Genomic DNA, 532,500 nt, shown 5'->3' with positions numbered 1-532,500 from the left:
GAAGCTGGTGAGGAAGTATGGGTTGACGAAGACCTCAGTCTCCTACTCTAAGACACCGCCCCCTTCTTTCCAAATGCAGGGCTTGCATTACTAGAGTACAGCCCCCTCCTTGCATGGGAATTCAGGGAACTGAGGCAAACTTCACTGACAAGACTGTAGAATTTTCCTGAGGAGAAACTGCTCTAGACACAAATGCCTGGCACAGAGGGTACACACCTGTCTGCCAGGGTCCAAGGTGTCATCTTGGGTGGAAGGAAAATTTCCAGAGAATGTGCTCATCCCTATCAGAGAGTTTTAAGAATGTGTCACAAAAGCTTGAGTTTGGATTAACGGTCCTGTGTGTGACCTTAAGAAAATTATGTGTCCAAATCTCAAACTTCCTCATCTGTGAGGATCTATTAAATCCCTGCCTCCTGGGGTGACTGTGACCTGTGATGGGGGAGACGTGGGTGGTACCGTGGAAGCTGTACTGATCCCTGGGTGGTCACCATTACCTGGGGAACCCAGATGGGACAGCCCCTCCCCCAGCCCTCAATCCTCAGTCAGTACAGTCGAGAAGAAGAGCTTGTTGGATCCTGCTCTATTCCTTTTACCAGACTGTCTGCCTGTCCCTCCACCAGATTCCCCATCATCGCCCTCAGACTTTAGAAGTAACAAGAAATCTAACTTCATCCAACCCATGCTCATGGAGCCCCTACCCACTGCCAAGTCTGACAGTTATCAGAAACTAAGAGATGAATGGGACTTCTCCACAGAAGTTGCAGAGTCAGCAGAGGAGGCCCAGGAACAGAACGATGGGAAACCTTACAAAAGCTGAGTGCTGGACACAGCCCCTTGTATCCTCTCAGCAACCCTGCAAGTTAGGGCTGCAGACTCCCATTTCCAAACGCAGTGGAGACAGGAGCTAGAACAACTTAGTCAAGATACCGTACGCATGAGTAGTGGATCTGGGATTTGAATTGGAGTCCTGCGCTCTTTAATTCATATTATGACTGGGCTAAGCATCAGAACTGTTAAAGAGCTGTATGGCATAAGCAGCAACCGATTTAGACAGTGCTGGTCACTCCGCAGTGTTTTGTAGATCAGCTGACAACAGCCCGCAGCATTTCAGCCTCTCAGTCTCTGGACTACGGGTCCTATGGGAATCGGGGAGTCCTGCGCAGGCACAGCACACAGGCTCAGGGGCACAACGAAAGGTGCCCAACAGCACCCCAAGAATCAACAGGCTCCTTAGGCACTGACCAACAACCACCATTTGTGGGACTCAACACCCACAGGTGGGCAGGGGGCGACATTGCAGATAGCATGGGCAGGACGCTCTTGAAGCCACCAGGTACTCCTACCTCACACGCCAGCGCCGCTGCAGCCTGAGAGACAGCTCACACTGGCTGCTTCCCTCACCCAAACAAGGAGCAGCCTGAGTCAGTGGGAGAAGCGGCACGATGAACTCCTAGCTACAAATTCCATGCATGCTTTTCTGTCAGAGCCTCGGCTCAGCTCAGATGCGAGGATCCCAACCACGTGGCCATCAACCAGGACACAGCCTAGAGAATGTGCCGTTAGGTGACTTCATCGTGCAAACATGAGAGTGTGCTCACACATTCCTACACGGTGCTGTGTGTCTGGCCAATGCACATCTCAGCTCTGTAGTATATACAAAGTGTAACTATAGCTCCTGGGACCGTGATGCACAAAACCGCACAAGATTAAGTTGAGCATAAGAGAAAATGATATGAGCAAGAAGACATGATAAACACCGGAGCCACGACCCCGCTGCCAGGACAACACTGTTTTACAGTAAATTTTCCTTTGAAGTAAATAGATGGGCACACTCTAAATGGAGCAGAGATGCCCTGGCTACCACAGCACTCAGTGACAGGGCTTCTCCACCATCAATGTAACATGATAGCGCTGTTGTCACGTATTGGGTCTGTCCTTATCCAAAATGCCATTAACGTGGCAGGAGACAGTACTTCTGAGGAGAATGTCTTCGTCCAGTGCTGGATCTCTGCCAGTGGGATGAAGTCAGACTTGAACTTCGTCTATGTCCAACAAACAAGCATCCTAGATATCAGAGCCCTTTCCTCTATTCTGCGGCCTCCTTTCCCCTTCTCAAACGCCCTACCCTGGTACCCCCACATCATCTAAACCAACCCTACCGTTCCTCTCTACTGCCCTTTCCAGTCACACTCCTCTTCAGGGAACCGAGCGTCACTGGCCACCAGAGCGGATCCCTGTGTTTAGTGTCTCTCTTTGGCCAGCTTACTTAAGAGCTACTTGAGGGAGACGCATATTTCTGTCTTGTCGCTCTATCCTGCTACATTACAGGTGTTCAGTATGATTTGGGAAGGAAGACTTAGTGAATTACCATCTGTGGTGGTTTGAATGCGAATGGCCCCCATAGACTCATCTATCTGAATACTTGACCCCTGGCTGGTGGAACTGTTTGGGAAACATTAGGAGGTGTAGCCTCACTGGAGGAACATGTCCCTGGAGGGCTTTGGGGTTTCAAAAGCCCACACCATTTTCAGTTGTTTGTCTCTGCCTAGAGTCTGTGCTATGGGTGTGAATTTGTCTCCCACTCTTACAGCACCATGCCTGCCTGCTTCCAGGCTCTCTGCTAGCGTGGTCACAGACTCACCCTCTGAAAACTCTGCAAGTCCCCCCCAAAAACTCTTCTATAAGTTGTCTTGGTCAGATGTCTCTTTACATCAGTAGAAAACTAACTAAGACACCTCTGATTTAAGAAGCCAGAAACAAGAGCTATGGACTCCGTTGGACTTACAGGAGTCCTATAAGTCTAAGCCACTTGGCTTGGTTCCAGAGCGAAGAGGAAAACATGGCCTCTGTCCTCCCTTCTCTTTGAAGGACATCCTTACCTTAAGAAGCTGTGTGCAGCACACATCATGCCTCAGCTCTTTCTCACTCACTCTTTGCTCCACACACACGTTCACACCTCCACTTCCATCCAAAACTTGCTAGTCCAGTTTATTTCCTCAGGTGTGATACTGTAAACCCATCAACCGAGAGGCACTGATGAGTTATAAAAGATGTAATTTTTAATTATACTACTTTCGCTAATTCTTGGAGAAGTTCATACATGCATGTAGTGTTGTGGAATATTTCTTAAGGATGTGCTACATTCGTTCATGCTGTGGAATGTTTATTTAATGACGCAAAGATGTGCTGCATTCTTTTTCTTGCGTTTGTTTCACTCTGGGAAGCTGTGCTACTTTGCCTGCCTAAAACACCTGATTGGTCTAGGAAAGAGCTGAATGGCCAATAGTCAGGCAGGAAAGGGATAGGTGGGGCTACCAGGCAGAGAGAATAAATAGAAGGAAAAAAGGAGAGGAGATAGAGGAGTGAGAAAAGGAGAAAGAGAGGACATCAGGGTCCAGCCCCTAACTACACAACCAGCAATGGAGGAAGAAGGAAAGAAAGGTATACAGAACAGAGAACGGTAAAAGTAGAGGCAAAAAGAAAAATAGATGGGATAATTTAAGAAAAGGTTGCTAGAAACAAGCCAAGCTAGGATGGGCATTCATAAGGAAGACTAAGACTCTGGCAGTTGGGAGTCATGCCCCCCCAAAGAGAAAAGAGTAAAGAAAACCAAACAAACCAACTACAGTACAGTAGTTTTTGATCATGTTTGTCCCCCTCCTCCCTGTAACTCTTCCCAGATCCCCATCCACACTCTACGCCATTGCAACTCTGTGTCCTCTTAAAAAAATCCATGCCACCCAATTTGTGCTTCCGCTGTATCCAGGACACAGGCCATCCACTGGAGCATGGTTGACCTACCAGAGGCCACCCCATTGAAGAAAAGTGACTCTCCTTGAGAACCCACCAACTGTCAAGAGTTCAGGGCTAAGGGACTCTCTTGAACTCCTCCCCACTCCATGTTGGACTGTTCACTGGCTTGATCTTGCAAATGTCTTATATGAGCAACCACAGCTGCCGTGAGTTCCCGAGTGAGTACAGTGGTTCTTTCCCGTCAAGAAGACACTGCTTTGCTCTGGTCCTCACCGACCTGTGTTACAGGCCTGTGCCCAGGGCCCATGGGGGTTGGAAGAAGGTGTCAGATCCCTTGTAACTGGAGTTACAAACAGATTGCATGACCACGTGGTGCTGGAGATCAGTTAGGGCACCCTGAAAGCACTGGGCATACAACTATGTTAGCGTGAGTAGAAAAGACAAGAAGAGTCGGCAATCAGGGTGAGACTTGTGATGACTATTAGGTTGTTAGACAGGCAGGAGGGGAGGACACACAAAGGAATGGGAATGACTGAGGCAAAGAGGAGAAATGGGATGGAGTCACAGGGTGCTGGGATAAGAGTGGACTACAAAGACGTCGTAGGCCTGGTCAGCCTCTGGCTTCGAGAGATGTAGAAGTAAGAGGATGGGGCACAGGTAAAGAGAAAGGAAGGAAAGAAGAAGGAAAAAAGAAAGAAGAACATGGCAAAGGCACAAACAGTAGGGGAGGATATTGGCCTGTTACATTGGTCTACTGTATAGATCGATGACCACAGGGAAGGGTGTTGGCCTGCTGCAACAGCCTACTTGTAGACAAGAGATGACTGTAGGGGAGGGTGTAGAGCTGGGTGTTGATAACGGGGCTGATTTCACAGCAAGGTGAAGCCAGATCCAAAGGCAGCTCCAAGGAATGGGTGGCCAAGAAGATCTGGAAAAATCGAAGTCTCTATTGACTGTGCACAATCGACTGGAGGGCCCAGCTGTACTTGGGAACCCTTCACAGCAATACAAGTGCTCAGGATTTGCACATGTGCTAAGCTATAAAATGGCACCAGAGAGGCTGGCTCTGAGCCCACCCTGGCCTGTGAGGCCCTTCAAAGCATCTGAAGCCCACAGAGTCAGCACATCTGTGCCAGGCAGGAAGAAGAGGCAACACGAGAAGGTGGGGCATCCCGTGATGGGTATATGGCAGCAGGGCATCCCGTGATGGGTATATGGCAGCCTCTTAAGAATGTCAGAAGTCAAATCTGTGTTCCCGGGGTTCTCTCCCCTTGCCCTCATGAAAACATTTAAAGGTGAGTTCACTGCTGTGCATACCATGGGCAGTGCCATCTTGGTCCTGCCTGTTGTCGGCATGCCATGTCAACACTCGGCATTCCTTCCCCCTTGTCAGAGAACGCCCCTGACATTAACACAGCAACACCCATGATCCTTGCCATGAACAACAAATGCTTCCCCCCAGATACCCAAGGCCTCGCTTTAATTTCCTCCCCAGGCACCATTGCCAACTCTGCTCCGCTGCCATGGAAAGAACCAGAGCCCTTTCTTGGCCTTTCCCTAGCCCTGCAAGCCTCCAGGAGCCATTAGACAAGGAGGCAAGTGACATACCTACGGAGACAGCCCGTGAAGCAGGTTCAGACACACAGCAAGGCGCTGTGCTCACTACAGTATGTTCCATGGACAGGGGCCCATCCCTGAGTCATCACGCATAATGGGGCATTGTTGAGAGTCCTGGGTACATGACACATTCCACATTGCCCAGTTTGGGTAAGGCTGAAATTATGTTTGCCCCAAGAAATGAAGTCAGACAGCTTCGGGTACACCTTCCAGCTGCTGGAAGACCATGAGGGCACCATGCCTTTTATGCTGATTTCTGTGCGTGGGAGTAATCTACCTGCCAACTTCTCATCTACGAGCCCAGTGGAAGTGAATGGCTTGACAAAGAACTCTCGGGACTTCTGACCACCCAGCAGGTCTTAGAGCACAGGACTGCCATAACAGGTCTTGGCACTGCCAGGTAGACTGGCAGGACGGCAAAACGGGTCAAAACAAAAATGACCATGCGTCAGTGCAAGGAAGAGCAGGGGCAATGACATATTCCTATAACGTACACACCAAGCAGCATGGGGCAGCCATGTGAATTCATTGGTTCCAGGAGCTGGTATCGGTAGCAGCAACGCATGTTTCAGGCAACACCTGCCACACGTCAGGATCTCCACAGATCCTTGGCCAAACATCAGTTAGCCAGAAGCTAAGGCCTGAATAAGATTTACCCCCACCAAACTCAGACTCAAGTACCTCCTCTTGGTCTTTGGGGACCGGGTTGACGTCGGCAGGGTGGGTCATTAAAAAGAACCTCTGCATCCCTCATCCTTTCTTACAAGTAGATGCTCTTGAATGCCCTAGTTTCCGGAGCCATGGGTCAGATGAAGCCTCTTTCATTTATAAAGTATTCAGCCTGGGGTATTTTGTTAAGAGTGTCGGACAGTAAACTAAGACGGTAGGCGATTCTTCTTTTCTTCTTTGGCTTTCCCCCCCTGCATTTTTCACTCTACTATGATGACTATATCTTGATTTTATGCCGCACAAAACATGAGAAAGTATCATATCTGAAAGAAAAAGTAATGATTGCAAGGAGTCAGGACGTCTGGGTCTTAAAGTGGGGGAGGGTGGTTTAGAGTGGGCCTCCGGGAGGCAGCAGCATTTGACCCAGGCCTTTAGTCTAAACTCTAGTTAAAGGAGGAGGGGCTTCAGTGGGCGTCATGGTTCCCAGGTGCGCCCTGTGAGCAGCAGGGAATCTGCGAATGACAGGAACGGAGAAGTGCCCCTCAGAAGGCGTGAGCAGGGCTGTACTTCTCAGAAATCGAGTTCGCTACACAATAAGAAGGGCAGAGGTACAAAGTCTTTAGGAAAGAAAGGGCTAGCAAATGTTAGCGGTCTAGGCTCAGGCAGCTCGGAAACACGTGCTGATCATTACTGTAATAATTTCAGCCATATAAGGCTGATACTTCCGGGTTCTGTAGCCATGCAGACGGGTCCTCGGGCAGAGGTGCCTGAATGTTAAAGGGCCCCGCGTGACCCACGTGCAGGCATGCGTGGTTACATCCACTATGACTCAGCTAAGCCCTTGCGCTCATGCGTGGTTACGTCCACTATGACTCAGCTAAGCCCTTGCATGCATGTGTGAGCCCGTCATCTGCGTATGATGTATCATGCCAAACCCCTGTGTGCATGTGCTAGGCAGCTTTTAAAAAGATGAATGTGCCATCTTTCTCTCCCTCTGCACACCGATTCCCCTGGCCTGTACGTACCCCCTCTAACAAACTCCTAAGCAGGTTTGTTGCGTGTTCTGTGTTTCTTTCTCACTTGCGCCCAGGTAATTTCAATTATAAGGAAGAAAATTAAAGATAATCGCTGAAGGAAGGGGCGGTGGGGAAGATGAAGGCAGTTGACAAGGCCCTGGGACTTAGAGCAGTACTATGGAGAGCGATTTCCCCGGTCTCACCTCCAGGGCCCTCCACAAGGCCTCCAACCCCAGCCCCAGGGGTCACCGCTGCTGCTCGGGTGTTTGAGGAAGAAGCCTGAACCTGGGCCTGGCAGATAAGGTCGTAAGTTTGCCCGGCTTTCGTTGTCATTTGTTCCTCAAACCCAAGCTTGCAAACAGGGCAAATGGAAATCCTGGGAGGGTGACTGGCCCCCTTCTGCTGAGAGTAGTGTGCTGGTCACCTGCCCTCCCAGTGAGACTTACCTTCAGCTATGCAAAGGAGGAAAGACAGGGACCCTGAAAGGTGGCTGGGATCATCAGAAAGTGACACATAGTTCTGTCTCTACACAGTCTGTGTGACAATAAACACATGCAATAGCATGCCTGGGGGACTCCTGACGACAGAATCTGGGCCAGAGCTTGACACCATACCAATTACCATACCAATTGTTTCTTCCAGGTCTGCATTACCTGGTGCTCCCAGTCAGGGACAAACCTTCCAAGTGCTAAGAGTCCTTCTCTCTCCAGGTGTGGTGGTTCACACTTTTAACCCCAGTGTGTGGGGTGCTAACATGCATGATGGCCATCTCTGCTTGCTTAGCCTGAGCCTTTGTTGTCAGCTCCTGCGAAGTACACTCTAGACATCACCTCAGGTAGGGCGTTTAGCCAACTTCCTCCTCAATTTCCTCATCCATAAAATGGGAACAACAGTATCTATGGTATTGTGTGATTTTTGAAGATTTAAAGCATGTAAAGTCTGAACCAAAACTGCCTTGCATGGCACCCAACAAATGCCTCAGATTAATTACAGAAATGAGCTGATTTTCCTCCCAGCCACTACCGGAGTATCCTCCAGGTTTGCAAGGCAGTACGGGCTTTTCACTTCTTCCACTCATGCTAGGTCAGAAAGCAGAGCTCCACCCCCCACAGACACATTCTCTATACTTCCTTGTAGAGCCCTGCTCACCCTCCTTCCTTCCACAGGCTCCCCAAGTTGCCCACCACCAGACTTTTGGTGCTTAATAAAACCAAGCCTCACAGCCCTTCTCACAGATGCAGCCTTCCGTGTCCTCTGCCCGCCTTTCCGCCTGTGTGCCTCACCTGTACCTGAGAGTTCTCAACACACTGACACTACTGTCAGGGGCACGATCAGAGCAGATTGGTGTAGTTCAGGAACAACTGTGCATTTGCAAACTGCACGCTGTCTCCAGGAACTGAAAGAGAAAACTAATCACAATGTCTTTTTTTAAAATGTATTGTTGTTGTTGTTGTGTGTGACAATATCTAAGTGGCTGGACCACACAGACACATACGCACCCTCATCTATTGTGGCAACAGTCACAGTCACCAAGGTTTGGAGCCATCCAATGTAAAGAGCGTGCCATGTGTACACACAGTGTTGCTTTAGGCGGCCAAGAAGAAAAAGAAAGCTGTCATTTGCAGGAAACCAGATAGAACGATAGAGATCATTATTATGTTAAGTGAGACAATTCAGACTACAGAAGCCAAATACTATTACAAATACATTAGAATGAAGAACTTACAGTTTTAAAAATATATTGCAAGATTAAAACTTATATAAATACATACAGATGATTATGAAGGAGAAAAAAGGGAAGAGGGAAAGGGAGCTAAGAGAGGACAATGGGGCAAGAAAAAAAAATATTGTATGCTTTTTCTCTTATATATAACCTTGATTTGCATATATATATTTATAAGGTATATATGCAACTATGGCATGAAATCAGAGAAAAATGGCATTTGGGGGGAAAAGAAGAGGACTGACCTGCAGGAGGAAGAGGGGGAGGAGCTTGTGGGGTTGAAGGTGAGCAGAGTACAATTATACACATACACACACACACACACACACACACACACACACACGTGTCATAATGAAACTCTCTGCACCCGCTGACCCTTCTTACGCATGCCCTACCGCTGTAATGGATCTACCACAGGCCCTCATTAGCACAGAGCAGATGCCAAGGCCACGTTCCTGAACCTCCGGAATGGGAGATAAATAAGTTTTTTTTCTTTAGGAAATAGCCAATCTTGGGTATTTTGTTACAGCAGCAGAAAATGAACTGAACCAAGAGATTAACTTGGATTTTGAGATCCAGCTTTGTTTTGTTGTTGATGTTGTTGTTTTCTTTTCCCGAAGATGTCTCTCTTGTCACCCTCAGAGGCATCAAAAGGCCGAGGACAGATGATCAAGGGAAGACGTAAGTGTTCAGAAGCCAGGGTCTTGAAAATCCTATGACCTCAAAGAAAGTCACATGCTCTGGTGTGGTACTGCTTCCCCGTCATGGGGGACCGGTTTTACCCGTGTCAGTTCCGTCATGCCTTCATCTGGCCATTTCCAACACAAAGATTCCCTTACAGAACGTGCAGTTCTTTAGGTCTCCTCTGAGCAACCAAGACGATGGTGTAGTGCCAGGGATCTAGTCGGGCCAGAGTGTCTCAAGAGGGAAGTAGATGAGATTCAAAACTCACTCGGGCCAGAGTGGAAACCACAAGTGTGCTAAGGGCAGGAATGAGAAGAGCAGGTGCTTTAAGAACTTCTGAGAGGGACACTCAGCTGTGTGCCAAAGAGTGAGTCACCAGAGGTGTTAACCAAGTAGCAAATAAAGGAATCATCTGTGAATGCCGCACCTCTGTCTGCTTGTGGGCCTCGGGCATTGACTGTGCTTGGATCTTTCGCTGACCCATCTTATTTAAATGAAGGTGTATGAGGGACTCAGGGGGATGACTCAAGTGACAGCCTGGCCATCAAGAGGAGAGGGTAAAGTTCTCCCAGTTCCACAGCTTCACAGTTACGCAGCTGTGAGAGGGACAGTAGAACCGTAGATGTGGTGGTTCAAATGAGAATGTCCCCCTTAGGTTCAAGTGTTTGAACACTTGGTCCCCAGTAGGTGGCACTGTTTGGAGAGGTTATGGAACCATTAGGAAGAGCAGCCTTGCTGGAGGAAGTGCTTCCATGTGGGAGAGCTCTGAGCAATGACAGCCTTGCTCCATTTCCAGTTTGTCTGTCTGCTTCCTGTGTGTAAACAAAGATGTTCTTAGCTGGCTTCCAGCTCCTGCAACTTTGCCGTGACCTTCCCACCATTGTGGATAACCCTCTGAAACCACAAGCCAAAATAAATACTTTTTTCCTAAATTACTTTTGGTTAGAATGTCTTATCCTAGCAACATAAAAGTAATACAATAGGTTACTACAAAAATATTAAATTAATACATTCAAAAGGTTATAAATTCTGGTATAGAAAACTAGTATCAAACCATCCTTTGTGTAAGGAAAAACTATATACACATATGAAGACCTTTAAGCATGAGGGACACAGGAGGGAGGTATATTAGTCAGCTTTCCATTACTATAAGAAAACACTTGAGATGGTAAACTTAAAAAGAAATGTTTGTTTGGGCTCATGGTTTTGAAGGTTTCAGCTCATGCCTGACTCATTGCCTTAGGAGGCAGCACAGCATGATGGGAGCACATGGGGGAGACTCCTCACCTCATGGCTTAACTCAGATTCAGGAGACTAGACCTCTGAGCCATGGTGTTCATAGGGTCCCCCACTTCAGAGGACCACAGGAGAAGGACCCATTCCCGGCCTGTGCCATTGAGCTGTCTCAGTGGGACCAAATTTCTAGTAGCAAAGAAATGCTTAAAACAGAAACTCAGCTGGAGACTCAAATGCCCTGCACTCCTGCCAGGACCAACTGCCCAGTGAAAGCCCGGGCGTGTGCTGAGGTAGGAGCCACGTGTCTCCACGAGTGAAGCAAGAGTCTTGTATGCTGTCCTCAGAGGCCGGCCAGAGAGGACACATGTCTAAGAGAGAACGTGACCACTGATAGTCTTCCGTGCTTCTGGGCATTTAAATTTTAGTTTCTATTTTTTAAATATTTTGCTTGTGTTATGAACCTTCAACTTTCAGCTTTGTCATGGATTTTCCTTCTAAGCGGTGAGCAAAGGGTTACCCTTCAGACGACCTCTTGGTAAGCTCCACATGTTCATATCAAGGAAAAGTCGCATGCAGTGACTGTATGTGAGTCTGATCACCTCCAAAATACGACTGTTGGATTCGACATTGCTGTCTGATAAATATAATAACTGTGTACACGTGCACAGAGGCATATGTGCAGGCACATGCACATACATATATGCACAAGCTAGTGCACACACATACACATGCATGCACACATAAATTCAGACATACACATGCACAAATGTATGTAGGCACATACAGGCATGCATACGTGCGCACACAGGCACACATGCTTATGTGTGCACACACTCCTATGGTTTTTCTTTTAATGTTTCCCTTCAAGTCAACGAGTCACCAAATAGAAGAAACACATACATTCTTAAAACAAGCAAACAAATCATGGTAAACAGTTGACAAGGTGTCTTCATTTGCTTTGTGTTACTTCAATAGACACCATGACTAAAAGCAGCTTGGGGAGGAAGGGTTTATTTCGTCTTACAGCTTATGATTCCTTCTGGAGGGAGGAAGTTGGGGCAGGAATCTGGTGGCGGGGACTGAAACAGAGGTCATGGAGGAGCTCCGCTTACTGACGTGCTCAGCCTCCTTTCTGACACAGCCAAGGGCCACTTGTCCAGCGTGGCACCATCTGCAGTGGACGGGGCCCTCCCACATCAGTCATTAATCAAGGACAAGGCTTACAGGCCTAGCTACAGTCTAATCTGATGGAGACATTTTCTCAGCTGAGCCCCCCTCTTCCCAGACAGCCCTGGCTTGCATCAGGTTGGCAAGGACACTAATCAGAAAAGAAGAGAAGTTTAAATTTCCAGTTGATCATTTTGTTTTATTGTTAGCTACTGTTAATTTTCAGGGAAAAAATGCAAATAAATTAAATCCTGCTGTAGGCATGAATAGAAAATGACACTCTCTGTAGGTTGTGATAGGGTCACAGTCCCAGACAGCTATGGGGACCTTGACTATGTCCCCGTGGACATGAGAGAATTAGCGAGCCTTATTCCGCTCACGACTTCATGGACTGAGAACTTGGGGATGGATCCGCTGTGTGCTCCTTGCTGGGGATCACTCACTGGTGCTGTCAGAGGCTGGCTCACCTGACTTTGGCAGGGCACAACAGGCAGCCAGCACAGCTACACAAGTTTCCCCGGCATGGCAGTCTTTGGTGCTCGACTCAGTTCTCCCAGAGTAAGACTCCCAAGATTAGTTACAAGCAATAAAGCTTTTTATGTGGCTTCAGGATTATCAGCCAATCACTGAGCTGTAAGAGTCCAGGTATGGCCCAGATTCAAGGTGAGGGACTGGCAGAAACTCATGGTCTTTTCTGACATAACCTTGGAAAGAACCAAGCATATGTGTTATGTTATATATACATATAACATGTGTATGTACACATATATACATATATATTTATAACACACACACACACATATATATATGTTATATACTGATGTGGCAAATTTTCCCAGTTTTTTAAAAATTTTATGTGTATGGGTATTTTTCCTGCATGTATGTCTGTGCATCACATGTATGCCCAGTATACATGGGCTAGAAGAAAATGTCAGATCTTCTGGAAGCGAAGACACAGACATTTGTGAACAACGTCCTGCTGAGGACTGAACCTGGGTCCTCTGGAAGAGCAGCAAGCATCCTGAACCACTGAGCCATATCTCCAGCCCATTTCCAAAACTTAAAGCCACAAACCTAAATGATCTTACAGTGTCTGGAAGTCAGGAGTCTAGGAGGGGCTTAGGAGGAGGTTGCTTTAGACTCAAGGTCTCTGTGAGGCCACAGCCAAGGTGTCTGCATGGGCTCCAGCCACACCTGAAGGTTTGATAGATGATGAGAGACCCAGTTCTGAGGAGACTCACTTGGAGTCACAGTGTAACCTCAGCTTCCACAGCAGAAAGAGAAGGAGAAGGAAGAGGTGGGGGCAGAGAAAGAGGAGGGAAAAGGGGCCGAGAGGCAGGGAAGGGGATGCGTATGATGGAGAGGAAGAATAAGAACAGGAAGCTGCTGTCTTTGATCTAATCTCTTGTTGGTTGGCTTTGCTTTACTGTGATAAAATATCAGGAATAACTCAAAATAACCACACGTTCATTTCAGAGGCTCCTCGACACCATTGCTGTGGGCTTAGGGGGCGACTGAGGTGTCAATAAAGTCAGTACTGGGGGAGGGAGAAGGAGGTAAGCAAGGAGGGAGGAAGAGAGGGAGGGAGGGAGGGAGACAGGGAAGGGAGCTGGATTCTCCTTGTTCTTATAGAAGACATTTAGGAGGAGACTCTCAAAGCATCATCTAAATCTAATCACCTCCCAATGCCACCACACTGAGGGGTGGGGCTTCTAGGAGGATGTAAATGTTCAGTTTATCTCATGACAACCATTAAAATGTGTCTTTCCACACACAAATGCATCCACTCCACTCTAGCGGTCTCAAAAGACTGGATGGATGCCCACTTCAACTTTTTAAGCTGAAAACCCTGAACCCATCTCTAAACTGTGCAAGACAGACGTCCACAGAATACAGAATGGTCCTCCCTCAGCATCCACAGGGTCAGCCCAGGACAATCCACTCAAGAGTAGCAAAAGCCATAAATGCCAAGTCTCCAACAGAAAATGGTGTCATGTATGCACACCCTAGGCTCTCCCCAGGTGCTTTGCCTGTCTCTGGGGAACTTGCATCTGCAGCAGAATGTGAGTGCTACTATGGGAACCCTCCTCACCCAGCCTCACACAGGGCCCAGCTCCTGTGACCCCAGAGAAGTCCTCATTTGGCTAGAGTGGGAGGGTGCCCAGTGCTCGAACCTGCCCACCACAGCTGCCAGGAAAAGCTGAGGTGGCCTAGCCCAGCGTGGTAGGAGGACAGGATATCTAGCAATCACCGGCAGTCTCTGCACTGGAAGCATCTGTACCAGCAGTAGCTGTGCCTGCAGTGTCTGCTGCAGAGTCTGTGATCACGGGAATCAAATGCCCTCGCTGGTCAGGGAGAACACACGGGAGTACAGGTCACCAACTGGGAAATGTGGGTTCAGCGGTGGCCGCTCACACAGGCTTACACTGCGTAAGATCATGACTCGCTCATGAGCTACATCTGAACCCCCGCTGTAGGCAGGTTCTGGGGTGAATAAAGGAGAAAATCATCCCAGTTTCTGACTTGGCAGGACTTGCAGGCTAGAGAGAAAGATCAGCAGCAATCCAGCAGTCATACAACTGAACATCAATCTGACAAACGACAAAAAGGCACAGAGCTTCTGCTTGCATCTTCTGTGAAGAGGGCTTGTCTGGGTCAGAAATCTACAGCCCACACTGTGGGTGTTCCCACAGAGCGATAGAGACAGGGTGGATGGTGTTGGGAGTGTTTGTTTCTGGACACACAAGAGAAAATATTCTGGACACCTTCACAGTGGGATTTCCACAACCTTCTGAGAAGCAGTGGACGGGTGGAGGGGGAAACAGACTTTCCTACCCAAGAGAGAGAACAACAGCGTTGCCTTTAAACTACTGGGGGTGGGGATGGGGGTGGGGGTGAGTAAGTTCTTGCTAGTGGGTGCCTGTGCATACTGGTGAGCATGCAGACATGAGGGCACGTTTGCATGTCAACGCATGCAGATATGAGGGCACATGTTTGCATGTCAACATCAGCCCTACTTCCTCGTCGTCCTCCATCTTTAGTTCCCAGACAGGGACTCTCTCTGAACTTGTAGCTCATCTCTTCACCTAGGCCGGCCAGCCAGCCAATGAGCTTCAGGGATCCTCCCGGCTCAGCTCCCCAGTGCTGGGTCACAGGCAGTATGTTGTCTTCCCTCTCTCCCCCGACCCTTTTAACAGAGCTGCTTCAGAACCAAACTCGGTCCCTCAGGCTTGTGGGGAAGCACTTTGCCAACTGAGCCATCGCCCAGCCCCCCAGAAGCTGATTTTTATAAGGAAGGGTAACCCTTAGCATTCTAGCTGGGAGTCAGTCCGTGAAGTAATCGTGCTGAAAAGCCAGGACTGTAGCCAGCACCGTAGCGATGGTGCACGTTTGTTGGCAATGCTGCCGTTGAACTTCGGCTAGCCTTAGACCAATCACCTCCACATTCCTGTGGCATGAGCTAATTAGAAGCCTTCATTGTTTGACTGGTCCTCTGCAAATCCAGCTTGCTGAAACTTGCAGCCCAAAGTGCTCCTAACTGACGCCACATACTTTAGGAGTAAATGGAACAGACATGTACTAAGTCTCTAATTCAGGACTAAACAGTACTGATGTGTACTAAGTCTCTAGTACTGACGCGTACTAAGTCTCTAGCACTGACGTATACTAAGTCTCCAGCTCAGCACTGCACAGTACCGGCACGTACCCAGGCCGCTTCTCCTCACTAAGTCTTCATCACACATTGCCTCTTTCCAGTTCTAATCTTAGTCTCTGATGCTGCTCTGGATTCCCAACTGCCACCTCCTGGCTCAGTGCCCTTGACATCGCTGTATCAGGGAGTAGCCTTTGCTGTTGTCATCTGAATCCAGAGTCCCACAGACACCTCTGTCTGCACCCTGACCTTGCCTTGACGGCTCTCATTGACCAACTTCTCAGGAAATTCTTGTCAAAGTGTTTCCCTAGAACTTGCGTTATGTTGATATTTAAATTTAAATAGTGACTATGAAAGCTAGGTAATGACATTGGAACCCTGGATACAACTTGCATTCACACTGATATGAAAAACACACACACACACAATGAAAACAAAAGCTCGAGAGGGCTGGCTATGATTACAGGGCTGTGGTTCAAAGTGTACATAATTCTTTTCTATTTTAAGATTTTCCAATTGTTCTGTTATGTGCATACAGTGGAAACACAAGATGGTTTTAAAACCATGTCATTGTTTCTACGGCTCCCCTCCTGGAAGGCAGCTAGCTGAACAGAGCCTGTCCTAAAAGCATGGGTGCTGGATATTGATTGCCAGTCCAGTGACATCATAAACACATGATCCTTAACAAGAGTGTGTGGAATATTCCTTTACACTGTGTGATATATGTTACTGTGAGTGATTTAATAAAGAAGTTGACTGACCAATATCTGGGTAGGATAAGGTTAGGATAAGGGAGAGTCAAAGAATCCTGGGAAGAAAAAGGGTAGAGTCAGAGGAGTAGCAAGCAGATGCAGAGAGGAAACAGGGGGTACAAGATGAAAGAGAGGTCACACCATGTGGCAGAAGTAGATTAATATAAATGGGTTAATTTAAAGTGTAAGAGTCAGCTAATAATAAGCCTGAGCCATTGGCTGATCATTTATAATTAAGTCTCTTTCTCAGTTATTTGGGAATTGGCGGGCTGGAAAGTAAACTCTGCCTACAAGAGTAGAGTCTCAGTTTTTACAGCTATAAAGTGGGGCCACAAAAGCACCCTTTCACCAAGATGACACAGAAAGAAAAGAAGGAAGTCCCCCACACCCAAATCTAAATTCAATGTGAAGGTTTTGAAAACCAAGACAGGGCTGAAATGCAGCCATAGCCACAGAGAGGAGATCTAAATGTCATCCACCTTCCAGTGCCCCAAGATACTGTGGCTCTGCAGGCAGCCAAATACCTCAGGAACACCCCTAGGAAAAGCCTGGTTGACCGTGAAGCCTCAGCATGCCCCCCCCAACCACTCAGCTGTGATGAGACAGAAGACATCACATTCTGACGAAGACTAGCAAGCACCAGATCCAACTGTGGGGAGCTCCATGACACTCACATTACCAGGTCTGCAGAGGAGAAGACACTCCTTCCTCTGGCTCCTGATAATAGAGCTTTGAATGCCATAGCCAATAAAAACTGGGGTCATCGAAACTGAGTCCTGGTGGCTAATTCTAAATACACACTTTCACCATTAACAAAAAGCTAAAGCACTTGAACAACAGAACACCCACCACCTTGGGCTGAACCTGCAGATCAACCAAATGATTATTTGGAAAACGGTGATCTAAGTTGGGGTACTGTGTCTTCTCAGCTGGTGGAGGAGGGGCGTTGTCAGAAGAGACCATGATGCAGAAGGTGACAAAGTTCTGCGTCTCTCAGGTCACACTGGACAAAGTGGCCAAGAGTTGGTTTCTGCTCAGCGTAAAGACTGTCTTAGCCTCACACCGCAGGAGGCTGGAAGTGAACTCTTGAGAAACGTGACTGTGCCATAGAGAACTTTGCTAACTTCAGTCTCATAAAGCAACTGGACTTGCGACTTCTGGATTAAACAAGCTGAAGCGGAGCAAAGCACTCACTCCCAATCCTACCCCATCCTTCACCCCCTCACCAGGCAGAGAGGCCTCTCAGACAACACAGGGTGCTGTCCTCTCCTGACCAGGAGGTGACAATACAGCTCCTCAGGGGCATCTGCTGGCCAGATGCCCGACTGTCACTGGCCACCCTCAGTTGGGTTGGTCCCAGCCAAGTCTGCCAGGGGAATACAAAGCCCCTTCTACTCGGTGCACAACTTGTATATGCACTACATGTTCCGAGACAGGCCCTTTCTCCAAGGCATGGCTTGCAATGTTGGAGCCTCCACCCAATCCCTTGCTTTACAGATGAGGGGATTCCCAACATTTCTAGTAGTACCTGAAACAGACTTCCTGACAACCTCTTGAGGCTTCTGATCCTCGTGTGACTGTAGCTGGTCTCCAACAAGACCTTATTTATAAAACAATCACTGGGATTCTCCCAGCCTTCCTGCCTCTCATCTAGTCCCAGAATGCTGCCACCCTTCATTCTTCTTATGTGGAAAAATGGTTATCGAGTGAGGTGCCAGTTAATTGCTGGTTCCCTGGCCCTTTGCCAGCCCATTGCTTAAACACAGCTACAGAAAACTGGCTTCCATCTTTCCAAACTTCCATTTTTCTCATCTTTAAAACAGGCACAGTAATACGATGCGCCTCAAGCTGGTGTAGGATGGAGTGAGGCCAGCAAGTGAAACTGGCCAGACAGGCTCAGAGTGCCAGCTCTCTTCATCGTTACCCTCACTGCCATCATCGTGTGCCCCTCCGTGTCCGACTCAGTGGACGGGCGTGTGAGCATCAGTGGCACAGCTAGTTTGAAAGTGCCTGGATGCAGCCCCGCTCCGCAAATAGAACACACCTTTGGCTGAAGGGCTCAGACGCAAGACAATATGTCATCCACCTGTTCCGTGCTGCAGAAGACGAGAACTACCTGTCTTGTGCTTGTGAGGTAGTCAGGGAAACTGAGGAAATGGAAAGTCATTACAGGTGGCATTTTACTCTGATGGGACTCAAGTCAGGCTGGGTTTTGACATTCCTCGCCTGTCGGCATCTTTGGCACTTCCGGCCTTGCAGGGATTTCTGAGTGTCCTGTGTCTTCTGAAACTTCTTCAAAGTCTACTCCCTTCTTCCACCCTCCAATGCCCTCCACCTATGATTTCTTGACTCTTGTACCCCAAAGCCCTTTATTGGTCCTCAAAATTCACTCACTCTCATGCTGGACTATTTTTGTTTGTTTGTTTTTGGTTTTGTCTTGTTTTGAAAGACAGGGTTTCTCTGTGTGGCCATGGCTATACTGGAACTCACTCTGTAGACCAGACTGACCTCAAACCCAGAGATTCATCTGCTTTTGCCTCCCAAGAGCTGGAATTAAGGGCACCCATCACCACCACCCATCTCATTCTGGGATCGTAACAGTATAGACTAGACTTTCTAGATAAAGGTTTGCATTTAAAAATTGCATATGAGATCCTTTACTGTAGTCACCCAGTCCCCCAGTAACCACACAGAAAACTATATTATTTGCAATACTATTCGGCCAATAACTTAAGTGTATTTCTAGCTAACTCATATTTTAAACTAACTCATTAATTAATTTGTGTATCATTAATTTAATTTAGCTTAATCTCTCCACTAATTTGTGTATCACCACGTGGATGTGGCTTACCGGCAAGGTTCTGGTGCATCTGTCTCCAGCAGCTACATGGTTTCTCTCTCTGACCCCACCTACTCTCTCTATATATCTCTTTCAGCCTGGCTTTACATTGTTAAAATTGGCTGAAAGCAGCGTCTTTATTAACCAATGGCAATAAAACATATTCACAGCATACCTCACCTCCCACATCATTTTATATCAGACCCCTTTAATCCACCTGTCTCAGCTCTAGTTCCTCCAACCCTGGCCTTCCATGGGAACATCACTCCAGTTTCAAGGACATGTTGACCCTGCATAGACACAGGCTTCCCAAAGCATAGCAGGACTCAGCAACACCCTGAACCTTCTGAAACAAGGACATATCAACCTCTACAGGCTGTCAAGATGACTCCCCACCCTTCTCTCTCTCTCTTTCTCCCCTATCTACACACACACACACATACAGAGAGAGAGAGAGAGAGAGAGAGAGAGAGAGAGAGAGAGAGAGAGAGATAGATCCTATCATCTCAACACCGCAGTTTCAGCCTAAGAAACCTTCGAGACCAGTGCTGCCATGCTGCAGCTTCCCCCCGCCCCCACCATCTTGCTTCCAGCTCTGTTTATTTTCAGGAATCCATCTCACATCCCTCCATGGGGTCCCAGGTTCTCCATGGTCATAGCCTTGGGGACAGTGAAGCCCACTCAGCAAGGCATTCCACCTCAAGTCTTATCCGAGGTCTGCCCTTCGCCTTCTGTTCCTAGCCAAAGGCCAGCTGCCTTCCGAGGACGGCTGCTGGCCCAGGAGTGGCTCTTCACTGTCCAGAGTCCCTCGTCACTCACTGACCACACGTGGAGACGTCATCCTGGCCACATCCAAGTTTCCATCACTTCTGTTTCCTTAAAAAGGCTCCTGTGATTTGATGCCACAGACTAGACCCCTGATGTACTTTGTCGCCAAGACAGTGACTTGGTAGAACCTTCGAGCTGTGCCAGCAGCAATTTAAAACTCTTTGCATCTTGGTTCATCTCAACTCCCTTGATGCGGGCATGATTACCGCCCCCTTTACACAAGTTAGGACACTGAGATACACACAGGTGACATTCTTGACTGAAGACTCCTCAGACAAAACTGAAAGTCAAGCTAAATCAGAGACATCTGCACCCCACCCCTACTGCAGCACCGTCCACAACAGCCAAGATGGCAGAACAATCTGGGGAGGCAGCAGGGGTTGATAAGCAAGCCTGGAGGACATTGTGCTGGCTGAACCCAGCCAGGCACAGAAAGGCAGATGCAGTATGATCTCACTTAAATGTGGAACCTGAGATGGCCGTGCCCAGAAGCAGCGAGGAGAATGGTGGTTGGGGATTGGGGGAGGGGGGAGTGAGATGTTGGTCGAACGGCACACAGTTCCAGCTTCAAGAGACGCGTGGGACCATATGTGATTAAAGTTAATCACAAGGTATTATATTCATCCGGAGGGAGGATTGTGTTCTCATCTCAGAACACAAGCATGTGAGGTAATGCGGACACTAATTAGCTCAAATCAGCCATGCCCGCAATGTACACATTTTCCAAAGACCACGTTATGCTAATGAAGACATACAGCTTTGTCCATTAAAATGGTTAGTCCTTTTGCAAGATTTAAACTTTTAAAGATGGAGTTGGCACAGGAGTTCAGTCACTTAGCCACCACCACCCCTTAGGGATGACAGAATCCTCTTTGGCACCTGCCTCACTGCCTCTGCTTCCTCAAACCACTCGTGCTCAGAGGCTCACTTCATCCAAAGCCCCTCCTCTGCTCCCTCCATCTTCTTGCCTCCCATCATCCCGCTCTCCATCCCGCTCACTTCACCAGATGCTTGGACCACGTCATTGGCGATAGCTGCATATTATAGACTAGATGTCTGGGCCTCTCTCGAGATCATAGGTTTAGATGCTCACACTTAGTATGAGGGCATTCAGAGTTAGGTAGGTGGTGGGACTGTATCAAGTCACAGAGTGGAGGCTGCATGATGAGATTAGTGCCATTATTTAGGAAAACACACACACAGCTAACTCTCTCCGTGTGTGTGTGTGTGTGTGTGTGTGTGTGTGTGTGTGTGAAGAGAAGAGAGAAGAGGCCTCAAAATGAAACCTACCCTGCTGATATCAAAGGCTCAAAGGTCTGCTGTTTAAGCTGCCTGTCAAGTGTTCTTGCAGCCTGTGCCCACTACACTGGGCTCTCCACAGTCTCGATTTCAAACTCTGCTTCCTTCCCAGCGTGAGTCCATCATCGGCTCAGCCCTAACACTATCCAGAGTCTATCAACACAGCTGACCACTGACCCAGTCACCAGGGGCTTTCTCTCCTCCACAGCCCACCAGTCCCTTTCAGACTCTCTCCACCACAACACTTGTATGTACTCCCTTACTCCCATCCAGCAAAAACCCAACCTTAATAAAGCCCAGCTTTCCCCACCTGTACCTGATCCAAGAAACCGAACACGGCTGGAGTTCACAGCCTCAGTCACTCATGCAGGGAAGGTCAGCAAAGCCCCGAAGATTCTTTGGCTCTGTCAAGCAACCAGACACTATTCTCCCAGTCTGGCCCTCTTCCTGTCACCTGGTGGCTCCTTGCTGTCTGTCTTCCACCTTCCCTCACCTCTCCCTTCTTCACTCCGCACAGAGTATGTCTGCATGCCTCCACCCCACGGAATCTACTCCCCGGCCATGGCTGTCAAAATCCACTCTATTCAGACTTCCAACCTTGCTGCTTTCCTGAAACCAAGGCCACCACCAGCCTCCCAGCTGTCCTTGTGACCTTAACCTTCCAGCTCACTCACCTCAGAAGCACAGTGTGATGCCAAAGATGACCAGGCTCTTCAGAAAGCAAACACTCAGTTGCGCAGGCGCAGGAGGCCAGAGCTTGTTCTCAGAGGAACCCTGAAACGATGCTTTCAAGTGTTGCCTAAGGCCTTTGAACATCAGGGTGGTTCAGGGCCAGACATGCATTAGAGGATGTTTCTGTCATTAGAAAAGCCACTTGCCTGGGATTACTCCTTAAAAGATGTTAAAGATCTCAGGTAAGGTCCGATCCAGCAGCCAGGTATTCAACAATCACAGCTCATGGCTAAACTGTCCCCCTACTCTTCCCCTCCCTCCATCCGCCATCCTCCTTGCCCTTTCTTTCCTAAATGGAAACTAAACTGACTGACGTATGCCCCCAAAGTCTTCTTGTCTCCTACTTCCTCTCCCATGCGCCTGGCTGGTGTCAAAAACCTGTTCAGGACTTCAGATCTGAGAGCTTGAAATGCCAAGCATAGTATATATGTTATATAATGTATAATGATTACAGCATGTACAATACTATACTCATGTACTCTAGGATGCATAGTGGTAGATACTTATATAATGCATATTTATGTGTTAAGCATCATGCATTTAGACAGAGTGTGTCTGCAGTGTGTGCAGTGTTGTATGTCAGACAATATATAACAGTGCTATATGTTGACTCTCAAGGGTGTTTGATCCTAAGAAGATGAAGCTCCAGCCAAATTGTGTTAATGAGAGGAAAATAAAGCTTTTACCCCAAAATGAATGGAGGTGAAAGCTCAGGAAGGGGGCAAGTAGAGAATCTGATGTCCTGGGACCAAGCTCAGCTCAGCCTCTGTGTGTCCCTGGGCAAGGGTCTTCCCATCTTTATCCATAGTGTAGTGTTCCTGATGAAAAGTGGGGACACTAATAAGATCTTGTAGGAACTTACTGCCACAATTTTTGTAACATTTTTAAAGTCATTAAGATAGAGCATAGTATGCAGCTTGTAATTTATACTTATGGTGTAATTATAACATATTTATATAGTATTAAAAACATACAACAGGATATAAAATATACTTTTATAGTACATGATATTTACAATATATTTATATATTATGATACATTTTATTATATAATTATAAATTGGTTAGACATGTTTCTGGGGCAGCATATAGCACACTGTATTATAATTCACTGTATCACGATAGTCCAATAGATTAGAAACAGCCCTTCTTGCAGGCTTGCTGACAGGTTAAATGGCATACTTGAGGTCTGAAATATCATTCCTGCTTCTCCACTCTCCACAGCAGCAGGGTGTGTGGAAGGACTTTCCTGGCCTTAGACTCTGAATTTGACTGTTACTAGCACGGGCCAGTGAGAAACTGGCAAAGGTTTGAAAAGAACGTGCAACTGGCCTTTTGCCTTTGTGGCCCTAACTTCACACCAGCGGTCGGACCCCACCTCCAGCCCAGAGCCTGGACCAACCAAGCCCTCCTGGATCCCACCAGCCCTGCTGCTGCCCTGCAGGCCTGTGAGAGGGGTCACAATGGCTCCTGAAAATCTGCAGCTGCTTGCTGCTCGGCAGAGGTGTGCACAGCAAGGCTTGCAGATCCCACTATGAGTCAGGAGCAACTTCACGACTTGCACACCTAGGGTACTCATCTGAACGACATTTTGTGACACTAGCTCTTAATTTTCCCGTTTGGAACCTGAACCAGAAGGTGTTCCATTAGTAGCTGACAAAGAGAATTTTGTTAGCATGCTCTCTGGTCAGCACCAGTGTTTGTCACAAACCCTTTGGCCCATCACATCTTCCACCCACCAGTCTAAGCCATGAGTGTTAGAACCTCAGACATAGACCCGGCAAAGAGAGCTGTAGTCGGTCTGTCTTGTCAACCACCAATCTGAAAAAAAAAATGACGTGAAAAGTTATTATTAATTATGAAAGCTTGGCCTTTTGCTTAGGCTTGTCCCCAAGTAGCTCTTATAACTTAAATTAACCTGCTTCTGTTGATCTACATTCTGCTACATGATGTGGTTATATCTCCTCTGTACTGTATGTCTGCCTTGTTTCTTGTCTCACTGGCATATCTGCCTCCCTTCTTCCCAGAGTTCTCTCTCTCCCTGGAAGTCCCACCTATTCTCTCCTGCCAAGCTATTGGCCATTTAGCTCTTTATTAAACCAGTCAGAAGGTGCCCTAGGCAGAGATGCATCTTTACAGTGTAAATAAATATTTCACAACATTCCCCACTTTTGTCTAATTAAAAGGCAAAGGTTTTAACTCTAACATAGTAAAACCATATACAATAAGAATGACTATCAAATAAAGATTGCAATTTCAATGTTCAGTCCATTTGTATTTGGCAAATTTGGAGAAATTACTCTATTATCTATACCATCTTGATGAGTCCAAAGTTTTATACCTAAAACATTTTCTATCATAACTTGTATTACTGACCTAAGAAATATCTATTTAGGCCTTAAAGCATTTTTTAGATAAACAACTTAAGCTTTTATGTCTCTCAACCTTTAAAAACTTGGCATTTCTTTTGTAAGAATTTTTTTTTGAAATTTGGTAACAAAGAAAACTATAACTATCTATTTTTCAACCCCATCAGAGACCCAAGAAAGATAAAATACTACCTGAGTAAACAGGAAATGCAGAGCAAGCAACTTCCAAAACTATAGAAATGACAGAGGCATCTGCTGCCTGGACAGTCACCCAAGGTTCCTCTGTAACATTGGGGCATCCATCCTTGGACTATAGGCTTAGAATATGTGATAGACTTTTCTGTGAAGCCAAAATTTTGAAGAACTGTCCTACCCTGGCAAAGCTTGATAGTCACCTTTTTTGTGCCCTGCTTGTCCAATTTGGACAACATACTGTCAGCAGTTGAGACAAGGGTAATTTCTTGCCCAGTGGTTAACTTTTCCACAATGAAAGCAAACTCCATAAGGAGGTTGTTTGTTGCCCATCATACTTTTTGAGGTAAATCAGTGCTGCCAGGAGCAGACATGTCTCACTGCCATGAAATGTCTTATGTTATTAAAATATCTAAAATATCATATTCTATACATTTCTAAAGTGTTTGAGGACCATCTGTCCATCTAAAATATATCTCTATTTGACTTGAAAACATGCCTACATGACTACAAGTTTGATTGTTATAGACGGCTAACTATTCACCTATATTTCTTAATTATCCTAAATAGTTTGTAATAACAGCCTTCAACGACTAGAAATTTACATTACATTGTTAAATGAGATGCATAGGAATAATATCTTAAACAAGAATAGAAACATATATACAATGTGTTAAAAACAAAAATAACCTTAAATTTGTATCAATATACAAAAATCCATACAAATACAAAATATTTGAGATTAATAGTTGCTTTTCAGTCTAAGACTAGATTGAATAATCTACCCTTTTATCCTATCATTTCTATATCCTCCTTTATTCTTTCCAGAAAGAGATCCTTGAATCCAACCTCCCTTGCTTAAATCAATAACAATTTGCAACCAACCCCCTAAATGATGGCAACCATCCATAACACACCAAACACAAAACTACCCAAGCCACCTCTTGGGAATGTGGGCATTGTGTTATCTAGACTGCTTCTTGTTGTCTGGGAGTGATTACATCTTTAGGGGACCCTGAGAAAGTTGAGATAATGATCAAGTCCTGGGAGAACAGTATCATTTGTTGTCCAGACTCTGTGTGATGGTAAAGTGCTGGGCTTATCTGAAGTCCTGGCTGGAGTAGTCTGTGAGGCTGGACCATCTCAGCTAGCAGCACTGAAGTTGTTCTGAAGAATTTTGAGAAAACTGCAACAGAGGAATTCTGAGAGGCTGGGTCGCCTGGACTACTTGTCTTCATTGGTGTCCGGCCCTTTTTTCTCTCCTCTGAACTGTGTGTCTGACTTTGCATCTCCGTGGCTTCCCTGCCTCTTCTTCTACCAAGAGTCCTCCCTTTCCCTGGAAATTCAGCCTATTCTCTCTTTAGCTCTTTATTAAACCAATCAGAAGGCATCTTAGGCAGAGACACATCTTTACAATATAAATAAATAATTACAACACGGAGCTTTCCCAGAGTTCTTATCCCAGTGCAGAGGGACAATGAGGACAGCAAGTGAGGATCAAAGGTCAGAGTACACATCCCAGCACAGACCACAGGTGAGCACAGGGGAGCAAAGGTCAGAGTTCACATCCCAGCACAGACAACAGGTAAGCACATGAGAAGCAGGGGTCAGAGTTCACATCCCAGTACAGACAGACAACAGGTGAGCACAGGGGAGCAAGGGTCAGAGTTCACATCTCAGCACAGACTACAGGTGAACACAGGGGAGCAAAGGTCAAAGTTTACATCCCAGCACAGGCAAGAGGTGAGCACAGGGGAGCAAGGGTCAGAGTTCACATCTCAGCACAGACCACAGGTGAGCACAGGGGAGTAAGGGTCAGAGTTCACATCCAGCACAGACAGACAGCAGGTGAGCACAGGGAAGAAGGGGTCAGAGTTCACATCCCAGCACAGATAACAGATGATTCCAGGGGAGTAAGGGTCAGAGTTCACATCCCAGCACAGACAAGAGGTGAGCCCAGGGGAACAAGGGTCAGAGTTCACATCCCAGCACAGATAACAGATGAGCCCAGGGGAGTAAGGGTCAGAGTTCACATCCCAGCACAGACAAGAGGTGAGCCCAGGGGAGCAAGGGTCAGAGTTCACATCCAGCACAGACAGACAGAAGGTGAGCACAGGGAAGCAAGGGTTCTCAGCAGGCTGGGGAACAGCCCTCGGGGTAAGAGGATGAGTTGGACAACAAAGGGTGTGAGCAGCCAAAGGAGTGGAGTTCCTGAGGAGGAGGGAGCAATGAGACAGGCCAGGTGGCAGGCTTGGAGGGCAAAGAAGTCCCAGGAAGTGAGCCAGAAGCTACATTTCATCCTGGGCAGCCAGGAGCCATTGAAGGACCTGTGACTGAGGATTACCCAATAGCAGGGCAGCGTGGAGGCTCACAGGCATCCAGAGGAGAGGAGACAGTGTCCTGGACCAGAAGGCTGTGAGAAGGACACACGTAGCTGGAATCTGAAAGCACAAAAGGTGGATTTAGAAGTTACAGCTGTCACATCTACAGTGAGTTTTAGAGGCAGACATGTGGCCATTATTGACTAGTGAGGTGGTGGCAGGAGGCGGCTCTTCTTGGGACTTAGCATCTCCCACAGAACAGGGAGACCATGGCAGGGCCAAGTGACCTGCTTTCCTTCCAAGAAGCATGTAATTGTTGGGAGAAAAGTGTCGTTACAGCAGTTTTTCTGTGGGCCACACAGGGCTGAAGGACATCCTCCTTAGAAAGCACAGAGAAGAGAACAGACCCTGGTCCCCTGTTGGGAATGGGTATAAGTTAGCCAGGCCATTGCTGAAAGCAGTACGGAGCATCCTCAGAAGATGACAGATACAGCTAGCGTTGACCCCTCAGCTGGGTGCACATCTGGGGAATCTGCATGCCTGTGGTTCGTGTTGCTTCTAATAGCCACAACACGGAAGCAGTTTAACTGCCCACTGACAGATGAAGAAACACCTAAAGGCGAAGAAGCTCTTGCCGTCTGCAGCGGCACGCATGTCTCTGGAGGGGGCTGGTTCAGGTGAAATAAGCCAGCCTCACAAAGGCAAACGCTGTGCTCACTGATGTGGGATCTGAGCAGGAACTCACAGATGCAGCACCAGGCCTGAGACTGGACTGCGAGCAAAGGGATAATATGAGCGAGGGCACAACAGGGGGCGAGGGTCAGTCATCTATGGTATGCCCCAAACTCCTAAAACAGGCATCTTAGACTCTTAACGCACACACACACACACACACACACACACACGTGCACACGCACACATATGCACATGTGTGCTGACAGATATGCTAATTGGCCTGCTTAGTCTTCTAGAGAACACATCACACTGTCTGCCATAAACACGTGACTATTTACTTGCTAATCAAACTTTAACAAAATGGAAACATTTTGAAGTAAAAGAAAAGGCAGAAGAAACCAGCGCCTGTTCCTAAAAGCACCGCTGCCGAAGGCATCTATCTGTAGGTAGTCACGGGCTTCCAGCGCTTCATTTCCTTTCCCCCGTAATTCTCTGTGTGTGATTCTCAACCAAGAAAGACATTAGCGAGACTTTAAAGGCAGAGGGGAATCTGGCAGGGTGGGGGTCAAGGGCGGGGTCAAGGGCATGGTGGCTGACCTGCACACATCACTGTTCACCCAGAGAGGCAGCCACCGGGGGCAGCACCCCGCTCCCTTCTCCTGGCTTGTGTGAGTTGCTTCAGAGGACTCTCTCCTGCAGACAGCCAGCCTCTGCTTCTGCTAGTATCTACATCCTGGGTGGGCTGCCATACTGATGCAATCCAGAGTGTGTTACTGGATCCCACAGCCCCAGCCTATCTTCCCGAGCACCCACCTTTCATCCTGGGACCCAGGCCGTCCTCATGGTCCCATCCTATCCTCATAGGTGCCAGAATTTCCTTGCCTCCCTCACCTCTCACTCTCCTGTCTTCCTGATGGTCCCTCTGCTGACTTCAGATCTGGTACCAGATGGAGGACGGGGGTCCCATATCTACTACTGTTGAAGCTGTCCTCAAAATTGAATGGGTCGGGACCTGTGATAAGTCTTCCCGTCTTGATCAGGCCCAGTGCTTCTACTTTGATGAACAAGCTGCTCACACACGCACACCACAGAACTGTGGACTCAGACAGAGGCAGGGCATCAACAAGTCCCTGTCTTCCTGGGACTTTCCCAGCTAGCAACCAAAAGTTATCCCAGAAAACCCTTCCATCCAGATGGTCCTCGTCACTCTAAACAGAGCAGCAAAGCTGGGCAAAGTCCCCTGATGTGTAGCATGAGGTCAGACATGGTCGCGGGGCTGGAAATAATACAGGGCAGTGTGCTCCTGGGATTCGGAAGAGGCTGTCACCCTGGGACACTGGTTCTGCGTATCAGATGTCAAAGTCAGGATGTGTCTTCAGGGATGGAGGCCTCACAGTCACTTTTGGCAAAGACATGACTCCCAAAATGCTCTTGTTTTCCCTTGGAATCTTTTCCCAGGTGTGTCTTCAGAGTCTGGAGCTGATGCCCAAACACATCAGGAATCAGAGCCCTTGCTCGTTGCCACTCAACTTCTGCAGAAAGTTTAAAGGCAGCAAGACACTGAAATGCTAGGTGAGGACAGGGAGTGGGCAGGGCTGGCATTTCCTCCTCTCACCCAAACTTGGTGCCGTGGAAGCTTTGGCAAAAGGGACACCTTAGCATCATCTCCTGTCACCCTAACATTTCTGTAAATCATGGAGGATACCCTTCCATCTTGGCTGTCCTTCATCTGGAAGCCTCCAATCAGCCCAAGAACCACGTGACTCATGCCTCAGTTTCCCCACCTCCAACAATGATGTATCAGTTCAGAGTGATCTTTCCATACATGATCCCATTAGACTCTAACCTTCTATCTATATGCCTGGCACAGGGCTTGGCATGGAGAGGACCCCATATCTACCCGTGCCCATAGGAGGAAAGCAAAGAGGGAACGCCAGAATGGAGGCTTTTTGGCCTTTGAGAGATCAATAACCCAAAGGGCTCAAAATCAAAAGACAGGTAAAGCCTACCAATTCCTCCCACACGTGCTTCCCAGGACAACACGGAGTCCCCATGGAGCAGGTCGTATGCAGGCAATGATGGAAATACCTTCATGGAGTCAACTTCTCTAACCCCATGTACGTGCCACAGCTGATGGCTTAAACTCTTGGGTTATTTTTGAGTATCGAAACAGGGCAGTTCCGTGGGACAGTGCTGGTATTTGGAGAAACTAAATGTCAGGCTCTGGTTCCCACCACTAGGAACGATGGAGGTTCCAGTCTTCCGAGCTCAGAGTCTGGGATGACCGCCCCCACTTAGAACACACACTCTACTCCCTATCCTGTGAGGACAGCTTAACTGTCTCCTTCAAGAAGCCTATTACAATGCCCTAGATGGAAGTGGACTTGATCTTCTCAGGACTCTGGCCCTGGGAGAAGCGGAAGACAGCCGTGTTTAGCAGTAGAATGTGGAGCTCGTCTATATGAATTCAAACTCCATTTCCAAACCACTGTATGCACTGTATGCAAATTACCTACCCTCACTCCCCCAGCTTCAAAGTGTGGATAGTGCTGGGGTCTGAATGTGTCCTTCAAGTCCATAAGTCAGAAATTTAATCCCTGGTGTAATATTGGAGAAGGTGGGGCCCTTTGGGAACTGTTTAGGTCTCGAGGACCCCACTTTGAGAGTGGGCTCAGGTTGCCTCGACTGTGTGTATGTGGTCCTTCCCTACCTCTTCCATCCCTCCACTGTCGAGGGTACAGTAACATCAACAAGACACCCTCCCGGAAGGGGAGACTCAGCCCAGAGGCAGGCTGCTTGCTCACACTCAGAATCTGGCCGCCTCCTAGCCTCTAGAACAGCGAGGGATAAAGCCCCATTCTCCACAGATGACCCAGCCTGGGGTAGCTTGTCACGGCAACACAGCTGTCCTAAGCAGAAGGTGACTGAGAAATGAGTTAATGCAAGCAAAAGGCCAGCAAGGGAGCCGAATGTGAGGGACGCACCGTGCCAGCATTTTACAGTCATCGTCGTATTAGTCATGACTCTGTTGAGAGATTATATCCTGCCTTGTGGGAAAGCTTTCTAGCTGTAGGCTTCTCAAGAGAAGGAACCACTGGACCGAATCTCCATCTTGCTCTCAGCACTGTGGCTCACACGGAGCAAATGAAAACCAATACCCGTGCCCCAATCATCAGGTGCATTGTTAAGAGGCCATTCCCCATTCCATTGCCCACATAAAAAAAAACAGTCTTGGGTCTGGAGAGATGGCTCAGTGGTTAAGAGCACTTGCTGCTTTTGCAGAGGACCCAAGTTCAGTTCCCAGCACTGACACTAGGAGGCTTAAAACCACCTGTAGCTCCAACTCCAGGGCGTCCGACACCCGTGCCTCCTCCAGCACTCACAGAAACACACGCGCGCGCGCGCGCGCACACACACACACACACACACACACATAGCTTCTTTCAATCTTCTAACTTAATAAGATTAAGTATAATCTTGAGCCTGGTAGATATTTAAAACCCCTTTGTCCCCGTGGAATTTAGACTGCCCACGCTCCTTTTCTCGTCTCCCACACTCGTTGTTTCCTGAGACAGCTGTGTCTGCCGTCCTCTTCTTCCACACGCATGTTGAGTGTGTGGAGTCGTTCGGGAGGGCCACCTTCCCTAAGGGTGTGAGACTGGATCCAGGCAATTCGAAGGACGAATTCTACGACTGTCCGTCGCTGTGATCCCACCTTTATGTTGCGATTGGAGTCGGACCCAGAAGTTCGGACCCTTCTCTACACCTGTTCACGGTGGCAGCTGCTAGAGAAGAAAAGACAAAGCGCCTTAGCCCAGGCTGGGACAGAGGCCAGCGGGAAGCCACTATCGCTGAGGGCAATATGGCCACCTCTCCTGAAGATCTACCAGAGGCTATGACAACCACACCTCCAGTGTTGCCAATCAAGTGGCCACTTCTTGGGGTCACTCCTGTCACCACCACCAGGGACTTTTTTAAAATTTATCTATTTATTAAAAATTTCCACCTCCTCCCCGCCTCCCTTTTCCCTCCCCCTCCCCACCTCCCCCTTCTTCTCTAGTCCTAAGAGCAGTCAGGGTTCCCTGCACCGTGGGAAGTCCAAGGTCCTCCCCCCTCCATCCAGGTCTATAAGGTAGCAGAAGGAGGGCCGACAGAGAGAAAGAGGACCAGAAACCAGGGAGACAAGCTGGAGAAGGGCAAGGGTCTCTAAGAGTTTCAGTAATCCAGAAGTAGAAAGAGTGTGTGTGCGCACGTGGGGGGGGGGGCAAGGTGGTGGAAGAGAGGGCTCCAGAGACAATGTGTATGTGTGTATGTGTGAATGAATGGATGAGTGTATGTGTGTGTGAGAGAGAGAGTGTGTGAGGAGAGTGGATCACAAACTGTATGTGTGTGTGAATGAAGTGATGTAAGTTAGGGCTCTAGGGATAGGTGTGTGTGAGGGGGGGAGGAGAGAGAGAGAGAGAGAGAGAGAGAGAGAGAGAGAGAGAGAGAGAGAGAGAAACTGTGTGCTCAAGACTGCCAAGGGAGCGATGGAAGAGAGGACTCCAGGAACAAGGTCCCTACAAGAAGTCAAGCAGGTAAGCGCAGTAGAGAGAGTGCTCAGAGGCTTGGGATGGGTTCTGCTGGCGAGGACACTGATGCTTGCTGGGGATGATGGGAAGCGAGCTGGTGCGTGAGAGAGAGAGGTCACGGTCCACCTGCAAATAGGAGCAACTGCCCTGCCAGGAAAGAAAAGGAAGGAACATGAAACAATGACAGTCACTGGAGACACTCAAGGCTGATTCCCGGCCTGGGCTTCCCAGGAGTCTGAGCTGGAAAAGGAAAGGGACTCAGATGGTCACACACAGGAGTTGCTCCGTGAATCTGGGGGTTACTCCTGATGAACCTTGAGTTCAAAAGGTGCTCTGACATTGTTCAGCAGAAAGCTCAGTAGACCAGGAACTGGGGTCTGCTTCAGCTTCACGCCACTGAATGTCCTCAGTAGAGATGGATCGTGCAGGATGCTACTTTGATCAAAGTTTGGATCAGATGTGCTGCAATGCAGATGTCAGTGCCAGGCACAAAAAGTTGGATGTTACATGGTTTCATCTATATGGGGTCCCTAGAATACCAGAAAATTCATAGAGACAAAAAATAATATAGTAGTTATGACGCAGGGACAAGAAGAAGAGGGAAGGGGAGCTCCTGCTGGGTAAAGAGCTCCTGTTGGGTATGTAATGGCTTACAGTGTGATGTAAAGGTTTAGGGCATAGATGGTGACAATGGCTATACAACACTGATTGTTTGAGATGTCACTGAACTGTGTGTCTACAAATGACTAAAATGATCAATATGAGATTTGTATATAGTTTGTTATTTCAGAAAGAGCACTTTGTGTGTGTATGTTATACCTCAGCTTAAGAAATGGAGGGATTACACTCAATCTTACTGCCATTCTAAAATTTTGGAAACCCTGTCCCAGATGAGAGGTATTTGCCCATTCAGGTTTCTTTGCTAGGCTGGGCAGAAAACCCTGGGTGCACATGGCTCTGTAAATCCCAGGACAGGAATAGATCCCCTATAAAGCAATGCACTCTGTTAAGCCCAAAGGTCCAGTGTTGCTAAAGAACACAGTCCCACCTGCCTCACAGGGATGTGGCTCCAGACCCCTTTGTGTCAGGTCAGTTCAGCTACTTCAACAACATCCTAGCAACCAGGACACTGATGGTTCACTTAACCCTTCCTGTTCTTGAGCAGAATAAACACAGACACCTGTAATGCCAGCTTTCCACCCTCTGTGCATACAGCCTGGTCCTGACCACCAGGAAGGCGAGAACATGATGAGATCCTAAGTTACAAGAGGGGGTGACCTGGGAAAACTTGTAGGGATGCAGAAGTCAGAGCACCCTTTGAGAGGCTCCTGTCAAATCGTTCCATTTTCCCAGAAGCAAAAAGACAGGGTTGGGAGGTTGGGTTTGAACTTTGGGATTGCCCAGGGAATATACTTTGCTCATCTGACCACTAAGCTCAGAGCTGGTGGGATGAAGACTAGGGGGTGCACATTATGGAAGGGACACCCCCGCCATGGTAGTCAGTGTCCATCACTCTCATCTACAGCACCATTGTCATCGGTGTCCAATGAAGCTTAGGTACCACTGTGGCTGGGCCAGAGCAGAGTCTCCCACACTGGTGGCTTTTTCCATGCTACCCTGCCCACAAATTTACAGCACATCATGAAAAGTATTTTAGATCCTATAGCTTTCCCACAGTTCCATATTAGAAGCCCAGCTTGATAGCCAAGAGTCTTGAGCACATAAGCAAATTCCAGGTGAAGATGAAAGCTAGAAGACATAAGCCTCTTTGCTCTGTCCTTGCACTGATGGACCTAGGAGTCTCAGGAACCACGGTGGAGGAGGACTGCAGCAAGTCCAGACTCAGTCAGGGGGGACACAGCAAAACCACGGAGTTCCATTCAGAAAGTAGATGGCTGGAAGGAGTTCTCGGGTTAAACGTGAGAACAGATCATTGCCATCGTGTTTACTATGACACACCTCATATGTGAGACTCTATTGAAATGCTTGCATCTCTTAGCGCCTGGGTAAACCTCTGTCCCTCTGAAACAAGCGACATGACTCCCAGAGCACAGACTATTAGGAAAAGGAGTCTCATTGCATAGTCTCATTGCTAAGGTCGAGCCAGCTGAGACACCCAGTTCATCACCTGAGCCCCTGAGCAGCAGGATCTTTGCATCTGAAATGCCTTTGCCTCCATCTCTGATTGGTAGAGTGCCCTTCATCCTTTAAGTCCAGCAGGAGTGGCAGGATCTTCTCGGACTTTTCCCAGGCACAGCTATCCACTCTGCCTTTGGACTCACTGTGTGAAAGCTCAGCACTACACACGTACTGCAGGGCACTGTGTGCAGGGAGCACACACACGAGCCATGGAAGCAGCAGTTGAGCTCAAGAAGGGTCAGGATCATGCTTCGTTCACCTTCATGTCTCCATCAGAGCATCCCAGGCATGGTGTGTAAGGACCAACCCAAAGGTAGGAGCCCAGATGTCAGCCAGATGTCAGCCAGATGCGTCAGAGCCCCACAATTTAGGTCAGAGAGGGACATAACACACACAAGCTGGGACAAAAATTCCTGACTTAAATCTGCCTGCTTTATCTTAAGACAATATCAGAGAGACAGGCCCTGCCCTGGATCCGCAGTCCAGTGACAAAGCTTCGAACAGGGAATCTGGATTGTTTAGTCTACAAATGGGCTGCTGAGGAACTCTGCATTGGGGGAAGAAAAGGCCCAAGGGCTGTAGGGACAATCCTGAGGTTTCAATTCGGCATGGTGGCAGTCACAAACTCTAAATCCATACGGGGCTAGGTAATATCAAGCTGAGCACTGACACCCACGTTCATCTCCCGGCTACAGACACAATAAATGTGACTAATAATAACCTCACAGAATGCAGACACAATGTGACTAAGAACCCCCATAGGAAGCAGACACAATGTGACTAAGAACTCCCATAGGAAGTAGACACAATGTGACTAAGAGCCCCCATAGGAAGCAGACACAATGTGACTAAGAGCCCCCATAGGAAGTAGACACAGTGTGACTAAGAGCCCCTTGCTCCTGCTACCATGACTTCCTGGCCATGACAAACTGTATCCCCTCAAACTGTGAACTAGAAGAAGCCCTTCCTCCCTTCAGTTGCTCTGGTATTTACTCAGAACAAGGAGACAATGAACTGGTCTGTAACCTAAATGGCTGAACATCGATAGCTGATTGGCAATGTCTGTGCACACAATATAGAAAGCCACGTCTATGGATGAGTGTGTGCACCTGTGTCTGGGTACAGAACGTTTCCGTGGTAGACATAAGCCTTTCTACTTGTTGTGGGGTATCCCCCCAAAGAAGACTGCTCGGATATGGGATTATGTCAATAGAAAGTCTTTATTAGCCAGGCCGGTGACTACACTGGGTGTTCGGGATCCGAGTGTAGCACCAAGCCTTTACACCATGTCCTGGGTTGACACACTTCAGGTAACAAGAACCAAAAAGCAGAGGTAGTACATTTAAAGACTTTTCCAGAACTATGGGCTTTGATGGATTAGGTCTTTGTTCTCCTCTTGGCAGGTGGTGCCTACATGCAGAGTTCTACAGCCTGAATGGTGCTTCCATCATGGAATCAGTTGTGCTAAGGTCTGGGGGCCTGTGGCTCTCTTGTCATTTCCCTCACACACACTTATGTAGAGGTGAACATCTTCTCATATTCTTTGAAGGACATTTTGAAATGACTGCATCAAAACAGCGATTTTTCTTGTGTAGAGATATTTGGGGACGTTTTCCTCTTTTTATACATTTCTCAACTCTTTAAATTTTTTTATTTTCAAAACGCATTATCAGGAAAAGAAAAAAACACATTTTTATTTTGGAAAAATTAAGTATTTATGTAACTTCAGAATTTTGCAAATTCTTAGGTAACAAGGCTCCAGACTGTTTCCTAAGCAGTCTGATGGGGAAATGGAGAGGGAGTGCTCCTTAGAGAAGGAAGGGAGATAAATCTGGGAGAAGGAAGGAGATGACAAAATAGCTAGGATGTCTGAAAATGCCACAAGGAACAATACTATTTATCTAAAAAACAAACAAGCGAACAAAAATCCCTATAATGCATGCACTTCAAGTATAAATATACATATACAGTTATAACAAATTTTTCTTATCTGGGTTGACAATGCTGCCTTCAAGGGACAAAGACCACCTAACAAAAAATCCAGTGCCAGTCATGAGAAGCCTTCTTTTGAGTTGTTGTCCAACAGTGTTCAAGAGGCTCCCAAAACATATATCCTATTGTTATTGGCCTTAGTTAGACCCCACAGGTGGAGGATAAGTCCCTATTGCTGAAGTCACCATGCACTTTAGAAACAGGGCTTAGAGGACACGAGTGGGAATTAACCTGAGTGCCCTTCCTTGAGGAATAGCTTTCACAATACCAGAAGGTTCTATGCAAGCTTCCACATGGAAGCAACCAACAGTCCTACCAGCTATGAGACATCTATTAACTGTCTTAACAAACAGCATGTCTCAATAACTCTACAGGTATAGCAGTACTGGCCGACTTACTTTGATGGTAACAACTGTTCTCTAAGCAGACATAAGACTCGCTCAAGAAGAGGGACGCCATGCTTAATACCGGAAGCCTGGCTAACTAGTGAGGTCATGGTTATTGGAGTAGAATCTGCAACCACCAGTTTGCTAAACCAGTACAATCCTTAACAACAATCTATGAACATGAGTCCTTATTCCTACAGATAAGTGTAATCTTTACCCCTCATTGAGGAAACTTCTCTTTGCAAAAGATGGAGACCTCTACAAAAAACGGCAACTGGTCAAAATGCAGAGTTGTGGAGCCCAGTCCCAGGGGCTACATCTACAAAATACTCATATGCCAAAGGCTCAGAGAACATTGCAGAAGAGCAAGTGGAAAGATTGTACGAGCCAGAGGAACAGTGAGTTTGCCGTGAGACTGGGTCTCCTAGCAAAGTCAGAAGCTATACCCATAAAATCTCCCCAGCATGACAACCTAAGCATGAGCTGAACAAGGAGGATAACAATAAACACCCCAGACTGGATGGGGGGAAATGCACAGGGCCTCAACCCTACACACAGAACTGCAGGCAGCTGAGGGAAGCTGGAAGCTGGAAAGGTGGTTTTCTCCAGGGAAGAGCACACCCCTGAAAACATACAAGTAACATTACACAGTCTGAGCATGTTATATTTAGAAATATATAACGTATATATTATATATACACATATATTATATACATGTATATATACATATATGTTTTAAGAATTGCAAATAAAAACCAAACAGGTCAGAGAGACCCACACAGTATGTGAGCCCTGGGTCAGTGGTTTCTCAAGTGAAACATGAAATCTAAATATTTTTCTGGGAATTTCTATAACTTAAAAAAACTGAAACCTTATTTTAAAAAAAAGTTTAAAATATTGTGTCATCTATCTAAAACACAGTCAAAAAACTATATTGCCCAATCATTATGTGTGTGTGTGTGTATCCTAATTCAACAGAAAATTCAAAATTTCCTAGATTATCACTGGTTCATTGACATAGCTATGGAACTCCCAAAATGGATATGATTTCTAAATTAAAAAAAAAAAGATTGAGGGTTGGAGAGAATGCTCAGTGGGTGTTTGCTGTGGAATATCCCTTTCCATTGTGTGAATATCTGTAGCTATGATTGGTTTAATAAAGAAGCTGACTGGCCAATAGCTGAACAGAATAAGGTTAGGCAGGAAAAACAGACTAGGAGAATGCTGGGAGGAAGAAGGATGGAGTCTGGAGTTTTCAGGCAGACGCAGAGAAAGCAGGACATGAACATGCCATGCTAACAAAGGTACAGAATGTCAATGTAGCAGAATGTCAATAAGGAATATGGGTTAACTTAAAACATAAGAGCTATATAGTAATAAGCCTGAGCTATTGATAGAGCATTTGCAATTAATATAAGCCTCAGTGTGCTTGAGAGAAACTGTGGGGCAGGAAAATGCCACCCACAGGGGCTCAATGCTCAAAACTGTTTGCTGTGCAAGCTGGACAAGCTAAATTCGGAGCTCTGGAGCCCATGCAAACCTGGAAACGGTGGCAGGCATATGGAATCCCATCGTTAGCAGGGAGGGAGAGACAGAGCCTGAGAGCCAACTAACCTGCAAACATGAAGCAGCAGACAAGAGAGACCCTGCCTCAAACAAGGTCTGAACATTAGGGCAATTCCAAAGGCTGCCCTTTGACCTCCACACACTCACATATGTGCAGAAATAAGTAAGTTTTTGTAACTATTAAAAAGATTGAATCCTGTTAACAATACCCTCCCCAAACCTAGAAATAATCCTGACCAAGGAAGTAAACAATTTTTACAATGAAAACTGAACACTAGAAGACACTAGAAGACACTAGAAGACAGACATCTCACACTCATGGAACAGCAGAAGTAGTAGCAATAAATTCGGCCATATTACCAAAAGAAATCAACATTTCTTTGCATTTCCCATAAAAACACCAACAACATTTTTCATAGGAGTAGAAAACACATTACTAAAATTCATTTGAAAACACAAAGGATCCCAAATAGCCAAAACAATCCCAAGCAAAAAGAGAAATACCAAAGGTATCACCATACCACAGAACCTTTGGTGACAAGGGCAGCACAGTCCTGACATCCAGAGACATTGACCATGGATAGAGAAAGGCACCTAAAAATGAACCTGCACATCCACAAACATCTCATTCCCAGAAAAGGGGCCAATAACATGCACTGGAGAAGACAAATAATCCTAGGGAAACTCGATGCCCCTGTACACATGTTTAAAGCCAGGTCCACACATCTCACACTAAATAAAAGCTAACTTAAAATGGATCTAAGTCCTTAAAATAAGACCCAAAGCTTTAAAACTAGTGCAGGTAAACACAGGGCCAACATTTCAAGCTGCAGGAATAGGCAACAGGAACTAGATCAGATCCGGATATAAAAAGGATGGGGTTGCATCAAAGTAACAAGTTCAAGCTGAACAGAAACAGTGACAGGAGGAAAGAGTCAGTCTGCAGCATTGGAGGGATGTTTGCTAGTTACTCTTCAACAGGGAGTTACTATTCAGAATATATAAAGAATATATATACAAATATAATAAAAATAATACCCAAAGATCATAATAATCTGATCACTAAGTGGGCAAGGCCTTCTAGAAAGAAAAAAATACAAATAGGCAACAACCACACACACACACACACACACACACACACACACACACACAGAGTTTCATAGCTTTAAGTCCCAGAGAAACTCAGATCGGAACTACACTGAGGTTACGTCTTACACCAGTCAGAACGGCTGCATCAAGACAACACAAGGTGACAAATGATAGTGAGGATCTGGGGACAGGGACCCCTTACAGGCTATAGGTCAAGATGTCAACTGGTGCAGCCACTATAGAAACCTACAAGCAGAATAGCTGACTGGCTAGACCAGCCCTGGGTTCATTTCTGGAGGATCGAGGCAGCACACAGTAGAGATGCTGCACGCCCGTGGTTATTACAGCACTACCCACAATGCCAAATGGTCAGGACGGCCTAGCTGCCCATTAGGGAAATGGGTAAAGGAAATGTGGAATATACACACCGTGGAATATTACTCAACCATTAAGAAATAAACGGCTCGGCAAGTAAAGGCACTTGCCACTAATTCTGAGTTCATTCCTCACAATCCATTGGTGGAAGGAGAAAACTGACCCCCCAAATCGTCCTCTGACCTCCACACACACATCATGGTACACACACATCCACACACTTGCGTGTGCACACACACATATATAAATATATGTATTTGCTTACATATATGTAAATAAATGTAAAAGAGAATGAATTCTGGGAGGAAAGAGGGGAGGATAAGTGTTTGGTGTCTATTAAAAAATGAATATATGCTAATTTTTAAAATCCAGTTAAGTTCTCTCTGACTTTAGAGTTACCAATTTAATTGGCATTGTTATTTTATGTGGTAGGTTTTCAGACAACATAAAAAAATGCAGTTGGTTCTTAATTATAAAACTTAATGAATCTGAATACCTCACCTGTGATAGTTTGATTGTAATGGCCCCTGTAATCTCACAGGAGTGGCACTATTAGGAGGTGTGGCCTTGTTGGAGGAAGTGTGTCACTGTGGGGGCAGGCTTTGAGGTTTCCTATGTTGGGAATACTGCCCAGTGAGTCAGTCGACTTCCTGTTGGCTGCAAGATATAGGACTCTTAGCTATTCCTCCAGCACCATGTCTGCCTGCACACTGCCATGCTCCGTGCTATGATGCCAATCGACAGAACCTGTGTGAGTCACTCAATGGAACCTCTGTAACTATAAGCAAGCCACTCAGTGAAACTCTTCTCTCATAAGAGTTGCTGTACTCACTCATAAGTGGTTTCTAAACATAAAGCAAAGAAAACCAGAGAACACAGACAACAATTAGGACCCTAAGAGAGACATACCTAGATCTAATCTACATGGGAAATAGAAAAAGACAGGATCTCCTGAGTAAATTGGGAGCATGGGGACCTTGGGAGAGGGTTGAAGGGGAGGGGAGCAGCAGGGAGGGGAGCAGAGAAAAATGTAGAGCTCAATTTAAAAAAAAAGAAAGAAATGCAAACATTAAAAAAAGAGTTACCGTGGTCATGGTTGAAAAGTTTCTTCACCCCAATAAGCCTCTCCACTAACGCAGCAATCCAAATCAGACCAAATCAAACCCAATTAGAAAAAGTCAAGGTTTGATACGTAAAATGCTCCCAGATGATGTTTCAGTCCCCCAGAGAGAAGACAGGAAAGAGAGACAGAAAAACCACACGTCTGTTTTGGGGGGGGGCAGTTTAAATACTCTGTGTGAGTGGTCTTGAGCATCTCTGGGATAAGGGTCATCATTTTGTGGGTTTTCTGAGATGCAGCAGGATTTGCAATGAGATGTGGGAGGGGTCTTGGAGTGCAGCTTACAAGGGACATTCCAGACTCTTTGGGTATATAGATGCCAGGGGCCAGAGTGAAGCTTCCCCCAGAACAATGGAGTCTCTTCATAGCGATAAAGACTCAAGACATCACAAATCACACCAAGTAATAGAATTCTACTTATGTCTGCATTATATTTATGTTTGTGTGAGTACATACATATGCACTGTTCTCCAAGCTGTGGGTGTGTCCTTAAAGACATCTGCACACAGATGTGCTTTCAAACCCCAAGTACACTAATCCTTCAAAACTTTGCTTTTTATTTTTAATCTCGACCTAGAAAATATTAGCTAAAGTAGTGTTTCTAAAGCTACGACCCTTTAATATAGCCCTTCACAATTGTGGTGCCCCCAACCATAAAATTATTTTCGTTGCTTCTTTGTATCTGTAATTTTGCCACAGTTATTAATAATAATGTAAATATCTGTGTTTTCTGATGGTCTTAGGGAACCTGTGAAAGGATCGTTCAACCCCAAAGGACTCGAGACTCACAAGTTGAAAACAGCTGAGTTAAACAGTCAGATCTTCTATGTATGTTGATTGTGTGTATTTAATGTTTACGGCATGTTTTGGTATACATACATGTGATGAATTGATTACTACAGATGGCGGGGTGGGATCACACTATCTTCATTCTCTATAGCTTCTGAGCTATGATTGGACCTCCGGGCTTTATCCCACCTAACTGCAGAGCTGTCCGCCTAACCTGCTCCCCCATTCCCTCCCAGATCTCCCTTGACAGCCTCTTCTCTGCTGTAAGCCTCCGCACTTTTCTGTGGATACCCAGGCCTGATTCAGGTGCGCGCTTTCCCGAACTCGGGTCCACGAAAATGGACGACTGTCCTGAGGGTTTAAACAGACACAGACACAAAAGAGACCTGCTCACTTACCAAAGAGTAAATGGCCACTTTATTAAACTCAAGTCGGGTATTTATACCAGTGGGCAAGAGGGTTCAAAAGGGCATGGCCTCCTTCCATCAGGAGCAGTAGAAGGAGATTACAGGTGCCCGGCACCTCAGGCAGAATCAGCTGGGGGAGGCAGGCATATGGTGCCCACTGCTAGAACCTTGATTACAGGTGGAATCACCATAACAAAAGAGAGCCAAATTCTTCCTAAGCTATACCCTCAAGCCAGTGCTAGTGTAGAATCTCCAGGGAGTCAGAGGTCAAACGGCCCTGCGAATCGCCAAGGAAGAAAGGAAAAAAGACCTGTGTACCTACACTCTGCCTGTTTTATTTGACTTTTTTTTAAATTCCCAGGTGAGGTTGTGCAATAATTTTCTTTCTGCACCTGTCTTATTCCATCAGAATAATCTCCTAAGTGTCCATTGATACTTTAACAGACAGAGAAACCACACACACACACACACACACACACGCACACACACATAGAGTACGATATTGTTCACCATATAAAAAAGTTAAAATTTGAGTGTAACTGGATGACATATTAATGAGGTTCGACTTCCAAATGTGAGGTTAAGGCTTAAAGCTTCCCGCATCACCTTGAGATACAGGAGAACCTGTACCCAAAAATCATTTGAACCGATGGATACATGGATTTGAAGAAGGCTTGTAAAAATATACCTATTAGCTGGGCAGTGATAGTGCATGCCTTTAATCCCAGCAGTTAGGAGGCAGAGGCAGGTGGATCTCTGAGTTCTGGGCCAGCCTGATCTACCAGAGCTAATTCTAGGACAGGCTCCAAAGCTACAGAGAAACCCTGTCTTGAAAAACCGTGTGTGTGTGTGTGTGTGTGTGTGTGTGTGTGTGTGTACACATAGACATATGTGCATATACACATACATACATATACATTATTAATAAAATTAGAGATTGAAATGATAGTTATGGAGAAGGAAGGCTGAGCTGTGCTGTGGTGCCGGGGAAAGTTAACACTTGAAGCCTCAATGCTAGCCCCATCGACAACCGTTGTGTCCAGGCGGCGATCCCAGCAGCCACAACGGACATTATTTATCAGTTGTTCCCAGGGTCACAATCCCTCTCAGCTGTCTTTGCTGAGTGATGACAAATGGGATAAAGCAATGTTCATCCTTCAGCTGTGAGCTAAAGGCAGGAGCAACATAGGCACACAAAGGAAGAGACAGAGAAGGCCGGGAAGCCCCTGCCATGTCCACAGCCAGTCTGGTAGCTGAACCCCTGCTGGTTTTCACCAAACAGACTCCCAGCTGTGTTAATCATCCCTTTCTTCAAGGCTCCAATTTTAAAAACGAGGGGGAAAAAAAGATAAGGTTCCTTTTTGGGTAACCTGTTCCCCATGCTGGATTGCCTGGCCTCACCTGGACGTACGAGGAAGAGGAGCTCAGTCCTGCCTCAACTTGATGTGCCATGCTTTGTGCAAACCCATGGGAAGCCTGTCCCTTTCTGAAGGGAGAGGGAGGAGGAGGGAATGGGGAGGGGGTAGATGGGAAAAGGGAAGGGGTGGGAGAAGAGGAGGGAGGAAAAACTGGTTGGTATGTAAAATAAATGAAAAATGGTATCTAAATAAAAATAAAAATAAATCAATTGATTAAGAAGGAGGAGGAGGAGGAGAAGGAGAAGAAGAAACAAATGAGGCCAGTCTTCGGAGTGTCCAGGGGCATGTATCGTGAGACACTCAAGCTCGCTCACACCCCTCCCCTCCATACCTCGTTTAAGAGCGGAGGCTCAACACCTGTGCCAGAGTCTAGGGACAAAGGAAATCCTTCCATTGCTGCCATCAAATTGCCTTTCTGTGTGTGTCTGGAGTCGAGGAGCAAGGAGGCCGTGGTCAGCAGGAGAGAGGCCTGGGAGGTCCAGGAGAGCCGAGGAAAGCTGCCTTCAGGGAGCACCTGGGGCTCAGCTGTGCTCCCACCGCCCCTAACTCCGATTCCTCAACATGCAGTTGTATTTGGAGATAGGACCTTTAAGGCCATGATGAGGTACGTCAAGGCCAGGAGAGTGGACCCTGATCCTACAGGGTGAGGCGATTCGGTCACAGCCCCACATGGAGAGCGTCCTGTGAACACAGACAGCAGCCACTGCAAGCTGAGCAGAGAGGCCTTGATGAAACCTCACGGGCACTGTGACCATGACTGTTAACCAGAAGCAGTATGGTAGGTAAGAAACTTTTCTAATCTCCCTGAATGTCCCCCACAACCCTACAACAAGCTGCCACAGAGATTAAGAAAACAGACAAACAAACCAGCTGCTCCTCTGCTATTGGGGAGGCCATCTTGACAGGTAGTCCTCCTCAGTGAGGGACTCTCAATGAGGCAAAGATGGTTCCTCTATGCTGAGGCCGATGTTTTCAGCTCACCCCAGGAAGGTTCCACATCTCACCACAAGCTACACACCTTTTATTCATGGGCCCAGCCCTTGGACTTTCCACTGTGTTAACTGAAAAATCTCACCAACGGCTGCTTCCCTCTGTGGAGGTTTGACTAGGAACAGTTCCCTTAGACTCCTGTGTTTGAATGCTTGGCTATTAGGGGTGGCACTGTGAAGATATGTGGTCTTGGTTGAGTGGCTGTGACCTTGTGGGAAGAAGTGTGTCACCATGAAGGTGGTCTTTGAGGAATCATGTGCTCAAGCTACACCCAGCATGGAACACACAGTCTCCTTCTGCTGCCTGTGGATCCAGATGTAGAACTCTTAGCTCCTTCTCCAGCACCGTGTCTGCCTGCATGCTGCCATGCTTCCCACCATGACGAGAATGGACTAAACTTCTGAAACTGTAAGCCAGTCCCAGTTAAATGTCTTCCTTTATAAGAGCTGCCGTGGTCACGGTGTCTCTCCACAGCAATAGAAACCCTAACAACGACGACACCTTCCGTCTTGATGCTGACTGTTGCAGCCTCAGGGGAGTGACGGGAGGAAGGGATCAGGTGGGGTGAACATGAAGCTGGCAAGAGTGTCGACACCATCTGTCAAATGTGACAGTTTGTGAACAGCTTGCTGTTGCTCAGAGCTGGGTTTCATTCCTCCCGCATCAACTTCTTCAGTCACGGCATGTCACTCAGTGATGCGGTGATGGGCAGGGAGAGGGATAGCCTAGGAGGTGAGGTTAGAACGTGGCCCAGCCAGGCTGGCTCCAGAACCTGCAACTACCACTACCCGCTGCCCCTCCAGAATGTCTGTCCACCGCACGGGCTCTGGCCTCCCTGACGGCTAAAAGCTCAAATCCACACGGCGACAGAAATGGAGTTCAGACTCCCATAACGCAGGAAGGTGGGTCTCACCCCCACTTCTGTGAATTTTGATCACTTCTTTCCTGACAGCGTTGGGGAGTAGCTCCACGTGGTGAGAAAATGACCAAGTTTATATCCCGACTGCACAGCAAGCCCAGAGGCAGAAGGCTGGCTCGCCTGGCCATGCTGGGAGGAAAGTCTTAACCAATCAGAATCATGCGACCAGAGGACAGGCTCGCTGAGTGGATCAGGATAGACTCAGTTCTCCCTACTCCCTAGACCTAATTCTTAAGAGCTTGTGTAGTGTGTGCTGGCAATGCACTACTTGAAAAATGGAGGATCTGGGCTGGAACAGCCCTGGGTCTGTCCATGTCCCTTCCTAGAAATGAGTCATGTTATTATGATGCCCATAACCTGGAGAGGATACCCTTCAGGGTCCCCTGTGTGAGATGCCAATAGAATGTATCACTCACTCTGGATGAGACTCTAACCTGGAGAGACAAGAAAATGGCAAGACTCTCCGCTCCCCTAGTTCAAAGATCCCTCTTATAGCTAAAGCTTGACCCAGACAGGCCCAGAGATGGGAGGAAAGCAGAGTGTCCAGACTTCGGGAATGCTCTCGTGTGTACAACAAGGCATCCTGGTGATGTAGTCCATGAAGAAACAGGAGATTGTGTTCAAGAAACTCCGAAGGGATGGGCACACAAGCAGGTTGCCCTGGTGATAATCCACCAGGGCAAGAGACGTGTGGACATAGGAAGGGGATGCTCAGTACCTCGCTACACCTCAGAATGCTGGTCTTTTAAAACCACTTTGAACTATTACTAGCTTTAAAATCTACCTATGAATCTAAAAAGAAAGCCCAACATTATTTACAGATGAAAGATGAGGAAAAAAATGGCTGAAGTAAGGATGGTGCCTGTCTTTGGAATGTCACATCAAAGCCTGAGTTTTCTCTTTCGACCTCTTCCCAGATTCCCTAAAATAAACATTGGAGGTTTGCTTATGGTGAAGAAAAAGAAACTAAAATCTCTGAATTAGAAAAATAATTCCAAGGTTTATTATTTCTGCCTTGCATCAATCAAATGATTGCTTAACTGTGATCGTGAACAAGTCCTGTCGTCCATGCTCCTTTCCTTGTACAGACAGGACCGGTAGCTCTATCCAGCCACTTCAGAACCTAGCACTGGAGACTGGTGAGCGCCTATGAGGTGGGGCCAGACTGCAGCAGGAGGAGCTCCGAGTTAAGCTTGCTGCAGAGAAGAAGTTCTGACTCCAGATTCCTTCTCTTGAGAGAACAAGGGCTGGTGGACTCTGAACATGATCTTCAACTAAAGAAAAGGTGGACCTTGCTGGGAGAGTTTCTCCCAGCTGGAGGGAAGGCCAGCCCTGTAGCCTGCAGACTTGTGCAGGAAGCCAGAGACTCAGAGGAACCACTGAGTGGGATGATGCTCATACACCCAGCCAGTCCCCCATCCTGAGACTGGTTAGGTAGTTCAGGGAGTGGTCCAGCAAAGAGAGAACCCTAAGAGATGAGATAGAAGAAAATAGTGTCCCTTCAAAAGTATACACACACACACACACACACACACACACACACACACACAAAATGTCTACACACACACACATATATAATTGTATATATTGTCAATCCCATCTTCTAAGCTCAGAATGGAACTGTGTTCAGACATGAAGTCGTCAAAGAAGTCAAGAAGTATAAATAAGCAGTTAGGTACTCCTGATTCAGATCTGAGGTCATTACCAAGAAAGGGAGGCCTGCTGGGGGCTGACTGGGTGGGAGAGCACATGTTTAGCGTGTGAAGGGCGAGAGTGTGGTCCCCAGCCCAAAAACTGTTATAAGAAGAGAAAAGGGAGAAATGCCAGAATCGTGGCCATGGAAAACAAAACATGGGAAGGCAGCTTGAAGGTAGCCAGGGATCCATGACTACCAAAGCAAGACCCTGCTGGCAACTTTCTTTGCCCTTCTAGCCGCCAGATGTGGGTGCTGAGCACCTGCTGCTTGGCTCTTGCCATTCCAGCAAGTGAATAGGGAATGCTGCTGAATGGGACTAAGAATGCAGAGGCTGAGGCAGATGGAGCAGCCACATGGTAGGGCTAACATAAGGAGCCAAGGAGACCAGGGTTCCCAGTCAACTGTGTGACAGCGGTGAGGTCCGCCGGACCAGGAAAGCCTACCCAGTGGGTTGCCAGTCAACACTATCACGTCTCAAAAAGACATGGGTTGTCATTGAGCACTGGTTGGCCACTAGCAGACAAGGACACACATAAGAAGCTGGGGACCTGGGACAGCCATGGGACAGTAGAGTACACTGTGCAGGCACTGTGAGTCCCCTACCTGGCCACCATGCTTCAGAAGCAGTCCTGATAGGGAAGGGAAGATAAGGGCTCTCTAAGGTGAGCATCCCTCCCTCGGCAGAACTACATTTCCCATCAAAGATGTGTTTGACGTTTTCAACCTTTTTTTTTTTTGCCTCTAAGTTTTGTGTGTTCATTTTCAATCAAAACTGTGTGTCCCTGCAGGCAAGAGGGCGTCCACAAATGAGACACCACGACTGCTGCCCTAAGCGTGATCAAAGTGATTCTTGAGCCTCAGGCATTACCCCAGATATCAAACTACCTTAAAAGTCATTGACCTGGAAGTGATCCAAGATCCTTGAAGAGGTCAGGGACAGGACCCTCTCCCCACAAGGGGCAGAGACCCAGGAGCCGGTGCCAGTAACTCTGGTCTATACTAGAGTGCTCTCTGGTCTAACAACCTAGGGGCTCCTGGTGTTCTCTCATCAGTAGCATAGATGTTCCCTAGGGAATGAGCCAGTAGCTATCCTATGGAGAAGTGGAAATACACCAGTGTGGCCTGTCACCTTGTCCCTAGCCAGAGAATCACATCATCTGAGCCAGCCACCTGGCCTGCCCGGCCCTCCCACAATGAAAGACCAAAACGAGTGTCTCTGTTCTGGTTTGGGATGTAAGAGACTGTCTGTGGGGTTATTGAGTTTGTTGACTCTTCTAAAAGACATTTATAAATTTATTCTTAGTACAGGAGCGTTCACCGGTGTCAGGGAGCAGCCTCCAGACGACTGCTCCACATTAAAATTGGCGGCTCAAAAATGTCCATAAATAATCGTCTGGGATTTGTCTAGCTAGCAGCCTCTCTCCCCTCTCTATCCCCCTCCTCCCTCCCCTCTTCTCCCTCTTCTCTTTCTTTCCTCTCTCTCTCTCTCTCTCTCTCTCTCTCTCTCTCTCTCTCTCTCTCTCCTCTAAAATGATTTCGTAAACAAGAGGAGGAATTTCCCATTAATATGAGAGTGTGTCTGTTGGTCATTCAACAGAACTTTCCAGAGGGAACAAGCAGTCCTTCCATCTTGTCCATGTAAAACCGGGTCTCTTTTCAGAAGGAGACAGTTGGCAGCCGCTCCCTCTCCCCATCACCCATGTACATCGCTCTCACTGCTTTGGCCAAGAAGGAGGAGCTCAGCCAGGCACAAGCAGCCTTAGCCAGGAAACTGTGTCGCCCTGGAGGCCTCCAGTGCTTCTCCTCTGACCTTGGAATTATTCTCTTAAAGCCCCCATTCCTCTAAGGAAAGGGTGAGGTCATGGCTGTGCCCATTTCATTGGTAGAACTCTGCCAGCCTCTTCAGAAATAACTGTGGCTTAAAGTAGATTTTCTCTTTTACAAAAAGGACACCCAGAAGCAGACAGCCCGGGGCCGATGCAGTGCTTCCTTCACGGTGTCATGTTTTTGTAATTTACCAACTTGGCACATCAACTCACCGTCCAAGATGGCTGCTCAAGTCCAGCCATTGTGTCTACATTCCAAACAGCCAGAAGAAAGAGGAGAAGAAGGACATTTCCTGTATCGGCCACACAATGCTTTTCACACCTCATCCATCAGCGTTGAGTCAGGCAGCCTCCCTTGCTGCCAAAGAGACTGGAGTACTTATTCCTTATGTAGACTTATTCCACTAGGCACAGATGTCACCTGGAAGGGAAGAGTGGACATCAGAAAGCCACCAACGACTTGTATAAATGATGGGAGACTCAAGTATCTTACACCCTGTGGGAACGCAAACTTGTGCAACCACTTTGGAAATCAGTGTGGTGGTTTCTCAGGAAATTGGGAATCAATCTACCTCAGGATCCAGCAATACCACTCTTGGGAATATACCCAATCATACTACAAAAGCATTTGTTCAACTATGTTTATAGCAGCATTATTTGAAATAGCCAGAACCTGGAAACAACCTAGATGCCCCTCAATGGAAGAATGGATAAAGAAAGTGTGGAATATATATGCATTAGAGTACTACTCAGCAGCAAAAAACAATGACATCTCGAATTTTGCATGCAAATGGATGGAAATAGAAAACACTTTACTGAATGAGATAACCCAGACCAAAAAAGATGAATATGGCATGTACTCACTTATTAGTGGATTCTAGCCATAAACAAAGGACATTAAGCCTATAGTTCGCAAGCTTAGAGAAGCCAAATAACAACGTGAACCCAAAGAAAAACATATATAGATCATCCTTGTTTCATATTTCTACAGAAACTACTTGGATCTCTTTATACCCCACTCTCTATTCCTGTGGCCCAATCAGTGTGAGGGATGAATTTGAATTGAGGGTGTTGTTCTGAAACTTTGTCTTTAGCAGCATTGGAGGCCTGCAGTGTTGTCCCTGGACTGGATGATGCCTGTGGTGTTGGCACTGGAGTGGATGATACCTGTGGTGTTGGCACTGGAGTGGATGATACCTGTGGTGTTGGCACTGGAGTGGATGATGTTTGCAGTGTTGGCACTGGTGTGGATGATGTCTGCAGTGTTGGCACTGGTGTGGATGGTGCCTGCAGCATTGGCACTGGAGAGGATGATGCCTGCAGTGTTGGCACTGGAGTGGATGATGTTTGCAGTGTTGGCACTGGAGTGGATGATGTCTGCAGTGTTGGCACTGGAGTGGATGATGTTTGCAGTGTTGGCACTGGTGTGGATGATGTCTGCAGTGTTGACACTGGACTGGATGATGTCTGCAGTGTTGGCACTGGACTGGATGATACCTGTGGTGTTGGCACTGGAGTGGATGATGCCTGCGGTGTTGGCACTGGACTGGATGATACCTGTGGTGTTGGCACTGGAGTGGATGATGCCTGCAGTGTTGGCACTGGTGTGGATGATGTAGGGACTTCCCTGAACTTCTGGGTGGCACCTAAGGGCTAGAGAGTCCCAGGAGATCAGTTAATACAAGCCATGTAATGCAAGCAGGGAACTCTAGAGACAAAGAGGACAGCATGTAGGATCCTGCACAAGGTGTGGGGTCCAAGGCGAGACTGGGCCATAGGATCCAGGCAGACCCAGTGGAGCAAAGTGACTGGCCAGGATCTAGGTCTCAGACAGACATGCGTAGTGATGGTCTCTAAGCAGATATTAGTGTCCTCTTTCTACACAGGCTGTTTGTTATCATGATGGCCACCCCCCCCACACACACACACACATCCGGGCTTGCTAACAGTCTGAACTTGTCAGGCAATCTCCCTGTCCTCCTCTAGGGTGGCCCTTAGACCACAGATGGCATGATTCATGAAAGCCCAGCCCTCCAACAGCTCACAAGAGCGTCTGGTACTCCCAAGTCACCTGCAAGACCAGACTGGGGAGCCCTCATGGTGCTCCATCTATGAAAGCCTAGGGTGCCCTCTTCCCTGCCCTGTCCCATCCCTCGCTGTTCTCTGTCTGGCACCTCTTCCCCACGTCACCTATACAACGGGGCCTCACCTTCAACACCTAAGTTAAGACGTCATGTGCCAACAGGTAATCCAAGAGGGGCAGAACAGGGACAGAGGGGCTACCCACACTCCTTCATCCCACATCCTCTCCGGCCCTCAAAAGTGGCTACCCAGGCTACTGCTTCTGTCTTCCTCCAGACAGCCTCTAAGCAAAGGATGAACTGTACCCCTAGTGCCCACCATGGGAGTCACCCAAAAGGAAGGAATTAAGATAGGCCCTGTCTGAGAGGAAATCAACACAGGTGGCACATGCCAGTTGGCCACGCAGCTCTGCATCCCCAATTTGAGCCTGGAATCTGGCCACTTGGTACAGTGTGAGGTTGTACCCTCCTCAAGATGGCCTTTTTCTTGCCACACACCACCTTTGGAATGTTTGACAGTCTCACCAGTGACCTGGAACTCTCCAATGACCATGGTCCAGTGACCTGGAACTCTCCGGGCAACCCTCCAGACATCACAGGGCTCAGCCCATAGCACAAGGGCCAGCAGGCACAATGGCTGCCTGCACGCTGCTGCGCTGGCTCAGGCAGGCAGAACTGCACACTGCTCTTGCTTCCAGTATATAAGCATCGAATTGAAGTTGGAGGGAAGGGAGATGCTTGCTCAGAGAGGCCTATCCTCTCTGAGGGGCCAAGGGCACAGGACTGTGTGCTTTGTCCACACCCTGGGTGGACATGGCTGCTTCTGTCTACTCAGGAGTGATCTCCTAGCAACGGACTGTTTAGAGGACTGGCAGGTTGCACTTGCTGCCAGTCTGGCAGCCTGAGTTTGATTCCCATGACCCATGTGGTGGAAGAAGAGAACCAACTCCCACAAGCTGTCTTTTGACTGCACACACAAATATTCTCTCTCTCTCTCTCCCCCACCCTCCCCTCTCTCTCTCTCCCTCTCTCCTAAAAACCTAAATGCAAATCATTTGCAAAGTTCCCACAGTGAAAAGTCAGGAACTGGTCAAAGGACAATGCAATAGTCCCCTCGCATGTCTAGGTCAGTTGACTGTCTGATGGGAGAGAGGGGAGAGTGAGGGGACCAGCTCTCTCTGCCCAGGTTCCAAGCAAAGGGTGCAGGGTTGAGTCTTTCTCTGCCCTGTTCTTCCAAGGTCCACTCTCTCATCTGGACAGTCACCATCTCCCTCACATCTGGGACCTTTGTGCTTGAACTCGGCAGTCTTCGCTCATCTGTGCCATCTGCAGGTTTTTTTATGACTTCATCCATTCAGGTCAAGGTCCATGCATGTTCACAGCCCCCAGCTCAGTTCTTCACTGTGCAAAGCCCTTTCCAACTGTCGTGTGTGACTGCTCTGTGGTCCTCCACCTCCCACGGGAGGAAAATGGTTATCATCTCAGCATCCCCATTTAAAGATGAAGAAGCAGAAGCCTGAAGACAGCCAGTCATTGCCAAAGGTCGCCAGAAAGTTGCCAGGACAAGATGTCTTTAGGATGAAGGGTTGTTTGTTGTTCATGGTGTGTAAAAGTTAAAAAATATATATTTATTCGAAAGATAGTTTTTAAAGCAACAACTCAGCCTGGCACAGAGCCAGTTGCTGGGAATTCTGTCGTGAATAAGTGTACGCAGGTTTGTACCCTCAAGAGGTCTATTGTTTAGTAGACTGAATGGTTATGAGTAGCTATGCTCTTCCAGGTCCTGTTGATAGAAGGGGGTAAAAAGGCTGAGATGGGATACACATGAAAATGCTCCGTTCTCTGTACTTACCCGCGATGTGTTCTCATGGCTTTCTCCAATGCCTGGATCTTATTTTGTTTTGTTTGCTTGCTAACTTATTTTTGACAGCTTCCCACATGTATGTCGTGTATTTAATGTATATTACATGTGTCTAATGTATATATGGATATAATAAATGTCAATCTTTTCTCCCCGTTACTTCTCCCCTCCCTGTCCGTCTCCTTCCCAGCAATGCCCCACCACGTTCACGGCTTTTGAGCCTGTGACTTACCAAGTGGAATTATAGTTCTTGCACGAGTATACATATGTGAGGGAGGGAAACGTGTTTACTTTGGCATAGGCAACTTATCAGTAGTTACACCACCAAATAAAATGGCAGTTGCCATGAACTGTCCCTCAGGAAGGGGTGGAAGCTTGTGAGTGCTTCACCCTCCATGAAATGTTAACAACCCAGCCTTGTGCAGGTCACCTCGGCTTCGCTGAGCTCATAAACACAATAGCCGTATCATGTCCAGTGGAGGCCGTTTTGCGGGGCCCCTGCCCGCCCCGCCCTACTTTTCCATTCTTCCCGCCCCCTCTTCCCTGGCATTCCCTGAGCCCTAGAGGTGGTATAGATAATGGGTTTTGACTCATACAGCTCAGTATTGTCACTGTGGGTCCAGGGCTGCTGGTACTGTATCCATCCTCCAGACGCCTTCCAGCCTCTTCCCCTGCAGCAGGCTTCGCTCCTCTGCTGTGTAAGTTGATTGGCATGCCTCTTGACCACACCTCCTGGTCCCCTCTGCCGTCGCGGCTCCACCCCTCCACACAGAGGACCATTGACCACCTGGCTGGGAGCTGAGGGCAACGCTCTCAGGGAATGTGGTGGCAGCCCTCAGGAGCTGAGAAGGCGTTTCCTAACAGACCTGCAATTCTCCCTTGGAACAGAAGAAATTCAGTCCCCATCAAGGACGTCCACTGTGCCTCTGTGACCAAAACAGCCCACACCCGCTCGCTGAACCCTCAGCCAGGCCCAAACATTAATTTTGTTACTGAACAGTGGAACAAACCAAAGTGGTTTTTTTTTCCAGAAAAAAAAAAGACCAACTTGACCCTGAGTTGAACCTGTATATTTTCTAAAACCTACTGAAAGAAACAAGAATCAGACACAACACGTTCTGCAAATGAAACCAGCTAAACTCAGGGCTGTGTCAAAATTTGAAGAAGAAGAAGAAAAAAAAAGGTGAGGAAGGTGTTGGGAAGAGCATCCTGCCTTCCTGCCCCCAGGGGTGCTGCAGGGAACACTCTGGAAGCATCAAGATTGGTATTTTATTTTTCAGTGTAGTGGGGGTAAGTAGCAGTTCAATTTAACTCTGTGGAAAGATGTTCCCGACCAACTCAGGACACTCATTTCTTTCAAAGACGGTTCTGTGGCTGTCGTGCACCTAAAGGCATCGGGCAACAGGGGAGTTTGGTCTCTGGTGGCAGCCAGGCCCGCGGGGTTTGCATTTCAGTCAGGAAGGGCAAGGGTGGTTCTCACTCCCCCTGCCACGATCCATCCGGGTCTGAGCATGGTGGGTTCACAGTGTCCGATCCACGTACAAACAGGGGAAGCCAGACTTTGCGCTGGAGGGAGAGAAAGCTGGACCATCGGGCTCTATAATTCCCATTCCAGACCAGCTTCCCTGGCTCCCCTCAGAGACTCAGAGCAGGAGGGCCTGCTAAGGAAAGCCATGGCCATGCCCCGAGCTGGTAGAGAGGTGCATTGTGGGTAACAGGCTGACAGCCTACGGAATGGGACCATGAGCTATGACTATCAGCTTTTCACATAGGCATAGTGTTCACAGCTGACAGACAGCAAGCCCTCCAGGGCCAAAGACCAATTAATGACGCTTGCTCTAAAGGCTGAGCAACTACCCACACTGTTAGAAGCAGCTGTCTCTCGGGTGGGGAATGGAGAGCAGGAGCAGAGAAAACATTGGCTTTCTAGTCTCTATGGTTTCTTCCATCGGGTTTTTCACAAGGAGAATGTGTGCACTGTCTTCACGGAATTTGAAATTACATACGCATATACACTAATGGCAAGGCACAGGAGAAAGACAGAAACATTTATGCATTTAATTGCATAAAATTAAAAAACTTGTGTTAAGTTTACAAAACTGAAGAGATAGCTGGGAAAGGAACTTGCTGCCAAGTCTGAGGGGCTGAGATGGATCCCCAAGACTCAAAAGGTGGAAGGGGAGAACCAACTACTACAAATTATCCTCTGACCCTCACATATATGTTACAGCATGTGCACACACACAATGAATAAATAAATGCACACATGCCTAATAAATAATTTAATTCGGATTTTAAAGAAAATTTCTTTAAATTGTACCAGGAGGGAACTCTATTTGTAATATACACCATAGCTACATGCAAAAATCAGTGGGAAGAGCTGAGGACATAGCCCAGCGGTAGAGGGCTTGCTCAGCACACACAAGGCCCTAGGTTCAACCCCCAATAACACTGAGAAAAATCGCTTAGGGAAAACTGTACCCACATAGACAAGGAGCACAAGCTGCCACTCAGCAGGTCGCAGTGCACAGCACCCGAGTGGATAAAGGCAAAAAATACTCACAAACAACCACAGAGAAGCTACCAAAACCAGGCGCCTATTTAAAATTTTATTAGGCTTTTTTTATAAGGAGAAAGATGGGTAGACAGGTGCATATATTATTTGTAAGAGGTAAAATATTTGGGGGTGACAATATGTTTAAAAAACTGTAATCTCTTTGCCAGATGAGAATAAATTTGGACATAGCAATTCCCTTTTAAGCATCTATCCCAAAGGAATTGTGGCTAAAGATACTCACATTTAAATGTTCCACAATGTAATGTTTGTAAAAGGAAAAAGCTGGAAACAGCCTCGCTGTCTAAACAGTGTGGCTGCTTCAACACCACGGTGCTCTCGGAGATGCTCATGAGTGAGACAAACAGTGCAGACAACACAAACCCACTCAACACAGGGATACATGTGCAGCATTTTTGGACTTAATCTAAGCCAAAAAGCTGAGAAGTGATCAGTATTTCATTTTGAAATTCCATTTTTTTTCTCTCCCCCTTTATGGTCTCTGCTTTTTTTGTAATTAAAATATTTGACTTTTCAAACTGAAAAATGTGCTCTGCTGAAGTGCACTCAAGAAGCATTTTTAAGTCTTCAGACAGGAAACAAACAACTTTAAATCAACGAGTTAAGAACCAACCACACATCAGCTAAGACAAAGTGGTATTGATTGTTCCAAGTGACCCTCTAATTAATCTTCTGTGCCTTCTCTGCGACCATAGCATCTGAGTTCATGCAGATGAGGTCACTGCCTTGTGAAACTGTTGGACCAGAACGACAGTCTACAACCATAACGTGCTTACCCACAGACGAGAAGAAAGTTAACTCGTTCTCTTGTTTTCCTAGGAGAAAACCGCGCACTTCGAAGTTCAAGGTGGATGAAGCCAGAATCAAGGCAGAGTTCTGGGGCCTGGTTGTTCTCTTGCCCGTGACACTGCTTCATAACCCTGCACACTCAGATTTCCAAGGAGAGGGTGGGACACTTTTGAAGGACATATGCGGCTTGCAAACAGTAAAAGCACCAGTGTGTGATGTGAAGACAAAGTTCAAACACAAGACAGGGAACCCTCAGCACCACAAAACACATTAGTAGGTGTGCACCCACACACTTGGCACATAGTAGGTGCACAACACCTGGTGCACAGGGCATGATTATTTAATAAATGCTAACTGAATAATGTCAGTAAAATTCACTAGACCTCTTAGACAACTTCCTTCCTAGCCATGCACCCTTGCCCAGAAGTATTTTCCCACATTGATGTCAGTACAAAAGATTCACCCACAAGGCTGCCCACAAGACAGGTCAGGACGTCTCTAGGATGGGCAAAGTGAAGCCCATGAGGAAGACACAAACAGGAAGCTAGTGATGGCTTCAGTAAGCCCCTCTCTTCTTGTCTGCTTCTAGAGAGAGCCTCCCTAGACAGTCTGCATCTCCAGAAAGAGTGAGACTGTGGGCAGATCACCAAACAATCATGCAAAAAAACAAACAAACAAACAAACAAACAAAAAAACAACTTCTCTGCATCGGAGGCACCCTTGTCCCTGCCGCCACAGGATTAGCAGCAGGTATCCCATGACAGTAGCGCTATTTCCTCTAGGTTCATAGTCTGTGATCTAAGACTGCAGAATGCCAAACCCGGTTCACACCAGGCTTTTCCTGTGTCTGTTCACCTGTAATAAAGCTGCACGGACAGCTTAGGTCCAGAAAGAAATAAATGATAACTCACCATAGAGATTGCTCTTTTTTTGTTTGTTTTGCTCTTTTAGTAAGTCAAAATCTCCCACATTTTCACTCAAAGACAGTGGGGGCATAATGTGAACTGGTACATTGCAGCTCTTGTGCCTTTAGGTCATTATAATGTCAAATAAAGTTTACTCAAACAGAAGCACCATAACACTGAGGCAGTGACTCTGATAACCACAAGACAGGTAGCATATACCAAGTAGATACTGTGGGCAAAGGAATGATTTACATCCTGGGCAGCAGAGCAGTGACTCACAGTTTTGTCCTGCCATTCAAAATGGTGTGCAACTCAAAACTTACGAATTTCTGGAATTTTCCACATATTGTTTTCAAACTGCTCTTAAGTCTAAGAGCTAAAACCTCAAAAAGAAAAACTGAGGCAGAAAGAAATATTCCTGTGCCTTTTTAGGATCCATACAATAGACCCAGGAAGAAATGTATTCTTTGCTGGCTTTTTTAAACACCTGATTTTTCTCCTTACTCTTTGCATATTTCCTACCGTGTCACAGAGTGCTCTCTGATGACTGGAACACAGTGCATGGGTTCCCTTCACAATGGATCTGCGTTTACCACCTTTCCTTTAGTGACAGCTTTCATTTAGTGACCTCAAAGTCAAAAATCTGCATACCCAGGAGCAACAATATTCACATAAAGTAGGTTCGAGAAGGACTTTGGGAAGGATCCGATGAGGATTTGTCCAGTGCAGAGTTACCAAGACATGGTGTCTAGTAAAAGTTCACAAGAAGGCTGTGCTGGTGTGCAGAGTTAGTCCTGAGAGTGATACAAAGACAGGCACAGAGGAAGGTTGTATGGCCAGAGAAAGGAGAAATGCGGAGTGGAACAGACTCCAGAGAGACAAAGGCTTCTCCAGTCCCTTTTTTTCCAAACCAGGATGCCAGTATTTAATGACTAGACTGGTTTGGGGAGTAACAATTGCCAAGCACGGACTGTTTAAAAGGAACTTTACTGCAAGAGCAGGATTTATTGTATAAATGTTCTTTGTCATTTATATACATGATGCTTGCCTTGTTGGGCTAGAAGCCCAGCTTATGCTACTTATACAGGGATTTATGTGACTTTCACATGACTTTTGTATATATTTGTAAGCACTGTCTCGCCCCTTTTTTTGCATATGATCCACATGGACTGGGTGGTTGTTGCAGCCCAAGAAAAATGAGTGTCTGGCTTCAGAAGGCAAACATTTCCAAACATCAGCCATGCTAAGGAGAGCATAGGCTGTGAACCTGACTCCCAGACAACCTAAAGAGTCCCACCTGGAAAGCCCGTGCAAAACCAAAGATGGCTGCAGGCAAAGGCAAGTGAGAAGCAGAAGTCTGGGAATGGGGCTCCCTTTCTTCAGCTTCATGCACAGTAGGGCCAAATAATGCCAAGGTCTTTCCTTGGACATCTTTCATTCTGCACCCCAGAATAGAAGGCCGAAATGCATGGACCTTTAGTAGGGATGCCAAGGCTGGACGAATGGCAGAGCCATAACATACTTTTCATCACATGGCAGAGAGATTAGACTCCTCCATGTACCATTAGACTCCCCCAGAATGGGATGTTTATCTCTGGACATGCAAAGTCATTAGCAGAAGGGCTTTTCTGGATGCTCATCTTTAAAGCAATCATAAGCTGGTCTTATTTACCTGTCCCAGGAAAAACCATAACCCATTCATGACACATGACTCCAGACGGGTCCTTGCCAAGGTGCCATCTTACAAGAGTCCCTTTCAAACTTGAGTCTGAGTCACAAAGGGTCACGAGATGTCACTTTCAGCCTCCGGGTGGAACCGAAGGGTATTATGCTAAGTGAGAGAAGCCAGGCCCAGACAGTCAAGTTCCACATGATCTCACTCATACATGTCATCTAGAACAGCTGAGCTCATACAAGTTAAGAATAGCCTGGTGGTGACTGGAGGCTTGGGTGGTGCAGGAAGATTGTTCAGTGGGTATCAAGTCACAGATAGACAAGAGAAATGAGGTCTGGGGTTGTATTGTTGCGGCAGGGTGACTGCCGACAGCAATGACACACTACACATTACACAAAAGCTAGAAAAAAAGGAGGGGGGTTGAATGTTTTCACCACAAAAAAAAAATGATGAATTTTGAGGCAAATGATATGCTTGTCCTGATGTGATTATACCACATATACAGAAAATCCCCCCACAATCCATAAAGCTACAGTTGGATATGTCAATTTTAAAAAATTGTTCTCAAGAGCCTGAGATGAGTATGTGAGCTAAAATGAGAAATGTGTATCTCCAATCCTGGACACATGTGCCTCTAACTTCTAATCCCCCCTCCAGTAGAACCCAGAGATTCTGCAGTCCACTGGACTTGGGAAACAGGCGCACACTGCACATGGAGAGCTCCACGGGCTGCAGGACTGGTTTGTGGATCTAGGTCCACTGCCCTTTGCTGGGACACTGCCCTTTCATCCCCCGGGACACCGCTTGTACATTACTCCTTCTTGGATTTCCTCTGGGTGAAATCCAGACATGAAGGAGAGGAGAGTCCAAGGACAGAATATTTGAGGTCCTTTTACAGTAGTGTGAGAAGGATCTTCTCGTTGTCGCTGTATGAAGCTTTCTGGTTTGTACACTGTAAAGCTGTGTTGGGAATCCCTTGACTTCATACAGGCTTCTGGCATGGAAACCTGTCCCGCTTCCACATCAGTAAGAACTTCTCACCTCTTAAGGGAGATGTTCTGTGGGACCAACAAATCAGCTTATAAAGGTTCTTGTCTGGAGACCTGAGTTCAATGCTCAGAACCCGTATGGTGGAGAAAATCAGCTCCATTAAGTTGTCCTTTGACCTTCGTGTGAATCCTCTTATGAGTCAGATTTCCCTCTTTGCTTTGGCTACCAGTAAGCTCACAATCAAATATGTCGTCCAACTTTGGACTTAATAAGTTTAATATAGATTCCAATATAACGCAGGAGCCTCCCTCTGGTTCCTCCTCCTCCTCCGCTCCCTTATTCCTTTGTGCAGGTGCCTCCTTCTTTTCCGTGTGTTCAGAACAAGGTATCTTGAATGACACAGGCATGGATTCATAAACACTTCCTAAATCTTCCCAAAGGTGGTGGAGACCAGAAAACACGGGGATCCCGGGTAAGGCTGGCTGCATGTAAGACCATCAGCAGCCCATTCGTGCCCAGAAGCAGTCTTCCACGTTAATATGTAGTTTTCGTTTGTACTTTCCTCAGGTTGGATTTCTCCTGAAATCATTATTTTTTAGTTACAAATCATCAAAGAATGGTGTGTATCTGCCGCTTGCCTACTATAGTTATTTGTAAAATTCTTGTGTGCTTCATAGCCCAAGAATCCCATCCACTTTTCTAATAATAAAGGCAGGTTCTTTGCTCAAAGAGAAGTCAGCCTGCCCCTTCTTCCTCTATTTCTCTCTCCTGGTGGCAAAACCTGGCAGCCCTGAACAGCAAGCCACAGACTAAAGCCAGCATCCACTGGCAGCCATTCCCTCCTGAGTCTCGGCTGCAACCTTAACTGTCTTCATCTCAGTGCTACCAAGAGTAGAAAGACAGCGCAGACTCTGCAATGCTACAAGAAACTAGTGCAGCCAGGCCTCTGCAACCTGTGCATTGAACCAACTGTAAACCAAAAACATCCAGAGCAAGCAATAATTGCAGTGAATGGGTATAGACCTCCCTTCATCATTTTCCCTAAACACAGAGGGTGAAAATAATTTACAGAACAGTTACATTTTATTGAGTATTGTCAGTGACCTGCTTAACCCATGTGGGAAGGTTTTTAAGCTCTGGGTAAGTCTTGAGCCATTTACATAAGGGATTTAACAATGCAGATTTGGAATCAGCAGGCATTCTGAACCAATGCTTTGTGGATATATCCTTGTAGACATCATGCTGGATATTTCTATGCATAACCTCATTTAAGGGGTGAAGAGCTCTCCTCATTTTTTAGCAAGACAGTCTTGATTCAAAGGTAAGAAACTCAAGCTTCTTCACTTACACCCTTCCATAAGCAACAGGGAAGTTGGGGACAGTGCTAGACTAACCATTCAGATTAAAATCAAAAGTCCTTGGGGAGCACAATGCAAGAAGCTGACCCAAGGGGGAGTTCTTTAAACATTCCTGCTCTCTTCAATTCTCCTTTGTGCTATAAATACTCCAGCTGGGGTTGGAGAGATGGATCAACAGATCTGTTGACTGACTGTTCTCCCAGAGGTCCTGAGTTCAATTCTCAGCAGCCACATGGTGGCTCACAACCAAATGTAATGAGATCTGGTGCCCTCTTCTGCCCTGAAGAAATACTCCAACTGTGGCTCTCCTGCCCATATGTCCCTGACATCCTGACATACAGGCATATCTTTCTTCCATGTGCTGCCATGTGCTGCACATGTGCCATGTGCTCTCCTTTCCAGTCCTCAAGGGAGAGAAGGATGTGACCAAAGAATCTGCTGGAAAGTAACTATGGCAACCCTTCCTTCATGCCTTCCTTCTCTCCAAACGGGCAGCATTTCTTTTTTAAACATGAGATCCCAGGGAAACAGCCATAAAGAAAATTCAGGCAGCAAGTAGAGGCTGGGAGAGACAGACTCAGCTTCAATAGGCTCCCTAGTATCCTAGCTCCCCTCCTCCCTAACAAGGCAAAGCCAAAAGCCACATCATGTGGTATAACAGAAGGTAGGCCATCCATCCCCAAGTCCTCTACCCAGGACAAGTACAGAGCTGTCACTGAGAGAAGATAGCCTGCTAATGGATCTAGAAGTCAGGACTGCTAAGAGTCCCCATTCAGAGTAGCTGCCCTCACTGGACAAACTAGCACAAACCAACTATCCATCTTAACCGTCTCCAGCAGAAATCCTCAGAAGGACTCATCCTTGGTCCATCCCTGTATCTCAGTCATTCTTCTGTGTTCTGGGAGCCCTGATGCACACAAGGGGCCACAGGCTCCACACTCAAACTCCCCATTCTCTCCTAGAAGGGAAAGCCACATGCTTCCTGCCCCAGTTCCAACCAGGTTCCTGCTAATACTGAGCCATCTTCCACCAGCTAGAGGAGTGGGTAACTCAAATGGAAAAGAACCTCCATACAGAAAAAAAGAGTAAGGTTCCCCAGGCCTCTCTGAGTGCCCTGGCAACCTTGTCTCAATGTTTTCCTGGTCTCCTCATCCATGCCCAGATTTAGACCGTGAGGGATCAAGTGAATTAAAGTGGGAAGGAAAAACTGTCTATGAGATCACTTTCTCGATGGGAGACTGGACACCAGTTCAGGGTTATTCCTCTGTAATCATCCTGATGTTTGGTCTGGCTTGCATGGCACACACACTAAAGTCCCTTGACACACTTCCATAGGTAGATCACCTGGCCTCAGAGGCCAGGACGCTCTGACCTAGGGCTTTAATTGCTCAGAAACCCTGGCGTTACTATCGCCGGACCAGAAAGCTAAATGGACAGCTTCTGTAGGAAGCTTAACTTTGAATGCACTTAGCAGGCAAAGGAGGTATGTGATTGATCGATTTGTGCACTTCCATAAATCCACACAACTGTGAGAAATTTTTATATTTTTTTTAATTCCTTAGCTAGATGAACTTTGATACCCAACGACTCCCTTTCACACAGGATTGCATGGAGAGGTAGCTGGGAGCAGCTGTGACGTGATACAGCCTGCCTCAGCCAAACCAAGGGAGAGCAATCAGGAAAGGGGGACACTCTCTGGGTCACATGGTTCTTTAAGCCGCATCCACCTGGGCATCAAACTAACACGTGAACCAGATCCCCGGGCTTCTCAGCCATTAGTTGCTTTCTGTTACTACAACAAAATGGCGGAGGTGACCAGCTCCTAGAGGAGAAGGAATTAGTTTTGCTCCTAGTCTTAGTCCACGATTGGCTGGTGGCACTGCTTCCGGGCCTGTGGGGAAGCAGCAGTCATGATATGAAGGCTTGCTTCTCAAGCTGAGAAGCAGAGGGAAGGACATTAAGGGCTCAGGTCTCAATGACCCTTCTGAAGGCAAGCCCCCAATAACCTAACTGCCTCCCATTAGGTCTTGCCCCTTAAATCTTCAGCCACACCCCAGTAGCACTATGGCCTGGGAAGAGTGTGACTGTATACCCAGATTGGCAGTCCAAGAATAATCCCCAAGGCTGACGAGAGAGACAGAGAGGGGGATATTTTAAAAGTAAGCTATGAACAGAAGACTCCATAATCCAAACCCAAAAATGCTCACAGATCCAAGACTTTGAGTGCCAGCATGATACCACAAGTAGAAAGTGCCACCCCTGACCTCGGGGGGCACATTCATCAAAGCCAGGTCCCAAAGAACTACAAAAGCAAAAACAAAGTTTGGACTTGGACCTCATCCCTGAGGGATCTTCTTATACATTTGTTATTATTCAAAAATCTTTTTTAAATGCCCCGAATCTGAAACACTTCTAGAGCCAATTTTGTCTGGGTCCTGAAGAATGAGTAGAGAGAGGCCCCTAGGAGACCATTGCAGTGACACCAATGTCCACACCAGGCAGGTCAAGGCTGTCTTCACTCCCTCCTCCTTCTGTCAGGGACTCAGGATCCCCCTGACCATCTCCCCCCAGACTTCCACTCTTTGTAGGATGAGAAGAATAATGGGAGCAGACACTGGAACCCTCAGCAAGAGTCAGTGTGACCTGGAGAAGAGGAATCCACGTCTAGAATATCACTCGGTCTCCAGCGTTACTTAAAGGTTGGAGTGTTTTATATAAGAACTACCTTGAAGGATGCAGCAACACTGGGCCCACATGCCAGCATGGTGACTCCAAGCTGAGACTGAGGAGATGCCGCCCCTCCACACCCGGTTAGACTGAGGAGATGCTGCCCCTCCACATCTGGTTAGATGGCGCCTGTGCTGTGTGACCTTGATAACTCTTGTGATGATCTTTAACTAGCTAGGATTCTGGGTGTTGGCAGTGAAGGCTGGACCCGGGAAGTGTGTCTTCCCTTGGTCTCACCTTGTGGTCCAGTTGGGGGCTGACACACTGTTTGGCAAGGATACCCCAATTCTCTTCACATGGCCTGTACTAGCCCGGGGTTCTTCCCAAAGTGCTCTCCCACCAGCGGGAAGGGGAAATTCCCAAAAGGCAAACGCTTCCTGGCCTCTGTTATATGATTTTTTTACTCTCCTATTGGGTAAGGTGAGACCCAGCACCAGCTCAATTCCAGGGCCAAGGAAATTGACTTCCCCTCTTAGCTGAAGACGCAAAGCCTCTAAGGAAGAAGAAACTGAGGGGTCAATCAATATCACATTTTGAATTTGAGCTACTGGTTCTCTTAGAATGGGGTTTCTTTGGTGTCGGTCTACCTGCTACAACCCTGTGAACACTTAAGAAAAGGAATGGAGCCTAGAACTCCCCTTGTCTGCTCAGAGCTGAGTGTTTTGCTCATGTGCAGTGAACTAGGAGCCAAGGATAAAGTGCAGCTGAGCAATAGGTAAAGACTGTGCCCAAAGATGCTGACGGGAAGTCAGGATGGCCAGGATCCAAGGTCGTGGTCAGCAAAGCTGACAACTAGACCCCAAAGAACACCTCAGTGATGCTGAGACGATCCCGAGTCTGGGGCGAGAGAAGCACCATGGGTAAGGACCTGAAGCGATGCTTTTGTTGCTAAGGAATCAAGGTGTATCTGAAGTTGGGGTCTTCAGAGATGACACCATAACTCCTCTACTAAAACACAGCAGTGAGGATAACTTGGGTGAGGCAGCACGTCCAACGTAGGGTGATTCAGTCGGCAACATCCTCACTCCCCGGCATTGTGTCAGCGACACACAGTCAATAGCTCTGCTTTGAATGCTGAACTTTATCCTTCTCTTGGGCTAGTGACAGACAGCATGACACTTTCCTCTGACGCTGGGCGGTAGCCATAAGCCACAGCCCCCATGCAGCTGTGCATCACACTGGCAGACAACTAGACCCCAAGTGAGTTGTGACATCCAGTCGAGATATGCAGGAGGCAGCACCTAGGCAATGTATGTTCAACTTGATCTATTCCAACCTATAGAGGGGTTACTAAGATACAGTCCTGCCTTAAGTATCCGTGTTCTTGAAAAAATTGAAGTGATCTAACCAATTTAAATACTTCTAGGATACAGAAACTATCAGGGATACATTTTTTAAAAAAGTAAAAGTACAGGTTTTTTAAACTGTCATGAACACTCAGCTCCTCAGAAGGTGGGACTTTGTATAGTATAACTTGAGTCCCCTGGTCACTTATCATGAGCCTTCCAGAGGGAGGGGGATGGATAGACTGTTCTAGAATAAGAAAGGCTAAAGGGGTAGAACAGGTAAATTTAGTGCGGAAAGTATGACTGAATTCCTATCCCTGGGAAAACTCAAATCTTCACCATGAAAGCATCTGGGGAAATGATAGCAGAGACGGGAGCGTGCACGGCTCAGTCAGGGTAATGTGTGTGTGTAGGACAATAATCGTGTTTCTGACAGCAGAGATGGGAGCGTGCACGGCTCAGCAGGGTAATGAATGTGTGTGTGTATGTGTGTGTGTGTGTGTGTGTATGTAGGACAACAATTGTGTTTCTGACAGCAGAGATGGGAGCATTCAAGGCTCAATCAGGGTAATGTGTGTGTGTAGGACAACACTCTTATTTAGAAAGCACGCACTCAAGTGCTTATGCCTTTTTCCGCTTACTAAAACACTGTTTTTCGGATCCAGGCTCACCCTTCTATAATTGGCCTTTAGGCACAGGTTCTGTGTCCGTGGGTTCAACCAAAGGCAGACTGATCAAGTGTAGCTAAACACTACAGGCCTTTTGTTATTCCCTAGACCGTATGTTACAACTATTTTCATGACGTTTACACAGCACTAGGCCGAAGAGGCCATCTAAAGTAGGTTTGGAGTATATGGAAGGACAGCATAGGTTATAAATGCACGCCACATCATTTCATACATGGGACTGGAAGATTTGCAGATTTTACCTTCTATAGGGAGTGTTGAAGCCATGTTCCCAGGGACAGCAAGAAACAACCATACTTAACTCTTCTGCGCTGCCAAGCTAGGACCCACAAGTCCTGTCACAAATGTTACCAAGGGAAGAGGCTGAAGGGGAGTGCTAGGCGGGACGGACAAGCACGTGCTGCTTCCTGCCACCTCCTGTCCATGCTCTGTCCCCAGCAGTAACCTGCCCTCCCTGGCAGCTGTAGCGCTTTCCTGGAGCAACAGCTGTATCCAGCTGCTGAGTCCCAGCTCCCAGCTCTGAGGCCACCCCACCCCTGGCTACAGGGACACACTGAGAGCAGCAACTCAGAGCCCTTCCTCAAAGTATCTGGCTTTGTTTCCTCCAGCCTCCTGTCCTGTTCGTCCAGCCCTAGGGACGGTAGTCATTTCTTAATAGTTATGTTCTTCTTGATTATTTAGGGGTCCCTTTTACTGCGCCAGTTATCTGGGTCCTAGCCTTATTACCTATTATCAGGTCAGAACAGTAGTTTACACACAAAGTATGTAGTCTCAGCTAGACGAGGTTTTTTTTTTTAAAAAAAAAAAAACAGACAGAATTACTAAAATTTGCCTTACTCAAGAGATACTGCCAAATCACATAAATACTATTATAGCATGTTATAAAATGTGTTCCATTTTATTATTGGTCATTGCTATTAATCTCCTACTAGGCCTAATCTGTGAATTTAATTATATTATACGCATGTATAAAGAGAAAGAAAACCAGTCCTTGCAGGGTTCCATCCCATCTGTGGTTTCTGGTACCGACTAGGGACCTTAAAGTATACCCCTCACAGATAAAGGAGCTCCATGGCATAGTGAACTCTCTCCACCTAAATAAGATGTGCTTTCTGCCTTCAAACTTGGTAAAGCATATATAGTAGTTGGAATGGGTTTTTTTAAAGGTTTAGCCAAAAGAAAAATGTATAGATCTATAGGTGTCCATGCGTAGTATATAACACACATGCACATAAGTGTATACCTGCACAAAGGAAATAGGATAAAATGTCGAGTTAGATGTGATGGCTAAGCTAAGGCTGAATTATTGGGTTGTGCTTTCAATTTTAATTCTGTGAATTAAAATACTCTCATGCCAAAAGGTTGAAAAGGTAGAAAATAACCCATTTCACTGCTCGGGATGGTGTTGGTATCAAAACTGAGATCCCAGCTCATCCTTTTCCTAAGTGGATATACTACCCAAAAGTCCCCTCACCCGGCGGAAGGCTCCGGAGGATGTGAGAGGCAAGGAGTACCTGTGTGGGTAGCTGACCTAACGTCCAGCGCTAGAGTCCCTGACCTGGGCAGAACCCAGCCTGGAGAGCTACACAAAGCAGCCCTCAAAATCCTCCCTGTGTCTGAGAGGAGGAGACCACCCCACAGTGTGTCTGTCTCAAAGCCCCAGCAAACCCCAGGTTTCTGGCCTCCGTCCCTCGGGCTCTCTGCTTCCTCTCCCAGAGTCCCTTTGTGTGACCAGAAACCTGCCCTGTGTTTCCGCGCCTCACAGGACGCTGCCAAGACACACACACCTTCCTGCCCTGCCCCAATCGCTGTCTTTATTCCCCTCCATGCCCCTGCCTGTGGTGCCACTTTTGATCTCGATATCAATGCCTGAATTGTGCTGGGTTTCCACCTGTGGCCATTTGCTTTCTTTCCTGCGTAGGCTACATTCTCACTGGATAGGTTCTGGTGAGCTGGGTAGGTATGGCTTCTTTAAGAAAAACATTTGGGCCGAGCATGGTGGTACAGGTTTATAAGCCCAGCACTTGGGAGGCTGTGGCAAGAGGAAGCCAGGCTGAAGGCTAGGGAGAACTCATATCAAAAGCAGAGAAGATGGTCATGAGTGGGGGGGCATACTTTAATCCCGGTACCTGGGAGGCAGAAGCAGGTGGATCTCTGTGTAGGCCAGCCTGGTCTACATAATGAGACCCTGTCTCAATAAAATACTTATTTCAGCCCCTGATAAAATTTGACGTGACAAGAACAGTTACCGTGAACTCTCATCTGAAGCCAGGGAATCATCCTCCCGTGTCTAGAGGCCTCTTGCAAAGGCTGCAGAGAGAAGACAGTGAAAGAGTGGCCCCAAGCTAGAGCAATAGGGCCCACCAGGCGGGGGAAAGAAGTGGAGAGTCACTGTCTATAATTTGCTCTGTTCCCTCACTCATGAGCCACATGCCTCCTCTTACCTGCTTTCCAAATGCCTTCCCACCCTGGGAGGGCCAGCTCTCCAGCTGCGTGCTTTACGGAGCAGCCCCCAGCCCTGTGAAGGCAAGTGGTGTTTCTGCACTGCTCACACTGTGTAGAAACAAATGCCTGGGCAGGTATCAGAAGACGGCTCTCCTGCGTTAGTATTTAAACAGGCAGAGCCACCCCACAGAACTAGACAGCATATCAAGTAAAATTTTGAACACGTACCTCATGACCAAGAAATCCACTTCGAGCCAGCTACAGGTGCCCGAGGAGGGTGGTCACTGGGTCTTCCCTGGAATAAGTTGAAAGCAATGGCGACATTCATCAGTATGGCCACAGATACACAGTTGTTCCACCAAACACCCAGAAGAGTAACAGTTTAAAGGCGATAGTAGATAAATCCAGAGATCAGTTGCAATGTGCGCACTAGCAGGCAGATCCTGGTCTGCAATACTGTTTCCTACTAAGGGCAATCGGGACTCCTTAGAAGAATGGCTGACTTCAGGGCTGGAAGAGGGAAGTGCAAGATAAGCCTGGAACATTGTGTAATGCCAGAAGGGAAGAAAGACTCAAAACCTATGGCAATGTCACAGGGACAAGGGAAGGGGCTCCTGCTGGCCAAATATAGAACAAAGAGCATCCAAATAAAAAGGGGGAGTGTAGCATCCTTCCTGCATGAATCCCGTACCTGCAGATTCAACAGATCTGAGGGGTAAAGCGTTCAGGTGGGGGCGGGCGCTGTATCTGTACCTAGTGTGTGATCTTATTCCCTAAGCCACACAGTATACCAACCTCCTAAACAACATTTTTATTATATTGGATTATTATAAGTAATCTAAGATGATCTACAGTATAAGGTCTCTTGCCATGTCATAAGAAAGATCTGATATCTCAGGGACTCCTGAAACCACCTCCCCACAGATCTCAAGAACTGACTACATTAAGTTAGAGTTTTCTAAGGTCTAGAACCCAGGAATCCATAATAAATTAATAAACAAATTCATAGAGGAGACAACGCTCGCTTATGCCACAGCACCAAGTCCACTGGCAAACGCTGAGGAATTGCTGTCAATGCAAAAATCAATGCTCTGCAGCAACTGTCAGAACAATTGGCGTAAGCAGGACTCATCCACAGATGCTAAACATGAGAAAAGTCTTGGTGAAGAGCTAGCTGTTTGCATGGTCTCTCGTGGCTTCCAACAGAGTGGACATTATCCTCAGAAGGAAATAGTGTCTTAATAGAAGACAAATCAGACAACACCTATTATGACTTTTAACAGAATCAACATTGGCGTCACCAATGAGAAGCAGGGGGCCCTACTGACTGTGCAGATGTGGTGCCCTAAGCACCTGCCTGCCTGTGGAGTGTTCTGGATGAAATGTGCGCCTTGATTTTATATTTATTTTATTTTATGTATTGGAGTGTTTTGCCTGTAGTATGTATGTATGTATGTATGTATGTATGTGCACCATTTGAATGACTACTGATAATGGAGATCAGAAGAGGACATTGGATCGCCTGGAACTGGAGTTAAAGGAGGGCTTCCATACTCCTAGACACCAAAGCCAGGTCCTCCGCAAGAGCAGCAAGTTCTCTTAACTGTTGAGCCATTTCTCCAGTCCTGGAGCACCTTGACTTTAAACATTAATCCAATCATGAGAAAGTCCAATTTAAAAAGGCTCTGATTTCAGGGACTGGAGAGATGGCTCGGTGGTGAAGAGAGCTCACTGCTCTTCCAGAGGACCCAGGTTCAATTCCCTGTACCCACTTGGCAGCTCACAACTGTCTGCAACTCCAGTTCCAAGGACTCTGACACCCTCACGCAGACATGCATGCAGGCAAACACCAGTGCACATACAATAAAAATAAATCATTAATAAATAAATAAAATAAAGGCTCTGATTTTATTAAGCTATAGTCTTGAAAAGCGTCAGCACCATAAAATACAAAGATAAATTAATAAATGTAGGAAATGTAACAGCTAAATAGAATCTTCAATCCTAAACTGAATCCTGGTTTCAGAGGAACGTGCTACAAAGGACATTATTTTAAGTAATTGACTATAAATAGCAGATTAGCCAGATATGTGGCATCTACCTGTGATCCCACGAGCTGAGAAGCTGAAGCAGGACAATCACTGTGAATCTGAGGCCAACTGTGGCTACTCAGTAAGTTTCAGGACAGCCTGTGTTATGTATTTCAACCCTGTAAAAATGCAAGCAAATAGGAGATTAGTAAAGAAGAGCTTCTCAAAATTAAGTTGAGAGCTTACTAACTTCTAGGGCTGGTTTATTCAAGTGTTTAGGGGTAAAGGGAGGCAGCATATGCCACATTTGCAAATAATTCAAAAATGAGATTTCAATTTATGTTTATAAATTTTATATATATATATATACACATGCATATCATGTGTGTGTTCAGATAACAAATTGGGGCAAAAAATTAATTCTGGGGCAAGGGAACTCTTTCAGTTTGATATGTTGATGCGGTAAACACCATGACCAAAAGCAACTTAGGGAAAAAAGGTTTATTTCACCTTATAGTTCTGGGTCATAGTTCAACACTGAGAGAAGTGGGGGCAGAGACTCAGGCAAGAACTGAAACAGAAACCCGGAAGGAACTCCCTCGTTACTGACTTATGCTCAATCAGCTTTTTATGCAACCTAGGACCACATAAGGATGCCACCACCCACAAAAAGCTAGAACCTCCCCCATCAAAACAGTGTCTCACAGGGACATTGGAATGGACCAGTCTGATCATGGCAATCTTCAGTTAAGGTTTCCTCTTTGCAAGTAACTGTAGGTTGGGGCCACAGACATTAAAACCTAACTATGACAGGCACTTGCACATTTTTTAAACTCTTTGTAGTTTTGCAACTTCAAAATAAGTTGTTTCAAGATGAAAAATTGGAGAGAAAAACAAATGCTTCAGGGGTAGGGAGTGGCTCAGTGGCGGAACAAGTGCCTAGCACAAGAGTCTGTATTCAGTCCTTAGGGACACGGAAAATAAACCATCCCAAGAAAGTAATGATGCAGCTATATGCAGTGGAATAAAAAAAAAACCCCAGTGGTGTGGGACCATTGTCTGTATTCTGTCAATTATGTTTTAAATAAATGCTGATTGGCCAGTAGCCAGGCAGGAAGTATAGGCAGGACAACCACACAGGAAATAGAGGCGGGTCAATGAGAGCAGGAGAATTCTGGGAAGAGGGAAGTTTCCTCTGCAGTCCTGTCCAGACACAGAAGAAGCAAGATGTGACTACACCGCTGAAAAAGGTACTGAGCCGTGTGGCTAACACAGATAAGAATAATGGGCTAATGTAAGTTATAAGAGTTAATAAGAAGCCTGAGCTAACAGGCCAATCAGTTTATGATTAATGTAGACATCTGTGTGATTTCTTTGGGACTTAATGACTGCAGGAACCGGGCAGACAACAGCCAAGAAACACAACTAAAAGGAAAGAAAGGGGAAACTATAGAAAATCACTGTATGTGGTGTCACCCATGCCACAGAATTTGTATGTAAATAGTAAATAATTCCTAAAGCCCTAGAAAAATAAATGACTGGTTCCATGCCTTAGCTTTTTACAGAGAATGGGGAATTAGGAAGATAGTTGCTGAATAATTTCTCCATTCTTTTTATTTTTCTAAGAGTGTTTGTATGAATTACATAATTAGAAATAACTTTTATAATATTCTAGAGACTGATTCAGGGGGATTGCTTGGCGTTCAGGCCAGCTTGGACTAGTAAGACCCTGCCTCCCAGAAAGAAAACATTTTGGAGTAAAATTGCGCTTCCATCAACCCTGAGCAACAACATGCCCTGGTGATGTGGGAGTCCCCTCTGTGTGTTGTGTGTATGGGTTAATGAATAAAGAAACTGCCTTGGCCTGACAGAGCAGAACTTAGGTAGGTGGAGAAGACAGAACTGAATTCTGGGAGAAAGAAAGCAGAGTCAGAGAGTTGACATGGAGCCGCCAGATACAGATGCTGGGGATTTTACCTGGTAAGCCACTGTCACATGGCAATACACAGATTAATAAAAATGGGTTAAATTAAGATTTAAGAATTAGCCAACAAAAAACTATAATTATCAAGTTCAAATGGATCAAAGACCTCAACATAAAGCCAGCCGCACTGAACCTTATAGAAGAGAAAGTGGGAAGTACACTTGAACGCATTGGCACAGGAGACCATTTCCTAAATATAACCCCAGCAACAAAGACACTGAGAGAAACAATTAATACATGAGAAGCTGAAAAGCTTCTGTAAAGCAAAGGACACGGTCAACAAGTCAAAACAACAGCCTACAGAATGCGAAAAGATCTTTACTAACCCCACATCAGACAGAGGTCTGATCTCCAAAAATATACAAAGAACTCAAGAAATTGGACACCAAAAGATCACATAATCCAATAAAAAAAATGGAGTACAGACCTAAGCAGAGAACTCTCAACAGAGGAATCTAAAATGGCTGAAAGACACTTAAGGAAATATTCAACATCCTTAGTCATCAGAGAAATGCAAGTCAAAACAACTCTGAGATTCCATCTTACACCTGTAAGAATGGCCAAAATCAAAAACACTGATGAACTTATGCTGGAGAGGTTTGGGGAAAAGGGAACACTTCTGCATTGCTGGTGGGAATGTAAGCTGGTACAACCCCTTTAGATGTCAGTGTGGCGATTCTCAGAAAATTAGGAAATAACCTTCCTCAAGACCCAGTAATACCACTTTAGGGTATATATCCAAAGGATGTTCAATCATGCCACAAGGATATGTGCTCAACTATGTTCATAGCAGCTTTTTATGTCATAGCCAGAACCTGGAAACAACCTAAATACCCATCGATCAAAGAATGGATTTTAAAAAATGTGGTATATTTACACAATGGAGTACTACACAACAGAAAAAAATAATGACAGCTTGAATTTTGCAGGAAAATGGAACTAGAAAATATTATTTTGAGTGAGGTAACCCAAACACAGAAAGACAGTTATCACATGTACTCACTCATAGGTGGTTTTTAAACATAAAGCAAAGAAAGCCAGCCTACAAACCACAATCTCAGAGAACTTAGACAACAATGAGGACACTAAGAGAGACTTACATAGATATAATCTACATGGGAAGTAGAAAATAGAAAAAGACAAGATCTCCTGAGTAAATTGGAAGCATGGGGACCATGAGGGAGGATTGAAGGAGGAAAGGGAGGGGCAGAGAGGGGAGCAGAGAAGAATGTAGAGCTCAATAAATATCAATTAAAAAAAAACTAGAACTAATGGGCCAACCAATGCGTTAATTAATACAGTTTCTGTGTGGTTATTTCAGGCCTAAGCTAGCCAGGTAACCGGGATGAACAAGCAGGCCCTCTTTGTAACACCCCAGCTCGGGAGACAACTACCTTTTTCTCTAAGTGAATGAAATGCGCTGGTTGATAATTTCAGACACGTATATGATGCATCCCAACTGCTTTTCCCCTCCCTTTTTCACCTCCCTCCCACCCTGTCAACATGGCTTCCTTCTTACAAATTATCTTCCAACACTGGGGTCCTTTCGCTTTCGCTTGTGACCTCCTGTGGGAGACGAGTGGGAAAACGGGAAAGAGAGGTAGGTGTGTGTGCAAGAGCCTCGTGGAAGCCTAGGGCCTTGTGATCCAACTTAAGACACATTATAAGAGAGAGCAGATAGTGTGAAACGATTAGCCCCTTCAACACCTTCCAGCATCAGACAGCAGCCGGACCTGGGGAAGGCTCTGCAAAAGGTGGCCCAGGAGTTTGGACAGATCCTGGCTTCTGTCAGAAGGAGCTACTGGGAAACCTCCGGGGCGGGGGGGATAGAAAGGGAGATGAGGTGACAGAAAGTGATAAAAAGTTCCCACATTCAATGCCCCACCTGCAGAAAAGGGCATGTAGCTGTGTGAACTCAGGTGACAGCCAGGCTAGTGTGGGCTCAGGCAGTGCCATTTATAGGGCCAAGCCCCTCGTGCTGCCCCAGAGCCGATATTACTATGGGTGTTGTCTCTCTTTCTCTTCCCTCGGGAACCTCGGGACTTTTGAAGGCAAGTTCCATCCTTACTTGACCGTGCCTGGAACTGTGCCTCCTGGAACATCCGAGCATCCACGCCTAGCAAACACCTGCTGGCAGAGTCAGTGAGCTAGTCACAGGAAGTCCGGGGCAGCACCGAGGTAAGCTGCGACTCCCCAGGGTCACTTAGAATTGTGAAACCCAATCCAGCATGACGCTGAAGTAACCCCGGAGAAGTCTGACGGTGCCGAAGAGATAAAGAGGTGACCATAACCCACATGTTCAAATAGGCAAAGCGAACAGTGTGCCCTCAGCCCTCAGCCAGAAGGTAGCCACAGGGGTCCTGGAATATCACTCTGTGGTCCAAATGTTAGGGAACACAATGAGCTACCACAAAGCAGGTAGCTCGTAATGGAACACTTTCCAGGAACCTTGCTGTGCATATGGCACTCGTGAATACCCGAAGACGGTAGGATCTGCTTGCGGTGTGTTCCAAGCTCATTTGACTCCATCAAATAAGGGCTACCACCCACTTTCAACAAAGGAACTCAAGACCCAGATACATAGAGACTATTTTAGATCTTTTTTTTTCCTGAGAGGATATGAGGAAACCCAAAATAAGAGGGCGTTTCTCTCATCTACTGCCAGGGCACGGTGTGAACAGACCGTCACTGTACAGCTTGTTCTCCTCACCCAAGAAGGCCAGAGAGTCACTGTCAACCAATAAAAATAGAGATCGTGAGGTCCTCAACAATTCTCCTCATGGTCCCCACCTTCCTTTGCCTTTCTGATCCATGGGACACATGCACAGGGGTCTCAGGCTGGGTCTCGGTTGGCAGAGTACTCATTCTGTAAGCACAAAGCCCCGGGTTCCATCCTCAGCACCAGGGTGTGCTGCTGGATTTGAGAGGTGAAGGCAGGAAAATCAGAAAGTCAAGGCCCTTCTCGGCCATATAGCAAGTTTGAAGCCAGTCTAGACTATGTAAGTCTCTATCAAAAAAGGAAAAAGAAATTAATACAAAGAGTCTTGGATCAAAAAGAGAAAAAAAATACCGGTCCAAAACTAGGAAGAGTCATCCCTCTGTCAAGGAATCACCTCGGCCTCATGTGACGCCGTGGCACAGAATTCCACTTGATTCAGTTCCGTTCATCTGCGGATTAACACGTGGCTGGAATAAGCAAGGTCCTATGTCACGTTCGAGACTCTGACCTCGGCAGAAGCATCTGCACAAGTCAGCTGGAATCGTTCATGACAGTGAGCTGGGCTGAGAGGACCAGCAGCTAGTCCATGCTCACTATGGTTCCAAAACACAAACCCTAGGTTACCTGGACGATCCCTGAAGGAGGCTAATGTGTCCTATGGCTCACCCAGTATTATGGCCTCCACGTTTTTGTTACTCCTGTCCCTACCCTGTTAGGCACAGCCTCAATAGGCCTGTAGGGTCAGGCTCCCAGGTATGCCTTTGCCCAAGGGATAGACCGGCATCTGGGTATTTCAGCTGGAGTCTTTCTCCCCAGGAGTTTGGAGTTTGAATGGAGCAAAGCTGAGAAGATAGTGGGGCGGGGAGGAGGGCTGATATCTTGGAGCTGGGAAACTGAGTTCAGCCCTGCTCCCCAGCTCTCCAGCATCTGTCCATCTGTCTTGCTTCGTGGGCACCTGCTTTTCTCTTGATGCTTGTGTGCACCCAGCTTTCCTTCCGTGGATCCCAGTGTCTGCCTCTGCTGTCACGGAGCACCTGTCCAGGGTGCAGGGTCACACAGTCGCAGGCAGTTTCTGCTCCACTTTCCCAGAGAGTCACAGAACTTCAAACCTGAAAGCAAGGGCACATTTTAATCTGATGAAATCTGGTTTGTCTCTCTTTAGTTTTGTTGTCTGTGTTTCGGGAGACTTGGACAAAAGCAGAAACATGTGCCCATCCCTTGTCCTGAAGCATGTCTGCTGTTTCTTATTGTAGTTTCAGGGTTTGGGTCGTCCATGTAGGTCTTTAGGCCATTTTGAGTTCATGTTTACTCACTGGGAGTCTCTTTGTACATTGTGTGGGTTGGTGAGCTGTTCGTGGGTGAGGCTTTTTATTTGTTTGTTTGTTTGTTTGTTTAGCTCTATCTTTTGTTCCATTGCCTGTGTGTCTATTTTCAGATTGACACCATTGATCTGCAAAGTCTCATGAGATTTCTATCATACACCTTGGAGCCAGGTAGTGTAATGGTCTAGGTCCCAGCTAACGACCGTGTGCTGTTTTAAAAGGCAAAAGGCTATATGAGAAGATTTTGGACATTTCATCATGAAGAAATGATAGCTATTTGAGGAGATGGATTTGCCTGATTTGAACATTACAGACAAACACGTCCTGAGATGTTGTGCAGTACCTCACTGCATACTGATTTGAACATTATAGAAATACACGTGTATTGAGACGGCATGCAGTACCCCACTGCATACTTTTTAGTACCAGTGAATTTTTTAAGAAATCTGGGCCTGGGGAGACTGCTCAGTGGGTAAGGTGTGTGTCACACAAGCAAGAGGACCTGGATGGATCCCCAGAAATCACAAAGTGACAGATGTTGCAGCTCATGTTTGAACTCCTAATGCCCTAAGCAGAGAGAAGGTTACATGAGTGCCATCACACACACACACACACACACACACACACACACACACACACACCACACTAAAAAAAATACAAATAAATCTAAAAGTGACCTTAAAATTAGTAGCCTAATTTTGTTTGGAGAAGGGACAGGTTAGGCAACACCGACAATGCCTGTAGGTTCCCACTTGCCTGGCACTTCCAAGTAACTTCCACATTCTATGCAGAAGCACCCTAACTGCTGATTAGGAGGTATCCACTTTCTCTACTCAGTCCTATATTTTTCTCCCCTCTCCTGCTGAAACTGACTCTCTGAGACAGTTAATCCCAACTGTCAACTTGATGAGATCTGAAATCAACCGAAACAGGTCTTTGTCTGCACCTCAAATGCCTGGGCTGCACAGTGGACCTGAGACTGTATCACTCAGACCACCGCAATTTGCAGGGCTCTAGGGGTAGGAAGAGACCAAGCGCCCATCTTCGTCCTTATAGGCTGGAGTGGTCTCTGCTCACTATGTGCTTCAAAAGGCAACAACAGAGAAGATTCTGTTCCTCCTTGTGGCACCGTACAGAGATGGTGGGCAACAGAAGGAAGAACGGGCTAGCTCCAGGCTCCAAAGGAAGTACCTGGTTGCCCCCACCTGGCCATGTCCCAGGTGACCCTGGGCTTTGGCTGGGGCTCACCCATTCAGGCTGCTCCTCACATGAGCATGGATCAAGCTTGCCTGCAGGTTACTCTAGCCCTGTGACTCAGAGGTAGGGCTCGCCCACAGCAAAGGGCAACCTCCTTACTGTCCCTGGCAGTTGCCCACACCCAGGCACTGAGTACGCATAGAAAGCATGTTCTGAAGGCTCTTGCGGCACTTTCTCTGCCAGTGTTGCCAGCTTTGCCAGCAGATAACAAGATAGATGGAGCCCAATCCCCCAAGTGCTCCCAGATGCTTAGACAAGAGCATGAAGAAAATCAATTGGAGGAAAACTCTTCCTTATGGATTGAATGTTCACTCCTCCCCCCCCACAACCCTTTGTGAGATGCTGTCTGGAGGTGGAACTTTGGGGTGATTATGTCACAAACACTCATGAGTGGGGTTGGTACCTTTACAAAAAGGGACCCAAGGGATTCAGTAGTTAAGAACACTCACTGCTCTTGCAGAAGACCCGGGTTCAGTTCCCAGGACCCAGTACCCATACTGGACAGTTCACAATTATCTATAACTCCAATCCCCCAAAAATGGATACCCTCTTCTGACCTCCATAAGCACTTCAGGCATGTGGTGCACACACACACACACACTCACACACACACACGCACGCACGCACGCACACACACATACACACACACACATACACACACATACACACACACACACACACACAATTTAAAACTTCTTAAAAGGGACCTCAGAGAACCTGTCTTAGTTGCTGTTCTATTGTTGTGAAAAGAAACCATGACCGAGTCAGCTTACAGAAGAAAGCAGCTAACTGGGCCTTGCTTACAGTTTCAGGGGTCAGTCCATGGTCATCATGGCGGAAGGCATGGCAGCAGGCAGGCACAGTGCTGGAGCTGTAACTGGAGCCAGGGCTGAGAGGTGATGTCTTATCTGCAAGTCACAAGCCCCTCCCCCCCCAGGCAGAGAGAGAGAGAGAGAGAGAGAGAGAGAGAGAGAGAGAGACTGGACCCAGCATGGGCTTTTGAAATCTCAAAGCCACCCCTAGGAGCACACGTCCTCCTACAAGGCCACACCTCCTAATCCTTCCTAAACAATCCACCAAACTGGGAACTAAGCATTCAAATTTATGAGCCTATGGGCATCATTGTCATTCAAGCCACCACAGAGTCCTCCTCCATACCACACTCTTCTTTCTTCCTCTACCACACAACAGGAAGAAAGCTGTAGTATGCCAGGGGTTGGGGGGGGGTTGAGAGAGAGATGTGGGGGCCTCACCTGCTGGCGCCTGATCTCAGACTCACCCCCCAGAATCATAAGGAAAAAATTCTGTTGTTCAAGATCACCCTGTTACACATTTACAAACATTCCAAACACTGCTCTCCATTTTCCAGGAAGATGAGGTGACCGTCAGAAAATAATTGAAGCAGTTTTGTGAACCCAACTATTTGATCCCTGAAGTCCGTGTTCTTGCCAGCCAGCCCCACTTGCCTATGATGGTGGTCGCCAAGGAGTGTTGGGGTGCCCACGTTCAGTTCCTCACCAGGGATCAAGTTAAGGCTCTCAGAAAGGTATTCAAAATGCTACTGCCCTGCCTAAGAGCAGAGCAGACTGGCAGAGTTCCCATAAGCGAGTCGGGCTCACCTGGAGTATCAGGTCCCCTGAGCATGCGATGCTCTCAGGAGCTTGGAGAATCTGCATTCCTAACAAGTTGCTGGGACAGAATGTTGCTGGCTGTTGTGTTCAGTATCTCCATCTTGGGAACCCTTGGGTTAGGGAGAACAGGGAGGATGGGAGATACCAATGGGATGCTACTACAGAAGTTAAGAACTGAGGGAGTTAAATGGTATTAGTCAGACTGGGGAAAAAAGAGGGGTGTCCAGAATAGAATCCAGGAGTCTCATGTTGTTTATCCCTGGGAAATACATACATTCCACAACTCCTGGGTGATGCCTGAAGCCACAGCTAAATCTATCTAAACTGCTTTTCCTAGACATACATACACACCTAAACTTACAGACAACCTAAATAAACTAAGGTTGAATTTTTAAATTGGGTTTCGTGAAAGATTATCAATAACAACTAATACAATAGAACTATCTAACAATAAACCATAATAAAAGTTATTCAAAACTCATGAATCATTGATTTCTGAGGCTTCTTGCTTAGTAGCTTCAGACCTTAGTCGGCCACAGGTAAACAAATCCTCATAAAGGTAGAACGGATAGAGTCAGTGGTGAGGCGGACCCTGGGGAAGAGAGGAAGTGATCAGGACATTCCAGGTTTCTTGGATGAACCACTTGGCAGTGATGGTAGCATCCACCGAAGTGTATAAGGGCCCATGAGGGCAGAGTCAGAGTGCCGGGATTGGACCTGAATGGACCAACCCATACTCCTCTGACGCCCAGGTGAGCAGGTGAGCAGGTGCGCAGGTGGAGGCCGTGTGAAGGCGCTGCTCCTCATCCATCCTCACATCCCAGCCCATACTAACATGCACTAAATGTTTAGAAGATGCTGTTGCAGGCTGGGGCACAAGGGAAGGTTCAGAACCACATGCACCCAAAGGCTGGGGTGTAGTGATGCTGCTGCAGAGGGAGGCTGAGCTGGACTGCCGAGGGAGCCACAGCACAGCTCCATCACAGCCTCACCTCTGCCGGGGTGAGGGATGCAGAGGGCAAGGCTGGGCAGCACAGACAGGGCCGTCCCAGTTCCCAGCAGAGTTTCAGCGCGAAAGTCAGAAGTCCACAGCTCGAGATGGAAAGGCTTGCACTTGCGCTAAATCAGTGTGAAGACCAGAGGAATCTGCTTAACTTATAAAATAAATTACAGGAAAATTCAAGCCGTGCAATTTGGGGAGATGAGGAGAGCAGATTGGGAACCTGGGGTAAAGGGGTCAGAGGTCAAGACAAGGAATCGATGTTTCCAAAACTGATGACCCGCTATGAGGAGAGAGGACACCTCCGGGTCATGACCTCGGAGAACAGCCCGGCCTTGGTCCTTGCCACATTCAAGAACGGTAAGGAGGACCCTCATCTCCCCACTTACCCGGTTGTAAATTAGAAGGCTGTAATTCCAGCTGGGGGTTCTGGTGACATCATAAACCACAGGCCCACAGCTCGACTCACCAGAAGCTCCAGATGGAATTACAGCCTTTTTTCCCTAATCCAGGCAGCTCTGGTCACTGCCATTTTTTTTTCATGATATAATAGGACTGAGCAATATTTTAACTATTTGTATGGGGCCTTTCTTGTTCAGTCCTCTGGGACCTTCTCTCCAATTTCACTCCGAGAATGTTTTCCTCTTGGTGGCCAGTTTGCAGCCTCTGCAGCCCCAAAGGTGGTCCTTTCTCAAGGCTGCTACGCCATCCTCCTTCCTTCTGCTCTTCCATCTCCTCTCAGGGGCTAGCAGCACTCTGGTCTCTATCTTAAATTCTTGTTTTTCAAGAGAAATCCTGTCTCATCTGGGTCAAGACTCTGTCTTGGAATAAAGCCCACGGTGGTATGAAAATGAAATCGTGCTTTGGATGATCTGGAGAGGTCCACAGCTTGGTGGTTTCTTCCTGAAAGCAAACCGCTATTCACAGCACACACGCCTGGTGTGGAGTCCTCATTTTTATAAACAGCTTGACCAACCGTCAGCACACCTGGGTAGCACTTCGCTTCGTCTCCAGCCTTCAGCTGGTGCTTCGTTTCTGAGGGGAACCCCTATGGGAGAAAACCATGGGGCAGGGAGTAACAAAAGAGCTGTCACTTGATGGAAGCCTCCTGTCTCAGATACCTACACTATCCTCATCCCTTTCACAGAGACATGAAACCCATGGAGAACAGGGATGAAGGCTCAGTGGTGTGGAGTATGTTATCCAAAATCCTCATGGTGGTTTGAGCGAGAATGGTCCCCAGGGGGCCATTGAATACTTGATCCTTAGTTAGTGGAACTGTTTGGGAAGGATTCAAATGTATGACCTTGGAGGGGGTGTGTCACTGGAGGCAGACTTGGAGGTTTCAAAAGACCCAGGCCATCCCCCCTTCTCTCCTCCCTCCCTCCCTCCCTCCACCTTCCCAATCAGGGTGTGAGCTCTCAGCTGTTCCTGTTACCATGCCTTTGCCCTGCCATCATAGACTCTAACCCTTCAAACCCATTGGTTTCTCTCATAGGTTACCTAGGTCATGGCATTCTGTCACAGCAACAGAAGGTGACCAAAACCATCCGGGATGCACCACATCCCTTATTTACGGCTTCATCTTCCACTGTTTCAGAGACCTGAAGTCAACTGCCATCTGAAACGCAAAGTGGAAAATTCCCAAAACAAAGACGTCACGAGTTTTTAAATATTACACTCTGAGTAGAGCAATGAGGACTCGGGCTGTCCTGTTCTGCCCACTGGACACAAATCTTCCTGAAGTCCAGCATTCCCACGCTGTCTCTGCTACCCACCCAGGACCGCCACCACAGTGGTCCCCAAGTGACACTCGGGTCATTTGTCTCATCACGTGGACACTGCGTCACTTCACATCATAGTGCAAGGGATGAAAAAGGTACGTCAGACTACCTGCACAGAACGTTGTCAATGCCCTCTTACTGTCTACTGACAACAGCCTACTGACTGCCTAATTTATAAGTTAAAGCTTATCTTAAGTGTATACATATAGAAAAGACTATATATATATAGGGTATGGTGGGTTTAAGATATAAGTCGGGAAGTTTTGGAATAAAAATCCCTTGAACAGGACACGAGTAAAGCCCCTGGACTCAACTCCCACCTAACTCCAGGTTACAGCCAGCTTTGTTCCCATTGCTCCATCCCTGAGGTAAAATTTTTTGAGAATAAATGCTGATGACTAACTTTCAAGCAACTTCATATTGTTAGTTTTGCTCTTTTCTATTTGTCTTTTTTTGCACAAAATTTAAAATTCCGCACTATTTTACAGAAACACCCCAATTTTCTTTGCAAAGTATAAATTAAATGATTGTGCAAAGAAATAATTATTTCATAAAGAATGATTGTGTAATGAAATAATCATTTCCTATTTTATTTCTAATAAAAATTCAAGCTAAGGAATTACACACACAGTAACTCTGCAGAAGGGAAGAAGGCCTGTGGCTCCTTCCCTGAAGGGTCATCCCCCAGTCTCGGCATTTGAGATGGCAACTTACAGGCGAGCATATGCATGGTGGTATCTGCTCGCACTGTGTGCAGCATGCAGCCTGAACCACCAGCATCTTAGAGATGTCCACCAACCATGACAGCAAGATGAAGGGAGAAGAATTGTTGCTTCAGGGACAAAAGGTTTGGGGTCACTATAAAATACAATGATTTTGCAGTTTCCCAGAGGGCTTCAGCACAAGAACTTTCTGAAAGGAGAACCCATTTGATGATCAAGCACCGCCCACAACAGGACGACAGCCATCCTGGAGGGAGCTACCTCAGTTCTACCTGCTGCAGACATATACCTCCTTGTGTAATGCCACATATATGATGCAAGGAAGGGTAAGATGCATGAGGCAGTGGCCTGATTTTCTTCCTCTGGCATCAAGGACAGTGAACAACATCATCCTGGACAGTGGAAAACACTGTCCGTGTGTGTCCTGCATGGTCAGAGCAGAAGAGGACACCTCGCTGAATCAGGCATCTTGCTTCTCCCACTCCAAAGTGAGTTGGCAGAATGGTTTGGTAAGAGAGAACAATTTATTCATTCTCAACATCAAACATTTAATTTCCAGATTAATCCCGTGTCATGGCACTGCAGGATGGAAAATCAGCCTCATCTTTCTAAGCATGTGAGAGCAAACTTGAGAACATCCTGTGGGTTTTCTTACAGTTTGTGTTTGTGTGTGTGCACACTCACATGTAGCTGTGTGTGCCCATGTGTGCGCATCAGAATCCAGAGAGCGCATGGCCTCTTCTCTCCCTCTCTACCTTATTCCCTGGAGACAGGGTCTCTTGAGCTGGCACCCTCATCAATGAGGGGTTACAAGTTCCCACAGCCATGGCCAGCTTCGTCCTTGCTGGGGACCTAAACTTGGGTCCTCACACTTATACAGCAAGCGCCCTAAACCACCCAGTCATTTCCTGACCCCCATAGGGTTTCCTTCACCGAGCAAATGTCCAGGACTGATCCGATTGCGCAAAGCCTGTGCTGCCCAACTGCAAAGAAAGCACCTGCATTTCCTGTCCTGGTCCTAAAACTGCTGCTGCTGAAGACCACATGGTCTCAGGCCCGAAGTGGCTGCGGCATCTTCAGCAAGTTTTACCGCTGCACGTGTCTCTGCTACCTTCTCTATAAGACAAGAAGCCTGCTTGTGGGGCTTGTGTAATTTAAGTGAATATACAAAAGGTGAATGCATTTATTCTCAAAGAATCGCAGGTGTCGGGGGCCCTTCCTCTCTGCTGCTGTGCTTGGATTGACTAGAATTACTATCGACTATTTAAAAAAAATCTGACTCTAATTAGACTCGTCAGTTTCTAACCATCGTGACAAATACCTGAAGGGGAGAGAGGTTCAAAGGGAAAGGACTCATGTTGGCTTGTGGCCTCAGAGACTTTAGTACACCCTGGCAGGGAGGTTTCCTGAGGGTAGGAGAGAGAGAGAGAGAGAGAGAGAGAGAGAGAGAGAGAGAGAGAGAGAGAGAGAAGGAGGGAGGGGAAAAAGGGGAGAGAGAGAGGAAGGGGGTAGAGGGGGAGGGAGGATGGAGAGAGGGAGGGAGGAAGGGGGGAGGGAGGGAGGAAGGGGGGAGGGAGGGAGGAAGGGGGAGGGAGGGAGGGAATGTGTTTATTAGTGGGATCTCTCCTTTCCCCTCTTATTCTATTCAGGCCCTTTGCCCATGGAGTGGTGTGAGCCTCATCTAGCTGGCTCTTCTCTCTAAGTGTCAGAGACACACTCAGAGATTTGTACCATGTCCTAGGTGCATCATAACAACCCAAAGAAATGGTCACACAGGCTAAACTCACACAACTGAAAACCCAGCCTGAGGCACAGCTGGATCCCGGGACTCCACTGGTGTTCGAGTCTGATTTCCCGCTCCCTGCTCAGCTCCACTCTCAGACAAGCAGGCCTCTTGTGGTAGCAAGACATCTGCAATAACATATATTCCCCTGGGCTCAAGTCTGCTAGGAAGTGACATACCACTTCCTAGTAGGACCACGCAAATGAAGAACTCAACCGAACCACAGTAGCCAGAGTTGCCTTCCCTTTCCCTCCCTACGGACAAGGCTGGCAGTTTTTATGTGTCCCCTGGAATTTATCACTTTATGGGGTGTTCTTATTCCTCAAGAGATTTCATATTGGTTGTACACAAAATGACAAGAGGGTACGATTTCTTTCACGCAAACTGATTTACCTGAAGAGATGTTCATGGGTCTCTGAAGTTAGACATGCTTCCTTTCTCCTGGCTCAAGTCCTCTCCCCCTGGGAGCTGTCACCATGTGGTGGCACTCCCAATGTACCCAAAGCGTGATGATGATAAGCCTCTGCCCCTCGTATTTACCACATCCCACCTGACGACACAGCTTCTGGGGTTCGGTGTCCCCTCACGGCACGATGGGCAAAGCCTGGCTTCCTTCTCCGCAGCTCCTTTGGCATCATGTTGGATAAGTTTCTGGTCTTTCCTATAAAGCATGCCTCGTTAGCCACTTACCCTCGCGTCTGTCAAGGTATCGAACTGATGCCCCATCCTGTACTCTCATGAGTGCCAAATGGCCCCGCGGACTGGCTGTCAGAACTGACAGCCAGGAATTCTCTCACCAGCTTGCTCAGTTCTATGGCTAGGGCTCGTCCCTCAGGCTGGGCCTGGCCCAGATCAAACATCTATCTCTCTTTAACAAACTGAATCAAACCTCACCTGATATTCCAACCACACCTTTTCTGCTATCACAGCGACACACTACCAAACAGGTAATATATAAAGAAAAAAGTATTACTCAGAATTCTGGAGGCTTGGAAGTTCAAGAGCATGGTGCCAGCCATTGGTGAGCGGCATCACAGGGAGCCCGTGATGGGAGTGCATGAGGAAGGAGCACGGGGACCCAATCATGCCATCAGGATCTGGTCCTGCAGCATTTTTAACAAGAAGGCTTAGCTTCCTACCAACATGATGGATCCTTGCAGGCAGACAACGCACTGGTACCCAAGCTAAGAGAGCGTTCACCATCCCTCAGGTGGTCGGTAGGCAACCCAGGTGAGATGAGAGCAATTAAATGGCACACGTGGCTTTCACTCTATGGGCCAGAATCAGGCCCTATCCAGCCATAGAGAGATCAGAAAGCAGGCAGCCACTGGGGTCGGATCAAAGTGAGGACTGGAAATACTCACTGGCTGGTGCTCACAGGATCCATGGTACATCCTGGCCTTATCTGTCACGGAAGGGAGAATGAAAAGTGCACTAGCCATATGGAGGTAGAAAGTATGGGCTGGGATACTGGGGACAGAATGAGCCTCCTCAAAATCCCATGAGGCTGTGGTTCTGTCTGCTGAATTATCATTTGTGGCTCAAAGAAAAAAATTTTAGACTCCGTGACTGACAGAACTGAATTAGAATTTTCATTTTAACAAGATCCTCAGGTAATTTGCATTTGCATTAAAGCTTGAAAACTGTTCTTGTACATATAAATATGACAATATTTTAGGTGATCTAAGGACATCTTTATTTTAATAATTATTTGCTTTATTAAATTCTCTCTATAGTAAATGATGCTATATCCATCTATGACGGTGTATTTATGAGTAATGTATTGATGAGCAATGTATTTTACTGCAAGTCAACTTAAAGAAAAATAGTTGGGGCTGGAGAGATGGCTCAATGGTTAAGGGCACTGACTGCTCTTCCAGAAGACCCGGGATTAATTCCCAGGACCCACATGGTAGCTCACAACTGTCTGTAACTTCAGTTCCAGGGTTCCCAATACCCATGGCAAAATACCAATGCACATTAAAAAAGATTAGTAAGCAATTGGGCCAGTCAGATATCAGTATGGGGCAAACTGTGAGCAATGTCACATGAAGGTCTGTAATTTGGGAGTGCTGTACAGTGGGAGCATTCTTAGCTTCTTATTTACCCCCACTCAGACCATCCCTCCTCCCTGGGATGGTCTTCACCCCACCCTCTGTCACAGAGTCCCCGTGACCTTCCTCAAGCCTATAGTCAGGAGACACGGTCAGTAAGCCAGCATTGCTAGCTTAAGTATTTGCTATACTACATTTTCAATCACTGTTTTAGAGTATTCACCTGATGCTGAAAGATGTTAACTGTCACACAGTAAGCCTTATTACCCTGGCAGCAGCCTCATCCTGGGGTCTACCAAGGGTATTGATCACATCGAGAAACCCCATGCAGTGACTGGTCTGCACTAACTACCATGACAGGCACAGGCTCTGAAGTCCACGGTCTCTGGAGATCTTACTTGTGGCTTAGCGATGGCCCTGATCGACCCCAGACAGGGTCAACCCTAGACCCCAGTCTCAACGATTGATTCGGGAATGTGGAATGAGGCCATCGGCAGATCACAACCTGTCTGTTGCAGGTTTCCACGAGGCATGCTGAAAGAAGCTAGCCCAAAGTAAGTCAACATTGGAAGCAAGGTGAGGCCAGAGAAGGACAGAGAAGAACTGAGAGGAACCTGGTCACGGCACATTTGGAGACATCCCGTGAGCCTCCTGCCGTGTGAGGCACTGCATCTTCCGATTGTCCAAATCGCCTTGCCGAGGGTTAAGCTAGAGGACTGCCATGGGCCATCCTCTTTCTGTGTAAGAACTTACTGTGAGCAAGCTTCTCCCACGCTGTTCTAAACACAAAGCCCCCTTGGAGGCGAGGACAGGTGACCTGAGGAAAAGCTGGGGAGTTAAGTAGTTAAGAGCACTGGCTGTTCTCTCAGGGTACCTGAATTCAATTCCCAGCACCTGCTTGGCAGCTCTCACCCATCTGGAACTCCAGTTACAGGGGATCCGACACCCTCGTCTGGCCCCCACAGGCACCAGCCACACAGTAATGCACTAACATACATGGAGATGAACACATACACATATACAAATAATTAAACAATAAATTTTAATGGATGCTGTCTGGACAGGTGTTTCCAGGTTTACAGAGTCCTGTTCAGAAACTTGAAGAAGCACACAGACCGCTAAATCCCAAGGAAACTTTATTCAGAAGCAAAGGCATGGTAGAGATCAGACACGCTGCAAGCAAGCATACTCTAGGGCCCTTGTTACTACTGGGGTTGTCCCTGGATGGCGTTCAGGAGGAGAAGTTGGTTGCTAAAGGGCTTCAGGTGGATAGTTCTCTGTTTTGATTGACAGGCTTGAATTATGTAAGCCCTTACTTGCTGCACCTGTCCCTTCCCATGATGCATCTGATTTTAATCATACGCATTCCTAATTATACATAGGCAAAGATGATAAATAGGTATTTTCTTCCCCAAATAGTTATTCAGAGGACAAAATTTTCCTTAAAAAACGCATGTACCCCAAACTAGCTCAAGCCAGATCAACCCCTTGCCTCCGGTACCAGAATATATTCTAGAATATGTTTGAGCAGAAACTGACCACAGAGCAGAGTTCCTAAAGGTTGCTAGGGAAGGAGACACTTAGGTCATGTCTGAAATTATAAATGTGTGCAGCCTGATGCAGGGGAGGGCTCTGGGTTGCTAGGTGCCTGGTTAGGGGAGGGTGTGTGCACAGCCCAAGCCAGGCGGAGTCCCAGGCTGATAAGCTATTCCTACGCTCGCCTGCAGCACAGGAACGTGCTTTCTTCTCATGGCGTTAGGAAGTCATGGGCGATGAGATGTTGCAGATCCCAGCAGAGCTGCAATAGAAAGGAGTTGAAATACCAGCCTGCTCCTCTCGCTCTCCCAGGATCACCGCTCCTCTGAGGAGCACCACAGCCTGAGGGGAAGACTCGCTCTGGAGTCAGGCTCTAGTGTGGGTCTTGATTCTGTCCTTGCCACCCTGTGCTGGTTCTCTTTGGATACATTCCTTGATCTCCAAAGGTTACCTTTCCTAAATGCTATCTCTGATGTCCTGTGTGCCAAACACTGCTGTGATGCTTTCTGTGTCTCAGTTCACTTCATCCCAGCTCCCATTTTATTCCTGGGACCTTGGGGTTGGGGAGATGACTAACAATACACCAGGTCCCAAAGCGACAAATGGTGGACTGGGATTTGAACCCAGACCATGAGATGTCAAGATCTACCTGGTCACCCAACCACCACGCCATACTCCCTTAGCTTGGTGGAGGTGGGCATGGCAGACCACATCCGGGAAGGAAGCTGAGGGTAAGCGTCAGGGATTGATGCCCAAGCCCCTCACTCTTCTACTTTTAACTCACCACCACATACAACCCCAGAGCCATGGAGACACAATTTGGAATTCCATTACAAAATGAGCATTTCCTGGCAGGGCACTAAGCAGGGAAGGCAGGGCCCTCGCCTCTCCTTCCTGCACTTGCCCAGTCCTGCCTCCTTCTAGCTCTAGATCTTCTCAGCCTTCCTACTGCTGTGGACCCTTTAATACAGCTCCTCATGTTGTGGTGACCCCAATCACAAAATTATTTTTGTTGCTACTTCACAACTGTAATTGTTATGAATCATAATGTCTGATATATATATACATACATATATATGTATATATATATGATATGCAGGATATCTGATGTGCAACACCCCAAAAGGGATCACAATCCAAAGATTAAGAAACACTGCTCTAGACACTCCTGCACTCTAGAGGCCTGGATGCAGGATTTACCAGGGAAGCTGAGCCCAAACTCCTCCAGAGAGGACCTGGGGTCCTCCACACCTCTCGTGCACCTAGTCACATCTGGCTCCAAGCCAACCACAGTCTGCCAACCCATGCTCTAGATCAACAGTGACCCCCACACTGATGGGGAGCCCCATCACCAGTTGGAAGGACTTAGCTCCACCTCAACGAGAAGAAGAATGGCAGAGTCCACCCACTTCATCTGCTGCCAAGAGCGGAGCAGGTCCAGGTGAGAAGACTGTGAATGCAGTGGTCCCAGGGCCAGCAGCAGCTTCTAAGTCCTTCTCTTATTTTTAATGTCAATTAAGAAAAATGGAAAGAAAAGACCCCTGGCTTTGCATGCGGCAGTGGGAAAGGTACGGCCTCTGAGGTTTCATGAGTCTTCAGGCACTTACCAGATGCTACACTCGGAATGTTTGTTCCTCAAAATTCATATAAGTGTTTTTGCTTTTTAAAATTAAATTTAGCATACAAAATAATCTTCTTATACAACATTTTCAGATAGATAACCTATCATTGAGTAAATATTGCTAAATATAGATACTAAACATAGACAGAGCCATATGCCAAAATTCTGATCCCTAGACAACGGTACTGAGGTGCCTCCAGAAGGAACTCACAGTTAGGGTTCCTGTCCCTACCATGGAACCTAGGGAGCTGGCTTGCCCCTTCTGGGCGAGAAGCCATCTGCATTCACTTCTTTCCTTACTGCTGTGGCAAAAGAACTTGATGACGGGCAATTTAGGAAAGGAAGGGCTTATCTTAGCTCACAATTTAAAGCTCCAGATACTCATGACAACAGGAGTTTGAGGCCACTGGTTACCTTTCATCCTAGTCAGAGAGGAGAGAGAGAGAGAGAGAGAGAGAGAGAGAGAGAGAGAGAGAGAGAGAGAGAGAGAGAGAGACGCTGGTGCCTGCCTCACTTTCTCGTTTTTATACAGTCCAAGATCCCATCCTGTGCAATGGGGCCATCTACATCGTGATGAGTCTACACACCGCTATCAACCCAAGCTACAAACTCCATCACAGATAAGCTCAAAGATGTATCTCCAAAGTGATCCCAAATCCTGCCTGGTCATACAAACCGTCTCACCACCTGTGGCAGAAAGTGGGTCCTTCCCATTCACTGGGGGTGCCAGCTCCTTGGTCCCAGACTTCCATCCTCTGGTATGTGAAAACTACCTTCCGTGGTGTCTAACGTGTCTGGCTTCTGCTCTGTCATGACAGCAGCCTCAGCTAGCACCTGGGTGACACTAGCGATGACCTGGGCTTTGAAGTTCAGCCTGCCCATCTGAAAGCACAGAGATGTACCACCAGGCCACGGTGGTGAGGCCTTGCTGCTGTGAACGCCCCCTCCGTTTCAGCAATCACCCCATACACTTCTCCCCTCAGGAGGCACACTGCTGCATTCAGCTGTAGCTGGGTCCTCTGTCAAGGATCCCTGGACTCACTTTGCCAGCGCTGCACCAAAGCACAAGCCTCATGGTAGCCCCTGCAGTGACTCTAAACCCTACCTGGAATGGAGATCAGATGGTTAGGGCCCCTGTGAGCAGCTGTTGGCCCTGTAGATGAGCCATGGAACTGTGCTGGTTTCTTTTGCCAAGTGAGGTCCCTACCTCCTTCCTCCACGGCTAGGAGTTCCTCCCTGGAGCCTTCTGCCACCACCCTCTTGCAACCCAAGAGCTCCGTGCAAACACAGATGTGGTAGCTGTATCCCAACACACCTAGTGACACACTCAGGGGGCTCTGAGGCCTGATCCTTCGGCCTCCAGCATTTCCCGCACATCCCTGCGACTGGTGCCCGTTGTAGCTACTCCATTTTCCCTGCCCTCTAGCAAAGGCAATGCCACAACTCACCTAATTATAAACCTGAGTTTCCGCCACTAGCTCCTCCTTCCAACACACAGAGCATCAGACTCCATTTCTCCCAGTGGGTGGGTGGGGCTTAACTCTAGCCTGAGCATTAGAAACGAAAGTGGCATCTGCCATTCAATTGTTCTTCTCTACCTGGATGCTGAGAAACACTCTGGAAACAGCGGCTTAGCTCTATAACCTGGGTGCCATTCCAATGCCCACCTGGGCTGGACACAGGGTGTGGGTGGAAAGGAACTTGTGATGAAAAGCACTGGGATTTGGTGATTGTGGCTGCAACAACACCTAGCCTAACCCGACTGACATATACAATCTCATTTCATCCGCATCTCTCCGAAGGGCATTTGCAGTTGGGAGCCTGCGATCTGTGTCTGTCAAATGCGTTATTTCCCTCTCTAAACCGACAAGCACCTGGACCCACCACAGACCTGTGCTGCAGCACAGAGAGAGCCAAAAGACGTCCATTCACACCTTCCTTGCTTCTTCCTGAACCAACTCAACTGCTGAGTGGAACCCGTGTTGCCTTCTCCCGACCCTCTTCAACTGCCCACACTTTCCAGCCAGGTCTGGTTCCCAGTCACCTTCTTGCAAGAAATTTCGTTTTTTGAAGTCCTGTACAGCATGCTTATTGCTCCAGGGGTCAAATGCCTTCCCAGCTCACAAGCTCTGCTGGTGCAAACAGAGTTACATTAAGTATAGGTGGCAATTTCTAACGGGTGATGACGTCACCTCTCACTAGACCATCAACCATGCACCACTGCTAAAGGACCTGTGTGCACTGAAGAGCTAGGAAACACAGCTTGGATCACAGTCCTGCTAGCACGTTAGTTCACTGACCTTCTCTGAGGGATAAATCCAACTCAAACAACTTACGTAAGAAATAGAAAATAAAAAGCTCCCAAAATGTCTCTAAAAAGGTGGAGCGGCTGAACAGATGGCCAGGCAGTTAAGCGCACACAATGCTCTTCCAGAGGACACGAGTTCAATTCCCAGCACCCACGCTGGGTTGATCAGAACCACATGCAAGTCCTGCGACGCTCCTTTTCTGGCTTCCAAGGACCCTGCACTCATGTACACAAACCCACACTCAGACGCACAGGTATATACATATTTAAAAATAAGATGAAAACTTTTCTTTAAAAAAAACAGTTGAGAGACCATATCCCTCCACAATAGCCCTGCCCGCCCCCCCCCCCCCACTCTGTGCTGGCTCTCTTCTGAAGTCAGCAGAGGTGGCTGGCAGTCTAGGCTTACAATCAGCTTGTAGCCCAGCAATGGCAGAAGAGAGGAGACATCCCTCCAGCCACTCCGTTAAAGCCACGGAATAGCTGAGTACTGCGGTGAACTCCTATAATCCCATCTCTTGAGAGGCTGAGGCAAGAGGATCATGAGTTCAAGGCCAGCCTGAGTCATGTAGCAAAACCTTCAAAAAGACAAAAAAAAAAAAAAAAGGAAGTAACAGAATGGAATTGCTAGGCACTGAGCAGGACAGGCACCTTTAGTGGCAAACTCCTACATGTATTGGGGCGGGGGAGGCTGTTGCCCCTTTTAGAGACTGTTGACATGCTGCCATAGTGGTTGTTTCTGATAACACTCTTTGGAGACCTAGAAGGAAACAGACTCTTTTAGGAGACCTGAGCACCTATGAAAATTGTGGTCACTCTGATAGTAACTGATCTACACAGAAGTATCTGTGTCTACTCTCTGTCCTTTCGGAACATGTGCTTAATGACTCTGAACTCTGAGCATGCTCAGAAATGCGCACTCAGCAATGTGTCTGCCCTGTGTGCCTTCCTACATGATAGGCTCCATGTCTGGTGAGGGCACTGCTGTGCAAACCCAGGGCTTTCCCTTCTTGAGCAAGCACGGGGGGATTTCGATTGATGGATAGCTGACATTAGACTAGGGGGCCCTGGGCTATCCGAGAAGACTCTTGCAATCACAAGAGCGGAAGAGGCTGACAGAAAATGGGACCTGAATAACACGATGTTCACCAGAACTGATTCCCCCAATGTGCTGGCCTTGACAATTCAGGAAAATGCCCAGAAGCCAAGCTGTTTCTAGACCCTGAAAACCTCAAGGAAGCAGGCTGTCCCCTGGAGCCTCAGAGAGGTGCATAACCTCGCTGACACCTCAGTTTCAATCCTGTGAGATTCGTGTAGGGTTTCTAACCTAGAGAAACAAAATTGGCACTCTATTAAAGCACGTCTTAAGGTAATAAGTTATAGACACTTAAGTAAGCTAGCACAGCTGCCTGGTTAGGGTGCATCTGAATCAAAAATAAATAAATCATAATAAGCAATAGGAAGGCCTTTGATGGCCAGGGATTTATTTTACTGATGACCAGGGATTTATTTTATCAGTATGGTAGAGATGTGAGTTCTGGGAGGTGGCGTGGCCTCAGTCAAGACATTCGATCTGAGAACCTGACCGACTTTCCTCCAAAAACCCAGGGTTTTTGCCAGAAAGGAAAGTAGACTTGTGTAGTAAGCATACTATCCAGAAACATAGCTGAACACGTTCGTCTTTCCACATTGCCACAATTTAATGAACCCTGTGAGTTCACAGGGTTCAGGAGTTTCCGTGACAACCATCCACTATATGGCCCACCTCCCTTAGAAACCTGGCCTAGGCAAATACAGCTTCTTTCATTCCCATCCTAGTGACTAATATCAACTATCATATCACAGTTAATATACCCGTACATCCATATGCATATGGGAATCAGAGAATGAGTATGAATGAATGAAGGAGGCCTGCAGCAGAGTTCCAGAAGTTTTGGAAGAGGCTGTAAGGATAAGGGAACGATCCAGACCAGAGCAGCTCCTGGACCACCGCAGTTAGGCTGGAGGGTGATGCTGCAGAGTTCAGCAGTGGGGTGGAAGGTTAAACAGGCCAGAGGCAGGAAAGACGCCAGGAGCAGGAGACAGCAGGTTCAGAGGCACAAACATGAGTAGGCAGGCAATCAAGCAGGCTGCGTCCATGGGCCACAGGGGTGCTGAGCCATGTCACACCTTCAGGAATAGTGGAAGAGACCTTGGTCCTTGACACACACACACACCCAGTATCAGTGTCTACCACGATAGGTTGATGTGGGGCCGTGCCATCATAGGGTTAAGTGTCTATTACTTTGCGGGGTCTGGGTGTATAGGGTTACCAGCTCTTGGACCTACCTTCCTGATACAATTTTAATGTACCCTTGTGCCTCACAGTTTCAACTCACCCCAATAAACTTATAAGCTGGCTCCATTTCTCGTCCCAGAAATAAATCATTGATCAGTCTGTGCTGGATAATGGAGCCTGACAGAGGGAGCCGTTTCTAGGTCCACCTGGGAGCGGCAGTCACCCTCTACCCTTGAAATAGAGTCCAAGGCTGCTCGTAAAACTGAGTGTCCCAGGGCAGGGCACCACCTGGAAAACCACCGTTATACACAATCTGGAGAAGCCTGAAGTAGGGCAGAGCCTGGTGCAGCAACTTACGGGAGAAACAGAGGCAACTCTGGGCCATCCCAGCTGCCAGTCTTCTGTTCCCGGCCTCAGCAAGTCTAAGACAAACTCGTGGTCAAAGCACACTGTAGCTGCAAGAAGTCCACAATGCTCTGCCAATCCGATGCGCAGAAACACGGACGCCAGTACCATGGCTGCCAGAAGTCATGAGGGTGTGTGTGGAGAGCCTCTTAACCAAATGCACAGCCTGCAGCAGGGAAAACTTTGGCCCTGCAGTCAACTGACAGCTTAAAAGGAAATTGCATGAGGAGTCCATCAGAAAGAACTTCGAGCAAGATGTATTCCAGGGGCTGGGGAGATGGCTGAGCAATTAGAGCAATGGCTGCTCTTACAGAGGACCTGGGTACAATTCCCAGAACTACATGTTGACTCAGAACTACCAGTAACTCCAGTTTCAGGGGATCTGATGGTTTTTCTCACCTCCTCAGACACCAAGCACAGACATGATGAATGCACACGTATGAACAGACATGATGAATGTGCATGCATGCGCAGACATGATGTATGTGATGCATGTAGACAAAACACTCACATATAAAATAGAAATGAATAAATATAAGAAGGAGGAGAGGCAAAATTCCAGCATCAGAATTTGATTCTTTTTACAATAAGATTCTGGGGACAGACGACCAAGTAAATTTTGGGTGAGGGATTACGCAAACGCAAACAACGTTCAAGCACACCGTCTACGCTTCCATTGCATTTATAACCTAAATCTAGTTACACAGAAGGAAGATTTGCTTGCAGCTAAGTGGACGGCAAGTGTTAGCTTTGACTCGAACTTCCCTGATCCCCATGACACCTACCAAGCAGGAACCCACAAGCTGCCTTCTTGCACCTTCTCTTCTATGAAATACCTGTTTATGTCCTTTATCCACTCATAAGAATGTGATTTTTTTCCATGTTCTTAAAGTTTTTATTGTTCTATGCTTTGTAAGTGTAATTACAATGAGTAAGTTAGTTCCACTTATTGAAGGTACCGTTGAACAGTTGGGGGATTTTTGTATTGCTGTTTATGAGTTCTGTGTTTGTTTTAAATTTGATAAGACACTCCTGTCTTAAGTGGCTTTACTTCAAGGATTTAAGGTATCAACGGCCTTCAGACAAAGGCCTTCTAGAGTTCAAAATCCTCCATGCCACACGACAATCACAGGCCTGTGCCCAAACTACAGAACTCATGGAAACAGTAGAACCCAGGCTGGCTAACACACACCACCACCATCCTCCGAGACTCCAAAAGGTTACAGCTGTCACTGTGCCGTCCAAGAAAGAAACACCTTCACAAAGTACACAAATGCCAGCTGAGTTTAGAGGATGTCCCTTGCCTTCTAGAAGCCCAGCGTTTTCAGGAAGACAATCACCATGTCCAGCTCTGAGGGCTGTTTGTCCTCTCCACACCTGCTCAGTTTGATTGCTGCCAATTGGATCTGAATTATTCCCACACACACATGGGCCCACATGCTGCAAACCTGGTCCCCGCTTAGAGTCAATAAGTAGGGGTAGACACTTTAAGAGGCAAGGCCTAGTGGGAGGTCTTTAGGTCATTGGGCGAGTGAAGGTGACCGCTAGCCCTTCTTCTTTTTTTCTTTTGTTCCTTGGTCATAAAGCGAGCAGTTTTCCTCCACCACACACTGTGGCGTGATATCCTATCGCACCACAGGCCCAGAAAGAACAAACCAACTGCCCAGGAAGTGGAACCTTAAAACTGAGCCAAAGTAACTTTTTTTTCTCTTTGTAAGTTGATCATCTCAGGTATTTTGTTACAGTAGTGGAAATCTGACTAACGCACCTGCCATTTTGTGACTCAAATGGAGTTACAGATAGTACTTCAATAAATGACTGTGGCTGCATTCCAATAAAACTTTATGGAAATGGGAGGCTGACAGGACTTTGATCCAAGGCCTTTGCTTATGAATCTTTAGTCTAGTCAAATGTTAAGCAGGTAAAGCAAGTTTGTGCACTGACGGTAGCGTCTTCTAATTGACAAACTCAGGGTATGGCCACGAAAAGCACTTTCAAGTGGCCATAGTACTCACTAGTCCCTATTACCTCGTGCCGAGCCATGCCCCCTTTCACCCTTACCGTGATGACTCCAGGTGACAACTGTGTGACCCGCTTGCTTCTTTGTAGCATCTCTGAGATGGTTTGTGTATAAATTTCTTTAACCAATACAACAAAATGAACCCTCTTCACTGTAGCCTGGGTCTACTTTGGGCTACAGACATACGCTCATTCGCCAGCTAAATTTAGCACCTCTCTTTCGGCTTTGATTTTCTAGGCACACGGGTCTGAGGAGCCCTGTGGGACTCCTTTCTCAGGAGTGATCAGCAGTGGTCCTCACTGACAAGCTGTGTGGTAACCTAACCCCTGCATTCTGCTGACGAGCCACACTCCCGCGGTCTATGAGCTCAGTGGAATCCCTCAATAGAACCATACCCTGTTATTGAGTCCTGAACCGTCTATTATCATGAATACTAAGCCAATTCAAATGGCCCATCCCCTCTGCCTTAACATCAGACAAAGCCTTGAGCAATCACCCTTCTTTTCAAAGAATGTGTTTTCTTTGGCTTTGAATCCACTGAACCCCAGGACCTCCTGCGCTAGGCCTCCATGCCCCTGTGAGACTCCTGGTCAGCACCCAGGACCATTTAGAAAAGGACCTGTTGTTTGGCACTTCTCTTGTGAAAACATGAACAATCATCTGCTCACCTCAGACAGGGGACTAACAACAGCCAAAGTAGAGACACCACCCCATTTGTGAACCAGTGAGTTTTACCGGGGTCACTTATAGAAATGTGGGTGAGGGGTTAATCCCAGGAGCAGAAGTGATCCAAAGATGGCTGCACCACCAAAGGCACACCCGGTCATGGGTGATAGCTCACCGCAACCCTGCAGCACATGGCACAACCCACAGGGCATTCGGTATGTTGAAGAGTGTCTTTCCAGGCATCTCAGTTGGTCTAAGTCCTCTTCTGGGCAGCTAGTCTGGCCAGAGAATGTGTCAGAAGGCCTCAATAGTTATCTAAGCTTGAGAATGGGAGGGGGCTAATGAATCTGGTCAGTTTCAGGGACTTCCTGAAGCTTCTGAGTTATTGATGTCTTGAGTTTAGAGAGTGTCCCTGCAGGATGGAATGTTTCACTTCCTTCTGGAACACCCTGCACCTCAATCAGTTTCCCTCCACGATAAAGGTTTATTGCAGAGGAAACTGTTTACACTACAAGATGCAGAACCACAAATACCTCCCTTTCCATAAATATAGAGCTCAACAGCAGAGGGACCAGACCATTTCAAAGGCCTGCAGGTGGTGCCTGACTCTTGAGAAATTCCCTTTGACCACCTAGAGCCCCTCTACCTAAGGATTCCCTGAACGATGCTTTGAGGTCTGAGCAAGGAGATGTACTATTGACTTTCTTTCACTCAGCAAAAGCTATTCAGTATCTGCTGATACAACCAGGAATGGGAAGGGTAGATCCTGGCCATTTGGCAGGGGTTCAAGGAGCTGGAACAGGCATTGGAAGACTGTAAGATGCATGAAGGGGAAGAACAGGATGCTGTATGTACCAGTGTGCTGTGATTGCTGCCACAAACTCGCCTGCGTTGGGAACCAGCATCACTTAAAACAACAGGAATGTGTTATTCTCGCAGCTCTGAAGGCCAGAATTCCAAAACCAAGGTGTCAGCAGGACAATGTCCCCCACACACCAGTCTGATAGAAACTCTTCTCTTCCTGCTTCTAATATCTCTGAGCATTCCCTGGTTGGTGGCCACTTTACTCAAATCTCTGCATCATCTTCATGTGACCTCTCCTCTTCTCTCCATGTTGTTTTTCCCCTATAATGACAAGTGTCATTGTGCTCAAGAATCCAGATAATCCAGGGCGAGCTCATCATAAGATCCTTAATTAAACCTATAGACTCTCTCTATGACTTAGCTGGAGTCTCATCCCTTCACCCGATAAGAGATCATAATACAGTAACATGTTTTACATGGGGTGGTGGCTCCGAGTGGTAAGAGTTAAGCTCAATCTGAAGGCGGAGGAGACACACCTGAGGCAAAGTAGGAGGGACTAGGTTTGGGGAGAAAGAGCGTTAATGACCAAGGACACAGCCTGTGCGCTGTCTGAGCCGAGTAAATAGTTCTCCACTAATGGGAAAAGTCAGACAGCCAGAACAGAATGAATAAAATGCCTGACGTATGTGGGGGATTATAGATGCTGCTCTTAAAGGCCTTGGAAGCCACAAGAAAGAGAGGAATTTTACCTCAAGTGCAAGGATGATTGAGCTAGGCGTGGCATACACCTGCCATTCCAGGGCTCCAGAGACTGAGGCAGAAGGATCATGAGTCCAAGGTCACCCTGGGCTACATAGCAAGACTCTGTCACAAACACAAGAAAACACTCTAAGTTTACGATTCACCTTGAAGATTTGTCAAAAGACACATTACTCTCACTGTGATTTTAGCTATAGAAAATGCATAGACTTTTATCATTTATCAAGATAATACTTGGTAAAAACACATGCAACACAAATTCAAGCCAGATCACTAGTAATTCAGTATTTTTTCTATCTATATTGTGGGTTAAATTACTGTCCCCTCAAAAGTTTACATAGTGATGCCCTAACTCCAATACTTTTTTGGAGAAACGGTTGCTGCCGATGTTATTATTTAGGGTAACGTGAGGTCATAGCAGAATAGAGTAGGTCCCTAATCCAATCAGCCTGTGGAAGGAAACGTGGTTTTAAGAATGTCGTGTTGTCTTTCAATCACTGTGACAAAATACCTGTGACAATCAGCTTATAAACAGAAAGGTTTAGCAAATTTCAGTCCATGACTGACAAGCCCTGTAGCTTTGGACCTGTGGCTAAACAACAGATCGCTGCAGGAATGCATGAGGAAGGAAGCCTGTTCAGCTCAAAGCTGCTGCAAAAGAAAGAGTAGAAGATTCCACAAACCCCTGCAAAGGCATGCATGCAATGACTGCCATCTTCCCACGAGGCCCCACCTATTAAAGCCTCCATCACCTCCTAATGGTATCAAGCGAGGGACCAAGCCTTTAGCACATGGGTATTTGATCTGAGGGGGGGGCATCCCAAACCCAGACCACAGCATCTGTGTACAGTGAGGATGCTACCCAGGCTGGAAGGTGGTCATCTAGAAGTCAAAGAAAGAGGCCAGTCCTTAGAAGCAAACTATTTGGCATCTGGGCTCCCAGCTCCAGAGCCAGAAAGCCTCAGACTGCTGTAGCCCAAGCAGTTGGGCTATGCTGCTTCCTTACAGCAGCCTGAGCTTTGCATTTTAGGGAATGACATGGGGAGACAAAAGCTAAGCCAAGGCATCTTCACCAGCCCCAGCCCTGGTACGCTGGCAGAGTCTAACTCTCGATCAGCCTCCTTCCCCACTGCTCTCCTTCTCCACCTCCTTTCCCACATACAGATCCCTCCCTTCACAGCAACCCCTCATGCCTAGCCTTGGCTAACTCCCCAGAAAAAGTCTCCCCAACTCTTAAAATAAGGTTCTCCACTTGCCCACGGCTGCTTCTTGGGTCTGTTCTCCAAGGCTCTTCTCTGCCCCCAGAACACTTTCCACTGTCCCCTCTGCAGTGTGGCCACATCTGCCCACACAGTCCCCTCAGCAGAGGCATGCATACGAAGAAGCCTGAGAGACCCAGGACAGAGCCTGCACCCTTCTCGGTGATTCGCATTCACCCACATCTATCTGTCAGAAGGATGGGAGAGAGACGGGAACAGAAACACAATTTTATGTCTTACTTCTTTTCACCCAGAGAATTTTATTGCTTTAATGATGAATTTCAGTAGTCAGAAACACCTCTTTCCCATTTTCTCATCCCCTAAGACGTGGAAGGAACCACTTTGAACACAGATGCTGACAAAGGAAGCCTGCCCCAGACTCTGTATCCTTACTTTAGGATACATTATCTTCCTGCACCATCTACAAAGTTCCTAAGCCAAAACTAGCCTTAATTAAGCTTTGGTGGGATGGCAATGTAGCCCAGCAGTAGAGTGTGTCCTAACATCGGTAAGGCCCTGGGTTCAGTTCTAAGGACTGAAGGGGGGAGGGGGAATCAGAAGCAAAGCTTTGCTAACATCCATCATGAGTGGTTGGAGACATTGTTTCCTAATCTCGTCATCAGTGCTAGAAATGGACTCCCTCCTTTGAATGTGGAATCCGCAGGCTAAGGCAGCTGGGAACTCAAGTGAATGGTGGCGTGGAGTGGTCAGCGGGGCCTGAGAAGGCGTGGAGCAGCCGCCACATCATGGATCCTGCTCCACATCGTGACTGGCGTGGGCAGCAAAGCCCCCTTTCACCAGACACATATTCCATCAGTGAGATGCAATCCTAAAACGAATGGAGGGAAGCACATGGCGTCTCGAGGTGAAACCAGGAAGGACCACGAGGTTGGCAGTTCTCCACAGACTGCAATCCCTCGGGAAATGGAGACTGAGTCACTCACGCAGGAGGAGGTTCAACCTCCACGTCAAGCACACAGCCAAGGCCCTAGCAGTCTGTGGAAATGAATTGTTAGATGGATAGGTGAATGCAGGGGTGCGTGAGTGGATAGGTGGATGAATGGATGAGCAGACAACTGAACTCTATTCCCTTCCTCAGTTCTAGTCTTCCAAGAGTTGGCAAAGACCAAAAGGTCATATTTGTTGCCCTAGATCAATCCCCAACTTCCTAGTCTAAAAGGGGGTGGTGAAAATGATGTCTTAGACTCCCAGAATCCCCAAGAGGCTCAGGGGTGGTCAAGAGCACATTAAAGAATCCTCCAGGCTCTCATTAGCAAACCCTTACCTATAAGCTTCCCATGGCTGCTTTAGCTCATTCCCATGGGATGTTTTGCAAGCATCTTTGGGCACCTGCTGTGCACAAGATACCATTATCTGCAGTTTTAGCTGACATCAACCCCTAAACAAATTCTGATAGACTTCGTGGACCCCACAGATTTCTGGTTGACATTTTACATACTTTAAATTGCACAAAGGATGCCATTCACACTGAACTGTAAACGCTGACATTTGATAAATAAAACTCACATCGCCCTTCTCGATTTCCCAAATAAACTCTAATAGCATAGCAATTTCATATCCACCATCAGCTATTTTTAATATATACATAAAAAACTTTATGACTCAGAAAAAATGATATTTTTTTTTCCTAACTAAAACCAAATGAATTCGTTCTGATATAATTTTATGTTAGGAAACATCTTATAAAATCACAAGGCTTTATACAATTCTTAAGAATTATTTTGATCACTCTAACATACGTGTACATAGTAAGGTGGTGGCGCACGCCTTTAATCCCAGCACTCGGGAGGCAGAGGCAGGCAGATCTCTGTGGGTTTGAGGCCAGTGTAGGCTACAGATCTAGTTCCAGGACAACAAGGGCTACACAGAGAAACCCTGTCTGGAAAAATCAAAAACAAAATTATGTATGCACGATGGGGGTGGCTGTGTATGTGGATGCAGGTTAACCACTTGATAGAGGAGATGGTGTAAGATGGTATAAGCTCTGGGTGACTGTGAGCCGCCTAGCTGGGTGCTGGAACCCAAACTTGCATCCTCTGCTACACACCGCACATGTTCTTTTTTCTCTTTCTTTTCTTTTGTTTGTTGTTGTTTGTTGTTTTGCTTTGCTTTGCTTTGCTTTGCTAAACAGGGTTTCTCTGTGTAGTTTTGGAGCCTGTGCTGGAACTTGCTCCGTAGACCAGGCTGGCCTCAAACTCACAGAGATCCACCTTCCTCTACCTCCCGAGTGAGATTAAAGGCGTGCACCACCACCGCCCGGCTATCACGAATGTTCTTAACCACTGAGCTGCCTCTCCATCCCAGTACACAATTCTTAGTATCATAATTCTATATTTTAAAAAAACTATTTGAAAATTAAAGTTCTGATTTGCTTTTTAATTCCCAAACTGTTAGGTCTGAGCACTAAAGTATTTCCTCAGAATTGAGACATCGTCACAACTATTATCTATATGCATTTGATTACGGCAACAAAATACATCACAAACCTCAGTCAATTGTTTTTAAGACAAGGGCTTGGTAGGAAGCCTTGAATAGTCTCAAATTTGTGGTTCTCCTGCCTCAGCCTCCCAAGTGCTGGGATGACAGGCTTGCACCACAACGTCCATTTTACACAACTGATTGAGAATACGCATCTTAGGCAGGACAAGGACAGACATGGAGGTTTCAAGGAAACCAGGGTTCTAAATGTCATTGCTTGGCATGTCAGAGAAGGATGGCGGGGACTTTTTTGGCTGTGAAACAACTGGAAAGAATGTCAGAAGAAAGACAAGCAGCCTCATAGAAGGAGTATCCCGGCAGACATATATTAGCAAAGACATAAGAGCAAAGTTGGGGTGTAATTCAGCAGCAGGCGTTTGTCTGACGAGCAAGGGTCCTGGTCCTGCCATCTGTGTAGCGATCTTGGCTACAAGCTCTTCACTGAGGTTCAGAACAGTGAAGGTTCTAGAGACTACTTCAGTCCCCAAAGAGGTGTGTGTCCTTCACCTTCAGCACCTGTGGACTAGCACCCTTGGGTGTGGGTGAAGTTAAGGCAGCTAAGCAGCAAACAGGGCGAGTGGTACCTCACCCCAAGGGCTCAATAGAATCCACAGGGCCTTAGAAGTAGAAGAGGACATTCAATGCAATCCCCAACAAAATCCCAACAAAATTCTTCACAGACCTTGAGAGAACAATAATCAACTTTATATGGAAAAACAAAAAACCCAGGTAGCTAAAACAATCCTATACAATAAAAGTACTTCCAGAGGCATTACCATGCCTGACTTCAAACTTTATTACAGAGCTAAAGTAATGAAAACAGCTGTTTTCATTGGCATAAAAACAGAGATGTTGACCAATGAAATCGAATCGAAGACCCGGATATTACTCCACAAACCTATGGACACCTGATTTTCAACAAAGGAGCTAAAATTATACAATGAAAGAAAGAAAGCATCTTTGACAAATGGTGCTGGCATAACTGAATGTCAACCTGTAGAAGAATGAAAATAGATCCATATCTATCACCATGCACAAAACTCAAGTCTAAATAGATTAAAGATCTCAACATAAATCTGACCACACTGAACCTGATAGAAGAGAAAGTGGGAAGTAGTCTGCAGCACATGGGCACAGGATACCTCTTCCTACATATAACCCAGTAGCACAGACAATAAGAGCAACAATGAATAAATGGGACCTCCTGAAAGCAAAGGACACTGTCATTAAGACAAAATGGCAACCTACTGAATGGGAAAAGATCTTTACCAACACCACATCAGACAAAGGCCTGATCTCCAAAATATATAAAGAACTCAAGAAACTAGACATTAAAATTCTGAATAACCCAATTAAAAACTGGGGTACTGAACTGAACAGAATTTTCAACAGAAGTTCAAATGACCAAAAGATACTTAAGGCCATGTTCAACTTCCTTAGCAATCAGAGAAATGCAAATCAAAACAATTTGAAATACCATCTTACACCTGTAAGAATGGCTAAAATAAAAAACACCAATGATAGCCTATGCTGGAGAGGATGTGGAGTAAGGAGAACACTCATCCATTGCTGGTGTGAATGCAAACTTGTGCAACCACTTTGGAAATCAGTGTGGTGGTTTCTCAGGAAACTGGGAGTCAACCTACCTCAGGATCCAGCAATTCCACTCTTGGGAATATACCCAAGAGATGCCCAATCATACTACAAAAGCATTTGTTCAACTATGTTCATAGCAGCACTATTTGTAATAGCCAGAACCTGGAAACAACCTAGATGTCCCTCAATGGAAGAATGGATAAAGAAGGTGTGACACATACACACATTAGAGTTCTACTCAGTGGTAAAAAAAACAATGACATCTTGAATTTTGCATGCAAATGGATGGAAATAGAAAACACTTTACTGAATGAAATAACCCAGACCCAAAAAGATTAATATGGTATGTACTCACTCATTAATGGATTCTAGCCATAAACAAAGGACATTGAGCCTATAGTTCGTGATCCTAGAGAAGCTAAATAAGAAGGTGAACCCAAAGAAAAACATATATTTATCCTCCTGGATATTGGAAGTAGACAAGATTGCTGTGCAAAAGTTGGGAGCACGGGGGTGGGAGTGGGGTGGGGAGATGGGTAGAGAGAAGGGAGAAGGGGAGGATTGGGGAGAGCTTGGGGGCATGGGATAGTTGAGATGGAGAAAGGGCAGATATGGGAACAGAGAAGAAGATATCTTAATTAAGGGAACCATTTTAGGGTTGGCAAGAGACTTGGCTCTAGAGGGGTTCCCAGGTGTCCAAGGGGATATTCCCAGCTAGGTCCTTGGGCAGCAGAGGAGAGGGTGCCTGAACTGGCCTTCTCCCATAGCCACACTGATGAATATCTTGCATATCACCATAGAACCTTCATCCGGCAATGGATGGAGATAGAGACAGAGACCCACACTGGAGCACTGGACTGAGCTTCCAAGGTCCAGATGAAGAGCAGAAGGAGGGAGAACATGAGCAAGGAAGTCAGGACCGTGAGGGGTGCATCCACCCACTGAGACGATGTGACTGATCTAATGGGAGCTCACCAAGGCCAGCTGGACTTGGAGTGATGGAGCGTGTGATCAAAATGGACACTCTGAACATTGCTGGCAATGAAGGCTGACTGAGAAGTCAACGATAATGGCACTGGGTTTTGATTCTACTGCATGGACTGGCTTTTTAGGAGCCTAGTCTATTGGGATGCACACTTTACTAGACCTGGATGAAGGGGGTAGAGCCTTGGACTTCCTTCAGGGCAGGGCACCCTGACTTCTCTTAGGACTGGAGAGGGAGGGAGAAGGGGAAGTGGGGGGAGTGGGAGAGAAATGAGAGGAGGTGGAAATTTTTAATAAATAAATAAATAAATAAGAAGTAGAAGAGGAAAAGGCTCCCCATGAAAAGCATCCCCTTCAGAGACCCCAAAAAGAATTCAGCCTCCAGCACCTTGATTTTAGCCCAAGCAAACCCATGTTGGACCTCTAAGCTACACAGCCGTGAGATGGTCATAGTAGTTCTAAAACACTCCATTCTCATCACTGCAGCAGCAAAAGAAACTCAGACACTAGAGAAATACTCCCTGGGAGGGATCTCAGGCCACTCGGCCAAGTTTGCCCACTCCTGCTGGGACCTGAAGATGGCTGGTCAAGTCATGGCCAAGTGGACCCCAGGCCCACCTGGTGCGGCCAAGACAAACTGCCAGCCTGAGAAAGTCGGTGTGAGGTTGCTGGGCTACCCGCTAGTGCTGGTCCCATGTCCATCTTGTTAACTCTGCAGTCCCAACAGCTCTGCATAAGACAGAGGCCTCACCTATAATCTACCAAGATCTCACAACAGAAAGATACACCATTATGATCCATTGCAACCCCAGCTTGGTTCATTTTTTGGTTGTTGGTGGTGGTGATGTTCTTTGGTTTGGAGGAGATAAAGTCCCACTATGTAGCCTAGGCTAACCTTGAACTTGTGGCAGGCAATCCTACTGCCTCAGCCTGTCCTGTGCTGGGGTTGGAGGCTTGCGCCACCATATCCCCATCTTACAGCTAAGGAAACTGAGGCTCTGAGAGATGGAAGGAGCTGTAACTGGCAGTGGCTGCTCTATCTGCTGTCCTGGGAACTCTCGAAATTTCTAGATTTCTAACATCCTGTCATTTGCGGCAATACGGCTGGAACCGGAGGACATTATGCTAAGTGAAGAAAGTCAGGCCCAGAAAGGCTGACACCGCATGATCTCATTCATGTGTGGAAGCTCAAACAAAGCTGATGTCATAGCAGAGGAATAGAACTGTGGTTAGCAGAGCCTGGGAAGAGGGGCCGAGAGGGTGGTTAAGGCGTACGGGGTACAGGCCGAGAGGAGGACACTTCTACTGTCCGGTCTCACGGCAGAGTAACTAACCAAACTTGACAACAAGTAATTGGATCTCTCAGAATAGCTGCCAGATGGCCAGTGTGCTAAACACTTTTGTGTTGATATGGAGAACATTTAAAGTGTTGTGTATGCAGCTACCATGATCTGAGGGGCAGTGCACCCCATATGTGTACACCACACTGTGCCCATAAACATGTACAGTTGAATGCCCATTAAATTTTTTTCCAAACTTTAAAAGCAGAGGCTAGGAATATAAAGAGGCACCAGAATGCTTGGATAGTAAATACAAGGTTCAGCCCCAGCTCTGTAAAAAATAAGACAGAAAAGAAAAAGATGAAAAATAAAAGCCTGGATTCCCGAGGCCCATAGCAGACCCCTGAATGAAGCCTCCAGATGTCAGTGCTGGAGAACAGCTCAGTGGTTAAGAGAACTTGCAGAGAACTCAGTTCAATTCCCAGCACCCACATGGAGGCTCAAAACCATCTGCAACTCCATCTCCAGGGGATCTGGTGCCCTCTTCTGACCTCCACAGGCCCCAGGCGTGTACATGGTGCACAGACAGACATGCAAGCGAAAGTTCATACACTAATATTTTAATCTGCAAGTATCAAATGCCAGTATCTGTTGTTTGCCTGAGCTCCTGACAGAACTCTGGCACCCGAAGAGGCCCAGAGACAGCACAGGACACTGCTCTGAGCGGCAGGCTCCACTTCTTCACAGCAGTATCAGGTGAACCCCACTGCCAATTAAAGGCCAGGCTGGAGAGAGGCTTCTCCGCGGCTCTCAACCTTGGTGAGCATTAGAACCTCTCCAGGGAGCTTTCAAAAGAAGCCAAAAAGCCTTTCTGTCTGGGGCCACTGAGGCAGCTGTCCCAATGCCCTATATTGTGCCAGGATATTGTGCCACTGAGGCACTGGTGACAGTTGCCACTGTCCTCCCTAGGATTCTACTGTGACTCTGTACTTCATACAGACAGTTCTACCTATCTTGAACGTGCACATGAATGTAGACATATCATCAGAGAGACACCGTTACAATCTCCATTTTGTAATGAAGGAAACTAAGGCATGGAGAAAGCAGGTCACCTGGACACCCTCGCTGTCTTTGGTGTTGTGACAACAGAGTCCTTGAGACTAGGAATTTATGAGTAAAATTAATTCCCTGTGTTCCCAGAGGCTACAAAGTGTAGTCTGTGCTGCCTCCTGGCAGGGTGAGACAGAGGACGTGCGCACTCTCCTTTTCTCATAAAACCACCGATGCCGTCATAGAGGTGACGCCCTCTGACTTCATCTTAGCCTAAATCCATCCCAACAATCCCTAGTTTGGGTAGCACTTCGGGGGCGGAAGGGTTACAGGTGCAGCCTACGTGAAGGAGGTGCCTTGTGATCTTTGAACACATGTAGGATTACCAAGTCGCTTTGGGAGTTGAGTCTCCTCCACCTCTCTCTACTTCCTGCCCACAAGGCGCACTCCCTCACATGCTCCCCACAGCGATGAGCTGAACGTCGACCACCACAGGCTCCCATAGCGGCAGTCAACCACAGAAACTTTGAAACCTCTGGATGAAATGAAACTTCTCTCTAGAAACAAACAAACCAAACTCCTTCTCTCTGTAAGCTGACAACCCCAGGCGCTCTCTGACAGGACGACACAAAACACTACACAGAGTTCTGCAGCAGCAAAGCTACAAGCTCGAGGCATGAGACCTATACCCAGGGAGTTGACTCTGGAGCCTGTACGTTCAGGCCTTGCCCACCCACTTCAGGAAGCCTGGTGTCCTTCCACCCATGGCCAAGCTTCCAGGGCTTCACGTTCTCTTGACTGTGCAAGTGTCCAGAAAGGCCAAAGGCAGCAAACTGTCCACCCATTCCCTGGCCTTTGCACAGGGTCTGAAGCCACCTCTGCTTGCAAGAGGAAATCCAGCAGCTTTTCCATAACATTCTGGCATCCTTTCTCACCGCACACACAAGCCCAGGTATCTCATACACACACTAGAGCGGACCCTGTGGGTGGAGGAGAGGGGCACAGGTGAGGTGTCCCTGAGGGTGTGAGAACAAGAGAATTGGCCCTGTTGTTTGCTGTCTGCTACATCGGGTGAGCTAGCCAGGGCAGTGCTGATGGGCTCACCTGGGTGATGACGATGAGGGAGAGTTGGCGGGCTGACAAACCCAGCTACCACTCAGACCCAGAACCAGGGCCATGAGTTAGCCCACCCCAACATCCACCTCAACTATGAAATGTTGAAGCATGTGAAGAAGCTGGACCCGCAGATTCAACACTGCAGGATCCCCATGACACAAGGCAACAAGATATCCAAGAGGAGTCCTAGTGAGTGCCTACTACCAATAGGGTAGCAGATGCCAGAGGCTTTGAACCAGGCCAGCGACTCATTGCAACGAACACCAAGTAAAGATGTATGGACTAAAGGAAACACTGTGTGACTCACTGGGCTGCACTACAGATTCCACGCCTGAGAGTTTTGATTTATTTTGTTTTGTTTTGGGGGGAGGGGTGTTTGTTTGTTTGGGGGTGGTTTGTCGATTTATTTGAGGTTTTAGGGTTTTTTTTGTTTTTCTTTTAAATTGTATTTCATTGAGGGGGCAGGGAGGTTGCAGGGCAGAGGGAGGATACAAAGGGATGGGGAGGTGAATGGTAGGGATGGGGATGCATGAGGAGAAATCCACAAACAATCAATAAAAAAAAGTTTTTAGAAATCATTTTTTTTAATCTGTGGAGATGTCTCAGTTAGTAACTTGTGCTTGCCTCAAAAGCACAAGAGCCAGCACCCACATGAAAAGCCAGACGTGTTTCTTGAGTCCTAACATTGGAAAAGTAGAGGCAGATGGCCCTGGGGCTTGCAGGCCGGCCAGTTTGACTCAGCGAGTCCCATGTCCAGAGACCCTCTCAAAAGAAACAAGGCAGAGGGTGATTAAGAAAGACCCCTGGCGTACCTCTTGCCTCCACCTATACACACACACACACACAAATCATTTTTAAACATCCTGGATAAACGGATTTGGGGAATTGAGTGGAGTTGGGAAGCCATATAGAAAAAGGATGCGCAGGCCAGCACCCATTCTGTGCTAACATATGCATGAATTCATTCTTAAAACTAGGAACACGCACACCCAGGTCTGCCAGGTTGGTTTTTCTCCTCCCCAAGGACCCTCGATACTTTTGCATCGCATTTGAAATAAGCACAGGAAATCAGGGTAATTTTTAAAAGGCACTGGGCTATAAGAAATTAGGATGTTTGCAGTTCCAACCAAAGGTATTTTTGTGCCTAAGCCTATGTTTATGGTGGTTGCTAAGGAACCGCGTGCTGCAAGTTCGGAAGACTCCCAATTCCAGCTTACAAGGTAGAAAGTCCCAGAAGGTGAGCAGTATGGCTTCCAAACAGACTGAGCCAGCAGCTGGGAGAGAGTTCTATGGGCAGTGCCTAGTGGTGCACACACAGGGAAGATTTGTCCCTGGGCACAAAACAGGGGCAATAGAGTGTAAAAGGATGAAGGCCCAAGGGAACCAAGAGTCTTCAGAGAACGGCCAAGGCCATCAGGCAATCAATAGGCACCAATGTTGACAGGATGCTAGGTCCCAAGTCCCGTTCTATGGTGAGTTGATTCAAATTTTACAGCCAAAGAAATTAAGCCTCCAAGAGTTAGGTAACTTGAGGCTAAAGAGATGAGCCAGTGGTTAAGAGCCCTGGCTGCTCTTCCATGGGACCCACATGACATCTTGTCACCGTTTGCAAACTTTCTTCAGACCTCCCTGGGCGCAGGCACTCGAGCAGTTTGCAGCCATACCTGAAGGCAAAACACTCCCCACACAGAAAATAATTTTTTTAAAAAAAGCAACTTACTGCAGACCACCACCACCCCACCCTACCCCCACTGCTTGTCTGAGTTGGCCCATGAACCCAGACAGCTCATCTCCAATGACTTCACGAACAAACTGGCACTGCCTGAGAGAGCTATACAAGAGCTTTTGGGCCAGTGGTGAAATACGAGGACGAAGCAGCTTTCGTTGTCAAAGCAAAAGGAAGACAGAAGAGACCTCTCTTCTCAAAGGCAGAAGCCAGGCAGAGATGGGGGAGGTGACAGGTCCGTCGGGAGGAGGCAGCGGGCGGGGGGGGAGAGGAGGGGGGAGCCAGGGTGAATCACTAACTGCGATGCTAATGTTTATATGTGCCTGCTTGAAGAAGGAGCACGTGGTATGTGTGTCCACATGTATGTGCATGTGAGTTGATGCATGATTGCATGCTTGTGAGTATTCACATGCACGTATGTGTGTGTGCATGTGTCAGGGCAGGAGTGAGCAGGAGTGGTCGAGCATGGGAGGCAGCCCCACCCATAAGAAACCTGACTACCCCAACCATGCCCAAACACTCTTGTGTTTTCCCATCAGCAAACCAACTCTGTTGCCAACAGAATTCCTCATCGGAAATAAACAGCCTCCAGGGAGCAAATGTCCCCTCCTCTGTCTCTCTGTGCACCCACAGGGCCCCGCAGACAGAAGGGCTCAGTCCAACTTGTTGACCAACGGACAGCAAGTCAGGCTGTGGCTCCTGCAATCGCCAGAGGCGCAGTTAGTGGCCGTTCTCTGCTGGGCAGACAACTCGCCTTTCACACATTCCTTGGAGACTCAAACGGAGAAGAGAGCTTGTTTATTCCCACTCTGCACAAATGCTCAGGGTGTGCGTGGCCACTCGGCCTGCCAGTAGCAAAGGAGCCCAGCATGGCACCAAGAGGGGCCGCAGCTCCAATTCTCCTCCTGCCGGTTTAACCCACATACATGTTCCTGTCTTCATGCAACTGACACATAGGACTGGGATGTACTGGCCTAGCGTGCACGAAGCAAAACCTGGATTGTTTTTTATTTGTTTGTTTGCTTGGGTTTTTCGAGACAAGGTTTCTCTGTGTAGGCTGTCCTAGAACTCTCTCTCTAGACCAGGTTGGCCTTGAACTCGGAGACTTGCCTGCCTCTGCCTCCTGAGTGCTGGGATTAAAGGCTTGCGCCATCACCACCCCCATCAAAGCCCTAGATTCTATTCCCTGGGAAAGGGAGAGAGGGTGGGATAATAACATATTTCACATATTTATGACGGATCCTATGATGTCTTGACTCCTGTGAAGTGTGGCATCCAGTTGGGGTCATTACCACTCTGTCTCCCCAAATACATTGTGTCTTTATATCTGAAATATTCAGTATCTTTTCTTCTAGCTCTGTCGAAGTATTCAGTAAGGTATGGCTAACTCTAGCCGCCCTACCATGTTGTACGACACTACAATATATTCCTCCAAATTGTAATTTTGTCCCCATTAACCAACCTCTCTCTGTTTTCCTTCCCCTCGGCCCTTTCCAGCAAACCACAGTTCCACCCTTTGCTTCTGAAACCAACCTTTCAGCTCCTACCTATGAGCAGGAAGGTGTCTTTGTGTCTGCTGCAACAGAATCTAACCGTGTCAAGACGTGGACTTTACCTTGCTGTCTATCAACACAGGGATGGGTGGAGAAAGCACAGAGATGTTGGAATACTGCCCAGCCATAAAAATTAATGGAATCGTCCTGTCATTTCTGGTAATTCAGATGAGCCAGAAGGATGCCATGTTAAATGAAATAAGCCAGGCACAGGAAGACATCCCACACATTCTTGAGCTGGCCTGATGCTGATGTTGCTATGAGGGCCACCAGATTTCAAGCCTGTCCTTCAATTGGTTACATGTATAACCTTCTGGGAGGATTTCTCTTTTAGAGAGTTACTAAAGACCAAAGTACCCCAAAGCGAACCCCATCGAAACTACTTAGCAAGCAGGAGTCATCCTGGTCCACCCTACCAATCTCAGAGACATTGCAAGCACTGAAAGAAACCAGAGCAAAAATCTCATGATTCCTAGGGCGACTCTGGGAGTTACCGCCTTACCGTAAGAGTTGGATCACCTTGGAAGTCAGTTCAAAGGAATGGCCCATTCCAAAGCAGCCTTTCCACCGGCAGCTCGGCTGCAGAGACACTCTCCACCACAGGCAGCTCGGCTGCAGAGACACTCTCCATGGAGATCTTCGTCATTGTGTGAAAGCCAGAAAGTCCTACAGTCATTTCTAAGGCAATGGGACAGGGTACAAGAAGCAGCAAGTCACGGGAGTATTTGTGCTGTCTACGAAGCATCCAAAGATGTCCCTTCCCTGCCAGTGGGAGACCAGAAACAGCCAGGGCTGGTTACTGGAGTCAAAGAAAGACTGTCCCTCTCCAATGCCACTGAGGACTGACGTCATTGCTTGACAGACATATCCCTGGTGTCTCTGGACCAAGTACTAGGCTGCTTGTTTTCCAAAGGTAAACAGAGACAACAACAGCTACCACAGTGACTACCGATCCCCTGACCACCTCCCGCCACACTTCTGAGGAAAATTGTATCCTCGACCTCTTAGGCCTCATCTATCCTACGGAAACCCATGTGCCCCCGCTTTTCCATGTCAGAGGTGAAGAGATGAAGAGCAGAATCCCAGGGGAGGCAGTCCCAGGGACAGAGGAAGGACTACCCAGGCCTCCCGCAAGCAGCCCCACCTTGAGTGGCAAACATCTCTCACACAAGGCCCGCGCTAAGCAAGTGTCTGAAACACGGAACACTTTCCAGTGCCTGGTGCTCCCGGAACTGTATATAGTAAAAGCATCCATCTTGGTGGAATGGCACAGCAGGCTGGAATGGAGGCTCTTCCCACCAGTAAGACGGGCACGACTTCTGACCTCCACCCCTCAGCCATGGACATCCATGCACGTCCTGAGGCCAAAGGAGGTCGTTTTTTGAGAACCAGGAGCTCGTGAGACCAGGCTTTGGTTTGGAGGGGTCCTGTGTAGGATGGAGCTAGCCCAGGCCAGACCGGAATTCTAAAAGGATACTCAGGGGGGAGAGTCCAGAGTTGTGATTTGGACTCAGACAGCCCAGGCACCCACTCCTCAGATTTTTTTGTTATTCAGAGATACATCCCTATTCAGACTACGTTTTCTGATGCAGACAGGGTGGGGGTGGGTGTTGTGACAATGTGAGCTGACTTCCATCAAACCACACACCTCGAAGGTGTTTAAAGTAGAGAATTTTATGGTTTTTTTGTACGCCGACGCAAGAAAGATAAAAGAATAAAGCATTTCTTTACCAACTGATGCTCTTGTTTGCCTAAAGGAGGAAGGGTTTAACTGGGAGAACCTTCCCTTGGCTCCAAACACCATGGAGAACCAAAAAGAATGGCATATACAGCACTAGGTACCTGTACTAACTCCTGAGATCAGTAGGTGTTATTATAACAGCCATTTTGCAGCCAGCAGCAAGGAGTCTGGCTTCAGAGCCACACGCTCTGCCTGGCAGTGAGCTTCTCCGCCTAGCTGCAGAATGTTTAAACACAGCGGCTGAGGTCCTCTGCGGAGCAGCTCTCCTCACTGTTGGATTGCTCCTCTCTGCAGAGAGAGAAATCCAGACAACCAACCGGATTCCTCTTCTATCTGCATCCAGATGTTTGACATCACATAAACAGGATAATGCACCCATGAGTAGGAGCCACTCAGGAATTAAAACTCTGTCACGGTAGACACCCGTCTCAGCCCATGGCTGTCATTTCATAAGTTACGTCCTGCCCAGCGTAGCTTGCTTAGCTTACCAGATAACTCGACTTTCCAGGGCTTCCCAGGGACTGCCGCTGGTCAGCTGTGTGCGCTGGGGTGAGGGTGAGCCACTCTCGCCAGCTCTATCTAGCATTAGCTCAAATCCCATGGATGTTTTTTATCATAAATAACAAAAACCATGCATATTTTAACTTCAACTCTAGGATTAAAGTAAATACATAATTTTGGCAAATTACTCGGAATTATGGGCTAGCGGCATCTGGTTCGGATATTCTCAAGTAAGTTATTGGCACAGTCACTGCCACATTTTTAATTTTAACCAAAATGTTCTCAGAAACATGTGTTTTCTGTCCTGTTTGCATGTAATCGGTTGGAGACAGGGTCGGAGTTTAAACAGGGGGTTCAGCAGTCAGCTATGATACCGGGGTAGTGCCCACCATCTGCAGGAGCTGTGCCTTGCCAGGGCCAGCAGCCTTGGCCTTCTTTCCTGTCCAGTGTGCGAGGCCTGCAGGTATTGTATGCCAACCTTCCTGCTCTCTCTCTCTCGATGCCAGAATGCTACCCTTGCCAATGGGTGCCCTTCCCTCTGCTCCAAACCCCTCCACCTCTCTTCTGTAGGCTCAGCGTGTCTCCTTACCAGGTCCCCTCCTAATTCCACATCAAGGGCACCCAATTACTTTTATAAATACTTGTTTTAAAAATATCACAGTGGCTTCCTGCTGCTTTGAATTCTGACTGGTTATGCAGGATTTTAGACTCATAAATCTTTCGAACAGCTTGTATTTTATCTACAAAGCATACTCTTTTTTATTCTTTTTTTTTTGTAGACCCTAAGTATGACAGCTCATTGAGGACATTTTGTCAATCATTTGACTTTTTCATTTTAAAAAAAGACAAAATAAAAGGAATCTCCTTGCCATTTCCAAGTCCTTTGCAAAGCCATCCCTGTGTCCATTTTCCACCTGTGTCCAGTAACTGCCAGCCAGAGGGCTAGGGCGGTGTCCGTAACTAAAAGGAGAAAGCACGAAGATTTTTCAGTCCCAGAACACCCAGGAGAGGTTAGGTGCCCTGCCTTTAGGAGAAAATTCCAGGAAGGTCTTGGCTTTCCTTACAAGTGAGACGTTCTCCGGAGCAAGGCAGAACCTTCTGAAGTGAATTTTCACTGCGGTCAACAGACTTACTTCACTAGGACACTGGGAGTCGGCTGCACAGTCCTCGGGTCTTCACTGCGATCAACAGGCTGCACTAGGAGGGACACGGAGTTGGCTGCACGACCCTCAGATTGCCCCTGCCCTACACTATCTACTGAGCTGGGTGGGCTTTTCCAGGCTCATCTGGTTGATTTTCCACTTGAAATAACTGGAGACACCCATGGACTGGCCACTCGGGAGGCAAGGCCCGGAATAACCATGGGCAACAGAGCAAGAAGCAGTTCACAGCATGGCATTAGTCCAGCAGCTGCCCATCAGAAGAACCCGGAAACTCAGGAGCACTCGTCTGATTTGGTCCATTCCCACCGATGTAACAAAACGCCTGAGACTGAATAGTTGATAGATTACACAAGAGAAATGTGTTCTTAAATTCTAGAGGTTAGGAAATCCAAGTTCAAGGTTAGCAGCAAATCCGGGACCTATTGCCAAGATGGCACCTCAGGTTGTGTCCTTATGTGTCACAAAGGTGGGCAGTAAAAGGAAGAGCCACTGCTCTCCCACGGCTAAAGAGACAAAGAAAAGGAGTGAACTCTTTCCCTTAGTATGTTTGTTTGTTTGTTACATTTTGTTTGTGTGTGCACGTGTGACCATGTGTGCCACGGAGCATATGTGGCAAGCACCTGAAGAGTGTGTGTTTGATTTTCCAGAGACAGACAGACAGACAGACAGACAGACACAGAGTCTTACAAGGAACTAGTTCAAACAATTATGGGGCTCTTGGGCCAGTACTCTGTAGGACAGGCCAGCAGCTGGGCCTTTCAGCAAAGGTCGGTGCTGCCATCTTGAAACCGCATTTTTCCCACCCCCACCCCCAACACGAGACCTCAGCTTTACTCCTAAGGCCTGCAGTTGGCCTGACAGGGCCTCCCCTGTCACTGAGGGTCACAGGCTTTGCAGAAAGTCAATCGGTCACAGTTGTCAACACAGCTGTAAAACACCTTCACAGCAACGTCTAGATTCATGTGTGACAAACGAGCTGAGCATACAACCTAAGCCACTGAGAGAAAACTGACTGACATAGGAGGTGTCCTACAGGCCGCAAGGAAGAACAGAGCAGGAACAGCTGCCCGGGAGAACCACGTGTCACGGCAGGGCTGAAGGTAAGGTAGAAACACGGCCATGAGGAGAAAGGGCTGGGTGAAGCAGGCAAGGGAGCAAGCTTGCAGGAGGACTCTGGGCTCCCTCCCAAGGGTTTGTGGCCTGGTCACCCCTCTGAAAATTGTTAATTATTTCCCATCAGATAGGCAGTACCACAGTCTGGCACTCGGGATGACTTGGAAATAACAGCCCATGGGAGGAAGCAGCTGCGGGGAAGCCCAGAGCCCAGAGGGCAAGGACAGCTGGGGAGGGCTGAGCCAGCTCAGAGCAGTGACAGCAGGACACACAGAAGGCAGGGCCAGCTTGAGGGCAGGACTAGGAGACTGCTAAAACCACTGGAGACCCGCAGGAGGCTCAGGACAGACGTGGGACGAGGCAGAACTTGGGAAACGTCAACAGAAAGCCACTAAGGCCTGCTAACTGACAGTGTCCAGAGAAACCGGCAAGATCAAAGCCGAAAAGTGACCAGGGGGCTGGGATACAAGGAGTCACCTCCTGGAGGCTGCTCCCGGGTTCAAGGGAACCTGAGAGGATTCAGTCAAGGGCCTGGGGAGATGTAGCCAAGGGGAGTGTCAGAGGCAGAGGCATGCCCATGCCGAGGGGAGGGCTAGTTCTGAACACCCAGGAAGATGGGGACGTCGCACATGCATGTGACTGAGAGCAGAGGAGTTATTGCTGGAGGTGAGGACGGCCGTGAATTAGGAGGGAAGATAACATCCATGTCCACGGCTGCAGCATGGGAGGTCAGTAGGCAGAACCTTGTTACTTAGGGGGTGGGGGGCTAATGAGGCCTTTCGGGCATCCATCCAAGGCAACCAAGTTATCAAGCAAATGGGTTAGCTCACTCCCATGCCTGGTATCACACTGCTGACAGCAGGATCCACTGACCATGGATGGACTGTTAGAGAAAACAGACACACAAGGAGCCCAGACGGACAAGTGGTCAGCCACAAACGGTGAAAGCCCAGCTCTGGAGACAACACGGGACAGGTGGCACCAAATGACAGTACCAGGGGCTCCCACTTAACACCCGCTCCAGGCCCTTCATCAGGTACACCGCACTGCAGAGACGGGTCCCTGATCAGGACAGCTTCTCTGTGGACAAGGCCAGAGGTCCAGAGACAAGGTTGCAAGGTCAGGCCGCGTCAGGCTGAGCTAACAGAGGTCCCTCAGGAACCATCTGGTTGCCAGACAAGATGATGTCCCAGCAGGTTCACCTCGGTTCACTGGACGGAAACCAAGAGGTGAGGCCCGATGTACCATCATGAGGAAAGGCAATTAATGTAGTTCTCATGAGCCCTGACAAGCCCCCAGGCGGGGGAGGGGGATACGGTGGGGTCGGGTGTAACAAAGCCTCTCGGGCTTCAGTCCCACCCACGTGATAGAGTTCTTCTGTTCCCTCGCCTCTCTCCCACTTCTTACTTTCCTTCCCCTCCCTTTTCCACCCTCTCAGCCCCTCCCCATCTCCCTCCCTCCATAATGCCCCTCTGCATTGTAATGTGGCCACGTTAGCCCTTACTGGAGCCAAATAGATGCCAGGACCATGCTCTTGAGTCTCCAGAACTACTTCAAGCCAAATGTATTTTTTTTCTCTTTATAAAATACCCTGCCTTCAGTATTTTGTTACAGCAAAGAAAATAAACAAAAGCAGTGTTTCACGGCATGGCACTGCTTTCTATAAAATGCTCTGCACCATGATAGAGTAGACCGGGAATTTTAAGGTTTATTGAGGATCCACTGTCATTTTATTTCTCTCTTTTTAAAAATATAATATTAATTTTTATTATATTACTATTAAACTAATATACTATTGTTATAACAATTTATATTATGAAATTATAATAGTAATATAATATCCTTGTTAATTAATGTAATATTAATTTTAATATAATATTAATTGATAAAGTCAATGTACAATGTATTTTGGTCATATTTACCTCCCATTTCTCCCTCTAACTCCCCTCGGGTCCGCCCCCACCTCCCTAGTCCCCGAATCTATCTACCCAACTTTGTGACTCGTTCCTAACAATGCGTGGACGCCGATTTGAGCGGCCCATGTATTCATGGGTTTCAGGCACTGAAGAGTAGCCAGCCTCCCAGTGACCACATCCTGAGAGAACTGACTCTCCTCCCAGAAACCACTTAGACAGTCGGCTGACTTGATCTCGGGGAGGCAGCTGCGGCTGCTCTGAGTCCCCAGGTGCAGCCTCCTGTCTGGCCCAGAAGTCACCGGTCCACTCCAGTCCTCCTGACCGTCTTCAGGACAGTGCCTGAGCCCTGGTGTAAGAGGATGAAGACGACGCTCCCTTCATGGCCGAGCACTCCACTAACACTTACTCTCTGCCCTTTGGCCGGTTGGGGCTTTCTGCACCACCTTCCACTGCACAAAGAAACTCCTCTAATGAATTCTGAGAGCCGTCCTAATCTATGGGTACAGAGGTACAAATTTAAGGGGCAGTATGATACTCTGTCCACTTAGCAAAATTATAGTAGTAGGTTCATGGCTAGGGCCTGTGAACTTCCCAACCTGGGGTTCTTGGCCATATTTACACGCTCTATGGGAATAGGCCTTAACTCCAATCAGAAAGCAGGTGTTACCCCCATAATATTTGTGCTACAATTGACCATGGATATATATCTCACCACATCAAATCAACCATTTACTGTAACCCACAGGATTCACAGCTGGGTAAGACCATTGATAAACACCCACCCCAACCCTCAACAGCCTACACAGCACCCTCTACTGAAGGAAGCAGAGGAAGTCCCGAGCGAATGTGTGTTTTGGCATGGGCGTATCAAGGAACCAAGACCAATTCTACCGCAGGAGAGTTTGGCACAGCTCCCGCTGATATGGCCCAGGTAGGAGAGGAATGGCAAAGCTTCGCCTCAGGAGTGTTTGTGGGTGACTGATCAGTGTGTGCAGACCAGCAACTGTAGCCTCCTCCTGGATGTTCACAACCTGTGGCTCCTCATCTGTGGCTCCTATCAGGACTGCCCCACCCCTAACCTCATTGTCTGTGAGTCTGTGTGTCTGTCCTTCCCTCATTATTTCTCCATCCTGAGCCAGGGTTTGGAGATTCAAAGTACACAGATCTTGGCAAATGGCACTCAAACGGAAAAGCAGCCTGCAGTGGGGAGCATCCTGCTTAGTACAACTTGATTTTTATAATGTCCTACAGCCAAAGTGTGTGGAGTCTTTAGCAATAGGCTCTTACTATCTATGTTTTGATGGGCAACCAAGAGCAATGACGACATCCTGCATTGTTTGGGAGTGGGAATAGGGCACCTCTGGCCAACATTTAATTGGGGGGGGGGTAGATACCTCACATCTGGAACCAATAGTTTTATTTGGCAACCTATGGCTTTCAGAAAGAGCATTATTCCCTGTGTAGGGGAACTCCAATTAAACCCTTTGTGTGTGTGTGTGTGTGTGTGTGTGTGTGTGTGTGTGTGTGTAAAGATTATAAAAGAGCAGGTTTCCGTATAGCTTTTACAGACACCCTAGTGTTAGTTACCCTTACCCATTCTGTCTTCTGCCCTACCCTCCCAACCCTCACCCCACGAAGACTCCTCCCCTTGTTCCCCTTTCCCATTTGTATCATCAAGGAACACCGAAGGGGAGGGAACAAAAGACCATTTGATCTCTTAGCCTTCTGAAATTCAACTGTATAATTAAGCTAAACGCAAAGAACTAAGAAGGAAGTCAGAAAGGATGCTGGGGTGGTCTGGGTAAGAATGGCCTCCATAGGTTCATATGTCTGAATACGTGGTCCCCAGTTGGTGGAAATGTTTGAGAAGGATTAGGAGGTGTGATCTTGTTGAAGGTGTGTCACTGGAAGCACTGAGTGAGGTTTCAAAAGACTCCCGTCTGTAGCGGCATTTCAACTGTATTTTAATAAATAAAGACCGCCTGAAGATCTAAGAGTAGAACAGTCCCACTGGTCAGCCTTACAGGCCAGGTCATGGTAACATACACCTTTAACCCCAGCAGCCACAATGACACACACTTTTAATCCCAGTAGCCACGCTAGTTGCCATAGAAATCGGATGGTACATGTCTTTAATCCCAGTTCTAGAGAGGAATATAAAACAGGGTGAGACAGCTCTCAGACACAGTCTCACTCTGAGATTCCTGAAGGCAGGACCGCCATTTCAGACTGAGGTTGAGGTAAGAGCCAGTGGCTGGCTGTTTTGCTTTTCAAGTCTTCAGGTTGAACCCAAACTTCTGACCCTGAGTTTTTATTAATTGTGCATCGCCTGCCACTCCCAGTGCTCTCCCTGCCTCCTTCTTGCAGATCCAGATGTGAGCTCTCAGCTGTCCCTGCTGCCACCGTGGACTCTAACCCTCTGAAACTGTAAGACCAATTAAATGCTAGCTTTAACAAGTTTCCTTGGTCTTGGTGCCTTGTCCCAGCAACAGAAAAGTAACTAAAACGGGGGGGAGGGGGGTTTACATTACTAATTCTCAGGGGCCTTGTATACTAGCGCTTTGCTCTCTAATCCTAAAATCTGTCTTCACATATCAGGGTCATTCACAGCCATCTAAGTTGCCTGGGCACAAAGAGTCCTCCGGGCTCAGGGAACAAAGACCCTCCGCTCTCTCCACCTCTGCCGAGCCCATGGGCTTCACTGGGACGAGATCTGCTTAGCCCTCAGCTACTTCCACAGTTCACTCCTCATGCCCTCAGTCTCTCTTACCCTCCTCTGGTCCTCAGGCCCGGCCCCTCCCAGGTCATCTGTCTGCCTCCCCTCTGCAGATGCTCTCAAGAAGAGCAGCTTGTGGGAAGACTTCAAGGAGGGACCAGAGGACACCAGTAGAGCTCAAGGACCAAACTCTAGTCTCTTTTATGCCCTCTGATAGGTCATCTACACTGTCCCCTCAGCACAATCCAAGGTGAGTGACAGTAAGAAAAGTTGCCCAAGATGCGGCGGTGTGTCAGAGATGGCTGTTTTCCTAAACACATCCTCACAGGGTAGGAATCCAATTCCCCGAGTGTGGGATGCATTTTATTGGAGTTCCGAGGATGATTCAGGGGGCAATGACACATGCTTTCTATTTAAGAGTTCAGGGTTTAATTTCACGATCACCTTCTATTTATGGAAAGAGATGCTAGATTCCATGTGCGGTCACAGTGTAAAGTTTCCTGCTAGAATATACTTTCTAAGTGAAAAATTGGGAGCCAATTTCGGGGAAAGGAAGAAGTAAGTAGCTGTTTTGGTGGGATGTGAGCCAGCTAAGACCACAAAGGTGGTAATGCGTAGTTACGGGCTGGCCTCCCGTGACAGAGCCATCCTGTAGACCCATCTTGGTCACTTGTTCATTGGGACCAGATTAAACTCATGAAATTCAATAGATGCCTACTAGTCAAGAGTCTGCAGGGCCCAGGACTGTAAGTCACCCACGGGAGAGCCTGGGAGCCTTCCATGCTCGGGGACACCACCAGAGATGGAGCAAATGATGTGTAAGAACAAAGCTATGGGAGGGATAGGGATGGGGGGGTACCTTGGGAAGGGAAACTCTGAATCTTTGGGTGAGTGGGAAAGCACCCTAAAACAGGCCTTAGGCTCTGACCTGGTTCCCTGCATCCAGAGAAGCAACTTCAACGTTCTTATGGCAGAGAAAGCCACTGAAGGACCGAACTTGACAGGTATGAGGACCTTGTGAGGGAAAGATCAGTAAGTCATTCCCTGAAGTTCAATGTGGCACCCTCAGGAGCACAAGGCTGGGGACAGGAATCGCTAAGGTCCTTGTTGATTGGCCCACATTGGCCAAGGATCGCTCTCTAGGCAGCTCTATCTGCTCCCTGCCTTCCTGTGTCCACTGAACTAGCCCTTCCGCATTGGCAGAGGCTGCCTTCTCCTTCCCAGAGGCTGAACAGCAACCCCAGGTGGGAGTGGGGAGTAGGAGTGTAGGGGGAAAGGGCTGAACAGAAACAGAGCCCAACTCACAGAACGGCCTTATTTTGCTCCAAATCTTGAGAGTGGGCGCTTCACAGAGTCTTTTGTGTCCTGCTCACCATGAGATTTGTCTTTGGAAATTGCTGTCCCCACCTTCCCTGCAGGGTCCCAGGTAGACAAGAGCACATAACCCTACCCTTCAGCACCAAGCATGAAGCCATCTGAGCTGCTCAGATCTTCCCTCTCGGGGAGGAACTGTCAGGAACCTGAAAGTCCAGTTCGTGCAGGACTCGCTGTGGAGGGGCTCCTCACCACACCTGTCTGCATGCAGTGGAGGGGTTACCTCTAGAGCTGGGGGAAGCAATCACCTGGACGTTTTCTCTCATCGCCTCAGAACACCTGACCAAGCAATGGTAATGGAGGAAGGGCTTATTCAGACCTGTAGCTTTGGAAGCTTTAGTTGTTGGGGTACGGCAAGTGTGACAGTGGGATCTTGAAGCTGGGGACGATCCCCTTAGTGCAGACCGGAAGGAGGTGCAGATGTAGGCTTCGAGGGTGCTGCTCCTGTGTGACTGGCTGCTTGGGACCATTAGGGCTTCTGTAGAAAGGATTGTGGTCCAGGAAGGCCTCTTCTGACCACTCAGCCTAGGCCTAGGCCTGAGTCACCTGATTGCTATCAGAGAGCAGCTGCCCATCCTCTGACTGTCCCACTGTGGCTGCCAGCAGCCGGCACAACGCCTGGCACCTCAAAGGAGCCCATCAGATATCCGTAGGGTTAGTGATGGATGGAGACAGAGGACCCAGGAATAGTTAAAGAGCCAAGTTGCTGCAGGGAGATGGAGGGGGTGTTGGGAGGGGACACCGGCATGGGTGCTGCCCTTAGGGCCTGGGTTTAGCCCTTTCCCAGTCAGGGAGTCACTATCCAGGAACCATAAGGCAAGGAAGAGCTTGGCAAACGACTCCCCAGCAGCTGAAGACAATCACACTCGAAAATATACATGGGCAGATTTTGCGCACTGCACTTATGGAAACATTATTCAAGAACATTATGAACACACAGAAATAAATCTTTAAAAATACCATTTGGACAACACACACATACAAATGAAGGATTTCTCCTTCTACTATGGCAGCCCACGGGGGCGTTTGAAAGAAATGAATGTGGCAAGCTTACAGCACACAGGGAATCTGCAGGTAGGAAGACATGCATCCAGCATGGTCCACACAGAGCTCCTGACCCAGGGAAAGCCACCCAACCTCCCCATGTAGAGAGAGCCACCAGACCACAGTGAGGGCAGTCAGCAACTCACTGACTCTGTGCCCCACCTTCTGAGGCTGTGGGACAGTGCCCAGGGTAGCTTCATCGCCCATCAGAGGATGGTCGCCGCCACCGCTCCTGCTCTGTTCAATTCATAGTCTGCTGGCGCCAAGCATGAAGTCTCACAGAACCCACAACAACCCTGTCTACAAACTAAAGCCTAGGGAGGCTAAGTAACCTGACCAGTGTCATCAGCTGGACAGTGGCAGACTCTGAACAAGACACACAAGGATAGGGCAAAGGAGAGGAACCAGGAGGAGAGCAACCAAAACTGGGCATCCAGGTCAATTCGGCAGCAATTAGAAATGGCGACAACAGAACGGACTGGCTAGGCATTCTGGAATTGGAAAACAAGACGGTGATGAGCTTCTGGCAGAGGCACAGAGAACAGGAGAATTGCAAAGATGAGTGATTCTTGACTGTGCTGGAGCAAGCATGGGGATAGCATCCTGAGACAGGGGAGGACGGGACAGTCGCCTAAGAGGAGCGGGGAGGGAGCATCTGATGGAAGAGAAGCTTCACCTTCTTTCTGGACCACCCGTTTGCCCTCCAGGGCTGAAGCTGCTTCTGTGTCTCCCGCCTGCCATCTGACTACCCAAGGAGCTTTGCTTTGGGATCTCCATCGCCTCTACCTGCTGACTCCATAGCAGTTCACCCTCTCGACCGACTGGAAGGGAACCATGCTCAACCCTCATTGTTTAAGACTTTTGGTTGAAACATTGAGTGCTGGTAAAAGCCAAAAAGACAGAAAGGATCCCCTGGCAGGGGAGAGGGGGATGAGTAGAACACATGGGACTTGAAAGGGGGGTTGCTGGGAGTGGGGAGGTATAAGCAGGTGGCAGGGCAGAAAGAAGGGAGGTATAACCAAAACTATGAGAAAGGATCTATGAGAAAGCCATATGGGAACCTACTATTCTATAGGTTTGTTAAAGAGAGATCAGGAAATTGAATGGAAGTGCCCTCTGTGGGTGGAGAGCACTTCTCTTAGAAGTCATAGGTTATTAAATGAAAATTCCAGTGCAAAGTGTGGCCTTCTCAGCCATACAAAACCAACCAGCTTTCTAACTTACCCATACTCCTGCCCCTCTGGTGCCCATCATCTCTCTCTCTCTCTCTCTCTCTCTCTCTCTCTCTCTCTCTCCCTCTCTTCCAGATTCTAAATCTTCCCAACCATCTTTCAAGATTCTCTTCCTGTTTTTTATGGATATAAAAACTAAAATTTTTCACCTTTGCTACCTCTTAGGAATCCCTCTACCGTCCTCTTGGTTCCTTCCCACCAAACTCCTACCATGTGTGCTATAAAGATGACCACACTAAACTCTAAGGGCTGCAGATGTGCCCCTGTCTCCCTGTTGTACAGAACACACCACCAGGTGGACTACACAGATATGTGTGAGTCTGTTAGATGAATGAATAAATGCCAGAGTCGATAAGGTTCTAACGTCTTCAAAATGAAGATTTTTGAGTGCATAAAATTACTTGCAAAAATTCTATAGGGACTAACTCAAAGGTAGAGCTCTTACCTCGCATAGGTATGCACAAAGCCTTGGGTTCCATCCCAGATACAAAAAAAAAAAAAAAAAAAACAATTTTTTTTTTTTGGTCCTGTTCTATTGGTCCCCACTGGAGTCTGCACAACACTGAAGGAGAATAAGCAGAAGACCATGTAGAGTGTCTCCCACGCAATCTCCTGCTGTAGCAACCACCTGCCTGATGACGGTCTGAGACAGCTGGAAATGGACAAAGGAGGGAGTCGATGGCCTGTGTGGGTCATGGATGAGTGGTCCAAACGGCCATTGACACGAGGACCCCAGTGTGCACAGGGAGTCCTAGCTCTGGTGCTGTTCTCGTGCAGCCAAGAATCAATGGGTCTCATCCTGTACACGGCCATCAGAAATGATCTTTTTATTTTTTTATTTTTTTCATTAACCTATAGAAGTGAAACTTCATTAGAAAATTTAATAATTTAAATGTGGGAAATGTTTACAGCATGATTTCGTGGTCTTGAAAATATATTAGCCCAGAATGAGCACTGTCATGTGACTGCATCTAATTGCTCCGCAGAAGTCAGGCATGAAGTTGGGGAAGGTCTCTCCTGCTCATCTCAGATCTCAAGAAAATGAGTTCTCAGTTACGATTCTTCTGATTCTTACACAAAATCTGTTCTTCCCATAGCCCATGACAGTCTACAGTTCTAGGGACAATCACTGCACTCTTGGCGCCATAATAGCCAAGCACGTTTTACATTACACACCCATAAAAGCGATTCATTGGGACCTAGTCCTTCGTCTCCATACTGTTACCAATTCCTTTGTAGTCGCCTTAATTGGACTCCCTCCATTGTCAGTTTTAAACTGTATCAAGTAAATTTTGGTAAGCAAATATCCCCAAAGATAGAAAGAGTATTGGCCTCCGTTCTTTTTAGGAAGACGGGCCATTCTAAGTTTATGTTGCAAAATAGTTTAAAATAAAATCGTCCCTGATGAATGGCTAGCTGGATGAAAGTAAGATATTTGCTTTTCTTCTCTGTGTTTACTCACAGAATCTTAAAGTTGAGGACGTCATCTAGGTTGGCTTCAGGGCAAACGCAGAGCCTAGACCTTTGCTGACACGGCTCATCCTGCCATCACCATTACCAGTACACAGTATTGCCATTTCTACATTGATCTCAATTGCCTGACAATTGAGCATTTCCCTGACAGCGTTCCTCTCTATCGTTTTGCACATATGATTAGAAATTCTATGACTACAACTATATTCATGGAAAACAAAAGCGTGCCCCAGAAACACTGCCATTTAGGTGACAGTTGAGTAAATAAATGCACGTCCAAGAAAAAGTAAGCAATGCTCATTGGAAGAAGCCTGCAAGGATAGCGTCATCTGCCCGTTATACCTTCCTGGGAGCACAGGGCGTGCTCTGCAGGGCACAACGGCAGGGCTTGCTTTCTTCCCACCTGCATCAGCCTTCAAGATGATTCCGTCATCCTTCCATGGCTTTCCGCCTCAGAGATTTTTACCATAATTGACAATAATTGGTGAAAATGATTAAAGTGTTCCTAGTGTGATAAAATGTCAAAGATGTAAAAAAAATTAAGTTCAAAATCCCATGATGTATGCAGATTTGCCAAGGGTTCTCCTGAGTAATTTTAAGACAGGATGGATTTCACTCTGTCTTTAAAAAAAAAAAAAATGTTGTCTCTGGAAGACTTCTAAAAATGAACAAAAATCATGAAATAGCATTCTTTGAAAATAGAACTGCTGTGTGTGTGAGGGGGAGAGAGGGAGAAGAGAAAGAAAGAGGGAAAGAGAGAGGGGAGAAAGAGAGACGGGGAGGGGGGAGTGGAGGGAGGGAGAGAGAGGAAAACCCTCAAAGACTCCTGGGGTACAATGAGGGTTAAAGTGCATTAACAGATTTCAGCATTTACCGAAGATTACCAAAGTCAGGTTCATGTGGAAAACAAGCCCACAAAAAAGACTTTTCTAAATGTCAGCACTTCTCAGCCAGAGTTCCAAAGCCAGTCAGAAGGAATGCCACCTCACCCCAGCATCACGGTGCCCCTACTGGCCTCAGCTGCTGAAGCCAGGCAGCCCCTTGCTTGGGATATTTTTTCCCGGAGTTTTGCTCAGCACACAGAAGGAAGAAAAAGTTATGTCCCAAAGAAAACAGTGAGGGCTTCTGAGTACTGCTCAGGCGTTGGGATGGAGCCCTAACACAGCTTAGCCCACAGGCAGACACACTTGAAGTTCGCTGTCTTCTCATGTTATTCCAGTAAATGGATCTACTGAGGGATACAGTCTCCTGATTCTCTGAGACTTTAAAGAATTCCTTTGTATCATTTGTATTTCTGGCCAATCCATGAACAACTTGACTACTGATTGATGAGAAATACCCAGTTCACAAGTGTGCTGTGCTCCAGCACTCTGAAAGCTGGTTAAGGAACTCAACATTATTTTCCCCCCGGTACTGCCCAAACTAGCCATGAACTCTTGGGCTCAAGCCATCCTCCTGTCTCAGTCACCCAAGGAACTGAGAATAAAGGCTTGCAGCACCGTGCCCAGCTAAAACAATATTGTAAGTGGTTGGTTTCCAGGCCTGACCCAAAAGTCTTCTTCACTCAGATGTTGAAGACCTGAACTTTTACAGGAAAAAGGAGCAGAAAATATTCTGAAGATTTATTCATAAACTAACCCAAATGTGAAAGATTTAGTCTCCTTTAATTACGAAGCCTGCTCGACAAAGCGACCAATGAGAAAGGACGAAGGGGAAGATCAAGGCTTTTACGGGCGATTTCTGCTTCTGAGAATCTGGGGAGCCTGACACAGCAGTTCGTCACTTGGTCCAGTTTTACCTCGAGCCATAGGTGTCCCAATTTCCTTCCTACAAGTATGAAACAAGCGGGGTGCACAGAAGGCAGTGAACGATAGGCGTAAGATGGGAAATCAAGATGTTTGGAAGAGATGTCCTTCTTTGGGGTATGGAGTTAAATCATAGCCCTGTGGGAGCTGGCTGAGCCAGGGTGAGCTAGTGAGGAACATGTGACCGGAAGGGACAGTGAGGCACTCAGTGTTACAGGCCCTAGACCAAGTGGAAGAATAGAGTCCACTATTTGGTCAGACAGTACCCCTTCTGGCCATAAGGTGGTGCCATAAGCCCAGTCAGTCTGCCCCAATAGGCTAGGGCATGCAGGGGGCGGAGCTCCCAGGAAAGCCATGTTCCTCACTCAGCCTGTGGAACCTTCAGGAAACCTGCACTAGAGACCTGTGTCAACTCATAATCAGTGCCTCAGCGCTAGAATGATCCCATCTGCTAGGGCCCCACATGCTCACACAGGAGCAATGCTACCTTCTGTCCTGCGGGACACCACACCCCACGTGGAGAGGTCAAGCCATTCCTTTGCAATCCCTTTGTCTTATTCCAAAATGCCAGTACCCATCCCAGAGCTTTCTCTGAGTCCTAAAGAGAATCCAATCAAAGAGCACCTTGAATCACGTCTCTAGATACCTAGCAGGATGATAGGTCTCCCACCGTGAGCACAGATTTGACAACAGGGCCCTGGCCTTACCACGTGACTAGCCATCTAGCCAACCTGGTCTCCCTCTTTAGCCCCAAACTGGACAATCTCATTCCTGACACAAAACTGGACAACCTCATTCCTGACACAAAACCCCTCTTCTTGCGTTTTACCTCCACAGAAACATTCTTTCCCTTGCCTCCACTTGGCAATACCCTTCCCTAGCTTTCAACCCAAACACTTCTCTCTCCAAAACTTCACTCTTGGACATGATTGAGGGTGACAATAAAGGGAAAGGGGAGGGGGTCTCATCACACAAGTCTGGGTGTCACATACAGACCAGACCTGTCTCCGCAGTTATATGTCTCAAACTGTTCACAGACACTGGAATATGGTGCAGCACTGGCTGGCCCACCCTTGCTCCTCCAAAGCTTTGTTCCCATTTAGGGTGTATATTAGGTTTAGAGAGGCGCCAAAGTCTCAGTCTCGATGTGTGATGCAGTACCTGTGCTCAATTCATGCTGGCTTTATGTCATCTACTATCCCCAGTCCATTCCACTCGTCTGCCAAACCCAGCTTGAGGGACTGATGAGCTAAGGGAATCTGCAGGGGAAAAGGGATCACGACAAAGGCTCCAGTGTGTGCCCTGTCCTTCTTCAGCCTCGTTCTGCCCTGGGCCAAAGGCCCAGAGCATCACCCAGCAAACCTCCCAGAGAGTCTGCAGCCCTGGTGAGATGGACGAGAGAACACCCTTGTCTGTGCTTCTGCCTTGACCAGCTGGTCCAGAAAGGACCCTTCAAGAATGGGTGCTATGTGCGCTCACAGCCCCATGCATCCAGCCACTGTGTGCTCTTCCTAAAGCGGCAATTGGCTCAGATGGGAACCATGAAATTCCCTTGAAAGTTGGAGTAAAAACCTCAAGATGGTTTTTTAAAACCACGCAGGTTCTCTGAGGGCAGGTGCGGTGCTCACCACAACAGGACAAGTTGGCTTTCCTTCTACCGCTGTGCATCTCCGGATTCTGTTTCTCTGGTGCCACTTCTGTTGGTGGAAGAGGCCATAGAGGTCTGTCCAGCTCTAAAGTTAAGTAAGGCTGAGATCTGCTTGACACTCCCAGAAAATTTTTGGCCTTAAGAGGGGGGGGCAGACTAACATGTTTTGTTTTGTTTTGTTTTGTTTTTAAGGATGTACAGCAGAGTTTCTTTTCATAAACTAGTAAAGAAAGCTAAATTAACTATTCAAACAAGTGAGGTGGCCAATGAGGATGGCCCATCATTATACCCACTATTCACCACCTTCCTTTAAAGATGAGTGAGGAAGTCTCTGCTATTAAAATCATGGGTACGAGTGGCTAATTTCTTCCCACCATCCAAGACTAAGACATTCAAAGTGACCATTTCCTGGGGCCCGGAGAGATGGAGAGGGACTATGAACAAAAGCTCCAAGAGGTTCTGCCCCTGCAAAGTCCATTCCCACCTCCTCCCTTCCTTTCTCCAGTCTGAAGCAGCGGTCACCCTGAGCCCCAGCCTCCTCCATCTCCTCGCTGGAAGGCAGCTGGCACCCAGGAAAACTGAGCGGGCAGCTGGCAGACAACCTGGGCGCCCATCTCTGCAACACCCCCCCCCCCCAAGCGTGTCACACGTAGGCGCAGAAGAGTCAGAGAGTGCGCCTCGGTGCGGAGGTCCAGGGTAGCAGTCGCCGCAGGCGGTGGGTGATGAAACCTCCTAGGCGCATTACTGCAGAGTGCGCGGGCGAGCGGGGAGTACTGCAAGGACGTGGATTGAGAGCTGGTACCCAGGCTCACCTGTTCTCCAAGACTAGGGTGAGAATGAGGGGGAGGGGCAAGTAGCGCCAATACCGGATGAGGGCCAGGTGGCACTAGGTGGCAGCGCTCGCCTCTCCACCCTCCCCCCACCAAGCTAGCCCCCCGAACTAAGCCGTCGGGTTAACGAGGCCAAGAGCAGCAGTTCCTGTCCCGGGCTGGAGCGAGGGAGACGTGAGCGTGCACACGTACACACACAGCAGGGGGAGGAGAGGCGCTCCCAGAAGCGCCCAACTTTGTCCCTGCTTTCTCCAGCAGGGGAGATAGCAGCTGAAGGCGATCTGATTCCCAGGGTCCTTAAGGAGGGGGTTCCAAAAGAGGGAGAAGGTATAGAGAGAATGTCCCGGAACCTGGAACCTTTTGCTTTTGTTTTTGCATCAGAGAGCTGAGGAATAAAGGGAACCTTCCAACTGGGCCGAGAGGTGCTTAGGAAAAAATGGAAGCGTGTGTTTGGAGATGTCTAAAGTTGTCTGTTAAGCTCTGGCTTGTGGAGCACGCGATGCTCCGCGGCCGCCTGACCCAAAGCTGCCTGGGCCTCCTAGCGACCCGCCAGGAAATGATGCAAGTCTGGATTGTCACCTGGATCCCTGAAGCCCAGACAGGAATCCGTCTGGATTGGGGGAGGGGCGAGACAAGACGCCCCAGGTGTTGCAGGACCCACCAAATCCGGGCAGAAAAAAAGTGGGAGGTGGTCTGCCTCTAGGGCCAAGTGCTTCAGGGTTTTGGAGCCGGTCTTCAAGCGCCTGTTTTGTAAAAGCCAAGCCTCTCGACGCTTAGGAATTCCCATCAGAGCTCAATTTGCTCGCACCATCTCTGTGCCCAGGTATCAGTTCCAATCTATCCAGGCCTTGGGGCTGACAATGTCACTGAGTTCCAAAGAGGAAACTTTCTCAGCCGGAAGCGAGCCCCTGCGGACGTTGTCCCAATAAAGACCGACCCTCCCCGCCCTCTCCCACCTCACCCCTCCCCCTTTTCTTAGTTTTTAGTTGCAACTAGAACTGGCATCCGCTTTGATTTTTTTTTTCCTCAGTCTGTTCGGCCATTGCCCCGGAGCACCCGCACACGCGCACGCATCTTGGGCCGCGCTCACACACACGCACGCAAAAGCGTGGCCGCCGCCAGGTCGGCAACTTTGTGGGGCGCTCGCAGCGGCGCTCCCTGCTTCCTCCTGTAGTAGTTGGCGCAGGCCCCGCCTCCCGGCTGTGTTGTCAAACGGGCCGGGGTCTCGGATTGGTCCAGCCTCCGGGACAACACCTGCTCGACTCCTTCATTCAAGTGACACCAGAGCTTCCAGGGATATTTGAGGCACCATCCCTGCCATCGCCGGGCACTCGCGGCTCTGCTAACGGCCTGGTCACATGCTCTCCGGAGAGCTACGGGAGGGCGCTGGGTAACCTCTATCCGAGCTGCGGCGAGGAGGAGGAAAGGGGCGAGCCGGGAGAAAGAGTGGGAGGAGGGGGGAAGCAGCAGAGGAGGAAGAGGAGGAGGAGGGGCGCACAAAGAATCCAGGTCTCCCGGCGGGAGGGTGATACCCAGAACCATGTGTGCCGAGCGGCTGGGCCAGTTTGTGACCCTGGCTTTGGTGTTTGCCACCTTGGACCCGGCGCGGGGGACCGACGCCACGAACCCTCCGGAAGGTCCGCAAGACAGGAGCTCCCAGCAGAAAGGCCGTCTGTCCCTGCAGAACACAGGTAAACGCGTGCGCCCTGCAGCGGGGAGCTGCGGGGGGGGGGGAAACACGGTGCACGCCCGCAGCGCTCCCAGTGCGTTTAGCCCCAACCCAGCGACCCGAGCTCACCCCGGGCAGCGCAAACTCTTGGTGGCTCGGGACTTGCAGAGGGAAGAACGAGAGAAGCGAGGGCTGGGCTGGGCTCCGAGCGCCCGGAATCCGCACGTGCTAGCAGGGTGATGAAATGGCTGAGGCAGGACTTGTTGCTACTCTGCCCCAGGGCTGAGGGGAAACGAGGCAGTGCTTGGCGCTGCCAGCTCCAGCCAAAATGCCAGGCCCGGAGCAAGGCGCACTTCGTCCAGGTTAGCCTGTGCAGGGTCCCGAGGGTCCCCGGAACTGGGCTCGCCCTGCGCCCAGAGAACTTCTCTTCCAAGCCGTCCAGGACTGACTCCCCTTCCTTCAAAGATTGCCGGACATCCCAGAACTTTGCTGGCCAGTTAAATGGCACCAAGAAGTTTTCCTTGAAAGGAGGGAGATCTCAAAGCGTACCTGTGTGACGCCCCGTGGTCCCTTGCTCCTAGCCAGGTCATCAGGGGAAGAAATGTTGACACGACCCAAATCGTGCGCCGGCCCTGCTCACCGGCAAGCAGCAGCGCAGAGCCTGGCGTGCGGCACACGGGGCTGGCCTTCTTCCCAGCTCCCGGGAGAAAAAGAAACGTGTCTACCGCAGCTCGGCTCCTTGCTTATGCCCCCACTCCGGCTATTCCTCTGGGGCCTTGTGAACGCGGCGGCCGTGGCGTGCGTGCGCTCCTTGCCTGAGCCGAAATACACAAATGAGGGCCAGGGGCGCCCAGTGAGGAATCGCTGTCCTGTCCGTGGCCACGCGTGGAGTTAGTCCAGCCTCTCTCTGCCCCCCCCCACACCCCGTTGCCCAGGCACGCAGTCGAGGGTCCCTCGCCCGCCCTGCCTCCTCTCTGGTTTAGGTGCCCCTCCACAAATACACGCCCCTCACTCTCTCGCTAGATTTCATCTGATACAGATTTTTCGACTCCAGCCCCGCCCTTCTTCCAAAATACACTTTCCTAGTTGTAATTTTGCGGTTGGTTTAAATCGTGGAACTGAGTGAGCCCAAGAGGGCATAAGACTGCACTCCCGCAGCCTGACAGCTCCCAGTTTGTCCTTTCAGGCTGACGAATTAGGACATCTTGGAAGGGGTAGCAGGCTCCTGGGCCTCAGGGATTCTAGGGGATTAAGTGATATCTCACACCAGATCCCTAATTAAAAGGAACTTCCAAAGTGAATGATGACGGGTGGAAGGCCAGCCCCCACCTGCCTCCATTCTGAGGCTGTTGCCAGCCGCAGCCTCCCTGGCCTGGCATTTTTTAATGCGGGTGGTTTGGAGACACGGCTTTAATAGGAATCTTGTTTTGATTTTTAGGTGTTGAATCATAAAGCTGAATTCAAGTTGCTTTTTGGAAGCTTTCGTCTGGGGTCAGGAAGGAAATAGCTGGATCTTAAAGGCAGTGGCTTCTGTGGCCGTTTAATTCATGAAATGCAGTCTTTTGGAAATCTTACTTTTCCCTGTGGGTTTCAAAAGCTGAAATATTTTCTGCTCTTAAACTGAGTATTCTCACACATACCTTCATAAAGTGGGAAAGAAAGAGGGAGGGGGAAAACGATTGTACTAACTTCTGACTGTGATATTGGTTACTTTTTGGCTAATTTTACAAAAACAAATACTAATTCTTTTCTGTAAGTAGTAGTAAATAATGATGTTCTATTTTTCCACCTTCTTAGATTCTGAAATTGGCACACCCTTTTCCCCTTTAGTTTTCCTCTCACCCTTACTGTTAGCATGGCAGAAAACTTGTAATTTTTTTTTTCATTTTAGCGGAAATCCAGCACTGTTTGGTCAACGCCGGAGACGTGGGGTGTGGCGTGTTTGAATGTTTCGAGAACAACTCTTGTGAAATCCAGGGCTTACATGGGATTTGCATGACTTTTCTGCATAATGCTGGAAAATTCGATGCCCAGGTAAAAGCATATAGCATGAAGAATATTCCGGGTTGGTGTGGCATGGCTGAAATATTGGCTGGACAGATTGCTAACACATTTCCTGAACTGTTATTTGAGGTAGTTTGATGCTTGCAGTAGTAGAGAAGGGTTCCAGTGTGTTTGCTTCCTGGAGTTGCCATTGGGCCAAATCCTTTCCAATTCTCACACTGTATCTGCATAGGCAAAGCAGGCTTAGACACCAGAGTCATAGCCAGTGATAAACACAGTGTCTGGACAACCAGAACCCCATCCCCAAAAGTGCATTAGGAAGAGAAGGCTGGAGTGGCAGGGACCCTTGCTGTAGGTAGCAAAGGCTCTTCTAGTGTATATGTGGGCAGGCCGCATCGATAATTCACGGCCTCCAAACAGCAAGGAGCAGAGAGTCTTCTCTCCCAACCCGAAAAGTCAAAACCCTGACTGAATCTTGCTTGCCTTATAGCCAGAGCTGAAACTGCCTCAGATTACCAAGGTAAAGTTGAGTTGCTACTCAGGGCAAACCACCTATAAGCCAGCTGGTGGTTCTGGCACAGAATGTGTGTTTAGGTGGCATGTAGCATTAGGCTCATTGCCGTGTTCTGCCCTGGTTCTCAGCCCTGTCGAAACACACTGTTGGTATATCTCCTAAGTTTCCTCTCCCATTTCAATGGAGCATGATGACTAAGTCTGGAGGAGGCCAACAGTTGGGGTGTGATTTAGACACGTCCCCCGTCACCATCCACTGACATCCTGTGGACGGCCTCACAAAGCAAGGCCTGGGAACCAGAAAGGGATGTGACGGACAGCAGCCTCACCCGCAGAGGATGTGAGGTAGCAGAGGGGAAGCCGAAACGGAGGGAAGAGGGAGAACTTTGAACTCCTTGCGATCCTTAGAAAAAAATGTGTGTGTCGTTCCCCCAACCCCAAACTGGAGCTAGGCCACGCAATAGGAAATCCGGAAGAGAGGAGTGTATCGAGGGCCTTCCCACAGGATGTCAGAGAAGAAAACTAAAAAAACAGATTGCCACAGCCCTCACATAAATCCATCTTGTTTTCTCAGCCAATAGGAGAATGTTCTCAAGTTAGAGGCTTCCCTTTTAAGTCACCTCTCCGTGTGTAACGACTTAATAAAGTGCCAAGCCCTGCCCTCCAGCCCATCTGGTTCCCAGCTAGAAAATCAAAGAAAAGGGGGTGCCACAGGGTGGACCTGGATGCCATGTGGGTCTTCAACCATCCGACACTATCTGTAGACATTTCTAAAGAGAAAACCAAAATAAACAAGCATACTGGCTGGCTTCTTGCTTCCAACCTGAACTGGTTCACTTTCTCAACTCAGTGATTTCCGGACCTGCCTCAAAAAATAGAAAGAAAGAAAGAAAGAAAGAAAGAAAGAAAGAAAGAAAGAAAGAAAGAAAGGTTAGCTCTTGAGACAGTCTAGTTCCATGGAAATTAAAAGGAGATTCCTGGGTAGATATCCAACAGAGCCTCCAGGCCAGGGAGGCTGATAAGAGTAAAATTGGGAGCTTGCCCCCACATCCTGACAACTGTTTCCTTCTGGCCTTGGCACAATTGGCTAAGGGTGCCAGGAAGGAGAACTGGGCCACATGTATGCCTGCCTGGCTGCCTCACCCCCCTGAGACAGTGGGGAGGATGCTATTTGATGCTTCTGTCCCACTCACCTGCTGCCAAGCTAGATGCCAAGGGGACCTTTTAGAGACCATAACCCTAACAGTTTAAAAGCAAAGAGTGCTCCTCCTGGGAGCATGCAAAGGGGTGACAAGACTGAGTTGGAGCACCGGAACTAAATGGGAGGCTCCAAGAGCCCTGCTTCCCAGGAGGGAGCGTGAGCAAGAAGCATACTCTTGCTGACACTGGCAAAGGAGTTCTCAGGGAACTTGCTACCAGGCAGTCACATCCCAGCTGCCTGGAGGACACCCAGGGAAAGTAGAAGTGCAACTGGGGAAGAGAGAGGCAGACCTGTCCGTGTACAGAGCTCACAGCCACCCTGGCCTGATGCCAGCGATGTCATGTCGCTCTTGGATGTAGCCTCCCACCTGGAACCACATCAATCCGAGCGCCGCCTTGGTACGCCGAGATCAAAAACTCCTGTGCTAGCCTAAGCCTGGCACATGCATGCCATCAGGGCTAGTGACAAAAACTTGTCTCCTCTGCCCCCCCTCCTTTTTGTGTTCTCCATCCTCAGGGCAAGTCATTCATCAAGGATGCCCTGAGGTGCAAGGCCCATGCCCTGCGGCACAGATTTGGCTGCATCAGCAGGAAGTGTCCGGCCATCAAGGAGATGGTTTTCCAGTTGCAGAGGGAGTGTTACCTCAAGCACAATCTGTGCTCGGCAGCGCAGGAGAACATCGGCGTGATGGTGGAGATGATAAGCTTCAAGGACCTCCTGCTACACGAGTGAGTAGCACCCCTATCCCCAGGAGAATGGGAGGGTCACCTGGCAAGGGTGGGGTCCTGAGGGCCGGAAATGTGTTTGAGGATGCTACTTTTGGAGGTGAACTACCTTCAAGTGGATACAGTTGTGGTGTGCCCCATAGAGCTAGAAACACGCCCCCCCCCGCCAGAAATTCATCAAATTTGAAATCCCCACAAACAAAAATATTATTTTTACTAAGTGCAAAATATCTACTATCAGAAGCACTCTCCATCCTTGCCGTGGCCACGTCCTGGTTGCTGCGTGATCAGAGTAGCTCACAGGCGTCAGTACGACAGCCTGTCCACACTAACATTGACCTGCATGTAGGTGCTCAGCACGAGGCCAAGTGTGTTACATGAAATGTCCGCCCGCTCCTCCCATCAACCCTTCATGCCTCCAAATTCTCACCGCAGAAAACTGAGCCCTGCTGTGGCGAAGGACTCACAGTTAGGGAGAAGCAAAGCTAGGCGCTGGGGTCCAGGCAGTGTGGCTACAGCACCTTAACTCTCAAAGTCTCCCTTCTAATCAGCAGCGTTTTCTGCTTTCAGAGCTCCCCAGTTCCCTTCTCTAGCTCTGCAGAAAACATAAAGCAAACAGCGGAAACTTTAGTCGGCTAAACGGGCATGCTAAAATGGACTTGAAGATGATAGAGCCAAATCATCTCATTCCTTGGCACTTACCCCAGCTGTAGGATCCCAGATTTTGCAGAGCGGTAAAAGAATTGATCCACCGTTGTTTCTAACATGTAGTGTGGTCCACAGGCCCCAAAGACAGAGATACAGAAGCCACCAGTACAGCAGACAGTGCCAACCACTGCCACCTTTATAGCCACCTCCATCTTTCCATGGTGACTCATTGGGCCAAATCAGCCCAATTTCAGGGACTTTCACCCCTTAGTTCATTGCACAACCTTCTCCCAGTTACTTTACCACACATACCACCTTTGCAGCACTAATGCCTAGATTCTGAGACAGCCATCTCGTCTCTCAATTATAAGGCCTTTAGGAGCTTGTAGCACTTGGTACAATATAAAATTATTCATGGTGAAATTCTGCAACCAGCCCTTTCCAAAAGAAAGACTATGTTGCTTGATTTTTGGACCATACTAATACCTCACAACAGATTTTCATTCTTCCAAATACTTACAAAGGAGCAATGCCATGGACAATAGCAATTGCCTTTTATTTCTCTTTGGTGTGCAAAGACCTTGGTCATGAGCTACCCATGTTTGTCTTCCAACCAACTACAAGATTGAAATTAACATCTCCATTTCATAGGGAAGGCTAGTGAAGCTGAGAACTCCCCTCGTGAGGTTTGATTCCTACTCTGCAGCCAGGGGATTGGTAGTGCACGTTAGTCTCTTACTATCCACAGGGGATGGTTCAAGGTCTCCCCTACACATCCACATCCATCAATGAGGAAGGCTCAGATAAATCGATGGCGTAATCTACTCTGGATGACTTATAATACCTACAGACAGTACAGCTGCTGTGTAAGTAGTTGTTAGTCTACAGTGCTTAGAAAATAATGGCAGGAAGAGTCTGCTTCAGTACAGAGCCGTGTTGCTTCCGAAACGTCGATCTGTGCTTGTCTAGTTGAATCCGCAGGCACGGAGCTGTGTATGACTGAAACTTGGTGTGAGGAGCAGGCCAGTGGTCAAAATGCCACTGCCCTGCTCCTCCTGTTCTTGCTAGACCTGCTAAGACATCGGGAGTCTTCTCGTGTGACGCAGGTCTCTTCCTTTCCCTAATCACTTCCTCATTGTCACCGGAGAGTACTATGAGAGTTTCTTCCTTCGAGGTGCTCTTGAAAGAGGCACATGTTCACAGCCAAGGAACCTCTGTCTCGGTGGCATGTTTAAGATGACTTCTTAGTCTTCAGGGTAGGAGATTGGGGGTCTGCTATAAGCCTGTGATATATTCATGGAGTGTGTGGAGTGTGAGTATCTTCTGAAGAAAGGTCTTCGGGGAAACTGAAGCCTTTCAGGTTTGGGGAACACGCGCCCCATCCTAGAATTTAGGAAGGGTTAGTGCACCGTGACATCTAGTGTCTCTTCCACAGGAACATGGCCTCCAGGCCAGGGATTCTTGTTTCGCGGGTCCCCCACAGCATTTAGAATCAGCAATAGCAGCCAACACTGGCCTGCTCTGCCGAAGCAGGTGGCCCACCCTGTGCAGAGGTGTGGGTGTCTTAAGAACACTTCCAGGAGGCCGCATGCAGGACCTCCTCCTGCTGCTAAGCCAGGACTTCTGGGCATTGAGTTTGTGCCAAGCTCCGGCTCCTTGAAAACCTCCATCCCCTAGCGCCACGCAGCGATGCAATGCCCAGCTTCAACTTCAAACTGAACTTTTCCAATTTTTTTCAACCAACTTAACTGATAAAAGGATCCTTTTAGCCCCCAAATACCAAGAAAGCATCTCAGAGTGTGTGGCAACAGTCGCAAACAAGAGAATGTGAGCCAAGTGTGCCTTTCCCTTTAAGGAGGAGGAAGTCAGCCGTGCAGAATCCAAACCACCCCATTCCTCTACAGTGCTTCTGCCAGGAGCAGGGGTGGCAGCAATGTCCAGTCTGCTGCGAGCTGCCCCTCTCACCACTGCCTGCCCACCCCACTCTCTCCTTATCATCTGCCTACCCCTAGCTGCGGCCAGTCTCCCTTGGCCTCTGCACACCCTGTCACCGGGTGCTGGCAGCCGTCAAGCGTTTGGAGCCTCAAACACATTCCCCTCCTTCGGCTTTGCTGACACTCAGTTGAGTGCTGGGCTTTGTCATCGAACAGGCTCAGCCTGCAGCCTAAGAAGGCACCATGCCAACCCAAAGCACGGCTTAGATTAATTTACTTGGCCACACATGCCCTCCCCACAGGGCTCAGCTTCATCCCTGAGAGAGAGAGAGAGAGAGAGAAGACAGAACAAGCTGTAGAGAGGGGGATAAGTCCTACCTCAGGAGATCAGTGTCCATCTTACAGGTCCAGGGTTCAAAGGCAGATACACCATGATGGAGAAGGTCCCAGAGATGTCTGTGTATTCCTGGGAGAATCTTTTAAGCCAGAAGCTTAAAGGAATAAAGGAATCTCAGTTCGAAATCCCAGAGAGAGCCAGCAAATGAGCGACCATTTTGCAGATGGCCTCGGTGGATTTGAGCTTCCTAAGGCAGTGTTTGTTTTCAAAATACAGAGGGGGCATGTTCAGCTTTCAGCATCCCTTTCTCTATAACTTCCTCCCCGAAGTGCTCAAGAGACAGTGCCAGACATCCTTAGCAGTAGCTGAGGCCTGCTTGAAAGAGGCTGAGTGCCTTGCCCACCAGCCATACACAAACCATGATGCCAAAGGAATCAAGTAGGTCTCAAAACGTAGCTGCGGAACATCCCTTCTGCCTGTTCTCAGGCCAGGTCTCCCTTGCCTAGGACTTCCCAAAGGGGACTTTCCTTTTCCCTGTTCCTCATTCCTACATCCTTGAAGTAAGGACAGTTCCAACCTGGGGAGTACATAGCCACAACAGCATTGATTATGCCACACATCTTAGAACATATGCTGCTTTTTCTGCAGAGAAAGGATTACACAGACCCCTAGGATGGCCATCCAAGTCTCAGGTCACACACTGGGGAGAAGAAAACCCTTGTTTCTTGTAAATGGCTGCACATCTCACAGCGATTTCCCTGTGGAAGCGGGTGTTGTCTGTCAGGGGCACATTTGTCCAGGACTTAATTCTAGTTAGCCACACAAAGTCACATAAAGCATCCCACATCCTCTTGGCCAGTGAGAGTTAAGGAGGGCTCAGTGGCTAGGCCCTGAGGACTTGCTGAGGTGGACATACTTTACCAGGTAGGGCCATCGATTTAAATAGTGGGCACACTTCCTCTTTCCCCTGGAGTGAGTCCCCCAGCAATTTGGCTAAAAAAAAAAAAAACTCAAGGTCTTTGGTACAGGTGGAGATGCAGTTCTGAGACCAGAATGGACCGTGTTGCTTCCAGAGAGAGCTGCTGTCATTGTGGGCATGGGGACCCTGACTGACTGAAAAGGGAAGCCACAGGGAGATGACACTATAGGGCAATGGCCCTCGCAGTGCATCTCAGTTCATTTCAGATACCCCAGACAGTGGCATACATACCCAACAGCTTTCGTAAAGGCCCTTCATTGTAAGCCTAAGTCAGGGCACACAGGTAGGGACCGTAACCTCAGGAGACCCTCACTGATGCCCCCTGTGAAGGGCAAGCATGGGGACCCCTGACAGCTGCTCAGGAACTCCTTAGTCCTTCACTTTCTGGGTTCTTCACTGAAAGGGCACGCACACACCAATTTAATATTGAAGACCCTCCACCATTGGCCAAGAGCGTCTCCACTCCAGCCAAACTCACCAGCTCCCGTAGCCTAGATGTGCCCAGGACATCATTGCCCTTCTCTCCATTCACACAGCTGCTTTGCCTGAAATGCCTACCTTAATGCCCTGGCCTTCAGCATTCCTCCCATGTATCCACACTGCTGGTAGTGCTACAACTATTTGAGAAGCAAGAATCTGCTTTAATGCCATTCCCTGCCATGGAACCTAGTCTGCAAAGATTGCCACTGAACCCAAGTTAAGCACTATCTCTTGTCACAGGGCCCCAAGAACATGCTCCAATCTCAGTCTTTCTCCCTCTGCTCGAATCTCTAGGCCCTATGTGGACCTCGTGAATCTGCTGCTGACCTGCGGGGAAGATGTGAAGGAGGCTGTCACTCACAGCGTCCAGGCTCAGTGTGAGCAGAACTGGGGAAGCCTGTGCTCCATTCTGAGTTTCTGCACCTCCAACATACAGAGACCTCCCACTGCGGTCCCTGAACATCAGCCCCTGGCAGATAGGGCCCAACTACCCAGGCCTCACCACCGGGATACAGGCCACCACCTATCAGAAGCCAACAGAGGCGCCAAGGGTGAGCGAGGGAACAAAAGCCACCCACATGCCCACAGCCGAAGTGGAGCAGGTGGCCAGAGCGCCCAGGGACCTTCTGGGAGCAGCGAGTGGGAAGATGAACAGGCCGAGTATTCCGACATCCGGAGGTGAAACGAAAACCTGGCCATGAAAGCTTCCTCCAGGCCGTCCATTTCCTTATCTATGGACATTCCAAAACATTTTACATTAAAGAGGGGGATGTCACACGCAGGATGTGTGCGAATTGTGGACTTCATGCAGGTGTCTGAACAGGTGAGATGGAGACTCCAGGGCAGCAAGGTCTCAGGTGCCCGGTGGGTCGGCACCTACGTAAGCTTATTCACGGGAGTGTTGCCTTGAGTCCTGCCTGTGACTTTGTCCCTTTCGGTCTGTAGGAGCTAGTGGGTGGCTAAGGTGTGTTCTGTTGGGGGGAGGTCAGATGGGGAGGGAAGGGGCCACACGTGGGTGCTAGGCCCTACCCTACAGTTTCTAGTGCTGTCTGCAGGGAACAGGGCAGCTGGGTTCTGGGGCAGGAGTGAGTGGGAAGTGTGGCTGTTAGGGCAAAGGAGGAGCAGAGAGGATGCAGGACTCAGCCATGCTCGATGCCAAACCAAAGTTTAGTGTGCCTGAGACCTTGTGGTTTCAGAGCTGCTGGAAGGGACATGGAGTACTGCATTTCTTGTGTCATTTCTGAGCCATTGCTCTGTCTAGGGGACACCGAGGGAGTGGCCTGTCGCTTTATTTTGACCACTGCTTCAGATCTCAGCTTTACTTTTTTTTTTTAATCCATTGACTACTTGTCATCTAAATAAATGAATTTCAAATCAAATAACTGGGTCACCAAAAACCAGCTCAAAGCAGGAAGAAAATCAACCCCAGCCCATCTCTGGAGGGTAAATTTTTGTAAGTTCTCTCTTAAGAAGAGCTCAAACAGCAGTATCCCCACATGGGCTTCTACTCCCGAAACAGCGGATCCCCAGAGGGAAAAGCACATACCAGGGGTCCCTTCCTTGACAGCCTTTTCCTAGACTTTCGCTATCTCAGCTTGACCTCAGTCATGTCCTATGAGCCTGTACATTGAATCCATGTGGCCAAATTGGGAACCAGTCTCTGCAGGCCGGAAAGAGGGGCAAGAGAGACTGGCATCGAGACCAGTAAGGAAATTGCTTTTGGGGAATGCCACCCTCTGCATACTTGGGCAAACAGCTTCATCTCCAAGAGACAGGGCTGTCCACAGCCCACGTGGAAATTTAGCAAGAAAGAGGTGGGTGGACAAAAGGAAGGCCAAAGGGAGAGAAGGGACTCGTGTCTGTGCAGCGCTAAGATCTTCCTCTGTGGCTGTCACAGCTACTGCTTCTGCAGCCAGGGCTGTAGGCGTAGGGGGTAACCTGGACCAGGTCTCGAGAGCAAGGCTCGGCCAACTTTTTCTATGAAAGGCCAAATAGTGATTAGTGAGTTTCTGTTCGGCAAGTCACACGGTTTCTGTTGCCACCAGCCAGCTCTGCCATGACAGCATAAGAGCACCCTCCGACACCCAAATGGAAGGGCTTGGTTGGCTCTGTTCCACTAAGGTTTTCTTCCGCAGGCACCCAGCTGGACTTGGCTCACACACCGTACATTGCGTGCCCCCTGTTCTAGGGAGCAGGATGAGAGACATGCATTCTACCCTCTAGATCTCTGGAAGGCCCCTAAGGCCAGGGAGAGCCACCGTTCTCAAAGCACTTCCACAAACTCGGCTGGTGCCTCAATGCACAGGATCCAGGCTCAGTCTCTCCCATAGGCTATGCTTGAAAAAAAAATCATGGGGGGGGGAGTTGGTGACACGCTGGGAATCCCCCAGGAAGATGTGGGGCTGCAGAGCACAGAGGAGCATATGCCTTTAATCCGGTTCTGCCCGCAAGGAAGGAGGCCCAGCATGCCAGGCTCTGCCACGGAAAATGAGTGGAGATGGTGGCACTCTCGTGCCGTGTGTGCCTGGGTGGCACCTTGACTGTTTTCTGCTGACATCGCTCACATCTGTCCTTTGCTCCTGGCCCGGCCTCTCCTTTGTCACCGGTGTCTGGACTGGGTCACCTACTGATGTTCCGTTTGTTTCTGCTGTAAATATTTGCCATTTGTATTTATTGTCTCAGTGTCTTCCCCCAAAGGCATAAACTCGCTTCATTCAAACACACCGACTGATCTCCGTTGTGTATGTCCATGCCTTTGTCTGCCCTTCCCCCTCCAAAACTTTAAAAAAAAAAAAAAAGATGTCATTTCATGGTGCTTCATGTGATTAGAAACACAGAATATATTTATCTCTCGAGTCCTTTTGCTCAAAATTGTCCAGATTCTTGTGGGCCTCCTGAAGGCATTCACACAGTCTAAATGTAAGCAAGGCAGCTGTTGAGAGCAGCCCTCCTTAGGCTTCATGCTTCTTACACATTTACTTGGGAGCCTTCCTGTTCGGAAGGATGTGGGTCTCCAAATAAAGTTGCAGTGTTTATTTTGAGCTTCGAATCTTAACGAGATGATCCGCACACCTCTCCTTTGTATCAATAAATAACCCTGTTATTCTAAAACGAGAGGGCTAAAGACAGCAGAACGCTGACAACCTGGAACCGAATAAAAAGGAGACACTGACCCAGAGCTGCAGTCCGTCCTTAGGCATGAGCTGAAACCCTGAACCTGGCTAATGGCATCTCGGCAACATGGAGACGGTGCTCCTGGCATCCACTTCCTAAGGAAGAATGGTCCCACGTGGGCTTACTAAGTCAGCGTCTGATTCTGTTACAAAGCTAGACAACAGGGTCTGGACACTGTCACCTTGTGTTCTTCTCCTTCAAGCATTAATAAAGGTTTTAAATAAATGGCTTGCACTTGAGCAGTGTTATTTCTGGGGCACCTTGATGTGAGGTATAAAAGGAGATAACTAAACGGGGGGAGGGGTGTGTGCTGACATTGCTTGTGCTTCATACTTGTGGGAGGGAAGCCAGGTGAAGAAGCCCCACCCCACCTCTCAGGACTTCCTCATCCCAGGACCTCTGGCCAAGTGCCCACCAGGGCCACCAAGACAAAGGGGAAAAGGAATTCTCTGCCACCGGCCTAGAAATAACCACCCCATCCCAGTTGGCTTCTCAAAGCTTCCCTCTGCTGTCGCCTTCCACTACCACCTATTCATCCGGGCTGGCGCTGCAGCCCCTGCCATCAGCTTAACCGCTCCATGCCTTGGCACATGCGGGGTTGCTCACCAGCTTCTTCACAATGCTTGGCTGCCACTGCAAGGCCCGACTGGAGCTCTTCCTTACTACAGCGTGCGGGGCCACAGTGCCCACACTGTATGCCAGGCATCCCGGTGGCCATTGAGCAAGCGTTACCCCATCCCAAGGCCCACAGTATCAATTACTGTCCCCGTTTTGCAAAGAAGCCAGAGGCGGGCAGTGAATCATCTCAGCAAGTAAAGGGCTCTTGCTGTCAAGCCTAATGACCTGAGCTCAATCACTGGGACCCTCCTGGTGGAAGCAGAGGACCAAGTCCTAAAGATGTCCTCTGATGTCCGCATGTGCACTGTGACATTGGGGGGAGGGGTGCTTTCATAGGCACACCCACAAACAAACAAACAAACAAATATGAATGTTTTAACTTGAGGAAGAGGAGTCCACGTACAGATAACTATGTGGTTAGAGAGTAGGAGTCTGAACTCAAAACCAAATGGGGCCTAGAGACCTAGAAAAGGAATAAATATGCGTGCTGGGCAGTGGTGGCGCACGCCTTTAATCCCTGCACTCAGGAGGCAGAGGCAAGTAAATCTCTGTGAGTTCAAGGACAGCCTGGTCTACAGAGCTAGTTCCAGGACAGCTAGAACTGTTATACAGATAAACCCTGTCTTGAAAAAAGAAGAAGAAGAAATATACTCTTATATTTATAACACCAGCCTCGACGGAATTTTGCCACAAAGCAGGGAAGAAAAGGGAAGCTCTCACCTTTGCTTCCTGCAGAGACTGAAGGGCTGATTGACACACACGGAGGTGAGGAGGAGGGTGCAACTGTTTCATGTAAACACATGTGAGTGACTTCGTAAATGCCCCTCCCCCCAGGCCACTGAGAAAAGCACCTCAGGGGCAGCTGGCTGGTGTGAACACACAGTGAGTACTTCCTCCGTCCCCTTCCAAGACCAATCCTGTCTGAGGACCCAGGCTCCCTCCAACCGCTCACACCGCTCACCACAGTCATCTTCAGCATGCAGGTGCTAAGCCTTGAGGACCAGTTGTGTGCCCTTGCTTCTGCTGGCGCTTAGCAGATATTATTTCCAAACCCCGGTTTGCAGATAAAGAAACTGAGGCTCAATCACATCATACTATGTCGCATCTCAGGACGAGGCCACCCAGGTCCCTGGTGACGGGCAGCTGTTCTGGGACTCCGTCTGACACGACTCTCATCCCAGGTATGAGCACATGGGTTTAATGCACACAGATGAATTCAGACAGGCTGCTGCCTCCCTAAATCCTCGTAGTTGGATTATTAGGCTTGAGGAGAAAGAAAGCAGAGAGGCCTCAAATATGCCTGGGTCTAAACAAAGGTCCCCAAGGGATATAGAGACACACCCCAAAATCTGGAGAGAGAAATCTGAATTTGTGCTGAAGTCAACAAAAAAAAAAAAAAAGAAAGAAAGAAAGTCCCCTGCTGAGGAGGGGACAAGCCTTGGCCAGAGAACAGTTTTTATGTGAATTATTTTTTTGTGAGCGAAGAGAGAGGAGCAGCTTTGGATGGGAGTCCCATGTTACTGCTTGCATAAGCGGTTTAGTTTTATCACTCCCAAAACATAAAAAAGAAAAAGAAAAAAAAACTCACTCCCCAAAGAGAAGAAAAGTCATAGAGCCAACTTGAATCAATGCCTGAAATGGATGCCAACACCATGTACCCTGTCACTTGACAGGACCCAGACTCTATGGCTCCTTTGGGTCTGCACATAGCTCGCTACCACTGAACATCAGATGTGCCTGGGTGAGCTACAGCTTGGGGGAAGCAACAAGAAATGCCCTCCCGAGGAACTCTCGGAGGATGGAAGCTTCTCAACGGGTGCTAAGAAGGATCATCAGTGGGTCCTGTTCCCCAACACATGGGGTCCACAAAGTTTTATGATTCTGAAATTAGGAAGAGGAGGAGCATGCAAAAAGAAGGGCAATGCTAAAGGGCACAGGGACCACCTGCTTGCCCTCCTGACTAGCCCTGGCTGCAGGAAGGGGCCGAGGGGCAGACAGAAAGAGCAGTCCCTAGACTTCTTCCTCCTGCCTCCGCAGGAGATATCAGATGGCTAGTCTAACTGGCTTATCATTCCGTGGGTCAGGAACACAGCAGGAGCCATGTGGATGATTAGACTCGTCCCCTGGCACTGCCCGAGGTAATGAATGACTGGAAGCTCCACTCCCCCAACCCCAGCGTCCTCTACAAGATTACACCCCAATACTTCCATCCCGTCCTTTCCTCTGCACCTCATCCTCCAAGGTCTCTCAGAACATGGTTGCCTCTGGGGAATTTTCCTCTTCCACAGTAACTGGCTTTTCCCAAGACAGGCTTAGTGGATTTCACAGCATTTTCTTCCCATCCAAACCATGGTTTGAGTTCACCCTTGATATTGTACTAGCCACAGGACGTAAATGCCGTCAAGACAGGATCTATCTCCTTTCACTATTTTCGCAGTGACCTGTATGAGAGTGGGTGGTAGAGTTTTGTTTCTTTTTTTTTTCCAGAACTGCCAAAATTCCCAGTCAAAAAAAAAAGTTCCAGTCCCAACACAATGCCACGATGCTTTCTGGTGGTCTGACTTTGCTGGGTTAGAATTTTTCAAATGAGGTAGAAGGATGGAGACTGGAGACATGGTTCCATGGGGAAAGACACCTACTGCCAAGCCAGACAAGCAGAGTTCAAACCGCAGGACCCACATGCTGGAGGGGGGGAGCTAACTCTTACAAGTTGTCCTTTGACCTCCAACCCGTTCATCTGTGCTCACCCGTGCAAAATATTAAACAAGCACATAACTAAATAAATTAAATTACTAGGAAACTTTGGAACCGGGAGAGATGGACCAACATGTACCACACTTGCCCCGCACCTCCTGCATCTGGTCGCTCTCTGAACAAACAGCAGAAAATAAGAGTTGGGACAAATGCAGACTGACTAGGGGGCTGTCCCTGGTAAATCAGGTGAACTTTCTGGATCCGTTTCAACTACTCCCATCTCCCGACTTCCCACACAAGGCAATGTGATTTTAAATGACTGTCGCTGTATGAAAAGTCACAGTGCCCAGGAAATTCTTTGAACACAGTGGAATTTAACAGAAAAGATACCTCTCATTTCTCTGGGCCATCTTGGAAGGCTGAGGCCTAAAGCTCAGAACACCCAGAGGATGGGCTGGCCCTCCCTTTTATTCTGTCGTACTGTCCAGTCTCAAAAGTGAGCTGCAAAGCCATGGAGAGACAGAGGAAGGGGCAGTGGTTGGCGTACAGTGGGAATTCACTAAAAGTAGGCATGAAGGATTGAGGGCCTACTAAGTGTGGGCTCTGAATGAATTCCAGTCCTTCACTAGGGCAGCAAGCAGGCCCAGAGTAGCTCTACCACACTGGGCATTCACAAGCCACTGAGGAGATTTGTGACATCTTGATAAGGCTGTGTGAGACCTTGCTGGGAGTGAAGCCTTCCCTCCAGGCCCTCCCCTGTCAGCAACCTCAGGGCAGGGTCCTCCCGGCTCAGGCAGCTCACAAGCTTTCTCCATGAGATGGGAAAGCTGAGACCAGCAAAGACTAGAGTATAGAGGGTCAGGGCCCACTCTGCCCTCAGCCAGGGTTCCTAAGAGTTTGACATTTGGAAAAGATCTGGCCTGAAGGAGCCAAGGATTTGGGGCAGGGCTCCTTCCGGCTCCCGGAGTGTCGGGAGGAGGAGGAAGAAGGTGACTCAGCTGAAGAGAAATGTATTTTTAAAAAGCGAACCGATGAAGGCACAATGGCACAAAATGTAACCCAGGACGTGGTCCAAATACTTCCTCAGAGAAAGCAGGCGAATTTCCGAAAAGCCAGAGAACTCACTCAGGTTTCTAAACCAAGAATAACACCAGGAAATGGAGACAGTCTTCTTGGCAGGGCAGACCCCCAGCCCCAGGAAGCCTGATGACTATATCTTAATATTGCCACTCCAGGGACCAAACCGCCTAATTCCTTAGGGGAATGTCACATATAGAACCTAGCAGACCCTAAAGATGGGACAGCTGGGGGCTTGTCAGCTGACTTTCCCTTCCAGTGTGAGCATCCACACACCCACGGCTACCTAATAGCCAATACTTGCTCGGTAATAATATTTCAACAGAGCATTGCTCTTTGTCTTTCCTGATTTCCTTTGAATTTTTCAGACAATGTTTCCCTATACGTCTCCGTGTCTATTCTATTACTATGAAGAGACTCCATGACCAAGGCAACTTATAAAAGCATTTAAATGAGGGCTTGCTTATGTTTCAGAATTAGTTCATGATCATCACGACAGGGAGCATGGCAGCAGGCAGGCGGGCATGGTGCTGGGGCAGCAGCTGAGAGCTTCCATCTTGCCCACAAGTTAGAGGCAGAGAGAGCCAGACACTGGGCCTGGTGTGGGCTTTGGAAACCTCAAAGCCCACCCCCAGTGACACACCTCCTCCAACAAGGTCACACCTCCTAATCCTTCCCAAACAGTTCCACTAACTGGGAACTACGCATTCAAATATATGCACCTCTGGGGGCCATTCTCATTCAAATTGCTGCATCCAGATGATGGAACTGCACGCCTGTACTACCACACCAGAATATGTTTAGTTCTTGTGATGGGTCCTACCCATGATCTGCTCTTCATGAGGCTGGTGTGAAAAATAAATAAGAGAATAAATGTTGTGGCAATTTGCAAACTATGAGACTGGTCATAGAGGCCTACAGAAAGGCAGCTATCAGGCAAATAGTGCCAAAAATGTGTTTTCTTTGATTAACATGGTGGGTTTGTTGTTGTTCTTTGGGGTCTTTTGGAGTGGGTGGTTTCTTTTAAGATATAATCTCACTCTGTACCTAAGCTGACCTAGAACACTATGTAGCCCAGGTTAGCCTCAAACTCATGTCAATCCTCCTGCCTCACCTTCTCAGGGGCTAAAATTACAGGGTTGAGACACCATGCCCAGTTTCAAGTTGATATTTTTGTTGTTTTTCGAGACAGGGTTTCTCTGTGTAGCCCTGACTGTCCTGGGACTCACTCTGTAGACCAGGCTGGCCTCAAACTTCAAGATTTGACTGTCTCTGTCTCCCAAATGCTGGGATTAAAAGTGTGCACCACCACCACTCGGCTACAAGTTAATTTTTTTTTAATGCCATGATGGTAGCTGAATGTATATGCCTTTAAAATCTGGATTTCCCGCTTGTCTTCAAAAATAAAGACACAGTCAGCCTTCTAGCTCAGCCCAGTCCTCTGAGTTCTCTGTAGTGACACTCTGTGCTCTTCTCTTGGGCACCACCCACCCAGCCGCTGTAGGTTTCCTGTCTACACTGACGGGCACACCCAAGTCATTCCCGGCCATTCCATCCCTTCATTGATGTAGTGGGGTCTTTTAGAAACCTAACGAAGACTCCCAGTGATTCAGCTAGGAGGGATAAAAACATGAAATCTCAGCAGAAGTTGGAAGATCCAGAGTTGGGGAGATGACTCAGTGGGTAAAGCGCTTGCAGGCAAGTTTGAGGAGCAGCGCCCATGTAACTACTGGGAAGGCGTGGCCCACCTCACAGCCCCCAGGAGGTGGAGATGAGACAGCTCCCATGAAAGTTGGCTAACTAGACTAGCTTCAGCAAGGTCTGGGCTAAGTGAGAGACCCTGTGTCGATCTGTACGATGGGAAACAATTGAAGAACACACTCAACATGAACCACTGGCCTCCACGTACACAGACAGACAGACAGACACACACACACGAACACACCATGAATCCACATGCGCACACAGGTGCGCATACCCCAGCACACACATGCACACACTGGCATATGCTTCACACATAAAAGAGGAGGAGGAGGAGGAGGAGGGGAAGGGGGAGGAGGAGGAGGAGGAGGAGGAGGAGGAGGAGGAGGAGGAGGAGGAGAGAAGAAGAAGAAGAAGAAGAAGAAGAAGAAGAAGAAGAAGAAGAAGAAGAAGAAGAAGAAGAAGAAGAAGAAGAAGAATTAGAAAGCATCTGATAACCAACTCAGAGACAGGAGAGGTATAGAGTTTGGCCCACAGTTTTAGAAGCTTCTAGACCTTTTCTGGGGACATTATGGCAATGACAGATGGCATATGGTAGAACATTGGTGGGTGGCATTTGACCAATAAGCAAAAGAGAAAAAGACCAGTGTCCCACAATTCCCTTCAGGTGCATAGTTCAGTGACCTTTCTCCCACCTTGCTACCATCTCCCAGGAGTGCCAGCCTAAAGAGCAAGCAAAGGCACAGTCTCTCAGGGGCAGTGAACATCCAGACTCTAGCAGGACACAGCTATCTAGGAAACAGCACTGAGCTGGAGAATAGGCCTCCAGGGGGCCAAGGCCAGGCCTATGGAAAATCCCCACACTTGGGGAATTCTGAAACTCCTACAGATGAAGTGAAATCATGAATGCTTCCAAAGAGGAAAGAACATCACATTAGGCAGGATGACAGCCAGTGTGGTATCTGATTTTCAGTAGAAACTTCGGGAGCCAGAAGACAAAGGACCAACCCTTCCCACTTTGTAAGTGGAAAGCAGTTTAAAGCCGGTCGGTTCCCAGATCCCCATCAGGCAAGGTGGTTCTCAGTCACGCGGATTCTCACAGGTGCTTCTGGCATCAGTCGGGCTCCATCAAAATGAGGAGTCAACCAAAGAGAAGGATGTCGTTAAATCCTGGGAGGAGAGCATTAGCCAGGAGAGAGGGGAGAATCCAGGCAGAGACTTTGGGCAGAGAAAAGGGAAGGGACAGGGAATCATTCCAGTTCTGCCACAGGGCTTGGGTACAGTACAGTAGGATCAGATTAATTATAGAAAACTAAAGATTGGGCTGGAGAGACAAACCAGTCCCTAAAGAGCACATGCTATTCTTGCACAGGACCTGGGTTCCATTCCTAGCACCCAATGGTACCTCACAGCTATCTAGAACGCCTGCTCTAGGAGATATGATGCCTTCTTCTGGCCTTCTGTAAGCACTACATGAGCATGATGCACATGCAAATGTACATGTATACATACATGCGAGACACTCATACACATAAAATAAAAATAATAACAATTTAAAGGCATGTTTTTAAAAAGAGAAAACTTAAACTAAAAATGAACAAAGAACTTGAACAGGCATTTTAGGAAAAGTGCCTGTTCCCAAGGCCACTGGGCCCCTGAGGAGACCTCAAATCCCCAGGAACCAAGAAAAAACCAAGACCACAGTGATAGCTACTGCCCAGCTTACAGATCAGAGAAAGCCAGCAATGTCAATCCTGAACGCTGGCAAGCCAGTGACATTGCTAGAAATCTACACTGTGACACCCAAGTTCAGCTACACTGAAAAATTCCAGACTGTTCCCTACACAATTAAACACGCTCATCCCAAGGCCCTCGGACCCCACCCCCGGGTTCCCAGCGGAGTAATCTGCATACACAAAAACACTGACAGAGCACTGTTCACTATAGCTTTCTGAAAATATCTAGAATTGGGAATGGAGAAGCTAGATGTGGTACGTCTATTCAAGGAGTACTACTCAGCAGTGAAGAAAAGGAACAACAGATAAACAGCAGCCCAGATGGCTCAGTGTGTGAAGTGGGAGTGGGAGAAGCCATTGAGAAGGGATGATAGGCAGGACAGTCACATCAGGTTCAGAAGCAGGACAAGTTAAGCTATAGGGAGAGCAGTCAAAAGAGTGATTATCTCTCTAGGGACAAGGACACAAGGGAGCCTTCTGCAATAACTTAGATTCTTATGTCCTAATCTTAAAACGTTTATGTTTATGTTCTCCTGTAAATCTAGGAGGAAAAGAAAATTGGACAAATACCAAATGATGCATTATTAACTTCATAAAAATGTGGAGTCATCAGATGTGAAGGTGCACGCCTTAGATCCCAGTGCTCAGGAGGCAGAAGCAGGTAGGTCTCTGTAAGTTCCAGGTCATTCTGGTCTATATAGTGAGTTCTGGGTCAGTCAGGTCTATATAGTAAGACCCTGTCTCAAAAAATAAACAAACAGAAGTCAAGAGTTATATTCCAAAAGAGAGTGTAGGGGGTGAGAGAGATGGTCCACTTGTTAATGTGCTTGCCCTGCAAGTATGAGAACTGATTTCAATTCCCAGCACCCATGTTCAGTCAGGCACAGCATCACAACACCCCTGATCCTAGCCCTGGGGATGTGGATGCTGCAGGTTCCTTGAGAGATCCTGCCTCCAAAAATAAGGTGGACACAATAGAGAAAAACAACCACTGGCTTCTGAACGTGAACGCATGCTTGCCCCATGCATACACATGAACACACGCATGCACGTATACCACATGATTCGTTGCACACCCTGCAGTCTGAGCCTAGCTTGGGTGTGGGCAATGATATGGTGATAGTATTAGACCAGTATCTATCACTTTGCACAAAACCCAACTCCGAGTGGATCAAAGATCTAAACATGAAACCCTGGAACTGCTCAGAGGAAACACAGCAGCACCTCCCAGGATGGGCCTCTTAATTAGGGTTGCTATTGCTGTGATGGAATCCATGACAAAAACAACTTGGGCAAGAAGTGGTGTATTTGGCTGACATTTCCACAGCACTGTTCATCACTGAAGGAAGTCAAGACAATAACTCAAACAGGGCAGGAACCTGGAGGCAGGAGCTGCTGCAGAGGCCATGGAGGAGTCGTCTTTACTGGCTTGCACCTCATGGCTTGTTCAACCTGCTTTCTTAATCGAACCTAACACCACCAGCCCAGGTGACTCCACCCACAGTGGGCTAAGCACTCCCCTGTCAATTACTAATTAAGAAACTGCCCCACAGGCCTGTCCACAGCCTTTTCTTACAGGGGAATTTTCCCAGCCCAGGCTTCTTGCTCTGCAATGACTCCAGCTTGTGTCAAGCTGACATAAACTAGCCAGCACAATGTAGGTATAGGAAAAGACTTTCTGAATAAGGACTTCGCATGCCCAAGAATCAAAGCCAACTGTTAACAACTGGACTTCATAAAGCTAAAAAGCTTCTACATAGCTTTAAAAAAAATCTATCCATCCAGTAAGGAGGAAGCCTGAAGCCTGGGAAAGAATATTTGCCAGCTCCATCTGCCAGAGGATTAATATCCATACTATATAAAGAACTCCAGAAACAATAAAATAATTTTAATGCACCATTCAAAAATTGGCCAGGGAGAACTGCAGCTGAAGGCCAAGTCTGGGTTCATAGCCCTACTGCAGCCAGGGTCTGTGTTGATGCCCGAGACTCCTGTTAACATCGAAGGCCATGCAGTCCCTTGACCTTGATGTCTAAGCACCACATTCCTACTGGGGCCTGTGCCAGTCTGAGATGCCGGCACTGCCACCTGGGGCAATGGTGACATCCAGACCTGGCTGCTGTTGAGGACCATATCTGGATCCATGGTCGTACTGTGGCTGGGGACTGTGCTGAAGTCTGAGTCCCATATTGCCACTGAAGGTCACAGGTGAAGTAAAAACCCAGAGTTGGGGCTGTAACCTGAGGTCTTGGTGGTGTCCCAAGAGCCGTGTTGTTGCCAGAGTCATCCCTACCTGAATGGCCAGTGTTTGGATGTCATCCTGGTCCAAGGTGCTGCTGAGGGCCCTGTCTGGGTCTGTGGTTCAGCTGCAGCTTGGGTCTGTGTTGGTATCTGTGACCCATGTCACCTCGGGACCATAAGAATCATGCGAGATAAAATCAGAGCTGAGCTTAGCCACCATTCACTGGCCCAGGGAAAGCTGGTCTGGCCTCTCTCTGGACACTACAGCAAGAGAGACAGCCCCACCCCTAACCGCAATTGAGGATGAACAACCCTGAGGGCATGGACCTAGGGGAGCTGACTCTGGCCCCTTCCCTGAGGGAGGTGGCCCCAGTGGCCCAGACTGATCAGCTCAGTCACCATCCAGACCCACATTCAGGCCTTGGGGTGACCCACCCTAACATCTACTCCATCTAAGACCTGAAGTACGTGAAGGATCTGATCCTGCAGAACAATAATTGCAGGATCTCCAGGACTTGGGGTGGCCATGGGATAGCCCAGAAGAATTCCAGCGAGGATCCAGTGATGGCGGTGTACCAGAAGCCAGAGGCCCTGGGCCAGACCAGTGACTCATCACAATGAACGTTTGCTGGTAAAGCTGACTGGACAAAATGATGTGCTATAGGACACACGGAGGCCCCCAGTTCTGTCAGGATTAATGAAGAGGTGGTGGAGAGGTGGGGAAGATGGAGATGAGAGGAGGGATTACTTTGCTTTGGTTTGGTTTGGTTTAGTTTTTTTGGTTTGGGGGTTTTGGTTTTTGTTTTGTTTTGTTTTTGAGACAGGATTTCTCTGTATAGCTCTGGCTGTTCTGGAACTCACTTTGTAGACCAGGCTGACCTCACACTCACAGAGATCATCTGCCTCTGCCTCCCTAAGTGCTGGGATTAAAAGTGTGCACCACCACTGCTCAGCTGTTTTGTTTTGTTTGTTCGTTTTTGGATTTGAGTTTTTTTGGTGGTGGGGGTACTGTTTTGTTCCTGTGTTTGTTTGCTTGCTTGTTTGTTTGCTTTGTTTTGATTTTTTTAATCTTTTTTGTGGGGGAGTGCTGCAGGGGTGAGCAGAGGATATGAGGGGACCCAGGAGGTGAGCGGAATTGGGGTATATGATGTGAAACTCCCAAAGAATAAAGAAGTTAAATTTTCAAAAAAGAATCAGTCAGGGGTTTGAACAGAGAGTTCTCATAAGAAAAAATGAATATGGGCCAAGAAATATCTCAGAACTCTTCATTGTCCCTAGCCATTAGGGAAATGCAAATCAAACAACTTTGAGATGTCATCTTTCCAAAGTCAGATCAACAAAACCTACAATCCATGCTGGAGGGGATCAGGGGAAAGGGAACCCTCACTCAAACCACTCTGGATTCAGTGCGGAGAATTCTCAAAGAGCTAAAAATAAATCTAACATATGACCCTAAAAATAAATCTACACCGCTCCCCCAATTCTCTGAATATTCCCAAGAGACCCAATACCCTACTTCACAGATACTTGTCAGCCATGTTCATGGCTGCTCTAGTCACCGTCACTAGGAGATCGAAACAACGTAAATGTCCTTCAACCGAGTATTGGACACTGAAGATGGGGTACACATACACTATGGAATGCTGTTCAGGTGTAAAGAAAAATGGAATCGTGAGCTTGGTAGATAACCCAGACCCAGAGAGACAAATGCTGAGTGTTCTCTACCATCTCAGAAACCAGGAAAGTCAAAAGGGACTGTTGTGGAGGAGGGGGAAGCAATAGAGAGGAAACTACAAGGGGCAAGGGATCTGAAGGGGGAATTGGGGGGCTCTAATTAAAGAGGGGAGGAGGAGATAAATGCAGCAGAAGGAGAGCAAAGGGTGAAGTAACAGTAAAGATTCTGGAAAAGCCACAAGGGCTCATACTACTGTCTACCTACTGTATACTGCATACTGTATACTGTCTACTGTATAGTCGGTATACAAACATCCATTTGTACTATAAAGGAATGGTTTCCATCTGGGCTGACAGTGATCTCCCTGCCCTCCAAGAACCATGGACCACTTATCAAAAACCAGTACCAAGCACGAGAAGCCCTCGTTTGAGTCATTTGTCAGTGTTGACCATGAGACTTCCAAACATTATAGGCTATTGATTGCTGCTGCCCTTGGTTACTCCGGGGGTGGGGGCGGTTTGAAGTCCCTATCGCAGAGGACACCATGTACTTCAGAAACAGAGCGCCGAGGTCCCCTGAGCTGGAACTGACCTGAATGCCCCCCCCCTTCCTGAGGACGAGGAAGGCAACCGACAGTCCTACCCAGCTGTGACACCTATAAACACATCAACAGCCAGCACGGCATGATAACCCTAAAGGTGCAATATGACAAGCATAGCTTGGTGGTAATCAGTCTCTCTCATTGGACTTTAGACCTACTCAACAAGAGTAAAGTCATGCCTGGTACCGGAAACCTAGCCAACTACCCAGGGCTGTGTAAGTGAAATCAGTGATCTTGGAGGAGAACCTACAACCAACCAGCACTTCACTAAATCCTTATAAGCCCCGCTTACGTTCTAAATATTTATCCTTGTAACAACAAATCAGCGTAGTGTGTAACCCTCATCAAGGAACTTCTCTTCTTAACAAAAGGAGACTATTATTAAAAAAAAAATCACAACCCATCAAAACACAGTTATGGAACCCAGTCCCAGTGGATCCCTCTGTGGATCAATGCAGCTCCTGCACTTAAGGCTCAGGGGACCACTGCAGAAGTGGGGGTGGAGGGTCAGAAAGATTATAAGAGCCGGGGTTGGAAAGATGACTCAGCAGTTAAGAGTGTTGGCTGCTCTTTCAGAGGTCCTGAGTTCAATTCCTAGCAACCACATGATCGCTCACAACCATCTATAGTGGGATCTGATGCCCTCGTCTGGCAGAACGGTGTGCATGTAGACAGAGCACTTAACATGCATAAAATAAGTAAATAAAATTTTTAGACAAGATTATAAGAACCAAAGGAATAGGGAGTTTGCTGTGAAACTGTGTCTCCTAGAAGTGTCAGAAACTATATCCATGAAGTCTCACCGACGTGGCTGCCTAAACATGACCTGAACAAGGACAACACCGAGCTTGCTAACGTGGAAGGGGGAAACGCATGAGACCTCAACCCTAGACAAAGAACTACAGACAGCTAAAGAATGCTGAGAGTGGGGATAATAGTTCTCCCCAGGGACGAGCACCCAGGTGGCTATTCAACAAAACGGTCAGCTCTAAAAATACATACATACATGTAAGTTTATATGGACTGAGAACATTGTGTATGGGTGACTGTGTGTGTTTGTAGAAATATATAAACAAGTATACTCATATATGTGTATATGAATATGCGTGGATACACACACACACACATAACACACACACACACACATAACACAACAACTAAAGGGAATAAAAGGCCATGAACTTGAAAGAGAGTCAGGGGTGGGATACATGGGAATATCTGAAGGGAGGAAAAGGAAGGGGCAAATAATGTAAGTATAATCTCAGAAAATATAAAACAATTGTTAAATAAAAACTTAAATTATTCATGATGAAACTGAAAACAAATCATGGAGAAGCACGCTACAGAAGGGCAGAGTGAGCGTGCCACGGGCATGGTGGATGAGAAGAGAACTGGATCCCAGGGCTCTACAGGAGGAAAACAAAAGGGAATGTTTAACACCAAGTAAGCCAATAATGGAGACGCAGCAGCTGTGCCCAGCAGCACCTGGAGGTCAGCGACCCAGCCCAGCTGCGGAAGCACTGTCTATCTCTGTGAGCAGGACTGATGTGCGCAGGTGCAGGGCAGGATGTCGCTGCTCCTCATAATTGATGACTCTAGAACTGGGTTCAGCAATAAGAGGCTAAAACCTGGACCCGAATCCCTTCATTAAAACAGGAGTGCGAGCCTGGCAACTCCGTGCTGCCCCGCCCCCCACAACCACCCGAATTCTCAAGCAGTCAGGCTCCTGCCTCCTCCTCCCACCCCACTGCTTTATGCAGCAATAGTGCCCTGGCTCCAACCATCACGCCCACATGCCAGCCAGCAGGATGGAAGAGAACAGAGACAAGGAAGAGAAAAATCTGCTCACGAGTCGTCACTCATGTTATTTCCCCAGAGCTACTTCAACCCTGCTTCAGTCTCACAGGACAGAGCCGAGGTCACTGCCAGGCCATCTCCATCCCAGACAGCCACAAGCCAGCCATGGAGGATGCAGATCTCTGATGCTAAAATTCACATTTAATGTTGTTATTTGCACACACTGACTTGCTGAAACTTAAAATCTGTACTAAAGTAAGTAGCTTGAGTGGCCAACAAAGTTAAGAGCAATTCTTCAGGTAGCCTTGATCAGAAGCATGCACCTGGGCAGCAGGGAGGAACAGAGGCAGTATGGCCACCTCAGCCTGGGCCCCAAGATGCAGGACAGGGCCCAGAGCCCTAGGCAAGGCTGATAGGAAAGGAAAAGTTAGCGGCCGTCTCTCACCACAGGGCCCCCTCACCTCAGGACAACAGTCCTGAAGACAGATGGACCCCGGACTAGAAGTCTACGTGAGATGGTCACGTTGAGATCCGTGTTTGAAAACTTTAAGAGCAAGAACTCCCAATGCCTCATCAGTCTAGCCTGGAACTCACGCTGTCTGCTGCAGTCTGGAAGATGTGATATTCTGACTGGTCGGGTCAAGCCACAAGCTAGAGGCCACACCCACACGAATCTCAGAGTCTGAGATCTCTCCAGACGAAGATCCAGGCACGGCTGCCTTGGAAGAAAAGAGAGGAGTACCAGGACCACTGAGCCACAGACATCCGAAAGTCAGAGAGCAGGAGACGGCTTCATACCACAGGCTCTGGACCTAGGCTTCAGGACAGGCATAAGTTCCTCTCCCTCTTTATTGTCAGGGTCCCCTGGCCCTCGAACAGTGAGGGGCTGCGTCTGTCCAAGGGAAACTCAAAGGCGCGACATCCACGCTACAGCCTCTGAGGGCTAGAGGCGAGTGAGCACACAAGCACACATGTGCATTCAACGTGCCAGCCAGGCCCCATCCCGTTACTCACCTCCTAAACTGAAGACTCTGGTCAGCCTCACTGTCTCCCCGGCACCCACTGATCCAGGCAGGCCTGGGGACACAGGTTGGCTGTATTGCCCCCTTGCGGGAAGGAAGAGAAACAGGAGCAATTAGGTGGTGAGGACTGTGTGGTGCCGTGACAAGATCAGCCTTAAGCTCCCCGAGGCTCATGCTGCTGTGGAGCAAATGATGCAGATGGTGCAGTGGTCACAAACCCAACTGCAAGGGCTGCATCCCACGAGAGGCCAGCCGAAGTCAAGCCAGCACTTCTGTAGAGAACTCCTTAGACTCCCGAACACGCCTTAAGGAAGAGAGAAGGGCTTCAGTTACCTCATCTGGACCTAGAACAGAGCAGAGTAGAACGCAAGGGAACTGGAGCCGGGTATGTTTGCAGTCCCAGAACTCATGAAACTGAGGCAGGAATTTAAGAACCAGGAGCCAGGGCTGGAGATATGGCTCAGAGGTTAAGAGCATTGCCTGCTCTTCCAAGGGTCCTGAGTTCAATTCCCAGCAACCACATGGTGGCTCACATCCATCTGTAATGAGATCTGGTGCCCTCTTCTGGCCTTCAGGCACACATACAGACAGAATATGGTATACATAATAAATAAATATTAAAAAAAAAAAAGAACCGGGAGCCAGACTGTGCCATATAGTTAAAAACCTGGTCTCAAAAACCAAAAAGAAGGGAGAGCTGAAGGGCTGAGTCTTTGGCAGCTAGCCTAGCAACCACACAGCATCTCCCAGAGGTGAGCAGAAACCAGACATAACCAGTGTCCCACAACCCTGGCATCTGACATCCTATATTAGACCAGAGACCCCAAAGTAAAGGAGGAATCCCAAAACTCAACACCCGCCAGCCATTATTTGCTAGTATTTCAAAGTCATCAAGAACCAAAGACAAGGACAGATGAGAGTCTACAACGTTTGGGGAGACAATGGAGACACCCACACATGTGATGTAGTCAGAAGAGGCAAAAGAAGGCTCTAGATATTAACTTGAATTCAAAAACCTTGTGCAGGTGTGTATAGATAGATAGATAGATAGATAGATAGATAGATAGATAGATAGATAGATAGATAGATAGATAGATAGATAGATAGATAGATAGATGATAGATGATAGATAGATAGATAATTCAAAAATTAAAAGAAAGAAAAGGATCAAAAATTTACCCACCAGCCTGGAGATGATACAACAAAATAGAGGGGCAATGCCCATTGGGAGGCCTGTGTGTACATGGTACTTTGAAAGGAATGAGCTAATAAAAGTCATTTCAATAGGAACTACAGCAAGTTCTGGCAATTATATGAAATGACGCTGGTTGCCAGTGGCACCCATCCAGTCCAAACTGGTTTATGCCAAGAAGGGGAAACTCCTGGCTCGTTCCACTGAGAAAGTCTCAGATGCCAGCTTCAGATAGTGTTGGATCTGGGCTCAGATGGTACCATGAAGACTCAGTTGCCTCCTTTCTGCGGTGGGGCTCCGCGTTCCTCTGTGCCAGCCTCATTCCGGCATGCCACGTGGCATCCCGGGAGACTGACTGCAGCCGTAGCGTACAGCCTCCTTTCTCCTGGCAGTCACAGGGGGAAAAAAAAAAGATTTTCCTCCCAAGGTTCTCATTGACCTCAATTGTGTCACGGTCACTGTGGCCAGGATTAGGCAGACCCGTGAGGGGTGTCTGATGGAAGGGTCTGGAACTCAGAAGGCCTGGACTGGAAGCAACACCGGAATCCTTGTATGAGATGAAGTTGGGGTGACCCAGCTCTCCTGACTAGCTGTAGATTTGGGGTAGGTCGTCGCCCTCAGGGAACCTCAGTTTACCATTTATGGTTGGAAATATCACTGGCTACAGAGGCCCCTGTGGCAAGCCGAGGTTCTGGCACAGGACACCCCTTTTCTGCCCAGTCATAACCTCTTAGTTTCCTTTCCTGCCCCCACCTGCCAGCTGTCAGCAGCCCCCTCCCTTATCTTTTGCTTTGCTCCCCACTTTCAGTTCTTTGCAGTAAACCACACCTTGAAATATTAAATGGAAGATTCCAGAAGTAAGCAATTTCTGAGTCTTAAATTGTACACATTCCAGGTAGCATGATCAAAGCTCACACCACACCCAAGGCATGAAGCCTGCCTTCTCCCAGCGTACCGTAACTACGTACCCACCCACTCGAGAGTCTCTCTGCTCCTGACTGCCCAGTGCCATGGTGTGCAAACCCAAGTAGAGCCTTATTTTGGTCCAGAATGGCCCAAAGAGTTGGAACAGCTGGCAATAGGGTGTGGCGAAGAGAAGTCACAAAGCACTTCCTTTAAGCCAAGAAGGGCGATTCATATCTTAGAAGGTACGTGTAGGAGAAAATGTGTTTGTTGGGGGTTGGGAATATATCCCCCAAACATAAGGGTGAGCAATATACACAAAATCTGAGAAGGGGTCAAAGGTAAAAGGTCAAAGCAAACCAATCAGAAGGGTCTGGGCTGCCCCTCCCACCATTCTCTCCTGCTACAACAACGGACAGCAGGAAGCGTAGTCGCCGCTGCCAGTCCCGAGGCTGGGACCCAAGGGTCTGTCCCAGCTGGTGACACTCCACACCAAGCACAGAACCTCCAAGAATGCCTCCTGGCTTGGAACCATCAAGGCAGGAATGGAGCTGGGACTGCCAGGACAGAGGTCAGAGGGCAAAGAGAAGCATTCCTAAGGGAAGAGGCAGGAAAATGGCCGAGGCCAAAGCTCACGAGAGTCCCAGGAAGCAACCTCAGAAGCGATTGGCAGGGTTCTCCCCAGTGCCCCACCTCCTCCCCAGAGACTGGCAAAATATTTTGAATTCAGAAACACATCAGGACAACCCCGCCCACTGTTCCCAGAAGGGTCACAGGATGACACCATCAGTTCTGGCCCAAATGTAGGTTGCTAGCAAGGTTGGGACCTTGGGAAGCCCTGGTCCTGCTCTCCTGGAAGCATCCTCCAGGCTTCCCCATGGGTCCCACACCTGAGCACTTGCAGGCAGCAGGGAGGGACAGTGGCCCTCCTCTAGTCACCGCTGACTGAGACCCCCAGTTGTGGCTTTTCTTGCTTGCACACGCAGTAACTTCCCTGCAGTGCTTCCCAAAGGAGAAAAGGCAACACAAAGGAACAGATTTGAAGTTCTAAAACACACCTCAAGTGTTAGTTCTGGGGGCTGGAGATATGAGTCAGCGGTTAAGAGCATTGGCTGTTCTTCCAGAGGACCCGGGTTCAATTCCCAGCACCCACATGGAGGCTCACAACTATCTGCCACTCCAGTTCCAGGGGATCCAACACCTTCACACAGATATAAATGCAGGCAAAATACCAACGTCCAGGAAAAATAAAAATAAATGAATCATTATAAATAAATGTTAGTTCTGTCATTAGCTTATGCCAGGGTGGTAACCAGCCCCTTTCTGCCGTGGCCTTCCAGGGCCCTGCATACTGCAGAGGGATGGGGGTTGATGCTCTGGGTTCTAAGGTGTCTTCTTTGAGGTCCCCAGCCTCAGCTGCCTCTCCACAGCCACACACCCAGTTGTCACCCAGTTGTCTCACAGCTGCATGCACACCTCTCCCACCTGGGCACTGTTTTCCCCTAACTGTCCAGGCATCTGAAAAGCAGCTCGCCTGTCTGGATCCAAGCTGTCTTCAGGTTGTTCCCGCCATTTGCTATGCCTTCCTTCCTTCTGGGAGAATGGAGAAAGTATGAGCTGGGTCAATGAAAATCTCGCTAAAGTGTGACTGGCTTGTTCCAGATCCTTCCTTACAACACTCAAAGTTGACAGGTCTTGGGTAAAAAGTCTAAATTCCCCCAGTAGTAACGCCGTCACTGATGTAACAAATCAGATCAGGCCGAATTAGTAAATCCAGGTTTAATCTGAGCAGAGAAAAGCAACTCCTGGGTGACCCTTGGGAAAGCAGGGGAGAATTGCAAGGCAAATCTGGCTACCAGGTCTTTTTTTTTTTCTGCTCCCCTGCCTGCTTCTCCCCTCCCCTCTTCAACCCTCTCCCGAGGTCCCCATGTTCCCAATTCACTCAGGAGATCTTGTCATTTTCTACTATCCATGTAGATTAGATCCATGTATGTCTCTCTTAGGGTCTTAGGAGTGAGTACATGTGATAATTGCCTACCAGGTCTTATAGAGCCCGTAGGCATGGTCTTGAACAGCCCTAGGGAGGAACTGACTTTCTCAGGAGCAGGGTTTAGAGTGGGAGGAGTGAGACCAAAGCATGGAATGGGGTCCCTGGCTGGAGAACTCCCAACATCCCAATCTTTTGGGGTGTATCTAGACTGTGGTAGGGCTTTCCCCCTAAACACTGGGCATTTGAAATGTGGGTAGGGCAATGCAAAAGGGAGAATCTAAACCCTCTCGGGGAGATTGGAGGCGGGAACGCATCCAACAGATTTCTTCAGCTTTACCTGTGGTATCAATTGCCGGCAGTTCTCCCCAGTCCATGTGACCCAAACAGGAATGTCGCCCCTCCCTGCAGTCCCAGGGTATGTGGTCAGTATGGGTCACTGCTCAAGAAGGGACCTGAGATTCAGACCGTGGGAGCTGAGAGATTGCTAATGAAGCTGGCCAAGGACATCTGCCTGTGACTGAGACTCTCCTTAACTGTGTGTTCTTTAGACGCAGGATCTGAGACAGAATGGTGGCTTTGCAGAGAACTCCCCAGAGCTACCCCTGTTGGGCTAGAGCTATGTAGGAAAGAGCAGAGAAGAGCTGCCACCATCCTACAAGATCTGAGAGTGGGGACTCCTCAGGCTTTCCTGGAGTCCCAGTGAGGTGAGGGCATGAGGCATTGTGCCAGCAGCAGAGGCCACCCCTGCATCCTGCAGAAAGACGGGACACTATGCATGCAGTGCACACCAGTGCACAGCACTCAAGACAGAAGTCTGCTCAGGAGGACTTAGCAGAAGGAAAGCCAGGCAGAGCTGGAAACCAGGCACTGGGAACGAGGCGAGGAGGCTGACCATCCATTAACTGTGTCTCTGCACAGACTGAAAGCCAGGCACTGGGAGCATGACAAGGAGGCTGTCCGTCTGTCAACTGTGTCTCTGCACGGACTTCTGCTGGAACTGGTCCCTTCTCACGCATCACACACTCCCCACAGGACAGCCTCTAGCTGGGATTCCTCTTGGGAGGAAAACTCGGGCATCTCTGCCATGCTGCTACTGTCACAGAATGCCCAAGTCTGAGTCGTCCACACAGCTGAGGTCTCCTTGTCATAATTCTAGAGCAGGGAAGGCCAAGGTGGTGCTGGCCTCTGGCCCTCCCTTCCGTCGTCACCTAGCGGATGGCACCCAGTGGTAAGAAAGTCTCAGTGTGAAAAACAGGGGGGACCCCACTCCCACAACAGCACTATTAATCCATCACCAATTCGAGGCCCCACTGCTTCATTGTACAGAGACAACTCCATCTCAGCTTGACTTTTGTAAACCACGGCCTAGGGGCAGGTCAGAATCCAGAAGCCAAGGACAGCCACCCTGGGTCCATCTTCACAGAAACGCCATCCCCTGGGATCCTGGCTGGGTCACAGCCTCAGCACACACCAGCAGGGGAGTGAGCTGGGCAGTATGGAAGTGAACCAGGCCAGAAGTGGACGGAGGCTGAACCCAGCCACCTTGGCCAGGGCAGGATAGGGAGGTACTGGGAATCCTGGGAAAGGAGTAGGACTCTGCCTTACAGAGGTGGTCAAAGCACCTGACGTGGGACCAAGGCCAGCTCCTTTTTTTAAAAAAAAAATCCTTTAAATAACTTTATTTACATGCCGTTTGCACACACACACACACACACACACACACACACACACACGTATGTGTTCATCAGGAGGCAAGAGATCCATGCCAAGGGTCTTCCCCAGTCACTTTCCACCTCTTGTGTTTTGAGGCCAGGTCTCTCGGTGAACTTGGAGCTTGCCAGTTCAGCTAGATGTGGCTTTGCCAGTGGACCCCAGGGATCCTCTTGCCTCTGTCGCCGCGTGGAGGGGATAACAGGTTCCCTACCACTTCCAGCTATTCTTCTTGCACGTGTGCTGGGATGGAACTCAGGTCCACACATTTGCAAGGTACGTGCTTTACCAGATGAACCTTCATCCTCCATACGACTTTTAACATCAGTGTGTTTCTATTATTAAGTTAGCATTTAATGCATCCATAACAATGTCTACAAAGAAATTTTAACTTCTCTTATAGCGTGGCAACTATTTGAGTTCTATGCGTAAGGCCTCTGTACTTGGTAGGTGTCTACCCGTATTGAACTCCAAGACAGGCTCGACCTGGTGACTGCCTCTGGGTCAGGCCTCTTGGACCTGATAACTCAAAGCCACATGTGAAAAGACAAACACATATTCTGACGGAGCTCTCCAGATTTGGGGGACTGGGCCCCTCTCCCCTAGACTGCCCTTCCTTCTGCCTCTTCTTCCTGCACCAGGAGGCAGATGCCTTCTCCTCCCAGACTTTGCTCAGGCTCTGCCAAGGTCACGACCGCTCAGGTCCTAACCTTTTGTTTGATAGCCACTTGTTTTCTGAAGGCCAGCTCAAGACCCACCTGCTCCAAAAAAGCCTCCAGGGCCTCTTACCCCAGTCTGCCTCAGTTCCTATCTCCTGGTGTTCTATGGTGCATGGCCACCTCGATGCTGTCCAAAATGTACTGGGCAGAGAGGAGAGGAGACAAGACAGCTGTCCCTGATGGACACACTGAGGCTCCAGCATGCTGGTAACTGTGAGGCAGCAGGAGCTGCTAAAGGAACAACCTCCCCCATCCATGCCCCCCAATAAAACAAGAGAGTGAGGGATAGGGTTGCTGCAGGACCCAGTATGGGCAGAAACAGGAGAAAGACCTCAGACCTGACTGAAATTTCAGAAACTTATTGTTGTTGTTGCTTGTTTGTTTGTTTGTTTTCTAAGACAGGATTTCTCAGTAACTTTGGAGCCAGTCCTGGAACTCACTCAGTAGACCAGGCTGTAACATGAGGGCCTGCTCGTTGGGGTTTCTGTCCTGCCCAGTTCCCACAGCCAGTAAATCCCAAAGAAAATCACACAGAGGTCTACATAAGTTATAAACTGATTGGCCCATTAGCTCAGGCTTTGTATTAGCTCTTATAACGTATATTAACCCATTATTCTTATCTATGTTAGCCATATGGCTCGGTACCTTTTTCAGCGGGACAGGTTACATCTTGCTTCTTCAGTGTCTGGACAGGACTGCAGAAGGAGCTTCCTTCTTCCCAGAACACTCCTGTTCTTATTGTCCCACCTCTACTTCCTGTCTGGTTTTCCCATCTATACTTCCTGCCTGGCTACTGGCCAATCAGCATTTATCTAAAATATAACTGACAGAATATAGAATTGTCCCGCACCACCAGGCTAGCCTCAAACTCAGAGATCTGCCTGCCTCTGCCTCCCAAGCTTTAGGATTAAAGGCATGCACCACCACCGCCCAATAAAGTTTTGGGAACTTATTGTGGACTCAGGGCTCATCCACACCAGATTCAACCACTCCTCCTGATTGGTCCTGCTCACCACCTTATTTGTGTGCCCACTGTAAGACAACCAGGGCCCAGCTGACATCGGCTGGTGTCCTATAAATCTGGGCTTCCTCATACAAGGTGCATTAGAATTCCTTGGAGAAAGAAGGAACCATTGCCTTCAGGACATGCTGGACATGCACCCAGCCAGAGGACCTGGTCCCTATTCCACAGCGCCACCTGGTGGTAGCAGGAATAAGAGGGGCCAAAGACTGAGGGACGGCCAAGAGCCGGTCACTCAGGTGAAAAAGGCCCTAGAGCACAGCCCTCTCTGGCTGCAGCCCAAGACAGTGCTCTACAGAAGCTTTGTCCTCAATAAAAGAGTGTCCAGGAGCCTGCTGCCTTCCCCTTGAACTCAGGAAGATACTGAACACAGCCCTCGCCTTCTGCCGGGGGCAAGAGAAATACGGCTGAGAGAGGGCCAAAAACTCCCTCAAGGTGTGAGGGATGGTGACAGTGAGTGGCGGGATTTTCAGGGTACTTTCCTACGTATTCCAGTGTCTCCAGTTTCCCTGGGGTACTCTGAACACAGGGACAAGGATGTATTCATTCTCGTTGAAAGCCAAGGTCACCTACTCACAACGTGAGTCACCTCCTCCTTCCCCATCCTGTCCTGCACAGATGACATGTGTGACTACCTACCTCCCCGACTGTGCTGAGTGTGTGGCAAGTCAGCAGCAAGTTGTGATTTGTAGACTTCAGAGGTTTGATGCAATTTAAGGGGGGAAAAGAGAAAAGATTTATCATTTGTTTCAGTTAACAATATGGTGATTTGAATGGGAATGGCCCCTGTAGGCTCACGTGTTTGAGCATGTGGTCCCTAGTTGGTGGAACTATTTGGGAAGGATTAGAAGGTGTGGCCTTGCTGCAGGAGGTGTCTTACTGAGAATGGGCTTCGAGTTTCCAAAGCTGAGGCCAGCCCCAGTTAGCTTTCTCTGTCTCATGGCTGGATCTCGAGATGTAAGTTCTCAGCTGCCAATCATACCTGTCTACCAGCATGCTTCTCACCATAATAGTCATGAACTTTCCCTCTGAGACCAGACCATAAGCTCTAGATAAACTCCTTCTAGAAGCTTCCTTGGGCATGGTGTCTTATCACAGACTAGAAAAGGAACTAAGACAGGCCATATATGTGATGGTAGTCCCATAGGAAGATAATGGAAGAGAAAATGAAACCTACCACCCTGTGTGGCTGGGTCCCGTTGGGATGCAGCCAGGGTGTGGTTTCACTTCGTAGCTACGCTGGTGTAAACAAACCTGCAGGGTTGCCAGTCTTACAAAGACTAGCACATGCAATTGTGGTCCTGCACACGCACGTGGCACTGGGAAGTGGCTGTCACAGCTCCATCTCTACTGTTGATTTTGAGTGTGTTACACACTATGCTCTCAGAAGCATCGTCCTCTGGATTTACTGTACACTCCTGAAGGCATCAGGAGGCCACGCTTAGTGACTGACCTGGACAATCTAGGGTCTCAACATAAGTGCAAGTGTCTAGGATGTCCCTACGATGATGAGGTTGCCTATCTGCCCAGCTCAGAAAACATCCCCATCATAACATGTTGCGTACTGAATTATATAACTGAAAGATCCAGGACTGGGAATGTAGTTTACTTGCTTGCTCAGTGTGTGTGTGTGTGAAGCCCTGGCTTCTATCTTCAGCAGAAAACAAAAACTAGCAGGCTTCTGGGCACAGCCACATCAAAGCGCTCAAATGGAGTCACTGGAAATCCCTCCATCCTTATTGGCAGCACAGGCTGACTTTCCCACAAGAGTCCCTCAGCCCTGATCCCTAGAGACACTCATGAGTCTCAGCCTATGAGAATACAGGACATGCCCAGGAGGAGGCAGGCCCTACTCACCTAAACCACACAAGTATTCAGGGTATTTCCCAAGGTGAACAGAAAGGTCCCCAAAACACACATTAACAGAACACCAAGGTACAAGCTGTCATGAACACGGGTCACACCTCCCTGAAGATAGAAATCCTGATTGGTACTGTCAAGACCTGTAGAAAAAGTCACCGGTGCTGGGCAGCAAGGATGTGGGTTCTCCCTAGGTGGTGCCACCCCGTGAACTTCACAAGCAGAGTGATGTGAATGGCTTCCGTTCCTTCATCTGTCTGACCAGGGTGTCCAGCCTCTCCCTGGGTAGCAGGGAGTCATGGGCGCCTCGTTCATAATGTTACTCTCTCCTTTTGTGGCGTGAACTCTGATTTCTCGCTGCCGACCATTTATTTGATTCTGTCCCCGTGACCCAAACTGTGGCCACACCCAAGGCTGTGAACGTAGATAGGGCTGTGGGGAGGCAGGGCAAAGACTCTTGTATCTTTGTCCAAGCCATTAAAATAATTAATAATAATAACAATAATAAATGCTGACACAGAGACAGCACGCAAGAGCCTCATCAGTGAAGGATGCAGTGACCAAGCCAGACACTAAGCCACCGCGTCTGCGTCGGTGACATATCCAAGGCGGCAAGTCCAGAATGTTATGTCCAGGGCCTTCGTTGTGGGGGTGGGAACAGGAAATCGGGGCTTAACGGGTACAGAGCTTCTTCTGAGGTGGTGAAAAGACTTGGGAGGCAGCTGGTGGCTATGCTGTAAATACCACGAACCGCCCGAGGTGGCAGTGAACGGGGAGCTTTAAAATGGTTAATTCTGTGTGATGTGGATTTTACCACAAAGTTTGTTAAAGTTTAAAAAAGAAAACTCTGTTGGCCAAATAAAACATCTGCGGGCTGAATTGTGCCCAGTTTTCAATCCCAAACAAGTCGTCCCCAGAGTCCCTTTTAACACCCACATCCCAAATCTCTGGAGACCAAAATGCCCCCTCCAACTGGGCGGTGACCAGCCAGCAACAGGAAAGCGCTTCTGTCTCCTAAACACCGATGCTTTGGAGCCAAAAAATAAAAGTCTGTTGGAACTGAAATTCAGCCAAGCCTTTCCTTTTTTTTTTTTTTTTCTTTCTTTTCTTTTCAACTGCCCTTTGCCACAATAAAGGGCAAAGAGTTACCCCTGGGTGACAGGGAAGGGACTTTGTTGACACAGACCAAGTTCAATTTTTGTGAGGTTCATAATTAAGCTGTCATCCCTTGCTCCAGCGCAATTAGGGCCTGCAGAGGGGATGAATGGGCCTGTTATCGTGGGAAATTATAAATGGAGGCTCTGCACAGCGTCAGGGCTCGGCCTCTCTGGGCAGAAGCAGCAAGCCGGAGTGTGTCCACCCTCCCCGGCTGACAGGCTGACAGCTCGGAGCCCAGCTGCCCTCCAGGGTTTTCAATTCCGCCTCTGTCATCTGAGCTCCGACTCCAGACACAGCCACACAGCAGGGGACTGGGGCTGGATATTGTCTTTGTGTTCCCTCCCTCCAGGGGCTGAAGTGTCTGTCCTGAACAGAGGGCACTGGGCTCCTCCTGACAAGCTGAGGTGTTGGTGACCAGATAGACAGGCTGCCCAGCAGTCCCCAGAGAAGGGCAGGGTCCCAGCCAGGAGTAGAAGTCCCAGATGCAGCTGTGGGCAAAGGTCCCAGACCCTTCCTCCCTGGCCTGCCTTCTCTGCCACACTTGCCCGCTCTGCAGATCGCTCCATCTGCCAAGACTTGTCATTTGGAGGGGAGTCCCACAGCCAAGAAGCACAAAGACAGTCGTGTCTCCTTCACGGGGACACTCTGAGAGGAGCATCTAATTTCATCGTTAGTGGCCTTCCTGTCTCCCTCTCTCCTCTCATTGCCTTCTCTTTTCAGTCCTGAGAGGAGAACCCAGGCCTCATTTCTGCTAGGCAAGCACTCTGCTCCTGAGCCTCGTGAGACTCTTCCTTTCTGATGCCAACACCATGGAGTATGTCTGTAGACTTCCACGGTGGAGCACACTGCCCACCTCGGCTATTGGATGTAGTATAGAGGGATCCATGGTCTGGCCCAGTCCTGCACTTGGACTCCAAACCTAGATAACATGCTATTGTACAGAATACTGTGGGTGACTATAGTACAATAATATTTGTGTCCTAAGCACACTTAAGTGTGAAAAAGTACAGTGAAACTTGAGTGGAAAAAATGTTCAGAGGCCCAAACAAATTGGCACACGCCTTTAATCTTAGCACTTGAAAGGCAGAAGCAGTGGAACCCTGAGCTTGAGGGCAGCCTGATCTACATAGTGAGTTCCAGGACAGTCAGGACTACACAGAGAGACCGAGTCTCAAAAAAAATGTAACATACCACACACATACACGCACATACATACACAAGGGGGAGAGAAGAGGGAGGGAGGAAGAGCGAGAGACAGACAGAGACAAAGAGGCAGAGGTGACTGTCTAATGAGGCACCGTCTAGCGCACTGACTGAACGTAGAGGCCAAAGGCTGCCAGCAACTCTGAGCGAGTCAGTGAGTGGTGAGTTCAGGGCCGACCCAGGACGCTGCTAAAACGAATGTTCACTAAAGCCCAGCACATCTGGACCACAAAGATGGTCAAAAGTCTCGCAGCATTAAGTGACATTTAACTTCCTGTAGCTTTTTATGCTGTTGACTTTTTAATTTTTTAAACATCTTGATTGTGATTATTTTATAAGAGCTTAAAACAGAACCTGCACGTCTGAACCAAGACACCTTTCTTTACTCCACAGGCTCTTCCTCGGTGTGAAGTGTTGTACTCCTTCCGTTTGTTAAACTTTCTCCTTGAAGTCTGCACTGCACTTCGGCCTCCACGGAGTTTAACTGGGCACCTGGGCAGGCATGGTCTGTCTGCCTCCCTGATCTAGCCCATGCACCCTGGATGGCAGCCAGAAGCAGTGACAGGCTTGGAACAAACTGGGGACCTACTGAGGATCTCAAGTTCAAGGCCAGCCTGAGCAAATAGGTAAGACTCCACCTCAAAATGCGAAAGGTAACGAGACAAAATGAGTGGGCACATGGTGCAGGGGTAGGAAGTTTGCCTTGCATGCTTAGGGCCCTGGGTTCAATCCTCACTATGGTTAAAGAAAAAAATCAACTGATGAACGTTGATCCCTTTTGCTCCCTCTACACACACCCCTTCATTTTCTGCCACAAGCAGGACCTTTAAGAGTACTCTGTTCCTAGAATTTGGGCCCTGGGGACTGGTTTTCACAGCTCTTTTTTAGGGGAAGAGGTGCTGAATCTGAAGGGCTGAGCAATTGGGTTTCGTTTTCTGAGTTTGTTTTTTTACCTAATGTAGTGAGGAGTTGCGGGCAGGCCTGCTTTTCATCCTGCCCAGCTCCCACACGGCTAGCTTAGCCCCAGAAATAATAACACATAAGTTGTATTCGTTTAAATACTGCCTGGCCCATTATCTCTAGAGAGTTAGTTACTGACTAACTCTCATATCTTGATATTAACCCATTTCTAATAATCTGTATAGCACCATGAGCTGGTGGCTTACCGGAAAAGATTCAGCATGTCTGACCTGGTGGCTGGCTCCATGGCATCTGCCTCATTGCCCTCTTCCCAGCATTCTGTTCTGTTTACTCCGCCTACCTAATTTTCTGTCCTATCAAGGGGCCAAGGCAGTCTCTTTATTGACCAATGAAAATAACACAATAGACAGATAACCCTCCTCCATCATTTCCCCTTTTTCTGTTTAAACAAAAAAGAAAGGCTTTCATTTTAACATAGTAAAATTACATATAACAAAACAGTTATCAAGCAAGAATTACAGTCACAATATTTATAACTATATCTTTATCATAATAATGGAAAACTATAACTATGACTATCCATTCTTCAACTCCATCAAAGACTCCAGAAGGATATAATATTACCTAAGTAAACAAGAAGTAAGCAACTTCCAAAACTCTAGAAATGACAGAGACATCTTGCTGCCTGGACAGTCACCCAAAGTTCCTCTGTATCGTTGGGGCATTCATCTTCGGCCTTCAGACCCATAATATCCAGAGACATTTCCATGAAGCAGGAAATTTCAAAGGCAGTTCAGTCACTATCTGCTATGTCCTGCAGAATGTCTCGCAGACTCTTTCATGAATCAAGAACCTCGAAAGATCATCTCAGCTTTAGGCAAGTTCAGCAGTCCTCTCTCTGCGGGTTCTCTGTGTCCAGTTTATACAACAGTCCAGGCAAGAGCAGTTTCTTGCCCAAATGGCTAACCAACTCCATAAGGAGCCTCTTCGATGCCCATCTTCCTCTTGAAGTAGATTGGTGCTGCCAGGAGCAGACGTGTCTCATTGTCCTAAGTTATTAAAACATTAAATGCCATGTTCTGTAGTCTTTGAAAGATATGAAAAATGCATATCTGAAATATATCTATCCACCTCTAGAAAACCAAACTAACATTACTACAAGCTTGACTATTATCGATAATTATCCATTAACAACCTATATTTTCTAATTATACATTACATTTTTAAAATGAACTACACAATCACAATACCTCATTCAAGATCAGAAATATATATACATTTAACAAAATTGACCTTAAAATCCATACCAATGCAAATTATTCATATCTATATCATATCCCCCTTTAAATGTAAAAGAACATTTATAAGCAATATTTGGGAATATGGACGTAGTTATCTCTCTCCAAACTTCTTCCTGCTGTATAGGGGCGCAGTTAATCAGGTCTTTCATGGTATAACCTGTCTGCCAGGTTCATCTCAGTTGGCAGTTGAGTGAAGTAATTTCTTGAGGGTGTTCACAGCAACCTTTCAGGAGGAAGTGGTCTATCATACCATATTGGGATAGAAGCAATCCACAGGGTCTCATCCTCTGTGAAAACAAAAGAAGGACCTCCTTTCCAAAGCATCATATTCTTAGACCCAAATTCTGAAGTCAAGGTATTTTCAAAATATCTATCTTGGATTAGTTCAGCAGCATTTATAAACAAATATCTTTTAGCAGCTGTTGCTCCTTCCTCAGCATTCAAACAATTCAAAGAGAGGATAATAGCATACAGTATCAAGATTCTCTGTGTATTTTCCATCTTTATGCAGCTTTATTTTAACCTCTATTTCTTTTATTTTTACTTTTACTTTTAGAGACAGGTTCTCTGTATATCTTTGTCCTGGACTAACTCTGTAGACCAGGCTATCCTTGAACTCACAGAGATCTGTCTGTCTCTGCCTCCCCAGTGCTGAGATTAAAGGCGTGTGCTACCACACATTGAACTCAGAGATCCTTCTGTCTCTGCCTCTCAGGCATTGGGATTAAAGGTGTGTACCACCACACCCTGAAGTCACAGAGGTCAATCTACCACTGCCTCCCAAGTGTTGGGATTAAAGGTGTGTACCACCACACCCAACTACTTTCTTTCTTCTTCTTTTTTTTACTTTAAGAACTTTAACTTTTAGACTGCATATATTTTTAACACACTGTAAAACATTTAGAGGTTTTCTTCATCTTTGAATCTCTCTTTACTGTATAGCTCTCTTTTTCTGACCACATGAGTCTTTAAGGAGAGGATTAAAGCTGTGGCTTTGACGGCTAGATCCAGCCCATTTCTTAACTTTCCAGCCTCATGGCTGAGATACCAGCCAGAGCTGTGTTCACTGCCACAACTCTATGGTGTTTCAAGGTCCTTGCTAGCAAGCAAGCTGTAGTATTCTGCTCACAGACCACACTCAGTCAGACTGCCTGCCTAAAAGAGTCAGAGTTTGCCCTGGCAGGACAGCCCAGAAAGCCGGCATTTTAAAACGGCACAACTTTTTTCCTGCTACAGCTGAAAACTGAAAAACATGCATTCAGCTTTTCATCAACACCATTTAAGTGTTTTGTAACAGGACCTTTTAAAAGAGCTACAAGGTTTTGCAGTTGAAGCTGAGTCAGGAAGCCTCCCTTAGATGAGAGTGCTTGCTTGCCTCTAGCAAACAGAGCAGACCTGAGAAATTGCTGCTACCAACAAAACATACTTTACTCTACTCTTTCCCAAGCTTTCTCAAGCTTTCTGTGGATTCAGTTATCCACGTTGGGCGCCATCTGTAGTGAGGAGTTGCGGGCAGGCCTGCTTTTCATCCTGCCCAGCTCCCACACGGCTAGCTTAGCCCCAGAAATAATAACACATAAGTTGTATTCGTTTAAATACTGCCTGGCCCATTATCTCTAGAGAGTTAGTTACTGACTAACTCTCATATCTTGATATTAACCCATTTCTAATAATCTGTGTAGCACCACGAGGTGGTGGCTTACCGGAAAAGATTCAGCATGTCTGACCTGGTGGTTGGCTCCATGGCATCTGCCTCATTGCCCTCTTCCCAGCATTCTGTTCTGTTTACTCCGCCTACCTAATTTTCTGTCCTATCAAGGGGCCAAGGCAGTCTCTTTATTGACCAATGAAAATAACACAATAAACAGATAACCCTCCTCCATCAACCTAATACAGTTAGCTTGGGGAGCTGCTGTCTCCACCTGGCCCACGTGGGGTGGAACTACTGCACTGCCTGGTTTTGTGTGTCAGCTTCACACAAGCTAGGGTCATCAGAGGGGAAGGAGACTCAGGTGAGGAAATGCCTCCATGAGATCCAGCCGTAAGGCATTTTCTCAATTAATGATCCATGGGGGAGGGCCCAGTCCATTGTGGGTGGTGCCATCTCTGGGCTGGTGATGGTCCTGAGTTCTGTACGAAAGCAGGCTGTGAAAGCCATGTGAGGGAAGCTAGTAACCAGCATCCCTCCATGGCCTCTGCATCAGCTCCTGTCTCCAGGTCCCTGCCCTGTTTGAGTTCCTGTCCTGACTTCCTTTGGTGATAAAAAGCAATGCGGAAGTGTAAGCCAAATAAACCCTTCCCTCCCCAACTTGCTCTTTAGTCATGGTGTTTCGTTGCAGAAATAGAAACCCTCACTAAGACAGCTACTGGTATGTGAATGTGGGGTAACACTCCGTTCTGGAACCCCAAGAAAGCCATTCTCCCCACGCTCCAGGTGACTTCCCTGGTGCCCTAGGACCCGGATATTAAATATACTGCCCTCTGTGCAGCCAGCCTCCCCACCCCTGCTCCCCTCTGCAGAGGCTGCCTGCCCAGCCCTTCCTCCCAATGTGCCCATCCCTCTACCCGCTTGAGGTTTTGCCCCTGCCTTATCCCTCAGTCGCCGACCAGGAACCTCCCAGCACCAAGCCCCTTCCCCAAGCCTCTACTTCCCCCAAGGGCACCTATGGAGTTAGAATCCCAGCCCATGTAGACATGGGTGTGCTACTCCAAGCTAACTGCCACCCTTTGGGTGGCGACTTGTTGGGCCACGGAAGAGCCACGCTGGGGACTTGAGCTCTTCATTTCTTGAGATTTGTGCAAGTGTTTAAGATTTTAAGGAGTTGTGTAAGGGGGACTGGAGACACGACTCCGCAGCTGGACTCACTCGCTGCTCTTGCAGAGGAGCTGGACTTTGCTCACCAGCATCCACGTGACCCACAACCGCCTCTAACTCCAGCTCCAGGGCCCTTCTGTCCACCCAGGGCCCCTGAATGCATGCAGAAGATGGCTCATACATGTAAAATGAAAACAAAAATACCTTTGGAGAGTGTTTTACAAAGAAATCCAATAAGCGTAGAGCAGACATGGCGGCCTAGGAAGCACACCTCTGTCCCCGTACATTCTCCAGGGTCTGTCTCACAGAGGTGCTGGTTTACTCAACAGATTTGAGGGCTGGGAAGATCTGGGCTTGGACTCAGGTTACTGGCTAACACAGGAATCCTGGCCACTGAAGTCCCACCCAATGGAAGAGGAAGCATTCTCAGATCTTCAGGCCAACCTGGAAGACTCGGGCACAGGGAAACAGTTCTGGCTTGGAGCTAAACTCTCGGGAATATGAAAGAAGTCTATGGCAAATTCTGAGCAAATCATTTACCCACTGACCCTCAGATTAATCCTCACAGATGTGTCTAATACTCCCACCTCCACCCCACCTCACAGAACCCAGCGCGATACTTAATGATCGCTGGCAAGTAGATGGTGTTTAATTGCTTCAGTCAGAATCTTTGAACCTTCCTCTGCAATCAGTCTAGTACAGCGGTTCTCAGCCTTCCTAATGCTGCGACCCTTTAATACAGCCGCTCATGTTGTGGTGACCCCAACCACAAAGTTATTTCCATCGCTACTTCATAACTATAATTTTGCTGCTGTTATGAATTGTAATGTAAATATCTGTGTTTTCCAATGGTCTTAGGTGACCGCTGTGAAAAGGTTGCTTGCCCCCCACCACCAGGGGTTGTGACCCACAGGTTGAGAACCACTGACCTGGTAGTTTCTGTCTGGGTCACAGAGGACTTGTGGATAAAGCCATTAAATAATTCATGAATCAGACAGGAATGGGGGTGCATCTGCCATGGGGGTTCCGTGGCTAATGGGCTGGGAAACATCTTTGATGAAGCATTCCGTCTCCGGGCACCCCCTCTTCTGTCTTGCAATCCCATCTCTTGAGAGTCAGACTTGTGACAAGCCAAGCCCTCAGCCCTCCCTTCACACCGCTTCAGCCTGCGGCCTGCCCACACTCGCCGCCGTGCGTTCGTGTGCCTTACACTGTGTGCTTGCTGAAACCCTCCAGCTGCTATGAGCCTGCATCTACCTCCCTCACAAAAGTGTAGACTTCCAAAAGATGACGGTCTAATAAATACTGTTTACAGAACAGCCACCATACACGAGGGTTTCACAGACATTACTTTACTTTCTCTTCCGGCATCTCTGCAAAGCTTAGCTTTCATTCCATTCGGTCTAAATACGTGGAAGCTGAAGATCAAATTTATTCAAAGTGACGGAACTCAGAATGCTGCCGGTCAGGGCAGCTGAATGGGCATATAGGAGAGTGGACCGAAAAGGCGGTTAGGTAGATGGGTGGGTAAATAGAAGGTGGCCCTCGGATAATCACGTGGTAAAGCCAAGTGCACCTGGCCCCCCAGACTCAATTCAAGCATAAGGAATCCCCTGTCTCTTAGCTTTGAGCTGGACACCGAGCAGGTACCCGGCATTGTCAGAGTTCCCCAACTTGAGCGAAGCAACCAAGCACCTTTGTTCCAACTAATTTTCACAGCTGCCTCGCTGGGGCAAGATTTGGCCCCTAGGTGAGCGTGAGGGATGAAGAACAAAGATTCCCCTCGGCTTCAGACATCAACCCCTGTGTGATTGGAGGGATCGGATGGGTGTGATCTGAGGTCTGGGACTCTCGAGACGCTTCCCAGACCGGCCACCAGAGGGCAGCAATCCGCAGCCCCAGCCGCCGCCGCCGCGGTCGCTGCAGGAAAGCAGGGCCAGACCAAGGCAAGGACCGCTCGGGTCCCGGTCCCGCAGCTCTGCCTTGGACGGTGTGAGGAGGAGAAAAACCAATGTGGCCTGCTCTTCCGAGGCAACTGTGCTGGGGCAGAGCCCTGCAAATATCACAGGCGGGAAAGCGAAGACACGTAGTGTACCCAGAGCAGTCCAACTGGCGTGTCTTCTTCAATCTGCATCCGCAGGTCTACAACTAAAGAAAATTCTGGAAGGACTCCCAGGAAATTACTTCTTATTTCTGCTCTCTGTGCTGTTGAGGTAACTGTTTCGCCTTTTAAATGCGTTATTTATTATTATTAGTAGTAGTAATAGTAGTAATAATACTAATAGTAACAGTTATTATTATTAATGTTATTAAAGTATTAAATATTATTATAAAATAATAGCATTTGATTATTTGTAAAATAATATTTAATTATTTAATGATATTATTAGTAATTAATGCTATAACTTATTAATAATAACTATTATTATTGCTTCTGGAAGCTAAGATTATAGAGATTTTATTTGCTTGCCTTTCCTTTGCTTACTTTCTGATTATTTAAGACACGTGTTGCCAGAGGATATTTCAGTATTTGCGATGGGAAGCACGGTGGAGCCACAGGATAGCAGGCCCCTTAAGATTGCCTAACACTGCCTTTGAGGAAGGAGCCAGGGTACATGGGGAGTTGGCAGTCTGGTACCCGGTTGGTAGTCTGGTACCCAGTTGGCAGTGTGTTGGAACCTTAGTAGAGAGAGGGAACCGAGCTCTGGGGACAGTAGCAGAGTCCTGAGGTCACATAGGATATGCAATCACCTTGGCTCAGGTCCTCCTTGTTCTAATAGTCTGGTTGAAGATGGGCCTGGCATAGCAAAAATGGCAAGGTTAGAATGCACCAAGGCCCCGTTCAAAACATACGCTTCTGACAACTGGGGACCTCAGGCAAATGACCGGGTACCTCTGAGCCTTAGGTGTTTCATTTGTTAGACAGCAGCTGCAAGATCTTTGCTGTGAAAGTTAGCACTGATACGTGCAAGCCATCCAGCAAAAGACTGGTGTGTCGCAGCTGTTTAATTAATGGTGGCTGTGCACACACTCACCCCTTCCTTGCCCTTCTCCTCCCCACTGCTTCCCTGGATGAAATAGATTAGAGAACTGGATGGAATTAAAAAGAAATAAAGCAGCCTGGTGAATGGTGCCTAGCTGTCCCAGACCCATCTCCAAACCCTCCGTATCTCCAGGGTAGCACAGGCCGGGCTCCCAGCCCTGCAGTTCCCACCCACTCTCACTTGAAGGCGACATTGAGCTTTGGATGACAGCCTGTCCTTGGTTCTCTCAGCCTGGACTGCCAAATCTTAGACAACCTCAGTCAGCCTGCTCCTGACACTCAAAGAGCAAGTCTAGAAAAAAGAAAGGCGCGCATCATCTCCCTCGATGCAAAGCAAAGGTGAGAAATTCCCTGGGCCTGAAAACAACATTGACTGGGAACGAGCAAGCTCCTGGAGATCAAGAGCCAATCGCTAAAGCAGAGGCTGCCTTAGGCCTCTCGCAGTGGGCATGGTCAGGCTGGCAGAGGGAGGATGAAAGGTTACAAGCCACAGAAATGAAAATGGAGGGCTGGAGAAGTAGCTCACTGGGTGGCATGCTCACAGCATGCAGAAAGCCCAGGGTTCCATCTCCAGCATGAACCAGGTCTCGTGGCACTCAGGAGGGGTTGCCAGGAAGCTCAGAACAAGGTCATCCTCAGCAACACAGTAAGCTGGAGGCCAGCCTGGGCTTCGTGAGATCCTGTCTCAAAAATAAACAAACGACACAGGTAGGTCAGTCAATCATGGTTGGTCTACCTGGATATCTAAAACTATAATGATGAAGAGACACACAACATACAGAAAAATTGCACGAATGGAAGGATGCCAAAATGATTCTTTATTTTGACTGTAGACATCCAGAAAACACACTCCCCCGGGAAAAGCTGGCAGTTAGCAATAAAATGTGAGTTGCTAAGGGATGCAGCTGAGAAATTTCCCCTCTAGATTCTGCTTTAAGTTCATGGTGTCCTTCAGTGCTGGGTTGTGTAGAGGGTGTGGCAGGGAATGCCAGGGCTGTCATTACACCGCCTGCTGCACTGACATCATCGTCCCTGTGTGTGACGCAGACATTCCTGCGGGGGACCGGGATCCATCGGATGGTCCCCAGAGGCTCCTGAGGGAGTGATGAGTGGGGAAAACACAACAGGAAAGTTGGATTTCAGAGGGGGAGGGGTGGGGAGGGTCAGAGAGAGGTGACTCTGTAGTCACAGACCCTCACCTGCACAGGTCTGAGTTACCTGTTCCAGGTGTCAGATGGTAGCCATTTGCCATGTTGTAGGCAGTCTAACCCCTAGGAAGTGGCAGGTGGCCTGCCTTACCTTTCATACATGAACCCCAAGGCTGCAGAGGGCATCTTTCTAATGTCACATGACTTCTTACCACCCAGGCCAGCATTGGGACCCAAGTGCAACTCAATCCGACGTCTCGACAACTCACAACCTCTGCTTACACTACAAATGGGCGCCCCAGCGGCACGAGGTGGCTTGTCCCTTTATGAAGGCATTCATAATTAGAAATGGCTTCCCAAAACATTTGGCTAAATCCGGCTCCTGTGACACACATCCTCCCCGGGGTCTATTTCTGCCCTTAGACTCCCTCTCCACGGACATCCCCCAAGCACTCCGTCATCCTCCTCCTGGCCCTTAGGCCCGCACGCCACTCAGCACATCCCAAAAGTCCCGGGAGGACACAGGCATCCAGCTGGACCCAGGCCACTCCCCTGACCTGGACTGCTACGAATGGAAAACGAATCCTGTCATCTTACCGTGACAGAACATGGGACAAAGAAAGAGACATCCAAAGCATGTGTTGAAAACCAGGTGCAGTGGTACAGACCTGGAGCCCCATAGCACACGAGAGGTAGAGGCAGGAGGACCCCCAAATTCAAGGCCACTCTGGGCTATATAGCATAACCCAATCTGAGATAAATAAATGGGTTTTTAATATTTTCTAGTGTGATAACCCTCAGCTGGTGACGTTTCTCGTGTCTGTCCCCTAGACTCATTAGCCTAGGCTTTAGCCTGCTCCTGGTTTCTTTCTCGGGGCTTCTGAGCCAAGCTGATCTCTTCCGGTACATTCAGGCACTGAGAGGAACCCAGAAAGCAAGGCTGGGTCCAAAACACTCCCACATGAGCCTGTCTTGAAGACAGAGCCCAGTGTCGTGGCCTCCCACACTAGTGGTTAACACAAAATAGTGGCCAACCACAGACAAGGCCAGGCACTAGGCCACTGGCCCTGAATGCAATCCATCCCCCACAGGCCCTAAGAAGCCAGAAATTATGGCAAACATGGGGTCACTTTTCTCTCTGAACTTAATGGGGCTCTTGGACCATGTGGAGGTCTCTGGAGAACTCAGCTCTCTTCCAAGCCTAAGCTAAGTGGCGACCACCTCTGTTCCCTCTTCTCTGACCCGCAATATCTGGCGCCCTACGGTGATAGAGGTCCCATGTCTGTGAATCAAACCAATGTCTTCAGATTCGCAAGCATGACCAAGAACACTGCGGGGGGGCGGGGATTGAGTCTGTACTAAGTATTATAAAGCTCAGCAATACGGTGTAACAAGTATTTACCCAGCATTTCCATGTGGTCAAGATCACAAGCAGTATAGAGATGATGTGTGGGAGAGTGTGTGGATTGTTTGAAAATACTCCATTTCTTATCAGGTATATGAGAGGCTGAGGGAAAATGTTCTTGTTTAAACACTGTTTAAAACACCGGGGTCCCAGCTTGCAACATTCCTTTGAAGGCTGTGCACTTTTAGGAGAGATAGATCTCTAGAAACTGGCCCTTGAGGGTTAGACCCACCTCTGGTTTCCACCCAGGCTCTCTGCTTCCTGCCGGCCACCATGAGAAAAAGAGTCACCCAAAAAGTCCCCGCTGCAGGTTCTCAACATCATGCCGTCCCCATTGTGACGTACCAAGATCTCTCCATGACCGTAAGCCTATGTGAGCCTTTGCTCCTGAAGTGTCCTCCGTTGGGGACATTGCCTCAAAATAATTAATAAGGAACCACGGGATCCCAGCACAACTCCTCACACAAGCCGCTGGAGAGCTGTGCCCAGCCCTGCCGTGGTTCAAACTCACTAGCGTGTAAGATCCCTAGAGTGGGTGTCTTTCTGTCACATGATCCCCTAGTACCTAGTGCAGAACCCAGACAGAGCAGGTAGTCAAGCAGCATTTGTTGAGCAAACCCTTTCGGAATGGGCATGCGTACTCTGCACCCTGTATTTTAGGAGTGTATAACTTGCTTTCTATGGGCTGCTCGTGAGATCGCCTTGTGGCTCAGAAGGAGCTTTGAACTTTGGACTTTTCAACAGTGTTGAGATGGTCAAAGACTCTGAGGCCTTTTGGAGATAAATGCATTTGTGTTCTCAGATAAAAATGAGACTCCAGCTGGACGGTGGTAGCGCAAGTCTTTAATCTTAGCATTTGGAAGGCAGAGGCAGGTGGATCTCTGTGAGTTCAAGGCCAGCCTGATCTATAAGAGCAAGTCCCAGGACAGGCTCCAAAGCTACAGAGAAAACCTGTCTTGAAAAGAGAGAGAGAGAGAGAGAGAGAGAGAGAGAGAGAGAGAGAGAGAAAGGAAAGAAGGGAGGGGAGGGAGGAGGGAGAGAGAGAGACAGAGAGAGAGAGAAAGAGAGAGAGAGAAGGAAGGAAGGAAGGAAGGAAGGAAGGAAGGAAGGAAGGAAGGAAGGAAGGAAGGAAGGAGAAAGTGAGAGTCCAGAGCCCAAGCGTGGAGGGTTGTGCTGTGAAGTGGTGTGTTTGAGTGTCGAGGGGTAGGGTTGTCATGGTCAGTGTTCACTGTCAATGTGATGGGATTTAAAATCCCCATAGTAACATACCTCTGACCGTGTCTATGAGATTATTTCCAGAAAAGTTCAGTTAAGCAGGGAAGACCCACCCCGGAGGTAGGTGGGACCATCCGCTGGCTAAGCTCCTGGACCAAATGAAAAGACATTCATCGCCCTCCCCTCCCCAGCTGCAGACTCAGTGTGGCCAGCTGCCCCACACACCTGTTGTCACACCTTTCTACCATGAGAGACTGCACTCTCAAACTGTAAGCCAAAATAAACCCCTGCTGCTGGAGTTGCTTGGTCAGGTGTTTTGTGCCAACGACGAGAAAAGTATCTCATTTAAATGGATGAGCCAAATTTGGTGCATTCATAAAGTGAAATATTACAAAGTAGCTAAAACGTGAAGCGCTGATGTGTGCTGCAACAGAGATGGGCTCTGAAAATATGCTGAGAGAAAGAGGCCAATCACAAAAGCCATATATCATATAATGCTATTTGTGTGAATTCCAAAATAGTCAAATCCAAAAGTGGATAAGTGGATGCCAGTGGCTTGGGGTGGGACGGGAAGGGGTGACTGACAGGCATGGGCTTGTCTCTGGGATGGTGAAAATGTGCTGCGTTAGATAGTGCTGGTGGCTGTGCAGCTTTGCAAATCCACTGAAAGTCACCTAATTGTGTCCCTTTCCGAGGTGACCCTAATGGTATGAGAATTATCCACCATTTAAAAATAAACAGAGCTTCCAATCTGCTTCTTGTGATTTCAGCGTGAACTTAGAGGCAATGACTGCCAGGCTCTTTATCCACCATGAAAGAGACCAGAACATGTCCCGAGGATAAAGAGACCCAGCCGATAGACACAGTGCAGGGCTGGGTGGAAAATACCGAGTCACAGAGACCCATGTATGAAGAGGAAGGGATGCCAAGCCCCATGAAACCAGAGTCACACACTGTAAAACAAGCAAAAAAGCCAGGAACAAGAAATTACTCAGGAAAAAAAATTAAGTTTTATTTATTTTCTTTTTATGTATGTGGGTGTTTTCCTGCATGTATGTCTATGCATCTGTGCATGCAGTGCCCACCGAGACCAGAAGAGGGCATTGCATCCCCTGGGACTAGAGTAATGGGGTGCTATGTGTGTGTGATGGGAATTGAACCCAGGTCCTCTGCATGAGCAACCCATGTTCTTAACCACTGAGTCATCACTCCTGCCCATAAGCAAACATTCTTGTTTAATTGTGTCTAGAGTAAACAAGCCTTTTAATAAAAGAATGTCCACAGGATATTTAAAAAAGATTAAAGACTAAAAAGCCACCAACATGGCAATGGGTGAGAAACGACTGGAGAGAAATTAGAAGGTCATTTCAAAAAACTTAAGAGGAAGATCCAGTGACTGAGAGTTCCAGAAGTTTTATCTGAGGACGGATAAGAAGGTCAAATGGAAATGATCATAGACAATACAAGAAAATGTCCTAACATTATACAACATGGGTCTCCAGACTTTAAAATCCTCAAAGTTTCCAGAACAACAGATGATCAAATTAAAGGAACATGACTCTGAATTTCAGAATGGCAAGAATAGGGAAAGGAAAGGGCTGTCACAGCAGCCACAAAGTTCACACGCAGAAAGACCAAGAAGTAGATGGCATGGTGATGTGTTCCTTTAATCCTCTGCCTCGAGGCAGAGGCAGGCTGATCTCAGTGAGTCTGAGGCCAGTCTGGACTATACAGTGTACCAAAAATAAAATAAGGCTAGGCAGACAGCTCACTGACTGCTCATCCAGAGAATGCAGGTTCAATTCCCAGCACCTGTATACAACACAGATGTTTGTAACTCCTGTCCTGGAGGAACAGAATCCTCTTCTGGCCTCCACGGACACCACACACACACACACACACACACACACACACACACACACACATGGTGCACAGATGAAAGTAAAGTGCCTATACACATGAAATAAATAAAATCTAAAAATAAAACACCCTTTAATTAAAAAATCTTTTTCAGGTGGAGAATACCCCACCTGAGTTAATTTCATGCTTTGTGTACGGTTGTTGTTGGTTACACAAGAGATAGTTTTGAGCGTTCTGTCTCTAACACTCCACACTGGTCCTACTTCTGGAAATCTATATTTAGAAAACATTTTTCTGTATGAACTAAGATATTAAAAGCAATATTATTTTTAGTAGTAAAGAAGTAGAACTCTTAATACATCAAGATAGGAACTTGGCAATCTTGGTTAATTTTCTAAGGAGTTTGGGGGGTGGTATTTAGTTGTTTTTCTCCTGGATGTGCCCAACCCCCTGGCAAGGAGCATCTCACTGGAGGCGGAGCTTGTTCCCGCCTGCAGCCCTAAGTGCAGACCACCATGGCAGGAAGGGCAGGCATGTGAAGCAGCTGGGATGTGGCTCTGCAGTTTGCCAACAGTAAGATTAACCTTGCTGCTGTTCACTTTCTCCGTGGTCCAAGACCCCAGTCTTAGTGCCATACACACCCAGGATGGAGCTCCCCTGCTCAGCTAAGCCCTTCCGGGGAAACCCCAAACCCCGAGGTGTGTTTCTGTAGTGACTCTAACTCTCATTGACAGTATGAGGCATCACAGGAGGGGAAGCGCTAATATAAAGAAGTTTATATTCGCTATGATATTCCGCCCAGAAATGTGCCATCAGCTGTGTGACACAGGCGTTGCTGCCAAGGTGGGCAGCCTGAGTTCAGTCCCCAGGACTTGCATGGTGGAAGGAGAGAAGCAGCGGCTGCAAATCATTCTCCAGTCTTCACATTCATACTGCAAGTGCAAAGATAAATGCATAATGTTGGGGCTGGAGAGATGGCTCAGCGGTTAAGAGCACTGACTGCTCTTCCAGAGGACCCGGGTTCAATACCCACATGGCAGCTCACAACTGTCTGTAACTCCAGTTCCAGGGGACCTGACACCCTCACACAGGCAAAACACAATGCACGTAAAAACAAATACATATTTTTAAAGAATTAGAAATAAATAGATAAATAATGTGGGTTAAAATTTTTTAATTATATAAAAAAAAAGATGCATATAATGCAGAGGTCTTCCAGGGAAGAATTGTCGTCAATGATCTCAGCTGAGGACCCTGTGCAATGGGCCCTCTGGTCCAACAGTAGCAAGTCTGCTCCAGAGCAAGCCAGCTGCTTTCTGATCTAAAGGAACATCTGCTCCAAAGGAGAACATTCACATCTAGTACTGCAAACTCAGCCCAAAGTCCTGGTTAAGGAGATCATAAACCTAGCAGGGAAGGTCATTGGTTTGCTAAATAGACATGTTAGTCTGTCAAATTGCTTTCTACAGAATTATGTTTCTGACCATAGATCAACACTGCCATTAGCTTTGGTCACTAAAACCTTGTTCTGAAAAGGGCAGTGGTGACCACGAATACTCACAAGTGTCATGGTGCTGAGAAAAGTGACTGTCAAATGCTCCCTCTATGTGGGACATCAACATCACCCCCTCTGAGGCTCAGGACATCTTGGAAGATGGAGTACAGAGAATGGAAGAGCCAGAAGGTGGGTAGGGTGTTGCAAGATGCTGTCTTCTGGACATGCCATGGCCATGGCATTCTTGAACTCCCAGTGGCCGTGATTATCTGCAAAAGAGCTGCACACCTGGGCTCCTCGTCCTGTCACAGAGTGGGCAAGGGCTCAACACCTGGGCCCCTCATCCTGCCACGGAGTGGGCAGGGGCTCAACACCTGGGCTCCTCATCCTGTCACGGAGTGGGCAGGGGCTCAACACCTGGGCTCCTCATCCTGCCACAGAGTGGGCAGGGGCTCAACACCTGGGCTCCTCATCCTGTCATGGAGTGGGCAGGGCTCCCAAGGCCCCATAGGATCTATAGGCAGCTAGTGATTGCAAAAGGAAGGAGAGACATTTTCTTCCTTTTAAGATTTTTTTTTTTTTGCTTTTTAATTATTTCCTCTGCATGGCTGTGCTGCCTGCATTTACACCTGCGCAGCATGTGCATGCCTAGTGCCTTTAGAAGCCAGAAGAGGGTGTGAGATTCCCCTGGAGTTGGAGTTAACAGATGTTTGTGAGCCATCATATCTTTGCTGGAAACTTAGTCGGGTTCTCTGGATTTTAACCACTGACCCATCCCTCCTGCCCCTGTTTATTTATTTAGTAAGTTAGTTATTTAATTAGTGTGTGTGTGTGTGTGTGTGTGTGTGTGTGTGTGTGTGTATGGTATTTATTTTGCCCAGGTAAGGGCATGAGCGCCACATACACAGGAGACCAGAGAGGGCATCAGATCCCCTGGGACTGGAGTTAGAAGCAGTTGTGAGCCACTAGGTAGTTCTGGGAATCAAACCCAGGTTCTCTGCAAGAGCGGTAAGTGCTCTTAAGTTCTGCACCATCTCTCCAGCCCTGGGAGAGACGTTTTCTTGAGCAGCCACTGGTTAGGTGTTCTTGCTCCTATAAACAGCCTCTCTGGCCCTTGTCCTTTATGAAATTTGTTGGATCAATCACAACAGAGAAATGACATTGAAGGCAGAATGTTGGACAGAGGAGGTCGTTAGTGGGAAGAGAACAAGGGACAATAATGGAGGGTAAATACGATCAAAACACCTTATCTATGTGAAAATGCCATAACGAAGTCCTTTATTGGTGTATAATTAACATATGCTAATAATATGTGCACAGGAAGGACTGCAAGCGCCATCATCAAACAATGAATGATGCCTTCTCTAAGGGCTTCCCATCTCCCTTCTGCGGTCCTCTGAGTTAGCAGCTAGAAAGGACTCAGCTACGCTTTCCTCTGTCTATGTTGGAAACTACAGCTGTAGCCCAAGCCTTGCTGCCCCTGCTTCATACAGCAGGGCATGGTCCCAGAAAAGGCACTGAGAATGAACAGGAGGGGGCCACAAGGGGGACCGTGTGGCCTCTCTTCTCAGCCTACTTCTCCCCACTTCCCCCTTCGTCTAAAAAGGGCCAGGAAGTCACCTCGCTGACTGAAGATGATTTCATCCGAGGCATGGTCTTTGTTAGTGGATGGGGGTGGGGGTTGCAGTTTAGACACAGTTCCCTTTCTAGAGTGTGCTGGAGCTGAGCGTCCCCAACCCCATGGGATACCCCAACACCATGGAATACCCCAACACCATGGGATACCCCAACCCCATGGGATACACCAACACCATGGGATACCCCAACACCAACACCATGGGAAAATTTAACCACATCACAGTGTTTAGAGGTCACCTCTGGGAGGGCTTAGGGTTAGAAAGGGTCATGGAGAGAAGGGAGCATAGCTAAAGGAGTAGGGGAGGCATGGGTGGCACCCCTTGTCTCCTACCATGTGGCACCATGTGATATCTTTTTTTTTTTAAAGCAAGGTGGGGAGGAAAGGGTTTATTTTATTTTTTTTAGATTTATTTATTTATTATGTATACAGTATTATTCTGCATGTATGCCTACAGGCCAGAAGAGGACACCAGGTCTCATTACAGATGGTTGTAAGCCACCATGTGGGTGCTGGGAATTGAACTCAGGACCTTTGGAAGAGCAAGCAGCGCTCTTAACCACTGAGCCATCTCTCCAGCCCCACCATGTGATATCTTATGCTGCCTCACTACCTGCAGCTCCTCAAGCTCCAGAAATCAAGCCCAGGAAAACCTTTGCTTGCTTGTTTGTTTGTTTCGAAACAGGGTTTCTCTGTGAACAGTCCTGGCTGTCCTGGAACTCACTCTGTGGACTCGGCTGACCTCGAACTCACAGAGATCCACCTGCCTCTGCCTCTGCCTCCCATGCGCTGGGATTAAAGGCATGCACCACCAACAACCAGCGAAAACCTCTTTTCTTTAAACGTTTACCCACACTGTGGTATTTCATTATAGCAATAGAAAAATAGATTATGAGGGGGGCTTTTAATTCTCTCTCTGCTTTCCCTTCAAAGAATTGAATTTTCCCAAACATGTAATGCTGTGCTCCCTGCTGCCAATCCAGAAGTTTCTTTAGGACTCGGGATGAACTCAGTGGTAGGAAACCCTACCTAGTGTGCCCACAGCATCAGGTTCTAGCCAGTACCACAGCTCCTCATTTCCATTAACCCATACCCCTCAATAGAGCCCCCCAGGGGTTCCCCACCCAACCTGTCCAGCTCGCCTGGTCACAGTACACAGAGGAGGTCGGCTGACATGCTGCCGTTAAATATGTGCACCATCCTGCTCAGACCTAACTTTTCAAATTAAAACATTTTTTAAGTGTGTGTGTGTGTGTGTGTGTGTGAGAGAGAGAGAGAGAGAGAGAGAGAGAGAGAGAGAGAGAGAGAGAGAAAGAGAAAGAGAGAGAGGAGAACTTTCTGAAGTCATGTCCCTCCTGTCACCTTGGAGACTGGAACTCAGGTTATTAGCCCCGCTGGCCCCTAACTTTTTCCATTTTTAAATTTACCTAGGAGGGCCAACTTACTGCCATACTTGTGACCCCTACCCTAAGAGGTGCCGACAGAGAAAGACTCTAGGAGAGACAGAGTCTGTGGACATAGAAGCCTGGTGGGCCACTGCAGAGAAACCCACCTTGGCCCTCAGTCAGTTTCTAGTTTTCTGGGGATGGGGCCTGTTGGAGCTGCGGCAGAGTCCTGAGACTCACGGCAGCGGACCCCTTGTGTGGTGAGGCCTAGCACTGTCCACTTTGCCTCAAGAGTCAGCAAGCGGCCTTCCCAGGCACAAGGAAGATGCCTGGCTTGCTGCACTGGGGCTGGCATTGAACACACTCACTGAAACAGTACCCACTCTCTAGGCCACTCCCTGGGCCATCACTGTAGTAGAGCCCTCACACAGCGAGGCCTCCCAGCAAACTTTCCCATGTCCTAAAAGCTGGACTGGTGAGCAGGAAGGAAGGGAGGGGTGGAGACAAGGGTGAGCCAAGCAGAAGCTGCAGGGTCTTTGAATCTCCCGCCCTTCAATTCAGGACTCTGGGGCGCTTGGCCTTTCCCCAGCTTCACATGCAACCTGGGAGATGCACAGTGTGTCAGGGTAGCGGAGGGGTGGGGACAGGCAAGAGGGCTCCTAGACTTGAAGTCTTCAGGGGATTAGGAATGTGACAGGCATCTTCTGCAGGGACCGCTGCCAGCCCTCCAGCCTTGCCTCCCCCAAGTGGAGATGCAGCCTTTGCTTGTCACTACCAAGTTGTGGCTCTGCCTACGGTTCAGGTCACCGCCCTGGGACATTTGGGAAGGGGGCTGTGGGTTTGGCAGGTCTGTTCCCGACCAACTGCCACCTTGCTGGGCATTAGCAGAGCAGCAGGTGCGTGCAGGAGGAAGGGCAGTTTGCCCACGCTGGCATCTGGCAGCGTCACACTACAGCTTCCACGATATAAATACAGGGAGCGAAAATAGCTAATCCTAGTTAACAGCGGCGTAATCGCCCAGCGCCCGGCCTTGAATCCCAGAGAATTTGGAGGGAGCAGCTGCAGGGCTGCCCCCATCAGCGGCCCACTGCCCCTGGGTGGCCTGGACCGAGAATCAAACACCAGAATCAAGAACAACTGGAAGCGAGAGACCTGATGAAAACTCCCCTAATCGCAGCTCTGCTCGGAGAAAGATGGTTTTTCTAGAAGCCCCATGAAAAATCTGAGCTTCCATCGGGGGGAACTGGGTCTTCCTGCTCTTAGTGATGACAAGTGATGATATACATGGTTCAAGTTTGGGGTCTGGTTGGCTTGTTTCTTAATTCTGTGGATAGAGTCCATCCAGAGTAGGGTGTCTCCTTAGTCCCCTCACAGGGTCTCTGGCCAAACCTGAGACTCACTGGTTTTCGGCTAGGCTGGCTGGCCAACTGGCCACCACAATCCCCCCATCTCTGAACCCTAGTGCTGTGGGTCACAGGCCTGTGTGTTAGGTGGAGACTGGAGATTCAATCTCATGTCCTCTTGCTTGAGCAGCAAGCACTCCTGCCCACTGAGTTTGCATTCGCATTTTGCTTCTGGATATTAATAGTCACTGTTGGCGTGTGATTGGCTTCCGACTTTGGGGCGACCAGGACTCATTGTGACCCTAGAACAGGGATGGTCCATCTGTGGCTGCCAATAACAGGCATCTGAACTCAGTTTTAATGCCCTGTCCATTCAAAGTGCTAACCCATGGCATTCCAGAGATGGCCTGTGGCCCTCGGGAAGGAGCCAACGGGCTTGGCTGTCCTCAGCCATCTTTTCAAACAGACGTCTGTCTAATGAGGGATCCCAGACTGGCACAAATGGTTCAGGCACCTCTGCCTGCTTCTACACCGCTCGTGTCTCTAGCTGCCAGGTGATGGACAGGTCATCCCCAGCCGTGGCTCATGTCTTTCCTCACGCACTCAGAGCGTCATCCTGACTGCCCAGCTGTGCTCCCAAAAGCGCTCTGAGCACTCAAATCCCTTCTGAGGCACATGCTTGCAGACAAGGAGGACAGACAGCATGGCTGGCCACGGAGCAGCCTGGCCAAAGCTGCAGCATGAGGATATCGTGGGGCACACTCACGAGGTGAGCAGACGCGGGAGGATTATTTCTCCTGGGAACACCCAAGCCTCTTGATTCTTTATGTTATCACCATTAGACGGTATCTGGGGAAAGAGAGTGGGACAACCCCGGACATATCAGAAGAAATGTGACCAGGAAACGGGTGTCCACCACAGTCAGTCTAGGGGTGGCGTGGAACAAGACGCCGCATGCGTTTCTGACAGGCCACTTTCTGATGCTGTGGGCAGTGTAATATACACCTAACACTGGTTTGGGGCACTGATGCCATTTTACACCATTTTATCCAACATGAGTTTCCTGACCACGGACAGGAGCGCCACCGTGTCCTCTCCCTCCAGCAGGGACAGTACGTGGTCAGCGTAAAGCAAACAAGCTACGCAGAGCTCTGGGCCCTGAGCTGCAAGTTGCAAATGAAACGGGCAGAGAGCTGACCAGCCTCAGAGTCCCACTAACCCCCTGGAGCTGGGGGCTCAGTCCAAAGAGGGTCCGTGACATCGTGTGCCATCTCAGGCCATCACAACAAACTCAGCCTCCGAGGTCAGTTGTGAAAGGAGCGTTTAATGGCATGGAGCAAATGCTTATGATGTTCTGTCCAAATTCTTACATTCTGTAACTCCAGTCTGAGGAGGATATGACGCCCTCTTCTGGCCCTTGTGGGTACTGCATGCGTGTGATGCACAGACACACATGAAAGCAAAACACCATACACATAAAATAAAAATATTGTTTTTAAAAAAAAAGCCTTTATTTGATTTTTTAATACAGGATTTCTCTGTGTAGCCCTGACTGTCCTGGAAATCACTCTGTGAACCAGGCTGGCCTTGAACTCATAGAGACCCACCTGCTTCTGCCTCCAAGTGCTGGGATTAAAGGTGTGCAGCACCACCACCCATCTTAAAAAAAAAAAACAACTTTTGAGCTGAGTGTAATGATACAGGCCTGAACACTCAGCACTCAGAAGATGAGGCAGGAGGATTGCAGATTTCTGGACAGCATGGACAGAATCCCGAAACCTTGACTAAAAGTAGAAATCAGAAAAAAAACAAAGTAAAGCTTTACATACACACACACACACACACACACACACACACAATTAAAAATAAGATCATTTTTTTTTTAAGATTGATGTTCCAAAGGGGCCTGGGCAGGAAATCTCAGGCACAAATGGAGGGCACAGCATAAAGCTCCGATTTCCCCTGGTCAACCCAAGGGGCTCCACACAGACGCCCTTCCTGACCCTGCTTCCCTCCACCTCAGCTGGACACTGCTTGCTCACGGGTCCTCAGCAATAGCTCCCAGAAGCCTGAGGTGGGTGGCCCAATTACTTCTCATCACTAAGTTTTTCCCAAACTATTTAACAGAAAACAAGCAAAGCAGTAGCAACAGGATAGGAAAAGGATGCCCCATGGATGCATGCGAGGTGCCACCGTTTTTCTGGAAACATTCAGGTATCTCAGGCCACATACCCACCCCACCCCCCAACCAAGAGATGGAGATCACAGAAAGTCACTGAGGAGAAAACAGCCAGAGGCTAAATAGGAGATCAAGGTCACCTTGTAAAATGTCAAGTGACGCCTGAGGTACTCACTCCAGACCCCACTGCCCCTGCCTCAGAAGGACTGGGATTCCCACAGAGGCCACGAGAAGGGCACAGCAGTGAAAGCCGATGGCCACGTGATTGGCAGTCCTCACCAGTTGGGCTGGCACTGCAGAAACACCCAAGTTCACAAAGAAAAACAGGCTGTTGAAGCAAAAGAGATGTCAAAGCACGACAGGGCATGGTGGCGCACACCTTTAATCTCAGCATTCGGGAGGCAGAGACAGGTAGATCTCTGAGTTCGAGGCCAGCCTGGTCCACAGGGCAAGTTCCAGTACAACCAGGGCTACAGAAAAATCCTGTCTTGAAATAACAAAACAGCAAAACAATAACAGAAGAAGTGCAGGGCATTTGAGGGCCTCTGAAATGAGCTGCTTGGCTCTGCAGTCTTGTGTCGCTACCTGGTGTTCCTAAATCAGCAGCTGAGGCCAGCAGGTGACTCTGGGCTCCGCCCACAGATGGAGTGAACCGAACCAAGGGCCCTGCCTTGTCCAGACTGGCGGCTCTGCTGTAATCTAATCGCCGCCGGGAGTCCCAGGCAGGATTGTTCCCTCACCCTGTCACAATGCCATCACCTTGCAGCATTGGCTCGGCTCACACACGCAGCCCAGGCAGGATGCTGGGACCTGTCTTGGCCACACATCCACAGATCAGTGGGGTCAGCCCTGGCTCTGCGCAGTTCACAGAGGCCAAAATAAGCCTGAGATCAGAAGGAGCCCTGGCTGCACAGGGAGGCCAGGGTTGGGAGGTTTGCTGGAAGGCAAACCCAGGTTTCTTTCTCATGTTTCCTGAGAGTCTGCGAGCAAAGTTTTAGACACAGAAGCTAATGGACAAGAAGTAACTAGAATATTCCTGGAACAAGAAGGTATGGACAAAGAAGTGAGAACAGGTCAAAAAAAATAAACAGCAAAAAAGGTAACTGGCAGTTCAGAGTTCAGCGCCAACTACTGGGTGGGACTGGAGATGGCTCAGCCATTAACAGCACTGGCTGCTCTTCTGGAGGATCTGGCTTCAATTCCCAGCACCCATATGGCCGCTCACAGCGCCAGTCCCAGAGGATCTATCGCCCTCTTCTGTCCTGCTCAGACGCTGGGCATGAATGTGGTGCACAGACATACATGCAGGCAAAGCATCCACCCATGCAAATATAAATGAAGTTTTCAAAAACAAAGAAGAGCTGATTGCGGGGTGAGGGGCAGAAGAGATGAGGTCCAGCTAGTAGTTGTTGTGCCCAGAGTGCAGGAAAGCCTGGATTCTGCGCCAGCATCAATAAATAAAAAAAAAGTAGGAAAAACTAAACAGTTAAGTCTGAGGATATAGCTCTAGGGCCTAGTTCTGATCTCTGGAATAGGGGTGGGGAGCTGTCTGCCTAACACAGTGAGCTGTGGACTACTTAAGCTATTGCTCAAACAGCAACAGAAGAAACCTCCAAGCCAGGAGTGGCGCCACAGACATGGTGGCACGGGTCTTTAATCCCATCAGTAGGCAGGGGCATCATTGTGAGCTCTCAAGACCAGCCTGATCTATACAGTGAGTTCTAGATCAACCAAGGCTACATAGAGAGAACTTGTCTCAAAATGAATGAATAAATAATAAAAAGAAGAAGAAAAGAAGAAAGTGTGTGTGTGTGTGTGTGTGTGTGTGTGTGAGAGAGAGAGAGAGAGAGAGAGAGAGAGAGAGAGAGAGAGCTCTGGATGCAGCTATTCTGGGCGCCGCACCCCTGGGCTGCGAGCCCACATCAACCCCTCCTTCCCAAAGAGCGCAGATGACTGAAAGTCCTGGGATGAGAATCAAGGGAAAATGGGCTTCGAGCACACTGTGTTTATGTTGGGTTCCATGTTCCACACAGCTTATCCCACCTGTCTCTGTTATAATCTATGAGGCAAGGAAGCCAGCATTTTCACCCTGGTTTGACAAATAAGGAAACAGAATCACACAGCCCCCAAATTCCTGCACACACACAGCGGGGGGCCTGGAAACCACAATGCGCAGCTAGGTGGCTCAGAGCAACCTCATCCACCAGAGCAGAGGCCATGGGACCTATCGGAATGGAAACCACGGGGACTACTAAAGCAGAAGCCACAGGACCCTCCCCCCAGAGCAGAGACCACGGGACAGGCAAACCATTAGGAGCTGATGAAATTCTTTGGAGTGTGAAAATGAAGAGATATCATCAAGCACTTTCTTTTGCTTTTACATGTCATGTGAACCTCAAGTCTATGAGTTTGCGAAATACAGCATCCAAACCACCGTGAAAATAAATGTCACAAAGCACCCAAAGGAACACTTGAGGAGAGGGAGGCAGACAGACAATCAACCAGGAATAGGAACCGGCTCAAGGAGGCTTTGATTACTGGGGCAAATAAATTCTTCAAAAACATTCCTGCAAAATTTAAGGAAATAAAATGGAAGATGAGGGAGGCCACTAGGGAGATGGCTCAAAGCAACCGTCTTACCATGGAATAATGAGAACCTGAGTCCAGTCCCTGACACCCACGTGGAAAAGCCCGGCCCACCCCACAGCCCATGTGCCTGTGATCCCAGCCCCAGCTCACTGGCCAGTCTAACCACTTGGTGAGTTCCAGGTTTAGCAAGGGAACTTGTCTCTATGGAGAATGTGGCTAGAATGTCAACCTCTAACTGGTAAGCTGGAGAGAAAGTCGGGGGAGCGTGGACGGGATTTTGGAAGAGAACTAATAACTATTGTTGAAAGCTACTGCTAGGTTTAGTGACGCATGCCTAAGATCACAACTCTAGGCTTGCCAAGGTGGGTGAGCCCTGTGAGTTCAAGGCCAGCCTGGACTACGTAGCAAGATGCTGTTTCAAACTAAAAGCCATGTGGCAAGGTTAGAACTGAAGACAATATGTGAACAAAAGTTAAGAACTCAAATGAGAACTCTCATGTTGTGTGTGTGAGGGCTAAGATTCACCTTGGTGTCTGTGTGTGAGCGTTTCTATTGCTAGGGTAAAGACCATGGCAACTTGGGGGCAAAGATATATTTGACTTACATTCTGCATCAATGAGGGAAATCAGTGCTGCTTACTGGCTTGGTCAATTCTGTCTCTTATAGAACCATCTGTTTAGGGATGGCACCGCCCACAGCAGGCTGGGCCTCCTGCAGCCATCATTAATCAAGGAGATGCACTACAGACACGCCCACAACATGATCTGATGGAGGCCATTCCTTAGTACGGTGTGTGTGTGTGTGTGTGTGTGTGTGTGTGTGTGTGTGGTACTGAAGAAGGCTCTGGAATCCCTGGAACTGGAGTTACAGACAGCTGTGAGCCATGTGATATAGGTGCTGGGAATCGAACTCCCGTTCTCTGGAGCCTCCTCCAACCGCTGCCCTCCCCTCCAGCCCCTAATTTTTTTTTAATGCTAAACTATTTTAGGTCAGAAGTTACTTGGATAACGTAAGAACAGAGGGGCTGGAGAGATGGCTCAGAGGTTGAGAGCACTGGCTGCTGCTCTTCCAGAGGACCTGGGTTCAGTTCCCTCAGAACCATCTATAATGAGGTCTGGTGCCCTCTTCTGGCATGCAGTCATACATGCAGGCAGAACACTGAATACATAATAAAATAAATCTTTAAAGAAAGGAAAGAAAGAAAGAACAGGGGTCTGGAGAGATGGCTCAGTAATTAAGAGCATTGCCTGCTCTTTCAAAGGTCCTGAGTTCAATTCCCGGCAACCACATGGTGGCTCACAACCATCTCTAATGACGTCTGGTGCCCTCTTCTGGCCTGCAGACATACACACAGACAGACTATTGTATACATAATTAATTAATTAATTAATATAAAAAAGAAAGGATGGAAATGTAGAAGCTAGGGCAAAAAAGGTAAATGATTTAGTAAAATCTAACATCGTAAATAAACACCAGTTTAAGAGAAAGAAAATACAACAGAAGAATATCTGAAGGAATAACTGATGGGCTGAAAAGATGTCACACCCCTACCCCTTAGGCTAGGCTCAAAACCAACCAAAAAAAAAAAAGCATCACAATAGCTCATGGGAGCTTTCCAACAGACGCATTGTCTTACCACAGATTTGGGAAGCCATGTACAGCCCAAGCAGCAGAAAGAGAAAAAGGCCTCTCCCGGGCACATGTTTTTAATAGCCTGCTGAAAACAAAAAATGACAAGGCAGACATTAGAATAACTTTGATGAGAATAAAATATCTTTTAAAAGACTGGGATTAGAGCTGGCATGATAGTTCACGCCTTTGATCCCAACACGAGTGAGGCAGAGGCAGAGCCAGAGGCAGAGGCAGGAGGGTCTCTGTGAGTTCCAGAATAGCCAGGGCTACAGAGAGAAATCCTATTTCAAAAATAGATAGATAGATAGATAGATAGATAGATAGATAGATAGATAGATAGATAGATAGAGGGATATAGAGGGATAGATGATGGACAGACAGATAGATAAAAGACTAGGACCAGGGGCGACTGTCTATCAACAACAATGAAAGCAGAGGCAGAGGGCTGTCTGGCAGTCTGTCCATCTGGCTTTCTACTGCATCATTTCCTCCTATGGATCCATTGCTTGGAAGCATTTAAAATAGACCGATCCTGCATCTGGAGTCATTGTGAAGCTGTTCAGACCCCACGATCTTTTACCACACTGCTCCCTCTCCCAGAGTTCCTTCCTCCTCCTTCTCTAGCGGAAAGGAAGACCTCCTTTTGCTTCAAGGCTCACCCCAACTATTACCTTCTCCATGACTGAGGGTAAGCCTGTTTTTACAGCACAGATAGGGGCCGGAAGCCTGGTTCGGTGGGTAACAGAACCCCATAAAGGTGAAAGGAAAGAACTGGCTACACAAAACTGCCCTCCAACTTCCACACATGTACCGTAGTCCATGTGCGTGCATACACACAACAGCAACAACTTCGTGATTTAAGGAATGAAAAAGAGGGTTGGAAAGATGGCTCTGTGACTGTGTACTGTCTGTTCTCCCAGAGAACCCAGATTCAATTCCCAGCACCCACCCACCCACCCACATGGTGGCTCACAACTGTCTGTAACACTGATTTCAGGGGATCTAATATCCTTACACAGACATACATGCAGGCAAAACATCAATGCACATAAAAATAAATTTTAAAAAAGAATAAAAAATAAATTAAATAAAAATTGAAACTGGTAAGACTTAGAACAGATATAAAGGGCCTACTATTTAACACGCTCAATAATACTGAATCCTGCATCCTCATATTATTCTACCTGCCCGAGACTCTGGCTTCCTATCAAGTTCCATCATCGATGTCATGTTCATCCAGTTGTTTCTCGTTGTCTTGAAAACCTCAAATCCTAAGGTTCTGCCGACCCATTGTTGCATTACACTTACTGGATTTTCTGGCAAAAGGTTCTGTTTTACTCCACCCTACTTTCTTAGCTGGGTCTCCCTTGGGGGGCTCTCTCACATGTCCTAGTCTGAAATACAACACCCATAAGCCAACAGCCACCCCGGGGTGGGGGGCACACACTGCGCCGGCAACTCCCAGCCTTCGGGCTGACAGCAGCTCTTCATTCAACTGTATGATCCTGTGACACCAGCTATCATTTAGGACCACCCACTGTGGACTGGGCGTCACACTAAGCATAGCAACAACCGACATTAGACATGGGATCTGCACCCAAGACACTCCCAGCCTGCTGAGGAACATACCCTTTCAACAAGCGCAAAAATAGAGCATGGGGGCGTTAGGTGGGGAAAAAAATAACTTGAGCCAAGATAGGGCCATTCCTGGGCCGCCTCACCCCCCTCTACACCCTCCCTACTTACGTTCCTGGGCTCTCTTCTCCTCCCCGTGCTCTTCCTGCCTGATTCCATCCGTCCCTCTGACTTTAGACACCATCTGTACACTGGTTTCCAGCTTCCCGAGTCCCTTGCAGACCCATCTGCTAAAGTACAGACTCAGGAGACAACCGCCCAAATGTGGGTGTCTGATCTGAGCACGACTCAGTGGCAAGAGCCTTGCCTGACATCTAGGAAGTCCGGGGTTCCATCTCTAACACTGACAAAGGAAAAACTTGGATGTATAAACAATCTAACATTTAACCCACCTGCAGGGGAGTCATTGCTTTCTTCTCTAGTGCCTGCCCGCTTTCATGCACACTGATTTTCGAGTCTTCACCCTCCAGAGAGTCAGCCTAGAAGTCTGAGCCTTATCCGTAGACACTGGGATCTCTCCTTCACTCCTTCCCTTTCCCTTGCCCCCCCCCCACACCCCAACAATCCATTAGCACGGCAGTAGGCGCTAGAGTCAAATCCTAGGTGTCTGTTTGTTTTCTCCCACCGGAACTCCTCCTTAAATGGGAGAACCTTGTTTTTCTTTCAGTTTTGTGTTTGCTTTATTTTTACTGCCGAATCCTCTGACTGTGAGACTGGACTTGTCAGTCGCTAGTCCCCAGATAAATATTTGTTAAGTGGGTGAGAATGTCAGAGGAAAGGTGGTACAATGGAGGTGACAGTTGAGCTGGGTCCTGAAATAGAAATGGGTGTTTCCCTGCTGCAGAAGAGGGCAGAGGGCGCGGGGAAGAAGAAACAGCACAGACAGAGCGGGCCTCTAAGAAGCAGAACATCTGGGAGGGCGAGGCCTCACCTTCAGTCACGTTGATATCATGTCCTAACTCTGACTCTACTTCTCCTCCATCTCGAAGGTGTACCTTAGTCTGTTTCCTACCACTGCACAGAATGCGTGACACTGGGCAGTGTATAAAGAATTAAGTTTTTATTCGTCTCATGGCTCTGATGGTGGGGTGCCCAAAGTCTAGAAGCCACACCTGCAGAGGTCCTTCTTGCTGGCTGGGACTCTACAGAGGGAGTGTGGCCCTTCTGTAGGTAAGAGAGCCAAATTGGCTTCCATAAGAGACCTGCTCTCGAGATAACCCATTAGCCCAGTAATCCATTAATCCATAGGTGGATTAATCCACTCATAGGAGCAGAGCCCTTAGGACCTAATCACCTCTTCAAGATCTCACCTCTTAATACCTCAGAGTATTAAGTGGATATTAAATTTCAACATGAGTTTAGGTGGAGACATCCGGACGCATCCCTGATCTGAACAAAATAGAACTGACACTAGAACCTTCTTCAGTGAGACCTTGACAGTGATAGGAATGTGTAATAAATGATATAGTATGTTATTAACCTTGATATACAGTATCCATAATCCATATGGTCTGAAGGTGGGCTGCAGGATGTAATGGATCAGATTAGAAGTAAATCACTTAAACCGGGAATTTTCAAAACATCTAACAATAATGACCAGCTAATCATGTTGTTTTCTGTCAATTATTCTGTCAAGCAAAATGTTAGGCAAACACGAGCCCTTACACGAGCAAAGCAGCAGTTAGCCAATATAGGGGAAGCATGAGAGCTAGTGTATCCACTAGCTATGGCTGCATCACAAATGTCCTAAGGCTGCAAGGAAAAAAGGGGGGGGCATGTATTATCTCATAAAACTTCTGTGGGTCAGAAACCCAGCTTAGCTCCATCATCTGGCTTAGGATCAGGACTGCATATGGCAATCATCTGAAGGCTTACTTAGCCAAAGCTGGAAGGTTCACCTCCAATATGGTTCACATGGTTGGGAAGGTCAGGTTAACTTATGGCAGGAGGCCCTTCCCACAGGACTGCTTAGGCATCCTCAAAAAGTGACAGCCGGTTTCTCCCAGTGGACCACCCAAAGCGGACAGAAAGGAAGCCTTGGTGTCTTTGTTACCTAGGATCTGAGGTCATTTTTTATAGACATTTTTACAATGCCAGTTGGTTGCCAGATCAGACCTCTGCATTATGGGATAACACTGTATGCACAATTCTCCTCCAATGACTCTGACCCATCCAGAAAACCAGGAACTAAAGCCAATCGGGCACCACCTTGGAACTGGCTGCCACTATTGGCCAAAGTTGAGCCAAAATCATCATGGATGAAGCCAGATAACTATGCTGAAGAAAAGTACAAGACTGTAGAAGAAGATGACTGAGAAAGGAGTAAGGCACAGGTACCTACAGCAGCATCACTGGCAGCTGTCACTCATCAAAGGTTTCCTCTATAATAGGTGTCCTGGTAGTTATGTCAACTTTATATAACCCAAAGCCATTTGGGAAGAAGGACTTTCAGTTAAGAAAATGCCAACCTTGTAGGCAAGTTCGGAGTGCATTTTCCTAATTGCTAATTGATGTGGAAAGGCGCCATCCCTGGACTGTTGGTCCTGAATTCTGTAAGAAAGCAGGCTGGACAAACCACGAGGAGCAAGTCGGTAAGCAGCGCTCCTCCATGATCACGATCAGCTCTGCCTGCAGAGTCCTGCCCTGACTTCCCTCTAAGGATGTGATGCAGAAGGCCAAGTTGTACATCTTTTCTTCCCCACGTTGCTTTTGGCCCTGGCGTTTTATCTCAGCAACAGAAACCCTAAGAGAGACAGTAGGCAGCAGCCAAAACTTTCTCATGTGCTGTCTGAAGTCCAGAGACAAATCAAGCCTTACTGAGTGACAGTCACACTCCTTCAGATGAGAGCGGCTCTTCCCGGTGGGATGGCTGTGTCAGAAGCCACGCCCACTCAAGCATTGCTCTGTGGCTTTTTTTCCACTTTTGTCTGAGTCACTGTGGCAGAAGCTGTGTGGTCTGTGAAGCCTAAAGCATCACCATCCACTCCTCCCCAGAACACAGGGAAATGCCCATCTGTGCTCCACATCATTGAGACCTTATGCAATAAAATCTCTTCTAGCCAGGCGGTGGTGACACACATCTTTAATCCCAGCACTCGGGAGGCAGAGGCAGTGGATCTCTGTGAGTTCGAGACCAGCCTGGTCTATGATAGATAGTTCCAGAACACTCTCCGACGCTACAGAGAAACCCTGTCTCGAAAAACAAAAAGCAGAGAAAAACAAAAACATCTTTTCAGGGTTGGAGGGATGGCTCAATAGTTAAGAGTACTTGTTCCTCTTGCAGAGGTCACAGGTTCAGTTCCCAGCACCTACCTATATGGTGGCTCACAACCATCTGTAACTCCAGGTCCAGGGGATCCGATGGCCTCTTCTGGCCTTGGTGGGGACCCAGCACACACATGATACACATACACACATACAGGAAAAACACTCACACACATACAATAAATAAATGTAAATAGAATTTCTCTTTTTAAAAGATAGTACTTTCTTCATCTTATAAATGAAGAAAGTGAGGACCAGACAGGTTCTGATTTACCAAGAATCACATGACTTGCATGTAACAGGACAGAATAATGTTTGGACAGCCTGACTGTACTCTAACAGTTTTGGATTCTGGAACATTTCAAAACTCGGCTTTTTTAAACCATCCTTTAATATTCTTAATGCGTGATGCCAAGGAAAGAAATCAGAGAAAAGTGATGAAAGGCTCTTAGTTATCCCCCACAGGGACCACCCCAAAACCCAGTGACTTCCAGAGTTTGGGGCTGCACGGTTCCTTCTGGTGGTTACCAGGGCTCATTGTTCGGCTGCATTCCACTCGGGCATGGGTTCTCAACCACGGGTGAAACCTGCTCAGCAACCAGGTTTGCTTGCGATGCCTAAAGACGTTGATGGGTACTGCTGGTTTCCACTGGAGAGAGGCCACAGGTGATGCATAACTTATAGCCCCCACAACAAAGAATCACCTGGTCCCAAAGGTCAGTAGTGTCTCAGTTGACAAAACCTGAACTCGCTGATCAACTGGTTCTGGAATGTTCCAGGTGTTGTCACTCAGGCATCCGATAATCAGTGCTGGCAGTGGCTGGGCCTGTGGTCCCCCTCCACCTGCTCTGTACTCCAGGAAGTTAAACTGACTACAGCAAGGCCTCAGACAGAAAGACAAGGGGCTGAAATCCAGGACCTACAGAGAGCAGAGCGACTCATCACATTCTATTGACAGAAACAAGTCACAAGATCACACACCCTTGAGAGACAGAGGCAGAAGATGTTCAAGTTCAAGGGCCAACCTGGGCTACGTAATACGTTCTAGGCCAACCTGGGGTATATAGCAAGGCCCTCGTTGAAATTAAAAACGTTCACCATGACTCGGGCCCTACCCAGGCAACTGACAAAGAAACGTGGCAGAGGGAAGACATCATTCTGTGTGTGTGAACATCCCTCCAAACGTGCATTTGAGAACCACTGGCCTACTGTGGGCAACTCGATCAGACAAGCCCAGGTCATTGGCTTAAGTGCTAGTGGAGGCCAACACATCCCTCCCTCCTACTCCCTTCCTCTGTCTGGATCCCTGGCCATTCACCTGAGGTCAGAACTTCTCAACAACAGAGTTCAACAGGAATGGTTCTTACATGCCATAGAAATGGGCCAAGGCTCAGCAAGTAGACAGGAGCTCAGCCATAGCTACTGCCCAGTGGGTCTGCACATGAGGAGGGTGAACGTTAGCACAAACCAGGTAGGGCAGCCAGGCCTCCTAGGGAGCTGGACTGGAGAAATCAGACAACAGCTTTGGCTTGAGTTTTGGTGTAGAAATATTACATGGAAAAATAATATTAAGTAAAATAAATGGTTTGAGGAGACTGTGAGTGTATGCACGTGTTCACATGTGTGTGTGTGTGTGTTCACGTGTGTGTGCATGAGAAGACAAGAGGACAACTTCTATTGTCATTCCTCAGGCTCCATCTACATTGCTTAAAAAAAAAAAAAGAATTTACTTAACCTGTATGAGTGCTTTGCCTGCACGTATGTCTGTGTACCTCATGCATGCTTGGTGCCCATAGAGGGCAAAAGAGGTTGTCAGAACCCCTAAAACTGGAGTTATGGATGTTTGTGAGCTGCTGTGTAGATCCCAGGAATCAAACCTGGGTCCTCTGGAAGAACGGAGCCACCTCCCCAGTCCCTATCTCGCTTTATGAGAAAGGGTTTTTCACTGTCTGGAGCTTGCTAAGTAGACTAGGCTGGCCAGTCAGTGAGGCCCAGGGATTCCAGACTCCCCAGCCGCTGGATTACAAACACATGTCATCATGCCCAGCTTCGCCGCCCCCCAACATACACACAGGGGATTGAACTCAGATCCTCAGGCTCCCAAGGCAAGCACTTTTCCCAACTGAGCTGTCCTCCCAGCCGTGTGTGTGTGTGTGTGTGTGTGTGTGTGTGTGTGTGTGTGTGTGTGTTCCAAACTAAGGAGGATTGGTTCCAACCGTCCTTCCTCTTTATAAACCCAGGAGTGTTCAGGTCTCTTCTATAAAATAGTGGGGTATTTATATAGCACCCAGGCACATCCCCCATACAATCTAACCCTTCTGTAGAGGGTCTGCAGTGTTTAGTATGGGTCAAGTGCTCTGTAAATACCTGTCGTACTGTATTGTTTAGATAATCATGATTTAAAAGAAAAAAAAAACCTGTACAAGTTTAGTACAGACAAGAGTTTTTCCAAATATTTCCAACCTGGTTGACTCTGTGGATGCTGAGCTCCGGCATGCAATGCGCCGGCTGCACCAGCAGAGCCCGATCGGGTCATTTTGATCCTCATCCCAGAACTTAGATTTATACCACAATTCGGAAGTATGATCTACCCGAACCACTGTGGGCAATTGCCCTGTCTTCTAGACTGCCTTGCCCTTCTGCGTTTATAGTATGAACGAGGCAGATAGGCACGTATTCCCCCAGCTGCCGGAGTCCCGTGCCTCGATGGTTCCTTTGTGTGTTTAGGCTTTATCGTGGATGTTGTCATCGTTGTCGTTTATACAGATTACTGAAACAGCTTCCACCCTGGGCCCCCTGCACAGTGAAGCCACCCTCTCCCAGTTGGTGCTCCATGAGGGAGCATGAAAGCCCCAGGCTGCCCCTGAGTATCATGGATGCATCAGACTGGAAAACAACTGGCTCCCAAGCTCCAAGACAGAAGGGGTGCCGGCCCCTCCGTGTGTATGTTCTGTGCAAACAAGATGAATTTGACTTCTAACAAACCACACAACCAATCAACGTGTCTCAGCAACATTAAATCTTCCCTATCTCCAGATGAGGTATGGATTGGCCACAGGTTTTTATCATATGCAGATGATTCCTGAGGGCGGGAGGGGGGATGTGAGCAGCAGCCAGTGTCAGGGATGCCCTGGCAGAGACACACTGGGCAGAGAGTTTAAAGACAGGTTGGCAGGAGTTCGGAGGAGTCCTGAGCCTCTCCCATCCTTGGTATTTCTGGGTTAATGTATTGAGATGCTGCATAAAAATTTACTATTTACAATACAGACTCTATTGCCTTAAGACAATAAGTGAATTATTGAGTCCAAGGGGATGGGATGATGGCTATTTTTTCTAACTTCAGGCTTCTGAGGTTCTGTCTGTTAAATGTGGGGGAGTCCCAAGCACTCGTGCCCAGCGCAGGCATCATCCTCACGTGTACCCCAGCATCTAAGCACCAATGGTTTCTGCACAAACGGCCCTGCGCCTCCTATTGGAAACGTTCCTGCTTGTCTCCTTTGTCTTGGGCGGGACTGGAGGACTCACTGACCTTTTCTTCCTTGTCGCTGGGAGAAAACAGTGATGACATCTCTTTGGCCGGATGAAACTGATGGAAGATTTATGGAGCAGCTGAGAACTGTCAGAGCCGGGCCCGGCAGATTCCCTAAGACAAGGACCATGGCCTTTTCATCGGGGAGCCCGTTGCTTTCTGGAATCGCCTAACACAAGAGAATCCTATCTACCCAGCCATCAGTGAGGTTATCCCAGGACCCCACAGCTGCTGCCACCCAATCTGAAGGCCCCTGCTTCTGCTCTTGAGGGAATCGCATGTGACCACACAGGAGCCCTAGCTGTCACCCACCCTCACCCCCCTGGCCCCAGTCTGGCACCCAGAGCCCTCCAGGAGTGGGAAACTTCATCCTCTACCTCCTCAGTCACAGGGATTTCAGAAATTAGTCACAGGAAGGGGGGAGGCCGAGAATGGAGGCTTCCTAGAGGAACCTGTAACAGGATCTGTGGTCTTTCACCGTAGGTCACAGCAGCTCAGACTGTCCCTGAATAGCAGCGAGTGGTCAAGGATGAAGTCAGCCTCTCTAGCCTCTGCCAGCGGCAGAGGGTGCACACAATGGGTGGACCTGAAGCCCAGAGCCCAGCATGTGCTTGACGTGTCTTTCAGCCCTCACTTCATGAATGCACGCTGAGACACTCCATGGCTCTGCTGCATCTCAGTCTGCACAGGACACTCCCAGTTGTCCCAGAATTGTCACTGGCAGCCTGCCTTTCTGTCACAAATATCTCATGAGGACAGTAAATGACAGTCATTCTAAAGGGCTGGAAATGTTGCTGGATGGTAGAGGTAGAAGGCCCTAGGTTCAATCCCTTATACAGCTACATACATACATACATACATACATACATGGGGCTGGAGAGGTGGCTCATGAGTTAAGAGTGCATACTACTCTCGCAGAGGACACCAGTTCCCAGCACCCAAGTTGGGTGGCTCACAACTACCTATAATGACAGTGCTAGGAGACCTGATGCCACCTTCTGGCCTCCACAGGTACCTGCACATACAAAGTTTACATGCACGCACACACACAAATATGCACACACACACATAAACTACAAAGTAAATATTTAAAAATAAAGCTGGGAGGGCGCTGGAGAGATGGCTCAGTGGTTAAGAGCACTGACTGCTCTTCCAGAGGTCCTGAGTTCAATTCCTGGCAACCACATGGTGACTCACAACCATCTGTAATGAGATCTGGTGCCCCCTTCTGGTCTGTAGGCACACATGCAGACAGAGCACTGTATACACAATAAATAAATAAATCTTTAAAAAATAAAAAAATAAAGCTGGGTGGTGGAGGCATACACCTTTAATCCCAGCATTCAAAAGGCAGAGGTAATTGGATCTCTGTGAGTTGGAGGCCAGCCTGGTCTACAAAGCGAGTTCCAGGACAGCTAAGGCTAGACAAAGAAACACCCTGTCTCAAAAATAATAATAATTAGTAATTATAAAAACCTAATCTTTTCAGAAAGAATCTGAGATTCCAGCAGCCAGTAGGCCAGGGATCTGTTTTAAGCCAAAGAATGATGGTGCCCAGTAGACTACAATAGAAACAAGTCAAATATCCACCAGCAGAAAGTAGTTAAATAAGCTATGGCTTATGGATATGGAATATTATGCATCCATTATAAAAAAAAGGGGGGGGGACTGGAGAGATGGCTCAGTGGTTAAGAGCACTGGCTGTTTTTTCCAGAGGACCTGGGTTCAATTCCCAGCACCCACATAGCAGCTCACAACCATCTGTAACTCCAGTTCCAGGAGATTAGAGGCCCTCTTCTGGCCTCAGTGGGCACCAGGTAGACATGCAGGCAAAACACTCAGACACTCAAAATAACCATTAGAAAACAGACCTTTGACGACCTCTAGAAGTGTAAAGACTCTCCTGCCTGGGATGCTGTGGCATTGTTTGTGGCAAGCATCAAAGAGGAGCTAGTGTCCAGTCTGTCTGGGGTTAGCCCATCAGAAAAGGTGACAAAATTACACGTCAGCGACTGGACTCACGTGGTGACAGGTGGGAGCATGCCTGTGGACACAGAATGTCGGTGTCTTAAGCTTTGCCGTGATTTTAGACAAAATCTTTTGAAAAGAAATGTTTTCGCATTCACATTTTTGCAACAGAAAACTTATTTAATGTTACATGAGGTAGCTAAAACATTATGGACATCGAGTGAGGGTTACTCCGTGGTAGAACTTGTATTCAGTATGTGTGGAGTGCAAGGTTCGGTCACCGCCCACCCGGACCTAGCTCCAGAAATGAAATATTATGCTAGTCAATACAGAAAAAGTACTAGTGGGCTCTTCCACCTTCCTTTTTCTTCACACTGAACCCTCAGATTTCACCCAGCCCTGCAGGTTTACAGTCGCCTTGTTACTGGACTGTGTATAAGGGGAGAGCAGGAGCAGGGAATGGGGAGTTCTCAGAGCTTGGCATGTTTACAATAAGAATATAGGGGCTGGAGAGATGGCTCAGCACTTAAGAGCACTGGCTGCTCTTCTAGAGGACCTGGGTTCAATTCCTAGCACCCACATGACTGCTCACAACTGCCTGCAATTCCAGTTCTAGAGGATCCTATACCCTCACACACACATACATCCAGACAAGACATCAATGCATATAAAATAAATAAATTTTATTTTTAAAATTTAAAAAGAATATATTCGTAGTTGGGCATAATGGTGAATGCCATTAATGAGGATAGAGGCAGGTGAATCTCTATGAGTGAATTTGAGAGCAGCCTGGTCTACTTAGTGAGTTCTAGGCCAGTGAGGTCTATATAGTGAAAGAGAGAGAAAGAGAGAGAGAGTATAGGGGAAAAGTGAATATATTCATGACTTGTATAACTTTAAAATAATAGAAATCTCACCTGGGAAGTAGTGGTGCACTCCTTTAATCCCAGCAGAGACAAATGGACCAGCCTGGTCTACAGATCAAGTGTCAGGACAGCCTGGGCTACACAGAGAAACCTTGTCTGGAAAAAAGAAAAAAGAAATGAAGGAAGGAAGGAAGGAAGGGAAAAAGAAAGAGAGAGGGAGAGAGAGGGAGAGAGAGAGAGAGAGAGAGAGAGAGAGAGAATAATATAAATCTTAAATGTCCAAAGCTAAGAAGCATGAATATGAGTTAAGAAACTAAGTCTTTGGGGCTGGAGAGATGGCTGAGCAGTTAAGAGCACTGGCTATTCTTCTAAAGCAACCCAGGTTCAATCCCAAGTACCCACATAGCAGCTCACAACTGTCTGTAACTCCAGTTCCAGGGGTTCTGACACCCTCACACAGACATACATGTTGGCAAAGCACCAATGCACTTAAAAATAAATCTTGGGGGAAAAAAGAAATAATTTTTTTAAAAAATAAAAAAGTCTGTTATTCTTTTCACCCAGAGTTCTTGCTTTTTATTTCATTTTATTCATATATGTGTCTGTGTATTTTCACGCACATGTGTGTATGTCTATATGTGTGTGTATGTGTGTGTGTATGTGTGTGTGTGTGTGTAGGCCAGATGACTACCTCTCTTGTCCTTAGGAATGCTGTCATCTCTACTGAGAGAGCATTTCTCCTTGGCCTGGAGACCAACAATTCGGCTAGGCTGGCTATCCAAGCAGTACCAGGGCTCCTCCTGTTTAGACCTTCCCTGCTCTGCCCACCACAGCCAGACATTTTTATGTGGGTTCTGATACAAGGTCCTCTTGCCTGCCCAGCAAGCATCCTACCAACTGAGTCATCCCTCCAACCCCCAAGCATTTACTTTTGTCTTGGGTTGATTTTGTTTGCAGGCACTAAGGACTGAGTGCCCAGTCCTGATGCCACCAGTCCCTTAGACAGCAGAGGAGACAGCAAGCTTCCGGAGGGCAGCCTGGCTTGCCTTCCTAGAAACATGAGGGTCTAGATGGCTCTGGGAGGAATTGCAGGAAAACAGAAGACAAGTGCACCCGTATACACAGGCTGCAGCTTTATCCCAGTCTGGTACCGGAAAGATTTTATAAACCGCAGGTTCTTGCACCTCACTTACTTTCTGGAAGGAGACTGAGAATCTGCAGTGACCCAGAATTCTGGGTAGTTTGTAAACACAACTGGAATGCAAAAGGCCATGGTTTTGTTTCAGCACTGAGGACTGGAGTCAGATTCCCTGCTCAGTCCTGTTGGAACTAAAGAAGATTTGAAATCCAAACTCCCCAAAGCCCCTTTGCCACCTAGAAGACAGCAGCATCCTCTCCTCTCCGGTGAAAACTTACAGAGGGTTGGGAGTGACACTCTCTAATACAGGGCAGAGAGGCTATGCTATGCCTAAACTAACTATGCTTCAACAGCCCTCTGCTGAGATCTTGGTCACTCCATCCCCAAGGTCAGCACCTCCTTAGGCCTCAGCCAATTTTAGGCCCCTGATCAGAGAAAGCCCAGGTCGGTGGATCAAGCCCCCCCCCCCCCCCCCCCCCGCTGCTCCCCTGCTGACCTCTACTTTCAGCGTTTCAGAGCTGAGTCTCCTTCCTGTCAAGTGAGATCTGTTTGGTCTTGCTCAGTCTTTTTCTTTCTTCTTTTTAAATAAGTCAAGGGTACAATTTGCAGTTTAAGGAGTAGCTGGGTGCCCTGCGGCTCAGTGGCAGAGCACTCTCCTAGCCAAAGCACAGCAAGACCTCCATCCCCAGCACCAAGAAAGGAAACAAGACAGTCTCTTCACAGGCTGGTGGGTTGTCAGCAGCAAAAGGCTTTTGCTTGCTTGTGTGTGTGTGTGTGTGTGTGTGTGTGTGTGTGTGTGTATTTCATATGCTCTGATCCCTTTGACATTCTAGGAGGATTGAAAGAGAGAGTTAAAAGGAAACATTCATTATCACCCTAACCTGTGAGGCCATCCAGGGCATTGCGGGTAATTTTCCCAGCCATTGACAAGGGCCATTCATATTTTTCTCACTTTCAGTAGTATTAATTGACAAATCATAGTCACATATATGTATAGGGTACAACGGTACCATGAGATGCTCTGATATGTGTGTACATCAAGGAACGGTTAGATTAATTAACAAACACTGGTGCCTAACTCTGATCTCTTACATTGGGACATTTGAGATTGACTCTTATTCTGAAAAATTTAATACACCACTCCTTAATTACAACATATTTGAGCTGTGTAAAAACATTATGCATTACCATATAATCCATAATCCATTCGGGATTATGCAGAGATCTCCAAATGCATCCTTTCCTTCTTCCTTCCAAACACAACCAGGCCCGACCCAGGCACACCCGGCTCTCCGTCTGAAACTGGAGGTTAGAGAAACAGTTGGCTGAGTTTAGCGGAGAGACGTGGGCGGAGGTACACAGAGCTCATGGGCAGGTTCCCCCTCCGCTCCTCCGGGCTCTTCAGTTCCCTGTGGATCTGAAGTGCCCCTCAAGAATGGCTGGCGGCTAGCTTCCACAGCCCGTCAGCAGGAGACCAAGGTTTCTTCAAGAGCGAACTTCCGCTAAGAATTCCTTCACAGACACCCACTTGTCAGTCTAGGTGGGGGCGAAGGGGAAGGTTTCAGGCAGCGTTTGGAAACTTCCTTCACCCGGGGCTGCGGGAGGAGTTTGGCTCCCTAGAAGTTCCCTTTCCTGTCGTCCCCCCCTCTTCTCTAGTCTCCACTCTCTCTTCTCGATCAACTTTCTCTCTCCCTTTCTATTCTTCCATTTCACCATCTCCTTTTCTCCCTCCCTCCCTGGCTCCCCATCTCCCCGGGTGCTCTGGGATCAGCAACCCTCAGCGGGGTCTGAGCATCTGCACCCTAGGGCGGCCCTTAAGAGAAGGCCCCGCGGCCTGGGAGTCTGTGACCCTTTAACGATCTGTCCAGGTTGTGGAAAATCTGCTGGTGCCGCAGAGGAAAATCTGCTGGTGCTGAGGGAAGGTGGCTGGCACTCACCAGGGAATCAGGAGGAGATGCTATGAGGACCCAGACCGGGAATGCTGAAGCAGAAAAAGCAAGAGGCAGCTCAGTCGCTAGAATACTGCTAAGTTACATCTTCCTCTTATGTAGTCCGAGCCCTGGGTACAATAGCACAGTCTCCCTTGTCTCTTCTCTGAGGCCCTAGGAAAGACAGGAGCAGTGTAGGAAGATGCACGGATGGAAGCCTAAATCAGAAACACACACACACACTTCCACAGCCTGGCTATCCAAGAGACTGGGGCTGGGGGAAAGGGGATTGGGGCCCAAGCTGGTTCAGGTCCCAGGGTTCCCTTGCTGTGTGACCTGCAGGAACAGGCCCTGCTGTTGAGTCTGTTGAGCTCCTGGCGTCAGTCAGCAGCATTTCCTGAGCACCGGAAACCTACCCAGAACTGTGTCAACTGAGCAGAGGTATCCACCCTCTGATGCCAAGGACTCAGCTGTGTTGTCGAGACAAAATGGCTGGCTCCTGATCCCTCATCTGCTCCTCTGGCTCTATTCAGCCCAAAGCCCTCACAGACCCTCACAGGCACCACTCCGGAATTCTAAAGAAGAGTGTGGGGAAATGGCTCAGTGGTTTAGAGCACCTACATCCAAGCAGCCCACAACCACCTGTAACTCCAGCTGCAGGGAATCCAACACCCTCTTCTGTGTGCTCCTGTGCCCCCTACACGCATGTGCACACATAATTCAAAATGAAATTAATCATAAAAATGAAAGATCGGCACAAAGGTGCAAAGGGGCCTCTGACGACTTTCCTGTGGTGCCCTGCTGTTTGGAGCTCTGGAGAAGGGAAAGAGAAGCACACACTGAGGTCAAATGAAGACAAATGTCCAAGTAGCAAGACAGATCACCTGGGGTCTGCTATCCTGCAGCGAGCCTCCATGCTTTTCTCCCGTCACCGTCACCGTCACTGGCGAGAATACACAGGGACAACTCTGCTCCTGTGTTACTACTCCTTTGAGAAAGTGAGGCTATCGTCTCATTTTACAGATGAGAACATCAATGTTCGGGAAGAACAAGCAGCCATAGTCCCCGCAAATCATTTCTGCCTGTCATTTCCAGAGGTCTTTCCCTTGAAAGTCTTCCGAGACCTCTTTCCTTCTCCAAGCCTGATTCCAGGAGCCTTCCTCTTTCTCTATTTGCTTTGCTTTCTGGAAGTTGCTTCTACTGACACTCCTTCTTCTGTCTTCTAGGAGGTGAAGCCTAGGATAGAAATACCAAGATTAGGTTAGTCTCTAAGGACATCTATCATGAGCTCCTGGTGCTCAGAGCAAGTGAAGCAGCATGTGGCCTGTGGCCTGTGTCCCCACTGGCTGCAGATGGGAACACAGGTGCTGGGCAGGGAGCAAACAACTGTGCTGGGATAGAGCACTGAGTCCCAGTAGGTCCCACTGAGTTCCAGAGGGTGGTTATGCATAGCAGCAGAGACTACAGAAGGCTGGAAGAATGGTACTCCATGAAATAGGTATGTTGAACTTGAAGTAAGCAATTGACAAGCTAAATGTGGAAGCATTGCATAATATATGCACCAATTATAATTACTGTATCAGATAAAAAATTAAAATGAGCAATTTTAAGAATTAACTAAGAACACACTAATGAGAATAAAAGACAAAAAGTTTAGACAGGCACTTTGACACAATAAATAGATTTCCGTTCAGCTGTGTGGAAAACTGTTGAGAATCAACTCAAGCTGAGTTTGTGAATAGGCAATGCTACTCATGGCTGTTTACACAATAGAAACTGTGCGTGCGAAAGGCAGGTGCCGGAGTCCTCAGAAAAAGTACCACTATTTTGTGATAGTCAAAACACGGGAAATTTGACATACAAGAGAACTTGGCAGAACAAGAATGGGCGCAGCGCATAAAGCATCCCTCATCTGAACCGCTTCCCACCAGAATGACACAGGTTCAGTTGCTTCAGATTTCGGATTCTTGCCTAAGTATGTGTTAATAGACACCTCAGGGACAGAACTCCAGCGTCAATACAGAATCCATTCGCATCACACATGCACAGTCTGAAAGTCATTTTTTGCTGTATGTTATTCTCCTTTCAGTGTGACCAGCTCAGGTGAGTTCAGGTGTGCGGGTGCAGGGGTGTCAGACAACCGGCAGTTGTGGTTTTAGGCAGGGATGCTCAGCCTGGAATATACCGAATATATTAATACAATGAGAGCAAACAGGACTTTGCTATCAGGTGGATATCTATGAGTTCAAGACCAGCCTGGTCTACAAAGCAAGTTCCAGAACAGTCAGGGCTACACAGAGAAACCCTGTGTCAAAAAAAAAAACAAACAAACAAATCGCTTGTTCACCACCTGTGCTCAGAGTGGAAATATTCACAAGTCAGTTTATTTTTTTATTTTAGGCACTTCCGTGTCGGAATCAAAAAGTGTTCCTCAGTACTCGGAGGGTGCAGAGCCACCGGTTTGCCTTCAGGGAGCAGAGCGACAGAGCTGCCACGCAGCCAGCGGGGGGGGGGGGGGGGGGGGGGGATGCCCTTCGAGCAAGTGTTTCTTCAAACCCAGCCTTACCTAACTGAGCACTCGGCCTGACTAAACTGGGAAATGGCCATCTGCAGGTCTGTCCAGAAGGGAAGGACCAGTCTGTCAGAATAACCCTAGAGGTCAGAGATGAAAGCCATGTGTCCCAAACCAACTTGAGATGCTCAAGTCAAGTCACAGTCTGGGGGCAGGGGTATCAATCTAGCACAGAAGAGAAGGTTCAGGGCCCATCCCATGAAAACATGCCCCCCAGGCTCCTTCACGGATCCTTTTGCTATTGCTAAGAATCCAGTTCAGCTGGGGCTGGGCTAATAGGGGCTGACATAAATAAGAAGACTCATAAATGGCTCTGTCTTAGCAGGAGAAGGGTTGTGTTTGCCCCTACTTTGTTTCCTTACAGAAACTGCTATCTTAGGCAAATAAACCCTGATAAATGACAAGCCCAATTTTCCCAAGGCCTAGATTATCCTCAGGCTGTGTTTTAGTGGGTGGTCCTCTCTCAGCAGTTGGAGTAATCCAGAATGATCCTGGGCGACTGGAAGGGAGCAAGCCTGTATTGAAGCCAGGAAATGATTTCCCTGTCAGTAGCTCCCTAGTCCTGTGTGTGACTATGAAATAAAGAGGTCGGATATATACCTGAAATGGATAGGACTGGGGATACCAGAACTGAAGGGGTCAGACGGCTGCTGAGAGATTTTATTTTTCTAATTTTATTTTTCTTTATTTAAAAAAGGAGATACAGCTGGCTGAATATAGAAATTAAAAAAAAAAAGGATGGAAGGGCATATAACCCAAGGAAGATTTGGGCCTACCATCTGATCAGGATGCCTAGAACTCTAGGGCACAGGACAAAGACTTTAGAGGCCTGGGCTGAAGATTTCACTAGAACTCACTACCTTATGAAAAAACTGGCCAAGCGGTGGTCACTGGTCAAGGTGGTCACTTATCACTACGGCTGGCCTTTCTAAATCAAAAAGCAGCCCCACTCCGGTTCTTTGCAGGTTGGAAGTGGGCAGTGGGAGCAAAGGAGAATGGCGGGATTCTGAGGTTCCCCTGACCCCCCCCTCCCCCGCAACGGTCCTTTCGCCAACCAAAGTTACTTGGAGTTAGAGAAAACTCGGGCCAGACTGGCGCTCTCTGAAGTCAGAGGCCCCTTCGAAGGATAAGCCTGATTTTCCTTCACCTCGGCCAAGCAGCCAAAGCGCAGTTCCGCCGGTTTTGTGACTAGCTCTTAGTCCAGATTCCCCGAGTTCATGGTTAGCAAACGGACCAGATGCCCCCTTCTGAGTGACAGTGCGCCACAGTATCCCCCATCCACGTCCCAGAACTTCTCCTGGACCGCAGTATCTCCTCCCCACCCTCTAGGACCTCGAAGGACAACAGAGCCAAGGGGGCATCGCGTGACCCCGAGCGGAAGGGCCCCAGTCTGGGTCCTAATGCGGGTGGCGTCTCTCTTGACAGGCAGCGTTTGGGGACAACAGCGGGGAAGAGAGATAAGATGACATACCAGAGCAGATTTGGTGTGCGCGCTGATACTCCTGGCCCGACAGGAAACTCGGAGCTATTTAAAAGACCCTATCGATTACTTTATCTTCCCTGGAGGAAAGCTTCTTGCCGAGAGACAAAAGATGTCCCCCTACCTAAAGATACAAGGCCACACAGCAGAGAGTTTGCGCAGGCGACGCGCAAGTAGGGACTCTGGGAGCGCCAAGATGCGTTTACATCCGTCGGAAAAATGACTCTGGGTGCCCGGCATAGCCAGTCTGGAGATGTCAGGAGCGATGGGCGTCGGGCCACCTCACAGTCCCTGTGAGCTCTGCCCGCAAAGTTCCCGCGCACGTTGTGCACACTAACTGGTGTGCCTCTGAGTTCCATCCGTACTCCTCCCAAGTTTAAATGCTCCTTTTAAGGGCTTGAATGTCTGCAGCCGTCAACTGCACCCTGAAAGCGTGGCGTGTGACATGGCATTCGTTTAGCGTCTCCATCCCGCTTTTCTCCAATCCGCGTGCAGGCAGATTACTGCGGCGCGCTCTCTGCCGGAGCCCAGCAGCTGCTGAAGTCCGGAGTTCCACGGTCCGGAAGTCCTCGGTCCCCCGGGGAGGCTCTGGGTAGACACTGATTGAACCCAACCGACCACTGTCAGGGCTTTCCCCGTGCGACACTTTGCCACCTACCCATTCACAATCCGTTCGGCCTGCGTGGCAGAAAGCGGCGTTTCCTGCGGGACACCAGCATATTTTTTAAGCACTTTAAGGGTCGTAAGACACGATCTGAAAGGAAAGGACGGTGCAGAAGAGAAAGGGCGGCGATCCTAGGACGCATCGAACTGCGGTGACCGGCCACTTACAGTCTGATTCACGCCCACCAGAGACCCCAGCAGTCCCCGAAGGAGGCGGCGACTTCGGGGTTGTTGTCTGAATTTCAACTGCAGCAATCAGGCGCTAACTGTACGGCTCCGACCCCAGCCGGCGGCGACCCTCTAGAAGCCCGGCTTGCTCCCGGTGCTGGAAGTGAAAACCCACGCCTTTCCTGCAGCTACGCGTCCCTCGATCTGAGCGCTCAAGTCCAAGGCGGCTGCAGAGACGCCTCCTGGAGCTCCACGCCGCCGCACTAGCGTGGGATGGCTCTAAAACGCACCGTTTTCTCCTCGCCGCATCTTAAATCATTGTCCCACTCCAATGTCACCGGATTTTTTTCAAATTATCATCTCCTGAGACCGGATTCTGAGAGACCACCAGAACCTTCACCTCTGCCCGGTGTTTATGCTGTAACAGTTTGCAACCGACAGGGCAGGTGGAAAACAATGTTACAGGCACTCTCCGAGCTCGGAGCAGAGGAGAAAGAGAACCGAGATAAGGAAAACCCCTGCGTCTGGAAGCGGCTCCCATCGATCCATCAAGTCTATCACATCAAGTGAGTGACCAAAGAGAAATTTCGCTTTGGAAATCCCCGCCAAAAGCGCGTGGAAAAGTGCGCCGGCAAAAATATAAAGGACTCCGCAGAATTTCGAAACAGCACGCACACCCTACAATTTGACACATTTTCCATAAGCACACAAATAAATGAAATCTGCAGAGAATGTACTGCTTCAAGTCTGTGACTGACCTTGGACCGACTAACCGGAAAGGGTTCATTAAAATTGTCAACGTTTTCTCTATTACTCGGGACTTTTTCAACGTGCTCAGACTCACGGGACAGTATACTTACTAGCTTGTTGGTTGCATTCCAAACTTGCTATGTCTTATTTAAATAGATCGTGGTCAACACTTGGACGGCATACGGGGCTCCTGAGGCCAGTCCCCAACACTGGACGGAAACAAGTCGACTTTAAAAAAATATAAAAGCCTTGAGTAAGAATGCTGGGAGCTGAGAGGCTTGTCATACTAGCTCCCCCTCCCCACAGTTGTTTGTTTTTTACAACAAGGTACCTATTTAAAAATAAAGGTAGTCACTGGCCCAACTGTTTTATCCATTGCTAAGGAAACCAACCCAGCAGGACAGGGTACAGGCTTCCACTGCAGGTATAGGAAGCAACCCAGATCGCTCAGGTCCACAAAATTTTTTGGAAAGAGATACTGTTGGTTTCGACTTTGTTTTCTTGTTCTCTCTCTCTCTCTCTCTCTCTCTCTCTCTCTCTCTCTCTCTTGCTCTCTCTCTCTCTCTTGCGCTCTCTCTCTCTCTCTCTCTCTCTCTCTCTCTCTCTCTCTCTCTCTCTCTCTCAGAAGACCCCAGGATTTTTCTGGTGGTTCTGTATGGTGATCCTATCTCTTCTAGGAACCTAGGGCAGTGAGGCTGAGCAGTAAAAGGCTGGCGAGTGCTGTGTCCCCGCTACTGCAAGCGGCAGCTCGATCCCGCTCTAAGCGAAGGCAAAGAGGGAGCAAGTCATTCTGTGGAAGACTGGGGTGGCACCTCTCTATCTGAAATCCTCTCCAAGTGAGAAAGTGGAATATGAAAGCAGTGTCCCTACGGGGTTGGGGTTCAAGAAGTCCAAAGTTGAGAGACCTCTGAAGAACCATGACAGGTAGAAGAGTCTAAGACCAGGGGCCACAAAAGTTCCCACTGTAAACAAGGAGAGCGTGTGTGATACATTTCTACTTACTGCTTCCTGTACTCCAAGATAGGGAAGAATCAGATCAATCTTGTTAGGAAGTCTCTAGCACTAGCTGTGGTTCAACAGGAGCTTCCCACTCACCCACTCACTCAGGGAAGGATGGACCAATAGGCCTAAGCAAGAGGCTTCCAAGGCCTCTTCCAGCTGGGGCAGTACCTGGGTGTGGGAGAGGGGCAGGTGACCACACCTTTTTGACCAGCCTCCTTTTCGCTCTGTGGAATCTCGCCACCATACCCTCAGGTGCACTGACAGATGTGTGGTCAGCCGGTATGCCTTCAGGTGGGCTCTTGGGACGCGGAAATCCACTTCAGGAAAAAGCTAGAAGGCAGCTTTGCTAGAGGGTGACCGGGATCAGATTCTGCTAGACAAAGACCACACACACACACACACACACACACACACACACCTTTGGAGACCTTCCTGATCCACCACGAAGAGTTCACTGGACAGCCACTTGGGCCCTCTGCACAAACTGCACTCACCTTTGATCTTAAAAATTCCAGGAGAAGAAAAGCGCATAAATTTACATTTTTAACAGGTGCTTCCTAGGATTCTGGTCCAGATATTTCCACAGCTCTAAAAGTACCAACAAAACCCTGCTCTCCTGGAGTTACTATAGGACAGTCAGTGTGACGTTTACTTCTAGATCCTTCCCCCAGTTTTCTTCCTTCGAAGCTTCCTTTAATATTTTGCTAATCATTAATTTTTTAAAAATCTATAAAGTACAGCACAGGTGTAGTGGTTCACACCTGTTATCCCGGTGTTTAGGAGGCTGAGGCTGGAGGATTGCTGTGAGTTCGAAGCCAGGCTTGGCTACAGAACACCAACCAGCAACAAAAATGGATAGTAATAGTGGAGGACACATGTAATCTCAGGACTTGGCAGACAGGAGATTCGGAGCTCAAGGCCAGCCTCGTAAAACCCTGCCTCAGACCTAATTGATTAATTAATTAATAAGTACTGGTGGCTGGTCTTGGTCAAAGGTGGTTGCTAACATGCCTGAAGATCTGAGTTCATGCAAGGAGAGAGAGAGAACTCCAGCAAGGTGTCTTCTGACACACCGCACACACATACATGTAAACGTGACACACCGCACACACATACATATAAACGTGACACACCACACACACATACATGTAAACGTGCAATAAATAAATAAAATCCAAGTGTTGCTCAGTGGTAGAGGACTTACCTGCAACCATAGAGCACTGGAAAGAAAAGGGCTTGCCCATAGCTTGTTTGGATATATGAAGTATCATAAAATGTACTCATGCTGACAAATATTTTTCTTTCTCTCCTAGGTCTGCAGTTCTATAGGTATAATGGGACTTTTAACCAGTCCCCAAGATAAATAGACTGGGTTGTTTCTTAAATAAGTAAATAATGTGCAAAGAATTTTATTTGCATACACGTGTGTCTCTGCAAATAGAGACCGGAAGTGAAAATGTTCCCTCAAATGACTTGTTCATTTTACATGTTGACAGAACCAGACTGCTCCAGAGAGGGCTTTCAATTTACTGTTCCCCATGCAGAAAAGTCACTCAACAGAGACAACCAACCCTGAGCATCAAGCTCAGGCCTCAGGAACGCTGGGCAAGCCCCCATCCATTCGACTATGTCCACAGTATAATTCAGGATGCACAGTTTTTCTAATTTTGCTCAACTTTATCATTCGTTGGGAAGCCAGGGATACCAAATTTCTCACATTTGTCAGTCCAATATATAAAGTATTTATCCCTCTGATTTAGTTATCATTTCTTAACTTTTTTCTTTCTTATTTACTTCCTTCCCTTTTCTTCCAGCAAGATCCTTGGCCAATTTTCCAATTGCTCTGTTAAGTAATTTTCTTATTGACTCACCAGATCTCTTTCTGTGTATAATATTAAAATTCATAATTTTCTCATGTATTTCTAGCATTTTCTCTCTGGGTTATTTTTTTCCTTGGTTCTATTTATGATATTTTTGGCAATGGCTTTTAATGTACTCTTGTATGGCTTCTCAATGTTTCAACCTCCTTATTCACCCTCAGAAATAAGCAAACACTCCAAATTATTGTCCTTATCATGAATACCATGTAGAAATCATCATGTGTACATTGTGTGTGAGTTCAAATGTAGGTGTTCCATGGTGCAATTGTGGAGGTCAGATGACACCATGGTCTCTGAGAATTCCGGGCAGGGCAGGCTTGCTCAACCAGCACTTTTACCCACCTGGTCAGTGTGGGTGAAGGGGAAGAGAAAATCAGGCCAAATGCCCCAAAGGGAGTTGACTCCGGAGCCTTTGGAGGCAGGTGGGAGTCCTGACTTCTCTTAGACAGACCTGCAGTCCTTTACCAGGTAGACTGTGCCTCCCTTCTGTGGCTTTCAATTCTTCCTATTACTGGGATAACTTTGCACAGACTGGCCTAAAAACAGCATGCATAAGGCTGCTCTCGGTCTGGCTCAGCTGGCCTACAGCCTTGTACGTTGGGGCAGTGGAAGCCAAAAACCAGGCTAGCAATCGGGATCTCGACGATGTGGAGTTAGTAATCCCAAGGCCCTACCCGATGACCTAGAAAGCAAGACTGTTAGTAGACACTGTGAGTTCAGCACGAAATGAAAATCTGGTAACTTTTTTAAAAGCTAAGAATTGGGCTACAGCAAGAACAGGATATTGCTGGAAACTCAGTCCACACTGGAGGATTGAAATTAGAGAGAAAAGAGGAAGATTTTTCGCAGTCTGAGAAGGTAGGAGTGGGCTGGAGAATAGCAAAAGGCGAAAACACCCGAATGTCAACCAACTAAGGAACTAATAAACAAAAATGGGATATCTACGCAGCTGAATACTATTTAGCTGCTAAAAGGAACAAAGCGCTGGTAAACACCATAGCGCGAGAGAACCTGGGAAACGTGGCTTGCCAAATGAGATATACCAGACAGAAAAGGTCACATATTATATGATTTTGTTTGTATGAACCACTCAAGAGAGGCAAATCCATAGAGGGGGAAAGTAGATTAGCGGTAACTGGGGCTGAGAAGGGGAGAGGGGGAGGTTGATGACTGAAGGTTGGGGGAGTTCTTTAGAAGTGATGAAAAATCTCAAATCGACTGTCCGTGTATGGTGAATGAATTATATATAAATAAGCCCTTACCAAAAAGCAGGGGGGAGAAAAGGAAGTAGTTGCATCTCAAATTCATGCTCTCTCTCTCTCTCTCTCTCTCTCTCTCTCTCTCTCTCTCTCTCTCTCTCTCTCTCTTCCTCTCCCTCTTCTTCCTCTCTCCCTCTCCTCTGTATTCACCTTCTGTAGAAGAGTATGAGGAGACTCGCAGTTCCTCTTCTCTGGGAGCGGGGAGGTGGGGGGGGGGGCGGGTAAGGTGGGGAGGGGTGGGGAGTGGAGTGTGGGACGACTTGCTTCCTTCCCATTGACAAATAGGAAAACAAGCCCAGCTCTAGAGTCAGTAAGCCCAATGGTCATAGTCGCTTCCAGCCTGGGTAGCCTTGAGCAATTCACTCCCTCCTGTGGCCTCATCCTTTTAGCCAGGTGGTGGGGTCTGAGGACTCTAGCAAAGCACCTCTAGCGAAGGTGGGCTGGGTACCTGCAGCCGGGACGTCCCTCGATGCAGAGCCGGGAGGCACTGCGCGACCCGCGGGAAGGCAGGCCGGGCCAGGCCGGGAGGCGGCCGCACTGCTCATCCATCAGCCGGACGAAGAGCAGAGTCGCGCTCTCAGCCCTCTGTTTGCTTTCTCGCCAATTATTGCCGCGCCGCGGCCCCTTTGTTGATACAGTAGTCCGAAAAAGTGCTAATGTTCATTTATCAGGGGGCCCGCCGGGGACTCCCTAGAGTTGCGATTCTTCCCAAAATATAAACACGGGGCGAGCGTCCCAGACAGAAACCCCCATCTGTTTCCCCAGTGCGGGCCAAGAGAGCGAGGCGTTGTTGAAGATAAAGCTACGGATAACGCCGCCTGTCTCCAATGGACGTCTCCCTGGCGCATTAATGACATTCCGGGTGATAGTTGCAGCTTATCTTTCAATTAATCATATATACCTTTCGCGGCCGGCGCTGCTGATTGCAGGAAGGTGGGGGGGCGTGCGGCTCGGGGCCGCGATGATCGCTTTTCAATCAATAATTTATTTGCGCAGAATGTGCTGGAGCTACCCCGAAATTTGACTAATCCTAAAGCACCAAGTCTTTAAAAGGCCAAGAAATAGCCCCGCAGATTTTTCGCTGTCTTCTCCAGGCTCCTTTTTCTCTGTCCCTTTCGGCTGTGTGTTTGACCAAGTGTTTGCTTGCCACCAGGTTGAGTCAGCCCCCTTAGCAAGAAAGACGCGCCCTTCCCAACCATTGTAACTTCTGTTTAAGTAATAATAATAATAATAATAACAAATTATTATTATTATTATATACATACATACATACATGTATACATTCCTTCGGTACTGGCTTGAAGACAGCCAGGACTGAAGCCAAGTTGGAAAGTGCTCTGGACAGTTCTTTGCGGAAACCCCCACCGGTCACCCCAATTCTATTTTATGTATTTATCTCACTCTGTCCTGCTTTGTCTCCGGAGAGAAAGGCCAGGGTCCTTTCACCAAGGTTGTAGGGGGTGGGAGAGTCACTGATTTTGTTGAAATTAGAAGGGTTTTCTTCCTTTTTCTTGACACCTGACCCACAGATCTGTCAGCTTTGGGAGCCCTTATATCCGAAAACAAGTGACCGATCCTCACCATGTTGATTTGCAAAGGAAATGCTCCGCTTCTTCAGAACTATCTTTTAAAGAAAACTTAAAATAGGGATCCCGGATGCAGCCCCGATGTGTACCCCTCCCCATTAAATGGTAATATTTCAGGCGACGGCTCACACTAATCTTTCAAACTGTCATCGCGATCCGCAGGGCCAGCCGATTCACTTAACAGGGCTCCCAGGACCCTCGCCCCAAGCTGTTTTCAGCGAGACATTTAATTGAATCGGATGTGGCTCGTTTGCCAGACGTCACCGCCTGGGTGATAGGCATTCCATCCAACCCACAGAAACCAATCTTCAAAAGCAAGGAGGATCCATCTAGGTTGGCTCAGGGCAGTAGCTGTAAAGTGGCCAAAAGCCTCAGCAAGAGGTGGGGGAAACCTGGAAAGGTGCAGACTGACCGACCATCGAGGGGGAATACACTGGAAGGTGGGGGAGTGGAGAAACAGAGGTCGGTGGGCTTTGAGCCCCCACATCTTTGGGAAGGCTTCCTCTGCAGTTGGAGCTAGCAGCTTCAGAAAGCTCTGTGGTCCTTGGGTTGAGATCTTATGATGGCTGCCAAGTCTGCCGCTGAAGGTTGAAGCCTGGAATTGGTTTCCTGGGCCAGCAGCTTTATAGTCTGTTTGGAGCTGGGCTTTCCTTCTTCCTCAGTTGAAGGCCCAAGGCCTTGAGAGTTTAGGTTTGATGAAAGAGACCCAAGTCAGGCCTATGCTGGCTTCAGTATGGCCCAGATGGTGCCAGTGCTCCCCAATGGTCCACTGTTCTGCCAGGAGGCACGGTTTACATTCTGAACTGACATAATTTTACCCCTCTGGGCTTTGGGCCCATTACTTAGGAGAGACTTGTTTAGCTAACCTTTGACCCTATACACACACCCCTTTTTCTATTCTAAGAGCCTCTTCTGGGGTGGCCAACTAGCCCTCCAAATCCTTTGCTTTCCCTGCCTATGCTCTTACAGCAGCAAGCTTTACCATGCGATGAAGGGGAAGCATTTGCTCTGAGGCCCTGTGTCTTCTCTTTCTGACATTATAGCTGGATAAAGCTCCAGTAGGGCACGTGGGGGTTGGGGGTGAGGGTTCTGGGAAGGCCCAAGTGTTCCTTAGATCCAGTTGGTTCTACTAGGACAAAACTTGGGCTCCTTTAAGCCCTGACAGGAGCACCATGGGACTGAAAATGCCTCTCCACCTGCCTTGCCCTGCACCCTGCCCTGTGGAATGAAATCCTTGGTAGCCCCTTGGAGCTTGGAGCTAAAGAGTCTGGGAATCTTGTCGGGGGCCGAGGAGGAAGGGGAAAGAAATGAAGCAGCTTAGGCTGCAGGAGAGGCGGGGCACACACCAGAAGACAGCTTCTCTTGGGGAGCCCAGTGGAACCTAGGTTGACTTCCTCACTAAAGAGTTGAGCCCGTGGTGAATGGTTCTCCTGGGACAGGCTTACACAACTTAGTCTACTTCAGGTGGCCACTCCCACCCCACAATTAGCCACTTCACCTTTCCATTCAGCTTGACTTGCTCAGAACCCCTTAGGGCCTGCCTGGGATTCTGAGTGGAGATTGGTCCTGCAGGTCAAATTAAGTACCCTCACCCCCCAAATTCTCAAGTTTGTCTGTTATCAGCCCAGAACAATGGTCTCCTTTGAGCTTCTCTTCCTATGCCGGCTATTCTCAGCCAGACTTCAGTAATCAGTATTTTAGCGACAGTCTTGATTCCTGTAAATGGACCCCCAGTCCATCTTCACTAGCCCACTCAGTGATGGGTGCAGAGGAATATTTTTTCAAACCCCAGACCCAAATCAAAAGAGTCAGGTATTTTCTTTGAGTGCTGGGGTTTTCAGGCTAATGAGGAGCAATCTCCTGCAGGGGTCGGAGTCTCTTCCAAATATGTCACGGCCCCTTTAAAAAAGCTGGGCAGGATTTTTTCCCCCAACCCTATGTCTATATTAGGTGACGCAGAACTGCCCGTCGCTCCTGTCATCGAGGCCCCTGGCCCAATGGCAGACTGAGTCCCCCTGCTCCGTCCTACTCCCGCCTCTTCTGCCCCTGGTGCTCCGCGCGCTACCTGCTGCCCCGCCACATCCAGGGCAGAGAGGCGGGTGCGCGGGCGAGTGGCGGGCACCATGCGGGGAGGCTGTCCCCGGGGGTGGGCAGCGCCACTCTCTGCCGCCCACCTGGCGCTGTGAGACCAGCGCCGCCACCATGTTCCCCAGCCCTGCGCTCACACCCACGCCCTTCTCAGTCAAAGACATCCTGAACCTGGAGCAGCAGCAGCGCAGCCTGGCCGCTGGGGACCTGTCTGCGCGCCTCGAGGCCACCCTGGCGCCCGCCTCCTGCATGCTGGCCGCCTTCAAGCCAGAGGCCTACTCCGGGCCCGAGGCCGCAGCGCCCAGCCTGGCAGAGCTGCGCGCAGAGCTGGGCCCCGCGCCTTCGCCCCCCAAGTGCGCTCCTGCCTTCCCAGCCGCCCCCACCTTTTATCCTCGGGCCTACAGCGACCCTGATCCGACCAAGGACCCACGAGCGGATAAAAAAGGTAAGAAGCCCAAGCCCTTCCCTTCAGGAATCGCACTCACGCTCAACACCCTGGGTCAAGAAACCCAGGCCAGGCAGAAGAGCATCTGGGCTGAAGCTGGGCACAGAGTTTGGAGTTTAAGATTCCGGGTTGTCTAGTACCTTCTCTCAGACAATCGGAAGTTTAGAGGAAAGGCCGAATTTAGAGGGTCAGGAAAAAGAGAGAGGGAAAATATTGTTTTCGGCCTACAGAGCCCCAGTTGATTGGGGCCTTGCTCTTCGGTCTGTTACCAAGTTAAGCTATCTAGCGATTCGCGGTAGAACAATTTCTATCGGAGGGTTAAAAACCTCCTTTGTATTTACGGGTATTTTGAGACACTGAGAACTGCTTAACAGAAAGTTCAGCCCGCGGGTTCTGGGCCTTTAGTAGCCCATCCTGCCTTTCTGAGCCTTTCCTTCTTTGTGCCAGGGGAAAAAAAAAGGAGTCTGGAAACAGGGCCGTTATTTTAAGAGGCGATGCTGTGGACCTCAGGAGTTGGGTTTGGCTCTGTTTCTCCAGCACTACTTTCAGGCAGGACCACTCAAAAGTTCTCTTCTGGGAAAATATTAGAAAATATGGAACAAACGAAGACGCTAGGGAGCAGAGAGAAGGCTTCCGAAAGGGGCTGTATACAAGAAGTCTTAGAGTAAAGGAGACTGTCTGGCCTGCTCGCCGAAGGCAGGCACACTGGTGGAGACCCAGGCGCTGCTCCGGTTGTCTGGGCAAAAGCCTGGGGGACCCAATGGCTTCCTTGAGCTAGGAAAGCATTCGTAGATTTCTCTAGGATCGGAGAGAATTCTGGTTCAGGAACATTCGAGGAGGACTAGAATTGATTGCTACCAACTCACTCCCAACTCACTCGGATCCTGAAGAGTCGTTGTAGAGTAGAGGCCTCTGTCTCAGTTCCCGCCACGGTTACTGGGAGGTCGGGAAGTCGCACAAACACCAGCTGGCAGCCCCACTGGAGCCCTCCGAACTTTGGGTCTTCTAGATCTTTAATTGTTTGATTAAAGGTAAACTGACCACCACCGAGAGTCAAACCGAAGTATCGCTGATGTAATTCACCCCCCGAGCGTCGTTATGATTGCATTTTCTTTGCATCCAGAAAAGCTAAGCCACAGACTGCACTTAGAACGCGAACTACCGGGGGCGGGGAGGCGGCAAGATTTCTCTTGTTTCGTTTTGTCCTGCAGCACGTAGGGTGTCCACACTACTAAGGCTTTTCCCAGACGCGCAATTGCACCAACATCGAACCGGGTGCATTCGGCAGTGAGCCGAAACCGAGCTGGGCGCCCCACGCAGGACAGGGCGGCAACCCCACAAGGGTCCTGAGCTCCTGGGCTTGCCGCTCTAACCGACTATCTCTCCGCCTCTCCTCCCCCTTCAGAGCTGTGCGCGCTGCAGAAGGCGGTGGAGCTGGACAAGGCCGAGACGGACGGTGCCGAGCGACCACGCGCGCGGCGGCGGCGAAAACCACGCGTGCTCTTCTCGCAGGCGCAGGTCTACGAGCTGGAGCGGCGCTTCAAGCAACAGCGGTACCTGTCCGCTCCCGAGCGCGACCAGCTGGCCAGCGTGCTGAAGCTCACGTCCACGCAGGTCAAGATCTGGTTCCAGAACCGGCGCTACAAGTGCAAGCGGCAGCGGCAGGACCAGACTTTGGAGTTGCTGGGACCGCCGCCGCCGCCCGCGCGCAGGATCGCCGTGCCGGTGCTGGTGCGCGACGGGAAGCCCTGCCTCGGGGACTCGGCGGCCTACGCGCCCGCCTATGGCGTGGGTCTCAACGCCTATGGCTACAACGCCTATCCCTACCCCAGCTACGGTGGCGCGGCCTGCAGCCCTGGGTACAGCTGTGCCGCCTACCCCGCCGCGCCCCCCGCCGCGCAGCCCGCCCCCACCGGCAACGGCAACTTCGTGAACTTCGGCGTCGGGGACTTGAACGCCGTGCAGAGTCCCGGGATGTCGCAGGGCAATTCGGGCGTGTCCACGCTGCACGGCATTCGAGCCTGGTAGGGAAGGGACCTGCCTGGGGCGCCCGGGACCGACTTCCACTTTTAGAAGGGCGATGACTCCGGGGAAGGAAAGGCTCCCACTAAGACCGGTCCCTGGGATTTCATAAGCACCCTTATGCTGACCTGGGAACTTTCTCCGCTCCATCCCTTTGTTCCCCGGTGCGTTGACGCAGCCTGGTGTCTCGGTCCCGGGAGAGTCCTTTCAGGGCCACAGGTACCCCGGGACGGATTCCACACTGGGCCCCGGAGCCCGGGCACGCGGGCCTAGAATCCCGGGGCCTGTGCCGGGCGCCCGGGCCCTGGCTGCCTTGCCGCCGCCCACCCACCCGTATTTATGTTTTTACCTGTTGCTGTAAGAAACGCGAATCCTTTTCCCATTAAAGTGAGTGCGCTGACGCCACACTCGTGCTTCTTTTAGGATTTCCGAGCACAGAGGTCGCCTCCAGGTCTCAGGCGCATATCACTGGACAAATCCATAAAACCTCTGCGGCTGAAAGCTAACGCACCCAGCGCCCCTCGTTAGGCATTTTCTGAGGTCGCCTCGTATTTTTAAAGGGGGCGACCTGTTTTCAAGGTTAGCCGCAAAGGGAGCAAGAGGTTTTACAAGTCGCCTGTGTGCAAATAGGTGTAGCCTAAGGGATCAGTTTCTTCTCCTTTCAGAGCGGGAGAGCGCCTGAGGGAGCCCAACCTCAACTCCTTAAACCCTAAACGCGGCCTACACGGTTTCTGTTCTTAGAGGGGAGGAGAGCACACCAGTAAGTGATCTGACTCAACACCGCAGCTGGTTTTACAGAAGGAAGAGCCAAAGGCCCTTGTCCAGGTTCCCCTTGGTTCTGCTCTCCATGGAAGACCCTGGGGTCCCCTGTCAGCCTCAATAGCTGCCCGGCAAAGCTCCCAGACCCAGTGGGAGATGTGCTCTGAGACTTCAGGATTTCAGGGGGAGACCCTACAACCTGATCAGCACCTTCCCTCGGCAGGCCACCAATTTCATTGTGGTTAACACAAATACCAATGTGTTTTGTTTTTGTTTGTTTTTTCGGATGAAAAAACAGGTTTGGAGAAATGGGTGGAAGCTGACAGTTGTGGGGCTTGCCCACTGCCCCTCAACTTTTTGTGCTAGGGCTCAGACTTTGGCTTCTCTATCCCCTGCACCAAGGGCCAAATAACTAACCTCACCTCCGAAATCAGGATGGGGTCCTGGCTTTGTCCTCACACTGCTCTGGAGCAGTAGCTTGTCGGCCAAGGTCAGTCTCAGTGCCCCTATAGCGCCTTGACATTGCTTGTGGAGTTTAGGACTGGAGCTCTGAAGTGAGCCGGTGATGCCCAGCCTAGCGCTGTCAGGAGTCAACCAAACAGCTTGCTTGCCAGTCTCATCTCCTAAATCCATAGTGGACCAGATGACTGCAGTGCTGCCTCTTAGGGTCCTAGAGAATGCCGGGAAGATGAAAATGCAGTTGCACACAGTTGTCCATGGCAGGGTTCTGGACTGGGCAGTGTGAAGAAAGAGAAGGGTGCACACAGTATGTGCCCTCTCCCACACCTGCAGACCAACACCCGCAGGTCGATGATGCATTCAGCTCAACCGCTAGCCTTCCATTTCCAGGGTCTGAGCTAATCCAACCTGCAGCAGCTGCTGCTTGTACCAACACAAAACCGCAAGTCGACTTAACCCACGATTATTTTTCTATTCTTTTTGTAACTCATCAGTGTGGTTATGAGGTGCGAGTTTTGTAGACGGCAACCTCCTGTCACAATGTCAAAAGGCTGGACATGCAACCTGACAGTGCTTTCAGGGTACTGTACTGCTGCTGTCCAGTGTACGCTTTCAGGGTCTCTGCTGCTGGATGCAAGGCAGTGTGGGCCCATTTCTCAGAGGGATGCACGGAGACTCGTGCCAGCTCAGGGAGGGCAGCACTCTAGCACTGATCAGCCCTGATGCCTAGCACACAGTCTGATTCACAGCCTGAAAAATCCTTCCGGAATCATCTCACTTTTGTAAAGAATAAGTTTTGCCTCTCTGGGTTCTGCAGAACCTTGGGCCTTCTCGGTTTCTTTATTATTCATCTTATAATTGTATGCAATAACATCAGAACAAGATTTTTTTTTCATTTAACATTATACATCATCCCTGCTCTCCGCACTCTCCCCAAGTGCCAGGGATGGTACCCAGAGCTTTGCACACACTAGGCAAGCCCCTTGCTGTTGAGTCACATCCCCAGCATTGAAGAGTTTTTCATGACATCTCCTTTGCAACTACTGTTTCAGGGACAGCGGAAGGCCACCTTTATGTTTGTTTGTTTGGTTGGTTGGTTTTGGAGAAAGAGTTTCTCTGTGTAGCCCTGGCTGTCCTGGAACTCCTCCATAAACCAGCCAGTCTCGAACTCTGAGTTCCACCTGCTTGCAGGGATTAAAAAGGCGTATGCGACCACCACCAGCTCAAGAAAGCTGTGACTAACTGACACCAATGAAAGGGTAGTTCAAAACCAGACCCTGGGGTTGGAGTGCAGGGGAGAACGCTTTTAGTTCTGCAAGCTAATCTATTTTCATTTGCATATTTGCACTCAGTGCTCAAGGTCACAGCTTTTCTGAAAGAGAAACTGCAAATGGTCCCAGAGGCCCCGATTCCAAAGTTGAGGGGATATTATGTAGCAAAGATACAGCTGGACCATTCCGGAGGCTCACAAACCTAGGCAAGGGAATTCCAGGCCTCGCCAGCAGGCTTCTTGCTCTCCTTGGCCAGTAAAGTACGGTTTTCTGAGCCCTGTGGAGAAGCACTGCCAAGGTTTTCAGTCCCGGAATCAAGGCTCTCCTGAGTCAGGACGGTGCTAAAGGAACACAGCACAGCATCACCCAGTCTTCCCTCCCAGGCAGTGGGTGTTAGCTGTTGTAGGCCAGTTGTTATATAACCGATGTGTGCAGGATAAGAAAATTTAGCCAGGAGGGAAAACATGGGAAGCCAGAGGCAGAGCTCAAACATGGGGAGGCGCAGGCACGCCATAGGTCTCCTGCCAGTGGTGGCAGTGAAGAACACAGTAAACTAGTTTCGTTTATTAAAAAAAAAAAAAACACTCAAATGGACCATGTGTAGTTTAAAAATATTCTGAGAAAAATAGGGGCAGTAGAGGAGGTGAGTTCATACTGAATTCCTACCCCACCAGTCCCAGGGAACACTCCCTGACTTAATTTGAATAACTCCACCTTCTTTATTAATATTGTCATTAGTTGTTTTGTGTGTGTGTTTGTATGTGATACTGTTTGAGGGCAGCCATGTAGGTGTCACCACACATGTGTGGAACCCTAGGTTCCTGGGATGTAGCTCAGGTCCTAGGCCTTGTCCTCCTGACCCTGCCTTCTCATTTTGCTTAAATTGCTCCAGAAGCTGACAGCAGGTTGTATATCTAAATACCAGTATTTAGACAAAGAGAGGGGTCCTTCAGCCCCAGACCTGAGAAGCACCCACATGTGGCCCCTCAGGTCTCCAAGAACACATTCTTCCCTGCTTTCCCTGTTTTTTCCCCAAACTCTCCTCACCCCAGCAGGTCTTGACTGGAGACAGCAGCCCCATGGTCCACACTGGGCTCTTGGAGAAAAAAGCCTATGACCTAATGTCATTTAGTCATAGCGGTGACTATTAGCCCTCTTAAGAGTGCTGGGGAAACAGGTGAGAACGTCTTTCCCTTCCCTGGAAGGAGCAGGAACTTGCCCAAGAGAGCACAGCTAGAGTCTGGTTTTAAATCCCAGCAGCCCAGCTCCAGGGCCCAAGAGTCAGGCACCAGATCAAGCACTGCTCAGAGCTGGCAAAGAACAAACACCAAACAGGCCGTTCAGTCAGTTATGCAACACAGGAATGAGATTAGCTCCTGCCTAGGAAATTTCCTCATGGGAGCTTACAAACCGTGAAGCATCTCAGGGGGAAAGCATGACACTCCAGCCCCATCTCCTGCTCCCTCACCTCACATCTTCTGGTACAGGCTGGGGGTGCGGCAGGGTGGTGGTGGTAACTGCTGACCCTGCACATCTCTGCTGTCATCTTCCAAGGAGGAAACTGTCACCCAGATAGGCTAAGGACGTCACCTGCCTAAGGTCATTCAGGTTTGGGTCCAGAAGTTTTCCAGGAGAACCAACTTCCAAGACACTCAAAGTCATCCTCAAACTTCTCTGAAGACACACACTGCCCTGAAGTCCCTGCCTGCTCAGCTGCATGAAGGATCCCTAGGCCAGACCGAGGCTCTGTTGATGACCAGGTGTCCTGGTCGTGGGCTCCAGCTCTCAAGCTAGGAAAATTTGGAGTCAGATTTCTAGGTCCTGCTTCTTGGTGACTCTATTCATTGTGACCCAGGGCAGAGACACAGCCTGGCAGCCCTCAGGACCCTAGGGAGTGGAGAGAGAGAGAGGAAGAGAGAGAGAGAGAGGACGTGCCTTGGCACCCTGCAGTAAGAGAAGAAAGGGAGACCCGGCTCAAGGCGGCTCACAGTGTCAGTGTTCCTTGAGGCTTTATTGCACAGTAGAAGGAAAGTAAGACTTTCAAAGGTCTTGTCTCTGGCCCTGGCCCTACATCCAGGAAGTGGCTAAGTGGAAGGCTGATACAGCAAGCCAGCTGCTTCCTGGCACACCATCCAGCCTCCAGCAAGGCCTGGCTGAACTTCAACTTGGTGACAACCACACCTGGCGCAGGTTGGCTCTGTTGATCCTACTGTCAGGGGTTTCTACACCGATGGTGGGGTGAATGGGGGGGGCTCTCATTGCCAGGGTTGTCCTTGGAAATCTTGTACAACCTCTCATGGGAAACATGGCTCCCTGGTGATCTTACTGTAGACACCTCCTGGGCAATTAAAGGCAGAGTTGGGGTCGGAGAGATGACTCAGTGGTTAAGGTCACTGCTCTTGCACAGGACTGGGGCTCAGTCCTCGGCACCCACATGGTGGTCCACAGCCATCTGTGACTTCAGTTCCAGTGGACAAAGTCCTCGTCTGGCCTCCTCGGGTACAACATGTACTGCACGCAGAAGGTGTACGCTCCCAGTTACATAAAATAAAAATAAATTACCCTTTAAAAAAAAAAAAAAAGAAGAGCTCCCAACTTTCTCCTGGACCTATCAGGCATGACAAAGCGTCACCTCATCTATCCTCACTAGTGACTATGTGACTCCTTCCCACTGTCTAGTTTCAGAAGTGACAGTACAAGCATCTTGGGGAGACCTGAGGCTTATAATAAACGCATGCTTGGTACTTTAGGGTACCACTGAATGGCTCACGGAGCCCCTATAATCCTGAAGTATTCGTGATACCAGCATATTCTCTGTAACTTCAGAAGTTTAGAAATGAGAGAGGAGGCTGGACCGATGGTGCAATGGTTAGGGCACAAGTTGGCAGAGGCCGCCTCTGTGAACAGGGTACTGGCTGCTCTAGCAGAGGACCTGGGTTTGGTTCCCAGCTCCCACATGGAGGTTCACAACCGTCTGTAACTGCAGTCGCAGTGAACCAGATGCCCTTTTCCAGCCTCTGGAGGGAGGCACTGCACTCATGTGTTACACAGACAAACTACTCAGACACATAAAATAAGAGCAAAGGAGATATTTGAAAATCTTAGGGAAATCCAGAAGAAGTATACAGGTCTAAAACCCAGAGGAAGTATACAGGTCTAAGACTAGCTGGGATCATACCAGGCTTCTTCCTCTGGGTCACCAACCAGCTCCCAAACATGACACAGAGACTTCCTATTAGTTATGAATGCTCAGTCTAGCTTAGGCTCCTTTCTGGCTAGCTCTTTTAAGTTAACCTGTTTCTCTTTATCTACCTTTTGCCTCAGGGTTTTTTACCTTTTCTTACTTTCTTGCTGTCTCTATGACTGACTGGTTGGCAACCGCCTGGCTTCTAGCCCTGGGCATCTCCCTTGTTCTCTTTTCTCTTGTTCTTCCTTTTCTCGAGCCTAGATTTCTCCTCCTATTCTCGCTGTCTTCCAGCCCCACCTATCCTTTCTCTGCCTAGCTATTGGCCATTCAGCTCTTTATTAGACCAATCATGTACCTCAGGCAGGCAAGGTGACACAGCAACTCATCTTTCCATAATTAAACACACCTTTACACAGCTCAAGTAATATTCCACAGCATAAACAATTGTGACATATCTTTTCCTTATTAAACAAATACTTCACAACACAAGACATTCTTAATAAGTGGGCTGGGGAGATCAATCAGACAATGAAGCAGGGAATGTCACTGCATGACACTAGGGCAGATGGACCAGAGAAACAGAAAAGAGTGCCCAAAGTTAGAATCTGAGACAGGTGAGTTTTCTGAAGGTCAGTGGGGAAAAGCATGGGTTCTCTGTAAATGACTCTCACATCCAAGAACCAACCCAGCCCAGCCCCACTAAGCCTCTAAGAACGGGTCCTTCGGGATCCTGTGGCTATAATCTCCATAAGACGCACACCAAGTGAAATCAAGTCCCCACCTCACGCCACTCACAAGCCACATCAGAGCTGATTAAAGAAAACCTGTGCAAAAGAAGCCTACTCAACAGGTCGAGCTGCTGTCGGAAACCGTCCAGAAGGCCTTAGGGTGGGGCGCCAGCACAGGCCTGAGGGGGGAGACCGACTGCAGCATTTAACCCCGGTACTCCCGAAGACATCACCCACAGAGCAGGAGACAACAAGTCAGAGTCAGAAGAAGAGTTTAACTGGATATAATAATAATAATAATAATAGCAACCAGAATTAACACCCAGAATACATAGTAAAATCCTCTAACTCTTCCCTGTCATTGAACTCTAGTCATTGCCTTTCTTGACATTAGCCCCATGAGCCTGGCACATCCCTGCCTCAGGACCCTTGCTCCGGCTGCCCCCCCCCCAATAAATACTAGGAACACCCTTCTCTAGAGAGCTGTCTGCTCAATGTCTCCCCCTTTCAAAGCTTTACTCCAATGTTACCTTATCAGAAGGTCCATCCTGGGTATTCCAGTTATTTATTTTATTTTGTTTAGTTTTATTTGAGACAGGGTCTATTATTATCTAGCTCTGGCTGTCCTGGAACTCACTCCGAGACTAGGTTGTCATCAAACTCACAGAGATCCATCTACCTCAGTCTCCAAAGTGCTGGGATTAAAGGAGTGTGCCTTTAATACCTAGCCTTCTGGGTATTCCATTTAAAACAGCAATCTATACACAGTCCTGGTAACCTCTGTCTGCTGTGCTTTTTCTTCATTAGCTTTTATGACATTTGTATATTTGTATGCTGGGGATTAAGGCTTCACCACAGAGCTTAGCTTCAATTCCTCCACCACTTTCTGATGTACACTTTGTTCAGCGATGTAATCTAGCACCAAGAAGGTCTGGATGTGATGGATGGATGGATGGATGGATGGGTGGATGGATGTGATGGATGGATGGATGGATGGATGGGTGGATGGATGGATGGATGGATGGATGGGTGAATGGATGGATGGATGGATGGATGGATGGATGTGATGGATGGCTAGATGGATGGGTGGATGGCTGGGTGGATGGATGGATGGATGGATGGATGTGATGGATGGATGGATGGATGGATGGATGGATGGATGGATGGATGGATGTGATGGATGTGATGGATGGATGTGATGGATGGGTGGATGGCTGGAGTGGGTGGATACATACACACAAATATTTCATACCATCTAAGAACCACTCTTGTAGTTATCAAATGTTGCCTTTTCAACATGTGCCCATTCCTGGCTCATAGTATCTGCAGGATTGATCTAGCTGCTGTTTAAACAGAAAATGGAAATGATATGGACCAACTGAGTCAAGGAGTTTGCAGGGCCCAGGTGAGAACTCTTTGTCTCTCTGACTTACGTCAGTCCGTCACACCAAATCAACCAGGGGAGAGGGTTGATTGGGAGGCAGAGGGAAAAAAATACCACATGGGTTGCTCAGTGGTAACCTCCAGCACTTCACCAGGAGAATCTCCCTTAGACCTCACAAGAGTTGCCACAGGATCACATGCAAAGCTACCTCAGTGCCAAGTTTATAGTACTGGCCGATGGCTGTTTTGAGCCTCACTCCTTTAAATGTACGTGACTCAAACTTTATATAGTGTAAATAGGTGTGGTGGCACAGGCCTGGAATCCAGCACCCAGGAAGTGAAGGCAAACGGACCTTAAGTTCAAGATCACCTAGGTTGCCTAATGAGACTTTGCCCTCAAAAAACATCATATATTACCAGGCAGTGGTAGCACACTCCTTTAATCCCAGCACTTGGGAAGCAGAGGCAGGAAGATCTCTGTGAGTTTGAGGCCAGCCTAGTCTACAAAGAGAATTCCAGGACAGCCAGGGCTATACAGAGAAACCGTGTCTCACAAAAAATAAAACAAACAAACTTCAAATAAAAGCTCCTCCTTGCTGTGGGACAATGCTTTTGTACACTGTAAAGATTTGTCACTCATATTGGTTTAATAAAATGCTGATTTGCCAGTAGCCAGGCAGGAAGTATAGGCAGGGCAACCAGACTAGGAGAATTATGGGAAGAGGAAAGGTAGAGATGCAGTCACCAGCTAGATGCAGAGGAAGCAAGATGAGAATGCCTCACCGAGAAAAGCCACGTGGCTAAACATAGATAAGAATTATGGGTTAATTTAAGTTGTAAGAGTTAGTTACTAATAAGCCTGAGCTAATAGGCCAAACAGTTTATAATTGATATAAGCCTCTGTGTGTTTGTTTGGGACTGAACGGATGTGGCACTGGGTGGCACAGAAATTTCCTCCCTTATATATCTTCCACAATGTGCATCATATACAAGATAAAGTCTTAACATATAAGTAAATATACATGAGCAACATGTTGAGAGAGACTGGGCACTATAGGCCAAGACCAAAAGAAGTGGCAGTCTTCCTTCTCCCCAAGCCCCTGGTGCTGGCCTATGTAGCTGCAGCAGAAGCTCCACGCGATGCTGCTTTGTTTAGAATCCCCAGAGCCTAGATCGTTCCTGCAGAATCTGGATCAAATACTGACAACCTGACGACTTAGCACTTTATATTAATTTTTAAAAATGTGTTGTGAGTGTGCGTGTGCTTGCATGTGTATGTCCATGTGTGTGCACATGGGTGTGTTCATGTGTGCAGTACACATTCATTTCTGCACCTGTGTGTGGAGGTCAGGAGACAGCATGGGTGTCCTCCTCAGAAACACCATCTACCTTCTTTGGGACGGGGTCTCTCACTGGTCTGGACCTCAGCCGAGTGGGCTGCACTGGCTGGCCAGAGAGTCCAGGACTCTACCTGTTTCTGCCGCCCATTTGGATCACAAGTGTGGGCACCTCGCGTGACTGCTTTTTACTTTTCCCATGGGTCTGGGATCGAACACAGGTCCTCATGCTTACCAACTGAGCTATTTGCCAGCCCCTGCCCCCCCCCCCTTCTTAACTTTCTAAATGTAACCACCACCCTGCTGCAGCCAACATGATGATGGTTCTCAGCGCCTCCCTCAGGACTTGCTCATCTGGCTTCTGGGCAAGGACTCTGAAAATAAGGTTGATGTGCTGAGCCCGGGCAACACCGTGGATGAACTGCAATCTAGGAGAATTTTGGGGGCACAACTTCTGTTTCCAGGTACTCCGGGCTTACCTCTCCTCGATGCAGGAGCTGCTCAGCCTTTGGGTTAGGGGAACATACATTTAGCATGTGCAAAGTGACAGTTTAGAGGGACAAAGTACAAAAGGATGAGGCCGCCTCTCTTATGAGGCAGTCAGTTCCCTGGCTAGGCAGGCACCCTGGAGAAATTCTCGCCAGTGAGCTGCAGAGATCGCTCTAACTGCAGGTGTTTGTTTGGAGCGGGCTCTTGTGGGTGTCTCAGCATGAGCGGCCCTCTGGCACCATTCAACTGTAAAACCAAAACCCAAGGAAAGGTCGGCTTGGAATCTGGCAATGGGCGAGGACCCGAGGGAACGTTTCTCCAAAGGACACATACAAAACCGCTCTCACTTTGCACATTGACTCTGAGACAGGGGGATTGCTGTGGTGTCTGGCTCCTCTCTGGGCCCATAGTGCTGCTGAGCAGGTGCTGTGTGCTCGATGGGTGACTAGACAAAGGAGGAAGCATGCAGGGGCAGCCCTGGGCAAGTCTCCCTGCTGTGAGGGGCTGTGCTTGTCAACCCTATTTTCTTAGAATCTGTTGCTAAGTCATGAGCTCTGAGGGAAGAAGACAGAGTGAGCATGCTCACCTCACAGAGCTGCTCGTGTACCCTCTTCTCCACAAAGGGGCGGTTTCTTATTCATACTAAAAAGTTTTGCCGGGTGGTGGCGGCACACCCCTTTAATCCTTTAATCCTCACTTGGGAGGCAGAGGCAGGTGGATCTCTGTGAGTTTGAGGACAGTCTGGTCTACAGAGTGAGTTTCAGGAGAGCCAGTACTGTTACACAGAGAAATCCGGTCTTGAAAAACAAAACAAAAGTTTCGATTTATTTATTTATTTATTTATTTTCCAGACAAGGTTTCTTTGTGTAACCTTGGGATGTTCTGGAACTCACTCTGTAGACCAGGCTGGCCTCGAACTCAGAGGCCCACTTGCCTCTACCTCCTGAGTGCGGGGATTGAAGGTGAGTGTCACCACCACCCTGAAAAACAGTTTCAACTTATCATTATTACTGTGTGCTCATGATATGTGTAGTGGGCACACATGTTCCTGGCATATTTTGGGGATAATTTTGTGGAGTTCAATCTCTCCTCCACCTTTAAATATGTTCTGGGGATCAGGCCCAGGCCCTTGGGCAGCACTTTATCTACTAAGCCACCTCACTGGCCAAGAATGGGTTCTTTTTAAAAAAAAAATATTTATTTAACTTTATTTCATGCACACTGGAGTTACAGACAGCTGTGAGCTGCCATGTGGGTGCTGGGAATTGAACCTGGGTCCTTTGGAGGAGCAGTCAGTGCTCTTAACCACTGAGCCATCTCACCAGCCCCCAAGAATGGGTTCTTTACCCTGATTTTCAAAGTGAAAAAAACAGACTTCTATTGGTGGTAATCTAGGACTCAGGAGGCAAAAAATATAAGTTAAAGGCCTGAACTATAAGTTGAGCCTCTGTCTCAAAAGAAAGGGCAATCAGAGAGGTACCCTTCTGGGAATGGGTTTCTTTTTATTGTTTTAGTATGCATATGCATGCGCATCTGTGTACAGGTATGAACAAGTGGGTGCAAGTGTCTCTGGAGGCACTGGAGCCCCTACAACTGGAGCTACAGGTGGTTGTGAACTACCTGATGTGGGTGCTGGGAATGAATTCATGCCCCCCGCAAGGACAGTAACTGTTCTTTTTGTTTATTTGCTTGCTTGTTTTTGGATACAGGATTTCTCTGTGTAGTTTTGGAGCCTGTCCAGGGGCTCACCCTGTAGACCAGGCTGGCCTTGAACTCACAGAGCTCCAACTGCCTCTACCTCCTGAGCGCTGGGATTAAAGGTGTGCGCCACCACCGCTGTGCTCCACTGTTTCTTTAACTATATAGTTGGCTCCTCCTGTTTTGCAAATTCTCTCCTCTCCTCTGTCCTGGAATTTGTTCAGCACATACTCACTGGGCACTGCAAAGGGCTTGGTGGGTGCTGTGTTTTCGCTAGGGACTTCATAAGAGGGAGAAAGTTTAGAGTCAGAGATGGGTGTGACTACTGCAGCTGGGGTTGGAGTGACAGCTGGGAGTTATGACCTCACCGAGTGGGGAAAGGTGGAAAAGGTCAGGACAGCTTGGGACACCTGGATTTGGGCTTTCTCACTTCCAGGACTGTTAAAATTGTGAATTTGCATGGGCTGCATCATGATCGTTCACAGTAAGAGAAAGCAAATCCTCCCTTCCGATCTGTTCTCTGCAGGGCAGCCTGGGTGACCTGTTCAAAGCCAGCGTCAGCCAGGTATCATCTAGTGCTTGAGTGGCCAAGGCAGGAAAATCGCTATCCTGGGCTCTGAGTGAGACCTAGCCTCAAAGACAAAACCATGACAACTCCACATCTCACTCCCTGCATGAGGACCCCAGCCTGCCCACCCCCAACCTCCCCATCCCCACCTCCATCCCCACTCCTGCTTCCCACTTGCAGGCCCCCTCGCTAGCTCACTCCTAACCGTCATCCACACCTCAGAGATCCTTTTGTTCCTTATATCCCTTCCTCCCACTTGGCCTGTATTCCTTCAGGACTCAAATGCCACTTCCTCAGGAGGAATGTACCCGAGCCCTGTCTGACTGGGTTCTGAGTGCCAAGATCTGCTGCCTGCTGCAGGTGTGCAGGTTCAGCAGCCGGCCTGGGGGTAGCGGGGACAGCATGTGTCCTCAGAGCACATGCTGTTTGCAGTTACAAAGGACCAGGCTGCACCTGCCACAGCGCAGTGAGTGTTCCCAGTCACCCTGCACAGAGACACTGTCACCCTCTTCTGTTTTTACAGACGTGGCTTGAGTCTTGGCCCGCAGGACCCAGAGAAGAAGCAGAGGCAGCAGAGATCTGAGGGGGCTGTCTCCAAAGCCTGTGCCTTTCTGCATACAGGCCATGGCCTCTGAGTGTTCACTGTTGCTGGGTACACAGCAAATTGCACAATAAATGCGCAGGAATGTAATCTGGAGCTGTCCTGTGGTTTAGATGGAATCTGTGTGAACCCCAGGTGCCACAGTCTTGGTGCCCTGGTCGCAATATTAAGAGGCAATAGTACCGTTAAATGATGGAGCCAACAGAGAGGGAGGTTTTGGGGTCATTGAGGACATACCTTTGAAAGGGAATAACATAGTGTATATGGAACCCCGGTTGCCCACTGGCATCCAGCCTCACTGCATAACCAAACTCTTGCCATCTGCCATGACAAGATACATCTGGGTGAAGCCTCACCAGGGCCTGTGCCACGTGGTTTAGGCTTTCAGTCTCTAAAAACACGAGACAAATAAATCTATTAAGCCTATTTTCCTTTTTAATTGCCAACTATGTTGTTAATTTGTTTGTTTTCAGACAGGGTCTCATTTGTGTAGCCCTGACTAAGCTGAAACATTTTATGCAGAAGAGGCTGACCTTGAACTCACGTATCTACCTGCCTCTGCCTCTTAATTATTGGGATTAAAGACTTAGTCAGTCACACCTGACCCAACTGTGGTATTTTATTACACTACAACAGATTTTTAAAAAGTGCTGTCTTTTCTTTTTCTTTCTTTCTTTCTTTCTTTCTTTCTTTCTTTCTTTCTTTCTTTCTTTCTTTCTTTCTTTCTTTCCTTTTTTGAGACAGGGTTTTGCTGTTCTGGAACTTGTTTTGCCAACAAGGCTGCCCTCAAACTCACAAAGATCTGTTTGCCTCTGCTTTCCAAGTGCTGGGATTAAAGGCGTGCACCACCACCACCTGGCTGGAAGGTGCAGTCTTAAGGTTGAGGACTTGACATATTCTATGGGGAGCGTAAGACCGGACAGGCAGCATCCGTGGAAATGAAATGCCCAGTGAAGCTCCAAAGATAGCAGCACCGAACTGTGTGGAGCCACCTGTGGCCCAACGGCCTGCCCCACGCCACTTTGTCTTCATTAAGTGCAAAGCCCAAAAGAGTCTCATCTTGCTGCAACTGAAACCGAGTCCCTGAGTGGTGGTGTTCCCAGACAGGGCTGAGCCACCTGGAGAAGGCGGGTTTTAACCCTGACAGTCACCCTCCAGGAAGTTAGCGTCCTGGCCCTGCGGGAATCATCTTCAAAGCCAGAGAATCGAGTTTAAGCACACGTGAAGAATGGCTGATGGAGCCCCAGCCAGATGGCTGGACTGCCCATTCTCTTGTGAGACAGGGGGCCTGTTCCATGCAGCTGTCTAAGCTGTGGCCTGAAATCAAGACCTGGAATTCATCTGCCCTTTTATCCGCAGCCTCTGGGGTCTGCGGTCTGGAGTCAAGTGCAGGTTGAGCCGCTGGGACTATGGCAGGTGAGACCCCGCGAGCAATTAGCCTCCGTGCCCTGCTACTTGCTCCTCTTTTTGCCCCTAATCATTTTAGCAGCAGCATTGCTGTCTTCCCTGAGCTATGCTAGCTGGAGCATCGGTCTCCCTAAAGGGCAAGAAATGGAGCATTTTCAAAAGCAAGGTCCCTGCTGTACTAACAAGGTCTCCCCCACTCTGTACTGACAAGTCTCCAAAACACCGTGGGGGTGCCAAGGAAATGGACCTGAGCAGGACAACAAAGAGGACTTGAAAAGAAAGAATTGGTGCAACCCCACCGCAACACAAACAGGAATAGATTGGCTGCATGGAAACACAACACGTTTTGCATGTCAAAGGACACAGCCACAGGAAGAAGGATCTGCGGACAGCACAGTACATCTCCTATGGGTCTCAATCCAGAACATGCAGCAGCAACTCAATAGCAACCAAAAAAAAAAAAAAAAAAAAAAAAACAAGCACCCAAGTTGAACAGACCCCTTCCCCAAGAAGCCCCGTAAATGCTGATGCGTACATAGGAAGCTGTCCAGCATCACCAGTCAGGGAAGGAAGGGGAGAGCCAGAGCTAGGCCTCTACCCTCCTGTAGGATGGCTGTAGTTACCAAAAAAAAAAAAAAAAAAAAAAAAAAAAAAGACTGAACCACAGGATGCAGGGGAATGTGCATTCCTGACGGAGTGACGGAGGGATTCTAAAATGGTGCAGCTTCTTGGCAGACAGCACAAGCCTCTGACCATGAGGCAGAAGTTACAGCAAGTCCACTCACAGGTACGTGACCAAAAGAAATGGGGGAGATCAGAATAGGTGTGGGGAGATCTGGTTCACAGCAGAGTTGAAATCTCCCATCCGTGATGAGAGAGAAAAACAGCCTGCTAAGACTCACGATGGATGCTCGTCACATGAAGAAGACACACACAGATGCACACTGGACACTCACTGCATGCCTCACAGGCACCATGGATGCTCACCTCATGCTCCACATGTATGGTGGACACTCATCATGTGCTCTACACATCAGGGACTGTTGTTCTTCCATAAATAAAAATAATAAAAAGAATGGACCTACAACTACACAGGCCTGCCTAGAACCAGGTTGACCCACCCCAGCATCCATCACATCTGTGATTTGCTGGGACACAGGTGGCAGGGGGTCGGTCTTGGGGATCTCCATGACACAGGGCAGCAATGAGATGTTCGGGAAGAGTCCCAGTGAGGACCCAGTGTAGATAGTGCAGCAGAGACCAGGGTCTTGAACCAAACCCATGATTCTTTGCAATGAACGCCTACATGTAAAGATGTTCTGGATAAAGGGGTTTACTGTGTGATTCACTGTGTCACACTGTAACTTCTATAACAAGATTTCCCCTTCCTTCCTTCCCCCCCTTTTTATCTTAAATTTTATTTTGTTTTATGGGGGCCTCTCAGGGGCAGAGGGCAGATGCGATGGGACAGGAGATGGGCGGGATTGGTAGGCATGATGTGAAAGACACAAAGACTAAATTTAAAAATTTTAAAAAAAGAATGTTGACTTAGGCTACATCATGGGCAAGTCTTGAAGGCCTTTTGCTTACTGAAATAAGGAGGGCAACCTAGAATACTTGTGGTTCACACCTGATCCCAGCATTTGGGAGGTGGATGCAGGAGGATCTGGTTTTCAAAGCCAGCCTTGGTGCATAGGACCACCTCAAAGTCCTGTGCCTAACTGAATTTCAGGACAGCATAGTGGAAGAGTGCAGGAGGGTCATCAACCAGCCTTTATCTCTTGCTGATGGAAGGTTTGGGGGTGTTGACATGTGAGGGGTCAAAGGAAAAAAAAACAGTGTGTTGGGTGCGCCCCACGAATTTGCACGGGACTTGTAGGGGGGTCATCCCAGCACTGAACGGGTGGCCTGAGAACAGGCCAGACACAGACGTCTCAGATGCCTGTTTATATGTCACCCATTTCTGGCGTGCTTGGCCTTTCGATCCACTCTGGTGTTTGTAATTCATAAGGGACCCTGTGGGCAGGCGCAGGCACACGGAAGCAGAGACTATGCTGAGCACCAGAACATTCTGCAGTGAAGGGAACTCCTGATCCCTGGACAGTCTTTGAAGTTCACAAAGCAACTTGACTGGGTACCAGAAGATGAGAAGATTGTTGTGATCAAAAGGGGGGAACAAGAGGATTGTGCACTGGGCCACATATCTAGGCGGAGGGGGCGGGGAGAGATCATGCATTGGACCACACATCTGATTATCACCCTGCAGATCCTCAGAACAGTCTGCTAAGCTCTCCCATCAGTCAGACCAACCCTGGTCCAGAACAGACCCTGCACAGATCACCTTGTCCCTAACAACCACTTGCTACCTTGGAGGAGGATCCTGGCCAGTCAGGTCCCCAGCCTTCAGCATCTCATTCTTAGATGGATACAAAGACTTCTTGGGCAAGGCTGTATGTGTGACTTGGTGAGTGAAAACCACCATGCTAGTCTCTGGCGTCACAGGCAACACAGAATAAAGAACGCATCGATAGTTGAACGGGACTCACCCAGCTGTGGCTCTAACACTTGGCTTTGAACTAGGCAGCGGGGCAGCTTCCTGGGTCTGAAAGAGTTCTTTTTAAGTAGGGAGGTGTGGGTTGGCTGGGGACCCTGCTCACGAACTCATTTCTGGATGGCAGGGCCCCTGGGCACATCCCCAAAACTCAACCACCTACAACCCAGCAGGAGCCAGTCCACTCCTTGTAGCTGTCGTCTGCATCCTGGCCTAAGGTTCACTGTAGCTGTGTGCTCACCTCTGTTGGTCAGTACCACAGTCAGTCCATGACATCCCACCTCTGGAACACCAGCCCTACCTCTTCCCTTGTGGTAGTTTTAAAGGAATTGGCCCCCATAATCTCATAGGGCGTGGCACTATTAGGAGGTGTGGTTTGGTTGGAGAGGGTATGGCTTTGTGGGAGGAAGTGTGTCACTGTGGGGATTGGTTTTGAGGTTTCCTTGGCTCAAGAGGTTCCCAGTGTCTCAGTTCACTTCCTGTTGCCTTTGGGTCAAGATGTAGGACTCTCAGCTCCTTCTTCAGCACCATGTCTGCCTGCATGCCACTATGTCCCACCATGATGGTAACTGGCTGAACCCCTGAAACTGTAAACCACCCCAATTGAATGTCTTCCTTCATAAGAGTTACCATGGCCATGGTGCTCTTCACAGCACCCCTCTAACCCATTCTATTACTACTTTGAAAACATAGTTCCCATGATGATCTCATTCAAATTGTCATGGCTTCAGGTCACTAGAGCTAAGGTTATACATTTTGGCATGGACTTGGGCATGTGGCCCATCCGGGTGCTCATGTAACACTGCCCACAGTCTTCCTGGAATGCAGGAAGTAGACCATTGCTGGTACCAGTGACACTCAGCTCAGGGAGGTGGCTCTGCCATCATCTTGCTTCTCACAGCCTAGCGTGCCAGGAACACACGGCGCCATCTCAGGTGCTGCAGGCCAGCAGGGAGGCCTGGGTTCTGGGCTCTGCTAGGAGCCTCTGTGTTTCCTGTGTGCATAAGCTTGCTGAATATAAAACCAGATTTGGGGCCAGCGAGATGGTTCAGGGTAGGGACACTTGCCTCCAGGGCCTGATGAGTTTGAATCCCAGATCCCCTAAGGTGGCAGTTTAGAACTGACTCCCAAGAGAAGTCCTTTGACCTCCACATACGAGTCCAGGATTTGAGAACTGAAAACCTAGGACACCAGGCCAGGGAAGGTGACCTTGTCTATGTGACCAGAACTAGAGAAGCTGAGCAGCAGCTTGACTGGGGGTACCCACGCTCGAATTCGCCACAGTCACTGCGACTCCCTATTGTTCGCTTAGGTAGTTTGGATCCTAAGTGTCCCACAGCACAGCCCGGTGTTGTTGGGAGGTGGTGGGGATCTTTAAGAGGTGACACCTAGTAGGAAGCTTCCTGTCACCAGAGTTTCTCTACCTCTTGGTAACTTTCCAGCATGTGCTCAGCAGTTTTGCTCTGCCACGTGCTACCGCCACGATGCGATGCTCTGCCTCGCCCAAAGCAACAGCATCAGCAACCACAGTCTGCAGCTCTACACTGCGGGCTGAAGCAAGGCCTGGGTTGCCCCACATGTGGCAGTCACAGAACTGACCCAGTCCGCAATAGTCAGCTGCTGCTTCTGTGGTCCAGCTGAGAACAGAAAAATTCCTGATGGCCGTGTCACACGAGGCTGGAGAAATTATGTAACCATCTGATGCTGTGGGACAATAGCCTTTTATCCTGTCACGTGTATTATTTTTAATAAAATGCTGATTGGCCAGTAGCCGGGCAGGAAGTATAGGCAGGGCAACCAGGCAGGAAGTAGAGGTGGGGCAATGAGAACAGGAGAATTCTGGGAAGAGGATTCTGCAATCTGCAGTCGTGACCCAGATGTAGAGGATGCAAGACGTGACTGCCTCGCTGAAAAAAGGTACCAAGCCACACGGCTAACACAGACAAGAATTATGGGCTAATATAAGTTGTAAGAGATAATAAGAAGCCTGAGATACTAGGTCAATCAGTTTGTAATTAATGTAGACCTCTGTGTGATTTCTTTGGAACTTAACAACTGCAGAAACCGGGCAGGACAGAAAACTTAGACAACAACCTGATTTCTTTCTTATTATTACTGATTAAATTTACTCATTTATTTTACATCCTGACCAAAGTTTACCCTCCCTCCTCTCCTTCCACCTCCAAGGAATATGTTTTTTGGTGAGAACAATACACCCAATCGGCTTTCTTCATTCACATGGTTGTCTTTGTACCCAGGTCTGGGGATGTCTGGCACCCCATTAGAATAAAATACAGTCTCGGCAACATGACACAGCCATGTGACGCAGTGGTCAGGACGAAGGCAGCGTGCTACAGCAACAACGGTCACAGAGCAGAATCTGTGGTTCCCGCATCAAGCTTGTATTTTTCTCTTATCGTTTGATTTTGTGGTGTTAGGAAGGAAACCCAAGGTCAAGTGCTTGCACGGGAAGTACTCTACCACTGAGCTACACCATCAGCCCTGGAGTTTGCTATGACTTGTGGCCTGATGGGAATCAGGGTCTTCATATTTTGCTCTGAAATCCATTGTCAGTCTGCAGCAGCGGATTCACGGTCTGAGATGCTCCAGCATCACCACATTCCAGCCGGTGGGATGGGTGAAAGCAGGGCGGTGAAAACAGGTGCTCTGTTCCTTTAAGAACACAACCCCGAATTCTCATTCTTTGTGTTCTGTCATCTGGATGTGGTCACTACACTGTAACTAGTTAGCTGCAAAAAGACACCCCCAAAATGTAAGCTTAGCCTGATAGCCATGTTGGGGCCTGCACTCACCTCCTTTTTGTTCTATAACAAAAAAACACGTGGCTGGTTAGTTTTGAAAGATTTATTTGATCTCATTTTAGAGGCTGAAAGTCCCAAAAGCATAGTGCAAGTCCTGGTGAGGAGACCTCTGCCCTGGCTGTGTCACCTCACGGTGGGAGTCCTGAGGGTTGCTGTGAACTGCTGCTCTCCATAGTGACCAGTTCCTGCACATACGAACTCACAGCAACCGTGGTCACCTGCACAGCATCCAGTCCGGGTGGCAGCACCTCTACCTGATGGGCCGTTTTTGCCACCCTCCTCCTCAACTTCCACGGTCATAAACACATCACCTTCTGTGGTAGTGTGAATGTAACTGGCCCCCATAAGCTCATAGGGAGTGACACCATTAGGAGGTGTGGCCTCGTTGAAGTAGGTGTGGCCTTGTTGGAGGAAGTGTGTCACTGTGGGGGTGGGCTTTGTGATCTGCTATGTTCAAGCTCGGTCTAGTTCAGACTACTTCCTGCTGCCTGCTGGATCAAGATGTAGCTCCTTCTCCACTCTCAGCTCCTTCTCCAGCACCATGTCTGTCTGCATGCCACCATGACCTGCCGCGATGATAATGTATTAAACCTCTGGAAATGTAAGCTACCCAATTAAATGTTTTCCTTTATAAGAGTTGCTGTAGAAGGAGCCGAGAGTTCTACATCTTGATCTGCAGGCAACAGGAAGCAACCACATGCCACTCTGAGCATAGCTGGAGCACAGGAGAACTTAAAGTCTGCCCCCCACAGTGGCACACTTTCTCCAGCCAGGCCACACCTATGGCAGGTGCATTTTCTTTCAGACCACCACAGGGATGGCAGAATGATCGCTGCCCATGCCAGGCAGCCCTCATTCCCGCTTCCTAGCTGTGTGATCTTGATCAAGGCCCTTTACGAGTTAGCTCCCCACCCCCTCCACAGGACTGCTAGTGGACACTCAGGGGCCAGAAGCTGTCCGTAGTGGCTGTTCAAGTTCTGGAAAAAACACAAAATGGGTCTGGATTACAGGTGATCAGAACGATGAGGTCAGAGACTCCACCGCTGCTTCTGGCCACCAATTGGCAGTGTGATCAATTCTTACAGTGAGATCCGCCTTTCTGTTCACTCCTCTGTCGATGTCTCTGGGTACCTTGGCCACCTTTAACACACCAGAAACGAAAGGTGTAGTGGACCTGTGTGGGCTGGAAGGAATGGGTGGCAGTCCCAGGTCTGTCATATGACTGCCACACGCTGGAAGGGGGCCGGGGCCTCGCCGTGGCTTTTATGTTCTATATTTACCACTACTGGTCCATCTGATCCCTGTCCAGCGCCTGACTGGCTCCCAGGGCATCGTTATCGCAGGGCTGGATGCCTTATCTCCCAGCAAGGCTCAGGCGGCATTCGGCTTTCACTTTGGGACCTCCGCAAATCAGACATCAAATGCTTTCGACGTGACAGCCTATGCCCGGCAGTCTTCCTGGACTTTTCACCTTGGTCTTGGTCCCTCCACAGTGGTCTCCTAATGTTGGTCTCAGCCCCTCCACTGTGACCCTTACTTTGATCTCTCCCACTCCACTGTGGCCCCCTCACCTTGGTATCAGCCCCTCCACAGTGGTCTCCTAATGTTGGTCTCTCCCGCTCCACTGTGGCCCCCTCACCTTGGTATCAGCCCCTCCACAGTGGTCTCCTGATGTTGGTCTCAGCCCCTCCACTGTGGCCCTCACCTTGGTCTCTCCCACTCCACTGTGGCCCCCTCACCTTGGTATCAGCCCCTCCACAGCGATCTCCTCATCTTGGTCGCTGTCCCCACACAGTGTCTCAGAGGGGGCTTCCCACTCAAGCCACTCTCAATCCATTCTTTGACTATCTGAACTTTCCCCCCCAAATGATCAAATACGGTCAAAAGGTGTTACTACTAGTCCCATGATGAGCCATCCTAGGGCTATTCTTCTGGAAGCTCATACCTCTCCTAAGAGCCACCGCAGACCCTCCTCAAGTTGAAGGATGCCCCCTTGTCCTCTGCAGACCTTCCCCAAGCTTATGTGTGCCCTCTGATCCTCTGTAGATCCTCTCCAAGCTGAAGGATGTCCCCTGGTCCACTGAAGACCTTTCCCAAGATGAAGAATGCTCTCTGACCCACTGAAGACCTTTCTCAAGATGAAGGATGCTCTCTGACCCACTGAAGACCTTTCCCAAGATGAAGGATGCTCTCTGACCCACTGAAGACCTTTCCCAAGATGAAGGATGCTCCCTGGCCCTCTGCAGACTACTCCACCATCTTCCATCCCTCCAGAACTCTGCTCAGATGGACACTGAGTCCTGCCCCATAGTAACTCCTCACAGGTCTCAGCAATGGAGCATAAGGCTCCATTAAAAGGGCTGCTGTTGAAGCCTGTGGTGGGACTTCAAAGATCTCAGGAGCAGGGAGCAGAGGAGATCTTGGGAGGGTCCATTAAAAGGATCCAAGCTCAGAACTAGGAAGAAGACAGAAGCAATGAGAAAGCCACACTTCTGCTAGCCAAGAACCTTGACTCCCCACCAACTGCATGGCTGTGGGTCTGGAGGAGCTGGCCGGAGAGCAAAGGTCCAGAAACAAAGCCCTTTCCTTGCAGCTGATGGGCTGCAACCCCTTCCTCATCCACCCCTTTCCTGTGTTTTCAGTCAAAGGATTCATGGAGGATGGGGGATGTGGCCCAGTTGGCAGTGTGTCTGCCTGGTACGCATGAAGCCCTGGTTTCAATCCTACATCCATAAAACTTGGTGTTGTGGTTCGTAGCTATGAGCTCGGCACTCAGGAGTAGAGGCAGGAGGGTCAGAAAGTCAAGGTCATCCTCATCTACACAGAGACTTAGAGGCTAGCCTGGGCTACAAGAGACCCTTATCTTAAAAGAAAGAAAAGAAAGCAACCAGTAGGGGGCTCACCCTGGCTCTGTTGGCCTCTACTCTGAGGTTCTGGGTGACTGGTACAAAACTCCTCTGTGCCTCCTCCCTCTGTAGACTGTCAGACCAGCCTGAGTTCACATCCTGCCTTAGCCAAACCTAAAGGTGGGAGGGGTGAATTGTGCTCCCCAAATATCTGTCTGTGTCAAATTCCTAGAACCTGTGGTTGTGGCCTTCTTTTGAAAACGGTCTTTTCATGTGTGATTAGGAGTGCTGAGATGAGGGGCTGGAGAGAAGGCTCAATGCTTAAGAGCACTGGCTGCTTGTCCTGAGGACCTAGGTTCAATTCCCAGCATCCACATGGTGGCTCACAACCATCTATAGTAGGATCTGGTGCCCTCTTCTGGCCTGCAGGTATACTCACAGAGCACGCACACACAATATATATATATATATATATATATATATATATATATATATATATATATATATATATATATATATAATACTGAGATGAGATCCTCCTGCTACCCAGGGACGCTAACGCCAACCAACGTCCAGTGTCCTCGTGAAGGGTACACAGAGGGAGCCGTGAGGCAGGAGATACTCAGAGCAGACTATGTAATGACGGAGCAGAGGCAGTGAGGCCGGCATCGGAGCTGAAAGGGCAGGAAGGACCCTCCCTCAGATCCTTTGGCCGCAGCACAGCCCTCCACACACCTTTCCTCCTCCTGCCTCCTGAGCTGGAGAGCGTCATATCGCCATTCTGCGACCCTCTGTTACAAGAACCCAGCAAACTAGCACACTGAGCTAGACATCCCACCTCCCTACAGAGGGAACTCGGGACAACTCAGCCACACGACCTAGCACTGGATGGCTCATGCCATGCCTAGCCTGGCACGGGACAGGGCTTCAGGAAAGGCTGGCCCTCTCTGCTGGAAGCAAGGCTACTCTGTAATGGGGCCCCGAAACATGGAGACGTAAAGTCCTGCTCATCTACCCCCATCCTTCGAGGCCTTTGGGCTCCTGGACAAGAATGAATTGTAAGAGGGTGAACATCACATCCCAACATGTAAGGCAAGTGACACTTGTCTGCACTTGGGCATGTGCCCTGAGCAGCACATGGTGAACCTGCCTGAGGAAGCAAATGCCAGCAGCCAGCTGAGAATTTTACTTTAAAAGGTAAATTTTTATGTGCATTGGTGTGTTGCCTGCATGTATGTCTGTGTAAGGGTGCCGGGTCCCCTGGAACGGGGGTTACAGACAGGTGTGTTGGGAACTGAATTCCTCTGAAGAACAGGCTGTGCTCCCAATTGCTGAGCCATCTCTCTAGCCCCCTGCTTTTTAAATTTTATATTCATCTGAAGTAAGCGCTGCAATAAAATGATCCCTAATGACATAGTTCTATGCCCGTAGATCAGTGTCTTGCTCAGCTGTTATCAGAGAAGCTTCTCCTGGCAATGGATGGAAATGAACACAGAAACCTACAACTGGTCAATGTGCAGAGAGCGAGAGACTTACACCGGTCCTAAGTGGGAAGTCTCTTTATCAAACTCCTCCGCTCAGGGCAGGATCTATGCAGAAGAGGCGGCAGAAAGAGTGTAAGAGCCAGAGATGATGGCTGCCACCAAGGAACCTGTCTTCCAGACACAACAGGGCAGAATCACGTATGGACTCACAGAGACTGTGGCAACATGCACAAGGCTGACAGAGGTTCCAGACAGATGGGGGAAGTGGACACTGGCTCCCTACCTAATCAAGAAACTTTATTCAACTGATATCTTCTAGCAAAGGAAAAACATCAGTTTTCTCCAATGGAGCCTCACTGGGTATATCCGCCATATCTCAGGGCAGGCCTCGTGCCCAAGAGTAGCTGACAAACTCAAAATTAACTCAATGGTGTTTTTGTAGATGTTTTGTCTCATTTTGTTCTGTTCGGACATTTTTGGCTTATCTGTTTGTTTATTTTATTTTTATTTTTATCTTTTTATGTGTGGGAGGTGGGGAAGATTTGGGAGAACTGGGGGTGGGGGAAACATGATCAAAGTATATTGTATAAAAATGTTAATAAAAAAGTTTTTAAAGATTTTTATTTTTAATTATATATATGGGGGGCAGTGCATGTGAGCACAGGTGCCCCCAGAGGACAGAGATATCGGATCCCCTGCAGCTGGAGTTACTGGGGTGTGACAGATGCTGGCGCTGGGTCCTCCACAAGAACTGCGTTCTGGTTTGCCTTCTGATAAACGCTATGATTAGTAGAGGAAAAGTTTATTTGGTTTATAACTTATAGTTTATCATCAAGGAAGCCACAACAGGACTCAACGCAGGCAGCTAGAGAACCTAGAGGCAGAAACTGAGGCAGAGACCATGGAGGAATCCCTTGTTGACTTGCTCTCTGTAAATCTCTCAGTTACCTTTCTGATATAACCCACGACCTCCTGCATACAGTGGGTGGAGCCCTCCCCCTCCCACAATCGTTAGTCAAGAAAATGTCCCATAGAAACGCCCACAGGCCAAGCTGATGGGGACAAATCCTCAGCTGAGGTTCTCTCTTCCAGTGCAAGGTGACAAAACTAACCAGGATATGCAGTAAGCCCTCTTAACCCCCGAGCAATCTTTCCACCCTCTGAAAAGTCATTCTACCCAAGAATGACTGTAGACTCACAGCAAGCTGCAAAATCAGCTCATAGGAGTTTGTGTGTCCTTTACCCAGATTCCCTCAATGTCACTGTCATAGTTACTATTCCGCTGCTACTGTGAGGAGCCACCATGAGCAAAGCAAACTCCCGTAAAAGAAAGTATTTAATTGGGGGCGGCTTACAGTTTCAGAGGGTGAGTCCATGGCCGCCATGGAAGGAAGCAGACCGGTGAGGCACTGGGGCAGTAGTTCAGAGCTTTACAACCCGATCTGCAAGCAGCAGGGAGGGGTGGGGGGGGAGACGGAGGGGGGGGGAGAGACATGGAGGGAGAGAGAGAGAAAGAGAGAGAAGGAGGAAGAGAAGCAGCAAGTAGAGAGAGAGATGGAGGAAGAGAGAAAAAGAGAGAGAGAAAGATGTGGGCTTTTGAAACCTCAAAACCCATTCTTTGTGACAGACCACCAGCAACAAGGTCACACCTCCTAATCCTTCCCAAATATTTCTGCTCTCTGGTGACTAAGCATATGAGCCTGTTGGGGCCATTCTCTCATGGTGCCCTCTCCAGCTTTATGCCCCATACCCGCCCCCCACACCACACACATATACACACATATAAAAGTTAAAATCTAGGACTTGCATATGAGAGAAAGCATGCAGTATCGGTCTGAGTCTGTTTTTTTTTTTTTAACACAGTAACTTCTGGCTCTGTTCATTTTCTTTCTATTTATCTTTCTGTGTGGCTAAATAAAATTCCTAATTTGTCATCTCAATGGACATATTGGTTAGTTCCACATACTGGCTGTTGTGAACACTGTAGAAATAAACGAGCCATCTCTGTGTGAGGATTTAACATCCTTTGGATGCATATCCAGGAGAAGTATAGCAGGATGATATGCCATTCTTTTATTTATTTTTATGCTTATATATGTGTGTCTGTGTGAATGTATACCACATGTCAGGTGCCAAGGGGAGCCAAAATAGGGGGCCAGATCCATTGGAGCTGGAGTTACAGGCTGTTGTGAGCCACTTAATACAGATGCTAGGAATTGGGTTGAGGCCTCTGCAAAAGCAGCAAGTGCTTCAAATCACCCAGCAATCTCTTCAGTTCCAGGTCATTCTATTTTTAGTATTTATTTATTTATTTTAGTTTTTTGAGACAGGGTTTCTCTGTGTAGTAACTCCCTCTGTAGATCAGACCTTGAACTCTGAGATCCGCCTGCCTCTGCCTGGGCCCTGCTGGAATTAAAGGCATGAGCCAATACCACTAGTATATGTTTAGGTTTTTTGAGAGACGTCCACATTGATTTGTACCACGATGCTCACACTCCCACAGCAATGAATAAGAACTCCTCTTTCTCCACATCTTTGCCAACATAAGTTCTATTTTTGTTGTTGTTTTTCCTTTCTCTCCTTTTTAACTTTTATGTGTTTGGATGTTGGGTATGGTGTCTATGTGTTGACTGCATGTGTATGGTGCTCATGGAGGCCAGAAAATGGAGTTAGAGTTACAGATGTTTGTTTGTGAGTAGCTGTGTGCCGGAACTGTGCAGGTCTTCTGGAAGAGCAGCCAGTGCCCTTAACTCCTGAGCCATCTAGGTCTCCAGCTCTCGTTTGTTTTCTTGATGCTAGTCATTCTGATTTTTATCTGCATTTCCCTGATGGCTAAGGATGTTGGGTCAGTTAAAGAACCTTTACTGACCATCTGTGGAGGTTTGAATGTCATTGGCCCCCATAAGCTCATAGAGAGTAGCGATATTAGGAGGCGTGACCTTGTTGGAGTAGCCACGGCCTTGCTCTGGGGACGGACTCCTCCTTTTCTCAAGTTTTGTGCAATGTAGAGTCAGACCACTTCCTGCCGCCTGTCAGTCAAGATGTAGGACACTAATCTATCAGTCAAGATGCAGGATGCTAATATTGCACCATGATGATAATGGACCAAACATCTGAAAATGTATGTCACCCAAATTAAATGCTTTCCCTTATAAGAGTTGCTGTGGTCATGGTGTCTCTTCACAGCAATAAAACCCTAACTAAGAGAATTGTCCATTCAGGTTATTAGATTCTATACTGACCGGATGATTTGGGGGGGTTTTCTGATATTTAGTTTTTGAGGCTCTGTACATATTCTAGCAATTCACCCCTGTGGAAAGCAGAATCGCCAAAGGCTTTCTGTGGCTCTGCAGGCTAGGCTGTCTCTTTGCTCAGGCGATTGTTCCCTTAGCTGCATGAAAGTTCTCTGTGCTCCCGCCTGCCAGTTCTAGGAGTCAGTTCCCATGCTGCTGGGGTCCTCCAGAGAGTTCCTGCCTGTGTCTTGAAATGTTTTCTCCCAGAAGTTTTGGCATTTGAAGCCTTTAATAATGGCTCTGGTTCATTTTTATTTATTTATTTATTTATTTTTGTGGTGGGTGAGAGATAAGGACTCAGTCTCCATTGCTTTGGCTATTTGGTGTGTCTTTTGTATTTCCATATGAATTTTAGGACTTTTGTTTCTAGCTCTGTGAAAAATGTCCCTGGAATTCTGGTGGCGTTTGTTGATTCAGCGGACCACTTTCAGTAATATAGACATTTTCATAATTTTCTGCCAACCCATGGCTGCTCATTCGTTTTGACTGCCACTTACAATTTCTAAGTGGTACAAAGATTACCCCGTTGGATTCACTAGAGTCCTGGGACCCTGCAGGGCACTTGTTACCTTCTAATGTATTTGTCTGTCTAAAACGTCAGCTTGCCTGTTGGTCCTGAAAAGCAAGTGTGATTGTCCTCTTCTGTCTTCAGGACCCAGTAGAGTCCCCAGCTGCACATCCATCAAGAGCAGGACGGAATGAGAGGAGTCCCTTAGGAGCTCAGTGGGTCGGAAACCACACTCGGTCCTCTAGCCAACCCACCTTCTCACCCCTCAGGGTGGAGGGAAAGGTGGCAGAGGCAACGGCTACCCCTTTTGCTTTTGTTTTTACAGTGGCAATGCTGATGACTACAGACTGTGGGCTTGAGCCAAGACAGACATGGCTGACACCTTTAAGAACTCTTTTCTTTGTTTGTTTTTTGGAGACACGGGTTCTCTGTGTAGCCCTGGATGTCCTGGAACATGTTCTGTAGACCAGGCTAGCCTCAAATTCAGAGATCTGCTTGCTTCTACCTCCTAAATGCTGGGATTAAAGTCATGCACTACTGCTCAGCTGAGAAGACATACTCTTTTTTTTTTTCTTTTTGGTTATGTAGACAGGCTGGCCTCAAACTCATAGAGATTCACCTGTCTATGCCTCCCAAGTGCTGGGATTAAAGGTGTGTGTCACCAATACCTGAAAGGCGATTCTTGGCTATCAACTTGATTATATCTGGAATTAATTAAAACCACAAACTGGAGTATACCTGTGAGAGGTTTTTGCTTAATTTGAAGGGGGAAGATCCACTTCTAATTCAGATCTTTGAGGTAGGATAACACACCTTTAATCCAGATCTTTTAAGGTGGGAAGACTGGCCTCTAATCTGGGCCAGGCCTCCTGCTGGAAGTTGATATCAGGATACAGAAGAAGGAAGTTTCTGCTCTCTGCCTGCTAGCTTTCCCATCAGTAGTGTAGTAAGGAGGCCGCTTGTTTGTCCCATTTGCCCAGACTCGAAATAATCACACAGAAAGCTATATTAATTAAACCACTGCTTGGCCCATTAGCTCTAGCTTCTTATTGGCTAACTCCAGATATTAATTTAACCCATTCTTTTAATCTGTATATCGCCACAAGGCTGTGACTTACCAGGAAAAGTTCCAGCATCTATCTCTGGTGGGGCTACATGGCTTCTCTTTGGCTCCACCCTTTTTTCTCCCAGAATTCAGTTCCTTCTTCCCTGCCTACCTAAGTTCTGCCCTGCTATAGGTCTAAAGCAGTTTCTTTATTCATTAAATAATCACAGCATAGAGGGAAATCCCACATTACACTAGCAAGTCCACTCTCTTTATCTAGGGATACCCTGGCAGCAAGAAAGATTACCAGGGAGGGAGTTATAAATTTTACCCTTCCCCTCCCATACAACAAGAAAGCTGGCATACATTAGGCTGCTCTGCTAGGGCCCCTTCCTACCCTACCCAGGGGTATCAGTCAGGGTCTCCAGAGGAACAGAAGCAGTAGGTCGAATACATATTCTAAAGGGCCTTTATCAGACTGGATTCTATAATACAGGCTGTGTAGTCTAGCAATGGCTACCTGCACACTGGAAAGGCAGAGAATTTGGTAGTGGCTCAGTCCACAAGGCTGGGGGCTTTAGCCATACCTATCTAGTGCCGAAGGCATGGAGGATTCCCAGAGAGTCACTGGTCTTCAGCGCATGTTGGAAACTAAAGAAACTGGGTTCTGATGCCAGTGATGGAATGCAGCAGCGGCAGCAGCAACAGGGTAGATGCACTTACCAGCAAGCAGGACAGGGGGTAGGCAAAAGAGCACAGAATCTCCCTGGTATTTCTTCAGCTCTGAGCAACCTTTAAAAGGTTCTGCCCACACTGTGCCCCCCACCTCAGCTAATCCTTCCCCAGGAATTTCCCTCACAGACTCACCCAGAGGTGTCTTGGTTGATCTCAGACCCAGTTGACAGCCAAGATTAACCATCACAACTGGTCCTGAGTCCTCTCCAATTCCAGAATCTTCCTCTGTATCTAAGCACACTTCCCTCCAGTTGAGAAAGCAGAATGAAGCCATTTGCTGTTGCTTGGTGGCACACAGTGACATGAGCTGCTGGCATGTGAGCAGCTGCTGTGGTTTTTCTGTGGTCCTCCCCGGCCCCCTGAGAAACTATACTGTGCAGAGGGGCTCTAGTCACAGATAAGGAAACCACAGCACAGAGGGTGATGCCTGTGACCTCTGGGGACACAGGTGAGGGAGAGCACAAATAGGACTTAAGACTCCCTGACCATGTTACCATGCCCATTTAAAGAGCCAAGTGCATAAACACTATGCACAGCACTCTGGGACCCTGGATGCCGTGTGTAGCCTGAGCCGAGCCCACTGCTGGAGGCTGCAAGGACAATGGGGTGATAACACCCCCCAGCCCCAGGCTGCAGCCCTTCATCCCTGACAGCACCGCCAGACCGTCTATCTCTTAGATAGCTACAGCTATTTTTATTCTGTCCTTGTTCAAGCGCAGCTTGGGCAAAGCTGTGAGTAGAGGCCCAGGGAAGACCACCATTGGCCCAGGGAAGACCACTGGAAACCCAGGAAGAAAAAAATAATTTGTATTGCTGTCTTAAAACACACACACACACACACACACACACACACACACACACACACACACACACAAAACTTTAAGCCGGGGGTGATGGTACACACCTTTAATGCCAGCACTCAGAAGGCAGAGGCAGGTGGATTTCTGAGCTCGAGGCCAGCCTGGTCTAAGGAGTGAGTTCCAGGGCAGTCAGGGCTACACAGAAACCTTGACTCAACCCCCCTCCCCAAATCCTTTAACAATATTTTTGTGCCTTCAGTCACCTCTAAATTGAATTCCACAGCAGAATCCCCCTCTGAGTATTTGAGGTCTTCTACACCCAGCAGCACAATGGATCCAGAATGGTTGAATCATTAGCAATAGAACAGTCTTGCTTCCTGGTTTGCAATAATGAGGCTTGGAGAAGATGGGGTAGGTAATGTGAAAAGAGACAGCGATGGAGTACATGGCTGTCCTCCATGCTTCCAGGATCTCAAGCCAGGCCGTAAATTAAACTAGAATAGGTTCAGAGGAAAAAAAAAATCCACACTGACTTACGTACATGCACGTGGAAGTTCTGAAAAATGAGACCGCCATTGGCATTTCTCCACCATCTGAAGAGGTCAGGGAGCGGGAGGGTGGAAATGGACGGTGATTTTTGGTTGTTTTACACAGAGTGCCATTCAGGGAATCAGGTGTCTGGAGCGGCCTTCTGCCACACAGATACAGACTGATGTGCTTTCCCTTTATAGAAGTGGATGTCTTGTGAAAAGCAGTCTTCAGGTCCTCCCGAGTCAGTGGCTTCTCAGCATAATCAGCTCAAAACAGGCCAGAAAAGTCAATCTTTATGTTTTTTAAAAGAGTGTCTAGCACAGACCTTTAATCCCAGCACTCAGGAGACGGAGGCAGGTAGATCTCTGAGTTTAAAGCCGACCTGGTCTACAGAGCAAGTTCCAGGACAGCTAGCGCTATGTAGAGACACCCCGTCTCAAACCAAACAAAGAAAAATATTATAAAGATTTATGTGGAAGAATGTCTGGCTTGCATGTATGTCTGTGACTGAGCCCACAGAGGTCAGAAGAGGACTTCGGACACCTTGGAACTGGAGTTCCGGATAACTTGAGGAGTCATGTGGGGTTGGGAACTGAACCCAGGTCCTCTGTGAGAGCAACCTTGAATCTTCAGCCTCCAGGAGTCTGTCTTGAGCAACACTGGTCTCACACACTCGGATTTTGGGATGACATTTCCTTAGCCCTAACCAGATCCAGGAAGAAGTGTTAGGGAGGACAGAGCCAGGAAAAGGACTGGGTATGGGGCAGGGGGTGGGGGTGTGGGCACAGGCACAGGTGCCTGCGGGTTCTGAGCTCCTGCGAAGGCTGCCTTGCCCTAGAACTCGGGGACTGTTGATGCTCTTCCTATAAACGACTAAGGCTGCGGGTCCATAGACCCCGGCTTTGAGACAGTACAGGACAAGGCAGAGACAGCGAGATCTAAGTGGGCATTTAGGGTGTTCAGAAAATGAACAATAAAAGGAGTGAGAGCCACCAGAGAAGTGGAAAAAACAAGACGGTGTGCCATCTGGGGGCTGGTTCGGCTTCCCCAGGCCTGCTGGGTGGCTGACCCTCTTCTATCAGCTGCATACTTCTTTCCTTTTTTTTTTTTTTTTTTTTTTTAAAAAATTCTCTTTAAGACAGACTTTCACCGTGGAGTTCTGCCTGGCAGGGCACTCAGCATGTAGACCAGGCTGACCTGCCTCTGCCTCCTGAGCGCCAAGACTAAAAGTGTGTGCCACCACACTCAGCCCTGACCACTGCGAACCTGGCCTCTCTCCTCCACCCCAGACACTTAGGCTGAGCCACTTACCCCGGACACTCAGTTCTTCCTTGCTATCCTGAGCAGTGTAATTGCTAGAAAAATACGTGTTACGTTGCACCATCCAGGGGATAATGACAAGTAAAATCTATACATATGATTTTTCTTTTTTAAATGTAAAATTGATTGAACCTGCAGATGGGGAACCCAAGAATACAAAAAGCCTGCTTCTTTTCTAACATAATAAATGACATATTTAGTATATATATCATTTATCATCTGTTCACCCTCACCACATACAACAGCTCCATGACACATTATGGCTATATAATACGTGCTCAGCAAATGCCTCTTGAATGATTATTCCCTTGAATATTCTGTTCTGAATTTTTAGCACCATTACCATCTGTCAATCAAAATATAGTATATGAGCTTCCCTTATTGTTTAATTAAATATTAAAGGAACTTATGGAACATATCTCAACCTAATCACAGGGAGGTCTTACATATTTAGTTTTTTTTTTACCCCTCCCCCCATTTTAAAGGAGTGGTATTGGAGTATTCCAGTCTGTGAAAATTATCACCACGCCTACAGGAGAGCAGAGTAAGTGTGGACACTGCCCCCTCCTGGCTGAGTGTGGAAGGCCGTTTTCTGCACAGCTAAGAGGGTGAGGAAGGCTCAGGATGCTGATGGGGTTCAAGATGCATTCTCGATGACCCTCTAAACAGGTCAAACCAGACTGTCTTCAGGAGGCAAATAAAAGGCATAAAGTGTGGAAGCGAGAATTTCTAGGGATTGCGGAGCCCACACGTTTCCACATTGCGAGGATGTTGACAATTAGTGGGAAGAGTAAAGAGCAACATTCAGGCAAGAAAACCCTTGATTGCATCCATCTGCTGCACTACAGCCGGAATCTGAGCGGGAGCTGCCCCTCAGTGCTGCGTGTTTAGCTGCATCTGACTACAAGTTGTGTGCACAATTTGCAACAAACACCTTTGGGGGCCAAGAATTGTGTGTGTGTGTGTGTGTGTGTGTGTGTGTGTGTGTGTGAGAGAGAGAGAGAGAGAGAGAGAGAGAGAGAGAGAGAGAGAACCACAGTTGAAAATATAAAATGGAAAAATTCCAGAACTGAGCAGTTCATGGGTTTTTAGTTGCACACCATCCTTAATAGAAATCTCATTGTTCTGCTTCACACTGCCTATGACGGGACCAGCAGTGACCAGCAGTCTACCCAGCATGTGCTCTCTGTATAGAAATCTCACTGTTCTGCTCCACACTGCCTATGACAGGACCAGCAGTCTACCCAGCATGTGCTCTCTGTATAGGTGACCTTAGGAGCCTTCCCAGTGCTAGTGTGTAGGAGTTGGTACTACTGGGGTGGTAGTTCCCATCACTCTCTGTGACACAGACACAAACGCCTTTCCATTTACAGTGGACTCGTACGTCAGTCTAGTGTACACAGCCAGTGGCACATACTCGGTCCCAAGATGATCTGCCCCTCCACAGCAGCTTTAACGCTGGTACCCACTGCTCAAACAGTCTAAACAGATCTGCCTTTCCCCAGCAGCTCCTTGAGGAAGCAGCCGTAGGAGTCCCCATAGTTTGTGAGCAGGATGAAGGCTCAGTAATGAGGGAGCCACACCTACTACTTTGCCTCTCCTTTCATTCAGACTGGCCCGATGTGTACCACCACTCCCACTGTGTGGGTGTGGAAACTGACAGCAACATAAGGCCGTCCGCTTGGGCCATGTGGTTTGCATGGTTGAGTGCCAGTTCCAGGCCTGTGCGCCTCAGTTACTCTCTGCCTCCAAGGCTGTAAGCAGTGCAGGAAAAACTTCAAGAACACTGGCACCTACAGGGCTGGACAGCTGGGAACATGGATCTGGCATGGACAGAAATGGGCACAGCTGGGCATCAGCAGTACTGGCTTCTCACTCTGCCACATTTAGTCTGAACCTCAAAGAGAAGGGAGCCAGCAAGCCTCTCAGTCATGATGCCCCAGGCCCTGCCAGGCTGGTGGGCTGCTCCAATGGCGGCTGTTTGTAGTTAGTCCCCCATGCTGACATCTCACTTCTGCTGCTGCTGGAGGGAGCGTGTCGGCTTTACAAGTGTGTATGTAATGTCTGGCAATGTTGAGGAATCAGTCTGTGGCAGCTGTTCCACACTCCTTTAATTTTCTTCTTTTATTTATTTGTGTATATGCGGGAAAACACCACACACACACACACACACACCACAACTGCACAGCTTCCTGCAGCTGGTTTTCTCCTTCCACCTGTGGGGCCTGTGGATGGAGCCTGAGGATGGAACCCAGGTCATCAGATTTATTGGCAAGTGCCTCTACCAGGTGTACTGTCTCACTCACCCTCAATCAATTAAACAAAAAGTTAATGTATCTGAGTGTTTGTTTGTATGTTTGCAAGCACGCTATGTGATGCCTGGGGCCTATAAGGAACATCAGATTCCCTGGACTTGGAGTTAGAGGTGGCCGTGAATCCCCAAGAGGGTACTGGGAATTCAACACTGGTCTTCTAAAAGAGCAGCAAGTGTTCTTTCTGGCCTCAGTAATTCCTTGTTGAATGAATAATCTAAGCTCATGTCCTAGGAATCGGGACACGATGAAGTAAGGGCATTCCCAGAGAGATACCTTGTAAAATTAAACATTTATCACTTCATTAAATAAATGAGGTTTATTCGGGCAACAGCCATGGGCTCTCATCACCTTCCCTCCCACAGGCTCCTCTTTCTTCTCTCCACCAAATCTAGCATTTATACCTTAGGACGCAGAGGGAGGAGGTGCATCAAATCCCAGAGTTGAGGTGCTCCCTGTGGCAGCCACCATGCTTGAGAGCTGAGTAACGTGGAGTATCTCTGCCCCAACAGCTTCCTTTCCTCTAGTCCATTCGCCCTTTCCAAGCAGCTTCTTGCAGGAAACTGGAAACTGCTGTGCTTCCTCCACTGGGAGTACTTAGCACAGGAGAAAACCACGGGGAAGGAGCAGCCCAGATTGGCGGCCAGTCCTTAAGAGCCCCTACCTGCGACCTGTGACCTGCGACCTGCGGTCAGGAGTACAAAGGACCATAGCTGGCAGCACTCACTTACAAAAATGGAAAGAGGCGCTTCTTCAAAATATAGAGCACTGTAGCAAGGAACAGGGCCAGGGCAAGGAAGATGAGAAGTTTGTCCGTCAGTTCGCGGCGGTTGTATTTTGTGATGAGCTTCCGGCCCAGCTGGATGGTCCCCGACATAGATTTAAACTCTTCATTTGCATCTAAGAGAGTCCGTGAAGAGCTGACTGCAACAGAAGAAAAGGGGCCTGATTCAGACTGTGCCACCCAGACAAAGAGGAGCTCAATATGCTGGCTGGCTGGCTGGCTGTCAACAAGGCCAGTGCCTGAGTCAGGCGAGTGAGACTTATTTTTATTATTGCTAGTTATGTGCATATCTGTGTGGGTATAGGTGCATGACAGTGACAGTTGAGTGATGTGGGTGCTGGTTGGGTCCTCTTGAGGAGCAGTACTTGCTTTTAACCACGGAGCCATCTCTCCAGACCCCTTATCATTAGCTTTTAGATGTGTTGAGCTATTTTCATGATGATGTCTCGACTAGAGGATGAAGTAAGGGTAGAAATGGAACAAGGTGGCTGTGACAGCCATGATGAAAGCAAGGTGGTTGGTTCGAGAATTTACCAAACCTCGCTGTCTACTTTGGCTGACATGTGAAATCTTACAAAGAGCAAACTCGGGCTGGAGTGATGGCTTAGAGGTTAAGAGTACTGACTGCTCTTCCAGAGGTCCTGAGTTCAATTCCCAGCAACCACATGGTGGCTCACAACCACCTTTAATGAGATATGATGCCCTCTTCTGGCCTACAGGCATACATGGAGGCTGAACACTGTGTACATAATAAATAAATAAATGTTTCAACAAACAAACAAACAAAAAAAAACAAAGAGCAAACTCCTTTCCTGTTTCCGACAACTGAAGGGCCCTAGAAGGACAAATTCTTGAAGGAGCAAGGTGGGAAGACAGTTGGCAAGAATGTGCAGGTCTCCAGTGGCCTCCTCTGTGGCTTCTGGCTGGTACATTTAAAAGAAACCCACAGTAATGGTCTTGCCAGTGGTCCTAATTCCCAAACCTGCCTGGCAATACTAAGTCCATGAGCCCATGGTAAAAACCAGACTCCCAGACCTCTTGCAAGCACTGCTGACAGACACCATCTCCAGAGAGGCTGGCCATTTCTGCTTTTCACATGAGCCTAGCAACGCTTCCTCAGGAATGATGGCACAGGGCGTGTCTAGCACAGCTGCACAGCTGAAGGAGAGGAAGAGTAGCATGCCCCCCCCCAAAGACCAGACTGTCTCGTCATGTCCTAAGGCACAGTTTGGATGGGGAGAGCAGGAGGGCTGCACAGAGGTGCCAGGGCGTGCGTTCTGAAGCAGCGTCTACTCCTTACCTAGAGTCTGCATGGCCTCTTCACTCTGCTGCACCTGCTGTGACATCATCCTGCTGATCCCCATGAGGCTCTCTGTGATGGTACTGGATGTCTGCGCCAAACTCTCTTTGGTAGTTTTCCTGAAAGTCCAGAGGAAGGAGCAATAGCAACAAAAGCCAAGCTTGTGAAAAGCACCACATTAGAACTTTTTCTGTTTGTGCTTTGAAATAGGGTCTCAAAATGTAACTCAGCTTGGCCCAGAGGGCAGAATGTCACCACCTCAGCCTACCCCACCCGTGAGTACTAGGATTACAGATATGTACCACACAGACAGTTAGCATACATTCCTTTCTTCTTTTTTGTTTTTTCAAGAGAAGGTCTCACTATGAAGCCCTGGTTGTCCTGGAACTGGCTCTGTAGACCAGGCTGGACTTGAGTCACAGAGATCCACTTGCCTCTGCCTCCTGAGTGCTGGGATTAAAGGCGTGCGCCACCACCACGTGGTTTGCACGTTTCTGAAACATCAGTCAGTGTGGCTAAGGATGTATCCTGAGCCCACGTTCTCGAGCCCTGCTGGGAGGCATGGAAACCTTGCTGCCGTCTGTAAGCCAGTCTGCACTATGTACCAACAGACTCAAAAATGCTCACTCATTCCCAGAGAACTTGCTCAAAGGAACCAGACAAAAACCTGCCTTGATGCATCATACAATACTGAAAAGGTGGAAATGCAAACACGCCAACAGGACTGGTTAATAACAGACACTATGCATGTGCAGTTAAAAGAAAGGTCTTAAAAATTGTCAGGGAGGACTGGGAGTTAGCTCAGTGGTAGAGTATTTGACCTTCATGCATGAGGCCCTAGGTTCAACTCCCATTACTACAAACAAACAAACAAACAAACAAAATCTCCAACCAAAAACCAATTTTAGTCAAATTTATTTGGGACTGGGGATGTACTTGGTCGGTGGAGTGCTTGCCTAATATGCACGAAGCCCTTGGTTGGGTCTCCAGAACCGCACGAACTTGGTGTGGAGGTCACACCTGTGAGATCCGAAGTTCAAGGCTATCCTCAGCTACATACAAAGTTTGAGACCAGATTGGGATGTATGAGACCCAGTTCTCAAAAAAGAAAAGAAAATACTTATGCACTAACATAAAGTACAAATGTTATGAAAACAAGAGCCAAGGGGACAAAAGAAGATACCTTTGCCTTAAGGAGTCTCCTCCCTGCAGAAGTTCTGCTTTCTCCAGGTTGTCGATGGCAATTTTGCAGGTAAGATTGGCCTTCCGCCATGAGGTCTGGTTGCTGGAAGAAGAAGGGTCACACATGAGGTCCTGGTGGCTCCACCAGGCTGACCAGCCTAAACAGTGTGACTCAGAGTTCAACCTCACCTCCCTCCACTTCCTCTTCTTGGTAACCCTGGTAGCTACTTTAGCATAGGTCTTAACATCTTTCCTCTGAACCTCCAGAAGATGTTTCCAGAACATTCTGTCACTATCCATCTCCTGCTAGGAAGCTGGGAGACCAGGGACAAGGCACTCTACTAGCCACAGACCCACAGTGGCTTTACTGTCTGACAAGTATCTGGGTGTTGTCCTCGAGAGCCATGACCTAGCATTCCTCCTTCATCCCTAGTACTGGAATCACCATTTATCCGCCTGAAGCGGCTGTTAGAGGGGGGAACCAACATTCCTCCAAGGCTTGCTAACTCTTGTCTATTTGAACCAGTTGCAGGTACTACATATCACAGGGCACCCTGACTGGCATGATCTATTCACATTCTTTACTTGGCAAGCGATGGCTCAAAGGTAAGCAGCACTTGAGATTAGCAATTCATTCTGCACCGACACACAGAAAAGGCCAACCATAGCCCTCTGACAACCAAAGTCATGCGCTGGACCTCCCACACAGTCAGTTCAAATCAACTGCATTAAGCCCTGGACAGAGCCCTTAACCAATAGGGTAGATTTCTTTAAATTAAAACAAAAATTTATGTGCATATGATTGGGGTGGAGATGCATGCCACAGTGCATGTGTGGAGGTCACAGGACAATCTGTGAAGTTGATGTTCTTCTTTTTTCTTTTTTTTTTTTTAAAGATGGGGTTTCTCTGTGTAGCCCTGGCTGTCCTGGAACTAACTCTATAGACCAGGCTGGCCTGAACTCACAGAGATCCTCCTGTTTCTGCCTCCCAAGTACTGGGACTACAGGTAATCTTCAGATGGGCTCTCAGATACTACATACCTAGCAGCCTATTCCACACCTGCCATTTCAAACAACCAATTACATCTTCCAACTGTTCACAATGGTGTTCTGCAAGGCCCAGTGGTGCAGAGCTCACATTTATTAGAGAGGGAAGTAAGCAAGTCCTAAACAGAACGACCGACCTGATAACCTGAGAAACATAACTGCTGCTGAAACAGTAATTTCACGCTTTCTTTCCTCAAACCTTTAACATCACGCCAGGAACAGCCAAGCTTTAAGCCCCCACTAAGCTGACGGTGTTTGGTGCAACTTACTACACTGCACGCATGCACTTCTCGTGAGTTCATGCTTACAACCTGAGAACCCTTGTGGCATAAAAAGCCACTGAAGTCACTGCCAACGCGCCTGGCGCACGTGCACCACTCACTCCCATGTCTTGGTCAGTCTCTCTTGCCAGCTGAGTGTTCACACAGCTGTGACAAAGGAAGACCTACGGGAATTCTGATGCAGCAAAGACTACTAAACAGGCTTTGAACACCACGGGGCTGGGAAAGGTGTGTTTGCAGTAACAATGCCCTTTGGGTTATAGCACAAAAGTCCAACCTGAAGGGAGAAACGGTGATTCACATTCCCAGACATTGTTAAAAAAAAGTTGTAGTCCCTGACTGAGAGACTAAGAAATGGCACATATGGCTTTATAATCAAAGATTAGCACACAGCTGCGGTGTGTTAGAACCGAAATCTCAGTTCTAACATAAACTTACATTTCTGCGCGTCATTTATTTCAGTAATGCCACCCTGGAAGCTCTATCTTGGTCTATCTCGAGTAGGTTCGCTTTCAGTGAGCTGTCCTCATACCAATTATTCTTGAATAAAATTTACCCCATATTACAAAAATAATCAAGTTTTTAAAAGTTTAATTTTTATTATTTTAATCTTGTGTGTGTGAGCACATAACTGCCTATTGAGGTGAGGGGGCGTTGGAGCTATAGGCAGTTGGAAGCCGTCTGACGTAAGTGCTAGGAATTGAACTGGGTCCTCCAGAAGAGCAGTACACACTTGAAACTGCTGAGCCATCTCTCTAGCCTCCAAAAGTAATTACATTTTTGTTTTCAAATATATAAAAGAGGGTTTGGGGTGTAGTTCCATTGGTGCAGTGCTTGCCCTAGCATGCGCAAAACCCTGACTTTGATTCTCAGCCCCACATAAATATGTGGTGACCCATGCCTGTATCCCAGCACCTGGGAAGTAGGAACAGGGGGATCAGACATCCAAGGTCATCCTTAGCTACATGTTGAGTTTGAGGACAACTTCAATACAAGAGACCCTGTCTCAAAAAATAAAAGAACCATCGAGATGGCTCAGGGGGAGGTGCGTGTCTGCAGGCCTGACAAAATGGCAGGAAAGAACCGACTCCACACACGGCTCCCACACTTACAGTATTTTAGGATATATGAATATATACAGTGCAGTGTGAGGCCAACTCTGCAAACATATCAACACTGTACGCACTATACACACACAGCTCCAAATGTCCGTGCAGACTCCACTATTCCCCTGACCTCTTCAGACTCAGTTTGAGACTGACTGAGCTAGAGAACTTTCAGCCTGTGTGTGGTAACGACACCACTACATCACCATCAAGCTGGGCTTATTAGATAAACACATGGACAAGCTTCACAGTCAGCACGCGACCCAGCAGAGGTGGTTGTAGGCTACCCCGCCTACCTGAGCATCTGCTTTTTATGGTTCTCCACTTCCTGAAGTAGAAGCTGCTTCTCCGACTCCTTGTCTTGCTCCCTTGCTGATTGCTCAAGCTCCTGGGGGGGGGGACAGCTGTTAGCCAGAGTGCTTCTGTTTCCAATAGAGACCCACAAAAACAACTAAGTATCTTTTACAACAGACACTTGGGAGTGGGAGGGAGCATGTCCAAAACAATCAAATATCCTTTTAAACATAGAGGCAAATCTTCAAGAAAGAGAAGGAAATCTTGGCAGCTCAAAGGTGAACAGGAAGCAGGGTGCTGGTGTGGTCAGCTCTAGAAAGGCTGCCCCAGCTGGAGCAGGGGCTGCCACTCCTACAACCTTGACACTGTCTGAACTAAAGGAAAAAAAAAACAGACACAACAAAACAAGAGGCCACTGATCCCAATGCAAAACCAGAAGGATGCAACACTATTACGTTGCCCATTTCGGTACCTACTCCAACAGAGCTTTGAGGGTTTCAACTTGTTTGTGAACATAACACTGAAGCCTAAGGCCACCTGAGGCTGAAGCTGAACTGAAACTGTCACAAACCCAGGACCCACAGAAGCTTCCAGCAGCTGTAAAACAGTCTGGGACATCTACTCATCAGTAGAGCTAGTGGACACTTGTCTGGTTTATTTTATTTTGGTTGTGAAGTTAATGGCAGGGGGTACACTATGGACTTTGGGTAGAGGGATGATTTATCTTTCCTGAGTGATTTGAGAACTGAACAGAAGAGAAATTAACATAAACATAATCCCTGGAGACTGAGAGATACACCCTTGACCAGGATGCAGAGGCTCCAGAAAAGGCATGCAAAAGATATGCACACATGATACCAAATACCAAGGAAAGAGTCTGGTGTGGGAAATCCTTCTGTATATGTGTTACTTTTATTGGTTAATGAATAAAGAAAATGCTTTTGGCCAATGGCTTAACAGAATATAGCCAGGCTGGAAGATATATAGAGAGAATAGGCAGAGTCAGGGAGATGCCATGTAGCTGCCAGCAGAGGAGGCGGATGCCGAAACTTTGCTGGTAGGCTACAACATCATGGTGATGCACAGCCTAATGGAGATGGGTTAGTTTAGGATATAAGAGCTAGCTAAAAATATGCATAAGCTTTGGCCAAACAGTACTGCAAATAATATAGTTTCTGTGTGATCATTTTGGGTCTAAGTGGCTGGGAATGACGAGCAGCCGCCCCCAACAAGAGTCTACCACGAGCAAAGGAGGGCAGACATGACCAACAGCAGGAGACCAAGAACTTGAGCTAAAGGAGCCGTCCGTCACACACACTCTAAAGAAGCCTCAAGTCCTAGCTTTGATTTACAAATCACAAGTTTCACTTTCAAGCAAGCCATAGAGCTAAAACATCAACATATTAGTTTATCTAGTGAACAACCTACTCATTCCTATATAAATTTGCATGTGCTGGTTTGGAACAAGCATGTTTATCTATGTATCATTTAAACAACTCAGAAAGCACTTCTGAAAATTTATTCGCCCCCCCCCCCATACTGCTAAAGAAGAAAAAAGAATAGCTGACTGTGATCTGAAAAAAGTATAACTGGGCATGGTGTGCACGCCTTTAATCCCAGTACTTGAGGCAGAGGCAGTTGATCTCTGTGAGTTTGAGGCTAGGCTGGTCTACATAGTGACTTTCAGTACAGTCAGAGCTTCATAGTGAGACCCTGTCTCAAGAAGAAAAAATGGGGAGGAGTGCAAATGTTACCAGTAATAAGACATAATTTTTTTTTTGTCTAGAATTCTCATTCCTGACAATGCAGTCATTGCCCAAAGATCCTTCCTATACTGATCTCAGTGAAGAATGGGTGAATAGGAAGAAAGGAGACAGAGAGAAGGAGAGATGCACAACTTCCTTAGAAGAGGCTGCTTGGAAGTTGTCACAGAGAACCTGGTATCTCTGGAGAAATGAAAGGGGCACTGTTATTCTCCAATTCCAGCTGAAGAAACACAAATGCAAAGATGGACATTTGCACACGGCCAAGCCCAATACCAACTACGTAGGAACTAGCATATTCAGAAGACACAGGCCAGTTCTCTTCTACTCACACATAAGCTGCTGAAATACACAAAAGGGACATTCACTCAAGTGCCTTTTGTGTTTTCAGGTATATACAGAGTATGCAAATGCTGAGGAAATGCAGATGAGAGCTAGGGTAGTCACTCGCTGGCCTATCACCTTGCTAGATGCCATCTATGCTTAAGGAGAGGCTGTAACCAGTGGCAAGGGCATAACAAATATGTAAATGTAGTGGTGAGGATATTTACTAAAAATTAGGGAAGGAAATAAACACCAGGTAAACATGCAGGTACTTATACAACAGTAGTAGTTAAGAGTTGGAGAGTTGAAGAAAGACATTAAGAAAACCAATCAGCGCTAAGAATCAAAACATGGAAGTGGTTCAAATGAACACCTGTTGTAGAGAAATGGTTAGAAGAGAACTACAACTATATAAGAAGGCTGGGAGGCTGCTCAGGAGCAGGTAGGTCATCCAGACACAGGTAGGCCTGGAAGCTCCATGTTGGGGCATGTCCATCCCAGAAGGGGAAAACATAGAAAAAAATATCTGTAATCTTGGGGAAGACAAACTCTGAGAAGACCTGAAAGTAATGAATCAGTGCTAGTGGAAAGTGGCCCAGAGAACAGAGGATATTAGCAAGGATATAACCGAGACTAACAGTGTGGATACACACACGTGCACACATACAAATAAAACACACAAGAAGCAGTATTTTTCAAAAGCTCAGATGGAGGAAGCAGTGCTGGAGATGGCGAGCACCTAGGTCCAGGCACAGTGCTGAAATTCTAAAGTCATCTCCAAAGGCTGAAATCACATATTTGAAACTGCCCTGGAAACCCCTTTAGGAAGGGAGCAGAAGTCCTCTCAAGCTGTCAACCTGCTAACTTCCCAGTGCCTTTGCAAGAGACTTCTATCTGCTAAGCAACTGAAGAGTTGAAGGATAGCTTTGGGACAAGGTCATTTACCACATGCAGCAAAACCAGGCGGTCCTCAAACGAGGCCCTCTGAATGCGGGTGACAGTTGTGTGGCTTTGGCAATCTGTGGGACCACTGGCAGTGAGACCAGGATTTATCCGTAGGGCATGAATTGGCTTTTTGGAGCCTATTCTCTATGGTGGAATATCTTGCTCAGCCTAGATATAAGGGGGAGGGCCTTTGTCCAGACTTTATTGACTCCCCATGGGAAACCTTACTCTCTCTAAGGACTGGCTGGGAGGTGGAGTGGGGGGGAGGTGAGGGGAGCGGGAGGAGGAGAAGGAGTGGAAACTGGGATTGGTACATAAAATGAGCAAAGACTGTTTTAAAAAATATACATAAACAGAAAAAAAAAACCCAAAAACCAGGTGATCCTAGCCCCACCCAGTGATGGGCAGATTTCTAGCAGCCTTCCTGAGGGCGCAGCAGTGGATGGCTCTGCTACTCACGGGTCCCTTCCCACTCTCTCGTGTTCTGAGACAGCACGTGCACCATAGGGAAAGTCAGGTGTGATGAGCACAAGATAGAAGCTGTGACTACAGAAACTGCAAGGCAGTGACTGCAAAAACGACAGCATGGAGAACACCCAGGACATGTTGGTGACGGACTCAGGCAGGGAACGAGTTCATAGGCTCCAATCTTTGATAGTCCAGTCCCTAACATAACAATGTTTACTACTATCTCCATGTGACATGTGAAGAACCTGGTCAGCTCTCACGCAAAGGCTATCTGAAGTCTGAGCGCTCACCCCACTACCTGACCATAGTGAACAGTGGTGTGGAGCCTCACTTACCTGTATCCTGTGTCGTAGCTGTTGAAACTTTTCTTTCACCTTAGTATTCAGTTCAGTGAGCTTGCTTAAGGGTCCAGGACAATCTCGAATATCCTAGAAGACAACGAAGAGATGAGGGGCCTTTCAGCGGGAATGACATGCACAGGGGGAAAGCTGATTTAGCCCACAGCTGAGGTTGGCCTAGCTCCACCTTGTCGTGCTCACTGCTGCTCTCCTCTGCACAAAAGCAAAAACATCATTTTCAGTTTCCTCATCCCTCTTAAGATTAACACCGAACAGAACACATAAAAGTAGGCTGGACGTGCAGTTCAGTGGTACAGTACTTGTGTAACATGCTTGAGGCCCTGGGTTCCATTGCCAGCCACACACACACACACACACACACACACACACACACACACACGATATGTATTATGTGTGTAGATAAGTAAGTAGCTAAAGAAACTCAACCTTGACTTGAAAGTTTAACAAAGTGCTATCTAGCCACCATGAAAGATTTAAGAAGCTTACATGTTCAACAAGGATGGGCATCTAAGAGATACTGTGACTTCAGATCCTTCAACTCTAAAAGTTAAGGGCCGAAATCCTTAGTAACATGTAACAAAATTAACTTAGTCTGATTTTACAAACCTTCTATCTGTTACAAGTCATATGACATGCACAGGGGATTTGACATACTGAGGATTTGCTTCTGGAAAGAAATCCAGAATCGTTAGAGCCAAGATTTAGAGCAGGCTCTAAACTTAGGCTACTATATCCAAATCCTGCAACGTATTAGTGCAATCTTGAAAAAACCAAAGTTCTCTGTGCCTCCTCCAATTCTTCATCTAGCCTACCTCAAAGTCATATTTCTTGGCATAAAACACTTAGCAGAAGAGCTGGAAGACTATAAGAATATAATGTATGGGGTTAAGCTTACTGCATAGTAATCACAAAACCCAAAAAAGACCTAGCGAACCAGAGAATATGAAAACATAACTTTTCGTTTTTTAAATTTTGGATGTAGTCTGCCTTTTGTTTTTGAGACAGGATCACTCTATACATACAGGTTAGCCTCAAATGCATGATTTTCCTACCTCTGCTTTCCAAGTGCTGGCACCAACACACTAGCCAGTTTGTTTTCTGTATGTATATGAATTTATTATTACATTCTGAGGACTGAGACTAGGGTCCTGAGCATGGCTAAACTTTAACTCTACACTGAGCTACACTACCCCAGCCCCTAAACTTTAACTCTACACTGAGCTACACTACCCCAGCCCCTAGTAATTTCATTTGTATAAACCCAATCTTGTTTATTTTTCTAGAACTGGGCCAGACATTTTGTGGTTTACACATCCCAGGAGTGAAGTTGGAGACTTTAAAGTTTGTGTCAAGTTTCTTCACTTAGACTCCAATTTACTCATACAACCACACTTTCACGCGGCATAGGATAAACGACCACTGTGGTACGGTGTGCATCTGGCTTGTCAGAGAGCACTACTCCCCCCCGCCCCTTTTCCACAGGGGCTCACTTATTCCTGCAACCCACAGCCCATTTATGCAGCACTGGGGATGGAACCCAGACAAGCTAGGCAAGCATTCACCAGCAGGGCCACAACCCATTCTCTCTTCCCTTGCTGTCACAGATTGTATTCCGAGTGTCTTGAGGTTTTTTATTTTGTTTTGTTTTGTTTGTTTGTTTTCCAAACTCAGGTGCTATTTCTACATTCTCTACTCTTGCCTATGTTAACTTTCTTTGTTGTTGTTGTTGTTGTGGGGTTTTTTGTTTGTTTTCAAGACAGGTTTCTCTATAGCTTTGGAGACTATCCTGGAACTCTAGATCAGGTTGGCTTCGAACTCACAGAGATCCGCTTGTCTCTGCCTCCTGAGTGATGGGATTAAAGCCTTGTGCCACCATTGCCCGGCTCCTATGTAAACTTTCTTGCACTGCTGTCTCTACTTACACCTGCTTCTAGACAAGCGCCTCACTTCCCTGTCGGCTGAACGGGGTATGGAAGCTCTAAAATGCCTTTTCCAGGCTGGTTTTCTCTGTCCAATCCTAGTATCGGCACTGCCTGCCTTCTGACCCAGGCCTTGCCACTCTATTTGATTTTTTCATTCAAAAAAATACCCAGGGTCCAGGTTCCGTTAGCTTCGTCCGGTGACTACCGTGTCAGGTGGCCCTGGGTACCCTCCGGCCCTAACACAGGCAAGTAGGTGTGCCAGGCGGTAGGGGAGGTGGCAGGGCGGGACTACCGCCGAGACAGGAACAGGCTAGCCCCAACCTTTGCTGTAAAGTCAGGGGGCAGGAGAGGGGCGTGGGGATAGCTGAGAGGCGAGCGAACCAACTTTGTGCACAAGAAAAGCGCAGAAGGCCAGCGATCCCGGAGACCCAACCGAATGTCGCTTGAGGGCCGCCTGCCTGGGAAGCTGGGCGGGCGCGAAGATTTTGGAAAACGCCAAGGCTGCTAGCGAAAGCCGCGGTGGGCTAAGAATCTGTACCTGGATAAGCGCCTTCACCTCCAGGTCGAATTTGACAATCTCCTGGTTACAGATCCGGACGTGGACATCCTGGGGAGCCGCCATGTTGGAGACTCAGCTACGGCGAGCGGCGGCGGCCAAACTTGAGCGCCCTCGCGTCACGCCGGCCTGCCTTCCGTACTTTTGAATGTGGCTCCTGGAGACTCGGTACAGAGCAAGCAAGGTTGCCAGCCCAGACCTGGGATTTTCCTTGACACGAGGAACACTCACAGCCTCTCTCGTCGGCTCCTACTAAACAGAAAAGTGAAAGTGACTATGAAGAACCATTAGGGTTGGAGGACACAGCTCACTTGGTGACGGACTTGTCTGGCACACCACATGACCTTGTGTTCTGACCCCACTACTAGAGAAACAACAAAAAATCCGCCCAACAGTGATCACTCTCCATCTTTCTGGCATCAGCTATTATAAGTGACTTTTTGCATAGGAACAAAAAGTACCGAATAGGATGCCACCGAAGTTGCATTTTTTTTTTCTTTGAAATTTAAAACAAAATTTCTCCATTAAGTCTAAATTATGGAGTAAGACACAAAAAAATTGTAAAGGGATAGAATTCAATGCAGGTCATTGGGGCACCTCCATCAGTACAAACAAGATCCTAGGGCTTTCTCATATACAGAACTACATTGCCTTACATGTTTCTATGGTTCTGATGTTGCCTTTTGTATAGAATTAGATTACAAGTATCGCAGGAATGGCTCCGATTGTGCCGTGTGGTTTTGATAGACACTATCAGTGCTGCTCACAGAAGGGTAGCGTTTTTTAGAAGTATTTAATTATTATTATTATTATTATCTTAGTAATAATACTTTCCCTCCCCTTTTCCCGGCCCTCAGGGATTCTCCAGGCCCTGTAGCCTTGGGATATGGGGGTTCCCTCCTTTTAAAATGTTTTTCTCAGACTTCACACATAGCCCCTTAGTCAGTCTCCACAGTTGCCTACGTTCCTACGGCAGCTGGCACCACTTCCGAAAAGGTGCACCTCACTGCAAGTAACAAAGGCCTGGATTCCAGGCGTGCACATCACCAACCCCACTCTAGTTTTCTCAGAGGCTAACGTGATCATCAGTAACATCATTACTAAGGTTGCCTAGAGGGTGAAATGTGGTATTGAACCCAATGCCTAGTTGCTATTCATGTATTCCCAAGCAACATTCTGGAGTACGGAAGTGCAGGCATTTTCTACTCAGTGCTTCACCTACATAATCACACTGATTAGTTTGGCGACAGGAAGTGGGAAGAGGAGGACAGAACAAATGGAATAGGTGGATATATGTGTTTTATCTTGGCTTTTCAGAGGCAGGGTCTCAGATAAGTCACGCTGGTTTCCGACTGCATGTGTAGACACGGACAACCTTGAACTCCTGGTCTTCTTGCCTCAAACTCCCAAGTGCTAGAATTACAGGTGTTCAACATGAAGCTGTCAGACATGCATTTTAACTTCACATAAGCTTTCATAATTCTTTTCTCTCTGAGTATGGTGGCGGACGCCTTTATCTCAGCACTCAAGAGGCGGAGGCAGGCGGAACTCTGTGAGTTCCACACCAGCCTGGTCTACATAGTTAGTTCCCAGGCTAGTCAGGACTAAACAAAACAGGAAGAAAAAAAAATCTCTTCATAGTGGTTTTACCAGTTTACATTACTCCAGAAAAATAAAAGAAATGCCCATTTTCTTTAGCCCACCAGCATGGTGAGCTGACATTGGGAATCTTACCAGTGTTTTTTTTTTTTTTTTCTTTTCTTTTTTTTCTTTTTTTTTATTTTTATTTTTGAAACAAGGTTTCGCTGTAGCGATGGTGCCTGTCCTGGAACTAGCTCTTGTAGACCAGGCCTGCTTCTGCCTCCCAAGTGCTGGGATTAAAGGTGTGTGCCAACACCATCCGGTCCCATTCAGTGTTTCTTAAAAGGCCTTTATCTTGCATCTCTCATAATGAATGAGACCGAGAATGTCTCAAAGCTATCATAGTCATTTTGTGCACTTTTCTACTGTATTTGTTTCCAGGAACCCTTTCTGTTATTAGTATTCTCATTGTAAAATTGGCAGAATCCTGACTTTGTCTATGGTACCTTTTTATTTCAAAGATGATTTAAAATTTCAGTTTCACATTGGTGGATCTTTATTTATGACCCCTGGACTTGGGTCTATGTTAAAAAAAAAATCCTTCCCACGCCCCTAGGATTTAAGATTGTATATATTTCCTTCTGGTGTTTATGTTTTTTGTGTTTTTTTTTTGTTTTTTTAAAAAAAACTCACTTGTATCTCTGCCCGTTTAAGTACATATTGGCTCATAGTGAGATGCAGAACCAACTTGACATTTTCTAGGTTTCTCGGTGGCACCAATATTAGAGAAGGGCCCAACTTATTTATTTTACCTTGGTTCTGGATGCCACATTGACCATGCTACTGTTTTCATCTACAATTGTGTCTATTTCTAAATTCACTAATCTCCTTGCCTGTCCATTCATGCACTCAATGACAGTTTTTATACAGAGTCTTCGACAATAGGATTAAAATACTTGATTTATCCTCTCCCCACCCCAACATGTTTCAGCTATTTTCTTCTCACAACTTAACATCCCCTTAGTTTATTTTGTTAAGATGGTATCACATTTTTAGCATGACTCAGCACCAGTAGCTTTCAGCTGACAGGTCCTGTTCTGGAGCCTGGTGTGTATTCTCATTCATTCAAGTTTCTTCTGCGGTTTTCACTGTAAACTCTTCTTTCAATTTTGTACATTTCTGTTTTTTATTCTAAGCACCATTTTAGGATTAAAAATGTTTAAAGAAACAGATTGACATTCAAATCACTGTAATGTTCCGAGTAAAGTTCTCCATTTAGGGCACTGGAGAACCCCAAAGGCAGTACTGGAGGGATTTTTAGCGTTTGAACTCTAACGTATCGTCCTTACTGGAAATTCCTACATAATTGGCAGACTGCAGGCCCCCTGACTAGAGGCTAGTTTGAAGGGGCAGGTGCACAGCCTGGGACCCACAGGCCCTCTCATGATTCTTCCAACCCCTTCCGTTTTTTCCCCTTTCGTTTAGGAACTGCCTTTGTTGGCTGCACTGTGTGGGCTTTGGATCTTTTGGACCTTCAGATTCTAAGCACCTTACTTCCCTCTGATGTGGACATTCTTCTAAATACTGCTCAAGATTCGGCCTGATTATCTGAGTAGGAATTGTCCTCAGAATGTATCAAGCAGACTAGAGTGTGAACTGAACCTCTACTACAATAGGCTGGATGTAGTCCTTCATCTGAGTGCTGCTGCAGAAAGACAAGGCCACCAGCCTCACTGGGCCTGAGAGTGGCAGTCCAGTGTTCTTAACAGGACAACTAGATGGCTTACAGTGTGCCATCTCCATACCTAAGGACATCTACTACCTTCTAATGCTCTTTTAGCTGAATTAGGACAACACTTTCTTTCTTTCTTTCTTTTTTTTTTTTTTTTTTTTTTTTTTTTTTGCTTTTCAAGACAGGGTTTCTCTGTAGCTTTGGAGCCTGATCCTGGAACTCCCTCTGTAGACCAGGCTGGCCTTGAACTCACAGAGATACACCTGCCTCTGCCTCCCGAGTGCTGGGATTAAAGGCATGCACCACCACTGTCCGGCAGGACAACACTTTCTAAATTAATTAGGAATTAATTAAAAATTAATGTTTTTAAAAAAGATTTATTTATTATGTATACAGTGTTCTGTCTGTCTGTATGCTTGCTGGGCAGAAGAGGGCACCAGATCTCATTACAGATGGCTGTGAGCCACCATATGGTTGCTGGGAATTGAACTAGGACCTCTGGAAGAGCAGTTAGTGCTCTTAACTTCTGAGCCATCTCTCCAGCCCAATGTTTTTCTTTCAAATGCTTCATTGTGCTATAACTTAAGAATCACCAACTGATATATCCCTAAGGACTGGACTGGCCCTGCTCCCCTGACTCCTCAGCTACCAACACTGTGAGAGGTAAGTCTTGAATAACCATCAGCCATGAGAAAGCACATCTACTTTGCCTTTTTTAAAAAAATGGCCTCAGTGCCACTCAAATAGAGAAAAAGAGTCAAGTTTTATGTGTCTATATGTAGACCAGAGGTCAACTTTAGTTGTCATCCCTTAGGTGCTGTCCTGTTTGGGGAATGGCGTCTCTCATTACTTTCCAGGTAGGTCATGCTGGGCTGTGGGCCTCAGGGATCTACTTCTGCCTCCCTGGCTGCAGACACAAGTGCCTACACCACATATTGCTGTTCATCTGAGTGCTGGGGATTGATGGCTTGCCAGGCACGTTAACCTTTATCTCCCTGGCCCTCATCCTTTCTTTAGCATCCCCCCCAGGACATCATACCTTCAACTTTTCTTGTGTTTTCTGCCATCCTGCCCACATGCCATACCCCTTGGTAGAATGATTTTGTGGCAATCTCTTCAATCCTTCTGTAACCCAGCACCTACCCACACATCCTGGGAGAGTAGGTTCTCAACAGACACTTGCTGCTGAAAAACACCCACTCCTACGCCCCCTTTGCCTAGCAGGGTCCCCTTGGCAGAGGCCTTAGGTACACAGCTCCCCTAGTTTGAAGACCGTTTTGATACTTTGTTTTCCTTGAAGAAATTTCTTGTCTAAATTATCAAAGGATAAATTAAGCAAACTATTGTTTACAAAGAAAGTAAATGTTTCTATCAAATAATTTTATGGGATAGCTAAATTTCACTGAAATACTAGAAACCCAGCTTACAATGTCAATAATCTTTAGCACTCTGTACGCCCAAAGAGGCAGTACAGTTGGCTCCCTTGCTCTGTGAAGATGGAGACTTCTTAGGAACAGTTTGTCTTGAGGAATGGATGGCTGCCGTGTCGCAGGCAACAGAAAGGAGAAAAGACAAAATATGAGGCAAACGATTCAAAACCTTTTCTTTTCATATTTTTATTTTAAGTTACAAAGGGTGCTGCATACACTGATGATTCTGTGTCTGACTACAGTGCTGACAGGTTAGAGGGTGACAGAAAACAAAGCAACCTGTGCATGGCCTTCTCCTGAAAGGAAAACTGCACAACTATTTACCAACGTTGAGTCATTTTTAAACAGCTCATGCGTGAACAAGATACAATTCTTTCTAGACAAGAGACAAGACTGAATCCAATAAAGTGTCACAGCTCCAGCTGAGGGTGAAGGAATAAACAAAACTACGGAGTATTTATGATCATATCACAGACAGGATCCTAAGCGCAACTATTTGAAGAGGCTGCCAAACCACAGGAACAAACACTTTGTATTCTTGTCCTTCTGTGTTGGCAGCTCTGGAGTCACTGAACCACAATTGCTACGCTAAAGGACAGAGTCTAGGGCAAGAAGACAATAGCAGGCAGTGAAGTACAGTGTCGTAGAACATGTGGTGGAAAGGCCAATACAGTACACATACACAGTTTTGTTATTTAGTTCGAAAAAAAAAGGGCAAAGGGCAAGACACAGAATCAGTTCCACTCCTGGCACCGGAACTGAGTCAGCCACACCAGATGTTTACATTGTTATGGAAGAGGCAAGCCCTGTTCCCACTTGGCACGTGGAGATATAAACCTGGGTGCTCTTCACTAGCCACTGAGTCTTCAACTCCAAAATACTATCTGGAAGTAGCTGTGAGGTTCTGTTACCTTTACCTCCTCAAAAAGTCTCTTCAGAACAAAATGGCAATTTGGCATAGTGCAGTTCCTAGGTGTCTTTTCTAGTTCAGTTTACTAAGCACGGGGACTATGCTTCAACACATAATCCCACTTGCCTATGGAAGTGTGTATGTAACTCTCAGTAGTACATTTGCATCACATTCCCCCAACATGCTTATTCCTTAGAACGAAACCACCATCCCTACAGCTGACATTCAGTGTTACATCCCACTGTGTTTGAAATGTTAAAAAAAGACAAAAACAAAAACCATGAAGTCATCTTTTCATAATGCCCTTATTAAGAGGACAAAGATTACGAAAGAATCCACAAGTATTACAGCACTGTGAGACTCATTTGTCACGATCCAGGGAAGAACAAGACTGCAGTTCTGTGCAAAGTTGTGCAAGTGGTTGCAGTTCCATGGGAAATGGCATTCCACAAAAGACTCCACTAGAAACATAGTTGAGACCTTTTCCATTAACACTGAAATTCAATGCATTCTCAAAATTCAAGTTTCAAGATTTGGAGAGATGCTAACATTCTGTCACATAATTAATTAGAAAGTAGTTGAACAGAATTTTAGGAAGACTATATAAAGAAAGGGAACATGAGTTTTGTTAATTCTTGCTGAAGGCAACTTGAATTCATGTCTTAGGAAATTAACTAAATCTTAGCAGCTAAAGTATTGTTTAAATGTGTGGAATAAAGAGCACGCCCATTCTCGACATTTTGGTGAGTAAACTAACAGCTTTATTAATGAAGGCAAACATCAGATAATTGTATGAATATTATATATAAAAGAAAAATTCATACCAATAGCATTGTATTTCAAAAGTACTGTACTTCTGTTTCTTTTAAAGAGACTTGTCATCTGCTGTAAAAAAACAAACAAAATGGGTACTCTTCTCCTAAAAAGTTCTGGAAAACAAAACAGTCACATTCACGCAGATGAAATGAATGCACCTTTCTATAATGCAGACTCTTGCTAAAAAGCAAATGAAGTCAAGCATCAGAGAGACGCATGACAACTTCACAAAAGTCAGAGAAGGGATGTATAGCAAGATTACTCAAAGATCATTCAAAAGTGGTCTCTCATACAAGTATAAAATAACTACAAAGAGAGGGAACTATGAAACCACACCCATCTGAAATCCTTCATGATGCTTCTGGAATAGTTCTGATTCTCTTACAAAAAGGACAAAGTTAAGGTTTGGGAAGCAGGAGGGAATGAAGATGTTTCATTTAAGTGTACAAGTAAGGCACAAGATCAAGCCACACCCAAATCTCTCATGAAGGACATGGAAAGGACAAGAACCCATACATGGTACAGCACAGCAAGCAACCACACTGACAGAAAAACTCACACACGACCTTAACAGGAGCAGCCGGGCAGCATGCTCTCATGTGGGCACAGACTAAAGAATCCAGTGTATCTGAAACCAGGAAGCAGAAGTTCACTGTTACTTTTTTTTTTACTATAGTAGTACTAGAGTCAGTATATGGTTGCTTTTGGAACAATGGGTTTATCCGAGGAGGATTCACAATGCCTTCACTTAAGGGAAGGTTCTGGACTTCATGAGCTATCTGTTTACCATGTATGAACGCAGAAAATCTTTAGACAGTTCTCACTCTAATGATTTCCACCCAAAATACATGCCACCATTTAAAAAAAAAACAGAACATGTACAACTGTTGGGGTTTTTACGTACTCGTGAGAACTGTCTGTGATACACTAGGTGTAGGTATTTTAACAACAATAAAGGAAGCAGATCATTACTGGCATTAAAAGTACAACCATTTCTAGACGGTTTTATAAATGCCACAGAGTCCCCTGGTTAAAATGTAAAGCTGCACAGCTTGCCTATGTCATCTTAAACAGCAAGAGGATTTAACTTGCACTCTACATTTTACTGCCAGGTTTTTATTTAGATCAAGTATCGCTGCAGCGTTCTGACCAGCCCAGGTTTAGCAGCAAATGGCAGGAATCATATAAAATGCAATTTTATAACAAAGTGCTTTTCTAAGATATACATACATATATAAATAGGTACAAAATAAAGTGTCAACATTAAAAAGCTCAACTATTTAAAGGCTTTCAACTATTTAACTTAAGTAGTACATATAAAACACTGAAATGCACGGGTATGGAATCTACTAAACAAATTCAAAGTCTTTTGAAATGCAAGACCAAAAAATCAAATTCTGGTTTGCAGACAAGAAAGGGGTATCAAAAAACCAGAATTCCTAGCAGGGCAGGTATAAATGGGGAATTTTATAAACTTTGCCAACTGAATTGCTACCATGAAGCGATGTTCACTTGACTACAAAACTGCCATATTTTAGAACACTAACAATTTATCAGATATACACTGCCAAGCCTTCATATACTTCCATTTGTGAACCTATGCTTTCTTTCTCCCAGCTAAAAGTAAACACCTGCATTCTACTAAGCATAAGATGTGAGCTCACTGTTGGGGTGAGCGCACTAACAAGTACATTTCCACCAAACACATAGGAGCCTTGTCACAGTATAGCTAACATGTCAAGCCAGTTCTTCGTTTATGTTTCAGGATGTCAAAGAGGCAAATAAGATACATTTTTGGATTGTTACTGTGTTCTAGAATTGAACCTTCATGTGCTATAGCTTACAAAAGGGGAGGAGGAAGAGAAAGAAAAAGAAACTACTGTGAGGCCTAAGGACAACTAGTTTAGTTCTATCAATGGGTAATGGAGAAACAGCAACTGTCTGAAATTTCAGGTTTTTCTTCTAGATATGCTTGCTTTTACTTTTTAAGCTACCAGTTTTCATAGTTCCAAACACAAGATTTGAGTTAAAACCGTCAAGAAAGACAGATGGCAGGACCTGTGGGAGGTTGTAACGCTGCCTTGACACAGGAGTTTCTCATCAGAGGGAAAGCCTGAGCACAGTTAAACTGACGAATACAGCCGCTTACATGAGCAAGAAGAGCACCTAAAAACTAGACATGTTCATGTTTCCCAATTCTAGAAACTACAGAAAATAAGTCACATGTAAGTTTGAAGAAAATACCTGTACAAAAATATAAAAATTTATAAACTTTTAAGCTTGTGTTGATCTTTGAAAATATTACATGCACAATAATACATCAATTGGAAAAGTGGCAACTAAAAGTATTAGATATTTTTAGCTTTTTTCTTTTTATATATATATAATACAATAAAAATAATCTGTATTTTGGTTGTTTGGTGGAAGTATACTACAATAAGCTAAATAAACTTTAATTTTCAAAGTCAAAAACTATTTTATCAATAGCTTACTAATATGAAATATATTAAAATTTCCTACAATAAGTGCAGAAATAAAAGACACCTAAATGGCCACCAACTTATCTACTATGGAAGCAAACTAGAGGAACAGCAAAATAATATTTGTATATATGGATGCTCCTTCTGTAGATAATTGGACCCAAACAGAAATAAAATTCACAGTTGAGTAAGATCCCTAACCCTGACCTTTTAATTTTTTTCTCTTTTTTTTCATACATTCATACAGTATCATGTAAGCTGTGCAAAACTTTACTTAGACTGGCAGTCTGCCATACCAGTTGCATTTGTCTTTGGTAGAAAAAATAAAACAATCGCAATAATGTGCAAGTATTTTCTTCCGGTCAAGTACCGAAATAGGAGTTTTCTAGAGCCATCTTTGTTGTTTGTTTTTTGTTTCTTTTTTTATACAATACACAGACTCTGTGGCATATATCTACATTTCAACATAGTCCTATATACATTCAAAAAATTTGAAAAAGAGTTGGAACAAAAAGACATTTAAACCCCATAATTTTCTCATCTATATATCTTGTTTTTCCTCATTAGGGTTTTCATCATACAAAATATGACCAGTTTTAGAGTTTCCCCAAAATACAAGGCACAAAGAATATGCTTTTTCTTTCTTGCACAGACAATTATATATATATATTTGTATATTTATATATATCATATTGAGCTCTAAAAATAAAACATCTAAACATGGTACACACATGAGTGCTAGGTGCACCACATACAAGTGAGATTAATGGCTGTGAAAAATTAGAACAAAAATGCAGTCATTCTAAAAACAATCTAAATGGATTTGGAAAAAATGCTTCCTCGGTATTTCTGTGTGGTTCAGAGCATAAACCCGCCTTAATACTTAGCATTATATTAATATATTCACTCCTCCAAAATGCTTTGCTTGAACAGATGTTTACAATCTGTACTTCACATTTACTTAACGTGAGCTTCCTTTCTAATGCCAGCAGCAGGGTCACTGGTTTATGCTCTGAATATGCAATAATCAAGTATTTTGGATCATGCTTCACTTATGCTACAAGTTCTTAAAACAATGTAACCTAATTATAAATGTTTACATAATGCTAATTGACATGCAAAACAGAATGAAAATTTACAATGGATAACATGACAAAAACAGACATTTCTGACCAGTGGTCCAATGAGGCTGATTACACTTTTGATGCTGGTATCCTTAGTCCTACAAGGCCTCCAGTGGGGTTGCCTTCAGCAGTCTTCCCTAACACTTGGTTAACAAATTCTGAGGTTTGCCCAGCGACTGGGAGACCTGAAGAGAATAAAAGGTACACTTTAAAATACAAATATGGAGAGGGCATAAAGGGCAGGGAAGAAATCTGAAACACTGACACAGGGCTCCACTTCTTGTTGATGCAGCCCAGAAAACCATCCTACATAGCAGACTACGTCTTCTAAGGAGACCCACACCAAGAGTCATGAAGTATTTTAAAGTGGTAGATGACACGCAGCAATACCCAAAGGAAGCCAAGGCCCACTGGCTTCCTGTGTCCTTCAACTGTTTGGACCTCATTGTGTTCACAACTACACACCGAAAGTACAAAAGAATACACCTAATAATTCCTAAAATTACTTGTATAATTTAAATTCCCCTTTCTTTACTTTAAATAAAAGTGAATGAATAAGAAAAGGTAGAATACTAGAGGTAGAGAAATTAGGAACAGCACAAGTATGCTGACTTCCTCTTCCTATTATTCATCTTAGATAGCCAGAAATATTTAATGTTAATATTTAAACAGGTGTAAGAATTTTTTTTAAGTATTAAGGGAAATGAAACTAGGAATGGTGGCACATGCTGGTAATCCCAGAACTTGAGTGGTTAAGGCAGGAAGATCATGAGTTTGAGGCTAGCCTGGGCTACACAGTGAGCCCTTGTCTGATGGTGAAATGGAGGAGTGGTAACCCACACAGGAAAAAGAAAACGGAGTAGAAATAGAAAACACTTATTTAATCACTGATTACAATACACACAACAAGTTGTAAAGTTATCAATGCTACCTCAACTATTCAGTCAAGCTCAGGATGACCACTAACAGGACAAACTCACACCATGCCTTTGACTAACAGAATGAGATAGATATGTAAATTCTTGCCAAAAACGTAACTCTTGGGCTCAGTCAGTGAATCACTTACTGTACAACCATGAGGACCTGAGTTAAATTGCAACCATGTAAAAAGTTGAGTGGGCTTGGTGGCATGTGTTTGTATATCCCAGAGCTGCAGAGTGGAGACAGGTGGATTCCTGTAGCTTGTTAGCCACCCAGCTTAGCCTAATTCGTGAAACCAGACCCCAGTGAGAAAAAAACAAGGTGGATGACTCCTAAGGAAAGATATCTGAGGTTGACCTTTGGCTTCCAGACAGGCCCCGACAACATATGCATGTGCACTTGCATATGTATACACCTAAACACACACACATATTTCACTTCACCTTACAAGAAGAAACAGATAAATCCAAATGTTGGGACACTTAAGAGAACCAATTATTTAGAATTTTCATTTAAAAAGAAAAATAACTGAGAAATTAATAGAGACAAAAGGAGATTAATTAAATCCAATAATACACTCCCAAACAGAACACACACACACACACACACACACACACACACACACACACACACACACACACGATGTAAAGGGCATAACTAAGCAGGCAGAGGCATGTAAGCTTGGATGCCATATTGGAGATCACAGCAGTGCTCATAAATCTAGATATACTGCTGGTACTGTTGCTAGTAAGACATACTTCCTGGATGTAGTGGCACACATGTTTAATCCCAGCAGCTATCAATCAGAGGCCAGTCTGATCTACATAACAAGTTGCAGGACAGTCAGGGATACATGAAAAGAAAAGACCTGTCTCAAAAACAAAGCAAAACAAAACTCCTTGTTTTTTTTTTTAAGGAGCTGCATGCTGAAACAGAAATAAAGAATCATGATACTTACAAGTTAGCTCCAAATATTCCCCCAAATACACATGTACACAGGAGCAGAAATGAAACAAATAGAGTAAAATATCAGCTATTGGTGAAATGAGGTCAGTAAAATAAAGGCATACACTGTACTATTTCTTGCTACTCTTCTACTGTAGGATTCAAATCCTAAATGCAAATTAAGATCTAGTAGTACTAACTCCTATTCAAAAATTCAACATTTAAAAGCAAAAACAACACAGGAGGTGAAACTCAAAACATACTATGAGAGCCCTTCTCAGTTTTATTCAGAATATACACAGACCCACAGACAAAGAGAAAGACAACATAAAAAGGGGATAGTGACCTGAATAGATGCCTACAAAATAGCAAATTGTAATAATATATTTGGCAGTTAAGAAAATCTCAACAATTAATAACGCTAGCAATAAACCAGAAGATCTAGTAAAATCAAAGTATTTCCTATCTCTGGGGGAATTTCATTTTACTCTATTTTGAGACAAGGTCTTGTGTAGCACAGGCTATCCTGAACTCTCAATGTAGCTAAGGATGACCTTGAACTTTCTGATCATCTTGCCTCCACCTTTCTATGATTCAGCTTTCCAGGAGGTAAATACCATGATGGGGTGGAATTCTGTGATGGTAACAGTGGTTTAGAGGGAACCAATGTTCCTGCAAGCAACCCCTAACTCATCCTCTCTAAGCCGGATAAACTTATTGGTTTACCAAGATGGATGTGTAGAAAAGAGGAGGCAGGGTGGTGGTAGCGCACGCCTTTAATCTCAGCACTTGGGAGAGAGAGGCAGGCAGATCTCTGTGAGTTTGAGGCCAAATGGTCTACAAAGTGAGTTCTAGGATAGCCAGGGCTATACAGAGAAACCCTGTCTCAAAGAAAGAGAGAGAGACAGACAGAGAGATAGACAGAAAGAAGAGGAGAGAAAGAAAATAAGAAAGGAAGGAAAGAAGGAGAGAGGGAGAGGGAGAGGGGGAGAGAGAGAGAGAGAGAGAGAGAGAGAGAGAGAGAGAGAGAGAGATCAGATGATATCTACAAACAATGAAAGACATACCTAAAGACTGGATCATGAATGTCATAACCTAGCCCACTGTTATTTCAAAATAAACTAAACAACAGTGAAGAAAATGCCATAAGACATGAAAGAGGAAGAGAAAGAAGGCTCAGTATATATAAAGTTACTTGCTACCAAGACTGATAACCTGAGTTCCATCTATGGAACCCACATGATGTAAGTCCTCTGACCTCCATATTCATGTCATAGTATGGGATACATCCACACATATACAAATAAATAAAGACAACAACAAAAGAAGAAGGGAGGATTGCCTGAGTTTGAGGTCAGTTTGAACTACATAGAAAGACCATCAAAAAGTGGAAGGGAGATGGTAAGATGGTTCAGTGGGTAAAGGTGTCTGCTGCCAAGTCTGATAACTTGAGTATGAGCCCTAGGACCCACATGGTAGGAGAGAGCTACTCCTTCAAGTTGTCCTCTAACCTGGTAAACACAGAAAATAAAAGGAAAATTTCTTAAGCAAACAAACAAACAAAAGCAACAAGAAAAGATGAGACTATGGCTCAGGGGTAGTAGTACTGTTGAGTGTATTTAAGACCCTGACTTCCATGACCCCCCCTCCACATCCCACAACATGACCCAAGAGCAACTAAGAGAAAGTGAGAGACAAAAGTGGTTCAAGAAGAAGTAACAAAGAGCAGAGACAGGCAAGGCAGATCTGACATACAGGTGCTCAGGTGTCTTCAGGAGTAGCAGGAGAAGCCCAGGAACACAGAAACCTGAAAGCACACTGAGAGAAACGGGAGCAGGAATCTTATGTATCTAAGCAAGAGTAACAAACAACCCACCAAGAAACACTAATTCAGGGATCAGTTCTTTAATAAAAACACTTTATGCCAGAAGAGAAGGAGAAACACCCTGAGGACATTCAAGGAAAGAAAATATGTGCCAAGCACTTTGTAACAGGTCAAACTGTCTGTTTAGTAAAGGGAACACATACTTAATGGGTATGCAAAAGCTTTTAAATAAAAAACCAAAAAGGTAAAAAGTAATTTTATGATATTAAGTTCTCTCTCAAACTAACACACAAAAACTGGGATGCTTTTAAAGAATACTGGAAGTTCTTTGAAAGAATACATAAAATCAGCCGGGGTGGTGGTGGCGCATGCCTTTAATCCCAGCACTCGGGAGGCAGAGGCAGGCTCTGTAAGTTTGAGGCCAACCTGGTCTAAAAGAGCTAGTTCCAGGACAGGCTCCAAAGCTACAGAAAACCCTGTCTCAAAACAAAACAAAACAAACACCAAAAAAGATGGCTGCCATAAAATCATCCATCTATGTGCAATTTCATAGGCAAACAGTGACTGTTTAGGAACGTACTTGTTTTTGGACCTATTTTTCATCTGAGACTGTTTTTGATTTTACTCAAGATGAACACTAGCCTTTTACTGTGACAAGTCAGGGGCTTTTTGGGACAGCAATAAGCTGTGCAGCCCTTGTGATTCACTCCTGGCCCTGCAGTATCTCATATGTCCTAGTCATTCCTCCCACAAGCCACCAACCAGCCTGGCCTCTCTAGTCCTCTCCACTATGTACAACCTGGTCAGGGATGAGAATCCAGAGGCACAAGTTTGTTAGGCTCTCGTAAAAATACTGACAATGATAAATCCTGGGGCTGGGGGCGGGTGTGTGTGTGTGTGATGAGGCAGGAATGAAGTGGGGAGAGCAATGAGAACACGAGTTTCCTTAAAATGAAAGAACCTTTTGACTCTGGCACCACACAGCTGTTGTTATCTAATAATGTTCTCCTTACCGAGTGTGTCCTTAATGAGGATTTCAAGTTTCTGCCCCATGCTGGGTCCTCTCTCTTCTCTTGGATTCTGAACTCGGTTTACAATGTCTTGTTTGATGGAGTTGATTACAAACAATAAATTGTCTAGAAGACAGAAGCAAACACTTAGAATACGTCACTAACAAGGGGGAGTTTGCTTTTAATTATGTAACAAACTATATTAGATAAAAATGGAGGGCTATGCACGCAGCTCAGGGGTTGAACACTCACCTCACTAGCATGCACAAAATCCTGGGTTGGATTTTTAACTATGTAAAAAAAGAAAAAGAAAACAGGGGCTGGAGAGACGGCTCAGAGGGTAAGAGCACTGGCTGCTCTTCCAGAGGTCCCGAGTTCACTCCCAGCAACCACATGGTGGCTCACAACCATCTGTAATGAGACCTGGTACCTTCCTTGCCAGCAGTAAAATGTATGCTTAGTAAATAAATAAATCTTCAAAAATCAACAACAAAATAACCTAGAATACAAGGCGTGTCAAAAATATGAATTCTGTTGGATATGATGGTACAGATCTTTAACTTAATACTCAGAAAACAGAAGGATCTCTGTAAGTGTGTGGCTAGTCTGGTCTATAACAGCAAATTCTAGGCTAGCTAAGCCTACAACATTGAGATACTCAACAATGGCAAAAGAAAAAAAAAGAAAGAAGGAAGGAGAGAAAGAAAAGAAAAAGAGAAGTCTTAAGTTCTCATGCAATTCATAAGATCTAAGAAATTCCAGGAAATCTGTATTTTAAAAGATATAGAGGGATTTCAATGTGTAACCAATGTGAACAACACAGACCTACAAAATCCACACAACTGAAGTCAAGGGAAATAGTAAAAATCAATAGGGCACACTGGCTAACCTAGAAATACAACCATAACAAGGAAAACTGGACCATGAATTAGCATATGTCAACAGTAGTGTCATTTGTCTAAGGAACCACAGATCTTGTCACTCTTGAAGACAAGAATGAATTGACAGTGGGCATGTGGCTTTCTAAATAGATAAATGCAAATGAGGAGAGCCAACCTGGATGATGGTGGCACACACCTTTAATCCCAGTACTTGGGAGGCAGAGGCAGGTGGATCTCTGTAAGTTCCAAGCCAGCCTGGTTTACACAGTGAGTTCCAGGACAACTGTGGCTGTGTTGTTTCAAACCCTCTCCTCTCACAAAAGAATAACAAAAGAGGAGAGTCAAATAGTATGCTCAAGAAGGAGAATATACAAACCAAGGAGAAAGAGTGAAGCTGAAGACTGGGGCTTACCGTATTCAGTGTTGAGGCCCCACAACTTCACTTTATTAGCTTCATATTGGGCTTTCTTCTTTAGTCTACAAGCTCTGGAAAAGGAAGAGCTACTATCAGTATATTTTTCATTTTAAGAGATGTCAGAATATATTTCCATAAATAAAAGATTTTTTAAAAAGAAGATAGTAGCAAAAAGATTTGCTACTACTAAAGACCTTTCTTTGAAATTTCCTTCTTTTTCTTCTTGTGCGTGTGTGTGCACTCATTAGAGAGTGTGCATGAGTATGTGGGTGTGTGTTTGCATGCATGTTAGAGAGCAAGACAGTGTATGTAAAGGTGTGCATGTGTGAAGGTCAGAGGACAGGTTTTAGAAGTTGGTTCTCTTCTTCTGTGGGATCTGGGGACCACACCTGCATCATGAAGCTTGTTCAGCAAGTACATGTACTTGCTGAAGTCACCTCTCTGGCATTCATAAGGTGTTTTTTAAAAATTTATTTTATTTATATGTATATAAATATTGAATAAAAAGCCTTATGTATATAGGTGCCTGCAGAGGCCAGAAGAAGTCATTGGATCCTTGTGGAGCTGGAGTTATAGGCAGTTTTGAGCACCATGTGGGTGCTGGGAACAGAATTTAGGTTCCCTGAAAGAGCAAATATTCTTATCCTCTGAGCCATTTCTACGGTCCCCAAATATTTCTAATAGTAACTCTAAGTCACTTGTTTACTGATATCTATCAAAGAACTGAATTATAAAGCACACATCACCATTTATCCAAATCAACATTTAAAATTTAAGCACACATTCAAAAACTAGAGCTGTTATATAGACACTTTAAAGTGACTTTAAAAAAAATAAGCAAGTAACAACAGACAACACTCCAAGAAAGATTTGAAGAAAGTAAAGCCCTGTCTGTCGTGGTGGATGTAAAACACTTCTCACTTACTTTGGAAGGCAGCATGGTTGATAGTTTTTTACAAAGATAAACCATACAATATAGACCTGGGTATTTATCCAAAAGGAATGTAACTCATACCCACACAAACACCTGAAAGTCAATGTTTACAGTAGCTTTATTCAAACATGCCAAAAACTGGAAGGAACTCAAAGATCCTTCACAGCAGGTAAGCAGAGAAACTGTGTAATATTCCTATAAAGACTGACTATACAGAATAAAAGAAACCATGGATGGGTCTCAAATGCATCACATTAAGCTAAAGACAGACAGACTCAGACTACTACAGTACATTATCCCTGTGACATTCTGGAAAAGGACAGATCACTATGAGATACTATTAATTTAAAAAAAAGAGGAAGAGGAGGAAGCAGAAGAAGAGGAAGAAGAAGAAGAAGAAAAATCAACAGGGTCTTGAGAGATGGCTCAGCAGTTCAAAGCACTGGCTGTTCTTCCAGAGATCCCTGGGTTCAATTCCCAGCACCCATCCAGTGAGTGTCACATAACCATCTGTGGATCCAACACTCTCTTTGGGCTTCTGTGGACACCAGGCCTGCAAGTGGTATATGGGCATACATGCAGGCAAAACACCCGTAACACATAAAATAAAACAGACCAATGGTTGTGAAAGGCCTAGGGTGAGAAATTTGTTTTTATCATTTTCTAAGGTGATAAAAATGTTACTGTATTTCATCTTGCCCATGTTGGTGGTTATACAGTTATTATGTTCCTCAAGCTCATAATATCATATCTAAGTGGATGAATTTTACTGTTAACTATCTTCAATCAACCTCACTTACCAAAAAAGCACACGGGAGTTTTAAGGCTTTTAAGTTATACCATAATACAATGCGCTGACTGTCTGCCTCATCCCCAATACTTTTTCCTAAGAGCATAAATGCCATCTTCACTTAAAACATCAACAAACCTTGCTATAGTAGCTATTTAGCAAATAATTTCTGAAAAGTCACCTGTTCCACAAAATCTCAAGGTCTAATCTTACCCCCTAGAGACTACTCACATGGGTGAACATCATCAGAATTTACCTGGAAGCCAGTTTATTTTTTTCCTTCCTTGACCTTGGCCGGGCTGTTAAGGGAAGCTCACTGACTGGAGTCAGGTCACTAATCACCTTATTCAGCTTTCGTAGTTCATTACCAATCTGGAGCAGTTTTTTAGGGTTTGGAGTCAGGTCTTCCACATCCGTTCTCCGTGACTTCTTAACTGCATATTTCCCTACAGGTCATTTGAAGAGAGTTTAAGTTAGATCATTTTAGTGAACAAGACATGCAATTTCTATAATCACTTTTCATTTTAGATGCCCTGGCACATTTCAGGAGATGCAGAATATTTAACTTCCTATCTTAGAAGGGCTAGCCTCTCCCTCTGTCTAGTCCCGCTGCTAGAGAAATGCAAGTACCCTAGGAATACATCTCAGTGAGTGGCAGAATAACTTACTGGATGCACGAAGCCCTGTATTAAACACTGTATCAGTGCTGCTCTACTCTAAGTTTGAACCCCCAGTGTAACAGAGTCCTAACTCTTTGTCTAGAAGGACTAAGTATCTGACATCTCAGACTGGAAAGGGAGTTCAACTGTACACAAAAATCCAGGTAAGTTTATCTAAACTAAGTCATGATTCTAAGAACAAATAAGCTGTCAGACAAAAAAAAAGGGGGGGGTCACCTTGTTTTAAAAGCTCTTTTTCAGCTTCCTCCTTCACTTCCCTCTCTCCTTCCCCATCTCCTAAATGCCCAACCCAGTGAACCCCAGGACCTCACACATACTAGGTAAGCATGACCACTGAGCCAAACCCCAGTCCCAGTTCATTCCTCTCAAGTATTACCGTATGCTCAAAAGCTTTCCTAAGATTCATCACAAGCTACCTGGAATCATTGACTGGTCTTTATTTTTTCATTTCTGTTTTCTTTTAAAGTCTGAATATAACAGTTCACTGAAAGCTCGTATAGATCTTGGACTAAAAAAACCAAGGCCCCAGTATCAGAAAGACTGGGGGTCAATTCTTGTCTTCCAAAACACTCAGCCAGTGAAGTTTGTGGCATGAGTGTGCATTCTTTACTGATCTCACTCATACCTTCTCTCTGTCTTTTTGGCAGACTATCTGGAGCTACTGTGAAAACAACAGAAGAAATTCTATTTAATCACAGCTTTCTGGATTCATAATTCCAGTCCTGGTCTACTGTACTAGGTAGTTTTGTGTGTCAACTTGACAGAAGCTAGAGTCATTAGAGAAGAAGGAGCCTCGGTTGAGGAAATGCCTCCATGAGATCCAGTTGTAAGGTGTTTACTTAGTGATCAATGGAGGAGGGTCCAGCCCATTGTGGGTGGGGACATCCCTGAGCTGGTATTCCCGGGTTATGTAAGAAAGGAGGTTGAGTAAACCATACAGAGCAAGTAGGCAGCACTCCTCCATGGCCTCTGCATCAGCTCCTACCTCCAGAATCCTATCCTGTTTGAGTTCCTGTCCTGATTTCCTTCAGTGATGAACAGCAATGCTAAAAAGGAATCCTTTCCTCCACAACTTCCCTTTTGGTCATGCTGTTTCCTCACAGCAATAGAAACCCCAACTAAGACATCTTACTGAAACCATTAACTGCTCCTGATTTCTATAAACTCCCCTTCTCCACTTTTTCCCCTTTTCTTTTCTTCCCATCACCTTTTACAATTCAATTTCCCCATTAAATTAAGTCTGCGGTAGAAGAAAACAGAAGAGAGTGATGAGGAAGTTCTTCTGCTTTCTCCCTAGTGTGTTGTTTTTGGACAGTTCAAGAAGCAGCGGTCTCTTGGTCATTTCTTGGAGTTAGTGGAGGAAAGGGGGACCAGAAATGATGGCTCTCCACCCCGATGGAAGCTTTGTGTAAGAAGGAGCAATCGTGACTAAAAAGCTCTCTTCAATGCCCTCTCTAGCTGGCTGTGAAGGGCTGAAAACCCAAGCACAGTAAGCATTACGGTACATTATCTCTGTTTACAGTGACACCAGACAGGTATGGTGGCGTATACCTATAGTCCTACAATCTGGAAGAAAGAGAAGAGACAGAGGGATTCAAAGCTCAAGGTCACACTGGGTTACAGAGTTAGAGGTCAGTCTAGGTTACATACCAAAACCCCATCTCAAAGGCTCAAAATAAAAAATACTTCCACCCCCTAAAAAAGAGAAATGGGCACTAAATATTTCTGAACCCCTCTTACCATGATGTAAACCATTTCTCTGGTACATATTACTTGGCAAGGTGTCTCGGTTCCACTCAGATGGCCTCAGAATCCTCTCTTGTTGTGATGGTGTAAGTTGTTCACTGTATTCCCAGAAGTATCTTCTTTTCCCTCTCTTCCGAGAAGATGCGGAGGAAGCCATCTCCTTCAAGTCCTCTACAGAGTCGTTTTCATAGCCTTAAAAAAAGATGATTCCACAACATCAAGATCTATACACTCACTAAGTCTCTCAGAACAAACAAAAAGATCCTTCTATTGGTAACTTGAGACATTGTCTTTCATCTGAAGCATAACTAACATGTTAAAAAAACACTAAGTCAAGCTTGTACAGTCTAGTATGTAAATCTCAACTCATAAATATCCAGAAATAAACATTAATATAACATACATTAATAAACTACACACCTCTCTGACATGTGCTTCCCTTTAGTTTTGGAATTTAGCATGAGATACTATAGTATCATCACATGATTAAGAAGATAATTAAATACAATTGTAGGACTCAAAGTGCCTTTATACTAAGAAACTCATAAAAGATGGTACCAGGCACCACAACAGAAACATAACTTTGCTGATATTTGGCTTTTTAAAAATCAAGTATGCTGGATGCCTCTCTAACTCTGTTCAGATGATGCAAAGCTTGGAAGAGATGCCACCACTGGTGCTACACATTGACCTTTCCACGGAAGTACTCACACACATGTGTGTAATTTGAATTGCTGGAATGTTTAATGCTGTTGTCGTATGGAAAAAAAAATTATCCCAGTTTACCATGTTGGTTTGGGGTTAGACAGAACTGGTCTAGAAGAGTTCAAGTACATTTATTCCATGTGTACAAGAGTACTGCACTGTATTAATTATGTAAGGTCTTATCTATACGAGGTTGGTTAAAGAAACTAATAATCTGTAAGTAAAAAAATGAGCCATTATAGAATGGTACTTAGGTACTGCACTGTGATTTCTACATGTCTGCTCACAAAGAGCTGTGCACACAGCTACAGTGCCATCCTAGCTTCATAAGCAGCACTGATCTTCCTCTACATTTTATTCTACTCCTTTTGAAAAAGTAAAAAATGACTACCAAATAATGTACAGGTTCATTCTAGGTCATTCCTTAACGGACTTGGTACTTCCTATACACTGAAGGGTATATTTCCCTTACCAATGAGAAGTTCCTTAAAATACTTAATTCTGAGCTGCTGGGACCAGAATCAGTATAGGATGCCTAGTAACCTAAAATACCTTTAGAGAATGATCATAATAGATGAACTTAGCCGGGCGGTGGTGGCGCACGCCTTTAATCCCAGCACTCGGGAGGCAGAGGCAGGCAAATCCCTGTGAGTTCGAGGCCAGCCTGGTCTACAAGAGCTAGTTCCAGGACAGGCACCAAAAACTACAGAGAAACCCTGTCTCGAAAAATCAAAAAAAAAAGTTCATAATAGATGAACTTCACAAGGCAGTGGAAGTGGGGGATGGGTACATGCCAAGTAAAATGTCCACAATTTTCCTTCTGAAACATAACTCTGGAACTATCCCTAGAAAGTGATAACACCTTTTCATTGGGGAAAAACTTTGAACATTAGAATTTTATCAAGGTTTCTTCAGAGTCACAATCAGGAGAGTATGATTCTATTTACATAAAATCTAGAAAAGACAGAAGAAAGGAGACCCAGTAGCTCTGGGGATTCGGGTGGAGTAAGAGTATGACTATAAGGGAATACAAAGGAATTTAGGGGATAATCAAAGCAGTTTCTGTACCGATTGTGGAGGTTGTTACACAAATGACTACATGTATTTGTTAAAACTCATACAAACAAGAACTCTTACAGGGCACACTACAAGCAGAGTCGGTTTTGTTGTGTGACAATTGTACCTCAACAAACAGAATTTTTAAAAGAAATCTGGATTGTAACTCAGTGGTTGGGTACTTGCTTGGCATGTGTAAAGCTGAGGGTCTGTACTAAAAAAGATAAATATTAAAAAAGATGAATTCAAAGATTAAAAAAGATAAAGTCAAAGAGCAGGATGTCTCTGAGCAATGGTTCAGATAAACCTTGCACTTCATTCCGCATTTACAGTACATTCCTGTGTGGTTAACAACAGAGAATGTAATGTTAGGTTTCCTCCTTTTCTGACCGTCAAGAAGCGTATACCTACACAGAAATAAGGTCTACGCTACTGCTTATGCCATGTGCTTCATTTTACCCCTGACCAAAGATGTCACAACCATCATACAATTTCACAGTGCAGAACACACTGTGACAATGAAGCTTAGGTTCTTCTCTTAAAAAAAGAAGTGCATGGACAAGTGAGACAACACTTGCTATCCAATTTGAGCCTGACCCCCTAGACCCACACAGTGTATAGAGAACTGACTGCTACAAATTGTCCTCTGACCTCTACATATTACTGTGGCACCCCCACATACACAATAAATAAATATAATGAAAAATTTTAAAACAATGCACAAGATAAGTGTGTTGGGTACACAAATAATAGCTTTGAACTATTTATTTGTGCATATATTTTATTTTCGATTCAAGGATTTTACCTGTTGTAGTTATCAATCACCTTTAGAAAAGAGGCAAGGGTCACATTGTGCCACCAAACAGAGGCATTTTTAACTGGCGCTTGCTTCACAGTGGCTACAAAAAAAAATTACTGGCACGTAGAGATCTCTTACCCCAAAACAGATGGACAACCAAAACAATACTGTGTCCCTACTAGCATCATTCATTACCAGTTTTACACATTTAATTTTACTCTAGTCCAAAGCATAGGAACAGACTTTATTTCACTTCCTCAAGCAATTCCCTTTTCCCTCTATAATTTCCGTATATTCCCTTAGACGGCATCTACCTCTGCCAGTCTGCAGGTCGCAAGATATTTTCATTCATTCAATACTTGGGCAATTTATTTGACATTTCTAAGACCCTGGGAGGAAGAGATTGCCTCAGTTGCACAAGTTAACATGATGAGGAGGGCCTGGTATGATTAGCAGACCTGAGATGAGTCAGGTTTTATGACTCAAGGAGCCTTGCTCTGAGTCCACTTCTCACTCCCCTGCCTAACTGGTTGAATGAACTAAAAGTCTTGCTAACTTTTAGATCAGAGTTACAACAACGTTTATTTCTTCATCCCACCTAAACCAAGTATTAGATTTACTTATGTGTTCAATCTTTTCCCAAGGAGCAGTTAAGATGCCAGCTTTCTGGCCCAGCCTTTGCTAGTAACATGTCCCATAAATTTATCACCACCCCACCCCTAAGTCACAGAGTGTCTCTAGCCATATGCTTTTCAATATAAAGAGCACGGTGACCAAGTAGAATGCAGAAAAATGACATGCTCACATCACTGATCTAACATTCTGGGCCATTCATTTGTCTCTCAAAATATGCCCTAAGAAAAACATTCCTATAACAGAAGTCTCACTACCACCACCAACCAAAAGAATCTGTGGCTAAGTTAAGTTTTACAAAACTATGATCCTGCTTCTCTGGCTGGCCAAGCCACACAGCGCATAAACATATGAAGAGACTTTGACAAAGACTAATGTAGTGGTGCACACCTTTAATCCCAGTACTCAGGCAAGCAGATCACTGTGAACTTGAGGACAGTCTGGTCTACATAGTGAGTTCCAAGTCAGTCAGGGCTATAGAGAGGCTCTGTCTCAAAAAAGAAAGATAATAATAAAAGAGCGAGACCCTGAGAGGATCTGGGGAGGCTGCTCCGTGGTAGCATTAGCTACAGCATACCATGCGGAAGGCCCAAGGTTCCATTCCCAGCACTGCAATGGTAGGGAAGTATTACTGAGAAATTCTAAGAGCAAATTAATATGTACAACTTTAAATTCCATTAAGGTAAGGATTGTATTAATCTCCATATAACTAATACCTAAAATACACAATGTCAAACATAAAACAGACACTAAAACATTTTGATAAATGATTTATTTATTTTTTGACACAAGGTTTCTCTGTAGCTTTGGAGCTTGTCCTGGAACTCATTCTGTCAACCAGGCTGGTCTCGAACTCAGAGATCTGCCTGCCTCTGCCTCCCGAGTGCTGGGATTAAAGCTGATAAATGATTTCTTGAGACCCTTCTCCATCTCCCTTCTTTTCTGGTCTATCACCATAATGATGTAACTCACTCCTTGCTGATATGATAAAAAGGAAGTTAAGCTTGGAGTGGTGGTGTTCACTTTATCATGGTACTTGGGAAGTGGAGGTGAGAGAATCAGTTCAAAGTCACCTGTATATATGAAGTCATAGGCCAGCCTGGACTATAGTAAATAGTGTTTCAAAAACAAAACAATGACAACAAAAAGAAAGTTAAAACATCACATTCACAAAAATTCAAACCACACATCTCTAGTTTGTGCAGACTACAGGTAAAGTCAACTGTGAAAAATGCTCGGTGAGAATTACAAAATAAGCTCTCACTTTTAGGAGAGTGAGCTCTTGTTCTTGAACCATGTAATTTTACAACCCCAAACAGTTGTAGCCAGTCTATAGCACAGACTCTATTAGCATTAGGCAGTTAGTCCAGAGGAGGGGCTGAAACTCTATTTTGCTCCTCTCCTGGAACTTTGCAGGCTCATCAACTGCACGACCATTTGCCAAAAAACAGCACCTGGGAGCTACTCATCACAAAAACTTTGAAAACCAATCACCCAACCCCAGAGTAGTGCTCTGACAGGAATGTAACTAGCCTTGCTTTATTAAGTGAAAAATGCCTTCCTATTTCTCACCCACAATTTACTTTTGCAACTCTGAAGTTGCTGTTCAAATCTTTCCTTCAAGAAAAGAAGTAATTTGCACACCAGAAAAAAATTTAAGACCCAAAGAACTTCTATAAAATTGTGTTAATTTTATGGTTCAAGTACGTCATTCACTGACATCTAGAGCTCTGTCCAAGCATCTAACCAAAAGAGCCACTTCAAGGCAACTGAAAATGAATGTATTTAAATGTCATATTCATCCAGACACTTAGCAGGGTTATCACTTAGATCCAAGATAATGCATAAAGTCACTGCCTACTTGCTTAAGAAGAGCAATCTCACAACCAGGGTTATGCTATGTGACCAAACTACAAAACTTGTATTCTCTGTATCAATCAAAATTCTGAGAAAATGGAAATGATGGTGTGAGGATTGAGAATGATCAGTTCATCCATATGATCTCAAAAATTAAAATGCAAATCCAATATGGTGAGCATGCCAGCATGGTCTGTTAGAATCTCCAGGGAATAAACTGGAAAAAGGTAGAAGACAGCTATCTAAAGCTTCAGATAGTGGCTGCAAATCTGTAATCTAAAAAGGAAGTAACACAGAAGAGGTCCTTTCTCATCTTCCAGCTATGGTGGAATCAGTGTTAAGATGCAGCTTTCTATAAAGATCCTGATGGGGAAGGTCATCAATTCTGTCACTATGAAAATCATAAAGGCTAAAGTCCCACACCCATACCTTCAGGGCCAGCTCTACTGTGCGCCCAGTTGAGGTGTAGGACTACTCTCCTGAGTGCTATAGCTGATCAGGGGCAAGGACAGCCCTAATGCATAACCTCAGGGCCAGTTCTCCCACCTGAAGTTGGGGGGATTCCCCCTTACGGTACTACATGACAGATTAAGTAATGTGGACAGCTCTCCTGCCTGCATCAGGCATTGATGGGTGGGGGAAGATGTAATTTTTAAAAGACCCTTGTGGAGTCAAAAGCTTTCCCAGCTGGGTGCACTGGCTCACATCTTTAATCCCAGCACTGAGAAAGAGGCAGGTGGATCTCTGTGAGTTCAAGGCCACCCTGGGTCTATATAGTGAGTTTCAGAACAGCCAGAGTTATGAGTAGTGAGTAGTAAGTAGTGAGACCTTGTGTCAAGGCAAAAAAGCTTGCCCACCCAAGACCTTTGGTGAACTGTACTCTCATAAAACACAGGACAAGAGTTACCAGACTATATCCTAAAATCCGACAAGCACACTGACTAAAAATGTGAGAAAGTCTGCATCGGAACCAAAGAGTATTCAACAAGAAACATAGCTGGAGACAGAGTTGGCAAAAGCACACAGACACAGGTTCCAAGCAGTCTCAGACACTAGAAAAACCATCCAAAGACAAACCAATGACCTGTGAACCCTATCTGTAAAGGACCACACATCTGAGAGAGCAGGAAGGACCATTGAGAGTTGAGACTGCAACTGGCAACCAGGACAGACTGCATTAAGACTCCACATCCCACCAAGCTCTCCCTTTTAGATTTAATACTTTATTCAATACCCAGTGTCAACAGCACAGTCAGTTCTGTCCTTCTGTTCTCTTACTCCTATTCCTTCAATCCTCTTTCCATATTCTTCCACTCCCAGCCTATATTCTTTTTATTTTCCATTTGATAGGTTTTTTCCAAAGAATATAGGTTAGCCTGATTTGCAGGGTCTCCTTACCTCAATACCCTGAGACCTGGGAATCTTTTAGATTGCATTTCTTTCTTTTTTCTTCCTTCTTTTCTTTCTTTCTTTTTTTTTTTGGTTTTGTTTTTAATTTCTGTTTTTTGAGACAAGGTTTTTCTGTATAGCCCTGGCCATTCTGGAACTCACTCTGTAGATCAGGCCAGCCTCAAACTCAGAGATCTGCCTACCTCTGCCTCCAGAGTGCTAGGATTAAAAATGTGTGCCACCACTGCCTAGCCCTGACTGCATTTCTTTTTATTTATTTATATTGTATTTTGAGTGTTCTGCATGTACACCTGCATGTCAGAAGAGGGCATCAGATCCTATTACAGATGGTTATGAACCACCATATGGTTGCTGGGAATTAAAACTGAGGACCTCTAGAAGAGCAGCCAGTGCTCTTAACTGCTGAGCCATCTCTCCAGCCCCCTGATTGCATTGTTTTATATCTTTCTTTTTCATTCTGCTTTATGTAAACTGACCCACTGTATTTACTTTTTTATTTCACCTTCTCTATTTACTTTCCATTCTTCTATTTTTTCTTTATCAACCCAAAGTAACCATTAACTCTTCTTTTTCCATCCTTCCTCGTCTGACAGAAACTAACATCTTCATTTGTCACGCTGTCAGTATTCCTTATCTCCTAAAACAATAAGAGCTTAAGGGAAATTGTTTCTTGGCTATTCCTATGAATTCACAGTGGGATTATATTTTGCTAGTGACTTTTTTCTGTAGACAGTATTTTATTTTCAGAAGTGCACCAAATAACAGTATAGCAGAGCAAAATGACATCTCAATCCTATTACAACCTAAATTCTTTCAAATGTTTTAAACACTCCTACTGAAAGAACCAGTGATTTTAAAAAGAAAAAACAAAGATAAGCAACAACCTAATCCCTAGGCATATATCCCAATGCAAAAATATGAAAACAAACAAAAAGGGGCACAAGACCCTATAACATTTACCAATCCCACAGTAATGCCCCACAATGACACTGAATTAGATGAAATCCCAAAGAATTCCAGAGAACAATTAAGTATGTTAAAGAAACAAAGAAGACTTAAACAAATTTCTGAATGAATTCCAAAAGAACACAAACAGCTAAATGAAGAAAAGAAGTCAACACAGGATAAGTGCTGGCTAGTTTTTAAATGATAAAAACATACTCATTTATGACCACCAAACTAGCTCTACAGAAGGTATCTGGAGGAATGCTCTGAACTAAAGAGAAAGATAAATCCCATGGAGGGATCGGCCAGTCTTAAAAGGACACATATCGTATTTTCTCTCATTTGGGGTGCCTAGATTTTACACAGATACATAAACCACGTATGTATCTATGACATGAAAGTACAAGTGACACTAGGAGAATAAGGGGAACTAAAAAGGAAGGGGAAGACTGGAAGGAAAGGACAGTAGTCAGGCAGTGGTTTTCAACCTTCCTGATGCTGCCGCCCTTTAATAAGTTCCTCATGATGTAATGATCCCCCATCATAAAATTATTTTTGTTGCTATTTCATAACTGTTATTCTGATACTGTTATGAATCATAATATCAGTATTGGATATGTAGGACATCAGATATGCTATCCCCAAAGGGGTCACCACTCACAGGTTGAGAACTGCTGAGGTAAGGTATGAAGGGAATATATTCAGTATATATTCTTGTGTGTAGATGTGGGAGAGAGAGGGAGAATATGAATAAGAATATCAAAGAACTACAAACAAGGATTGGGAGTGTATTGCAGTGATAGACCATTTCTCTAGCATATTTAAGTTCCTAGCGGTTTGTTCCCAGAACCTCAAAATTACATTCAGACAGTCAGAAACCAACAAATTAAGTAGATTCTTACCTATCAACACTCAACAAAATTACAAAGTTAAGTGTGGTATGAAAATACTTCTAATCCAGAACTTGGGAGAGTGAGACAGGAGGACACAAGTTCAACGCCAGACTGATGTACAAAGTAAATTTCAGGCAAAAAAGACCCTGAAGTCCAAGTGAGATGGGAAGGTGGTCTATGACACTGTGGGTGCCAGACTTGGAAGTAAGATGGGAAGGTGGTTCATGGACTTGGAGCAGACTTTAAGCAACAAGCTATCACTAAAGATAAAGACGAGCTGTGCATATTGATAAAAGACAATTCATCAAGAAGATATAAAACTTAGAAATGTGCCTACATCAAAACACCTAACTATATAAAGCAAATAGTAACATTACTAACAAGAAAAATGAGTAATTTAGTGATGACGCAGTACTCCCGTCTTTGCTAAGGGATAGATCAAAAGAATGAATAAGGGTACAGCAGACTTGAACAACATTAAAGCAAAATTGACATACACAAAAGCTTCCATCCCACAACAGTGATTTAGAGAATAAAGAGCATTCTACAGGACAAACTAGAGCATTCTATAGGACAAACTGTCATGCTACAAAACTAGTATGAAAAACCTATGAAGAATGAAACATATCTTTTTTTTATTTCTGACAACACACACACAAAAAACATAACAAAAACCAAATGTATTTTAAAAATTTAATGCCAGTCATGATGGTTTTTGTCTATAATCCCAGAATTCAACTGGCTGTGGCAGGAGGATTGGAAAAACCTGTGCTACATAGCAAGTACCAGGCCAGTCAGGACAGTACAGCAATACCCTGCAGAAAGAGGGAAAACAGGAGGGGGGAACACATATGTACTACAGAACAACAGCAAGGACCAACTGAAGATCTTTTTCCTTAATTCTTTTTACACAAGTGTAGAGCACTACATATTTAATGCACAAAAGTTGTTTGGTTTAGGAAGAGCTTAAGTAAAAAGTACCTTAACTTTAATGTGGAGAAAAATAACAGAGGAAGAAGAGAAAGTGGTACAGAGAAGGAAATAAGAGAAGGTAGAAGAGAGAGGAGGGGAAGGAAGAAGGAGAAAGTGAGGAAGAGACAGAGGCGGAAGGAGAAGGCCATAGATCCAAGTCAAATAACAAAACCGATAGAAGAAAACATGGGGGAAGCTTCTTGATATTGATCTGGTTGATGAAGATCTTAGGGGTAAGACTCCGCAAGCATAGGTGATGAACTAGAAACAGGAATGGGGTTTTATCAAACTAAAAAGCTTGAAAACAACAAAACCAACCAAAACAGTGAAGAGACAGTCTATAAAACACAATATGTGCTAACAGTATATCCAATATTGTGTTACTATCCAAATAAAAACCAAATTTAAAAATAGGATAAAGGACTTAAGTAGGTATTTCCCCCAAAATATCCAAATGATGAGCGAGTATATGAAAACATTCTCAAGATTACTAATTATCAACAAAAACCAGAGAGGAACTATACCACACTGGTCACAATGATTCATCTGAGGTTGGACAGCAACTGTTGTCAAGGAGATGGGGAAGAGAAAACCCTTGTTTCATTGTCAGTGAAAACGTAAACTGGTATAATCATTTTGGAAGTTCTTCGAAAAAGCTTAAAATAACCTAGCATGTCAGCATAAACCTGTAATCCCAGGGCTCTGGAGGCTGTGTGGCAAGAGGACACCAAGTTAGAGACCAGTCAAGGTTACATACTTCAGGGCCAATCTAAAGTAGATAGTCAGACCGTAGCTCAGAAAAGGCAAGCCAGAGCCTGGGGGATGTGGCTCAGTGGTATGGAACTTGTCTAGTACATACAATGGCCAGGGTTTGATGACCAGTATAGAAAAACAAAACAAAAACAACAAAGAAACTTAAGGGCTACAGACATAGCTCAGTGGCAGAGTATAGGTGCCCAGTATAGAATATACAAGGCCCCGAGTTTGAGCACCAGCATCTAAAATAGCTAAATAAAAGTAAAAATACCAAATGATCCAACAACCCTACTTCTCTGAAAGAGGGCTGGAGAAATGGCTCAATTCTCAAGAGCACGTTCTGCTCTTTCTGAAGACCCAAGTTTGATTCCCAGTATCCAGGGTCAGGAGGTTCACAACTGCCTGTAACTCCAAGTACAGGGAATCTGACACCTCTGGCCTCTGAAAGCACCTGATCTCAGGTGAACATACCCACATGCAGACACACACCCACATAATTAAAAAAAATTAAATTTATTTTGTATGTATGAGTATTCTGCCTGCATGTACATATGCACACCACATGTGTGCCTGGTGTTCAAAGAGGTCAGAGGAGGGCATTGAACATCCTAAACTGGAGCTACAAATGGTTATGAGCCACTGCTTGGGTGCTGAGAGCTAAGTCCAGGTCCTCTGCAAGAGCAACAAAAATGCTCCTAACCCTTGAGCCATCCTTCCAGCCTCTCACAAACATAATTTAAAATAATAAAAATAAATTTTCTGTTTTGTTTTAAAAGACCATGTGTGTACCTTTAACCTCAGCACTCAAGAGGCAGAAACATAGAGATCTCCTGTGAGGTGGAGGCCAGGGTGGTTTGCACAGTGAGTTCAGATCAGTCAGAGATACATACTAAGCTCATGTCTCAAAAAAAAAAAAAGTTCTTGAAATCTACATGCACTCTTCTATTCACCACACTTCCTAACATCCGAGGCAAAGGTAGAGACAGAGACACAAAACTTTATGTATGCAAATATATACAACATTACTTATCCTTTAAAAAAAAAGATTTATTTATTTATTTATTTATTTATTATGTATATAGTGTTCTGGGCACCAGATCTCATTATAGATGGGTGTTTACCATCATGTGGTTGCTGGGAATTGAACTGAGTTCCTCTGGAACAGCAGTCAGTTCTCTTAACCTCTGAGTCATCTCTCCAGCCCAAGATTCATTCATTCATTCATTCATTATGTATTCAGTGTTCTGCCTGCATGTATCCCTGAAAACCAGAAGAGGGCACCAGATCTCATTATAGATGGTTGTGAGCACATGTGGTTGCCGGGAATTGAACTCAGGACCTTTGGAAGAGCAGGCAAAGTTCTTAACCACTGAGCCATCTCTCCAGCCCCTATATTACTTATCCTTTAAGGCTTACATTTATGATAAGATAAATTTACTTGTGATGTCAAGTAAAGTAGCATAGGAAGAGAAAGACGATTGCAAAGTCTTCATATGTGGAATCTGAAGTCAAACATAACAAAGCAGAGAGCATGGTTGCCAGGTGCTAGAGACCTGTGGACATGTGAAATGTTGGTCAAAGAGCAATATCTGTTTTGCAGAATAAATCTAGAGATCTAATTTACAGACAGCATAGCTCATGTAATTAATACTATACTGCTGGGCTGGAGAGATGGCTCAGAGGTTAGGAGCACTGGCTGTTCTTCCAGAGGTCCTGAGTTCAATTCCCAGTAACCACATGATGGCTCACAACCATCTATAATGAGATCTGGTGCCCTCTTATGACATGCAGGCAGAATACTGTATACATAATAAATAAATAAGTCTTTAAAAAAAAGGGCTGGGCAGTGGTGGCACACGCCTTTTAAAAAAAAATACTATACTGCTAACAGAGTAGGTCTCAAAAAAAGAAAAGAATATAATTATGTCAAGTGGTAAGTGTTAATTAGCATGTAATAACCACAATATAATAAATACATATCCGCTGGGTGGTGGTGGCACACGCCTTTAATCCCAGCACTCGGAGGCAGGCAGATCTCTGTGAGTTCGAGGCCAGCCTGGTATACAAGAGTTACTTCCAGGACAGGCGCCAAAGCTACAGAGAAACCCTGTCTTGAAAAACCAAAAGTACATACACACACACACACACACACACACACACACACACACAAATATCAAGCTGTTTATCTTAAACAGATCTCAATGAAGTGGCACAAAGTCAAGGAAAAGGAAGATCACAACCAATATGGCATGAGAGCAGAGCCATTGTGTGCCTTGAGACACTGAGATTTATTGAACTGCATAACTGGAGAAGGAAATTCCGACCCCACATTTCCATCCCCTTTACCTGTCAATCCTCTATGTGCGTACATTCCCCTTAGCATTCAATCCTAATTTTATACAAGAATCTCCATTTAGATCTAATCTGCTAGAATTTAAGTGCCACACCTGAACAGCGAATGGAGCTACAGAAACTACCCTTACTATACCCAGGCAAATTTCCCCTAAACATCTCACTGCAGATTTTATCAATGTACTGTGAGAAAAATGGTCCTGAGAAAGAGGGAAAGACAATTCTATCCAGATTATCTAGGATTCTAAAGTAAACCAAAGAAAAAAGGTATAAAACCATTCCCTCCACCTTAAAATTGAAGTACTTTTTACTTATTTAAAAACTACCCAAATCTGATCGGGCAGTGGTGACGCACGCCTTTAATCCCTGCACTCAGGAGGTAGAGACAGGTGAATCTCTGTGAGTTCAAGGTGAGTCTGGTCTACATAGTGAGTTCCAGGACAGGCTTCAAAAATATACAGAGAAACCCTGTATGAAACACCTCTCCCGCCCAAAATGAAAAAGAAAACCTATCCAAATCAAACAACTTGTGGTATCAAATAAATCTAAGCACCTGAATTTTTAAAAATTTCAAAACGGAAAAACTTTCATAAATAGAAGTACTTTGGAAGGATATAGCTCAGTGGCAGGCTTACCTAGCATGTGTGAAGGCCAGGGTTTAACCCAACACTGCTGCAGCCATATCCACCCATTTGTGCATGCATGCATACAAGGAGTGCTGCACTAGTTATGACAGAGTTTCAGAATAATGTCAACATTTAGAGTGCCTGAAATGCCAGCAATCACCATTTTAAACAAAGGGGCTCTTTGATAACTTACGAAGTTTCCTTTTTATCTAATTTTATGCAGAACTAATTTTGAATAGGGCGGTGATGGCACACACCTTTAATCCCAGCACTTGGGAAGCAGAGGCAGGAGGATCTCTGTGAGTTCAAGGCCAGCCTGGTCTATAAGAGCTAGTTCCACAACAGGCTCCTAAGCTACAGAGAAAAACCCTGTCTCGAAAAACCAAAAACTAATTTTGAAGCAAGTAACTTTTGCTTAAACTTAACTTCTTTGTGCAATTTTAACTGTGTGTCACTTGGCCATAACATTTTTATAAATAGTGTCAGCCAATAGTGGCTACAGTCCAAACATGTAGATGTTAAGGTGATGCAGCTCCCCACAGAGTCTGTTTCTTTTTCTCTTTCATTTACATGTACTGTACACTAAATGAAGCATCCTCCTTCACGCTCTTAGCCGTGTTTTTTTCTTTGTTGCTTTTTAAAAAATTTTTTTATAATTTATTTATTTGTATTTTATGTACACTGGTGTTTTGTCTGCATGTGTATCTGTGTGAGGGTGCTGTATGCCCTGGAACAGGAGTTATAGACAGTTATGAGCTGCCACGTAGGTGCAGGTCCAGCTCCCAACCACTGAGCCATCTCTCTCCAGCTCCTATTTGTTGCTTTTTAGAGACAGGCTTTCATTATGTAGTCCTGACTGGCCTGGAACCAACTACATAGACCAGCCTGACCTCAAACTTGTGATCCTCCTGCCTCTGTCTCCAAGTGGTGGGATTATAGGCATGCACCACACTTGGTCTAGTATATATTTTCTTACTAAAATACAGCAGACACAAAGAAAAGGCTTGCCTTTAAACTGTTCACTAGGTAGGCTTTTGCTGGGTATAAGTATGAGTGATAAGAGCTGACATCACTTGGCTCACTATTCTACATGCACCTTAGCCACAGGAGGAGGGCAAGCAAAACAGAGCAATGTATTTTAAATCTTCATTTAAGTGTTCAGGAGGGTGGCAAAGTAGGTCACTTAACAAAAAATGATTAAGAATAAGTATTCAAAGAATCAAGACACAAATTATGACATAGGCACAAATGATCGTAAGCGTAAATAATGGTTTTAGAACTATGTGAATAGAAAGATACTTTTGATCTAAACAAAGACACAGTTATTTAATCTACCAAATAAACAAATAAACGATCCAAAAAGCCTTCTATCTCAAACAGTAAATAGAAAGGTCAATTTAATAAGCTGCAGAGTTATACCTGGTTCAGAGAATGTGTCGCTAATATCATCATCTCTGTCATCCTCATAATCCTCTTCTTCCTCCTCCTCCTCTTCATTTTCAGAAAGCTCATGTTCACTGCCAAACCCTTCATCATGGTCTTCATCATCAATATCATCTTCATCATCCTCATCATCTTCAGGACTGCATTTGGTTAGCTGTTCTCTCATGTTGTCAGAGACAAAAAGAGAATAATTGTGCTCTTCTTTTTTCTGGGATGACTCTGAAACAGAAGCGCTGGCAGAAAGGCTGCCACTCTCTGCTGTGGCAACTGACCCAGGACCACTCTGGGACAGAGAACTAAGTAATAGCTCCTGGGATTCTTTGAAAGGCAAAGCTGGAGTGCCATGACCCCGATGAGGCTCCATTCCCCTTTTCTCCTGTCTCTTAGCCACAGCTCCACAATAGCACGTGTTCTCCTTGGTTGCATCTGTATGTGCCTGGCTCAGGAAAGGCCGGCCCTGTTGTACAGGGTTGATCTTGACCTTTGCTTTTTTTACATAGTCTTTACATTCAACATGAAAATTTACCTTTTCATTATGATACAAGTTGGTCTTCACCATGATCTGTGTGCTTGAAGTAGGTTTACTTGCTTTTTGGACACAATCTGACAATGGGACCTCAGCCTGAAGTGTCTTTGAAGAACACACAGGGGCAGCTGCTCTACTTGTGATCTTTTTACTAGGGAATGATGGGGGCAAGGGATTTTGTTTGACACTGAAGAGTGAATCGGGATAATAAAGGGAATCAGAAATAGACTGAGAGTCCTCACTATTAAGCTGGGCCAAGGTTGGAGTTTTACTTATGACCTCTTCATCTTGGTAAGGGCTAGAAAAGTCATCAAGACCCAGGTAGTCCACTTCTTTTGTCCCCCAGATGTCACAGCTGGTTAGTTTGGTGTACTTAGTTAAGTCTTCACAGTATGTATCCCACTGTTCCCAGTTTGAGGTTAAAGCATCCTCATTATCCAGGACATCTGTGAAAGACTCCAGATTTTCAATGTCTTTGCAGTCTTCCAAAGAAAGGAAGTTGTCTCTAGGATTCTGTTGATAATTCATCTCTCTATCCTAAGGAAGGTTTAAAATGGGAAATCACATACCATGCTTTAGGAAGAAAATATTCACCTCCATCCATACCTGCAAATATCAAAACAAATACTCTACCTCTGGTCTGTTTTAAGGTAAAAGCTACTGACATGATACCTTCCCCTTACATCTAAACACCTTCATTTCATTGGACAAGAAAAAGTGGGAAAATACACTCTTTGAAAAACTAAAGTATGGGTCCAAACATCAAAGCCTCTTGTGATCTTAGAAGTTCTCTTTAGAAATTAAGTTCAAATAAGAAGCAAATATTGAAGACCTAATCTTCATTACAGAATACCTCAACTTAAGGAGGAAATTAAATATAGAGGCAAAGAGCCCAGAGACTGCCAAAAGTTGACTGTAAAATTGTAAAACCTAGGTACTATTTCTTGGTATGGGAAGTTAGATATCCCTCACACACTGCAAAGATGTGACTTTACAATGTAGCAAAAACATGCATAGAGTGGTAGCACACACCATTAATGCACTCAGACGGGAGAAACAGGACTGTCTCTGGGAGTTTGGGGCCAGGCTGGTTTACATAGTAAGTTCCAGGCTAGCCAGAGTTAAATGGTAAAACTGTCTCAAAGAAAAATAAAATAAAATGTAGTTACATTCTACAGTCATGGAAAAAGAAGTTGAGCCCTAATGCACTAACACAAAAGGCTATCTATCACACATTTTTATGTTTAGAAAAAGCAAACTCCAGCTAAAAGAAGGCTCAGTGGGTAAAGGCTTGACGCCAAGCCTGACCACCTCAATCAAACCCTGGGATCCACATGATGCAAGGAGAGAACCATCACATACACACAGACTAAATAAATTGGGGGGGAGAGCAAACTAAAGTACACACGTATATTATTCATTCAAAGTAAAAAATATATTCAAATGTGTACATATTCATCCTATCTGCTGGCATTAGTTACCTTTAGGGGAAAATCTGAAGAGTGGAGGCTCAGAAAGGGAATGGATTTTCAGTTTTCTAGTTTACTTTGTTCCACTGAATTTATAGTTTGCATTTATTTTTTGTTGGACTGTGCATGTATGTCTGTTTGTGTGAGTAGCTTCACTTAAGTAGTTTATATATACCATACCCCAGTTTTATTAGATATAAAATTCAATTGTTTTTTAATGAATTCATAGATGTGCACTCAAATTCACAATTTTCAGCATTTCTGTGTTGTTTAAATTACAATTAAAATTATATTGGGGCTAGAAAAAAAATGGCACAGCAGTTAAGAGCACTTACTGCTCTTCTAAAGGAACCAAGCCAGTTTCCCAGCACTGTTGTCTGGAAGCTCACAACCACCTTTAACTCTCAGCTCCAGGGAGATTTGACACCTCCACAAATTTGGGCACCTTCACTCATGTGCACTGTTAAAATATAAATTATTTTCCCCCTTTGGGCTAGGCATGGCAGCATAAGACTTTAATCTCTGCACTCACGAGGCCAAAGTAGGCAGGTTATCTGTGAGGTTTGAGGCCAGCCAGTCTACATAGAAAGCTCCAGGTCAGCCAAAGCTACAAAGTGAGATCCTGCCTTAAAAAAAAATAAAGAAATAAAAAAATAAAGAAAAGGTGGGGTTGCAGAGATGGCTACAGTTAAGAGCACTTGCTGCTCTTGAAAAATACCTCGGCTCCATTCCTAGCATCCACATGGTGGCTCACAAATGTCCAGTTCCACAGAATCAGACATCCTCTTCTGGCTTCTATGGACACTGCGTACATGTAGTGCATAGTACCCCATACAAAAAATAAATTATTTTTTCTCCATGGGAATTTTGTAACTACCTCAGAAACCTGGAGAAGCTTGGAGCTGCTAATTTGTCTTACCATCTCTTACCACACATCTTATGTATGCACCAGTCCTTAGTTTGTGAGCTAAAAAGCCCTTTAATACACAGCTTGCTTTCCTCATGAACAAGGAGACTTGAGGACAGATAACTTCTTCAAATGCTACTTTAATCAATTTGAGTATCTTTCAGAAATTACTAGACTTAGTCACAAGAATCAGCCTGACTCCTAGTTACATCCTTTTCCTTTTCTTAAAACCTATTCTGTATGGCCCCCATAATCCTCCTTCCTCAGCCTCTCAGGTAATGGTTTTACCTGTGTGAGCCTCCATATCATGTACATTATTTTCTCTTTTCAGACATTTATAAATAAAAACTCTATGACATCATTTTGATCTCAAATCAATTAAAACTAAAACCAAGAAAAGTTGCTTACCAGCTCATACATGAAATCTGGATCAGAACTGTTGGCTAAGAGATCTGTGCTCATCAAAGTCTGTTCTGAAAAGGTGTGGCTTCGAAAGGCATCCCCAAAAGGCGGGTCCATTCCGCTTACGCTGGGCTACAACAAAACCATTTTCACTTTAGGTGGTTAAAGACAGCTTCAAGTCCAACTTACTACACACGCCTGTCCTTATCCCAGCACGTAATTTATTTCAGGAAATAATTCTGTCTCTTCTGTAGGGCACACCAAGAGTTTTAACTAGCACTGAGCATGGACCTGTCTGTGAGGAAAATAGCCAAGATGTATAGAAAAAAGTCAGAACAGCGATTCTTAAAGACAACTCCTAAAAACTGAAGCTGGGTCACTAGAGACGGCATTTGTTTGTTTGTTTATTTGGCTACTTATTTTTTAAATTTTATAAACATTTCTTAAAATCTTTCTCTAACAAGACTGTTCTAATTTCCCTAAACTAGAAATGTTCTCCTGTTTTTTTAGGGCTGAAGCAGTAGTAAGTCAGATTTAACTATATTCCTGAATCCAATATCTTACTATCCCCCAAAAAAGATAATCTTGGACATCTTTTTATAATTTTGAGGGGTGGGAGAGAGATGTGGAGGTCAGAGGTCAACTTGCAGAAGTCAGTTCTCTCTTTTCATCATGTGGGATAGGAGACTAAACTCAAGCCAATCAGGCTCTGTGGCAAGAGCCTTTAACCCACTGAGCCATCTTGCCAGCCCAATTTAGGTATCTTCAGTCTAACCAACATGAACAACACAATAGCCTCCTAAGTCTCCAAGACACAGCGAGAAAAGTAGACTTGATCTTCAGATTTCTCTCTCTCCTTTTTACATTTCATCATCTATCCAAACCACCTCAGCTATACACCCTGGCTCAAAAAAAAGCCACATTCTGAAATGAAACTCCAATAAAGAAATGAGGCCAGGTGGAGGTGACACATGCCTTTCTTTAATCCCAGCACTTGGGAGTCAGAGGCAGGCAGATCTCTGTGAGTTTGAGGCCAGTCTGGTCTACAGAACATCTCAGCTCTAAGACAGGCTCCAAAGCTACAGAGAAACCCTGTCTCGAAAAAAAAAAAAAAAAAAAAAAAACAAAGAAAAGAAAAAAGGAAGAAGAAAGTAAGAAACACTACAAACATTCTTCTTACTCTTCCACGATGTGGTGCAACAAAGAGTTCTATAAGGCATTAGTGGTCTATGCACCTACTTTCCTCCTTCTACACCGCTCATCTACCCTGACATGCCTTCTCACTGCTCTCCTAGCTACTTCCACATCAGCTGCTTTGTTTTGTTATAGTTTCCCCAGACCTTCTAAAACTTTGGGGTCTTTCTTCCTAGAAAAATTTTGTTTAAGAAACAAGTTTTAGAGTCCTAATTCAAGTAGTCAAAAACCAGCAAACCATACCTTGTTTATTTAGACACAAACTCTAAAAAGGGACATGTGGTCCTTTTGTCACAGCTCTTGGGATGGACACCAGCCTCTGGTCTTTTAAGTATCAGTTACCAAGTTCTCTTCCTTACATTCTGCTGCAAAGTCACTAAACCATCTCAACAGTTATTTTAGCCCTGTGCTCAGGGAACAGTCCTACACAGTCCCTCCTAGGTGTCCCTAACTGTTCATTATTTCTAGATTTCTTTCCAGCACTCACTCTGGGAATGGGGGTGAAAATTAACCATGAGAAAGGAAAGGGGGAAAGTCTGAATAAGAAGAATGGGGACAAATAAGCTTCCAGTTCTTATGTCAGTGATTGCCTCAAACCCAAAGAGACCAATTAAAAGGAGTTGTCTCAGCTTGGTGTATGTCTATGATTTAGGTATTTTCAGGACCAAAGCAGTAAGACTGCTATATTGAAACCAGTTTCACCTACACAGCAAGATCAGTTCAAGAAAGAGAGAATGAGAATATGAATATGAATGAGAACATATACCACTCTTAGACATGTTTACAGAATATATAGATGTGTGTGCTTCCATGTGTAAAACAGAATCACCACTTTTGAACTGTTGTAAAAGGAAAGGAAGAGTTGGGAAGCAAAATACCAGAATAAAAAACGGGATTTGGGTGGCAGATTAAATTTCTGGGTAATTCATTCTGTCCTCATAAACAGAGATTCAGCAACTAACCTACTTACTCACCATGCTCCTTGTGTCGAGCTCATTGAAATATTCAAGGCTACAGCAAATGAGGAACAAGAGAGCATGTACTCACATCTAGGTGAGTGCGGAAATAAGCTGTCTTTGAAGCTAGTGTGTCAAGCTGTGTTAAGATGCAGAAAGGGCAACACTATGCCCTTTCTACCAGCAGAGAGAATCAAACTGCACACTCCTCCACATGTGGTTTACCTGAGGCATTTCCAAGCCCAGATCCTGTGAGTCCAATTCCAAACTTCTTCTTTGTCTTGTTTGTAAATTCCTTTCCAGCTTTACTTTTAATTCCAAGATCAAAGATGATTCTCACAATAAACAGCACGTTTTCCCAGAATGCCTTCAGTTCAATTGCTTGGGTCACCACTTTTTTTAAAAAAAAATTATTTTGTAGTTCTGTCAAATAACAGAAAGTAATTTCACTGAGCTCCATTGAAAACAAGTTGACTTTTCAAAAAAACATTAAGAACACTGTGCTTTAAATAAGTCTTACAGTTGAATTTTCAAGAATTTTTTTCATTTTGTAGTATCTACTATTCTGAAGTATACCCTTTAACATTGTTTATTTCTAAAATAAGGTTGGTCTATAATCACTTAGCAGCTGAAAGCAATGACATACACCTATAATCCCAGCATTCTGGAGATGAGATAAAAAAAGATCATAAGTTTGGGCTACCCTGAGTTACAGAAAGTTTTAAGCCAGTCCAGGCTACTCAGAAATATTCCATATCAAATAAGCAAGCAAGTAAATAAATAAATCTGTAACAGTCTTTTTAAAACACGTTGATATATCCCTCATCCTTTCTGTGATTTGAAAACTATTTTAGAGTCAAGCTCTCATTCCCTCCATCATCTTGTGAAAGCCCATCATAACATTTACTATATACTGACTGTGAAAGTGGACTCCAGTTTCATCTCTTGTAACTCTACACCTGTCATAGAAACAGGAAGAAAATTTAACATACCTTCTACATTAAACATCACATCTGTAAGTTCACGAACATTATCCTTTAATTTATACATAAAAGCTGTCCTTTAAAAGTTACTATTCTAGCCGGGCGGTGGTGGCGCACGCCTTTAATCCCAGCACTCGGGAGGCAGAGGCAGGCGGATCTCTGTGTGTTCGAGGCCAGCCTGGTCTACAAGAGTTAGTTCCAGGACTGGCACCAAAAACTACAGAGAAACCCTGTCTCAAAAAAATAAAAAAAAAAAAGTTACTATTCTAGGCTACAAGGCACTCTCTAGTTACTGCCCAGTCCAGTGACTTCATGAAGTATACTCAAACTATCGCCCCCAAAGAAAGAAAAAATTGCTCCATTTTTAATGGCTGGCATGTGGTAAACGGGACAAGAACTACCTTGCACAGTATTTCCAAGGGGTAGGCTAAGCTGACTGCAATCACCAGGAGTAAGAAAGTGGAGGCTTTCTTCCCTTGTTTATGAAAACCTTAATGGAGAGAAACTGAAAAGCTACACCCAACTGCATCCTTTCTGGAAAGTGATTCTCAGAGTATGATCCTAGAACCATCAACATCCACCCAGATGCATTAGAAATGCAGAATCACAGGCCTTAACCTTACCAGTAGAACATAAACTGAAGGTGTGGAGCTCAGCAGTGCACTTTAATAGACCCTCCTGATCTCCCTAGGGGCTAAGAACCAGTGACCTGCTCCTGTTTTCATTCAGTTCAGACACAATATCACTTCTTTAAAAGAAAAAGAAAAGAAAAAAAGAAAAGAAAAGTCATCACTCCTTAAATTGAACTGTCTTCTTAAGTTCTCACATTCAGGAGAATAGAGGACAAGAGAGGAACACTGTTCAAGACTGACTGCTTGAACAAATGAGAGAAGAGACTAATTGTTCTACTTAATTAGGCTAATGAATTAACAGTCATTTGTATTTCCTGGATGTCTGTTGGCCCTTTCACAGCTGGCTCTCACATCTGCTTATACTGGTTCAGCTGAGGAAACATAGGCAAACGTGGCAGGTCCAGAAACAGAGTCCACAATGCTTTTCAGTCCAGTCAACAGTCTAAGACAGCAGTTCTCAATCTGTGGGTTGCAACTCCTTTGGTCTTTGACAAATCTCTATCTCCATAAATATTGACATTACGATTCATAAGAGTAGCAAAATTAAAGATATGACGTATCGACAAAAATAATTTTATGATTAGGGGTCACCACAACATGAGGAACTGTATTAATGGTCACAACATTAGGAAGGTTGAGAACTACTGGTCTAAGGAGATAAAATATTATGCAGAACCCTGACAGACAAGCTTTTTTTTTTTTTTTTTTTTTGCTCAGGTAAAATGATGGGGCCCTGCAGGTATATAGCCTTCTACTACTCTCCCTCTGATTACTGTGGGAAGAAACTCATGTCATCTTTTCTAGACTTATTATTTAGTTCCAAGAAGGCAATTCTTCATGCTACGCCTCTCAACTAAATTGACTAATAAAATCCTGGCAATCTGCATAGCCTGACTATGGGGCTGTTACTTACTAAAATCTGAAACTTACCATTACATGCACCAAGGTTTGAAACTGTGGGAAGAATGAAGTCCTAGTCAACATATACTTACTGGTGTCTACTAATGATGCTACCCTAATAGCCTGATCTAGCAGAGAAGCCAAAAAAGGGCAGACTTTGTTAGTCACAGTTTTCACTTGGATATTACACAGCACTGGATGATAACAATTTTAGGGCTCAGTTTTGTCATTTCTAAAAAGGGAGAAAAGGAAAGAGGAAAGGAAGGAAAGGGAAGGAAAAGAAAACACATAATTGGTATGATGTCATGTTAGTAATGCCAGCTACCCAGAAAGTCTGAAGTAGAGAGCAGTGAATTCAAGGCCAGCTTGGGAAGCATACATAGCAAGAGACTCTAGCTCAGAGAGAGGGAGAGAGGGAAAGAAGGAGGGAGGAAGAAAAGACAATGGATTATATGACACGAAAGCAGAAGGGGGGATTATTTAGAAGTTGAATGAATAGAACACTGGGAGAAATTGATAAGAACGAAGTAAAATTACACATATATACAAAAGCGGTTTAATAAAACACATTACTTTGTACTCAAAGGCTGACCAGATAGTTTAGTGGGCAAAGGCACTTGCTTCTCAAGCCTGAGTTTCATCCACAGATTAAGAAGTGACTTCAAAAAGTTGTCCTCCCAACATCCACATGTACTCCTTGAAGCATGTACGTGAGAGTGCAAACACACACACACACACACAGTGTGAGAGAAAAAATTTTTTTAAAACTTGAAAGCCAAGGATAGGGTATGGTGCACAAAGTTTTAATACCAACTCCTAGGAGATAGAGGCAGGCAGATCTCCTTGAGTTCAGCCAGCCTGTCTACATAGTGAGTTCCAGGTCTGCCAAGGCTACACAATAAAACCCTGCCTTAAAGTAAAATTTTATCTTATCTCTTACATCTGCAGTACAGGCTATTTTTCCTTAATTATGTAACAACAGTGGAAGATACAAGTATCTTCTCTAAGAATTACCATCACACAGCATCTCCCATGAGACACTGCTCTAAAACTGTATCATCTAATCCTCTTCCAGGTAAAAGATAAACAAGGAAGTGGCTGCAGTTTCCCAATCACTCCTCCTTTTGCTCACAGCATTGGCTTACCAGTTCTCAGGGAAGTTATGTGCATTTATCAGGGGAGACAAAACTGGACCATCAGCAAATCTGCCAAAAGAGGTTCTGGACCTGGGGTTTTTTTAAAAAAAAAATTTAGCAACTTTTTCTAGGTATCATCTGCACTGGAGCCCAGCTCTGTTGAGACAGGGATGGTACCTGAAGAAAAGATAGTTCCAATCTCTTTTACAGCCCTGCCAGGTCCAGCTCTCGGTCTTTGGTTCTCTAGACACAGGTTACTATGCACGTCAGACAGGGCAACAGCTAAAGTAAGATAGTACACACAGTCAAAAGACAGCTTAGAGAAGTTCATCCCTAGCTCCATACAACAATTCATCATAAATGACTTCAAAAACAAAACCCAAGAGTTAACTGGTGAGCTCCAAGCCCCTCTGCCCCTGAAAGTTTTGGCTAATCCCTAGTCACATCAAGAAACACAGAAGCCTCTTTATAGACTAATTGAAATGTGGTGGCTCATGCCAATAATCTCAGCACTTGGGTAACTGAAGCAGGAGGATCATTGCTCAAATTTCAGGCTAATCTGGACTACATAACAAGTCAATGTCAGTCTGTCTCTCAGCATAAAAAAGGAAAGAATCACACACACACACACACCCTCTTTAAAATGAGTAAGCAGATCTACACATGACAGTTAGAATCCATTTATACTGCAGTAGTTTAGGCCACTCACTCCTTTTCGTAACTCGAAAATAGCTCCCCTCAGTAGTGAACTGCCTTCTGAGTCATCCAACATCACCAGAGCAATATTTAAGATTTTTAACACACCCAATTGTATAGCTATTATCTACAAAATGGAAAATAACAAGTGTTGAAGAGGACAGGAATAATCAGAACCCTCATGAACTGCAAGTAGAGATGTAAAATGGTACAGATAGTAAGGGAGAGTCTGGCAGTTTCTCAGTAAGTTTAAAGGATTATCACATGATCCAGAAAACTCTATTCTTGACTTAAACAGCAAACACCCACATTCATAGCAGCATTAAACTTAATATCCAAAAAGTGAAAACAATTGAAATATTCATCAATGTATACACAACAGAACAAGGATGAATGCAATTCTAATAGACATTACAACAAACCTTAAAAACACTGTATTAAGTAAATTAAGTCTGATATGAAAGGACAGATACAGTTTCACTTACATCAAGTGCCCAGAACAGAGAAAATTCATAAAGACAGGGAGTAGAAGAGAGGGATTGGAGTTGTGATTTAAAGGACAGAGTTTCTGTTTGAGATAGTTAAATGTTTGGAAACAGTTAGTGGTGATGGCTACACACCACAGTTAATATACATACTTAAAAATGGTAAACTGGTACCAAAACATTGGCCTATGCCTGTAACCCCAGCACTCATGAGGCCAAGGCAGGAAGACTGTCACAAGTTTGAAGTGAGTCTTGACTACACAGCAAGTAACAGACCAGCCAGAATCACACAGTGAGAACGCGTAACAAACGTGAAATGCTTTTATGTGTATTTTACATTTCTAAATTATTGCTTTTTAATTAAAATTTTATTGTAAAGAACTTGCAAATAAAGGGTATCACACAGCAAGTCAGGCAGTGGTGGTGCACACCTTTAATCCCAGCACTCAAGAGGCAGAAGCAGGTGGTTCTCTTTGAGTTCGAGGCAAGCTTGGTCTACAAGAGCTAATCCAGGACAGGTACCAACGCTATACAGAAAAACCCTGTCTTAAAAAACCAAAAAATAGAAAATAAAAAAATAAAAAGTATCACATAGCAAGATTAGACAGACTCAAAGTCTATCCATTCAATGAACTAAAGTTAGAGTAGCCACACCGAAGCTATGAGGTTCACTCTGGATTTACATTTTCACAATCCATTATATTTTTACGTGCTTACCCATTACACAGAAACAAAAAAAGTCCATGACAAAGCTAAAACTAGGAAATTAGTTTTATATCTTTTTTCATAACTCATGTTCCATTACTTAAATTCCATTCTTTCTCATCACCTCATTATATATTTGTCCTTTCTTGATCTCCTTTTTGCATGTTTTATTATACCCATATGTACATAATGTAAATATGCACACATATGCATATTATAGACTAGGAACTACATGAGGAACATGTGGATTCCTTCTGAGATTGTGTGGTCTTGATTAATATTATACATAGTAATCCACTTTATACATTTTCACTATTCATTTATCTGTTGATGGTGTAGTGATTTGAATAGGTATGGCCACCATAGACTCATGTTTTGAATGCTTGACCCACAGGGAGTTGGCACTATTAGGAGATGTGGCCTTGTTGGAGTAGGTGTGGCCTTGTTGGAAGAAGTCTGTCACTAAGGAGGTGGGCTTTGAGACCTCACATATGCTCAAGCCACGCCCAGTGTGCAGTTCACTTCATGTTGCCTGTGGATCTAATGTAGACCTCTCAGCTACCTCTCCAGCACCATGTCTGCCTGCATGCTGTCTCACTTCCCACCGTGACAATAATGGACTAAACCTCTGAAACTGCAAGCCAGCTCCAAATAAATGTTTTTCTTTATTAAGAGTTGCTGTGGTCTCTTCACAGCAATAGAAACACTAACTAAGACAGATTGACAACTAGGTTGCTTCCAATTCCTTGCTATAGTGAATAAAGCAATAAACACAGGGTTGCAAATTCCCAAGTATTTTAGGCAAGAAATATCAATGCACTACATACTATTATGTAATCCATAGGACATTGTTAATTTGTTCTGTCCTAATCTTTACTAGTCTGTACTCCAGATTTTTTTAATGTCTTTAAACTATAGAAACAAACATTCTAAAATATGGAGACTGACACTGGGCACATTGGCTCACATCTGCTATACCAGCTTTCAGTAGACAGAGGTAAAAAGATCTCTGAATCTGAGGCCACCATGGTGTACACAGCAAGTTCTGAAACAGCCAAGGTATGGATAGAGATTCATAAAAACAAATGAAAAACAGGTGGAACTGTCCCAAGAACTAATTTAAATAATGGGTTTCTCCAGAAGCTTAAAGGAAGAAAGAAAGCAAACAAAGGAAGGAGGGACAGGAGACAGAAATGAAGAAAGGAGAGAGGAGACAAGGGAGGGGAGGAAGACAGAAGGAGACACTAAGGCTAAACTACTGATTTAGTCACATATAAAACTTACACAATGGGTGCACCCAAGGAGACCTTTCTTGTTTGGCAAGAAAGGCAGCTTACCAAGAAAGGTACCTTAGCCAACCAGAACCCATCTGTCACACATGGTTCACTTCACTCACTCTCTTCAACAGTTCTTTCCCCTTTGAAAACCAGGGGTCAAAATAATCCTTTCAACATTAATCAAGTCACTACTTGCTAGTACAGCAGAGCTAAGAGGTCCCAAGACCTTCACACCATTGAGGAAGCAAAGGCTTCTGCAAGAATGCACTGGGGGAAGTCCCATCACAATGCAGTTCAGCTCTTGCATAAGAACTTCAGGAAAATCACATTTTACACTTCAATAGCATACTTTAGACTCAAAAATTTACAGGTATATAAATTCCAAAATATATTATTACAGTTTGAGCCAAGAACCCCCCTGACCCAACACACAGGGCTTCTCTGGCTGTCCTGAAACTATGCTCTGTAGGCCAGGCTGGCCTTGAACTCACCGAGATCTGCCTGCCATTGCCTTCTGAGTGCTGGGATTGAAGGCGTGCACCGCCCAGCAAAAATTATTAGTGTAAGATCCTTATTATTTCTCAAGTCTTACAGTCCCACTGCTAACAGCTCTTAGAGATGAAAGACATGAAAAGATGAGACTAAGAAGACAGATTAGATTTTGTTCCTAAAGATCAAGGGAGTGAATTGGAGAGCTGAGGTGAATATGAACAAATGCAGTGTATGTATGTATTAAATTTTCAAAGAATAAATATTATTAAATATAAAGATCAAAATGTCATTTGAGTGGTCCAAACAGCACTGAGCCACTGTGATCCTTCTGCACTCCTACGCTGTAAAACCCCTTTATTGAACAGTCAATTCAAGTCTTCTTATTAGCTTCACAAGAGTTTTAAAAATATAAGGGCCGAATGAGATTTGCAACCAAAAAAATAAATAAATAAAAAGAATGACAGTCACATTCTGCTGATAATCCTGAGGACCTGAGAGTATCTAAATCTCAAAACTTCTCTCTCAGGGCTGGAGAGATGGGTCACTGGTTAAGGGTACTTGTTATTGCACAGGTTCAATTCTCAGTACATCATGGCAGCACACAGTCATCTGTAACTCCAGTTCCAGGGGATCTAAAGCCCTCATCTGACATCTGTGCATATTAGACATATATACTGTGCACCAACATACATATAGTCAAAACACTCACACACATAAGATAGTATTTTTTTTTTTAAAAAGTGATCTTTCTCCTTGAACTGATGTCTTGAAGACACAAGATTTCTCATACATTTGTTCAATTCCTTTGAAAGACTAGGGGGCGGGGGGAAAGTCCTTTTAACCAATAGAGAAGATACCAACACACCTTTCTGGAATAATTTAAGTTAGAAGGAAGAGCTACTTCTTTTTTTTTTTTTTTGAATATTTGAAATTTTTATTTAGTCATAAAAAAAAAGGTCCAGATGATCCCTTAACTAAACCCCAATTGTCTTAGTCAGGGCTACTATTGTTGTAATAAAAAACTCTATGACCAAAGCAACTTGAGAAGGGAAGTACTTATTTGGTTGATACATCCACATCACTATTCATCATGAAAAGGAACTCAAGCAGGGTAGGAACCTGGAGGCAGGACCTGATGCAGAGGCCATGGAGGAGCGCTGCATACTGGTCTGCTCAACTTGCTTTCTTTCTCAACCAGTGCAGGGGTGGCTCCATCACAATGGGTTGAGCCACAAGGGCTACTTCTTATTTCTCAAAACCAATGACTAGAAGACATAAGGGGTATTCTGTAGCCTGGGCTTATGTATTTCAATTGTTCCAGAGCATAGGCCCACTGAAAAATTCTTGACAGAAGCAGAGACTGCATTTCCAATCCAGAGACTTTTAGTGGTCACTTTGGACAAATTAGTCAGCTTATATTTGTGTTACTGTTTACAGATTCAAAGCACAAGACAGAATCTGGAGAAGTAACAGGAGTTAGCATTTTGGTAAAATTATTCTGGTCAAAGTACATCATTGTCCCATGTTGTCTATTTCACACTGATTTAAAAAAAAACACTTCAGCAAGAGTAAGAGATCTGCCTAAGGTGATTAACTAATGATGTCTCTCAACAAACCTACCACCACAGACACTCTTCTCTCAATCCTAAATTTCCCTCAGCTTCCAAATATGCATGCATGTGCCTACCATCTTCAGCTAGGGTATCTGTGTTAACACCCCACCACCTCATAGACACTATGCCAGCAACTCCATCCAAGTGTTCCTGCTCCAAATTAGAACCATCTCTCTCTGACAGTCAAATGTGGAGGACTGATCTCAGATTCAATTCTTCCTTAACCATTTTACTAATTTATGCTGCACATTTTTATTAATAAAGATATACTGAACACTTACCTGACAATGCACACAAATATATCTAAGTTTAACCTTTATTGGCTCTCACTACCCTGAATCATTCCAACATTTGTCTATACAATTTTCCTCACTCTAGGTCTTAGGCTTCACTTTTTTTTCTTTTTCCTCTCCCTCCCCCTCGTTAATTTAAGACACAGTTTCATTGTGTAGTCCTGCTTGCCTGGAACTCACTATGTTCATCAGGCTAGACAACTCAGAAATCCTCCTGCCTCTGCCACTGTACCCAGCCCTATTTTCCTAAAGAAAATCAAGCTGCCCTCCAACTCAATCATTTGGTCTGTGCCAGCTGAATGCTAGCATCACCTGGTATGAGGCCCTGTTTTGAAGTTATTCTCTCCCTTGCCTGCCAGATCTTAGTACTGTACTCCTAAGTCTGTAATGTCTAAAATATTCAAGATAACAAGTGAAACAATCTTCCCAACTCTATCTTCCACTTTAAATAAGCATGACTATTAAACTGACCTTACCAGCTTCCTGGCACCCTTCAGATGCTTACAATCCGACCTCACCCCCTGAAGTCTCTCCAACAGAGAGACCTGGCTTGTGTATGTTTTTTCACATCTTTCTTCTTCTTTGCTTTCACTGACAGTGACATCTCTGAGACTAACCATCATATCCCTATTTCATTATAGTTCCAAAACTAATGCCTTCTATGGAACAGAAATTGGGCAGCTTGGCTTACAATGAATGAAAAATCTCCGAAGACCACAGATCCTTGGGGACAATGAGTCAGAAGTAAAGCACTCTTCATATGCAATGAGGTCATTAGAAAGAAGTCTGACATTCAATACTTATTGAGCGCAGCACTCCAGGTGTGCCAAGTATCTTACAATAGCTTCCTAATTTGTCTTAAAAACACTAATATCAGATAATAAGAATATCAAAAGTTGAATTATTTATTTCCCAGAAAACTCTGTATGAACTTGAGTATTTAGAGACCTACAATAATTTTTGTTTAGGGAGAAGTGGATGAAGGAATATAATTTAAAACGTAAATAAAGTAGGCAAAGGTCCACAGCTTTAATCCTAGCACTCAGGAGGCAGAGGCAAGTGGGTCTTTGTGAATTCAAGGTCAGCCTGGTCTACAGAGTAAGTTCCAGGACAGTCAGGACTACACAGAGAAACTCTGTCTCAGGAAATATAAAAGAAAAAAAAAAAAGGAAAAAACCAACTCAATCCAGGCTTTAAACTGACATAAAATTCATTTATTCAAATTGTTTAAGAGAATCCATCTCCCTCAACAGATGATTTTCTCAATTGTTCTACAAAAATCTATAAAACACAAGAAGAGGATTAAGAGCAGCAGTTTGAAAACCCACACTGATACAAGCTTCAATAAATACAGAGTATACACCAAGACCAGGAAATTCCTGAGGGTAGCCTCCCAACTCTAGTACTTCTGTCTTCAGGACTCTAGCTGCTCTTCAAAACTTACTATGCCCTCCTTTTGGATTTCACCCCTTTTTAAAGAAACCGCTGTATCATAAGCATGCCACTAAGGCACCAGGTTTATAGCAGGTTATAAACACAGGGCTAGAGGAACTACTGAGTGAAATTTGCAGTTGCCTCTTTTCAACTCAAACACAAAAGCTAAGTGTCACTTTAGATTATTTCCCAGAAAGACTTTTATGAAAAGGAGATTTTAGATTAAATACTCTGCTTAAGATGGACACAGTGGCTTAAACTTGCCATTCCAGCACCAGGGAGAGGCAGAGGTAGCAGCCTGATGATTTGAAACCATCTTAGATGACCACTGAGTTTCACAGTCTTCTGGGCTACATTAAGATCATGTCTCAGAAACTAACACTAGGGGCTGGAGAAATGGCTCAACACAACAGGCTGGGCCTCTTCCAGAGGCCTGGGGTTTGGGTTCCAGAACCCACTTTGAGTGGCTCAAAACTGCCTATAACTTCAGCTTGAGGGGATCCAACAACCTTTTTTTGTCCTCCCATCAAAACCGATATGTATGTGGCATACACAGGTAAAAATAAAACTTCAGAAAAAAACTGGCCTAGTGAGATGGCTCCTATAGAGGACTTGAGTCTGGTTCCTAGAACCATATCAGAAACCTTACAACCACTTCTAACTCCTGCTCCAGAGGTTCCCATCCCCTCTTCTGGCCTCAATGAGCACATGGCACATATATGATACAGATCCTTTCTTCCTTTCTCTCTCTCTCTCTCTCTCTCTCTCTCTCTCTCTCTCTCTCTCTCTCTCTCTCTGGGGGGGGGGGGAGTTTCAAGATTGGGTTTCTCTGTATCTCTGAAGCCTGTCCTGGAACTAGCTCTTGTAGACCAGGCTGGCCTTGAACTCACAGAGATCCACCTGCCTCTGCCTTCCAAGTGTTGGGATTAAAGGCATGCGCCACCACCGCCCAGCTACATTTTTTTTTCATCTTTACATGGCTTTATTTTAACCTCTATTTCTTTTTTTTGTCTTGTTTTGAGACAGGGTTTCTCTGTAGCTTTAGAGCCTGTCCTGGAACTAGCTCTTGTAGACCAGGCTGGCCTTGAACTCACAGAGATCCGCCTGCCTCTGCCTCCCAAGTGCTGGGATTAAAGGCGTGCGACACCACCGCCCAGCTTAACCTCTATTTCTTTTATTTTTACTTTTAATTTTTGGATTTTTGAGACAGGTTCTCTGTGTATTTTTGGCTGTCCTGAACTCCCTCTGTAGACCAGGCTGTCCTTGAACTCACAGAGATCTGCCCCAGCTACATTTTTAGATCTTTAAACAACAGCAACAATAAAATCTAAAAGCAGTGGTTCAAGCCTATATTCCAAAGCTCAAGAGGCTGAGACAGAAACAGTTCAAAGTTGAAGGCTGGTCTTACACAGTACTAACATAGCCTCACTATTACACAGCCCAGTCTGGCCTCAAACTAATGATTCTTCTGCTTCAGGCTCCAAAATGTGATTATAGATAAGCACCACCATGTCAGGAAAAAGTTCTATTTCTTAAGTAAATATTGGGAATATCTTTCCAGACACTTAATTGCCTTTTTATGTAAGGTTTGCTCTCTCATTGCAGGAATATTGTGATTCTGTGACTAAAGTTTATAGTCAGAACACAATAGACAATCAATAAATGTCTATTTCCTCAGGTTTCTTCTTTGGTATTTTATCAAATTCCTGGGATTTTGCTGTTATAAAGATAAAAACCTGAACCAAGGACAGAATCTAATTCCCAAACTTCTCACAAAAATTCAGCTGCCTGGAATTAAAGTTAGTAAGGGATACTCAAGAGCTGAGACTGGAGGCACAGACTTACAGTCCCATCTTCTAGGGCAATGGTTCTAAACCTATGGGTCATGACCCCTTTAGAGGTCTTAAGGGCCCTTTCGTAGGGGTTGAATAGCAGATATTCTGTATATCAGATATTTTCATTATGATTCATAACAATAGCAGAATTACAGTTATGAAGTAGCAGTGAAGATAATTTTATGGTTGTGAGTCATCACAACATGAGATAATGTATTAAAGGGTTGAAGCATTAGGAAGGTTGAGAAACACTGTTCTAGGGAATGGGTATAGGAGAATTGCAAGTTCAAGACACAGTTCAGGCACTCAAACCAATGCTCACTCAAGAAGTTTAAAGGAGGTGTGGGGTATATCTCAGTAGCAGAGCACTTACTAGCATGTAGAAGACACAAAGTGCAATCCCAGTTCTCAAAATAAAATACCTTTACTCAGGCCATTCAAGGTTATTCAAGGTTTGTCTGTTTTCTGAGGGCCACTGAATTATGCTGCCTAAATCAGCAAAACGATCTTGGAACTCACAAAACAGTTCACAAACCTGTCAGCTAATCATCTCTGTAACATGAAAGAATTAGCAGATAGATTACCAGGGAAAAGAACCTCTTCACTGCTCTTATTATTCCAACAACTGCACATGAGGCCTAATTTTTTTTTTAATAGTAATACTGTTTTAACCACAGATTCTGGGCAACTCACATCTATAATATTTAATATAGTTTCTAATAAATGGAAAGTTTGATCTATACCATACTTATCTCCAAAGGTGTTCAAATAAACTAAACAAGTGAAACAGACTGTCAAGAAAAATAGCAATTTGAATAGAACCAGCAGTTATCCAGGGAGAAAAAGCACAGAATAACCAGAACCTGGTGTCAACCGTCGTTCAGGCAGGTACTCAATACTCTTAATAACTCTACAACCAGAAGGATAAACTCTCTTTTTAGTGATTTGCTAGTTCTAACCTTGAAGATCTGTGATTAGCAGGATGGCTCAGCAGGTAAAGGCATCTATCACCAAACCTGACCACTATACTTAAACCCCTAGAATCCACATGTTGTCCTCTTACCTCCAGACATGCCACTATGAGCTCATGCAAATAAAATAAATAAAATGTTAACTTGGGGATCTGGACAATAAGCACGTTATATGCTCAGTTATTGAAAAAGGGGAGGGGGGCTTTACTGAGTCAGGTAAGCCAGACCCAAAAAGAGGAATAAGGTATGTATTCACTCATAAGTGGATTCCAGCCATAATTAAAGGTCTTTGAGCCTATTATTCGTGATCCTAGAGAAGCTAAATAAGAAGGTGAACCTGAAGAAAATGCAGGTAGTTTTCCTCCTGGAGATTGGAAATAGACAAGAGTTCCAGGTAACCACGGGTGCATGGGGGGGTGGGAGGGTAGTTGGAAGGGGAGAGGGTTAGAGAGAAGGGAGCAGGGGAGGAATGGGAAATGCTCGGGGGACTGGGTGGGGGGAGGGAGGAAGGATAGATATGGTTTCAGGGAAGAATATATCTCAACTATGGAAGTCAGTTTAGGGTTTACTAGAGACTTGACTGTAAATGGGATCCCAGGTCCAAGGAGAGATCCCCAGATTATTCTCTGGACAGAGGAGAGGGTGCCTGAATTGGCCTTGGCCCATAACCATACTGATGAATATTTTGCTTATCACCATAGATCCTTCATCTGGCAATGGATGGAGATAGAGACGGGGACCCACGTTGGAACACTGGACTTAACTCCCTAGGTCCAAGCGAGAAGCAGAAGGAAGAAGAACGTGAGCAGGGAGGGCAAGATCAGAGGGAACCTTCATCCGGCGATGGATGGCGATGCAGACTGAGCCCCCCAAGGTCCAAAGGAGGAGCAGAAGGAGGAAGAACATGAAAAAGGAAATCAGAACCGCAAGGGGAGCGATCACCCACTGATACAAGGGGACTGATCTAATGAGAGTTCACCAAGGCCAGCTGACTGAGACTGAAGGAGCGCTTGATCCAACCAGATTCTCTGGAGGAGGCTGGATTCCCTGAATGTGGCTGACCCGAAGTCTTTCTAAAAAGCCATGGACAATGACTCTGGGACTTGTTTCCTCTGCATATTCTGGATTTTTGGGGATCCAGTCTGTTTGGATACTCACCTTCCTGGACCTGGAGGGAGCGGGGAGGAACTTGAACTACTCACAGGGCAGGAAACCCGGACTGCTCTTAGGGATGGAGAGGGAAGAGGAGAGGGAGTGGGGGGTGTGGGAGGGTGTTGGGAGGAGGGGCGAAAATGAAAACTTTTATATTTTAATAAACTTAAAAAAAATCCATGTACAGTGTTCTGAAATTAAATTCATAAACAAATCAAAAAAAAAAAAGAAAAAGGGGAGGGGGAACAACCTAACTAATGCATTCTATGGATGTAGCTTAGTGGGAATGTAGCTCTACTGGCAGACTGAGTACTGGTACAGCACACATAAAACCCAAGTAAACACAGATATGGCAGTGAATGTCTGTAATTCCAAAATCAGCCTCAATTACACAGTAAGTTCAAGGAGAGCCCAAGATACATGAGAGATTGTCTGGAAAAGAAGTAAAACTGAAAGCGGAAGACTCAAAATGTCAGATTTCATGGTTTGGGTTTTTTTTTAACATTTTAATATTTAATTGGTGGGGGAAGGGGAAAGGCAGGGAGGGGAGCAGAGAAAAATGTGGAGCTCAATTTAAAAAAGTAAGTAAACCTGTGAGGGTGCCAAAAAAATTCAATTGGTAGCACTTAATTTGGAAATTTCAATCACATTTCTAATTCCTACTGTCATTCTCTTGCGGGGGGAAAAAAAACCAAATCAAAACAAAAAAACAGACCTAACCACACTGGGTAAGTACTCCCAAGAGGATGACCACTGAACCCTGTTGAGGCTTCCTCTAAACTATGCTCCCTAGTTTGCTCTACACTCTCCCCAGACCATTCACACATAGGCATCTAAGCTGACAGATGCTCCAGTATTGATCTTACACACAGTCAATTTATGAAGGTAGCCAACTTTAGGAATTTTCTCTTAATAGTTTTTTGCAGGGATGCCAAGTAAAAAGTGGCTAATATTAGAAAAGTTATTTAAAAGACTAGCACAGTCAGGTGGTGGTGGTGGCGGCGGCGGCATGCACCTCTAATCCCTGCACTTGGGAGGCAGAGGCAGGTGGATCTCTGTGACTTTGAGGACAGCCTGGTCTACAAATCAAGTACCAGGATAGTCAGGGCTACACAGAGAAACCCTGTTTTGAAAAACTAAAAAGACTAGTACAAAAATGTTTTCGCCCAGGCTGGAGAGATGGTTCACTGTTTAAGAGCACTGACTACTCTTCCAGAGGACCTGGGTTCAATTCCCAGCACCCACATGGCAGCTCATAACTGTCAATAATTCCAGTTCCAGGGAACCCGACACCCATGGCAAAACACCAATGCACACAAAATAAGTTAAAAAACGTTTTCACCCACCATTCACAATGGCCTAAAACCTGGATCACCTCAACCACCAAAAACTGGTGAGCAGAGAATTACTGGTATATAGCCACAGGATAACTTACGAGGACCAAACTGACACACAGGGAGGGCCTCTCAAGAGCATTAGCAGCCAGAGTCTGTAGTGCATGACTTCATTTATATGACATTCCATTGCTGACCATAACATGACAAAGCAATTTCATGCCTGGGGCCTGTGGTGAGGAAGGAGGGCTAACCTCAAAGGAGGCACTGTTCAATGACAGGAATATTACAGATTTATTCACAGCAGTGGCTAGATGGTAGCACTTATTAAATCTCAAAATTCTGTGAACTTTTTCCCCCCACTTCCATTTTTTTGGGGGGGGGATGGGAAGTATTGAATCTGAATGAAATTTCATTTATGTGACCTTCTTTAATACTAATTTAAAAGAGGTATCTATCTGGGCATAGTAGCCCATGCCTGCAACCTCAGCAATCAAAGAGACTCAGGCATATGGATTACCATGAAGTTAAAGGCCAGCTTGGGCTACAGAGTGTTCCTCACCAGCCTAGGCCACATTATGAGACCCTGTGTCAAAAAGCAAAATAAGGTGGATGTGGTGGTAAACTTTTTTAGTCCCAGTACTCAGAAGACAGATGGATCTCTGGGAGTTCTAGGCCAGCCTGATCTACATAGTGAGCGCAAGGATAGCTAAGGCTACATAATAAGACCCTGTCTCAAAAAAAAAATTAAGTTAAAAAAACAAAACAAAACAAAAACAACAAAAACAAAATGAAGGCTGGACAGACAGCTCACTTGCCACCAGCCTTGATGATCTGAGTTCAATTACTCCGACCCACATGGTAGAAAAAGAGGACGGACTCCTTAGACTTCCTCCATAAAAATGCCATTGCATATATGCACACAGGTACACATTCATAAAAAGATGCAACAGAAATAAAAGTAAACTTAGAAAGGGTAAAAAATATAAATGCAAAAGAAAAAATGAAAAAGCAAAATAAAATGAAAGGGTAAAATTAAAACCTAAAAGCAGAAGAAATGAGGATAAGGGTCAAAAATCACAGGTATTTGGGTACCTATAAATTAAAAAAGCAGCAAAAGGTGGGTGGGTCAGATATTAGCCAGAGATTAAAAGAAAAACTAAAAACTAGAGAAGAAACCAAATGTGCTGGAACATGTCTAAAATCCTAGCACCTGAGAGGCTGAAGTAGGGCAAATGGCACAAGTTTGTGGCCCTTCTGAAGTCACTGTCTCAAAAAAAATCACACACACCTCCCATAAGAAAGCATTGTGAAAAGAGAACAACTAATCAAAGTTAGAGTGTGTTGGGGTGGGATGACAGAGAGAGAAAAGAGAGAGACAAACCAGGGGCTTACCCATTCAGAGCAGACCTCAAGAAAATTATAGGACCCTGTGAAAGCAAAAATTCTTTCCTCCTAAATCTCCCATATCCACTCCCATGACATAGCCCCATTGTCTACACATCTTGTATACTTTCTCAATGAGATCAGAATGCTTCCCTTACCATTCCTTAGAACTTAGGTCAGTCCCACCCACCATTTCCGTGAAGAATCTCCAATTTCAACAGAGTTAAACACTAAGTTCTGAAATGCTGCCTTAACACTGGCTGCAGCAGTCACAGTCTCTGCTACTCTATGGACAACTTGTTTCCAGGTGTAAGAACAAAAACTTCACTGAAAATAAGTCTAAAACCTGTTAAATGGGCCAGGCAATTTATTCCCAGCACTTGGAAGGCAGATGTAGGTAGACCTCTGTGAGTTAAGAGCCAGCTTGGTCTACAGAATGAGTTCCAGGACAGCCACAGCTACACAATGAAAATCTGACTCGAAAAACCAAAAACCAACCACCCAAACAAACAAAAAACCCTCTAAAAGTTGGGTTCAAAAAAATGGCTCAGTGGATAAAGTGTCTGCTGCATAAGCACAAAAACCTGAGTTTATATCCCCGGTGCTCATGTAAAATCAGGTGTGGGTGCTGTATCTGTAACCCCAGCCTTGCGACTATGTCTGGTTGGGGGAAACAGCAGTTTCCTGGAGTTCACTAGCCAGCCAGTTAGCCAGCTCTAGGTTCAGTGATAAGTTCTGTCTTAAAGTAGTCTATTTTGTGAAACCCCCACAATCATGCACACTCTTGGGAATTCTTTCTTTCTTTTCCTTAATAAATCTGTTCATTCTGCTACAAAAAAAAAAAAAAAAGGGAAAGCAAGAGGGTAATGATAGCTCAGTAAGTAAAGGTGTTTGCTATGCAAACCAGTTACTCTTGAGGTCAAACCCTGAAACCCACGTAAAAGTGGAAGGAGAGGGACTGGAGAGATGGCTCAGAAGTTAAGAGTACTGATTGTTCTTCCGGAGGTCCTGAGTTTAATTCCCAGCAACCACATGGTGGCTCACAACCATCTGTAATGATATCTGGTGCCCTCTTCTGGCCTACAGGTGTGGAAGCTGAACATTGTGCACATAATAAATAAATAAATAAATCTTTAAAAAAAAAGTGGAAGGAGAGAATTAACTTCACAAATTTGTCACACCAGAATACACATAGCCACCCACAAAACATCATGCACGTTCAAGAGCATAAATCATGTGAGAATGACTGAGGAAGACACTTCATCAACATCTGACACTACAGCCACCTACACATACACTACAAATACACACACCACACAAAATAGTAGCATTGTGAAAGTCCACCTAATTTTTTTTGTTTGTTTTGTTTCGTTTTTTGAGACAGGGGATCTCTGTGTAGCTTTGGAGTACGACCTGAAACTCACTCTGCAGACCAGGCTGGCCTTGAATTCACAGAGATCCGCCTGCCTCTGCCTCCTGAGTGCTGGGATTAAAGGTGTGTGTCACCACCACCTGGCTGACATTTACAATTTCTTATAACATTTTTTTGTGTGAATGCACAAATAAGTCAGAGAAATCTTGTCGGAATCTGTTCTCTTCCCACCAGTGGACTGAACTCAGGTAGGTTATCAAGTTTGGTGGTAAGCACCTTTACCCACTAAGTCAGCTCCTCATTGCCCCCCATTTGACAACATTGATAAAAGGCTAGAAGCCTTGCTGTTTTAAGGTATTGAGTCTCTGACAAAAAGATTAATTATTTTTCTGTGTATGAGTGTTTTGCCTGGATGTATGCCTGTATCCACATGCAGGAAGTGGCTGCAGCAGTCAGAAGAGGGTATAGGAATTTGCTGGAACTCTAGTTACAGATACTTGTGAGCTGCCATGTGGGTGCTGTGAACTATATGGGGTTCCTCAGTAAGCACAACCAGTGCTCTTAGTCACTGAGCCATCTCTCTAGCCCCCTACATGAATTTTATGAATGGAAGTACAATCACCCTCTAATTCTTCCCTATCATCATAAGAACTTCTAAAAAAAATTTATTCTTGTAGTGTTTCAAAGTCCTCAGTGAATGGCAAGTCTGTGATAGAGAAGGTTGCAGGTTCATTAGGAAGAGCAAGCAGCAGCAAATGAGGTTTATTTAGAGCAGCACCTCAGACCCTCAGACACAATATTATACTCAAGGCACGCCCAAGGAACCCAAAGGGTAAAATCAGCAAGCTTGACCAATGTGGTAGTGCACGTCCACCACTCAAGCAGGTAGAGCTCTGAGTTCAAGGCCAGCGAGGAGACAGAGACGGAGACACACACACACACAGAGAGAGAGAGAGAGAGAGAGAGAGAGAGAGAGAGAGAGAGAGAGAGAGAGAGAGCGCTCCTCTAGAAAAAGATAAAGGAACAGCAAGCTTAGCCAAGCATCCTGACACCTTTAGTCACAGTACTCAGGAGGCGTAGGCAGGTGGAGCTTTTTGTGTTCAAGGCCAGGCACCATTATATAATTAGATCCTATTTTAAGAAATAAAAGATAATTAAGTGAAAATACAATCCTGAAACAAAAGGTATCAAAGCACTGTTGGTGTTAAAAGGACAAAATAATTGGACATTAGTGTCTCATGTCTGCAATCACAGCACATGAGAGGTGGAGGCAGGAATATCAGGAATTCGAGGCCAGTTTTAGCAACACAGAGAGTGCAAGCCTAGCCTGAGGCTGTCTCAAAAGAGAGACACGGGAAGAAGAATTGGATAACTAGAATTAGCAAATCAACAGCAGTTTAGAGAATGGCTTACAGATTTGGGGGGAAAGGTCATGAATCTGGTAAAAAGCAAACACGACGAGGCTAGTGACCGAACAGAGGAGTACTACAGTCAGGAAGTAACATGAAAGTCCTCTGCATCTCTCCTAGTCTATTTTGTCTCACAAGTACGAATCAGAGTAGCCAGCAAGAATGATTTTACAGGCCAAGCAAGATGGCTCAGTGAATAAAGGCACTTGCCACCAAATATGACAGCCTGTGAAAGTACACACAGTGAATGGAAAGGAAAGACTCCTGAAAGCTGGTATCTCATCTTCATGCGCATGCTGTATACAGCACACTTGTGCCTGTACACACAAATGCAATACAAATTTTTGAAAAAAGAATTTTTGTATTTCTCTCCCCCACAAAAGGGACTTTGTTATAAAAATAAACAATTATCACAAACCAGATGTGGTATGGTGGTGCATTCCTTTAATCCCAACACTTAGGAGACAGAAGAAAGCAGATCTCTGTGAGTTCAAGGCCAGCCTAGTCTACATAGTATATTCTAAGACAGCCAGAGTTATGTAGAGACTCTGTCTCAACCCACACTGTTCCCCCCCACAAAAAAAAACACCAATTATCACAAACCAATAAAATACAAGGCTCTTGCCAGCATGGTAGTAAATGCTTATAATTCCCTATTAGGAAAGGTGGGAGAATTAGGAACTCAAGGTCATATTTCTGGCCACAAAATGAGTTTGAGGTCAACCTGGCCAACAAGAGACCCTATTTTCAACAAACAAACAAAAATCACACAACAACACAACAAGTTGTAGCCCAGGCTGGGCAACATAGTGAAGTTCAAGGCCAGCTTGGCTAAATACCAAGGTGCAAGTCTCAAAAAGAAAAAAAAAAGCACCTTTAAAACAAACAGAACTAAACCAATAGCTACTTAAAACAGTTTCAAAACATCTACAGGGCTATAAAATTCTAAAATGGATGGTGCCTTGTGTTCCTATAGTGAAACTTTTCAAGGCAGGAGATACATTAGACTATTGAGCCAATACTATCTGAAGTGTTTATTTACATCTCCTGCAATTCCTTACCACCCGAGCACTCCAAACTCAGCCAATGTCTTCAGAGGTTATCAATGGCCGTGGGCTACCAGTAGGCACAGCTTGCTCTTATAAACAAAGTTTTATTGGAATATAGCTAAAATGCATTCTCTATCGTGTCTTCTTATCAATCACCACCATGCAGAGCTGAACAGTCATTACAGAGATTATTAAATATTTACTATTTAATTCTATGCAATAAGAAGTTCAGTTACTCCTGTCCTGGGATAATTAGAACCAACAACTAGGCACTGTGGCATATCCCTATGATTCCAGTAATGCAGGAGGCTGAGGCAGGAAGATCAAGGCATTCAAAGCCAATCTGGGCAACATGGAAAGACCATACCTCACAGGACCAAACAAAAACAGTGTGACAAATTTTGAGCACTGTTGAATGTCAGTGAGACCTTTCCCCAAACAGCCAGGTACAAACCTAACTGGAAATAAAACTACTAATGAATCTCAAAATACCATTGTTAATCTTGACTAAAAATTACACTTTAAAAGCTAACAATGAACTTTATTTACTGTTTTAAAAGTCACTACTGTGCCAAGTGTGGTGGCTCGCACCTTTAATCCCAGAGGAAGAGACACTTAGTGCTCTGTGAGCTCAAGGCCATCCTGAGTAGTGAGTTCCGGGACAGTCAGGGCTTCATAATAGAGAGACCCTGTCTCAAAAAAAAAAAACAAAGAAACAAACAGAAATGAAAATCACTACACTAACTCAATAAAGATAAAATGTCTCTGGACTCCCACTATCCCTTGTTCTAGTCCCCAACATCACCACCAGGACTTTTATCAATTATCCTTTTGCTCTGGAACTCAGACCAACCAAATAGGTTATTTTCATCATAAAAGTTTGTTTTCATTTTGCTATAAAACATTCAGAATGACAAGATAAATGGAGAACCCAAAATTGGAATTCTTACTAAAAATTCCAGAGCTAGGCACAAGGTACTTGTCTGTAGTCCCAGCATGAAGAAATACTTGATGCCCTGGAGTTCAAAACTAACTGGGCTACAAAGTGAAAAATCTTGTCTCAACAATAATAATGATTCTTTAAACCCCAACACTTACTAATTTACTTACTTACAATTTCTTAAACCCCAAAGTATACTAACTATATAAAAGAATTTTAATCAAAATAAGTTCTTGTGTAAATACTTGCCATTTTTAAGAAATTTCTACATAAGCAATGAAAACTGTCTTGAATACAAGTATTCTAGGTATCAGTGAAACAACTAGTTATATCCTTTTATAACTGATCATGGCATTATGGCAGATTGGGACTTAGCAATACGATATTAAGTCATAGAATATAGGGCTAACATTTCATCTACTAGAAAAATTATACTTAACCGGGCAGTGGTGGCGTATGACTTAATCCTAACACTTGGGAGATAGAGGCAGGCAAATCTTTGAGTTCAAGGCACCTAGTCTACAGAGTGAGTTCCATGACAGCCAGGGCTACACAAAGAAATACTGTTTCCAAAAACACCCCAAATAAATAAATAAATAAATAAAAATTAGACTCAATTTTTAAAATATATCAAAGAATCTAGGGTTTTATTTTTACAGTGTTTTAACAAAACAGAGGATCAGTCACATAAAACTAATACTAAAGTTGATGAATAATTTATTTCCCATTTCTTAAGCTTATTCTTCAGCTCAACTCTTGAAGAGCATCCCAGGATAATGTATCAACAGTGTGTTCCTACTCCTAAGTGCTCAAAGACGCATCAGTAGCCTGGTACCTTTGACAATACAAATGTGGTCGCAGGTTGTAAGCTCACGTTAATAGAAACTTAAATAAGCATTTAACAAGGCTAGCATGGCACCAAAACAATCCCAACACAATAAGTGATTTCCTAATTCCATAACCACACCATTTCCTCCTTGTGCATCTCTTAGTTATTTTAGATTAGATAACACTGAAAGATGCTATTTTAAAGTACAATGAAGTGGCAGTCATTTATTTTACCATAGATCACGAGTTTTACAATAAAAAAAATTCTGTCTTTTAAAAATTCAGACTTGATCCTCTTTCTCACCTGCTGGCACTGGAAAGACAAAAGTCCTAAAGATCTTTCAAACCTAAATACTTTTCTCACGGATCAGTTTTCTCATGAAGTTGATGTATGTCAGCATCCAATGTATTTGAGCAAGAGAGGAGACGCACAGAGGCCTGATCTTTGGAAGGCGTTCACATGAAAAAAATGGGAACCTCGCCCAGCCCTCAACTTTCTCTGCTTTTCCAGTCCCCGGTTTTCTCTTTGCAAAACCCAGAGATACCGAAGTTCCTCTGATTGACTGCCTCTACCCGAGACCTGGTAGAGAAACAGACTGCTAGTTACCCAAATACCTCCTTAAGGTAGTCATAAGACTCAAGCTTGCTCAGAAACAGCAGAAAGGTTTGCTTTCTTGGGTTAAAGGAGGGCGATTACAGGGTTTGGCGGCAGGATTTGTCAAGCAGCGGAGGGCCGAGCAAGAGCGAGAAGCCAGAGACTAAGCTCCATCTAGTCCCAGGAACCGCCCCCTGAGAGGCTAGACTGCCCTCGGTACTTCCCGGCCACCTCCACTCGGGAGCAGCCGAGCCGGGTCGGGCTCCTCCGGGCGGTTTCCGGGTCCGCTGGTACTCCAGCCGACACCCGGCCCGCCCCCGGCCCGGCACCCTGCCCTTAGCCCCGTCTCCGCCCCGCTCGCTGACCACCCCCCCATCCCCGTCCCCTCCCATCTAATATGGCCGCCCCGCCCGCCCCACCCCCGGCACAACCTAACGTACTGGGGGCCCGCGGCAACGCCCCCCTGCGCCCATTGGACGCACGGCCCCCGCTCGCTTCCTCCATTGGACAGCACCGGCCGCCACTCGCCTGCGAGGGCTCCGCCTCCAGGCCGTTTAAGCTGCTTAGAGAGGACATATAAACAAATCCCGAGAGGGAGGCCCCCGTCGCCCGCCGCCCCCAAGGAGGGACGGAGGGGGGGAGCCGTGGCCCTACGACGCCCCTGCCTGGACTTCGCCAGGCCCGCACCTTCGTCCTCAACCCTCCGAGCGCCAGCCGTGCCGGCCTCCCTCACACGCCCCTCTCCTCCCCTCCCTCCCGGCCCCTCCCACCCGCTCGCCGCTCTGACAGGCCGGCTGCCGGCAGCCGCGGCCCCCCGCTCCCGGGCACGCAAAGGCCCGGGCCCCGGAGGGGACGGACCCCCGTCCGCGCGCCTGCCTTTTATGTAACCGTCAGCCACGGCAGCAGCCTGGCCTGGCTCGCACCGGCGGCCCCGTCCCGCGCGCCCTCGGCCCGGCGGCCCCCGCCCCGCTCGGCCGGAGCCGGACACCCGCGCCCCAAGCTCGTAGCCCTTCGCCGCCGCATCCCGCCCGCCCGTGCGGACGCTCGGCGCTCACCTGAGACTGAGGGTGGCTCAAGCGCTGGGTTCGGCCGCGCTCCCGCGACCGCGGCCCCTCTCCATGCTGCCTCGGGTTTGTTTTGTTTATGTCCTTCCTGACGGGTTCCCGGAAATCGCGTGACTCGCCCCCCTCACGTGGGCCGCGGCGAGGAGGAGGAGGGAGGCGGGGGCCCGCCGCCCCGGGCCAATCGCGAGGCGTTCTGAAGCCCGGCCAATCGGGGGCTCGGTCCGGCCGGCGCCCTGTCACGTGACGCCAGAGGGGCGGGTTGCCGGGGAAAACCAGGAAGAGAGGGCGGAGCGGGGGCTCCGAGACGGCTGCTGAGCGTGGGCGTGGGCCGCCGGGAATGGCGAGCTGCAAGCTCGCGTGCGCGTATGATGTTCTTTTCAGAGGCTTCCATATTCAGCCTGTAGGCTCCAAACTAAGATGAGGCCCGAATGCTCACTTTACAGCTAACTGAACCACTGGGGGCTAAAGGAATTAGTTAGTAGGTGGCTGCATAGATCTTGATTCGTAAATGACATCCAGTTTTCCCGATAGAATTGGCCTTATTCATCGACTAATATTTATTAAGTCTGGATCCCAAGACCCTGGATCAGCTGCGTGCACCTTTGAGATAGGACCTGTATTCAGCTGAACAAACTGCTACTCAATGCTCTCCAGACAAGCCTGTCTCACCGGTGATCCTGTAATTTGCTTACGACTCTTAATCCTGTTGACAGGTTATTGAATGTGTATTATGTGGTAGATTCATTATCACAATAGTTCACCCAACAGGCATGCAATAACAGAACCATTTTTCAAAAGGAAAAAAAAAACACAGAGGAATCGTTTGAGGAAATAACCTACCTAGTTATTACAGCTATTTCCAGAATTCTCTTTATACTCAGGATCCTCCTGTCTTAGTCTTCTGAGTGTGGGGTTACAGGTCTGCACAGCGCGCGCACACACACACACATGAACACAGAAAACGTATTTCTTAAACAGGAAAGAAGATTAAAGGTCAGAGAAACTTCATCAGATTCCCTCCGAATATCAGTTCTCCCTTGGGAGTACCCACCACTGAAAATGTGGCTTCGAAACTGGGGGTAGTGGTTGACCCTGGTCATTCCAGCACTCAGGAGGCAGAGGCAGGAGGATGTGCCGTTTATACTTAGCTGTTCTGAGTTGCATGACAGTCAAGTCTTCATGAGACCAGGTTTCAACCCACCCTTACACCTCCCCCTCAAAAGAACCCCCCCCAACCCACGAAGGCATGCAGGTACATTGTAGAATATCAACGTCACAGTCATGTACTAAGATGGGATGTGGTGACATACATCTGTGACTCCAGTACTAGGAAGCCTGGGGCAGGTGGATCTTCAAAGCAAGCCCGAGCTACATTGTGATAGACTCCCTGATTCAAAAGCAAACAACCATGGATTTGGGCATAAAAACGATTTGCCTAGATCATGATCCTGAAGAAGGCTGAGTGGGACTAGAAATGTCATTGATCCTCTGCCCTCCATGCCAGACATACAGCCAGTCACTATGTTACTGACTTAGTAACAATCTGGATCAGAATCCTTGTTTCACCACCTGTGAACTAGTGCAAATGATTTAAATCTGGTGAAGCCGAATTTCTACCTTTGTAAAACTGGAATTGGTGTGAGAACTGAGTGAAATAGCTGGCATAGGGTTGGTAAAATGGCTTAGTGGGTAAAGCACTTGTCACAAGTGGGAGGACCTGAATTTGAATGCCCAAAACCTATGTAAAAGCTGGCTGTGTATCAGGAACATCTGTAATCCCAGCACTCGTGCAGGGAGATGGGAGTCTGAGATAGGAGAATCTCCAGAGACTCACAGGCCAGCCAGTGATAATGAGACCCTATCTCAAACAGGGTAGAAAGCAAGAACGAATACCCAAGGCTGGACACCATGACATGTGTGCATGCCCACATTCACACACATGAGTGCAAGCATGCATACACACATACTGTATACACACATGCATATATAAAAATAAAATAAAAAGATTGTTTAAAAAATAAGTCATATAAAGCACTTACCAGAATGCCTGGCATATAGCTAGTACACAATGCACAGTAGTAGTATTAGACTATTTTAAGAGCATCCTTTAGAAGGCCAGCTGTAAACTAAATAGCAGGTAAGAATAACTCTAGACAACTCAACAATTTAACAGCCACTAGACCAGACCAACCTTACACTCATGGCACTCCTGCCTCTGCTTCCTGAATACATGCATTACAGGCATGAACCATCATGTTAGGCTAAAACAATTTTTGGACAACAGATTAATAGGTAACTGTAGATGCATAGGAAGAAAGTAAAACATTATGTCTCTCTCCCAGAATGCCAAGCACACAGTAGGACCCCCCAAGACCCAATGATGCGATGAGTATTTACCACATGGGACCTAAGCAAATCATAATTATCTTCCTAAGTATGACCACAGCTCTTTCGAACTTCCCCCATTAGGTGAAATGGGAAATTGAAAATCCAATAGAAAAAAAAATTGACTTGAGAAGTTGGAACCACATCCCTGGGCTTGTTTATGTGATGTTCATGCTTTAAATCTCCAGAAGTTTGGAAGCTTTCCAGCAAATGGCTCGCCCTTCTGTTATTACACTACCTTTCAGACATAGGCATTTGCATATCTATGAGGCAGCAGGTTCATATCCTATCACAAGGCTCTGCCATCAGTGGCACCTGTTGGTCAGTTACACTGTTGTGCCTTTGTGTTTTCTGTTGTCTAGGAAGGCACAAAGTTCTGTGCAGTGGAGACTTTCCATCAAAGTTTGTTCCTGACTCTGTCCTGCTCTAAACTGAATGAAATCACAGGCTCCTGATTGATCTGTGTTTCTTTGAGCTTTATGCAGCCAGATTCTACCACAAAGTTGGCAGACAGATTCGGGGATAGTGTTGACTTGAGGGTTGGGAGGCTTGTATTCTAGCCACAAAGTGGTGGCCAGCTGGCATTACCACTTCCAAAGTGTGTAACAATACTTGCTCCTCAGGAAAAAAAAAATATGTAGTAGAACAGCTTGAATCAGAAAAACAAGACTTTACACAAAGATGAGACAATGGTACAAAAACAAAACCAAACAAAACAAAAGATACATAGGATGCCACTAAATTCCTCAAAGTAATTTATTTTTCAATAGGTAGCAATCATGTATGGTATAACATCCAAAAGCTCAAAAAGATCCAGGCATGGTGGCTTGGACCTCCGTTCCAGTGGGTCAGTCTGGGCTACATAGTGAGTATGTACCTTGTCTCAAGAAACAAAAGTGCAGGTGACTATCAAGTTGTTCGGGCTCCGTGGAGACTTCCCAGGTACTCCCCATAGTCCCCTCACTTTAAACCTTAATGTGCAGGAGGCTGAAACAAGCGAGTTACTTGACTCCAGGGTTTTGAGGTCAGCCTGAGTAACACGGAGTTTCCCTCTTTCAAAAATAAAATGATTTGGGGAATGGAGGTGCATGCCTTTAACCCCAGCACACAGCTGTCTCAAAAGCAAACAAACTCTGGCTAAGACCCTAATTGAAGCTACGATATCCAAGGTGACCAGGATTCCAGATTGTTCCCCACAAGGAATTTGGACAGAGAAGATCATGCTTTAAGATCCTGTTTGCTCTAACAGAGCACCCAGCCACGCACAGCCATGCTGGCAAGTGCGACCGAAAATTCAAATGACAAGAAAAAGAGAGAAAAGTTGTCAAAAGCCTTGCATTTTCTTACTATTTCTGTTTGTTTGCAGACAGGGTCTTATGTGGTGAAGTCTAGCCTTGAACTCCTGATCCTCCTGCTTTTGCATCCCAAGTGCTGGGATTACAGATGGGCACCCCCATACCGACTGCTACATTGCCCTATGACCTGAAGTTTGTACTCTGTGTGAATCCTCCTTAGAGCAGACTGGGTCCTGCTTGCTGATTCCGCACACATCTAAGTGTCAACCTTTTGGGAATAAGTGTTTTTTTCTCTGGACAGCTCTAGGCTGTGGGATACAGTCAGGAGTCGCAGCTTCAAAAGTGAGAATAATTAACTCAAAGCTGGAAGATCTCCAGGAAAAGCTGTGTCCCTCTGACACTAGGCACTGACTTTTTCCTGAGAAGATGACAGTATTGCTGAGTAGTCTAAAAGAGACCCATTGATACTGGCTACTGGATCGCATCCCTCTTTCATCTCATCTAAAAAGCATTCTTTGGAGGGAGATGTTATTCCCACTGTGATCTTTCAACGGGACAGTGTCCTTATGTGATAGCTCTAAGCCTCGGTTTCTTATTTTTTCCTGAAAGCACCAAGTTCAGCTCCCAAATACCCCATTACTTATCTATCCTGATTTCCCAGCCTATCCCATACTCAGCACCAGGCCTGCCAAGGTAGAGGGCAGACTTTTAGATCTGATGAGCAAATAGAAACCCTATCCCATCTTCCCAGGTTCAAGACCCCTTCCTCCTCTGTGCAGTCCACTTTCCCACACTCCTCCCCTTACCTCAGCTACCCACAAGCACAGTAAATACTTAACTGCCTTGGATTAACATCCCAGGTGTATCAGTGTTATTTCTTCAGTGAATTAATTGGGCATATACACACTCTTGCATGTCACCAAGCCTATCTTTATTCAGCATGAGTTACACATTCCAGCCTGTATTTATTGAAAGAAGAGGAAGAGGAAAGAAATCGGTATTTGGAAAGTCTTGAATGTATACACGAGACAATGTCCTCGTCCTGAAGGACCTCAGAACCTAGTGCGGGAGAATGAGCGAACTCATGAGCCGGGGCCCTCGTGCTGGTGCGAAGAACAGGACACAGACTTCAGCGCCCCTCTGTGCTAGCTTACTTGGACAAATTACCAACCCATCTGACACTTCATTCCTCTTCTCACCTGCCTCACAGGTTAATCTGAAGGCTCAGTGGAGGACTTCAGTGCATAAGCAGGTCCCCATCTCTCCCTGCCTAGGAGGAATGTGACTCGGGGACTCGCTACAAGAGGGGCAGTAGAAAAGAAAAATGTCTCCTGGCGGAGAGGTGGCAGCAAGCAGCTGGGATTGTTCTCTTATCTTCCAGGGCAGCATTCTCGACAAAATTGTTTCGTCTCTTTTGCTGACTGAACACTTCTGGGACAATGCATTGGGTCTTTAATTTTGTTTTATCAGGACCGAGCTGAACATGCAGTGTTCAGATCAGTGGCTGTAAGTGATAGCAAACCACAAGGCCAGGGAGCGAGAACAATCTAGCGTTTGTTGAAGAAAGACTCCCTGCACACAGGTACAATAAGACATTCTGTTGGCGAGGCCAGAGTGGGAGGATGAAAGCCGAAAGCGGGAGGGGCAGATGATAAGACGCAGGAACCCAGACCCAAAGCCATAATGGCTTGTTGAACTAGGAGAGGAGGCGTGTTCCAAAAAATACCCCAAACTGGTATAACACTGCAAGGCCAGCTTCTCAAGGGCAGGAAGTAAACAATTCAGAAGATTTCTAAGGGAAAGAAGTGAGACAGAGCTAGGAGAGGGGAGTGTGGAGCCAGGGTCCTCCGCAGTCAGAGGTTTGATTTAATGCAAACTTGACAAAGTCACAAATTTCCCTGAGCTATGGAAAACTCAGGACATGCCCAGCAGCTTGTTTTTTAGGTTTCAGTTTTCATTTTGTTTCCACAAAGCCTAGGCTCATGACGGTGTGATTAATGGGTCCGACATTCCACAACTGCAGCAGCAGGTCACAAAGCATGATTAGCAGACTCAGTAACAGACCCAGATTTTGTCAAGAGAGGCAATGCGAGGAAGAAGGGCCAAGGCCCCTTCTCAGTGCTTAGCCAGCCCCCTAGGGTATCTCTCTAGGTCCCTAAAGGGTAGCCTGCCTTTCCAAACAGATCCAAACTGCACCTGCTAGTATCGCAACTGCTCCAATCCAGTGAGCCTAGCAACATATATAACAGGCTTGGCACATGGCAACAGTGCCGAGATGTTAGCTACTAATACTGTACTTATTATTTTGAGGTACAAAGGTAGGAACCCCATCCCAGGGCTCTGGCATGCTAGGCAAGTCCCCCAAATCCTCTTTATTTTTAATTTGGAACAGGGGCTCACTAAGTTGCACAAGCCAGCCTCGAACTTGTATTCCTTCTGCCACAGCCTTCTGAGAAGCTTGGAGTAAAACGTGTACCACTACAACTGGTTATTATTACTAATAAAATGGTTCTGAACATTTCTGGGGGACTAAAGAAAGCCATAGACATAGGGATTTGTGGATCTCAGATAGGAACCTTGAATATGAGTTCCAGGACAGCCAGAGTGAATTCCAGTACAGCCAGGGCTACAGAGAGAAACCTTGTCTTGAAAAACAACAAAACAAAGCAAACAAACAAGAATCCTTGCTCCAAACTGATTGAGAGATTGCAATGTCCCAGTTGACGTCCGCTTGTGGTCTTGATACTAGAGATACTGGGGTAGGAGGAGTACAAGTTCAAGGCCAGGTGGAGAACAGAGGATGGGGAGTACAGCTCAGTGGCTAAGCGGCTGCCTCACAAAACACATGCACAAAGTTCCGGTTCCATACTCAGCACCATAAAAAGGAAAGAAAAAAAAGGGATCATTACAAGTTTCAACGCAGGGCAGAGCACTGGAGAGTCTTTGTAACTTTAGACACTTGTGGCCTTGTGTTATATAAACTATTCCCAAAGATTGGAATTTACTAAAAAAAAAATAATAATCATCTCCCTTGGGATTCTTTTTTCCCCATACTAACTCTAAGTAAAGGAGTATGACTAAATAGCTCCTTCATGCAAGATTGTGACGATCAAATCCCCGAACAGGTAGCTGTGGTGGCTTGCTCCTGGAATCCAGGCAGGATTTCTAAGTGTTCAAGGCCCGATTCATCTACACCTTGTGTTCTAGGACAGCTGGGGCTAGACCTTGTCTCAAAACAGCCAAACCAAACAAGCGACAAGTGTGTTGGCAGAGATAAGCAAAGATTGCTTGAGAACCCAGAGGGACCAAGTACCTCCTGGCCAGAACCTGGGCTCTACAGAGCTAAGCTGAGAGGAGGGAGGGTTCCCGCCCAGGGAGGGTTCCCGCCCAGGGAGGAGATGCTTTTGCCTACTCTAAGGGCACACGCCAGTTCCATCCTGATTCTGCCTTTCAGGAAAGACTGTAGAAAGGTCAACATCACCTTGTACTTGGATGTGCAGGTTCAGGATGGCTGTGGGTACACAGTAGGATTTCATAGACATTCATCAGGGTCCATGGGAGCAACTCGCAGCCTAGATGACTGTGGGCAGGGATGCAGGGCACCCCTTTATGTGCCTGAGGTCATGGAAAAGTCACAAAAAGAAAAAAAAAAACTGCTTTGAGGCCCATAATTGACCTCAAGGTAAAGGAGGAAGCTGGGAAGTAAAGGGGATGGGATGTCTGGGTTAACAGGAAACCCATTCAGAAGCTATCTAGCATGAGAACCTGCCCATCCCAGGCTGGGTTTCCTAACAGCACCCAGTCTTTGCAGGGATCTATTGGCTTTTCCCACCCACACTCCTGCCCTACAACCTTCTCTGGCACTGGGCTATATGCCAGGGCCTCATACTAAGTACCGTAGTTCTACCACTGAGTCACACCACTCAGCCTTGTTGGCTTGTTTTAGTTTTTTGAGACAGGGTATCACTGTGTAGCCCATGCTGGCCTAGAACTCCCTCCTCCTAGACCCTCCCCTCTGCCTCCTTGAGTAGCTGGGACTACAGGCATGTGCTACTATGTTCAGCCCCTGTAACAGGCTTCCAAAAGGAGGTATTGCCTATGTTTATGTACAGGGGATCTGTCTGAGCCAGGGAAGTTGTAAGCACTAAGTCTATGAGGAAGAAGGGAGGAGTTTGACCCTGGAAGAATGACAAGGACACGCAATGGCAACTCTGGGCCCTAAGATCAGGCTCTCCTGGGTTTCGATTAATTTATTTATGTTTTAACTATTATGTGTGTGTCTGTATGTAGGTATGTGAATGTGAGTGTGGGGGTCCACGGAGACCAGAATAGGGCATTGGATCCTGTGGAGCTGGAGCCTGAGGTGGGCGTCGGGAACCAAGCGCAAGCTTTCAGAGAGAGCAGGTAGTGCTCTTAACCACTGAGCCATCTCTCCAGCCATTTCCTCAGCTGCTGTTGCACCCGAAGCCCAAGCACTGGCAAAGGCTGTACTGCTACTACCCAGACACACAAGGAGCAAAAGCAACCACAAAAACCAGCTCTAAAAGAGGCCAAGAGTCCAGAAATGAGAGCAGACACAGGCATGGGGCAAATCGAACAGGAGCTGGTTGGAAGCCTTGTGTTTATGGTTTAAATGTTCCCCCAAACGTTTTTTGTATCACTACTAATATTCATTTCAATTGAAGGGTACTAAGAAGGTACAGACTTAATCGCAGTGTTGATGCCTTTGGGAAGGGATGGTGATTCAAATGCGTAGGGTGCAGCACCTAGACTGAGTCTCCTAGGAGTTTTGTGGACAGGATGTCTTAGCTCTTGTCACGGGATACACGATGCTGCTTTTGTTATCAACAGATGCAAGTCCTACACATTCAACCTCCAGAAGTATAAGCTAAAATAACCCCCCTTTCTTTATGAAGTAGCCTGCCTTGGGTATTTCATTACAGCCCCCCAAATGGACTAATATACCTTCTATAACTTATATGAACTAGTGGTAGCAAGGCCTCTGAATGAGAACTCGATGTGTTCTCGCCATTGACTTGTTTTTCTAACTACACTAAGAGTCTGTTCTATTTAAGGCATAGGATAATGTATATAAAATTTTTGGTAAGGTGGAGGGGAGGGTGGTGCTGACAGCTACCTGAGCCGTGGTCCTTTCAGACGGCTCTTCCTTACAGACTCCTTCCTTGGCCTGCCTCTTGGGGCTGGGTGCATGAGAGTGAGGGAGCCCCAGCAGTCTGTGTCGTCCCCTTACATTCTCATCTCCAGCTAGTCCTCCCTGCCCTCCAGACACCTGGAGGCCTTCAAGCTTCCTCCTTCTGTGAGTTCACCACTAAAGGTCATTTTTGTTTTCTTCAAAATACTTTCCCTGAACATTAGTTTAGTGGTTTTGGTGCCCTTACTTAGTAAATGCATTTTGGTGAAAGTGGCTGTGAATACGTAAAGTAAAAAGACTTACTTTAAATTTCTCAATTATGTGTACATGTATGTGTCTGATATGTATGGGTGCCAGCAGAGGTCAGAAGCAGGTGTCAGATCTCCTGCAGTTAGGAGTTACAGGCAGTTTTGAGCCACCCAATGTGGGTGCTGAGAATTGAACTAGGGTCCTCTGGAAGAGCAGGAAATACTCGGAACTGCTGCACTATCTCTAGCCACTTCCCATTCCCAACACCCTCCCCCTCCAAAAAAAAAAAATCTTAAAAAAAAAAAAAAAAAGAGTGCTGGGGACCAAACCGATCTAAGCTTGCTAGGCAAGCTCTCTATCACTGAGATGCCCCTCCAGCCCTATAAACAATCTTTATCATTTGTCTTCCTTACAGCACAGCACAGGGTAGTATCTTGTTTACAAGATACAGTTTACAAGCAAGCTTCTTCTGTACAAGCAGGTGCTGGAAATACCTGTTGAAAAGCACTGGGGATGGGCTGGAGAGATGGCTCAAAGGTTAAGAGCACTGATTGCTCTTCCAGAGGTCCTGAGTTCAATTCCCAGCACCCACATGTTGGCCACAACCATCTGTAATGAGATCTGATGTACTCTTTTGGCACGCAGATTACATGCAGCAGGCAGAACACAGTTTACATAATAAATAAATAAATAAATCTTTAAAAAAAAAGCACTGGGGGTTTAGAGAGTTATTCTCAGCTTCCTAAGTCATACTTCCTCAAACACCGGCTTATTTTACAAAAATCTACCCTGTTTGTTCCATTTTGGGGTGGCAGCCCATGGTAGTGGCACTCTTGGATCAGTGTGAAGACACTTTGAAAACCATGCCAAAATCCTGATGATAGTCTCTAAAGAGACTCTTGTTTGGAAGGAAGAACACTGGGGCTTTCTTTAACCCGTGTGTGACCCCAGCACATTCATGGCTCTACATTTCCACTTCTACGTGGGCAGAATCCACATCAATGCTCCCCTTTCATCGTCCCACATAGTCACTGTGAGCACCTACACAGAAAGAAGCCACACACACACACACACACACACACACACAGAGGCCTCACACCCTGAAGGGTCTGAACTGCCCAGCCAATGCTGTTCTCACGTTCTCTGTGAATCGACTGCTTTCTCCTGACTCAGAATAGCTACTGTGTCTCCGCAAACCTGAGCTCACTTCCCCTGATCCTGAATGCTTTGGGGTGGAAGATGGGGGATGGGATGTGCTTACACAGCTTGAAGGAAGTGCTAACTTTCTGACAACAGTCCATAAGAAACACAACCCCCTCCCCAAACATGAGAGTAATGCACGCTCTGTGACAACCTGAAAACTAAATGAAACTATGAAAGACGTGATCGCAGTGATACTTCCTATCACGCAGTTTTCTGTGATCAGACACTGACAATCTGGAAGGGCTGTCTTTTAATATTCTATTCTATTATCTTTAGTTGGCAAAGTAATTGCCATTGTTTCTTTTTATTAAGTTGTTACATTTGTGTTTGTTGAGACAGGGTCTTGCTATGTAGTACAGGCTGGTCTGGAATTCACTCTGCAGCCCAGAATGGTCCCAAATTTGAGACCCTCATGGGGCTTACAGGCATGTATTTGCATATATATATATATATATATATATTAATTTTTTTAGGGGCTGCAATGATGACTTAGTGGTTAAGAGCACTGCTGCTCCTCCAGGAGACTTGGGTTTGGTTCCCAGCACCCACATGGTAGTTCACAACCATCTGCAACTCCAGTTCCAGGGGATCTGATGCCATCTTCTGGCCACTGAGGGCATTGCACACACGTGGTGCCCAGAAATACATGGAGGCAAAACATCCATACGTAAAGTTTTTTAAAAAAAGTTTTAAAAAGTTAAAAATAAAACTTATTTTTATGTATATTTGTCCATACGTCTACACACCACACATATGCAGGTGCCTGAAAGGTCAAAGGAGGATATCAGATCTCCTTACTGGGTTATGAACAGTGAACTGACTGATGTAGGTTCTGAGAATGAACTTGGGTTCTCTGGAAGAGCAAGAAGCACTTTTAATCTCCAAGTCATCTCTCTAGTTCCCCACACAAGCCTTTTAATAGATTACATCTTTGCTGGAGAATGTGCTGAAACAGTAAAACAATAAATGAAAATCACTTGAAGTCATTTAAAGGTACAGCGGTTTCACTGAGAACAGCTCTGTAGGCTTGGGTTTGAATACTTGGTCCCATTTTGGAGAGCTGTTGGGAGGGGAGCAGAGGGTGGCCTTGCTGGAGGCAGTGTGTCCCGACTAGGCTTTGGAGTTTTCAAAGCTTATCACCATCCCCAAGAGCAGCTTCCTTCCTGTTTGTGGGTAAGATGTAAGCTCTCAGTGGCTGCTCTGGCAACACGCCCACCTGCCCGCTACAGGCTCCCTGCTATGATGGTGATGGACCCTGGAGCTCTGGGTCCCCAGTACACCCGTCCTGCCGCACGTTGGCTTGGCCATGGAGTCATGAAAGCAACAGCAAAGCAACTAATACAGGAGGGGGATGCTAGCTTTGTTGTTTTTTTTTCCTTTCCAATCTCTTCCAGAAAAGCAGTTCTAAACAGAACGGATCTTCTGGTCTTAAATGTGATGGTAGGAGTGACAGCTTCTGTTTATCTAGCCTCTTGCATCATCCGTAAGAACTGTGTACCACCACACATCCCGGATAAGCCTTTGGTCTGGGACGACAATGCTGTTTCCAGCTGGGCCAGGATATAAATATTCTTTATGTAGTTATTTTGTGTCTTTTTAAGCCAGGCGGTTTAAAATTACGGGTTTTCTACAACTTTATCCACTGAAGTAGAAAGCTCTAGAAGGGATGCAGCAGGGGAAATAACACGTATGTGCGCCTTAAGCCTTCGTTTATACTGTAAATACATCTGTTCTCCAAACAGGGTGGGGTATAATCACTCTAAAATGTTTAGATCTAACAAAGCATTGACTTTTAAAGGAAGATTTACTTTTATTCTATGTGCATGAACGTTTGCCTCTATGCACGTCTGTGTCCTGTGTGGTGCCTGGTGCCCGCAGAGTGATAAGAGGGCACCAGACCCCTAGAGCTGGAGATACAGGGGTTGTGAGGCACCAAGTGGGTGCTGGGAACCACACTTGGGTGCTCTGCAGAGCAGCAAATGCTCTTAACCACTGAGCTGCTTCTCCAGCCCACCGCTGATGTTCATGCTTTGGAAGATAAAATCCAGTAATTCATTGTCTCGGCAATAATTTCAAAGCTAGGTGTGGTAGGCATGCAGGTCATCTCAGCACTCACAGGGCTAAGACTGAGGGAATCCATCAAGTTAGAGGCCAACCTGGGGCTACATAGGAAGACCCTATCTCAAGGGGTGGGTTAATTTCTAAATTCCAAATTTGCTTTGCTCTGACCAAAATGCCTTCCTTTGCTAAAAACCTAGAGAGACACATAAAAGAGTTATGTTTGAAGCCACATTAAAAAATATAAAATATCAAGTTGGCCAGTGAGAAAGGTACAAAAAAGGGCTGGGGGCGGGTGTAGTTTGGGGACACATAATTGCCGAGCATGTGCAAGGCCCTGTGTTCCATCCACAGTAACTGGCGGGCTCTTCTCGAGTATGCCAGAACTACTTCCTCCCTGGGGTGATATGTAGTAGAATATGCAAGGCAGGAAGGGTGAGATCCAACCACTCCTGCTAGGATCGCAGGGTTCAGGCCCGGCACAGGTGCCTCTTATTGATTTTTCTGGAACCGTCTGAGTCAAATGACCTATCAAAAGTGAAACCTAGGTAGGAAGAACAAAACCAAAACAGTCAGCTGTCCCTCTGGGTCTTATTTTAATAGGAAATGCTGTCAGCATGCCCAGAGGACTTGGGCATTTACTGGGGACATGTTCTGTATGTATTGTTCTAATTTACCGATCAGCCTCCCCACCATTTGGTCACAGCTTTGTGTAACAGAAAAAGGCAGGGAGAAGCTGGCTGTGTTGGCTCACACCTGTAATCCCACCTCTTGGAACACTGAAGCCTTCCTCGGATACCGAGTTCAAGGTCAGCTCAATCTCAAAACAGCAACGGCATGAGGTGAGCAGCACTAAACAGACAGCAAAATTAAAGTTTCTTAAATAACAGGAGCTCAAGAGAAAACTGATTTCCTGGGCAAACAGGACTCAGCAAGCTTCCCCTCGATCTGAACCTATTTCATTAACCCTTTATCTCCAAGCCAGCGACACAGCTAAGTGATGGCGCGGGGCTGCACCTGACCTTTAGAGCCTGGCATGCACTCTGTCTGAACAGTCTGCCATCTCAGGCTCAGCCAAGAGGAATTCCTTCTCCTCCAGGTAGCTCACTGCCCTGTTTCACACAGGTGCCATGCAGCCTCAGTGGGACAAAGTCACAGGAGGGCTGAGAGACGACAAAGCTGTAGGTCCAGGCCCCTCACGTCCCTTGAGGGCTCCAGAGAAGACAGTCTACGGCAGAGCCGTCCACACCTGGCTGGCGCGGCAGAGCCCTGGAGCCTCCCCGTGCACATCTGTCGTTCTCAGTGTTGTCGGCACAAGTAACACACCAACCATCCTTACTGCAGGAAATGACCCCACCCAACTGAAAACAAGATCACAAGCAAATCAGCAGTGTAATTCAGGCCACTTCCTGATGGGTAATTTGATTAGAACAAGGGAGAAGCATAAAAGTGGATCAGTAAAAACACCAATCAGCCCGGCTTGTGAGTGCCTTCAACTATGTTACCATTAAGCTACCATTAAGCCACCGACATTGATGAAAAGCACCCCCAAAGCTGCATTCGGCCATCACTGCAAGGCTATGCCACAGATAATGTTTTCCTCCACCCGACCAAGTGCAGCTACCCTGACAGGGTTAAATGTGATGCAGCTTGAAAAACCCCGCAACGACACTGAAGCCGACTCAGTGGTAACACAAGGAGGCCCTGTCTTTTGCAACAATCGATTAAGCAGATGCTTCAGTCTCCTGGGGGGGGGGGGAGTTAGAAACCAGTGGGAAACAGGTTTCAGGTGATTATCAGTGACAGTGGGCTGCAAGGCTTCGCAGGGAACCCCTGGGCATGGCTGCAGCAGAGGAACACTTCTGAGCACTTAAAGCTGGAAGACCGCGGAGTCCTGCATACCGGCTATAACCACCAGCATGGCTTTCTTAGATGACAAATAGTCATTAAAGGTCACACAAGTTGCTCTGGAGGAAGGCAGCGTGGTTATCTGTAACGGCAGATTCATTTCCTAATTAGATATCCAGGGCAGGCTACTTACAGGCCTGTCTGAGTGAGGCAGGACGGCTAGGGATAACGTGCTTTTGGGTGGAAATTCTAAAGCATAGATCCTGGAGCTGGAGAGATGGCTCAGCAGTGAAGAGCACTTGGCTGCTCTTCTAGAGAACCCTGGTTTGGTTTCCAGCATCCATATGGCTGCTCATAACTATCTATAACTCCAGTCAGATGCCCTCTTCTGACCTCCATGGTGTAGACATACACGGAGACAAATCACTCATATGCATTACCATGATAACCAGCTTCAAATCTTTAGTATTTTATAGAGTCCATAAAATTTAACTAAAGAAGCTCTTTGGGGGCCACTGGGGTGACTCAGTAGGTAAAGAGGTATGTGTTGCTAAGCCTGACAACTTGAGTTCAATCCCCATGACTGACATGGTAGAAACAGAGAAAACTTTTTTTTTGCAACCTCCACATGCACACCCAGGCATATACAGCCACTCCCCCCAAAAATACAAAGTTAGTAAAGGACAGTTTCCTTGGTTGGGAATATAAAGTGTGGAGGTACCTAATTCTAAAAGGATCCTGTCTAGGGGTGGAGACAGGACAAGAGCATGGTTAAAGGGAACCCTGGGCACATGCTAGGCCATCTACATTGAGCTACACCCCCAGCTAAACTTTTAGAATAACTTTTAAGTTCAAATAAAAGCAAAAGATTAGGAATCTATCTAGGTGATAGGACCTCTCACCTACTATGTGGGAGGCCCTAGGTTCAATCCCCAGTATGTGGGAAGGGTAGAAAGCAGGGCGGAGTTAAAACTGAGATAAAGAAAGGAAAGCAGAAGAAAGCTGGCAGGAGAGGCGAGAGGTCAGCCTGAAAACTTCAACTTTGTAATGTAAAAAAGACAGTAAGAGAGATTCTTCAACATGAAACTCTCCGTGGTCTTAAGGACAGAAGCGAAGAGTCCAGACAGCCCAGGACGACTAGAAAAGCGCAAACTGCAAACAGGAAATAGCTCTTGGCTAGCTGTCAGAGAACCGTGAACTGCTGAAAATTCAATCTATTTTAATTTTGAGTTTCTTTCTTAAAACTCACAGAGTCTGGGTAAGACCCTGGTTCAATCCAGTGCCACAAAATAGCCCCTAATTTAGCAATTAGATGTCCGCTGCTAAAACACCCCGGCTCAAGCTTTAATCACCCTAGATCTCTTTTGTCCTATTTCTGGGAACGTGATAGTTCTACCCACGGCCATATTTACTGTCTTGTCCATGTGACTGGACATTGTCCTCAACCTGCGTACCACTAATAATCTTTTTAATTTTAAAAAGAGACACAATCTTGCTGTGTTGCCTGGGCTGGCTGCCAAGTCCTGATCTCAAGTGACTCTTATCTCAGCTCAGGGAGCAGGAACCAAGCTGCATGCAACCGCATCTCACCGCCACTTCGAAAGGTCAAGTATGACATTATGTAACAGCTCTATGCATAGGGACCATCTCTCCTCAAACAGCCTGTGAGTTCTTGAGCATGCAGGGACCCCAATTCCAATATTTTTGCTTCTTCCAATACCTTGCCTGCAGTAAGCTCTCAAATGGTCACTGAATGATCAAGAAAAGTACTTACCAGTCTTCAGGTGTCTCACACTACAAGGCCCGGATTATACATCCAACCTAAGGTCAGACAACAACCTCATTTTTAAAAGGCATTATCTAGACACAGAAGAGCTTAGAAAATCAAGCTTTTTAAACACTGGAGCCAGGCTTCCATAGAAAGAAGAAAAATAATTTATTCCAAAGATGTAGAAGTAAGAAATTCATCCTGAAAATAGAGCTTGGTGTACATCTGCTGGGGTAGAGCTTCTCTTGAGCGGGCACGCCTGACTGCCCCACTGAGTCTTATTTGTCTTGCGGCAATATTGAACACATCGCTGACTCTCATGTTGTGAGCTGGCAGGAGCCATATTCAAAGCCACAGGCTCCAAGACAAGAGTAACAGATTTCTCAGAATAGCATCTTTTCTCTCAGCGGAGTGCAGACACATCTCAGAGTCAGCTAAGTAGGCACATATCAGAGTGTAAAAAAGGCGAAGAAAAAAATACTGTCTTCAGAAGAAGGTCTTCACGTGTAAGGCAGGTAACACCCAAAGGAGGCTATTGGAGAAGATGGTCTGGGTGTGGAGGTGATTTTGCATCTAGAAGGCATTCTCTCTGTGACCTGCAAAACAAAACAGCGCTAGTAACTTAAGATCTTCTAACATCTAGGTCCTTCACCCTTCTTCAAAAGGGTGGAAAGGGGACTGGAGAGATGTCGTGGCAGTTAAGAGCACTGGCTGCTCTTCCAGAGGACATGGGTTCAATTTCCAGCAAACACAGGGTGGCTTACAACCATGTGTAGCTCCAGTCCTAGGGCCATCTTCTGGCCATTAAGGGCAGGCAAAACACACACACATAAAATTAAAAAACGGGGGAACTAAAAGTAACCAGGTCTGCAACCCCAGCTGCCTAAGCAACTTAGTGAGATCCTTTCTCAAAATAAAAAGTGAGCAGAGTGTGGTGGCTCACACCTTTAACCCCAGCATTCAGGAGGCAGAGGCAGGTGGATCTCTGTGAGTTGGAGGCCAGCCTGGTCTACAGAGTGAGTTCCAGGTGAACCAGAACTACGTAGTGAGACCCTGTCTCAACAACAACAAAAAGTAAAAAGAAAGATTAAGGATATAGTTAGTGTCAAAAAAAAAAATTAAGCAAAGTCAGGCATGGTGAACATAATGTTAGCACCCAGGAGGTTGAAGTGGAGGGTGGTGAGTGTGAGGTCGGCCTGGGCAATGCAGTGAGACTGCTCCGTCTCCTCCCCCAGCATGGTTAACCAGTCAGTACTTCAAGAGGTAGGTGTTCAACCAAACCTCAGGTGAAGCCCAGGCTTATTCATCACACAGGTTCGGGCAGGTTCTAGAGAGATCCAATTTCCAGGGGCATCACTATCATGTAACTACACAAACAGCAACATCACTTCCCAAAAGCAGGAAGCACGAAGCTGGCTAACACACGGAGCTGGAGCTTAGTGAGCTCCTGTGCTTTTCGCTTCCCCTTTCAGAGCAGGCAGCTGGTTGCCAATATGGGCACTCTCCGTTCCACTTTGTTGGCCCACTGACTAGCAAGCTTCTGATCTTACCCTCAGCATTCTAGGCTGCCTTTCAGGCTGTTCCTCATTCTGACACCAGGCACAGGTGACATGACAACACCACCCATGTAAAGATGGCAAATGTTTGGTGTCAGTGTCTCCTGGGCTGCTCAGTAGTAGGAGGGTGTTCTTACAGTAGGCAGCTCTGGGATTACACAGATGGCTCAGCAGTTGAGAGAGCCTGCTGCTGGGCTGGAGAGCTGGCAAGGCCGAGCTCACAACCAAAAAGACCCAGGACCAGAGTTCAGTTCCTGACAACTCCATTAGGAGGCTCACCACCTGCCTTCTGGAGCCCCATTAAGACCCACTGTAGGATACTGCAAGCAACATGCATTCAACTCAGCATTTAATTAGAGGCAGACCTGGGACTGCGGCTCCCTGACAGAGGGCATACTCAGCATACCCTGGACTCTGAGTTCAATCCCCAACACCAGAAAAACAAAAGAGGAAGTGGGTAACCCAAGGATTGTTTTTACAGTGCACTAGGAGACCAGCACCAGGTCAAGGTGGCCACTGCCAGAATAAGACTGTTTCCTGTGGTCTCCAGTTACTTCCTGAGCCTGCCTGGCCTGGCAGAACAGCTGCTCTGCAGAGACAGTCCTGAGAATGCAGACATCTCTGTAGAAGTCTTCTATGAAGATCACACTGAGAGACCTCCTCACCCTTTGGACTTTTTTTTTTTTTTTTAAAAAAAGACTTATTGTCCTTCACTTTTGTTGTTGCTGTTATTTTTCAAGACAGGATTTCTTTCTGTAGCCCGGGCTGTCCTGGAACTCACAGAGATCCTCCTGACTCTGCCTCCTGAGCGGGCCTTCACTTTAACAAACACACACAACTGAGAGCTAGTCTTCATTCAGCCTCAATGGCGACTGTTGAACTCCAGCTACGTGCGGTACTACAAGGCATGGCGCCGTGGATGGTGAGTCCACCAGGAAGCAGAGTCTTCCCCATGATGTGTAAATACCTAGCTGTGGGCGCAGCTGAACAGGCACTGCAGAAGTCACAGTTCTGTTTTGTAAAACAAATGAATCACTACGATATGATGGGATGGGCATATGTGTGGGGTTGGGGGGGACTGAGAAAGTAGCTTAAACATTCCAAGGTCAGAATGAAGAAACCCATTCAAACAATGTACGTGAATGAATGTGTCTGTCTGTCTCTCGTTTCTAAATCTTTTCTAAAAGTTTAGATAAATTTTCAAACTAATTCTTTATTATAATATGCAAAGGTGGTCTTATTCAACCACAAAAGCTAAGTCAGTCGAAGGGGCAGGCATTTAACTATTCAAAGCAATGTACCAAAATTACAAATTTTGGCTAAAAATTACAAAGTTAAATGCATCTAGAGATGAAAGAACTCACTTAGACACAGTGGCCAAGGACAGGCTGTGATAGTAAACACCTTTAATCCCAGTACCTGTGAGGCAGAGGAAGGAGGATCTCTGTGAGTTCAAAGCCAAACAAGTCCACAGAGTGAGTTCTAGGATAGCCAGGGCTACACAGAGAAACCCTGTACGGAAGAAAAGAAAAAGAAAAAGAACAAAAAAGAAACAGTGGCCAGGAAGCAAGCACATGATTGCCAGGCTGAGTCCTGAAACATACGAAGCATTAAGAGATGGTAAGCGCTGAGGCAAAGCCAGACCACATCCAAAGGTACACTGTGGACCTCCCTTCTAGTGAGGTAAATAAGGAGGGCAGCGAGACGCAGAAGAGCTAAGTATGAGGTAAGAACAGGAAAACAGCAGGCCTGGAACCACCAGGTCAGGAGCAGAGGATCGGAAGAAAGGAGGCAAAGGAAGCTCCGGGCAGGCCTGGGGGCCATGGTGGAGAGCTGCTCCGAGCCTGCAGACCAATGCTCTCATTCTTCACTTTCCTGGTTCTGGACTCCAGGGATCTTTGGTTCCCTGACAAAAGCTATGAACTTAGACCTCATAGCACATCTCAAGAGGATGGCTTAGTTTTTTAAGAACACTGCTGCTTTCACAGAGGACCCGAGTTCAGCTCCCAGCACCCACATGGCAGCTCACAAGTGCCTGTAACACCAGTTCCAGGGGATCTGATGCCCTCTTCTGACCTCAGGCACTCCACAGATGTGATGCAGACACACAAGCAAAGCATTTACACACACACACACACACACACACACACACACACACACACACACACACACAGAGAGAGAGAGAGAGAGAGAGAGAGAGAGAGAGAGGGGTTGAGAATACGGCTCAGCTGTATTCTGAACACTTGATACTAACTTTCACTTAATGAAGTAACAGAGAAAGGAACACATCAGATGACAAGTGTCCTGCCACAGTCATTAAATTTTGAACCCTACCACTGTTTACCACTTGGAGTCTCAGAATTAAATAAAAGCTACAGTTTTGAAGCCAGCTTCCTCTTTGTTCTGTGCTGTCTGAGATAAGATCTCACTCTGTATGTAGCCTAGGCTGGTCTGGAACTTGCTAAACAGACAGGCTGGCTTTGAACTTGTTATCCTCCTGCCTCTGAAATAAGTGCTGGGATTATGGGCATGCACTGCCACTCCCAACCTTTGGAGGTTGCTTATTTCCCTATCTCCAAAGTGTCCTAAGACATGAAGTTAAAATGTTTTAGACACTTCTTCCAGTTGCTGAGTGTTACAAGGCTAAGAAACTCTTTCTTTTCTTTTCCTTTTTTTTTGGGGGGGGGGGAGTTTGGTTTTTTAAGACAGGGTTTCTCTGTAGCTTTGGGGCCTGTCCTGGAATTAGACCAGGCTGGCCTTGGACTCACAAAGATCCACCAATCCACCTGCCTCTGCCTTCGCAGTACTGGGATTAAGGTGTGCACCACCACCGCCCGGCAGAATATTCACTTTCAATCTGTGTCAGAAGCCTGTGTGCAAGTTTAATTTCATAAAGGACACACACCCCAAGAAAGAGAGAGAGGGAAACAGATCAGAGGAAAACGTGTAGGACTTGGTTTTCTCTTCCAGCAGGTGGGGCCCAGGATTTGAACTCAGGTCTCCAGGTTTGGCAGCAAGTGCTTTTACCCACTGTGTCATCTCATTGCCTTAAATTACGTTTTAAAAAGGCAGGGTAATCATGAACTTTAAAAGAATCTTATGGGTAAATCCCTAAAATACACGCCAAGAGAATAAATAGTTTGTTCTGCTCATGCCCTTGTTCTTCAGATCATACTTTCAAACTACAGTCTGTTTTTCAGTTGTCTTAAAGTGGCCATGAAGTTCTGAGGAAAAAGTCATAGCAAACACTCTAGCTGGTGGCTGACATGTTCACGTGAAAGGGCAAGGGCATAGTCACCTCAGTGCCAGGCACTGTGGAGCTGTCTTCATCCTCAAGGCCAGTGGTGCTTCAGATACCAGATGGTTTCATTTTTCAACTGTGGTCCAAAGAGAGGGTTGAGCTGGGCCAGAATTGCAATCAGCCAACTAAAATTCGGTGGGGAGGAACAAGAGCAAAAAGTGGTGAAATTGGCTAGAACATAACCATTTTCATACACAATGGAAAAACCTTAGTGTACTCCATTCTGACCTAGCCTTCACTGCACACTGCTCCTGGGAGATGGCTGACCAGGGGACAAATTCCAGGTTGCACTGGGCCTGCATCTGAGATGATCCACAAAGCAGGGAGGCTGAGTTGCTCCCCTTCTTTGATGATGTTATCACTGTGCTAAGTGTCTGGGCTTTTCCCAATCACAAAATCCTTACCGCCAAACCTGTTTATGTCCTCACCATGTGTCACGCCTCAGCTTCCTTTTACCTTCCCTAGCATGCAGACATTAAGCAGTACAGCTAAGATCCGATTTCAGCCCACCAGTTCCTAATCACCATCATGATCAATGGCAAAGCATTTCATGGACCCCACCACACAGAACCAAATGGGCATTTACTTCTGCACCCAAATCACAAGCTGTGTCCCTGTTATACACAAATTACAGAGGACATACAAACAGAAACTAAAGCACCATGGTTAGTTTTAAAATTTTCACATGTTGTTCACAGAGTTCCGATGAGGTAATTCATGGGACCAACGAAATTTAAGAATCACTGAATATGGATGAAAGCAAGGAATAAAAAGAAAAGCAGCCTGCAGGTGTCTGGCTAGTCAACCATTCTGTTTTTCTTACTGAACAAATATTTAATGAGCAGTTACTAGGTCCCAGGCATCAGGGACACAGGAAAGATGACATGTCACTCTCTTCAGAGATCTTATGTAATATCAAATGGTAACTGCTACAGAGAGAAGAAAAGCAGGGGCAATGGGGCTGCAGGTGTGGCCAGGTGTGAGGACCTCACTTTCCAAACTCCATTTTAAAGAAGGGGCTTCATCTTAAACCATAAAATGAGCTGGGGGTGGGCGATCTCAGCTCCAGAAATGTGCTGTGATAGCAGAAATTTGAACACATACCCTAAAAATGGCCAATTAAGTTGGGTGGCTGTGGCACACGCCTTTAATCCCAGCACTTGGGAGGTAGAGGTAGGCGGGTCTCTGTGAGTTCGAGGCCAGCCTGCTCTACAAGAGCTAGCTCCACAACAGGCTCCAAAGCTACAGAGAAACCCTGTCTCGAAAAATTTTTTAAAAAAAAGGCCAATTAAGAAGATAGGGAGCAGGGCCATAAAATTTAACGAGGTCCAGATGTTCTTGGGAGGCGTCCTGTCCTTGAAGACACCTTGTCAATCATTAATGGCTCTTGGTTAGGTTTTCGCTCCCAAAAACTGACCAATGGCTTCAGAAACTTATCCTATGTACTCTTTACCCAATCCCAAGATGACAGGACATGAACTCCCCTGACTACAGTGTTTCCCCTTTAAAAGTTCTTCCCGCCCAGGGCTCCCTGCCACACTCTATGCACCCACCATGCTGGGGTGCTGGAGAGATGTTGGTCCAAACTTGAGTAATTTGCAATTGGAAATCCGGCTCTGTGAATTCATTTGGGGACCAGAAACTTGGGCATAGCACAGGAAAGGTGGAAATGTCTGAACAGACCAGAATGATTCCGAATTCATGCTGTCTTTACTTCCTATTCTGGACTTGGGAGTCCGTTGGATCGTGGCTTTGGTGGGTAGGAGCAGGGGTAAATGTGGGAGTGTGAGCACTGATAAACAGAAGGGTGAGTTTTGGGGGTACCCCCCTCATGCTATTGATCCCTTCGCACGTACATTAGGGTGCTGCTTTCTGGGAAAAAGTAGACAGACAGCCATGGTGGCCTTTTTCTAAACTCCACCCAAGGACAAGGGCCAACCAAACCCACCTAGGGCCATTATTAATTGGGTCTCTCCTCCTTTGGCTGCCATTTTTTGGAACCCTTCCAATCACAAGACCAAACGGCCGGTTCTGACTGGCAATGCAGAGAAGCAGTCAGTGCAGCACGGGGAGCTGGTGCCCACAGACCCAGGGTGTCTGCCTTCTCAGCCCACAAAAGGTCGCTTTGTGCTGAGAAATGGGATCCAGGGGGAAATCAGGCCAGAACAGATCCTTAGGCTGACTCACTTTACAAACAAAGTTAACTCAGATGAGAGACTGCCTGATCGCCCTTAGAACTAGGGGACTAAACATAACACAACACCAACCTTCCTACACACACACACACACACACACACACACACACAGTGGAGGTGTGGACAACACAGACAGATACTGCGGTGCAGAAGAGCTCTGAGGCCAGAGAGTCATGGAAAATTCCACAGGAGTCCAGGGTTTCCCCAAGGCCAGCAGGAGATACAAACTGCCCTCAAGGAACAGTTCTGTGCTTCCTAAGAGATTGACCTCACTGGCAACACTTAGAAACAACAAATTAAAAAGATACACTAGCCCCCACAATGGCCCCACAGCCTTTCCTCACCACAAGTGTATAGCAAGCAATAAAGACATCATCTAGAGGCTGGACACACGGTTAAGTGGTTAAGGGCTCTTAGGGGTTAAATGTGGCTCTTGCAGAGGACCCAGGCTTTGTTCACAGCATCCACACAGGGGTAGTTCACCACTGCCTATAACGTCGAATACAGATATGATGGCCTTCTTCTGGGCTCTGCAACACACACACACCAGCACTTAAGAAGTGCGGAGGGACCTTTCCAGCTGCATAGAATTTTCTGAAAATCCTCGGGGCAGGGCAGAAAGGGAAGATTAGAGTGCTGTGGTAAGGGAAAGGCTAGTTGGAATCTCTCACCAGTAGGCAGTTAACAAAAGTTGCAGTGAAGACTGCCTACAGAAAGGCAATAGTCTTTTTTTTTTTACAGCGGTATTTTAAATAAGAACATTAAGATAGGAATGAACTATGCTTAAGGCCAAAGCATATTTGACCTTTGCTTTTAATCTTATCCCTTTCTTAGCTGTAATCTGTGACTTCCTGTGGCTCTCACCAACAAGATTTTGAGGTTTGTTGTTAGTCAAAACAAATGTCTTAACTTCCCTGTGCCGAGAGCCTTGTGACCAACAGCTTAAGGGCCCAACCTATGGTCTCATTTACTCCAAGAATCCTTTAAAAATGGTGCTTCAAAAGCTATCAATATCACATAATCACATAGATAGCTACTGTTAAGACATAATCATGAGATAGGGTCTCATGTAGCCCAGGCTGGCCTTAAACTCCTTTATGTAGCCACCTCCCTGTGCTGGAATCACAGGTGTTCTGCACTATCACACCCACCAGACACTGCTGCTCCCCCAAAACCCTATGCCCATGAGCACTGTCCCTTGCCTAGAGGTCTCTCTCAATGCCCATGCTGAGAGCTATCTCAAAGCCAGTCTCTTGATAAACACCACTGTTACTTCATATGGATTCATCCTAAAGTTTCTTTCTTTCCTTTTTTTTTCTTTTTCTTTTTTCTTTTTTTAAAGTTTTTCGAGCAGGGTTTCTCTGTGTAGCTCTTACTGTCCTAGAACTTGCTCTGTAGTTCAGGTTGGCCTGGAACTCAAAGAAATCCTCCTGCCTCTGTTTCCTGAGTGCTAGGAATTAAAAGTATGTGCCCTGGGATTAGGATCTGTCCGGGTGATCCTAAAATTCTTGACAAGAGTCTGGCTACGAATGACATGTGAGAGGAGGTCTCTGAAGGAAGTCTTGGGCACCTGCAGCGGGTGGCGTGTAGCTGTGTCTGTCTCCTGCACATGTTGTCGCCATGCAGCTCTCACGCAGTTAAGGAGCCCGAGGTGGAGGCAAGTTAAGTGATTCGTGGGTGTTCACAATACTAAGTAGGCAGACACAGGCAGCAGGTGACCAGAGACCAGGTCAACCTAATGCTGCTCTGTGGACTGCTAGTCTTTGTGGTGCTTTAGGTGAGGGTGGCAGTTTAGCTAGGTCTAAATTGTGAATTATGGAAGTAAGAACCCATAGCCTTTGGTGCCTGCCCATGGAAAAGACTGTATCAGACCCTGCAAGACCGAATAAAGACCGCTTTGCTCTCTCAAATCAGTCTTTGGAAGTTTCTAGATTTACATACCCTCCCCATCCTGCATTTTTTGAGGGGGTGGGTCTCATTATGTTACCCAGGCTGGTTTCAAAGTCGTAGATTCAAGGGATGCTCCTGAGTAAAAACTAAGACACCACTGACCATTCATTCAGCTTGTAAAGATGAGATAATTTGGTTCGTTTTGTTTTTCAAACAGTTTGAAAGATAGACAGAGCCCAGGGCCTTGTACATGGTAAACAAGCACTCAAATACTGAGCCCCAGCCACAGCCCTCGACACTATTGCCAATGTTTCAAATCAAGAAAGAAAAAAATTAATCTCAACACCCATCCCAACACACACACACACACACACACACACACACACACACACACACCCTAAAGGTGCCACAGCTAGTCCACAATCACTCTTAGGAAAATGCCTTGAGAAACAGAACAGGCTATTTCATTTGAAATTTTAGCGGAATTTTCCCTCTAGCCAGCTGAATGAACTCAGTGCCTGTCCTGACTACCCACAGACTTAAAATTTCCCTTTAGCTGATAAACACACAGAGCACTGGAAGGAAGAAGCCTGCTGTGACCTGATGGAAGCGAGTGGAGGAAGGGCCGGCGCTCTGGCGGATCTGACTTGTTGTGTAACCAGAAGGAACGGACTGTACCCTTCTGCTTGCCCAAACTGTTCCACATGGCTCCACGGCCCAAAGGCCTAATAACCATCAGCTGAGCGGCTTCTGTAGGACAGGGGCGATACAGCAGCAGTGAGGGGAGCTGTAGAACTGGGATGCACACAGGGCAAACTCAAGTTCCTCTTTTGGGGAGTTACTGGATTGCAAGTAGAATCTGCAGGCAAGCGTCATTGAGGTACATTCCCAGTCTACCATCACTATTATTATCATTATTGTTGTTGTTGTTGTTCATTATTATTTTGAAATAAAGTCTTGCTAAATTATCTAGGCTACTCTCAAATTCACTGTGTAGCCCAGCTGGCTAAAGGTGCCATAGCTAGTCCACAATCACTCTCAGGGGTCACGGCTATGTTGGGCTCTGAGGATGCTAAGTTGCTGGCTGAAGGGCTGAGCTACCAGGGATGGCAAAGGGCTGTGCTCTCAAGGGCAGGCCAGTGGCCCCCAGTCCAACTCAAAGAGCTCTCTAAGCACAAACTACATTACTCTGCCTGGAAGCAGAACCCAGTCCTCAAATCCTGCTCAGTGGTTTTAATCACATGTAGAAGGAAGAACAGAGACAAAGGTGTGGCCTAGTTCCTGGTGAAGCACGGGATGGACTTCCTTGTTGGAATGGGGAAGTCCAGCCAGGGATGGCTCCTCTGTCCATAGTCCTCCTAGCGCAGGCCATGACAGGAGTGACCTCTGCCGGCAGACACCTTATGTGATGGCAAAAACATATGCAAGTGCCTTGCCGGGCTCCTTTTGTGACTACATACAATCCTTTCCCAACCCAATGACACAAACACTTCAGAAGTCAGGGACACATCAAAGCTACTAGAAAATAAGGAGACTTGGTACCAAAGTTGGATTTTAACCCTAAGTATCCCAAATGCTGGTGGAATATTCTAGGTGAGTGACCTTCCAACCAAAGTGTGGTTCCAATTGTAAATACTTGCCTCAAAGTGTCAGGAATTAGATAGTGGGGGGACCTTGCAGTGGCTGGGAAGCAGAAGTTCAAAATAACCCCATGCTCCTTGCTTTTCTTTGTCTGTGAGACAGATAAAAATGTAGGCAAGCCACAGAAGGAGGCACAGGAGATTTCCTCTGGAGTTTCTCAGAGTATGTGGCACTGGGCCATTACCACCTCTATCCCTGTTCACACCCACCACTCCAGAGCCAGCAGGTTTCTAAGGCATCGTCCGTGTCTGCCAGATCCTGTCTAACATACACACCCTACAGTTAATGTGACGCTCCTGTGGACTGCATCATGCCATAGAGCAGGCTCAAAGAAAGGGAGATGTCCTGGGTAGACCTGAGGTAGTCAAGGAACAGACCTGCCTGTCAAAGACATGAACAGGCAACCACCTCAGTTAGAAACTCACTGTCTTTCAGTCAGTGTGTGGCAAGGATACACTATGGGATTCCTGTACGCCCCTTAAAATGAGCTCCACTTTTTGCTTTCTCAGAAGACAGAGCCGAGGGGACACTGTAGGTCACTGGGTGGGTGTGAGAACACTGTGAGAGGCTCTGAGGGGCTCTCTGGTCTAGAAGTCCTTGGCCTGGCAGTAGCATGGAACCAGAGTCCCTGTGAAATATGTGCTCCAGAGACCATCACAGGGGTGCCCTGCCCTCCTGCCTGCCATCCAGGCCATGGCTTCCTGATTGCCCTACAGCTTTAAATCAACTCGGGCCTGGTATGACCAATGAACATTGCTCTTCTCTCATAGGCTGAGCCATCCCTTCCTCAGTGTCATCTGAATCCCATCTAAGGTTTTTCTTTCTTGGCTATTCTCCCTCCCTCAAAGCTGTTTCCCCTAGTACTGGGGATGGAACCCATAGCTCTGGCATGCTAGTTGGTACAACTCTGTAACTACTAAAAGGGTCAACAGGGGGAAGGAAAGATGGTTCAGGTGAAGGTGCTTGCTGCCAAGCTTGACAACTTGAGTTTGATCCACAGGACCAGAGACAACTCCAACAAGTTGTCAGATCGCCCTCCAACTTCATTTATTAAATAAATAAATAAATAATGTGGGGGAAGTCCTAAAGGGTGAAAAGAATTCCACACAAAGGAGATGCTGCTGCTGGCTTTTAAGAGGAGGCCGAATGGAATGTGAGTGACCTCTACAGAGGGCAGGGTGGAGGCTAACTAACAGCCAGTGAGGAAATAGGGACTTCAGTCTTATTACCACAAAGAACTAATTTTTGGCACAGCCCGAGGGCTTGGCAGAGAACCCCAAGCTCCAGATGAGAAGACGCAAACATGTTTTTTATTAACTGGCTGCCAACCTTACCACTGTGGCCCCTTTTACCACAGGAATACGCCCTAATTTTGCCAATTTTAAACTTGAAATTTCTTCCCTTTCTTCCCCTAGGACTTCAAGACGACTCATTTTCTAAATTAGGTCTTTCAAACCAAAGTACCTACCAAGCCCTTTGTATGTACAAGGGACTGAAAATGGGGCCTCACAATACCACTGGGCACAATCCCAGTCCCGTAATCCTCTTATCAGCTCTACTACAGTAGAAAAGACTTGAACAGATGTCTCCATAAAGCAGGTAATGATAACATGCTAGGCCAGGCACTGTGGTGGTCTCTCCTCGCCTATATATAGACATCATAAATGTACCTCTGAGAGAAATTAAGCAATTCTCGGACGGAAAATTAAATGATGGCAATTATCTAGGGAGGGGAGTGAGGCGGCTACAGGCGCTCTCCACAGCTGGGAGCAGACAGACACCAAACCAGATGAGCCCAGGCTTTCACCTGCAGACTTCCGGGATGAGAAACACCAAAGTCGGGTTCTCCCAGAGCAGATGTCATTCAAGAAAGCTGGAACTCCTACAGCTTTTATTTTGAGTCCTGAACTAATGAGACAGAGGGACTGACTGGTGAGGCGGCCACGGGCAGAGAGGCTTGCTGCCAAGACTGATAACTTGAGTTGATGTCCACGACTCATAAGGTGGAAGGAAAAGACCTAACCCCCGAAGACTGTCTTCTGACCTCCACACACCTGCCCCATCCCAAATCAATACATGTAAAACGTATTAAGAAAAGGGGGGGGGGAGGTGGTCACTGAGAGACTGTTTAGCAGTTAAAAGAATTTTCTGCTCCCCCACAGGACTCAAATTCAGTTCCCAGCAACCATACTGGTGGCTCACAACCTCCCGTAACTCCAGCTCCAGTAAAGAAACTCACCAGGCCCAGGGATCCAACGCCCTTTGCTGTTCTCCACGGGCAACGCCCTCATGTGCACAAATGCATAGACACACAATTAAATGTTTTTAAATTAAAAAAGTGGAGTTAGTGTGGTCTTAAGGAAAATTAAAAATCACTAACATTCAGTTAACTTTTTAAAAAAAGACATGACAGGAAAAGAATAAAGAACAAAAATTTGATGAGATAATCAAAACAATAAAATAGCCTAAATTTAGCATGTTAGTAATTATATTAAGTTTATATATTTAAAAGACAAAGACTGCTGGTTATAGAGAGCCACATGCCTGAAATCCTAACACTTGGGAGGCTGAAACTATTAGTTCAAGGCAGCCTGAACTATGCAGTCAGACTTGTTCAACAAACCAAAACTAAATTAAACTAAAAGGCAAAACTCTCAGCACTGATTAGATCTATAGAGAGCTTCAGGCCAGTCAGGCTACATGAGACCCTGTCTCTAAAGGAAAAGGAAAAAGGCCAGGGGTGGGGGCACAACAACTCAATGACAGATGAGACAGTCAGGAAAGAAACTCATACACCTATAGCAAAACTATTTCGAATAATAAAGCTGAAACTATTGAATGAGGAAGAGAAGTTCTGAAAACGTTTTAAAGCACAGGGTGGAGGCGCATGCCTGTAACCCCAGCACTCAGAAGGCAGAGGCAGGAGGAGCAGGAGCTCACGGCCAGCCCGCGCTACCCACCGAGACCCTCTCAAAACAGACGCAGCAAGGAAATGGCACAAGTGCTGGAAGTGTAGCTGAGCAGTGGAGGGGCAAGGCTCTGGACTGAGTCCCTAGCACTAAATGAGAAAAGAAAAATAAAGCCTGGGCAGCAGTGACTGCCTGTCTTCATCGGGAAAACATGGCCAGCCCTGACCTCAGTGCCAGCAGCCTAGGACAGCAGCAGTGCCTAAATGTGCCCACTCCTGACACTGCCCAGAACTGTGGAGCCTGTAGACCCAAGGCTGCCCAGCAGGCCTATAGGACCTAAGTTCAATGCGTCTTCTGCCTTTGCTTACGCCAATTTTTCCAGAAATCCAAACCTCCCAGGCTCATCCATCACAACCCAAACCCCATTCCCTGGTATTTTCCACTGCTTCCGGGTGACACTGGCTCCTCCCCATTCCTCTAAGCTCTCTCAAGCAGAAAGCAGACTACTCTTGGGCAATGAGGGCAGAGACATTTCTCCTTCCCCTGCTATTGTCAGGCAGTTCTCCTCGATCTGTGCAAAGGGACTTCTCTAGAGAGCATGCAGCTGGTTTTTTACCTATCAATCTTTCAGCTTTCCCAGCCCAACCTCCTGTCACCAGGGCTGCTCTGGGCAGCCCTTCTCTGCCACATTTTCATCTAAATGGTAATCCCACCTCACCTATGTAGGTCCTGTTCCGAGACATCCAGTAGACCTTGGATGGCAGATACCCAACGCTAACCCACACAGCTTCCTAAGCATACACATCTATGGGAACGGTGAAGTTGTACGTCAGGTACACAAAGAGATCAGCAGGACAGAACACATCACAATAAAAGTTATGTGAACTCTCTCAGAAGAATCAAGACAAACACCGGTATTTCTGGACTGTAGTTGATTTTGAATGACTGGCAAGGCAGAAATGTTCTGGACAGAATACAATGTTTATCAGCACCCTTGGTTTTTACCCAAGGATGCTAACAAGCACACCAACACGGCACCTCCTTAAGAGCACACCCACCAACTACAAAGTGCAGGCTTATGCGGCTCATTACCCCCCACACACTATAAGATAAACAAGACAATCAGGGGAGTAAAATGCAATAGGCTACTTGGTCAAAGGAGTTAATTTTAGAGCATGGTAGCCATATTGTGGTTAGGTCTGGATTGGTCATTATCTCTAAGACACAGGATGAACTAAATCTGCTTCAAAATAACCTGAGAGAGAGGAGAGCATGAGGGGTGGTGAAACAAGCTCGTCTATGAGGCCACAATTTTTAAAGATGGGAAAATCAGAGAGAGAATACAGTAGGTTTAGAAAGTCAAAATTAGGTTGGGCATGGCTTTTGATCACAGTGCTTGGAAGGTAGAGGCAGGTGAGTCTCTGTGAGTTGAGGCTAGCTGGTCTACATGGTAAATTCCAAGCCAGAAAGGGCTACAGGGAGAACCTATCTCAAATAAACTTGATGGTGACACATGAACTGCTCTTTTCCCCTCAGCCACGGTAAGATACCATTCCACTTGGTCCTTGTCACTCTGCTGCCAGAGACTGAGTCGTCAGCGGAGAGAGCCTCTTCTACTCTCCAGTCAAAACACACGGAAAGTGAAAGACGTGAATCTCAGCCAGTCCCATCACCAAGCTCAGTGCTGGCGATCACTCAGCACCTGTGAGACCAATCGAAAGCCTCGCTTAGGCGTATGCAGAAAGCCAAGCGTCTCGGAAGGAAACTCCTAAATTTACACAAATATATTAAACCTTAGAGCAGAAGTCAAAAGAAACTCCACACTCACGGGTGCCAAGGCACGAGGGTCCTGGCCTTTCATCTCAGGACGGACTGGAATTGCTGTTTCTTGCTCACGCGGCACCAAACAATACCATGGCCAGCACCGTTTTCACCCTGCTGCCCCCCACACTCAGCTAAGACTTGGGGAGCAAGACAATGCTCTGTGAGGAGAGAATGACTGGTTCTAAACTCTGGCTGGACATGGTAGCTCAGGCCTGGAACCTGCATTTGGGAACACCCTGTGTCATCTCTGTTGCTATGAAGACACCTGACAACAAGTAGCACATGGGAGAAAGGGTTCACATCAGCTCACAGTTCCAGGCTGAGGTCTATCACAGCAGGAAGGCATGGCATTGAGAACTGAAGGCAGCTGGAATGGCCCAACAGTCAGGAGCAGAACAAGCGACTGTGTGCTTCCTATTCAGCCCACTTTCTCCACTCCCATCTAGTCCAGAGCCCAAGCCCAAGCTCTGTGTGTGCAGCCTGCATTCAGGGTGGCTCTCCCCACCTTAGCGAACCCAACTAAAGACATTTCCCACAGGCGTGCCCACTGGCTAATCCAATTCAAACTATTCCTCACTGAGACTCTACATTATGTCAAAGTAACAGAACAGAGAGGCCAAGACAGGAGGATTGCTGTGAATGCGAGGACAGCCTGGGTTACATAGTAAACTCCAGACTACCTAGGCAAGAAAACCAGCCAGCCCGGGACCCCCTAAGGGGTAACTTTCTGGTATGTGCCCTCTTTCAGCTGTTCAATAGCGAAGAAATTGGACGCCCTTCATGCACTTTGTGGTGGTTATTTGCTCAAAGAGTTGATTGAAACTCAGTTTTGTTGTTTCCCTTTGTAATCTTGTTTGTTCCATATTACTCAGGAAAGGGGAGAGAACAGTGTGGACAACTTTGGGAAACATCTTTAAAACAGTTCAACGCTGTTCTGCCATTTCTGCATTCGCAATGACTGAGGAACAGCAGTCCAGATGGGTTGAGGGGAAAAGTTAGCCTACATGTGCGAAGTCAGCTTCCCTTCAATAGTTCATACAGTCATTCAGATGGATGCAAACTGGTATACTCTGATACGGTTTATGATGATTTTTACAAAAACTATCCTTATTCTACCTGATTAGAGTTCCAGTTCCACTTCATCAGATAAACAAAAATCTTAAGAAGGAATGATTGGCAATGCCCATGCCTGTAATCCCAGCACGTGGTGGTCAGAGGGAGCTGGATCTCTGTGAGTTTGAGGCCAGCCTGGTTTACAAGAGCTAGTTCCAGCACAGCAAGGACTACACAGAGAAACCCTGTCTTGAAAAGTCACAACAACAATAACAAAAATAAACATAAAAAGAGAACTTGCTGCTCTTCTATAGGACCCAGGTTTGATTCCCAGCACCCACACAGTGGCTTGAAGACACCTGGAGCCCTGGTCCTGAGGATCTGAAGCCCTTTTCTGGCCTCTGTGGGCACTGGGCTCACATGGCGCACGGATACAAGCAGGCAAAGCACCGACATGTGTAAAATAAATGACAATAATAAGAAATAACTTTAATTTAAAAAAGACATTACACTCAAGTGAAATACGTAAGTGAAATGAGTAGATTTAAATAAATATGTCACAATAATAGTAAGATATAAAGTAGTATAATTACAAGTTCCAGATAATTATAAGCTTAGCATTTGCAGTACTTAAATTACATGTGTATTCCCATCTGCCAGCTCTCACCTAACATACTGAGCACTTAAAATGCGAAATTCTGAGCATATTCAATCTGAGGACACTATTTGTAGATATTAAGCAAATACAAGTACCAATGACCCATAATGTGTCAATTAGCACATTATAAATACCAAGAATAACTGTTTTTAAGACAAATTATGTATAAGAGACAAGATACTTACAAGAGATAGCAGCAAACTGAACAGGTCACCAACATGGTGATAATAACTCTAAAAAAGAAGGAAAAAGCCATTATTAGACATCAGTGAACATGCAGACTTTGCAGAATGGTTTAATCCCAGTACTTTCCTTCCCACTGTCCTGGACTGCAGGAGTGTGCACCAAAACAATGGACCTGCACTCATCCAACATCCCGCAGTGTGCACTGAGTAGAAGTTTAATACAAAATCAAACATCTATCTTTAAAGGAACGTACTGGTGCCACAATTTGATTCGAAACTGAGACGCCCCTACTGACAATTCATTTTGACAGAACTACTGTATTTGACAGTGTTCCTGGCGATGGATTAACCCTGCTAAACCTATGCTCACTAGTAGGATCTCTCCCCATCTCTGCATATTTACGAAAAGTTAAAGCTGGGTCTCCAGCCAGCAGAATCTCAGCATTTCTAAAACAGAACTCAGGCTTAGCACATCTTGCTCTTACAGAGGACCTGCATTCAGTCCCCAGTGCTCACAACTGCCCTTAACTACAGCTCTAGGGGCTCTGATGCCTGTGGCTTCTACGGGTACCCACAAACATGTGCACGCGCGCACACCCACACCCACACACACACAATTTAAAAATAAAATATTTAAAAATATTAATTTAAAAACAGTAACACCAGAATTCATTATCCTCTGTGTAAGCACCCCCCCCTTCTGAATCTTAGTCCCCAAGGCTGGGGAGCGGCTCAGTGGTAGAGCAAGAGTGAGGGAAGCCGTGGGTTCAATCCACACACAGTACCCATCAGCACTGCCATTTCCCCTAATCTACTTTTAACTCTGCCATCTGCTCACACTTCCTCTGCATGCCCACCCATGCTGTGGATTCGTCCTTTGAAGCATCTCCTCTCTTTGGTGGATTTTTTTAAAAAACAAGATTTATTTATTTATTCTGTATATAGTGTTCTGCCTGCATGTATGCCTGCACACCAGAAGAGGGCACCAGATTTCATTACAGATGGTTGTGAGCCACTATGTGGTTGCTGGGAATTGAACTCAGGACCTCTGGAAGGGCAGTCCATGCTCTTAACCTCTGAGCCATCTCTCTAGCCCTTCGGTGGGTTTCTTTTATTCCATTCACTTGTCAATAACAAATTTCACTAGTTTGGTCTGGCTAACTTATTTCCGGCAGATTCAGAACTTTCAGTCCTTCTATTCTCCCCACAGTCAGTCAGACCAATCTTTCAGAAATATCCTTTCACCGCACTCGTTAGTGAAGCCTGTTTCCCACAGGGTGATGGCCACACCCCCACAACAAACAGGACAAATGCCAGAAGACCAGCTTATCTTTGCTAAGCTTTTACAAGTTCTGTGCACACATTTCCTGTGGATAATCTAGTGATACATTCCTTCATTCCAAACTCTACCAGGGTGTATCAGGCTCTAGGGAAGTCGCAAGTAATGAGTAAAGTTGATTTAAGATGTCTACGCTGGTAGCTGGAGAGACAACTCAGAGGTTAAGAGTACTGGCTGCCCTTCCAGGACCTAGATTTGGTTCCTGGCACTTACATAGTAGTTAACTGTCTGAAACTCCAGTTCTAAGAGAACTGATGCCCTCTTCTGGCATCTCTGGGAACTACATGCATGTGTTGCAAAGACAAAACATCCATACACAGGCAATAAAAGAAATAATAACTGTTTTAAAAAAGGTCTATCCTGCCCTTCCCTGAGAATTTTACAGGCTGGAGGAGAGCGGACAACACATAAGTTGAACAACAGACGGACAATAATCTATCATTAGTATATTGCGGGATCAGCAAGTGCTGACCCGAGAAAATAAAGCAGGGAAGGAAGCCAGATGTGCAGGCGGTGAGAAGGCTTTGGCGAGTGACGGAGTATGACTGCGGATTTGGGTGTGGTGGGACAGTAAACTCAGGGATGAGCTGAGTGGGGACGTGGAGGTTCAGGGGAAGAAGGTCATGGTGGCCAAAACAGACCAGCAAGGCCAGTTTGGGAGGCAGGAGGCAGGAGAGGTTTATCTCAGAGCCTGTGCATGGCCTCTAAAACGTTATCAGATGGGATCTGAAGGAAAATGACAAAATCTGAGTGACTTCTATGATCTCTCATCCGGGTGGAGCCAGGCTGGCGAAAGAGAGGCAGAGTGAAAAGGCAGACTGAGCAGGAGTGTGTGCACGACGCCAGGAGCTTTGGAGGAGTGGAGAAGGCTCGGAGCAGTGTGGGTAGCAAGTGTTGGTCAGATTTGAGTGTGGGATGGCGGAGTGCAAATGCTCACGGAGGCAGAGTTTGGACCTCCTGAAGATGGCGCTGTAGGTGGCTAGGAACTGCCTGGGTGAGTCCTGGGAACCAAACTCTGGTCCTCTCCAAGACAGCAAAAACTCTTTAGCTGCTGAGCCATCTCTCCAGCACCTCTAAACACATTTTAAAGACAAAAAAGTGACAGCTGTACAATCAAGTGAGGGCCTACGGAACCCCGTGTAATCTAAGCCCTTCATCCAACCGGCTGCGCTAGTGCACACCTGTAATCCTAGCACTAGGAAGGCCAAGGCAGGAGGATGGCAAGTTTGAAGTCGGCCTAGGCTACAGAAAGATGGCCAGACAGAAGGCCAGCCTTCCAACTTCCAACTCTTCAGCCCTTTACTCCTGAAGGCAGGCAGGTGCCTTCACCGCCACCCCACTCTATCCCATCACATGTGGATGAGTGTCAGCTCCAAGTTTCTGCTCATCTCCTCCTGTTCCTGAGCCTTAGACTTAGAACTTCTTCTGTCTTCTCTCTTTCCCCAAAGACAGCTCAGAGAATGGAAGCAGCTGAGGAGCCTCTGTACTACACACCTAACATTAGCTGCCACAGGAGAACACTCCCCTTCAAACAGCCGCTCCACAGGAGCTGCGTGCAATCATGCAGGAGTGGAGTCATAAGCTGCAATCTACTTTCAAATGTCTCGGTAGAACTTTATACATCTATATACACACATTCACATGCATTCATAAACATGTAGAAATCCATTGTAGCACATGGCTGTGGGACGTAACTTTTTGTTTTGTTTTGTTTTTGTTGTTTAGACAGGGTTTCTCTGTGTTGCTTTGGAGTCTGTCCTGGAACTAGCTCTTGTAGATCAGGCTGGCTTCGAATTCAGAGATTCACCTGCCTCTGCCTCCCCCGAGTACTGGGATTAAAGGTGTGGGACACCACTACCACCCAGCCAGCAAGTAGCCTTTTTTAAAAAATTAAATTTAGCTGGGCAGTAGTGGCTTACTCCAAAGCAACGCAGAGAACCACTGTCTCAAAAAACAAAAAAAAATTAACTTTATATTTTTAATTTTGTGTGTGTGTGTGTGTGTGTGTGTGTGCACGTGCCCACAGACACTAGAAGACCAAGTTGGATTCCCTAGAGCTGGAGTTACAGTTTTTTGGGTTTGTTTTGTTTTGTTTTAATTTTTTGAGACAGGGTTTCTCTGTGTAGTCTTAGCTGTTCTGAAACTAACGCTATAAAACAGGCTGGCCTCAAACTCACAGAGATCCGCCTGCCTCTGCCTCCTGAGTGCCAGGATTAAATGAGTGCGCCACCACCACTGGGCTTTCTTAGTAGTTTTGAGTCACTTCACATGGGTGCTGGAAATTGAACTCAGGTTCTCTGGAAGGGCACTAAATGCTCTTAACATGTCATGGTGTACAGGGAGAAACCAGAGACCAATTTGTGGGGTTGTCAGCTATAGTAGCAAACACCTTTACCCACTGAGGCCACCAGCCAGACCTTGATGTGACCTGCTATATTCTGCATGCTCCAAAATGTTGATGAAACAAACTGGAGTGTACATAACCCCTGGTGCATTGCCCCTGTGCGCTCCTCCACATCTGGAGTGGACATAATCCCTGGTGCACTGCCCCTGTGCGCTCCTCAACATCTGGAGTGGACATAACCCCTGGTGCACTGCCCCTGTGCGCTCCTCAACATCTGGAGTGGACATAACCCCTGGTGCACTACCCTTGTGCGCTCCTCAACATCTGGAGTGGACATAACCCCTGGTGCACTACCCCTGTGCGCTCCTTCACATCTGGAGTGGACATAACCCCTGGTGCACTACCCCTGTGCGCTCCTCCACATCTGGCAAGGAGAGCACTGAGAAAAGCTTGCTGCTTCTGGAGAATCTGTGGTTTCCTACAGAGAAAAGAGGGCGATCCGAAAGGACAGGCATGATCAGGACAGGTAACAGCAGGCACAGACTGGATTTTGTCCTGATCATGTCCCACTGCAGGAAAAATTCAATGAAGAACAAGGGGCTGGCTTCCTGCTACCCACACTTTCCAAGGGGCTTTGTCTCTCCAGTCACCTGCTCGCTGTCTTATCAGGTCCTGATAACCTGACCACACCGTTTTCAGAGGTGCAAGGGTCTCTCAGGGAAAGCATCCAACACAGACGTCCTCTTTGTTTCACTCCTCTCTTATACAACTTCTCATTTCTTTAATCAAAGTCTCCTAATCCATCAAATCAGAAATGTCTTCCTGTGTTAAACATTCAGCATGGTGATGGCTGGGGATGCACTCAGTGGTAAAGTGCTCACCTAGAAGATGGGAGGCTCTGGGTTCACTCCCCAGCAATCCTCCCTCTCCCCACCAGCACATACACAGAAAAAAAAATCATTAGAGTCCACGAACCAGGCCAGTTCTTGCATAAAAACTTCAAAAGATATTTTGATTTGCAAATTTTTCTGGGGGTAAAAGGTATATAGAAAGTCATATACCAAGGGTTGGCTGGTGATCTCAGTGGGTAAAGGTGTGTGTTGTCATATCTGACAACCTCACAAATTATTCCCCGATTTTTCTCTGTGCAACATGGTATGTGCAGTTATTTTTTATTTTTCAGTAAAAAAAATAGGAACGTGAGAAAGTTAACTAAATCTTCCAAGGTCACAGAGCTCAATTACCCTGGAGCAGTGTTTCTCAAAATGTAAGGCTCTAGGCCCTAGGAGGCACCATTTCAAGACCTGCTCAATCCTGCGAAGAGCAGGAAACAGGATTGCAGTGGAGGCTGCAAATGGGACCCAGATACTATGTCACTGCAGATCAAACAGCGCCTGACTATACACACAGGGGTTTCATTACTCTACATAACAGGGTGGCACCTGATCCTAAGGGTGGGGACAGTTTTAAGAAAGGAGGGGTTCCAACTCCAAATGTTAGTAAGGGCTTTTCTGGGGACGAGGGTCAGAAAGTCAGACAGTGGTGGGATGAAACAGGGTTGGTATAAAAACAACAGAGGCATTTGTTGTCCTTAGCTCCAACTGAACTCAGTTAAAACAAGTTACTTTAATAACGCCAGAATTCTAATACCACATCGACTGCTATAGACTGAGGATGGTCCTGTGGAACTGTTAGTGAGAGGTGGTACTTGATTCTTACAGATGATAGAAACTGACTACCATTTCCCTTTCAAAAGTGGCTTATTTGGGGGCTGGAAAGATGGCTCTTTGGTTAAAAGTCCTGGCTCTTCCAGAAACCTGGGTTGGAATCTCAGCACCCACATGGAAGTTCGTAACCCTTCAATTTCAAGGGATCCAAAGTCCTATGTGGGCACTGCATGCACATGGTGCCCTTACATACATGCAGGCAAACACCTATACACATAAAATAACAAATAAATCTTTAAAAGTGGTTGAGTTTTTTTAGGCTAATGGAAAGAACTGTATTTTTAAAAGTCAGTATTTTCCAGACTGTAATAGAGGTCAATGACACAAAACACAGTAAAATTTCCTTTAATCAAGACATTCCACTCAATACACATTGTCTACTCTGGGATGTGCTGTGGAGCTAAGCACCTTGCAGGCACGACTTAGCGTCTGACCCATTAAAGCAAAGGACGTTTCGGACAGACTAAGGCTTCATTTTAAGAGTCACCTCCATATGATCTTGAGTTGAAATGGAAAAAATGACTGAAATTCAAAGGGGAACTAGAAAGAGGGTGTCCCCATGCTACTCTGAAGAGGTCTGTTTTATACTATAATACAGAAGTTTATTTCCAAACAAAGAAAGCGATATTTTCAGCAAAGCCTTGGGTCGGGGGAATGCAAATCTATCTTGGCCAACCACTGTTTACAAGCAAGGGCAGGAGGCGCTCTGGTAGATATGACGCAGAGGTTTCTAAACAATACCTTCGGCTCTGGGTGATTTAACCTCGCTTAGGTCAGGCTCGCCCGCTCCGGGGTTGGGCCCACTAGACGCAAAGGCTGAGCTCAACACAATCTAGCAAGCCTGTCAGAGTCCGCAGCTGCGACTGCATCGGGCGGGGACAGGGAGGGCCATTTCTGTTCTCTCAGACCCCTTTCTTTCAAGTTTGGGCAAAAGGCCTCCAGTGCGTGAAAGGCAGGACCAAGGCGGCGAGACTGGCTCGGGAGGCACCCGAACTTCTCCGCAGTAGATGTGTACGCCTTCGGTCCATCAAGACAAAAAGCATTCCCTAAAAATCACTTCCGGGAGGGCTGCCAGAGGTGACCTCACGTTCCGGCCAGAGACATTGACAAACTCCCAAAGAGCGCATGCGGTCTTCCTCTCCGTGGTCCACCCCGCCTCATCCTCCCGCTGTGGTCCTCCACGCGCGATCCTTCCCTCCGTGATCCCACCGCGCTCCTCCGTTCCCACCGCTTCGGGCCTGGCGTACTTACCCCCGGTTAGGACCCTTGGGGATAAACCAGGGCACGAGAATGCCCACGAAGCCCCAGAAAACGCTCATCACGATCAGAGGCACAGTGAGGCCGTGGTACGCCATGCTTGTACCCCAGCAGACGAACCAGCCGGCTGCCTCACTCTCGCCTCACCCGGAAGTGTCAACAGCGGCTCACGTGACCTGCGCACGAGCGTCCCGCCCCCTGCGCTCAGCGTGCTCGCACGTCAGACTCCGCCCCTTGGACCGGAGCCCCGCCTTCACCTGTCCCGTCTCAGGCTGCAGTTTCTTGGAGCTTGTCAGAGGTGTGGTGCCAGTCACCAGGGCGTCAGCAAGGTTTTCTGGCAAGAATTTAGATCCATTTCGGCGGTGCGTTATTTACAATTTTATCTATATTTTACGCGCAGAGGTAAAGAGCTTAACAATAGTAGGTTACTGTGCCAGAGTCCCGTGTGGCAGACTGACTGTAAGCTGCATTCTTCTACAGTCCATGAACTACTCGGAATTGTCATTCCTGCTGCAGGTGAAGAATTTGACCACAGTCACATAGTAAGTGGGAAGGGCCAGAATTCAACCTCTGACGATGACTTTTCAAGACACAGGCTCTTGACTGTTGTCGCTACCAGATACCTTGTACAGTATGCCGGGGTCTGAGTTACTGAAGTACATCAGACAGCCCTCTGAGATATCACATCCTGCGGAGGAGGTGGACCTGCATATAGGCCCCAGGACAGACTGACAACTGAGGATAACCAGGCCCTACTTTGCATTCCTGCCTGTTGTCACAACAGCTTCAAGACGAGTAGGAACCGCACACCTTTAATCCCAGCACTCGGGAGGCAGAGGCAGGCAGATCTCTGTGTGTTCGAGGCCAGCCTGGTCTACGAGAGCTAGTTCCAGGACAGGCTCCAAAACCACAGAGAACCCCTGTCTCAAAAAACCAAGAAAAAAATACAAAAAGAAGAAGAAGAAAAGTAGGAATTAGCCAGAAACATTAAAGTTGTGCTTGCCAGCACTGCGAGCTCATCATACTACGCACTTTGTCAGGCACAGAGGAGGGAAACAATTCTTGAAGGGTTGTTTTGTTCTGTTTTCATTGGGTCAGGGTCTCATTATGTGAAACAGATTGTCCTCCAGCTCAAAATCCTCCTGCCTCTGCCTCCCAAATGCTGGGATTATGGGTGAACTGCCGTGTTGTGCTGAGGCCGATATTGAAGAAGCTCACAGACTGAATAAGATGCAGAGGAGATCTGTCAGCTGACTCTAGTGTGTTGGGCTATGGACCAGGTTCCTGGAAATAGTCACATCCCCTTGTTTCTTCGTTAAGTAGAATGGATTCCTGAATCAACTGGAACCTTCAACAGCTGTACCAGCTTTTCAATTGATGTTAAGACTTTACCTGTCTAGCATACTTGCAGATACAACTAGTTGGCCTTCTTAGAAACAAAATGATTTATTCTTTGAGAATTTCACACTAGGTGTTTTGCTTCTTTGGTTAAGGAGGAAGCATTTATTTTGAATCATTTGGTATGCTTTGTGCTTACACTGCTTCCCTGCATAACTTGGCTCAGCAGAAATGATGTTTTAAGTCCCAGGCGAAGCACCGCCAATGCCCATTGCCTACTGTTAGCACATCTGTGTCTGTCTACGACCTTGTTCAGATCTTTCATAGTGTCCAGCCCATGCCCGAAGAGAGCTATGAATGTGGCCCAACACAGAATCATAAGCATATTTAAGACCTTATGAAATTTTTTTGCTGTGCTTTTTTTTGGGGGGGGGTGTTACTAATTGTGTGTCTCAGATATGAACTTTGTAGATGACAATGTCACATTGCAATGTTATAAGTTTGGACGTGCCTACAAGTTGCTTCTGGAGGTGTTGTTTCTAGGAGGTGTTCACTAAACCACTGTGTATGCTAGACATGGACTGGGCCCACTGAACCACTGTGCAGCTAAACTGAATAGGCCAGACAGGGTGAGCATGTCAGAAAGGAAAGAAAACAGCTCTTTCCTGCCTCCCTCATATACCACTTCTTATTTCCTTAAAATCTGCTACGATGCACGTAGCATCCAGTTTATCCTAAGACCATTTTGAAGCAATTGCTTACATTGTTGTTCAAATGATCTCTAGGTCTCACACAAGAGCCCAGGATAGGCTCGACCTGGTGACCCCCTGCCATGGCCTCTCCAGTGGTAGAATTACAGGCTCTCTAGATGTTTCTCCTATCTGCTAAACAAGTCTCCCTCAGTCCTCCCACCAGCCCCTGACAATCACCATCCTACTACCTGCCTTAGCGTGTTTCTAGGAACCTCCTAAAAGAGGAGCCATGCAGCAGTTGTTCGTCCAAGTGGGAGGTCTCTCTCTATCCCCCCCCCCTGTGTGTGTGTGTGTGTGTGTGTGGTGTGTGTGTGGTGTGTGTGTGTGTGTGGTGTGTGTGTGTGTGGTGTGTGTGTGTGTGTGGTGTGTGTGTGTGTGTGGTGTGTGTGTGTGTGGTATGTGTGTGGTGTGTGTGTGGTGTGTGTGTGTGTGGTGTGTGTGTGTGTGTGGTGTGTGTGTGTGTGTGGTGTGTGTGTGTGTGTGGTGTGTGTGTGTGGTGTGTGTGTGTGTGTGTGTGGTGTGTGTGTGTGTGTGTGTGTGTGTGTGTGTGTGTGTGTTTGAGAAAGGGAGCAGGTATAACTATATAGGTTAGGCTGTCCTAGAACTGGTTATGTAATGCAGAGTGCTCTCCAACTTGTGTCTCTCCCGACTCCAGCTCCTGAATGCTAGTATTACAAACAGTTTTATTTTTAAGGCTAAAATTGCATTGAATGAACATTGTTAGAGCAGTCTGCTTGACCAGGCCATGGTGGCACAGGCCTTTAATCCCAGCACTCTGGAGGCAGAGGCAGGTGGATCTCGTGAGTTCAAGGCCAGCCTCGTCCACAAAGTGAGTTCCAGGACAGCCAGTCTCAAAACAAAACAAAAACAAAGATTTATTGTATGTATATGTGGGCTTTGCCTATATTTATATCTGTGCAACACATATGTGCCTGATGCCCATAGAAATCAGAGGAGGATATTGGATACCCTGGAACTAGGGTTATGGATGGCTGTGAGCTGCTATGGGGGTGCTGGTAATCAAACCTGGGTCCTCGTAAGAAGAGCAAATGCTCTTAACCATGGAACCATCTCTCAGCCCCTTGCCTATGTGATGGGTATTTTAGCCATATTTTAGGTAACCAAATCTAATAAAACTGGAGGGGGGGATCAGGCTTACAAAACATTTCCGAAAGGCAACATAGGAGATAAGCCACAAAACCACAAAATCAAAGTGCAAATGGCCCTTGTCTGCTTTAGCCCCCAAAGGTGGGCCACACTGGGGCCCGAAGGGGGCACTAGTCTCCAGTCACTTCAAGATCACATATTTTGGGTTTCTTTTCTGTTTGTTTGTTTTGGGACAGGGTTTCTCTGTGTGGCTTTGGCTGCCCTGGAACTCATGGCCAAGCTGGCCTCGAACTCACAGATATCCACCTGCCTCTGCCTCTAGAGTACCTGTGATTAAAGGCTTGGGCCACTACTACCAAGCCTGTTTTCTTTTTTAAAATAATTTTTAAAGACTTTTTAAAATGTATGTATATGTACCCATTTGAGAGTTATGTGCACCTCTACAGAGGCCAGAGATCTTCATAACCAGTGTGGGGGCAGGGTCCTCGGCAAGAGCCTTAACTTGAACGCTTAAGAGCCTTGGGTGCTCTTAACGGCTGAGCTAACTCTCCACCCACCCTTCTACTTTCTTTTTTTAACAGGGAAGCCCAGGAGTCCTGTGTGTCTGTCCTGCCTGCATCTTGCCCCTCCATCCCTTGGCAGGAACTGTAGATTGTGGCTCTCCCCGCTCACTCCTGTGTTTCTCAGCACATGCGGTGGCATACAGTCAAAGACCACACATCACACTAATAAGTTAGGCCAAGTGTCTCCCAGGAAGCCTGTGGTGGTTTGAATAAGAATGGCTTCCATAGGCTCATATATTTGGAAGCTTAGTTATCAGGGACTGGCATTATTTGAAAGGATTAGGAGGTGTGGCCTTGTTGGAATAGGTGTGTCACTGGAGGTGGGCTTTGAGGTTTCAGAAGCTCAAGCTGGGCTCAGTGTCCCTCTCTCTTCCTGCTGCCTGTGGATCCGATCTAGAACTCCCAGCTGCCTCTCCAGCACCATGTCTGTCTGCATTCTGCTATGCTTCCTGCCATGATGATAATGAACTAAACTTCTGACACTGTAAGCAAGCCCCAATTAAGTGCTTTCATTTATAAGTGATACCATGGTTACCCTGTGGTGGTGGTGCATACCTTTAATCCCAGCACTTGGAAGGCAGAGGCAGGCAGATCTCTATGAGTTCAAGGCCAGCCTGGTCTATAGAGCGTGTTCAGGACAGCCAGGACCACAAAAATAAATAGATAGATAGATAGATAGATAGATAGATAGATAGATAGATAGTTGCCATGGTGACTCTTCACAGCAGTACTCACTGAGATAAAGTCATGGCGCCTGTTGACCTTCTGATACCCAGTCGGAGTCAGCTGCAGATGCATGTCCATAGAGGATCTGAATCCCATTCTGGTTTCTGTGTGTCACCTGGCCAGAAACCCCATCTGGCCAGGTTAGGGTGGGGGATATAAAACAGGCTGGGTTCCGTGTGTTTGGGTGCAAATCAGTGACAGAGGAGTAGAGCCTCATGTTACTCCAGCCACCATGCCCTCAGCAGTCACAGCTGCAAACACCACTGCTTCCTTAGCTTGCAGGCTGTGTGATGGTTCACACTGGTTGTCAGCCTGCCTTGTCTGGAATTAACTGAAAGACAGCTGGACACACCAGGGAGGGATTTTTCTGGATCAGATCATTTGAAGAGGGAAGACCCAGCATAAAAGAGGGTAGAATCCTTGGGTGGCAGTCCAGACATGAAACCTAAGTCAAAGCTTGTGCACTGTGCAGCTACTGGGTTCTTTGCTTCTCCAGTGTGAAGACACCTGCTGCTGAATGACCTAGGCCATACTGTGTAAGCGGTCTAACAAATGCCCACTTTGTCTATATTTATTCTATAGGTGCTGTTCCTCTAGGGAACTCTTGCATAGCTGTAAACTTAGTCAAGAATGACATCTAACTTTTATTGAACTTTTGGACTCCCAAACTTAAGCTGATCAAGAATGAAGACAAAATTCAACAGAAAATACCAACAGCATGAGGCTGGAGAGACGGCTCAGCAGTGAAGAGCACTGGCTGCTCTTCCAGTAGATTCCAGTTTGATTCTCAGCACTCACACAAGTAGCTCACGACCCTTTTGGGTTTTGTGATGCCCTCTTCTGGTCTTCTCAGGCACTACATGCACACAGTGCACAGATATAAATGCAAGCAAAACACTTATACTAACATAAAGATAAATCTCAGAATACTGAAAAATAACAAAAGCCACAAACACAGAACTTCCTAATTAAGCTGTTTATTATTCTTAATTCACTCAGCAGGTTACACCTCTGATGTGGTGGGCAACCACATCAGATATGTGGGTATATATGCTACAGACACAATCAATTTGTGTGGATTTAAGAATTACCCAAGTTAGCTGGGCGGTGGTGGCACACACCTTTAGACCCAGCACTTGAGAGGCAGACACAGGTGTATCTCAGTGAGTTCGAGGTCAGTTTGGTCTACAAAGTGAGTTCCAGGACAGTCAGAACTGTTAACACACACACACACACACACACACACACACACACACACACCTGTCTCAGTCAAAGGGGAACAAAAAGGGAGGGAGGATCTGGAGAAGAGCAGTCAGGAAGCCTGAGGATCCTCTATCAGGCCTGGTGTGCAGGCGGACAGCAGTGCGAGCCCAGTGGTCCTGATGCTAACCAGACAACTCCCTGCCTCAGAAACCAGAGCCCCGCCCTTCCCCCTCCACAGGCGCAGAGCAAGGCCTAGCTATCACTGTTGCTATGCTGCTCCACACAGAAACGTCCGAGACCAACAAACGGGTGGATGAGAAGGCTTTCGTTATAAAATGTGCAAGTGCCACCTGACATTAAGAAATGGTTCCAATTTTTATTCATAAATTATCAAAACTACAAAAGGAGATTGACAGAGGGACAGGTCAGTAGAGAACAGGTGGACGATGAAGTAGACACGCTCTGAAAGTTTTAAAGGCGCCGCACAAGAGCAGGCCTCTGCAGTTAGCTCTGGCTGCCTGACAGCTCACCTCACTCCTCCGTCCTCGTGAGCTCCCTACATTGGCCTTTCTCTTTCCCGACTTGACCAGACGTGGCTTTGCGTTGAAGATTTGTTTCCTGTCTGGCTGGTTCCAGCCTGGTGATAAGCACCTGTTAGGAGACAGAGTTTTAAGCCAAAGGAGTTTATAAGCTCCATGACCCCAACAGTGGAGCCTCCCTTGGGTCCTCCCACCAGCCAACCTCAAGACCTCGGATTCCCTGAGGTTCCCATGAGACCATTTACACAGCTCAGTGACGTGTTGATTATGGATGGACATTTTTCTTATGTGCCTGGATGACATGATACACTGCTTAGAAAACATCTGGATTCTCACTAGCTACTGGAACCCTGCCTTACTGGGTGGATGTCCATGCAGACAGTTGTGCCATTGGCCTCCTCATGCTGAACCTGTTTGATGTGGCTGACATACTGATTTCGGTACACTTGGACCACCTTGCTGATCTGCTGGCCTTTGCAGTGTCCTCAACCCCCCTAGGACAGCACAGCACACGGAGGGAGCTGTCAGGAACACATGGGTTAAACATACAAACTTCTGAACGAAAATAGACGTGGCAGTCAGAGCTGGCTACGTCTGTGCTGTGTATTTGTCTTATGGTTGGCTGTGCGGAGATTCTTCACCTTTATCTATTTACTTTGGGAAGAAGGGGACTTTTCCACAGCCAGGGATAGTCATTACAGAAGTAGTCTCGAGATCGAGAAATATAGAGCAGGCAAGATGGCTCACCAAGTAAAGACCACTGCCACCAGGCCTGAGGACACAAGTTCAATCACTTGAAGCCACAGAGTAGAGAGAACTCCCCCAAGTTGTCTTCTGACCTCCATATATGCCCTGTGGCATACATGTATTTATATACATAGCATAAGTAAATAAATGCTATTTGTTTATTTAATTTATAGGAGAATATAATCATTCTTCAAATGTCGAGGCAGAAGCCAGGGTTTTGCACATTAGGCCAAGTTCTACCACTGAGCCACATTCTAGTTTTTAACATCTAAACAGAAAATGGTGTTAAGGAAAATCCATAGCTGGGCGGTGGTGGCACATGCCTTTAATCTCAGCATTCGGGAGGCAGAGGCAGGAGGATCTTTGAGTACAAGGCCAGCTGGATCTACACAGAGAGATTCCAGGACAGCCAGGGCTACATGAAGAAACCCTGTCTTGGGGGGTGGGGTAGAAATTTTCCAAAGACTATCATGTGACTATTTAAAATACCACAATTGTAAAACTGTATCGTGCGCCTGGGGATGCAAGAGCCCTTGCCTAGTATGTATAAGGCCCTGGGTTCAAACCCTAGCACCACAAACACAAAACTAACCGGTGGCTGGGAGTAGAGTCAGTGGTGGAGAATGTGCTTGTATGCACAGGCCTCGCACTGCACAAGCCTAGAACAGGAGCACGTGCCTGTGTTCTCAGGCCAGCACTCAGGAAGATCAGAGGTTCAATGTCATCCTCAACTCATTATTTAGCTTGAGCATCAGTTTCTTCATATCTAAAAGAAAACACAATTCACATCTCATATACACTTTTTAAAACTCTTTTACCGCACCTTTCATAGTCATCTGCTTAATAAATGATTTTCCTAGTCAACAAGTATTGACTGTGTCCTACTAGGAGTCTGGTTCTGTACTGAGACCTGGTGACAAACATAACATTCTCTGGCACATGGACCTTACATGGGACGAGCAATAAGCAGTTAACAAGTAAATATGCAAATGTGGTCACTATCAGAAAAGGAAGACACCAGAAGTGACTGATACAAATGGCTTTGATCACAACAGGGCAATGAGTGTTGGCATTACAGGGAGATGGTCCTACACCATTAGGGTCATTAAGGAAAATGTAAAGACTCGTGACATCCGGTGAGACATGTCACCTAGTGACATATAGAAGCTGAGCGGAAAATCAGATTTTAGCGTGAAATCGAGAAACTGAATGCTTTGAGGCAGCACAGGCATTGTAGTGGCTCTGGTCCAGCACGCCCGCTGTCGCCTTGCTGAGGTCTTGGGGTATGTGACTACTCCGGGATTTCACGCTAAGGGGGTGACTGAACCATATATCCCTGGGTAACTACAACCCAAGGGGCTTCTGGATGTACCTGGACCTCGTCGTCCTTGCAGATGGGAAAGGAGCGGACGTTGTACTTTCGCCGCAGTTCTTTGCACAGCCGGGAAGACATGGTCTTTCCGAGCACGTGAGAGGGGACATTGAAATGATTTTTGAGACTCTGTTGAGGTCCGAGATCACCAAGGGGTGGTCCTTCCCTGTGATCGCCTATAAAGGGCACCGCAGGAGATAGGGAAGAGCCAGGTCTCCAGCCAAAAAGGGTCCTGAGAAAACCACCACCACTCACGCACCAGTTCCGGCTCTGGTGCAGAGCGCGCAGGGACGGATATGACGTTTCCCCGTGGCGCAATCGCAGAAGGGACGCAAGTCTCCGCTTCCTGCCGTAGGAAAGCTGAACAGCGCCCCCTGCGGCTGGAGTCGAGTCTCGGCGCTGCTCTCTTCCCGTAGTGGAGTGGGCAGGGAGGCCGGCTGGAACCCCTTAGCCTTAGGACCTGAGAGATACTGCTTTGTAATAGAAGATACAAAGATACTGCTTTGTAATAGAAGCCTATGGGTGCTTCTCAGGCTTCAGTTTCCGATTTGATACTGGGGACCGAATCCAGGCTTTTGGGACATTTTCTAACCTGGTCTGGTGTCTCATTCCTGTCATTACAGTACTGGAGTGGAGGAACCCAGAGGATTGAAAGTTCAAAGCTGACTAGACTATGTAATACCCTCTCTCAAAATCCAAACAAACAGCTGGGACCTATTCTGTTGGGTAGTTAGACGACTCGGAGGCTGCTGAGGATGGACTTTCCCTTCAGATCAGATCAGCCTCCCACCTCTTCTTTTCTTTATAACACACCATTTTTTTAAATATTTATTTATTTATTAGGTATACAATATTCTGTCTGCATGGATGCCTGCAGGCCAGAAGAGGACACCAGACCTCATTACAGATGATTGTGAGCCACTACATGGTTGCTGGGAATTGAACTCAGGACCTTTGGAAGAGCAGACAATGCTCTTAACTGTTGAGTCATCTCTCCAGTCCATAACACATCAATTTTAAGAAAGGGAAGCACCACAAGTTGTCCCTCCTTAAGTCTTAAAATATCAGAGGAAAGGGAGGAGGCTTGTAACTGGCTAAATGCCGACCTTGCTTGTTGTGACACCTTGGGCATTATCCCCTGAAGACAGACAGATAGACAGGCAGATAGACAGACAGACAGATAGACACACACACACACACACACACACACACACACACACACACACACCAAGCTGTGTTCAGACCTCCACTGTCCAGCATGCCTGCATTCTCGGACCCTTTCTTGGACTCTCCTAGCGACTCTTGGGAGCAGCTGAGATTACAACTTGTCTGCCCTGTTGGTTTCTCTAAAATTCCCATGAGATGCTTCTCAAAACTTCATTCTGAGTCCAGTTTTTAAAAATTATTTTTATCAGTAAGACTAAAACCCATTCCCTATTTCCTAATAACACTTCAGTCACTGAGCCGTATGCAGCCCCATTTCTTTGCTGCTGTCCTTTTATCTTCTCACCATTCCCAAACACTTCACTGCCACCGCCATTGCCCTCAGCAGAGTGGTCTGGAGAAGTCACGTGGCAGGTACTGCACAATTGTTCCCAGTCTCCTGGTTACCGAACCTCCATCCTTGGACATTCAAGTCCATTCCATCGTAATGCTTGCATATGAATATAACCCGTGTGTGTCCTGCATACTAAATGATTCTAGATATAACATCTAGTACAGTGTAGAGGCTGTATGAATTCTTATACTGTATTGCTTAGGAAATGAAAAGAAAACCTGCACATGTTCAATACAGAGAAACAACTATTTTTTTTTTTATCTAAATATTTTCCACCGGTCTCTGGTTCAATTTGTGTGAAATCTGCCCATGTGGCAGACTGACTGCACATTGTCCAAATTCCTTGAACACCATGGCATACCATTTCAAAAGTCATATGACTGACTTCTTCAGAATTACTAAGCTCAAAATGGAAAATTTTGGGTTCTATTACAATTCTATAAAAACACATGGTGGAGGCTGGAGAGGTGGCTCAGCGGTTAAGAGCTTTGACTGCTCTTCTAGAGGTACTGAGTTCAATTCCTATTCAATTGAATCACATGGTGGCTCACAACCATCTATAATAGGATCTGATGCTCTCTTCTGGCATGCAGGTGTACACATAGAACACTTATACATGAGAAATATAAATAAATTTTAAAAAATTTAAAAATCACATGGTGGGCCAGGCAGTGGTGGTGAACACCTTTAATCCCAACACTCAGGAGATAGAGGCAAGCAGAACTCTGTGAGTTCGAGGTCAGCCTGTTCTACAGAGGGAGTTCCAGTATAGCCAGGGCTACACAGAAAAACCCTGTCTCAAAAAACAAAAACAAAACAAAATAAACACACAAAAATCGCCAGATGGTGGAAGGTCAGAGATATATCTGAAATAATTTAAATTAAAATAAAATTTAATTTATTAGTGTTGGGAGTTGAATCCAGTAACTTGATACATTAAACACACACTCTACCACTGACTTACATTTCCCTGTTCCTCAAATCTAAACTTTTAAAAAAGCATCTCTCAATGTTTGGTTTTGTTTTTTGTTTTTATATTCACACCCCTCTGTTGTTTGTTTAGCCCTTGGATCATAAAGTCGTACCTGGTTCCAGCTGTGTCTTTCTTGCTGGATCTGGGAACCGCCTGCTTTATAGTCTTGATTTCCTGATCTGTACAATGGGAATGCTCTTAGTAGGTCGTCGTGAGAATTAAGTAAGTTTCCTAGAGTGTTCAGAACAGTCCCTGGCACGAACCAGGTATCGGTCTTCCTAAAAAGAGCAGGTGTGTGGGGCTCACTCAGGGTAAGCCAAAAGACAGCCAATCTTCACATTAGACGTTTTATGCTGGAACTAGCGCTTTAATACTGAGCTGTAACCTTGTTGCTCTAATACTGAGGTGTATATCCTCAGTGCTCAGAGCCCTAAAATTAATCTCAGTGATGGAAACTGTTAGCTTTCTGTGTGAATGGAAACATGCGCGATGCACCACACGGGCGAGAGTGTGAGGTGTGCTCTCTTTACTTTTTTTTTTTTTTTTTTTTTTTTTAAACTGCTTTAGAGATCTTTGGGAAAGATCCAGCTCACCATCCTAAGAGTCCACGGCTGCCCCCGCCAACCTTCGAGTTCCAGACCGGGTCCCACCCCGGCCTAGCGAACGAGCTTTGCTTTGCCTGTAGGAAGATTGCTGGTAGCGCGGTCGCCACCTGCAGGTTCGTCCGATTAAGACACGCTGCACATCGTCTGGGCGTGAAGTCTTGGTCCTGGCGGTGCTGTCTGCTGTGAAGAAGGCACCTGCCTTGTGAAGGCCCCTCCCTGAGCACTGTAGCGACGAGAATGGAGGAAAAAGGCTTCCAGCTCCCGCTGCTTTCATGTTAAAAGCCCGAAGTGCTTATTCTGTGGGAAGTATTATTCATTCAGCATCTCTAGCCCTCCCATTCATCCATTCACGATCCATCTGCTGAACACCTACTTTGTCCCAGATGCTGGCTAGGAGGCTGTAATGTTCACTTAACAGATGGAGACACTAAGATGCAGAAAGGATGTCGTGCCCAATGTTGAAACACCACCTTGAGGCTGGTCCTTCCAGTGCGCATTCCTAACTTATTAGAGTTGGTAATAGGGAAGTCCAACGCTGGTATTACTGGAGCTCTGACTAGTGCAGTTCTGTTTTGGACTTTATTTTAGAGGCCCCTACAACCAGGATTGGAGATTTTTGGAGGAAGCCTATATTTGGGCAATGTATGCTTTAACCGCAGTTAAAGCCATAGAGACCGCAGTGGCTTCACTGCCATCCACTGTCAGTGTGTCTAGGTTGCAAGGGTTTGGGGAAAGGATCATCAGTGACCTCAAACGAGTACGTGATTAACAGTGTGTGTCACCATGCCTAGCGTCTGCCAGACACTTTCACTGGAAACCCAGGGGCAGGCGCCAGAGTGGCCGTGCCCAGGGAGGGTCAGAGGGTGTCCTCATAGGCGTCATCTTGGAAGTGAGTTCACTCATTCGCTCACCGACTCTCCTCCTGCCCAGCCAAGTCAGTCCCTACACACTTCCTCAAGTGTTCACCCACTCATTGATTTATTTGGCCCCACGTGAAAGCACGTGCAGAGTGTGAGGGGAGATGTGGAGAGCATTTTAACGCCTATACTCTCCGTCCCTCACAGGTTCATCTAAAGCGGCGATTCTCAACCTGTGAGTCGTGGCCCCTTTGGCATTTCTCTCTCAAAAACATTTACATTACGATTCATAGCAGTATCAAAATTACAGTTAAGAAGTAGCAATGAAAATAGTTTCATGGTTGGAGGTCACCACAATATAAGGAACTGTATTACAGGGTTCCGGCTTTAGGAAAGTTGAGAATCAGTTTTATTTTGTTTTTGTTTTTTCTTTTTTTTTTTTTGTAATTTTATTAAATTATAAAAAGTTTCCATTTACGCCCCTCCTCCCAACGCCCTCCCACTCCCCCCCTCCCTCTCCTCCTCCCTCTTTGTCCCCTAGGGAAGTCAGGGTCTCCTGCCCTGTGGGAAGTCCAAGTTCCTCCCCCCTTGTTTTTGTTTTTTCATCTTTTTTTTTCGAGACAGGGTTTCTCTGTGGCTTTGGAGCCTGTCCTGGAACTAGCTCTTGTAGACCAGGCTGGCCTCGAACTCAGAAATCCTCCTGTCTCTGCCTCCTGAGTGCTGGGATTAAAAGCATTCGCCACCACTGCCCATGAGAACCACTGTTTTAAAGGGTGTTGGGGGGGAGACAAAAGAAAGCACAAAAAAAGGTTCCCCTGTTCTGACCCTCCTCCCTTCATTTCCAGTTTTTCCCTTTGACGTGGCTCTGATGATCTTGGGGCTGACGCAGAACCTTGTGTTTTTTCAGAACCCTGCACTCAAGTAGGTCTGAGCTGGAATTCCAACTGTGCCCCCTGCTAGCTGTGTGACCAGGATACAATTATGCCTGCCTCTTCCCGGCATGCCGAGAATACCCAAACCTCCCAATGATGGGTTAGAATAAAATGCATGACCTCATCAGCCAAGAACTGGCAGGAAACAGCTGTGGGGAGGAAAAGGGTCTTCAGAGAATGCTCTTTTACAGATGTCCCCTCTCACATTTGCACACTTCCATATCTGTCCTCAGATAGTGAGCCTTCTAGAAGCACACACCAGGTTTATTTGACTGTTGTTTGGTGCTGGGGGAGTAAGCCTGGGGCCTCTAATACTGAGATCCACCTCCAGTTCCAACAGCAGTTTTAAATTATGTAAATTTCACTTATTATTGTGTTGTGTGTGGGGGGGGTCATGTGCCATGGCATAAATATGGAGGCCAAAGGACACCCTTTGTGAAGAACGCTCTCTCCTTCCACCTTTACATAGTTTCTGGGATTGAACTCAGGTCACCAGGTACTTACTGAGCCACCTTGCTGGCTCTTAAAATATTTTCTTAAATTACATTTACTTGTGTGTGTGTGTCTACATTCACGCATGTCCCGTGACACATGGGGGAGCTAATTCTCCTTCCATCATGTGGGTCACTGGGTTTGGCAGGACGCTCCTTTACCTGCTGAGCTATCCTCCCACTCCTCGAGGTTTTTCTTAAAAAGGGATTCAAACTCTAATGGCCTGTCATTGCTTCTAGCAAAAACAAAGCAAACAAAACAAAGCAAAAGGAAAAAACCTTGGAAGGAGGGGAGGGGGTGGGAATTTGGATTGGTATTTTTTTTAAGTAATAAAATAATAATTTTTTTAAAAAAGGAAAAAAAAAACCTTACTGTGATGCAAAGAAATAAAACCCAACTGCCCCGTCTTATTTTGTGCCTCACGGCTACATTTCGCTTCCTCCCAGGCTTCCTCTGTGATGTGCCAGCTATTTCTCAAGCACTTGAATTTTCCCCCTTGAGATGCGCCTCCACCACCGCCTCCTAGGCACCTTTACGCCCAGGGATGCGAGCCTATGATTCAGCTCTCTTTGGGTATGCTCTGCATCCCGCACCCACATTTGGTTGGAGATCATCAAAAAGGAGAAACCATAAAAATAGCAACTTATTCTTCAACGTTGCACATCAACTTCACACACATCTGTCAATCTATTAACCCTGTAATCAGGAGTCCACGGAGAGAGACAGTCCACTCGATGCTCTGCTTTCCAGACACACGGCACCCCCAGGTGCGTCTCCCAAAATTTCTGGTAACGCCAGTGCTTAAGGAAAAACAGAAAATGACTCGTCTTTAGTAGACACATTAGCAAAACTAGGGTCCTTATGGGCAAGTGGACAGACGGTCTGCATGACCTGTGGCCTTCAGTGACATCAGAATCCCCTCTTCCCAGGATGATCCCTGATCCAGCATTTCCTTCTTTTTATTTTTGCTTTTCGAGACAGGGTTTTTCTGTGCAGCCCTGGCTTTCCTGAAACTTGCTCTGTAGACCAGGCTGGCCTTCAACTCAGAGATCTGCCTGCCTCTGCCTTCCAAGTGCTGGGATTAAAATAGGAACCACCACTGCCCGTCTCCCTTTAGCATTTCCAACCTCAGTCCTGTAGAATTAGATTTCACTCCCAGTCCCACCCTGGCCTCTAGGCCACCCAGTCACAACCAAACCAGAGTCACAGCAATTATTTCTGAAAAGCAGCTTTTAATAATCTATTTGAACCCAGTGAGTGGGAAAGAATCGAAACATATGTCCCTTTGAGAATACCTTTACAAGAATAACAAGCCAGAGGCGCCTCTTTCACGGGAAACCGACATCCCTGTGCCCTCACAAATGTGGGATCTCAACTCATATGCATGCCATGTATTTCCCACCCTGTCCCACCCGACCCCACCCTCCACAGGTGACAGATTTACACACCAAAGGGGACTGGTTTCTGTAATTGGGGAACAGAATGTTTAAAAAAAGAAAAGAAATCCATCCAAGTGGCCAGATACCAGAAATAAATCAGGCCAGTTTACATACACAACATTCAACTTACACAAAAAGGGAAGCTTTGCTAATTGGAATTCAGAGGCAAAAATCACAAAGAGCAGAGAATCCAGCTACCCATAAGAGAATACTTAAGAAAAACAAAACAAAAATAAAAAAAAAACCTTCCTACTGGAGACTCCCCTTCATTACAAAAGTATGCAAGCAGTCTCATAAAAATGAAGCCCAGGCATGCAGCTCTCTCTCTGGACACGAGAGCATAGCTAAAATTCTCAGCATGGAATTCATGCCTGGACTACTGCCCCTCCCTTTAGGACAAAAAGGGAAGGATGAGGGCGGTAACAGGAAAGGGATCTACCTCAGGGGTGACACTAGAACCCCCTTGGGGCTGGGAATGAGTTGGTGTGTGCTCAGCTAATTGGGGATCTCAATGGCAAGTGGGTCCCAAATGCTGGGCACCCTTGGGAGCCTACAAGGTAGAGGTGCAAAGAGAAGAAGCCGGTCGGCTTCGTTCCCCCAGCTAAGGCCTTGGGACCAAAGGTGGATGTCATGACAAGCTCGGGGTAGTTTTCAGGGAAGGGGGCTTCTGGATTGGACAGAAGTGCACAGACTGTGCATTATGTGTTCCTCCAAGGAGAACCTCCTAGTCACATGGCCCTAACCCTTGGCACTGCAGAGTGTAACCGTGGATATTGGGGGTACTTCTCAGTGGGAACCAGCCCCTTCACCAAGAAATGCTATTGCCACATAGCACAGCAGCTGAGGCACATTGGTGGGGGAGTCAAAAGAGCGTAGAGAGGAAGGGGCACCTGTAAGCTGCCTCAGGACTGGTGGGCAAATCTGAGTCTCCACCATTCTGCCAAACAACTGGGCATCTGCTTCCTAGAACGAGGCAGGGATGGAGCATGGGAGAAGACCTGGGCTCTAGGTTGGGCATGAAGCGATGGGGCAGAAGCAAGTTACAGCTACAGTGCCGTATCTCGAGACTTGCCTGCCAAGTACCATTCCACGTTGAAAGTGCCAGGCAGCTGTACCTTTGGGCAGCCTGGTACCAAGGATGGGAGCTCAGGCTGGCTGCTGGGGGAGAAATCGAGCTGTGTGTCCAAATGATGGGGGCTTAAAGATTGTCAAAGCCTGGCTGAGAGCTGCTCTGTGGGAACTCAGGGCTATTCCCTGCCAGAGAAAAGACCACAACCTTCCCACAAGGGGTCACCAGCATCCTTGGGTACCTCCCCATGCCTCACTCTGATCTTGGGGCTCTGTAGGGAAAGGAATACCACGACTCCAGGCAGTGTTAATTTATCTAAAATACGGGGAAAGAGGTAGCTGTGGAACCTTGTGCCCACCCAGTACCACCCCCCCTCCTCCCACACACACTGGGCCAAAGAAGGCAGAAGGAGATAGGGCTCTGGAGACAGGCTAGCGGGGTCCCCTGGTCCTCAGTCACTGGGCTGGGCAGGATGTCAGTGAATTTTGCCTAGCTGGATCTTCTTCCATGCTTCGGAGGCTGTAAAGATGCAGGAGTCCAGAATGCCAGCGACAGTGAAGGTCCCACCAATGATGGCACAGATCTGTGAGAGGGGGAGAAAAGGGAGTGTGTCAGAGATCAGTGCCGAAGAGGCATCAGGCCGCCCTGTCCCTGCACAAGAGGGTGAGCTCACTCATGAAGAGACGGTGCCCTTGGTGCCCATTTTGTTTGCCATCTTGTCACCAGCGGTGTTCAGGGCTCAAGGAGATCACTATCACCTGTGTCAGCTCCTGTAGTTCCCAGATGAACTCTCTGAATGAGAAAGGGGTTTATTAACCCATTTCACAGATGAGGAAAGCGAGCCTTGGCTGGGTCACTTCCCAAAGATCACCAAATAAGCAGCTGTGATTTGAACTCAGGTCTGTCTGGACCATAGTATTAACCTACTCTAGGTTTCTCAACTACTTAGACTCCTATTTTCAGGTAAATGATGGAGGGTCAGAAATGTTGATAATTCTGACCCAAGAACATATAATATGCAGGTCACCTGGGACTGGAGCCTGGGTTTCACAGACCCACAATGTCTGCCTGTGACTGAATAGGCACAATGGCCGGTAAGCTTAGGACTGGAAACACTCCTACTTTCTGGAGCTGGCATTCCTCCTGCAGATAGTTAGTGAGCAAACAGCAAACAACAAGACCACAGCCACAGAAAGGACCATCAAAGAGGCTTCTATGGCATTCCTGACATTTGAGTCCAGACTGTTCTTCATCACAGCAGGGTGTCCCCAGCACTGACGAGTACCAGAACTGCTGCCAAAGCTCAGAGGTCTGGAACCATTTGGCCGATGCCACAGTAAACGGCTGAACTGGGGTTCAAAGTGTCAGAGCTTCTGCTATTTCTTTATTTATTTACTTGTTTTTGTTTTGAGACAGGGACTCAGGTAGCCCAGGCCAACTTTGAACTCATATAGCCAAGGATGACCTGGAACTTCTGATTCTCCTGTCTCTGCCTCGGATAAAAGGCATATGCCACCACCACAGGACTGAGTCTTTGCTCTTAACTTGACAGCTTCCTGCTTCTTCAGCAAGAAATGCCCCCAGTTAAATGGATAGCGTACAACCTTGGATTCGTGTTGTGGTGCAAAATTTCTTGTACCCACAGAATACCAGGGAACCAGAGATGTGAAAGGCAGAGCCCTCCTCTCAGTGGAGGAGGTAAAACACCTGTTTTCCTCCCACAAGGCTGTGAGTGGATATTGGTAATGACCTGGTGATCTTTTTGCTATCAGTGGCTGCAGACCTCACCCAAATCCCCCAGAGTGCTTTTTCCCAGACTCTCCATCCCTAGACTGCTGTACCTGGATTGGAAATGATTGTTGCCTGAAAATCTTTCTCCCAACTGCATTGTTTTAAATATGGTGACAATAAACCGCCTGGCATCATACTCCCCGAAGTCTGATCCCAGTTGATGAAGTCAGTCTGCCCAGGGTTTTCGTTCTCATTTCTTTGTGGGTTCACTTCCCTATATGATGCCTGCAGGGTCCCCCTCAGATCTGGATGGATTTAGGGTTGGCCAGTGTCACTGGGGTGCAAAGGCATGTCCACAACCACCTTTTCTCACCTCTTGTCAGGGGACTTTGATCGGCTATAGGTGTGATGGCTACTCTTGGTTGTCAATTTGACTACACCTGGACTTAATTTAAAGCCCAACCAGCTGGGTATACCTCTGAGGAGTTTTGTTTTCTTAATCAAATCATTTAGAGTGAGACGACTCAATTTTGATCTGGACCTTTTGAGGTGGGAAGATTATCTTTAACCTAGGCCACACCTTCTGCTGCAAGTCTAAATAAGGGACAAGGAAGAAGGAAATGCTCTCTTTGCCTGCTTGCTCCCACTCTTGCTGGCAAGTCCATTCATTCCCTGGCATTGATATTTATCTCTCTAGGATTCTGGCATCTACTGAAGACCAGCTAAGACATCCAGCCTTGTGGACTGAGCAACTGCTGTACTCTTGGACCTTCTGTAGTAGCAGCCATGATTGGCCTAGCTCAGCGGTTCTCAAGCTTCCTAATGCTGCAACCCTTTCCTTGTGTTGTGGTGACCTAACCATAAAATTATTTTGTTGCTACTTCTTATCTGTAGTTTTGTTACTGTTATGAGTAGTAATGTAAATATATGATATACAGGATATCTTCTGATATGCAATCCCCAAAGGGACTGTGACCCACAGGTTAAGAACCACTGCCCTAGCTGGCCCCACAGACCATAGGCCATTCTAATAGATATATTAGATATAGATGCCATATTTGTTAGGATTAAATATATATTCATTTTATTAGTTTTGTTCCTCTAGAGAACCCTAATAGACTAATGTAAAGTGGGTTAAGTCATGGTACTGGGTAGTTCAACTGCATTAAATCTGTATTTTTAAAGATCTTTTCGGGTATGTATAATATGTATGTGTGCATTCATGTGTGTGAGTGTGGGCACACGTGTGCCGCCCAACTCATGCGAAGGTCAGAGGACAACTTTGGGCATTGGTTCTCTTGTTTGACACAGAATCTGTGCCCAAGAGCTTCCAGTGATTCTCCTGGCTCTGCTTCCCATTTCAATACAGGAGTACTGGGATTACAGATGTGTGAACTGAGCCCAGCTTTGCATGGGTTCCAGGGATTCAAACTCAAGGCCTCTCATTTGCAAGGCAATCACTTTACTTAGTTGGTCATCTCTGAAGCCCATACACACACACACACACACACACACACACACACACACACACACACACACACAAACACACACATTGGAGACAGGGTCTCTCTACATAGCCCTGACTGTCTTAGAACTATGTGAACCAGGTTGGCCTCAAACTCACAGAAATTCCCCAGTTTCTGTTTCCCAAGTGTTGAGATCAAAGGCATGAGCCATCATGCTATATTTTCGATTTTGCTATTTTCAACTTTTGATGGGAACATGGAAGTCAACCCCAACATACATGGAGGAGCATCTGTACTAACAAGTTGTCAAAACTTGCAACTTAACCTAACTTATGCTTTACACATACACACATATACATATATATTAAATTTATTTAGTTATATATGTATTTTTGAGACATGGCTTTTCTGCATAGCCCTGGCTGTCCTGAAACTCAGTATGTAGACTAAGCTGGTTTCAGACGCACAGAGATCTGCCTGCTTCTGCCTCCCAAGTGCTGGGATTAAAGGTACATACACTTTTTTTTTAAATGTCGATTCCAATCCTTACACTTATTGCACAGCTCTGGATTTGCATCTCTGAACAGACATCTACTGACGTGTAACTGCCACAGGACTCTGGGTGGCAGTGGTGCACTCAGGGATCATTTGGTGCTGAGGGGTGGGAAGCCAGGAGACAGCGGAGGTGAGAGAAGGGCACGCCACACTGGCTTTTCTCTTTCATGTGGTGCTTTCCTGCGATGAGCTAAGCAGAGGCGTGCAAGGTCTAAGACAGAGCGGGTCTGTGTGGATGCTTCTAAGTAGAGCAGCTGGCATTCCAGCAATAACAGCCCCAGAAACCCGAGCAGCCCTCCAGGGAGCAGAGAGGATGGGGCCCGCGCTGAGGATTATGATGAAGTGTTCTAAACAGGCCGGGCCTCGCCCCACCAGTCAGCGCATGACGCAGGGGCACTTTTCAGGAAGATGACGGCAGGGGACCTGGTTTATTTCGGTAGAGTGGATCAGATGATGGCAGATTTTATACCACAAAATGCTTTTAGAGCTTGGAGCGGAGGGTAGGAAAATGTGACGTAAGTGCAATGGAGCAAAAAAAGAAAAAATAGCCCCTCCATCTGCCTTTATCCACACACACGGTGAAGCCTGAATTCCCATGACTCACACACACCTGGCACCCGGCTGAGGTCTCTTTGCATTGGGCTGGCCCTGGGGTAGAGGGGGCCCACAATATGCACGGAGGCCCGCGAGAAGCAGCCGCCTCTGGGGAAACTGAGGGAGCACACAAGCTAAGCAACGGGCCCAATCGCAGTGTCGGTCGCTGTCAGCCTGAAGGCTAAGGGGGCTGCAGGGGGCTTCATGTGGATTTACTGACGTCACTCCGCCCACATGTACATTACATCTACTGAAGGAAAGAAAGGAATTCTGATACGTTTTGGGGGCTTCCTCAGGGTTAAGGAGATTCTAATGGTCCACCCTTGCTTTCACTTCAGTGGTCCCTCATCCTTAGGGAATACATCATAAGATCCCAGAGGTGCCTGGAACCAGATAGTTTCAAACTTAATACTTAATGTACACTTAAAAAAAAAAACAACCCAAACAGTACCTCCTAATTTTTTAGCTTACAAATTAAGCACAATAAAAGACTAATGACGATATAATAAGAACGCCATATTTAGTAATATTATTTAAAATCTATGAACCACTTGTTTCTGAACAAACGCCTTTCAGTATTTCCACACCGTGGCTGACTAGGAAAAGCCACAGGACACTGTAGTAGCCCACCGCCATCCTCAGTACCCATTCGAATGAGGTGGATTAGGGGTACGGAGACAACTAGGAGGCGTGAAGGAAGCATGGAGGTCCTGGAGCTGACATACAAAGGGACATGGTGGCCACCAGCAAGCACCAGGGTGATACCATACTGGGACTCACTGGGGAAATTATGGTCCTCCCTTGTCCTGAAAAGGTCAGGGCTCTTACATGGGATATGAAGCCACCAGCTTGGGAGGGTGCGACGGCCCTTACAGGTGAGTTTCACAAGAGGGTGGCAGGAGCATAATTCTCACCACTGATACGTCTTGAGCAGTATGGGGATCAATAAACGGACCAGTTGTGGGATGCAGCTGGAGGTGATGCAGGAGGGATGTTGAGAATGACCTGAACAGAGTGCGTGGCACTGGACACTCAGCATCACCCTGACCTGCAGGGAGGGGCCCAAGATCAATGGAAAGGAATAACTGTGTAGACAAAGCAGACGGCCCCACAGATACTAAGCTCCCAGCCTATTGCTGGCCGTCTCTCTGGGGGTGCAGAGATGCAGAGGGGAGGCATGTGTCTCCTCGCTGCACGTGACCAGGGCAGGCAGGGGGTGCAGGGGGTGAGGACTGGGGAATCTACGGGGGCCTTCGCTGCTTGGAGAGCAGAGGGAACCCATCCTCTGGGGCTTGAGCAGTGGCTGCCATGTAAGTGTCTTCCTGGGTCTCAGTTTTTCCATCTATAAAATCAGAAAAGCAGTCCCACCATACTGACAGCCATTCTGGAGAGAACCTGGAATTCAGTGCATGTTCAGTAAACGACACCTAACCTCATCTCTCAGTATCCAACCTTGTTGCTAAATGTTTAATCTCTATACTTGAGACCCATTTTAATCAGGAAAATGCTACCCATTATTTGTTTTATTTATTTATTTATTTATTTATTTTGGTTTTTCGAGAACCAAAATAAATAAATTTTTACAGGGTTTCTCTGTAGCTTTGGAACCTGTCCTGGAACTAACTCTTGTAAACCAGGCTGGCCTTGAACTCACAGGGATCCACCTGCCTCTGCCTGGGATTAAAGGTATGCACCACCACTGCCCTGTTATTTTTTATTTATTTTTATTTTATGTGCACTGTTTTTTTTGTTTTGTTTTTGTTTTTTGTCTACATGTATGTCTGTATGAAGGTATCAGATTCCCTGGAACTGGAGTTACAGACAGTTGTGAGCTGCCAAGTGTGTGCTAGGAATTGAACCCTAGTCCTCTGGAAGAACAGCCAGTGCTCTTAATTACTGAGCCATCTCTCCAGCACCCCAATTATTTCTTAGAGGTTTTCTGTCTCAATTCCTTCTCTTCCTGGCGCTTTTAGGAAGACAAGTCCATCATGGAAGAACAAGGCAGCAAGATTCTCTGAAGACTCCACAGCTGCCCAAGACCCATGCAGGCCATGGGGTTCGGTAGTCAGCCTGAGCCTTACCAGAGGGGGCTGCTGCCCAGGAGAGCATGGTTTAGGGGCGTGTCTGGGAGTATTCATGAGGAAGAGCCTCCCTCTGGGCCAGGCTCCTTAGGTCAGGTCCCTTTCACTTCCCTAGTCAGGAAGCCCCTGGTGTCTGGCCTGTGTCAACCCTATCATTTGCTCTCTTGTCTTCATGGCTAAGGGAGAGAAGGCAGAAGTCATTGGTACAGAGCAGGCGCTCAAAACACATTTGCTAAATAAGCAGACAGCAAGGGATCGCCAAGAATGAACAAGGAGTAGCTGAATGGGTTTGAGAACGAGCAAAGGAACGAAAGGCTTCTTGTTCTGCTCTTAGCAGGTTTCTGGGAGCTGGTGCAAAGGTGGGTGCGAAACTGGAGGCTGGTGGAGCGGGGACAGGCAACAACCTTACCCATCCCATGCGGCTCCTTCAATTTCTAAGCCTGGGCGGTGCAGCCTGGGGCCGCGAGGTACTCAGCCGCTGAGGACACCCGGTCTTGGAGTCTACAGAACCAGGCTTAGGGCTTCCTGTTGCTGTGACTGTCTGCCTCCTAGTGCCTATGCCTCAGTTTCTATGCTTTTAAAACCGGGAAGACCATTTCTCAAGACTGATGTAGCATAGAATGAACATCTGTGAGGCATGCACACACACCCCATGATGCCTCTGACCTTGGCCCCTGTCTCCCCCAGGCCTCAGGACAGAGGAACAACTGTGGAGGGGTGGTCAGGGAGGAGAGCCGCTGAGCCAGGAAGGGACACTATGGCTAGTACCTGCCTCCCTACCCTGGTCAGCAGCCCCAGTCCCAGGAACAAGAGCAGGGCACCTAGGCCCCAGTGTGCCCCAGAGAAGCAATAATGGCATCCTCTTCTCTGACCCAGCCCCTTCCTTCCCAGACCCTATAGCTTCCCAACCTTCTGTGGAGACCAGAATGAAGCCAGCTTACTTGAACATCTCATTTTGTAATTAATTTTTAAATTGCAACTACTTATAAATACAGGGCCATGGTGCCTACATGGAGGTCCAAAGACAACTTGCAGGAGTCAGTTCTGCCACATGGGAGCAAACTCAGGTCATCAGCCTCGTGGCAGGTGCCTTTACACACTGAGCTATCAACTCGTCAAACCCAGGTCATTGCTTTCTTCTTAGCAGCGCTTGGGCCTCAAGCATGCCAGGTAAGTGTCCTGTCCTGGAGTTCACGCCCTAGCATAACTTTAAAAGATGTATTTCTTTATGTCTTATCTCTGGCTTTTAATTCCTTATGCTAGGGAAGGCCTGGGCTAGACAGCTGAATTCTTGTTCCACCAGGGACTAACATCTTCTTGCTCCTCCTGGGCCTATGTTTACTGCTTAGTGGCTTTCTGTGACAAAGCCTGCATCCCTGCCACTCCGCAGAGGGAAGGAAAGGAAGTGCTGGGGCAAACATTGCTGGATGGAGGCCAGTTCTGTGATTTTGGCCAGGAAGGCCAGTTTAAGTCTCTGGGCCTCAGTTTCTCTCACCTACGCCTGGGGTGGCTAGGAGGCCTCCGTGACCACAAATGCCGGGAACTGCTCATCCTTCCTCATCCAGGCGGTGCGGTTTCAAAGCTTGTGGAAAAAGGCACAGTCAGAGGAAATAAATAATGAACAAAGTCTCATCATATGCTGCCGGAGGCAGACAGGCTGGAGCCGCAGATGAGAACACCCAAGTCGCAGAGGCGGGGACCCGAGGGGGGGCATCAGGAAGGGAAGCAGATGATTGGGCTCTGGAGGGCTTGGGTTGGGAGGAAGGGAGGGATGGTGACCTCCACTCAGCATGTCATGTCTTCTGGACCACTTACCCTCAGGCCCTAAAAGTCTGAGGAAAAGCTGAAAACTCATTTCTGTCCTACCCCAAAGCTCCTCCTTGGTTGAGCACCTATGTTCTGCCCTGGGACCATATTCTCTTCTGTCTTTTCATTCCGTTCTTGTAATTGTGCCACAGAAGACTGGTCCAAGGTCACACAACAACCAAGAAAGGAAGCATCACCAATTCAGGTGTGGGAGGCTGCAGGTGTTTCTCCTATCAGCCTACCTTTGCCCCACCCCTAAAAGCATCTCCTCATTTATGGCGAAACTTCTAAGCCGATGGCTCTTGCTTTCTCAGTTCTCCTACAGAGATCTGCACGGCAAACATCCTGAAATCAGAACATTCGCAAGCCCTGCTTGCAGAGGTCGGGAAGTGAGAAACTATGCATCATTGGGACTAAACCTCCTTGGACCATGGTGCCCAGTGTCTTTCCTCCTCACTTTACAGACACGAGTACGAGAAGTTCTGCCTCATCCCTTCCTCTTGCCCTTGTACACAGCTCAGTTGCTCCAGATGGATCTGATCCCAAGGCTTCTGTACATTCCAGCCTTCAGCCCTGAACCACAGACTCTGGGCTTCATTGCAGCTTGCATATTGCAGAGGGGAACAAGGTGGGCACAAACCTGTAGTTCTTGGTTCAGGGGAGAGAAGCAGGCAGAGGAGAGCAGGACATCCACAGGGGGCTGTGAAGGCTGCCCCCTGCCCAAGTGGCAAAGTGGCCTTTTCTTAATCCACATTACTTTAGAGGAGGGTAAAAACTCTCTCTCTCTCTCTGTGTGTGTGTGTGTGTGTGTGTGTGTGTGTGTGTGTGTGTGCATGTGCTATACATGTCTATAAATGCCAGAGGTCAACTCCAGGTGCTATTCACCTTGGTCTTGAAGACAGAGTTTCTCCCTGGCCTGGAACTTGCCGAGCAAGCTAAGCTGGCTGCCCTTTGAGCCCGGAGGAGCCAGCTGTTTGTACCAGCCGTGGTATTACAAGCGCACAGTGCCATGCCCCAGCTTTGTCACATGGATCCTAGGATGGAACACAGATCTTCATGCGTGTGGGACAAAATACTTTTCCAACTAAGCTAAAGCCTCAGACAAAAATCAACCAACCAAATAACAGTCTCTGTCCGCCCCCAACCACAGTGTTAGGGATCAAACACCCGGCTTCCAGCATGCTAAGCACATGGCTCTACCACTGAGCGATGCCCCCGGTTCCTGTAGGTCTGAGGTTGTCTCCAATCAACTTCCTCACATCTCGCTACAAAAGGCAGCTAGAAACCAAACACAGGTACGGGCAGGGGAACTTGGAAACTGTTAGCCATGCAGCCTCGGGTAGACACTTGGTTTCTTTTTATGGCTGTGTGTGTGCTTGCATGGTGGTAATGCCAGTTTATTTTCTACTGTGGAGTCTCAGTGCCAAGGTAAAAGTGACCGTCAAACAATGCTAGCATCCTAGACCAAGGACTTCATGACTTCTGAGGCCTCTGTTGTTGGAGCACTCATGAGTGCCCTTGTTTAGCAGGGAGATGTTACAAAGGGGACAAGGCATGGGGGTTGAGTCCCAGCTTCGTCATTTACTAGCTGTATGATCTTGGAGGAGTTCCCTTACTTCTCCAAGCCTTCGCTGAATTCCTATCTAAAACAGAAACAGGAGACTCTCTACTGAGGTTCCCGGAAGGGGTAAGGGAGTAATTACCAAATTGCCTGTAGTAGGTGCTGAGTAAAGACAGTTGCCATCGCCTCTCGCAGCAGCTGTTCTTTGCACACCTGTGGACACCCGAGTCCAGACAAGGCCACCATAGTAGATGAGCCATGACACCTGGAGGCTATAGCTGGCCCTGACAACTGTGGAGTGCAATCTGAAGTATGGGGCGTTATTTTCCTGGTAAGGAAAGTATGGGCAAGGACAACGGAAAGAACATGGGTGGGTGGGACTTATTCCAGCCAAACTCCCTCATCCTGAGGCCCCTAAGTGTCTTTTCGGTTGAAAGGGCTGCATGGTCATGCTCAATGGGAGCAGACCACCAGCCTCTGGTACTAAGAATTGTTGTTAGTCATGCCAAACCCAATTTGGCACTTAATGGCCTGGGTATCTCCTCTCTCAAATAAACCATACATAGAAAGAGATCTAACACCTCAAGTTATTCAATCTGTTACCACAGCTCCCTTAAATCTCAGAAGATAGGCTTCAGCAAACTGCAGGGAGCAGATATGGAGGGGTAGGGGGAGATCCAGGCACGTGCATACAGCTAAATGCCATACTTATTCTTCTGGCACAAGAATGTGCTGGTAGAGCAAGAGGGGTAGGTTTGATGCGGTATTGTGAGGATCCAGAGAGAGGCGCCTTGGGCAGCCTGGTACTGGATACTACCGGGCATGTTCCCTGAAGACCTGACCCTGAGGGGAGCCCACAATCAGCCAGGTACCAGGTATGTGAGAAAGCTTCTTTAGGTTGCTCTGCCCCTCGCTCCAGCCCAGCCACAGCTGCTCTCCTCCTCTGAAGCCGTCACATGACAACATCTCAGCCTAAGCCCTTCTTCATCGGCCCCCTCTGAGGGGCTATTTCCAGAGGACATCCACTTGGAGTGTGGCGCTTCACACACAAGTGTTTGCCTTTAAAAGGAGAGCATGAGCAGCCCATGGCAGGTGCCTCCACTCAGCCCCAGCCCCACCCACCCTCTGCAGACTCCAGGGGTCTTTGTGCAGCGTGTCTGAGGTCTAGCATCATCCTCACATCTGCTGCCCCGTGACAAAGGGCTTTGAAGCTCCATAATGACGCCATCTGCCGGGAGCCAGCTGGCTCATGAGCTGACCCTACAGTTGCCACGGCAACCAAGATGGTAGCCTTGGGCCTTCGGAAAACAGACCAAGCTAATGTTACGAAGTTCCATGGAGCAGTGTGGTTAGCAAGCCGGGGGATCTATGGGGCCTTACTTCAGGAGAGGTGGACCTGGCAGAGACAAACTGGGGGCCAAAGGGAGAAGAGCAAAGGGAGGGGTCACACTGGGTGAGGAAGACTGTTCCTGTGGCCTTGTGGAACCTTCAGTTCTTGGAATGTCAATGGTTCATCTTGACCTAGCAGGGAGTCCATCCCAAGGAGAGAGCTAGTTGGCCTTCAAAAGACTGCTGGCTTGTATCTCTATACACAAGGCCCCTTCTGAGGCAGCCTTCTCCCCTTCATGTCAGGGCCTTGCTGAACAGGTACAAGGGCCTCCTCTCTGCCACTGTGGAACCCGGGGGAGCAAGGTTCTCGTGACACAGCAGTGTTTGACATGATGTTCCACACCACCAGGAAGCTCCTGGAGGACCAGGCTCCCTCAGGCCTGGTACGACAAATTCTAGTAAACCATAGGCAAGTAACCAAAGCCGCTTCATCTCTCAGCCACTTGCCAAGGGATTTTTGATGCTCAGAGGTTCAGCTGCTTCCCAGGAACAAATGGGAACTGGGGGTTGAGGCCCATGGAGGGGTCTTCTCAGCCTAGCAATGCGTGTGTCAGCGGCAGTACAGCCCCCAGGGCCTCTGAGGAGCAGGCCACACCTGCCCGGAAGCATGGAGGACATCTGCTCCTATCTAAGTGTCTGGCTTATTTGCGGGTTGCAGTGGGAACAGACTGGGACAGGCCAACACCCACATGGACTTAGCATGTGCTCGCCTGGGGGAATCTTGGGTAAAGGAGTTTGTTCGCAAATCCCTTGATGTGGAGTTGAAAAGTTTTATAAATCTCCTCCTATGTGTAGGTCCCTAGTTTTATCTCTTCTCCATCTTTGTGGCGAGTGGGAGGCTTTGACTATCACTGGGCAGGTAGAATCGAAAGGGTCTTAACATTTAAGACTCATTTTTTTTTCAAGTCCAAGTGAAAGGAGCAGGATTTGCCAGTCTTCTCAGGGAAGAGTGGTTCTTAGCCCTCGTCTGGCTCCTTTGGCCACTTGCTGGCATGGAGGTCTTTTGATACGGAGGCTGATGACCGTTCCTCCACACATGGGTGGCAAGCCCTTTCCAGCCTCCGTGTGGTGTTTCAGCTCTATGGAGGTGCTATTTGTTCAACAGAAGCTTTGGCTTCCTATGTGCTCAGAGGATGGCAAAAGGCTGTTCTGAGGCTTATCCAAGCCCCAGGCTTATGGCACACGTTGTATCCACCTGCTCTTTTTATTTGTAGAGTTTCCCCTTCCATGATGCTCTCTGAGTCTCAGAGGCCCGGGAGGTAGCAAGAACAAAGATCATTATTCTTATGTCACCAGTTAGAAGCAATGGCCTTGTCACAGACACCTCCCTGACCACGTACGTGCCTTGTAGCACCCACTCGTCCCTCTCCTAGTAACTAGCCTTGATTTCTGTCTTGATGAATGCCATCCCTCACAATTTTTGACTGCAGAGAGGGCAAGAGACCTAGCCCAGGGCAAGCAAAGAATTCCTTCCTCTAAGTCAGAAGAACAGAAAAACATCATGGGACCTCAGCTAAGACAAGGAGGGCACTGTCCTTTCTAGGGTTTGGCATGGAATTACTGAGAAATAGAGAGCTTCTATTGGTAAATTCAGTCCGCGAACAAAGCCAGGCAGGACAGAGCGAGACGAAAAGACTGAAAAAGATGGAGAGAGACACTTCTCACCAAGTGTGTCACTGGATACAGCCAGGCCTGATGCGATGCACCACTCAGTCAGCTGCATAGATCCTGTCTGTTCAGTAGGTCCTGACTAGCACAGACCCAGCCTGCTACAGCAGGAAATGAACCAGCCAGGATTCACAGCCCAGATCGCAAACTATCATTCAAAGTATGAAGTTGGGCCAAGTGGCACTTGGAAGCTCATGTGGAGGTTTCCTGAGGCCAGGAGGGTTCCTATAAGTTCCAGGCCAGCCTGGGTGACACAGGAAGACCCTAACTCACCCGCACAAGGCCTTCCAATACTACATGCATCTTTATGACTCTGGAGCCAAATCTGACAGGCAGAGAGAGCAGTCCTGTCTGTCACCTCTGCTGACGCTGGCTGACCCCAGACCTCTGGAGTTTCCTGGGTGGAGCAGGCACTGTGACCCACCTGCTCTGTACAAGGGTGGTGAGCTGGAGGCCAGGAAACTGTCCACATGACAGAAACAATTAGTGTAAAACTAAACTGATATCCTAATGTTGTCCAGAGCAGACGAGAAGGTGGAAAGAAAGAAAAACAAAGGAAGACAAGTAAGCAGGAAGAAAGGCATGCTGGAGCCAGGACAGCCGTACTGTGAAAGAAGACACGAAGAGAAGTTAAAGTGCATGCCATCGAGGCAGGCTTCTAATGGTGGTGCACACCTTTAGTCCCAGTACTCAAGACAGAGGCAGAGGCAGGCGGATCGCTGTGAGTTTGAGGCCAGCCTGGTCTATAGAGTTTGCTTCAGGACAGTCAGGACTGCAGACCCAATAAAACAAAACAAAATCCAACAAAAAACAAACGCTGAAAATAAGTTCCATGAAACAACACCAAAAAGAGAAAGACCCTGGAGCCAGTAGAGATTCCTTAGGACATCTCAGGCTGAGTTCTGACAACACTGCTTCATCTGACAGCGATCTCGTGAAGTAACTACCAGGGACATATTATAAACAAGTAAACAGGAATGGGGACTGGGCTGGGACTGGGCAGTGCAGTCCAGAGTGCCCCCCCATGCTTCCTGCTCAGATGTGGCAGCACTGTGGGGTTACAGTGAGTATAATGGTTTAAACAGGCCCCACCCCCTCAGAGCCATACGATTTGTGGCATCTCCCAGCACATATCAGCTCGGGGAAATGCCAGTAGTTCCAGCGTGCTTCTGGGGACACTTTTACCAGTCTGGTAGTCAAAGCCACCTGAGTTCAACTGGGGCCTACCAGGCCCTGTCTGGTTCCAGCAAGAATAGGTGTGGGCTGCCCAGACCAGGGAGCCCATGGTAAGTGCACGGCTGGCCCCGGCCCCTGAGCTACTTACCGTGGTGATGAACCTGTAGAGCGGTTGCCTCCTTTCTGTGTACTTGACCGTGATGGGGCTGAGGTCATAGCGGAACCAGATGGCGGGGATGATGCGGCCCGTGTGACTGTAGGCAACATACTCCTATAGGAGAGAAGAGGAGAGTGATGGAGAATTACAAGCAGAGCCAGCCTCAGGTGGGTGGGGGTGAGGACTGCAGGAGGGTGTCCAGGCGGCTTCCTCTCATTCCTTCTCCTAAGGCCTCAGGACAGGCAGCACAGTGGGGCATTCTGGATCCCTCCAGCTGTAGGAAATGGACCAAGTTAACCTAGAAATGGCACCAGAACTGAGCGCACATCTGAAGGGTAAGACTGGGAAAGCTTTGGGCCTAGTCTGAGCATTTTCTCCTTGGGTTACCTGGTCACATGAAATCTAGTCATTTATTCTGTTGAGTACCTCCGCTGTTCTGGGATTCCTGGGGTGATGAAGCCCCTCCCCCAGCGGCATCAAGGCCGCCAGGTCAGGCTTGAGGAGACATCACTGTACCACTAACTTCCAACCATGTTCGTGTGTGTGTGTGTGTGTGTGTGTGTGTGTGTGTTGTGGGGGGGAGACTCAAGCGCTCAGGGGGCCATAAATGAACTGTCAGTTCTCCCGAGGCGAATCTGGAAGGCTCACCGAGGAGACATTCTAAGTCACACCTGATGGCTCAGAAGACATCCCGCCTGATGCGTGCGAGCGATGGGTACAAAGGCCACATGGGCTTGAGCTTACAAAGCGGGGCCAGCACAGAGAACTGGAAAGTGAAATAGTCAGCCCGCCATGGTGTCTGAGAAAACACAGAGCAATGACTAAACGGCCACCACAGAGCGAAAGTGACAGGTTATCTTTGGACCAGTCTCACCCACTCCTGAAGGGCTTGATTTTTCCCATCGCAGCCCTGGGGATCCAAGAGTTGAATGGCCCACAGGATCTCTTGTCTGGGCCCTTCAGGGCATGAGTTCTGAGCACACCTCTCTTGCTTATAACAAATGGAGATGAATGATGGTTACCCCAAGCCCCACTTGTGTCCCCTGAGCTGGTCTTGAGCAGCTGGCCTGATGATCCCATGGACCCCACTGAGTCCTAACCTCCCACTGGACAGCCACTTCCATTCATAGGACAGGCTGGGGCCAAAGCCACGGAGAACGCTGAGCGAGCTGTTCCAGCCATCGGCCCCTTGCCAAAGCCTTGAGGGCAGCGGCTCGGGGCAGAGAAAACTCTGCCTTCCCAGGGGCGAGCTGAGAGAGCAGGCTGACTGTCTGGGTCACAGCCCACAGCTGAGGGGTGAGAAAAGAAATGAAAAATAGCAGCAGTCGGCACCAATGACCCAAGTCGCCTTTGCAGGCAGAATTCTGAAAACACTGCCTCATCTGACAGGGATCTTGTGAAGTAACTACCGGAGACATATTATAAACAAGTAAACAGGAATGACTGGGCTGGGACGGGGCAGTGCGGTCCAGAGCCCCGCCCCCCATGCTTCCTGCTCAGATGTGGCAGTACTGGGGGATTACAGTGAGTACAACGATTTAAACATGCCCCACCCCCTCAGAGCCATACGATTTGTTTGTTGCTGTGTTGGGGGTTGAACCCAGAGCCTTGTGCACACTAGGCACGTGCACCACCGCTCTTCCACACCTGAGTTTACATCAGCCTTGTTTTGTAGTTCAGTGGATAAGCACAGTAGTTCAACCCACAAGTATACATTGTTGGTAACTGGAGGTGAGGCCTTTGGAAGGTGACTGAGTTAGATGAGGCCACGGGGGTGGTGGGGTGCCAAGGGCAGCTTCTGTGAGAACAGGAAGATGCTCGCTCCTAAGCTAGTGTGTTTGTGTCTCTCCGTGCCCTGCCAACTGCTGTGTGATGATACAGCAAAAGGGCTGAGCACAAGCTAGGGACAATAGCTTTGACTTCTTCTTCTCCAGTTCCACGAGATAATCCACTTCTGTTCTTTATATTATTACCTAGTCTTCGGGCTCGGTTACATTGCCAGGGAAGAGAGTAGGCTAGACGCCATCTGTGACATAATGAACGAGAGAAAAAAGCCTCCCCAGAGAGAGCTATGGATCTGAGCAAACCAGAGCAGAGGGACAAGCTTCCCAAACGGGTGAGCCTGGACAGCCCCGTGGCAGACGGACAGACTGGACAGATGGAGTGGGTGAGCAGTCAGGGGGCTCTGGAGCTCCAGAGAACCTCGTCCTAATCTCAACGTGGCAGCTATACAACTTTGTGATTACCTCTCTGTTGCTTGGTGACCAAATCTGTAAAATGGGGACAACAGCTCCCATTATCAGGCATGGTGACTGAAAATGGTAATGGAAGCAAGCACTCGAAAAATAGAGGCAGGCAGATCTCTGTGAGTCCAAAGCCAGCCTGGTCTACTGACTGAGTTCCAGGACAGTCAGAGCTACACAGAGAAACCCTGCCTTGGAAAAAAAGAAAGAAAGATAGAGGGAGGGAGAAAGAGAGAGAGAGAAAGAGAGAGAGAGAGAGAGAAGGAGGGGGAGGGGGAGGAGGAGGAAGAGGAGAGAAAATACACACAAAGAAATTGGTGATGGAGGCAGGGAGCTGGGGGGTGTCTAGTTCCTAAGTACTTGATACATGACAGTGCTCACCCCAATCATGATTACAGTCAACTGAGCTAAACACCCGTCATTTACTTAGGGTTTGGGTAGCCCTGCAACAGCGGAAACAGGAGAGTCCTGGTGGCAAACAGGAAACCCACCCACTGGGCTGGGGCAGGGATTTCCCCCTACTCCAAGTGCTTAAGTTACATTGGCAGTGCTGTTTCTGGAGAGGCCCGAGCCACTAACTGCAGGGTCATCTCATTTCTTTGACTCTGATGTCCCTCTGCTTCCCATTAGATCTGTCTGTCTCTTGTAGTGTTAGGGTCCTGGAACAGCCACAGCCACCTTGGTATGGTTCCCTGACTGAGCCAGAGCATCTGCCATGTGCTGATCAACAGGCACCTGAAAAAACCAGGACCAGAAGATGCCAGACCTGGGACATAAAGGGACAGTCCTCTGCCTGCTGTTTCAAACATATCACTTCTTATCTCCTTGTTAGAGTTTCTCCCCTGGACACTGAGGCCATCACAAAGGCAAGGACTAAGTATTTCATCTTTACCCAGACTAGAGAACAAACCTGGTAGGACTACCTATTCCCCAACCCCATGATACTCCTTTCAGCAAAATGCACGGGGGGCATTGCCTCTTCTCTCAGCCAGCAGAGGGCGCAATTGCAATGCTCAGTCCATTTACAGCCCACTAACCTTGTTGGCCACTGTGTACTGGTAGGAGTAACGTTGCTTGCCATTCTTGTCCTCATATACTGTGGGCACAATCTTCAAGATGTAGTCATGGGAGGCCAGGGCTGCAGGGAGTACAAAACAAGATGAAACGGGCTGGGCACTGCCAGGTAGGCGGTCCCACATGCCATCCTAAGCTTAAGTCCTGCTGACATTGCAGAGAGCTCTTCCCTCTTCTCTGGAATGCCACAGCCTGAGCATTTGCTGAGATCTTTGCACCTGCATTACATAAACATTTAATATTCAGAAATGGGGCAACCATTAAAGAAGGGTGCTGAGAAGGCATTATCTCCAAGAGCCAAGCCGTGAATCAGCATGGGGCCACGGGACACATTCTCTTTAACGTGTGACCACACAGAATTATCTAGAAAGAGCTCCAGGAAACGGAGCAGCTTCAAATATCCCTTTACCTAGACTCGAGAGACCAGCAGGACAGTATTCCTCACCACCCTCAACCCCCACGAAACTCTCCAGGGGGAAGGTGGGGTTCGAGAAAGACCCCATTTCATTATGGGCACTGTCTGCTCTGCATGCTTTTGTTCTGAAAATAAATGGGGCTCTGGGTTTCAGAAAGAAAAACAAAAAGAATCCTCCAGAAAGAACTATGTAAGAACTGGTCAATCCCTGAGGATGGGGGATGTGCTCAGTACACATGGCATTGGCTGCAGTCCCAGCATTGCGAAAATAAAAAAAACAAAATCTGATCAGTTTCTCTCTCTCTCTCTTTTTTAAAATCAATAAACATCTGACCATCCAGCCCTGCAATATTTCAACATAACCCTTCACCCAGCTCTCTCCTCTCCTCCAGCCTGGATGGGGGAGGTGCTGAGGATAGACCCTTTTACCCAGCTCTCTCCTCTCCTCCAGCCTGGATGGGGGAGATGCTGAGGCCAGACCTGAGTCTGATATCCCTGCCCCCAAATCCTGCACAGAGCCTGGTACTGAGTGGACAGCGGCAAATCTTGCTGAATGAATGAATGGACAGAAGGATGACTGGACAAAGGCATGAATGGAGAATGGATCGATCAGCTGCTGATAAGCATGAGGTAACTGGAACCAGAGCTGCCTCCCCGGGCATGAGGTAACCGGAACAAGAGCTGCCACAGCCTTCCCGGGCAAGAACTGAGCCCTGCAGACCTTGGGACGCCAATAGAGGCCCAATGTCTGTCCTCCTCATTCCTTCTAGAACCTTGGGCTGGGAACCATGGAGCTAAAATTACATGGAAACTGAGTCTCCTGGGTCCTAATGCTGGTCTCACCCCCCACAAGTCAGTGAATCAATCTTCAGATTCACATGTAAGGGTGGTGGGCATGGAGAACCTTCCAGACCTGACAAGCTCACTCCCTGCCTCTGACATCTCTCTAGGAAAGGGCAGCACTTCTGGAATCAAGCTGATACCCCAGAAAACTTGGAGAAAGTTCCCTATCCTTTAAGCTCTTTCTCATGCCTGCGACGGCTCTCAGGGTTGTGAGCTAGGAACCTGGTGCCAAAGGCAGACCCAGGTTCTCACCCTCGGAGATGCCCCTGTGATGGGCTCAGTATCTATAATTAAACCAGAAGGCCAAAGACCACCTTGAAGTTACATGTCTCAAATTTCCATTAACCAGGAATAAAGCCTGAAGGAATGAATGCCTTAGCAAAAAACACAACTGAAATAGTTTGTTATTTGTGTAAAACAAAGGCATTCTCATGTACACACATACACACACACACACGCAGACACAAATGAAAACTACTGTGCACACACAAATGTCTACTGTGTACAGAAGACCAGTCCACACTCCCACTGAAGTATAACATGCCAGATGCCATGGAATCACACTGCGGCTTCGCCTCAAGGACCAGGTATCACGAACATTTTTCCAAGTCAACAACACAGAATGGAAGCCAATGGAGACAGTTTGCTTCACCCGTTCACCTCCTGGTCTTTAGAACTTGGTACTGTGTCTGACCAACGGGCATCTGATGTCTGACTGCCAAACGGTCATGAGGCATCATGGCCAGCAGCTCCCACATTCCAAGATGCAGGTCCCTACCACACACTAGGAGTAATACTAATATGGTTCTTCAAGGTGACCCAGGGGACATTACTTTTCTTAGCTTCCTGTGTGTGTGCATGTATGAAAATGGACGCATATGTGTGCATGTGCATGCACTCTTTGGCCCTGAATAGAGATATAGCACTCTCTAAAATTTGGAGGGAGCCAATGACTAATTGGAAGGGTTTGGTCAGGTGGGGGAGGGGATGGGAGGGAAGGGGCCAGCTTGTTTCCCTATTGGCCCCCTATGGAGCTGGTTCCCTTAGAGTGGGTTCTGGTTCTGCCATCACTCTACGGGAGCCAGGTGACTACCTCCACTCAGTACAATGGCAAAGCAGTGATTAACAACAGTGATGGCAGCTGGTGTCAGAGCTTGGGGATATTCCAGGGCCGCTATCTGCCTTCCCTAGGGACAGGCTACCCTCTTCCCTCCCGTAAGACAGGGCAGCTGTGGGAAAGGAACGGTTTGAGGATATGACTTTGGTTTGCAGCAAGCACCTGACTAACCCTCCTGCCCCTCTGGCTACCATGTTCCCACTGTGAGAGGACTCCTCGGGGAGTGGGTTGCTCTATGCTGGGATACTCACGGTTGGAGGTGAGTCTGTCTGCTCCACCAAGAGCATTGAAAGCTCCATGAACATTCTGGACCTGCAGAGAAGCAGAGTGAGAGACGGTCCCTAAAGACTGCCATCTCCAAGCCTAGCCTTGTCGGTGGGGACTGGCCAGGGACCATCTGGCCACAAAGGACAGTGCAGCAGGGACTGGCTCATACAAAGGTCTGGGGAGCAAGAGACAGTGCAGGCCACAAAGTGGGCAGTAGCATGCTTGCCATTCTAAACACCTACTCTGTCCTGGCCACTTTGTGTCAACTCATTTATTGTCACTTAAAAATAGACCTCTTAGGGGGCTGGAGAGATGGCTCAGTGGTTAAGAGCACTGCCTGCTCATCTAAAGGTTCTGAGTTCAATTCCCAGCAACCACATGGTGGTTTACAACCATCTGTAATGAGATCTGGTGCCCTCTTCTGGCCTGCAGGCATGCATGTAGGCAGAATACTATATATGCAATAAATAAATAAATCTTAAAAAAAATAGACCTCTTAGCCCACTCTACAGACTAGCAAAGCAAGGCTTGGAGCAGCTCCCCAACTCATCAAACATCTGAGCTGGTAACTGAGCCAAAGTGAATTCAGTCTATGTCCCTAAGACTCTGCAGAGGAAACCCAGGTAAAGGGTCATTTTGTGTCACACTCCTTCCATGACCCTCCCAGCCCTCTGAAAGGTCCTGAGAAGAACCAGTTTAGGGGAGAAGAGTTGTGGTCTCCCACTGAGTCAGCTGTAGGTGACATACAAGAGTTATGAAGAGACACCCCCACGTGGCAGTAATCAGATTGTCCCCAGGCACAGGCTGCTGGAGAAGTGGGGTAAGAAGCACATTCCCCTTCTCCTTCAAGGATGAAACCAGGCCTACTGCAGAACAAGTGTGCCCGGTATGTGGAGCATGTCACTGGGTCCAGTGAATGAGGGCCGAGCAAGCAGGTCCTGCAAAGATCTGAGCCTGGAGACTGGGCCTGACAGGTCTGTGGGACCCCAGGGAAGAGGGAAGGGAGGGAAAGCAAGGCAGTAGGAGGGATCAGCTCCTGCAGAGAATGCTTTAGGAGCAGCAGGCAGGTGATATAACCCTCAGGCTGACCCCACGAGGCTGATGCTTGCTGACAGTCAACAGAAGTACACTCTCTGCACATGGTCAGAGCAGGGTAGGGCAGCGGTATGTCCATCTGCTGCCTTGGGACCGCAAGTGTGAAGACTTGGTTGTTCCTGAACCCCGAGGATGAAGGTGTTGTGGTGTGCCCTCCAGCCTGGAAGAGTCACACCAGCAGGGACCACCTGACCAACATGTGTTAAGACTTGGCACACAGTAGGGGGCTGACAGATGTTTCTGAGTGAACAGAACACACGGATTGGCTCTAATTCCTGCAGAGCAGAGGGTAGCTGGGGTCCTTTGGTTTTGTGCCCACATGCAGCCCCAGTCTGCCCTCTTGCCTTCTCCCTTGCCTTAGCCTGGGTCCTCGTCCTCCTTGCTCAGGTTGTATCCCTTCCCTCACCTTCTTGCTTACAGTCTTGCTTCATGGATCCTTCTTCCTCATAATAGATGTATGTTTGGTGTGGCAGTGGCCTCAAACCATCAGCAAACCCTTCACCAACCTAGCATAGGCCTTCCTCAGGCAAACCCAGTTCCCTGTTTCCCTCCTTCAGACAGATTCCTTTGGGCTTTTAGCCAGCTGAGAGGAGTCATCTTGGGTGACACAGGCCTTTGGCATTTCATGTCTATATGTATCATTCTGGGGTCACAGACACATGCTGATTAATTGTTCTAAAAAGTCCGCTTGAGAATCTGTTCATATAAAAACAAAGGGCTGGGTATGGCATTGAATGGGCCTTCGGACAGAGGGCAACATGTCTGATGCTCCCTTCCTTGGGCCTCATGTCAACGAACATCATGGCCTGGCCATGTCTGCATGGAACAAGAAGGACGTCCTCTCCATAGTACCATGCTGGCAGGATGCTCTTGGTTTCGGAGACCCCAGAGCTGTGAACTAAACAAACTTCTGTTCATTAAACATCACCCGGTCCGGGCTGCCCAGTGATAACAACAGAAAACGGAACGAGACAGCTATGAGGGGAGTGGGCCGAACCCCGGAGTCCACCTCCCTCCTAGCCCCGGTTCCGAGTCTGAGCATCTCGGTCTGCTGTGTGGTTGGTGGCACCCCAGAAGACAGGACAAAGAGGAGCCGAATGAACAGTCGCGTGGGTGATCCTCAGGGAGGAACCCCAGTATACTAGCTCACAGCCATATCACCCCGCCCCCCTGCTCACCTGTAGTGTATCCCCAAAGGAGAGCTTGTGGATGATATGTGTCATGTCCGGGTTCTGTGGCTGGGCTGTGGCACTGTGAGTGGACACGTGGAAGTTGCCGGGGACCTAGAGGGAGAAAGGCAGGTTTCATGTATCTGGGTGGCTGTCCAAGGGGGTTGGCTGCGAAGGCTATATGATCTCCATGGGACTGGGACTCTGACTTGTAGCATTTCCAACTGTGTGACTTTGAAGAAGACTGGTACACTCATAGAAGCTACCGGAAGAGGGTCAGGGACAACCCAGGACAAGAGTCCATGTGAAGTATCCAGATGGGCACCTGACAGAGCCTGGACTCAAAACGACAGCAGTTCCCACCCACTTCTATGGATTCAGGGTTTGCTAGCTTAGCAGTTGGTGGGGGTGCACTCTGAACCAGCAAGCGACTTCCTCGAACTCTAAACAAAGCTCACGTCTACTTAAGTCGACCTTGTCACCACAGACAGGGAATCCCAAGAGACTGACTTCAGTGGCCTTGACAGACTTCCTCTTCCTTTCCCGAGATCCCCTCAGAGGATCTCAGAGTAACTTCTATCCTGGTTCCCAGTGTCTGCTCACCCTTGCTTCTCCCTACACAGACCCTTCCCTGGGGCTGTGAGAGAAAGTTTGTTAAATCTTACCTTTGATCTTGCCACACCTCAGCCCTAAACCCATCCAGGCTTCTAACCCTGAGTCTACTCTTTAAGGTGGTTTGTTACACAAGAGTTCATGTGCTGGGGGTGTGGCCTCACGGCGGCCATGAGCATCGAGGCAGGACCTCTATGATGTGGGACCCAGTTGTGGTGGTGATCCTTAGGCTGCTAAGGGACACTGAGCTCAGAAGGCTTCTCGTGGCACCTAGGTTGGTTTTGGAAAGAGCAAAGCTGGCCTGTCCTCTCTCGGGCTTCCTGTCCTACCACAGCATCCTTCCTTAAGGATCCTTTCTGTCACGTGTCCATCACTGTGACATCCACTGAGAGGACTTCATCACAGGTCAACTGATGGGCTCCTGATCCTAAGCTTTCACCCACTAGGGCTGAATAAATATCATTTCTTTATCCACTATTGCCTCAGTATTTCACTACGGCAATGGACAAACTGAGTGAGCCAGCTGAGCCCAGGTGCTCCAGGGACATATCTGGTTACCGGTCTCACTCAGGCCTACTTCTAAGCCTCATCAATGCCACTCTCTCCTCTGCTCACCACCCCTCAGCCACCTCCCCGTGGCACTGGGAACAGTGTCCTGTACAGCCCACCCTGGGGCCTTTGTGTCTGCCACTTCTTCCTGGAATGCGTGTTCATTAAGCTTCCCCACCTCCCTTAGCCCAGTGCTCAGGCTGAGGAGGGCCCCCAGCTCTGTTTTGGTTATATGTTCGGGGAGGGCTTCCCAGGGGGAAGGACTCCCTTGTGCAGAGGCCATAAAGCCTGCATTTCTCCGGAAGACAGGGAAGGGTCTCACAGCAGAGACAGCAGGAGCAAGCAGCAGGTACACCTGATAGGAAATCCTTGAACAGAACAGGGTCAGAGAGGGCAGCTGTAGGCAGAAAAAGCAGGGGATATCAGGCCATTTAGCTAAAATCCCAACTGCCACACTGAAGACCCAGGGTCTTCCTTAGTCCAGCAGCCAGGGAGTGAGAAACATGGCCATTTCCTGGCATGTGACTGCCCACCAGGGAGCTTTCGTTCGTGCCCTGTTTCAGGCACTGGGCTGAGGACCTTCAGTTGTGACAGCCTGTCTTCAGCTGTAGCTGAAGCTCATAGATCCTATGAGCCACGGCTGAAGCGGGCAGCCCGGGGAGCTGGGGGTGGCTCAGGAATGGCAGCTCAGGAAGGTCTCTAGAACGAGCAGAGCATGAGAGTGGCCTGCCTCAGGGGCAGAGAAGAAGCAGGTCTCCACCCATGGCACTTGGGCTCCTGCCGATTGTCACTCTGTGCCTCGGCTCCCCATCAGAATGTGGACGATGACCACAGAGATTTTGCGAACAACACAAGTGCGTGGGCACGTGGGATGAACATGCTTCAGGACTCACACGGCCTTAGGGCCCTGGAAGGGCGAGCAACAGGGGCGAGGAAAAGTCGCTGCTCCTGAGGACAATTTCACGCTTCCTTTCACAGCGTAAATAATACCTGGCTTTATTTCCATCACAAAACCTGCACAGGGCTAGGGTGTAGCTCAGGAGAGATGTAACTAGGCGCCTACGTCAGGAAGAGCACCTTGCCTCATATACATGAGGCCTTGGGATCCATTATAGCACCAGGAAATAAAAAAAGCCCCTTTTACATGATATCATCAGAACTCCTGAGACTGACAGTGTCCCATCAGATTCTCTGGGCGGTGGGCCAGGCCAGGCCCGGCCCAGTCAGACAGCCTTGGGTTTGGGGACTCTGCCCCCAGGGTTAAGAGAGTGAAGAACGCTGGCTCCTGGGTATCTGCCACCCGCTGCCAGCCCTTCCAGGCTGTGACTCAGTAGCCCGCTCCACTCCACACCAAATCTATCACTGGGGTCTGAGTCACACAAGCACACACTGAGCCGAAGAAACAGAAGATGACGCTTTTAGAACCTGTGACTTGGGCACCTACGTCACTGTCTCAGATGGATTTTAAAAATATATAGCTGGAGTCGGGGGCCCCCCTTCCCGGGGCAGCCATGATTAGCAGGGCCACCGGGCAGGCTCTGCTAATGATGCAGGTGAACTCTGGCATCTGGCTGTTGGTGAATTTGCTGATGGGTAGATAAAGAGGCCATGTCTACAGAGGGTCTATAAAGGGGACAAGCCTATGTCTAACAATGGGAGACCAGGGAGGGACAGCGACTCTCCTTGTCCTCATGGCAGGCTGTCACACTGGTCATCTTTTATTTATTTTATTTTTTTGGGGGGGAAGGGGAGGTTTTGAGATAGAGTTTCTCTGTGTAGCCCTGGTTGGCCTGAAACTCGTTCTGTAGACCAGGCTAGCCTCAAACTCAGAGATCCCCTTGCCCCTGCCTCCTGAGTGCTGGCGGCATGCACCACCACTGCCTGGCTTACACTGACTGTCTTAATCATACAGCTCCAGAGAATAAGACCCCAGGAAGGGAGAGTGGGCAGGGTCACGAGAGCCTACATTCTCCAAAGGGCTGGGTGGACAGTGGTCTAGACTGTGCCTGAAGAACATGGCCACTCTGGTCATAGCATATATAATACAGATGTTAAAGCAGTAGCCACAGGCAGGGCTCAGGGCCCAGTGGCCAGAGTGCCTGGGCTCAGACCTAGCTGCGGTCCCTCAAATGCTACTTGATTCCTATGCTTTAGTTAAGGGCCAGGTAAGAATCAACTGGACAGTGGCCACAGTACAAAGACTGGTTGGTGCTTTCACAGCTGTCCTGGCCACCATGTTGTTTCTCTGGCTCAGAGAGGCTCAGTTTCTTGCATGTTTGCTGTTCCCATGCAGTGTACAAATACACTTACACTAAAGTGATGTTAAGCATAGGCTGACAAGGGCAGGGCAACAGCCTACTGATGGGTTACAAGGTAGGGGAGGAAAGGGCGCCCATGCCTGTCCAGTCATATCGTGAAACATTTATACAATGATTCGGTCATGTGAGGTAGATAACCCTGCCCCCTTACAGACAAGGGAACCAGAGTTTGATACACTAAAACACCCATATTCCTTAACCAGGACACCAGAGTCAGGCTTTTTTTTAAACAAAGGTGGTTGGTCTGGTTTGAGAGGCAAATTCTGATCCACCCGGAGCCAGCTGGGATCCACAACGCAGTTCATGCAAGGAAGTGGAGGATGTGTCTGCCAAGAGGTAGGCAGTGTGACATCGGAGTTGTCAGGAGTGCGCATGGTCAAATGCAGGAGACCACATGTCACAACTGGGAAGTGAGTACATGTGCGCACGTGCCTGGGAATCTTCAGCTACCACCAGCAGACACCCCATAGCCCCCCCACAGGGGGATGGATCACCCATTCCCCAACGCAGCCCCTGCTTCATTGACTAGATTATCAAAGTGATGTGGTTTTTGTCAAGGATTTTCCTGAGTGTCGGCTGCTGTCATTCTCAGAGTGGCAATGTGTGTACAGGACCTTGACGTTCTTTACAGCTGCAAAGAGGGGATGGCAGCAGCTTCGGGTAACGGAGTCATGGGTCTAACTAACGCTGCCTTGGTTTTTTTGGATTGTATTAACAGCTGTAGGAAATGCTAAATTAGCTTAGTAAAAAGAAAGATGGGACTTAATCGACAGTCTTTGGGGTGTCTGCAGATAAATCTGTACTCTTTCAGGTTTTTGTGGACCCCAGGCTTATAACAAGGCTTTACACTCTACTCTCTTCTGGGAGACCTTGTGGTCCTTAGAGCTTGGTGGCAGGAGTCCTGGGATTCAGGAGGCCGGATGTAACACCTACAGTTCTGCCTCCCTCATACTCCCAAGGCAATGCTGTTGGGGGTGCCCATTCAGAGTGTCCCCAACCTAAATCTATGACTTCCCACATCACAGTTCATTGCTGACGCTGACTCCCACAGGAAGGCCTGTTGCCCAAAACTCTCTCCTTCAACCCCAGAAACATGTCTCCGAATTCTGGCTTGACATTTCCCTAGAGATACTTGCTGGGAGTCAACCATATCAGAATTGAGGAACTGACTCCCAGACCTCCCACAGAACCTCTTTCCCAGGCTTTCTCAGCTGCGAAACTGCTGTGGAAGCAGGAACTTAGCAGGGTCTTTGGGGCCATGGGTGCCTTCTGTGCCACCCCCAGGTCACAGCTTCAGCTCTGGGCTTCCCCCATCCCCAGGTAGCCCACACCAAGGGAACTATCTACTGGGCTGACCGGCAGATGTCGGGCAGTGGTGGACACGTCCTGGTCTACTATCGCCACCTGCCTTGGCACCTCATCTGTTATGTCCCCAATGTAAGGTGCGCATTACAAACCCGGAATGAGCGGTGGGCGTTTGCTCATTTACCCAACGTGAGTTTTGTGACATGGGTGATGATGCCACTGTGACATTATTGCCATCATAGCTATCACCTCAGGTGGCCTTTGGGCCACTGCTTGCTGGAGAGGAGCACAAACTGGGACTCGAAGGCAGGTCTTCTCACCTCCCTCCATTTCCTCCACTCCAGCAAGGTGCAGACCCACCATCAAGGGCCTGAAATCCCAGGGAGTCCAAAGCCTACCCAGGCTCAGAGAGAATTATCAGGCGGTCATGTGCTGATTCTCAGCCTGCTAGGGGTTCTGTTGGGGTCAAGTGGGAGGGAGCAGGAAAAGGACCCAGGCAGGGTCTCCGTACCTTGTTGATGCTGAACTGGCCCTCGAAGCGGCAGCCTGCTCCATTGTTCAGCGGGATCTTCATGGAGTTGTCGATGTGGCCCACTTCATGCCTGCCCATCTCATCTTGGATGTCAAGCCCGACCACTGTGGGGGGCAAAGAGAGCAGTCACCCACCCCCACATAGAACAGGGACCAGCCTACTTCTGCAGAAGCCCTAGTTAGCCCTCCATGAACACAATGCCCAGGTAACCCAAGGCTACACAGAAAGAAAGCCAGCAGAGGAGAAAGTGGCTGCTTGGCTCAGAGGGAGCAGCATCCAAAACAGCCCCCACCCCCAGTCACAGCGTCCCTACCTCTGCCTGAGGCTAGCAATGAGGGAGGAAGAGCTAGGAGGAAGCAGGAGCTAGAACAGCCAAGGATGCAGGGTTCCGGGTGACTGGGCTGCATGCAAGGCCCAAGGAATGCTATGGGGTAAGAGGCACCACAGGGGTCTGCCACTTGGTCCGCCCCCTGGATCCTCACTGGGTCCTCACTGGGACATGACTCAGGAACTCATTATCCTCAATGCCTCAGTTTATCTTTCTGAAATATGAGGTGATAAAAATTGAACTTTCAACTGGGCAGTGGTGGCAAAAGCCTTTAATTCCAATGCTTGGGAGACAGAGACAGGCGGATCTCTGTGAGTTTGAGGCCAGCCTTGTCTACAGAGAGAGTTCCAGGATAGACTCCAAAGCTACAGAGAAACCCTGTATCGAGAAAAAAAAAATGACCTTTCGGTGGAAGAGTATGTGGACCAGAGTTAACAGGCATGGCAGATTCTCAGCACAGAGTCCGACTGGCGTCACGTGACAAGTTCTTCACCAATGCTAACACTTGCCACACCTGACACTCTGGGGTACTCGGTGAACAGGTTCAAGCATCTCTCTCTCTCTCTCTCTCCCCCCCCCCCCCCCGCTCCTATTCATACCTTCCTTTACTCAGTGTCTGTAGCTACCAAGTCCCAGCACTAGAGTGGCATCATGGGAAGAGTCAGGCTATACCCTCCAGGTATATGAGGTTCTTTAGTCCACCCATGGGAGGTCTGTGGCCCCCCAATGCTCATCTTGACTCCAGCATGGCTCTGTAGCCTCACTGTGACTCGGCTTTTGTATTCTAACAATGAGCAGGCTTCTCTACTGTGTTCCTTGACAAGGTCTCAGTGTGCCTAGGGAGAGAGGCTCTTGTCTACCTTGGGAATGTAGCGAGCTTCCTGGCAGGCACATCAAAGGACCAGAGAAAGAAGAGATCTCTTAAAGTAAGCTATTTTAAAGACAACCAGGCATAGAGAGAAAATGGGAACAGCTGCGTTCCTCAGTGGGCGTAGGGGAAGTAGGTGCCAGCCAGTGTGGAAGGGCACGTGACAAGGCCATCAGAGATGATGCCACTGGTCTGTAATGGAGAAGGCTAAAGAAACACAAGCAATCCCTGCCTGACTCAACAGTTCCACGTGAAGCCAGCTTGCAGAGACACTCGTGCTTGGACATGTGCAAGAGGCCACTCTGGTCAGCCTTCGTGGAAACTGTGACAATTTGAAGCCACCAAAGTGCCTGTCAAAATGATGGTGGCTGATGGGTCAGGTCTGCTCTGTGATGGGAAGCAGCAGGTAGAGAATGCACTGACTGGCGTGCGTGGAGAGGCCGGCCCTGGGTCCCCGGAAGGCAGGCTACCTAAGCTCCCTGTGACTCAGTTACAGCAGGTTTGCTCTGGATACCGGGAGACTCACGACAGCACCTGCGAGGTACTGGGCACGCTAAAGAGTTTTTCATAAGAATGCAGGACCTGAATATTCCTGTGTAGAAGATGATGTTATAACTGTCCAGCCAACGTCAAGGGAAACTGAGGCACAAAGAGCTCACAACTGAGAAGCAACAGAGCTTGCACAGGAGTCAGAATGCCTTGCTCTGAGCCTGACCCCAGGCAGTTGGCCAGAACACAGGTCTTGGTGGTAAAATCGCTGGTTATTATTTCACTAATAGTCTAAGAATCTTAAGAAAAGCTTTCTCTCTCTCTCTCTCTCTCTCTCTCTCTCTCTCTCTCTGTGTGTGTGTGTGTGTGTGTGTGTGTGTGTGAATTTCACAAAAGTTCTACAGCATCTAGAGTTCTAGCTATCTGAGAAAAACACAGAAAGTAAACAGGATACAATACCCTGGTACCGAGGTCTTGGGATGCTTAAACTTCCCCCTGTAAAATGGAGGGATGTTTGCATTTTGGTCTGGCATCCTCTGGGTTACTCACACAGCCCATTGCAATGCGAATGCCATGTAAGTAGCTGCCATCCTTTGGACCAGGTCTTCTCAAAGGCCCATATGATGGAGGCTTGGACTTTAGCCTCCAGTGATTCAAGAAGGTGGTAAACCTTTAAGAGTAGGACCTAGTGGGATGTCCTTACTGTGACTAGGCTGTACCCTGAAGAAGACAGTGAAATCACTGCCCTTTGCCCTTTCTCGTTTGCTTCTTTGACTTGAGGGGAACAGATCTGCCCACTACATGCTCTCAACACACTATTTGACAATGCTCCAGCCAATCACAGACTGAAACATGCAACACCCGGTCCCGGCACACCTTTCTCTCCATATGCTGTGGTCTCTGGCATTTTACAATATGACTTCCTGTGTCACACTGTTTAGGAAATAACGAGGAAAAAAGTCTGTACGTTTTAGGGCAGATGCAACGTATTCTCTGAAAGCTTTCGTCCTGTGGCTGTCGAGTCTATGGGTGTGAAACTGCACACATATAGTGACTGTGTTCATAGATACACGCACTAAGAGGGAAAAGAGTCCTCCACTGTCATCACAGGCTGCTTAGCGGGCAATGACATACTTAGGACAGCAAAAAGAAACACCGAATGAGTACTTTCGGATTTCTAAAAACGTAGCTGTATTTCCCTCTGTGCCAAAATTCTACCTTATGCTAAGTAAGCGCTCTACCACTAAGCTACAGTTCTGCATTTGGAAGGTGGATCTGTATTAGCTGCATCATGAACAGTAATGTCACTGCCACGACACATTTACAGGGCTGGGGACGGAACCCGGGGCCCTCACGTGCCAGACAAGTGCTCTAACCCGCTCTGCCCGAGACGAAGAACATTGTTTTTGAAGGCAGGATATGAGATGATACCTGTAGTATGACCTCAGCCATGTTTGAAAGGCACAGAAGGAAAGCCAGCGGGACAGAATGATGTCAGAATGTCCACAGACCCTGTCATCGGGTGGTGGAATTATGGGTGATTTCCTCTGCTTCTCTGGGTTTTCCGATGATACCAAGATGAACATGCACTTTTGTGTATAACAAAGGCTTTTTGTGTGCGTGAGCGGTACCAGAACCCAGGGTCCCAAGTACGCTGGGCAAACCACTGAGCGACACCCTTCCCTGAAGGTCTTTGAAAGAAAAGCCATTGTGCTGGGCTCTGGCGGGTTCAAGTCGTAGCCCCGCAGAGCTGGCAGGACCCATGGGGAGCAGATCACAAAGACTGGCGCGGGCAGCAACCAGGGACTTTGGCCTGTCCTGCCCGAAGTCACACTGTCTGGATCTGGGACTGAGCCTGGAGTCACATCCCCTCAGCCCTTGCTCTGCCGGTCTAGTCCTCTGCCCTGACTAAGAATTTCCCTGCTTCACAGATACAGCCAGCCCCCAAAGGAGAGGCTGCCAGATAAATTATTTTTGTAAGAAGAGAGAAGAAAAAAAAAACGAAAGCATAAAAATAAATAAAAGTGACCTATTTCAACAGGTCCCCTGGCCCTGGGCCCGGTGTGGGCTCAGAGCTGTGATGTCACTCTCACCCAAAGCAGGAACAGAGCTGAATGTCTCCCTGTCTCCGTCTGGGCCCACCCAGTGTTCTGTTCTTGTGGGCTCTGCTCCTGAGCCATGTCCTGTGATCGGAAGGGAGGGGCGGGAGGAGGCTGAGGAGGCTACATCAGGCTATGGACCTGGTGGGGCGGAGGGATGGCTAGAACCATCACCGTGGAGAAGACAGCCCACCACCAGTATGGCTAGGTACCATCTCACGGGAACCTCTCGTGCTAAAGGGGAAACTGAGACGACCATAGTCAAGAAACTGAGAAGACATATAGTCAAGGTTCGTCTGGGAAATGAGATGGGGTCTACCTCCAAACCAGGCTTTCATTGTGTTGTGTTTTACAGAAATGACTTCGTCTTGATTAAAACAGCAAACAGAAGAGACCTGAAGTGAAGAGGGGAGATACCAGGAAACCCTCGGTGATGGCGTCGCACCGGCTTCTGCAGCTGTGAGCTGTGAGCCTGGGGCTTGGGGTCAACAGGCATCTCCCCGCAACTGCTCAGGAGGCCGTATAACTTCCACAGGAACCATCCTGTGGCCATCAGCCACTGGTAGGGATAATAACAGCCCTGGTCCACTGCTAACAGATGAGGCAGCTATGGTCGCATGCAGGATGCCAGCCTCAGACCGCACCTCAGCTGCACACACATCTGACCTCATCCCCTTGGCTGGTCTGGTCCCATCCCTTTCTCCCTTATGGCTTCCTCCTCTCCATAAGCCACATAAGATCTTAGGCTTTAACAAACCAGAGAGACTTCCCCACCCTGTGCCATCAGCATCAATGCAGCTGCTCTACAGAGGTGCATGAGATGTCTTTGATTCCAGAAAACCTCCAGGAACGTAATTATATTCGGCTCAAAATAATAATAATAATAATAATAATAATAATAATAATAATAATAATAATAATAATAATAAAAAACAGTGGGGGCTGTCATAGTCCACGTGTGAGTTGCAGCTGGCAGCATGCACTTAGCGTGCCCCAGATGGCTCAGTGTGTCTGCACACAGATCACCTGGGTGGCTAACTGGAACAGAAGCTATTTAGAATACTCACATTCACAGTGCAAATTGGGTAAACTGATGTTGAGACTGACGTCAATTTTGCCTCCGCTGTCCTTGTCTGGGTCATCGACGTAGAGCTCATTCACCCTGAGGGATAGACAAGTACAGAAGCCCGGACTGAGATGGAAACACTAACCCTGCCCATAGGGGCTGGACAGCCAGGAGCCACCTCACTTGGTGGCCAGTACTCAATGGTTCAGATACCCACGTGGGTACAACAGCATGCACGTGTCCAGGCCCCAGGAGGTAAGGCTCCAGGTTCAAATTCACCCTCCAGCACAGCTTTACCAGGTAGGAGGAGGGGTCTGGTAAGAACATCTACATCTGTCCAGATTCAAGTTCAGATCCCGGCTCCAGCACTTCCTACACGCCCCTCTATAAACCCATCTGTCGAGTGGGGACAACACTGCTCCTTCCTGATGGGGTGGCTGAACCACGAAGTGAGAAACAGAGTCTTGCTATGGTACCTACTGCCCACTCTTGGGGGGCTGCTGTCATCAAGTGTCACGAAGCTAGAGGCCTGAGCAAAGCTCACCACATACTCACACAGCACTTCCTCTCCTCTCCACCTCTTCCACCCTCATACAGGACCCCTGTGGCTTCTTCCGGCCCGGCTTGCTAACCTAGTTGTTCCCATCTCAAGATCCTTCACGTGACCACAACTGTCACGTTCGCTGCGGCATGCAGGGCAGCACAACCATAGACTGCAGGGGCGAGCAATGAGACTACTCCATGGCCAGAGCTACAGGGGAGGTGGCCCCTGACAGCCGCACCACCTTGCGGCTAGCGACAGTAGCAACACACATTTATTCAATAGTTTGGGGGGCATCTACTGCCTGTCGGGTTCTAGAAATGGTGTGAAGACATATAGTCTCTGCGTTCATCAGGCTCACCGGCAGAACGAGGCCGCGCTTACCTCCTAGATAAGCGCCACAAGGAGACCTGCAGGTCTCTAAGAGGGGGAGGAGGCACGGTCTCAGCAGGGGGAAGGAGGCCCCACAGCCTGTGCTAAGGCCTGAAGCAGAGAGGGACTGGGCTGGCAGGCGGACTGAAAGAGGGTCGTGCCACATGCAGTGTGAGAGCCCAGGTGTGGTGACAGGACACAGCTCAGGCAGCTAACTTGACACTGAGCACAGCCACATGGTCAGGCTTGTGCCTCAGCAGGTTGGAGGCCTGGAGGAGCCAACATATACCAAGGAGACCAGAGAGTAGGCCACAGTGGTCCAGAAAGCCTGGTTGCTGGGAGCAGGCAGGGTGTGCTGGTGGACACACCTGGGGGATGGGTCAAAGGAGGCTCGTGAATGGATGGCTCCAGTTCCTCCTTTTCCATCAAGTCAGGGGCCCTTGAGCGCGCAGCCGAAGCAGTAAGGAGGGAGATGGGCTGTGTCTAGAGGCCAGCTGCCCAGATAACTCCCCATGGGAAGGGGGAACCCCATCTTTAGGTTTGGTCTCAAAAACTGCTCAACTGAGCAGTGCGAGAGAAGGTGGGTGGGCTGCGCTACAGTCATGGGTGGGGACCAGGGATGCTGGCCAAAAGATAGGAAGTCACAGATGACAGGAGTCCTGCTGTTCTACTGTGCAGGCTTGGTGACTGCAGTAACAGCACATTGAAGGTTTGGTTTGGTTTTTTTCGAGACAGGGTTCCTCTGTGTAGCCCGGCTGCCCACCTTGTCCCTCTAGTGCTGGGATTAAAGGTGTGCACCACAAGCTCCTGGCAAGAGAAGATTTTGAAATGTTCTCTCACAAAAGCATAAATGTTAGCAGGCGGTGGTGGCGCATGTCTTTAATCCCAGCACTTGGGAGGGAGGCAGAGGCAGGTGGATCTCAGTGAATTCAAGGCCAGTCTGATCTACAGAGTGAGTTCCAGGACAGCCAGGGCTACACAGAGAAACCCTGTCTCAAAAAATAAAAAACAAAACAACAAGAAAAGCATAAATGATTAAGGTAATTGGTATACTAACTAGATGAACTGATCACTTGGCAATTTATTAAAATGTCACCTCATAGCCCATTTTGGCAATTAAAATAGGGATGAAGAGGTGGCTCTGTGGTTAACAGCACTTAGAGTTCCAGGGACCCAAGTTTGGATCCCAGCAACCATGTTAGGCAGCTCACAATGCCTGATCACAATGCCAGCTCACAAGAGGGAGCTAATGCCCTCTTCGGACCTCTATAAACACCTGCACTCACATGCACATACCCATATGCATGCATGTGCGTTCACAATGTGCACACACACACATACACACACACTTTAAAATGATAAAAATTCTTTTTTTTTTTTTTTTTAAAAAAAAGGTCATAAACAAGCATTTGAAATAACCCACAGTTAGATCCCTTGGGTCAGGTTGAACTAGAAGAGGACTCCCAGGTAGCCCTGTGAATGGCTGGCTATCTTGTTAGGGAAGAACAGACCAGGGCCAGCACGTGAACTTTGTTTTTACTAAGACCTCATCCAATGTGATACAGCCAGTGCTTAACTAACAAGAACTGTGGCTCAGGGACACAGGCACAGACACTGAACACCCAGCTCATTTTGCTGGGCAGAAGGGAAGAGGGGGTTCCCCTAATCAAGGAAGCCAAATATATGCATTCACGCCATCCTATCTGCTCCCGTGCAAAGTCCTCATTCCCATTTTAAAACCAGGGAACTGTGGCTCAGAGGAGGCGCAGTTCAGCCCGAGAGCACACAGCAGAACGACCGAGCCGGAATCTCAGCTGAAGTGTGCCTCATGCCCAAGCCCCAAGTTTTCCAGGGCTACCCAGCTTCCTCTTCTTCTTCTCAGTCTCTAGGATCAAGGACAGGGCACGGGATGTGGGCAGCGACTTGGAAGTTTATCCAGGTAGTGCTCAGGGTTCTGGCAAGGATTGTGCAGAACCAGTGGGCAAGGAATGAATAGAGCCATGTGAGATTCAGTCAGATCCGGAGGATCCATTTCCGCCCGCTTTGTTCCTCCCCGACTCTTCAGCACCTGTTTCTACCATGGTCTCAATTCCAAAGGATTAGCCATCAGTCTAGTAAGAACATTACTGTGTGATTAACTGTACAGCGGCCAGGGCATGGGCATCCCTTCCCAGTGAGGCACCTCCAGGGGCGCTCACCTTTCCCACCTGGTAAGACCTAGACCTCTGCCCATCGCTGAGGGATTATGGGGTGAGGTCATTCCCTGGCAATCCTGGGAGATGACCTCAGCAGAGTGAGGCAAATCCCAGGTGTGGCTCAGGTGATCTCACTGCCCCTGGGGAGGCTTCTCCCAGACAGGGATCCCTGTCTCCTAGCCAGGAGAACTGGAGTGGTCAGCTGCCAGGGCTGAAGGGCCCACAGCACAAAGGGGCTGAGGTGCCTGAGGGGAGGATAAATACATGGCCTGTGGCAGTCTGGGCTGGTGGTTATGTAAGGCCAGAGCCGGCTGCTTCCCCTAGCTGTAGTATGTATATGGTTCAGTCGCTTGCACCGCCTACTGATGAGGTCAGCAAGGCTGCCTTCTGTGTCCAAGGCAAATGTTCCAGGCCGGCTAGTTTCCTGCTACCCCAGGTGCAGCCTCACCCACAGCCGCCCGTGCAGGGCTGCCAAGGCTGCCAGGCTCTAGAAATTAGCTCGCCTCAAAGAGAAGAAACATTCTGTGGGTACACTACGGTTTAGGGACTCTAACTGGCCCAACACCCCACAACCAGCTCAGGACATGAGAGGGCCTGTGGGCTATCCTCGGGCCTCTGTCACTTTAGAAAGTTGAGGGACCTGGGACAGGGGGCTTCACTTCTCCAAGCCTCAATTTCCTCATCACAGCAACTGGAGAAGTCCCAGGTGAAGTTTAAAATAAGGAACTTAATCTATGACAACAGAAGTCTGAAGAATGGTGGGGGGGCGGGGCAGGTGCAAAGGAACCTTCTAGATGGCAGAAATCTATCATGGCTCAACTAAGACGATGCCTGTGAGGGTGAGATTCCCTTATGCTATAAGTCACACATGGTTCAATAAGAGGAAACCAACGAGGGAAGGAGGTGGAAGAAAGGAAGAGAAGGGGAAAGGAAATGAGCAAGAATTTGCAACAGCTCTCAGGGCTACTGGAGGGCAGGCTGAAGCTTCAGGCTTGGGGGTGGGGTAGGGAGGGGAACAAGGACGTCTCTCATTTTCTCTCCAGGGCTGACCACAGGCTCTGCTTGGCAGAGAAAACACAATGCTAAGGAGTGCCCAAGCTGCCAAGGTTGGCCTTGTGGCTATAGTACTGGTTGACTGACCTTGGACAATGAACTTTGTCTTCAACAGCCTCAGTTTCCCTAGAAATAAAATGGGGCTTTCACAGCATTTGATCTTCCATTTCTATGGGGTTTCTATCTTGGGTTCAACCAGTTGAAGAACCCCGTCACTGCCAAAAAAGCCCCCTCAGAAACAGGAACTATATGAGTCTATATGGGATACACTATGACTTCTTTCCTTGCTCCTTAAATAATATGGAGATACACCCATATGCACAGCATGCACTGTGGGGTAACACAAATCATCTTGGGGGGATCTAAAGTAAACGAGGAGCAGCACATGACATGAGAACTCCACACTCTCTGCAGTCCCGGCAGCCCTCAATGATTCTGATCTGTCAATAATGGGACGGCTACGGTGGCCAATGAGAACAAGAGGAGTGCTGGGCACAGTCTTACTACAGACCGGATGCTCAGTCTCTAGTCGTTATCTTTATCATGAATATTAACATTTCATGAGCTGAAATAACGGGGACACTGATCGTCTCCATTGCAAAGTGTGGGGGTGAAGGCCGAATGCACAAAGCAGGTAAGCAGGGTAGCACAGCCCTGCCTAGTGTACTCTGCCGCACAAAAAGCTCCGAGATGCTCCAGCTCTGAGCCCCAGGCCGTGCCGGGGACAACAACGGGAATTTGAGGTGGCATCTCCTGTAACACAGCAAGTCAGTGCTGGGCAGGATTACCTGTCTTCAGTAAGGAGCACAAATGACTGGCTGAGATCGCACAGCCTGCAGGAGGATGCTACCAAGGGACTCAGTGTCCTGCGTTTTCCACTGGGTTACACTGTCTGGAGAGGACGGAGTCCCTGGAAAGCAGGGCATCCCCCCAGGAGGCTAGTGATGCAGGTGCCACTGTCTTTTCTGATAACCTTCAGATGGGCCACGTTAGGGCCTCAGGGCCTATGGGATATGGAGGCCCTTAGGTCCAAAGGCTTCCTGCTCTACAAACCTCTCTCTATTACCTCCCCCTCTCACACTGGAGTAAGCAATAGTGTCTGAACTCCCCCACCAGAATGAGGACTTCTAAGCGAGTTCTGTGGAATGAAACAAACTTGGGGGGGTACACAGGAGAGTGTGGGTGTAGGTTCTCAGGAGTCCCAGGAAGCGGAAGGGTGTTTGCTGGTGCAGGAGTGGGGACACATTCCGGGTGGGGGACACCAGCCAGCGCAGCACTGTATGGGCCTGAGTGCATGGGGAGGAGGTGGGTGAGAATTCGCCTTGTAGGGAGCGAGGATGAAAGGGTTGGGAGGTATTGGGGGGATGGGGGGATGTAGGTGGAATGCAGGCGAAGGCCTTGAGAGTCTAGGTTGAGGCGCGAGTCTGATGACATCCATGGAAACAATTTTATTTGCTTTTAGAAGAGCACTTGAATAGTTGGGATTCCTGCCCAAGGTTGCTGGCCTCCAAGTCTAACAATCTGATCAAATGGAAACTTCCATGCAGTAGGGAGGCTGCAGTAAGAGGTAGGGAGCAAGCAGGAGGGGGAGCGGGGTAGGCTGACCAGGAAGCCTCAGAACCTTGGCTTTTAAATCCAGATTTCTGTAGTGCAGGCGAAATGACTGCCTACCAGAAGGATGCCCTCCCCAGCTAGCTGCCCAGCAGCCCCCTTCTCTTCCTCTTGGGAATCATCCTACCCCTTACCTGAGCCTGCCACTCATGGTCTCTCTCCCCAAACCCACTTTTCAGGGGTGATCTTTCAAAATAATGGATCTGTTACTCTGTGCCCAGGAGCCTTCAAGTCTCCCATTGCTAAGGACAAGGCCTGGATGCTCTGCAATGTGACTTTTAATTCCACCAGTCCTGGGCACAATCAAAACTCAGTTCAGGGGTCTTGGTCAGGAGGGAGCCACCCACTCTTCCCCATGACTAAGCTTCTAGTCTCCCCAGTTTTGGCCTGGTATAGGAGCATGTTAGAATCCCATTCAAGGTAACCTCCAAGCTCCTACTTCCCGAGTGATCTTTTCCAGCTTGCTACCTAAATCTCCAGGGGAGCCTTGAGTCTTCCAGTCAAGAGGTTTCCCTTTCTTCTCTTCTCTTCTCTTCTCTTCTCTTCTCTTCTCTTCTCTTCTCTTCTCTTCTCTTCTCTTCTCTTCTCTTCTCTTCTCTTTTCTCTCCTTCCTTCCTTTCTTCTTTCTTCTTTCTTTCCTTCCTTCCTTCCCTCCTTCCTTTTCTTTCTTTATCTTTTGAGACAGGGTTTCTCTGTAGCTTTGTATAGCAAGCAAGCCTCAAACTCACAGAGATCTCTGCCTCCCAAGTGCTGGGATTAAAGGCATGCACCATCACTATCCAGTTTAGTCAACAGGTTTTAAATTTAATATTAATTTATTATCGTTATTGTGGTTGTGTATGATGTGTGGGGCACACACATGGAGGTCAGGGGACAAGTCTGTTGAGTGGAGTAGGAACCCAACTCAGGTTGTGATGTTTTTGCATAAGCACATCCTTCTGCCCACTGACGCATCTGGCCCTAACCTTCAATAATTCTGACCAAAAAGCCGTGGCTTTCATATACTTGAGGCTCTAAAACATGGCCTGCAGAGATGGGTGGGATGATGGGGTGAGGTGCCCAGGCTGTGGATGTCTACAGGACTTAGATTCTGCATCTCCCACCCCCTTTTACTAACCTTTTGGGTTCTTAGCCTTTTGGTGCCTTAGTTTCCCCAGAAACTTCAAGAGATCTTGTGACAAATTTTAAGGCAATCACTCACTGTAAGATGCTAACTTGGGCATATGAGCCTAGCATGTGGCCACTTACAATACCTAGAAAGTACCATAAGGTATATTGTGTTAAGAATGAGTGGAGGGGCTGAGCCGCTACACTTTATTATCATAAGCTTACCTACCAGGTGGGTAGCTATTAAAGTCTTTAGGAACTTGGCAGTCATGGGCTGGAGCATTTCACAGCTACTTTCTGAGAGCCGGGTACACCCCTGGATAGACTGAACCTCTGAATATCCCATGGGACACCTGTTTTCATTCTGGTCAACAGCCTGGCCCAAGCCCAAGTCGGAAGCCAAGCACCCACACAGTCCTGCCTCCCTCTAACGCAGCAGGGGCAGAATGAGCATCTCACGCCCCTGAGAACCACAGGCCAGGGCTGCAGTGCTGACCCAGTTGGCGGTGACCTCATTTCCACAGAGGGATCTGCTGACCCACTGGGGTCACAAAGCCACCAGACAGGACCAGTGGCTGCCCCCAAAGAGAATGAATTTGTCTTCAGTTTTTCCCCAACTATGCTTCCTGGGCCAGGCTGCTTCCGTAAAGAAAGGAGCCCAGTGTGGGCAAAGCAATCATTTCTAGGCTGCTGTGTTAAGTCTTAGGCCTCTGGACCCCTGACATGTTGGTACCACAGCGAGGAAGGTCAGGGAGGGAAGTAGCAGGGAGAAACCAGTGGGCCAGGTTCAAGCCTTCGCAGCCCTCTTCCTTCCTGCTGGGACCACAGCATCCAGGAGGCAGGAAGAGGAAGTCCCTGAGCAGGGGAGGGGATGGCATGGGGAACACACTGTGCTCTGCCACTGACAGCCCTGCCCTAGGTAAACAATAGACAAGGTCCACTGTCAGGGCTTGCTTGAGTGGCCCAGCCTGCTACTCGGCTTTCACAGACTTAAGCTCTGACATTGAAAGCCACTTGCATGTGGCCATGTTTCAGCACCACAGGCATGCCTTTGCTGGGCTGAGCTAACTGAATCTTCCTCAGGTGTTACAGGGTACACAAGCACACCAAGAGGCAGGGTCTGACTGATGGGAAAGTCCATAGGCCCTGGATTAAGTACCCTTTAGCCAGGCCATCTTGTTCGGTCTCCAGAAAACACCAGGTCCAGTCCATCTATCTGCCTTATCCCTGCCACACCCCCCACTAACTAGCTCCACCCTGCACCACTGTTTCCTCAGAGCACGTCCCACAACTCACTTACGGTTAAGCAATGGTTTGTAGCATTTATATTGTATGATATATTCAAGTACTATGAAGACGGTTTAAAGTCAGCAGAAGGACTGGGCATGGTGGCGTATAATTGTGATCCCAGAACTCAGGAGGACTCCCTGGGCTACACAGTAATACCTTGTAAGACCCTCATCTCAGAAAACAAAACAAAGTAAATCAAAACCAAAAGCAAGGGACTGGAGAGATGGCTCCATCGTTAAGAGGACTGGCTGGTCTAGCAGAGGACCCAGGTTCAGTTCCCAGCATCCCATGGTGGCCCACACAGCCTTCTGTCACCCCACTTCCATGAAATCTAATGCCCTCTTCTAGCCCCTGAGAGCACCATGCATACACATAGTGCACAGATGCACATGCAGACAAACATTTATACATACAAAATAGAAATAAATCTTAAAAAAAGAAAATATATATACACACACGAGGATTACAGGTAGTTTTATGCAAATGACATGCAAATTTTATGTAAATTGTGCAGAAGGGGACTGAAACGTTGGGCTTCTGTGGTGAGGGTCCCAGAGGCACACATCCAGGACACTGAGAGAACAACCACAGTCTAGTTGTTCTGCTGTGTCCCCAGCCAGCAGGCATGGATGCTCAGTAGCGTAAGAGTGCTTTAGGAGCCCACAGTCAAAGCAGAAACACTGCTAACTGAGCAATTCCAGGGCTGTGGTTCGATCCACCCTGGCCTTTACGCAACTGCTTGCTCACTTTGCTACAGTTACATCAGCCGCTCCATTCTTCACCGACCCCAAGTCATTCCCACCTCAGGGCCTGAGCACTGCTGTCCCCAACACTGCAGCCACCTGCCTGTGCACTGCGCCTCGCTGCTGTCACAGGTGCCTGGCTAGACATGACACTGGAGCCACCTGCCTGCGCACTGCACCTCGCTGCTGTCACAGGTGCCCGGCTAGACATGACACTGCAGCCACCTGTCTGCGCACTGCACCTTGCTGCTGTCACAGGTGCCCGGCTAGACATGACACTGGAGCCACCTGCCTGCGCACTGCACCTCGCTGCTGTCACAGGTGCCCGGCTAGACACGACACTGCAGCCACCTGCCTGCGCACTGTGCCTTGCTGCTGTCACAGGTGCCCGGCTAGACACGACACTGTAGCCACCTGCCTGCGCACTGTGCCTCGCTGCAGTCACAGGTGCACTGCTGTCACCTACTCAGAACACAGCTGCCTGTAAAGTGGCCTCCATCCCAGAGGAGAGCACAGCCTCAGAGGCTAACAGATGCTTGCCTGGCACACTGCAAGTGTTTCTGGGTCTCCTGTCCTCCCTGCTCCCATCAAAGTGAAGTCTGAATTCGATCTTTTTTCACACATTTGAGTCAGAGAGGATCAGTAACCTTCCCAGAGTCACACAGCAAAGCCATATTCTGGTTCCGTGCCTCCTAATGTCTTATCTGGTGCTCTTTCCCCGGGCCCAAGAGGCTACCCATGTTAAAAACAGGGTCAGGGTGAAAGGGAGGCAGATGTTCCCACACAGGGGGCAGGTGGAAAGCTACCTCCAGATGTGAGCTAAGAAAAGCTGGGGCCAACTTCTCAGGGCTCAGGAGTCACCTGACTCTGCCACTGTGGGCAAGCACCTCTATAACTCACAGCCTCAGTTTTTCTCCTAAGATGGGGGGCCGTTTGAGAACAAAGACAGCAACAGCCAGCTGAAGCCATGACATCTATTTTGAGCTTCCTATTGTCTGTGGCTGAGAAGGAAGCAAAGGAAACCAAGACATTCCCCGAGTAGAAAAAGAAAATTCCAAGGCTAGGCAGGAGAAGAGGGTGCCAGGGCCCAGCCCCAAGACAATTCTGCAAACCGTAAACACAGCAATAAAGAGGCTGGGGAGCCCAAGGCTGGGGCCCAAGGCAGGAGCTGCCAGGCTGTGGGGGACAGCTAACTCTGGAATCAGGGATGGACAACTGTGGTGTCAGCTGCCAGGAAACCCATGCTTACTGCTTTGAGTGTGGGCCTGAGAAATGAGCAGGGTACCTTACCCTCTGTGAGGAAGCTCCCTGGGCCACTGAGCACTTCCAGCTACATCAAAGGACTCATGGAAAACCCACTGGATAAGTCGGGGCCAGCAATGATCAATGTGTGTGTGACTGTTCGGCCCGTGGACCTGCGGACCCCGGGACCAAAGTAAGGCAAAGGGTTCTGACAAAGTGAAATTTTGTTCCAATTTCAAAACCCTTTTCTGATGTCACATACTTGGATATAGAAGTAAGTTAGCTGCAAGGCTTCCATCCCTTCCCAAACTCCTCCCTCTCCTCATCTGGACCCCAGAAAGCCAGTTGCCCCAAGGAAAAATGACTTACACTTCTGTCGTGATGAATCCCGTGAGTTCTGACAGGAAGAGGAAGAGGATGAAGAGGCAGCAGCAAATGGAGACTGTGGGAAACATGGAGTCAGCGTTAGGGGTGCAGGATGCTCCGGATAGGCGGCCAGCCCTCCCTGCCCCTCCGCTATCCTGGAGGAAAGCTGCTTAGAGGCCCCAGCATACACACAGGGTAGGGTACCTTCCCAGAGACCGTCAAAGCCCCTGCTCACTGATGACCTCAATGTGTTCCCCCTTTTTACTAGTGGCTTCACTGTGTCCCCCCCTTTTGACTCATGGTTTCACAGTGTCCTCCCTTTTACTCATGACGTCACTGTGTACCCCCCTTCACTGTGGTTGCCTGGAAGAGGGCCGCGTGCTGGATGGAGGACCACAAAGGGCTCTGGCTTGAGTGACACGCACATTACAATTGCAAGTAAGTCCACAATGACCATCTGGGAGATACCACGTGACCATCTAGATTTCTGGCTTCTGTGAAACACATGACCCCTGTCCCACACTGGGTCTGAGACCAGAGTTCTCTCCCACATCGGTGAACCAAAAACTGAGGCATATTCTGCCACTGGTCTGTCCCTCTGTCTACAGCCAGTGCCCACCTTGGGATTTTTTTCAACGTTACAATAGGGCGAGAGCAGAATCACTCAGCAGAAGCCGTATGGTGGTTTGGGCTCTTTCCAGGTTGGTGATATGAACAGCCCTGTCCTAATGCTGGCCAGTGGCAGTGGGTCATGACTCCTGGACAACCTGCAGTCACCAGAGGGACAGCTAACACACCAAAGAAGCTGCCAGGCTGAGAGGAGTTGTGCCACAGACTGGAACTGGCCATTTCTATTTGCATCATTTTGAACTTACAGCAGGACTGCTGGGACACAAGCCTGTATGTAACAGTAGAGAAGCGTCTCCATCCATGTCCATCTGCCTGCCACCTACCTAACTTCCTATCTGTCCAGGAAAGACAAGCATTACTGAGCTTGCTACACGCCCATGGTGATGCATTAACAAACCACTCCACCATGACACTATGGCGCCAGCCTAATGGGGGCTCTGCTGTAAAAATGCAGGCTGAGCGAGAGGGACTGGGACCCCCTATCCTCTCTGGTCAAGGCACCTAGAAAGACTCCTGAGAATCTGGGCTGTAAGGGAAAGAAGGAGCATCCCCAAACTGCCTGATGAGTCTAGCTACATGGAGATGGGGACCGAAATACTCATAACTTCTGCCCCACTTTGAAGGAGCTGTATAGACATGGCATTTAAAGGCTTTGCTTTGGGGTAAAATAGAGAATATGTGCATATTATCAACAAGAAAAAGTTCCAAATGGGCAATAAGCACATGAAAATATTAATATACATAAACATCACATGTTAAGGTCAAATATCCTTTCCGGCTGCGGAATAAACACCCCCGGGGTGGCTCAGCTACTGACCCACATTCTGGCTCCTGGTCTCCCAGCCCTACAATGGAGGTTACTGCCCCTTGGGGGAGAATCTGCCAGCAGGCAAAGCGTCCTGCAGCTGGACCCTTGCGCCTTTCTGTCCAGTGCCACCCAGGACCCATATTTTGTCCACACCGGCCACCGGGATGCTGCAGTAGATGATACAAGGAGGTTTTCTGAGGGTCACTGCTGATTTTTCTAGCTGCCCTCCCCACTCCATGCCTGCAGATACACCCCGAAGTTCTAATTACACACATTGTGGTAGAGGGAAGGAGAGACTAAGAAGGCCTTTCTCCGAGTCCTGTGTGCTTACTCAAGGCTTGGCCCAAAGCCTGGTTAACCTAGCAGGTAGACTGGATAGCTCAGCTGAGTCCAAGGGCCTGTCCCACACGTCCTTTACTGTGGAAGTGCACTTCACTCCAGTCTCAGACTGGGGAACCAGAGGTAAGGTCTTGGTACCACTGTAGCCTCAGTGCCTAGCCCAGTGTGGGCCCGGAGAAGGCACGGTGAGAAACTGTGAAAGCAGGTAGCAAGTATTCCAATCAAGGCCTTCTGACCTCAAAAGCTGGATGAAGGCTTTCAACCCATGTTTGGGCAAGGCTTGGAGGCTCTCTGACTCCAGACTTCTAAAACTGACTCAGGCCCTGGGCAGTTGGAATGTAACCCCAGGAGATGCTTGCTAGTAGGAAGCTGGGTGCTGCCAAGTTGAAGGGGGCAAGACCTGAGACCTTACAGCCTGCGAGAAAGTCAAGGAGTCTGTCCAAGGTCACATAGCCGGGTAAGGGAGAAGGCAAAATCCAAAGGCTGACGTTCAAGTCCCAGAATTTCACTGTCTCCTTCAGCTATTAATAGCAGTCATCCCACAGCATAAAGCAATGGCGCATGCCTGAGCTGGCCTGCCTGGCTTGGCTGTGTGAGCCTCAAGGACGAAGACCAAAGCCCATTCATCAGCACTGTCCCAGCACTTGGCACAGGGCCTGGCCCTAGGTCCAGCTTAATAAATATTTGTGCACTAAATGGTAGCTAAGGGCTGGCTTCCCATGTCTCAGACCTTCCCCTTGTGTGATGAAATGCTCATCAGACCGTGTTCCTGAGGGCTTCCAGGCAGAACTTCTAAACAGTTGAAAATGTACATCCCCTTGACTCAGGGCGCCTTCACCCTGGAGAACGACCTCACAGCGACTGCCACAGAAGATTCAAAGACAATAGGCTGTAATCGGGCTGGCCACCCTCAGGGCCATGGGTCAGCCAGGCAGTGACACAGGAGCCGGCTGGACAGAACGCAGAGTTGTTGATGGCGTTGGGAAGGGTGTGTCCAGTGCTCAGCAACAGAGATGCGGGGGGGGGGGGATAGTTTGCACAGCAGGCCCTAGTGTGCAGGACAGTGGTGCAGGTACATCCTGGGCTTTTGAGAGTACACATACCCGATTGCTCAACAGGTTAGATAAGCAAGATCGGAGAAACCGGCAGGGAGGCTGGGCTGTGCATGGTGGCAGGGAGGGGGCAGGAGGCAGAGAGAAGGCAGAAGGCAGGAAGGGGGCAGGAACCTCGTTTCTCAGTCTGAGCAAGTCTTTTTCCTCCTGGGGGAAGCACTCAACTGCTTGGCTTCTTGGGCCACACACTCATAGGTGAGTTGTGGGCTGCCAGGAGTCACTCCCACACTGAATGAGGGCTCATGTGCCCCACCCACTTGCCCAGGGACACAGGATGCTAAATAGGATGAAGTCGGCTCTTGCTGACAGGAAGGCCTGCGAACCCCAGGCAGCGCTCTCTTCTCCACACCTGGAGAAGGTACCTGCTGCTTTAAAGAACCCAGGCAGAGGGAGGGCTGAGAGCTAGTTGGAGTGGTGGGGACCTCCAAGGCCACCAGTCTACCTAAGAGAGGACTCCAGGCTGATCACCTGACCTCTGTTCACACCACAGGGCTGAGGCAGCTGTGAGATTCTCTGTCCCATACCAAGCATGTTGGGGGGGGGCACCCAAGACCTAATCCTGACTGTCTCTTCTGTAAACAGTGATATTCTGGATGAGTCACTTCCCCTTTCTGAGCATCGGAGACATGAAGCCAAAGTGCTCCTTCGCACTTACTCAACGGTGACTCTGGTTTGCTCTGAGTACTATTTTATAGGGCCGTTTTCTGGGGAACAGTAGTAGATGCAAAGCCAGGACCGTGCCCACACAGCTTCTCCCGGCCACCCCTGTTCACACCCGACAAAACCATAGCACTTTGTCACACTTTGTCAGCGAGGAGGAACTCGTGCTGTTGCTATGCTCCTATCCCCACCACAGCCTTTACTCAGGTTTCAGCCTTCCCAGGAAGGCTGCTTCTGTTCCAGGAGCAGATTCTGGGTCCTATCAAGCACTGACTCCTCCTGAGTCCTCTTCCCTCAGCTTTTCAAGGCCTTGTCCCTCCAGCAGTGTGCTGCTGCGCGGTATCTGGCAGAAGACCTCCGGTGATGTTTTGTCAGTCAGCCTAACCGGGAAGACCCCCAGTGGCAAGGTGTCTCTGTGCGTCACTCAGGCACCCGTATATCCACGTGACCAGTCACGGTTATGCCAAACTCCCTCAAAGGCTGAGCTGTCATTTCCAGGGTTCCCTGCAGGAAAGCTACTACCTTACATTCGTATTCTCTTTTCCTTGGCGGTAAGCTACTAAGTCTAACTCACACTCGAGGAACAGAGGGAAGGAGTATTCACGGGGGTTACCAGAATTCTTTAGGGAGTTTGCCTCCCCTCCCCAGTTCCTTTATCACAGGCTCAAAGGCCTTTCCTCTAATTCCCTGGGTTCCAAACCAACAGCGTCACTATTTGCCTTTTGCTCCAAGTTTGGTCCTTGGGTCCTCTCATCCTGCTGACGTAACTGCCAGGCTCAGATTAGACCTTCTCTGCCTGGTGTTGCAAATGGCCACTTGTCTGAGACGCCCTGGCTCCTTTGATTGAACCAAGTCAGCGAGTTTGTGGAATTCTTTTAGTGACTAAAATAATTAACAATTCATATAATTTCAAAGGCAGAAAAGGTAAAAGCAGGCCTCCCTCCCACCTCCAATCTGCTCGCTTGGATTTTTTCCTTCAGTTCTTATCTTTTTTTAATTTTTATTTATTTTACTATTACTGCTTGATGATGATGATGACGACGATGGTGTGCCTCTCTCTCCTTCCCCGTGACTTCTGAGGCTCTAAGGCCAGCAGGCTTGCACAGCAATGCTTTCACCTGCTGAGCCATCTCACGGGCCCTACACTTAGATTTTAGGATCGCTGGCATTTTGAGAACGTGGCCCAAGTCTGAACAGGCGATTCACATTTCACATGTACTTCTCTGTACAGCACATCTTCAGGACCACCCATCACACAGGGCCAGGGGTGGACTTTCCACTTAGAGTGCATGTCAGGGCTCAGAGTTCTGAATTTAGATGTAGGAGACACAGCTTAGTGGTAGAGGGTCAATCTCTAGCACTGTAAGAAGGAAAAAAAAAACCCTCTTGGATTTTGAGTTGGGCATCCTTAACCTGCACTGATATTTTTTTGTTCCCTTCTAGACACAGCTGATGGTTCCAGCTTGTGGGGTTGTACAGCAAGGATAGAGATGCTATGTAGAAAGAGGTAAAGGGCCCGTGGGATGCTGGGCACGTCTTCTATCCCACCGGACTTCCTTCTGTCCTCCTTGCTCCAGAGTTCTGCACAGACAGAAGGAAGGCTTTCTGGGGAGCAGGCAGAGGTCTGGGTACTGGTGGGAAGGGCAGTTACTCACTGATGGCACCAGTGTACGTCGGCTGCGTGAGGTCCTTGGGCACCTTCCTGTAGATGTCAAACCTGTGGAGAAGAAACAGGAATTAGACAGGTGTAGCGTACAGGCCTAGAGGCCGAGGAGGCTGGGGGTGTGGTTACCTGGGTCAGTAACCACAGCTCTTACCAAAGATTCCCTTCCATTCTCCTCTGTGAGGTCTCGCGAGAGTCCTGCTAACTTAGGTCTCCACTGCTGTGATGGAACACCATGAGCCCAAAAAGCAGGTTGGGGAGGAAAGGGTTTTTTTCTGCTTACTCTTCCACATCCCTGTTCACCATCAAAGGAAGTCAGGACAGGAAGTCAAACAGGAGAGGAACCTGGAGGCAGAAGCTGATGCAGAGGCCATGGAGGTGGGGAGGGGGCTGCTTACTGGTTTGTTCCTCATGGCTTGCTCAGCCTGCTTCCTTATAGAACCCAGGAATGGTACCACTCACAATGGGCTGGGCCCTCCCGCATCAATCAATTAAGAGAACGCCCCGCAGGCTTGCCTGTAGCCGGATCTGATGGAGCATTTTCTCTACTCTCGGATGACTAGCTGTGTCAAGCTGACATAAATCTAGCCTGCAAGCCAGCATACCTACGCATCCCTCCACTGTATCCCATCATCGTGTCTCTAGGACACAAGCTCATGACGAATAATTTTACCTACTCATACATTTATACTTGTGCACATTTCTTGGTGGGTCTTGCCTCTGTCAGAATGTAACGTATTCCTGAGGACAAAAGGCCTTGTTAGGTCTTGTCCCCTAGCATGGTCTGGCATGTTGTAAGCACTGGCCTAGTAACTGAACCAAACATCTGGGTCTAGGGGACCAGCGGGGGGGGGGGCCTCTGTGTCTTTGGAGTTGCACTACACACTGCTTTCCTGTTCTGTGACACCTTTTCATTCCTTCCTCTTCTTCCTGCCTCCACCTCCCCATCCTGGTCCACTGTCTCCGTCTTCCCTGCCAGCTCCTACCTACAGAATGAGTTAGGGTCAGCTGGAGGTAAGGCTAGCTCTGCCTCTGGTTTCCTCCCTAGTTTTTCTTTACTAAGCACACTACTGCCAGGGCCAGGGAAGTCCTGGGATGTGATGGGGGAAATGTGGAGCCTTGGAATCAAACAGACACAGATTTAATCCTCATCATCTTGCCCTTGGTTAGGACTCTGGAATTGGATTCCTCTGGTTTCAGTTCTGGCAAATGTTCTTTCTTCCTGTGTAACTACTTCCCAAGGCCTCAGTTTCCTTAACTACCAACACAGGGCGACTCCTGCTAAACCCTGCAAGGCGAATGAGAAGTAAGAAAACCCCTCTGTGATGGATTTGGTGCAGCGTCTCCATGGGGACTTCCACACACCCAGCTTCCTTTCTTTCCCTTGGCCAGGGACAGCAGGCATCTTAACAGAGCTTTGTAGGCATCTTAACAGAGCTTTGTCAACAGGGTCCTTGGTCCACACTCCCTCAAGCTAGAAGGCGGAGCTTGACCCCAGGGAAAGGCCAGTGCACAACAATCCCCATTCCTCTTTGGTGATTGGGAAACCAAATATGGCTGCTAAACCTTTGAGTCAAGGCTGGTGCCAACTCCGCTAATTACATATGAGCCACCCGTCTGCTAAGGCCTCAAGGGATTAAAAACTCCAGTGGGATGCCAGGCTAAAGGCCGCCACTTTCTCTCCTGTCTGCTCTGTGCTCAGCTGTTAGGGCTGGGGCGTGACCAAGCAGCTAGGAGGTCTGCACGACGCAACCACCTCACTCCTCAGTGACACACCTTTTACCTAAACGTGTGCTCAGTCATTACCCCAGCACTTACATTAGCTTGGGCATGCCACTTAACTTCTCTGGGCCTTCCCGACTTTGTAAATACAGGAAGGTCGATGACTGGATGCATGTAAAGCTCTTAGAGCCATGCCTGGCATTCTGCAAGTGCTTATTGTTTGCTGGTCCTCTAGTTAACCCTCACTTGACCCATCAGGTCCCTACAACACGCTGAACCCTCTTAGTCAGTCGGACCTGTAAACATACAGCTTGCCATCAGAGACAAGGAAAAGCGGACAGGAAAATTCATGAAGCAGCAGTTCTGAACGTGGGTATCACGGACACGATATCCTGAATATCAGACATTCATATTATAATTTATAAAGTAGCAATAGTACTCACAGGGAGACATTCATATTATAATTTATAAAGTAGCAGAGGACTCACAGGGAGGCAGCAGACTGGGGAGGAAGAAACCCAGTTGGGTGTATGTGATTTTGACTCACAATGGATCCAATGCAACCTTTCCACCTGGTGATGGTGTCAGAGTGACATGAATTTGTTAGGGACCCTTTACTTTTGGCCATTCGCTTAGCTAGCCATCTCCCTCAGTGTTGTGCAGTGCGCAAGCAACCCAACCCACACAGCTTCACTCTCAGCTCACAGGCTTATAGACGCATGAGTCAGGAAGCACCCATGGGGCACCAGGCCAAGGTGTGGGCTTAGGGTGGCTGGATGCTCTGAGTTTTCAAGAGAAGGCCCTGGATTTGGAATTGCACATGGAATGCCCCAATTCTCAAATGTTGTACAAAGCAACGCAAGACAAAGAGGCATTTATAGACAGACAGGGCTCAGGAGCCCATCAATGACTCTGTGGGCTGAAGGGATGAAGGATATGGACAGCCTATCTTTCAAAGGCCACATGGGCAGGGTGGAGGTTGTGTGGGACTCCTGAGATGACCAGAGAAACAAGCTGCAGGCGGGGAGATGGTCTTAGAAATCCCTGTCCGTTGCTGGGCCTCAGTTTCCCTGGATGAAAGCACAGATCTAACAGGTCCCTTTCAGCGGAAGGCAGACACGGTAGCAGTGCCCTCTGGGAGCTACAACCCAGTCCGTTTCTGGCCATGTCACTATCAGGGCCCCACGGGCAAAAGCAGCCTCATGGTCTTGAATATGTGACCTAGTGTTTCAAAACCAGGAGTCTGCAGTTTGCTAGAGGGTGCTTAACGCAAGCAAGCAGTGGTGGAGGAGGAGGATGGGGCATCAGAGTCTGGGCAAGAAGGGGGGTGAAGGGAGCTGGAGGGGGCTGGAGGGAGACCGGCAGGGCCCAGGGGCCTCAACATTAGGGTAAGAAGTGCAAGTGCAGATGGCTGACAGGAAATGGAGGCAAGAGTGTGAAGTTACCACCTCAGTATGTACAGCCACATGGAAAAGGACACATGTATGTATACACACCACATGTATACATAAACCTTCCGGAGCTCTTTTCATAGGCAGGGCCCACAAGGCACAAGGACATGGCCAACAACCAAAACCCCTTTTACAAAGGAATCAGAAACGGCTGGTTTTTTAGCTGGGTGGAGAAAGCAAGATAAGGCAAGAACACCTTCCTAGGTCAGCATTGTGGAACACTGCCCTCTGGGTGAACGTGGCCATTGCTCTCCTGAAATCACATCAGCTGTGATGACCCCCCAAAAAATCCTCAATAGATGATCTCATTCATGCTCTATCATAGAGGGAAGGGTGGGATCACCAGGCGGTGGGATCACCAGGCAGTGGGTTGGCATCAGTCACCTAGGCCCACCTCAGTGATTAGGGATACTGGGAGACGGGAAGCCACAGGTAAGTTTAGGTAACCCCCACCCATGCTTCCACACTCCTATAAGTAACCCCAGTTAATTCTATTGGTTCTCCAAGACAAGCTTAGAGGGGGTTGCTTATTTGGTCTGTTGTCAGAGCCCTGTTTGGGGTGAACAGATGTTAGTGTCTCCCAGGAAAAGTTAATGCAATAGTAGGAACTTCCTCTAACAAATTGGGGGGGGGGCGGTGTTAAAGAGACATAAGGTGTAAAGGGGCCCCCACTGGCCAGAAGAAAAACAACGTGAGACTCAAAATGATAGTCAGAGGTCAGCCTTGGGGAAGCAAGAAGTCAAGAATCCATATGAATTCTGAGGAAGAAATGAGTAAGGCGGAAGTAGGAGAGGAACTGGATACTGGTGTTGCTTCAAAGCACCTCCCCATTAAACACTAATTAGAAAGTGGGGGGAAAGAGCATCAACAGGGAGGAACTTGGCAGACAGCATAGAATGTTAAAGCCATCAGGAGGGAGACGAAGTCCTGATGTGCTCTGCACGGCATCATGTCCACCGTGGACATCTCAATCTGATCCCGAGGAAGCCACTGCAGAAACGACAGCTGCCTGGCATGCATCCCAAGTGGGAGGTTATAAGGGACAAGCAACATGGGGACTGTCACAAATGAGAGAAGTGTGGGGCATAATGACGAACTTTGTGTGGGACCACATTAGATTTCATTTGGGTAAACTCCGCAGTGTTGCTGGTAACGCCATATAATAATGCTATTGGTCCTGTTTGGACAGTGGCATTACGGTTACGTCTGACAGCTTTCCATGGCTGTGATAACGTACCAGAGAAAATCAGCTTCAGGGAAGGAAGGTTTGTGTTGGCTCAGGGCTCCAGGTCTCAGTCGTCTGGTTGGTTCTGCTGCTTAGGCCCTAGGGTGCACTAGAACATCTCAGTGTGGGAAGCAGGTGGCAGAGGAAGATGCTTGCCTCGTGGTCATTGGATAGATGATGCACGGATGGATGGATGGATGGATGGATGGATGGATGGATGGATGGATGGATGGGTGGGTGGATGGATAGGTGGGTGGATGGGTAGGTGGATGAGTGGGTGAGTGGGTAGATGGATGGATGGATGGATGAATGGATAGACAGACAGATAGAATCACAATTCTAATTGCTCTTATTAAATAAACACCTGGAGCCAGATATTAGGGTGAAAGCTGAAAGATCAGCGAAGCAGAGCAGCAGCCAACAGAGAGACTTCTTACCTCTATGAATCTTCAGGTCAAATGGGGCAGGGATCCTGTCTCTACCTCCCTAGTGCTGCGATTAAAGATGTGCACCACAACCACCTGGTTCTGTTTCTCTTTTGGACTTGTTCAATCCCATGTAGTCCAGGATTGTAGTGGCATTTCCAATGTATTTTAATATATAAAGACTGCCTGAAGATCTGAGAGTAAAACAGTTCCACTGGCCAGCCTTGCAGACCAGGTTATGGTAACACACACCTTTAATCCCCGTAGCCACACTAGTTGCCATAGAAATCAGGTGGTGTATTCCTTTAATCCCAGCCCTAGAGTGGACTATAAAACAGGGGGAGACAGCTCTCAGATGCAGTCTCCTGAGATTTCTGGAGGCAGGATCGCCGTTTCAGACTGAGGTCGAGGTAAGAATCGGTGGCTGGCTATTTTGCTTTTCGGATCTTCAGGTTGAACCCCAGTTTCTGACCCTGAGCTTTTATTAATTAGGTATCCCAGGATGGCCTTGAACTCCTGATCTTCCTACTTCCTCCTCCCAAGTGCTGGGATTAAAGGTGTTTGCCACCATTCCCTGGCTTCTATGGTTAACTAGTGGCTAATTCCATCCTCTGATCTCCAGGTAAGCTTTATTTGTCAGAAACAAACAAAATATCACACAGCAGATAGATAGATAGATAGATAGATAGATAGATAGATAGATAGACAGACAGACAGATAAATAGATAGCTATATAGAATGAATACAAGGGACCAGGGATAAGATTCCCTTCCAGGACACACCCCAGTAATTTACTTCCTCTAGCTCAGTCCCAGCTCTTAAAGTTTTCATTTCATTCCAACAGTCCCTTGAGCTATGAACCCACTAGTGGGTGAGTCCACAGATGACACTGGAGCTCTCATATCCAATCTCCTCTAACACTGCTGTCCTGTGAACCGAGCCTTTAAGCAAAGGGCCTCTGGGGACATTATAGATCCAACTAGGACATGATGTAAGATGTTGACCTTTGGGGACACTTAAGTAAGGGGCACATGAGACCTCTGTGCTATTTTTGCAATTTGGGGGTGAGTACAAAATTATTTCAAAATGAATAAAGATATTTTTAAAATTCAAATGGAAAAAAATTAAAAGGAAGCCACCAATTAAAATTCCACATTAGTCTGTTTTGGGAAGAAGCTGGGTCCCTGCAGGCACCTGAATTAGAGGTGTGTTTTAGCACACGCTTGCTGCGTGTTGGGTGGCAAGCTGCACTTACGGTTTGTTGGGGCAGCACCTGGGACAGGGAGGTATCGAATTAAGCTGTAACAGGGAGGTGTGACCTGGACCAAGGCACAGGAGGCAAAGCTCTAGAAAGAGTGATACCAAACGGCCACTGGTCTAGGATGGACCCTTTGACATATTATTTAGCGTTGTCATAGCAACCCTGGCAGGCACTGGAGTCCCAATCTCCTGGGGAAGATCTGAGGCTCAGGTGGAGGGAACTTGCTCAACATCACTGAGCTCCAGGGAGCAGTACTGATCCTGGTGCTTTGATCCCAGCCATCATCTTTCCAGCACCCCATCTTTCCAGCACCCCACACTAAGGGGAAGTGAGCTAATGCTCCCTCACTTAGACCGAGGTCCCAAGGCCTCAGAAATCCCTCATTCATTCAGCAAACATGTACTAAACATGTAAATACGTACTGTATCCTGCAATGTTTAGGTAGGGAAAAGTAACTGCCGAAGTAAATATGGTCCCTGCCCTCAAAAAGCTGCCAGCCTCATAAAGCTTTGGGCTCCTCGGCAGAGGTCACCTGAACACAACATGTGACAAAGATCTGTTCCCACGCAATAGACAAGCTGGAGAGGGGCAATGGGCAGAGGGAGAACAGAAAAAGAACCTGGTTTCAGAGGTGACCACAAGACAAGTGAGTCAGGAGTGACTGTCCCTGGGAAAATGGGCCACCAGGAGGCTAGTGAGAGGCCCGGGCATGTGACAGACGAGGAAGTGAGCTGTGCATCCTCTCTGGCTTGAATTAGTCAGGCCCTCGAGAGTGATGCGATCAGTCTTGGCCACTCTGCCTCAGAGGATGTGGGAGAAGGCACACACTTGTACACTCGGCACTTGGGAGAAGGCACACACTTGTACACTCAGCACTTGGGAGAAGGCACACACTTGTACACTCGGCACTTAGGAGAAAGTACACATTTGTACACTCAGCACTTGGGGGGCTAGGGCAGGAGGATCATAAATCCCAGAGCAACCTGGGTTACAGAGTGAAACCCTGTCTCAAAGAAGAAAACAGTGAGGTCTGGGTAAAGTGCCTGCTGCACAAACAGGAGGACCCAAGTTCAATCCCAGCATCCACATAAAAGTCAAGCATGGCAGTGCACACCTGTAACCCCAGCACTGGGGGAAGAGAGGCAGGGGTAGGGGTGAAGTGATTGAGGAAGCATCTATTGCCAATCTTTGGCCTCTGCAGACACGCACAAAAGTGAACACACACACATTAAAACAAAAAAACAAACAAAAAGACAAAAATCAATTAACCAAACAACAACAAAATAAACCAAAACCCAAAATAAAGCAATAAGCCCCTAAAACACGATTGGTAGGTGGAACAGACAGTTGTGTTTTAGGGGCTTATTGATTTGTACATGTTCTATTTTGATGGAGATTTGAGGACTTTTTTAATGAGACAAAATAAGTTGAAATTAAAGAAAGAGAACAACCCAGACGGAAAGAAGCCTAGCCTGGGTGTAGACACCAACAGGATGGGAGCAAGAAATAGAATGGGCAGGCCAGACCTTGACCACCTACTGATAAAGCCTCCTGCCTCAACACTCACCCTGGTGAGCTCTAGGAGTGTCCCTGTAGCTACCCTACGTCACCTGTTCAATTTAGGAGAGAAACTAGGGGTCCGGAGCAGAGTAACTCACCCAATTTAAGTATTTAAAACAGAGCCTGGCATGGCAGTATACACCTGTAATACTAGTTACTCAGGATGCTGAGGCAGGGGGATTGCTTGGCTCAGCCAATTAAAAATGTGTAGGTGTGGATCCTCGATATTAGTTACTTTTCCTGTTGCTGGGAGAAGAGAAGAAGGTTTTACTTTGGCTCACAGTTTAAGGGCATACAGTCTGTTACACACAGGAAGTTGTGGCTGTGAAGCGTGAAGCAGAGAACGAGGGAGGGGAGAATGCTGGTGCTCAGGCTCGCTTCCTCATTTCATTCAGTTTAGGATCTCAGGACTTCGGGATCATGACCACATTCAGGGTGAGTCTTCCCTGTCCAGCTAAACCTTCTGGAAACATCTTCACTGACACACCCGATGTACATTTTCATGGTGATGGTAAACCCCATCAAACTGACAAAGATTGGTCATCACACCTTGGCAGCTTTTGTGTCCTATAAAATATGTCTGCCGGGGAATCTCAGGTAGGAATAACAGTGTCTCCCAGAGACGTGGGACACAGAGACAGTTTGGTCACTGCTGTTAGGGTTAGCGTGGTATTGGTACCTAGTGGGTGGAGCCTGGGGATGCTACTGGCCTTCTAGCCGCACACACAGCTCCAGGAAGGGAAATGATTATACCCTGTGTGCACAGGTCTGCAGTTGAGAAAGCCTCGTGAACTAGAACATTACAGAAGGGGGCTCATTTCCCCAACCATCCTGAGTTCTTAGGAGGCTGCTCTGCTTCTGCTAATGAAATCATAGCAATGGCCCTAAAGATCCTACTGACACCAGGATTCTGGAATTAAGCATTCTTTCTTAAGAATTCTGGTCTTTTTATTCTGTGTCTGAAAAAGCAAAGTTTATGTGAAAAAACTAGATAAAGAGGTCGATCTGCCTGGGCCAACCTTATGTCCTGTTAAGCATGCCACCATTTCACAGTGCACTGTGCAACCCTCCTTTCCCCCTCCTCCCCATGCTAAGATAACAGCGCGTGGGAACATACGTCAACATCAGCATAGGGAATCAGTGGGAAACAGGATTTACTTCACAGAAATCCAGGCTGCAATCCACCTCCAGCCTATAGAGAGAGGGGGCTGCAGCCCGACCCAAAATAAACACACACGCCTTCCCTGCTCCCAGGCAGGGGAAGCACCGCTGGGAGGGTGGTCTGACTTCATCGGTGGTGACTTCCTTCCACAGCAGAATGCCTCAGCTGTGCTATTTTAACTGCACGCTCGGCCTCACTTCTCCCTGCCCTGCAGCTGAATCTCCACAGCTCTGTGCTACGCTGGATGTGGGCAGCGCAGGGCAGAGGCCGTGAAATTAGACGCCATTTAGGAGCAAGGCATTGGGTGGGGGATCATTTGTCCCCAAAATAGTGTGGACACACTCAGCTGGACCTTTGGCCTGGTCAGCCCTGCCCACTGGCCTGGCAAAGCCCTTGGCGGGGGGCCAGGAAGTGAGGCAGAACGTGCCATTCTTTCACCTCACAGAGCATCAGCAGGGCAGGGGTGTGTGAACACCATGTGCCCAGGGATGCTGGGCACAGGTAAATGGGCATACCTTGGCCTGGTGGGGGCAAAGGGAGAATGACCCTTGGAACCACTGTGGCTTCCACCCTACAGGAATCCTGGATGATCATTCTGCATGCTACTATGCACTTCTACCACCATCTGCTGTGGATGGAACGAAAGCCTGTCTGTCTTCAGCCCAGGCTAATGAGCTGACACCCCCCTGTGCTGAGGGCTCACTGTGCTCCAGGCCCCGCCCCCTGTGCTGAGGACTCACTGTGCTCCAGGCCCCGCCCCCTGTGCTGAGGACTCACCGTGCTCCAGGGCCCCCCCCCCCCGTGCTGAGGGCTCACCGTGCTCCAGGCCTTACTTACACTGTGCTCTTTATCTCAGCACTTTCCTAACTCTGTGTAGCAGGTCACGTGTCTCCCTCCTCCCATCGGGACCCTGATTCAGAGCAAGAATTCAAACTCAGTTTGCTGAAGGACATCTGCTTTCTACCCGGGCTGCCACACAGCTGCCTGGAGGAGGGGATGGGTTGAGGGTGGAGGAGGAAGGCTGGTGTGATGGCCGACACATGCTGCTGTGTGATGAAGTCACTAATGCAGATGAGGCTTTCTCCCTCCAGCTCAGCCTTTGAGCTATCACCGCTATGCCTGGTACCCACACTGCACCCTCCGGCCTATGCATGGCCTCCAGCTTTAGCAGCCTCCACTTCTGTCCCATCATCCCACACGTGACCTCCCAGTCCCAGAACACCCTTTTGACCACAGAGTCCCGGCCTTTCCTCTCTTCCTTCCCACAAACACCAAGTGTGGCTGAGGAGGAGGAGGTATGGCTGCGGCAGTCACATACCTCCCTACAGCCTCCCACTCATCTATGCTGGGCCAGGTTAGCTTTGTCCCTGACTCTTCCCTGGGTCTTGCAAGGCCTGGCCCATTAATGACACCCAGGATTTTCCAGGTAAAAATGTGAAATGGCATCAGTGCAAGGCTGCTCACCACAGCGTCAGTTACAACAGCAAGTGTCTGGAGCCAGGCCAAAATCCCCAAATCCCAGGCAAAGGAGGTGGACAGCGCATGGGCTAGAGGGCACCCACAAAGTGGGAGGTACACTAAGGCAAAGGGTAAGTGTTAGAAAGGTCACTTCCTCTGGGTCCAGCTCACTTCCAACTCGAACCACCACAAGCATGTTTGCAGACACGGACAGGCTGGTTCTAAGACTCACACCAACACGAAAAAAAGTCATACAACAGTCAAAGTTCCAGCTCTGAAAAAGAAAAAAAAATTGGTGTCTTTCTAAAGCAAAAACCAAAAGACTTCAGCTCACAAAGATATGCTTAATTTCTTCTAGGTTTATAGCTAGTCCTGCTGTGGCCACACTGTCTGAACCGCGCTGCCTTGGCTTACGCACTGCGAGTCGGCCATGTTGTACCTGACAGTACCACATCCCTTGTGATCTGAATAGTGTCCTGCTTTGTGGATATTCCGTACATACTTCGGTGTCCATGAACATCTCGGTTGTTTTCCTCTTTCAGTCTCTAAAATAAATCTCCCTGCATGCTCACACACCCAGCCCTGTGTAGGAGTAAGCAAATCTTCGTGATCTGAGATCAGGTGGAACTTTTCTAGATGAGACTCCATAAAATACACTCCATGAAAGAAGAGTCGATGAATCAGGCTTCATCAACGCTAAAAACGTCTGCTCTCCGAAGAAGAGATGTGCTTACAAAGAACACAGAAAAGCCATGAGGTGGAAAACACACACACACACGTCAATCATGTCTGACAAGACTTGAGTCCAGGCTAAAGAATTCTCAAAATGCAGTAAGTGAAAGTGTTGCACTATGAATACTGGGCAAAGGGGTTGATTAGACACTTCCTCAAAGACTTGCTGATGTCAAACACCACCTGCAGGGATGCTAGTGTCAAAGTTACTGGGGAGGAATCAAAATGGAACCACAGTGAGCTGCCACGATACCTATCCTGAAAGCTGGAACTACGTTTCAACCAAGCAGCAGGATCTCTCCTGCACTGTCATTGAGAACACAAAATTGTGTGGCCATCTGGGAAGAATTCAGCAAGTTCTTTAAAAGCTAAACATCTATTGTCTCCATCTACCTTCCTGTCACCGTAAAGGCGTACTGGGTAATTTATGGAAAGAGGTATATTAGAGCCACAATTCTATCCACGATCGCGGGGCCACCTGGCCACTTCTGATGGGCCGTGTGCTAGGTCACACCATGGTGGAAACAGGGCAAGGAGAAGTTTCCAGGTAGGAGGCATATGCAAAAGAGATAGATGGAAAGGTACCAGATTCCTTAATGATCACGTGCTCCCTTGGTCACTAGTACAGTCCCTTAAGACCTTGACTTGTTCCCATGAAACAAGTCTGAGCCTCAGACTGCAAGGAGTCACAGAAGGACTGACCTACTCTGCAGAAGTGGGGCACTCACTGAGTCCACGGACCTAACCACCCGCCAGTCCCTCTGAGGGACTGTGCCTACACACTGAGGAACTGAATCTCGCGAGCCACAGTGCAGTTAAACTGCCTTAAAATCATAGCACACACTCACTGTATGACCCAGACGTGCCACCCCAGGCGCGTGCTAAGATGTGAAGAACTATACGTACTCAGGGATGTGTGCATGAGCACTCGGAGCTGTATTTATAATCCAAAAGAGGAAAATCATCCAAATGTCCACGGACATGGGAGTACACAGTATCCATGAAGTGGGACACTGCTGAAGGGTGCTCATGACTGATTCTCAGAAAGCATGCTGGATAGAGGCAACAAGGTTCAGACAGTGTGATTTCATCCACAATAGAGTCTAGAAAGTGCAAATCACTCTAGAGCCCCAGCAGATGGCAGGTGGGAATGAAGGAAACTCCAGTGAGTGATGGACACATTCATCATCTGGATTGTGATGATGTCATGGTGTGCACATATCAAACTGTACAAAGGTGACACTTAACTATGTGTCATGTATGAGCTAATAAATCTGATAACAGTCATGACTGTAACATATCAAACAGTGTCATAAAATCCAGGCCTTTCAAACAGAATCCTAAAACCACAGCCCCTGCTGACCATCTTTCGACAAGCTAGGTCACCAGCTTGTCATTCTGAAAACTGGGGAGTAGGGAAAATGCTTATCTGGAATCTCTTTCTAACAATATCTATGTCTAGGTCACCAGACCGTTGATGAGGGCAAAGCCCTGTCTTACAGAAGGATTTCCAACAGTTAGTGCAGACCGATCAGGATCAGAGGGTTCACCCTGTGTGATGAGCTCCATCCAGGGGATGGCCGTGGAGGATGGGAAACTTAGACAGCCAGGCCAGGCTGCTCTGCCCAGCTCAGCCATCACTGTGTGTCTCGGGCATACCAGTGCAAACACACAACACTACCAGAAACGTTTCCTGCCAAGAAAACCGACCTTGGACACACTCGAGGCTCCCGAGCTCACCAATGACAGATGACTCAGAAAGCACATGTGCAGGTGACCAGTGCCCTTCTTGGTCTCTTGCCACATTATTATTATTATTATTATTATTATTATTATTATTATTGACACAGTTTCTCACTGAACCTGGAGCTCATCTACTTGGCTACCATGTGTGGCCTGTGAGACCAGGGATCGTCTTGTGGTTGCCCCGCCCCCCACATGCTGCTACACCCAGTTTTTATATAAATGCTGGTGATCCAGACTCAGTCTCAGGCTTGCACGACAGGCACTTTAGCCTGGGTTACCTCTCCAGCCCCCCAGTCAATGGCGCCTGGTATGAAGTAATACACGTCAGTGAGCTTTAACTTTTAGGATCACAGGGCCAGGCGTTCCCGGCTCTAAACGCTCCATCCTCACCCCCATCCTCACATCTTCACGTGACACCCAGGGCTGAGGCAGCTTTCCGGGGACCACAAGGGGTACTATTTCGCTAATAGCAGAGACAGAAAAGTAAGTATCCTTGGGCTGTTGGACCAAAGCCCGCAGTGGCCTACACCTCCAGTCCTCATGTTACATGAGAAAAACAAAACATATTCAGCCACGTCCATTTGGGTTTTCTGTTCCTTCAGCCAAGAGTATCCCTTCGAGATAAAATATATAAGATGCAGAAATAAGAAGTCTTAATTTCTCACTCTGCATCAGCAGAAGAACTTGGGCACATGTTCCCTCCTCAGCAGCCTTCCCCTTTCCTAAGTGTATCTATGAGAAATTTATAGAAACTGGGCACAGGAAGACATCAGCAACAACAGTGATTATAATGTTACACTATAATAAATTTGTCAATGTTTAAACACTCATGTGTTTTAGAGCCACTATTAAGAAAATAAAACTTAAATCAAATAAACCCTGTGATACTGTGACAGAGGGCCTGATGACCAGGGTGATCACGTGACTAACGGGCGGGTCAGGTACAAAGGTGGATGCTGTGAACAAAGGGATATCATATTCCAGGGTGATAGACCTCATTATGTTATTTACGGCATGTTTGAGACATATGCGCCATGACTAGAATTTTCCACTCAATTATGAACAACGACCTTTTGTAAACAAAGTTTCCTATATCGGGAATGTTCATTCACTCAGCAGCGGGGCGTACTCCTTCAATGACGCCTGTATCCAAGTGTCACCTTCTGGGGAGCCTGTAGCTCTCCTCTGTGCTCTCTTCTTCACTCTCTGCCGGCAGTTACGTGCACACATGTTCTTATGCACACCCTAACTCCACTACTGGGCTACACTGTGAGAGCCAGAGCCTCCAGTACCCTACCCCCACCCCTGCACAGAGGAGGCCCCAACAGATACTTGCAAGGTGGGTGGAGGGATGGCACTCCTCCAGGTGGAGTCTATACATTCTCCCTCAGAACCCTCCAGGAAACCATCAGATTCTCAGATTCCTGGCTTGACTGAAGAATGATCTACTCATGGTGGACTGGGGCAGGCTCTGTGTCCCTAAGAAGTATAGTCCAGGAGAGGCCCAGGCACCTTAGAACTTCCAGCATGTTCCTGGTGTCAAGTATCTTTCGTAAGACCTCGGTATCCACCTGAGTCACCCTGAACCAACAGAAGGATGAGAAAGGGGTCTGGGATAGACTGAGTCCTACACCTCCTGGAACAGGTACTACTGAGACACCTGACCACTGCTGACTCCTGCCCGCCACCCAGAGAACCCCATCAACAAATGCAGAAACTGAGACCCCGAGAAGTTGAACCACTTGCCTAGGTTCACAGAATCAGAAAAGTTGGGATTCGAGCCTGGTGAGGAACCAAAGGGAGCAGCTGATGACTTTTCTTGACCATGCCCAGACTCCATGTTCATTTCCAGAACTGCCCATGCTCAGCACTGCCCTGTGCTAACAGAAGGCTGTGGGCATTTGGTGGGTGAGTGAAGGAGAAAAGGCATCCCAGAACGGCAATGCTGTGCTCGCTGGGGACCCTGGCTGCATTTAGCTGGCAAAGGACCTTCACCCCCTACGTGTCTCCTCAGCCCTGCAATAGCCAGATCAGCTCAGACCCTGGAAGCAGAAAGGCACTTGGGGCTTGGCCTGGATTCAGGCTTCCTGATAGTGAACAGGAGCCCCCAAAGTGTTCCCAACTCCCTGAAACAGGATGCTTTGCCTGCCCCCCACCCCGGGCAGATGCTATAAATGGAATTGTATTCTCAGAGGGGCAGAACATGCACGGGGGCTTTAAAGTGACCCATCACGGGGTAAAAATACAGGCAGCATTTAAATGCTGAGTGGCAAGAGCTATTCCTGGACTGGGCTCTCATGTTTGTGGCTTCCTGCCAGGGGCAGCCCTCCAGCAGGCTTAAAAGCAATAAACAGAGTGGTAGGTTGTGGGGGGTGGTCAGTGTTTCTCACTCAGGAGGGCAGCATGCAGACATCTGTGGAAGGCGCTCTTGAGTGGAGTCTAAACGTCCTCTGGGCCTGTCTTTAGGCTCAGTGTTGCTGAGAGTTGAGAACACCTTTGGACAACATCCTGTGACCTTGGATAGTAAGTCAAGGTGAGGTTCTAGCTAGGACTGGGGTGAAAGGACCAGATGAAGGTTTTAACCAGAAGGTGAATGACATTTACTGAGCCTGAGTTCTAACTCATGTTACCTCGTCCGATCTTCAAAACTGGATGGGAATTCAAGGCATGACAATTAGACTTATTACTATTTTAACTATTAAAAATTAATTAATTAATTTTTTGAGACACGGTTTATCTGTGTAGCTCTGACTGTTCTGGAACTCACTCTTACAGACCAGGCTGGCTTTGAACTCAGAGATCCATCTATCTACCTGCCTCTGCCTCCTGAGTACTGGGATTAAAGGCGTGGGCCACCAGCACCACCCGGCTTTATCCCTATTTTGATAACAAAACAAAAACAAGGCTCAGAAAAACCCAGAGAAGTGGTGACTCAGACAGAGACCCTGATTCTACAAAGACAAGCAGAAATAGGTTTGGAGAAAAGGGTGGGAGGAGCCAAGGGCACCAGGCAGTTCCTGCAAAGGCTTAGGGTTGCCAAAGCTCAAGGTCACATAACGAGCAGGTGTCAAGGTGGGACTTCCATCCTGGTAGTCTTCAACGCTGAGATGGTAGAGGGGCTTGGGAGGCAACTGTGAACTTGAGAGGTTGAAATCTGCCCATCACGTTGCCGTGAGGACAATTCTCACAGTTCTTTGCGGGGGGGGGGGGGTGGTGCACAGGGAAAGAAAGAATGAAGTGGGCTGCAGCAGGCCTGGCTACAGGTTAGGGAGGACTGTTCTGGCTACAGGTCATGGAGGACTGTTCTGGCTACAGGCATGGAGGACTGTTCTGGCTACAGGTCAGGGAGGACTGTTCTGGCTACAGGTTAGGGAGGACTGTTCTGGCTACAGGTTAGGGAAGACTGTTCTGGCTACAGGTTAGGGAGGACTGTTCTGGCTACAGGTTAGGGAGGACTGTTCTGGCTACAGGTTAGAGAGGACTGTTCTGGCTACAGGTCATGGAGGACTGTTCTGGCTACAGGCATGGAGGACTGTTCTGGCTACAGGTCAGGGAGGACTGTTCTGGCTACAGGTTAGGGAGGACTGTTCTGGCTACAGGTTAGAGAGGACTGTTCTGGCTACAGGTCATGGAGGACTGTTCTGGCTACAGGTTAGGGAAGACTGTTCTGGCTACAGGTTAGGGAGGACTGTTCTGGCTACAGGTTAGGGAGGACTGTTCTGGCTACAGGTTAGGGAGGACTGTTCTGGCTACAGGTTAGAGAGGACTGTTCTGGCTACACGTTAGAGAGGACTGTTCTGGCTACAGGCATGGAGGACTGTTCTGGCTACAGGTTAGGGAGGACTGCTGTTTCTTACGAGGATGCCTGAAACTGTCAGTTTCCTGTAACAAATGAAACAAAGCGAGCCAGGCTCTGTCTCAGGAGGCCTGATTGTACAGCCTGGGCTCTATCTGCCCCTCTCTCAACCCCATGATCCTGTCAATGCTTCTGTTTCTGAAAGGCCCACTGTGTCCCAACTGTTGGCTCTGGACCTTTCTACACGCTCCGTTCCCTCTGCAATCCTCTGCTCGTTCTCCTATCTACCAGGGCTACCATTCTTCCACATTACTGAGTAGCTGCTAAGGACCAGGCGCTGGGCTAGGTGCTGGGACTACAGCAATGCCACACCCCAACCTTCCTGCCTTCGCTTCATCTGTGCTCCGGCGGGAAAGAACCATCAATGAATGAACACGTGTTGGCAGTGGTCAGGAATGGGGTCTGCTTCAGGGAGGGCGTGAGGGGAGCGGAGCCTGGTAAGAGTAATAGGACAAGGAGCCAAGCAATAGAAACCTGAATTAAATGAGACAACAGCTAAGGGAATTCTGAGGAGAGCATTCCAGGCAGCAAGGACAGCAGGTGCAAAGGCCAGGCAGCCAGTGCACACCTTAAAGATTCCTGGAATGCAGCGAGGCCGGCAAATTCAGGTGGAGTGGGAGGAGCAGACCGATGTCCAGGATAATTCTTCAAAGCTCAGCTCACACACCTCCCTCCCTCCCAGCTGAAGCCAGCGGAACCGCCCAGCCCTTTTGATGTCTTGGGCCCTATCATCACTTTCACCATGCTGTTATTAGACCCGTGTGCCGCGTTCAGGAATGACAGTATAGTCCATGCTGTCTCAGCTACACTAGTCGTGTCTTGTCCTCAGAGCTATGACGACTCCGAAGACAGGGATCTCCAGCACTTGCTCCCGCAGTCTTGAGGTGGGAAAATCATCTTGAAGCAACCAAAGGCCAACTGAGCCACAGGCACCTGGGAATGTATAGCGAGCCAGAGTGTTGGAGCTATGCAGTGGGTCCCCTGGGAAAGTCAAGCAGTTTCCTGCCCCACTGATAATGGGAGTCACAGATGACGTGGATGTAAAGTTGGGAACTACAGCACTCACCTCCACAGTTCCTAGTACACCTGGCTTGGCTCTAAGGAAAACCACAGGGAAAACAGTAGCCTAGCGCCAATTCCCCAGAGAAGCATTTATAGGTGGGAGCAATACTGCTTCTAGAAACATCAAGCCAATCAGACCTCATGTGTCTCCAAAGCAGAGAATGCAGAATACAGCTCAGCATGTTCTGGAAATGAGGTAATGGTCCATGCAGGCCCTGCAATGGCCGGAGGGGCCCCAGAAAGAACTGGTTCATGGTTAGAACAAAGGGCCCTTGGATCACCAGATCTGGAAAACCCAGAAATTTGGAGGTCTTATGTGAAATTTTCAATATGGAAAAGGTTGCCATATTGTTTTAAAATAATATGTTTTATTGTTTTAAAATAATAAAAAGGCATGCCAAGCAAATATCCATGCATCAGATTTGGCCCGAGGACAACCACTCAACTTGTGAACTCAGTCTTTACAAGGAAATACATCTATACCAGACAGAGAGCAAGAGGGCGGAGGCTTGAGTGACAGCTGCTGAGCTCAATGGGGACTTTAAGACCAAGGACTGCCCTCTGGCCCTGAAATTGTGGCCCAGGTCTACAAATCGAGAGGCCCTGCTGCTGGGGCTGAGTCTTGCCCCAGCGTGCACATGCTGAGATGGATTAGTAATGTCTGCCAAGGACACTAGCATGGGAATGTGATTCACACCTTCCAAATATTCACTGAGGCTGATTCAATACAAGCACTCCTACATACATTTGTTGGTTTATTTAATTTTGTTTTTGAGGAAGGGCTCACTAATCTAGTCGACCCTGAACTCTCAAGCCTCCTGCCTAAGCTTCCCTGGTACTGGGGTTATTGCTGTGCACCAACGCACTCGCCCTACTCAGACCCCTTTGAAAGAGAGGGAACAGATGTCCAGAAAGCTGCCCCAAATAAAAGTCACAAAAACTAGAGTGCCACTGGAGGCTCTTCCAGGGACATCCAGATGTCCCTCATTCCCCAGACTCATCTCAAAGAGGAGCCATCTCTAAGTCAATAATACCAAGTAAGAAAATTTAATTTTTGTAGAGATTCATTTTGTCCATGACTTTGTAGAGACAACATCTTCTTTAAACAGGGACGAGCGTCTGAGTCTTGATGAAGCCTTTGGCTCCTGCCACCTACACACACAAGATGCCCCCAACTGAGGAGCTGGCCAAGCAGCAGAGCACAGAGGGTGCCTGGGCCCCCTGAGTGCTCATGGCCCACCTCTGGCTCAGCCTGCCCCTCCCGTGGATGAGTCATGCCTGAGACTTCAACATGCTGGCTGCCCAAACTCCAGTTTAACTTGGCTCTTGAGTAAAATGTACTTTTCCAAAAGACATTGATTCAGCTCAGCTTGGATTGTGCAATGCCCTGGCAGGACGAAGGTCAGCCTCTCCCCTGCCCACGAGGCCAGCACACGCTGTCCTGGTGAGTGGGGCCCACAGAGCACAGTATCCTCTCCCTTCCCCCACCCCTCACTGGAGGATCACTCACTCCTTCCCCTGGCATAGCCCTGTCACTTAGGCCAGCCATCACCTGAAGTACCCAATGCCTGCCTCCTTCCAGCCCTGACACAACAACATTTGCTGAACTGGGTTTCAAATGACAGCATAAAGCAGGCCTGGAAGGAGGGCTGGCTGAGGCGAGCCCACGGGGGAAGCTGCATCCTCTGCAGAGCCATGGAGCCTATGCTGTGGCTGCAGAGAGAGCAGGCTGCTCGCAGCCCAAGAACCAACATGCATATCATGGACTTGTTCTTTTAAAGCCGATTATTTTGGAGGGTGCTGTGGTGGGGATCAAACCCCAGGCCTCGCCTACACTAGACCAATGTTCTTCGACTGTTCTACATCAAGTCCTAAAACAGACCACACTTTAGAGCAGTTTAGGTTCATAGTAAAAGTGAGTGGCAGGTAGGGAGTCAGACGCTTGTTGCCATGCATGCACAGACTCCCCAGCAGCATCCTCATCCAGAGGTCATCTACAGTCAGTGAGCCAGCCCAGCACAGGTCACCCAAAGGCCATGGTTTATATCAGGGTCTCTCTTGCATTCCATGTTTGGACAGATGGGTAGTGACACTGCCCCAGGAGGCTGTTCATCTGGCCCTGTAGCCTTTGTAGACTGACTTCCCGCACTCAGTGACATGTACTGGAGGACCCTCCATGTCTTCTTGCTCATTGCTTCTCAGGGCCAAATAACGCTCTATTGTCTGGTCATGGCCATAGGCCTGGTTTTCGAATCCTGATGGACCTCCAGGTCCAGTGCTCCGCTACCCCATGCCTTAGCTGAGTGACTTAGAGACACTTCTCTTTGACCCTCTGGGGGTCTTCACCTGTAAGATGGGCATGAAAGCCCGGAGTCATGGGAGAGGATGGAATGTGGAAATGCGCATACAAGTTCACAGCCCAGAGTAAGCATGGGGTAGCTGTGAGCTGCCATGACATCATCGCTGTGCTGTGACTGTGGCTTTGGCAGAAGGCTCGCACATGCCTTCCCTCTTCCAGAGAGCAGCATCAGGGGAAATGGAGGCAGCCTCGGCTTTGAGTTCAAGTTCTGACTCTGCTTAGGCAACTAGCTACATCTGTCTGGACCTCAGTTTACAGCCCCACCCCAACTAAGGATGGCATGTTTCTCTTGTTGAGTGATCTTAAGAACAAAGTGAGCTTACTAACTGGTCCCCCGAATCTGTGACACCCAGTAAACACTACAGAAAGTGGGGTCCTCAATGGATAGGGCCCCTGGCGTTCCCTGCAAACTGTGCAGACTGGAGAAGAGGATCAAGGTACACGAGAGGGTAGCGGAGAAATCCCAGCCCTGCTGTCTACTTGCCCGTTAAGGAGCCTGTCTTTGGGTCAGGATGAAAAACAGGACTAAAAGTGTGTTTTGAAAGCAGAGGGATGGGGGAGAGGTGAATGGCTTGAAATGGGGACACCAACACCACAGCAGATAGCCAAGGCCAGCCAGCGATTCTGGCAGTACCCAGTACCTTGATGGTGTCCCACAGAGACCCGTGGGACTGACAGGCTGATCAGGCCTCCTGAGTGCTCTCATTCGACATGCTAGGCCTTGCTCAACCTGGATGTCCCACTGAGGAGGCCCAGCACCCTTTGTACTCGGTGTTTGGTGGCATCTCTTTGCTAACCACACAGCACCAATGACCTCGGGAGGAGTGGACTATCAGGACCCAGTTTCCTCAATAAGGAAGGTAACTGTCACCCACAGTGGCATTGCCAGGAAACCCCTGAGCACAGCTGAGGCTTACACCCTCCATGTTAGAGCCCCACAGCCTGCGGTCAAAGCCAGTCTGTTCCCTCCTAGACTTTCCTTCTCAGCTTTGCTCCTCAACACCACAGAGCTGAGGTTCTAGATCACAGAAAGACTTAGCATGTCATTAACTGGATGCAACAAAGCAAACAGATGAGCCTGTCCACACATGCAGGCATGTGCACACACACTTGCTCAGGACCTGTTAAGGACTCATGTCAGCCATGGAGGGTCCCAAACATACCCAGAGTGGCTCTGCAGAGGACAGTTTCAGAGTTGGAACTGGCAGAGGAACGTGGGGCACGGGGCTGCTTTTTGGAAAAAGATGGGTATATATTATTCTCTGGGTGATTTTATGTGTCCGATATGTTTTATGAAATTTTTAAAAGCTGGGACAGCACAAAGAATGTCAGCCACTGTGACAACAACCAAGAATAAACTCCTGAGACTACCATTTGGGTGTCTCCACACATCTGGCAGGTAAAAGACATCCAAAACTTAAAGTCTCGGAAAGTGTCTAAGTGTGACGCACAGGACACAAGACACTAACACAGGGGAGTCAGGAGATGGGCGTGAGAACCTGGGGGAGTGGGATCTTACCCGTGACCATGGTACCCACAGCTAGCTGTACGCGTGTGCATTTTTGGTGGGTCATACCTCGTGGCAGAATTTCTGTTGACCTGGTGCCAGAGAGCTAGCAATAAGCCCTAACCCCTGGTGGGCTGCGCCTGGCCTCAGCACCTGGCCTCATCCATCTTTTGTTTAGCAATTGATCTTTTGCTTCTCTTGCTGCCCTCTGTCCGAGTTTCCCAAGCGTACAAAGTCTATGCAACACTTGTTTAGAAGGAAGCCCAGAAAATTGCAGCACCTCCTCAATTGGGTGTTTGCACCTGCATTGTCCTTCTGGAAGCTTCATTTCGGTTGTCTTGAGCACATGGAAATGAACTGGCATAATTGTAAAACTGAAGAAAAATAAAAATGCCCTGGGTGAAGGGAAAGTGAGGCTGGAGACCCCTGCAGCCACCAAGGGCTAAGTTCATTCTCAAGGTGTATCCAAGTTTTCTTTCAACGGACCAGGGTGAATCCACACCTGGACTGCGGCAGTACCTTAATTTAAAAATCATTTAGAAAGAAAAAGATAATCATCAGCCAGCCCTGGGACCTCTGCCCTGGCTTGGGGTCATGTTAGAGACCAGGTAGGATTTTTCTCTGCTACCCTGCTGCTAGGTTCTCCCACTCACACATATGCTGACCTCCGCCTGTAGTAACACCGGAACAAGGAGCCATAGCAGGTGCACAGGGGAAGGTCCCTCAACACCCAAGAACATGGGCAGAAGTCAACATGACCCAGTTTCTGAAATCTGACCAGCTGCTTCGTGAGCTAGGCAAAGTGATGTTTCTCTCTGAGACCCCATAGCCTGACATACAAATAAGGCTGGGATTAAATGAGGCAAAGTACGTACTGTGTGCAGCACACAGTAGGCAGATTTTTAAAAATGGACCTGTTAATGCGGTGCTAACTTTAGCCCTCTGAAAGGATGCTCTCCCAAACACAGATTCTGGAGATGAGTGGGTCAGAAATCAAGTTGGTGGATTAAAACCAGCATGGAAAAAACACAAACATACAAACAAACAGGAAAAGGAAAAGGAGCCTTCTTACCATCAAGGGCGCTCTGCCATGCTGAGGTTTAAAGGTATGATGCTGCTTTGTTTATTTTGATTCTTTAAGGTTGTCACACTATGTGGCCCAGGCTGTCCTCAAACTCCCAAGTTCTGGGATTACAGGCACGGTGACAGATGGCATCAGCTCGATATGCCAGAATCCAGTTCTCAGAACCGAACAGGAACAACCCCACACTGGAAAAGAACCACACTTCCTAGAAGGACGCACATCTAACTTTTGGCTTTTTAAGAAATGCGATGAAATTGTGGAAGAGAAGGACAGCCGCCTAGAGGAAGTGGCTTCAGATAGGCTCTCCAAGAACTAGCGGCACTGAATTCCCAGAAGAGGCAGGCCAGGCCACATGGGGACCACAGTCCCCAGCTTGATGGTGAAGACTGTCATGCATAAGTGCTCTTGCCTTCCTGTCCCTCAGGAAGCAGCAGGTGGCTCTGGTGACTGTCTGTGCCTAATGTGGTGTTATGTAGGAGACTAGAAAGGGCAGCAAATATTTCCCACTTCTCTCTCCAGTGTCCCGATAAAGTTAAAAGAAAATGTCATCTGGAGTCAGCAGGCCTTTGAGCATCTGATAATCTTGCTTTGGTGGGGAGGGGACCAGGACATGCTAGGCAAGAGCCCTACCACCAGCCCCACTTTTGTATTTTGACCGGGTATCATCGTGTGCATGTGTGTGCGTGCAGAGGTCAGAGGAAGATACCGGGGGTCTTGTTCTATCACTCTTTATCTTATTGCCCCGAGACAGGGTCTCTCACTAAAGCTACAGAGAGGCTGGTGGTCAGTGAGCCCCAGAGATCCTCCTGTTTCTGAGCTCTACCCCAAGTTCTGGAGCTACAGGCTCAGCCACACCCAGCTTTTCATGCGGGTGCCAAGGATTTGAATTCAGATCCTCACACCCATGTAGCAAGTGTTCTTATCTACCAGGCTATTCTCCTAGCCCCCGAACAAGCATCTTTAAGATATATTCCTGCATTCCTTTGCTTGAGACCCAGACTTCACGCAGCAGACAAGCACTCTACCACAGAGTTCTGCAACCCCAATAATCCTCACTCTTTAGTAAAACCACAAGCAGGCTTCCACACAGAACCTTCCTTTAGAGATTCTCACTGCCCACTTACGGATGCCCAGGATTCACTGGTGATGACTGTTTTCCATTTGTGGGGATGAGATCAATGTTTGCCTTTGAAAAATCCATCCATTTGAGCTTTAAAAATGAGTCCACGTAAGTAAAATATGCTGTGTGCACAGGGTGGTGGACGTGTGACAGACACAGCCAGCACTGTGCCGGTGCCAAGGGTGGCTGCTCTGTGGGGAGCGCTGGAAGGGATGGGAGGACAAACCCCTTCTTCTAGCCTGGAGTCAGTGGTGCCAGCAAGGAGCACACTCCCCCTTTCCTAACGGGTGACCAGACCCCCACCAGCTAGTCTAAAGAGACATGTGTCCCTCTCTTTGGCTAAACTGATTACTAAGTCAATGGAACCCGTGGAATTGGAATTTCCCTTGGAATCTCATGCTGGGAGAAAGAAAAGGCTGAATGAGGCCTAGTACCAGCCAGAAAGGCAGTCCAGAGTCCTGACTGTCAGCTACCTAGCTGGAGACTGCTGCCTAGAGAAAGAAGAGTGGGCCCACACCTAGACAGGACTCCAGCCTTCCATTTGAACCTAGGCCTCCTATCAGATAGCCTAGGGAGTCACTTATTGGTCTCCCTTCCCAATGTGGCCACATGGGGACTACTGAGAGTGGTGGCCAAGTGGTTGTCAGTTGCTGCCAGGGCTCTGACCCTAGCTCAGATAACGAGGTCAGCTAACTTGCTGGGGGAGAATTCTTCATGGAACAAGTTGACAGTTAGAAAGAGTCTACCTTCCCATTGTCACCCTCCACCAAGTCTTTCTCCAAATGTGTATGCCTGTCCCAGGTATCCATGGAGGATTGGCTTTAGGAGTTCCTCAGAAACTTCAGGGATGCTCAAAGGTGTCTCGGGGAATATGCAAGGTCCGCAGAACACACGCATCCTTCCGGGCCCTCGAAGTTATTTCTCACTGACTTACCCAAGGAAACACAAGGCCAGCGAATATATGAAACAGCATTGCTCGGGTGACAAGAGCAAGGGAGGGATGTTTGTATACACTAAAGACGAATGTGACTTTTCTGAATATTTCCGGTAGCTGCCTGAATCTAGCCCTCTATCTATCTATCTATCTATCTATCTATCTATCTATCTATCTATCTATCTATCTATCTTTGAGACAGAATCTCACTAAATAGCCCAGGTTGGGTCTAAACTTGCTCTATAGCCCAGACAGGCCTTGAACTTTTGATCTTATTGCCTCCAAATGGCTGGGATGACACTAGGCCCCTCCCATTTTTCTCTTCTGCTCTTCTCCCTTCCTCCCCTTGTGTGCTCAGCATAACCTTTACACTTTAGATTATTTCTGTCTCCAGAGGATAAACATGACCACAGCTCCCTGGGTGAGAGGCTAACATCTCATGTAGCTTATATTCTCAAAACTAGGCAGCTAATGTTGGAATGATCCATCAGATCGGCTGCCAACTTTCCCACTCTTGTTATTTTATTTGTGTGGGTGTCTTGTTGGCATGTGTATCTGTGCACCACTTATGTGCCTGGTGCCTGAGGAAGCCAAAAAAGGGTGTCAGAGCCCCTGGGACTGGAGTTATAGGTGGTTGTTAGCTGTCATGTAGGTGCTGGGAATTGACCCTGGGCCTTCTACAAAAGCAGCTAGTTTTTGCTTCTGGTTTTGCTGGTGTCACACTGCATTCAAGTTTTAGGCCCCTCCAATCTGTGACAAGTCCTCAACTTTTCTGACGTAGAAAAGAAAGACAAAGAGAATTACAGAGACATGAGAAAGAAAAAGTGTTTCTCACACTCTGGAGTCTCGCTGAAGCCTCTAAGGAGCTGAGAAATCAGAAATTATAGATGATAGATAGGTCTTAGGTGGGTGGGTAGATGGTAGGCCTAATAAGTGATAGATTGATTGTAAATATGATAGACAGATCAAATACAGATATGTTGTCAAAATGGCAATAAACCAGGCACAGGGACTGAAGGTGGATGCCCTTGGGTGGGGCCTCATTCCCTAGCAGATATCTTCTGTGACTCTCATAAACAAGACTACAGTGTTGCTATGGTGAAGGCTCCTTCCTGCCCGGGACCCACCATATCAAGTGTGACCCTGTCAAGTGCCCTCGGGAACCACCCAGAGATCTCAATCAGGTTCTTAGTAACCCTTTGAAAGCAATATCTTTTAAACCCACCAAAATCTTATACCTGTCCACTATAAAGACCAAGACGGGCATGTGGCTCTCAGAGAAGCCCACACCCAGGCTCTCCAGTGTCTTGCTTTCTTCCCAAAAATCTCTCTTCCCCTTAGCACTTGTGCTAAAGGTTTACATTAAAATCTCACTTTATAACCCCCCACTCTGCTTCCTGTTGGTTCACCATGAAATTATTCTTCATAATGGAGCTAGGAATCATGGGTTTTCCCAAGCCAAGGGGGGGGGGGGGTCTCTAAAGACATCCCCTCAGGCTGATGTAGTCAATAGTGTGGAACCGTGTCTCTGTTCCTTCCACTGAGGATGTCTCAATTTTACTGTTGAAGGGTACTTGGTTAGTTTCGAAGGGTACTTGGTTAGTTTCTGGAATGTTCCCAGACTGGGTTTGTTGGAGCTGTCAGGTGCATGTCTATCTCAGTTCACTTTTGTGGTGCTAACAGAACTGGGTAACTTCTGAAAAGAGGTTTACTTGACCGGTGGTTCTGAAGCCTGGGGCATTTGAAGAGCATAGCCCTGTGCTGTCTCAGCTTAAAAGCAGAAGGAAGGGGCACTCTAAAAGTAACTCCCATTCTGCCTACTGAAGATGTGGTGCAGAACATATATGCAGAAGCTCTGGGTTCTAGTCCCAGCTCTGTACAAACAGGCAACTGTCTTGAAAAAATCATCATAAATAACCCCTCAGAGGCAGCCAGAAGCATCCAGGAATCAGCTAAATCTACAACATGGAACAAGTAAAAACAGCCACCCCTCCCCTGCCAGCTGCTGGTCCCTACAAGCGGTACACCTTAGAGTCCCCACTGTTTGAAAGCCCAGCGCCCAGGACTACGCCTGGCACACAGCAGGAGCTCCATGCATTCCTCAAATGATCCAAGAAACCAAGTGATAGATTCAGGGGACATGTCTGAACAGTGGGTAGATGGCAAGTCAGGTCTCTGTGCAAGAGGGCTCCAGCGCCAGGCCACGACTCTAACAAACCCTCCTGCCTGAGTCTAGAGGAAAACAGAAAGGGAGGGTGAGTCTAATTTTGCCCTGGAACGTGGCCTTTTCAGTCAGCTGGAGAGGGTGATAAGGAAGTGGCCATGGGAACCGTGGGAATGGGGGAAGCAGACCCCATTCACACAGAGCAGGAGGCGCTAGCTCCGGTGGAATGTGCAGGGTGTGGGGCGCCAGGAAGCAGAATTCCTGAATGACTGACTAGGGCTGGGCCTCAGGACCGCAGGCCCCTAGGGAACCTGTGTGGCCAAAGGCAGTGTCTCATCAAAACAGGAAAATCATAGAGGAAAAATGCACATGTAAGCGGACTGGTATTTAAAGGGAAGGGCCCCCGCTGTGACCCTGGCAGGGGGATGGAAGGGATGCAGGGCACAGAGGGGAACTTGGGGTCTGCCTCGGTGCCCACCACAACCGGATTCTCTGGTGTGGTATGTGATAAGCAAACACAACAGCAGTGACGATGCAGAGCCATGCAGGCCAAGCCCTGCCTCCAGCCCCTGGATCCTAGGAAGCTGGAAGGGAACGTATGGACCACAGAATGTTTCCAGGCTGCCTACAAATTTCTCTCTGGACGGCTGCCATCTGGAGGGCTTCAGACACACAAAGGTGGCCCCCGTCAGGGCTTTGGCCCCAAGTACCCGGCCTGCAGAAGCTTCTACTCTTGAGTAGTGGGAATTATTGCTCCCAAGTTCACAGTGTGCTGAAAAGGCTAAGATAAACTTCAACCAGTGCACACACGCTGGCCCAGTGTGGACAGCCACTCCTGCTTATGGGCTGGGTTGGCACTGTAACACACCATGAGCCAGGACTACTCAGCTGAGATGCCTCCAGCCCTCCAGTCCCTGCATCTGCAACTCTTCAGGGTCCTGTTCTGCCCAGGCGATGGGACAAGACACTTCTGGTCTCTTCCCCTATTCTGGTCCTGGAGAGGGGCACACAGCAGTTCATGTGTGCTGTCCTGTCTTGCCCTCACACAATGCTTGAGGCAAGGGACATCGTTATGAGCCCATTGTTACAGAAGAGAAACCAATTCCATAGTAATGAGGAATCTACCCAACTTCCCACAGTCAGGAAGAGGTAGAGCCCAGGCTGTGACCATTCCCTGCTACATATGAGTCTGGCCAAGAGTTCAAGACTCATGGTGTGGGGGTCTCTGGCCAGAGTCTCTACAAGGAAGTGACGCAAGCAGGGAGGCATCTCCCTGAAAGGGCTGGAAAGGAAATACTGCTGCTTCTGCTGACTATGGAAGCTGCAGCAACCTGAACCACTCCAGAATGTGAATGAGGACCGACCAGCTAAATCCACTGCCAAGCCCTTGTCCAGCATCAAGACCCTTAATCTCTGCTCCAGGAAGCAGGCACTGGCCTCCATCCCTTACACAATGAGCAAACTAAAGGCCTGACAGGTTCCCTCGCTCTCCAAACGCAAGAGTCAACAGTGTGTGAATGAACATACGCCAACGTGACCCTAAAGTCGACTGCCTTGGGGACCCAACACGACTTTTCAAATAAAGTTTAAACTTCCCAGCTGAGGCACCCCTGCTGTAGGCTCTGGTCCTTTACAACAGGCACCTAGAGCCGTCTGTGTGCCTAGGTCTCTTCTAGCATTTCATATATACAGCACTTCACTCTCCCCTCGGCCCCGAGGAAGAATGCTTTTCCCATGGGTAAGTGGGTGTAGTGAGGTGTGAGGACACGGAGGCAAGCTAGAATTCGGCCTCAGATCTCTGCCCTGTCTCCATGAGGAACAGTCATCCTAGAAGGGCAAACATACCCTCTGCCATATTTTGGAACTGTGCTCACCCATGCCACCGGACCTTCAGCTCCTTTCCTCTGCATCTATGGGGATCTCCACGCACTTGCTCCTTCCTACCTTCCTCAGGATGACATCTGTTCTAGAACCTTCGATGGCTCCCACTGTCTGATATGGCACGTGCAGGTCCACCTCACCTGTCCCTTACATCCCTCATTGTTACTCCTCCTTCTCCCCTCCCCTTCTAATTCCCACTCCCACTCATTTAGGTATCCCCCACTCTAAGGAGCCCCCCACCTCACTACCCCCCTCATACATCTACCATGTGCTTCTCTTCCCATTAGACGCACATGTGCACCAGACTTGACTCCCCTTCACCTTCCCAGCTGGGCTCTGCTTCTGGTGAGTCGGGCTCTAGGCTACCTGCCTGGGCCCAGCCGAATGCTCAGCTTGTCCTAGCTTCTCCAGCCTAGCTGCCACCCTTCTCACACTCTCAAGCCTGGCCCCTCATGGCAGTGGCACGCCGTCTGCCCTGGGACACGGGGATCGCTAGGCCAGGCCTTCTGTGGCTGGTGTGCTCAGGCACACTCCTCCTGCCAAGATGCCACGCACTGAGTCACCGGTCCATTGTCTTTTCATTAATTGGCTGGATGTGAGTTACAATTTAATAAGTAACATTTGATGAATTGAAGGTCAAGGTTTTCAAAACATCTCTTGATGTGGAAAATGTGAATCAAAGAGAGGTCTTGGCAGACAGACTGGCTGCTGCCAGAGCCAACTGCTGCCCAGCTGATGGGTTGGCGTTGTAGTTGAGCCTGTGCAGACACCCGCTCCGAGAAGCCACTGCTCGTAGAAAGCTGGTCCTGGCTATGTGACACACGGAGGGTCCACTCCTTCCCAGGCTGGGGATCTGCTTACCTACTGAACTGATCCATTCATAACTATATTTGCCTCCCTACCAGCCTGGAACACCTGCTCCAGACCAAACCAGGTCTGTTTATCATTAAGGTCTCAGAGTAAAGATCATGGGAGAACCTTCTAGAATCCTGAACAAAGTTGAAGTCAACCATCCCTAGAGTTCTCTGGGCATTCTTGTTAGAAAACTTTTGGCCACGAATTCCCAGTTGGAAAGCAAGCCTCATAAGGGTGGGCACTATGGCCTTGGAGATCAGCTAAACATCCAATCCTCTGCCCGGTTGGGGGCATGTAGTGCTCAGGAGGCAGGTGTCACTGTGTGAATGAGCAAACAGGCCAGCAAGGATTGGCTAGGGCTGAGGCTGACTTAGTAGATTGACTTTGCAATGAATTTTTGGCCCAGCCAAGTCACCTGTGCAGAAGTGTAGGGAATGGGGGAGATGCATGGGGGATGCAGCCACCCCGGAACCAGGGCAGTCAGAGGCAGGTGGGTGTACTCCTCCTACCCCTACTGCCCTCTGTTCCCACTCATGATGTGCTCTAGTGATTTGGGAAACCACACTTTAAGGGAGGTGGTGGGTGACAGAGTGACCTGTAACACTCATAGCAGTCAGCCCCACAGCGGCCTTGTCCATTATGGGAATGTCCCAGACAACTTGCAAAGGGTTCATTTCAGGAGCCCTGGTGGCTGAGTGCCCACTGGTCAAGTGACTCCTCGTAAGTGTCCTTATGGGGCACTGAGCAAGTCTGATCCCAGGGCCTGCAATGATCATTTAAAGGAGGCAGAAAAGCATTAGAAGCCACGCTCCTAGGCTTTGGCTACTATTTCTTAAACTGCTTTTTAGGTAAGTCCCACATGGTCTCATAGCAACGATCAATGACTGCATGCTTCTAACACAGCAGGCACACATGAGCCTGGCACGGAATTGCCACCCCAAGAGGTGAGTTAGGAAGTTAAAGACAGAGAAGTGAAAGAATAAGCCCCAGCAGACATCAGGGCTGGGGGTCCAGGCTCTGGGGGATCCAGAGTTCATGCTTGTTGCTCTCACTGGCTGCTTAAAACCCAGATACCTGGTAGAGTGCGGTGCCACCCTTCTATGTGGGGCCTGGAGCCCATGGGGGTGCTATTACAAAGGGGGTGGGGATTGTTGTTGTTGAGACAGCGTCTAGTGCAATCCAGGCTGGCCTGGACCCTGCTATATAACCTAGGATAACCTTGAACTCTAACCCTCCCCAAAGCTGTGATTACAGCCCTTCCCCACCAGTCCAGCTACTGGTTCTGGCTCTTCTGAGACAGGTTCATATTCTCTAGTACAGGCTCTAGTACTAGTTCTAACCCGGAACTCATTATGTGAGACACCACTTAGCACATGCCTTTGGCTCTCCTCTCATCTCTGGAATCCTGGAAGTACAGGGGGACATCCAAAGCCAGCCCACACAGTAAGGGGGCTGAGCCAGGACTCGATGCTGCTCTCTGAAGCAAGAGGAGACCCCCGAAGCCAATCAAGTTACTGTAACAGCTGGCACTGTGGCCCATTGCACATTACATGATTTCCGTGTAATTCCTATCTGAGAGACAGCAACTGGGCATGCCTGGTGGAAGAGGACATGAAACCTGGGTTCCATGTCCCACCCTGGTAAGTCTCAAAGGTGACACACAGGTACACAGTCCTACACACATGTGTACTCTTATGTGTATGTACATATGTATGTGCACACAGGTATTTCTAGGACATTTGGTGGCTCCCCCTGGAGGCCCCCTCCCTCAGACTGAACCATGTACCTCTCTTCTCTAGGCCATTATCACAAGGTAGTGGGAGAAACCAAAAGGACAGCTGACCCCAGTTACCCACAAGACTAGAGCATCATATAGAAACCTGTATGTAGGTCCAGGCACAGAAATAACTGGGTGAACCCATAATGACCCAGAAACCTATGCTGACTGTTGACCACATCAAGGCTGAGTGACTCCCATGTCTTATCAACACTCCACTGTCCCCAGGAGGAAGGTACTATCCTCAGTGACGCCAAGACAGGGCTGGCACACTCACTCCACAGCTCTGCCAGTCTTCCGAGTCTTCAGTGCCCCCAGCACTTCCCTAGACCCCAAGGATCAAGACAGAGTGGCTCCTGACACTGGAGACACTGGAGCCTGTACCATCTCCCCCAAGGCCACAGGCTCCTTCCATAGAGAGACACACACCTTGTCCCCGGCCCAGTTCCCACCGCCCCTTCGGTCATCCATGCTAGACACGACGTCACCTCTTTGATTTAATATCAGCCGACAAATACCCAGGTCCGCAGGCTAATCATCTGCCTAAGGCTACCAGGGCCACCAGGGCCACCAGGGCCACCAGGGCTGACCACGCCTACGTTCCGGAACATCAGAAGCCATCTCCTCTCACTCCCCTGTTCTGCATCTTTTTCTTTCCCACTGCTGCATTTCCAAGCACAGAGCTCAAAGGAGAGGCACAAAAAATCAACCCCCAAAGCCCAGGTTCACATTCCCAGCCATCAAATGGCAGCAATAACCAGATGCTTTGGCCACTCCTCTTCAGCTGGTTCAGCTACCAGGAGGTGCACCCGGTCACACTCAGCTCCGCTTGGAGTTTCAGATACTTGCACAGGGAACCTTTTGGGGCACCCTCTGGTCTCCAGCTGGGTTTATGACTCTTGGAAGAGTGATTTCCCAGCATGCCTGAGGACCTAGATTCAGTTCTTAGCGCTGAAGCAGAGTGGGTACTGGGTAAATCTGTGAAATCATAGCAGTTGACGAAGAGCACTTACCATGTATCGGGCCCACACATTAATGACCTATGATGTGCATTTGACAAATGAGAAAATTGGGGCACAGCGAGCTTTAGAACTTTGCCTTGGGTCACAGAGCAAAACACTTTTACCCAGAGAGTCTGCCTCGGGCATCCAGGCTCCTCATGACACCATCAGTTACGATACCATCCATTCAGTTCTGACACGACATTCCAGAGACCCTTGCAGCAACTGAGGCTCCTGAATTAACCACAGGCCTTACTGTCTCAGTCCTGGACCACCCCCCAGCTACTGCGTTTCAGAATTTTCCTATTTTCAGAACGTTAGAGCTCTGCCCAGCCTCCCCTCAGCCTGTGTCTATTCCCCCTAGATTCTGTCACCTCCATAACCAGCCCATTAGGAAGCAAGGGAGCTTAGTTCTAAGACTTTACCAGCTTTGTGGCTCTGGGCCAGGCTCTCGACCTCTCTGAGCCTCTGTTTCCTTCTGTTACAAGGAAGCCCACTTCTCAGGCTGGGGTGAAGGTGGGAAGTGAGGGGTCCTCTCTTTCCTGACCTCCCTTACCCAGATTCTGAGAACTTACTGGGCATTTCAAGGGGAGCCTGTAGACTAAAGGTAGAGTGTGGGGCCTGAGTAACTCCAACTTCCCTCCTCCTGAGGTCACCATGAGTCCTTTCCTGTGTGCGGACACCTTTAGGAGAAAGTCAGGAACATGTGGGCACAGTCACATGGTGCCAGATCAATCCCAGAGGAGGGAGGTCCCCTCTCACAGTGGGGGCCTCAGGGCTCAGTGCTCTATTATGGGGGTTGTCAGCTTGTCTTCCATCTCCGCTTCCCTTCGACACCAACAGGGCTAGCAGGTGCAGAGTCCAGACCCAGCACCAGGCCCTCCATGAGTAGGAGAACATGACTGTATTCTCAGGCTATGCCCGCCATCAGGTGTTAACTGGACAGTAGCAGCACAGTGACCCACAGAGCCTAGTGAGGTAAGGGAGAGCAAGGCACAAGCAGGGAAGGAGCATCAGGCAACCCAAAGGAGCCCACAGACCTGCCAGCAAGAGCTTTTCTAGGGAACAGGCCTAGTTAGTCGCGTCACTGTTAGCTCTCTCTTAGCACCATCTGCTCCTTCCTTTTTTTTAGGACTTGCGTGGAAAACACCCACTCACACTGTGGCTCCACCCATGCTCCTGGCAGCTAGAATAGCTAGAGGGATAGCAACAATCCTAGCTCCTCAGAAGCCCCAATGAAGCACTGAGGGAGGAAGGGAGAGAGGGAGGGAGGGAAGAAGGGAGGGAGGGAGAGAGAGACATAGTGGGAATCCCAGTGCCTCCAGCAGACTAACAGTATTGTTGGCAGAGTCAGGCATGTGTGTTTTTGATGGACAGAGCTGGTGATGTTCTAATTGGGGTGAACAGACCCCAGAGGAGGGGAGCTGGGAGCGGGGGAGGAGGCTAGACTCCTGCCCCGAGAACCAAGCACTTTAGTTATATCTGAGTTGTTATCAGACTGACCGTGGAAGAGCCACAGGGCCTGGGCTCAAGCAACCTAGTTTTACTCAATAAAGGTCTCGAAGCTCCACTTTCCAGTACAGTACAGCACAAGTATCATTATCCCATTTAAGTTCCAGCCCTTGGCTCTAATTTACGAATTAAGCTATTACATATGTATAGGAAAGTGTGGGGGGTGTTGGAACTATGCCAGCTCAGGTGTGCGGGGGGGGGGGGGTCATCTTGGCATGGATCCAGTGGCTGAGGAGGACACTGAAACCTTTTAAACTGAGCAGATCCAGCAGGCACATGCACACTGCTGCAGGTGGCTCGTGTGTACACAGTTAATTCTGCTTCTTTGCTTTTATGATGTATGAAGTCAACTTTCATCGGTGCAAGTGTTAATTTCTTTTTGGGAGGGTAGTTCAAGACAGGCTTTCTCTGTGTAGTCCTGGCTGTCTTGGAACTTGTCCTGTAGACCAGGCTGGCCTTGAACTCAGAGATTCCCCCCCTCCCCCAACTTCCTCTGCCACCAGCAAGGATTAAAGGCGTGGCGTGGGCCACCACTGCTCGGGAAAGTGTTTGAACTATTTCAAACACAGACGAACTTAAAGAAATATTGTAAGCAACACATTTGTTCAGGAATATGCCCCAAATGACCAAGACGGCAGGAGAAGGGAGAGGCAGACAACACTTGCTGGGGCCACAGGGGCAGAGACGACAGCATCTTTTCTCTTTTAGGCACATGGCCAGACCACACCTCCCTACCTGCTCTATACAAGCATGGGAGCAGGCTGGACAGCAGCACATTCTAGCCTGCCCTGAAGGCTGCTTCCTACAAACCCTAAATGAAGGGAACCTGGTCTCTGAGTGTCCAAAGAAGCAGAGCATTCACTCCAACTCCACTGGGACTTCACACGAGGGGAAAAGAAGCTTGTATGTTATGAAGACACCAAGTTTCCTAGGTCCTTTCTCAAAGAAGCTGGCGGACGAATGCAAAGGCGGCATCCCTGAGGTTTTGCCCTCCCCCATCTCCAGCAGCCTGGTGTGTGGGTGCTTCCTCTGCAATGGACAGGATATGAGCACCCGAGGGAGTCAGGCCCCGTGCTGAGGGCATTGCAGAGTGCTCACTTGACCCTCACAGCAGTCCAGGAGCAGGTCTGAGGTATCATTGGGGCCATCTTTCAATGCTGTCACCGAGGCGGAGAGAGGTGCAGTGGCACCGTGACCTGAAGTAGACAGCCAGCCCTATACTGCCCCACACCCTGCTCAGCACCCAGGGGCACCACTTTATTATGTGTAAGACTCTAGGCCAGGTCCTGCTGAGGACAGCGCAAGCCTGATTCTGCCCGGCTTTGGAACCCCACTAGTGTGGAAGTGACAAGGTGGATGTGGCACATGTCACAGAGCTGAGGAGATGGGAGGGCCACTGTTGTCAGGGCTGTAGAGTGTTAAGGAAGGAACACTGGCTCCCCTAGAAGAATGGGGGTGGGCTTCTTGGAGGAGGAGGTACTTAAGACTGGCAGTGGCGGTGGGGAGATGATGTCCTACTTGGAGCTTGGCATTACCTCCTAATCCTCAGGAATAAACTCAGACAGTCCCACTACCGTGTCTACAGTAAGGACCTGTAAGAATCCAGGGCAAAAAAAAGATAGGGAAATCAATGAAAATAAATAAACAAACAAATTAACCTCCCAATGGAGAAAAAGCCCACAAGAGACAGACAACTTCACAGCTGAAGTCTATGGCCTCTGCAAAAATAATCGGTGCTAATACTTGAACTCTTCCAGAAAGGCAGGCTGGGAGGAGCCCTTCCTAACACCTTTTATGAGGCTGATGTCACCCTAATACCTAAGCCAAAGGGACCACAGGAAAGCAGGACCAATGCCGATGACATAAACATCCTTAGGAAAGCCTCAGCCAGCAGAAACGGCAAGTGAGGACTGATGGACACGAGGAAGGGACTTCACACCTGCGGCTTCACACCTGCGGCTGAAACTGCAAGTGAGAACTAAAACAACATGAGGAAGGGGCTTCACATCTGGCCTGGGAGGCTGGTCTGGCCCTGGCAGCTGATGGGAGGCATCATACCAACGGAGAGGTGAACCACACAATCCTGATACAGAACAAGCATCCACCCCTGAATGCACTCTTAGAATTCAGGTGTGGAAAGGGAAAGGTCTTCCACATGAGAGTTGTCTATGAAAACTGCTCCACTGCCTCCACTTAGAACCAGCAGAAGCATCAGGCAATAAACAGAAATAAAAGGCATTACACATCTGAAAGTAAAACCACCTCTAACCATGGATGGTATGATAGCATTAAAAACAAAACAAGAAACAAAACAAAACAAAAACCTTGAGGCTGCACAAGGATCAGAAGGAAGTCTAAGATTTGTGTGGATCCACAGACCACTCCAAACAGCTAGAACAATGTTGGAGACATCATACTTCATGGTATAAAATGATACATACCTAGCCGGGTGGTGGCAGTGCACGCCTTTAATCCCAGCACTTGGGAGGCAGAGGCAGGCAGATCTCTGTGAGTCTGAGACCAGCCTGGTCTACTGAGCAGGTTCCAGGACAGCCAGGGCTATTACACAGAGAAACCCTGTCTCGAAAAACCAATAAATAAGAAAGTAAGAAGGTTAAGTACGTAAAATGATATCACAAAGCTATAGTAATGAGATCAGTCTGATACTAACATAAAAACCAACACACAGACCTGTGGGACAGAAGTCCAATCACATGTGGTCATCTCATTTTGATAAGGGCATCAAGAGGACACAATGGATAAAGATAGCCTCTCTAATAAATGGTACCAGGAAACCTGCGCTTTTATATGTAAAAGAATAAAATTGTAAGTTCATCTTATTCCAGATATAAAATCACCTCAATGTGGATTAAAGAAAAACAAATCATAAGACCTAAATGTAAATCCAGAAGCCAAAAACTTCCCGGAAGAAATCACTGGCTTGAAATGTGATTTACTGTATAGCATACCAGCAGATTGGGCTACAAGAGCAACAAGCAAATAAGACAATAATAAAGAAGTCACAAATGCACAAATAAGACTAGAGCAAACTAAGAGCATCCTGGTGGTTTGAAAGAAAACGGCCCCCAAGGGGAGTGGCACCATTAGGAAGCGTGGCCTTGTTGGAGTAGGTGTGGTCTTGTTGGAAGAAGTGCTACTGTGAGGGTGTGCTCTAAGGTCTCACATACGCTCAAGCCATAGTCAGTGTCTCACACCATTTTCCATTGTCTCCACAAGTTGTAGAACTTTGAACTACCTCTCCAGCACCGTGTCTGCCTGCATGTCATCACGTCCCGCATGATGATAATGGACTAAACCTCTGAACTGTAAGTGAGCCACCACAATTAAACGAGCAAGGCGGCCAAGCATAAAACGAAAAGGTGTTTGGCATCAATTAACTGTCAAGGAGAGATGCAAATCAAAACACTCTGGTTCCGTCTCAGGATGCCATTGAACTCAAAAGGTAACAAGTGTGGGAGAGAGCGTGGAAGAAAGACAATGCTTGCACACAGCTTGGGGGGGGTACAGACTGGTGGAGCCATCGTGAAAAATAGGGATCTAACACAGAACAACCATAGACCCAGCAATCTCTACTCTAGATGTAAACCCAAAAGAAATGAGAGCGCTAAGGGCTACCTGCACCCCCACTGCAACACTAGTCATTACAGCCAGAACTTGGGGCAGCTGCCACCTGATGGAGAGATATAGAAAATGTGGCTCTTGGGCATAATGAAATATTATTCAGCCTTAAAAAGAGGAGATCCTGCCTCGTGCCTGAATGGACCTGGAGGACATTCTTCTATGTGGACTGGGAGGGAAGGAGAACCTGATATAGAGAGAGAAGAGTCAGGGTTGGACGGGAGGTAGGAAAGAGAAAGTCAGCAAATCAAAGCAGAGAATGCCATATGCACACTTGGGAAAGGCCAGATAAATATCCCAGGTCTATAATAATAGCACATTGCACGCGGGGTTTTGCTACACAAGGTCATAGCTATTCTTTGTTGTGGCTATGGATTAGACATGGAGGCAACTTGCTTCCAAAGAGACACATGAAGGAAGCTGGGTCCCCATATGGTGATGCGACAAGGTGGTGGCCCCTTTAAGAGTTGAGGAAGTACAGGTGGGGGTACAGACAGGGGTGCAGATGGGGATGTTGTATACTCTGATCACATTCTGACACCCCTGAGAGTATCAGTAAAATTGTTCTGAAACCGAGGGCAGAGCTATCTACTAGCTGACCAAAATTAACAGTAGAGGTTTTGGGGGACTGAGGATGGATAGAGACCCTGAAAGTAGTAGGGAGGGCTTAGAGATGGTCTGGGCCCCTTTTAGATCAAGGAACAAGAGAGAAAGGAGGTCACTGGTTGCTTCTTTGCTGTTTGTCTGGTCATTCAGATTCTGACCCTGATACCTGACTCCTGCGTTTTTATTGATAAAGAATAATTAAATAAACACTTCACTTGGCAAAGCCTATAGCACCCAGTATTCCCAGAAGGTCTCCCATCCAAGTACTAACCAGGTCTGACCCTGCTTAGCTTCTGAGATCAGATGACATTATGTGCATCCAGGGTGGTATTTATATTTAAACTTTCATCTGGTGCCCAACATGGGGTGCCAAAATGTACTAGGTTCTTTCTTTGGGGCCACCGACCAGCTCCCAAATTATGACAGAGACTTCTTAATGGTTTTGGATGCTCGGCCAAGCTCAGGCACACTTCTGGCTAGCTCTTTTAACTTAAATTATCCTGTTTCTCTTTATCTAGCTTTTGCCTCAGGAGATTTTTAACCTTTTCTTACTTTCTTGCTGTCTTGCTGTCCCTGTGTCTGTCCGGCTGAAGGATGCCTGGCTTCCGGCTCCAGGCATGTCCCCCAGTCTCTCCTCTTCCTCTTGCTATTATTTCTCTCTCAAGCCTAGATTTCTCCTATTTACTCTCTCTGCCTGGCAGCCCCGCCTATCCCTTCCCTTTCCTGCCTAGCTATTGGCCACTTAGCTTTTTATTAGACCAATCGGTGCCTTAAGCAAATATGAAACAAATGCAACATATCTTTTCATAATTAAACAAATGCAACATAAACAAAAGTTAACATACTTTTATATAGTTACAGTAATATTCTGCACCATAAACAAATGTAACACATTTTTGACTAGTGAAAATAATATTCCACAACATGGTATGGACAAGGATACAGACGGGGGTACAGACAGGGGTACAGACAGGGGTACAGATGTGCAGCCATCAGAAGAGCTGAATGCGAATCTTGTGAGAGCCCACTCAGTCTCCACAAGAGAGACGGTTATGAAAGAGCCATTCCCATCACCCTAGCCTTCCATCTTACCACGTGACCTCTTCCCAAAGTCATGCATCCAGCCATGACACTGTGAGCCAAGAGGTAATACAGCCAGGGGAACCTTCATAGCATCAGCCCAATGACACCTGCATTTCAGTCTCCAAAGGTGAGCAAACTAAACCTCCTCTTCCTTTGAAGTGACCCAGATTCAGGTATCTTACTACAACTAAAGAGAACAGACTATATGGGAGATGATGAACATGCTAATATGTCCCATTATGTAACCGTTTTACTGTAGGTATATGGATGGAAATATCTCATAACATCATGCCATATGCCTTAAATATACACAAGAAAACATTTAAAAAAAAAAAGACTCTGGGACAAGTCTCATGTCCCTGAAAAACACTTACCAGTGCTAAGTGAAAGATCCAATTTCAGATTGTTTTATTTTGAGACAGGGTCTTACTCTATAGACCATGCTGATCTCATACTTGGGGCAATCCTCCTGACTCAGCCTTCCAAATGCTAAGATCACAGGTCCAGAGTCACCACTCCTGGGTTCCCAGGATTCTCCCGGCTTGGTTCCTATACTCCTTTATTGCCCCCCAAACCCTGGTAGCACCTACCACTCTGCAGGTTAGTGATAAAAGGAAGTGAAGTCGTGACTGAGCCTGCACCTCACAAGCCCCCCTCACCTGAACCATCACGTCAGCACGGCTAGAAAGCTCTGCAGTGGCCCACTGGGCTGGGGCCTCCGCTATGTGATGATGTGAACAAGACATTCCAGCTGTTACTGGTGCTCGACTTCCCAACAGAGTGTCGGCTACCAGCAAGGGAGGGAGACAGGGAAGAGGGGAAAGGTCAGAATCATCAGTGTGTCATGGTGTCTTTAAAGGGTGACCAGAAGGGCCTGCCCACTCTTGTTGCGTCCCAAGCCCCTTGTTCCAGCCTATTGGTGAGAAAGTTCAGATAGGCTCCTGAGGGAGACATCCTGCAGGGCCCTGGAGAGCTCTTAAGACAGCCACGGTCACGCCAGCCATACACAGCCTGTGCAAAGGCCCCAGCCAGTGGAGACTGGAGTTGCAACATAAGAACACGTGGGCGCCTGCATGGGAGGTTGAACACTGATGGAACCCTGGCTCTAGCAAGCACATGCCAGCGTCACTTCCTGAGCTGGGGTGACGCTATGTGGCAACGGGCAGAGCGCACAGCGGGGACAATGGGCAGCTCTGCCTTATCTACAGCTTCTCGAAAACCTAAAGTTACTTTGACATTGGAAGTTCACTTAGCTTTTAAAACTGAGAAATAAAATGTCAGAACTAAAACCAAAACCAAGGGGTCAGGGACAGGGGCTTGTCTGCACCCCAGCTCCCAGAAGCCCCACACCTGACTGTTCCAGCCTCTGGAAGGTGCTCTGCAGGTCCACACAGGAAGTCCCGCACCCTCTCTACTGCTCCTCAGCACAGACTCAGTGGTAACTTCCTGCCCAAAGATGCCCACAGTGACAGGAAACAGTCACTCAGGCTTCGCCACTGGCCTACCACTGCCCACCCCCAGCTTCCATGGCAACAAACCATAAACACAACTAGGTAGATAACAACCAACATTGGGGTTTCTGTGGGATGCCTCTAAGAAAATAAAGTGACAACAACGCACCCTCCAGAATACGATGTTGTTGAGAAAGCCAGCTCTTACATCATAGACATGCATGAAAATCCAGCTGTGTCACCGGCCACTGTGGCATCATCGTCAAGTGCTGTCCTTTCCCAAGCCAGCAGGGATACAGCTCCTCCCTGGCTGTGAACCAAGGAGATCCACGGCAAGCCTTGGCCTTAGCCCTAGATGCAAGCTGCCTACTAGGCACACTTGGTGCCATAGCAACACAGCCCCAGGGAGGCCTGAGGGTGATGCCCGAGGGCCGCTGGTATTTGCAGTGGGTACACTCCTCAGGAGAGAGGGCCATGCCTTCCAATGCGGCTCAGAGAAGAGTTCAAGTGCTGGTACAAGCCCCTTAGCCTGGCCAGCCCAGGGGAACAGAACTCTGACTGGTCCCTCTTGGACTCCACAGGCCAAGAGTCCCAGGGGCTCTGCTCCAAGTCCTGTCCATCCAGTGAGCACACGCTGGTCACACTGGCCAGCCAGGGTGTGTGACACAGGACTGTGCATTGATTTCTTTGGCCCATCATGGTGGCTAACAGAAACAAAACTGGAGTCCATTGCCAATCATTTGTACATAATGTTAAGCTTTTTGTCATCTCTTAAAAGACGGGGGGGGGGGGGCACTGGAGAGATGGTTCAGAGGTTAAGAGCACTGGTTGCTCTTCCAGAGGTTCTGAGTTCAATTCCCAGCAACCACATGGTGGCTCACAACCATCTGTAATGGGGTCTGGGACCCTCTTCTGGCCTGCAGGCAGACACGGAAGGAATGTTGTATACATAATAAATAAATACATCTTTAAAAAAAAAAAAGACAAGGGGATCTGAAGACCACAGAGACACACCGAGGCCACTTTTCTTGCCGGACACCACTCCCTCCAGCTAGCCACAATCAGCTCTCTGGATATCTCAGTGTAGTGGGCACTTCCTCTCAGGACTTTACTGATGGTTACTGAAAAGGGCAGCCCAGATTCCACCTGTCCCAGTTCTCAAGTGGGCACCACTGGCCCTGCAGAGCCAGTACCCTTCCTCCCCGTGGTCACACACCACGTGCCTCACCATTGTGGTTTACCAGTTCCAATAACAATACAGGGGTTAAAGAGCTGCTGGGCCGGTGCCCCTCGAAATCCCTGCAATGAAGGAGAACCCCAATCTACAAATGAGGCAAACTAAAACATGCACCTTGTCCAGGGTCCCCAACAGTGAGAAGGGACAGCGATCGTGAGAGGTTCGCCACATCGGGAGGGCTGGTCCTGGGGCAGCTCAGGGCAGCTGGTGCTCAGTTATCCTCTGGGGCGTTTGCAATGGAGAAGAGCATCCTGGTCCAAACTATGTGTCACACTCCTGAAGATCTGGAGACACTGTCTACCATGAATGGACTCTGGGACCCAGCAAAGCATCAGAGAGGGCCAAGCAACACCGAGACTCCAAAAGCTCTCGGGGGACATTCTGACTAACTCCTATACACTAGCGACTTCTGGTGGGAAGGTGGGGGGAGACAAGTCCTTGCCAGGATTGATGAAAATCAATAAGCTCAAGGTGTCTGAGATGAAGGATGTCCTTGCAGTGAGGTGCCGGTCTCTAGGATTCCAGTCTTGCACACACAACTGTGTGCCTGGCCAGTTACTTCCCAGCCCTGGGTCCCGAATTCCTAGTCTAAAATGGAATCAGCAGAGGAAATAGTTCCTGGAAAGAAAAGGGAACCTAGGAGATGGGAGAAAATATTCTCAAACCAAAGATCTGATGGGGGCAAAGGGGAGGGGGAGGAAATAACAGCCAAAACATACAGAAAATCCTTCAATTCAGCAGCTAAAACATATGCCACCCCAAGTCAAAGGTCCAGGTAGACAGACGTTACAAGGCAAACAAGTGGCCGGTGGGTATGAAAAGGCACCCCACACGGCCACCTGAAACCTCACCACACATCTCCTTGCATGGCATTATCCAAAAACAGAAGACACTAAGTGCAGGTGAGAGCGTGGGGACCGGGATTCAGGAAGTTGCTGAGACTATAAAATGGTATTACTGTTACCGGAACCACCTACTCAGCAACCCCATCACTTGGTGTTTATCGCTCTCCACAAATTGAATTCAGAATCTCAGAGAGGTCTGTGTGGGCCTGTTCGCTAAGGATTAAGCGCAACAGCCAGGCTGTGGGAACAACCTCAACATCCATCCAAAGATGAGCGGATAGAAAGGTGTCTTGAGTATACGGCACAATACTACACAGCCTTAAACAAGGGGACGCCTGTCATTTGTGATGAGACAGATGGATGGACGAAGAGGACAATGTTGAGTGACAAAAGTCAGCCACAAGACAAATACAGAAGGACTCCTCTCTATGAACTCTCAGAAACAGGCAAGCCCAGAGAAGGCAGGGAGTGGTAGCTGCCAGGGACTAGGGATGGAGGGAGAGCTGGTCACTGCCAGGGATGAGGGAAGGGATGGAGGGAGAGCTGGTCACTGCCAGGGACTAGGGAAGGGATGGAGGGAGAGCTGGTCAATGGTCAGTTTCAGTTACACAAGATGAATACCTTCTATAGACCTGCTGCAGACATGGAGCCCACAGCTAACGATGCTGTCCTGTGAAGTAGAGTTTCTTAGGCATATTCTTCCTGTGCTTCGAAACTCAAATGAATACCAATGACAATAAAGTGACGGCCTGGGAGTCTGCGAGGGTGTTGGGATCTGCTCTGTATCCAGCTGGTGGTCATGACTTCATAAGCAGGCCTCAAATTTCATCATAAGGACACCAAAAAAGTTAATTTCATTGTGTGGTAAGTAAAAATAAATAAAACGAGGGCAATAAAGTACTACTGGTTGCATCTATGTCACGGGACCGGCGCGGCTGTCAGTGATGTGCCGGGTTCAGGGCCAAAGAAGCATCAGCATTGCATCCCCCGCAAAAAAAGTCAAGACCCAGCCTCAAATGGGAGCAAGATGGGAGGCTGTAGGAGCTGCTGGGATGCCAGCAGCAGGCAGCAGACAAAGCTGCCAGGTGTGGTAGCCAGCTGTAGCTGGTTTCAGTTTTCAGTTCTCAGGGTTGAGGGTGGACTCCTCCGGTCCCCTCTGACCACTTGTCTGTTCTCTGAGAGCTGGATGTTAAGGTCCTTTGTGCATTGTTAAAATCGGGTTATGTGGCATTCCAGATATAAACACATTATTATGCACACAAGCACATCAGGCCTGCTGAGTTCACTTAATTATTAAGTTTAGCCACTGCCAGGTCTCTCATCTTGGGCAGGGTTCCCACTATCTGGATGAACAGCACAGCACCCTGGGTCCATTTCAGGCAGTCCTGGCTTCCTGTCCAGCCGTGCTTCAGGCAGGTTCCTGGAGGGTGGCTGGTGTTCCTGGACAGGGAGGTTGTGCCAGCAGAAGGCGCCTGGTGCGAGGAGCTCCTTGAGACACCCTCTTTGAGACCCAGAATTTCTGGTGGCCCATCTCCATGGCTGTGATACTGAGGTTCTGTGGGTGAGGTGCCTTTTGTAGATCCTCTTCCATGACCTGCTCCCTCCTGCTTTCCCCAGGGGCCATGAATTTTTTGGAACAGATACACAGGCGTGCTGGAGGGCTGCCTCGCCTGTACTTTCCCCACATATATAACCAATGCAATTAGGTTAATAGACCTACAAGCTCAAGTCGACAACAGATGATTAGGCTAATTACCCCTTCCTTAAAGGATCAATTAGGGCTGTGCTGCCCAAACTGTATTCTGAGAAGCGGTGCCAGGCACTCAACAACGGGTTCCTTAGACGTTACACGTCTGGCACAAATTAGGCTGAACCAGGACCCTGCTTCCTTCCACACAGGATTTCACGGAGGCTTTACAAGCTGGAAGAACTGTGGGGTCCAGTCAGTGGTAAGGGGGCGAGGGAGGTTTGTCTGTAGACCTCAACATGGCTCTAATCACCAAAGGACTTAGAAACACACAGGCTCAGAGTCAGGTTGCGCACGGAGATCCTGTATACCTCACCCCGAGCTTCCCATGATGCTGTTGTCTTTGGAGAGCAAAGATCATAACAGAAAGGACAGGTGACACACATCTGCAAACTCCTACATGAGGAGCTAAGGCAGGAGGATCTCAAATTCCAGATCAGTATTGGCAACTTAACAGGTCCTATCTCAAAATAAAAAGGGAGGCAGTATGGCTCAGTGGAAGAACCCCAGCTAGCCCTGTGTTTCAGGTCCAGCGGGGTAGTGGGGGCGGTGGGGGGACATACTTTGAGACTGACTCTCTTTATTGGCCACTGCAGAAATAGAAAAACAGACGATTTAGGTCATGTAGTAGGACCAGAACTCTTCTCCCCAGCATTGCCTGCCAGGGCTCCACCAATGCCTGCTCCCCTGAGGGCTCTAGCCCACTTACCCGTGGCTCTTCCAACTTTGAGCAATCTTTCTTAGCTCATGTTCGCACAGACCCACAGCTGGCTCTGTTCTGATTTCAAGCAATGTCCATGGTTAACCAGGGTCCTGGCTCACTAATTTAGAGGTGCAGGGCAAGCCTTAGCCAGAACGCCTTCCTCACCAATGGCCTGGGAGGAGAGATTTTTCCAGGCGAGCATGTGAACATAGCTACTGACCCAACACTTCCAGATGTCAACAGTGCGGGGACTTTAGCAAAAATTGATTTTAGACAATTCTGGAATTGAGTGTTGGAAAGAGGGCGAGAGGAAAGGGGGAAAAAGGGAACGATGTGAGTGTCTCAAGATGGGCGCTGCTGGGTTGGGGTTAGCGAGGAGGAAGGAGATGCGCCAATTAGAGGAGGATTTGCTTCTCTCTGAATTCAGGGACCAGGAAAGAACACACTTCCAGCCCACAGGACACAGGAGCTCCAGACACACACAGAAGTGTAGGGTCAGCTTCTGCAATCACCATGTTCAGGACCTCGGTTCTCGGTGGGCTCACTGTGATGGGATGACCAGGAAAGTCTTCAGGGCTTGCCTTGCCTTTGTGAGTTGGGCAGGTTGTTCAATGAGTCAAGCCCATGAGACTTCAATGGTGAGGTCAACAGTGCTCGGCACTAGTACATGCTCAACAAACTTGAACGCCTGGCTTTTGCAGGCCATTCTACCTCTAATCTGAATCTCCATTATAAACGTGCTGTGAAATATGTGTTCCTGTTAGTCTCTAGTTCTTTCTGGAATGTGGGGGTAGACATGGAGGCATTCTTATTGCTTCCTAGGTTGGTAGTTAATTCTGTCCTCAGAGGATCAGGGGTGGCTGGGCTTAGCCTGTTAAGAGAGTAAGGGACTTTGGTTTTCTACAGGGCCTGCTGGGGAATGTCGGGTACTGAGGAAACCAGGCTTGATTTGCAGATCAATGTCACTCATTTGGAGCTGAAAGTGGGATGCTGAAAAACTCAAGCCAACTTCAAGAGGGCCATGCTGGGGGTGTGGCTCAGTGGTAGAACACTTCCTTAGCACATGCAAGGCCCTGGGTTCCATTCCCAGCACTGCAAACAAGAAAGAGGGGCGGGGGAGCAAAGAAAACCTTTGCAAGGTCCACTCAAGTGCCCTAAGGGAGACCTTTGGAAAGCCAGAGTTAGCTGTGATGGAGGCCAAACCAAGTCACCACAGGCAAATGACCTGTGCTGTCACACAGGGTCACAAGTTCAGAGGGGTCCCCATCCTGAGAATCCCTGTCCTTTCTCAATAGAGCTGAACTTTTGTTTTGTACCCAACCCCACGAATCAGAAACCGATATCTGGGCTCTGCACTGCAAGACATCTCTCTTGCCCCACAAGCGGCCCCCCAAGTGAGGCAGCACACACGTCCACCCCTCCTGAAGTGAGCGCATAGATAACCAGGGGATGGGAGCAGCACCCTTAGATTATGGAGTTTCGACCTGGTCACTGTGCGAGAGCTGCCCATGGCATCTCTTTCCTGGAAGAGGAGCTCTGGAGAGGCAAGCAGCGAGTGCCACTAGCCAGCCGGAACTAGCGACAACACCCACGGACCTGGGTCACAAAGCCAGTTCTGTAAGTTCAATGATCAGTATCAGTAAAACAGCTTAACAGGAGCAAAGCAAACACAGTAATCATTTAAGGCCCACAGTCCCTCCCCACTGCATTCAGCCTCCTCCCTTAACCCCTAAAACTCAGAAAAGGGCCGATTCAAGGATGAAGAGAGAGGGCCTTGGGATACAGTTCAGCGGTGGAGAGCTTGCTTAGCATGCACGAGGCCCTGGATTCCACCCGAAGCACCAAAGACAGGAAACAAGGATGCAGAACTCTCCACCAGCAGCTGGCCTCCACATCACACTATTACCTACAGCACTCTAGACAAATGGAGATGGGTCGTGCCCAGGGGCACCTCCAGCCGGGCACCATTCTAGGCGCTGCAGACACAATCGTGTGTAAACTGGACATACATCCTTGCCCTCAGGAGATCGGATACTGCTGAAAGGGAGGAGAATATGCATCCTAATTCACTAATTCCAGAGTGGCAGGAGAGAACGGGTACTCCAAGGAAAGGGCACAATCATGATGGTAGGCAGAGGCCAGAACTTCCTGGTGCGTGCTGTGCCCCACACACCCACTCTCATGTGTGGATGCTGACCATACCCATTTCATGGGCAGGAAAACACACCCGAGCTAAGGCGCTAGTTTCCCCTTGGTCTTGAACTGGCGAGTGAAGGCTGTATTCGAACCACTCCATGCCCCTCTGGGTTCTCCGCTACGAAAAGATCTGACCAGGTGGTGGGCCTCCAAGATTCCCCTCGTGTCCCAGAGCCAAAGCTTCAGGGCTATCAGTCCAAACTCCAGTTCCAGTTTTCTCTCTACACATGCCAAACACTTCTGCCAGAGGAACCTCCCTGTGCTTTAAAAGGAAGATTCACACACTCTCTTAAAAGGCAAAGCCTTTAATCCCAGCACCCAGGAGACAGAGATGGGAGGATCTCTGTGAGTTCGAGGCCAGCCTGGTCTACAAGAGCTAGTTCCAGGACAGCTAGGGCTGTTACACAGAGAAACCCTGTCTAAAATAAAAAGACAAAGGGATGGATATCAAGTTGCTTGTACAGTGGATGCTCCTGGAGCCTATATCACACACACACACACACACACACACACTCTTTCTCTCTTCTCTAGGAGTGCAACAAAGGCTGTGCCATGTGTCACCCATCTCTCAATGGTAGGACAAGTGGCAAGGCGCTAAACATAGGGATGACACTCAGCAAACGGATGACGGCCCTAGAGGTGGAGAGGTCTGTAGAATGGGGAGCCGTCCCTCTTAGTGAGTCCTGGAGCACACGGTTGTGTCAAAATGTGAAGAGGGCACATTTGCTGGCACACAGCTTGCCCTGCATGAGGCACTCATACCGTGGGCAACCCAAGCAAGCAAGAACTTTAAATCCGCATTGGTGGGAACTCCATGACAATAGTGGCATGTCCAGAAATCCCCAAGGCAGTAGAAGCTCAGAGCTGGGCCGTGTACTCTTTAAACATCAATGCTTTAATGTCACCTGGCTAAAGACAGGCAAAACAGCCAAGGCAAAAGCAAGAGCTAGCTGGCTCCAGGGTTTTTTTTGTTTTGTTTTGTTTTGTTTATTTGTTTGTTTTCTCAGCTCACCTTTCCCCAGACTTCCAACTGGAACCCAGGTCTGCCCTTCTAGCACGCAGGCAAGGGGAGAAAGTTGAAAAGAATCAAGAGACAAGAGCGGGGATTTCTTCAAACTCAAAAGCCCTAGAACTTAATGAACTATGTGTGGACAGAGGAGGGTTAGGAACCTTTACAGTCAGCTCTAGGAGGTATGGGGGACCTGGATGTGTCCTGTGCCCTTCTTTCTGCAGGGACACACTATGGCATTGGGACTGCTCCTGAATGCTGCCACAGGGCTCTCCAGACCCAAAGCTGATGTGTCTGAAAGCATTTGTCTGAGCCCAGGTAACCCCAGGGCTGCCTCAAAGGAGCAGGAAGCTGGTTTGCCAGATGATACCAGTGCCCAGGATGGGCTAAAAATCCACGTCAGCTAATCAAGCAGTGTGAGGTCAATGTCCTCTCAAGACCTAGATCCCAGGTTGCCAGCAAGTTTGGGCATTTTCTAGGTTGACTGTCACTCTGTTCTGTTTTCATGCACACCAGTAAGAGGGGAGGAGGGATACTGTGACGGATGGAGGAATAACCGTTTTCTAGCTCTGGAGAACACTCATTCATTCGTGGATGTCCTATTTCTGAGTTCCAGCCTGTAGGCTGGGTCAGGGGTGCCTCATAATCCCGGTCCTTCCAGGTGGGGACCTTATTTTTAGTACCAATTTGCAAGAGGTGAAACCGATATTTTGAGCATACCCTGACACCTGCTGCGGCCAGCCATCTGAGCAGCAAGGGGCTGCACTCTAAGCCTTTGCTTCCAACATCTACGACATACAAAGCAGCTGGTTGGAGGGGCAAGAGCCATAATCCCGTCAGCCAAAGCATCCCACCAGCCCGGGGCATCTCGGTGCTTCTTATCTCGAGGGAATGTCTGGTGGGGAGGCCCTTCCCAGGCAGGCTTCCAAGAGGCCTGGCTCTGTACAATAGCATTCCAGGAGGCAGAGGACCCTACAAAGGCACAAACCGTAGGGCCTGCAGAATGCCTAGCCCTTCTGCAGGGCCCCAGGACCCCAGCCGCCTCCTCTTCGCACACTGTTCACAGCCAGGGCTGGGGGGACAGTTTTCTGTATCTGGAGGGCAGAGCATTCTGGGGCTTTGAAGAACCAAGCTACTCCAGCTGCTGACAGACTGGATGGGGATGCAGCTGTGAGATCCCACGGGGCAAGACCAGGCGCCCTGCCCCACCTGTCACCCTGGGTGGGGTCCATTAGGGAGGGCTGGGGAGAGAGCCTGAGGATGAAGTTGCTTTTATTTGGGAGTTGGGAGAAGATCTGGGTTCCAGGCTGGGGGAGGGGGATGCAAGCTGGGGACCCCGCGCTGATCAAAGAGAGTGCGTGAGCTCGTTCGAGCTGCACGAGGCAGGGGATAGGGCTCCAAGCCCAGGAGAAGGCCGCGGTCCCCCAGGCCTGCCGAGGCGTGCACCGGGGTCGCGTTTGCACGCAGCGGGAATCGTCGCCGAGATTCCTGGCGAGAGAGGGCCTGGGGAATGTGCCTCACTCACCTCCTGAAGTCAAAGGGCATCGTGCCGCCGAGCCGGTGGGAGCGTTGCAGGCCAGGCGGGCCGCAGCGCCGCGTGGGTCCGAGCCCGCTGCCAACGCCTCCTTGGCTGCCCCGCCCCCTCCAGCCGGCCCGACACTCGCCACTCGCCTCCCGCCGCCGGGAAGTGACGCTCCGCGCAGCCCATTGGGCGCTGCCGCCTCCCCCGGCCGCCCCTTCCGCCGCCCGGTTAAAGGGGCCCAAGGACCGGCGGGATGGAGCGGGCTGGGAGTGGGATGCGGCCCAAACCCAGTTCTCCCGTACTCCTGATTTGGTTTCTTTTGGCCTCCGATCTTCTTTCCTAGTCTGTGTGGGGCCTCAGGGCAAATCCCTCGGCCTCTCGCTGTGGTTTTTGTGTTTGTAAAACAGAGCCATCGCATTGTGAAGATCAGAGATAACACTGCAAGTTAGGGTTCTTGCGGGGCGCTAGCTGTGGGTGAGGGCTTAAAACTGAGGGGTGCGCAAAACACCCCTGGGAAAGTCCACTGGGCAGCCTTTGCCTGATCTGCCACTACTGTTTTCTCCATCTGCAGATACCCTGGTTTTCCTAGGTATCAAAGAAACGTTGGGATCCTGATTTAGTGGACAGCCTGGCATCTAGTGAGAGCTTCTCCACCTGTTAGGATTGAGTTTAACTATCTGCTTTCATCATCTTCCATTTGGTGTTTGTGCCAACCAGTATTTGAGCATCTACCCACCCGAAGTCAAGTCTGTGCAGGGTTATCCAGAGGCTCTGGGTCTGCACCGTTAGAAATGGCAGAGAACAGCTCCCTCAGCTTGCAGGGCCAGAGAAGGGAGCAGAACTCCAAGACTGCAGTGATTGGCTGATCTTAGTTGTCAACTTGCCATACCTGGGAAGAGGGAATCTCAGTTGAAGAACTGCCTCCATCACCTCCGCCTGTGGGCATGTCTGTGATGTTTTCTTGGTTCCTAATTGATGTAGGGAGGCCCAACCCTTTATGGGTGGCACCATCCCTAGACAGGTAAGCCTTGGATAAGAAAGCTAGCTGAATGTAAGCGGGGAGCATGAGGCAACAGACTTCCTTTCAGGTCCCTGCTTCAGTTTCTTCTTCATGGTTCCTGCCTTGTGTTACTGCCCTGCCATCCCTTAGGGAAGGACTGTGGTATGGGTGTGCGTGCCAAATAAACTCTCTGCTTCCAAGTTGCTTTGCCGTGTTTGCCACGGCAAAGAAAAAGCAAATTACAACACCAATGTAGGGGAAATCTGACCTCTGAACTTCCCTGGGTTCTGTTGCTGATGCTCGTCCTCAAAGTTGTGGTGACCTAAGACAACAGCAACTCGGCGGGGGGTGGGGGGAGCGGGGGGGGGGGGGCCCAAGTTATAAAAGCAGGACCTGTGGCAGTTTCCTGATGTAAAATCAGATAGAAACAGCTGCTTAATTTCCTGAAGGATAAATGGGCAGTAAAAGCCAAGTTTGGAAATACGGGAGCCGTGGTTCCGCCAGCTCCTTCTTCTGACAACCCATATTCCACTCCCAGTCATTCATTCACTCCACAAGCGCCCCGTGTGCTCATGGGAAATGAGACGATCTCAGCCTGGCCCAGAACCTGGGAGCAGCACGAAGAATCAAGGGGCCTTTGGTAACCCCTGGGTGCAGATAACCCCCAAGACAGACATTGTCTGTTGTATGCATTGATCTCATGTCTTCTCTTTTCAGAAGGTGGTCCAGAGACTAGCTACCTGGGCATCTCAGTGACCTTCCTCCTCCTTAGCCCAGACCTCCTAAAGCATCTCAGTTGTGCACTTTGGCATGACCAAGGACAACAAATGACCAGGAGTAAATAAAGATAGGATTGACTGGTGTTGATATTTTCTACCCAGAGAGAAAGCTCTCAACTTTTGATGGATACAAGGAAATTTGCAAGTTATAGCTTCCCTTGCAGCTATGCGACTGGGTTATTGAAATGTGGGGGGAGGGGAATATGGCTTTAAGAAGAGTGGGTGCAGCTGAGCTGTAGTGACACACACCTTTAATCCCAGCACTCTAGAGGCAGAGGTAGGTGGGTCTCTGAGTTTGAGGCCAGTCTGACTTACAGAGCAAGTTTCGGGTCAGCCAGCACTGTTGCACAGAGAAACCTATCTTGAAAAAACAAAAAAGAAAGAAAGGAAGAAAGAAAGGAATAATTGGTGCATGCTGTGTGTCCCTCTGTGTCCCTTTATCCAGCTGGCTGCCTAGAATGATGGACCATGAAATAGAAACTACACAGAACAAAGCAATAAGACAGAAGAAGCCCAGTTCTTGTCACTCAGTAATTTCATGGTATTCTATAAGATAGAACTAAGCGTCTGTCTTATTGGATCTACTAATTTGGGTTGCTGAACACTTACAATGGAACTTAATGGTAATACTGCTGCCCTGCCTAAATCACTTGACTGTTCAAATGCCGCACAGAGAGGAGGCCAGTCCACTCTTATCTAACATCCTGTGCTTTTCCTTGGGAGAACTTGGCACAACTCACGATTGGATTAGCTAGCTAGTACCCACACCTCAAATTGAGTGGAAGCTTCCTGAAGGAGCTCGGATGGCCACCACTCTGTCCCACCACCCAGCCTGTGTTTCCATGTGTGAGGAGAGGCACATGTCTAGGGCAGAAATGTCACAGGGTCTTCCCACAGGACAGAGAGGATGGGAGTGGGGTGACCATGTCACCAATAACCTCTGTGGAGACTGTTGAGGTTTGGAAGCAAAGGGGGTTGCCAATCCCATGTGTCAATCCACCCAGGAGACAGTGAGAGGTGGGTCAAAGGAATTAAATCAGGCCTCTGTCACAATGTGTGGGAACGCTCTGGACCTCTTTCAACATGGCAGCAACTATTAACAGTTGAGTTTGGGAACTATGAATCTTGTGGTATCCTGTGGAGGTCAGCCTCCAATGGTCTTCATAAGGCAACAGCCCCAGGCCCTTAGACGATAGCCTTCCACAGTGAATAGGTCTGGCTTATGTAACTCGACAGGATATTGCAGAAGGTGTGACTCCTGAGGCTACGCTCTAAGAGGCATCATGCCTTCGTCAAGACTCTCTTGAATCACTTCTCTGGGGGAAGCCCCAGTGCCAGGCCCTAAGGATGCTCAGACATCATTCCCTTGAGGCCTCCTGCCACAGCCAGGTGAGGAAGCCCCCTAGGAAGCCTGCTTAGCCCAGGTTGTGCCTCAAAGCTGCAGCCTGGCCTACACTTGAGCTTCAGCTCCAGGGGTGACCCTGAGCCAGAATTTCCCAGCTGAACTGCTCCTAAATCCTGACCCCTAGAAACTTTATGATACCAAGTATTTAAGCGATCGAGAAACACATACTGGCGTTCTCCTTCCTCTGTGTCACCCCCAGCCAGTTCGAGGAGGCCACTTTTGGAGTCAGAGAAGTCTCTGGGTGGCTGACCTGGAGGAATTTCTTAAATGGCTAGGGACAGGCCTAAAACTAGGGGTAATAAGTCCTTCCCTGTGGCAGATAGCCTGAGGCTTCCCTAGTGACCGTGACTCCAGGTGCTGGGATCCTGGGTCATCTCCTCCCCCAGAGCATGGCTGGATTTACTAACCCATGCCAGATGAACAGAGCATCGCATAATGATGTCGGTTCTGAAATTATGTTACAAAAAACCAGCAACTTCTGTCTCAGAAAGTATCTCATGATCTCGGAGAAGGGTGCTGCCCCTTTGAGAGGCTGCCCTCCAGGGACATCATGTGATGGCTTACAAAGGAATCAACAACAACCACGTACACGTGATTGGCCTGGGATTGGTCAGCTCTAGCTGTATCTTGGGACCGTACCTTGAATGGGCCTTTGAGATACCCTGAGCAGAGGCAACCCAGTTGATTCCTACTGGGTTCCCACAGGACAGCCAAGGAATTTTAAGCGCCCAATTTGCCCTGATCTGTGACACAACAGCAGGTGGCAAGTTTGCTACTCTGGGAGCCTTCTGCGAGAATGAAGGAGCATGGGAATGCCTGGCGTGTAGTAGGTGCTCATTAGGTGATTGGGGAACAGTCAGTCCTTACAAAAGAACGTCCTTAAGGGAGAAGTTTCCCTGCCCCCCCCCCCCGCATGCTCGTTCTCTTCTTCCCATCACTGCCAGAAACATCACTGCTCCTTCTTTTAGGGCAGGGAATATTTGGGTTGGGTTTGTTTTCTGTAATGAGACACTCGTTCATGTTCCATAGGAGCGGCTGGTTCAACCTGATCTGGATGAAGAGAGATTAAAATACAATAGCCCTTTGTTGAACTCAGCAAGGACTTAAAGGAATTAGATCTCAGGAAATAAAAGGTCTCTGGAAATGTGACTATTCTTTCTTGCTTTGTTTAAGTCCTCTGGCCAGCCTAAAGGTGCTTGCTCATTCCTTGTGCGGTTATTCACTGGCGCCTCTTCATGGGACATGTTCTGCATGTAGAGACGAACATTGCCATAGCTCTGATTTCAGTTGGGGAAAGAGGTTAGCAAAAGTGTGGGGCAATAACCGGGGGCAAGGTACCAGTGTCAGGTACAATCTTGTGGGGAAGGTCTGAGGGCTGGGAGTTCCAGGGTAGAAGGACCCTAACGCCAAGTCAGAGGGGGTGAGGTTGAAGCGGAAGATAATAAAAACCATCTCAAGTGGATGTGAACTGTCTGTGTTAGGAGAGAAGAAGGGAAGGGATAGGAGAAATGAGAGAGGAGGGGAGGGGAGGAGAGGGGAGAAGGCAGGAGAGGAGAGAGAAGGGAGAGGAGGGTAGGGGAGGAGAGGAACTTGTGTGCCTGGGGTGGAGTAAGCCTCAACTTGTGTACACACACCAAATCAGGTGGAACAGAGTGGTAGTGACTCTCTAAGGGAACATCCAGGGGTGTTGTTAGAGAAGATGGAGCAGATATTGGAAGGCTAAGACTTCTGAGGTCTTGGACAAGAAGTTAGGGAAGGTTTCTCGGAAGAGCAGGCGCGAGAGTCAAGACAGGAAGAGCAAAAAGGAATTAGTCTTGGGAAGAGCCACTGCTGTGTAACAAATTAACCCAAACTTAGAACTTTCACCCCCCCACACCGTGTTTTAGTGCCTAAGGATCAGGCATCTGGATTCCCCCACGTGGACCTCTGTAGAACACTGCCTATGACATGGTGAAGGGCGGGGGAGACTGGGGTTAATCGGTTTTGTTTTATTTTGTTTTGTTTTTGAGACAGTGTTTCTCTGTATAACAGCCCTGGCCATCCTGGAACTCACTCTGTAGACCAGGCTGGCCTCGAACTCACAGAGATCCCCCTGCCTCTGCCTCCCTAGTGCTGGAACTAAAGGTGTGCACCATCACTGCCCAACTGAGATTGATTTTTCTTCTAAGGCAATTTCTGCTATGCGTTGATTCTAGAGTGTCCCCACAGGCTCCTGATTTGAACCCTTGTTCCCCAGCCTGTGGTGCTGTGTTGAGGGATGCAGGGTCTTTAGGAGCCGGGGGTTGGCCAGTAAAAGCAGGCCTGTAGGGGCTTTTGAAGGCAATTCCCACCACTGGTCTGATGCCAAGCTCTCTGCTTGCTGCACTGACAGCATAAGCTGAGCTGTTTCTACCATTATCTCTCCCACCATGGTGGCCTTTCACCCTCTGAAACTGTCAATCCGAAGAAGCCCTCCCTCCTGAAGCTCTGTTCGGGTATCAGGTGGCAGCCATGACGGGCAGAATCTACACACTGGGTAAGAAGCTGGAGAGTGGCAGGCGGGCTGACATCAATGGGTAGCACTAACTAGGTGGGAACTAGACAGTAGAGGATGCAGAGAGCCATGATGAAATACTTTGTCATGTAGATCACCCCATTTATGGCAAGTCTCAAACGTTCTGCTTCTACTGTTCTTTCAGTTCCTTCAGTCTTCTGGTGGCAGACTGCACCGTGACTGCAGAAATGGTGTTGTAGGTCCAGGTCCCCGTCAACTACTGTTTTCATGCAGGACCCACGGTGCCAGATGCTGATGGCTTGATTCTTCATCTGGTCTTGCCACAGAAGGAGCAGGTGTACTTGGCGTGCTGACTGATCCCAGTTTTCTTCACCGTTTTCTGGTGGGAGGAACCATAGTGGGATCCCTATTTCCCCACGATCCCTGCCTTCTTGGTATTTAACCGTGTCGCTGGAACAGAAACCCAAGCCTGAAGAATGCTGTGATACATTTTTTAAAAAAAAATTTTTTTTTATATAGGCAATTAGGGACCTGGAAGCATATTAAGTCAGAATGACTTGCTATATTTGACTTTAGAATTTGAGACACCCAAACACAGAGCGTTTTTCTTCCTACCTGTGTTCTGACTTCACTCTAGGGGGCTGCACACAATAGTGAGTGGTACCAGGGCCAAGAGAAAGAAGTATGTTGCAAACTATAAAACGAGAAAGGTAGAGCCATCTAAACCCTCTGATAGCAGACACGGAGCTAAAGAATTTGGATTTAGCTCTGCTGTGTTTTAATCTTGCTTTGGCCCAGTATTTCCTTACTATATCCCATCCCTCCTTTTTCAGAATAGTAGTATATATTCCATCACTATATGTTGGAAATATGTGATTTGCTTTGAAACAGTGTTGAGACTGTGAAAGACTTTGGGGACTTGAAGTTGGACTAAATGCATTTTGCACTATGATATTTCCGTGTGCTTCTGGGGACCAGGGAGTAGAATGTGGTACTCTGAGCAAAAATATCCCCTATATGTTCATGTTTGAACGATGGGTCCTCAGTTGGTGGAACTATTTGGGAAGAATTAGGAGGTGTGACTTTGTTGGAGGAGGTGTGCCACTGGGGTTAGGTTTTAAAACTTCAAAAGGTTTAAGACAATCCCACTGTCTCTCTTTCTGCCTCCAGCTTGTGGACTAGGATATGATCTCTCAAACCTGTTGTGGTGGGACATGCCTTTATCTCTGCTCTAGAGATACAGAGCAACTGGATCTCTCTGAGTTTAAGGCCAGCTTGATCTACATATTGAGTCCAAGCCAGGCAAAACTATATAGAGGGACTCTGTCCCAAAAAACCAAAACAAAGCCAGGTGATGGTGGTGCATGCCTTTAATCACAGCACTCGAGAGGCAGAGGCAGGAGGATCTCTGTGAGTTTGAGGTCAGCATGGTCTACAAGAGCTAGTTCTAGGACAGCTCCGAAGCTAGAGAAAAACCCTGTCTTGAAAAAAAAAAAAAACAAAAAAAAAACAAAGTAAAAAATATATCTGCTCCTGCCACCATGCCTTTGCTCCACTATTATGGACTCTCGGCCTCTAAAACCATAGCCCAATTAAACACTTCCTTTTATAAGTTGCCTTGGTCAGGCTGTTTTGCCAGAGCAATAGAAAAGGAACTAAGATGCCACCCCTAACTCAGCAGTCAGAATCCACCCTTCAGCCCTGATGGGAGTTAAGAGGAGTCTGGGAATACTAAAGGAAAATTCCCATCAGGCAAAGCAAAAAGGTAGGGGGAGCACACCCCTCTCTGGCATCTTACAATGCCCGTCTGGTGGTTAGTGTGGAGATGGGGCCGCAGACAGAAGCCAAGCAGTTTCTTAGTCTCTAAGCAGAAGAGGCACGGGGTCAAGTCTGTAGGAGACAGGCAATAGGCTGGAAACAGTCATGTGGTTTCTTATAAAGCTCCTTAAGAGTTTCAGAGTTTGGGCTTAGATATAAAAGATTATAGAAGTCAGGCAGACAACTTTCCAGATTGCCCAAGTTTGTCACAGGTTAGGTCTCCCCATCTTAACAGACAGCAACTCCATTATATTGCAGCTGTTCATTGTCCTTGCCCCAGCTGCAGTTCTGCCTTTGCAGGGTTACTATAACAACCACAAGTGTGGACTGACATTGATTGAACTTACTAACTTACTGAACCTGTGGGTTGGCGTTGTGTGTGTGTGTGTGTGTGTGTGTGTGTGTGTGTGTGTAGATGCACACACACTTGCTTGCATATACATGTGGAGGCCAGAGAACAGCTTTGAGGTATCATTTGTCAAGGGCAATTTTCTTTTTTTTAAAATAAGGTCTCTCCCTGGATTAGACCTCACCAAGTAGGCTAGACAGCAGGCCAGGGTTCTTGGGCTCAGACTCAGGTCTGAGTTTGCAAAACAAGCACTGTGCCGACTGAGCCATCTTCCCAGCCCGAGTTACCCATTCTCATCATTGTGTTTTTCAGTTCTGGAATTCGCTTTGGTTCTTTCTCAACTATTCTGTGTTCAATGCTGGCTGTGTATGCCTTCTGGGCAGTTCTGCCTCTCCACTTTCCCCATGTATTGGGGAGGTGGCTTTCACAAGGCCTCCCTTTGATATTGCATTGGTTGAAGTCAGTCTGTGGGGAGCACTTACGGGAGACTGGAAGGAGGAGGACAGTGAAGTTTGGGTATGCAGTCCTAAATTCTCCACCGAGCGTTCATCCAGCCTGGCTAGGCCTGTCCCTCAGTGGCTGTCTCTGTTCTCAAGAGGTGATGCTCTGTGTCCATTCAACATCTCCTCCCTCTGCCCCTTCAAGCCTAGGGAAAGAAGAACACGCAAGTACTGCTAGCCTCATGGTTCCAGTTCTTGGTGTCTCAGGAGGTTACTATACTTTTCTCCACACAAAGTACCCTTTGGTGACACTCCTCCCTACGCCTCACTATGTCTTCAATTGTTGGCCAGGATACTGCATTACTTCTGTACAATTTTCAGACGTAGAGTTTTATCTTCTAGACCACAAGAATAATGACGTTATGGCCAGTGTCTGAGAATACTGAGGTGTACTTGTTATCACCCATGGGGTTGTTGTTTGGTTAGTTGGCTGGTTTATAGAGATAGGCTATCGTTATGTGGTCCTTGGCTGATCTGGAACTTGCTATGTAGACCAGGTTTGCCTTGAACATGTAGAGATCTTCCTCTATTCATAAGGCCTTAATATCTCATGAATCTAGTGGTCTTTGATTATGTGTTAAAATTTTTGTTTAATGTAATGTTTTTGTTTAATTTTTTTAAAATGTATAAAAGAACTTCAGGCCTGGGGCAGGGTTTTTATTGTCTTTCTCAGACACATAGGGCAAACAAGGGATCACCTTATTCAAGTTTAGAACTTGCAGTTCTTAAGGGAGGCAGGTGAGAAGGCTTCACGCAGGCTCCAACTGTGTTTTTCTCCTCCGAAGGTGCCACCCTTCAGGGCCACAGCCAGGTTAGAAGGAGATTCGGCAGTGTCACCAAGCCATATCAGACCTGGACACTGATATTTGTTTCTTAGGCCTTCAGAATTAATCTAGAACCTGAGTCCCTCTAGTTACATCACACAGCCACTAACTGATCCAAATCATGACTGTCATCTCTCACCTAAATCCAGTGTCGAGTGCAGATAGATTCCTGCCCTTGTTCTTGATGAAGACTTCCTATTCCCGACCTTGCAACCAGAGTCAAGTTCCACGTGAATCAGGCCCACCACCCCTCCTCTGCTTACAAAACTCCAAAGCTCCTGTCTCAATCAGTAAAGAGACCAGACCTTCTCACGGCCACAGCCTACTGGACCAACTCTATTTTACACCTGAGCTGCTTCCTGATTTCTTCTGCTACAGTGAATGGTTGACAGGCCTCAAACACAGAAGGCATGCCCCTGCCTCAGAGCTTTTGCAATGCTGCTCTTATCTAGCACTCACCATGTCTCTGAAACAGGTTTTAAAAGGATGGTGTGGGGCCTGGCGAGATGGCTCAATGGCTGAGAGCATCCATCCCTTCAAAGGACCTGAGTTCAGTTCCCAGCTCCTTACTGGATAGCTCACAACTACCTGGAACTCCAGATCCAGCGGACCCAATGCCTCTGGTACCTGGATGCATGTGTGTGTGTGCGCGTGTGCGTGTGCACATGCGTGCACATGCGTGCACATGCGCGCGCGCACACACACACAATAAAAAAATAAATCTTCTTTAAAAACATAGTGTGTAAATACTTGAACCAGAAATGTAGTAACTTTTTGTTAAATGGTTACAAGTGAGTGTGCTACACTTCTCTGTGCACAGGTTTGCTTACAGTATTGCCACCTCAAACTCATGAGGAGCGTGTTACACTTCCATGTTGACTCTGCTGTACCTGCAGGAGGCTGTCAGCGTCATCATCATCATCAGGGGTCACTGTCTCTCACACTGCTGTCTTCTGAAAAGTCAGGAGGGAGGCAATGGCTACACAACGTTGGGCATGAGTTGAGTCAACTCTTCCCTGTAGGAGGTGGAAGTTATACACAGGACAGAGGACTAGAAGAGGCAGGTGGCTCCAGAAATGGAACTGGAGGTTCTGCTAGCTTTCCACCGCGGTAGTAGATACCAAAGATGATCAACTTATAAAGGGAAAACACTGATTTGGAGGGGGCGTCACAGTTTTGGGAGTTTTCAGGATGTCGTGACTAGCTGGCCTTGTTCATTTCACGCCTGCATCCAAATATCACCTCATGACGTAGAGGCCTGGAATGTAGCAAGAGCTCTTATCTCATGGCAGAAGGCAAAGCACAGGGAGAGGGCAGGGGCCAGTTGTCCCCTTTGATGACACACCCCTAGTGACCTAAAGGCCTCCCACTAGGCCCCACCTACAGAATACAAGCCTTCTGCCCACGGGTCTTTGGGAGGCATTTAAGAGTCAAACCTTGGTAGGGGTTTGGATGTGAACTCATAGGTTTTAACATGTGTGCAGATAGATAAATGTATGTATGTATGGATTGATGGATGACAGATAGACAGGTGTATATGTGTGTGTCGCCCAGCTCTGTCCCCTGTCTGAGAAGGGTTAGAAGAGCCATACACTATCTAAATCTTAGCAGCAGGCTCCACACATTTGCACACAGGGCTCCTGGGATGGGGGAAGTACCAGAGGAGTCTGGGGTAAAGACATGTTCAAGGTATGATGCAGGCATGTCAAAAGGACACAAGAATCAGAGGGAAGGCACTCCCAATAGCTACACCTGGGACAGTTTCAACATGACAATCAATAATTGTGATGGGTGACAGACATGGGAGAAAATAAAGACCTGCTGGTTCATCCTGCTAAAAGTGAAGAGGTGAAGAGAGCGGTGACCCAGTGGGAAAGGAAGAATTCTTCCTCACAGTGGAGTACCAGTGGGGGAGCCGGAAGAAAAGGCTAGAATTACCACCCCACTTGTCATGGCTGAATAAGCAATCAGGTGACATTTAAGGACAAAGGCAGTGTTGAGGGCAGTTTGTGTACTTGTTCAAATAGGCACGCTTCTGGTCTCTTCAAGAGACATGAAGGTTTAGGGAACCTTCTCCAACCCAAGGCCTCCAAAGAGCAATATGCCATCTAAACCATCAGTCCTTCATGCCTGGAGCCTGGACGGTGCCAGGTGTATCTGGAAAATGCCAGCCATATATAATATAATATAATATAATATAATATAATATAATATAATATAATATAATATAATATAATGTATGCTCATATAATATCAGTTAGCCCATCTCAATTATATGAGGAGAGGAGATACAAGTGTCCTCCTGCCTCAGCAGCGAGCTCCGTATCACACATGTGTGCATTTATATGTACAGGAGTGCATGTGAGTGCCCATGTTTCCAGTTTGTCATATATTCCCCTCGGCAACATAGGGACCTCCTTGGCTCCCCACCCCGAGAGGTGACGTTCTTACATTCCAACGCATGCGGGAAGATTCTGGGTGCTTCTGTTTGCTTTCTGAGTCCTGCTTCCTGTCTCTCTTATAGTCCTTACTGGGTCTCCGAACCCAGGTCAATTTTTCTTGCAAGGCAAAACTCAGCCTTGGCTCTGGCTTGGGACCCTCTCTGATGACACATTAAGGCTGTGGCTCTCGGCCTTCCAGAAGCTGCGACCCGTTACTACATACAGTTCCTCCTGTCGTGCTCATCCCAACTATACGGCTACTTTCATTGCTACGTCATAACTGTAAATTTGCTGCTGTTATGACTCATAACGTGGATATCTGTGTTTTCCAGTGGTCTTCGGCGACCCCTGTGAAAGGGTCGTTTGACCCCAAATGGGTCGCGAACCACAGATTGAAAACCAATGTATTAAGGGTTCATTGGCCACTGACTGCATTGTTTCTCGGTTATGTGCTTTGGATTATGTTGAACCTGCTTTTCAATCCCATCTCTGCCCCTTGCCCCTGTTCTCAAAGTGTGTGACCCAGAGTAGGTATTAAGCCACTCTGGCCTAAACTGTACATTATTAACCTGGGGTCGGTGGTACCTCTGTATGGTGTTAAATGGTCTGATGTCTGGAATTTAGCTCATAGGATGCACTCAAGGAAATGGCCCTGGTCCTCTGCCTGTCACTCCCAGCGGACTGACTGTTGGTGGCAGCATCTAGGCTACACAGAGGAGGCGCTAGTTGCAAGCGCCCAGCGACCCTCTGGTCTGTGAGGTGCCGGCATTCCCGCTACATCTCTCAGGGTTCTGAAGCTCTTATTCTGGCAAGGTCCTGCCCTGGGAGCGCTAACCTCACCTGCCGCGTCAGATGGCTTACCTCCAAGTCATTCTGCTGTGACCTGGAGCTCACCTGGCCCTTCCTCCACCTTTGTTAGGAGTGTGGCTAGGTGGGGGAGGGGCAGGTTCTTCCTTGCATTCCTCCTCAGGTTCAGGGGCCCACCCTCCATTCTCCCTCCACCCCTGCTTCTCCTGCTCCGTAGCTAGCTGGATGAGGGGAGTGTGGTTTCCTGTGTCCTAAGTGTGTGTGTGTGTGTGTGTGTGTGTGTGTGTGTGTCACTGTGTGGGTAGCGCTGCACTGGTCGGAGACAGATGGCTCTGCCCTCTCTGGCTGATGACTGTTGGACTTCCTTGGGGTGGGCTGTGATGTCATGCTGAGCTCCCGGAAACAGGAAAGCCAGGGAGGTTGGGTGACTCTGAAGCCAGTCACCATACCGCCTGCCCCTGCAAGTCTCTTCATTTTTAAACCGTAGCTCTGGGTGGGTGGAAAGCCTTGGTCCTCCCTCTACCCTCCCTACTTCCTTTCCTTCTAGGAAGCCAGGGAGCTCTTGCCGTCCATGTGGAAACACTGTATACACTCTCTAGGCTGCATCAAGCCTGCTTGACGAAGAGGCAGGTGAAGAGGCCTTATGAAGAGGAGGCTCCCACGGCTCCCAAGTACGGATGGACACAAAGTAGGGCCAAAGGCAGAAGAGAAAGTGTCCAGATCAGAGTACAGAATCCTGGGATGGGCCTATTCTTAGGGCCTCCTTAGGTCACCTTGGTTGGGGTTGCCCTGTCTCCATTCTGGCCTCGGTGTGACTCTTCTTGGTGTGACTCTCCTTGGTGTGACTCTCAGGAGAGACTAAGAGGCTCAGGGTGGGCTTTGCTGTCACTGCTTTGGCTCTGCATCTGGCTGGATCTGGATCCTCATCCTGTCTCCAGGTGTGGCAACCTTGCTGAGTGATCAGGAGCTGTGAACAAAGTCACTCCTGGCCCTGTATTCCATCCTCCTCCCACATTCTCCCCCTTTGCAAACAGCTACATTTTTAGCAGGGCCTTGACGCAGCTTCCGACTTAAGTTAAATCCAAGAAATCTGGCCCCCAGCCCCAGGAAGTGTTTTAGCGTAGCAGAGACAGGATGCAGACATCAACTGTATCCTGCCTACTCCCCGAGAGTAATGCTCCTCATTGTTCCCTGCTGGAATGGAGGGGCTTGGCGTGCTTCCGGCTCCGCCTCTCAGAATCACACAGTAATCAGGTTCAGTTCAGCAGTTCAGAAGAGAGCATTTGCTTTGGGAAAGTTTAGGTCTGATTTCGGCAGGTATTTGCTTAAAGCAAGGCTACTCGTTTGATTTCAAAAGTACCCTATTTGGAAAGGTAATCAAAACTGGGAATGGTGGCGCAAGCCTTTCATCCCAGCATTCGGGAGGTAGAGGCAGGTGGATCTCTGTGAGTTTGAGGCCAGCCTGGTCTACAAGAGCTAGTGCCAGGATAGGTGGGGCTGTTACACAGAGGAAAGCTTGTCTCGGGAAGCAAAACAAACAAAACAAACAAACAAACAAACAAACAAAGAAAAAAAGAAAAGGTAATCAAGCAGGAATAAAGGGCCCACAAAAGAGAGTGTGGTCCCCTGCATCCACACTGCTCCAGGGTAGGAGAGGTCAGGGCACAGCCTTGGCAAGAGGGGTCTATTGTGAAACCCTTCAGTCTTCTTCTGAGCCTGGCAAAGAAGTAAAAAAAAAAGGGCTTATCAAAAGACTACAATGGGTCAGAAATACCTCTGGCCTAGACTCGGGTTGGAATTAGGGTGAATTAGGAAACAGGACTGCATGGACCCCAGATTTTACTGTGGGAGCAAGCAGAGGGGAGCTAGCACTGGCCCAGCACCTCCTCACTGTCAAGGAATTTTTGTCAACTTATTTTCAAATCAATTTTTGTTTTCTTTCGTTTTTCGAGACAGAGTTTCTCTGTGGAATAGTTTTGGCTGTTCTGGAACTCACTCTGTAGACCAGGCTGGTCTCGAACTCACAGAGATCCGCCTGCCTCTGCCTCCCGAGTGCTGGGATTAAAGGTGTGCACCACGACCTCCAGCTCTCCCGATTAACTTTTAATTGGGAACAATTAACAGAAGTCCTAGAGGAATCTGTCTAAAATGAAAACTTGACAGATAGAGCTGAATCTTCTTGGTCCCACCTCTGACCTTTGCTTTCTCGTTTGGAATGTCAATTTTACTTTTCATTCGATGTGAATTGTCATATGTCTTTTCTTCATATTCCACATATGTGTGCATTGTTTAAATTGTTATAATCAATAGTACAGAGACATGTTACTCGGCCACTTGTTTTGAGTCGACAATTCATGTGGGAGACTCTTTTAGGTCAGTTAGAGATTTGGTCATCTCTCACACTAGCCCGCCCTGCAGATGACCAACTGGCGGCTCAGAGTATACATGGAACTTCCGGCAACAGATGAGCCGTGCTGGTAAATGATGCAGGCAGGGTTTGGGTTTGCAGTTTGGGCTGCATGTGTCTACCATGGCTTGGGTCTAGAGTGTCCCTCAAGGCCTATGTATGAAAGGCTTGGATTTTACCGTGGTGTAATTGAGAGGTAGTAAATTTTTAAAAAGTGGGACCTACTGACAGGAGGTTAGGTCATTGGGGATGTGTCCCTTTGAAGGAGATAGTAGGATCTCAGTTGCTTACTGTCTGCCTTTTTGCTTCCTGGCCACCGTGAGATGAACAGGTCTCTTCTGTCATGATGTGTTCTGTCACCAACGATGGAAAGCAAGGCCAATTAGCCATGGACTGAACCCAGGATCCCAAGCAAACCTTTTCACTTGATAAGTTGTTTCTCTCTAGTGCTTTGTCATAGTGAGGAAAGCTGACACAATGCCCTTTCCCCAGTCTGCCTGGACTTGGTCCAGGAGAATCTGTTTGGCCTCTGGGGTCACTAAATGGCAGCTCACTCTACTCATAATAGAAGGGACCCACTTGCACCTCCCTTCTTAAAATGCTTCCATGGTTTCTCAGTGCCTAAATAATATAGTGAGTCCTTCTGTCTGGTAGAAAGGAAGCCTTGAGATACGGCTTCTGTTAGTTTTCACAGCCTCACCAGGCCATGGTCAGGCTTGCTTTCATAGTCGTAATTCTAGTAAAACAAAACAAAAGCTTCTTATGATTCTCCTCTCATGCCAAGCTCACACAGCCCCCTGTGCCTGGAAGATTGGCTTCCAGTCTCAACTCATTTAACTTCAATACTTCCTTCTGATTGGCCTGCCTACTACATAAGGCGGGGCTGGATAGCTCTCTCTGTGGTCCACAAACACGTGTTTGTGAGACACACCAACCACCTCAACAAAATGAACGACTGGAGATGCTGTCTTGGTGGGGCGTTCCCCGCCCCCCAACCCCCTGCTACTGGCAGTCAGACTGGGGGCCCGAGAAAACAGTGCTGGCATGAGAAACCTGGGGCAGTCACCGGGGCCCCATGCACGGAGGCTATTGAAGCACATTTCTCAACCCATCTCCTGGCCCATTGTGTTTCCTTTTCCTCCTCCTCCATCTGGTTTTGCAGGGGGGGACTTGTGCCAAGGCTGTGGTCTGTAGGTCTCACAAGAGTTGGCTGAGTCCTGCGGCTACACGTTATTTCAAAAGGCCGGTGGTGCTGGAACCCTCTAGCCACTCCTGAAACTGGCAGGGATTTTCTGGGGGACTGGGGAGTTGGTTAAAGGAATAGCCACCCCCTCAAGATGATGGTTAGACTGTATTACCTCCAAGTAGCTCTTTGCCTAAAGTCTTTTGTTCCTGGCAGAGCTGGGGGGAAGCCCAATGCTCTACCATTTCCTCCCACTTCTCTTTTCTCTGAACAAACCAGAGGGAAAAGCTCTCTTTATTTCTTTCCCCTCTCTGTAATATAACTGAAAGCCACTTTCCTATACAAGGATTGCGGAGTGTTTTATAGAGACAGAAAGTAAATAGGAAAGTCTCACTACCAAGATATCACATGGAGTTTTCCCATCTGTCTTCTATATTAAGCATTTTAAAGATTTCACAATGTTATACATTCTCAATGTTTATATATGTAATACACATATAATATGTAATACGCCTATAAAATATAAACACCCACATATCCATTGCTAGTGTTTCAGAAGTCCCTATGCCTTTCTCAGAAGACATCTCCTTCCCAACCCAGAGAACCACTACCTTGAATTTGGAGAGATCCATCCTTACGCTTTGCTTTAGAAGTTTAAATCTGTCTGTCTAGTCCCCAAATGTCATGTTTTTGACTTTTCTGTAATTGGAGGGTAACATTTTGCAAGCTTCCCTTTTCATTCCTGAGTGTGGCACGTGCGCTGTTTGCTCATGGGTGCTGCTGTCTAATGAACAGCACAGTGTATGTGTGTCCTGTTTCCCAAGTTGTTCCTTCTCCTACTAATGTATATGTGGAAATATTCTAGGGTTTTCTTTTTCAACTTTAAAACATTTTATTATGCTAAATGGTAAATATTTTATTGTAGGGAACATGTAAAAAACATATATAGCCTTCCTTTTACTATTTGGGGAGGTTTTGAAATAATCATTTTCAAAGCGCAGTTGGGTGGCATTAAAGAGTACACATTCCTATTGTGTAGCCATCACCCCGCCATCCACTTTGTGCTGGTTAGTGTTTTTGTCAGCTCAACACACTTGGGAAGAGTGAACCTCAACTGAGAAAAATGCCTCCATAAAATTGGCCTTTAAATACATCTATGGGAACACTTTCTTGATTAATGATTGGTGTGGAGGGTCCAGCCCACTGTGGGCGGTACCATCCCTAGGCAGGTGGTCTGACCAGGGAGAGCAAACCGGTCAGCAGCATTCCTCGGTGGCCTCTGCTTGAGTCCCTGCCTTGACTTCTCTTCATGATGGCTGTGAGCTGAAAGATAAAATCAACTCTTTCTCCCACATTGCTTTCGGTCATGGTGCTTATCACAGCAGCAGGAAGCAAACTAGGACTCACCCCCAGGACTATTCCATCTTCCCAGACTTGAGCTGTGCCAGTTCAACGCCAACTCCCAGGTCTTTGAGCTGGCTCAGTGGTATAAAGGACAACCGAATGGTCTGAGTTCCCTCCCTGAGACCCACGTGGTGAAAAGAGAACCCCCAAGTTGTCCTGTGACCCCCCCACAGGCACCTTTCCTGCAAAACCAAAGAAGTAAAATGCAAACAGTAACTCCCCATTCTTCTCACCACCAACCCCAACCACCATTTTGCTTTCTGCTCCTATGGACCTGACTACCCCCGGGACCTCAGCTAAGCACAACCGTGGCGCATGCCCTTCTGTGTTATTTCGTTTATCATAATGCCATCAGGTTTCATGCAAGTTGTCTGCCTGTAGAGATTTCTTTCCTTTTAATGATTGAGTAGTACCCACCCCATCATGTGTATTTTATTAAAGTTAGTATTAAATATTTCTAGCTGTTCATTGCTAAAATAGAGATGAACAACTGACACTTAAAAACATTTTTAAATTTTTGAAATTAAAATATAATTGTGTGTTTCCCCATAATTACATAATTAACTCCTTCTCTTTCCTCCCTCCAACACTTCCCATGCTCTCTCTCAAATACATGGCCCTTATTTATTTAATTGTTACATGTATAAATATATATTCAAACATATAGATAACCTATTCAGTCCATATAACATGACTTGTATGTATACGATTTAGGTGTTGGCCATTTGGTATCGGATAACCAGTCTGGGGGTCCTCCCACTGTTTCTCCCACTCTTAGCTCCCCTTAGTTGTCTGTAGTTCTTATTCAAGAGTTGAGGACCCATGACCTTTCCCCTTTCATGAGAGCATATCTACCAGTGTTGTCCTCATTCCGGTCATGTTTAGGCAGTCGCATTGATGGGACTTCATGGCTGTAGCTTCCCCGACATTTCTAGGTGGGGAAATCTCACAGCGGGCTTCCTGTTCCTCTGCCTCTGACGAACCTTCCTGCCCTAGTTGGCCACAGTTGATACTTTGTATTAACCTCACAGTTAAAGTAAGACTGTGCGGCACTGGTTAGTGGGAGGTTTGTGTTAGAACTCGGGATTTTAGAGTCAGGAGCAAACAGGAATAAAGCGGATCTATCCCAGGGTGTGTGGAAAGCTGCCCTCAAGCAACACTGAAGGAGGAGCTGACAAGCACATCGGCACAGAAGGCAAGCCCAGCTGGCCAAGCAGCTCAGCCCCCTCTGGAGTGTTTCAACCTCCTGACTAGAAACTTCAGCTCTCTATTGCTGCGCAGAGTCAGGAGACAGCCCAGGGAAATTGAAAATCTCCAAAATTGAAAACATGGTTTCTACTGACCGCTCACTGCTTTCACGCCATTACGTATTTGAAAAAGCAGCCAAGCCCAACTATCGCGGTCGGTTCGGGGACCACCTGTACACACCCTCTTTGGGTTATCCATCCCTGGATAAACGCTTAGGAAAGTGTTTCTCAGCCTGTGGGTCGCGACCTGCTTGGGGTGACATATTAGACATCCTACATATCATATATTTATATTATGATTCATAATGGTAGAAAATTTGCAGTTATGAAATAGCGACAGAATAGTTTGAGGAACTGTGTTAAAGGGCCACAACGTTAGGAAGGTTGAGAACCACTGCCTTAGGTGTTTCACTTTCTGATGAGGGTCAATAATAGCACAGTAGACATCCATTCAGATCCCCGCTTTCAGCTCTTTCATGGACAGGCCGTAGTGGAATTGCTAGGCCACTCTTTTAATTTTGACTTCTTGAAGAATCACCGCACTGTTGTCCAGAGAAGCTGAGCTAGGTTACACTCTTGGCAGTGACGCCCAAGAAATCCGGTTTCCCCATATGGCGCCAACGCTTGTTATCCTCCGTTTTGTCCCCCCTCTTTAATAGTCAGCCTCACAACAAATGGCCATGGCCATTCTTGCTCCCCAATGTACTTATACCCTGATGCACATCTGTACAGCTGTGGAAATGTTCCAGTAACTGTGATTAGCAACAAAATTACCGGGAGGTGAGATACGTGTGAAATCTTCACAGTGGCCATGCCAACTACACTGCCTTCAGGAGCAGATGGCCCTGGCACTTGCCACTGCCAGATTTTTTTTTTTTTTTTTGTCTGCTGTGTGTGGTTCTAGTGGTTGACCTTAGTTCTGTTCTATTTATCTGTTTGCTGATCGCTATGCCAATTTGACGCTATTTGGTGTGATTGGTATAATACATTTTTATGTTTGATGAGTCAGTTACCTGCTCAGCTAAGAAGCCTCATGCATGCCTCGGTGGAAGACTCTCCAACGAGCCATGTTCCCAGCCCAGACTTTCAATTTTCACGGTTTGTGGCCGGGTGTGACCTGACGGGTCGCTGTGGTTTTGTTTTGCATTTCTCCGAGTAGCGAGACTGAATGTCTTGTCACATGCCCCGTGGTCATACTTGTTTCATCTTATGGAAAAGACCTTTGGATTTCTTTGACTGTTTCTTTTGGATTGCCTGCTTTAATTGCAAGCTATTCCAAACCCAATTATTTATTGATTATGCATGGCAAACATCTTCTACATTTTTCCTTTCCAGTGAGTCCCTCGTGATGCATTTTTACAGGCAGAAATTATTTCAGTGTGGTCAACTGTGTCTGCCTTTTCCTGTGCGACTGCTCTTTCTGCTTTAAGACACTTGTCTCTACCTGAGATGATAAAGATACTTTGTATTTTCTTACAAGAATTTCAAGGCTTTTCTTTACTGTCAGACCTGGAGCCACCTGGAAATGTGTGTGTGTGTGCGTGTATATGAGTGTGCATGTATGATGTGCATGCATATATGCATATGCACGCATGTGTGTAGGTGTGTTTAAGTATACATGTAAGTGTGCATATGCATGTACGCATGTGTGTGTGCATGCATGCGTGTGTGTGTGTGTGTGTGTGTGTGAGAGAGAGAGAGAGAGAGAGAGATTGGGTAGCTTTTGTTAAAGAATCACAATGTACATCCTTTATCAGAAATCAGGTTTTCTAACATATGTGGTCCATTCCAGGGTCTTCTGTTCTAGTCATCATTTGTTAATTCCTGTACCGATTTCATGTTGCCTTCATTGTGATCGCTATAATAAAATCGGATATTTGATGGACCACTTCTCCACCTAGAATTCTGAGTTAAGGGCATCTCAGCCTTTCTTGACTCTTTGCTGTCCGTCTAAATTGAACATTCAGCTTATTGAATTATATGAAAAGCTCTATTGGGCTTTTGATGGGGAAAGACTAAATAATTGTATAAATTGTCCCTTTTTGACCATAAGCATGCCACACCTCTCTTTGTATTATACTTATTATCATTATAATTTTCCTTAAACTGCTGTCTTATCTTGGGATCTTGTATATCTGTGGTGGTTTTTGTAAATAGTATCTTTAAAATATTTATTTATTTATTTATTTATTTGGAGATTGTGTGTTTGTGTGTCTTTGTATAGAACACGGGTGCCTGTGGAGGCCAGAAGATGGTATGAGTCACTGGTGCTGCAGTTACGGGCGGTTGTGTGTTATCCCTTGTGAGTATGAGTGCTGGGAACCAAACCTGGGTCCTCTGTAAGGCGAGCAAGAGCTCCTCACGGCTGAGTCACCGCTCCAGCCCCTTGGAATAGTACCTTATACTCTGTACAGGTCTGTTAAGAATACACTGTAGTTTCACCGTGCCTGACGTGTCTCTTCCGTACAGGACACTGTTTACTAAGAGTTCTGTAGGACTTGCAGGGAAGAATGTGCGTCCTGGGTTGGTAGACATTTCACGCTCTGCCTCTTAGGTGTTTGGTTCCCCTGTGCGCTTCAGGTTTGGGCTCTGAGACACTTACAATCCATACTCTCCATCACCTTCCACACTTGTCCCCTCTCCGTGCCTCCATGAGATCTGTAAGGGGGAGGCCGTACTGATTAGCTGCTCCATGGGGCCACACAGCAAAGGACTAGCATGGAGCCTGGGGCTGAAGGAGCGCCATCAAAATCAGCTCCTAGGAGTGCTCAACAAAGCCCCTTTCTTTTCCTCTATTCTGCCGGGTGTTGATTATTCTGTCTTTGAAAAGGGAGATCTGTGCTTTCTGTTTCTTTCTCCCCTCCTCACATTATCCCTCCTCCTGCCCTTGCCAGGGTTAAAAAGTGCCCAGTGCTGGGTGGCGGGCTTAGGAGAGAGGGAAGTGAGGACTCTCCATCCCACACAAGCCCCTTCCGGGTAGCCTCTGGTCTCACCCTGTGTTTCCACTCGAAGTTACAGTCTGAGGTCAGAGTTTTCACTTTTGCTCCCTGCTCTCCTAGCCTCCTTCCCATCCCCATCTTGTCTCTTGAACAGGAAGTTCTCCCCCTCAGTTCCATCTGGTGACAGAGATGACAGAGATCCTTCTTCGGCTCCCTGGTGCCGGAAGGATGAAGTTCAAATTCACTCGTCTGCTTTTCCAGGCCCTGCATGAACCAGCCTGGCTAATTACTATCACTGCCCTGACTCCCACTCCGTGGGTGACACGTCAGTAATTTGCAGCTCAAAACTGCTGAGTGAGAGCCACACTTTTGACAGTAAGGCCCCTGGGGCTCAGGGAAGTAAATGACTCATCAGCGAACTCCCTCCTCCCCTCAGCCAGGAAATACAGCGCTTTATTCTCCACCACCTTGCCCCCGTCCACCAAGGAATAAAACCTGATTCAGCGTAACGAGAAGCAGCTGTGGAGAACATAGACCCACTGATTCCAGTTTGCTCCTTCCGAAAAAGCAAACCAGAGGGAACTAGGGCAGGGAAAGGTCAAAGGTTAAGGGCGCAGCCCGAGGGGGAGAAAGTGTGGCTTGCTGGCTCTTTTCACCTAAGGCTGAACTCCCAGGACTAGGAGCTGGTGATGTGGCTCACAGGAGGGGCAGGGTGGGGCACGCAGTGAGGTAAGCAGAGAGGATGACGGGATGACGTAGCCTCCTAGCTGGATGGAGGAAGTGATTACAACCAGGAAATAAGCGCTGAGAACTGTTACTGAGTGCATCTTAAACTATTTGGACTGCTATAGGAGAGACTGGAAGTAGCCAAATTGATACTATAAAGGATTTACGAATTTGCTTAGGAAATAATAAGTTCCACAAAGTAGAATTTAACCAAAGAAGCTAAACGACTGAGAAATTTTCTGAGAAAGTTTATGCTAATGTTTGTTCACCGAGATTGACATTCAACTGGGCGGTGTGCCCATAACCAAAGGAGACAGCCCTGACTTAGAATCAGTTATTAGCCCCATCCCCATGTCAAGGAACATGTCCCTAAGGAGCAGCTCAAGGGGCAAGTCCCTGGTCCCTGTCATCATTAAGTCCTGGTCTGTCACTAAGTCCCCTGTCCTCTTATAGCGGTGGGTTCTCAACCTGTGTATTGCCTCGACCCTTTAATAGAGTTCTTCATCTTGTGAAAATTAAAATTATTTTTTGTTGCTACTTCATAACTATAGTTTTGAAAAACTATAGTTATAAATCATAATGTAAATATCTGTGTTTTCTGATGGACTTAGGGACCCTCCCAACAAAGGGGTCACGACCCACAGGTTGAAAGCCGTTGTCTCATGTGGAGAAGCCGGGTTGGCAAGATCAACCTGGTGAGCAACCATTCAGACGGAATGACACTGGTATGCTTGAGAAATAATTCTGGCTGTGTATTTGTTGTGTAAATCTCCCATCTGTCCGAGTGGCCAGACCTGCAGTCTCCTGTCTCTGTTTAATCTGTTCAGTGTGACCTGGGGCCAGGAAGGATGGCAGTGTATGTGGAGGGTATGTTGCTTTGATAACAACTTTGGGAGTCCCAGGCCATGCCCAGTTGGGCCTGCTGCCTTTGGCCCTGTGGCAATGCAACACATTGTGGCTGAAGAGAGAAAGGAACACAGCTGCTCACCTCACGGCAGTGGGAAACCAAAGCAGGGGAAGGAAATGGCCGAGGCCCCAGCATCACCTGCAAGAGCATACCCCCATGTCCGGAAGGCCTCTCACAATGTCCTACCTCTGAAGGCTCTGCCCCATTCAAATAATGCCACTCTGGGGGACGAGCGGAGGTCCTGACCCGAACCCTAGCAAGTACGTATCACACTCTCTGGATGTGAAGAAAGCCTGGGGCTGGGGAGAGTTGGTGCTGCAGTCCCGTCCACTGTTTGGGGGTCAAATGCTCAAACTCTTAACTGTGGTCACAGGATGGGGGTTGGAGGGCTGTGCGGGAGGGAAGGAAGATTAAGAAAATACCAAGGGTGTTAAACGGAGTTCCCAGAAGGCTTTAAAAGCCCAGTGTGTGTCACACCTGTCTCTGGTTCTACAGGAACCTCCCAGTAAAATCCACCTCACTGAGGCTTCTGTGTCACGTCATATGGCAGGCTAAGTCACTACGGTCCTTGTATATCTCACCATGAAGAAGCTTACACATCAGCGCCATAGATTTGGTCAGACGTCAGAGCTGGGCTTGTGATTTGGGAGGTTAACACAGCAAGACTAACTTCAGTCCTGAAGGAGGGCAGAGGAGGGGCTGGTACGACCTTTCCCTTCCTCCCTGCTCACCTTCTCCCTCCTCTGTCCCCCCTCCTCTCTTTTCTGTCTTTTCAGGCCTAGGATTGTCTTCCTCTTTGGGGCAGATGGACCTTGCTGCTCTGAAGCTGCATTTCCAGACTCACTGCCATCCTAGGGACAGTGCATCAGCTTGTGGCCTTCCAGGGCATTTTCGGGACTCACTGACATCCTTGGGACAGTGCATCAGCCCGTGGCCATCCAGGACATTCCTGGGACTTTTCCTTGCTGCTTAAAGTCTGTTAGCCAGAAATCTGGAACAAAGTCTGACCATGAGGGCTCTAAAGGGATAGGGAGGAGAAATAAGATGGGGAAACAAAAACATTGGTGTTTTCTCTTGGATAATTGAGACTTACACACACACACACACACACACACACACACACACACACTATGAAAAAGAAAAGGAGACTTACTTGGGTGTAGGAAAGGAATCAGCAAAGAGCCAGGCATTATGAGCAGGGCAAATATAAGCAGATACTGATGTTTGTGAAAGTATCAGATGTTGTATGTCAACTAAAAAAAAAAAATCGTTGCAAAAAAGCATTCTTGTTGATGGGGCTGGAGAGCTGGCTCAGAAGTTAAGAGCTTGTACCTACATAGAGCTTGAGTTTGGCTCCCAGCATCCACAACAGGCAGCTGACAACTGCCTGGGACTGCATCTTCAGGAGGTGGGTAGCCGTGTCCCTCAGGCACCCCACACACATGTGCACATATGCTAATACAGATACACATATAATAAAAAGAAATTTAAAAAAAAATCACTAGTTACTCATATTAATAATAAATAATCCTTAGTCGCTAATGTATGTATTCTTAACTTCCTCTTCTTGTAAAGACAGTGGTCAGGTTGGGTTGGGGTCCTGCTCAGTGGCCTTTTCGAGCCCATTGCAGTCCCTTACTGAGGGATGGCAATGCAGAGCTCCAACAGAAAGAGCTGGGGTAGGGGCGGCTCTCATCCCTACCCCTGACGCTGGCTTTTCCTTCTACTCTTCTGTGGTCGCCAGGATAGCTCATCTCCCTCCAGCAATGTACTGCAAGTGTTTAATGACCAGCCTTGGGGTGTAGGATGATGGTGGGGTCAAGAGGGCTTGATAGTGTTTACCAGTGTCTGTGGTGTAAATATCCCACCATAGCAGGTCTTAATCTACCACCAACATGACACAAAACAGATAAGCATTCTGAAAAATACATTTTCAGTGCAGATGTCTCCTGGCTCCGACTCTTCCCACCAGGAAGCAGCCGCACTGCTGGGCTTTCCCCTCCACACAGTGTCACCAGTGTCTAGCCGTCCTAGTGACAACATATGGTTTGACAGTTATCTGCTAAATAGGGTGACTTCTCTAACCCCTGCTTAGGAGGCATTTGTGAATTGGTCATTTTGTTGCCCCGGTGACTATGGCGGCCTCTTTGCTGGTGGCCCTCTTTATCTGCCAGACCCTGATGATGTCCAGGTCTCCCAATAGCCATTTGCTCTGTCATGTCTCAGCCCAGACAGCCCCAGCCCTGGGTGATTTCTGCTGCCAGGCCGACTCAGCTGAAAGCGAGGACACCTGCATCTTTGTCATTTTCAAGGTTATGTTCCCTCTGGGCTCCCAGCACCTCTTCTGAGAAAGCTGCTTCTTCCTCTGCTCATGGGACAGACATCATGTCCTACAGAATGGATAGGAGAAGCCAATTCTGAGGTAGAAAGGATACTCACCTACACTACAATGTATCCAAAGGCTCTTGCCTAGAAAGAGTCAAATTCTCTCCTCGTGAGAGAATGGAGAACTGATGAGCAAAGGCATGAGTAAGGAATGCTGGGAAAGGGCTCTGCTAGAGGCTCCAGGCAGGAGATCTCTCAAGTTGGGGAGGGTGTTTAGGGGGCGGGGACTGGCCTTATCGGAAGATGACAGCCCCTCATTCCTTACTTGTTAGGTCACTTGTTAGGACACCAGAGCTGGGTGAGGTGTCACCATATGAACCCTACCTTGACTCATTGTTTCTTTAGAGGTCATAACCTGAAGGAGGAGAGGGAAGCCTGCCAGGACACTATGTCCGTGAAAGGGGGTAGCAGCAGGCAGGCTGTGACGGAAGGGCGATGTAAGCTGGTGTGGGCCCAGAGCACAGGCTGAACTCGGCAGCATACAGGAATCACTCAGTTAGAGCGGGAAGACCGTATGAATGTGGATTGTCTATCTCTTGCTCTTCCTCTGTCTCTCAGTGTCCCCAGCACTGAACAACACGGCCTGACACACAGGCACACTCCACGGTGCTGGCGGCACCAGGGAGGCGATGACATAGCCTTCTTCTGGTAACAACTCAGGGAAGACAGCTTCGTCCCAACCCCAGCTTCTACTTTTTGGTGCCGCAATCCACTTCTTCCCCCTCCAGCTGCCCCTTAGAGTTCTGACAGGCATTGAACACACCGAGCCTGTGACTCAGGACAGTCTCTACTTCCTTAAACCCTTGGTGGAATCCCCAAGGCAACTCAGGGTGAGATGACATCTTGGGGTACAGCTGGGGCCACTTTCCCATTAGATGAGCACGGGTCAGCAGGCTGGACCTCGACGTTCTGTGAGGAGAAAGGGAACAGAACGTTCAAACCCTAGGAGAGGGACCCACTCACGCCTCACAAAACAGGAAGTGAGCTCAGAGAAGGAGCCAGGCCGCAGTCTCTTTCTGTTTGACTGCTCAGCTCTACCCTTCTTCTGACCTTGAACTTATCTTCATTCTGGGAGGCTCACAGTTGGGGCAAGAGGAGAAAGCTTATGGACAATTAAAGAACTACCTGTCAAAGATATACGAGAAAGCCAAACTGAGCTATTCCTTGGTGCCTGGGGAGGGAAGATTGCATTTCGGTCACCTTACAGAGGCAGCAGCTGTCCCCCAGCCTCACAGGTCCTTCCCTCAAACCCACCTCTAGAGTGTCCTCCCCAACTTGCCTGAGACAATGCAACAGAGCCGATCTCGGGTAGCAGTGCCTCTCCGAGCCCTGGTTCCCTGAAAAACCCCGGGCTGCTACCTGTCTACATCCAGACCTGGGGGAGGGGAGGCCACCTTCACACGCCAGCACACAGAAGTGACCCTGTAGGGGAGAGCTTCTCCATTTCTATTTTTGAGACTCTGTGTGCCCATGCTCACCTGTTTTTCCTGATATCATGTTTTCTGTCTTTTCTGAGAACAGGGCTTGTCATGTTGTAGATCATATGTAAGCGGGGATGTAGTGACATACCGCCTTCTGGCAGGACACCAAGTGAGACATTCAGTTATTCGACGCTAGACTCGCTAGTCACCCCAACAAGAGGTCATCAGAGGAGGAAATGGGACCAGATACTGGCTGAGAGCATAGTGACGAAGTGGGTACCCCTGTGTCTGTATTGTGGATGACAGGTAAAATCACGGAGAGATGAGGTGACGTGTCCAAGATCACACAGCAAGCGACAGTGTTGGGGTACAGGCCCTTCTCCTTGTTCTAGCAGCTGGACAGGAGGAATGTCCCCACAGTTCGAGCATGGGAAGAATTAGGAGAGGTTTTCCCAAACGGACAGAAAGACTACATCAGACCCAGACCCTGGGAGAACCCTTTGCTTCCCAGATGTGCCAAGTCCTGGCAGATGTTAGCTGACCTGCGCAGCTGCCCCAGGTGCTCCAACACATCTAACTGCTTTCCCTTGAGGTCATTCTGCCTTTTAAGGAACAATGTTCTGTTTGTCTCTTCTACCATAGACTCTGCCTAAACACTTCCTGGTCGCTCCCCAGCCCAAGGTTTGGGTAATCGTAACCCTGCAGGCTGTGCAACACCACCAAGACTCCAGGAACCCACAACTTCTCAATAATGCTGAACAGAGCGAAATTTCCCAGTAACCACCTCCCCCGCCTGACTAATACTCTAGCTTGGCAGAGCAACGTCCTCTTTTTGAGGAACCCAGTCATTTGGTTTGGATTCTTTATTTGTTGTACTGGAATGGCCTTCTGAATCATTCCGTTTTTGCTTTTGAGTTGATTCATTTTTTGTATTTCCTTGTATAGAAACTCAGCCTCCTTCAGGGCTTAGCCCCATCGCCAGCTTCCCCACGGGTCAGCTACGCCCACAGCACCCTGGCGCCTGAACCATTCCCCTAATGTTTAATATGTGGTCATCAGAGGAAAAATGATACAAATTTCATGCAGGCACTGAGTCAGCCCACTTTGCTTTCACCAGGACTCTAGGGAGACTGTATCGTGTCCATTTTACAGACTGTGAAACTGAGCCTAGCTGCGGTCACACAAAGGAAAAGGCGAGGATCAGAAGCTGAGCCTGCTTTCAGGCTCCATAGCCAGAACCTGGAAGAACCTGGTTCATGGGCGTTCTGGCTGTGAGGTGGGTTGTGGCACTGGTTGAGCACCAAAGGCTGTAATTCCCACACTGTCACCTCCGGCACTGTGTCTGGAAGTAGCTTCAGTCCTGCAAACACTGACTCAATGGGCCTTTCTCGCATTTCCTACGGCACTTGGGGCTCCCCAGCTTTGTTTCCTGTTCTCTCCTTCGCTGCACACTGAGTGGAGCCATCCCTGGCATGGCCTGGAGGACCCACGGGCACACGTCCTAGTGGGAAATCGATAAGGGGGATTCTCAGATTCAGCTAAGACGTTCCCTGTTGTTCCAGATGAGCGCCGCCACAGAAGATCCTCACGGCGTTTTCTGAGCTCCAGTGGCAGGACCTTCAGACAAAGGGCTCCAGACACATTTCGTGGGTATCCCTGGGGACAGGTGTGCACTCAAGACTCCTTCTGGAGCAGCTTAGCCAGCATCGAGCGCTACTTTCCTTTCAGCTCCGTTGGGAGGCAAGCTCCTGAGTTCACTGAGGGCAGGACGGTTGGAGTCTCTGGGGAAACAGAGGTGGGGAGAGGGTAGTGGCCCCCCAGAGCAAGGAAGTCTGGCCATGGATGAGGCCAAGCCTTGTAGCAGACGGACGGCAGAGTTAGGTGAGATGAAAAGGTCTGAGGGAGGTGACAGGAAACCAGCCATGGGTGGCACGTGGGGACGCTGCTGTGGCCACAACTCCCGTTAGCTTTGGCTCTGACTTCTGCTTTTTTGTGTGTTTTGTTTTGTTTTGGAAACAGTCTCTCACTCTGTGTAGCTCAGGCTGGCCTCAAGCTTTCTGTGATCCTCCTGCCTCAGCCTCCCAATTGCTAGGATCGTTGGCGTGAGCTGCTCCAGTCAGTTTTAGTGTGTTTTTGTGTCTGTCGATATTGCTAGCTCCGTCTGCATTTTGTTTGTGATTCCTGATAAGTTTGCATGGCGCTTCTGGAGCCTCCCAGCCTGGCTTGGTCTCACACGTCCCTCTGCCACAGCAGTTAGTGACTTGTGGGACTGGGGCCCAGAGCAGGCACTTTTGATAAGAGCGCTAAGGCTTTGTTTGATCAGGGCGCTTAGGCTTTCCAGGCCCAGCCTTATCCAACACCTCCCTCGCCTGTTCCCGCCCTAGGACGGAGAGGGCGAGCACCCCCACCTGGCAGACCAGTGACTGAGGCCCAGAGGTGGAAAGACAGTAGTATCCCACGACCTGGGGAAGGAGTATTCATCTAGCATGCGGGAAGAAATACATTTGGGGTAGGCCACCTGACGGTCCACCTCAGGGCTCTTGACTGCTGACTTTGGCCTGAAGGATAAGGGTCCTCTCTGCATCTTTCTCATAGGCAAAGTGGAGACCTGGCCTGGTAACCAGAAGCTGTTGAGGTGACAAATGAGAATGACAGCAGCAAACTCCAACACGGCATCCACTCCAGACTAGCGCCAGGCTTCACCCCTCATCTCTCTCGGTTTCCTAAGCAACACCACAAAATGCTGGTCTGTGAGGTCAGACATCCCAGGTGTGAATATCAGCTCTGCTACTTTCTGGCTGTACGACCTTGGACAAGTAATTTTACCTCCCTGGGCCTCGTGGGTTTTTTTGTTTGTTTGTTTGTTTGTTTCTGCCTATAGACTGTGATAACATTTGATGTTAGCGTTATAGCAGTAGTAAACGGTACATGGGTGTCCCTCAACTTACAATGTGATGGAAAATATCATTAAGTCAAAATGCATTTGGTACCCTTAGTCTATGGAGCATCACAGCCCCGGCCCAGCCCAGCTTCTTTCAACCTGCTCAGATGCACACATGAGCACACAGGCCCCTCAGCACCAAGCAGAGGATGTCACGGGATGAGGAACGGTTCACGGAGTCTGTCGAACGCTGGAAGTGATCAGTGCGGCAGTGTGGCTATCTAGAGGTGCTTCCCACTACTGCTCTAAGTGGGGTCATTATAACCCGGGGACCAGGAACCTCAGAAAACTCTCAACTTCCTCTTTGCTTGGATTATGAAAATTAGATGGACAAGAGAGAAAACTGTTGAGGGGAACAGCTCCCTTTCAGAGCTGGGAGTGGAAGAGAAGGGACTTTTCCTATAAAAGGTGTCACCGTCGAGGCTGGTGTAGTGGCACGCGTCTAACAGCTGGCTTAGCACTTGGGAAGCTGAGACGAGAGGTTAAGAGTTGGAAAGCTCTGGGTAGATGGATACATGGTGCATAAGCACACACCTGAGTTCAGATCCCCAGTACCTGTACAGAAGCCCTAGTGTGTGTGTTCCCATGCACCCGTAGTCCTAGTGCAGAAGAGGGACTCATGGAGACAGAAGGTTCATGGTGCTTGTTGGCCAGCCAGCCACCCTCATCAAAGTATGGTGATAAGTTCAGGGACAGTCACATAAGGGGCTAAGTCAGAGAACAATACAGTAAGGCGCTGGATGTCCTTCTCTGGCCTCCACAGGTATGCTCATGGGGACCCCCCCCCCCCGACACACACATGCATGCAGGCATACACCATACATACAGAGAGAGTTGGAAGCGAGCCCTGGCTACACGGGGAGACCTCGTCTAAAACAAAACGATACCATAGTTGACAGTTATGGGAATCAGAGAGGGTAAACTAGCTGCTTAAAAATGCACAGATATGTTACAAGCATCAAGGAGGGGATTTGAACTCAGATATGTCTGACATCACAACCCATGGTCCAACACCACACTGCAGGCGTTGGGGTCATGGAAAGATCCAGTGCCTGGCTCTGCAATGAAAATGGAAACATGAGTCACCAGCTATCCCTGGGGAGGCAGGAAAGCCCAGCTTTAGGGCAGAATGTTCCGCCAGATGCTGGGGAGCAGCTGCCAGCACCCCTGAGTCTTTTTCATCCTGAGGTATGGGGGAGAGGGGACAAAGGGACAGCAGCGTCTGAGTCAGCGAATACAGCCTGACTGGGGCCATGCTGGGAATGTCAGGCTTGCACATCTGGCCTCAGGAATGCTGGGCCCCAAGAAGGGCCCCAGCGTCTGCTGCTTCTTGTAGCTGACTTAACCCCCTGAAATGATCCAGTTGTTTTGTCTCGGCCTGGATTAGTGTTGACTCAAAATGGGCCTCGGATCCTGCTGGGGAAGACAGGCCTGTGAGGCCAGAATGAAGGTAGCTTGTGTCCTGCTCGGGATTCCTGATGTTCTGTGGTAGGATCGGGGAAGGGACAGTGTGCTCAGTGACCAGAGAATGCCAGTCATGCTTGTGAACCAGCTGCCTGAAGGAACCGAGTACTGGAAAGATGTGCTTCTTGTGGGGCTTGGGCGGCTGGTTGCTCCCGGCTGGCCATCTCGCTAGACCTCCCTCCTCAGGCTGCAGCTTCTACCTGACTCTCTTTCCTACCCACTCAGGACCCATCTCATGTTTGCACATGTACAGGTTCTACCCAGGAAAATTTGGGACTGGCCAGGGCGACTTAGTAGCGCAGATGATTCATTTTGGTCCTTGAAGGAACAAAAGCCCAGGCCTTCCCAAGGCAGCCTCTACTCAAGCTGGCTTGTCCCCTGGGCTAGGAATGAGTCACGTTGGTCTTCTCTCTGGGGCTCTGATTTTGGAGTTGCATGGGCCTCCTCTGAAGCAAACGTCAGCTTTCTTTACTCTGTTCCTGGTGGAGCCAGGTTAGTTTAGGAGGGGTAGCCAGGCAGCAGCCAGGAGCAGGGTAGGCAGAAAATGGACGGGGGATGGGGCAGGCTCTGCAATGGTTTCTGGAGGCCATGCTGCATCCTTCCTCATGGCCTTCTCCGCCTGGCTAGGCGGGGCCTGCAGCCTGCGCCCAAATTCCTCAGCCAAAAGTGGAAAAACATTCTCTAATTCCACATTGTGTAGGAATTTTAAAAAGCGTGGATAAACCATATGACCTCAATTTCCTCAGCCGCAAAATGAGAATCATCCCAGAGGTTTGGCAAACTCACCCTGGGCAGAGGATAACAAGGGGAGGGCTCCCGGCCTTGGTGAGATGAAGGCCCTCCCCCCTCCCCTCCTGAATCTCCATGGAGAAGGAGCCCTAGGATTGGTTTGCATGTACAAGAGGCCTTGGCGTCTCTGGAGGACCGGCCTCAGTTAGGGGGTGCTGAGCCACGAATCAGAGTCATGAACTTAAGGCATGCTTCCCTGAAGCCTCCCCTGATATATGGGGATAAAGGAAGAAAGGGAATGGATGCAGAGCATCCTTGGGGGCCATCAACTCAAACAGGGAACCTAACCTGGGCTAACTCCCTTCTCCTTTCCTGGCTACAGATTTCTTTATCCATAAAATGGCGATAGTAACTCTTACCTCACAAGGCTTAGTGATGTGGACTCTACTTAGTGTCAGGAACGGTGTCCTGGGTCACGTCAGTCACGGATCAGGAGAATGAGGTCATCCTATTAGGTGGCCATCAAGGGTCAATGGGACAACCTGGTGATGACTGGGGGGGCGGTGGCACTTGGTGACACAGATGCCTATCTCTGGTGGCTAGCAGGTGTTCAATAGACTCTCTCAGGAGGGTGGTGATGCTACTGATGTAAAAATAGGGCCTCGGTCTTAACCATCAAAGGGAGAGCAGCAGGTTCTTATTATAGCTCATTCCCTTACCTTTCTAAGGGGGAGTGTGGAGGCCCAGCCAGATGGAGGTTACCGGACAAGCTGAAGGGGAGACAGAGGCTTCCATTTTCCCATGCACGTTCTTCACCCTGTGGACTAGGAGACATGCCAGCCTCGTTTTCCCTCTAGAAATCACAGCAGCCCTGACTACCTGGGGCAGAAATGTTTGGATGCAAGCAGGCATGGATCACCTGGAAAGATCTAGAGAGATTCACAGCAACAGCAGGGAAATACCAGTTTCTTCCTGTAAGCTTTGCCCCATGAATCAAGGTGACAGCTCTGTAGTGGGAATATCCAGTTATCTGGAGTGCTGTTGTGTGTGTAAGTGCGTGGCTCAGAGATAACCATATTAGACAATAGAGAGGGCTCTTGTCTGGTAAGCACTGATCACATGCCAGGCACGGTGCCAGGCTCATGTGTCTCCCTAGCCTACACAATAACCCTGTGGGTGGATGCTTCGTAACTCCTGGCAGCAGAGGCTCTGAGAAGCTGAGGGGCTTTCTCAAAGCCCACAGTCCCTAGTGGGGCTATACCTTAAATCTAAAGAGCATGGTGCAGAACCTGTGACCTTCCACACCAGCTTGCCACCCAGATTCCTTCTGCTCCGGTCATCTTCCTCACTGATCCACACAACTTCACTTCTGTGACCTCATAGTCCTTGGGTACACAGCCCTGTGAGGTTCAATGGGTCTTTGCCATACATCTACCATTTAGCTTTCTCAACAGGCAGTTTGAGCCCTGCCAGGGCCTGAGTTGACTGAAAAGCCACACAGAGAGAGGCTGGAGATAGGATTAAGGCTTTCCAAACTGTTGTCAGTTCCGTGTGACAGTGAAGGTAACTGAGACTCCAAGGACAAGGCGTGGGGTTGACACAAACACCGTGAATACCCAGGTGTGTCGTCTCCTCCTCTTGAACCGCAGTCCCACATTTCTGTGACCCTTTCCTTCTAGGGTCCGCATCACCTGGTGAGGAATGGGAGATGAGGGGTTAAGGAGGCTGCTGGACTCTTGGAAGAGACCCAGGAAGTACCGGGTTGAGAAGACTTCTAAGAAAGAAGGAGGCAGTTAGGGCTGTATGTGTTGTGACTTCAGGGCCAGAGGGCCAAGGGTCATCTTGGCTCCCGGCTCTCTAGAGGCTGGCCCTGCACTTGGTCTCTGGCCCAACTTGGCTCAGCCAAGGCATGAGGTCACCAAGGCTCTGCTGTGTTCTTCCTTCTAGATAATTCTCTGGTTCATCTCTCAGGAGGCTGAGGCACAAGGTTAGTGACCAGGATTTGGAGAAAGTTCTGGGGTCTTCTTACCCATGAAGTATGCTGTCAGCTCAGTGGGGCCTGCATTTCAGGCCAGGAGGCCTAGTACAGCCCTTTTGTGGGAACTCTGATCATTCAACATAAGGGTTCGTAGCTTAGTGTATAACGGGAGATAATTCCCCAGGAATAGTGAGGTCCCAGTGTCCCTGAATTCGGCTTGTGCTTCCCAGGCCTCACCTAAATCATAGTCATTGCCTACCCTTCTGCTCTGCCTAAGATTCCAGAGAGAGAGGCCAAGAGACAGTGTAGGTTGGTGGTCGAGTCCCTGGGTCCCATGAAGTACTGAAATTTGGTGTTTATGTGGTTTAGGGTCAGCCCTCAGGGCCTCTTGAGTCTCTTTATTGTCTGGGGCAGCCAGGTGAATCCTGCCAGGATCTTCACAAAGCACCACTGGCCTCAACACTTGACAACACCTTCCTGGTGAGCTGTCTGCTCTCTGAAATGGGCCTGAGGTTGTTCAGGTTGAGGTCACCAGATGACTCCTTCCTAACCACCATGACACAAACAAACAGCCAGGCCAGGTGTCTTGGGAAGCTGGAATCTCCTCATTGGGTCCCCGAAGAGGCTGGCTCTGGTAACACCCCAATTCTCAGTTACCCCAGGCCACTTGAGGGTCTGATTAGCTGAATCCAGAGGGACCCTGGGACTTACAGATGGGGTTTGGCGCTTTGGTTTCCTCCTTAGGCTCATATTGACCTTTCCATCCCTAGGCAATTCTGGGCATTTCCTGTCCCTGGAACAGGTGAAGAAAGGAGAGGGAAGGATGCTGCCAGGTTCTGGAGTAGCCAGTGAATTGCTTTAATTATTACCAGTTTTAAGAACAGTACATCCTAGGTTAGATAGAACCAGTGCTGAGACAATGGTAGCAGGGAAGTGTGAAACCAGCCCTCACCTAACAAAGAGCCTATTAAACTTTCTCCTTTGCTGGCCTTTGGCCTGAGGCACTTTTATAGTCTTTACATAGGTATTTAAAGCAGATATTCACACCAAACATTTGATGATAATAAATCATAACGTGTTTCAAACCCATTCTTTGGCATACATACAATTTTCCCATTTATTAAAGATAAAAGTGAATCTGTGTACTAATGAAATGGATGTGTTTATTTATTGTTACACAAAGAATTAAGCCTTGGGGCTGGAAAGACGCCTCAGTGGTGGAGAGCACTGGCTGTTCTCCTAAGGGACCCGGATTCAATTCCCAGTACCCACATGGCAGTTCACAACGGTCCGTAACTCTGGTTCCAGAGTATCTGACACCTTCACACAGACATATATGCAGGCAAAATACCAACGCACATAAAATTCAAATAAATAAATAATTTTTTAAGAAAAAGAATTATTGAAGGCTGGAGAGATGGCTCAGTGGATAAGAGCACTTGATGTTCTTGCAGGGGACCTGGGTTTGATTCCAAGCACCCACGTGGTGGCTCACAACTGTCACCTCTGATCTGCAAATAGGAAGCAGAGAGAGAACTGGGAATGGCACGGGTTTTTAAACCCTCAAAATCTGCTGTCAGTGATGCACTTCCTCCTACAAGACCACACCTCCTAATCCTTTCCAAGTAGTTCCATCAACTGAGGATCAAGCATTCAAATACACAAGCCTGTGGGGGCTATTCTCATTCCAGGCACAACATGCAAAATTAAACAAACAAACAAATAAAATAAAGATGTGTGCTACCATATCCAGCTTTGTCTAAGAAATAATTACATGGGACAATGGTCTGCAGAGTGAATTCCAGGATGGCCAAGGCTACCCAGAGAAACCCTGTCTTGAAAAACCAAAAATAAAAGTAAAAATAAAAAGACATGGCTGAATATTTGATATTGTAGGATATAGACCATCTTTGACATTTTTCAAAGGTATCAATGTCATAATTAATTAGAGTTAATTGATTTTTATTATCGTCAATGCTTAGAATACTGCTTAATACTTCATACAAATACTTTGTATAAAATGTCAAAAGAATTTTTAGGGTCATTTCAGAAGTTGTTGGGGATTCTATCTTGATCCTAAGATAAAATTCATCTAATAATTTTAATGACTGAAGTCAGCAACTCCAACAGCAATTTTCAAATTCTAATCCTCAAATGTACTAATTTGGTGCTTATGCACTGAGGAATAGCAGTAGGGAAATATTAAAGTTACTTGTTTTCCACAACAAAACCACTGTTTTTCTGTAAGAGCAAGGGCTTTGCACGTACAAAACAAAAACAAAAACAAAAACACAACAAAAAACACTGATTCTTGGTGCTCGGGAGTCTTGATACCCAGTCAAGGTGTTTTAGTCTGTGTTCATGGCCTTGCATGGTCCATTTACACATGCTGGACAAAGTATGCATGTGTGTATTCAGAACCATGGCTGCAGAGAAATCCCACGACTTAATGGGTGAGCACGGGCAGCAACCCCTCAGACTCACTGAATGCTTAGAAACCTTTACATACTGCCAAGGTTTTGGCAAGTGCCACTTCTAGCTACAGGCCTCGCTGCTCAGGAAGCGGTGTAGGAGAGGATCAGGCGTATCTGGGATTATAGGTCCAGGAAGGCTTCCTGGTGGTGACCACCTCCCGAGGAGAGCATGCCGATTGCAAAGAAACTCCTTCGCCCCTCTCCAAAAGAGGAGAGAGGAAATCTAAGAGCAAGCACTTGGTGCAGAGCCCCAGTTCCTACTTTATGGGATGTGAAATGCCCAGGATGCTATAAAAATCCCCGCGGTCTTTATCCATGCACAAGCGGCAGTCTTGGACAGTGGCTGCCCCACTGCCCTCTGCCAGCCTATGAGAGGAAGAACAAGTTGGAGAGAGGGACGCTCCTTCAGGTGGAAGCAGCACTCTAAGCACCCACATGTAAACACCAGAGATTAATAGTGAACAGATTTGGAGGGAAATTTTAAAAGTAAAGAAAGCAAGCCCCACTATGCGTGCTAATGTTTTAATGACACCATAGTGAAGACCCACTACATACCAGCCCCGAACAAATCCCCTCTCTTTCACTAAGTGCTGGGCACTGATTAGAATCTTGGTGGTAAAGAGTCTCTGGTGCTGTACGCACCTGGAGACCCCTGGGAAGAGTTCAAAGCCCCCAAGCCCAGGTATGTGGAGCACTGGAGAGAAGCTAACATGGCCAGCAGTTGAGATCCAGCCTCACCGTCCTGCTTTCTGCCTGGAGGCATGGGTGAAAGCCAGGACAGTGGCTCTGTGCTTTCTTCATAATGCCATTGCTTCTCTTTCTCCTGCAGCAAATTATCATGGTCCCTTTGTTTGTCACGGAAGCTGTCAATGGGGACTGGAAGGTGCCACGGAATGGCTTGGCCTGTAAGAGCCTACCACATCTCCTGGAAAAGCCAGCCCAAGCCACACCTCTGTGCATTTCTTCAGAAAGAATTCTATAAACACTCACCCCTGTCTGGAATGTAGTGTTTTGTCAAATGGGTGGCTCATGAATATACTGTGTGTGCGTCTGTGTATCTGGGTGTGTGTCTCTACGTGTCCGTGTATATGTGCGTATTCCTGTGGGTGTGTTTGTGTGTGTATAGGGGGTGTGTCTGTATTTATGTATATGTCTGTATGTGTATACGTGTCTGTGTTTGTAAGTGTGTTTGTCTGTGTGCGTGTATTTGTGTCTGTGTCTGAGTGTGTTTTTGTGTGTCAGCGTATCTCTGTCTCTATATGTGTTTGTGTCTACTTCTGTAGAAATACGTTTTGCCAGTTTATACCTTTATTGTCTTGCAGTTGTGACTGAGACAAGTGTCAATAAACACCTGCCCACCATAGGACTTGAGACTCATAGATTCGGGAGCTTCACTGAAATTTTTCAGGCTCTGCCTTCTTTGGATGCCTCAGTGACACAGGAAGGATGTACCATAGCCACTTCCCCCCATGCCAGGCAAGGAACAGATTCAGAAGCCAATGAAGCTGAGATGTAGGGGGTGGGGGTGACCTATAACCCCAACTTTGAATGCCCTTTCTTCTAACTCCTCTGTTGGCCAGGAGCTTAGCCTGGCTCCCCCTAGACCCCTAAACAAGCAGCTGTAACCTTGTTCCTCAGAACGCACAGGTATGACAGGGATAGAACATTGACCAGGCCACTAATTACCTGGCTCAGTGCTTCTCATGTGATACCACCCTGCTCTGTGAACTGTGCTCCTCACACCTCATTGAGTTGGCTCAGGTCACTGTTCCGCTCTAAGCCTCGAGGTTCCCACCTTCCTCCCTGGAGAAGCCCCAGGCTTGCTGTTGCCCTGGAGGCCCCTACCCTGCATCCTGCCTGGCCATGTTGGCCTCCCCTTTCTCTCTCCCTCCCTCCCATCTCCTTCTCTCTTGAATGCAAACAAGGTTTCCAGTTACTTCTTTCTGCTTATAGCTCTCCTAGGCCATCATTTCTGGAGAAAGAGTGGCTAGCTGGCTACCCCCTCCTGGGTTAACAGGCGCGTCTTCTCTTGCCTACGTTCACACATCTAGGACAGCCCCATTTTATGCATCCATATCCTTTGTCGACTCTTTCTTCTTTTCTTTTTATGTGGATGTAAATCTCAAAGAAATGAAACCCAGAAGTGGCATGCCTGTGTTCTTGGCTCTGGCCTTCCAACCACACCTCTCATTGACTGACCGGCCCTTGGGAGGTCCCAAGCAGCTGGACTTAGTTTTGGAATTCTGAAAAATCAAGTCCACTAGGACTTGAAGAGACCTGTGCACATACCAGGGCCTCAGGGCAGGTTTGCTGTTAGGACATTTCATGAGCCATCAATAGTAGAAAGGTGGCAACTCTCCCAGCCTATCACAAATAAGGAAAGACTGGAGGTGTGGCTCAGGTGTAAATTGAACTCCAAACAGAACCTTGGACTTCCACCCCACGGCTGCCAACTCCCTGGTCCGTGACCATGCAGAGAATTCCACACCAACTTTATCTAAAATCACTGGGGAGGTAGAAAAAGAGCCATTAATGGTTCTGCTCTTTTTTGAGCTACCGATTTCCCCCCACATGGAATTTCCTATAGACTTTTATCACCAGCCATCTGCTGCATTCCTTAGACGTTACCTATTGTCCTCGCAGACTTGTGTCACCTGTCCACGTCATCAGTGACGGGTGAAGCCCTTCGCTGCCCCCTCACCTTCACCCAGACAATCGTAGGAGACAGTGCTCAACACAGCAGTGGGAGAAAGGCAAAGTGGTCGAGACGCAGACATGCTCACAACAGAGCTAAGCGGGAGATGCTCACAACTGAACCAGGCAGAGAGTTGCTCAAGACCAAGACAAGCCACAGCTCTCTCGAAGCCAGCCTGGGACATAGTAGTATCAAGCACTTATTTGCAAATTTTCCACAAATTTTGATCAGTTGTTTTTTTTTTCCTTTTAGTATACTTTTTCTTAACAATCAGTACTGAGATGCCAAAAGGAAAAAAAGAAAGAAAAACAGATAAAAAGAAACCCTCTGAATTGAGTTCTTCTTAATGTTCCATTAGAAGGTAAATGTCCTCGAATAGTAGCTGTTAGTGGACAGGATGTGCACAGGATGTAAAATGCTATTCTACCATGA

The 532,500-nt window shown here is 47.5% G+C and overlaps 6 protein-coding genes, 2 long non-coding RNA genes and 1 pseudogene across 14 annotated transcripts; 2 read left to right on the top strand and 7 right to left on the bottom strand.

The window, feature by feature from the left end:
• The first annotated feature begins 131,642 nt into the window (after positions 1 to 131,642).
• Stc2 (stanniocalcin 2) lies at positions 131,643 to 143,699 on the top strand. Its single transcript, XM_087910718.1, has 4 exons — positions 131,643 to 132,177; positions 134,047 to 134,189; positions 136,390 to 136,601; positions 141,271 to 143,699. Exons 1-4 carry the CDS (start codon positions 132,027 to 132,029, stop codon positions 141,656 to 141,658), a joined length of 894 nt encoding a protein of 297 aa, XP_087766844.1. The 5' UTR covers positions 131,643 to 132,026; the 3' UTR covers positions 141,659 to 143,699.
• A 56,728-nt stretch (positions 143,700 to 200,427) lies between these two features.
• On the bottom strand, positions 200,428 to 216,960 carry LOC125401706 (uncharacterized). Of its 2 annotated transcripts, XR_015003535.2 has the most exons (7): positions 215,407 to 216,960; positions 212,248 to 212,599; positions 211,373 to 211,537; positions 210,624 to 210,737; positions 208,349 to 208,453; positions 205,464 to 205,577; positions 200,428 to 202,882 (listed from the first exon to the last, which is right to left on the bottom strand). It is a non-coding gene; the product is annotated as an uncharacterized LOC125401706 (long non-coding RNA). The 2 variants fall into 2 exon arrangements; XR_015738900.1 differs by lacking the exons at positions 200,428 to 202,882; positions 205,464 to 205,577 and adding an exon at positions 205,767 to 207,507.
• Positions 216,961 to 223,961: 7,001 nt separating this feature from the next.
• Nkx2-5 (NK2 homeobox 5) lies at positions 223,962 to 227,683 on the top strand. Its single transcript, XM_048436049.3, has 2 exons — positions 223,962 to 225,256; positions 226,662 to 227,683. The coding sequence occupies exons 1-2, from the start codon at positions 224,926 to 224,928 to the stop codon at positions 227,282 to 227,284; spliced, it is 954 nt and encodes a 317-aa protein (XP_048292006.2). The 5' UTR covers positions 223,962 to 224,925; the 3' UTR covers positions 227,285 to 227,683.
• A 34,033-nt stretch (positions 227,684 to 261,716) lies between these two features.
• On the bottom strand, positions 261,717 to 273,865 carry Bnip1 (BCL2 interacting protein 1). The gene is made up of 6 exons (XM_048436047.3): positions 273,726 to 273,865; positions 271,242 to 271,334; positions 267,409 to 267,500; positions 264,680 to 264,781; positions 263,497 to 263,615; positions 261,717 to 262,336 (listed from the first exon to the last, which is right to left on the bottom strand). Exons 1-6 carry the CDS (start codon positions 273,807 to 273,809, stop codon positions 262,140 to 262,142), a joined length of 687 nt encoding a protein of 228 aa, XP_048292004.1. The 5' UTR covers positions 273,810 to 273,865; the 3' UTR covers positions 261,717 to 262,139.
• Positions 273,823 to 354,547, bottom strand: Crebrf (CREB3 regulatory factor). 5 transcript variants are annotated; one of them, XM_085694831.2, is made up of 10 exons: positions 338,437 to 338,553; positions 335,610 to 335,707; positions 314,090 to 314,287; positions 311,721 to 311,846; positions 308,387 to 309,473; positions 293,958 to 294,155; positions 291,794 to 291,983; positions 289,811 to 289,884; positions 288,521 to 288,643; positions 278,657 to 284,001 (listed from the first exon to the last, which is right to left on the bottom strand). In XM_085694831.2, exons 3-10 carry the CDS (start codon positions 314,096 to 314,098, stop codon positions 283,886 to 283,888), a joined length of 1,923 nt encoding a protein of 640 aa, XP_085550957.1. In that variant the 5' UTR covers positions 314,099 to 314,287; positions 335,610 to 335,707; positions 338,437 to 338,553; the 3' UTR covers positions 278,657 to 283,885. The 5 variants fall into 5 exon arrangements, with proteins under 5 accessions (XP_087766843.1, XP_085550957.1, XP_085550958.1 ...); XM_087910717.1 differs by lacking the exons at positions 278,657 to 284,001; positions 335,610 to 335,707 and adding an exon at positions 273,823 to 273,995 and having other exon boundaries at positions 338,437 to 338,573; XM_085694832.2 differs by lacking the exons at positions 335,610 to 335,707; positions 338,437 to 338,553 and adding an exon at positions 354,410 to 354,547.
• Positions 354,548 to 378,457, bottom strand: Atp6v0e1 (ATPase H+ transporting V0 subunit e1). The gene is made up of 4 exons (XM_048436048.3): positions 378,277 to 378,457; positions 371,616 to 371,663; positions 359,258 to 359,385; positions 354,548 to 354,999 (listed from the first exon to the last, which is right to left on the bottom strand). The coding sequence occupies exons 1-3, from the start codon at positions 378,378 to 378,380 to the stop codon at positions 359,292 to 359,294; spliced, it is 246 nt and encodes an 81-aa protein (XP_048292005.1). The 5' UTR covers positions 378,381 to 378,457; the 3' UTR covers positions 354,548 to 354,999; positions 359,258 to 359,291.
• Positions 378,458 to 384,327: 5,870 nt separating this feature from the next.
• On the bottom strand, positions 384,328 to 386,911 carry LOC125401701 (uncharacterized). Its single transcript, XR_007232439.3, has 3 exons — positions 386,630 to 386,911; positions 385,850 to 386,023; positions 384,328 to 384,622 (listed from the first exon to the last, which is right to left on the bottom strand). It is a non-coding gene; the product is annotated as an uncharacterized LOC125401701 (long non-coding RNA).
• A 6,347-nt stretch (positions 386,912 to 393,258) lies between these two features.
• Ergic1 (endoplasmic reticulum-golgi intermediate compartment 1) lies at positions 393,259 to 492,901 on the bottom strand. Of its 2 annotated transcripts, none has more exons than XM_085694834.2 (10): positions 492,755 to 492,901; positions 442,852 to 442,913; positions 437,651 to 437,723; positions 427,129 to 427,223; positions 422,257 to 422,381; positions 416,971 to 417,075; positions 414,682 to 414,742; positions 412,019 to 412,119; positions 408,730 to 408,852; positions 393,259 to 395,137 (listed from the first exon to the last, which is right to left on the bottom strand). In XM_085694834.2, exons 1-10 carry the CDS (start codon positions 492,772 to 492,774, stop codon positions 395,030 to 395,032), a joined length of 873 nt encoding a protein of 290 aa, XP_085550960.1. In that variant the 5' UTR covers positions 492,775 to 492,901; the 3' UTR covers positions 393,259 to 395,029. The 2 variants fall into 2 exon arrangements, with proteins under 2 accessions (XP_085550960.1, XP_048291997.1); XM_048436040.3 differs by lacking the exon at positions 492,755 to 492,901 and adding an exon at positions 443,014 to 443,045.
• A 5,697-nt stretch (positions 492,902 to 498,598) lies between these two features.
• LOC125401522 (large ribosomal subunit protein eL43 pseudogene) lies at positions 498,599 to 505,352 on the bottom strand (annotated as a pseudogene).
• Positions 505,353 to 532,500: the final 27,148 nt, after the last annotated feature.

Source organism: Myodes glareolus, chromosome 9 (assembly GCF_982192425.1).
Source record: "Myodes glareolus chromosome 9, mMyoGla1.1, whole genome shotgun sequence".
In the NCBI taxonomy this organism is placed as follows: Eukaryota; Metazoa; Chordata; class Mammalia; order Rodentia; family Cricetidae; genus Myodes; species Myodes glareolus.
This window is presented reverse-complemented; position numbering and strand designations above follow the sequence as displayed.

Coding starts and splice junctions, on each gene's coding strand:
- Crebrf (XM_087910717.1), bottom strand. Junction 309,474..311,720: donor CAGATTTCATGTATGAGCTG/GTAAGCAACTTT, acceptor AACCTTCCTTAG/GATAGAGAGATGAATTATCA. Junction 291,984..293,957: donor GAGAAATGGTTTACATCATG/GTAAGAGGGGTT, acceptor AATGACCTGTAG/GGAAATATGCAGTTAAGAAG.
- Nkx2-5 (XM_048436049.3), top strand. CDS start 224,926: ATGTTCCCCAGCCCTGCGCTCACACCCACGCCCTTCTCAGTCAAAGAC. Junction 225,257..226,661: donor CCCACGAGCGGATAAAAAAG/GTAAGAAGCCCA, acceptor CTCCCCCTTCAG/AGCTGTGCGCGCTGCAGAAG.
- Atp6v0e1 (XM_048436048.3), bottom strand. CDS start 378,380: ATGGCGTACCACGGCCTCACTGTGCCTCTGATCGTGATGAGCGTTTTC. Junction 371,664..378,276: donor CCCAAGGGTCCTAACCGGGG/GTAAGTACGCCA, acceptor CTTCTTTTTTAG/AGTTATTATCACCATGTTGG. Junction 359,386..371,615: donor TCAGTTTGCTGCTATCTCTT/GTAAGTATCTTG, acceptor ACCGAATTTTAG/TTGGCTGATTGCAATTCTGG.
- Ergic1 (XM_085694834.2), bottom strand. CDS start 492,774: ATGCCCTTTGACTTCAGGAG. Junction 437,724..442,851: donor GACGTACACTGGTGCCATCA/GTGAGTAACTGC, acceptor TGTTTCCCACAG/TCTCCATTTGCTGCTGCCTC. Junction 395,138..408,729: donor TCTACAGGTTCATCACCACG/GTAAGTAGCTCA, acceptor CCCCTCTCACAG/ATCTGTGCCATCATTGGTGG.
- Stc2 (XM_087910718.1), top strand. CDS start 132,027: ATGTGTGCCGAGCGGCTGGGCCAGTTTGTGACCCTGGCTTTGGTGTTT. Junction 132,178..134,046: donor TCTGTCCCTGCAGAACACAG/GTAAACGCGTGC, acceptor TTTTCATTTTAG/CGGAAATCCAGCACTGTTTG. Junction 134,190..136,389: donor CTGGAAAATTCGATGCCCAG/GTAAAAGCATAT, acceptor CTCCATCCTCAG/GGCAAGTCATTCATCAAGGA.
- Bnip1 (XM_048436047.3), bottom strand. CDS start 273,809: ATGGCGGCTCCCCAGGATGTCCACGTCCGGATCTGTAACCAGGAGATT. Junction 271,335..273,725: donor AGGTGAAGGCGCTTATCCAG/GTACAGATTCTT, acceptor GTTGTCTTCTAG/GATATTCGAGATTGTCCTGG. Junction 263,616..264,679: donor GGAGACTCCTTAAGGCAAAG/GTATCTTCTTTT, acceptor CTGGACTTTCAG/GAAAACTACCAAAGAGAGTT.